Source organism: Carcharhinus amblyrhynchos, chromosome 13 (assembly GCF_965287045.1).
Source record: "Carcharhinus amblyrhynchos chromosome 13, sCarAmb.v2.hapA, whole genome shotgun sequence".
Taxonomy (NCBI): Eukaryota; Metazoa; Chordata; class Chondrichthyes; order Carcharhiniformes; family Carcharhinidae; genus Carcharhinus; species Carcharhinus amblyrhynchos.
The window spans coordinates 43,198,620-43,775,335 of NC_137336.1; the positions used below are offsets into that span (position 1 = coordinate 43,198,620).

Genomic DNA, 576,716 nt, shown 5'->3' on the forward strand with positions numbered 1-576,716 from the left:
GCACCCCTGCTTCCTCAATACTACCTGTCCCTCTATATATCTTTGTATCATCTGCAAATTTAGCAACAGTGCCTTCAGTTCTTTCCTCCCAATCTTTAATGTACATTGTGAAAGGTTGCAGTCCCAGCACTGGTCCCTAAGGCACAAAACTAGTCACCAGCTGCCATCCTGAAAAATACCTCTTTATCCCACTTTCTGCCTTTTGCTAGTCAGTCAGTCCTCTATCCATGCCAGGATCTTACCCTTAAACACCTTGGGCTCCTAACTTATTTAACAGTCTCCTATGTGGCACCTTGTCAAAGTCCTTCTGGAAATCTAAATAAATCATGTCCACTGGTTCTCCTTTATCTAACTTCCTTGTTACCTCCTCAAAGAACTCTAATAGAGTTGTCAGACATGACCTCTCCTTGATGAAGCCGTGCTGGCTCAGTCCTATTTTATCATGCATTTCCAAATACTCTGCGATCTCATCTTTAATAACGGACTTTAAAATCTTGCCAATGACATAAGTCAGACTCCTGCCTGCCTCCCTCCCTTCTTAAACAGCGGTCTTACATTAGCTACTTTCCAGTCATCTGGGAGCCTCCCTGCCTCCAGTGATTCCTGAATGTTCACCACCAATGCCTCCACAATTTCCTCAGCTGTCTTTTTTAGAACAATGGGGTGTAACACATCTGGTCCAGGTGATTTATCCATCTTCAGACTTTTCAGTTTCCCCAGAACCTCCTCCTTAGTGATTGCCACTGCATTCACCTGTGCCCCCGGTCCTCCTGGAGCTCTGGCATCCCACTGGTATCTTCCACAGTGAAGACTGATGCAAAGTAACTATTCAGTTCCTCTGCCTTTTTTTTGTTTTCTATTATTACTTTACCTAATTTTCCAGTAACCCAATGTCTATTTTTGCCTCTCTCTTACCTTTTATATGTTGAAAACTCTTCCTATCTTCAATTATATTACAAGCTAGCTTATATTCATGTTTCATCTTCTCCCCTCTTATTGCTTTTTCAGTCGTCCTCTGCTCGCTTTTAAAGGCTTCCCAATTCTCTGGCTTTCCACTAATCCTTGCTTTTTCTTTTGCTTTTATGCTGTCCTTGACTTCCCTCATCAGCCATGGATGCCTCGTCCTCCCCTTAGCATGTTTCCTCCTCCTTGGGATGAATTTCTGTTGTGCCTCCAGGATAACTCTCAAAAACTCCTGCCATTGCTGTTCTACTGTCTTCCTTGCTCGGCTCCCTTTCCAATCAACTCTGGCCAGCTCCTCCCTCATACCTTTGTAGTTACCTAAATTAATTGTGATACCAGCTTCCAGCTTTTCCTTCTCAAACTGCAGGATGAATTCTATCATATTGTGGTCTCTGCTCTGTAAGGGCTCCTTCACCTTAAGTTCCTTAATCAAGTCTACATTAGATGTGCTTGGGTCACTGTGTGGAGTCTGCATGTTCTCCCTGTGTCTACATGGGTTTTCCCCGAGTGCTCCAGTTTCCTCCCACAGTCTGAAAGATACGCTGGTCAGATGCATTGGCAATGCTAAATTCTCCCTCAGTGTACCCGAACAGGCACCAGAGTGTGGCGACTAGAGGATTTTCATAGTAACTTCATTGCAGTGTTACAATAGAATAGAATAGAATAGAATCCCTCCAGTGCAGAAGGAGGCCATTCAGCCCATCGAGTCTGCACTGACAACAATCCCACCCAGGCCCTATCCCCGTTACCACACATACTTACCCCCCTAATCCCTCAAACCTACGTGTCCTGGGACACTAAGGGAGAATTTTGTATGGCCAATAAACCTAACCCAAACATCTTTGGACCGTTAATGTAAGCCTACTCGTAACACTAATAAACAAACTTTAAACTTTAAAACTTTAAGTTGGCAAAGCAGTAGAACTTTGCCAGGAGCTTACTTACTGATATATCTACTCCTTGACTTTTCCCATGATATATCAACAGTATCGAATACCATCAGCCCTGCCATTGCTTTGACAGCAAAATCTGGCCCAGTGATGTGCAAACATCAAAAGAATATGAGCCACTATCCCCCTCTGAAGTCACGTCCCGTTATCTCATCTCTGTAGACATCACAGAAATGCATGGCTGACATTTTCCAATGTTATGTTTATCTGAGATGATTTGATGTGCTCTGTACCACTTATGCATTAGGAGCTATCGATAGAATTGAAATGACATTTGCGCATAACACTGAAAGCTATCCTTGAAAAGAAGATAGAGGGAAAAAAAACTACAAGAGAAATCCATTGTAGCAGTGTGGTGTAATGGTTTAATACTGATAAGGAGTGGGTATTATAACTTTGAATGCTGTGCAGTCAAGCAAACAGACAAGAGTTAGCTGGACGGGATTCAGTGTAGATGTTAATCTGCTTCAGAATGCTGGGGGGATAGAAAGTACCATTGTTTGAATAGAGCTGAAGGATGAACTGAGGACGATTATTTTAGACTCCAATTTTCATTTCATTCCAGCATTTCAATGGTATAGTTTAGGATTTTGAGTTATTTATTCTGTGCTATGGAATCCTTAAACAACATTTGCTTCAATTTATCCTCTTGACCCCACATCCAAATGGGATAAATAAGAAAACAACCCAGCAGATTGAAAAATTGCCTCATTTAGTCTGATTTTAGCCTGACTGATTAGCTAATAATCAATATTTCTTTGAATCATAAATTCTATGCTGATTGATTAGCTGATACACAATATAATAATGACTATAATACTATGACTTAGCATTTCAGCCAATTCTTCCGGAAATGCAAGCAAATATATACGTAAAACAGGTGGAAATGTTGCATTATGAAATGCGCAATTGTGAAGTATCTAAATACTTCTAAAATACATTGCCATTCTGATATTTTCATCTCCAAATTTTGCTGAAGGGCTACTGGTCAAAACAACCCTAAAGTTTGATATTCTGCTTAGAATCCTGTGCTTGTTTTAATGTTGGTTTAAAGAAAAAGCAGAGTGTCCAATATAGTGGAGGAAAATCATTCACCCTTTTGATTGTTGGAATCGAGACATACGACTGAGATACATGTTAGGACCCTGTGGAAGTCCCATCTGTGGACATCCACGTGAATTGTCAGGGAAGTTTCAACTTCCAATGGACAATCCTCCGTTCTGCTGTGAATGCTTCTGACTCTGAGTTAAAGTTGGAGGCTCGACACAGTTCCACGATATTTAGCTGAATAGCTACCCAGGGAATGTTAGGCAGATCAAAATCTGGACACAGCACCATCCTACCCACCAACACATCCCCCGCCCCCTTGTGAAAAAGGTCAATCAACCGTGGCTAACAAAGGAAGTTAAGGATTATATAAGATTAAGGCTGGAATTTTACCACATTGTCTATCCCGGAATTGAGGTGGGCGAGGCTCGCAGAACGTAAATCTCCATTGGCCTTGGGCAGGATTTTATGATCTCACCCAAATAAGATCGTAAAATTTCACCCTAGAAGTCAGAAAGTTGCCAGAAATAGTAGTAAACACCAAGACTGGGAGCATTTTGGAATATAGCAGAGGAGGATCAGGAAACTGATGAAGAAAGGGAGAATAGAATACAAATGTAAAGTAGCAAAAAACATAAAACCAGACTGTAAAACTTCTATAGCTACGTAAAAAGAAAATGGTTGGCCAAGAAAAATGTGAGTCTATCACAGGCAGAATCGGGAGAATTTATAGTGGGTAATAGAGAAATGGCTAAATGATTACTTTGCATCTGTCTGCTCTGAGGAAGATACAATAAATATCCCAGAATTAGAAATCCAAGGCAGTGGGGAGAATGACGAATTGAAAGAAATTAGTATTTCTTTAATACTAATTAAATAATTAATACTAATTAATATAAAAAAGATTGCAATGGAGAATTTAATGAGACTGAAAGTTGGTAAGTCCCTGGATCAGGTACTTTACATCCCAGAGTGTTGAAAGAGATAGCTAGGGTGGGCGCATTGGTGATCATCTTCCAAAATTCTATAGATTATGGAATGGTTCCTGTAGATTGGAAAATAGCAAATGTCACTTCACTCTTTAAGAAAGAAGCAACAGGGAACTACAGATCTGTTGGGCTTACATTAATGGTAGGAAAATGTTGGAATCTGTTATAAACATCTATGGTAAATAGACACTTAGATAATATTCATTTGATTGGGCATAGTTGACATGCATTTATGAATGGCAAATCATGTTCAGCAAACCTGTTGAAATTCTTGAGGATGTTATTAACAGAATTGATGAAGGGGAATTGGTGGATGCAGTATACTTCAAGTTTCAGAAAGCATTTGATGAAGTCCTGACAGGAGGTTGGTTAGCAAAATTAAACAGGTGTTAACCAATCCTCTATCTGTGCTAATATATTAGCCCATGACCCCTTAACTTGCCTATTAACATTTTGTGTGGTACCCAACCAAATGCCTTTTGGAAATCTAGGTACACTGTATCTACACGTTCATCTTCACCTACCCTCCAAGTCACATCTTTTATAAATTTCCCCTCTTATAAAACCATGTTGACTTGTTTTAATCATACAATACTTTTTTAAGTACATTGATAAGACTACCTTAAGAATAGATTCCAGCATTTTCCAGTGACAAACATTAGATTAATTGGTGTGTAGTTCCTGATTTTCTCTCTCTCCTTTTTTGAAAAACAAAGTTACATTTGCCAACTTCCAATCCAATGGGACTGTTCCCAAATCTAAGAAGTTTTGGAGAATTCTTCCTGGTTTATCTATGCCCCTATCTACATCAATGGGGTCAAGAGCTTCAAGGTTTTAGGTGTTTACATCACCAACAATCTGTCTTGGTCCCATGCGGACACTATAGTTAAGAAAGTCCGTCAATGTCTCTACTTTCTCAGAAGGCTAAGGAAATTTGACATGGCTGCTACAACTCTTACCAACTTCCACAAATGCACCATAGAAAGCATTCTTTCTGGTTGTAGAATAGCTTGGTATGGCTCCTGCTCTGACCAAGACCGCAAGAAACTACAAATGGTCATGAATAAAACCCACCCTATCATTCAAACCAGCCTCCCATCCATTGACACTGTCTATATTTCCCGCTGCCTCGGAAAAGCAGCCAGCGTAATTAAGGACCCCATGCACCCCAGACATTCTGTCTTCCGCCTTCTGTCAGGAAAAAGATACAGAAATCTGAGATCATGCACTAATCAACTCAAAAACAGCTTCTCCCCTGCTGCCATCAGACTTTTGAATGGACCGAAATCACATTAAGTTGATCTTTCTCTATACCCTAGCTATGACTGTAACACCATATTCTGCACTCTCTCCTTTTCTTCCCTATGTATATGTTTTGTCTGTATAGTATGCAAGAATCAATACTTTTCATTGTATACTAATAAATGTGATAATAAATCAAATCAAATCAAAAAGCTATCTCTTTTAGAAGCCTGGGGTGAAGGCTATCAGGTCCTGGGGATTTTAGTCCCTCTAGTTAATCCAACACCTTTTCTCTGTTGAAATCGATACATGACAATTCCATTTCAAATGCTTTTGAACTTCAGCCTCTGTGGGTTTACAAAAGTGGAAATGATCTCTTTGATTTCTGCGTAAAATCAATTCCAAATAAATAAATTCTTTTGTTTATTTGTATATTGTTTAATGGTTCACTTGGTGATTAGAATAGAGGTTTGAATTGCTAATTTTTCCCCTTTTATGTGTTAATTTTTCAGAGCTCCCTTCAAGTTCAGCTTTTAATAAAAGTGTAAATGATCAAGAGTTTGTATTAGATCTAAAAGTCCAGCGTTTGAGGAAATGGAGTGCAATGAAATTACAATCTGTTGACTGCTCCGATTACTTGGCACTCACATATCATGTCATTACAGATCTCCAATATACTGTGGCTCTGAAAACTTGACTTGAGTAAGTTCAGTACTACTTGAGCTAGATTTTCCTGGATTTTCCTGATATTTTGACAAACAGGAGAAATGAGAGAACAACATACTGGGAATACAGTTTTGAAATGATGAAAATACTAATTCAGCAGGAACCAGCCATCAAACAGCTGTAATAATGTTTCTTTTATGACCTCCAGTAAGTCACAAGTGAATGAACTAGTATGAGTGTCAATAAAATTAATTTCCATAGTTGTGATCTACTTTTATGAATGGGAGGAAGTGGTGGAATTTTAATGTGGGTATGTCTGGGGTGGGGGGGGCTACAATTCTGACAAGCACATCATGAAATAAACTCTCAATTTCATGCACGCTCTTTGGGTTAGACTGTATGCGTGCGTCCACTTTGGGGGAACTGAGCTGTCAATTTCAATATGTTAACACTCATTAACAATAATATTAACACTGATTTTGGTTTTGAGTTCGCTCCACATGTTACTCCCCGCAAGTCACCAGAGAAAACAAGAAAAGCAGAAAGTGGTAATTGAGGGGGCTGAAGTCATGACAAGAATTGATGCCAAGTAGGAATACACACAATTGCTTTCTTACCTGTCTGTGTGAAAATGTGTGTTCATGATATATGTGCCGAGAGGTTACTGTTTATAGTTTGGAGATTATTTTGCACAATCGAAGGAATCATCTATAATTTGGATGGTCAGAGGTTAGATCTGCACTTTGCAGCTTTGACCTATCATATCCATTGAGGACAAATATGGCAACTAATAGTAGCAGGAGCTGCACCAGCAACAGTGTGCTGCTCACTGACCTACCACCCCCTAAGAGCGAGCGTATCAACGGAAAGCACAAATTGGCAGGAGGCCTTAACTGGAGAAGACAAGTTTCCTTGATGTGTCAGCGCATCAATGTCTCAGGACGCTCTGCATGTTTTATCAGGTGGTGGCAGGCATTTGCAGAACAAGATTTGCTGCCAGCTTTATCAATGACTGACAATATCATGATCCTGACAAGCTTCTGTCTTTACATCTTTCCAGAATTCGCTCAGACATTTTCAGAATTGCACAGAAGGCAGCCCACAAATAGAGGAGACAGGTGGCCAATTGTTTACTTGACTGGCAATTATGGCAACCTTGTCGAAATAAGTGGGAGACCGGGCTGACATCCTACAGGTGTAGGGCATCATCAATTGCATGTGACAATTACAATACCTACTGATCATCCAGGGATGTTCATTAACTTCAAGCACCTTCCCTGCATCAACGCGTGCTTGAGGGAAGTAGCCGGGAGTAGCCGGGGGGAGTTGGGGGGGCGGGGGGAGGTGGTGGGTAGGTCAGGAGGGTACACTAAGTGTCAGGATGATTGTCAGGAGTCGGGATGGTAGTCAGGGGGTCAGGATGGTAGCTGAGGGATTAGGGAGTGGTAGTCATGGGCCAATCCTCAAATGTTTGTACCATCAAATGAGCCATCTGCTTACTGAGGACATGTTTCATCTGGCTGGACAAGTCTGGAGACAGCCTTCAAAAAACCAGCAGCTGGATTTTACATGAAGACAATGGGCTTCTCAAAGGCTGAGAAATTATGGGTGAGTCCACTTTACTGGCCCTGGAAGCAACAATCAGATTTTATGGTCATGAGGCAATTAACTGCCCGAGACTATGGTTTCTACCACATGAAGGAAGGATGCCCTTCCTGCAAGAGCTGATCAGGTGACCGGTAGTTTCCAAGTCCCAGCAGCACCACTGGGGTCAGTAGCCAATGATGGGATTGCAGTCAGTCTCTGATAAGTGGTCATGGAGGAGGCCGTGGGGCAATCTCGCTGGGTCAGTCGGGCAGACACAGGAGAGGAAGTAAGAGCAATAATTGGGATGCCATTGGGGTTTTGGGTGCAGTGGCGGTAACAAATGGAGAAGGTCCTTTTTATTGAGCGGGCTTCCATTTGGCACAGAATTTACCTGGTGATCTTATCAGTGGAGGTGGGTAGGTGAAGAACACTGTGACTCCCACTGTGACTTCCCCTTCGTCTACCAGCAGCAAAATTCCTGCAAGGTTTCCAGAATGGTTGTAGCTTTGCACAATATTGTCCAGAGCAAGGTTTGGAGCTGCAGCAGGAACAAAGCTCAGTTCTCGGGATCTTCGCAGATGGAGATTAGTAGGACATGTGGGGCAATGCTGACAGGATATCCTTATTTTGGGGAGCTTCACTTAGGTTCCATCAAGTGGAATCCATCTCACTACCTCATACAAAAAGCCTCCCATCAGCATCCCTCCAATGCCAGTAACATAAACCAAACATCCTTTCACAACTCTCCACTCAGGATTACCCACCCCTACCCCCATTATTACTCAGCATCAATTCATATTTTCCCATTCATCAATACCCAACTGAAAAAAACAATTATCAATCAGCAACCAAGAATGGGGATGACATGAAAGAGATGCAAAACAGCCACGTGTCTGTGGCTCACATTAAAATAAAAACTTCTCAGTCTAAGAAGTGTAACTTACCCATTGTAATGACTTCAATCAAGCCATTGAGGTTGGCCTATTGGAGTATGAACTCCCTGATTAAAGAAGCCTTCAGTGCCCGCTGGTCACCACAGGGACTGGGGTGCATTAATAACCCCTTTAATCACATTTTAAATTGATGTTTTAAGTTTCCTTTCTGTTTTGTCTTTTGTTTTGGATGGTTTCCCCTGCTTTTGGGAGTTGCTCCTCTTGAGTTGTCCCTAAATTAATTTGATTTTGTTTATTTGGTTGGCATCAAAAGATGTCCTGATTAAGGATCCAATTGATGGGCCAATGAGGGAGCCTTTACTTTGTACTTAACTGAGAATGTCAGTTCCTCTGACACTCCTGGAGATAAACTACTAACTGTTAGCACTCTGTTGTCAGAGTTTGTAAATAAAGGGATTTTAGTGAAGGGACTTCTACCTCCAAAGCCTTATTACACCCATGAAAAAAAGAATGAAAGACTTGCATTTATACTGCAATTTTCATGAGCACCAGGTGTCTCAAAAGCACTTGATTTTCTGGCAGCCATTTTGGGAGATCACAGTGTGTTTATTATTCCATGTTTCTTAATGTTCTTTAAAAAACAGACAAAGTTCATTTTGAATAGTGTTTGTATCTTAAAAGTTATGAATATGTCATGCCAACAACATGACAACAAATACTTAAAGACAAATACCTTATCAATTGGTAACAGTTTCGTGGATACATATTGTGTATTAGCTTGTTCTTGCTAGAATTCGATTTTATCTAACTTTAAACAATTTCTGTTTCATCAATTATCATGCGACCTTTCTGAAGGAAAATGCCCATCCGCCCTGGATTGTGTGCAGCTTAAAACTTTAGATGAGAATTTGTCTAGTTGCTGCTTGAAGTAGTGCTATGGAGCCCTTGAGCCGCTCGGTCTATGTCCTGTGCTCCACTGCTTGTGTAGCTCACATGGCATTCTGCCAGGATATCAGCACACACAGGTTCATCCCCCACACGAGCCAGAAAGCTTCCTAACTCCCCCAAATTAAGTCAGGAGTGTGGAAGGTCAAGGATGGCCCAGAGACTAAGTGCAGCACTTAATTGGCTAATTAATGGTCACTTATGGGCCACATACTGCGGTTGGTGGCATATTATCAGTGATGGGGGAGCCATATGCCATATAAGATGGCCTCCTTTCTGAGGGCTTTGAGAGTCCTCCTGGTTGGGCACCTTCTGGAGCACAATGGACCACTCCCGGCTTGAGGGCAGTTCAATTGAAAGACATCCCCACCTTCCCTGGTCTTCCCAACAACAATCCCCCCTCCCCTTGCCTGACCAATTTATCTGAACTCCAAGGCCTCCTCCATGCTGTCTGTCTCGGCTTGGTATTACACCAGCATTGATCGTCTTTCCCCGTGATTCTGCCGAGACTGAAGATCTGTCAGCCCTCCAATAAGCTGGTAGATCTTGAAGGCAGGACCTCCACCCATTACGGCATGGAAGCCCCAATGTCATGCAATCAACTGAATTCTACCTGAACGTCCAAAAATAGTCGCGTCAGGGCTGCTGACCAGCACCCCGAATTTCATTAAATTCAGCCCAAAGCTACAACAGGTAATGTGGGAGCTGCAGCAGTATCTCTGAGTCTTCAGTACAAAAGGACGATGGAGCAGAGGCTGTGATGAATGCAACTTTATATCAACCATTCTACCAAATTAGAGCTGGACTCCCTGCTTCTTGGCAGTGACAAGAGGCTTTCGAACCTGCACACAGCATCGGGGTGGTTATGTTCATTCACCGCTGAGAAGGATAATTACTTCTTAACTTAAAATATTTAAGCTGCATATAACTTGTAATGTGGCCAAATTAAATCTTTTTAATGTCTGGAGGTAAGAATTAATTCTAACAATGGGCACCAATATTGAAGAAAAGTTTTTCTGATCATTAAAATGTTGATGAACAAAGGCATTTGATTTACATGCTTGTAAAACTTGCAAGATAAAAATGTAATATTAACTAAAATGGACCCTAGTACAAAAAAAACCAAAGAAAATTACAGCGCAGGACCAGGCCCTTCGGCCTTTCAAGCCTGCACTGACCATGCTACCCGACTTAACTAAAACCTCCTACTCTTCCGGGGACCATATCCCTCTATTCTCATCCTATCCATGTACTTGTCAAGATGCCCCTTGAAAGTCACTATCGTATCTGCTTCCACTACCTCCCCGGCAACGAGTTCCAGGCACCCACCATCCTCTGTGTAAAAACTCTGCCACGTACATCTCCTTTAAACTTTGCCCCTCGCACCATAAACCTGTGGCCCCTAGTAATTGACTCTTCCACCCAGGGAAAAAGCTTCTGACTATCCACTCTGTCCATGCCTCTCATAATCTTGTAGACTTCTATCAAGTCTCCCGTCAACCTCTGTCGTTCCAGTGAGAACAAACCAAGCTTCTCCAATCTCTCCTCATAGCTGAAAACCTTTTTCAAGGAAACCAAGCATTTGTTGCACATAGCTGGGTATTTTGCCCTTTCTGAAATGGATTAGTCAAAAATTAAAACATGTTGGTTTTTATATCTGCTGGGTCTGAAAATTAAGAATTTATTGGACTGAGATTTAATTTAATGAATGGATTACAGCAAAGTACATTTATTTGGACAATTCACAGAAACATTTTACTTGCAATATTTGATTACAAACTCTGCATCTGATGAATTAGGCAATTGCCATTTTGAGGTTACGGTAATTCACTTGTGCACATTGTGAGATATTATGTAAGAATGCTCCATCTCTCAAAGCCCATGACTCCAGCTTCAAACTAATTATAGAGGAAGATCCCTCTACAGATCTTTTCAAATAAATACCATAAACCATCATTTTATAATGAATTGTGTTTACAATATTAGTACATATTGAGCACAGGGAAAACATTCAACTGTATTGTATACTTCTCCAAGGTGCAGAAAATAAATGATATGAATGACTTCTAAATAATGTGAAAAATGGCTACTCCTATCAGTAAAATAATTGGTGCAATTTGTGGACCAGCCAGTTAAGAAATGCTAGATTTCTAAATTGCATGATACTTCTCTGTTGCCATGGGAAATGTTGCATTCTCTCAAGAAATAAGCCACACTGTCACCATTTTTCCAGTTTAGATCTCCTCGGCAATGCGCTTAAACGTAACATTATGACTTTTTTCATCGAAATTGACACTTTTTAAATTTATTTAAGCACAAAACTAATTGCATTTGCTCTGATAGTAAAAGGCTTACTTTATATTTTCATAACTGTAAATTTGTGTATTCAGGTAATATATATGTACTCAAATACTTTGAGTGAATTGCTAAGAGTAGCAATGAGATCTGGAGTAGAATGGATCTGGGTAGCTCTCTTACCTCTGAACTGGAAGGCCCTAGGCTTCAAGTCCCACTCCAAGACTTGTTAGCCATTGTAGTACAAGTGTGTTTGGAAAGAGCAAGAGTTAATGTGGGACCAGACAACAATACTGCCCATGGTATGATATAGAGAATCGCACAGTGGCAGACTGTATATAGCAAAGTTTGGAAGGAACTAGCATGGAGACAGCATCCATGCATGGTAGTACTTTGGGGAAGTATAGAGATATGGGTTACCAATAAACGACCTATGTTCAAACATACGAGCCTCCAGATCTCTTAGAGAATCATCTAACAGTCTTACAAGAACCACAAATGAACCCAGTCAACTGTACAGATATAATACAGATCTGAACAACCAGAATGATTCATAGGATGGAAGTATTGGAGCATATAAGTTGACCATGTCCACCTTGGAAAAAAGAAGAATGAGAAGTGAAATGATTATCTAATCCCTTTAGAATTAAAAAAAATCAATGAGGTTCATGACCACTTGTTTAGAAAAGTACAACCAGAAAACATGACCTGTGTTTGAAGGGGTTAAATACAAAGGTAATCTGTCGAATCAGTGAGCAAGTGGTCCAGCTATGGAAAAGGCTGCCTTGAAAGATAGTGACAATGCTAAATATTGATTCATTCAAGTGTAAATTACAAAGATAACATTCAGAAATCAGGTCTTTCTTGTTATACCAAATCCTATGGCTTGAACTTCCTTGCAAGGCAGGGTCTCACTTCTCATCAGCCAAAGTGTAGGTAGGGAACACATTCACGCTGACTCCAAGTACCCCACAGCCATTTCATGCTCGAATGAATGTTATGTGCCTGCAGGGAGGATTTCTGCTTCTCACTCAGGAGGGTGTCCCACCTTTGAGATTTGATTGGCTAGCAGCTCTCCAGACCTTGTGGCAACAACAGCTGTATTGGAATGAAGAGAAAATGCAGGGGGAAGCTTGAGATTAAGTCTGGATACTAGACACTAGGTAAGTTCAAGGGATCCCAGGGTGGGGACGGTAGGGAAGGCATGGGGGGAGCATAAAGGTGTCTCAGGAGAGAAATTGGGTTGGTGTGGGGAGGGTGGGATCCAGAGGCTACTGGATCTTAAGGGAGGGCATCCAATTTTACGTGGGGGCTTCTGAAGGAGGGGTCCTCATTTCCCGCCCAAGATCTAACTCCTTTGATTATCACGCAACTTCAATCTACCTAAAAATTGAGGATGGGTAGGAAACATCCCTTAAGTGCCCAATAATTGGCCAGTTAATGCCCACAATTTAGGCAAGAGCAGGTATTCCATCCAGGGGTAATCCTTTCCCAGCATAAAATTGCTGTGTGGTTGAGGTACGCAGGAACCTGAAGGGAATCTCAACCCTTTAATTTCATACTCCCCATCCACTAAAAGCCCATCAGTGTGGGAGCGTAAAATCCTGGCCAATTTCCTCATTGCTGCATTGTCTATGATCATTGGACAGAGTCATCAAAGTGAGACTATCTGTTGATCTCTGCAAGAGTAGACCATAGAAGGAGGTGGGAAGTCTTTTGACCATTTCATGTGACAACAGCAAAGATAATAAACCTGTTAGCTGTCACTGGGAAAGAGAAAGGCACATCTTTGGAAGGTGAGGGGGTATCAGGTGTTACAGCTACAGAAAAGATGTTTTCAGCTGCCAAAGCTTTCTAATTCTCTTAGGGAACAGGGCATAAAGGATGATTTAAATAGAATGTTAAGTAATAGTGAAGTGGAATTTGTCTAGCGTGAGGATAGTATGCCACATAGACTACAGGACTTGAGTGACTCATTTTGAAATAATAATAAATTGAATCAACTACAATAATAATCATAATGCAATGAATCAGAGGACACTTTATAATAAAGATATCTAGAATGTTATTACATCATCCATTATATTTTGATAACTTCATGTCCAAGAACATTAGGTGGAAAAGTTCAATTTTGGGCTGATGTATGTCTACAATAAGCCCAAACCAAAATAAATTTGGTGATAGCAAGCAAAAACAATAACTTCCATTTATATAGTTTCTTTAACATAATGAAATACCTCAAGATGCTCTATCGAGACATTATCAAACAAAATGTACCACCAAATCACCTAAGGGGATATTGGACAGGTGACTAAAAACTTGGTCAACAAGCAGGTTTCAAAGACAGTCTTAAAGGATGAAAGAGATCAAGGCAGAGAGATTTACAAGGGCAATTTTAGAACTTTAGGGCCTAGGCAGTTGATGATGCAACTGACAATGGGGGAGCGATTAAATTTAGAATGGACAAGAGGCCATAATTGAAGTGAATGTGATCTTGGAGGGCTGTGAAGCTGAAGAACGTTACGAGGATAAGACTGCTAAGGCCATAGAGCCAGTTGAGAAAAATGATGAGAATTTTATCATTCGGCATGTCTGCTACGACTCTCACCAATTTTTACAAATGCACCGTAGAAAGAATCCTTTCCGGATGTATCACAGCTTGGTATGACTCCTGCTCTGACAAAGACTGCAAGAAACGACAAAGGGCTGTGAACGTAGCCTAGTACATCATGCATCCATTGACTCCATCTATACTTCCTGCTGCCTCGAGAAAGCAGCCAGTATAATTAAGGACCCCACACAGCCCGTAAATACTCTCTTCCACCTTCTTCTGTCGGGAAAAAGATTAAAAAGTTTGACATCATGTACCAATCAACACAGGAACAGCTTTTTCCCTGTTGCCATCAAACTTTTGAATAGACCTACCATATATTAAGCTGATTGTTCTCTACACCCTAGCTGTGACTGTAACACTATTCTACACCCTCTCCTTTCCTTCTCCCCTATGTACTCTATGAATGATATGTTTGTCTGCAGAGATCAACAAAGACAGCCTTATTGCTAAATGAGATTTGGTAGGAGAATTTGGCCAGCAAGCTTTTGGATGATATCAGGACTCGGTGATGGGGAATCTTTTAGAAATGATGATTTCAAACAGTATTAATCGGCACTTGGGAAATTATGAGTTAATTAAGGAAAATCAGCCTAATTTGTTAAGTGAAAATCATGGTAATTAACTTGCTTGATGTTTTTGATGAGGGTACTACTATTGATATGGTACACATGAATTCCCAAAAAGGATTTGATAAAATGCCACATGTCAGATTTGTGACCAAAGTTATGGCTCATGGAATAAAGGGACAGTAGCAACATGGAAATGAAATTGGCTGAGTGACAGGAAAAAAACAGTCGTGGTGAAAGGTTATTTTTCAGACTGGAGAATGGTATATAGCACAGTTCCCCAGGGATTGCTGTTTAGACTCCAGCTCTTCCTGATATGTGTCAATGGCCTAATCTTTGTGTACAGTGCACAATTTTGAAATTTGAAGAGAACACAACATTCTGAAGTATTGTGAACAATGAGGATGAAGGTACTAAACTTCAAAGCGATATGGGCAGGTTTGTGGAATGAGCGGACAAGTGGTAGATGAAATTTAATGCTGGAAAGTGTGAAGTGAAACATTTTGGTTAGAAGAATGAGTAGAGACAATATAAAATAAAGGGTGCAATTCTATGAGTAGAGGGCCTGGGGAATGTGTGTATACATCTTTGAAAATGGCAGGAAAGGTTGAACCAGTTGCTAATAAAGTGCTTGTGATCCCCTGGGTTTTATTATAATAGGAGTATAGAGTACAAAGAAATATAGTTGTAATAAACCTGAAATTATGAAAACATTGGTTCACTTTTTACTTGAGTTCTGGGCATCACACTTTGGTCAGGATATGAAGCAATTAGAGAAGGTGCAGAAAGGATTCAAGAGAATTCTCCCAGGGATGAAAAAGTTCAGGTATGTAGATACATTGCAGAAAATTGAGATAATTCTGTTTGGAGAAGGTGAGAGGAGATTTGATAAAGGTATTCAAAATCAAGAGAAGAATAGTAAAAAGAGAGAAGTTGATCCCATTAGCGGATAAATCAAGAGCCGAAAGGCACAGATTTAAGGTAATTTGCAAAAGAAGCAATGGCTACAGAAGGAAAACCCATTTTATACAGCAAGTTGCTAGGTTCTAGAATGCATTGCCTGAGAGTCTGATGGAGGCATCAAGGGAATAAGATCATTATCTGAAAAGGAAAAATTTGCAGGAAGTGATACTGGGTGAATTGCTATAGCAGGGATCCAGTAAAGACATGACAAGCTGAATGGCCTCTTTATGTGCTATAATAATTCCATGATTATAAACATTTGTGGAGGGTATGAAGATGGGAAGCCAGCTGGTGGAACATTGCAATAGTGAAGTCTAGTGGCATGGATTAGGGTTTCAGCAGCAAATGAGCTGAGGCAGAAGCAGAGATAAATTATGAAGGTGGAAATGGGTGGATCACAGTGATAGGTTAGACCTCTGTTCAAATCACCATCTCAGGGTCAAATAGGATTGCAAATAGTTTAGTTCAGCTGCAGACAGGTAGTAACCAGGGAGAGAAATAGAATCAGTGGTTATGGAAATGATTCTATTAAAGGAACTGAAGACCATGGGCTTTGAACTTTGTAATATTTAGCTGGAGGAAATGCCTGTTCATGTGGGAAGACGAAACTCAGAGAGAAAAAAAAACATCAAGTACAAAAGGTGCCAACGTTTACTATTCATATTGAGAGTGAAAGGATGGCAGCATACATTGGGTAGACCAGAACTCAAGCCACAAGGCTAGAATTTGATCTGTTATAATTCTCATGGGTAAGATTTGAATGCAACAATAGTAAATATTGGGCTGAATCTTCCAGTCTCTGGATTGTCAAAGACTGGATATATGACTGAAGATGACTGTCAAGACCCTGCAGAAACCCTGGCACATGGGATGACCACCCTACACAGCTGGTATATAATTTGTTGCTTTCCAAACAATCAGTTTCTCACTCTGTCTCATGTCCTTCAAGCTGGATCTCTTTGCTTATTTCCTTCATCCTCTCAAGGGACACATGGCTGCGGAGAGGGCTGTCTGTTCTGTTGCTCGTCATTCTTATCAGAAGATCAAGGTAGAACTACATTAGCTGCAGTAAAAGGTTTATTTTTTTCATTCTGTCATGGCATGTGGACATTGCTGGCAAGGCCAGAATCTTTCACCCACCTCTAATTGTCCTGGAACTGAATGCTTTGCTCAGCCATTTCACAGAGTAGTTAAGAATCAACCACATTACTGTGGATCTGGAGTCATGTGTAGGGCAGACCAGATCAGGATGGCAGATTTCCTTCGCTGAAGGCCATTTTTGAACTCATTATACAGAGAATTAGCTTCTGTAATATTAGTCTGTTAGTTAGAGTTATTCTTGGCACAAAGGAAGATGGCTGTGTTTGTTGGACATCAATCACCTCAACTACAGGACATCACTGCAGGAGTCCCTCAGGGCACTGTCTTAGACCCAACCTTCTTCAGCTGCATGTGGAGCAACGAATGCAAGGTAATCCCACATTAGAATCAGTTCAACTTTTTTGCCAATAACTTTTCACTGCTAAAATAATTCCCTGGGATTTTGCAGTTATTATTCATACTTTGTTCATTTGTGTGGGAGGTTGAGCAAATGAAATCCAGAATACAAAATCAATTACTTTGTGCATTTTAAAGATTTACTAGCGAGATTTTATGTCTTGGTTGGGTAGATGGTGCACGTGGGCGTAATATAGCTGCTGGAGGTGGGAAGGGAAGTGCAGGCATATTCTCAATGCTAATAATTAAAGAGTAGAGGTGAGATTTACACGGTAATCTTGTAAGTTTTATTTTAGTGAGGTTATGTGCATATGCAATGTTCTTAACTGCAATTTAAATCAGAAGATAACAAATTATATTGTTACTTGGTTATAAAGCCTTAACCATACTTCCCTCCTAGAGGACACATACGCCAATTTTTCAATTTTAGTCTCCTGGTCTTCCACATAATATTCATGGAAACCCCAGAAAACTGGCTTAAATCAACATAATTTCTTCACACTTTCTGGTAATCTCCCTTTGAAGTTAAGTCAGAAGACATGTGAATCCCTGAGAAGATTATACCATATTGCTTTCTTTGCAGAGCTTTTCCAAGATAACAATGAAACCAAATGTAGTGAAAATATCAGCAAAGTCATACATTGATGATTTGCCTTTGGATTCACTGGGAATATGGACCAGCTGGTGTTTAACTAAACAGAGTCAATATCTGGTCTTTGGTCCTCTCCTGGCATCAGCACATGTGGTAGCTTCTGTGACCATTGACCATAGAAATAGAATAAGGTATCAGGAGTGCTTCTCTTCATTTGTGTCCATTGGCCCTTGTTGGGATATAAGTTAATGACTTGATATCGCCTGGCCCCCCATAAGGAATAATTTATTTTTAACACAAAAAATAAGAGTGCCCACTTGGATGATGTGTGCCTCTGCTCGTGGAATCATATTCAAAAGTAAGCCAGTGACTTCAGGAGGAATGGGTTAAAGTGGCAAAAAGAGTTGAAAATAGTGAACATGTATTTTCTAATGTTGTGAATTTCCACCATGTGGCTTTGATCTAACCATTCAATATTTGGACACCTAACTATGTTTTATATTTTGCTAAGTGTGACTAAAAATTCCTTCTCAAAAATTATCAGTGGAACTCCAGAAAACTGGCTTCAATCAACATAATTTCTTCATATAAAGTACACTAGCCAGGACAACAAATACACTGGATAAATCCTAATTGTTGAAATGTGTCAGCCGCTATAATAGCAAATAATTCAGAAACTCTGGATTCACCATCAACTATGATGTATAAACACCATCAGGATTCCCTCATTACTATTACAATGTAATTGAAACCTTTTTTATTGCCATTATTCATTCCAAATCTAAGCAAAGGTTTTTAATACACATGGCCTTTTGTGAATTTAGAAAATCAATGATGACAATAATATTATAATTGAAATATTATTTGCTGTTAAGTTACAACCTGGAAACATTATTGATCCATTGAGACTTCAATTACATTGGTGGAGGACTAGTTGTGGACACAACCTAACATAAGAAACAAAATAAAATGCAATAGTCAATTGTTGAGTAGCAAATCCATCTTTACAGGAACTCTCATGTTACAATTTTAAAATGGTTTTTGAAGGTGGCAGAATAAGTTGATAAGGTTCTTTGAAGAAAAATCATATCTTTGAGGATCTTTGGCCGTATAATTAGAGACATGGGTCTTCCTATAACTTTAAGGAAGGAAAGGAGTGAGGTTGGGGGAGGTGGAAATTAACAAGTGAATTTAATAGCAGGATCTGATTTAAATTATTTGTATGTGTTTGCCAGCTTCAATCTGGAGGTCAGAGAGGCAGGTGGAGGTCAGGAAGGAAGATGGAGGTCAGAAAAGGAGGTGGATATTGGAGAGACAGATGGAAGCCTGAAAAACAGATGGAGGCCAGGGAGAAAGATAGAGGTCAACAAAGCAGTAGGAGGTCAGAAAGACAGATGGAGGTCAGGGAGGCAGAGGTTAGAAAGGCAGTGGGAAGTCAGAGAGGGAGCTTCAGGTTATAATGGAGTTGTAGATTGAGGGAAGAGGTGGAGATTGGAAATTGGAGGAAGGTCAATGTGGAGAATAAACGTAAGCATGTAACAGTCAGAAAGTCCAGTTTCCATGCTGTAAATACTATGTAATTATGCAGTAGAATAGGAAAGGTAAAGGGGAGATTTTATAGAGTTGTTCAAAACAATGAAGGCTTTTGATGGATTGCATGGGGAGAAACTGTTTCCATCGATAGGAGGGCCAGTATCCGGAGGATACAAATTTAACACAGTTGGCAAAAGATCCAGAGAGAAGATGAGGATAATGTTTTTTTCTGGAAGTGAGTTCTCATGATCTGGAAGGGACTGCCTGAAAGAATGGTGACAGCCGATTCAATAATAATTTTGAAAAGGGAATTTATGTATGCTTGGACAAAAACACTAATATTATAATTAAAATATTATTTGCTCTTAATTTACTCTTATTTGCTCATTGACCCAAAGTTATGGAAAAGAGCAGAATGGTAAGACAAATTAGACAGGATAGGACTGGCTTAAGCATAATCGACCAATGACCAAGGGCGGCACAGTAGCACAGTGGTTAGCACTGCTATCTCATAGCACCAAGGAGCCAGGTTCAATTTCGGCCTTGGATGACTGTGTGGAGCTTGCACATTCTCCCTGCGTCTGTGTGGGTTTCCTCCGGTTGCTCCAATTTCCTCCCACACTCCAAAAATGTGTGGGTTAGGTTGATTGTCCATGCTAAATGTCCCTTAGTGTCTCGGGATGTCCGGGTTAGTTGGATTAGCGAGGTAAAAAATACATGGGGTCACTGGGATAGGGCCCGGATAGGATGTTCTGTCAGAGAATCGGTGCCGACTCGATGGCTGAAAGGCTTCCTTCTGCACTGCAGGGATTCTTTGATTCTTCAAACTATCAATTTCTTCAAGCCAAAGGAAATGGCATTTCTTCCAGATTCCTGGCTTTCTTGCCAATTATTTGCTGCAAAGTTAAGGGAAAAATGCTAGACACTTGTTTTTTACTCAATATCCACAACGTTTTATTGTTGCCTGGATTTCCAGTTGAGGGAATTATTCAAGCTTTTTGACTAATCTAGAATCATAAAATCATGGAATGTTATAGCTCAGAAAACATCCGTTTAGCCCATCATGCCTACATTGGCTGTTTGTAACAGATATCTAGTTAGTCTCATATTCTCCCGCTCTTCATTCATATAAAAATCTCAAGTGCGTTGTTGGAAAGAGAGTGTGTGTATGTCATTTTTCAGTCAATAGACATAGGCATCACTGGCTAGGCCAGCATTTATTGCCCACCTCCAATTATCCATGAACTGAGTGACTTGCTAGACCATTTAAGAATCAACTACATTACTGTTGTTCTGGGTTAACATGTAGTCTAGACCAAGTGAGGGATGGCAGATTTCCTTTTCTAAAGGACGTTAATGAACCAGGATGGATATTTACAACAATTGACAATGGTTTCATGGCCATCATTAGATTTTTAATTCCAGACCTTTTTTTAAATTAAAATTTCACCATCTGGCATGGTGGGATTTGAATTGGGTCCCGAGTGCATTACTGTGGGTCTCTGAATTACTAGGCCAGTGACAATACCACTGCTTCCCTGAGTGAATGTGTGTTGTGAGAGTGAGAGTGAGAACGAGATTGTGTGCCTGTGTATGTGTGCGTATATATGTGTGTAAGATTGAGTGTGCCTTACTCCTAGTCTCACCTTTCTCACTCACCCTCACCACACCTGGTGGGTGAGGCTGAGTGAGTGAGCACCCTGAGACTGGAAGTGAGCCTGGCACATACACTCTGACCCTCTTAGGTGAATCTGGTCATTTTAATTAACTTTTTTTAACTTAGCAATTTATTGCTTTGCCATTGCTTTATTTTTGTTCAGCAACTTGTTTCTTTTCTTAATACTGCAACTTTTAAAAATTCAGCTTAATGTTTGACCAAACTTTATCTTTTTGAAATTTGTTCACTGGCCCATGAGTGAGAAAACATACCACCCCCCCCCCCCCCCCCCCCCCCCGGATACATTGGCCTCGAGATGAAAAGGTTGAACAGACATGCTGTTGTTTGTTTTCCAGCAACTTTAATCTGTGTCCTTTTGCTTATTGATGAGTTTGCATGTGGAGGCAGTGTCTCTTCATTTACACGGTCAAAACATTTCATTGTTTTGAACACATTGGTCAAATCTCCTCTTAATCTCTAAGGGAGAATAATCCCATCTTTTCCAGTTCTCCATATAGCTGAAATCCATCATTCCTGCCATCAGACTCCTGGACTGATTACTGAAGGTTCCTCAAACACACAGTAATCTATCACTAAGCCCCTGTTGACTGCAAGATCTAAAGGATTTCCAGGCCATGGGCTTGAAGTGATCACTTCTTTTACATCTTTGAACTCCCCCACCCTGCCCTCTCCAGACATCTCAGTTATTGAAGAGGATTCCAATGCCTATCGGCAGTCAGATGGCTCCGGTCTCTGATGCACTAAAACAGCTGCAGATTTTAAAGCCTGCAGTTGTGTTTCACTTTTCTGCCCTCTTATGCAGCTGTGCTGGGGCTCCCCAAGGGTGACTCCAAGCCATTTAAAATGGCAGGGAACAGAAAAATCAGACACTCCTGGAACTGGTTTGGGACAGCACAATTCACGTTTACAGGTGCCAGAGTGGGTGCGCTGAGGACTGAAAATTTAGCCGTGAAATATGTTTCCCATTATACATCAAAATATTTTATCTAGAGATCTGTCAGTTCGAAAGACATGACAACTTTTTCGATGGTGAAATTCTAAAGCCTATTTTTAATGTGCATAATTATACAGACTCATTAACACAATTTTGTGCTGATAATGTAGTTATAGGTGCAGTACTTAGGTGATTTGTAAAACGTTTACTATGTTGTGTCACTGAACGAAAGAGAAAGCTTCAACTTTGCCAGATGCCAGCTGAGGTTCAATGATAACTCTCTTCGTCTCATTTGTCAGAAAGTTGTGACTTCAGAGACCATTCCAGAAACGCGGGCACAAAATCTAGGTTGATACTTCTAAGCAGTGCTGAGAGGTAGTTGTTTGGTGGTGGGACTTCAGTCTTCATAATGGTAAATCCTTTCTCTTTCAGTAACTGCTCAACAGTACTGTGAAGTCATAATTGTCAGTGTTCGCCAATTCCAGTTGAGGAATTTAAAATGGTGTCCTCAATCAACCCAAATTGCTAAAACTACTTTGTTGCAGAGACAGTGGTGCTTTTTCTTGTTTGAGGCAGGTTCTTTCTCCATTAGCAATTAGCTCCGAAATTAATGAAGATCTGAAATTTCCCTGACCACGGTCTGTCTTCGAAGACATGATGTTAAGCAAACTATTCCACAGCATCATTCGGATGCAAACTAATGCTGCTGTCAATCCTAATTAAATTACTTTAACTCCACATCAAATGTAGGATACCTATTCAATCCCTGTAGACTATCTTCACAAAAATTAATTTTTTTTAAAGTCAGTGAGCTTTATTTATAGCCATATTGAAGTTTGTCCAGGTATAAAGAAGATAAACATTGAGGTTGAAGGGATCTTATTGGATTTATAAAAAAGGCAATCTAAAGAGGAAGCAAATTGATGTGAAGGTTTCTTGAGATTAAGTAAATGAACTGTAATATCCTCAACTGTGATATAAGTAAGGCATTTTTCAGTCACGGATATCAGGTTATATTTTTTACCTAAACTACACAGGGAGAGTTTTACTCTGCCAATAATGATGGCTTTGGGTCTTATGGATGATTAAACGTTAAAAATCTGAATGCCAACATCAACCCACCTCCAACTGCCCACTCCTGATCTAACAAGAAGATAACAGGAGGAGACAGGAAATAGAAGCAGGAGTAGGTCACCAGGCCCTTCAAGCCTGTCCCTCCTTTCAGTATGATCATGGCTGATCTATGTTGGCCCCAATTCCTTTTTTGTGCCATTTCCCCATAGCCCTTTATTCCTCAATCTATTTAATATTTATCCACCTCCACTTTAAATACTTCTAATGACCCAGCCTCCACTAACCTTTGGGACAGAGAATTCCAGAGATTTATCACCTTCTGTGAGAAGAAATTTCTACACACTTCAGTTTTAAATGAATGTTTGACTCTTTATCTTGTAGCTATGTCCTGTTGTCCCATACTTTTCCACTGGTGAAAACATCTTATCATCTACTCTGGCAAGCCCCCTCAGGATCGTGTATGTTTGAATATGGTCACCACTCACTCTTCTGGGCCCCAAAGAATACAGGCCCAGACTATTTAGCTTCTCTTGATAAGACAACCCACCCTTCCCAGGAATTAGCCTGGTGAATCTCCTTCAGAATGCCTCCAATATAACTATATCCTTTTTTAGTTAAGTGTTTACTGCTTCACAGCTTTACTGCTCTCTCCCCCTGCCTTGTCTCCTGCCTCTAAGGGACCTGATAAGTTAAATCCCAGCCATATGTATCCATATTGGTTAATGCGACAATGAGTAAGACCTTATATTGTGTTTTATACTTACACTGTGTAAACTCAAGTTAGTTATTGAAGAACTGAGTCAGACCTTGAAAACATCACTGACATCACCTATGTTATTAGTCCAATAAGGTCCTTTCAACCTCAGTGCTTATTTTTTTAATACATGGACAAAATTTCAACACAACCGAGTAAAACTCTTGGATTTATAGGAATTTTTTTTGCGAGCGACGGTAGTCTGCCAAGATTGAATGAGTCTTCCAAATTCAATGTGGAGTTAATGTACCTTATTCAGCACTGACAGCAGACATTAGTTAGCATCCTAATGAAGCTGTGGAATAACTTATTTAGTGTAGCATCTTCAGAGACAAATTGGGAAGATATCGAAAGTCAGATCTTTACTGCTCGCTGGGCCAACTGCCAATGGAGAAAGAAGTTCCCTCGATGGAAGAAAAAGCACCATTGCCTCCTTGATAACAGATTCCGAGACAATGAAATTGAGTTATTCAGTAGCAATTACTTATGTCCTGCAGTCCCCTGTAAAAACAATCAGTTAATATGATATAAGGGCTGACAGTGTAGAAAATGTTGGGTTCTTAAATAACAGATAGGTTTTGCAACAGTCTAATATTTTGCTTCAGGAAAGGAAACATTTATATTCTAATGCCACTAATGCCATGTAATACTTCAGAATATGAGGGAAGTTTGGGGGGGGAGTTGGTTTGGTGGGGGGAGGTGGCGAGGGGTTGGAATTGTACTCTGAGCAATGTGTAGCACGAATTCAGCCTGCAGTTCAGTTATTCACCCACACATACAATAGAAGGAGTCTGCAGAGAAATGCAAGCCCATGAAAGGAATACAGATGAGAAAAATAAGTAGTACCAAGAATAATAGCTGTCAAGTTAATTATTTGAATAATAAAAAACAATTAGTCCAAGTTGTATTTTTGTTTTATTTCGAACTTATTCAACTGAACAAAATGTGATAGATTAAATTCAAACATTTGTACAAATGTGCAAATTTTTCTAGCATTCAGATTGTGAAACAATTGAATTTAGCATATTTAATTACTGATTATGGTACAATCCAACCTGGTTTGCAGTTCATCATATTGTGTTTGCTTCGTACATTCTGTGGAGTGGCAATCAACATCAGATTGCCACTCCACTCCTATTTTCCTTCCTTGGTTTGGAGATCTACATTTCTTGTCTGGCCTTCTGACCTGGTCATGATGTGGAGATGCCAGCATTGGACTGGGGTAAACACAGTAAGAAGTGTCACAACACTGGGTTAAAATCCAACAGATTTATTTGGTAGCAAAGCTTTCGGGGCTTTGCCCCTTCATCAGATGAGTGGGGAGTTCATCCAGCCCCATCAGGGGGGAAGACCCGCTGTAGAGAGCTGCTGGCCAATCTCATTAGTTGGCAACTCTGCAGTTTCAGCAGCACCAGAGGAGAATAGACTGGCATTCATAGGATTACAAATAGCTCTGAAGAAAAAAGATGTTTCCCAGCCTTTAGGTAGGTTTGAGGATTTTGGGTGGGTCCCCTGGGAGACTCCAGCAAGGCAGGGATGGGAGGTTGAGTAAGAGAGGCCAGGGGACAGGGATACCCTTTCAGCAATCTTGACAGGGTGGTTGCGAAGAGAATGTTTCCTCTTGTGGGATAATCTTGTCCTAGGGGCCACGGTTTAAAAATAACAGGTCGCTCATTTAAGACAGGGGTGAGGAGATTTTTTTCTCTGAGGGTTGTGAGTCTCTGGAACTCTGTTCCTCAAAAAGTGGTGAAAGCAGAGCCTTTGAATGTTTTTTAAGGCAGAGCTAGACAAATTCTTAATTAACAAGGGAGTTAACAAGATTATGGGGGGGATAGACGAGAATTTGCAGCAGAGGATACAATCATATTAGCTATGATTTTACTTAATGGTAGAGCAGGCTCCAAGGGCACATTTCTTCTCCTAATTTGGAAATGCATACGTATGTTTACATAGAGGGAGAGTAAGACCTTGAGGGTAGTTACTGCCAATGAGCACAGAGGAACACCAAAAAGGAGATGCCCTCCCTTTCTATTGACAGTTGCCTCAAGCAGTCAAAGTTGCCAAACTGCTCAAACCCAAAAGACTATGGTGGATTGAGGTCCTTAACCAGCAGTTAATTGGCCACCTAAAGGTCTCAGTAGGCCTAAGGGTGAACAGGCTGCTGGAGGTCTTACCCATCCCTCATAATATAGGGGCAGGTCAGGGTGGGGGGGAAGGGGGATGGGGGTGGGAAGAAGGAAGGTGGCTTTAAATATACCAATTGGGGGGCCATAAGATTTAGTCAAAAAACAGAATTACATCATTTAGTCTCTCAACCTGATTGAGATCGATTGTGGCTGATCTGTAATATAACACCATCTACCCACCTTAATTTCATAAACCTCATTATCCTAACTAAAATCTGTCATTGTTTCAAAGTTTTCAATTTATTTAGTTGCAATATTTCTTGGCGGTAGGGAAGAGTTCCCAATTTGCACTATTTTTTATGTGAAGAAAGCATGGGCCTGGGTTTTCAGGATGCTGAGTGCTCACTTGCCTGGATGAATGCAGCTCCAACAGCACTTAATAAGCCTGACATTATCCAGAACAAAGCGGTCTGCTTATGTAAATATTCACTTCCCCCTCTATCGATGTGTCGTGGCAGCAGTGTGTCCATCTATAAGATGCACTGCAGCAACTTACCAAAGCTTTTTTAAACACCTTCCAAATCTGTGACCTCTACTACTTAGAAGGACAAAGGCAGCAGAGGAATACCTCCAAATCCTCCTTCAATTCACTCCAAATTCCTCTTCAACTCACTCACCATCCTAACTTGGAAATATATCACCATTCTTTCACTATTGCTGAGTCAAAATCCTGGTACTCTCTCCCTAACAGCACTGTGTGTATACCTACACCACACGAACTGCAGCAATTCAAGAAGGCAGATCACCACCACAATCTTAAGGACATATAAAGAAGGGCAATATATGTTGGCCTAGTCAGTGACACCAACATCCCATGACTGAGTAAATAAGGTATCATTGAATTCTTCTTGGTTGGGGTCATTATAGTCGTAGATCAGCCTGGACTGAGCTTAAAAGCAAAAGACTGCAAAAGCTTGAATCTGAAACAAAACCAGAAAATGCTGGAAAATCTCAGCAGGTCTGACAGCAGCTGTGGGAGGGAGAATAGAGCCAATGTTTCAAGTCTAGATGACCCTTTCAAGGATGGAACAGCATTTTCTGCTGGAAAAACTCGTGCTTATTTCATGATGAAATTCCAGACATACTTACCACAAAGTATTCTCCTCTCCTCATTACAAATAACCCCTGCTAGTGTGACATTGGTAATCAATTTTGTTTTTTATTCACGCATCAAAAAGATCCCTTATACCTTGTAATCCATCTCAGCTATTATTCTGACCCTTTACATCCATTGTTATATAAGGGAGGGCACTGAGGCTCCATATTCCAAGAAAGCTGAATGCGTTTTATTCTCTCTTCCAGGGAACAGCAGGTGGAGTGAACAGATGGCGTTGTGGGAATTAAGGCTTCTCCATGGTGTAGTGATCCATACATGCACACAGTGAGCACCACCTGCCAACTCAACCACAACCAAACAGGGTTCCGTTTCCTAGATGTGCAGTTGATGTGCGACCATATGAAGCTCTTTATGCCAATCAATGTCTGGTATTCTGGCAGCAGCCATGTTGTCTTCGTTCTGCAGCAGTCAACTGTGCCTTCTGCCATTGAGTCTCCCGTAAGAAACCAGAGGGTGGCTACTGCATGACAAAAGCAATCCATTGATAACACAACTTGTGACTTCCTCATGTACACACATGAAAGCCATGGTTCCACAAAAAATATGGATGTGCGCACTATTGGCACACAGAAGCTAATCATCTGCTACAAACTGTTCTAGTTCAGCTATAACACTGGCATCTAGCCGACAATGTGTAAAATTGCCCAAGTAAGTCCTGTCCACTAAAAGCAAGACAACTCTAAGTCAGCCAATTACCATTCCATCAGTCTATTCTTGATCATCAGCAGTGATGGAAAATATCCGCTATCAAGAAGCACCTACTCAAAAATAACCTGCACTGAAATACTCAGTTTGTATTCTTCCGGGGCTACTCAACTCCTGATCCCATTAAATGCTGCATCATGGTTGTATCTGCAAGTGCTCTCACTGGGTTGGTCAGCACTTCCATGCTAGATAGAATCTAACCTCTGTGCCCAGTTAGAGTTGGATTCCTCTATGCTCCTTGACAGTGCAAACAGGTTTCCCTGCAGGCTACTTCACCAAGCATTTCCTTATGTGTACCCCCTCAATATTCTTCTATATTCCGTTCCATCAAAGTGCTCATTTGAATCATCTGCAGCAGGACTTGTTTGCGAGCTTGCCATCTGGTGAGCTAATACATGTACTACCTTTGTTCCGCACCCCTTAATCACTTGTGCCCAGCAGGAAAGAAATAAGCTGCTTGCTGACACAATTTGGAGCTTACAAATTATGGGAAATGAGGTGAAATGGGATATGAGGAGGAGGGTGAAGTATGAAGATATCATCATATTTGATGGTTTCAGCCCACCACTATCTATGGTCTCAACAATGGCATCTTAATGAGGGTGAGCACTGTTTCCTCCATGGGGGATGTGAGCATGTAGCCATGCTTGTTCCCCACTGATTAATAGAACCATAGAATCACTACAGAGCAGAAGGAGGCCATTCACCCATTGAGTCTGCACCAACTCTCCAACAGAACGTCTTACCCAGGACCACCCCCCACCCTATCCCCGTAACCCATTACATTTAGCCCACTAATCCCCTAACCTACAGATCTTGGGACACCAAGGGGAAATTTATCATGACCAATCCACCTAACCTGCGTATCTTTGGACTGTGGGAGGAAACTGGAGCACCTGGAGGAAAGTCATGCAGATACAGGGAGAATGTACAAACTCCACATAGACAGTGATCAGAGGCCAGAATTGAACCTAGGTCCTTGATGCTGTGAGGCAGCAGTTCTAATCACTGTGCCACCGTGACCTCCAGTTAGCTCCTCTAATCTGGTTATGCTTCAGCTAGTCCTGCAACAGGAAGGCAACTCTGTTGAATAATTGGTGCTTTGTGTGGAAGCTGTGAGATATGGCTGTGAGACTTGCTGCTGTGCTATATGTGTGAGGGTGTAGTGAAATTATGAATGTGGGGAAATTTGCAGATTGCATGACGTTGAGTGTTATATACATCAGCAAGTATTGGACATGGGTTAGGTACAAAGACATCCCGATCTCTGCAATTGTTATGAGACAAGGTTGAAGAAACTTGGTTTATTCTCACTGGAATGATGGCAGTTGAGGGGGAGACCTGATAGAAGTCAACAGAAGTATGAGGGGCATGGACAGTGTGAATAGTCAGAAGCTTTTTCCCGGGGTGGAAGAGTCAATTATGAAGTGGCATAGGCTTCAACTGTGAGGGGCAAGGTTTAAAGGAGATGTATGAGGCATGTTTTTTACACAGAGAGCGGTGGGTACATGGAACTCGCTGCTGGAGAAGGAAGTGGAAGCAGGTATGATAGAGACTTTTCAGGGCATCTGGACAAATACATGAATAGGATGGGAATAAAGGGATTTGGTCCCTGGAAGCTTTTAGTTCACATAGGCAGCATGGTCAGTGCAAGCTTGGAGGGCTGAAGGACTAGTTCCTGTGCTGTATTTTTCTTTGTTCTTTGTTTTGAGGGGTGACTATTGCATTTCACCCCCTTGCATCAAGCTTACTCAGAATTATTTTGAATTCCAGGGGGTACTGAATAATTCTTTGAGCAGAGACATTATCAGAAGCATTTTTTTTATTAGATAAATATTACCAGACTCAAATCCCATTTTATTAATTCCTTTTTTGCTAGAAATGCAGCTTGAGATTAACAAGTTACCTTATTAATAAAATGTTATCTACAAAAATTCTTAGTTTAATAATGAAAGCTAGGAAAGTACATAAGAGCTAATTTCCTTCTCCATAAAGGCACTATGACATTTTTCATTAAATATTTCCAGTCCCATTTTCTTTTTCCAAACCTGGAACAGTAAAGTTGGTCTCACAACAAATGTTGCTTCTGGAAAGCAATATTTTTAAATGGCTGTACTTGATCCGGTCATTTGCATTTATGTCAAGCTGATTTGTCTTGGCAGTGATCATATCTACTCTCTTTAGACTCCAATGGCTTTTAATATTAATTGTACTTAATAAACTGGATATGATTGCATGGTTACGCCTGACTTTTTTTTATGAGTACTTACAATCGAGTGTAGGGCAAGCACATTGCTAATGCAGAACAGTGCTAATTAGGCTGCTGCATTTAGTTGTGATTTGGGTTTTCAACATGCAAGCATAATCATTAAAACACACTAATTGAGGCATTTAAATTCTTAATGAAAAGACAATGGTAGATGTGAAATTAAAAAAAAGCCTCGACAGGATAATATTAGTCTATGTCGCTGTAATCAAATAGTATAATATTATACAGTAATGATACTGTGTATTTTAATCAATATATTTATAATGTCTGCATGTTTTGCTGTAAGAATGAAAGCAAAGCAGATGTTAACACTTGAAAGTGAAGCATGGGTTTGTCTAATGCAACAGAATGTGACAGTGAACTGGCCAGGAATATAAAACAGATTGTAAGATCTTTTACAAATACATAAAAAGGAGGAGAGTAGCTAAAGGATAAGTTGGCCCCTTGAAGCAGAGGCGGGGGAAATTGTCATGAAGAAAGAGAAATGGCAGAGATATTGAATATTTTGACCTGAGTTTTTATAGAGGCAGATGCCTTATAAAGCCAGAACCAAAATGGCACAGGAGCCTGGAATCTGGAAATCCCACCCCACTAAAGCCAGCATGATCACTTTTGCCAGGAGAACAGGAGCAAATGTATTTTGCACAAGCACAATTCATAGAGACTGCAGCATACTTAAAGGTAACGGTTACATTCAAACAGAAGCAATTTTGGTCACCCAGGTCCCTGAAACTGGATGTATGGGTTTTACAAATTTAGTTGAAAGGCCTGAAACTGCCAGAGTTATTAGGAGACTTTTTGAAATGTATTCTTTCATGGGTCATGAGTGTCAGTGACAATGCCAGCATTTGCTGTCCATCCCTAATTGTCCTTGCACTGAATGGCTAGCTAGGTCAAATCAGAGAGCAGTTAATTGCTGTGGTTCAGGAGTCATGTGTAAATCAGGCTGTGTAAGGAAGGCACTTTCCTTCCCTAAAAAAAAGACATCAATTAATCAGATGGGTTTTCAGTAATTTATGATAGCTGCACGGTCACCACAGACTGACTTACAATTCCAGATTTTATTTATTGAATTTAAATTTCACCAACTGTTGTAGTATCTTTCGATGATTAGCCTGGGTTTCCAGATTGCAAGTCCAGTGACATTACTACTTCTTCCCCGTTTCCCCAAACACAGGGTTCTCTTTGGCAGAGGTTAGGTGCTCCTTTTAATAGTAGACGTGAAATGCATAAAAAGTGGGTAAAGTCTATGGAGCTGTCAAGCCGTCAAGTAATTTAAAGTTAAGATGGCTTAAGGGCTCTAAAGGGCCATGGGGGTGAGTAGGGGGATTATGGTTTGGCATGAGTTATCACTAAGCTGGCATAGGGACTAAACAGAGCTGGGAAGTGTAGCGTCAATTGACATGGAAGGTGTGAGGGTTCATGGGGGTGGATAAATGAGCAGAGGTTGGCATGGAGCGTTTGAGGGCATGTGAGATGGGCAGGTGGCATGATGTGGCATGGGTTGGCATGGATAATGTATGAGGGGGGGTGTGAGAATTTATGCTTGAAGGCACTTGTTTTTGTTTCATTGTTTTAATTTTAAAGAGCCTGTCTCTGTACCCAGCGGTCCTTATGCCTCCCTCTGCACTCTTTCTGAGTGCAATGGACTAACTCCAGGTAGCACCCACTGCTAATGAACATTTGGGACACTTTCTCCTGAACCAGTTTTCCAGAACCAGGACTTTCCCAAACAAATATTTGGGCTATTTTTGTCTGTCTTCACATTGGAAGACACAATTTAAATAACAGGAACAGAGGGTAACCTAGCAGCTAATAACTGTGAGGAACTTAAGATAATTAATATCAGCAGAGAAGAGATACTGGTGAAACACAGGGTCCCCAAGACCTGTTGGTCGACATAGAACATAGAAAAACTATAGCACAAACAGGCCCTTTGGCCCAAAAATTGCACCAATCATATCCCTACCTACTAGCCTTACCTATAACTCTCAATCCTATTAAGTCCCATGTACTCATCCAGAAGTCTCTTAAAAGACCCTATCGAATTTGCCTCCACCACCACCAACAGCAGCCGATTCCACTCACCCACCATCCTCTGAGTGAAAATCTTACCCCTGACATCTCCTCTGTACCTACTCTCCAACACCTTAAACCTGTGTCCTCTTGTTGCAAACATTTCAGCCCTGAGAAAAAGCCTCTGAGAATCCACCCGATCAATACCTCTCAATACCTTATACACATCTTGAGCTTTTTAAAAAGATTGTTGCAGAGATAGTGGATGTGCTGGCTAAGATTTTCAAAAATTCCCAAGATCCTGGAATAATTTGAGCAGATTGGATTTTATCAAATGTAAGAATGCAATAAAGGAGGGAGAGAGAAAACAGGAAGCTACAGACCAGTTTTTGGAGACGAGTAGTGATTCCTGCTGGCATTACATCATGCCGGTGGGTGGAAACATACGACGTTCGCTGGCAGACACGCCATTAAGCCAGTTTTGAATACTTAAATACATTCAAATGAATGGCAATCAGGTTGATGCCCTCACTGGGTGTGAACTTGAGTTCGTTGCCAGAGAGGAAGGCAGGGAAGATCTTATTCTGAGATCTCCTTGGCACAGATCCCATTACAGACGTCTCACAAAAGCTTTTGGCCATAATGGGACCTCTGCCTGCGTTGAATCGGGCTGGGAAATTGCCCCAGTTTCAGAAAAAGGAGCTAGTCAGATAGGACTAAAATGAAGAGGAGTTTATTTACTCAAAGGGCTAAGAACCTTTGGAATTTTGTACCCAAGAGGGTTGTGGATGTATCATCATTGAGTAAGTTGAAATAAATAGATTTTTGCTTTCTCAGGCAATATGAGGAGTGGGTGGGAACCTGCATTTGAAACCCAAGATCAGCCATGACCATATTGAATGGCACAGGAGGCTTGACAGCCGTAAGATCTTCTTCTGTTCCTATTTCTTATGTTCCTGTTTTCTTATGCAATGTGATGTGGATTGATGTGGTAAACTTAAATCTTGTGGCAATGGTTCCAGTAATGAGGAGGGTTTTCAACAAAATCACTTTAAGTGTGCCGCAGGTTTATAGAAAAAGTCAAAAGCAAATACCATAGTTTCCTTGTCTGAAGGCTTTGCGTCTTCAGACAAAACGATACACAGTCTCAACAAGAGCAACAAAAATCTATGGTTATACAGCGTTACAGCCAATGAGGACGAGTGAACTGGCTCCCCTTTATTCACCCCCTTTAGTTGTCCACAACAAAGATTTTGTAAAATTTATTTCCCCCACAGATGCCTTTTCCATCCAAATGTACTTATTTTTTAATAAGGGGTCAATCAAAGGAGATATTCTTGAGTCGAAGAAAGGGTTGGTTTATTAGTTAGATAATTTTTTATTAGATCTTTATTAGACCCAAGGAAAAATGATAAAAGATGCAATGACACACACCCAGATTTCAGAAGTAAGGAAAGTTAGGGCCTAATTTTACCATTTTCATTCTAAGTGCTGAATCTGGGCACAATTCAAGTCCAATTTGGAAATCTGTTTTTAGGCACCCCCATACATATTTAGCCTGAAAAAAATTTCGTGAGTCTGAATCGCACAGTAGGCAGGGCTTAGCGCACCCGAAATGATCGGAGCTCTGAAAAGCGCATGCGCAGTTAGAAAAAAAATTGAAAAACTGCGCCCATGTCAGATCACTCCCAAACCGCAGAAAGTGGAGAAAGTGGCCCAGGAGTGAAAAGCAGGAGCGATGGCCCCCACACACATCTTATCTACTCAAACCCCACTACCTAGACCGATTGCGAACCCCTGCGTCCTTCCCTCCCACCGATCACCCGCAGAGTGGCAGCGGGCTCCCTCTGACCCCCCCACCAGAGATACATCTTACCCACCTCCCTCCTCCGCGCACCCTCCCTCCCCAGAGAATGATCTGGCCTCACTCCCCTCACCCTCCCAGAGAATGATATGGCCTCACTCACCCCTCCCGCCGAGAATAATCTGGCCTCACCACACCTCCCCCCCCCCTCTTCACCCAGAGAATGATCTAGCCTCACTCTCCCCCTCCCCTGCCAGAGAACAAACTGTCCTCACTTTCCCCCCTCCCCAGAGAATGATCTGGCCTCACTTCCTGCCCCCCTCTGCCCCTCCAGAGAATGATCTGGCCTCAGTCCCCTCCCCCACTGTCCCCACCGCCCCAGAGGAACATCTGACCCGCTTCCTCCTCCCTCCCGACCCCCTCACCAGAGAATGATCTGGCCCGCCTTCCTCCCCACCAACCAGTCAACCATCAGTTCTCCCTCCTCCCACTTTGCCTACCAGAAATACATCTAACCTGCCTCCCCCACACCCCCCACCAACAACCTGAATCAGAGAGCCATTGAAATCTCTGAGCTTGCCCCTTCAGCGCTGGAGCGCTTGATTTAGACTTTTATTCATTATGGTGCGATTACGGATCAGCGAATGCAGTGGTAAAGGGGGAAATGCTGATAAAGTTGGGCGGGCGGTTCATTAATTCAATTTAAATGCATGCAAATGCTGCATCCATTTCAGGCGCAAATTGGATTGTGACCATTCCCGGGCATCGATAAAGTGGCCATCTGCGTGGGCATGGGCACAGATCACGGTAATGGCCTCACACCTGAATCTAACACGTTTTCGCACCCGAAAATGGATGTGACACAATGGTAAAATAGGGTCCTTAGAGTCCAGATTTAAAGTTAAAACAACATATGATTTGCTTGTCTTTGACTGTAGATTGTTGAATGCTACAACCCTTTGAAATTAATTGGTTTAAGATCCTGGGGTAGAATTGGAGGTCAGATAACTCCACTTTGCTGGAAAAAGCTTAGCTGCAGAGAGAGATACAGATCCCCCACTACTCCTTTCAGGGGAGGCAGCAGCTCACTGGTTTTTTTGTCTTTTAGTGGGCACACTGGTATTGTCACTGGGCAAGTAATCCAGAGCAAGATCTGGGACCTGGGTTCAAATCCTGCCAAAGCAGATGGTGAAATTTGAGTTCAGTAAAAAATCTGGAATTTAAAAAAAGGCTAATGATGACCATGAAATCATTGCCAATGTCTTCCTGCGTTATTCTGCTCACTCTGGTAAAAGCTAAACCTTCCTGTTAAAAAATCTGACTGTCGGTGTCTCTTTTAATTTTTGTATTCCTGTGTTCAGAATCCAGAAGAATTAACCATCTTAAATAACTTTTGCTAGCGTGCAAGATGAGGGACTGTACAGCACATGTTTCTGTAAACATTAAATGCCTAATGATTTTTATCTATTCTGTACAATTTTTTGGGAGACAATTTCAAAGAGTCATTTATTTCATTAATCAAAAAACTAATTATCAATTTAATCACCTTCCTTTACACTTATGGACACAAGTTGCTTTAATGCATAGCCTTTAAATGTAACTCCATTATTTTCTAAATCTTTGTTGTTGAAAACAGGTAAAAGTAGCCTGCCATTGACCAATGATCCAAAACATTTATTTCTCTTTCCACTGATACTGAGTATCTGCCATTTCACCTTTTTCTGAGGTTGTGCTATTCTTTGCATTTTTATTCCTTTCCTTCTTTTCCAAATTTGTTTCACTGTTGCTTTCCTTCTTTCTATATGCCAGATGGGACCACAAAAGTGCAACACAGGCTTAGCTCTCCAATCAAGTTAACCATAGACAAATGCCAGAGGCAATTATTTCTATTATGTCTGCATGCATCTGCTAGTATTACATGCTTATTAGATTAATTATGGAAAATCAATCAATCATACACACTGAGCAGTTAGACTCTGGCTTGCTTTATTTATAATCTTTCTCATGGTTGCATCTCTGAATCTTCAAGTGAAATGTCAAATTTCAAAGGACATAAGGATGATTAATCTCAGAAGTATATACTGGTGAGTCTGATTTAATCCCCTCCACCCTCACTTTTCCCTCCCCATTGTGTGTTTCTTAGCAATGCAGTCCATTTACAAAATCTAACACCACCCTCCATGCTGAACATGGCCTAACCACTTGTAGGCCTGGTGGAAGATGCCATAGTGAGAATAGGGTTTAAGTTTATTTATTAGTGTCACTGCAATGAAGTTACTGTGAAAACCTCCTAGTTGCCACACACCAGCACCTGTTTGGGTACACTGAGGGAGCGTGGCCAATGCACTGAACCAGCACATCTTTTGGACTGTAGAAGGAAACAGGAGCACCCAGAGAAACCCACGCAGACATGGAGAGAGCAATGCAGAGTCCACACAGACAGTGAGCCAAGCCAGGAATCGAACCCGGGTCCCTGATACTGTGCTAACCATTGTGCCACTGTGCCACCCTGTTAGGTCATTCGCCCCTTCTGAAGCACAATGGCATATTCCTGTGCATGGAAGTTCTCTAGGTCTGTCCCCTATATTGTATGAATCATGTCCAGGTAAGTAAAAGAAAGAAATGTAGGTGATATCTATTTGTACAGTTTAGACTCTATTCCTGTGTGTGGAAGTTCTCTAGGTCTGTCCCGTATATTGTATGAATCATGTCCAGGTAAGTAAAAGAAAGAAATGTAGGTGATATTTATTTGTACAGTTTAGACTCTAACTTGCTTTATTTATAATCTTTCTCATGCATTTATTGCTGATCTTTCAGTCAAATATCTATGTTTAGAGAATATGGAATGATTAAATTACAAAAGTGATTTAATTCCTTCCTCATGCCCCTCTCCCTCCACTGCTTCCACTTTAAGTGGGCCCACCACTTAATATGACAAGTTACCCTGCGGTACCAACCAAATCGCTGAGCTCTCTTTCCAAACCCATGGAGTATAATTTAGAAATGGGTTATTTTGTGGTCAAAATCCACTTATGTAATGTTTTGACCACTAAATAAACCCTTGTGTGATGCAGGGGAATGCGGCATCTTTGTTAATTAGTCAAGCCAAGAGAGTAGATGAAAAAACTGAGAATCTTCAGTGCAGAAGGAACATGAAAGGATCTTCGACCAGTGTACATGTAAGATGTTGAACAATAAAGTGAAGTTATACTTCAAGATGAAGGCATGACAGTAGGGCATGGGGTCACTGGTTTAGGCTTGTGAAACGCAAATATAGGAATAATAGCAGAAAAAAAGCCTTCACCAAGTCTAGTCAATGCTCGGAATATATTTGTAGGCAATAAAACTAGAATACCCACTGGATTGCACTGTACAAACCCAAAGACCAGTCAGATTTTTCCTTGGCTTTCCAGGATTTTTGAAGGCTCACATTGGGTAATTGTAATCTTTTGCCTTGCCAGGGATAATGCATGAAGGTGAAATAGCCTTTGGTGAAAATTGTCTCCCTGTTCAGTCAAAAGGTTAAATTCTCTGGGATTTCAGTAATGGAAACAGGCCGCAGGTACAATATGAATCTAAGGAATCTACTGCCTCAATGACAGTCCCCATTTTCTGGTAAAAAAAAGACTTATTACATGGTGAAAATGAGCTTCACAACTGTTCGACCAGATGGATTTAATATTGAATTTCCTGCCTCTCCTCTTGTTGCTTTGGTAAATGGGTTGTATTAAAAGCAATCTGAAATGCAATCAGAAACTGTAGACCTCAGGTTTTCCTATTTTGCTGCATTCTGTAGAATCATACAGCTCTGTGTTTGTGGATGACTGTCGTGAAAAGCCTGCTAACAATTTTACAACAGGTAGCCAACTGCTTCACATGGATACAGCTTTAATGTATTTCTTTTTCTTATCTCACCTAAGTCCTTCACTAATCTTGCCAAAATCTTTTCCTGGAAAAGTGATTAATTTTGGATATACAAAATCCTAATATGGATATGTATTAAAAAAAAGATTTGAAGCAAGTTAGAACTCCATAGGTCTTTATCAATTTGAATTTTAGGTTTCAAAGTTCTCTGTTTACGTGTGAAATCTGTTTTGTTCAGTTCCCTGTCATTTGTATAGCAACAACACGTGTGTATTTTGCTACAGCACCAATTGCTTTGCCACCTGCCTTCACCTCCCTCCAAAACACCTCAGCACAGCGTGCTGTGAAGTATCGTACTGAGACGGAATTAACACACTGCCTAGGTGCTTACAAAATCAATCAATTCACCTTCAGTTGTGCCTCTGCTGTGCCAAACAAAATGTCATTTAGTATCAATAGTCCATCACTCAAGGTCAGGAATCCAGCAACTTTCTTTGAGATGCGTTTCAGTAAAAAGCAGCTTGCCCTTGAACTTCAATCATGCTGCACCTATTAAACTGGCGTATAATGGGCATAAGGGTCTCAACTGTTGGGCAGCATGCTCTCACTCATATCACACCAGTGGACCCAGCATCTACATACCCATCCAGGGTATGCACCAAAAGCCTGACTGAAATATTCATGTAGAGACTCTACATTTAGTGCAGGACCATTTGTGAAAGGTCTGCCCCAGCCACTGACATACTGCATCATAAGCTCACTCAGAAACTTGTGGCGGTAACAGGCAGCTCAGACACTTCAGCAGTGCCATCTCTAGAGTTCACCCAATACTTTGAGATAAGCAACAAGTTTCTTCTTTTAGGGCACTTGTTAATCTTTATGGGAATATTTTGGCATATTTGCTGCTTTCTACAACTGCTTGCTGGCATCGAACAACTTCTTACCAGTGCTAACTGCTTCTTCCTGCTTTCAAAAGTGTTTCATTACAGTCATGGGTGATTTGGGAGGTATGTGTTTTGGACTGGAAGATGCTGAAAGAGCGGGAACAGGTGGGAGAAAAGGGAAAACAGAAGCACTGTGAGCCATAGAATCACAGAAAGGGTACAGTGCAGAAAGAGGCCATTCAGCCCATCTTGCCTGTGCCAGCCAGAAAAGAGAAAAAAGGAAATAGCCGCATATTTCAATCCCACTTTCTAGCACCCGGTCCATAACCTTACAGATTACAGCACTTCAGAGACAGTTCCAGTTACCTTTTTAAACAAACTGAGTATTTCAGCCTCAACAACTGAATAATTGTGGCGGCATGAGGCACAACGGTTAGCACTGCTGCCTCACAGCGCCAGGGACCTGGGTTTGACTCCCGGCTTGGGTCGGTCTGTGTGGAGTTTACACATTCTCCCCATGTCTGCGTGGGTTTCCCCCGGATGCTCCCATTTCCTCCCATGTCCAAAGATGTGTGTAAGTGGATTGGCCATGCTAAATTGCACCTTAGTGTCAGGGGGACTAGCTAGGTTTTGGGATAGGGTGGGATTGTGGTCAGTGCAGATTTGATGGGCCAAATGGCCTTCTTCTGTACTGTCGGACTCTATGAACTACCAACTTAGACAATGAATTACAAATGCCCACCACCTTCTGAGTGAAAACACTTTTTCTCAGGTCCTCTCTAATCCTTCCACCAATCACTTCAAATCCATGCTCTCTGATAATTGACTCCTCAACTGGGGGAAACAAATATTTCTTGTCTAAATTGTTTAGGCCCCTCATAATTTTGTGCACCTCAATTAGGTCACCCCTTAGCCTCCTCTGAGGAAAACAGCCATAGACTACTTAATCTTTCTTCATTGCTGGGATTTTCAAGCCCTGGCAAAATTCTTGTAAATCTCCTCTGTGGTATTTACTGTTTTGTGTACTTCTCCGAGTAAAGTTATTTCCCTTGTCTGTGGTTCTTCCACTTCTTGTGTGTAGTTTGGCCTTAATAGCTTTTCTTTCTGCAGATGAGCAGTATTGTGGCGCAGTTGTGACACCCTGCCTCCAGTACTGGGCATTCTTCTTGCTTGTGTAGATTTTTATCGCCATACCAAGGGCATTTCAAAATGATAGTTGGTGTCCTTTTCCCTATTCCCATGGGCGTCCGTTCTGGTGCGCTTTCCCTCTTCTGGACCATATGCTGAAGGACTTCATTCATTCTTTTCCATGGCACCTCACTTTTCCTATGAACAAATGTACTATTTTGCTTTCTGAGATCAGTTTATCTCATGATTCGTACTGCCTTAATTCGAGTTAGACATTCTCTTATATGCAAGAGAGCTATTAAAGCTTCATCCAGAACACCAACTGCTATGCAATCATGAATCAATTCTCTCCTTAATATTTCGTAGCCACAGTTCTTTATTAGCCTGCATCGATTATAGATGAATGAACCCGTGCTTTTAGCTGGTCTCTGTCTTCATTTGTTAAATTTTGTCCATTCTATAACTAAACATTTGCAAATGTTGACGTATGCATAGAATACCTCATAAAAGCTTGGGCTTTCATCAAATCTGTGTTTCACTATTGCATCATCAGCAACAGCTCCAACTGCATGGATCCTTTCGCTCCTTTTTGTGCAAACCAGAAGCCATTCTATACGTTGAAAACCTCTCTCTCCATCTGTGCCAACATTAAGCTTATAAGTTGTTAATACCATTGTTATTTATTTGCAAATCTGTGTACAACCCAGGAACTCTGCTTGAGGCTGGGTTTCATCTCCTTCCAAATCTCTGTTACTTAGTCATGTGTCATTTCATCATTGTTACATTAGCATTATGTGGTTTTGATGTTAAATGTTTAATCTACACCAACCTCCTCAGTGGCCTCTTCCCATTCGGGATGGAGGCGTTGCCCCTTCAGTAAGCAGAACTTCTTTCCTCCCGTTGATAGTCTGGACCAGTGTCTACAATGCTGTATCAGAGATTTGTTTTGATTTGATTTATTACTGTCGCATGTATTGGGAAACAATGAAATATATAATTTCTTGCGAGTTTTACAGGCAAAAACATACTGTTCATAAAGTACATAGGGGAGAAGTAAAAGAGAGAGTGCAGAATAGAGTGTTGCAGTTACAGATAGGCTGAACAAAAAAATCAGCTTAATGTACAATAGCTCTGTCCAAAAGTTTGATGGCAGCAGGGAAGAAGCTGTTCTTGAGTCAAATGGTACATGATCTCAGAATTTTATATCTTTTTCCTGACGGAAGCTGAAAGAGAGCAGGCCCTATTTTATCATTTTGATTGTACGTGCTGGGTGGACTTCAAACTGGGAGTGTTTCAGATCCGATGAGACCCGGTCTCATGTGCCCCCATGCGCACTCATCCTGGAAAAACATCAGCGATTCTGAATTGTGCTGCAGAAGCTTGTGGGCGAAGCTGAATGCACCCGAATCCTGCAGCCTCGATCAGCACCTCCAACTGCGCATGTACAGAAAGAAAAATGATAGAATGCTGCTGGATAATGCCCGCCCTAGCCCCAGTAGAGTTTCCCCTACCCCCCCCACCCCAACATTACTGATCCCCTTATCTCCCTCGGCAACCCAGACTGATCAAGGGGCCCTCCTCTCCCTTCCCCTACTGATCTCAGGCAGAGTGGCAGTGGACCTCCCCCCACCTGCCCCCTCACTCATCTCAGGCGGAGTGGCAGCAGACCCCCCTCTTACCCCTCACTGATCTCAGGCAGAGTGGCAGTTGACCCCCCTTTCTCTCCACCCACCAATCTCAAGCTGAGAGCCATTGGATCCACTTTGCCACCCCAGCCTCCCCCACCGGTCTCAAGCAGAGAGCCGTTGGACACTCGGAACTTGTCTCCTCACTACCTGGAGCACCCAAATCGGACATTTGTAGAGCATGACTGTTTCATGCTGATTCTCTGTGGTAAAGGAGGAAGTGGCAATAAGGTTGGGTGTGCAGCCCATTCAGTCAATTTAAATGCATGCAAATACATTTAAATGGCCATCATGCCCTTTTCAGGCATGGTCCCAATTGTGGCCATTTTCTGGCCTTGGTAAAGAGGGAACCAGCATGGAAGAGGGCGCTATTGGCTTCACACCTGACTTTACCAAGTTTTCATGCCCAAAAACTTAATGGTAAAATCGGGCCCAGTATGTCTGATTGCCCACTTCGGGACCGCTGCAGCTATTTTTCCACTTGTGAGGTGTTACTGCTGTCTACAGCCAAACTTTACCTTTCCTTTAAGGGACAAAGAACAAAGAAAAGTACAGCACAGGCACAGACTCTTCAGCTCTCCGAGCCTGCACTGATCTGATGCCTGCCTAAACTAAACCCCATGCACTTATAGAGTCCATACTCTTCCATTCCCATCCTATTCATGTATTCATCTAGATGCCCCTTAAATGCCGCTATCATATCTGCTCCCACCACCTCCCCACGCAGGTGTTCATCACCCTCAGTGTAAAAAAACTTGCCTTGAACATTTCCTCTAAACATTTCCCTAAGCACCTTAAACCCATCTTAGAAGTCCCAACAGAGGATTTGATGGCCAAGGAAGGTGCATCCATAACACGGTCAAGCGTGTCAACCTGCAAATCCTTCCAAACACACCAATGGCTGGCAGTAAGAGCAGGAGAGATTCCTGATCAGTCACGCTTGATAAAGAGTGGCACCTTCAAGCTATCAAACCCCAATGACAGATTAACAACGTGTTCCATAAATTACCAGCTATGGAAGGAGATGAAAGGTTCTTTGGTGCAACAGTAAGTGTGGGAAGAGACTTGGAAGGGAAACATGTGAATTGTGTCATGCAGTACTTTGAGATGCAGTGGATCAGTGTCAATTCTGATGCACTTCTTAGGAATAGAATTTAACACGTGAGGAATGGAAGTATTGCTTTGGTCACGATGTTGCAATGCTACCCACACAGAGTAACCTCCACTGTATAGTATGTTCCTACTTCTTTAAAACAGCCTTTTATATTTATACATATATAGTATATGTAATAATTTTAAATTGTTTTACAAATATCGTACCTTTTCTAGTGAAGTGAGAAAAAATTTAAAGTGAGAAAAGTAAATAAATGATGTTTTCTCAAATCATTCTGACAGTTCATTAAGCATTAGTTTTATTTCAGTAGTTTTTGTAGCGATTGCTATGTAATTTGGATTTTCAATGCCTTTCAGAAATTTTCCAACATGTTTTAATTTGGTGCTTTAAATCTTTTGTTTTAATAAAGCTCCTTAAAAAAAGCTTCAGATTTCTCTTTAGTAACTTTCCACTGAGTGTTAGCATTTGTGCGCAGTGAGTATTAGCTGTCAATCATAATCTCAAAATTAAATTTCCCTCTGCATGCATTGCATATTAATAATTACGATTGTTTAATGAGTCTTACTCTCATGGGGCTGATATTTATGTTTAACATTCTTTGTTAAATGCTGGTTATTCTAAATCAGAAGTCCCATTGATACTTCATCTATCTTGTAGAATTATGTTTGACGGTCAGCGTGCTGCCAAGGAAAGCATTTAGCAGTGTAAAAGATGTGTTAGTTATGTCATTGGATTAACTAAAACTCTCCTCAGGAAATGTAATCTATGCCAATTTCAGGAGTTATTTTGTTAATACTGCTGCATCACATCACCAAGGACCCGGGTTCAATTCCTAGCTTGGGTCACTGTCTGTGTGAGGTCTGCACGTTCTCCTCCTGTCTGCGTGGGTTTCCTCCAGATGCTCTCGTTTCCTCCCACAGTCCAAAGATGTGCTGGTTAGGTGCACTGGCCATGCTACATTGCCCCTTAGCATCAAGGGGATTAGGAAGTTAAATACAGGGGTTATGGGGATAGGGCCTGGGTGGAATTGTTGTCAGTGAAGACTTAAAGGGCCTGATGGCTCTTGTACTGTAGGGATTCTATGGTTCTATGATTCTGACTGGTGCTGTAACATTTGCTTATGGCTATATTATTTTATGTATGACTAAATTCTTTCTGGCATTGCCCATAGTAATTCAAAGGTTGAATCTGTTCAAAAATTGGCATTTCAAATAGAAACAAAAGGGGTAAACTAAAGGACGCAAAGAGAAGCATAGGCATTGTAAACCAGCCACAAAATGTACACATAATTGTTTTAAATACAGAGGGTCTAATTTAAACCCATTGAAAATCTATCCACTTATACAGGGTTAAAGTGAAGCCCAGAAAATGTAGCAGAAAGTCTGCAGCAAAATGGAGGAGATTCTCAGATGTGGCACCAAGTTGCGGGAAGGCAGAAAAGTTTCCTGTAGGTCAACTATGACTTCAGACAAGACAGATCATTGTTGACCAAAATGGATAGTCAACTTCCATTGGAAATGTTGCCTAAACAGCATTAGTCAAAAATTGTGACAACAAAAGCTTACATTTTAGGGACAGATAATACATCCAAACACAGGATTTCAAATACAGATATCACAGGTTTCAGCACAGTGCTAAGTATGTTGCTTCGAAGAGAAGCTATGTGTTCACACTTGCCTTAGTGATTGCACTATTGCCATGAGTAAGAGGGTCATGGATTCAAGCTCCACTCCAGACACCTGAGCACAAAGATATAGGTGACACACCAGGGCAGCAGCGAGGGAAGGCTGCTCCAGTGAGGGGTGCTGTGATGATAATCTAAAACTTGTCTGCCCTTTAGGTGAGCATTGAATATCCCGTCATATTAATTTAAAAGATATGCAGTGTACCAGTATCTACCATTCAATCAAAATTACAAAGACAAACTATCTTGACATTTATTGTGTGGGAAGTTGGCAATGTGCAAATCGGCCATTCCATCACAACAGTTGCTACACTTGAAACTTAATTGGTTGTGAAGCATCTTGGGACATCCTGATATTATAAAAAATTCTAAATGAATGTAATTGTTTTCCTTTTTTTCCCCAAGTGTCCTGGGCATCCTAACCTCCCAAAACCCCCCCAAATCATCTTCAAAAAAACAGGTTTTTTGCTATTCTATAGAAAAAAATAGAAAAACTTTGCATTTATATAACACTTTTCACATTCAAAATGCCTTACAACCAGCAAAGTACTTTTGAATTGGAGTTACAGTTGTATTGTAAAAAAATGTGAAAGCAGAGTTGTGTCAGTAAACTCTCACAATGCCAACATGATAACGTCCAGACAAACAGTTCTTGTGATGTTGCTTGGGGATTGACCAGGACACTAGCAACACCTCCCTTGCTCTTCTTCGAAATAGTCCCAAGGGATCTTTCACACCGATCTGTGAGGGCAGACCAGGGCTGGAATTCTCCAATGTCCCGCCACCACTGCCAGCGAGAACAGAGAATTTGGCACTCAGCCAAATCCTCATTCACAACAGTGGGACCAGGGAATCCCACCTGTGGATGAGGTTGTAGAATCCCGACCCGGATCTTCGTTAAATGTCTCAGCTGATGGACAGCACCTCCAACAGTGCAGCCTTCCCTCAGCGCTGGATTGTTGAGTCGGTCCAGATTTTTGTGATCAAGTCCTTGAGTGGTGTGGAAACGCAATTGGCTACATACTACCCTTTCAGGAAATATAGTAATCAGGTGCTGCTGTACATGCAAATAAGCTGAACAAAATACATGGGAAATGACAAATATGTTCTGCTCATACATTGCATCTTGTGGATTTCTTGATCGCTGTGGAATGATCTTCTCCAATTATGTTCAGTGAAACACAATGCAAAATCAGTTAAAGATTGGTAATTGCTTTGAAAAGATATTCCAATAATTTTTTTAAAAGTTCTTTCATGGAGTGTGCATGTCGCTGGCAAGGCCAGCATTTGTTGCTCATTCCTGATTGCCCTTGGATCTGGAGTGACATGTAGCCCAGATCAGCTAACATTGGCAGATTTCCTTCTCTAAAGGACATTAGTGAATCAATTAGGGGTTTACAATAGTTGATGATAGTGGCCATGGTCACTAGTACTGAGACTAGCTTTCAATTCCAGATTTATTAATTGAATATATATTCCACCAGCTATATATAGGATTTGAGTCCATGTGCCAGAGCATTAGGCTGGGTCTCAGGATTACATATTCCAATAGCACAGACTTATCTCAGACCGACTGTTCATGTCAATCAAGCAGCATTGCTTTTAGTGGAGTAGTTTGTAATTAGGTGTTAAGGGTGGTTGTGCAAAGTAACAATGTCTTGATATGAACTGAAGAGTAAATACCAATCTTGACTCTAATTATACTATACTCTGACTGAAAGTGTCCTGATTCGGGTAAGAATAAAGAACTGTTCTGCATTAGAACTATGGTAAAGCCTTGGATATATATGTCGCAATACTCGTCTCAAGTTGTGTCCGTATCTCCTTCTTCGACCAGTTTTTAAGTAGGTCCACAAGAGTAGAGGGCCAGATTTTTTCAGCTGTTCATGCCCCCACCATTGCTGCAAGCAAGGACAACGATATTGGCGCTCAGCCAAATCTCTGTTCACTGCAGCAGGACCAGAGAAGCCCACAGGCGTGAATGGTTGGAGATGTTGCCTGACGACATTACGTGTGACAACATAGATCAGCTGGATCAGCTAAATATGTGAGCACCTTGGGAGAAGTGATCACAATATGATATGATTTAAGGTCTAATTATAAAGGCCAATACAAAGTCTGGAAGATCAAATTGAGTTAGGGCAAATCTTATAAAGTTGAGCGATGAGGTGGCTGAGATAACGGGGAAGGAAAAATCAGTTAGATAGCCGTGGAACGATTGTAAAAAAATTGTAAATGTGCAGAACTAGTACAGACCTTTAAAATTTAATCTCCAAATCCTTGTACAATGCTAAGACTGCATAAAGAGGTTAAGAACCAACTAAAATTGAAGAAGATGACTAAATGAATAATAATTAAAGAAGTCTAATAGAAATATAAGAAAATAAGAGAAGGTATTAAAAGCAGAATCAGAAATTAAGAGGTGAGTGATTTAGAAAATATATTAAAATACATCAAATGGAACAGTAAGGAATTTTACAAATAGATCAATATTGTTAACAGCAATGTATGACTCCCTAGAGAAGAGCATTGTGAATTTGTAAATGATGTTCAAAACCTGGTGGAGATATTTAATAAGTACTTTGCATTTGTCTTTACTAAATGGGTTTTTTGGGGCGGGGCTGATTTCTCAAGTGGTTGAGAGTGAGATGAATGTATTGTATCAGACAAAAGGAAAATTTTAACTCAGTCCTGGATACCTTCAAAAGTACTTTAAATTTAAAGTTCAATAAATACAGCATGAAAGTCAATGTTCTGAGGTTTAAAAACAAAATGGTTTTGCAAGATTATTTACCAACAGTCAGTTAAATGACTGAATTGAGCTGCAAACTGGACAATTTTTGTTAATTTTTGAAGTTGCTGAAGACAAATGTTGCATGACGGATGTTGAACTATCTTCGTTAACTTCCTTTACCATAACTTTACCAAAAATATACATTGTTATTGTGTGCAGCTCTAGTTTAAGATGCAGCACCATTCATTATCCCTTCCTGCAACCATTAAGCATTCAATAGCGCAGTATCAAACAGCCTGAAGGAAAGACTAGTCTATTAGAAACTGTTAAATGTCCTTTGTTACAACTAAATATGAATGGTTGTATTATGCGTATTTGCTTCCATAGCATATTTCACCTTAAGGCATCTCGTAGCAAGGTTTTTAAATTAAAAATGAAATGGCAGCAGCTGCTGAAAAAACTTCAAAATCCCAGAGCTGCAATGCAGTATGTTAACATTCATGGGCTGAATCGTGCTCTGCGTGGGTGTGAAGAGGGTTTTGACAGTAACTGTGCGCACACAACATTGTTACTGCCAAGCTGCAGGAACGTTTATCTTTCATATTATTTTATGGTTACTCATCACTGACCAAATCACAACATACTTAATCATTACCTTCGCAATTTTATCTCACCAAAATTTAGAGGCTGACTCCATTAGGTTGCAGGCAGCAATCTGGATGCTTTCTTAATTTGCAAAATGTTTACCAATGGGAACTAGGAGTAGGTTGGTATAAATGAATAGGGTTGATTTGATTCTATCTTGTGCTACGGTGAAAAACAAGCACAAAAAAAAAGCAAACTTAAAAAACGCACATCCATCAGCCATTATAATTTGCCTTGTATCCAACTTGAGAAAATCAGACAATTTGCTTAGTATCCAGTAAAAAAAAAGCTATAATTTCTCTTTAGGTTGTTTGACTTATTAAATATATTGGTAAAGATTTTAAAAAATAGTAATGGACTGCTGTTTGTACTCTAGTGATGAATGTGTTAATAACAAAGATTTAAGTGGGTTAGCAAGAGATGGAGGCAGAGAGTTGACATCCTATTACAAATGTACATGTTGCTTTTGCAACTACACATGTAGATTTTCAGGGGGTGAGTGCTGCTTTGAAAACAAGCAAAGTGAATTTGAACTTGTTGCGTAATTTCTTCCACTAGGTTACAGTTGTAGTCAGTCATAGCATCTTATACACCTTTCTCCAGTGTTCCCAATCTTCAGTCTGGCTGATTTGAATTCTTCTTTCTGTCTCAATTCAAACTTCGTGAAGTATAGTCTATGAGTACTCCAACCTTGCTCTGACTGTTGGATCCAATGCTCTTGGACTGTCCCCATCACTGTTTCCCCCCTGTTTGGACTACCCCTTCCGTTCACTCTCCTCCCTTACCCTCACAGTATCACTATGAAAAGAAAGGTGAGAAATAGAAAGGACAAACAAGGAAAGAGTGACAAAGGCAGAAGACAGATGAGAAGTATAAACATTGAAACAAAATTGGACAGAAAGTGAGTTAAAAGAGAGTTAGAAAAAAAATCTGTAGCTAAGGGAAACTGAAAAAAATCAGAATAAAGAAAACAGATTGAAAGGAAAGGAAATGGAAAGGATTGGCAGAGAGAGAGCTGGGTGGGGGGGGAGGGTGTGGGGATGCGGGTGGTGGTTGGTAAGAGAACAAGGAAGAGACTTATCTAGAAATTATTAAATTAGATTGTCTAAGATTATATTTGACATTCTGAGATTGAGCAATAAATTGCAGGCTTAACAAAGAAATGTAATTTTGTTCCAGAGCTTCAGGATTTTAGACTTGGGATAAGATAAATCAGAAAAAACAGATGACTGACTTCTAACACTTTTGATACTATTGTTGTGGTAAGAAAGACATATTTACTGATGGAACTGAAAATCCACTGCACATCATTAATGAAAAAGACAGGCTGCACTGTGGAATGTTCTTTTAAAGCATCCAGTCTGGATTTTGTTTTTACAAATCCATCAAGTTCATCTTTGGCTGTGCTGGATCTTTGGAAAAGAAGATATGCAAGCCTGGCAGAGTAGATCTAAGGCATCTTTTTGGGACTCAGAGGAATACCTCATCATATTCTGGCTAACATGGAAGCAAAAAAAAAGCAAACCTTTCTGGGCATCTTCTACCCCTGGAATCACTTGTTGCTCACTTAATGCTGCATTAAAATCATATAGGCTTTTCTGCATGGGGTAAAACATGCAGTCAGGCACCAATAATGCCCTCAAAACTCTACATGCCTATTTAAAGCAAGACCTTAACATCTTATACATCTCCTAAAAACAGCAAGTACAATTAGAATGACACAGTTGTACAATAGTTAGCACTGCTGCCTCACAGCGCCAGGGACCCAGGTTCGATTCCCAACTTGGGTCACTGTCTGCATGGAGTTTACACATTCTCCCTGTGTCTATGTGGGTTTCCTCCAGGTACTCCAGTTTCCTCCGTGTGCTCTGGTTTCTTCCCACAATCCAAAGATGTGCAGGTTAGGTGGATTGGCTACGCTAAATTATCCATTAATGTCAGGAGGACTAGATAGGTTAAATGCATGGGGATTCTGGTCAGTGCAGACTCGATGGGCCTCCTTCTGCACTGCAGGATTTTATGAAAAGGTGTCAGTATCTTGATTTTTGCTGCCTGCCTGTTTTTTGCTAGGTGAGCCGAATTAAAACCAGGTCATCCTAACTCATAGTATCCAACCAGAGCCTGGGAGAGGGAGTGCACAATGTGCAAAACACCAGGACGCAAGGGAGGCTAAGAGGGCCTTGGCTCATTACCATCAATGAAATCCTCGCCATTGTTCAGACCGACAGGGCACAGCCTGAGACCAAAAGACTAGCTTTAAAAAAAAATCAGATAAGTGACGGTTATGAATTTTTAAAAAGCCCACCAGAAACCCACAAAGCTGTCAGAAGGTCTTTCCCACACAGCCTTTTGGAGCAGACCCTGCCACACTTCATCATCAGCATGATTGATAGGACTTGTCTAAGCAATTTCTCCCCGATGCAGAGGTTAAAGGAACCTGTCCATTTGAGAGCTGGCCATACGGTTGAGGCAACCATTTGTTCCTGGGATCTCAAGTGAGCTGACAGATGTTAAACCTGTCTGCACTTCCAAATAACAGGCCAGTCATTTTATTGCAGACCTCCCCTTGTCACAAACGTTGAATTATCCGAGGTCTAAATAATAGGTCTGTTATTTGTGGATTTTGTTCTGTTTCTTTAAGGCTGGTTTTCCTCTGGTTATCTCTTTTCCCCCAAAAGTAATGCATTTAAACCCAAGCCAGCAACACAAAAGAACATAGAACATAGAACATAGAACATTACAGCGCAGAACAGGCCCTTCGGCCCACGATGTTGCGCCGACCAGTTACAAAAACAATGACCCACTAGCCTATACCAATCCCTTTTCGTCCATAAACCTATCCAGAGATCTCTTAAACGCCCCCAAACTAGACGCATTTACAACTGCAGCAGGCAGGGCATTCCAATCCCTCACCACCCGCTGGGTAAAGAACCTACCCCTGACATCCGTCCTGTAGCTACCCCCCCTTAATTTAAAGCCATGCCCCCTCGTGCTAGCTTTCTCCATCCGAGGAAAAAGGCTATCACTATCCACCCTATCTAAACCTCTAATCATCTTATATGTTTCAATAAGATCCCCTCTTAGCCGCCTTCTTTCCAACGAAAACAACCCTAAATCCCTCAGTCTCTCCTCATAGGACCTCCCCACCATACCAGGCAACATCCTAGTAAACCTCCTCTGCACCCTCTCCAACGCCTCCACATCCTTCTTGTAATGCGGGGACCAGAACTGCACACAGTACTCCAAGTGCGGCCGCACTAGAGTAGTATACAGTTGCAACATGACGCTGCGACTCCTAAATTCAATCCCCCTACCAATAAACGCCAAGACACCGTACGCCTTCTTAACAACCTTATCTACTTGATTCCCAACTTTCAGGGATCTATGTACACATACACCTAGATCCCTCTGTTCATCCACACTATTCAAAGTCCTCCCGTTAGCCCTATACTCGACACATCTGTTGCTCCTACCAAAAGAGGTATTGAATCTTGCTATTGTTAATGAAATGAAATATGAGCCCTGATATTCCTAACTGCTCACCTTTGCATCTTTTTAAGGTAAGGGAAAATGGACTGTTGTTGCCATTTCATGCTCATAGAAAGACTCCTGTCAATGTTATACACAGATATGAGGAATATATTAGTGATACAAAGTGTCGGAGAAATTATTTTGTTCTGCATGGTGTGATGTTAGTGTACCTTTAAGATTTAAAAAAAAAATCATATTCTCTGTAGCTCACAGCCTTAGCTGATGTTATTGTTGCCGGGCTATCTATGAGAGTCCTTTTATTGCTCCTTAAGTAGCTTAAATGGGGCGGGGGGGGGGGTTGTTTATTTTTACTCTGGGTTGTTTTATGGCCCAGCATTGTTAGGAGGGAGGCCTTGGGTTCTGGTCAGGTTGTTTTTTTTCTTCCTAAGGAATCTGAGGTTTCATTTTCTGTTTTTGTCTGGTAGCAGTGTTTTCGTTTAGAAGGGAGAGGACCTCAAACTGAAATCAGTGCCTCTCTCTCCCTGGATTTTGGGGGATGCTGCTGGTATAGCTGAAAGCCTTCCTGGAGTAAAAAATCTCCTGTTAATAGCTTGACCAATTCTCCCCGGTGTTCTGGGATGCTGTTCTGACTTCAAGCTGTTCTGACTGTTTCAAGAGGACTGCAGCATTCACCCAAAGAACTCAGTTCCAGTATCATGTGAGCATTAGCCTTTGGTGTATTAAGTCTATGAAAACGGTTTTGTCTGAAGTAAGTTTAGTTTTGATTGGAACATTTTAGACATATTTGTTAAGGGGTATACCCCTTACACATTATACAGTCATTAGCACCACTGCCTCACAACACCAGGGACCCAGGTTTAATTCCCGGTTTGGGTCACTGTCTGTGTGGAGTTTGTACGTTCTCCCTATATCTGTATAGGTTTCTCCCTGGTGCTCCGGTTTCCTCCCACAGCCTGAAAGACATGCTGGTTCCGTGCATTGGCCATACTAAATTCTCCCTCAATGTACCTGAACAGGCGCCAGAATGTGGGGCCTGAGGAATTTTCACAGTGCTAATGTAAGCCTACTTGTGACGAATAAACAAGCTTTAAACTTTACTGTGGTTATTCTGTTTTTGTTTGGAATTGATAAAAGTTATTGCTCATTTTCTTTCCATACGTGCTAACTATATTCTTAAATAAACTTTGCTTGTTAAAACCTCCCTAGTGTGTTATTTGAACCATACTTGAGGTGAACAATATCGTGCTTATCCTAGCCAAATTCAAAGCACAAAACTTTTGATCCAGGCAAGCTCCATAAAGCACTTTGGAATTTCATGAATGACCTGAACGATAACGATGGAACAAAATTCAAAGAATTTAATTTTTTATTGAGTGCTGACTGCCACCTTCACCCAAGTAAAGCAAAACCCTTTAGAGGGTGTCATTTGGGTTATGGTGAGTTCAGAGCAGAAAGTGTTCAAATCTTTTAAAAATTCCTTTTGTGAGATGGGACAGTACTGTGCTTTTTCTGTTCTTTGCAAATATTCCATTCAGCGCTGAGCTGGTTGAATTATTTAAAAGGGCAAAATTAAATGGGAGTGTGGGAGGAGTAAAATTAATGTCAAATGAATTGTTTAGCAGCAGGGTTATTCTCTGCATTCACTTCAGTGAACTACACTATTGCAGTGATGTGCCATTGGCAATCTGAAGAGGAGGTGAAAGGAAACAGTAAAGCCATGACCCCACTCTACCCTTACACTATCTTTCAGAATCAACCTCCAAGTGGAATATTAACAAATAGCAGAACTCTTCAAAAGCTGACTTATTAGAAAGACTGGTGGAGCTACAATTGGTTTACCTCAGTAATTTATGCTTGCAATGCAGAAATTAATTTCGACTTACTCCTGGTTTTCATTAATTAAAAAGATGAACACGTTAAAATTCAGCAGCATATAATTAGCCACCAAATGTCAAATTCATTTGTATTTTCTCAATTTAAGTGAGACTCAAAATACGTTCCAGTCCCTGGTTGAAGTAATCCATATTGGTAGTTTAGACAATAAGATACGCCATACAAAAAGGATAAGATGTTTTGCAGCAGATGAACGATAAGGAAGCATTCAGGTTAAAGTGCAACTCCTTTTAGTTTGGTGTGCTGTAACATCCTTCCAAGCCCAGCCATGAAGTGTCGGGGAGCAGCGTCACTTTCAGGCTTTGTGGCTGACTGATTGGCTAGATTTTCATGGAGTCAGGGAGACTGCATGGAGATGTAAAAATGACAGCCAGGACCTGATTCTGGAATTCCCAACCCAATTCCTGGCTCCCCCCAATTTTCACCATTCATGACCCCACACCCTGCAGAAACAATCTGGTAAGCTCCATAGCAGAGATAGGCAAGTCCTAGTACACCACATTTTTTATAGAGTCAGACCAGTTTTTAAGGGGCTTGTGGCTCACAGTATCTCAGCTGTCATGAACCACAGTCTAGATGAGAGGATCTTTCGAAACGCAAGTTCCAAAAATTTTACCCATTACCCCCAAATCTATTCTATGCTCCTCTACCACACACTGTTAATAATAATGAAGGAAAGACACCAAATTTTGTCTGGAAATATTGAACTTTGGATAAGTTCTGTGAGTTTAAAAAAGGACATACAAGTCAAAGATGGCTAAGAATGTAATATAGTAGCTGGCTGAATTGCTGGTGGGTTTTTTAATTCATTCATGGGACATGGACGTCACTGGCTGGCCAGCATTTATTGTCCATCCCTAATTGCCCAGGGTAGTTGAGAGTCAACCACATTGCTGTGGCTCTGGGGTCACATGTAGGCCAGACTGGGTAAGGATGGCAGAATTCCTTCCCTAAAGGACATGAGTGATCCAAATGGGTTTTTCCAACAATTGACAATGGTTTCATGATCATCAGTAGATTCTTAATTCCAGATTTTTTTAAAATTGAATTCAAATTCCACCATCATGGTGGTGATACTCTGAGAGACAACTGAACCATCCTTCTTACAGCCAATGGTGCTTCTAAAGCTTACAGAAACTTATTGCCATCTCTGGTGGAGACAATAGGAGATAATGGGTGATGAATATCATCACAAGAAATATCCTGTGGGTAACGTCCCAGATGGATTTGTGGATTTTGCTTCCAGGAATATATAAAGGCGGAGATAAAAAGAAACTTGGTCAGGGTGTTGACAAGTTCCAGATGTGTATGAATTAACACTGCAGGTGTCAGTGTGTCTGTAACACACAAAAAAAAACTACTCAGCAGCAGCATCACCGTAAAAGATGTTTGCAGGTATTTCTCTGTTTAATTGTGGAAATAAGCCAAGTTATCAAAGACCACATCTGCAAAGGAAACAGGGAAGCTTCTCAAGCAAACTGTAGAATATTGGGATCCTGAAATCGACTATTTACCTGCTGAAGTTAGTGTTACTAGAATCATAAATCTCAACAGCCACAAAACTTAATGATCTACTCTTCATAAGTCAAGGACTATTTCACACACTTTCTTTAAATTTACTTACTTTGGAGTTAATTCACCATCACATGTCACAAAGGGGTCCATTATCCCTTTCCGTCCATAACAACCCAGGCAAAATGTTCAAAAGATTCTGGACAAATGTCCAACCAAAGCCAAACTGTCAGATCCAGTGATATGAATTTCAAAGCCTCAGGCAGGAATCAGGTGAACCTGTCAACAATGTTGTAATAAGTTTGAGAAGTATAGGCCCCCATCCCCAGCGTGATTTTCAGTAGCAGATGTGGATCACCATTAGCTGCTGACAGGATCTTCTGGTCCTGCCAATGTCCGTGGCATTATGTCTGGCTCACCCACCCTGTTGCTGAGGAATCCACCATGGAGTGTCATCCTCGTGGGGTTGGAAGATCCCGCCTCTAGGCAGTAAATGTAAATTCAAAACATTGAACAAAAGGCTGGTAGATCAGTTTGGGCTCCTCTTGCCATTATGTACCAAGAGCTCTGATAGGTAACGACAAGCTGACAATATTACAGACTGTAGACACTGCCAGAACACATGAAGCCACGAGTAGACAGACAAAGATGCTGATTGTCCAAACAGCTATCCTTCAGTTAAATCAAGGGAAATGCAGTGGGATTGATGCAGTGAAAGGACAACAAAATAATTTACACCAGACAGGGAGAATGATGTGTCGGAGCTGTGGGTAACCACAAGTTCACAGGCAGAAGGAAATTTCCTGCATGTGGTACAAACCGCAGAGTTTGTGTAAAGCCTAAGCACTAAGGAAAGATGTGCAGAACAAAGAAAGAACATAGCGAAGGGATTATCAGAGGTATAGAAGCCAAGCACAGGAGAAAGAAATGACATCCATCCCATGGGAGATGATGTTGAGTTTGAGGTAGCAGCAAGCATAGGAACCATAGAACTGCGTGAAATGTCTGGATGTGACAGTTCACACAAAAAAGACATTAACACAACTATTCAGAAGGAAAAGATGAGGATTACGCCCACATCCATCCATCTGATGCTGTATCATGCACAAAGCACAGGAACCATCATTCCACAAAGACTATAATAAACCCTTCCGGAAAATGTGCAAGAAACTGGTTACCCAAAGAAAGATACTCCAAAACTGAACAATGTCACATGACAGAAAATTTGGAAATGCGATATAACATATAGGGACAATCAAAATCAGAGAGACACAATAAGAAAAAGATGATCACTGTCTGTTCTACATCATTAAAACAGATGGTTCAGCTGTCCTGGCATTGAACTCTTGTGAGAAGTTGCAGCTGATCTCGATGAACCGTGAGATGAAGGAGATGACAGTGATAGTTGAAAGTGGTAAACCCATTGTAGTAAATGCAATGATTGGCAACCTTTAATTAGCAAATGACCAACAATGGGTTTAGTACTCATTACATTTTTTACAGAGCATTACAATAGATGTCTTCATCCCACAGCACCAGGATTACTTTGGCTGTAAAAGCTGATGCTCAGCCATAAGGACTCCGTGCTCATCCCCCATTACGTCATTGGATCCCATGCTTCCAACAATTGTCCCTTAGCTACTACACCCCTCCCCTTTAAATCCATTATTACATTGCATTAACAATTTGCACAATTTCCAAAACATTAGCAATAATAAATATTTTGAACGCAGTCTTTTAGAAACTCAGTCTATCAGGGGACTTCCTCATTCTCTGGGAGTGACATAGCACAATTGGTTGGGGTTCAACTGCAGAGACTGATTCAGTGGAACTTGCTTCACGGAGACTCTCTCTGCGTATCAATACATCATTTCCCACTATTTCAACACTTTGACCTGCATTTGGCTATTTGATGGCACAATTGGATCTGGCTATGATGCTGGCTCATGACTTGATTCCCATCTCCTCAAATGATCTACGTATTTCTTCAAAATTTTATCCTGCACCTTCACTTTATAGAACAGTGGCCCCATCCTGGCCACCACAACTCCAAGACCCAACTCAGCTTGCTGCTAAAATTCTTGACAGAAACCAGATTATCTATTTCAAAAGGTCTCTTGACTTATGACAAATTATGATTTCCTTTCTGACAACTCTACCTTGTTTCCACCCTCTCTGCCAAATTTAGAACTACCAGAGCTAATCTAGTTCACAAGCTTTGACCCATGAGCAGATCAGCTGGAGCTAATCCCATAGTGGTGTGCAAAGTGGTCCTAGAGGTTAACAGAACCCATGTTATCTTTGTGTCTAGTTACACAATTTCTTCATTCCAGCCTTGAAGATTTGGGCTGCACATTTAGCAGAGCTCCTTTGATGAAGAATGATATGGTGCAGCTTGAATGTGCTTGATTCCGTTAAATGCCATGAATGTAAGGAATTCAACACTTGTGAACGCTGTTCCATTGTCTGAGACAAGTACTTCTAGTATGCTGTAGGTGGTGAAGCATTGGTGCAGTTTCTCCACTGTATCAGATGAAGTTGCGGCTTTCATTTTGAACACCTCCAACCATCTCGAATGGGCATCCACCAACAAAGGGAGCATCACGTCTATAAATGGGCCCACATAATCCATGTGAACTCTCAACCATGGCCAACCTATCCATTCCCAGAGTGTAAAGGGGCTGTGGCAGGCCAATTTTCATTATAATTAGCACTGATCACATCATTTCACAATCCTTTCTAGATAAGTATCAATGCCAGGTAACCAAAGATAACTTCTTGCCAGCATCTTCATTTTGGAACCACCCGGATGGGCACTCTGTAACTTTTCAAGCAGTAATTCACTTCCTGGTCTGGGGACCCCAATTCTGGATCCCCAAATGATAACACCATCCTCACAACTAAGCTCGTCTTTCCTGAGTTCAATGGGCTTAATTCTCAAGCTCTCTTATTCTGTCATCCATGAATTATCATATATTTGATCTTTGACAACAATACGTCTCTACTTGTCCAATATTAATTTGTTGTGTAGTCACTGGTAAAACATCCAGAAGCTTTAAGGCCATTAAAATCTCTTCCAGCACTAGAGGGGGTATTGCGCTCTCTGGTATGGGAAACACCTTAAGGTGCCTGCATTAGCTATTTATGGGCAGTACAGTGGCATAGTGGTTAACACTGCTGCCTCACAGCACCAGGGAGTTCACAGTTCGATTCCTGGCTTGGGTCACTGTCTGTGTCTTGAGACACTGTCTCCCCGTGTCTGTGTGGGCTTCCTCTGGGTGCTCTGGTTTTTTCCCACATTCTGAAAGACATGCTGGTTAGGTGCATTGACCTGAACAGGCACTGAAGTTGGCGACTAGGGGAATTTCACAGTAACTTCATTGCAGCGTTAATGTAAGCCTTACTCGTGACTAATAAATTAACTTAACTTTCTCTGGGTCTATGCTCAAAGTTATATTCATAAGTAGACAAGAACAAGGCCCATTACTGTATTTCAGCAGAAGCAATTGGTGGAATCAACTTTTCCTCCTTGAAAAGCCCGTAAGTGGCTCATGGTCCATGATGAAAGCAAATTGTCTCCTATATAGATCTCCACATCATTCCTCCCACAATCCAAAGATGTGCGTGTTAGGTTGATTGGCAGTGCTGAATTGCCCCTTAGTGTCAGAGGGATTAGCAGAGTAAATATATGGGGTTATGCAGACAGGGCCTGGGTGGGATTGTTGTTGGTGCAGGCTTGATGGGCTGAATGGCCTCCTCCTGCACTATAGGGATTGTCTGATTCTATGATATTTATCCAATTCTAACTGCTGGTAAGCTTGGCTCATGTCTAGCTTTATATATGTCAGACCATCAGCCAACTTTACATATCTCTACCTTGGGAAAGGGATACCTATCCAGTTTATTATTAGCTTGCAGTGCCCACAGATACTTAACCAGTCTGGCTGCAGTATTTTTCAACCTCAGGGGTTGAACCCCTTCTTGGAGATACCGAACCTCCTTTTCCAATTTGATTACTGGCACAATGGACCCTGCCCACTCTACAAATTGTATGGGTCTAATGATGCTTAGTCTTCCAGTCATTTTAGCGTCATCTCAACCTTCTCTACTACTGCATATGGTATAGGCCTCACCATACAAAATCTTGGGGTCACTTCTGGATCCACATGGATTTTTGCTTGCAATCATTTGCTCTTCCCCAGTTCTTCCTGGAACACATCCTTTTTTTTAATGGCTTTGTACAGGCCCTCTGTTTTATTTTAAAAATTTGCAGCCAGTTCAACTTGATTTCCTGGAGCCAATGATATTGCAATAAATTCAGTCTTTGGCTGGAAAGCAGTATCAAAGTTAGTTGTGCAGACCGGTGTCCATAACTCACTGGAGTCATGTTCATTCCTACTCGTGAAATGGACCTCATGGTGCCGAGACATAGCAATGCTGGCGAGTTTCTGCTCCCTGCACCTAGAATACTTGATGCTAAAATGCCATCCCTACTACCTTCTACTGATGTTCACCTCCGTTATCCTGATAGCAGTTTACCCGCCCCATGCGGATGTGAAGGTTGTGCTGGACGAAAAATACACCACTACAAATAGCTTTGAGATGAAACACCCTGAGGCTGAGGACTTCAGTTAGGACAAGTTCAAGAACGTCCTATCAAGATACCATTAATACATCTCCTACTCCACCAGAGGCCCAAACATTCTAGACCACTGCTACACATATATCAAACATGCCTACCACTCTATCGCCCACCCACACTTTGGCAAATCAGATCACAAGGCTGTGCTCCTGCTCCCAGCTTACAAACAAAAACTGAAGTAGGAGAATCCATCAAGGAGAGTTGTACAATGTTGGTCAAAGGAACCAGATGATCGCCTATGGGACAACTTAGAGTCAGTGGGCCAGTCAGTATTTGAAAACTCTGTGACCAGCCTGTACTGTAGTGGAGTACGCCACTACAGTAAATGACTCCATTAGTAAGTGTATGGAAGACTGTGTGCCAAAGAAGCAAATCTGCATGTTTCTAACCTGAAGCCATGGTTGAACAGGAACATCCACTGCTTGCTGTAGTCCAGGTCTGAGGCGTTCAAGTCAGGCGACCCTATGCAAGAAAACCAGATACAATCTAAGGAGATCATCAAAGATGCCAAAAACAATACTGGACCAAGCTAGAATCACAGACTAGCCACATCGACCCTGACGAACTATGGCAAGGTCTGCAAGACATAACAGGCTACCAGATGAAGGCATGTAAAATCACTGGCTCCAATGCACTCCTCTCTGATGAGCGCAATGCATTCTACATCTGTTTTGAGCAAGAGGTCAGCAAGAGCACAGTGTCCACACTTGAAGACTCGGATGAACCTAAATCTGGGGTTACCATTGCAGATATCAGAGCAGCTTTCTCGAAGGTCAACCCACGGAAAGCGACTGGCTCAGATGGGGTACCCGGATGAGCATTCAGATCCTGCGAGAATCAGCTGGTGAGGGTATTCGCATTTTCAATCTCTCTTTACAACAATCTGCTATCTGCTTCAAGAAGATGATCATCATCCCAGTACCAAAGAAAAACCAAGCAGCGTGCCTTAATGAGAATCAACCAGTGGCTCTGACATCCATCATTATGAAGTGCTTCAAAAGTTTAGTCATGGTGCGAATCAATTCCAGCCTCCCACGATCCTATTGCCCTGGCCCTGCACTCAACTCCTGGAACACCGAGATAACAAAGATACCTATGTCAGATCCTATTTATTAACTCAGCTCAGCCTTCAACACATTATTCCTACAAAACTCATCTCCAAACTCCGTGGCCTGGGCCTTGGCACCTCCCTCTGCAACCAGACCCTGAATTTCCAAACCTACAGACCACAATCAGTAAGGGTAGGCAACAACACCTCTTCCATGATCATCCTCATCGCCAGTGCCCCACAAGGCTGTGTTCTCAGCCCACGACTATACTTCTTATACACCTATGACTATGTAGCCAAATTCCCCTCCATCTCGATTTCCAAGTTTACTGAAGTGGGTCGGATCTCAAACAATGACGAGACAGAGTACAGGAAGGAGGCAGAGAATCTGGTGAACTGGTGCAGCAACAATAATCTCTCCCTCAATGTCAACAAAATGAAGGAGATTGCCATCGACTTCAGGAAGTGCAAAGGAGAACATGCCCCTGTCTACATCAACGGGGACGAAGTAGAAATATTCGAGAGCTTCAAGATTTTAGGTGAGCAGATCAATAACAACCTGTCCTGGTAAATATAGTGTTGACACTATAGTTAAAAATGTCCACCAATGCCTCTACTTTCTCAGAAGACGAAGGAAATTTGGCATGTCAGCTAAGACTCTCACCAACTTTTACAGAGGCACCATAGAAAACATTCTTTCTGGTTGTATCACAGCTTGGTATGGCTCCTGCTCTGCCCAAGACCACAAGAAACTACAAAGGGTTGTGAATGTAGCCCAATCCATCACGCAAACCAGCCTCCCATCCTTTGACTCTGCCTACTCTTCCCACTGCCTCGGCAAAGCAGCCAGCATAATGAAGGACCCCACATACTCCGGACATTCTCTCTTCCACCTTCCATTGTTGGGAAAAAGATACGAAAGTCTGAGGTCATGCACCAACCAACTCAAGAACATCTCCTTCCCTGCTGCCAGCAGACTTTTGAATGGACCTACCTTGCATTAAGTTGATCTTTCTCTACATCCTGGCTATGACTGTAACACTACATTCTGCACTCTCTCCTTTCCTTCTCTATGAATGGTATGCTTTGTCTGTATAGCACGCAAGAAACAATTCTTTTCACTGTATACCAATACATGCAACAACAATAAATCAGATCAGATCAAATACTATTTTGATGGCCTCTCTGGTATATGTAGCCAATCTGGCTGCAGCCATTTCAACCTTAGGGATTGAATTGCTTTTTGGAGATCCAATAGTTCTGCTCGCCTACACCTGCAGCTGATGCCCCAGTGTTGATTTCCATCTTCAGTGGGCAGCGATTTACTAACACCACTGGTATTGGGGCTTGCATGCTTTCAAATTATTTAATAACAAAATGTTCCATACCTGCTGGACAATCCTCCAAAATATGCAATAATGCAGGATTATTTACTCTGCTGAAACTGGGGAGGCCTAGCTTGTTTTTGCACTTGTGCCTCAGATATCCTTCCCTTCTACATTTAAAGCACTGTGCTTCTTTAAATCTACATGTTTCTGGAGAGTCCCTGCCCCCACAGTAATAACACTCTGCATTATTCCTATGTTATTGCTTAAATTGTCTATTTTTATTTCTCTTTCGGTTCCTGTCTTTGATTCTCTGTTAAAACCAGCACCTTCACTCTTGGTGCCACTGCTGCTTGCAGCTTTCTGCCCCAACTTGTGGACATTGTTGTGCTGGGCAGTTTCAGTTTCTGGGGCTCATTTGCACCACCTTCCATTGCTAAAGCCATTTCCAAAATGTTTTTAATGTCAACTCTGAATTGGCTAACAATTTTCTCTGTATCACTGACTTGTTTACTCCATTTACCAATCTGTTCCTTAACATGTCATTCAATGCTGCCCCAAAATCACAATGTTCTGTGATTTGTCTGAGTCCCTCTGTGCGGAGTCTGCATGTTCTCCCTGTGCCTGCATAGGTTTTCTCTGGGTGCTTTGATTTTCACCCACAGTCTGAAAGATGTGCTTGGTTAGGTGCATTGGCCATGCTAAATTCTCCCTTGGTGTACTCCTCAGTGTACCTGAACATGCACTGGAGCTTGGTGACTCGGGGATTTTCACAGTAACTTCATTGCGGCGTTAATGTAGGCCTACGTGTGACACATGTAAATTAAAAAAAGGCTGCAACGGTGTTTCCTAGGGCTCTCAGCATGGAGTCAGATTTGTATCTTTATAATACTACCGAGGTCTGAGAATGGTTATATCCCTCTACTTGCTCAATGAGCTTTGCAAATGTTTTTATGTTGGGAGCATCAGAGGATGTTAAGCTTCAGATCAAATTATACGTCTGGGTCGCACATGAAATCAGCTACGTAACCTTCTTCTTATTCTCCCCTCTCTTTCATTAGAAACGGAAAAAAAAAATTTCAAATACTGTACCAAGTTTTCTGTATTAGTGACAGTAGGTTCTAATTTTCTGAAGAGAGGCAAAGTCACTTTTTTTTTGCAGACTGGACTCAATTGGACTTCTTGCAATCTTACAAACAACCTTTCCTTCAAACTTTCCATTGCAAACTGAGTTGCTGTTGTTTTTCACTTATCAATGTGGTAAATGCAATGATTGGAGACCACCAGACAGCAAAATATTCAATACTATTTACAGAGCACTATTAGAGACATCTTCACCCCACAGCAACAGGCTCACTCTGGCTGCAAAAGCCCATGTTCAGCCCCAAGGAACATGCCCTCATTCCCCATTGGGTGATCAGATCACACGACCCTTCCAAATCAAGCCCCTTAAAGGGACTACTACACCCATTGGACAGCACCTTTCATCAGAAGCAAAAAAAATTTGGTCCAAATGTATGCAGACAGATTTGGTGAGACAGTTCGATGTTTTGAAGGTTTTGAGTATCATATCACTATTGATTCAGAGAAGAAGCTGGTTTTTCATCCCCATGGCAAATACCAATAGAACTCAAAGAAAAGCTTAAAGGGAGCTCCAAGTGATGAAAGAAAATAAAAGTGATTGCCAGAGTCACAGATCCTACTGGTTGGGTAAATTCCATCATTGTGAGATAACATGCCAAGCTAAATGAAATGGTTGCAGACGGATGTTAAAATTCATCAACTGAACAACACAAAGAACACTTGGCAGAAATGGAAAGAGAGCTAATTCGGAAAGTTCTGGTAACCAAAGAAACTTTCCGGAAACTTCAACAGCAATCAGTTCAAATAGAAGAACTTGATAAAGTAAAGATTCTCAGTATGAGTTCAGATAGCTGATGAGGTGAGCTGCTGATGCAGCTTAGCACTATCTCACAGACAGAGAATGATTTTACTGGAGACTGATAACAAACTGAGAAATGCTGGAATATTTTAAAAGAGGAAAAACCAACTGCAAGAAGCAGAGTGGCCACAGTAGGAAGCTAGGAAACTGGTGAATAGAATGGTTGGAAGAGAAACATATGCTGAGGGGCCATGACCCAGAGATTGAAGTGAGGTACTGCCAAGCTAAAGTCCCGATGCCTGTGCACAGCTTTAACTTGGATTAAGCGGCACAAGATTTTACCATGTAAAAGGTATGCTGAATAATGTTTTCAGGTAAGAAATAAAGATATAAAAGAACCTTGAAGTGTTCAGTTTAATTGTAAAAGTCAGACATAATGGGCCAAGTTCTCCCAAATAAATTCTAAGTGTCAAATTCATGTGAAAATGGGAGTAATTAACACTATTTTTTTCAGTGGGTGTTCAGAGAAGAATCTCCCACACTCTGTACACTGCAGAGGCCACCAGTGTGAACATCATTAAGTTTCAGGACATGGGGCCTATTCCCACTGGAGAGGCTGAAATCAGCACACTGAGTGGGCCATTGTGCATGTGCTGATCTGCCAGTGCCAAGATTGGTGCATGCATGCTGCCAGCCTCCCAACTACTAGTCAGCTTAATCTCTGGCCAGTCCGGCGACCCCTGCAATGCTGGCTCTTGCCCCCCACACACCCCCACCCCCTCCAATGGCCCAATTGCTGGCTGCTCCCAACCATACCTGAGTCCAGCCCCAACCCCCCACCTCACAGTGCTGAATCCCTCAGCAGGCTGACCCCCCCCGCCGGCTGACCCCTCTCCCACCCCGGCTGACCCCCCCATGTTCCAGCCCCCTACCCCTGATCAATGGCCTCCTTCCTTCTCCCACGGATCATTATGCAGAGTGGCAGCAGGACCCCTCATCCCCACCGATTGCCCTCTGGCCCCACCCCATCAGGCCCCACATCCTAGGCCCCCACTACCATATGCCCCATTCCTTTGCACTGCCCCTTGCCTGTTGGGCAGTGCAAGGTACCCCCTGGGTATTGACAGTTTTCCTCTTGGGCAGTGCCAGGGGCCTAGGCTGGCACTGCCAGGGTGCCATTGCCCAGGGGCACACTACCTCACTGCTCAACTCCCTGTGAGGCCCGAATTGCCCCTGTTCACTCTGGTGGGGTTGGGCTGCTCGCTCCCAAAAGGGGGGAACTAGTATAATCTCCGCTGGAGTGAAATACGCTTTGCGGGGTAGGAGAGGTTAGAAGGCCCAGGGTCTTCAGTCCTGGGCTTGCTAATGATATTGATATTATATTAAAATGATCACTTACATGGTCAATGACCACTTACATGGTCTGTGTGTCTTCCCACTGATTTCCAGTGCGGAGCAGGCGCCAACAGAAATCTGGCACTGGGAGATGCAAGTGGGGTGCGAAACACTCACACAAACTCCACGAACTGGCTGCCATGGGATTCCCCCGGTCCTCTGTGCTAAAAAAAATTATTGCAGCGAAATGGGAGAATCACAGCCAATGGTCTGAGGAATGGCAATTGTCATCAACCTGCTGCTCTGCTCAAAACATTCCCCTGAAAATGCTGCTCCGTATTTCTTTGGGGATCTTTAGAGACCAGTTTCTGTGGACATGTGGAGCACTGTATCCTTGGAGAGTTCTGTTGCAGCAGTGCCTGAGGAAGGCAGAAAATGCCCTTTATTTTTACAGCACTGGATGCAGTATGGTGATGTTCATCAGTCCAATTTGAATATTAATGAATGGGTGGATGGGTGAGTGGATGACTGAGTGTATAGGTGGGGTGGTGGAGTGTGCAGGAAACTGGGTAGACGGGCTGAGGTAAGGAAGTGGGTGAGATGGGCAAGTGGGAAAGTAAGTGGAGGTAGGTGGGTGAGTTGGTAGGTGGATGATGTGGCAAATTCCATGAGGTGGCAGATGGGTTGGTAGTTGATTCTGACAGGTAGTCGGAGAGGTGAGTGATTGGGAGGGTCAGTTTTGGAGTTACTCAAGGGTTTCTAGCCATGTTCGCCCCAAGGCTGGAAATTCTCTCCTGGGATCAAATCTATTTTTTTTGTAGTTTTTGGTACTCTATTCCTAATCAAAAAAAAAACAATTAAGTTCAATCAGAGTCCCCACATGAGGGACAGACCAGATCCAAGCTGACAAAACAAGGATATACATCTCATTTTGGGCTTGATCCATCAAGATCCAAGCTGACAAGGTGAGGCATCACATCCCATCCTGGGCTTGATCTGAGCTTCATCTTAGCCAAAAGGCTGAGGGGGCTTTGAAAAATTGCATCAGGTAAAACCTCAGTTTAAACTCATTGGCTACCCTGGTCGCTTCTTCTACCCTAGCATCGGCAACCCACGATCGCAGGCATCAGCAAGTATAACGGGCTAGCTGCATCCTCTGCCGAGAACTGAGTGGTTCTGAAAAACCACAAATTATTGATAGGTCAGCAGATTATTTATGAGTAGATGTCAAACCATTTGGGAAAGTACATCAGGGCATGGGATGGCAGAGTGATTAGCATTGCTGCCTCACACTGCCAGGGACCCAGTTCAATTCTGAGCTCAGGCAGCTGTCTGTGTGGAGTTTGTATGTTCTCCCTCTGTCTGTATGGGTTTCCTCCAGGTGCTCTGGTTTCCTCATTCTATAGAAGCAATATATTTTTTGAAAGAAAGAGGGGCATTATGTTGTCATATTGTTCCAAAATGATTTAAGCAAAATTAAAATGACATTGCAATGCGTAAGTATGCATGAATTGTCAGAATTCCACATCACTTCCTACTGCACTGCAGTCTATGTACCAAACTTAAAATGTATCATTGTGCAGTACATGGTGAGATCTGAGAGGTATATTTGATATCAGCTCCAGCATTTGCATCTAAATGCGTGATAATTTTGAACTTCTGGGAACAGCAAGAAATAACGATTTGTAACAAGACAAAGTTTTGAGATTATAGTTAAACAATAATAGTAAAACCTCAGACTTTATTCTCTTTATGCAAAACACTTCGTTCATTTATGGCAGTTATACTGCATTAATCCACTGAAAAGCATTTATCACTCATACAACATATTCTGGAAGTGCAAAATTGGGTTATCCATTTTATTTATTCCATTTTTCAAATAAACTGAAATGTATACGGGAGTAAAAAGATTACTTGGCATTCACGATGACAGCATTGTTTGGATTCTTTTGACTTATTCTTCAGGGAGCTGTACATTTTCAGGTTGTACAAACACTAAAAGGAATGAACTTCAAAGTGGAGCGGCAACATGTTGTGTTATCACAGTGTGATGTGATTACAGGCAGGGTGTTCGGCAGGAAATGTTGATTGGCAATTTCATGAGGGAATTTGATCGAAATGAGTTTCATTTCCCAAGTATGATTTTACATTTCACTTTGATGCATGTATTTTTATAATATATACTTCTAATAAATGTTTCAGTTAAAACAAAATAATGGTTTTAGAAGGTTAATTGTATAATTGTATTTTGTTTTACTGAATGTTAACTGCATAGTGTTAGAAGTACAGTATAAAAACAGAACAGCTTTTCAGGGGCTGTGATTACTGGCTGAAGACAATGGCAAACATCTTCCTTTGTATCAGTTATGACTGCACCCATTGAAGGGTTGTCCCATTGATTTCAGTTTTGAAAGGTCAAACTCACTAGAATGTTGACTGGATGTTGAAGGCAACTCCTCAGACATTCAATTCTTGCATCTATGCCTTCCTGAAGCCTATAATTGGGACCTAGCACTGAGTGGTTCTGAAAAACCATGAATTATGAATAGGTGAGCCATTATTTGTATGTGTCATTTGATTAATAACTCGTACTAACACATCATTGGGAGAACAATTAAATTTATTTATTTTGTAGAGGTAGCATATCTTTGACCAACCATCCACACTGTTGGATAAGAGTCAGTATGTTTACAGTTATAATGAACAGCTTGGCTCAGACAAGAGTTAACCCCCAGGTTGTCAGCACTATGGCCAAAATGTTGTCAGGGCCTCTGGAAGATTTATATTAAGGGTTGGAGTGGCTAGTCCTCCCAGGAACATCTATCCTCCTGTTCCTCTATTACTTCGGTCGGCTATAAGGGATGAGATTATTGCCATAATTCTACAGCCAGCCATGCCCCGCCGCCATAGAAAGCAAGAGTGAAAAATTTGGTGCTCAGCCAAAACTCCATTCACTGCAGCAGGACTGGAGATTTCCACTGGCATAAATGGTTGGAGAATTCTGGCCTTGTTTTATGGAGGGAGTGGGCAATGAATCATTTACAGTGGTTTAGTAGCAGAAACAAATCTTAAATTAAGCTTACTTTGTATAAAGTACAGAATAGGACGGATCACCTCAGAGTTAGTAATATAACAATATCACCAAAAGTCTTAATGGGAAATCATCCTTTTAAATGTTTGAACAGCACAGTGGCACAGCAGTTAGCACTGCTGCCTCACAGTGCCAGAAACCCGGGTTCAATTCCAGTTTCGGGTGACTGTCTGTGTGGAGTTTGCACATCCTCCCCATGTTTGCGTGTGTTTCCTGCGGATGCTCCGGTTTCTTCTAGAGATGTGCAGGTTAGGTTGATTTGGCCACGATAAATTGCCCCTTAGTGTCAGAGAGATTAGCAAGGTTAACATGTGGGGTTATGGGGATAGGGGGTGGCTGGAATTCTTGGCAGGTCGATGGGTTGAATGGTCCTCTTCTGCACTGTAGGGATATTCTATGATTTCGAGATACTTTCTAACCAACCCTCTAGATGATAATTTCCTATCAGGCACATTGCAGTATGGGAACACTCTGGGATAATATGTGCAGGCTTCTTCTTACAATAAAAAATAAAAAGATTCCAAAGCCACTTTCTGACTATTAGAATAGCTTCACTTGTTACCAATGAAAAGAAAATCTTTTTTGAGGTGTAGGAATTGGCAACTCCTTCAAAAATTATTCAGACTAACACAAGAAGCTGCAATATGTCAAAGTTTATTTTGACAGCACCTCCAAGTCTCACAACATCTGCCTCTGGGTGACATAGGTTGAACCTATGAGAGTTGGAGTGCCAAGTGGGCAGGCTGCCCAATTCTGCAGGTGATGAAGAGGGCAGCCTGTCCTTCAAATGCTAACGAGGTCTGGGATTTAAAATGGGCCCCATGCCAACAACAAGTCTTGGTTCTCTGTTTGATCTTTAGGTCTCACTATTGTGTACGTAAATCATGAGCTTCAATAGATAAATATTAAAGGAGAGAGTGGGGTTAGAGCGGGTGACTCATGGAAAACAACTTGTGACACAGTCTTGATGAAATAAATGACCTGCTTGTTTTTTGTGGTATGTTCTCATTCTTATTAAACCAATGACAAAAAAACACAGAACCATATCTGGACATTATGGCATGTCTGATATAGTGACTAACTTTTAATGAGATTCCAGTTCTTAAGAATTTATTACCTAATAGAATGCCTAAGTACACCTGCACCGCTTGGTTGAGTATTTGTAATTTGAAGAAAATATTTTTTGCCATTTCATTTTCATAACGCACTCCTGTAAGTGATGAAATCCTTCAATAAGATTTTAGACTGCACATAATGAATCAATACATCATTTTCATTCCATGGCCTGTTGACATCTTTGCTGGTTTCTCATATTAAGGTTGTAATTGTGTAATTACTCCTTTACTCTCTCAGCAAACACAATACAATCTTTTTCTTAATTTTGTTCAGAAATAAAAATATGTTTTCCTTTGGCCTCTAGCTACTTCTCTGGCAAGAATTAATTATCCCAGGAATTTGTCTGGCACATCTGCAAAACCTGAATCTTGTTGGCTTGAAAAAGAAGCCTATTTATTTTTCTTTCCTCATTCAATCTGAAGTAATCAGTGCATTTTTTTAAACTCTGAGAGAAATTATTAGTTTCTGTCAAAGTCATATGCAGTGAACATTTCAAAACGTGCACTGAATGATGATTTACACATTAGGATGATTTTCTTTAGCTTTCTCACTATTCGCAGCCCAGACACTGAACACATTGCAAATAGTGTCTGTCATTGTGCTGTTAAGGGAGTAGCAACTTAACTGCTTGGACAACACTGCAATTGCAACATCAGCATTCCAGTGTGGCTACTTTTCAATATCTTGGAAACCTGGTAACGAAAAGGGAAAGTTCTAGAAATATTGGAGGATGAAAGGGGCGATCTTACCAAAAGATCTATTAGGGTCAAATGAGTGTGAAAATGGGAGAGAATCATGCCCATTTTTTCAGCAAGAGAAAAAAATCAAATCTTATCACGCTTAGAGAGAAAATGAGATTCACATCAGTAGGAGGAGTGGGCAGAGCCTATTCGTGTTGCGAAGCTGGCTGCCGGCTGCTATTATGCATGTACTGTGATCTCCTGCTGCACAAAGTAAAAAAATTGGGAGATTCATTCCCCCACTCCCCCGGACATTGCCTCCCCCACCCCCGCAGTTGCTCCCTGATCACAGCTCCCTCCCACCTGATCATGGTTCCCGCCCCCCCCAACCCTGCAGCCCTCAGTTCCTTCCCTACCTTCCTACATCCTCCATCTCATTCACCCCAACCCTGGTCAATCACCGCCCCTCTTCAGCACACCGCCCCCCCCCCCCCCGACTTCAGATGATCCCCACCCCCGTTCAGCTCCCTCCGCCCCAGCAATCATTGATTGCAGAGTGCGCAGCCACCATGCACTGCCTCCCCTTCAGGCCCCACCTTCCCCTTTAAACCCTGCCCATCCCCTTAGGTCCCACACCTTGGGACTGGTGGACAGTGCCAGGGTGCCATGTTGGCACTGCCAAGACCCCTGGCAAATTAAATATGAGGAGCCAAGTCAGCCAATCAAAAGATGTTTCAAATGTTTAACTGTTTAATTTCTTCTCTCTGGAAGTTTTTTTTGAAAGATTGCATCAAATAAATCTTATAGTATTTTTTGATTGCTTCCCTTTGTTAAAACTGAAATTTGAGCTAATCCACATGTACATGTTAGATGTGGAACAATTAATTACACAGACAGATATTTTAAAATGTCCCCAAATGCTTGACTGATGGCATTGTGTATGTAAGCTTAAACTTTGAGATAATGATTACAAAACTAGCAAACAAACCAATTCTTGCATCTCAATTTCCCAGAGTTCGTACTATAGTTTTAATGTTAATGTGAGGGGTCAGTTGAAAGGTTTTGATGCAATTCAGTTTAGTGATGATTTGCTTCCTGAGAAAACTAAATTGTTGAGCTGTAAGGTCTTGTTGGATTGTGCTTTATAACTTTATTCCAGTGTGAAACCCCATTTAAATTTTATCTAGGCAATTCATTGGATGGGATGTTCAAAATGCATTTTGTCTATCCTCTAATATGATACAACATGGATTATGGCACAAGAACATGTTCGATTTGATTCCATTTATTAAAAAAAATTGCAGGCATTAATATTAACCTTTCATTCTATATCTCCCCACCTCTGGCCCAGCTCACTCCCCAACCCCAGCCTGTTCTGGTTGATCACTGCCTTCCCCAGTTGACCACCGGTTGCAGAGTGCACAGTGCCCTCCCACTTCCTCTTCTGCCTCGCCCCCTCCCCTTAGGCCTTGCCCCCTCAGGTCCTGCACCCTTAGCACTGCTCGGTGCCTGGTGGGCACTGTCAATGTGCCAGCCTGGCAGTACTAGGATGCCTGGTGGACAGTGCCAGGGTGCCAGGCTGGCACTGCCCAAGGGGCACACCCTTGCCCCTGAACTCCTGGGTGGAGCCTCAATGGCCTCCAGTCCTACCAGCAAGGCCATCACGACAGGTCTCCATTCTTGGGCACCAAATGTGACCCTTGCCAATTATGCATCTCGCTTGCGATGACCTTCGCCAACGAGGTCATGAAGGCCAGTGAGCCCAGACGACCACGTCCCGGGCTCACTTGTAATACTTAAGTCTCAATTTAATAGATTTAAATAATGAGATCAGCCTCGTGCCCTTTTTGGGTGTGAAGCTGACCTTGCCAGATAACTGGGCCTGCTAAGATCATGATTGGCGATAAACTGGGTGCGAACTCGATTTTTCGCTTGTCTCGCGATCTTACTGGTTCTTTCCATCCACCAACTGGTGGAATGAGAAGGTATGATTGCCCCCTAACTGTTTCTTTCTCCACAGATGCTGCCAGGCTTGCTGAGTTTTTCTAGCGTTTTTGGTTTACTTTTCTTTTCCAGCTGATTTATTCTTGCATTATATGTTTCAAAGAAACCACTGCACTGATAGATTGAACAGATTAGCTTTCAAAGGGAGAATATTTGTTTCTGTTGTTATCAGGAGATTTCACTATTCATGTGTTATGACAGTAAACTTCCTGGATCCTTGCAATATAGAATGATACCATTTGCTGGCACAATTTGTGTACTAGCTCTCGAAGTACATCCATCAAATTTCACTGTCTCTTTCCTATACTTTTAAAATTGTTCTTTTTGAAATATTTATTTGCTTCCTTCTCAAAACAATTATGAAATTTGTTTTAGCATTTTACAAGTGCCTTCTGCTCATTTCTTCATTATTTTAAAGATGTTTTTAAATTTGTGTTCCCTCGTGTCCAACTCACCATCTCTTGGAAATAATGTTCCTCTATTCACTTCCTCAAAGCACTTCAGTCAGGTCACCTCTTCACCTTTATTATTCAAGTGTAAAGTGCCTGGGGTTTGAAATTCCTTGAGGCAGTTTTTGGGTTTGAGATGTTTCTAAAAGTGTCAGTCTCTGCACTTCTACCCATTTTTACAATTTCACCATTTGCCGTACGCAATCTCAATTTTTCTCCCAAGTAATGGATTGTGTCATTTTCTCTGCACTAAATTTTATCTGATTTCCTGTGCCCAAGCCATTAACTATTTCATATCCACTTTTCATTGTCTATCCTTTTTCATGGGTAGCTGCACTTCTCAATTTCATGCTCTCTGCAAATTTTGTTGTTGCTTCTGCACCGCCCCCTCCCCTGCTCCCCCCCTGCCCCCCCTCCGCCACCCCCCCCACACACACACACACACACACACACACACGTATTTGTTTGTGAACAAAGCCTGCAGGCAGAGAACCACTGGACCAGCTTTCCCTTGCTTTCCTATTTTATAATGAAAATGAACTTTATTTGAAAGTAATTCGTGATAGTAAGAAACGCAAATAAATAATTATTTAGGACTGATCTGAGGATTCTTTATCCCTCAAACATTCTTGTGCCTTACTGTAAAGCGCTACTTTTTGTGCAGATCTGATTAAGAACATTAATTATGAACTTCTGGACCCTTTATAGTTGACTATATCTGCATCATTAAATTGAACTCTTTTTAATTCATTCATGGGATGTGGGCGTCGCTAGCTGGGTCAACATTTATTGCCTTTCCCTGAGGGCATTCAAGAATCATCTACATTGCTGTGGGTCCGGAGTAACATGCAGGCCAGACCAGGTAAGGACTTCAGATTTACTTCCCTCAAGGACATCAGTGAACCAGATGGGTTTTTACGACAATCAACAACGGTACCATAGCCATCATTAGACTTTTATTGAATTCAAATATCACCATGCTGAATCCCATGGTGGGATTCGAACACAGGTCCACAGAGCACCACCCTTGGTCGCTGGATTACTAGTCCAGCAGCAATACTACAACACCACTGCTCCCCCCCCCCACACCACCACCTTCCCCAAAATAAGAAATTTACTTCAGGTGAGAACTGGCCTTGCCACAGGGAGAATCAAACTACGGTCCATTGATTAAATATGACCCATATGTTCTTGCAATATGGTCCACAAAGATCAACAAATTGCATTCAACTTGTGCTTACACTGGGATTTTGTTTCTCCTGGAGTGTAGAAGACTTAGGGCTGGTCTTATAGAGGTCTATAAAATAATGAAGGGCATGGATAAGGTAGATAGTCAACATCTTTTCCCAATGGTAGGGAAGTCTAAAATTAGAGGGCATAGCTTTAAAGTGAGAGAGGTAAGATACAAAACGGTCCAGAGGGCCAATTTTTTCAAACAGAGGGTTGTTGAGTGTCTGGAATGAACTGCCGGAGGTAGTAGTAGAGGCAGGTACAATTTTGTTTTCTAAAAAGCATTTAGACAGTTACATGGGTAAGGTTGGTATAGAGGGATATGGGCCAAACGTCTGCAATTAGGACAAGCTTAATGGTAAAATCTGGGCACCATGGACAAGTTGGGCCGAAGGGCCTGTTTCCATCCTGTAAATATCTATGATTCTATGATAATTCTTTCTTTCTGTTCTTCCTGCTTGTATTTCTTGGGCTTGGTGCTTTGGGAAGTATCGATCTTTAACTTTCAATTACCAGTCCTAGATCAGAACACTGTAATGTTGGCATCTTATAATTTACTGATAATATTTACTTTGACACTACATGTGGCCTTTAAGGAAAGCACACAAGGTGACCCACAAGCGGGAAAAAAAACTTGCACTCTTCATCCATCATGAGCCTAATGAAGTAGAAATTCAGAAGTATCACCAACAGTTTGTAAAAAGTAAATGGTGTGGAAGATTATTTTGTCGGAATATATCAGTAGCTATTCACAGGGCTCCTGCCGTGAAACATTGGGGGGGAGAGTGATGATCTGGAAGTGCAGAGATACACAATCAACAGGAGGCAGATAATTGGACTAGACAGAGGTGTGGTGGCTGAGATGAGGCTATTAATACATTGCAATACACTACAAATGTTGGTGAAGATTACTTGTGTTTTCAACTTTAATGCCTTATGGCTGAATTTTCCACAGGGAGGTGGGAAACTTGTTTCAGTGTCCTGAAATTGTCTCCAGTGCAAAAGGAAGGCCAGATTTTCTTGTGGGTGAGCCCTTAATTGGCTTGAAACCAGGTTCCCTATGCAACTGAGATGGCCAACCAAAGGCCCCCCTGCTTGAAAAAGGCCACTTGACTGCCTTTCAAAGTAATTGGAGGACACTTCAACAAAAAGATGCCCTCTCAGCTACTTTTAAAATAACACTAATAAAAAAATACAAACAGAAGAGTTTCTGTGATGTAAGTATGTATTGTATGTTGGGGTTTGGGGTGCAGATAGCCCCTTTAAGATTACGGGTCAGGTAACCCTCCGCGCTATTAGCTCTGCCCAATGTGGCACCCTGTTGGGAAGTCTTAGACCTGACTGTGAATGAATGAATATCTTCAATGATCAACTCCCAGCATTGAAGATTTCAAGCCTACCATGTAATTCTTTATGCCCCTCAGTCCAGAGAGGCAAACATAATGCTGTCAGTATGGGGTTGGGGAGTTCCTTCTACAGGGCAGCCTTTAGCTGTTCCCCCTCCCAGGCAGAGAGAGTCCCCACCCTGCCAGTGAGTGCCATCCGGCTGGTACCCTGGACTGCTGCTGGGTGCCCACCTCTAGGCAGTTAAACTAGCACAAACGATCCCTCCCCCCCACCCCCTTTCACCTCCGACTCCCCAAAGCATGAGGCAAACCTGGAGACGGCATGGAAAATTTCTTAATGAGGCTAACTGCCTGCCCCAAAGATGTGTTTGGAATAAGGTCAGTAAGCCGACATTCTGACTAGCTTTTGTAATTTTTTGGGCTCAGTCTTCTGATGTTGGTGGGGCTTAAACATTCAGCCCTGAGAGTCAACTCAGAAAACAACCACAGCACATGCATCTAAACAGTAGGCTGCTTGTGTGTGGTACACTGTGGTGGAAATTTTTAAGTAAATCCAGTTTGGTAATTGCATGTCACAGAGGCTCCAAAACCCCACTTCCATGTGGCCTCTTTGCAATTAGCAGTGAGCAGGCTTGAATGTCATGTTTACAGAGTCTTCAATTTCTTACAAGCTGCAACAATCATTTTCTTCCTGTGGGATCTGTAGGAGCTCCTGTCTCCCTTGTGCACTGACTGTTGGCTGGCTGACTGCAAGTAATGTGGTACTTATTCCCCTTAAGCTCTCTTATTAAACAAGCAAGGAGATTAGAATTAGTGTAGGTTTTTTTCTTATCAAGGCACTTACACCATGAGGTCATTAAACATGTGGGATTGTCTCCCTTGTGAATATGGCAGTGTTTTCTTTCCCCATCAATCAGGTAAAAAACCTGGAAGACAGTGATTCCCTGATGGATTTCAGGCTATTTTTCTCCACTGTGACTGGTATGTGTCCCACTGGTTTTTCTTGATTCTCTTCCCACTGTGTAAATGAAATTTTCTTTAGAAGGCAGAAGTTTTTTATGAACTTTCACATTCTGGGAAGTCGATGGAGATTGTTATAATCTCTCTAGAGATCGATAACTTTCAGAAAATACTTTAAACTGCCAGTTAGTTGTTGAAAAGGTGACACGGCAAGATTTTACATTTTAAGATTTTTATTGCAACAAAAGACTAGAATCACTATTGATGTTTCAAAAATGTTTTCTTTCAGGGGCTGTGGGCTTCGCTGGCTAGGCCAATATTTGTTGCCAATTCGTAATTGCCCTTGAGAAGGTGATGGTGAGCTGTCTTCTTCAACCACGACGTGGAGATGCCGACATTGGACTGGGGTAAGCACAGTAAGAAGTCTCACAACTCCAGGTTAAATTCCAACAGGTTTATTTGGTCACACAAGCTTTCAGAATGCTGCTCTTTTTATCAGGTGAGTGGGAGTTATGTTCACAAACAGGGCATATAAAGACACAAACTCAATTTACAAAATAATGGTTGGAATGCGAGTCTTTACAGGTGAATGGAGAGAGGGTTAAACACAGGTTATAGAGGTGTGTATTGCCTCCAACCAGGACAGTTAGTGAGATTTTGCAAGCCCAGATAAGTCGTGGGAGTTACAGATAGTGTGACGTGAACCCAAGATTGCGGTTGAGGCTGTCCTCATGTGTGTGGAACTTGGCTACCAGTTTCTGCTCAACGATTCTGCATTGTCGTGTGTTGTGAAGACCGTCTTGGAGAACACTTATCCAAAGATCAGAGGCTGAATGCCCATGATGGCTGAAGTCATGGGAGTTCCCCAACACTTACTGTTACTGTTTCCCAACAGTAACTTCTGCAAGATGTGCCGGATCATCGACGTGGATGCCATCGTCTCACGTGAGAACACCATCCACCAGGTACACGGTACATATTCTTGCAACTCAGCCAATGTTGTCGACCTGATATGCTGCAGGAAAGGATGCCCTGAGGCATGGTACATTGGGGAGATCTTGCAGACTCTACAACAACAGATGAATGAACATCGCTCGACAATCACCAGGCAAGAGTGTTCTCTTCCTGTTGGGGAACACATCAGCAGTCAAGGGCATTCAGCCTCTAATCTACAGGTAAGCGTTCTCCAAGGTGGCCTTCACAACACACGACAATGCAGAATCGCTGAGCAGAAACTGATAACCAAATTCCACACACATGAGGACAGCCTCAACCGCGATCTTGGATTCATGTCACATTATCTGTAACCCCCATGACTTGCCTGGGCTTGCAAAATCTCACTAACTGTCTTGGTTGGAGACAATACACACTCTTTAACCTGTGCTTAACCCTCTCTCCATTCACATTGTCTATACCTTTAAGACTTGATTACCTGTAAAGACTTGCATTCTAACCATTATTTTGTAAATTGAGTTTGTATCTTTATATTCCCTGTTTGTGAACATAACTCCCACTCACCTGATGAAGGAGCAGTGCTCTGAAAGCTTGTGGCTGTGCTACCAAATAGACCTATTGGATTTTAACCTGGTGTTGTGAGATTTCTTAATGTTCTTCTACCACTGCAGTCCATGTGTTATAGGAGCACCCACAATGCTATCAGAGAGGGAGTTCCAGGATTTTGACCCAGCGACAGCGAAGGAATGGGGATATATTTCCAAGTCAGGATGGTGTGTGATTTGGGGGGTGGATTTGCAGGTGGTTGCGTTCCTATGCATCTGTTGCCCTTGCCCTTCGAGGTGATAGAGGTTGCAAGTTTGGAAGGTGCTGTTGAAGGAGCCTTAGTGAGTTGCTGCAGGGCATCATGTAGATGGCACATAATGCTGCTTTGGTGGTGGAGGGAACAGGGGCCTGGGAAAGGGGGGGCAGGGGTGAACAAGGTGCAAATCACTGGGTCCATGCTCGAGGAGGGCCCAGGCTCATTCATCAAGTAGCCTGTCAATCGGGCTGTCAATGTTCATAACAGCCTATCTGCAGGTACCCATCCTTATTGACAGGCTACTTGGCTAACAATTGCCAAGTAGTCTGCAGCAATCATTAGTCAAGTAGGATGTGCCAGACACTATAACCCCCTCCTTTCTTTCCTTTATTATGGAATGTCCTGACTTAGCTCTGATGCTTGGCACTTTTTAATGCCATTTTATTACTTATTATTTTAAATGATCAGTTTATTGCTTTGGGATTGATGATTTGCTCAGCAAATTACAGAATCCCCACAGTGCAGAAGGAAGCCATTTGGCATATTGAATCTGCTTTGACAGACAATCTTACCTATTCCTACCTCCCTGCCCTATCCCCATAACCCCACATATTTATCCTGCTAATCCCCCTAACATACACATTCTGGGACACACAGGGATAATTTAGCATGGCCAAAACACCTAACCTGCACATCTTGACTGGGGGAATCCAGAATGCCCGGAGGAAACCCATGCGGACAGTGACCCAAGGCTGGAATCAAACCTGAGTCCTTGGAGTTGTGCGCTCGCAATGCTAACCACTGCATTCTCTATATTTTCTTCATACCTTCACTTTTGTTTTTGAAATTCATGTTTAATGATTTGTCAAACCAATTCTCAAGTATCTACTGCTGTGTTTCTTGCTGAAAGGAAATTAAGGGATCAAAAGAAGTCTGATTGCTATTTGAAGAGCTTGAAACAAGGTTACTTTTCCTCCAGCAGAAGAAAGGACACTTGGAAATGCCCTGCACATTTGGCAGCACCTGTGTAGAAAGAAAAAGAGAGTAGTGACATTTTGTCAGAACTAGTGAACACCGTGGACCTGAAGCATTGACTCTGTTGTCTCTCCATTAATGCTGCCTGGCCTGCTCAGTACCTATGAAATGTTTTAAATATTTCAGAACAGATACGATCAACAGTCCTTTCCCTCACTTTGCTGATGATTGAGAGTAGATTAATGGGGTAGTAATTGGATGGATTGGGTTTTTCCTGCTTTTTGTGGACAGGACATATCTAAGCAAGTTTCCACATTGTCAGGTAGGTGCCAGTGGTGTAGCATTACTGGAACAGCTTGGCTAAGGGTGTAGCTGCTTCTGAAGCATGAGTCTTTATTGCTGGAGTGTTGTCAGAGCCTGTAGTTTTTGTGGGATTCAGTCATTTCTTAACATCACATGGAGTGAATCATAGGCCAGATTAGATTTCCTCCCCTAAAGGGCTTTAGTGAACCAGATCTGCTTTTATAACAACTGACAATGGTTTCATGGTCACCCTTAGTGAAACTAGCTTTGAGTTCTAGGACTGGAGTTCTCCCTTTTCACACATCCATGACTGCAGCCAGTGAGAATGGGGAATTTGGCACTCAGCCAAATCTCCGTTCACTGCAGCAGAACCAGAAGATCCCAGCTGCAGGAGATGTCAGAGAATTCCGGCCCAGATATATTAATTGAATTTAAATTTCACCACCCACTATGGTAGGGTCGCCACAATACTAGCCTTGGCCTTTGGATAACTCATCCAGAGACATTACCAGTACATTACTACCTCTCTTAAAGGCCAGCCTATCTTTGTAGGCAACTTGTACTTTAAGACACAAAACAGAAGTGTAACTCTTTTCCTTTGATCACAACTGACAAACACACTTCACAAATGTACTTTACACTCACCTTTAAGTAGACATTTGATTTTCCTGGAATCAGTCCAAGGTGATTCTTATTCCCCTAACTGTTTACTTCTGTTCTTTTCTCTTTCTGGGACCTTCTTTTCTCAGAGCTGTCTTTCACAGTCAAGTTTTATTTCCCTGGATATTCTCCCACTAGGACAAGCCAGGCAGATATTCCAGCCTTGTTTAGCTCCTTGTGAATTTGTCCTTTTCAACATGGGCACTTGCTCCCACTCACATTCCAACATGGTAACCATAGAGACTCTCTGACTCTTGCTGCTTTTGCTCACCAGACCCTGGCAGACTAACCTGGTTTGGGAATTTTCAGGGATATCTTAACTGTCTCATCTTCCATTTTCTTGGCAATGTGAATATCTTGGAATTAAATGGACAGTTTAAAGCACAACTGTTTACAGCCTGACATTATCAACACTTTGGAAATTTGGAGACTCAGTTTATCCACTGTTAGCACATAGGCTTCTTGCCATTTTCTCCAAGTGTAAGCACTGATGCACCTTCTTCCCAGTAAAATCAACTGGACCTCCTTTAATTGCTAACAATTAAACCATTCAGGATTGTTATCAGGCTGACTTCAGAACAGGTGATATGATCCCTTTTATCTGCCCTTTAATTAAAGAGACACCCCTAAACATAACAATCTTCTCTACTTGACTACTGTAACATTGTGTGATTCTGATGTTGAATGCTTAAAAAGATGGTGGAAGTAAATGCTATAGTGACCTTGAGTGGGACAAGTTACAGGGCAATGGAGTAAGAGCAGGTATGTGGATCTAAATGGATCGAATGAACTAAATGCTTTTGTTCTTTGCTGTCTGATTCCATATTTCTACTGTTAATATCTCAACAAGCCCTGGCTTGGCCTACTCCAAAGTTTACTAATAATTTGGAATCCCTGTTCTTTTCCATTACTATTTTATTCTTCACCTGGCCCACTCCGTTCATTAAGAAGTCTCACAACACCAGGTTAAAGTCCAACAGGTTTATTTGGTAGCCCAAACCACAAGCTTTCAGAGCACTACCCCTTCAAAAGCTTGTGGCATGTGCTATCAAATAAACCTGTTGGACTTTAACCTGGGTGTTGTGAGACTTCTTACCCCAGTCCAACGCCGGCATCTCATATCATGGCCACTCAGTTCATGGCAGCCATTCCCCAAACTATTTAATTCCTTTTGCTATATTTGATCATCTACACCCCGAGTGTGATTGAAGTCTCCAGTTGGGCTCGTTGCTTGTACCAATTAATTTCATTATAGTTTGTTCTGGAACCAGGGAGGATGGACCTGAGAATCTATAACAAGGAGGGAAAACTGTTCAGCAAGTCAGGCAGCATCTATGGAGAGAGAAACAGAATAGAACATTTCAAGTCAATGACCATTGCAGGTACAATTGAGAGACTTTGTGCTGAATTGCTAGAGCAATACTCATGAGCCAAGCTGCAAATTGATGGCCCACATCTGAATAATTATTTGGAAATAAAAATACAAACGGGACCCAAACTTGATGCTCAAAAATATTCTGACCATGCTGCCGCTGTCACCTCTGCCCTTCTGTTTGTTCAAATTCTGAGCACCTGCCTCACTGGGGTGGGATGGCATGGTGGCACCATGATTAACACTGCTGCCTCACTGTGCCAGGGACCCGGGTTTGATTCCTAGCTTGGGTCATTGTCTTTGTAGAGTCTGCATGTTCTCCTTGTGTCTATGTGGGTTTCCTCTGGGTTCTCCAGTTCCCTCCCACAATTTGAAAGGTGTGCTGGTTAGGTGTATTGGCCATGCTCAATTCTCCCTCAGTGTACCCGAACAAGCGGCAAGGTATGGCGACTAAGGGATTTTCACAGTAACTTAATTGCAGTGTTAATGTAAGCCTACCTGTGACAATAAATAAATAAACTAAACTCTATACACTCTTCCTGTCAATATCTGCATATCTTTAAAAATGCTGGCAACATAGATACTAGATTGGGTTAGGAGTTTGGATGGGGGAGAGGTGTGTGAAGGGGTAGGTGAATTGCTGGGGAGCTAATTGCAGGCCAGCACCAGCCTTCAGAAGAGCATGTGGGACCTGGATAAATACTCAACTCCCCCTGGCTTACAGGAACACAAAATTTACCTTGTTACTTTAAAGAAATTTCACCTCTCTGAACACAGCCGGCCAGACTTCAAAAAGAATGAGGAATAGTTTTAAGGGATCATTTTATAAAATTAACATTTTGAAATGTTATTAATTATGCTTCTATTGCCATAGCTTTAGTTGCTGGCTCAGAGTTCAGTGGTAAATTATACATAAAAATGGAGACAGCTGTTATAAACATAAGGCTGTCCACATGCAGATACCACATAAATTACTCACTGCGGGGCTGAAACACATTATTGTGAACTCCTAGGATGGTTAAGTAATAGCTACAAGAGGTGTATGCTCCACTAACAGTTATAAATGGGGGTGGGGGTGTGAGCGGGAAAGTTTTCTTTTAATAACATTCTTCCTGATATTCCATTGAGTATATATTCATGCTTCTCATAGCAAATTTCTTTGTTTGTCCACAACTTCCACCTCTTGTCCATTGTATTACCCCTTCAGTAAGTGTTGTTATTCAATATATACTGTATAATTTATTTTTGTGGCTTAAAGTTAATAAAAATATGGGAAAGCGCATGAACCATGAACTTTTAAATGCTTTATCAGTCATTTTCCATTGGTTTATGAAAAATTTATTACAGCATGTATATGGCAATTTTGCATGGTGTAATAATTGTTTATAGCAGAATATAATGTCAAATGGCAGTCAGGGAGCGACTGATGGTATCAAGCAAAAGGGATATAAGAACATAAAACAAAAAGTAGCAGACCATTTTGCTCCAGAAACCAGCTCCGTCATTCAATATGATCAGGGCTGATCTACCTCAATGACACTTTACCACCCACATTCCTTTATTCCTTGAAAGATCAAAAATCTACCAATCTCAGTCTTGAATGTACTCAGTGAGGGAACATACAAAACCCTCTGGGGAAGAGAATTCCAAAGATTCACCACCCTCTGAATGAAAAAAAATTTCTACTCATGTCAATCCTAAATAATTTATTTCTTTCTCTGAGGCTGGGTTGCTGTGTTCTAGATTCCCCATTCTCACTGTCAATCCTGTTAAAAAAAACCCTTTAAGGAACTTGTATGTTTCAATGAGATCATCTTTCATTCTTCTAATCTCCAGACAACATAGGATCCATTTAGTCAGTCGTTCATGGTGGGACAACCCCTACATCCCAGGGACCTTCGCTGCTATATTGTCCAGGCTTCCTTGGTCAGGTAAATGGTCTCTTCCTATTACCTGAAAAGAACAGCACCTCCTGCCATTCCCATGCAGCCTAGAGGAAAACCTGCAAGGAGACATCGCTAAACTATGGGGCCACCTTTTGCCTGCCCTGTAACACTCCACTGGTGACAGTCTCCTGCTCTGCTCCATTGACTGTGCATTCCAGACAAGAGTGATGACAGCTGTTGATCCAGGGGATGAAGACTCCTAGCCTAAGAGATGAAGGCTCCTAGCCTGGGAGATAAAGCCTCCTGGACTGGGAAATGAAGGCTTCTGGTTTACAGATGAAGGTTCCTAGTCTGCTTTTGGAAGCTTATACAAAGCTAATCACTAAGAGTAACTGAAGAAAATGGAAAGTCTGCTGAGGAGCCTGAACATCCTGAAAAGTAAGTGCAAATTGCTTTCACATTTCAAATCTCACAATCAGGTGTTGTGTTGTAATACAATGTGCTTTTAATGTAGTGAGCACGGGATCTGTCATTTAAAGTTAAGTTGACCCTTACATTGACCAATGTTGTGCATTTATGCACATGCATTACAATACTTTTCCAATGGAGAAAGCATCACAATGTAGTGAAAAATGTTGCTGAATGTCCTATCAGCAAGTGAGAGTGAATGACAGTTTCAAGAAGTTGTAATAGCAGATTGTCCTTTTAATGTTGTTTCTGGTTTGTTGACACAAGCTAAGGAGAATACAGGTTTTTCACAGCTGGTGGGTATATCAAGGTTGTAACATCTGGGAACTCTTAAATAATAGTGTGATCCAGGGCAGAGATGGCTGCAGTAAGTGTTTGTCAGTCCAAGGAGCTTTGGCAAACTGGAGCCTGAGTTGCAGACAATGCAACACTGGAGCTACCTGGACATTTTGTACAAGGAGGCAGTCACAATTCTTAGGATATGATCTTCTGATTTGATCAAAGGTCACGGACAGGAGGGTGTGATTGTGAGTGAGCAGGGATAGGGACTGAAAAGGCAGAAGGGCAGGAGCCTCAGCTTTTGCAAATGCCCAACAGGTTTGAGGTCTTTTCAGCTTGTTTGGATGAGAGTGGGGACTGGTTTACAAATGAATAAATGGTAAACACTGTATCACCATGTCGCCTCTGAACAGAAGGGAATGTAGTAGTCAACAGTGTTGTGAGGGGAGTTGTCACTGTTCTCTGCAGCAAAAATCCAGAAGGCTATGTTGCATGCTCAGTGACAGCATTCAGGACATCTGCTCAGGGCTGGAGAGGAACTGAGAGTGGACCATGCATGTCCCAATGAAATAGGCAGGACAAGGAAAGAGGTTCCACATAACTAAAATTAGGATCTAGTGCCAAATTGAGAAACAGAAGTTCAAAGATGATAATAAATGGATTATTACCAGAGCCATATGTAAACTGGCAAAGGGCAAAAAACAATAGAGAAATTAATGCATGGCTCAAAGACTGGTGTGGGAGAAATGGGTTTGGATTCATGAGACACTGGCACCAGAAATGGGGAAAGTGGGGCCTATACCATTGGCACCATCAATACCTGAATAGTGCTGTGACCAATGTTCTAGTGAGCCTAATAATTAGGGAAGTACTAAAGAGTGGGGGGGCAAGAGATCAAATTTGGGGTGATACAGAAAATCAAAGAGTAGAGACAAGAAAAGAGAGAAAGGTAAAATGGGAAATTATAAATAGACCATGACAGGATGGAATAGAAAGTACAAATCTGAAAATAAATCACCAGATAAGGCTGGGGGTTATAGAAACAAAAGGACAAAACTAAAGGCTCTGTATCTGACTGTACATAGCATTCAAAACAAAAAAGATGGACTGATAACACGAATGGAAATTATGATATCTATTAGCGAGAGCTGTAGGCTAACATAAATTGGAATCTGACTATTGAAGGATAGATGACAATTAGACAGGAAATTGGGAGGACATTCTGTTAATTAATAATGATATTAGCAAAACTGAGAAGGATGACTTAAGTCCAGGAAACACATAGAAATGATTTAGGTAGAAATAAGGACTGATAAAAAGCAAGAAATCACTTGTGGGAATAGCAGACAGGTCCCTTAACAGTAACCACATGGTAGGAGGGGGTATAAAGTAAGAAATAATGGGGGCTTGTCAGGAAGATAAGACAATAACCCTGAGGCATTTTAATCTACAGAGAGTCTGAAAAAATCAGATGGACAAAGGTACAGTAGTTGAGGAGTTTGTGGGTTAGTTTCTTAGGAAAGCATGTTCTGGAGCCAAGCAATGATTCAGCTATAATGGACTTGGTATTGTGAAACAAGATTGGATTAATTAATGACCACAATCATAATATGATTGAACTTGATGCTCAGTTTGAGGAAGAATGGCTGGTTCTAAGACTAGTATTTTAAATTTAAAGAAGGACAATTATGAGGCAATGAAAACAAAGCTAGCTAAAGTGAAGAGGCAAATTAGGTTAAAGGATAGATCAATAGATATACAATGGCAAGCATTTAAATTAATATTTCAGAGTACACAGAATAGATACATTCCAATGAGAAAAGAAAATTTGAAGGGGAGGGTCCACCATCCGTAGTTAACTTAAAAAGTTAAAGGTAGTATCAAATATAAAGAAAAAGCATATAGTTGTACAAGGCTGAGTGACAGGTCAGAAAATCGGACAGAATACTTTTTGAAAATGACATTAACATTATTAACAGAGAAAAATTACAGTATGAGAGAAACCTGCAAAATATGAAAAACAGATGGTAAAGGTTTTTATAGATATTAAAAAAGAAAAGCATTAACAAAGTGAGTGTTGGTCCAATAGAATGTGAGTCTAGGGAATTAATAATGGAATGTAAGGCGATTGAAGAAGTGTTTTATATCGGTCTTCACTGTAGAACACAGGTAACATCGCTGAAATAGCTGTAAATCAGGAAATGGAAGGGGAGGATAAGGAACTCAAGAAAATTGCAATCACCAGGGAGCTGGTGCTGACCAAATGTTTGGAGCTATGGGTTAAGAAGTCCCTGAATCCTGATGGACATCATCCTCAGGTCTTTGAAGAAGTGGCCAGTGAGATAATTTGTATATTACTTTTAATTTTCCCAAATTCTCTGGATTTGAGGAAGGTTCCATTAGATTGGAAAATAGCAAATGCTGCTTTTTTAATCAAAATGGGAGGGAGACAGAAAGCAGGAAACTACAAACCAGTTAGCTTCACAACTGTCATAGGGAAAATATGAGAAGCTATTATTAAAGATGGTATGGAGAGCATTTAGATAAGTTTAAGGTAATCAGAAGCATCACCATGACTCTTGGAGAAGGAAATCATGTTTAACCAATTGATTGGAGATTTTTGAAGGAGTCACATATGCTGTGGATAAAGGGGAACGAATGGGTGCCCTGTACTTAGATTTCTAAAAGGCATTTGATTAAGTCCCAAATCAAAGGTTAGTGTTGACAAAAAGCTCATAGTGTAGGGGGTAACATATTGACAAATGTAGAAGATTGGCTACCTAACAGCCTTCAGAGAGTAAACATAAATGGGTCATTTTTTTGGTTGGTAAGATGTAATGAGTGGTGTGCCTAGGGAGCAGTGCTGGGATCTCAACATTTTCAATTTGTGTGAACGACTTGGATGAAGGGATTGAAGGTATGCTTGCTGAATTTGCTGATAACACAAAGATGGGTAGTAAAAAGAAGAGGACACAGTGCTGGAATTTTCCTGCCTCATCTGCCAAGGCTCGCAAGGTCCTGCCCGAGGCCAATGGAGAATGCTGCTCTGTGAACGTTGCCCAGCCCAATTCTGGACAGGCGAGGAAATAAAATTCTAACCAAGGAGTCCACAAATGGGCATAGATAGGTTAATTGAATGGGTACAAAAGGATATAGACAGATTAAGTGAGTGGGCAAAGATCTGGCAAGTGGTATGTAATGTGGCAAATTGTGAAATTGTCCATTTTGACAAGAAGAATAAAAAAGTATATCATCTAAGTGGTGAGAGATTACAGAGCTCTATGATGCAGAGAGAATTGGGTGTTTTAGCACATGAATCACAAAGGTTAGTATGTAGGTACAGCAAACAATTAGGAAAGGTCATAGAATGTTGTCATTTATTATGAGGGGAATCGAATACAAAAAAGTAGAGAAGTTATGATTCAGTAATATGGGGCATTGTTGACACCATATCTGGAGTACTGTGCATAGTATTGGTCTCCTTATATAATAAAAGATGTAAATGTTTTGGAAGCAGATTCAGCCTTACTAGATTAGTACCTGAAATGGAAGGGTTCTCTTCTGTGGAAAGATTGACACACTAGGCATGTATCGTGGGAGTTTAGAGGAGTAAAAAATGACTTGTTGGAAATATGTAAGATGCTGACAGGTCTTCAGAGGATGGACATGGAGAGGATGTTCCCTCTTATCAGAGAATCTAGAATTGGGGTCACTATTTAAAAATAAGGGGTCACACATTTAAATCAGAAGAATAATGAATCCATGCAACTTTCTTTCTCAAGAGGCGATGGAAGCTTTGAATATTTTGAAGGCAGAGGTTGATAGATTCTTGATAAGCAAGGGGTGAAAAGCTATTGGGGTGGACAGAATGTAGAGTGAATGTTAGAATCATATAAACCATGATCTTATTGAATGGCAGAACAGGGTTGAGGAGCCGAGTGGCCTATCCCTGTTCTTAATTAGTACATTCAGATATTTGTATGGCAGAATGTATTTTTCTTTCTCAGTATCAATGACAAGGTGGCTTTTGTTAAATGATGAGAGGTTTGTTTTTTTCCCAAAGTGTGTAAAATGTTTTCCATCCATATCGCAGGGAATCAGAAGACTGCATATAGTGCATGCTAGGTGAAAGGCTATGGAGGACACAGGAGGCATTGAGCTGCCATTGGTTATCAGAAATGGCACAGAGAATAAATTCACTATAAATGAAATATTTGTGGAAAAAATATTAGGGTGATGTTGAAAAATGTGTAAAATATGTTTTGATTTATTGTTACATATATTAACAAACAGTGAAAAGTATTCTTTCTTGTGTGCTATGCAGGCAAAACATACAGTTCATAGAGAAGGAAACAAGAGAGTGCAGAATGTTGTGTTACAGTCATAGCTAGGGTGTAGAAAAGATCAATTTAATGCAAGGTAAGTCCATTCAAAATCTGACAGCAGCAGGCAAGAAGATGTTCTTGAGTCAATTGGTATCTGACCTCAGACTTTTGTAACTTTTTCCCGAATGAAGAAGGTGGAAGAGAAAATGTCTGGAGTGCGTAGGGTCCTTAATTATGCTGGCTGCTTTGCCGAGGCAGTGGGAAGTGCAGACAGAGTAAATGGATGGGAGACTGGTTTGTGTGATGGATTGGGCTACATTCATGACCTTTCGTAGTTCCTTGCAGTCTTGGGCAGAGCAGGAGCCGTACCAAGCTGTGATACAACCAGAAAGAATCATTTCCATGGTGCGTATGTAAAAGTTGGTGAAAGTCTCAGCTGACATGCCAAATTTCCTTAGTCTTCTGAAAAAGTAGAGGCATTGGCAGGCTTCCTTAACTGTCATGTCGACATGGGGAGACCAGGACAGCTATTGGTGATCTGGATGCCTAAAATCTTGAACTCTCGACCCTTTCTACTTTGTCCCCATTGATGTAGACAGGGGCAGGTTCCCCTTTATGCTTCCTGAAGTCAATGACAATCTCCTTCATTTTGTTGCCATCAAGGGAGAGATTATTGTTGGCACACCAGTTCACCAGATTCTCTATCTCATTCCTATACTCTGTCTCGTCATTGTTTGAGATCAGACCCACTATGCAAACTTAAAAATTGAACTGGAGGGGAATTTGGCTGCACAGTCATAGGTGTATAAGGAGTATAGTAGGGGTCTGAGGACACAGCCGTGTGGGGCACCGGTGTCGAGGATGATTGTGGAGGAGGTGTTGTTGCCTACCCTTACTGATTGTGGTCTGTGAGATAGGAAGTTCAGGATCCAGTCGCAGAGGGAGGTGTCGAGGCCCAGGCCACGGAGTTTGGTGATGAGTTTCATGGGAATAATACTGTTGAAGATTGAACTGTAGTCAATAAGTAGGAGTCTGACATAGGTGTCCTTGTTATCTAGGTGTTCCAGGGTAGAATGCCGAGCCATGGAAATGTCATCTGCTGTGGACCTGTTGCGGCGGTAGGCAAACTGTAGTGGATCCAGGTATTTCGGGAGGCTGGAATTGAATTGTACCATGACTAAGCTTTCGAAGCACTTCATAATGATGGAGCCACCGGCCGATACTCATTACGGCGCGCTGCTTGGTTATTCTCAGGTACTGGGATGATGGTCATCTTCTTGAAACAGGTAGGGACATCAGATTGTTGTAAAGAATGGTTGAAGATGTCTATGAATACCTCCACCAGCTAATCCACGTAGGATCTGAGTGCACGTCCGGGTACCCCATCCAGGCCAGTCGCTTTCCGTGAGTTGACCTTCAAGAAAGCTGCTCTGACATCTGTAGTGGTGACCCTCAGATACATGTTCATCCAGGGCTTCCAGAGCAGATGGCATGCTCTCGCTGACCTCTTGCTCAAAATGGGTGTAGAATGCATTGAGCTCTTAAAGGAGGGGTACGTTGGAGCCAATGATTTTACATGCCTTCATCTTGTATCCTGTTATGTCTTGCAGACCTTGTATAGTCGGTGGGGATCGGTGTGACTGGCCTGGGACTCCAGCTTGGTCTGGTATTGTCTTTTGACGGATCTCCTTAGATCGTATCTGGCTTTCTTGTATAGGTCAGGATTGCCTGACTTGAACGGCTCAGACCTGGACTTCAGCAAGCAGTGGATATCCCTGTTCATTCATGGTTTCTGGTTGGGGAACACAGGGATTTGCTTCTTTTGCACACAGTCTTCTACACACTTACTAATGAAGTCAGTTACTGTAGTGGCGTACTGATTCAGGCTGGTCACAGAGTTTTTAAACACTGACCAGTCCATTAACTCCAAGCAGTCCCATCGGAGATCATCTGATTCTTCCAACCAACATAGCATGAGTTTCTTTGATGGATTCTCCCGCTTCAGGTTTTGCTTGTAAGCTGGGAGCAGGAGCACAGCCTTGTGGTCTGATTTGCCAAAATGTGGGTGGCGATAGAGCGGTAGGCATGTTTGATATTTGTGTAGCAGCGGTGTAGGATGTTTGGGTCTCTGGTGGAATAGAAGACATGTTGCTGGTAACTTAATAGTACGCTGTTGACCTTGGCCTGATTGAAGTCCCCGGCCACGATGAGCAAGGCCTCGGGATGTTTTGTCTCATGGCTCTTTGTAATGGTGCATATTTCGTCCAGCGCAATCTTGACGTCCACATGGGGTGGGATGTAACCTGCCCTCAGGATAATGGAGGTGAACTCCAGCGGAAGGTAGTAGGGGCAGCATTTCAGTGCCAAGTATTCTAGGTCTGGGGAGCAGAAAGTTCAGTAAGAAATCTCACAACACCAGGTTAAAATTCAACAGGTTTTTTTGGTAGCACAAGCCACAAGCTTTCAGAATGCTGCTGCTTCATCAGGTGCGTTGCCAGTGTTACTATGTCTAGGCACCATGAGGTGTTGATCAGGAAACACACCCCACCTTCCCTAGCCTTGTCTGAGGCAGCTGTATGGTCCATTCGATGGATTGAGAAGCCCTCTGGTTGTAGGGCACTGTCCGGTGAAATAGCAGTGAGCCATGTCTCCATGAAACAGACTCCAAAGCAGTCCCTCAGTTCTCTTTGGAAAGCGAGTCTGGCTCTAAGTTCTTCTAGCTTGTTTTCCAGAGATTGGACATTTGCAAACAATAAGCTAGGGAACGGGGCCTTGAGACCACATTGTTTCACTCTCACCTGCAGGCCTGCCCATTTTCCACACTTCCCAGAATGTCTGCTTCTTTTTGAGCTAGGGAGACGGTGAGACTGGTTTGCGGTATTAAGGCCATGGTTTTTTCAATGAGGTTCTTCGCTTTGGTCAGTGTGCAGACGGAGGATTTGTTATCTTGCTTGCAGTTCCTGCGTCGGTAGATGGATCTGCATGGCTGGGCATTCCGGGTGACTGTCGAGCTGCGTTTTGGCTTCGCTGGTGGGTGGATATCCAGACGACTCTAGGGAGTGGACAGGTCGAAGGCTGGTAAATGGATGATATCCCTGGGGTCGTGGTTGTAGATGAGTCCATGTGTTGGGGTCCATTGGGTCATTGCCAGTTCGGGCTCTTCCTCCAGAGATCAGAGGATCTTTAGAACTGCAACTGATAAATGTGTAAAATATGGTCAGAATCTATATGGTTATTGTATTATACAGCTAAATTAGAAAATTATTTATTTGTCTTGTAAAAGCAAGAAAAAAACAATCTTCAAAAGACTCAAAATATTGAGGCTTCAACCTTTATATGTTCTTGTATGACAAATAGATATTTTATTGTTTTGATCTTAATAAAATATTTTTCTACAAAAAGATTGAAACAATTCTTCAGTGAGCAAGATAGGAATTATTTTTGGACTTCACAGTCAGTGCTATGAAACAGATCAACTTAATAATGTTTAAGCTTTAGCCGCATTCTGTATTAGGGCAATCACTGGGTGACCCCACTATGAATCCATGCGTAATGATGCATTTTGTAAACTATGATAGTCGCTGTTTAAATTGAAGGGTCCTATCTCAGGGTTATCCGTTGAAAACTAATTTAAAGTTTTAAGGTTACTTCAAATGAAAATGCATGTGAAAACTTCACAGGCTAGAAAATTCAATTAAAGTCAGAGCAATTGCCAAGGGAACATTTCAGAAGGAGATTTATCAGTATTACTATAGCTTTAGAAAAGCTAATGACAATACAAATACTATGGAATTCTCTGTTCTTCCCTGCTGCAAGCAAATCCATGTTAACTTGTGACTACAAACCTCTCATAAACCTTAAGTCATAACCCTAACTCAGGGGGAGGCGATGGACTAGTGGTATTATCTATCATTAGACTATTAATGCAAAAACTCAGCTAATGTTCTAGGGATCCAAGTTTGAATCCCGCCAAGGCAGACGGTAGAATTTGAATTCAATAAAAAATATCTGGAATTAAAAACCTACTGATGACTATAAAACCATTGTCAATTGTCAGAAAAAACCCGTCTGGTTTGCTAATGTCCTTTAGGAAAGGAAGTCTGCAGTCCATGCTTGATCTGGCCCATATGTGACTCCAGAGACACAGCAATGTGGTTGATTCTCAACTTCCCTCAGGCAACTAGAGATGGGCAATAAATGACATCCGTGTCCCATGAATGAATTTTAAATAAAATCAGAAATCATTATGTCTTTGACTACCGTTAAGCAAATGACACAGAAATGAAAGTGATCAATTTAATGCTGTAAGCAGGTCATCATTTAAAACATAATTGTTTTTCATGGTGGTTCAAGAGTACATGGTTTTACTATTTCTGAATTTATAAAGCAGTTTAATCCCTTTTTCTATTTTGTTTGTGGCACAAGTAATTAATCATATTATGAAACAGAACATCTAAAAACAAAATTAGGAAGTGCAATTTTTGGTATTTGTACTGGCATTGCCAAATTGTTATTTTTTATTTTTAGTTTTCCTTTTTGTGAGTACAATTTATGAACTGGTGACTTCCTTTAACTATAGGTTGTGCCAATAGTTAATATAATGGACCAGATCTTGTCGTGAGCAAGACTTGTACTCACTCATAAACGTTCCATCTGGTTTTCTGTGGTATGATGCTGTTAGCCGGCACCCAGAGGACTTGGCTCCCTCTACAAAGCATCTTGGACCTGTGTGAAGAGGGCGAGCAACTGCATGTCTCCTTGTCCAATCAAATTGAAGCATCGTTAATATGGAGCACAGGGCCTGAACCAGCAAATTGCCCATTGTGGGAAAGTGAGTCCATTGCCAAATCAGACAGAAAAATCAAAATAAGGAGACTAAATAAAGATTAGGTTGAGAGAGAGAGAAATAAAAGAGACTGAAACAATAAGTAAATCATTTCTTATTTAGATCTCCTAAAATTTCCGAGGAACTTACAAAATGTTTGTCAGTGCAGATACCTCATGTTGTTCAACAAAAATTGAATGCGGAGCTATACAGGGATGTCCTTTCAATGTAGCTTATGGAGGGGCAGTACACCTTAGAAAGAAGCCATCTGATGTTCAATTTTGTTTTCCCATCTCTGCTTGCCGCAAGTTTCTGCCCAATTTGCACAAAAATGATAATGATGCTGATGGCAAAATCTGTCACGTTATGAGTTGTGAGAGAAGATGCAGTAATGAAAACAAACATCCAACTTGTGTTTGTCCTTCTGCGCAATAATATATTAAGAATGGGAATTTATGTTACAGGTACAACCGATATCTCACTACTCTCAAAACACACCACTCTGCTCAGAGCTTCCACTTGTGAAAATTGCATTTACAATAAATTTTAGGTGATAAAGAAAGTGGGAGCCCAAATATCCTGACTTTTAGCAATTTTATTCCCATAGGAGTTGAAAACCAATTTGTGTGGCAAACAACTTACCTTTTATTAATATTAACTTATTTTTTATTTCTAGAAGTATAACAAGCTGGGGGCAAAAATATTTTTACGACAGATTAATTGGATGACTTGATAATCTGGGTTTGATGTTCTTTTTTGAGGGGGAAAATGGCAGATGGATGAAACTTTTTTCAAAAGATTTTTGAAGCAGCCCTGTCACTGGGACTGAAGTCATGATGTGGCGATGCCAGCGTTGGACTGGAGTAAACACAGTAAGAAGTCTCACAATACCAGGTTAAAGTCCAACAGGTTTCTTTCGTAGCAAGCAACACTAGCTTTGCTAGCAAATAAACCTGTTGGACTTTAACCTGGTGTTGTGAGGCTTCTTACTGGGTCTAAAAGTAGGCCACAACCTTGTGGAAATGGGAGGCAGGACCCTAGGCGGCATCTTATTGGTGGCCAGTTAAGACACTGCCAGCACAGGTGGCTGCTGCTGAGGCTGTGGGAGGAAGGAGATGGTGTCTCCATGCTGAACTGCCCTCCATGCCCAGGTTAATTTTGTTTTATAGAGCTGGGCCCAGTGATTGAGTAAGTGACGGGTTGCATCCTCTAATACTGTATTATTATAGAGTAATTATTTCTCTAATTATTAAGTAATTATTAGAGAGTATTAAATTAACTATTAGGCTAATTAATGAGTAATTACTAGAGAGTATTAAATTAAAAGCTGATGCGTTCAGAGTGGCTAAAAGTAGTGGGCGATTAGAAGATTGGGAAAGGTTTAAACATCAACAAAGAATGACTAAGAAGTTGATAAAGAAAGGAAGGATAGACTATGAAGCTAAACTAGCACTAAATATAAAAAAGGACAGTAAGAGTTTTTATAAATATATAAAGAGGAGGAGGCTGGCTAGAGTGAATGTTGGACCCTTAGAGGATGAGAGGGGGGATTTAGTGGTGGGAGATGAGGAAATGGCTGAGGCCTTAAATAAGTTTTTTGCCTCGGTCTTCACAGAGGAGGACGCGAATAGTTTGCCGGATATTAAAGATAGAAGAATGGTAGGAGTTGAGGGCCTGAATGCGATTACTATCACTAGAGAGGTAGTGCTTGATAGACTAATGGGACTGATGGTGGACAAGTCCCCAGGACCGGATGGAATGCATCCCAGGGTTCTGAAGGAAATGGCAGAGGTGATAGTGGATGCCTTAGTGATTATTTACCAAAATTTGCTGGATTCCAGGGAAGTGCCGGAAGGTTGGAAAATGGCTAATGTTACGCCGCTGTTTAAAAAAGGTAGCAGACAAAAGGCAGGGAATTATAGGCCGGTTAGTTTAACATCTGCACTTGGAAAAATGCTTGAATCCATCATCAAAGAAGAAATAGCGAGGCACCGGAAGGGAATGGTTTGATAGAGCAGACACATTATGTATTCGTTAAGGGGAAGTCATGTTTGACGAACTTATTGGATTTCTATGAAGATGTGACTAGGGCGGTAGACAGAGGGGGACCGGTGGATGTGGTGTTTCTAGATTTTCAAAAGGCGTTTGATAAGGTGCCTCAGAAAAGGTTGCTTCAGAAGGTTAGGGTGCATGGAGTTGGGGTAAGGTGTTAGTGTGGATAGAGAATTGGTTGTTTAATAGGAGGCAGAGAGTTGGTATCAATGGGTGCTATTCTGATTGACGGTTGGTGACTAGTGGAGTGCCGCAGGGATCGGTGCTGGGGCCTCAGCTATTTACCATTTATATAGATGATCTGGAGGAGGGAGCTGAGTGTAGGGTGACGAAATTTGCTGATGACACGAAGATGAGTGGAAAAGCAAATTGCACGGAGGGTGTGGAAAGTCTGCAGAGGGATCTGGATAGGCTGAGCGAGTGGGCAAGGACCTGGCAGATGGAGTATAATGTTAGCAAGTGTGAGGTTATCCACTTTGGCAGAAATAATAGTAGGAGGGATTACTATTTAATGGGCGAAAAGCTGCAGCATGCTACGGTGCAGAGGGACCTGGGGGTCCTTGTGCATGAGTCACAAAAACCCAGTCTGCAGGTGCAGCAGGCGATCAAGAAGGCGAATGGTACGCTGGCCTTTATAGCGAGGGGGATAGAATATAAAAGCAGGGAGGTCTTGCTGCAACTGTACAGGGCACTAGTGAGGCCTTAGCTGAGGTACTGTGTGCAGTTTTGGTCGCCGCATTTGCGCAAGGATATATTGGCCTTGGAGGGAGTGCAGAGGAGGTTCACTAGGCTGATAGCGGAGATGAGGGGATTGGACTATGAAGAGAGACTAAATAGACTGGGTCTGTACTCGTTGGAGTTTAGAAGGATGAGGGGGGATCTTATAGAGATGTATAAGATAATGAAAGGGATGGATAGGGTAGAGGTAGAGAGATTCTTCCCGCTTAGAAAAGATAGCAGGACTAGAGGGCAAAACCTCAAGATAAGTGGTGGGGGGGGGCGCAGCTTAGATCGGAGTTGAAGAGGAACTTCTTCACTCAAAGGGTAGTGAATCTCTGGAATTCTCTGCCCGTTGAAGTGGTGGAGGCTACCTCGCTAAATATATCTAAGTCACGGGTAGATAGGTTTTTGACAGACAAGGGAATTAAGGGTTATGGGGAGAGAGCGGGAAAGTGGAACTGATTCACTTCAGATCAGCCATGATCTTATTGAATGGCGGGGCAGGCTCGAGGTGCTAGATGGCCTACTCCTGCTCCTATTTCTTATGTTCTTATGTACTGGCATGGTAGCTGCAGAGATGGCCACCGCCATTGGAGAGCAACTCAGTGTTTGCATGCAACAATTTACTGAGTACCTTAATCAACAAATGTGAGGAATCCACTTTTTAATTGACAAGGAGAGGGCATGCAAACATTGATAAGAACTACACTGCATATTATCTGTACTCCAATTCTCTTCCCTCATTTGGTGCTGCAGTAAAGCAGGCTTTTGCCTATTTCCATAGCTAATTATTCCTGGAACAGGTTGGTAGCCAGTCACCAGAGGCTTACTGCATGCGGGGCGCCATTCCATGTCAAGCATGGCAGACCAGGGGTCTCTCCCACTCTTACAACCAGCCATGGTGCGTTGAAAGGATTTGCAGGCTGACACTCAACTTGTTTGGCTGGATTATGAACACACCTTCCTAGGTCATCATGTTCTGGGTTGGGACTTGAACCTGGAGATTCAGGTTCAGAGATAAGGACACAACCCATTGTGCCACAAGACCACATTACCTGCATACACCGGTAAACCACAGACCCAGGGTAATACCCGAGTTCGAATCCCGCCATGACAAATGGTGAAATTTGAATTCCCTTTGGGTAAGGAAATCTGCCAGGAAACCTGGTCTGGCTACACGTGACTGCAGATCCGCATTAAGGTGGTTAACTCTTAACTGTCCTCAGAGATGGGCAGTCAATGCTGTCACAGCCAGTAATGTCCACATCCCATGAATGAATAATAAAAAAACTTTATCAGTTTTATACCTAGTTGCCAGTAGAAATTGTGTTCAGTACATTATTGTTTAAATTGCTTCATGAACAGATTAATTATGGAACATAATTCTGCTCATACACAAAATGAGAATGAAATATAACAAAGGCATTGGGTGTCTTACCACCCATCCATGCCACACTCCAGCTTACAGCGAGGTCAGAGAATTCGGTGACCAGCCAAATCTCTGCTCACTGCGGCGGGATGGGAAATTCCGGCCAGCATTAATAGTGGTAAGATTCTAGCCATTGTCTATGTACAACTTCCCTTTCCCTTTCCAGCATTTGAATACTGATAACTTCTCACAATCTGGAAAATTATTAAACAGAGAGGAGAATTACTCAAATTTAGCCTCCTGTGGGTTGAATTGTAGCACTGTAAAGAATGAAGCACTAGTTTGTCATTTGACAGGCATAGACAGAGCACAGGTATGGGGAGGAGGTAAATGGATTCTGATGATAAAGTGACCTATCCTTCACCCATACCAGTAAATTACAGCTTTTATTATAGTGCAAGAGAAAGACTTTGCATTGGAGATCAGCTGTATGCCATGCATACCTTCTTTCTTCCATTATATTAATGTGTACACGAGATGAATTTTCAACTGTGTTTAGCTGAAAAAAAGTTTATTTTTTCAGTAAGATGGAGCAGTCAATTCTGTTAAGAGAGATGGATTGTAATAAACTGCTTAAATCTTTTATATTACTTCACAGCATTTCAAGAGAACACAACAGTTAAATATTTCATGAAAGCCCTTTCCAATCAAATGTGTCACTTAGATAATAATCTTTTAGACAAAGTCATCTTGTTGTATAGAGCTCCTTACAGTCACAGATAAAAGTGCCTTTTTTGTAGACTTCACACAGCTTTGAATGTCATGAAACTCAAAAGATAAAATCAATGCAACATCTACTTTTGATTAATTTTTGTCTTGTATGCAGAGGGCAAATCTATTATGTCTTGGGGTGCATGTAACTTATTTCTATTTGATAATCTGACTAACATGCCAATTTTAGTTCCAAATTAACAGGTCTAGGTTAATAAATAGTGCTAATTTCAGTAATGTTTTTGCAGCTAATATGCCTGTAGGTCTATGCTGTGCTTCTTGTTCTTGGCTGTCATGTTGACAACTTGTTTTTTGTTCATTGTCTGAAAATACCTGGATCTAAATATAAAGGTGGAATTACCTCAGAAAAATTCTAAGTGTCGAAGGAACAAGAAAATGGGAGGCTTTCTTACCGATTTTCCCAGCGAGGTAAATTACATGAGTTTAGGGCATGCTGCGCAATACGGAGGATGTAATATGATTCCAACCCCCCCCACCTCAACCAAGATCCTCCCCCAACAGGCTCCACCCCTGTCATCACTCACTGCCCCATGCCTCGGTAGGCAGTGTCAAGATGTCAGGTGGGCAGTGCCAGGTTGTCAGTCTAGCAATGCCCCATGGGCACTGCCCGGTCCTTCCTCCAACCATCCGGAGGGCTTCAATAGATGTAGATGAGTTAAGTGAGTATAATGCGGGCAAATGTGAAATTGCCCATTTTGGCAGGCAGAACAATAAGAAAGCTGCATATTACCTAAATGGTGAGAGATTGCAAAGCTCTGGGGTGCAGAGGGATCTGGGTGTCCTGGTGCATGAATCACAAAAGGCTGGTATACAGGTACAAAAGTAATTAGGAAAGCTAATAGAATATTTTTGTTTATTGTGAAGGGAACTTATTACAAAAGTAGGGAAGTTATGCTTCAGTTGCACAGGGCATTGATGAGACTACACCAGGGGTATTGTGTACAGTATTGGTTTCCTTATTTAAGAAAAGGTGTAAATGCATTAGAACCAGTTCAGAGAAGCTTTACTAGACTGATACCAAGAATGGGTGGGTTGTCTTGTCAGGAAAGATAGGAGGGGTTAGGTGCATATCCATTGGACTTTAAAAGAGTAAGAGGCAAGTTGATTTGAAACCTTTAAGATCCTAGGGCTATTGGCAGAGTGGATGCACAGAGGATGTTTCTTCTTGTGGGCGAATCTAGAACTAGGGGTCATATTTTAAAAATTTAAGGCAGAAATGAGGAGAAACATTTTTCCCTCAGAGGCTCATGAGTCTCTGGAACACTCCTCCACAAAATGCAATGCAGGCAGCACTTTTTAATATTTTTAAGGCAAAGCTAGATAGATTTTTGATTAACAAGGGTAATTGGGTGTAGGCAGAAATGTGAGATTGAAGTTCCAAGCAGATCAGCCCTCTCAGTTTTCTACTGGTGGTAAGCTAAAATATCCAATCATTAGATGTTTTCAGTACTTCTTTCTGGTATCTAAAGTCCTGAAATTTAGGCACCAGAAAGTGAATGTTTCACATTTGAGATCCCGGTGTATGCTGAGTATAGGCAGAGAAATTGCAAACCCCAGCTGGTGGTACATTAACATTATAGAGTGGAAAGTGATGATCTGGAAGTGCTCATGTCCGTGTACTCCCAGTAAGAACAAGAAAAAGACCTTCAGTCTCTATTAATTAATTTGTGCTACTATCATCTATCAGTCCAATTTTGTTCAAATATTCCGCAAACTGGGAATGTGAGCAAAAATATCTAAGAATCTATGATTTGCAAAGTGAGAAATTAAATCCTATACATGTTGAATGGTTAGTTTGCATTTTGGGAACTACAAAATGATAAGAGAAACTCTAAATGTTGCAAGTTGTAGAGCACTAGGATACAATCCCTTTTTTTTTGTGAATAACTGCAGCTGAGATGGGCTAATTGAATTTCCCTGGACTATACAGCCAGCCGGATACTTTAAGAGACTGTTTACCAAGCAGGACAGGGATGAAGACAATGTTGAACTGAAACAGAATAAAGCTGTTTGTCCTCTCTGCCTTTTTCTCTTTATCTCAGTAGTATTGTGCCTGGATTTGCAAAGTAACCATCCTGAGAAGAAACATTTACTGCAAACCGAGGCATCTTGAGGATAAAATGTTGAAATCTGCACAAAACAACTACACCCATGAAAATAACTGATCAAAATGGCTGCACCATGGAATTGCTGCATTGAGGCTAACCAATAATGATCTTATCTTCTCCATGGACTGAAAAAATCTTGCCCTTTGTTTAACCTAAAAAAATGTGTCTGACTAATTCTTCAGAATCTGAAAGTAATAATAGTGGAATTCCTGTGTATTGGAAAACCTCGTCTTTAAATTCACATAAAAAAAACAGTTGCGATCAGACCTGGAGTAGAGAATAGGAGAGTCATTCACATGGTTGCAATACGAGTTAAGAAAAAGTAACTGGGAAATAGGCAATAAAGATTTCATGACATAAAAGGGACTGGTAGATGGTGGCAGAAAATGCTTCAGTGCTATGAAAAGAAATTTACTGCAAATCGAGACCTTTTGGGAATAAAATGTGGAAATCTACTCCATACAACACCAGGATGAGAAGGGAACAAAATGGCCGCACTGTGGAATCCCTGCATCGAGACTAACCAAAGAACAACCAACCTTTATCTTCTCTCCTCCATGGACTGTAAAAAATCTTTTAGCCAGCCTCTTATTCTGCTCCCTGCACTAGCCTGTATGTGAGCCCAGGAGCATGTCTGTGAAGGGTGCTTGCCATTTAAATGGGGGAAATTATTTCAATAAACTTATCTTATTCTTTACTTAACCTAAGAAAATGTGTCTGACTAATTCTTTACAGAATGAAAGAGTAAAGGGAACTGCTGCAGTATTGACAAAGTACTTTGTTTCTGAAGTCACAAAAAAACTCTGCTTCAGTCAGACCTGGGAAGTGGATGAATAAGGGGTCATGACAGAAAAGTGGGGTTCAATATGGAATTGATCCCAGAGACATACAAGAGAATTAGAGCATGGAGAGTAAATAGTTTCCAAGAAGCAATTTAAAAACAGAAACTGCAATGCAGATTTCCATCAGCTGAAATGCTAAAATGTCTACATTATTTAACCCCGAAGCTTAACAAGCGAGAGGTGGAAGCCGTCTTCATCTTTTTTGAGAGTTGGCTCAGAAAGTAAAGTTTAAATTTATTTATTAGTGTCACAGGTCAGCTTACATTAACAGTGCAATGAAGTTATTGTGAAAATCCCCTCACCCCCACAGTCCAGCACCTGTTCAGGTACACTGAGGGAGAATTTAACAGGGCCAATGCACCTAAACAGCATGTCTTTCAGAATGGGGGAGGAAACCAGAGCACCTGAAGGAAACTCACACAGACACATGGAGAATATGCAGATTCTGCAGACGGTGACCCAGTCAGGAATCGAACCTAGGTCCCTGGTGCTGTGAGGCAGCAGTGCTAATCACTGTGCCACCATGCTATCCCAGGTGGCCAGTAGAAAGCTAGACCCTGCAGTTGCAGAGGAACGTCACAGGAAAGGTTCACCAAGTTTATTTCCTTTTACCTAATGAGACTGCGTTAGATGATGAGGTGGGAAAGAATGCTATTTCAAGTAATATGAATTGGTACTGGAGGTGTACAATCGGAAATTACCTACTCTGTGCAAATAGCAGGACCATGTGTACGTTTAATTTGAATGACTTTTGCAGCTTGTGTTTGTTTTGTGGATATGTGCATTAAAGATTGAGGCTGTGTATGAAAACCATCAGGAAATAATGGGGGTGATGCTCCCAAAAGTGCTGAATTGGTGGGAAAACTGTTCTGGATCATGGCTGTTTTGTCACGACTGCTTCTCACTTGAATCTGCCCACTCTGTGCATTGCAGAGGTCCCAATCATGAATCTCATTAAAAACTCAGGGGGCAGGGCCTATTCGCGCCAGAGTTTGACAGTTCTGGAACTCTGTGCATGTGCAGTGGTCATGATCTGTCAGTCTCTCAGTTTGCGGGCCAGCTCGATTGCTAGCCAGCCCGGGACTACTGCAGCGCTGCCCCTCCAGCTCCCCCCTCTCCACAGCCTGATCGCGACCCCATACCAATTCCCATGCCAGCTGATTCCCCCTGTCCCAGAGCACCCTGATGTCTAGCCCATCCCTCCCAGCAGTGGCAATCCCCCACCCCCTCACCTCAACAGATCCCTCTCCACTGCTGACCCTCCCTCCTGGCGTCAGATACCCCCCCCCCCACCCTCCCCGGGAGCAGGCCCTTCCTCACAACCTGCCCCAATCGCTGCCCTCCTTCCATCCCAGATCAATCGCCATGCAGAGTGACAACGGGACTCCCCACTCCCACCAATTGCCCCTAGCCATGCTCACAATAGGCCCCACCCTCCTGGCACTGTCCGATGCCCAGTGGGCAGTGCCAAGATGCCCCCTGGGCATGGGCACTTTGCTCCTTGGGTAATGTTGGGGGCACAGGCTGACACTGCCAGGTACCCATGTATAGGAGGGCACACCGCCCCACTGCCTGGCCCCCTGGATAGAACCGATTGCACCCCCCCCCCCACCCTTTACTCTGGCAGGGTCTAAGGTGCGAGGTGCAAGGTTTAAAGGAGATGTGCGAGATAGATTTTTTACACAGAGTGGTGGATGCCTGGAACTCGTTGCCAGGGGACGTAGGGGAAGCGGATACAGTAGTGACTTTTAAGGGGCGTCTTGACAAATTACTAGAAAGACAGGGAGTGGGATAGTTGATCTTGGGTTCGGACATAGCTCGGCACAACATCGAGGGCCAAAGGGCCTGTACTGTGCTGTACTGTTAGAACATAAGAACATAAGAAATAGGAGCAGGAGTAGGCCATCCAGCCCTTCGAGCCTGCCCCGCCATTCAATAAGATCATGGCTGATCTGTCGCTGCTCAGTTCCACTTTCCCGCCCTCTCCCCATAACCCTTAATCCCCTCTCCTATCAAAAACCCATCAACCCGCGTCTTAAAAATATTTAGCGAGGCAGCCTCCACCACTTCAACGGGCAGAGAACTCCAGAGATTCACCACCCTTTGAGTGAAGAAGTTCCTCCTCAACTCCATTCTAAACCGCCCCCCTTTTATCTTGAGGCTGTGCCCCCTAGTCCTACTGTCTTTTTTGAGTGGGAAGAGTCTCTCCACCTCTATCCTATCCATCCCATTCATCATCTTATACGTCTCAATGAGATCTCCCCTCATTCTTCTAAACTCTAACGAGTACAAGCCCAGTTTATTCAGCCTCTCCTCATAGCTCAACCCCCTCAACTCCGGTATCAGCCTAGTAAACCTTCTCTGCACTCCCTCCAAGGCCAAAATATCTTTGCGCAGGTGCGGTGCCCAAAACTGCACACAGTACTCCAGCTGCGGCCTCACCAATGTCCTATACAGCTGCAGCAAGACCTCCCTACTTTTATATTCAATCCCCCTCGCTATGAAGGCCAGCATCCCATTCGCCTTCCTGACCACCTGCTGCACCTGCAAGCTGGGTTTTTGCGACTCATGCACAAGGATCCCGAGGTCCCTCTGCACCGTCGCCTGCTGCAGTTTTTCGCCACGTAAGTAATAGTCCTTCCTACCATTCTTCCTACCAAAGTGGACCACCTCACACTTGCCAACATTAAATTCCATTTGCCATTTCCTGGCCCATTCGCCCAGCCTATCTAGATCCTTCTGTAGACTCTCCACACCCTCCGCACAATTTGCCGTTCCCCCAATCTTGGTGTCATCAGCTATGATCTATGATTCTATGATCTATGTCTCCCACTAGTTCCCCGAATGTGGAGAGCTACTCTAAACCCCACTGGAATGAATACTCCTGGTAGGGTGGGAGATTCATTTGGCACTGGTAAGTTCCCGATAATTACATTTAAAATACATTTAAAACATATTAAAGACAATTCAAATCACTTACTTATCTTCTCACCAGTTTCCAGCGTGACTGTTCTCTGTTTCTGGGAGATGCGCATGCGTTCCTGGTGCATGCATAAATCCCGGAACAAGGCCGGCGACACACATCTCCCACCCCGACCCGGCAGAAAAGTTACAGGTCGGGATGGGACTATCGCACACCCACCGCCCCACCCCGCGTTCCTCAAATAGTTCAAAACTCATTCCCTCCCTGTATAAAAATGCACATGGAAGAACAGAATGTGGCAACAGCCAGGCAGGCTCTGGCTAACGATTATGAGCATGTTCACAAGCTCTCAGCCCAAAAGAAATCCTATCCTAATTACTTGCCCCAAAAGATCCAATGGGCTTTCAATTCCACCATTGGAATCAGCACAAAGGTGTTAATATGACAATAAAAACACACATGCTTCCGAACCTCAGTCCTCTTCACAACACTGTCCTTTCTGATCTGATGAGGGTCCCTATGTTTCCAGTGGTCCATTCTCTCCCATGCCTAACGCTGGTTGCCTAACACTTGACCGCCTCCGATCCTTTTCACGTTGTTGGGACTGTGTGGAGTTAGGGATGATATGGAGATGCTGGCGTTGGACGGTCAGGTAGGGTACATAGCAGACTAAGCTATGCTTCTGACAACAGCAGCAAGTCTATGTAAATGCAACTTTGTTAGTATGGATGAGTCTGACAAACTTCCTGAGAGTTATAAGTAATTTGTATGCGAAGGAAAGATGCCCCCATTTTCCCAGGATGAGTCATACTGAAGGATAGAGGAGCTAGCTAATCACTATTAATAGGAACAGGCATGCTTCTTCCCCCAGAGATTGCAGTAAAGAGCAAAGTGCTGGTAAGGGGCATTGGGGGATAGATAGCACATGTCCATACCATTATTTAGGGCGCATCTGGATTGTGACCTCATTTCAGGACCAGTGACCATGGGAGTCATTCCTAATTTACCCGTGGATGGGGTTGACCTTCCCCTCAGCAATAATCTGACAGGTTCAAAGGTGATGGAACACCCAGTGGTTTTAGAGACTCTGAACCAGATCAGGGGGATCGAGCAGCAACGGGGAAAATTTCCTGGAATTTTTCATGAATGAATAGCTACCCAGACTATAGGTAAACAAGTATCCAAGGAGACCAGACTGGCTCTGCAGACGGATGATCCTGTCACCTGGTTATCCAAAACCTTTTCCAGAAGTTTAGAGGATCTTAAGGATGTCATGAGTAGGTCTTCCTTAGTTGCAGCTCATCAAGTTGACCTGGTGGTAAAGAAGTTAGCACGGACAACCCAAAGCTGTCAGAAGCACAGGGCGCTTCAGGATGCTATTATTTTGAAATGAGACACTGCTGAGGAAATGCATGGAGACCTCCTCACAAATCTGCAGATAAAGAATGGACAGTGATCCAGTGATCCACTAGTGCAGCTGAGCTACTGATGGGAAATATTGATGCTAATCAACAAAATCCAGATGGTTGGATATATCAATATACAGAAAAACCAAGCCTGCATAAGCCAGTGTTTTTATTATTATGACCTCCACAAAGCTGTGCTGAGGTTCTGCAAAACCGATCAGCTAGGGGAGAAACTACACCCTGTATCGCCTTCAGCAGTGGGTGAATTCAGGAAGTCATTTCAATAAATTTATGCTGTCCTTTCTTTAATTTAAACAAGCTTGTCTGATTAATTGTTTACAATCTGAAAGTGTAAATAGTGGGATACCCCTTAGTGTTGGAAAAACACATCCTATCTCAATTCACAAAAAACAAACCTGTGATAATCAGACTTGGAGTAGGGGAATAGGGGAATCATTTCACATGGCCATAACACAGGGTTAGGGAAAAGTAACTAGGAAATAGGTAATAAGTGATTTTATAACATAAAAGGAGTCGATACAAGGTGGCAGAAAATGCTTCAGTGCTATGAAAAGATTGCAAGTGGCTAGTTTGCACTTGACCATCAGGTTTCTTGGGGCACAAAGGCAGTGGCTAAAAATGGAAAACCATTTATTTTAGTCAAAAAGCAGTTGAGGGAGTGATGGCCAACAGAATAGGCGACTGTCCCATGCGCCTGTATATATTTTGATGCTCTGTATTCATTAGCTCTCATGAGCACTGCATCAGAAACCTCCTGTGGGCAATTTGACATGATTGACTAGCAATCCTCCTGCATAATCATCCCCTGAAGTCTGTGAAGGGCGAGTTCCAAACAAGTTCATGGCTGCAATGACTTCCACAGCTACACGTAGAGCAATTACAATTCTGGGGCATGCTGTAAAGCGTGGATGCAATTGACGGCATTTGTAAGTGACAGCTTCCTCCTGAATTTAAATCAGTACCTATAACATTGTTCGTAGCTCTTCATTGTAATAAGCACATTCTCTCGCTACTTTTTATCCTTCTGTTATTGGAAGACATCTGCTGCTGGTGTGAATGTATTATTCCAACCTTTCACAAAACAAAAATCATTATTTTTTCCTTCCTCAACCTCACTTGTGTTTGCTCTCCTGAGGTAATTGGTTTTTGCTGAGGTGGAGTTTCAATGAACAGATAGTGCCCTTTGAGTACATGAGCTAAGTGGTCTTTATTTATATGTGATCCTTAGTAGTGAAACTTGACAGGCTATTTCACTGTAAGAAGCATCACAGCTTAGCTCAATCCTGCCTTGATTACCTAAATACACACACACACACACACACGCACACACACACGCACGCACACACACACACACACTTACACACTTTTCCAGGAAGGTGGAGCAGAAATTGGTAACTTGGCTAATTCTTAACCCTGATGTAGGGGTATTCAGGTAAGTTGTAGCAGTGTGTCAGCTCAGATTAGCTTGAGATTGAATTGGTAAAGCTCTAACATTCATTAGATAAACTTTTATATTGGCCAGAATCTTCGACACAGGGTCAGGACTCCTATCAAATCCTTGATCAGACAAAAAATTACCTCCCTTGCAATTTTTTAAGGCAACCTTCGGATTGAGAATCCTGCAGAACTCAGATAGTGAAGGAGGAAACAGCGGAGAGAACTCACATAGAAACTTTGTTCCGTTTTTAGAGAACTAGCTGCCACATTAACGTAAATAATTAGTTTACATGAGCCAAAGCTTCTCTGCAAAACTGGAGAGAGAAGGTAAGTTGGTAAGGGAATGGGATGAGTGAGGGAATGGGATGGACGGGGCGGGGGGGGTAAGGTGGATAAGATAAGAATAAGGTAAGGGGGTAGAGTGAAAGGTGAGTACATTAGTGGATGAGCAGGACAGTAAGTGGGTATGGGGTAGGTGGATAAGATAGTAGGTTGAAAGATGGGCAGGATGGTGGGTGGATGAGTGGGTAGCTAGGTTGGAGGGATCATTGGATCAGGATCAGTTGTCAGTTCATGGGCTATCCAAGTTGGGTGTGGGGCGAGTCAGGTGCTGGTCAGATTTATTTGGGTGAGAGTTTGGTGGTGGGGCTATTCAGGCTGGGGTCTCATCAGGTATTTTCAAAGGGCCCCATAATGTATCATCCAGGGTGTGTCCAGTCTGTCCCATCTAGAGATCGAAAGGTGTGGGTCAATCTTTCCCTAACTGCCAATGTGTAAAACACTGGGGTGTGAGACACTAAATGTTAATGGGTTGACCTTAATTAGCTATGCCATTAAGATGTGTAAATGATTTTCTGGGCATTTGTTATGGCAAGGTCCCTTTAAGGGGCATTCTGTAGGGGCCACGTGGTTGGGATGGAACCTATGGAGTGACGAGGTGGGAAGCTGAGCCAATCTAGTGCAAAGGCATGTCTCACAGGTTGGGAGAAGATCTGAATTGGAGTCAAGAAGGAGTACAATTGCTTATATTCTGTCTAATCCTTTGTAAATGTAATTATTTGTTCATTGGCAACAAAGCCTTTTGTGTTTTAGCCTCATTGACTCTCTCTCAATTTATTACACCAGCAATGAGGAAAAACTATTCAAGTCCTTGGGGATCACAGTGCACAGATAAAGGGGGAAGAGACTAGAGCATTGATAACAAGAAGAAGCAAGATACAGGTGTATATTAAAATGCCTTTGATTGGGGAATTAAAACAATGTGACTCCTTGTTTAATAGGATGTGGTTGGTTCAAGCAGATTAAATTGAATTGGTTAGAGATCACACTTATATCTATTGCACATCGGCTCAATGGGTCCCAGCATGTATGGACATTTATTGCAAAGTAAAGGAAAAGGTGCGCTGGCACATGGTAGGAATGGACAATTCAAGGGCAGCATGGTTCCTCACAGTGCCAGTGACCAGGTTTCTATTCCTGGCTTGGATCACTGTTTGTGTGGAGTTTGCACATTCTTCCAGTGTCTGTGTGGGTTTCCTCCCCGCACGTAAAAAATGTGCAAGTTAGGTTGATTAGGTATGTTAAATTGGGCCTGGTTTTGGAGGGATTTGCAGGATAAATATGTGGGGTTACGGAGATGAGGTGGATTTGTTGACAGTGCAGGCTCAATGGGTCAAATGGCCTCCTTCTGTACTGCAGGGATTCTGTGATTCTATGACAAGACATGAAAATAGTGTCAATCAATACATTTCATGCAGCATCCTAAAAAGAGGAAGCCTTGTCAAACATCCAAGTGCATATCCTTGGAGAATTACAATTGCTTTCATGTACGCTTCCTATTGCTTCTGTTTACGTCCCTGCCCTGACTGCCAAGTTGCTTTTGGCCTGTGCCCTCTAGAGTTTGAAGGCCCCAAGGGGCCCAACGAAGATATGGTTGCACTCAGGTGCAGAGGAGATTCACCAGGATGTAGCTTAGAGCCACTCAGCTATGAAGCAAGGTTGGTTAGGATGGAGTTGTTCCCCTTACACTAGAGAAGGCTGAGGGCAGAGCTGATTGAGGCTTACAAAGTTTTGAAGGTCATAATTTGGAAGGGCAAAGGATAAATAGGAAGAAAAATTTCCCCCTAACAGAAGGGTCAATAACCAAGGGGCATAAACTAAAGGAAAGGGAAAGGAAATTTAGTGGAGATTGAGGAAAATCTTTTTCACCCAGAAGGTGGTGGGAACCTAAAACTCACTGCCTGAAAGGGTGGTAGAGGCAGGAACCCTCACAGCATTTCAGAAGCATTTGGATGAGTGCTTGAAATCCAATAGCATACAAGGAAGTGCCGGAAAATGGGATTATAATGGATAGGTTCTTGATGGCCTCCTTCCACGCTATAAAATTCTATGGCAGAGTTTTACCGTACCGCCTGCCACAGGAATCGGAATGGGCAAGGCATGGACCATGGAAAGGTCCGTTGCTCTTGGGTGGGACTTCACAGTTTCAGGATAAGCGAGGCAGCAAGATACTGCCCCATGACTCTATGGTTGTTTCAGCTGCGTATGTGTGAGGAAAGAGTCAATCATCAAGAGACAAGGCTGTATGTCAGGTATCTGTGAGGCTGTGGAGTAACAGGTGTTCCTTGAATGAAGTTCCCAATTCCATAACCCCTTTCATTCTCATCCTTCTCTTTCACCGAGTCACTATTACCATTCTGCTGCTCCAGTATGGAGACAATCAGTAATATGTAAGGTCACAGATACGGTATACCATTATGTTTAACATGACAGATATTTTGGTATCTTGAATCATGCACAACCATGGTCATGGTCTGCATTTGTGAGCCTGTGGTTACTTTCTCCAGATGGACAATCTTACTATTATCTTAGTCGACCTTATACCATTGTTTATATAAGTTTCTTCATAACTTCCCGTGTTATGGTGTGTGTGTGTGTGTGTGTGTGTGTGTGTGTGTGTGTGTGTGTGTGTGTGTGTGTGTGTGTGTGTGTGTGTGTGTGTGTGTGTGTGTGTGTACGCACACTTGCATGTGTGTGCGTGTGTGTGTGTAATGTTTGTCAGTACCTCACAAACCTACAGATGTTCTTCTATTATTTGCTTTCTCAGCCTTGACCCCTGGGGGTTCAGTGCCTGAACTAAGACAGGATTGTGCTCCCCTTTAACCTGTATCTTCTTGTGCTTACTTGTGAATCGCCAGCTAAAACCCAAAAAACCAACTGGATCCTCCCAAGTGCAAGTGTTTATACCAATGTGCAGCTTTATTACCTGTGGTAGTACAGCCTCAGAGGAAACAAGGTTCTCTGGGGAATTTACACCTCGCATTCTGCAAAGACTCCACCCCTTTCTCTCAGCTCCTTTGTTTTTGTTGCATTTATTCCAATGATGCCACTTTCCAAAGTGTTGCTTCTAATATGTGCTCCTTTTTCCTCAACTGTGGATCCCCATCTACAATTGCTGACAGGGCCCTCAACAGCGTGCGGTCCATCTTCCACGCCATGTCCCTCACCCCCTCCCCTCCCTCCCAGAACAAGAATAGAGTCCCCTTGTTCTCACATTTCATCCCTCAAGCCTCTGCATGCAAAGCATAATCCTCTGCCATTTTGCCAACTCCAGCATGATGCCACAACCAAACACCTTCTGTCAGCAATCCACAGAGACCATTCCCTCCAGGATGACCTAATCCATTCCTCCACTGTATGTAACACCTCTCCTGTCACTCATGGCACCTTCCCATGCAATCGCAGAAGGTGTAGCACCTGTCCCTTTACCTCTTCTATGCTCACCATCTAAGGTCCAAAACATTCATTCTAGGTTAAGCAATGTTTCACTTGCATCTCTTTCAATTTGGTGTATTGCATTCACTCCTCCCCATGTGGTCTCCTCTATATCAGAGAGACCAAGCATAGACTGCGTGATCACTTTGCAGAGCACCTCTGGCCTATGTGTAATTAGGACCCTGACCTTCCGGTTGCTTGCCATTTTAACACACAATCCTGCTCCCAAACCCACATGTCTGTCCTTGGCTTGCTGCACTGTTCCAGTGAAGGTCAACGCAAACTGGAGGAACAACATCTCATCTTCCGGCTCGGCACTTTACAGCCTTTTGATCGCAACATCAAATTCAACAACTTCAGATGATTTGCTCTGCCCCCTCCTCGACCCCTTTGTTTTCATTCTATTTAATTTTATTTTTTACTGCTCTCTACCTTTTATTTCTTTATTGCCTTTCTTCATTTTTCTTCTCACCCAACTCTTTCCCCCTACTTCTCCCCCCTTCCCTTACTATTCCTTCCTCCGCTTCCTCTTCTCTATGTTCTATCTCTGTCCCATCTATCCCTCCCCCTTCCCCAACATCTCTATCTGTCACAGCTTACAGCTTCTCTGCCGTTTGGCCATTCACACCCTTTATTCTCTCCGTGGACAGCTATTAACAGTCTTTTCTCCTGGTTTCTGTGACTATGACTCATCCTTCATTCTCTCACCCTGCAATATAAATATCTCCCACTTTCTATGCCTTTTAGCTTTGACAAAGGATCATCTGGACTTGAAACATCAGCTCTTTTCTCTCCTTACAGATGCTGAGATTTTCCAGCCTTTTCTCTTTTGGTTTCAGATTCCAGCACCCACAGTAATTTGATTTTATTCTCTGAGGAATTGTCCACTTGCACCTCCAGCTACGCTTGCTGTATATTTGAAGACTTTGGAAAGCAAAAGACAGGGATATGATTTTGAGAATCATACTCCGCCGTCTCCTAGTTCAGCGATTGATTAATGAACTAAAGTCATCATGTGTGTCAGAAATATTTTTAATTCTGTCAGCAGCCATCTGTGAGTTCCCAATCTGTCAATCCCTGATTGAGAGAGCTGCAGTTGCATCCTTCATGGCTACGCAATTTATGGCAGGCAACCTGCAGCACTTTTTCTCTCCTTTGCATTATGTCTTCTCCTACAAGGGGTGAAAAAAAGACTTGTGAGTGAATGAAGGTCACGCATTCACTTGATGAGTGACTCTGGCTATCAGATATACGTATATAGGAAGTGCATAGAAAGTGAAGATACAATACTGCTGAAACTTAAGTGTGTTTGAGTTAAGGTAATGTCACCATAGTCCCAGATGACTACGGGCTCAAAGGGGAGAGCTGGCTTGTGATAATTTAACCTAAGGGTCACCACACTTCAGGCGAGGGACTAAGTTGAGAAGATGGGTCTTCATGAATAACCTCAGCTGATGTGGAAATTGAAATTGCACTGTTGGCGTCACTCTGCATCACAAATCAGCCATCAGCCAACTCAGTTAACCAACCCCACTATGATGCTAGCTACCCTTGCTGGTAAGGACAGCTCCAAATCCGTCTGGACAATACAAACAATTACACAAACATGCTGAAGACTCTCTTGAAGTTATACCTAGTAGTCATCTCCCTTTTTCTGACATGTCATTTCTGGGACTCCTCATGGGTATCAAGAGCCAAACCTGAAGTGGGTATTTTTTGTTTGCTGTGAAGAAGCCTTAGTCTGCTTCTGGGAACTAAAACATCAGGAAAGTTGGCTTGCTGCAATATAATGACCAGGGAATCCTGTATTGTCAAGGTGCTTTGGGCATATGCCCCCTAGAGGTCTAACTCCCTGATGTCCCCACTTAAGATTGCTCCAACTGAGGCACAGTGGCATAGTGTTCAGCATTGCTGCCTCGCAGCACTGAGGGCCTGGGTTTGACTCCCAGCTGGGGTCGCTGTCTGTGTGGATTCTACACATTCTGCCCATGTCATGTGGATTTTCTCCGGGTGCTCTGATTTCCTCCCACACACCAAAAGACATGCCGGTTAGGTGCATTCACCATGCTAAATTTTCCCTCAGAGTACCCAAACAAGTGCCAGAATGAGGGCAACTACAGGATTTTCACTGTAACTTCATTACAGTGTCAATGTAAGCCTACTTGTAGCACAAGGAAATAAACTCAAACTTAAACAAGTACAGAAGGCGAGGCTGCATGTCAGACATTGATTTGGTGACAAGAGGTGGGTGTGCAACAGATGAGAAGCAAAGTTTCCACTTCCATGTCCTTGGGTGATTCTCCTCCTGTAATTACACTAGCTGTGTATTGATGTAATAATGTCAGTTTTGGTTGATTTTTAAAATCCTGGTTGCTGTCTTTGGATTATCAGGTATATACAGCCAGTGAAGCTCGTTCATTCTGACTATCATTGTATAAGTAGATGTCCTGGCAACAAACCCATCCTTGACCTGCCATGTATATTAATGGATAGCCAATGTTAAGATCCTCTGGCGGTGTATCTGAAGGAGCTGGATGCAAAGAAATTGAGGGTGATTGTAACAATGAACAATGCATGGCTATCGGTTCTAGCAAGGAGCAGCAATTCTTGAAGGATGCAGCGTATGTCACTGATCACCTGCTATGTCAATTGGAACCTGCAAATTATTCACTTTTCTACTGCTCCTAAACTTTTGAAAAGCCCAGTGCTCAACATGAGTCAGCCTGACTACTCCATTATAATAGGCAAAGGAGAAACAACAGTAGACCACAGAATCTCAGGGAGCTACGACTGGAATAGAAATAGAAATAGAAATCCTTCAGTGCAGAAAGAGACCATTTGGCCCATTGAGTCTGCACCGACCACAATCCCACCCAGGCCTTACTCCCATATCCCTACAGATTTCCCCGCTAGTCCCTCTAACCTACACATCTCAGGACGCTAAGGGGCAATTAACCTAACCTGCACAACTTTGGACTGTGGGAGGAAACCCACACAGATACAAGGAGAATGTGCAAACTCCACATAGACAGTGATCCAAACCAGGAATCGAACCCAGGTCCCTGGAGCTGTGAAACAGCAATGCTAACCACTGTACTACCGTGCCACCCTTTATCAGAGATGGCACAGCCTGCTCCCTGCTATCCATAGAAGCATAGAATCCCTCCAGTGCAGAAGGAGGCCTATCAAGTGTGCACTGACTCTTTGAAAGAGCATTTATTCCAGGACCAATGCCACCACCCACCCCTCCCTCCCACAACACTACCTTATTGCTGTAATCCCATGGACTTATCATGACTAATTCACCTAATCTGCACAGCCTTGGACACTAACAGGCAATTTAACATGGCCAATTCACCTAGCCTGCATATCTTTGATTATTTCTTACACTACTGAGCGTCCATAGATCCAGGGTCAGTTATTTCAATTTCCAAAGAGCACTGCATCAGAAAGCTACAATTTCCTAGAGAGGCTGACACAAAACTATGCAACTGGATCTAGGACCAGCTCTCAAAGCTGGCCGTGCATTGCCTGTACAGTCAAGTCAACTGTGGCCCTTGATGTTTTTTGGCTTGTGCTTGTTTTTTCTAATCATCAACAAAAAAGCCAAAGGTGTTTCTGTTCGCACATGGTCTGTTCAGATCTGGTATCTGTGGCTAATAAGTTAAGCTCATTCCAGAATTATTTGTAATAAAAGCTTTGAGATGCCAAAACAGAGATTATTTGAAAGTCTTTCACAGAAAATCTCAAATCCTCTCAGGATACATGTCAAATCCTCAACACATGTTGTTGCACAGATTGTATACTGTAAAACTTTACAAACAACACATGCTCGAGGCTACAGTTTAAAAACAAAAGTGGTTAATTTTCTAAGCAAGGAGCAAGGCTACATGAGATAGCAGCGTTGAATTTGAATTACTTTTGTAACTTGACATTTATGTCTTGAAGGTAGCATAAAGCCATGTTGTCCAATATAAATTCCTGATGGCCACAAGCTAGGCCACAAAAAGACAGTTTTAATCTCATGTGCTAATTGTAATAAAAAATAAGTCTGGAAACTGAGAGGATGACATGTCCCAAAATGATGTCTATTACTCACTTTTAATTTACTGATCAACAATGCAGTTAGCCGAATCTGGATATCTAATTCAATACATATAGCTAACGTAAGGGGCCAGCACTTCCCGGAATATTGATTACAAAACTCTGATTGTAGGGAAAGGTAGCAACCTATTTCAAAACTCCCCAAAGCCCCAGTAGAATGAATGATCAATTAACAAGTAATGTGATAGAGGACAGATTGTTGGGCTGTAGGTTTGTGAAAGTCCTTTTTGTGCATTGGTGTTCACAGCCATGATGGCAGATGCCTGAGCCTGCATTGCAACAGGGTGAGATTCCTCTGCGGCACTCAGATATTGGTTGGTTTCTGCATTGGAAGTTCAGACATTGGCCTCATCCTGCTTGGTTCCACAAGTGTTGCAATAGAATCGCCCACCGCTTTCCACACATGGCAGAACTTTCCACTCTGAAGTCAAAGTTTGGTAGCGAACAAGGAGGTGGGAGTGATTCCTGCTGTGGGGGGAATGGCTGGTCACATACTGCCTTTCACTGGTCACCTGATTAAACGTGGATCAGTGCAGAGCTCGCTGATTCTCACAGCGGTGTAGAGGCAGGAAGTCACCATCCCCACCACTATTGAATGGGTCCCAATGTTTAGATGCCATATTTAAAAGTTATCGGGATGGCCAGTCACTCACCGCAGGCCAGGAACTTTTGATCCAGGAGGATTGAACAATGTGCAGGCACATGATTTAGTGAGGCCTTCCTGGGGACTCTCCTTCAAGCTAGGAAAGGTGGGAGGTGTTGTCTTCGCAAGATGGCATCAGGAGGCCCTCCCAACTGACTATAGCTTCCTCCATGGAAGTTGGAGCAGATGTTAGTGCCCATGGGATCCACCCATGGAAAAGCCCACTAAGAAGATGAATGATCTGCTGTGATCCAACAGGGTAAACACACTGTCTTCTCTCACTGCAGACTGACACTCTCAAAGGTATCAGGCAATGTAACTGTTTAAGTGCACAGTGATGTCAGACAGGAGTTTGGGTTGCATCACTCACCAGTTTCTTAATCACTTACTGGGGAGACCTCTGCAGCTGCCATGAGCATGCATGCTCCTGAAGTGCTCATGCAGCCATTAGCATGACTCTCAGTATTCCTGTCTTTCTGTAGGAGAAAATGTCCACGACAAGAATGATCTCCCTCCCCCTACCCCCGCCACCTCTCCAGATGCTCTTTCCCTCATTTTCCCAAAAGCTCTCTCTCCCCTTTCCATCCTTTGCCTGCCTCCTACGTCCAGTTTTCACACAGCAATTTTGCTACCAGCATCCAATATAGGTCAAGTCAACCATTTTTCTGTAGGCAGGTCCAGCAAAATCCTTGTCTGAGTCCACTTCAGCAGAGCTCATCTGCGAATTTCCCCTCCGATAAGCTGGTTGCTGCGCTACTCTTTCTCCCTGGCCTGGTTGCAGGCCACTCATGCCTGGTGATTTACCACATGCAGACCATGCCTGTGAGCTACCCTCTGAAGCATGCACAAAATATAATAGTGCATGCTTCAGAAGATAAAGTGTTAATTCACTAGTCATCTCTTTCTTCCTCTTCCACTTTTTGCACTTGCATGACTGCGTGACCAATTTACATTCAAAGGTGCCTCAAAGGAGGAAGTCATAAGCCTAGGTTTGTGTTGAAGGGTGGGAGGCAAAGCAAGAGGTGCAGGTTTATGTCATTTGCCTGTAAATCAGAAGAGATTGTGAGAACAGGGAAATGGAAGGTGGGATGTGAGAAGGAGAAATAAGGATTATCATACCATCGTCTTCATGGTGGATTGTAATTGTCTGTATGTGAGTGAAGTGGGTGGGTTGGTGGTGAAATTGAGTAGTGTGTAAAGTCAGCGGTTCAATTGGAAGCTTATGACATTTGAAGATTCATTTCCTGACCTTGGCTACTTGTGCAATGTCACTAAAGTTCCTGCGGCACAGAAAACAGGTACTCAGCGCTACACGGTGGACATGAGTTTAAGAACATAAGAACATAAGAAAATAGGAGCAGGAGTAGGCCATCTAGCCCTCCGAGCCTGCCCCGCCATTCAATAAGATCATGGCTGATCTGTCGTGGCTCAGTTCCACATTCCTGCCCTCTCCCCATAACCCTTAATCCCCTCTCTTATCAAAAACCCATCAACCCGCGTCTTAAAAATATTTAGCGAGGTAGCCTCCACCACTTCAACGGGCAGTTTGACAGCGATCTGCTCCAATTGCCTTTACAGTGTCTTTCCGGAACTCACAGTCCTTTGTGGATAGAGGATCTTTCTCTTCCCGCTTATCTACTGCACCAAAGCGTCTGCTACTGGATAGGATATCCTCGGCGGACATCCTCTGCCTTCCTGTACCATCAGTCAGTTTTCTTCATGTAACAATTCAGATAGCCAGATAATGAAGCATAGAACTAATCTTTTTATACATTTAGTTATAGAGACACAAGTCATGGACCTCCAAACTGAATAACTCCAACTTCAGAAATAAAAAGGGCAAGTGCTGGAAAAACTCAACGGCTCTGTTAGCATCTGTGAATTCAATACGACACTTCTTCAACACTCATATTCCACTGGAAATGTTAACTCTGGGTGGAATTTTCCTATCTGGAACTGAGTCCCATGTTGGTAGCAGGGAAATGATTGAGAGTTTCAAGTTTCTAAGTGTCCAGATCACCAATAATGACCTGTCCTGGTACCTGCACGCTGATGGTATAATTAAGAAATCCCACTAATGCCTCTATACCCCAGCTATGGCTGTAACACTATATTCTGCACCCTCTCCTTTCCTTCTCCCCTATGTACTCTATGAACAGTATGATTTGTCTGTATAGTGCACAAGAAATAATGCTTTTCACTATATCCCAATACATGTGGCAATATTAAATCAAATCAAATCAAAAGAAAGAAAATGGACCTTCTGAAGAACAAAGATAGATCTCCAGGAACACAATAAGACAGGAAAATGGACCTCCACGATGACACTGAAATTGGAAGATTCACACAATAGATGCTTCTGCCCCATCCATGGCTGTGGCGTTTCGATATCCAGGGTCACTGGCAGCCTCCATTCTGAGGCAGTGCCAGGCATTGTTCAGGTAAGTCCTGACTTTGGCATGCCATGTTGTTCCAGACATGTTCTGGACTGGTATGTTTTCCCACAGATATCACAAAGAATTGGGCATAGGGGGAGGATTCTGGTTGGGACTTCATCTGCATCCCATTAGCTGGATACAATTCAGTTTCACACCTGCCACCGGTATGTTTTCCAGATCCACCACGGCAGTCACCAGGGGTAGATCCTGTGGCTAATATATCCCAGTGTAAAACCTATTTTTGGGCTCCAGCCAAATTCTCCCCCCTCTGCCTGCCATTAAACTCACTATGTGGGTATGCCGGCGTTGGACTGGCGTAAACACAGTAAAAAGTCTGACAACACCAGGTTTTAGTCCAACCAACTTATTTGATAGTAAACGCACAAGCTTTCGGGGTTAGTCCCTTCGTCAGGTGAATGGAGAGTTCTGGCCTCATACAGAGCATATAAAGCACAGACTGTTTAGAGATTACTGATTAGAATGCGAATCCTTACACCTAACCTGCTGTTCAAGACCTGAAGTGGCTGACAATGTGAGTGGAAGGAGCACTGATCACAGGTTACAGAGATGTGTATTGTCTCCAGACAGTACAGTAAGTGAGGTTTTGCAAACCCAGGCAAGTCACGGGGGTTATAGATAGTGCGACATGAACCCAAGATCCCTGTTGAGACCGTCCTCATGTGTGTGGAACTTGGCTATCAGTCTCTGTTCAGCGACTCTGCGCTGTTATGTGTCGTGAAGGCACTGTCTGGAGACAATACACATCTCTGTAACCTGTGATCAGTGCTCCTTCCACTCACATTGTCAGCCACTTCAGGTCTTGAACAGCAGGTTAGGTGTAAGGATTCGCATTCTAATCAGTAATCTCGAAACAGTCTGTGCTTTATATGCTCTGTCTGAGGCCAGAATTCTCCATTCACCTGACGAAGGGACTAACCCCGAAAGCTTGTGCATTTACTATCAAATAAATCGGTTGGACTAAAACCTGGTGTTGTCAGACTTTTTATTAAACTCACTGACAGGGGTATGGGGAGAATTCTGCCCTGGTTTTCTCTCTCCACAAATAGGTTGAGTTTTCCAGCACCTGTTGTTTTGATTTCAGATTTCCAGCAACTGTAATGTTTTGCTTTTAGCTACACTTTCAGACCACTCTGTTGTATAGGAACACAGTGAATCATTAGTTAATGCCTACCACCTGAATACAACAAAACGCCCAAATGGTGATTGTTACTTTAAGGGCAACATAACAGAGTAAGGCTGATCTGGCCTGGGTGAGCAATCAGGACTCAGAGGGTGGAGTATTCTGGCTGCGCTTGCCCCAAGACCAGAATGTCCCACTTGAGATTAATGGATCTTTGCATGGTCTTGTCCCGCCCACTACAATTTCTGTGACTGGTGGCACAGAAAGTTTTCTCCCAGAGTGCGGAATATCCCGTGGTGGGAAAGGCTCCTAGGCAGAGACATTTTGCAGAACTAGCTACAGCCATGAGGCTGCTGCACAATTCCTACTGATAAGTACCTTTTGTGTTCATTCATGGAAGTGCATCTTTACAACTCAATTAATGTATCATTTCTCACTTGGAACTGTTCGCAGCCACTTTCAACACGTATCAAAATATACTTTCTCTTTAAGAGTTGCAGGTTAGCTTTAAGCAGTGCACGCTAACTTGAACTGGTGCTCATCACATATGAACCTGGGCTCTGTGTTGAGATGTGCTGCCATTCAGCAGCACGCTACACTGCACGCACACTACAGTGATCGCAGTGAGCAGGTGGCATGCTGTTTGCATGCAACCAGCATCAGAAGGAACGGGCCCAGGGAAATGACACAATCCATCCCAGTGAATTATTTTCAGGGACAATGATTAGAATGGAATTTTAAAAATTTGCATTTTTATTGTGTATTATTTTGAGGATTTTTATCCAGTGCTTCCCTGATCAAGTCTCATGACTGTGAAAAGATTAACAATCAATAGTCTCGAATACTATTTACTTCTTGACTTATGTGCTGAGTTTTATATTTTATATTCAACTGTAGGACATATATTAGGATGGCAGGAAAATTATCACAGGTTGTAAGTAGGCATAAGCTCTCAGTAATATATGTGCGAATATGGAATCGGAGAAAAGATTGGAATTTGGGAACAGAAAGAAGAAGGGAGAGGCCGGATGGAGGAAGGGCTGATAGGCTCGAGTTACTCAATTCCAAGAGAATGCAAATAGTCTGGAATGCAAAGTTTGACTGTAAGACTTTAGAAGAAAACTGTTTTGTTTAGATTTCTTAATTGAAAAGGCAATAAAACTTGCTGTCATCTTCCACCTCTGCCAGTGTCTCTATCAATTTCTCTTCCTTTCTACTTGGTTCTATTTAATTCCCAAAAGTAAAAAAAAAACAAGAATTTGAAAATAATATTCCTTTCAAACTTTACCACAGAAAGGGTTCTAAAGGGTTTGTCGCAGTATCTTTGAAAAGAAAATGCATAATTGCTGATCCAGCTTGAGAAGAGATGGTCTGTGAATAGCTATAGATAGATACCACCTTGATGTATGTTTGAATCTCTCTGCAGATTGCCTGTGGTATCCTAGAGATTTGAATCACAGATAGGGACCTTAGTGTTCATCAGTTGAGTGACAGGTCTGAGAAAAAAACCAACATCCAACCCAAGCTTTGTCAGAGAGGTCGAGGCTGGTGAGTAAAATCGAAGATACAAAGATGTTTAAATAGCTAAATATAATTGCTTTTGTGTATTGATAATATAATCATATTATTAAGTATTATGGACAGGGATGAAAGAGGATTGAAACTTCAAATCCCTTCCCTTACTCTCCATGATCAGTATGGTTTTGAAAAGGAAGATGTATGTGTGTTTATTACCCCTGAGCATACGGACAATCTGAATAACATTCAGCAGGCTTCCTGTGGCTTTAAATAAAAAGCATTATTCATTTAAATGTTCACCTCAAAAGTCTAATTCTACTTCATTCACCTAACACGCAGTAATCTCTCTCTCATGTATACACACACACCACACACAAACACACACACACCACACACACAAACACACACACACACACCACACACAAACACACACATACACAAACACACACACAGTTAAGAAAAATATATCTGCAGAGAATAGTGCATTCTAGAAAGTCATAAGTAAAAGATAGAGAATTTTTTAGTTCATGTGCAGGAAAAACATGCATTACAGATTTGGCAAGGTGGTTCACTTCTGAAGGATATTCTGGGTGAATTCAATATATGGAGTTGTAAATCAGAAGTTTTGTACAGTGGCAAGGTAGCACAGTGGTTAGCGCTGCTGCTTCACAACTCCAGGGACCTGGGTTCGATTACTGGCTTGGGTCACTGTCAGTGTGGAGTTTGCACATTCTCCTTGTGTCTACGTGGGTTTCCTCCGGGTGCTTCAGTTTCCTCCCACAATGCAAAAATGTGCGATTAGGTTGATTGGCCATGCTAAAGTTGCCCCTTAATGTTCTGAGAGCATAGGTTAGAGGGATTAGTGGGTAAAGATGTAGGGATATGGGGATAGGGCCTGGGTGGGATTGTGGTCGGTACAGACTCGATGGGGCCAAATGGCTTCTTTCTGCACTGTAGGGCTTCTATGATTTTCTTAAAGTGATAGGGGACGATTCTACCTCAACTTTAGGAGGTCAGGAGCAGGGAGGCATTCTTGGTGATATGTGTGAGACGCAAAGTATTGAGGAAAAGATTGGAATATGGGAACCGGAAGAAGAAGATAGAGACCAGATGGAGGGAGGGCTGATCGGCTCGAGTTACTCAATGTGAGGACAGCTCAGCAGACTGGGAGACATCAGTGGAGGCCATTTCATGGGCACCCAGACTTCCGCGTGTCTCCTAGCATGTATCACAGTACCGGGTGTGACCCATAACTGGCCAGCAGCAGAATTCTTTGATCCCCTTATTATAAATGGGGATTCACCCCAGCACAAGCAGCTGGCTAATTCCTACCATGGTCATTCAAGTAGGAACTTTCTGAAGCTTCAAAGTTGTCAGTGCAGAATTTTGAAAAGTCACCTGATCCTTGGCAGCCATCTTAGCAGGCTTTAATGTTCATTTTTAAAAGAGAAGATTGTTACAGGAAATTCTTCACTGAATTAAAGTTACGAATATGACATGTGTTTACTGAATATCACTTACGTCTTATTTTCAAAATTAGGAATCGTAGTTACCAAGGAAAATTTGAAGCTCAAAGGTGCTTCAATTATTCTTTTATGATTTAAGTGGTTAGTTCTTCTTTTATATTGATAGCTCTCCCCCTATCAAAAAATGTATAACAATGGACAGGAAATGCAGAGCATGCACTTGTGAGGAATAATTTAAAAAACAATTAGAATTTGTTGCATCTTCTCTCTGCTGAAGTGTACGGGCGAATCACTCTAAGGTTGTGTAGTGTAATTGAGGTTAAGGCTGAAGACACTCTGAAGTATGAACGCTGCAAAGTTACTGAGAGTAACCCTTGCAATTTCTGGAAAAATATGTATGGCCTTGTTTTAATATAAAGAAATATATTAATGGAGTCAACCTATAATAATGACAACCTATGTAACTTGGAGAAAGGCAAATCCTTCCCCACTCTTCATGACCTGTCTACAACTTTTGACATGGTTGATGATACCAGCCTCTTTCAACTTCTCCCACTGTTGTCCAGTTGGGTGAGACTGCTATCACCTGCTTCCATTATTACCTAATTCTAAGTGCATCACTTGCAATGGCTTTTTTTTCCTGCTTCCACACTGTTACCTTGGTGTCTCCCATGAAGTTATGGGCAAGGGTAAGGAAGTGAAGGGTGTGCAGCAGCAACCTATACAGGAGAGAGCACCAGCCCCCTGGGAGAGGGAGGAGGTGGGTCATGTTGAGGCTTGAGGACAAAGTAAAATTCCATCCATGCAGGGATGCACTCAGAAGGGAGTCCACTGCACATCTGTGCCTTCTCGAGACCACAAGAGATGTTAGGTCCAAGCATGGATCGTATTGTGGTCATGGATGGCATTGGTCATGAGCTGGATGCTCATCGCTGTGCGGTGAGCCACTAAAATCCTAGGCTAGCTACACGGACTCCCACCAATTATGGCAAGGTCTGCAAAATGGAATAGGCTACAACATGAAGGTATGTAGAATTGCTGGCAACAATGCACCCCTCTCCGATGAGCTCAACGCATTCTGTGTCCCTTTTGAGCAAGAAGTCATCAAAAGAATGCCATCTGCTCCAGAAGCCTTAGCTGATCTGGTATCCGATGTGACCAGCACAGACCTCAGATTGGCCTTCATGAAAGTTAACCCATGGAAAATGACTGGCTTGGAGGAGCACTCAGATCCTGAACAGGCCAGCTGGTGGGGATATTCGCAGACATCTTTAATCACTCCTTACACCAATCTGAGGTCCCTATCTGCTTCAAAAAGACGACCATCAACAATGTACCAAAGAAAAGCCAGGCAGCATGCCTTAATGACTATCATCCATTGGCTTTGACATCCATCGTTATGAAGTGCTTTGAAAGGCTAGTCATGGCATGAATCACCCTTGTCTCCCAGATTTCCTGGATCCATTCCAGTTCTGCCAATTGCTACAACAAGACCACAGCCATTTCTCTGGCCCTACACTCAACCCTGGAACACCTGGATAACAAATACACATTATGTCAGACTTCTATTTATTGACTACAGCTCAGCTTTCAACACCATTATCCCAACAAAACTCATCTCTAAACTCTGAGGCCTATGATTCAATACCTCCCTCTGCAACTGTATCTTAGACGCCTAACCCACAGACCGCAACCAGTAAGAATAGGCAACAACATCTCCGCCACAATTATCTTCTACACTAATGCCCCATAAGGCTCCTTACTATACTCCTCATACAACTACGACTGTGTGGTCAAATTCCCCCCCAACTCCAATTTTAATTTTGCTGATGACATTATCGTAGTAGGTCAGATCTCAAACAATGACGAGACGGTGTACAGGAATGAGAAAGAGAATCTGATGAAATGGTGCGATGACAATAATCTCTCCCTCAATGTCAGTAAAATTAAGGAAATAGGCAACTTCAGGAAGCATAGCGGAGGGCATGCCCCTGTCTACATCAACAGGGATAAAGTGGGAATAGTTGAGAGTTCCAAGTTTCTCGGTGTTCAGATCACCAACAACCTGTGCTGATACCTCCGCAATGACGTTATAGTTAGGAAAACCCACCAACACCTCTACTTTCTCAGGAGGCTAAGGAAATTCAGCATGTCCGCTATGACTCTCACCAACTTTTACAGATGCTGCATAGAAAGTATTCTTTCTGTTGTATCACAGCTTGGTATGGCTCCTGCTCTGACCAAGACCATGAGAAGCTATAAAGGATTGCGAATGAAGCCCATCCATCGCGCAAACCAGCCTCCCATCCATTAATTCTGTCTACACTTCATGATACCTCAGAAAGGCAACCAACATAATCAATGACCCCATGCATCCTGGATGGATACTCTCCCAAGTTTTTCTGGGAAAAAAGATACAAAAGTCTGAGATCATGCATCAATCGACTAAAGAAAAGCTTCTTCCCTGTAGCCATCAGACTTTTAAATGGACCTACCATATATTAAGCTGATGTTTCTCTACACCCTAGCAATGACTGTAACACTATATTTTGCATAGTCTTCCATGAAGAGTATGTTTTGCCTGTTTAGTATGCAAGAAACAATACTCTTCACTGTATCCCAATACCTGTGACAAAAATAAATCAAATCAAATTAAATCAAATCAAAAAGGATTCATCAGCCGGGTAGAGTTGGTCTCCCAAGTACAGGGGCCTGATCCTGCTCCAGACGAAACGTCTGGGCTTCTCTGGGAAGCGATACATCTGCCATGGATTGAACCAGAGTCCGGAACACTTGACCAAGTTGATCTGGCAGAGAACATGACAAAGTACATGCCCTGACAGTTGTGCATCTTCTTTAGGTCAGCTGGATCTGTGGACACGAGGAGCATGTCATCAGCGTAAGCCAACAAGACTGTTCTGATGCCCAACCCGCGCAGAGCCAATCCTGAAGCCTTCCTCCACAAGACGCACAAGAAAGGCTCCATACTGATAGAATACAGTTGGCCAGACAAGTGGCAGCCCTGCCACACTTGTTTCCGAAACAAAGGGGCGCCGTTCAGGACGGTTAAGCTTGACGAGACAATTTGTGGCAGCATAGATAAGCCCATTGGGTGATAAAATGCATCCCAAACCTGAATGCCCATAGGATCAGCACAGATTTTAAATGGGAATGTCATGCTCCTCCAACATTATTGAATTCTTTGAAGAAATAACAGAGTGGCCAAATATTCTCTTCGTAGAAGAAGTAACATATTTGGACTTTCAAAAGGACAATAATAAGGTGCTATATAATAGTCTCATTATTGAATGCAGAGCACATGGAGTCTGAGAAATGGGAGCAGCTTGGACAGTAATCTGGGAAGACAGGGAACAGATGTTAAAGATCACTACTCAAACTGGCAAAAGGTAGCAAGTGTCTTTCCCCAGCGATCAGTGTTGGGACAACTGTTATACATAATTTTCATTAATAATTTGGATCTAGGAATCAAAAGTTAATTTTCAAATTTGCAGAAAACATGAAATTCAGAGGTGTAGTTAATACAAAATATGACAAAATACAGGAATTAAGACACTTGCAAGATCAAGGATGGATGTGTAAGTAAAGAATTAATTTGAATGTAGACAACTCTCAAGTATGAGGTGGTGTAGTTTAATAGGAAGAATAAAGAAGTTACAAATAGCCCGGATAGTATGTATGTGAATGGAATAGAGGGGCAAAATGTTCAAGGGATACAACTAAACACATCTCTAAAAATAAAAATGCAGGCTAGTGAGACCATTAAAAACATTTCCAGTTCTGCTCTCTATATTATTAAATGGATAAAGAAGGTGGATTTACAAGCATGTTATCAGAACTGTGGATGTACTTATCAGGAAAAGCTGAACATGTTGGATTCTTTTTCCACTAGAAAAGAGACGGTTGAAGGTGACCTGCAAGTGGTCTTAAGATAATGCAAGTGTGTGACAAAATAAATGTAAAGAAAATCCCAATGGAGGTTGTAAATATCAGATAGTCACTAATAAAAGTGCTCAGAAAAAGTACTTTATTCAGAAAGTGGAACTTGCTCTAATATGAGCAGTTGAGGTGACACTCATAAAGGGAAGCTAGTTAAATATGAGGGAGAAAGGAAAAGAAGGATATGTTGAGAGGGGTTGATGAAGTATGGTTGGAGGAGGATCATGTGTAGCATAATTACAGCCTATTAGTCTCTCTATGCTATGCATTTGATGTAAATCTGCAACTGTATAGGGAAACAAAATTAATCAATGTCACATACTTCAAAATGTTTTCATATTTCCTTTGCAGACCACACAAATGGTTGAAATTAGAAAGCACATAGCAGTCTGTGATATGTGAAAAATTTGATGGAAACTTTGGGTGAGATTCGCTGGCCTCCCCTCAGTGTTTTTCATGGCAACAAGATATTGTACACCATTTGCTGGCAGCAGGATCTTCTCATCCCGTCATTGTCAATGGGAATTCCCATTGAAGCCACCCTGCTGGCTGGTGAATCCCTGGCAGGACGTGCACTGTAGGCGGGACTAGAATCCCGCTGGTGTGAATGGTCGGAGAATTCCAACCTTTAATTTTACACCTAATTTGTGACAATATTTATAACAACTGTGAGGAGCAGATGACAGAAACTGGGCCGTGTTTGCTCTGAGGGTTGGTGATACTTGTGGGGCCTCCTCTTGCAGTTAGTTGTTTGATAGTCCACCATTATTTAGGAAGAGAGAGGATTGGTTAAGAAGATCAAGAGCCTTTCAAAGGCATGAAGAGACCTTTAGTCAGATATTCCTATTTTCAATTAATATCCTGCGTTCAAGGAGAAGGAGAAGTTAAGAGTACAGTTATATTTTGGTTTTTGACTGCAGATCAAGGGAGAGCAATGTACAGTGGACTATGCATTGCTGATTCAGTTTTGTAGCAAAGCAGCTCTTTGTTGAATGTGCAAAGATTTAGTCTGCAGTTGGATATTTTTTCTTTCCATGACATTCACATTTTGAAGAATATGTTTATTAAACTAAGGGTGTCTAATGGATGGCCTAAGCAACTTTAAAGTGAATAATTACATTGGGTCAGGTGTAATTTTTGTTTGTGTGAGTCCACTCATTGGGACTGCTGTCACAGCACTTGCTGAAATGCATGAGAACCACATCATTGCCCTGACTCCCAGATTTCTTAACGGAGCGCATTTTACAAAGTAGAAGTATAACCTCACCCTAACCTCCCCTATCATCAAATTAATCTACTTAGTATACCAGAAGAAGGATTATCAGCTGAAGGCAATTGATTCTACTCATTAATGTGAATGACCTGTTCTCAGACATTCATAACTGTATCACTAAAATAAAGAAATGGGTTAAATTTATGTTTTTGCTGTCCCTCTAACATTAATGGAGAACCAGCATGTAATTAGGCAGCAACTTCCATGTTTTGAAGATAAATGATTTTAAGAGCGGAAGACTGATCCAGGAAGAATAATTTTCTGATTGCTAAGGGTAGAGGAACGTGTTTTCAATAATATAAAGAGGATAAGCCATTAGATTTATAATGTAATGTTTTCTAGATCTGTGTGGAGGAAGGTAATGGGAAAATTGTATAAAACATTAATCACTGGAACTCATTTTTTTTTAAAAAAAGCACTCATACTAACTCAAGATAATCTTCTTGGAGCACAACTAAGATGTTAGTCATTTGTGATTGCAATTTCAAACTTGTTTTGCTTTCAGTGCAACCACAGTTTTAATTGGAGAAGCACTCAAATTCAAGATAATATTGTGAATATATTGATCAGCATGTTTGGATCTATAAGAGATTATTTAAAATTCAGTACCATGAGTGTTAAGATTTCCCATGGTCTACATTGCAACAGGCAGGAGATTAATGGAATGTTCCAAACATCAACATTTCTAAATATGTAGAGTGTATAATGTATGATGTTTATTTGCAAGAAGACTGTAAATGTTTAGTTTTAATACAACAACTACATGACTTAGGAATAGTTGAATTATACAATCTTTTGATTTTCAGAACCAATTTCCATAGAATCCGTAGAATCTCTACAGTGCAGAAGGAGGCGGTTCGCCCATCGAGTCTGCACCAATCACAGTCCCACCCAGCCCTATCCTCATAAATGTACTTACTTACTCTAGTAACCCCCTGACACTGAGAGTCAATTTAGCATGGCCCATCAGCCTAACCCACACATCTTTGGAGTGTGGGAGGAAACCAGAGCACCCGGAGGAAACCCATGCTGACACAGGGAGAATGTGCAAACTCCACAGACAGTGACCCAAGATGAGAATTGAATCTGGGTCCCAGGTGCTGTGTGGCAGCAGTGCTAACAGTGCACCTTAAAATCTTTCTTCGGAGTCTTCCTGTTGTATTGTTTGATGACATCAATACTGTCGCTTATGTATTGCATCTGTTATTTGTTGGGCACATGTATGTGTGCACAAGTGTTTGTTTTGTTGCATTTCATTTTGCATGAGTCAATTAATATAAATATCACACTAAGGGAGGGATGAAGTGCATTATAGGAAAAAAATCATGCTGGTTTGGCAGATGTCAAATCATCATGGTATTTCCACAATAAGCTCGCATCTCTAAACTATTTAGTCAAGGTTATAAAAATTTACATCTGCTTATATAGTATGTTTGCATTTGATTCCAGAATGTTCAGACGACGTTTTGCCATTCAGGTTTTGTTTTCCTCCCGTAAATCTCTGTTGTGCTGTCTTATCATCAATTCTTAGGTTTTTTTCTTGAAAATTTATTTTTTTGGTGCTGGAACTTCTTGATATATAATGCAGCAAATTCATACAGGTCTGTCAATAGGATTGCATTGCAGATCCAAATGCAATGTGCAAAATTCTGGAAAGGATGCCTTGCTAGCATCTGTTTGTGTTACTTGCCACCCTATATGTTAACATAGCGTGAGCAACAGTTTGCATTCATACAATGTCTTCCATGAGTGGCTTGTAACACCATTGCTGGCCAAGTTGGCTAAGACTTGAATGATATATCTGCCAGATTGGGTCTGCAGCAGATGGTGAGGGAGCCAACAGGAAAGAAAAACTTACTTGACCTTGGTCTTACTGTGATGACTTCAGCCAGGCCAATGAGGTTGCCTTGCTAGCATATGAACAATCTGATGAGTCTTCACAGAAAGAGGTACCCGATAAGTCTTAATTGATTGAATCAGGGAACATCATGCTCTCTATTTAAAGCAGGCGCTTCAGACTCCCAGCTGCATTCGGCAGGGAGCACCTGGAGAATTGGCTGTGTATTGACGTATGGGTAAATAAAGTAACTTGGTGATGGGACTTTCGTTTCCGTGGATTTATCACACTTACCTACTTGTCACAGACGCATTTATCCATGATGGTATTGGCAAGAATACTAACCGCACAGTCCTTGTTGCTTCTTCACAATAGGTAATGCCTGTTATGTTGTCTGGCACAACTGCCTTGCTAAATAGTACATGTTCAGAACAAATTCAGCAATTTACAATTGGGCATCCATGAGGCACTGTGGGCTATCAACATGTAACCTCATGGTGTGACATTTCTCTAGCTCTTCCATTGCCATCAAGCTGGAGGATCAACAAATTTGGGAGCAGCAGCAGACATATCTAAAACTAAAATATCAAGCTGGTGAAGTTACAACACAGGGCGACATCCAAACAATGCAAGCAGCAAGCAATAGGGCAATATGTGAGATCCTACAACCAATGGATCAGATCAAAGTTCTTCACTTCTGCCACATCCAGTCATGGAAAAATGGTAAGTAACTCACTGCAGGAGCAGGCTCCACAAATATCCCCAAGCCTCTATCATGGCGGAGCCAAGCACAACAGTGCAACAGACAGGGCTGAAGCATTTGCAACTACCCTCAGCTAGAAGTTTCAAGTGGAAGCTTTGGGCTGGTACAGTGGTAAGCACTGCTGCCTCACAGTGCCAGGGATCTGGGTGTAATTCTGGCCGAGGATGACTGCCTGTGTGGAGTTTGCATGTTCTCCCCACATCTCTGAGGGTTACCTCCGGGTGATCTGGTTTCCTCCCACAGTCCAAAGATGTGCAGGATAGGTGGATTGGTCATGTTGAATTGCCCCTTAATGTCCAAAGATATATAGGTTAGGAAGGCTTAGTGGGGTAAATATGTTGGCTTACAGGAATAGGATCTGTGTAATATGTTCTGTCAGAGAGTCAGTGCAGACTCGATGGACTGAGTGGCCCAGTTCTGCATTGTAGGGACTATATGAATCTATGATGATGCATCTTGGCCTCCATCTGGGGTCCCCAGCATCACAGTTGCCGGTCTTCAGCTAATTTGATTCACTCTATGTGATATCAAGAAACAGCTGAAAGTACAGAATACAACAAAGGCCCTGGCAACATCCCAGCTGCAGTACGAAAGACTATGCTCCACAACCAGAAACGCCCCTTGCTATTCCAAAAATGCATCCCAATTTTTTTCCCACTGTGACCCCATTTTGATGCTTAATAATTTCTGTGACCCCAGACACCAGCAAAAACAAAACAGCAGGATGATGACATTAATTGGGTGGAATTTTATGATATTTGTTTCAGTGTTATCTCGGGTTGGGGAGCCAGGGGGCAGTCTGCCGGCTGCCTTGCCATCTGTCCGCAATGCATTTTTAAACACCTGAAGAAAGAAAGAGATGGGATGGGTTCTACGATGTCATGCTGGTGGGACAAACACTATTTGAGGTCATCCCACCAACAACTTTGGTTTTTAAAAGATTGGAACTGACCCGCGCCCCCACCCCACCGCCCCACAGATATGGGACAACCTGCCGGAACCCTGCCCACCTTGGCACTGTCTGGGTACTGCCCACTGGCACTGTCCCTTGTTACATCATTGGCAAGGGGGGGGGGGTGGGGGAAGGAAGCGGTGGTGCAGGTACAATTGGACTGGGAATTCCCGCGAGCAAAAAGCCACTTTGTGTCTCCCACTCAAATCTCTCCCATTCCTGCTTCTCAAAAACAAGAGTGGAAATTCTCCTGCCCCAATATTTAGTTATTAAAGTTTGCATGATAGACAAAATAAACTTGAAATCACAAGAGCAAAATTAACTCAAAAAAGACATCTAGACAAGAAAAGTTCATGTTTTTGGCCATTTGATCAGAGCTCTTCAAGAGGACAAAGTGAAAGATAGCAGGAGGAGAGGTCCACCTCACCATAATTGGATGACAGGTGTCACATATTCGTTCCGGACGACCTACATTGAATAAAAAACAAAGAACAAGAAAATTAGAGCACAGGAACAGGCCCTTCGGCCCTCCGAGCCTGCACTGACCATGCTGCCTAACTGATCTAAAAACTCCTACCCTTCCGGGGACTGTATCCTCTATTCCCAACCTATTCATGTATTTGTCCAGATGCCCATTAAAATTCACTATCGTATCTGCTTCCACTACCTCCCCCGGCAGCGAATTCCAGGCACCCACCACCCTCTGTGTAAAAAACTTGCCTCGTTCATCTCCTTTAAACCTTGCCCCTTGCACCTAAAATCTATGCCCTCCCTAGTAACTGATTCTTCCACCACGTGTGAGGATGGCACAAGATGGTGGAGTGTGACCTACCCTGACAGCAGATCTCCTGGTAGGAGTAACTGCAAGCAGCAACAACACCTTAACAGCAAACATACAACACGTTATATGCACACAGAAATCTGTGTTTTTAAACTATTTTGTGAACATGTTACATACTATTCAGATTAGAGAAGCAGCCTGCAAATGAAGAGTGCTAGAATTCTGTTGCTCCACTCCCTCACCCCAACGGTCCAATTTGCAGCATCACCTTCATCCTGAAATCTCAGATTTCCCAGTCCTGGTTCACCTTGAGTGATCTGACTGTGTTATGTATGAGGTCACTGTAAAGGACTCAGCCCTCCATCACAGTGCCCTCACAGCAGGCACTTATGCTGCCTTGCAGCTCATTTCCTCTCCTCCCTGTGTAACAAGACCAGAGGGGAATAATAACCAGGCGTGCATGTGTAATGGGGACACAGAGCCGTTCTGCTGTGATCCCAGTCGTATAGTATCTTATAGACCCACCAGTCTTCAGCTGCTTCATCAATTACCTTCTCTCCACCACAAGGTCAGAAGTGGGGATATTCACTGATAATTGCGTGGTGCTCACTACCATTCGTAACACTTGTCATGAATTTTAGGAAGGGAGCCACGCTCCCTGACAGGATAGAGAATTCACAAAAATAGCTAGATAGCAGAATTAATAAGAATACATGTCTTGATATGAAACTCAGGACCCCTTCGGAGTGAGATTTAATTTGGAGATGTTAAAAAAAAGATTAAGAGTTGGGCTGATTTAAAATAATAACAGGAATGCAATGAGAGAAGTGAAATAAGCAATCAGAACTGTCTGGCAACTCAGAATGCTGGGAGGGGTTATAGTTACAGGGACACGAAGTGTCTGGAAATTGACAATGGATGTGCATTAATATTTATACATTCATAAAACATAGGAGCATAATTAGACCATTTGGCCCATCAAGTCCACTCTGCCATTTGATCATAGCTGATATGCTCATCATCCCCATTTTCCTGCTTTCAGCCCATAACCCATTACCAATTAAAAGTCTGTCTATATATTTCGCAGATCTCATCTCTCTGTACATTAGCAGCTAATCAGGAGATACTAACATATGGGTGGCACGGTGGCATAGTGGTTAGCACCTCACAGTGCCAGGGACCTGGGTTCGAATCCAGCCTCAGGTGACTGTGCAAAGTTTGCACGTTTTTCTTGTGTCTGCATGGGTTTCCTCCAGGTGCCCCAGTTTCCTCCCACATTCCAAAGATGTGCAGGTTAGGTAGGTTGACCATGCTAAATTGCCCCTTGGTGTCAGGGGGACCAGCAGGATAAATACATGGGGTTGCGGGAATAGGGCCTATGTGGAATCATTGTAGGTGCAGACCCAATGGGCCAAATGGCCTTCTTCTGCACTATGATTCTATGAACCTGTACTCTAGACCTATTAAAACTGGAATTCTGCTATGTAACATAATTGAGTATTTAATGGTAAATGATCTTCACACATTGTCACGATCTTCAGGAAGATATGTTTCCATGGGACAAGGTATAAATGCCACACTACAAGAACTTGGTGATGGACTTTCTCTACAGGGGTGGCTCTTTCTGAGAGTTTATGCCTCTCATTGCAATGCTATTAAAATCTGCTGTAATTCTGCATTCAGCTAGAGTCCCAGCATGGTTTCTTTGTTTCTCCAGGCTACCCTCAATTCAGTAACTGGTAGTGTAGCCCTCTCTAAATTTGATTTGAATTATTATTGTCACATATATTAGTACACAATGGAAAGCATTCTTTCTTGCACGCTATACAGACAAAACATACCATCCATAGAGTACATAGAGGAGAAAGAAAGGAAAGAGTACAGAATGTGGTGTTGCAGTTACAGACAGGTGAAGAGAAAGGTCAGCTTAGTATAGTTATAGACCCTAATAGATTTTCCCCTGAACAGTGACTCCTCAGATACTCCAGCAGTCTCTGTCTGTATGCAGCCAGACCTGGACAACATTCAGGCTTGGGCTGAGAAGTGCAAGTAACATTTGTGCTACATAAATGCCAGGTAATAACGATCTGCCATTGATATTCAAATGCATTACCACCCATGGATCCTCCATCATTAACATCTTGGGGGTTACCATTCACCAAAAACGTAACTGAGCACATAAATACAAGAGCTGGTCAGATCCTGGGTCCCCAGTTGACATTGAACTGAATTCTTGCTAGACTATTTCAGCAGGCAGTTAAGAGGGAACACATTGCTGTGGGTCTGAATGACTTGCTAGACCGTTTCAGAGGGTAGTTAAGAGGGAGCCACATTGCTGTGGATCTTTAGTCCCATGTAAACCAGACCAGGTAGCACAGCAGATTTCCTACCCTAAAGGGCATTAGTGAACCAAATAGGTTTTTACAATAATTAATGGTCATTTCATTGTCACCATGACTGAGACAACTTTATATCCTGAATGTATGAATTAAATTTAAATTCCATCAGGTGTGGTGGGATTTGAACCCATGGCCCCAGACATTAGCCTGGACCTCTGGATTACTAGTACAAAGTGTAATGGAATTTGTAGCACTTTTCCCTTTGATGGCGGGTAATTGAAATTTTTAAGATTATGATTAGGGTGGCACAGTAGCACAGTGGTTAGCACTGCTGCTTCACTGCTCCAGGGACCTGGGTTCGATTCCTGGCTCGGGTCACTGTCTGTGTGGAGTTTGCACATTCTCCTTGTGTATGCGTGGGTTTCCTCCGGGTTCTCCAGTTTCCTCCCACAGTCCAAAGATGTGCGGGTTTGGTTGATTGGCCATGATAGAAATTGCTCCTTAGTGTATTATGATGCTTAGGTTAGAGGGATTAGCAGGTAAAATATGTAGGGATATGGGGGGAGGGCCTGGGTGGGATTGTGGTCAGTGCAGACTCGATGGGCTGAAGGGCCTTTTTCTGCACTGTAGGGTTCTATGATTCTATGATTGATAGATTTGTCTTAGGCAATGCTATTGAGGGATAGATATTGATACAATGGAATAAATAAATGGCCTCCTGCGCAGTAACAATTCTGCAGTTCTGTGATAAGGAGCAAGGGCAAGTTAACAGAGTTGGGGTATAGATCAGCATGATTCAATTGAATTGTGAGACAGGCTTCAGGGACTGATAGACGTTTCCTGTTCCCAAGTCTCTGCTATTTTTTATCTGCAGTGCCAGATCTAGAATCATTCATCAATACCTCATGCACAATCGATATCCAGGATTGCTGAACAACTAATTGAATAAAATCCAGAGACAGACCGGCTTGAAGGATGTTCAATAAGTGCACTTATACAATTTCTTTATGGGAACCCCAGTGTGTTATTTAATCTTTCAGAAGGGTTAAGGAAACTATGGAGGAATGTCAAGCAGTTGAGTTTATAACACAGTGACTTGAGTTCTACTCTGCCAAAACTGGAAACAAAAAGAATTCCCATTCGCCTGAGGAACTCTGTTTGGGTTGACTCTGATTCAACATGGAAGCAATGACAGAGTTGCATCACATGCTGTAATCTGATCCGCAAGAAAGGGCTGGACTTTCTGTGTAGGCTTCAAGGCCTTGCTGTCAGGCTTAAATTGAGATTAAAAGTCAGCACTGCCTGGAGAACAGTCACTCGGATGCCTCCGGGAACCTGCTCTGTTCTCCATCACCTCCAGAAACCTACAGTCTGAATGAAAAATTCCAGTCAACGTCCATCAATAGACCTTAATCTGTTCATGACTTCTGGGTGAGTAGTCCTGTTGTGTACTCTTGCCCCAACATACGCCACCCCACTCTCCCCTGGAAAATGGCCCAGGGCTGGCATGCTGGCAGTTGGCACTTATTTTCCCACCTGCTTACCTGTCTCTATATCTCTTCAGGGCCTAAAAATACTCCCCATATATTATATTTGCACATTGAGTTTTCTCTCAGTTTTACCAGAATCTGCTTTTCATTTTTCTCCTCTTCAACTCTGTGATAAAATTGGTATTGAAATGTATTTTTTCCAATATCTCCCCCGCTATGCAGCTGCTTACTTTCAACTGGTGCTTCTGTACAGATTTCAGCTACACCATTATTTTCAAGCTATCTCCCCTCCTCCCCCTCACCCCCATTAACCTAGCTCCCGGCACAAGGTCACAGATTGCAATGGAAGCTATGAATAATTATGGGAGGGAGATGACCCAGAAAAATTGGCTGCAGTCAGCACATTTCTGGCTAGATATGCACTATATTTTGGTCATATCTGAACATGAGATGATTATGGATTTGTTGCTGTTCCTTCAAGCAAAACTTAGTAGTGTTCTTAGTGAGGAGGAGATTTCTGCCACATAAAGTGAATGGTGAATGTAAGGATTTATATGCAGAGATTTGCCTTTGGAAATCTGAGAGAAATTTCTCAGAGATTTTCCTGATGGGCAGCACGGCGGGGCAATGGTTAGCACTGCTGCCTCACAGCACCAGGGACCCGGGTTTGATTCCTGGCTTGGGTAACCATTGGTGCGGAGTCTGCAAGTTCTTCCCGTGTCTGCGTGGATTTCCCCCGAGTGCTCCGGTTTCCCCCCACAGTACAAAAGACGTGGCTGGTTAGGTGCATTGGCCATGCTAAATTCTCCGTCAGTGTACCCGAACAGGTGCCAGAGTGTAGTGACAAGGGAATTTTCACAGTAACTTCATTGCAGTGTTAATGTAAGTCTACTTGTGACACTAATAAATAAACTTCAACTAGTGTGACTATTGTTTTTTGTTCTCTTTTCCACATTTACAATATGCACGGATTTTGTGGCCTCATTTGTCCCAAAACCGTAAAATCACACCCGAGGTGAACAGACCTTCCCATTGTCTGCTCCTCCCCTACCAATAACATTCTGGCCAATGAGTTAGTGGTGTGTGGTTGTGTCATGTCTGCAATGGATTTCATGGAAGGACGGCTTTGTCTTGTATTCATATGTATCTGGTCTCCATTAACCTATACTGAGAATTTTAAAACTATAAATAAACCTTCTGCAAACATATATCCAAATCTAAATGATGACTCCCTGCATCTTTTGAGAAAGTGACTGAATTTTAATGGAAAAAAATAAAAGAAATTAGGACATACATTCCCATGGTACGTTATCACATCTTCAGGAAGTCCTAGTGCATTTTAGAATAGGTTCCTTTTGATGTGTCATCTATGCTGTTACGTGGAGAAGCATACTGTACCTCATTTTTCTACAGCATGCCCCCAAAAATGCTGATTAACAAATGGCCAGGATGTCATCAGTCAAACGAATATTGACCACGATGAGAAAGCTCCCTGCCCATCTATAATTAGCACCGCTGGGAATTTTATCTTCCTTGTTTTATGGGTCTTTGGCTGGTTCATCTTTCCACAGTGGGTGGAATTTTGTAATCCTGATATGGGTTCCAACAGTGGGACCAGAGATGGAGACCCTTGCATAATGGCTGGTCAACGATGATTATGATTATGATTATGCAGTGGCTGGCCAATAGATGTGGAAGCACAGGACACCGTCAATGATGAGGAAGGGAAGGCAGCAAGTTGCTGAACCTGCTGTATCTTGACATGCCTGGAGAGCAGTTGATACCTTCTGACAGATTCTTCTCCAAGAAACATGACAGGAGGTGCTCTTCCCTATCAACAGCATCAGGAAACCTGCCTGTCTGACCAAGGAATACCAGCTGGAAATTGTTGCAGACATTAGCAGACATGGGTCCACTGCAAATCGAGGGATTATGACCTACTTTACAACACTAGGGTGAGCACAATCACAGTGATAGATCAAAGTGGTTTTCAACCTTCCCTCAGTGACCCTCAACCTTTTTCAGTCACCTTTGATGTCTCCTCAGTCACAGTCAACCTCCCCTCAGTGATTCTCACTCTTCCCAGTGACACTTCTGTGCCTCCTCTCCCTCTTCCAAAAAAAATCTCTGACTGGTGACTGGTAGCTTCAACTGGCTCATCTTCCACCTTAAGGACTGCCGTGCTTGCTCACTGATAGCTTAAACCTGAAAATGAAGACCTGAGTTTACCATCTGCCTCCAACTTAACTGCAATGTTTGCACTTAATTGCTAAATGGTGTGGATTAATGATTGTTCATGACATGCAAAATTAATACAATTATTTTCCCATCGCATGCCATCGGTATTGTCGTGCCACTTCTTGTCACCAGGAAGTTCAGTGTTTCCATCTGGATCTCGACACTGCATCTCCCATGCTACTCAACCCCTCCCTGCCCACTCCTTCCCCCAAACATTTGGTGAACTTTAAATTCCACCCAATGCGCCAAATTTGATAGATATCTCAGTTTCTTTGTTTATTTGATATCTTTGGTGTGCAGGAGCAAAGTATGTTTTTATTTATGAACAAAGTGTCAGGTTCATGATTGTCATTTCTGCACCTTACAAACGATTTGAGATTGAAACCAATGAAGAACTGACTAGTAAATGATTCGCCATAAAACCTTTTAAGTACTGTACGTAGAAATGCACAGCTTTATCACCTTGATGCATTAATATGTTGTTTGTATTTTTCTTGTCTCCAACAATTCAATACTTTGAATTAGATTTCAGTATTTGTGTCACGGGGCAACCTTGGTGTAAGAAATGTAAAAATGCTATTATTGAGTTTAGCCTCAAGGGCTTAAATGCACGTCTGAGCAGGGCCATCAAGTGTAGATTAATTTCAGAATATCCACCGATCAACAAGTTGAAGTAATGAAATAGTCCATTGTTCACTTGTAACCTTTACGTTTTAACTTATCAGGGGGCATTTGGTTAATAGACTCTGCTATTGGAGGGACAGAAGGGAAGTCAATTTAATTCAAAGCAACTTAGGAGTCGACTTATTGGGGTTATTTTACTCAGTTGAGCTTCCTTCCAAGCTGTGGTTTCCAGAGCTCATTTACAACATAATCCTCTACGTATTATAAGAAATCTGTGGATTTTCCAACTTTAAACTGTTCCTACACAATCAGGCAAGCAAACAAATAATTATTCTTCATAAGCAAGACCTGCACATTAGCTAAGACTGCCTACATTAGAATCTTGATGGAAACAGCAGTGACTTGCTTTTATATAGTGTCTTTAAAAAAGGAACATTTCCCAATTAAGGTGGTTCACAGTAGCACAATTAGACAAAAGAATGACACCAAGGGCAGGATTATCTGGCTGCGCTCGCCCCAGACAGGAACATTCCAGCCACAAAAGAAAATATTAGGTGAGGTGACTAAAAGCCTGATCAAAGAAATAGTTTGTAAAGAGGCTTTGAAAGAAGGAGTGTTGAAGAAGCAGCATGATTTAGAGAGGAAATTCCAATGTTTCGGGCCTAGTTAGCTGAAGGCACAGCTATCAGCCTTGTGGCAAAGAGATGGGAGATATGAAAAAGGCCAGAGTTGGAGGAATGGTCATAAGCTGCTTGTGAAAATGAATCCCTTTGTTCAGATTTTAAATATATGTATTTTGCTATCAAGCAATTTGCCCGCTGCTTTCTTAATTATCTTTCTCAGTACATGAGAATTCTTTCTCTTGCATAGGAAGCTGACATTTCACTTCAATGAGAGGCTTTATCTGGATTTTCAGAAGAACTGTGATGGTGCCCCAGGTTTGATTTCCTTTGTTTTCTGATGTGACAACAAGCCAAGCTAAAACCATCAAAAGAGGAGCATGCTGACCTTCACGTGACTTTCCAGCATCCCAAATAACTTTTTCTTCATTCAGTCTCAATCTTGAAAAAGACCATCAAATAGGGGAAGAAATGTTTAATCGCCTTCAAGCCATGAGGCAGTAAAAGGAGGCACCATAAATGACAGCTTGAAATAGATTAGAAAATTGAGATGTTTTCTGAGATTACATTGACATTTAGAACACTGAGGGAGTTGGGGCAATAAATCAAAGAACAACATGAGAAATTCAGCACATGTCTCAGATCAATAATGCAAATGAATAACTCATTAATAAAATACCCATGATCCCTAATTAACAAATCAGTAAGATCAGTTGATCTCTGACAATTAAATAGAAACAAATGACAATCTAACAGAATAAATCTGATATTTCATTTTTTGTAGGCCGTATAGTACTTGTCAAAGCTTATATCAAATGTGACTCTTTAGATAGGTTTTAACAACTTCCTTTGTTAGTTATTCATGTATCATGATGATGGAAATCGCTACTGGTATTGGTTTATCTACATCACATTTATTATCATACTCCTAGGAGGTATAAACTTAGTGCGTAACAATCTAAAATGATTCTGCATTTATATAACCGTCACTTCCCAGTATTTGTGCTTCCTCATTCACTACTGATATTTTAAGTTTTAAGTTAGCCACAAGTAGGCTTACATTAACACTACAATGAAGTTACTGTGAAAATCCCCTGGTTGCTGTACTCTGGTGCATTTTCGGGAACACTGAGGGAGAATTTAGCATGACCAATGCACCCAATCAGCACCTAACCTTTCTGAGAGGAAACCGGTGCACCTAGAGGAAACGTACGCAGACACGAGGAGAACATGCAGTCTCTGCACAGAGAATCAAACCCAGGTTCCTGTCGCTCTAAGGCCACAGTGCCAACAACTGTGACATTGTGTCACCCTATTTGTTCTCTTTTGTGCAGCAGACAGTCGCATTTGTCAACATCCTTTCCAAATGTGGCTGTACCTACACCAGATGGACTGCCGTGGTTCAATGAGTGGCCCACCACTGACATCCCAGGGGCAATTAGAGATGGGCATCAAATGCTGGCTTTGCCAGTGACACATCTCTTGGGAAAAACAAATACAAAAAAAGGATGATGGTCTTGTTGCAGTTATTGTACTTAAAAGAGGTAGAATAACAATGGCTTTAGGATTTACTGCTGTTCTGTGTTGACTGGTATTCCTGACAGAAAACTTTTATTAGAAAGGATGAACTTCAATTTATTTGACATCTCATCATATCCTCGGTATCTCTCAATGGATTTGATGACCTAAGAATTACTTTTGAAGAGCAATCACTGAAAGCTTTTGCAGCAGACAATAATAATGCCTCAAAAACTACAATTTTATAAAGATCCCATTATTTCTTTTAAAGGATTGATCAAGAGAAGAATATTAGCCATAGCACGCTGAGGATTTTCCACACTTAGTCAAATGGTTGCAAGCACTGACTAAGCAAATAGTTAGAGTTTCATTTGATAGATTGCATCACCAACAATTTAGAAACCTCTTCACACCTAGTGAATCTATTTTCTGTGTTCAAGTCCTGGACTGAAGCTTGAATTCTATGGGTGGATATATTGGGTGCCATCCATCCTCCGTAAAAAGTCAGTCGTAGAACAATTGATTTCAGATAAGATTCTTCAACAGAGTTAACATACTGTGGGTGGCCTTAACAAGCAGACAGTGGGACTTCTGCCCAACAATGTAAGTCTTGCCCTAGAGAGGCAGTCTGCAGTACGCAGTCCTACTAGAGCCTGAACTTAGTAGCTGGTGCTGTTGGACCTGCAAGGAGACCCACAAAGGAGTGCCATGGCAACTAGACCAAGGTAAGTCTTGGGCGTTATGGGTGGGGAGAGATCAAACACCCTGGGATGGGGTGGAATGCGTGAGCTTTGGAGGCTTAGCCAGGAGGCAAAAAGGTGGGGTGCACAGGGTAATCCCTCAAAGGATGTAACAGCCCTTTATTCCCACTTTTTCACCAAAGAAAGGCCTTCCCACTCTCATTAATTGACTATTTACAGACTGCTATAGGCTTATGGGCAGGCAGGCTTCTGTAAGCCTTATCCTCCCCACATATTCTGGGAACAGGGTCGGGGTGGGTGGGAAAGCAGTGGGCTACTCACTCATTTCTACATGCCCCCTGGCCCAAAGAAAGCCTGCCCAGCAAGTAAAATCCAGCCCTTGACTTTCTAACCAAGAGGAAATTGCACCAATTTGACACTTCTGAAGGGAATGAGAAAGTAATACTTGTTTTATGGCCACCTTGGTGGCACAGTGATTAACACTGCTTCATCACAGCACCAGGGACCCAGGTTCGATTCCCGGCTTTAGTCACTGTCTGAGTAGAGTTTGCACATTCTCCCCGTGCCTGCGTGTGTTTCTTCTGGGTGCTCAGGTTTCCTCCCACAATCTGAAAGATGTGCTGGTTAGGTGCATTGATCTGAATAGGCACCAGAGTGTGATGACTAGGGGAATTTCACAGTAACTTCATTGCAGTGTAAACATAAGCTTTATTTGTAACTAATAAATAAACTTTTTCTTCAAACATATGCTGGAATTTGAGGAATTGTATGTTCATCAACATTTATTGTGGTCTGCAGTCTTTGTGTGTGATTGGAATAGGATAGAAACATAGTAGTCATGGCACTAGATGTCTTAAATTGTGGTTGTGCCAACCATGGCCAATTATGAAATTGAATCATTTAATTAGAAAATAGCTCGGGGAGTTTGTTGAAACAACTTCCAACAGGCTCATTATTGTCTTTCAAGAAAGGCAACTGACACCCCCACCCGGTCTACCCTTCAGATGGTCCCGATTCGATAGGACACAGTGGACAACTATAGAGCTATAACATCTATTGGTTTTCCAATGCTGTCAACAACCCAAGAACCACCTTAAAACAGGAACTGTTCATTCTTTTTACCAATTTGAGACTTAAAGTTAAAGTTATTTGTCAGAATTCTACTGTCTCACCTGCCATGGAATGGGAGCAGTTGAGGGGCGGACAATGGAAATGTCCATTGACCTTGGGTGGGAATTTTTGGTCTCACTCTAGTGAGGCTGTACAGTTCCACCCATCATGTCACGATAAAATTATTTTCCTTGCAATGTAACTTAGTAGAGCAAAAATCAATCATAAGTCAAATAAAATATGGCTAGGGTCCTTCCTATTCACATCATGGGCCCAACCATGCAACAGGACGAGAACCAGGCACTAAATCTAGTTTTGTGATTTTCAGGGTCCACCTTCTTTTCAGCAAGTGAGAGTGAGAGACCAAAAAATGCATCACTGGCTTCTCTAGTTAACCAACATTCTGTTGTCAACTAATCAGCAGCCATTTCCCCAGCAACGCAAATTGTTGTGATCATTTGAAATTTAGCATTCTTGCCACCCTATGTTCACTTCACAACTTACTTTCCCTAACCATCATTGTGTCATCAGAAAATTTAGTAACCATAACTTTAATACCTTCATCTAAATCAATTATATAAATTGCAAAGAGTTCAGGCCCAGTACTGTCCCCAGTGGCACATCATTCATTGCTAATATGTTATGCCCTGCACCATGAGTTTTCATTTTGGCAATAACTTTTACGTGGCACATTATCAAATATCTTTTGAAAATCTAAGTACAGTGCATCCACAAGTTGCCCTTTAGCCCCTGGCACTTCTAAGGTACTCCTATAAATCCAATAAACAATTTCATAAAACCATGTTTATTATCTTGATTTTATCCAAATGCCCTGCTATAATTTGTGTTAATTATCCATGTATCTTATGATTATTTTGTGCATGCAAGTAACATTTTTTAAAATCAATTTTCCCTATTCATGATGAACCTTAAAGTATCGGTGCCACAGTCTGCTGCCTCATAGCGCCAGGACCCAGGTTTGATTCCTGGCTTGGGTCACTGTCAGGACAGAGTCTGCATGCTCTCCCCGTGTTTCTTACGGGTGGTCCAGTTTCCTCCCAAAAGACGTGCTGGTTAGGTGCATTGGCCGAGCTAAATTCACCCTCAGTGTACCCGAACAGGCGTCGGACTATGGCAACTAGAGGATTTTCAAAGTAACTTTATTGTAGTGTCAATGTAAGGCTATTTCTGACAATAAATAAATAAACTAAACTCTATAAACTCTTCCTGTCAATATCTACATATCTTCGCCCAGATATCTGCACTGTGCTAGGGTCTTATCACTGGCACAGAGCAGAGAATACAACCTTCACAAATCTGGTCACTAACGCAGAGAGCAGTATCTATCTCTTTAAGCACACTATTTCCTAACACTGCCACAGTTACTGCATCAAGTGGTGAATAAGACAGCAATATCATATCAACTAGCACCTTTTATGAAGAGAAAAAGGGTAACACTCACACAATGTGCTGCTGCCGAAATCTAATTTCTCTGGAAAGCTAAAATAATAAGTTACCTCTTTCTTTTTATTTGAAACTATTCATTTGAATCCTTATTTAATAAAGAATCTGAAATACTGATTCAATATTTACCATGCACGATCTCTTGGCACCACGCTTAATATAATCATCTGTGTTGCAAGCCTATATATTTTTGTTTCCTTATGAAATCCAAAACCTCACACGGGAGGTTATATGTGGATTTGACGGAGCAATGCAATTTATTTTGTCAAGGAAGTGAAATTGGACTGGTAGAAATTTGCCTCGGAATTGAATGAAGAATTTGGTGCACATTGATTTAGATAGCTATGTAGAGAGGACCGCCAATCTGATACAAAGACATTTAATATAATGTTGCCTTGATGTTAGATGTTCCTGTTTGGTTTGGAACTGTTCAGTAATGCAATCACTAATCCTCTTGAATTATGTTGAAAGGGGATATATCAGATTTTGAATGATGCTGATTATTATTTACACTGCGGTGACAACATAGCATCTGGCTGTAGTTTACTCGCACTTTGTGTTCTCACACATTTTATACAAATGGTTTCTTCAACAGATGTCAACCCAAGATATTGTTGTGTAAGGACAGCAATGTGAGTAATTTGCATGATTGCAATTGATTGGATGAGTACCGAAAATGATGAGCAATACTTTAAAAGACTGGGTTAAAGTGGGCAGCCAACCCCCGCCCCCCGCAATGAAATGTGTGTGTGGATTGTGGTGTGCAATTATTCCATTCCTGCACATTGTGTTGCAGGGAACACATTAAATCGGTGCTGCCTGCTCTTTTAAATAATGGCTGCATGCAGGCAGTTCTCCTGGCATTGTTCATTGGCAGCATGAATCAGCAGAGGCTCGGTATATAAGTGACTAATATTATTGAAGGGCAACCTGTGCATCTTAAAGGGAGAGTAGACTTTGGCTGCAAGTACTGGTAGGAGTTTTTTCAAAAATCAGCCTGAGTTGTGATGTTTTGAGGCATGGCTGAAGATGCCAGACAGCGAGCACCAAAATTTTCAGACAATGGACTGGAGGGCTCAATGGAAAGAAGAGGACATAGTGGAACAAATAGCAGTGGAGGTCAACGCTAGGAGTGCTGCTCCAAGAAAATGGATGCAAGGATAAGCTTAACCATTTGACATGAGATATTAAGGTGAGTGAGTTCATTTTGAAATAGAATACCCTGTTTGGAGAAGACAGTACTGGGCATCATGGAAAGGTGCATCACTGAAGCCAAGGACACTGATAGACCAATGTCGATGATGTTATCAGCATATCTAGGCCTTTTCTTATCTTCACTTCTATCTCATTTCGCTTCCTCTTCTGACTCAAAAACTGCAGAGAGTGAAGAACAACTCCTCTCACCATAATCCTAACCTTGTCCGATATCATGAAACCATCCCAATCAAAGAGCAAGGCTTTCCAGCCCTCGCTGCCAAAGTCAACTCTTGCCGAGGATTCGCGGGCAGTGGGAAGGGCAAGCTGTGTAAATTGACTTTGGCAGGACCAAAAGGAAAATTTTGGACAGAGGAGGAAGAGAATGAAGAGACATTGTCACTCGATCTTACACTCACTGCCAGCAACTCAGAGACTGACACATTGCTTATTTTAGAGGCGAGATTAAAAAGATGGACCTGCATGTGGTGAGATATCAGAGACAAGTACACACGAGCCAGGGTGGGGGAAAGGATAGTGCAGGTGCCAGTTCTCTGCATGATAACATGGTATATTAGTTCTACTGCAGGGAACGTGGAGGTTTTCAATGGGCTAGGCTACAGAAGAGGGCTGTTGGGCGTAGATAAGCAAATAATTGGTGAGCTCCCTTGTGCACTGCAAACTGAAATATTTTGCTTATATCTCCAGCAGCAATTTGGAAGGAGGCAAAAGCATAAATGCTAAGAGCCATGGTCACCTTGGCAGCCACAGCAATGTGGTTCTTGTCCAAATTGAAGCTGTGATTGTGCTGCAGTAGTTGTCAGATTTTAATTACAACTATTTTAGTGAAGGAATGGCATCCCATGGATTGGTCCATACTAAGGTTGAGGTAAGGGAATTGCTTTCTAAAACCGCTTAGCTGGTATGACCTCCTGCTGGGAGCCTTTCCCCACTTCTTCTTCTCTGCCTTCCAGCAGCTTAACCTACCCTGTATGGCTTTTCTTCATTCTCCCAGTCATACTCAATTTTGAAAGGAAACCCTAATAGGCAATTGAAATAATTTTGTCTCGACACAAAATTCAAACTGAACACTAAAGAACTGCAGCATCAGCTGGACCGCTTCCTGTAGCATTTTCAATCCAGCACCTCTGTCCCTCAGAATGAAAATCCGACCTGAGGTCAGCCATTTGAAGGAAAGTTGTAAAAGTTTATGTTGTTGTACCAGCAGCCAAGGGAAACAATCCAGTAATTAACCCATTAGCACTTCATGAATCCCTTTAGATAATGTTGTTGGGGTCCTTTCCATTGTGTTTAACATCACGCTAAACTGTGCAATGTTAAAATAGGGTATGAGGAAATGGAGCTCAGAATATCAGTCTTGCCATCAAATCAGCATTGCATACTAATTGATATCATAATCAGCCTGCTTCGGATGGTAATGGGAATGTGATTGGACCCCATTGTCAATCATTAGGAGGCCAAATAGTGCCTAAAAAAGGTGCTACAATGTCCCCAATACATTCAGCAAATGCATGATATTGTAAGTTGTGACATTTACAGACCTATGTAATTCAAGGCTAATCTGCAAGATGTAGAAACTGGCACAATTCACAACCTGAATAAGATATAGGTTTATTTTTCCATAAAACCTTGGTGGAAATCAACTATGTTGGCTAAATGGTTCTTCTCCCTACCTAGCTTTGCAAACTTCCATAAAATCCTCTCAGGTCCAGATTTTCGTCATGATAGAGAGCCCTGGAAACAATCCTGGAAAGGTCTGGAAGTTTTAAGCCCCATCCCCAAACATGGCATGTTCCATTTTCATAGAGGCAGGGTAGACTCGGGCCAGGGTTTGTGCATGAGTGGTTTGCAGAGGCAGCTGTGCACTCAAATAGTTAACTGACTACACTGATGTGAGATTTGGTAAGCCAGGAGTGTGAAACCCAAAATGTGCAGTTTACACCAAAATATTTATAGGATCAAGAGAAACCAGAGTGTACGCTGGATAACTGAAATACCCCTTTGGAGGTGTAAGTTACCCCGTTGACTCTCATCCCAGGTCGACAGAGGTAAGTTGTCCTTTGGGCATTTTTTGAGAGTGGTAAAGCACCCTTTGGTATTGTTAAAAGTAAACATAATTGTGCATATATAATGCATAATCTCATTGGAAATGTTAAGCTGTCAAATAATTACAAGCTGTGAAGGAACTGTCAAAGGATGCTAAGTGAGGTGGAATGGAGGGGATAAGGGCAAAGAGTAATGAATAGGGGTATGAGTTGGCATTACTTGGCAAAGTTGACATTGGGGCTATGATGAGCCATTGGAATGTGGGGGACATGGGGGTATCAGAGTCCATGGCATGGGTTTTATGGATTGGGTATTGGAGGTGTGCGTTGGGATTGGCATGGGTGGTGAGAGATGAGGGCTGTTCTTTCATTCTTTTGTTACTTAATTCAACATAGTTGAGTGCTGAAGCATGGAGACAAGTTTTCTGCCCAGCCTGTCTTCGGACCTGGTAGCTTCTGAAATTATTCCACGGGATGGGGGCCCAACTTTCAATCCAGCGCCCTTGCTCCTCCATCTCCACAATGAAAATCCAACTTGAGGGCTGCCGTTTTCAAAGTTCAGGTTCGCAATGCCAGGAATTCTTCCTTTTCTGCACATTTGACTCAGGAGCAAAACGCTGGGCATCAGTCTCTTTATATTAATAATAAATAATATAAATTAATATAAATTACAAATAGCTGAGGCCACAGCACTGATTCTTGAAGTAGTCCATTAGATAGACCAGGAAGAACAGGAACTCCAATAGTAGTTTATCAATATTATTAGTTTGGACTTTATTATGTGAGTGACAATGGAAGGATCTTTGTGGCCTAGTGCCAGGCAGAAAATAATTGAACTATTTTGCTTTCGTCAGTTATTTATTCAAGAGCTCCAAGGTCCACGGAATAGAGCACGGGAGACTCGCTGCAAGAAATAAGTCAAAGTTGTCTATAGTCACGCATCTTATTTAATGTCTTCTTCAGTGATTTGTTGATAGACATCTTGAAGGACTGCCTAAAAGCATCTGTTTTGGGCATTACATGTTCACAGATGGAAAAAGAAAATATTTTAGATGGATCTGTTACTGCATACCCTAGAGTGAGAACTATTCTCATGGTAGACATTCTTCTTTGTCAAAGCCCTTGACAGAAGGTTTGTTACTAGGCAGTTGCTGTTTAATAAATTGATATGTAGTACTGGACAAGGACATATAGAACATAATGGTGGCATCACGTCTTTCAAACTACTCACTATTGGTCCTTCCATTATTCTAAAAGTAGATGCTAACATTGCTGCTAATGAGTTAGCAATGAAATATGGGCCAACAGATGTGAGAATGTTGCTGAGAGACTTGTTTTAAGAATTCGTACTCACATATCCTAGGCTTGTTGTGTTCCAAGAGTTGGCATCTTAGGCAACCAACAGCTTGATAATGAAACTCTACTCTTCGAGCTTGGATATGTGATTGGATTGGGTAAGGCGTGTTCAGTAGAATGCTTACAATGTACTCATGCATTTTCTGGTGAGTATACCTGCCCACCAGATAGGTCATGAGAAATTCCTGGCATCTGCAGATACTGCTGTCAAATGATGAATTAATCACCATCCTCCTTGAGGTAGGTGGAAATGAGGGACAACTTTGGCATTGAGGTGGTTAGAAGTTAACATAGCTGCAAAGGAATCTTTGAACCAAGCCATTCCTCTGTTGCAGACTCACTAATCATAATACTTGAACTAAGAAGATGTGATATTTCAGGAAATATTGATGACCGACCAGAAAGCTTGACTTAACAATACAATTGGTGGGACTTTTGGATCTGAATCTATTCCCTGAATAAATAGTTTATAAATTCTATCCAAACTTTATATGGTGCCATACCCTTGAAGCCCAAATCTATATTTATTAAAATGTGAAAGTCTTTAAGAGACATTTTCCATAGTTAACATTACAACAAAAATTCATATAGTTTCTATGGCAATTTGGAAGAACAAAGTTTCAATATTGTTTGTGTGCGAAACAGCTTCCCTATTTCACCATAAAAGAACATAGCTTTAATTTTAACATCATGTCCTCTCACTCTGGATTTTCCATCAGGCATTTTTATTTTCTCTGGAACAGTAACCTGACTGTGATAATATCGAAATTAATTGACTGTTACTGTGCTGCATTCAGACCTGAACCTATTTCCTCAAGAGATACTATTATTAGCCTCTGAGATGTCAACCAATGATCTTTTTCACTATAAATGGCCTCAGACCATGCATGTGAACAACATATTAGCATTATAATGTAATGGAGGAGCAGCATACTGAATAAAGTAGTTTACAAGACAATTGGGAGATCATCGCTGAAAATCTCCTTCTTCATTCATGGCTGGGATTCTCTGGTGCCATTGAAAATGAATGGAGTTTTGGCTGGAGTGCCAAATTCTCCAATCTCACTCACAGCGGGATGACACACATGAGGTCGGAGAATCCTGCCCTTCTTGTATTTTGGTTTTAAAATTGCTCGTAAAGTTCTGCAACATTTCTTGGTGTATTAGCAGTTATTTACCACTAAACAGTTTAAGAATTTGCTGAAGTTTTATGAAGTTTTTTGAAACCAATCTATTAACTTCTATCGACCAAATGTACACATGGTGATGGTCCCTGGAAAGGCTAATGACTGATTAAAATTGAAGGCTAGCCTGTGGAAAAAGGCTATACATTTTCTTGTATCAAATTTCATGTATCAACAACAAAATCCCCAGGTACAACACTATTCCACCGACGTGTAAGTATATTAAGAACAGTACTGTTTCTTTAGTGCTTTTGGGATTGTGGTTTCCTGCTTCATTGTGTGTCTTCAATGAAATGAGTCATTTTTATTTACTTGGAAAATGGAACTGCAAGAAAATGATTTTGCTATGCTCTGGTAGCGATGAAAAGCTTTAAGTCAGGTAATATGTGAACTTTGTCCTGGAGGGCCATCCTGAATTGCAAGAATCTTTAATGCAACATTTTCAATTGTATTGTTTTTCATCTGAATTCCTTGTCTTAGAATGTTCTAGTTTCTAATTATCTGAGTTGGCAAATATTACAAAAAGAAGCAAAATGTAGCTATGTGGGCTGTATTTTACACTAGGGGCGGTGTCCCTGCGCCCTCCGATGTAAAGGTCAAATGTGTTCCCCCTTGGCTGGCTTATCTTGCAGCTATTTAATGAAAGCCAGAACCATCTGGAAGGAAATCCCACCTCCAATGCTGGTCAACCTGCCTTGTCTCAGCAGTGCCACCCTGAGCAGTGACGACTCGCAGGACTGCAGGGGGAAAACCTACTTGACCTCACTCTTGAACTCACCCTCATTAAACACAGATGCATCTGTTCATGAGAGTATTGGTGCAAGTGATCACCACATAAGCCTTGAGCATTCAGAGTCCCATCTTCACGTTGAAGATACCATCCATCGTATTGTGTGGCTCTACCACCGTGCTAAATGGGATAGACTTCAAACCGATCTAGCAACTGAACACTGAACATCTATGAGCATGTCATGAGCCATGTTGTCAAATGATAGTCCTAGACACCCAATTGCCACCCCTAGCTTGTTGTGATTTTAAAAAATTCTTTCACAAGATATGAGTGCCGCTGGCTCGGTTAACAATTTTATTGCCCATCCTTAATTCCCTTGACGAAGTTCTGGTGAACCATCTTTTTGAACTCTGCAGTACATGTGGTGTAGATACAACCACAGTACCATTAGGGATGGAGTTCTAAATGTCTTAATTTAGAGAGTCCCATTCCCTATCATCTCTGTCCTTTCTGTCCTACATTGGCTCACAGTCGAGCTTGACTTTAAAATTATTATTCCTGTTTTCCCTCCATGACCTTTCCCTTCCTATTTCTGTAACCTTCTCCAACATCTGAAATGTCAGTATTCATTTAATTCTGGCCTCTTGTTCATTCCCAATCATAATAGACTAGGGCCCTGACAATATTCTGGCAATTGTACTAAGGACTTCTGCTCCAGCACTTTCTAGACTTCTCCCCGAGTTTTCTAATGCAGCTACAATCTATCCTGCAATGTGGAAAATTGCCCAGGTAAACACTGTATGTAAAAAGCAGGACAAACACAACCCAGGCAATCATTGCCCTATAGGTTTATTAATTCTTGTTTATTAATAAAGTGTTGGAAGGATTCATCAACAGTGTTATCAAGTGTTAATGCTTAGCTCACTGACAATCAGTTTGTGTTTTGCCAGGGTCACTCAGCTCCTGACTAAATTACAGCCATGGTTCAAAAAAGAGTTGAATCCCGAGGTGGGATCAAGGCCACATTTGACTGAGTGTAGTAATAGGAACCAACGCAAAATTGGAATCCATGGGAATCGGGGGAATCTCTCTGCTGGTTGGAGTCATATCTAGCACAAAGGAAGATGGCTGTGGTTGTTAGAGGTCTATCATCTCAGATCCAGAACATCACTGCAAGAGTCCCTCAGGGAATTGTTCTATGTCTAGCCATCTTCAGCTGTTTCATTAATTTGGATTAATTCAGAATCATAAAGTCGGAAATGAGGATGTTTCCTGATGATTGCACAATGTTCAGCAATGTTAACAACTCTTCGGATACCGAAGCAGTCCATGTGCAAATGCAATAAGACTTGGACAATTCCCAGGCATGGGTTGACAAGTTGTAAGTAACATTCATGTCACATAAGTACCAAGCAATGACCATATTCAAGAAGAGAGATTCGAACCATTGCCTTTTGATGTTGAATGGCATTACAATTAATAAATCCCCCACTAAGAATATCCTGGGGGTTACTACTGACCAGAAATTGAATTGGACTGACCACTTAATACTACAAGAGCAGGTCAAAGGCTGGTATTCCTGCTGTGAGTAACTCACCTCCTGTCTCCCGAAAGCCTGTCTGTCATCTACAAGGCTGTGTACATCACACAGATGTTTGTGTCGGAGTGTGATGGAATCCTCTCCACTTGCCTGGGTGAGTGCAGCCCCAACAATGCTCAAGAAGGTTGACACCATCCAGGACGAAGCAGCATGCTTGATTTGCACCTCTTCCACAAACATTCACTCCCTCAGTCACTGCTGCACAGTTGTAACAGTGTATACCATCTGCAAGATACACTGCAGGGACTCACCAAGCCTCTTTAGACAGCACCTTCCAAACCCACCAGCTACCATCTAGAACGACAAGGGCAGCAGACGTACACCACAACTTGGGAACACCACAACTTGGAAAATCCCCTCCAAACCACTTACCATCCTGACTTGGAAATACATCCCCATTTCTTCACTATCACTAGGTTCAAATCCTGCAACTCTCTCCCTACCTGCACTGTGGATGTATTCACGTCATGTGGACTGCCATGGTTCAAAAAGACAACTCACCACCACCTTCTCAAGGATAATTAGAGATGGGCAATAAATTCTGGCCTAGCCAGTGACAATTAGTTCCCAATAATAATTTTTTTTTCATTTGTTTACCATGTTTAGGCCATAAGCTCTGGAATTCCCCTTGTTGACCATTCCATCTCTTTATTTCACTTTCCTCCTTTCAGACACTCCTTAAAATCTATCTCTTTGGCCAATATTTCATCTAATTTCTCCTTACAGAACTCATTTTCATACTTTGTTTTATAATGGTTCCATGAACCATAGAATCCCTGAAGTGCAGAAGGAGGCCATTCAATCTGTTGAGTCTGCGCCAACCACAATCCCAGCCAGGCCTTATTCCCGTAACCCCACATATTTAGCCTGTTAATCCTCCTGACACCAAGGTGCAATTTAACATGGCCAATCAACCTAACCTGCACATCTTTGGAGTGTGGGAGGAAACCTGAGCACCAAGAGGAAACCCATGCAGACATGGAGCGAATGTGCAAATTCGACACAGACAATGCCCATTGTGCCACTGTACTGCCTCACATTATGACATTTCATTGTGTTAATAAACACAAGTTGTTGTCGTGGTATCCTAACTTTGGAGCAGCAGGCTGTGCTGGTTGATTTACAGGAAACCTCAAGGACACTAGGGGAGAGGCATGGGTGGGAGATAAAGGTGGTCATCCTGTGTGAGGACAGTGAGTATGCACTCCACGGAGTCACTGTTATTCCCAGGGGCAGCAATACTGGTAATTTGCTAGAGTACAAATTGCCGGATTGCTTTGTCACCTTGCAAACCCCTCGCTATGAAGGCCAGCATCCCATTCGCCTTCCTGACCACCTGCTGCACCTGCAAGCTGGGTTTTTGCGACTCATGCACAAGGACCCCGAGGTCCCTCTGCACCGTCGCCTGCTGCAGTTTTTCGCCACGTAAGTAATAGTCCTTCCTACCATTCTTCCTACCAAAGTGGACCACCTCACACTTGCAAACGGAGTTGAGGAGGAACTTCTTCACTCAAAGGGTGGTGAATCTCTGGAATTCTCTGCCCGTTGAAGTGGTGGAGGCTGCCTCGCTAAATATTTTTAAGAAGCGGGTTGATGGGTTCTTGATAAGAGAGGGGATTAAGGGTTATGGGGAGAGGGCGGGAAAGTGGAACTGAGCCACAACAGATCAGCCATGATCTTATTGAATGGCGGGGCAGGCTCGAAGGGCTAGATGGCCTACTCCTGCTCCTATTTCTTATGTTATGTTCTTATGTAAACCCCTTTGAGCACTGCTATCCACAACCATAATGGCAGTAGTGTGAGTCTGTATGGCAGCTAGCTCTACTTGCAATACAAGCACCTTAGTTTCCATTGCAGCATTCAGACTCTGGGAGGCTTCTGATTGTAGAAACTGAGACGTTGGCCCTCAGCTGCTGTGCTTTGGTTGAATCAGCAAGAGTCCTCATGGAGTTGGCCATCACTTAATCGGTAAGGATGAAATCCACACTCTGCATAAAGGCCCTATGCCAAGCTTATGTAGGACATCTCTGTGTTCCTTGATCTTGACTGAAGTTTTTCTAACAGGCTGCCATAATATCAAGTATTTAATTGTACAAGCCCCATGAGTCCTCTTCAGCAGAACTCATGTGCAACCTTACTCACTGGTGAGATGACAGCTGCACTACCTTTGTCTTCTACTCTGGCAACAGATCACTCATGCCCAGATTCTTATCACATGAAGATTCTGCCTCTAAGTTATTCTCTAATAAATGGGCTCTGTCACTGAGTTGGTGTTTTCAAGTGTGAAAGTGAGTTCCAGTGTTTCTTCTTATTCACTGTCTACCTGGTCTTCCACAAGGAGGAAGCCACATTGATGGGGTTGTAAAGGGGATTTTAAGAGGAAAGCAAGAGGTTCATGTTTGCATCATCTGCTGCTTGTAAATCAGAATAGATTGGGGAATGAATGGCAAGTAGTATTTGGGAAAATGAATTAGGTATTAGCAAACTGTCATGTTTAATTGTTTCAGCTGGACCATTCACCATGGCCTCATTGGTGGCCCACCAGTGATGGTGACTACCATCTCCTCCATTAGGTTTGGGCACAGAACAATGCCCATCCCCTGATGATTAGGCGCTGATGCTGCCAGTTATATACCATTCTGCCCTGCAAGAGAAAGGGAAGGATGTTGATGTGTATGTTGCAATGATGGGTACCTAGCAAGTGTGTGCAAATTATGAGATGTAGATATGAGGTTTTCATCAGTGCTAAGTGTGTGTTGGTGAGATGAAGTTACGAATGTTAGTTATGAGTCCAGATTGACAGAGTTTGTTGGTATTTGAGTGATGGGATGAACAGAATAATGCCTGAGGCTAATCATGCAGTTCATGGAATATCACATTTGAAGATGCATTCAGTAATTATGGCCATTTGTATGAGGCAATTGAACTTCTTGAGGCACTGCAGCCAGCTCCTCAGGGATTGACTCCTGGTATTGACCACCATGAACATCTGGCCCCAAGTTTGGCTGGAGAGAATTCTAGCCTTCTGTGGATGGATCTATCCTCCTTTCCATCTCCTTCACCAAGGCATCCAATGCAGAGTCAGAGAATATTGGAGCATGCTCTTTTCCCTGTAACTCCATAATTCACTCTTCTTCTTGCTTGGATGTTCTTTCACAAACTTGACCAGCGCCTGACCAGCCAGAATGCACTGCTTCTTGAAGCAGTGCAAGTTACTTTTAAGTGGTACTGACATTGAGGGGCATGTTGCCACAGTTGGTTAGCACTGCTGCCTCACAGTGCCAGGGACCCGGGTTCAATTCTGACCTTGGGGGACTGTGTGGAGTTTGCACATTCTCCCTGTGTATGCATGGGTTTCCTCTGGGTGCTCTGGTTTCCTCCCACAGTCCAAAGATGTGCAAGTTAATGGATTGTCCTTGCTAAATTGCCCCTTAGTGTTGCAAGGTGTGTAAATGAGATGGATTAGCCATAGTAAATGTGTAGGGTTACAGGAATAGGCCAAGGTGAAGGGCCTGGGTAAGGTACTCTGTCAGAGAGCTTGTGCAGACTCGATGGACTGGATGGCCTCCTTCTGCACTGTAGGGATTCTAAGATTTCACAGACTTGAACCCCCATGATGAGTCATGCATTCATTCAACTGTTATTGGTTAAGTGCTGTCTACAGCCACAAGTCATCCAACAGTACGAAGTTTTAATGCTTTCTGCATTACAAATAATCCTTGCACCCATTTTCAAGGGCTGTTCAATTTAGCGTCCTAAGATTTTTTGATTTCTTTCTTTAATTTTAAATAAATTGATCTTGTGCCATTGAAGAAATCGTTAGACTTGAATCAGAACACACCCATCATTTGGAGTAATCAATCTCATTCATTATGAACTCTTCAAACTGGTCCTGGAAGGAAAGGATTTATTCAGAGGAAGTACTTTGTAAACTGATAGAACACACTCCATATATATAATTAAACATCCCCAGCAGCCATAATCTTTCAGGATATCTGGGCTGATAAAAATGCTGCTTCTTAAATCATGATGCATACAAAGCCAGTTTCTTATTGAACCTTTATAGGTCCACCAGAGAGACTCTGGTTCAACACTTGAAGGAACATGAGCGAGAACCAATGACATTTTTATTTGCATAACATTGACACCTCATGGACAATAACTCAGTAATAAATGACTTGCCCATTCTGAGAGCTATTAAATAATTCAAAATAATCTTGAATATCTAAATTGAACCTTCTTTGTGTGCTACCAAATGAAAATAATTATTTGCTACCTCATCAAAACAGGGTTTTTAAAAACTTATTTATGGGATGTGGCCATTACTGGCTAGACCAACATTCATTGCCCTTCAGAAGGTGGTGGTGAACAGTTTTCTTGAACTGCTACAGTTCCTGAGGTGTAGGTACACCCATAGTACTCTTAAGGAGGGAATTCTAGGATTTTGACCTGATAACAATGAAAAAACGGAGGTATCTTTCCAAGTTAGTATGGTGATTAACTTGGAGGGGAATCTCCAGGAGGTGATGTTCCCAAGTATCTGCTTCCCTTGTCCTTCAAGTTGGTATTGGTCATGGCAAGGACTGTAGCAGGTTTCCTTCCCTAAATGGCATTAATAAACCAGATGGGTTTTAAGACAACCAACCATGGTTTCATGGTCATCATTAGATTTTTAAGTCCAGACGTTCTATTGAGTTTAAATTCCATAATCTGCCATAGTGTAATTCGAACCCGGGTTCCCAGAGGATTGAATCTAAAGTGCCTGGATTACTGGTCCAGCAACAAAACCACTATGCCACTGTCTCTCCTTTGACACATGTACTTAAGTTTAGTTGATCACATTCTATGTGGGATATTCTTAGCTGCTGCAAAATATTTCACTTTATTTCCATCAAGCGTCAAATTGAATTTTGGACAGAAACCTACTTTTTTTGGCAAATGCTCCATAGATTTAATCATTAATCTCATGGTTATTTCAGAGGAATCTGGTTTTCAAATGGTATCAGAAATGACCATTTTTGTCATTGCTACTTTTCATCCCCTATGTAGAGAAGGAGAAAAGGCGCTTTACCCTGTCTTGGAATTTGTAAATAATAGAGGTAAGAAATAGGAGCAGCTTGCTTAGCTGTAGATCTTAACATTCTGTCATTGTAAAACTACAAGCAAAATATATAAATTTGCATTTCCCCTTCAGAGAACTCAGGCTCTGATGAAGGGTCATCCAGACTTGAAATGTTGGCTCTGTTTTCTCCCCATAGATGCTGCCAGACCTGATGAGACATTCAGAGTAGTTAAGACATTAAACTGGTTTACAAATAACTTACTGATCGAATATCTTGTTTTTTTTATTTGGCAGAATTTATTCTTCACCAATGGGGTGTTTAGTATGTTGAACAAAAGAATGGAAAATGTCTTTAAAATAGTCTTCAAATTGCCAAAAAGAAGAGTTGCCTTTGTACAACATACAAGTTTGAACAAATTAATTTTTGATCTGCTATTTGCTTATTCTTAGCACAAATAATTCCTACTAAATTTCACACACAAAACAGAAAATGCTAGAAAATCTCATCAGGTATGGCAGCATCTATGGGGAGAAAACAGAGCCAACGTTTCACGTCTGGATGACCCTTCATCAGAGCTTGATTTCTCTGAAGGGGAAATCCAAATCAATCATTGTTGTAATCCTTTGCTTAGCCTCTTTCTTGAACTTACCGAGAGTAACAAAATATTCAGCTCTTATAATCGTGATCAACATTGCAAAAACGAACATAATTTAGTCACAATGGTTTTGTGACAACTTGTCCTTAATTAGCATTTTAGACAGGGATGTAAATTGTAACATAAAGTCCCCAACTTCAATTTTAGGGGCAGCACAGTGGCATAATAGTTAGCACTATTACCTCAGCACTAGTGACAAGGGTTTGATTCCTGGCTTCAGTCACTGTCTGTATGGAGTTTGCATGTTATCCTTGTGTCTGCATGTGTTTCATTTGGGTCCTCCTGTTTCCTCCCACAGTCCAAAATATGTGCTGGTTAGATGCATTGCCCATTCTAAAATCTCCCTCAGTGTACCCACACAAGCACCGGAGTGTGGCAACGAAAGAATTTTCGTAGTAACTTCATTGCATTTTTAAAGTAAGCCTACTTGTAACTAATCAAGAAATAAACTTTATTTTATGCAAGGCCTAAACCTGCCTCCCCTTTCAATATACTTCATCCTGTGACTCTTAGTTTTATGAATCCATTTCACTCTTTCCTCCCCTATTTGTGGAAGAAATTTCAGGTGCCTGGATCCTACTGCTTGATATTCGTTATTCAGTCTCCGCATCTCACTCCTTATGGTGATGCAAACTAAGGTTTTGCTCATTGATTCCAATCTTTCCTTCCCTTCAAGATTGTGAAAGGTCTTTTCTTCATCTTGCAAATGCCATATAAATTCAGCTATGTTTTAAAGCTTGAAATATCTCACATAGTTATCTCCAGGAACTTCTAAGGCTTTGGGCAGGATTTTATGTCTTCACTTGTCCCAAAACTGTAAAATCCCACCTGAGGTCAATGGACCTTTCCGTTGTCTGCCCTTTGCCCATTCCAGTCCTGTGGCGGGTGGGGTAGTAAAATTCCAGCCCTTATGTTGGAATTTTTTACCTGCTTTGGAGTCCCTGCATATTGCAAGAATATTCATTCTGATCTGGCAATGTAAGAGGAGATTCAGTTGGCTCACCCATTGATTTGCAGAATGACCAACTGCCCCATGTTGAAAAATTGTAGGCGCATTTTTATACTAATTCTTCTATGGCATTCTATACCAGACCATTGATGCAGAGCTCCATGTAATGACAATCTCTGCAATTAATTTTTCTTTTGTTACTGATTTCTGGACAATTGTATCCTTCAACTGTTAATTCTACTGCAAGAGTTATTTTTTATCCTCTGTTCTGATTGTACATTCTGTAGATGTTGTCCACGCAATTATAATCAATGTTATTCTTTAAAAGGTCTGTGAGGTGTATTCATTACCCTGAATGACAAATTACTGTGTCATTGTAAATCTCTCCTTATAATGCTATACCATAAAAATCAAAGCTCCCATAATTTTCTATAAATAATGAAAATGATTGATAATAACAACAATATATTAAGGTGCATTCCTAAACCACTCTCTTGGTACCATCCCCTCAGAAGGCATTGGCGACCATGGATTTCCTATGTGTTTGAACATGGTTCTGCTTTGTGAGGTGCTGCAATGGCTTGCTGTTGTGTTCTATAAGTTCTGGCTGACCAGGAGATTCGCCTATTCTTATTACCTGCCATAGGGGTATTGAAAGGATTTACTGTTGACAATCAACCTTTTTGATCATGTTACGAATGCATCTTCTGTGACAATCAAGTTCTGGAGTGGGGCTCAAACCCAGTGCTTTCTAGTTCAAAGGTAGGAATGCTACCCACGCACCACAAGACCCCCCCTCCCCCTCATCCTATGCCATTAGGGAATGAATGTCTTTTTTGCACTTGGTGTAGCAAAATTCCTTTGTGTGCCTTATTGGCAGCAGTCAGGCACAAATCACATGCGAAACACTGGATTATGTTATACATCAAAATGAACATTGCTCCTTTCCCCCACTGAACTCTGTGATTTACAGCTGTGAATCTAAGTGTCAGAACCATGGAAGATATTGGTAGCATTTCTACCTCTGATCCAGAAGCTCCAGGTTCAAATCCCACTTCAGGATTTGATGGCCGTGGAAGGTGTGTTCGTAACGTAATCAAACAGGTTGATTGTCCAATCTGTAAATCATTCTGATACGCTTGACGGCAGGCAGGAAGACTGGGAGAGTTTCTTCATCAGCCATACTGCAGAAGGCAATGGCAAATCACTGCAGTGCTTTGTCAAGCATAAGCACGGGCCAATCCAGTTGAGGTTCAAGGTTGACAGTGCCTTTTATGGTGTGGTATCTGAAGAAAGAGAAAGAACTATCGTACTGATTACGTTAATACCATAAAAGGCGCTCATCTAATCTATCATGTCTGTGCGAGCTTTTTAAAGAGAGCAATCTATCACAACTATATATAATGCATTTCCTCAAAGTGGGCCGTAAGCTAAAATTGTGGTGTGCATGTAGCCTCATGTTCATTTATGAGTGATTCAAATTAAAAATAACCCTGCAGACAAGCTTCAATCTGAAACAAGATCAAGATTTGTTTATTAAGAAACACTACTGCTGAAAGTTATTTCAGTAAAAGTGATAGGGGAGGAATTCTGGGTCTGCTAGCTCCTGTCAAGTAACGCAATGACCCGTGGAACTGGGAGTCAGCGTGAAACCAGGTTCTGTGACAGTCGTCAAACTTCATTGTGACCCTCCCAAACCATGCTACCAGCTCCAATTGGGATGCAAACCATTTCAAAGAGGAAGTGAAGCTGCAAAATGTCATTCAGCATTAGATTCTGTCAACATTGTGGCCAGGATCAATGAGATGCTTGAAGTGCATTTAACTGTGAAGTGTACCAGGGGCAGTACTGATGAAACTGCCAAGGTGTCTTGCCTGAAGGGGCCTGAGTTGCTGGGGGGGGGCAGAGTCCAAGGGGGGCTGAGTGGAGTGAGGGTCTGAGTGGGGGCTGTGATAGAAAAAGGTGCCTGAGTGGGTGTCTGAGGGGGAAGAGGGCTGTGGGGAGCTCTGAGGGAGACTGAGTGGGGTGAGGGTCTCAGGAGGAGGGGGCTGAGTGGAGGTTCTAATGGAGAAAGGTGCCTGAGTGGGTGTCTGATGGGGAAGGGAGCTGTGGGGAGCTCTGAGGGGGTCTGAGTGGGGTGAGGGTCTGAGGGGGAAGAGGCTGAGTGGGGGTTCTTTTGGAGAAAGGTGCCTGAGTGGGTGTCTGATGGGGAAGGGAGCTGTGGGGAGCTCTGAGGGGGACTGAGTGGGGTGAGGGTCTGAGGGGGAAGAGGCTGAGTGGGGGTTCTTATGGAGAAAGGTGCCTGAGTGGGTGTCTGAGGGGGAAGGGAGCTGTGGGGAGCTCTGAGGGGGACTGAGTGGGGTGAGAGCCTGAGGGGGAAGAGGCTGAGCGGGGGCTCTGAGGGGGGAGGGATGTCATGTCAGATCACCCTTACGCCTGCTTGGTGTGTGTGGAGTGGACTTATCCATTACTGGTGGGTGGAGGAGAGGATGCCCCTCTTTGGTGAGATGCATTTCAAAAAATGAAAAAGATTATGATCAACTCAACATTCACCATGAAAACAAAGATAAGAATTCCTGAATAATACATCACATCAGCTTTGATATACAGAACTGAATGTTGGATGTTCCAATGCAGATAAGAATTAAAGAGGCTGTGTTGTGGGCTGGAATTTTACCATACGGGAATCAGAGTGGACGAGGGGTGGACCATGGAAAGGTCCGTTGACGTTGAGCAGGATTTTATGGTGTTAGGATATGCGAAGCTGTAAAATCCAGCCCAAGGTTTCTGAGGTGAATTGGAATCAGAAGAACTCTGCTGACCAAGATCAGAAAGAGACAGTTGGACTTTCTTGGGTTGATTTGAAGAAATCATGATTTACGAAGTTTGATGCTGATGGGAAAGATTGGCGGTGAAAGAGATCAAGGTGGACAAATAATGATCTTTCTAAGGAGCATCATAAACTAGATGAATGTATCATCAATAAAGATGAACCATGCCTCCAGAGCAAGTTTAACATGGAGGTTCACAGTCACCATTGTCCTCTCAGGGAATGGTACCTGAAGCGAGAGAGATGTTTGAACATTCCTGACTGCTAATCTGCTGATTGCTTGCTATCTTTACTACCCTCTCATTAACTTTGCCTTTTTTGCAGTCCATCAACTTTAACATGGATTCTCTGCTATCATTTCTTATTCTTGCATTGGAAAAGCCACAGAGTGAACACCATGAGTGGCATTTTCTGACCACACTTGCGTCAAGGCAGAGAAATTCCCACCCGAGGTCAATGGACCTTTGCAGGGTCCACCAAATTTTCTGTCCCTCCGTTACAATTCCCATGGAGGTCGAATGGGAAATTCGCACCTATGGGTGGGATTCTCCGACCTCTTTATATCCGTTCCTGCTTCTAGCGAGACCGAAGAATTTGATGCTCAGCCAAAACCCCCATTCGCCGTAGCGGCACTGGAGAATCCCTGCTGCAGCAAGGGATCAGAGGTTTCCAGAGTATTTCTGAGTTGTTTTTCTCTCGCATCTGAATCTGCTTCCACCACCTCTGGCAGCACATTCAGACATTCACCACTCTGTGTGAAAAACTTGCCTCTTACATATCTTTTAAACTTTCCCCCTCTCACTCTCACCCGAAAGACACCCCCCCCACTCTCAATCTATACCCCCGTGTAACTGACCCTTTAACCTAGGGAAAAATTATTTGTATGACATTCTACTGTCATTTTAGTGAAAGTGTTAGTTTGCCTGCCACTTAAATGGATTCATTCCATCATCAAACTAGCAGAAGGTGAAATGTCATTTCAACACTCTACTAATATTACCAACCATGATTTCTTTGCATGTTTTAAGTATCTTAACTCCAGTATGAGAATGATAGCCCTTCCTGCACCGATGAATTTCTGATTCCCATACTAATGACTATTGCGTTCTTTCTGATTGATATCAGCAATTTAATGATTATTTCTGGTACATTGATGGATAGTTTGTGTTGTGGGTATTGGCAGACTTGGAAGCATTTGAGACAGCATGAACTTCTTTCATTTAGCATCTGACAAGCAAGAAAGATAACAAGCTGGATTCAAACACTGACCAGTCCCATGTTTACAGAACTTTAGGAGTTAATTAAAATCAAACTTAAGGATCTCAGCCAATTTCCATATTAATGAATCGATCAGTGTCAGTCTTTATCTTTCAATTGGTTCAATTTTCTGCAGGATGGCAGTCTGGGATATTGGTTGCCTTCACAGGAAATGTCACTGAAATCATGCTAAGATGATCACAAAGCATTCATGTTCACTTCTGAGACATTGTCATATACTCTCAGATAGTTCCATCATTTAAATTGAACAATTCCTGGTAATGAAAGGACAAATTAACTAATCATTTGGCATTGACTTATTTCAATAGATTAGAAATGATTAATTCTCCTATTGTGCATTCAGCTGAAGAGAAAACATGGAAAGGGGAAAAAAACCCACAATGAATGGCTGACAGAATTGCAGTAAAAGATCTTATTTTGTCAGGTAAAATTGTTATTTTCTTCATTCATGAAACATGGGCGTCACTGGCTGGACCAGCATTTATTGCCCATTCCTAATTGTCCTTGAGGAGGCAGTTAAGAGTCAATCATATTGCTGTGAATCTGGAGTCATATGTAGGCCAGACCAGGTAAGGATGGCAGATTTCTTTCCCTGAAGGATATTGATGAACAAAATAGGTTTTTTGTTAATCGACAATGGTTTCACAATCATCATTAGACTTTTAATCCCAGATTTTTATTGAATTCAAATTTCACCATCTGCCCAGGCAGGTTTTGAACCTGGGACTCCAAAGCATTACAACAAAAACAGAAAATGTTGGAAAACCCCAACAGGTCTGACAGCATCTTTGGGCAGAGCCACCTCTCCATTTATTCATGCCTCAGCAGCACAAGCTGTTCAGGAGTAACTTATTTTAAAACTGGATACTTTCCCCTCACCATTGGGTTTTGAGTTTTATTTTTGTTCATGTTTTTTGCTTGATTAATTAGAGGAAACATACAAAGGTTTCATCAAAAACATTTCATTTTCTCGTGAGAAGCCAGTCCTTTGGATTTCACTTTGAATACACGCAGGATTTTGCATTTGAATTTAAAATGTGTCTATTAGTTATGCTTGTGACATGTCCACTGTGGCTTGTGCTGTCTGCATGGTGCTGTTCTGTCCCAGTTCTATCGTATTCTATCTGTTTCATCTTCTGTTTTTCCATAGTCCCACTTCCAGTTGATCGCTTTAAATCTATATCAATTTGTTTCAAACCTAATTTAAATCCTTGTGTAGGAAGCTTGGAATGCTAAAGAGCAAGATATAATTTAAAAATCAAGTTTGAGATCCAGAACTTGTTGATAGCATGTGTGCTTCACATTTGTGAGGTTTAACCAATGCAGGTCATCTGAGGACAAATACCCCTATGAGAGGTCTTGTAGCTAATGATAATTAGAAGTAACTGTGTCACCACAAAGCTCAGAATAAACACTTTCAGCTTGTGCTCCATATTTACCTTGGGTCAATGAAATGAAACAATATTGTCAATTGGCCAAACCATACTTCCTGAGGGAAAACAATGAAATAAACACTGATATTTGACTGATGGTTAGAAATCAGACATTTATTTCTATTTAATCTTGTTGCAACAGTTTTTTTTTAACAAATAGGGAGAATCAGGCAATTTTTTCGAAAAGCACTTTTTAGCACCTGGTTGCTGTTTCTCAGCTAATCCTATAATTTCTATAAGTCTCTTTTAAAACAAGGAACAAAGAAAAATACAGCACAGGTACAGACCAAGCCAGGGCCGAACATGACGCCTTAACTAAACAAAAAAAACCTTCTGCCCTTACTCGGACCATATCTCTTTATTCATTCACATATGCCAAGGCTTCTTAAATGTTGCTAATGCTGTTCATTGACCTCAGATGGGATTTTCCAGCCTTGGGGCAAGCGCAGCTGAAAAATCCCACCCACAGAACCACTCCAGTGCAGAAGATGACATTTGACTCATCAAGAGTCACCAACTATCTTACCTAGGCACTCTCCCACACCCTGTCTCTGTAACCCCATACATTTACTTTAGCTAATCCATCTAACTTACACATCTTTGGAGTGTGGAGGAAACCAGAGCACCTGGAGGAAACCCACATAGCCATGGACAGAATGTGCAAACTCTGCACAGACAGACATTCACCCAAGGCCAGAATTGAACCCAGGTCCCTGGAGCCGTGAGACAGCAATGCTAACAACTGGGCCACCCTGTCCAGTGAAAATGAATTTCGGCAGTTAATGCTTTGGACCTCCACAAGAGCAGAACTCCCCTTGGAAGAAACCTTCCATTAGACTTCTGATTCCGGACTCTTGACACATGTAAAACCATAATTTGTATTGCACTGTGCTCATGCCCTTAAGCTTCTTCCTTATCTCCCGTTCATTGTGTGTGTGGGGGAGGGAGGGTGTGCATGTATGTGTGTGCGTGTGTCAGTGTGTATGTATATTCATGCATGTGTGTGTGTTGAATCTGCCATGCCAGCTATGCATAAAAGGGGGAGTTCCTGACAACATGACACCTTTCTGTTTATGGATGGGTAGAGAGTGTTTTTAAATGGACCCCACCTCCTATCCCTCACAGCATGAGTATCAATATTTTGCTCACATTGATCTTATGCTTGCCCTTCACATTCCAGACTCATCCCTTTTTCACTTGTCATCTCCTATCTGGCTTTGAGAACAGCTTTATTGCACCCCTTCGTTCTGTTTTGAATTCTTATATTTGTTCTTCTCAATGGACCATAATGAGCATTCTACAGGTACATGGTTGGGATATTATACTCTTTCAGAATGAGCACTGGAAAACCCAATCCATTTTCTAAAGATAACAACCAAATTAAGCTTCTATAGTATATGCACTCTGAAGCATAAGTAACATAGGCATATCTAACCTTGTTTTACTAATCCCTGGCAGCTCCTGTTGACTCATGAAATTGTAAACACTACTGGGGCAACTTTAAACACCATCATGTCAACTTGTCAAAAGAACACATTTTTCTTGTTCTGTTTCAAAAACAAAACATTTAGGGCAATTGTTTTATCATAATGTCAAAAACAATGATCATACTGCAAAGCAAGGTGTTGTTTCAACACAAAACTCAGTCACTGTCATACTTAGGCAGAATGGTGCTGTTAAGTTGATGTTGACAGAGTTTGATTTTGTACATGGACTGATAGTGATTGTGCTTCAAGTGACAGTTATGTCAGTGTTCCAAACCTGGTGGCCAAAGCCCTTTCTGCTCATTTGGTATTATCCTTAATTTTAATCTCTTTGATCCTACTTGCATCTTAATATCTGCAGTTATTCATTCATTCATGTGAGTTCTGCCAGAAGGCAACTCCTTGACTCATTGTCTGCTGATGCTTCATCTGAGCTGTTTCCTTGAGAGTGTTTGTCAGTGGTGGTTTCTGTTACCTTCCACTCTTGGCAATAAGGTGAAGAGATAGACTCCCATGGGGATAATTTTTCCATTCTGCTGCCATGGAAATCGTAGCAGGCTAGGAATGGACTGTGGAAAGGTCCGTTGACCTAAGGTGGGATTTTCCTGTTCTGGAGTGAACGCGGCTGGAAAATCCCATCCATGTCAATCTCAGCTGAAAACAACATCGTTGTTGTTAGGTTTGAATCACATGCTAGCCATCTAGCCAGATTAGCTAACTGCAGCTCCCCTCCACCCCACTGTAGCTATAAATAAGTTTAACTTAAAACATCTAGGACAAAATTCAGACTCACTTGATACTTTTCTTAAAGTTGATAGGATGTGATTTGACTTCATCAAGACCATTGTTTTTGGTCAATGACCAATTAGAAAAGGCAAAAGTAGAGTAAGGACGTGGTTTGTTTACATGAGCCAGAAGCACAACAAAGCAAACCATTCCACAGTTAGAAGTGACAGCAATACTTGTCAGCCAACCTCAGAATCTGCAAGTGGATCAGCACCCACTGTAATGGTGTACACTAGAAAGAAAATGAACAAACTTAAACAGAGGTTCCTGCTTTGTACAGTATAAAATTCAGTACATGTGGAAATTGGACAGGCCCCCTCTGCAAGTTGGCCACTTTTTCTAATTACTGCAGGAAGTACATAGCCGAGAAGAGGACAACTTGGTGCTATATTAGAATTGAATATCTGTTGAAAATAGGTTGGTTTTTCACCCAGTGCAAAGGAATCAGGATTAGTCTTATGGGGTTGGAGCCTCTGTCCAATCATTATAAGGTATAGTCACTGTGAGTGAGCACTCTGTGACTGTTTGAGATCCTGGGCAAATGCATGGTTGGCACAAATATGCCTGGTGAAATCAAGGGCAGCATGTCAGAAATACTTGCAAATTGAGGCTGTGGTCATGACCTGCACGATGGAGGTTTTAGTTTGCTTTTTGCTTAAATGCGCCAATTTACAAAGCAATTTCTCATGGCAGCTAATCTAGTCTGGACTTTCTAGAATTGATGCAATGGTGGATACACTAGCTGTGCAGATCCTGCAGCTAAGGCCAATGGTAAGACAGTAAAGAAACTCTCTTGAATTTGGTAGGGGCTTGTGCAGTTGTCCAGTGAAAACACATATCAGCAGTTAAGCTGCATGGAATTTCAAGACCATCATATTTAGTGTCTGTTCTTAGTGAAATCTCCAGCTAACCTTTGTAATAAAAGTTGCTTTGGACTGACAGGGGATCCTCTTTTTGATTTGACAGCTTGGCATTTGTCAAAATGCTATCATTCGATATTTTGTGTCTGACTTTCTTTGCGGGGAAGATTGATGCCTGTGTATTCAGCAGATAATCTGAGCTGCAATATTTGTCAGCTGTGGAATATTTTCACTTGACATTGCATTTGCATTCTGACTTAAGTTGACTTTAATAGTATTCACATTATGCAATCTGTTTTATATTGTACTCAATAGTGACATTGTGGAGGATTAAACAGTTTGTTAATTTCTGCATCACTGCAGTTTGTAGTTCCGTGCATGATGCATCTTCAGATTTCCATCAACCCTAAATTCGGAAGCAAATTCTGTGTTGTGTACGTGTATCATATTACTTTGTAAATATCATTTGAATTAAATTGGTTTTGACCTTTCTGTGTGTGTAAACTTTCATACAAGACATGGTTAGATGGATTGTTGAATTATGAATTAAGAATCAAATGATAGGTGAAATATGTCAAAGAACCCTTTATGTATAATCATTCTGAATGATAGACATGGAAAAGCTCCGGAATTGCAAACAACAGTATCGCTCATCTATACTCTGCTGGGTTCACATGTTTTGTGGATGAATTATCCTAAAGAGAGAGCTGTTCACGTTTTAACTAATATAAGCATATCTTTCCATGTACGTAGAATCATAGAATCCCTACAGTATGGAAAGAGGCCATTCAGTCCAATAAGCCTGCACTGACAACAATCCCACCCAGACTCTATCCTCTTAACCCTACATTTACCATGGCCTAACCTGCACATCTTTGGATTGTGGGAGGAAACTGGATCGCCTGGAGGATCACCACGCAGACACGGGGACAACATGCAAACTCCACACAGACATTAATCTGAGGCCGGAGTTGAACCCGGGTACCTGACCCTATAAGGCAGCAGTGCTAAGTACTGTACCACCATGTCGTCCGATACAGAACTCTCCTTGACATTCATTTGTATTACCATTGCTTAATCCCCCATTATTAACACTCTGGACAGTACCATTGACTGGAAACATATCTGACCCAGCCACATAAATACTCTGGCTGTAAAAGCAAGAATGTGTCTTTGAATTCAGTAGCGATTAACTGCCCTTATGTCTCTCCAAATTCTGTCCACCGTCTACAAGGCACAAGTTAGGGATATCATGGGACACTCTCCAATTTCTTGGAATAGTACACCTCTGACAATGCTCAAGAAACTCAACACCATCCAGGGCAAAGCAGTACACTTGATTGGAATCCAATTCACCACACTCAACATTCACTCCCACCACCAGCGACATAGAGCATCAACAGCGTATACCATCTACAATTTGCACTACAGCAATTTGTCAAGCCACCTTCAAGAACACCTTTTAAGCTCATGGGTGGGTGGTTCTCCCAAGAAAAAATTAAGTGCCCAATAGGCAGGAAAATGGGAGCTTTTCCCGCCCGTTATTGGGCATACTTAATTGAATGAATCTCCAGCACTCTGTGCATCACAGAGAGCCACAGGGAGACACATGATAAGTGGGGAACAGGGCCTATTCCCGCCCAAGATGCTGGGATCATTGCGCCGAGCAGGTGATTGCGCATGTGCCAATCTGTCAATGGGGAAATTGGCGCATGCGCAATGGCCCCCGTCATTGCCGACCTCCCAATCACCGGCCTCCCGATTGCTTCCCATGACGCCATTCCAATTGCCGGCTTCCCAATACCCACTCAACCCAATAGCTAGCCTCCCCAATCTTCTCCCAACCTCACTGGGCAAGCCCCAGTTTCCAGCCTCCCATCCCTCCGGCCTATGCACTGTTCTGACCACCTCCCCTCCCTCCCTGTTGTGCAGCCTCAATTACCCTCTTTCCTCTCTGTCCCACTGATTCCTAATGCAGTGTGCATGGGAGCCCCCCACCACTGATTGGCTCTGCTCCTCTAGTAGGTCCCACATCCTGTGGTTCCATCCCCTTGGCAGTGCCCAGTGGATAGTGCTGGTGTGCCCAGTGGGTAATACCAGGGTGCCCAGTGGGCAGTGCCATGATGGCTGATGGGCTATGCCAGGGTGCCAAGTAGGCAATGTCAGACAAGCTGACAGTGCCAGACTGCGACTGCCCGAGGGGAAACCCCCCTTGCCCCCAACCTCCCAGGGAGGCCTCAATGGCCTCTGTATCCACCAGCACGATAATGATGCCTGGGGACCAGCTTTAATCCTCACTGGTGGGAGAGAGGGAGAAACATTAGCGAGTCCAGAGAATACCGTCTTAGGCTCACTAATGATATGGAAATGTGAATTTCCAGATTGTAATCAATCCCATGTTGATTTCTGGCACAAGGCTAATTACATTAAAATAAATGGCCTGGGAGACTTGGCTGGACATCGGTCATGAGTCCCACTACAGGGCCCTCACTGATGTCTCCTGCCCGCTGCAATGTTTAAGCCAGGCCATGATCTCCAGCTATCATCTAGAAGGACAAAAGGCTGCATGGGAATGCTACCACCTGCAAGCGCTATTCAAAGATGCACACCAGCCTGATTTGGAAATATATTGTTGTTCCTTCACTGTTGAGTCAAAAATCATGGAACTCTCTTCCTAACAGCACTATGAGTGTACCTACACCACATGGACATCAGCAGTTCAAGAAGGTGGCTGACTAGCACCTCCTCAAAGGCAGTTATTGATGGGCAATAAATGTTGGCTGAGACAGCGACAGCCACATGCTCTGAAAGAATACATTTGAAAAAGATCTCGCACCATAACTTTAATGGAGTTTATGGATTGATGAGCTGTAGGCAGCGGTGGGTATGAAATTACCCACTGTACACAAATTTTTTTGCAGCATTTTCACATTTTCTATGGTTCAATTTCATGGGAATGTCCCCTTTTTATGTTCTAATTCCAGCAGGATGAATCTGGGAATGAGTTATGTTTAAGCATTTCTTTTGTAAAGAAATTTAATTGACATTTTTAAGAAAAATATTCTATAGCACTGAAATAAAGGGGAGCTTGAAGAGTTAATGAGTCAGGAATTGAAGTGATTTTCATAATAACTAGGGAAAGAGAACAAGCTATTACCTCATTTCAGAAAGCATATTTCTTGAGGGTAACTATGAAGGAGAAGCATGATACTGCATAATGATGCTAATATCAGTAATGGCTGGATAGATGGGTGCTGTCAGGAAGTGCATGCATGCATGTACCTGGAAGGTGAGTTAGTTTGAAGAGGGATGTGTTGGAGTAAGGTGAAGACACTGAGTGATTGGGCTGGGTGATATATACTTCAGGATGCAGGTATCTAAAAGGACATTCCATGTATGCAATTTGAAGAAGTTTGGAGGAAAAAAGTAGGAAGTGCCAGAAAGGAGTCAAGGTAAAGATAGATTCCCTTGAAAAGGAAAGGCAAACAAATCCAAAGCTTCCTGGTGACAAAAGAGAAAGAAATTAAAATGAAGAATAAAAAGTGTGCTTCTGACAGATGTCAGATGGATAATGTAGTAGAGAACCAGGCTGAATATAGAATGACTACAGGAGAAGTGAAATAACAAAGAAGGGAAGCAAAGAAGATGTATGAAAAAGGATTGGCAGCCAACATTAATTAGGTTTTTTTCCAAAGTCTTCTGTCGGCATATAAATAATGAAAGGATGGTAAAAGGAAGAGCAGGAGTAATTAGGGAACCAGAAAGGGGATTTACATATGGAGACAGGTGGAATAGTAAGATATTCCATGAATACTTTGGATCTGTCTTTATCAAGGTAGAAGATGCCACATGTGGCAGCACAATAGCACAGTAGTTAGCACTGTTGTCTCACAGCTCCAAGGACCCGGGTTTGATTCCCAGCTTGGGTCACTATCTGTCATTCTCCCGTGTTTGATTGGCTTCCCTCCAGGTGCTCTGGTTTCCTCTCACAGTCCAAAGTTGTGCAGGTGCACTGACCATGCTAAATTACCCCTTAGTGTCCCGGGGTGGTTAGGTTAAGGAGATTAACAGGGTAAATATGTGGGATTGTTGGTGCAGACTTGATAGACTGAATGGCCTCCTTCAGTACTGTAGGGTTTCTATGATTTCTATGCTCCACAGCCCATGATGAAAGAGAAAGGAATTAATACACGAGAACAAGATTTCCCATAACCTTCCAGCCATGAAACTCTTTTGACTTCCCAGGAGTACTGAAGGAACCCCTGAGAAACATTCTTATTGTATTGGAGAACCAAACTACAAAAAAAAGTGTTTTTGTGCAATAGATATAAAAACCTAATTGATAGAAGTATTTTGTATTATAGTATATGTTTATTATAATCAATGTGTTCTCATATTAAAACAATTAATTAGGTCTTACTTTTGGTCATTTTAATGGAAATGTTGCTGCTTGTTTGGTTTAGATGGGAAGAATTTCGCTGGAATGTTGGATTCTCATGCTGGGCACACACACACACTCACTCTCATCAGTCACACAGATATACTCTCATCTCGGAAACACATTTTCTCTTATCCCTCACACAAATTCACTCATCTCACTCACACACACACTCTCTCATCTCTCTCGCTCTCACATACACCCCCTCTCACTTTCATCTCTCTCTCTCTCATACACACAGGGTGAAACTTTATGAAAAAAGTTTTAAGTGTTCAACTGGCACTCCCGGATCGCGCCACCCTGGCCTGATCCTGCCTCCGCCAGGTCATGCCCTCCCAGGCCTCGCCCATTCAAGCCTGTTCAGGCCCTCCCCATACTCCTTCAGGCCCCAACCCCATAGACTCCATCCCATACTTCCTTCAGCCCCATTCCCCTAGGCCCTGCCCCAGCACTAACAATGAGCAATGCCAAGGTCCCTGGTCAACAGAGCCAAAATGCCAAGCTAGCAGTGCCAAGGTGCAGGGCTGGCACTTCCATGCCGGCACTGCACAAGGGATAATCCACTTGTCCTTGGTCTCCCCAGGGAACCTCAGTTCTAACGGTGAGGCCAACATAACTATTCCCTGTTGATGGGGAGCAGGTGTTTTCCTTGCCAGAGTGAACCTTTCCCGGCAATGTCATAAAGGCAAATGAGCCTGGAAGATTGAGCGTGGGGCTTAATGCTATGTAAATCAGCATTAAAATAAATTATTCAGCCTCTCACTGGAAATGGGCAAGAAGCTGACATCACTGGAAATCCACTTCCAGTGACATTGCGAGAACTGAGAGGTTGGGTGCAATCCTGGTTTCTTGTCTCTTGTGCAAATTTACCAGCTCGCTCTGCCCATCGAAGGGCGGGCTGAATTGATAAAATTTCACCCATACTCTCATCTGGAGAAAAGAGCTGACTGGAAAGGCCAAGAAGACAGAAGAAGTCAGTTGCTTAATCACAGAAAGAAGTTCAATTTCCATCCCCATAGTCCCTCACAGCACATGCAGAGAAGTGTCATTGAAAAATGACAAAAGGGCTGATTTTACCATTTTTATTCTACGTGCTGAATCTGGGCGCAATTCAGATCTGACTTGGAAATCTGCTTTCAGGCACCCCCATACGCACATAACCCGAAAAAGAACTCGCGATTCTGAATTGTGCTGTGAGTGGGCCTTATCACACCCGAAACAGTCGGAGCTTTGAACTGTGCATGCACAGTGAAAAAAGAATTTGAAAAACCTTCCCATCACATTGCTTCCAGCTGCAAAAAGTGGATAAAACAGCCTGGGACCGAAAAGTGGGAGCGATGGCCTCCCCCACTGACATCACCCCACATCTACCACATAACTGTCCCCCTTATCCATCCACCCCACCCCTGCTACCCAGACAAAACGTGACCCTCTGCCCCCCTTCACCCGCGAGTGGTAGTAATCCCCTTTCCCCCACCACCCTCCCTCTCACCCCCACCAGAGATCCATCTGGCTTCCCCTCCCCTCCCAGAGAATGACTGGGCCTCCCTCTGCCCTCCCGCATCCCCCACCAGACAACAATTTGGCCTTCCTCCATCCTGCCCACCAGAGAACGATCGGGCCTCCCCCCCACCCCCTCCACCAGAGATACATCTGACCCGCCTTCTCTTCTCCCCCTCCACCAAAAAATAATCGGGCTTCCCTCTACCCCTTACCAAAGAATAATCTGACCCACCTTTCCCCCTACCACCACCTATCTGAGTCAGAGGGCCGTTGGAAGCTCTGAACTTACCTCTTCAGAAACTGAAGACCTGCCTTTGTTGAGCATGTCTGTTTTGCGCCGAATTTGGACACGCAAACGCAATGGTAAAGGGGGGAAATGCTGATAAAGTTGGGTGGACAGCCAATTAACTCAATTTAAATGCATGCAAATACATTTAAATCGCAGTTGCACCAGTTTAGGGTGTGATTTGGATCACAGACCTTTTTGGGCCTTGGTAAAGTGGGCATCTGTGCGACGCAGGCACAGGTCGCGTTAATGGCCTCACACCAGACTTTACCAGGTTTTCGAGCACTGGTAAAATCGAGCCCACAGTCTATGACTGTCCGAATTCAGTTCTAGCCTTTCTCATTCATTTGCTCTCGGCTTCTTGCATACATGAAAGTGCTGGACTTGAACTCACATTACATGGTTCCACAACATGCTCAGGAGATGGAAACCGAGGGACAAAAAAACCCATGTAAAATGCTAAATGCAAACCGAGAAACTCGAAACAAAAGAGAATGGGTGGGGTGTGTGGGGTGGCGAGCAATACAAGCACTGATATTACATGTTTGACAGGAGTTCTGCAGAGGAGAGCCATTTCTGTAGAACCTTCTCAGCATGAAATATTAAAGACCAAAACGCCTTCCATTACTCAGCCAGGAAACCTTGTAGTGTAATTCCTGGAGCTTTTCCTTAAATAAAAGGTCTTTTTTTTCTGGTACTTTTAATTTGAATTAAACAAATAGCTTTGACTACCAAGGCACTGAAATGAGTCTCATTTAATTCCAGGAGCCAGTACAATAATTAATTTATGAACTGCATCAGCATAAACAATCTTACGAACAGAAAGGACTGGAATTATTGCCTCCGGTACTCAGAATATCAAAAACCCTTTCCAAAAGGTGTAATTTTCAGAATTCACCTCTGAAAAGCAATTCTTTGTCTAGTTCTTTGGCAGTGGAGGTTTGGCCAATCTTGTTCGCTTTTCTGTGCTCCAGCTGTGAAAATGAGACAGCCCCTGGGGCTTTGAAACTATCAGGGAAATGTCAGTGTCTACAGTCCGTGGTTTCACTAGCTTCTGAAAAGTGACATTTGCAGAATGATAGTCCACAGTGGGATAAAAATGCAATTTTTTCCCCCCCATTGGATGACAAGAACAAAAATTGGGCTTTTCATCTCATGGCTGTAGGAAAGTGCTGTATGAACTCGTGTAATAAGCTGCTGGGCTCAGGCTATCTTCTGTGGCATCCACAGAGAGCCCACCATAGTTTACATCAGGCCTTCAGCCAGGCTCTAGCTGGAAGCTGATGAAATGGGGAGCATGGTGACACAGAGGTTAGCACTGCTGCCTCACAGTGCCAGGGCGGAGGCTTCAATTCTGGCCTCAGGTTCTTATCTGTGTGGAGTTTACACGCTCTCTCTGTATCTGTGTGGGTTTCCTCCAGGTGCTCTGGTTTCCTCCCACACCCAAAGACATGCAGGTTAGGTCAATTCACTATGGTAAATTGCCCCTTAGTGTCAGGACTTGCATGGGATTGTTGTCAGTGCAGGCTCGATGGGCGGAATGGTCTCCTTCTGCACTGAAGGTATCGTATGATCTATGAAATGAATGTCCAGAAAGACTTCTGTTCAATTTCTATCTCTGAACATTATCGTGTTTAAAATGTCACGACCACTTTCAGCAAAATTAAACACAGAACTCTAACGGCAGATTGCAAATCCGAAATAAAAATAGAAAATGTTGGAAATAGTAGTGTGGCAGCATCTGCGCGGAGAGAAACAGAATGAATGAGTGGAATCATTTGCTCTGAAGTCTAACTTCAGACAGTGGGCATGGATGTGGGAGGAGTTCCCGCCAGTGGGGGAAGTGGAACAGCTGAACATATGCGATCTTGCAATGTTCAGCTCATTACTTATTCATCCGTATATAGCATGGTAAATCTGGTTGTGGAGGTAAGAAGGAACTTGCTATCCCCTCCATTACCTCCTGGGGTCAAAGGCTAAGCTACCTATTTAAAGGGCACCAAGACAGCCATTCACTCAATGAATGGCTCCCAGGTGAAGGACATCTTGGAGAACAAGAAATGATGTTCTCCCCATTCATAATTAACTGCGCATGGAGATATTGCTCACTGACCAGGGTGACATGAGCCTCTCTCAGACGCTATTCAGTTTGCCTCTATTACCCTCAAGAATCAATAGAGTGAACATTGTTTTGACATCATAGAAAAGCTTACCACTTATGCCCTTGTCAGCCATGATCATTTACATGCGACCAAGTAGGCTGGGAGTCAGGAGTTTGCTGCAGTCCGTCACCTGAAAAGAATGGCGAGTCAGAAACTTTCATATCATTTAAGAACTATTTAGATATTCACTCATGCTGCCATAACTTGCACTGAAATTAGGATTAGTGTAGTCCCACCTTCGTTAATGGATGTGGACATGATGAGCTGAATGGCTTCCTTCTGTGCTGTAGACATCTAGGAACCTACGAAAACACCAAATTAAATTCTCCGCTTGGCTTGTTTCCCTCTGCTGGTGGAACCAGGAGATTCTGCCCAATTTTGTTTTCTCCAAAGATGCTGCCAGACCTGTTGAGCATTTCCAATATTTTCTGTTTTTATTGCAAGTTCTTTCATTTGCACGTGAGCTAATGGTATAAATGAGTTAATGGCATAAATTAATTAATGGTATAAATTAGTTAATGTTATAATTGAGTTAATAGTGTAACTAAGTTAAAGGTATAAATAAGCTAATGATATAAATTGACCCAAAATTTTTCATCAGCACGTGTTATCCTGTCGACACTTACAATGCAAAGTTGCAGAGAATCTCTTTTAGATAGCCTAAATCTGCAGTGTCTGCATTGTATAAGCTGTACCCTGAATGACATTTATAATCTATGCGATGTCCTGGGATTGTTAACATGAATGCGATACAATTCCATTTTAATCATTAAAGATGTTGTTCTTTCTATGTTTTCACAGAATAATGTTGGAAGGATTTGCAGCCTGATTAACAGCCTGGCAAGCAGTGAAGATAAGCATCCTTTCACCCATAACCATCTTCAAACCAACTGCTAGGTTTGTTAATCCTATGCTATCCCTGTGTTCAAGGGTCTCCAACAACCAATACAATGTACCAGATATGATTAGTCCACTGCATGCCAACATTCTAGATTGGAACTCCCATCTCTACATACCAACCCTGTCTGGAGGAGTGATCAAGATTGTGCCTTAGGTGAGAAATCACTTGGCCAAAGGCTCACTCCCAGTGTAATGGTAGTCATATTGCATGAGCAACACTGAGGTCATGAGTTAAAATCTGATCATGCAAAATTTAATACATAAACCTGGTGTTCCGTGCACCAGTGCCAGAAAATGGCCAACTTGTTCACTACTCCCCTCTGATGAAGGAAACCTGCCATCTTTCCTTATTCTACGTGAGATACCACCATAACCAGTACAGCCATTAAGATTCTCCCACCTTCCAGTCATGTGTATCTCATTGCCAGGAGGTGGCACATTGTTTGTTTGCGGCAGGATTCTGTGGTCCTGTCACTGTCAATGGGAATTCCCACTGACGTCACCCTACGGTGCCAGGAAACACGCGGGTGAGGTGCACTGTTGGCAGAACCGGAGAATCCTGCTGGTGTGAACAGCTGGAGAATTCCAGCCAACATGTTTGAAAGCTGTATTTTAAAATGGGTACAACAGTTTTTAGGATAGTTGACAATGTGACTTTGCCCACATTGGCTGCAAACAAATCTGAAACTCAGGCAAATGTCTAATTAAAATATGAACAATTGCAGCCTCTGGAGAAATTCACAAATGCCTCTGTTAATGATGAACTGTCAACAGAACAAGACAATCACATATTGGCTGGCTTGCCTTTCTTGGCTTTCCTGGGCCAGAGAGACATCTTTTTTCTCCCAGAAAGTCAGAATCCAAAAAGACAATTTAAATGGAATAGATCTCTCAATTGCAAAACAAATCCTGGCAGTCTTAAAACTCTCAAAGTGTGAAAGACTACAACACTGGATATGTAAAAGCCCAACCCAAAATCATTTTTGGAAGGAGGACTTTAGATTTGTCACAAGTCACTTGGTTAAGACTACAATGTTTGTTATCTGTTCTTTTGAACAATAACAGCAAAAGCAATTTTGGTCAGTAACAGCATGACAGCTACCATCTGAAACAACATCTGAAAAGCCATCAAAGTAAAGATAACAATGCAACCAAAGGGAAACTACACTACAATGAAAGTGGGAGAAGCCTCAGCCCCCATGTGTTCCAACTTCACATTCGTCTGGAAGCCAATCTCTTGACAATTCAACAACAAAATGCCTTGCAGCTTATTAAGAATCTATTGCTTTTCAAGATATCCACTCCCGCCAAAGTATCGATTCATCTAAGGAACTACAGGCCTGATTAAAAACAAACTGTAATAGCTACTACTTATAAATGTATTGTTTCTTTCTTCATCTGTATCTAAGTTTTGTGTGTGTGTGCTCGTGTGCGCTCGCACATGTGTACTGTGTGTGTTTGTGTATGCATGTGTGTGTTTGTGTATGCATGTGTGCAACATCACATTGAACCCTCATGGCAAATATATATTTTTTTAATTAACAAAAAGCTTGCTGCTGGAATTGTTTAATTTCAGACAAACCACTGAGGATAAGAAATCACACTAAACGTATTTTTAACTACTTTGATCATGGATAACAATAAAACATATATAACCCCTGTCCATGCCCACACTATTAAACCTTTATTCCACTTCTCTGTCTCACCTCCAAATTCCAACACTGCTTATTCAACTTCCATGGTTCTACTCTATTTCTTTAGATCCGGTCATTATTACCATCCAAATGGCTTCTCGTCCATCACAGAATTGTCACCAACAGTGTGCTCCTGTCCTCAGACCCTGCCAAGTGATTCACATGCTTCTCGTTAGCCAAATTATCTTCAATAACAGGGTCAACTTCCATGAGTATTTGAGTGACACACAATGTACCTCTCCACACTCAATATCAACTTCAGCCCTGTTATTAATCATTCTGCTGTCAAATCCTGGATTGATTTTTGTCAATGCCTGCAAGGAATCTGTTAGACAGGTCTTCAGTGTCTGCTTGAAGGAATGATTTTAGACCTTTCAAGTAATGAACGTACCACAAGTAATCTTGCACTTATGACCATTGAAGATAACAAGTATTGTGTTGGGAGGAAAGAAAAAAGCTACCAGGAACGAAATGTAAAGTTGCTTCTCAACTGCCTCATTTAATGAAACGAGAAAAGTTGCACAAGTGTGAAAACACTACCATGAAAGGAAAATAATTACCTTGTTAATTTAAGGAATAGCATATTAGTCTTAGCATGCAAGCATTGTTTAATCAGTTTGTAAATACTTTTTCACAGAATGTGGCTTTAGGCATTTCAGAAGTTAGAAAAAGTAGCAGGAGCCAGTTACATTTCACCATCTTAACCCTCCTTGTCACTTTTTCTCTTCACCCTGGGTTCTGTATTAATTTTGGAACAATCAGTTGCAATAGAATTAAAATAATAGAGATGTATAAAAGAGGCAAATTTGGACAACTGATTGCAGCTACAACTCACAAAACTAGACCCCTTTCCATTTGTCATTTTATGTTTCCTGTCTCTGATGACCTGCTGCCACATTTCACTTCAGTTTCATGGCATGAAAAATTGTCCTCATCATCATTTAGTTGTGGCTGGCAGGGATATCATCTTTCTTGCAGACTTTACCATTAAGGCAGCCATTATGGAGACCTGCATGGTTGATTGTCTTGCCAACAAGGTTTTATTTAAGAATGTTTCATTCCATCTGTTTAATAATATAATACTTCCCCTATGAGTTTCTGTTTTATAGGTGAAGACAAATGAAGCTTGTGGCTTGCTCCAATGACCAAATTGCAGTATTAACTGTACCTATCTTAGAAATAAGCTTTGCAAACCTGCCTCCTGATTTGCAGTAATGAAAAATCAAACAATAAAACCAAATGTACAACAAGAGAAAGTGAAAATTCTATAAGAAAAACCTACTTATCCTGGACAAGAAAACACTGTACAATTCAAGAACAAAGTCCATGTCACTGCAAATTATAACCTTGAATTAACCTTCAACTAATCTTGTGATCATTACCATTCACATCAATTTAAACGCAGTAACATCAGAATATTAGATAAAGGCGATGCCTGGTGACCCCCTATGTCACCAAGTTTAATGGGATCATACGGAAAGAGAAAAGATAAAGCTAATTTAACTGAACCGATGCCAGATTGATTTCATGCTCAACCTGATGGTGTTTTCAAGTGTGCTGTGCACTTAGTGACATTGATTCACCGGAGTGGGCAGAAGCCCCGATACTGGCAAGTCAACAGGAATTTGCAGCTTCTCTAATTAAAAGTCGATACCGCACATGTCGCAAACAAATAACTGACAGGAAGGCATTAAAGTCAGCCACGCAATCTTGGTATCGTACATTATGTGTACAGTTCTCATAGCCAAATACAGGTAACTGTATTTTTAAACATCAGAATAGCTGTAATGTGCCACATACATTGCAGCTCAGAATGTGTTCTCACCATAACAAACAGTTCTGGAAATCAGACAGTTTATTATCCTTTATCTTGCTAACATATTGTTGCTATCCAAAAGCCTCTTTTCAGTACATCTGCTCTCCAGGATGGAGACATGAAAAATAGTCTGACTCCTAATTCAATCTGTTACCAAGCTTGTAAATGAATTTATCCTCAGGGTGACAGATGATTTTCAAAGTTACCCAGGAGGTGAACTTAGTTCAATAAGGAGAATGGAATCATAGGAAATTTACCGCATAGAAAGAAGCAACTTGACTCACTGGGGCAAATTTTCCCGTTCCATCCGCCACAGGGATTGTATCTGGTGAGAGACCTCGGATAGAATTTTCCAATTGCAGGGCGATCCAGAAAATCCTGCCCTTTACAGTCTCGCTTGAGTGAGACTGGAAATTCCTGCCTCAGGTGACGGACATTTCCATTGTTGGCCACTCGCCCACTCCAATTCCATGGCGGGCGAGGGAGTAGAATTCCGACGATTGTGCCTGAACTGGCCAAGAATTGAGCCACCCAGCTTAATCTGACTTTCCAACACTTTATCCTTAGTCCTACAAGTTACGGCACTTCAGCTGCAAATCCAACTAGCTTTTAAATGAGTTGAGGGTTTCTGCATCTACTAACCTTTCAGATGGTGAGTTCCAGACCGCTACAACCCTCTGGGTGAAAAGATTGTTTCTCATCTTTCCTTTAATCCTTCTACCAATCACCTTAATTCTATGCCCCCTAGTCATTGACCCCTCTAATCTGGTCTATTTAGACCCCTCACAATTTTGTACATCTCAACCCTAGGAAACAATCCACCAGGTCTAGGGGACTTATTGGACTAGTTCCATTAGTTTCCCTGTTTCTTTTTCTCTTGGGATAGCTGTATTTATTTCCTTTCTCTCTTTTGCCCCTTGATTATTTAGTATTTTTAGAATGAATGGTTTTTGGCCAAGCAAGTTTTGATCATGAAATCTGAATCCTTTGGTCTTAGAACAAAGAACAAAGAACAAAGAACAACACAGCACGGGAAACAGGCCCTTCGGCCCAACGAGCCCGCGCCGCCGTCCCACTGTCTCAGTGTCCTATTCATGATTTTAGTCTATGCCTAGTCTTCTACCATGAAGACTGACACAGAAGTATTTATTTAACTCCTCTGCCATTTCCTAGTTCCCATTATTATTTCACCAGTCTCATTGTCTAAGGGGCCAATATCCACCTTCGCCTCTCCCTCTTCCTTTTTATTATATTTAAAGAAGATCTTACTGCCCATTTTTATATTCCTTGCTAATTTACCCTCATAGTTTTTTTGGAATTTAAAACATTCCCAGTCTTCTGGCTGATCAATTGTTGGATCTCTTTACCAATGGGAACCATTTGAGCGAGACGGCTGCTATAGCTATGGAAATTGCTGATCATATTCCAGACTCTCTCCTCCGACATATGGCAGGTGAAATATTTGGCTGAACAGGTTGGGTTGATAAATAAGTTTGATGTTAGATTTCACACATACACTGATAATACCCAGCTCACAACCACTTCTCTCAATTCCTCCTTTGCTGCTAAATTATCAACCTGCTTTTCCAACACCTAGTACTGGATGAGCAGAAATTTCCTCCAATTAAGTATAGGGAAGACTGAAGTCATTATTTTGAGTCCCACTCCAAACTCTTCTCCAACTTTTGACTCCATCTCTCTCCCCGGAAACAATCTGAAATCAGCCAGTCTACTGTCAACCTAGATGTCACATTAGATCCCATTACAAGCTTCTGACCTCATATTTGTGCCCTACCCAAGGGCAGCATTTTCCACCTCACTACCACTGCTCGATTTTTCCCTGTCACATCTTATCTGCTGCTGAAATCCTCATCCATGCCGTTCCTACCTCAACACTTGACTATTTCAATACATTCCTCACTGGTTTCTCACATTCTACCCCTTGTAAATTTGAGTTCATCCCAAACCCTACTGCTGTCTCTTAACTCACAGGAAGCCCATTTCTCCATTTACCCCCATACTTGCTGGAATTCATTGGTTCTTGGTCAAACAACACCTTGATCTTAAAATCTGCATCCTTTGTTTTTAAATCCCTCCATGACCATCTCCTTCCCGATCTCGTAATCTCCTCCAAACCTTCTGCGATATCCACGCTCCCCTACTTCTGATCTCTTCTACAATCACAATCGTAAATACTCTAACAGTGGCTGTTTAACTCCCAAACTTTGGAATTCCCTCCCCATACCTTGCTGCCTCTCTACATTGCTTTAATCCTTTAAGACATTTCTTAAAACCACCTCTTTGACTCCTCTGACCTATTTCCTTATATGGCTTGGTGGCATACCTGTATCTATAATGTTATTGTGAAGCTCCCTGGGACCTTTCATGATGTTAGAGGTGCTATACAAGTCTCAATTGTTGTTGTTTGGCCAACATTCAAGGACAAAGTGATTATAACTAATCAATTAAGCATTTTCATTGTTAAAATTTAATGTAAGAAGAGCAACTAAAAATTGTGAAAAGGAAGTGAAATCTGTTGACAAGGAATGCACACAAACATGAAATTTCCAAAACAATATAAAAGAAATTTCCATTCGTTTTACTAACACTTTACAAAGTTTGTATATTAGCATGTTTATTATTTATATCTTCATGGGTACTTCGTGACACAGCAGAAACTGGTCCAGTCTCTCAGATAGACTTGAAAAATCCAGAAGAGCATTCAAAGAAGAACAGGATATTTTCTTTATATCTTGGTTAACATTTGTCTTTCAACCCTTACCAGAAGTACTTCAGTCATCATTCACCTCAAAGCTATCTGTAGGATATTGCACATTTATCTGTGAGACGGCAAATACTGCACTTCAAAATAATCCACTGTAAGTGAAGAGCTTTAGGATGTGACAGAAAGCTATATGAATATGAGCCTTTCTTTCTACTCAGTTGTCCAAAGTTGGGTAGTTTAGCCTTGTAGCTGATTGAGATCCTTTGCTGTCAATGGTCCTGACCGATTATCAGGCAGACAGCGCACAGTGTTCTTTTCACATTGTCTTGAAGTGGTACTGGGTTGCTGCAATTCAGTGGAACCTGTTGGACACTGTTGGGGGAAGTTCCTCTGTTGGCTCTACCGGATGCTCTAACTCCTGTTTATTACAGGAGGAGTTCATCCGCCTCCCACTTCTTAGTCGATATTGCTGGGCAGCCTTCTGCCATAATGCTCCAGTGAAGTCCCTCTGCCACCTCTAATGGATCAAATATTGTGTACATGGACTTCAGTCAAGCCTTTGATAAGGTTCCTCATGGCAGGCTGATACAGAAGGTGAAGTCATATGGGATCTGAGGTAAGTTGGCAACTTGGTTACAAAACTGACTTGGACAGAGAGTAGCAGTGGAAGGCTATTTTTCCAACTGGAGATCCCTGACAAGCGGTGTTCCACAAGGATCACTGCTTGGACCTCTGTTGTTGTAATATATGCAAATGAGTGAAGTGAGATGTCACAATTTTTTAAACCTCCAGGGCAAGTGTGGAATAATAAATAAACTTTTACTCTAAAACTCACAAAAAAGCACGCTACTGGTATAAATTAATTAGGACTACCACTCTAATCGTAGTGGCCAGCAGGAAGATTGTGAAACAGCCTCCACTAGAGTCTCCTGGCCCTCTGCACAACAAAAGCAGCGGAGTGGGCTGGGAGAATAGACCCCTACATTCCAGATCATTGGTTACTCTTTGAGTTAACAAATGTTTCCTGATGTCACCTCCGGTTTTTGTCATTCTGTGTATTTTGATTTGTGACCCTTCTGCAAATGGAAACAATTTCTCCTCATTCACCTTCTCGAAGCCATTCAAGATTCTGAACACTCCTATCAAATCTCCTCCTCCTAAACTTCTGTGCTCTAAGGAGAACAGCCTAAGTCTCTCCAGTGTCTCCAATAATTGCAGTCCCTTGTACCATTCTTGTTAATGTCTTGTGCATCCTTTAACACTTTGGCATTGTCCAAAAGTATTCCCTAATTGAACACTAGGCTCCATCTGACACTTGAGTAGTGCTCTACAAAGCATAATTTCCTTGCTTTTGTATTCAAGGGGAGGCGATTGCTTTGTGGTATTATTACTAGACTATTAACCTAGAAACTCAGCTAATGTTCTGGGGACCTGGGTTCAAATTCTTTCAAGATGTAATTAGTAGAGATGACGAGGGGGAGCCAGCCAATATGGTATATTTGACTTTCAGAAAGCGTTTGACAAAGTTCCGCATAAGAGATTATCGTGCAAGATTAAAGTGAATGAGATGGGGGGAAGTGTATTGAGAGGGATAGAAAACTGATGGGCAAAGAGGAAACAAAAAGTAGGAATTAATGGGTGCATTTCAATTTGGCAGGCAATAACTAGTGGGGTGTCACAGGGATTGGCGCTGGGACCCCAGTTATTCACAATATATATTAATAATTTGGATGAGGAAACAAAATGTAACATCTCAAAGTTTGCAGTTGATACCAGTTTAGATGGGAGGGTGAATTGTGATGAGGATTCAGAGATCCTTTAGAATGATCTGGGCAGGTTGGATGAGTTGACAAATCAATGGCAGATACAGTATGACTTGGATAAATGTAAGATTATTCACTTTGGAAGCAAAAACAAAAAGGCAGATTACTACTTGAATGGCTGTAAATCGGGAGAGGGGAGGATGCAGTGAGACTTGGGTGTCCTTCTGCACCAGTCACTGAAGGTAAGCACGCAGGTACAGCAGACGGAAAAGAAGGCAAATGGCATGTTGGCATGAAGGCAAGAAGGCATGTTGACCTTCATTGTCAGAGGTTTGAAGTGAAGGAGCAGGGATGTTTTGTTGAAAGTATACAGGGTCTTGATGAGGCCACACCTAGAGTATTGTGTACAGTTTTGATCTCCTTTTCTGAGAAAGGATGTCCTTGCTCTCGAGGGAGTGCAGCAAAGGTTTACTAGGCTGATTCCGGGGAAGGCTGGACTGATATATGAGGACTAGGTTAGGGTTGTTCTTGCTGAAGTTCAGACGAATGAGGGAGGATTTCATAGAGACTTATTAAATTCTATAAATAGATGCAAGGAGGATATTCCTGATGGTAGGGAGTCCAGACCCAGGGGGCACAGTCTGAGGATTTAAGGTCGACCATTTAGGACGGAGGTGAGGTGACATTTCTTCACCCAAAGAGTGTGGAATTCATTACCACAGGAAATAGTTGATGCCAAAGCATTGAACATATTCAAGAGGCAGTTGGATATAGCACTTGGGATGAATGGGATCAAAGGTTATGAGGAAAAAGCAGGATTAGGCTATTGAGTTGGATGATCAGCCATGATCGTAATGAATGGTGGAGGAAGCTCAAAGGGCCAGATAGTTTCCTCCTGCTCCTATCCTTTATGCTTATATGTTTCTTTGACTCCCACCAAGGCAGATAGTGGAATTTAAATTCAATAAAATAGAATTAAGAATCCACTGATGACCATGAAATCATTGTTGATTGCCGTCGTTACCTGATCTGACCTACATGTAACTTCAGAGCCACAGCAACGTTGTTGACTTTCAACTGCCCTCCAAGGGCAAGTAGGGATGGACAATAAATGCTGGCTAGCCATTGGCACCCATGTCCCATGAATTAATAAAAAGCAATCCTCCATTAATAAATCTTATGAATCCCATATGCCTTGCTAACGGCATTCTCAACTTGTCCTGCCACGTTGAAAGATCTGGGGACACTCACCTCTAGGTCTTCTATTTCTACATCCCTTTTAAAACAGTCCCATTTATTTCATATTGCCACTTCTCAATCTTCCTCCCAATATCAATCACTTTCACACTTCTCTAAGTTGTAACAGATGAATAAGTTATAAGGAAGAAGAGAACAAAGAAAAAGGCTTCGCTGTTATCATTTCTATCATTTAATCAACTCCTGCTCGACACCTAAATTTACAGATCATTCATTTTCTCTGCTTTGTGTATGTGGCTATATTCCTGACACTTTTCCCTTTGCTTTTATTAAATGGTGCTTTTGGAATTGACATGGCAGTCAGGCCCAATCCTGCTTTCATGCAGTATTCATAGCCAGTGTCATCAGTAGGGTTATAGATTTCTCTGGATCTCGGTGTTCTTGAGAGAAATATGCTATTGTTGTGTCCCTACATCCCTACAAACCTGTTGCTTGCTTCAGGAATTTGAAAAAGAAACTTAAGTTCTTATTATAGCAGCTCAGGATCTCTCTGCTGAAAAGATCAGTTAGTAAAGCTAATGAAACACTTTTGGCCTAGTATCCTGCTGTTCAAGTTTTGATTATTAATTGAGCTAATTGTCCTGCAAAGTGTTCACGGGAATCAGTGTGGATGAGCAAAGTTTGAATGCAGAGTTCTGCTTTCCTTACCCTGATAATAGTATGTGCAGGCAATGTAAAAATATCTACCAGTGGATATTACTGCTGAAAGGAAAATCGATACTACACCCACTGGTGTAATATAAAAGAGTAGAAGTAACACAGGCAAAATGTGGATGTGCATTTTAGGTAATTCAAATGGGGGAGAATTAAGATATTGATGTTAAAGATGAATCCAACGTACCTGATAGTAACCTAGTATACTGGGCAGAAAAACAGGAGCGAAATACAATGAGCAGCCTGATCAATCCACAAACATAATAGAGCTGCAGAAATGATACCTCTATTTCTCAACAGCAGCTAAAAATAGGATCTTCTTTTTCATAGCTAAGTAGCCGGAGATCTTCCGGACAAAAATATGGCATGGTCTTCATCAGGCTAAATCATTTATGAAATGTGGGTATGCATCATTGAACACAATGAGCTCCCCTAACAATGGGAAACTTACCTCATCATTTGCTCTTTACCTCTGAAAACTGCACTTCGTATCAAAGAAAAATCAACCTCATATTGGTTGCTGCGAAAGAATGTAATAGAACAAATTACAGAGCGGCCGGCTGCTGATTTCATGTTCATCATTTCCTTTCAATTCTTAAGCATTGTGGAATCCCACATAAAATGATTGAAACAGCAGGCTGTGATATGACCAAAATATCCTGTCTTTGTAACCCGGGGGGGGTGGGGGCGGGGGTGGGGGGGGTGAATTCGCATGAAAGTGGAAGTAAATCATGCTTTTTTTTTCAGTGGGAGTTTAGAGAAGAATCTCTCACACTCTGTGCATTGCTGAGTACACCAGTGTAAATCATGTAAAACATTAGTGGGCAGGGCCTATTCCCGCTGGAGAGGCTGGCAGTGCAGTGCTGAGCGGGCATGCACCAATCTGTTAGCGCTAAATTCAGCGCATGCGCAGAAGCCCCTGCCTGTCAGACTCTCAATTGCTGGCAGCTCGATCACTGGCCAGCCCAGTGATTCCACATGACTGGCCCTCTCACCACCCACCCCCCCCAACCCTGTCATGACCCGAACACTAGCCCCCTTAAGCATGCCCAGGACAGTCTTGATGGCCTCCCCACACACAGCCCTAATCTCCCTCCCTCCCAACTCCCCCCTCAAATGGCAGTCCCGACCCCATCCCACAGTCCCGAGCCCCACCCAGAAGGCTGCCCCCCCCTCCCCATCACTCCGATGGCCAGCCCCAATCACTGACCTCACTCCCACGCCAATCCCAACAGCAGAGTGGCAGTGGGACACCCCCACGCCCACTGATCGTTCCCCTAGAGGTCCCACCCCCATCAGGCCCTGCCCTCATCAGGCTCCGCCCAAACCTCATGGACAATGCCAAGGCTGGGCATTGACAGTTTGCTCGTTGGGCATTTCAAGGGGGCTCAGCCTGGCTCTGCCAAGGTGATGATGTGGATGTGCCGGCGTTGGACTGGCGTAAACACAGTAAAAAGTCTGACAACACCAGGTTTTAGTCCAACCGATTTATTTGATAATAGACTCACAAGCTTTCGGGGTTAGCCCCTTCGTCAGGTGAATGGAGAGTTAAGGATTCGCATTCTAATCAGTAATCTCTAAACTGTCTGTGCTTTTTATATGCTCTGCCTGAGGCCAGAACTCTCCATTCACCTGATGAAGGGGCTAACCCCGAAAGCTTGTGAGTCTATTATCAAATAAATCGGTTGAACTAAAACCTGGTGTTGTCAGACTTTTTACTTTGCCAAGGTGCCCATGCTCAGAGGGCACCTCCCCACTGCCCGACCCTCTGGGGCACAATGATTGTCCCCCTTCACACTTCAGCAGGGTCGGGCTGCCAGCTCCCCATTAGTGGGGAGCTATAGTAATCCGCACTGGAGTGAAATACTCCAGGTGGATGAGGGAGGTTAGCAGAGTGGAGACTTAAGTCCTGGGCCTACTAATAATATTTAGAATATATTTAGACTGAAGCCCAGCATAGGTAATGCAGCTCCGCACCTATTTGTGGTGCGGAACTGATGGTGCCAGAAGTCTGGTGCTGGGAGATGCTCCCGGGGCTGGATGGCCACTGTGGATCACACTAATCTGTTTAAATCTACCTGCCCACTGCGCAAAAAAACCAGCCCCCTGCCAGATGCTTCTGCAAACATGATGTCATTGCTACATTACTTCCAGGCGCTTTCCTTGTGCCGAGTCATTTTTATTTTAAAAGTGTATTGCTGTGATTTTGAGGCATACATAAAATATCCCCTGAATCAGTGAACACCTCACGGTCGTCTGTAACCGATCACTGCTACTGCATCCCAGGATTTGGACAGCAAATCCTCTATGTGGTAGATGCTCTTAATATGCTGATAACCTACGTAACTGAAATAGCTACTGGAGTTACTCAATAGCAAGGGTCAGGGTAAACGGCCGTTCCTTCGGGATATCAATCAGGCGGGCTGCTAACATAATCCTCAAATTAGAGTGCTTTACATGACCCAGCTGACATCACACAAGCAATTGCTCCATCCTAAATTACAGTGATGGAAACATTAGAATATACGACGGGGGGGCATCGCTTCAGTCAGAGCATTTCAGTGGCATCGACTCCAGTCAGCTCTCAGGCAAGTCAAAGCAGCCAGGATTTGACACATTGACATTGAAGGGACAGTGATACAGTTCCAAACATGGACAAAGGATGGTCTATGACTTGGAGGGGAAGTTACAGGTGATGGCCTCCCTATGCATCTGCTATCCTTGTCTTCCAATGTGGTAGAACTGTGGCAGAGATTCTCCCAGAAAGAAAATTAAGTGCACAATGGACAGGAAAATGGGAGTATTTCCTGTCCGTTTTTTGGGTGTACTTACCAGAACAAATCTCCGACACTCTGTGCATTGCAGAGTGCCTCAACATGATTCCCTCTATAAGTGGTGGGTAGGACCTATACCTGCCTGAGAAGCCCGCAGCACAGTGCTGAGCGGGTCACTGCCCATGCGGCAGTCTGTGAGCATCTGCCAGAGATCAGCACGTGCACAGTGGCCCTGCATTAGCAGCTTCCCAATTGCCGGCCAGCCTGACCCTCCCCCACCCCCCCACACTGCTAGTCTTCTAGGTGCCCCCACCCCCCCAGTCGTTGGCCTACTGCGACCTCCCCAGGCCAGCCCCATTGTCCTCCCACTCCTGGCAAGCTCAGTCTCCCCCACACTACCTACCAGCCAGCCCCAATCACTTCCCCTGTGGCCAGCCCCAAACTGATGACACCAAAGTCGGAGGTGTGGTAGATAGTGAGGAAGGGTGTCATAGTTTGCAGGAAGACTTAGACAGGTTGCAGAGCTGGGCCGAGAGGTGGCGGATGGAGTTTAATGCAGAGAAATGTGAGGTAATTCACTTTGGTAGGAATAACAGATGTGTTGAGTATAGGGCTAACGGGAAGACTTTGAATAGTGTGGAGGAGCAGAGGGATCTAGGTGTATGTGTACATAGATCCCTGAAAGTTGGGAATCAAGTAGATAGGGTTGTTAAGAAGGCATACAGTGTCTTGGCGTTTATTGGTAGGGGGATTGAATTTAAGAGTCGTAGCGTTATGTTGCAACTGTACACAACTCTGGTGCGGCCGCACTTGGAGTATTGTGTGCAGTTCTGGTCCCCACATTACAGGAAGGATGTGGAGGCTTTGGAGAGGGTGCAGAGGAGGTTTACCAGGATGTTGCCTGGTATGGAGGGGAGATCCTATGAGGAGAGGCTGAGGGATTTGGGGTTGTTTTCGCTGGAAAGAAGGCGGCTAAGAGGGGATCTTATTGAAACATATAAGATGATTAGAGGTTTAGATAGGGTGGATAGTGATAGCCTTTTTCCTCTGATGGAAAAATCTAGCACGAGGGGGCATGGCTTTAAACTAAGGGGGGGTAGTTATAGGACAGATGTCAGGGGTAGGTTCTTTACCCAGAGGGTGGTGAGGGATTGGAATGCCCTGCCTGCTGCAGTTGTAAATGCGCCTAGTTTGGGGGCGTTTAAGAGGTCTGTGGACAGGTTTATGGACGGAAAGGGATTGGTTTAGGTTAGTGGGTCATTGTTGTTGTTGTTTTTTTTTAACTGGTCGGCGCAACATCGTGGGCCGAAGGGCCTGTTCTGCGCTGTAATGTTCTATGTTCTAAACCCCCCATACCCCGATAGCCAGCCCCCCCCACAGGCCAGCCTTGATCCTCCCCAACCCGATAGCCAGACCTGATTGTCCTCCTCCCTCCCTCTCCCAACAGTCCAAGTGCAGAGTGGCTGTGGGTCCCCTCTCCAATTGGACATGCTCCTCCAGTGTGTCTTGCCCCCCCCCCCACCCCCCCCGCCCCTCCCCCCACCATGGGCCTGCTAACCATTGAACCTCCATGCTGCCCTTAGCTCTGTCTTTGTACGTTGGTTTTGCTGCTTGGCATGCAAGTAGTCCTGTGTTTTAGCTTTACCTGGTTAACGACTTCATTTTTGGGTATGCCTGGAGTTGTTCCTGGCATGCCCTTCTGTAGTCTTCATTGAATCAGTGTTGATCCCCTGGCTTGATGGTGATAGTATATTTGGGTATATGCTAGACCATTAGGTTTTGTGTCTGCTGCTGCAGATGGCACATAGCACTTCAAGGATGCCCAGGTTTAGTTTCTGGATATGTTTGAAAGCTATCTCCTTTAGTAGTAGTGCTACACAAAACAATGGGAGTATCGTCAACGTTAAGAATGGGGATTACAGCTCCACAAGGATTGTACAATGGTCCCTCTTAAGAATATTGTCATGGGCAGATGTATCTGTGACAGGTAAATTGGTGAAGACAAGGCTAAGTAGGTTTCTTCTCTTGTTGGTTTCCTCACAACCTGCCATGGATGCAATTCAGCAGCTATTCCTTGAAGACTCGACCAGCTCAATCTGTAGTGTTGCTACAGAGCTACTCTTGGTGATTGGCATTGTACAGAGTACATTCTATGCCCTTGCCACCCTCAGTATTTCCTCCAAGTGGCATTCAACATGGAGGAGTACTGATTCATCAGCCGAGGAGCACTTGTCTTTAATGTCCAAATTTTGGCACAAACTCCCAGATGTTAGTAAGAAGGACTTTGAAGGATCAACATGCGAGTAATGCCATTATTGTTTCCAGTATCTAGGGTGACTCTAGTGGTCTGTTGATTTCATTATTCCTTTTAAACTTCACAGCAGTCTAATACAACTGAGTGGCCTGCTTAGTCATTTCAGAGGATAGTTAAGATAGTTAACATTTCTGTGGACCTGGAGTCACATGCAGGCCTGGCCAAGTAGAATGGCAGATTTCCTTCCTTAAAGAGCACTAATGAATCAGATGGGTTTTTATGGCAATCGATTTGTGGCCACCATTAGACTAGCATTTAATTCCAAATATATCAAATGAATTTAAATATTACCAGCTACTATGATGGACTTTGAACCCATGTCCCAGAGCATTAGCCTAGGCTCTGTAGCACCAGTCCAGTGACATTACCACCACACCATGATTTCCCCCAATCTTTGCAGCCACAAGAGGCTCATAGTGATTGCAAGCTGCTTTGAAGTTCTGCGGGACATAGCAAATACCATTCAGGATGGAATAGTCTGGATAAACCCAGCAGACCACCCAACATTGACCTAAGCACCAGAAATGTCAATAGTACTCCCAGCCCTGTCAATCCTGCAAAGACCCCCTTACCAACATCTGGGAGTTTCTGCAAAAATTTGGAGAGCAAAGACTAGTTAAGCAAAAGCCTGACATAGTCATATTCACAGAATCATGTGTTACAGACACACATTCTAGATGTGAGATGTGGCACACTAGAAAACATCAGGTGCATTCACAGTGGAAATAATTTCAATGTAAAGAAATGGTAGTATAACGGTTATTTTACTGTGCTAGTAATCCAGAGACCCAGAGTGTGATCCAAGGTTATGAGCTCAAATCCCACCAAGGTAGATGGGAAATTTAAGTTCATGAATGAATCTAGAATAAAAATATTAGTACGGTGAACATGGCTAGGATTTTATGCACCCTCAGGGTGATCTGGGAGATGGGAGATGGGGAAAAGGTTTGTAAAATAGGGTGGTCACTACCACAGATACATCAGCATGTTAATTCGCTATGTAAACCATTCAACACATATCCTTACTAAACCAGTTTTGTGAGTCTGGTCAATTCTGACAATTTCCCTTTCCCTTCTTGGTTTAAAATTTGAGTCTCCTGCGATGATATTCCTCCATGATTGCACCTGTCGCACTCGGAGAACAGTGACCACGACACCACACAATGCTGCCACAACAATCTCTGCAAAGTGTACCGGATCATCAACACATGCCATTATCTCACATGACAACACCATCCAGCAGGTACACGGTACATATTCTTGTGATTCGGCCAATGTTGCCTACCTGATACACTGCAGGAAAGGATGTCCCGAGGCATGGTACATCGATGAACCTATACGGAGGATACTCCCCTGTTTTTACTCTATCTGTCACAATCGTCCTGGGGCAACACCCTGACAAGATTGTATCGTCTTCAACTTCATCAACCAGTCTAGTTCAATGTGCGTGAGGCCAGCAGTAGAACCTTGTGATGGCTCCTTACCAAAACTCACCCATGAGAGCCTCAAATGAATGTGAGGAAAGGAAGAATGAGACAAGGCATCCAGAACACATTATTATATGGACACTGGGGCTGTGATCTCACATAAGCCTCTGTCCGAACTCTGGAAATGGCAATTCCCCAGGCAAAAGACAAAGGAAAATCCACATTCCTTGTTTTTTTTCTGTTTTCTAATTATTCACATTTGTATTTATGTTACATCTCCATCATTCACCAGTTATGCAAAATCTACCTCCATAATCATATTCCACTGAAAATGACATAAAATGTATTTAATGATTACACTGGACTGTCCTAAAATAAGGGTTCATCATAGAAAATAAATTTCTTCTCTCCAGTTACATGAACAGCACAGTGCATCAGTTCTGTAGAAGAGTCATCTTGGACTGGGAGAATTAACTCTGTTTCTCTCTCCACAGGTGATTTCAGACCTGCTGAGCTTTGCTATTTTGTTCCAGGTCTTTGGTATCTGTCATATTTTGCTTTCATTTGAGTACAATCCATCTTCCTGAACCTCTAAAGATCACAGACCCATTATGCACTGCAGCAAATAATTAACCAAGCTGTATTATATTTGTCCAGTGATTTTCATAGAATTATAATTGCTAAGAGCCAACAGGACTTACTGTACTCCTGTATGATAATATGAAAAGTAAGTACAAACAGCTTTAAGAAATAAAATTACTTTTATTAAATAAAATGACATAAAAAGAACACAATACAGAATAAAATTATGTATCACGTCAATTCCTTCCCTCAAATATGCATGGAGGGATATGTCAGTTGTTTTTAGTACGTTTATCTCATTAAATAGATAAATTCCTAAATGCCAGTGCATGCTTCCCTTAACATGTACAGCAATCCCTCATGCAGAAGTTAATTCATCTGCTTTCACTTTTCTCCTAAAGCCTGCTTGCCACTAAAACCTCTCCAATTAGCGATGCAATTCCTATAGGAACTGGGGATGGGCAGATCGAAATGTCAGGTTTTAACCAAAGGGGATGAGATAGGACAGAAGAATGAAAAGTTAAAGTAATTGAAGGGGGGTGATAAAAGTAGAAGAGAAAGAGATTGTTAAAGAAGGAGAGGGCAAAGGTAAGAGACGTGAAGCTGAGAGATCAAGAAAGCTGGGTGGGGAAAATCTTTGTGTGGGAAAGGAAGATTACCATGAGATTATGTGAAGATGTCGGCATTGGACTGGGGTGTGCATAGTAAATAGTCTCACAACACCAAGTTAAAATCAAAGAGGTTTATTTGGTAGCACAATCTTTCAGAGCACTGCCTCTGCATCAGGTGAGTGGGAGTTGGGTTCACAAACGGGGCATTTATAGACACAAACTCAATTCCAAGATAATAGTTGGAATGTGAGTCTTAACAGCTAATCAAGTCTTTACAGGTGCAGACAATGCAAGTGGAGAGAGGTTAGGCACAGGTTAAAGAGATGTGAATTGTCTCAAGCCAGGACAGTTAGTGAGATTTTGCAAGCCCAGGCAAGTCATGGGGGTTACAGATAATGTGACATGAACCCAAGATCCCAGTTGAGGCTGTCCTCATGTGTGCGGAACTTGGCTATCAGTTTCTGCTCAATGATTCTGCATCATCATGTGTCCTGAAGGCCGCCTTGGAGAACGCTTATCCGAAGATCAGAAGCTGAATGCCCGTGACTGCTGAAGTGTTCCCCGACAGGAAGGGAACACGCCTGCCTGGTGATTGTTGAGCGTTGTCAATTCATCCGTTGTCTTAGCGTCAGCATGTTCTCCCCAATGTATCATGCCTCAGGACATCCTTTCCTGCAGCACATAAGATAGACAACTTTGGCCAAGTCGCAAGATTATGTACCTGAGTATGTTGCTGTGCAACATTCAAGGACAGTCACCTCAGCACTTCACTGTAATGCAAGCCCACGGATAACTTCATGATGCTCCACTCATCCATCTTCCACCCTAAGCACATTAATAAAGGCATACCATGCGGACAAGCCCTCCGTATGCACAGGATCTGCTCAGATGAGGAGGATCGCAACAGACACTGAAAGGCAGCCTTCTAAGAACAGGATATGGCGCTTAGCTCATCGATCAACAGTTCTGATGCACCACAGCGAAAAATTGCACTGACCTCCTCAGAAGACAAACACAAGACGGAAGAGTACCCTTCATCATCCAGCACTTCCCCAGAGCGGAGAAGCTACAACCTCTTCTCCAGAGCCTTCAACATGTCATCGATGAAGACAAACATCTCACCAAGGCCATCCCCACACCCCCACTACTTGCCTTCAAACAACCGCGCAACCTTAAACAGACCATTGTCCATAGCAAACTACCCAGCCTTCAGGAGAACAGTGACCACAACACCACACAACCCTGCCACAGAAATCTCCGCAAAATGTGCCGGATCATCAACACGGATGCCATCATCTCACATGACAACACCATCCACCAGGTGCACGGTTCATATTCCTGTGACTCGGCCAACGTTGTCTACCTGATACGCTGTAGGAAAGGATGTCCCGGGGCATGGTACCTCGGTGAGACCTTGCAGACGCTGTAACAATGGATGAATGGATACCGCTCGACAACCACCAGCCGGGAGAGTTCCCTTCCTGTTGGGGAACACTTTAGCAGTCAAGGGCATTCAACCTCTGATCTTTGGGTAAGCTTTCTCCAAAGCAGCCTTCAAGACACTTGACAATGCAGAATCATTGAGCAGAAACTGATAGCCGAGTTCCGCACACATGAGGATGGCCTCAACTGGGATCTTGGGTTCATGCCACATTATCTGTAACTCCTATGACTTGCCTGGGCTTGCAAAATCTCACTAACTGTCCTAGCTTGAGATAATACATACCTCTTTAACCTGTATTTAACCCTCTCTCTACTCACATTGTCTGCATTTGTAAAGACTTGATTCCCTGTTAAGACTCACATTCTAACCATTATCTTTTAATTGAGTTTGTGTCTGTCTATGCCTTGTTTGTGAACCCAACTCCCACTCACATGATAAAGGGGCAGCACTCCAAAAGCTCGTGCTACAAAATAACCCTGTTGGACTTTAACCTGGTGTTGTGAGACTACTTACCATTGGATGAGATGGTTGCTTTCAGGGCATTACAGGTCCAAATTACAAAATAATGTAACAGCACAAAAGATCCATGAGTGACTGAATACTTTTAAGAAGATTTTCTCTGGTGATGCTGACCAAGGAAAGCATAATTATAACATTTACAATGGTTGTAATTTAAAACAAAAATAAAAAAATGCACACAATGATTATTAAAATGGGAACAGTATGTAAAATGGCAAGACAAAACATAATTAACTTTATTTAATTAGTCATTAGCCTTGATTCTTACAACTAGATATAAAAACAACATGAATTGTTTCTTACACTATAGGCAACAATGAACTTAGATTTTGAAACCTGGTGGGATAGATGATCAATGTGGAGGCTAATAAGATAAGCACTAATACCCAAATGGCAATAAGAACATAGAACAGCAAAAAAATTATAACTCTAAACAGTATACTATAATGTTTTCCAAATAAAACCAATTACAAGATATTAAATATCTTCTTTTTTTAAAAAAATTAAGCTGTTAACAAGGCAATATGTAATTATATCAAATTCTCTTGACGCAGTTTAGATGCAATTATCTGTTCAACCTCACCATGACAACAATCACTGTAGTTTCAGAATTTGTTAAGTGTACGCAGATGGATAACACACTAAATCTGAGAGATGATTTAATTCTCCCAGGAGCTATTTAGAAGACAATTTTAGCATATTTAAACAAGAAAGGATCAGTTTGGGTGCTTGAGTCTTTACAATATTTAAATCAAGCATTCCCTACTTTATGAGTTACCTTTCCATTGCACTTAATAATGAGTGTGCAGATAGCTTGGTGTTTATTTCATTAAGCAGATGTATAAAATAAATCATAAAGGTTTGTACATATTTTGAAGCTGTCAAAACCAAACAGCCTGCAAAAGTCACTGGTGAGATACTAGCTGAAACCTGGGGTCTGAAATAAAGCTCACAGACAACCCACTTACACAGAGCTAACATCATACTTACGTCAGATTATCAGAAGCTCCAGAAGTCTCTGATTTACTTTACTTGTAAGACATAAAAGTGAAAGAATGAAACCAACAGTAAACCTCCCCATGCTGGATGGTTTATCTATCATTTATTTATTTGGGATCCAGTGTATCCATGGAAGTTTGGAAATTTAGACAAAGCAGACTCCACAAGGAGAGTGTGAGTGTCAAAACTCCGACCCTGGGAAGCAAAGCGAGTTGGACCCTTGAAGTGTCCCAATTTTTATCATTGAGGCCAATGGGTTCTCTAATGTACAAAGAACAAAGAACAACACAGCACGGGAAACAGGCCCTTCGGCCCTACAAGCCCGCGCCGCCCATTTTAACATTTAGTGAGTGCCTCATTCCCATCCTTCTTCTACCTACGACTTTTGTCTACGCCTCTTGGACTCCACAATAAAGGGGTGCAAATTTAGAGAATTTTATGTGCACCAGATTAAGGGAGGTCTAATTTAGGGACAATTTGTTAACACCAATCAGCCTAAAAGCACGTTTTTGGGGTGTGGGAGGAAACCGGAGCACCCGGAGAAAACCCACGCAAGCACGGGGAAAATGTGCAAATTCCCACAGACACCGACCCAAGTCGGAGATCCAACCCAGGTCCATGTATCTGCACAGCAAACAGTAATAGTCACTGGGCTGTCATGTTGCCCATCAGCTGGTCCAGTTTAAGCGTACACTAATGACGTGAAGCACTAGACAACTCTCGAAGCAACATCCAAGAGCAGCCCTTGCACGGCCCACTGCGTGTATGCCCCTTGTTGGCCAGCAAGGCAGACCGATTCACCTGTGGATGTAAAAAAAGAGACATCAATAAACATACACAGCCTATACAGACATTCATGGAAGACCCCCAGAAGCTCAAACATAAGAGACAGGTGAGCCATAAAATACGTTGGAAGGCCCATAAGAATCTATTGATTCCCAGGAACGTCCTAAGGCTCTTGATCCTTATTTAGAACAGTCTTTTGTACCCCTCCATCTCTAGTCTGCTCATGTGCCTATCTAGGTAAGCTTTAAACAACTCTAGCGTGCCTGCCTCCACCACCCTACTTGGCAGTGCATTCCAGGCCCCCACAACCCTCTGTGTGAAAAACCTCCCACTAACATCTGAGTTACACCTCGCCCCTCTAACCCTAAGCCCGTGGCCCCTCATGATTTTCATATCCAACCTGGGAAAAAGCTTCCCACTGTTAACTCTATCTATACCCTATATATAATAAGGGCTTGATAAGACTTGAGTGGTAGGGCCTCGACAATCTTTCAGAATAATGGTGAGTGGCGGATTGCCAAGAAGCATGGGGTAGGCATGCACTGAAGATATACGTGCAGTGGTGCTTATGCCACTTGCTCTGAGCTGTTTAGGTGTTTTCTTACTGTTGCTGCCAACGCTTAGCGCATTATCCTGGAGAATTTGGCCTGAATGCTATCGCTGCATGATGTTACGTATCGTGAAGAAAGCCTGACTCTCAGTGTGTAAGTTGTTAAATTATGTCAAAACATTGTAAATATTTATGACATCTGTAATAATTGATTCAATCACATCACATCCTTTTTCAGAGGATTTGAAAAGAATTCAATGCCAATAACTGCCTGTGCACGTCCTGATGTCTAATTAAAATCATTACTTCTGACTCTCTTCTTCTGATTTGTTCAACTTCTCATAAATGTATCTTTGTATTTTCTAAACATAAAATATCACTTCTTTTGGTTTTTGCTGAACTGGGAACTGGTGGTCATTTGCCCTAATTTATAGCTTTGTTTTGTGAGTTGATGCAAATAGGATGTTTACCATGCAGGAATAGGTTCATGAAAATTTATGAAAGTTGCAATCCATAACTTATGTGCCACAAATTAGTGGGTGGGTGCAGAGCTGAATATTTATGCCAGAAAATAACTCCCTCCTGCATGTTAAAGCTTGACAAATGCCAGCACTTTCTGTAATTATGAAACAAATGAGCAGTTTCCTATCGAGAACTCACTTTTGCGAATGCATATGCAACTCTGATCTACGCCATTCTCAAGTTCCTGAAAGCCTCTACTACCCAGTGGGTGACACTCGTAACAACATATGAATTGATAGGTGATAAAGGACTAAGTACCATCTAGTATGCCTTTAACGATGCTGGTAGTCATGTGATATAATAATTGAGGTTTTTTTGCTCATTTGTGGGATATGGGCATCGCTGGCTGGCCAACCTTCATTGCCTATCCCTAATTGCCCTTGAAGGGCAGTTGTGATTCACCCACGTTGCTGTGGCTCTGGAATCACAGGTAAGGTACAGTGGATTTTCCTCCCTAAAGGACATGATGTAACCAAATGGTTTTTCTGATAATCAACAATGGTTTCATGTTCATCAGCATATTGTTAATTCCAGATATTTTTATTAAATTCAAATTCCACCATCTGCCGTGGCAGGATTCAAACCTGGGTTCCCAGAGCGTGAGCTGAGTTTCTGGTTTAATAGTCTAACAATAATACCACTTGGTCATCACGTCCTCCTAAAGTTATCTAATCATACCAATCAATGTTTATCAATTAATCTACAGCAGATTTAGACATAGCAAGAGGAAAATTCCAAGGCACAGAGCTTTGGCAATCAAACATCTTTTTTCCTCCAAAGAGTGGAACTGTGAAATTACTGACATACCCCAAAATGTTCAAAACCTCCTGGCTATGCTTCTATTGCATAAACTTGCACATAATAGCCAAGTGTTGTAACATAAATGTTTTGTGTACAACAATCAGATACACAATATAATATTTGATGACAATTCTCAAAACAAATGTATTGTGTACACCTATTCTTTCAGATTGATGGATTTAATCAATAAGTGGGAATTGCGTATTCTGCTACTTTTGAGATAACATAGATAACATTCCAATATCTTTACGTGCTCCAACTGCCAAGTTCAGATTGCTTTTCCAATTTGCTAATTGAAACACAAGGCTTAGCACAAATAACATCAAATTTTGATATACACAGAACTTTGGAAGGTTAATTTAAAAAATGAGGTAAAAACAAGTGACGCAAACTATTCTGGAGCTTTAAGGCAGTGGGAAGAAAGTGTGACTGGTTATTCATGTCAAGAGGAGCTTGCAGTGTGTTGTTAATGGAGTGAGATGGAAACAAAGTGAGAACAGTAGCTCCGTAATGGAAATTTATGATAGAGGAAGTTTGGATCAAAAGAGGAAAGAGGAGCAAAGTAATTTCATTAAAATTTGAAGTCGACAAACATGTTGTGTGAGATCCTCTTCACATCAGATGATCGCCATGGGTTTCTTGGCGGTGTGGATTGCAGTCAATGGGAAATCCCATTGATAGTGGAAGGACCAGACAATCCCATTGCTGGTGAACAGTGGACCGCCTCCCGGCACCAAGAAACATTCTGAGAGGCAATCAGAGAATCTGGCTGATAAACTTAACTATAACTTCACATTTGTTGTAAGAATGATATTGCAGTGAGGGAAAAAACTATTTTGCCGAGATTTTCCCGGCCTATAGCGCTGCTTGATAATGCAGTGAGCCGGGAAGGCTGCAACATTCCCAAACCCATTTTCATGGCATAATCAGCCTCACACCAGGAAACAATGCGAGGCTGATTATCATATTTAAATTCAAATTTCAAGATCATTAATGAGCCTGGGACGGCATCGTCTGGGCTTCTGATGTATCCCACCCCGCCAGGGTGGTTCGCACCAGCGAGGATTAAAGCGGGTCCCCATCAACAAGGAACAAGCATAATGCTTTTCTGGTGGGGGCAGAGGCTATTGAGGACTTCCTTTGGGAATTTGGGTGCAGCGAGAGGTGCCGGTTGGCCAGGGTCAGTCTGGCACAGCCAGCCTGGCACCCTGGCAGTGCCTGCTGGGCACTCTGGCATTGCCAACCAGGAACCCTAGCAATGCCCATCAGGCACCAGGCAATAACAAGTTGGCAAGGCTGGACTGGAGGACTGGGGCCTTCTGGGACAGTACCTTCTGCGGGCAGGGTCAGACCAGGGGTAGGCTGATTGGAGGTGGGAGGGCAGTGGCGGTGAGGCACACTCTACACATCAGTCAGTGAGGGAAGGGGGCGGGGGGTCACAATCGGAGCTGGCCATGAGGGAATGCAATTAAGGCTGGTCATCAGTGGCAGGTTTGGTGAAGGCATTGGAAGGCCAGTGATCAGGAGGCTGGTGATGTGGAGGGCCAATGCAGATACGCCAATCTCACTACTGGGAGACCAGCACATGCGCAGTGGCCCACTCAGTGCACTCATGGCGGCCTCTCACGCGAGATTAGGCCATGCTCCCCCTTACTGGCATAAATCCCCCGCCCCATTCTGTGATTCACAGAGTGCCGGAATTTCAACAGACCAAGTACTCCCAAAAATGGGCAGCAAAATCTCCTGTTTTCCCATTATTGGGCACTTAGTTTCTTTTTGGGAAAATTGCCCCCTATATGGTTTCTGAAAAAAGAATGAGGTTACAGTAATATGTGTTAACTCAGCCAATTCATACAACTTGTACTTAGCCAATTATTGTAAATTCAACCAACTTTCTCATTCAGATTTATTTCTTAGATCTCTACATCCATAAGTTGACTTTATTGTTCAATGGCTAACTGCAAACTGGAAGTGGATTGATAGCTGAGTAAGGAATGATACAGAGAATACAGAATACTACTTGCTAGCTGCCTTATCTTTTGGTCCAGGCTTTCTCTGAGTTCCACCCTCAAGTGCTGGGCTCTTGTTGAGTGTAGTTTTTCTTTAAACGATTAGATCTGAGGAAAGAGATCTTCCGTCTAAAATCTGACAGTCCAACTTGCTGCCATTTCAGCAAAGAGGGAGTATAAGGGCGCTTTGGCATTTGCTCAGAACTGATAACACTTTTCATTTCAGAATTTATGACATTGAGAGATCTTCAATCTTCAGATCTCATGGCAGTATTTAGCTAAAGGTTTTAAATGTTTCTGGTCATGGTCTATTTCAGATTTTATTATTTTATTATTATTTATTTTTTCTCAATTCAACCTCAATATGCTTTGAGGTTGGCAGTCTAGTTTTGGACTCGGATCACAGCGTACTCTGCCACAAACCCTAAAACTGTTGACTTCTTGTTGAGACTGGCTTTCAATTAATAAAGTAAGTAAGGAACAATGTGGAAATACAAGCGTTGGACTGGGGTGGGCACAGTAAGAAGTCTCACAACACCAAGTTAACATTCAACAGGTTTATTTGGAATCACGAGCTTTCGGAGCACTGCTCCTTTGTCAGGTGAGTGGAGAGGTGGGTTTCATAAACACATCATATGTAGACAAAGGCAATCTTGCAATTGTGCCAAAAGCTTGTGATCCCAAATAAACCTGTTGGTCTTTAACCTGGTGTAAATAAGGAACAAACACTAGTATTGGCAATATTATTTGGGTTCTTCAGCAGTCTTAATTTCCCCCAATGTATACAGAATGTATACAATGTATTCTGTTGAGTGTTTACTATTGAAATTATTTTTTGTTGGTGATTGCATGGTGGTATAAATTGGCTCCCTATGTGGATAGGAACAATGTATGTGTATGCATTAGAAACAAAGTTATCCCTCCCTAACAGCACTATGAATGTTCTGGCACCAAATGGACTGTAATGGCTCAAGAAGGCAACTGACCATCACCTTCTCAAAGCTAAAAACGTTGGCTTTGCCAGCAATGCTAATACCCAAAGAACAAATAAAAGAATACTTCCCACATAATAGAATATTCTGTGGATGCAGGTTTTATCTAAAATGTCAACTATGGCTATTGCTGTCCCCTTTTAACCTGTTGTTTATACACATATATCTGCTTTCACCCAATTGTTTTAATGTGGATAACTTCTGAGTTTTTTCTCACAAATGTTTATTTTAACCCTTATAAGATGCTTACTGATCGAATGGTTTTATTGTCGACACTTTTGCTTCTGTTACTGACAGGGAGAGAACTGAGACTCTGTGCCCTTTCCCTTATTTTCTATGAACACTCGTGTTTTTGGAAAGGAAGGTGGATCTGTTTCTCTACCCCTGAGTGTGTGGCCAATTTTCAAATAATCAGCAACAACTATTGTGGGTTCAAATAGGTGGATTGTTTATTCACTCACTCACAAACACAAATACACACACAAGAAAAGAACTATTCAAGAGAATAGTGCACTTTTAAACGTTAAAAAAAAATTAAATAGTCCATGGCCACGATTTTACCTTCTTGTTCCACAGGCCAATGGGTGCCACTCTGAGGAACTTATGACCTAAAATCAATTTATACCCTGATGTTAAGAATTACCATGAGATAAATATGAATAATAGGCAAACTCTGATTGGGCACACCACGCTGCACAATAAATGGCAAATGAGATCAAGATAGATTTCAAGGGTTACTCAGCAACCCACAAGACATCAGTGTTCAATGTGAGTTGTAAAATCTTGTTAAATCTAGTCTTCCTTATGAGCAATTGTAGGCTCTTTACTATACCACTTTGAAAACCTAGCCTCAGAGTTCCTTCCATATATTGATCTGACTTGGACTTCCCCGACTGCTCACCTTCCATGGTTGAGAAAAAGTTTGTCTGCATTTCCAATTCTGCACCCAAACCTCCAATTACTGGTACAATTTCAGCTCTTTAAGGGTCAGCTAGCTTCTCTAGGCTGGCATAGTTACTGGATTTCACCACTCTGTAATCTTGTCAGCTACATCAAACTATAAGTAGCTCCCAGCGTTTCTTCTAAGCTCTAAACTTTTCCAACAATGGAGTCCGTACCACCTCAAATCCTCTGAGCCTGAAGTCTTTAGTGGCAGCACTTTTCTGCCTGGAGCCTTTTCTTCTGCCTGCTTTTGAATACACTCAGTTTCATGGGGTTGCAGGAGCCCCAACTCTTGGCTGCATTAAGTTATCATTGGTTTCCAAGGTTTCTTCTAAGCCCAAGTTCTTTCAGCAGAATATAATCAGTAAATGGCAACAGGGCTTCTTCTGAGCCCCAAGTGTAGGATCTACCAAATGGTTCCCAGAGTTAATACTGACCCTGCAGCCGAGCTTCACAGAACTAACAACAGCACTTCAGCTGCATGGAGCTGCTTCCCCTGTCCCTAACTCTCTGACTAGAACTGACAGGTTGGAACTACTCGTCACTGATTTTAAATTGATCTCTATTACCTATCAAAACACACCTTCAGGACTGTGGCTTGTGTGCTAGATATTACAATCTCCACAGATGCTTGTTACAAAGCACATGTAGAAGAAATTGATTTCATTGCCATATGCAAAATAAGTCCTGATGTAAGTGTTTTGTTATGGTTCTGTGTAGATCGAACAAATTATGCAAATAATTTGAAAAAAGATTATAAAACACTCAAAATAAGCATCAAAAGAACACTGTCTGTAAACAGTTGAGAATTTACCCAGAAGCAGTGCACTATTATTATTGCTTAAAATCTGAAATTTAAATGGGTACAAATTAAGACAACTGCTTGGATAGGATAGAGGTGGAGAGACTCTTCCCGCTCAGAAAGGACAGTAGGACTAGGGGGCACAACCTCAAGATAAAGGGGGGGCGGTTTAGAACGGAGTTGAGGAAGAACTTCATCACTCAAAGGGTGGTGAATCTCTGGAATTCTCTGCCCGTTGAAGTGGTGGAGGCTACCTCGCTAAATATTTTTAAGACGCGCGTTGATGGGTTTTTGATAAGAGAGGGGATTAAGGGTTATGGGGAGAGGGCGGGAATGTGGAACTGAGCCACGACAGATCAGCCATGATCTTATTGAATGGCGGGGCAGGCTCGAAGGGCTAGATGGCCTACTCCTGCTCCTATTTCTTATGTTCTTATGTTCCTACACAAGTGGAATTCTCCTCGAAGTTGATTTATGCACTGTGGTTTTGGGAACGCCCAGAATGGTGCCTCAATCTAGTCAACATTTTGTTTTCTCACCCTTCCCACTAAGACAGTGTAACCTGTTTGCATTGTGACATGCATCCAATTGGCTAATGTCAGTTCGAAAACAATCTTGGTGGTTCCAGCCTTCTTTTAGCAGCAAACCCACTCTCAACTTTGAGAAAGAATAGGTTGAGTAGGTTTAGTCTCTCCACAACTTTGAGCACAATGTCAGGGATGACACTTCAGTGCATTATTGAGGGATTGTTGTCCTCTCATGTGTGCCATCTTTTGGCTGAGATGTTAAAATTGAGATCCCACTACTCTCTTAGAAAGCTCTCGATACCAAATAAATCTGCTGGACTTTAACCTGGTGTTGTGAGACTTCTTACTGTGCCCACCCCAGTCCAACACCGGCATCTCCACATTGATGCAAGATCAATGGAGGAGTGCAGCCAGAGTCAAGTTTGTAGCATCACAGACATACAGGAGGAGAGGAGAAAGAGGGGAAGAGCAGCGGTAATAGATGATTCATTAGAGAAATAGACTGGCATCTGCAGACATAACTCCAGGCTGGTATGAGGTCTCCTAGTGCCAAGTGCCTAGTGCCTAGTGTCAAGGATGCCATGGAGCCACTGCAGGACTTTCTCCTAGGGGAGGGTGCACAGCGAGAGGCTGTGGTCCACTGCAGTAACAATGACTTAGGTAGGAAGGGAGATGAGGTCCTGAAAGCAGATTTCAGAAAGCTAAGAAGGAGCTTGAAAAACAGGACCAATAAACCAGGAATCTCAGGATTATTTTCAGTGCTAGGAAGCATAACAATGGGAGAATTGAGCAATTGAACATGTGGCTGGAGAGCTGGTATAGGAGGGAGCATATCAGACTTCTAAAGCAATGCAATTGGTTCTGGGGGAGGTGGGACATACAAGATGGCAGGCTGCATCATAACAGGAGCAGGACTAATGTCCTCACAGGAATCATTGCTTATGCTTTGGGGGATGTTTGAACTAAATTGGCAGTGACATGGGGATTTGAGAAGGAACTCAGGCTTGAGGGAAGCAAAACTGGAGAAAAGAAGTAGAAAGCAAAAATAGAAGATACACAAAGTATAGGTAAGTATCAAAAAAGATCAGAATGGAGAATAATGCAAAAAACAGAATTGTAGGTATTCTATCTGAATACATACAGCATTCACAAGGGGATTGATGATGTGAATGCACAAATTGAGTTAAATGGGTTTGATTTAATTGCCATAATGGAGACATGGCTACAAGTTGGCCAAAATTTGGAACTGAATAAGAAGGATATTTGGCATATAAGAGAGCTGGGCAAAAACAAAAAGGAGGTGGGATAGCACTCCTAGTAATGGACAATGTCAGTACATTAGTAAGAGTGGATCATAGATCAAAGAATCAAGATTAGATGAATGATGGCATTGTTTGGCTATCGAAGCAGGTGGGATCTTTCAGTCTTGCTGTCGATACACTGCCGCTGTGGGTTTCCTGGTGGTGAGAGGTGCCTTGGAAGGGAAACCCCATTAGCAATGGCAGGACCAGAAGATCCTACTGCCGACCAATAGGGAGGCTCCCTTCACCACTGTGAAATGCACAGGAGGGTTGCTCCTAGAATCAGCTTAGGTAAAGCTAAGAAAAAACAAGCGGCAGAAAACATTGGTGGGAGTTGCTTAGAGGTCACCAAACTGTAGTACTAATTTTTTTCATTCATTCATGAGACAAGGGCATCTCTGGCTGGCCAGCATTTATTGCACATCCCTAGTTGCCCTTGAGAAAGTGATGGTGAGTTGACTTCTTCAATCACTGCAGTCCATGTGCTATGGTTTGACCCACATTGCAGTTAGGGAGAGAATTCCAGGATTTTAACCCAGCAACTGTGAAGGAATGGCAATATATTTCCAGGTCAGGATGGTGAGTGGCTTGGAAGGGAACTTGCAGTTGGTGGTATTTCCATGTATCAGCTGCCCTTGTCCTTCTAGATGGAAGTGTCATGGATTTGGGAGGTGCTGTCTAAGGATTTTTGGCTGCAGTGCATCTTGTAGATAGCACACTGCTGCTTCTGTGCATTGGTGGAGAGGGAGTGATTGTTTGTGGGTGTGGTGCCAATCAAGCAGCTGCTTTGTCCTGGATGGTGTCAGCTTCTTGAGTGTTGTTGGAACTGCACCCATTCAAGCAAGTGGGAAATGTTCCATCATACTCCTGACTTGTACCTTGTAGATGGTGGAGAGGCTTTGGGAAGTCAGGAGGTGAGTTACTCGCCACAGCATTCCTAGCCTCTGACCTGCTGTTCTGGCCACTTTGTTTATGTGGTGAGTCCAGTTGAGTTCTTGGTCAATGGTAACTCCATTGACCAGGAACACCATTGACAGTGAGGGATTCAATGATGGTAACACCATTGAATATCAAGGGACAGTGGTTAGAGTGTCTCTTATTGGCGATGATTATTACCTTGCATTTGTGTAGCATAAATGTTACATGCCACTTCTCAGGCCACGTCTGGATATTGTCCAGATCTTGTGCATTTGAACATGGACAGCTTCAGTATTTGAGGAGGTGCTGAACATTGCGCAATCAGAGGCAAACATCTCCACTTCTTGCCTTATGACGGAGGAAGGTCATTGATGAAGCAGCTGAAGATGGCTGAGCCTAGGACACAATCCTAAGGGATTCCTGCTGAGATGTTCTGAAGCTGAGATGATTGACCCTCCACAACCACAACCATCTTCCAATGTACCAGGTGAGACTCCAATCAGCAGAGAGTTTTCCCCTGATACACATTGATTCCAGTTTTGCTAGGGCTCCTTGGTGTCACATCCGATTGAATGCAACCTTGATGTCACTCTCACCTCACCTCTGGAATTCAACACTTTTGTCCATGTTTGAACCAAGGTTGTAATGAGGTCAGGAGCTGAGCAACACTGGCAAAACCCAAACTGAGTAGTTATTTTTGAGCAGGAGCTGCTTGATAGCACTGTTGATGACCCCTTCCATCACTTTACTGGTGATTGAGTGTAGACTGGGCGGTAATTGGCCGGGTTGGATTTGTCCTGCCAATTTGTGTACAGGACATACCTGGACAATTTGCCAAATTGTTGTCGGATAGATGCCAGTGTTGTAACTGTACTGAAAGAGCTTGGCTAGACGGTTGGTGACTAGTGGAGTGCCCCAGGGGTCGGTGCTGGGGCCTCAGCTATTTACCATTTATATAGATGATCTGGAGGAGGGAACCGAGTGTATGGTGTCGAAATTTGCTGATGACACCAAGATTGGTGGAATGGCAAATTGCGCGGAGGGTGTGGAGAGTCTGCAGAAGGATCTAGATAGGCTGGGTGAATGGGCCAGGAACTGGCAAATGGAATTTAATGTTGGCAAGTGCGAGGTGGTCCACTTTGGTAGGAATAATGGTAGGAAGGACTATTACTTACGTGGCGAAAAACTGCAACAGGTGACGGTGCAGAGGGACCTCGGGGTCCTTGTGCATGAGTCGCAAAAACCCAGCCTGCAGGTGCAGCAGGTGGTCAGGAAGGCGAATGGGATGCTGGCCTTCATAGCGAGGGGGATTGAATATAAAAGTAGGAGGTCTTGCTGCAGTTGTATAGGGCATTGGTGAGGCCGCAGCTGGAGTACTGTGTGCAGTTTTGGTCGCCGCACTTACACAAGGATATTTTGGCCTTGGAGGGAGTGCAGAGGAGGTTTACTGGGCTGAGACCGGAGTTGAGGGGGTTGAGCTATGAGGAGAGGCTGAAGAAACTAGGCTTGTACTCGTTAGAGTTTAGAAGAATGAGGGGAGATCTCATTGAGACGTATAAGATGATGAATGGGATGGATAGGATAGAGGTGGAGAGAGTCTTCCCGCTCAGAAAGGACAGTAGGACTAGGGGGCACAGCCTCAAGATAAAGGGGGGGGGGTTTAGAACGGAGTTGAGGAGGAACTTCTTCACTCAAAGGGTGGTGAATCTCTGGAATTCTCTGCCCGTTGAAGTGGTGGAGGCTGCCTCGCTAAATATTTTTAAGACGCGGGTTGATGGGTTTTTGATAAGAGAGGGGATTAAGGGTTATGGGGAGAGGGCGGGAATGTGGAACTGAGCCACGACAGATCAGCCATGATCTTATTGAATGGTGGGGCAGGCTCGAAGGGCTAGATGGCCTACTCCTGCTCCTATTTCTTATGTTCTTATGTAGGAGCGGCAAGTTCTGGAGCACAAGACTTCTGTACTGTTTCCAGAATGTTATCATGTGGACTGAATCGAATTGGCTGCAGACTGGCATCTGATATGCTGGGGACAACTGGAGGAGGCCGAGGTGGATCATCCACTCACATTTTTGGCTGAAGATTGTTGTGAATACTTCAGCCTTATCTTTTGCGCTGGGCTGTTCCATCATTGAGGATGGGGTATTTGTGGAGCCCTCCGTCAGAGAGTTGTTTAATTGTTCACCACCATTCCTGACTGGATGTGAAGGACTGCAGAACTTAGAAATGATCCATTGGTTGTGGGATCACTTAGCTCTGTCTATCACTTGCTGCTTTTGCCATTGGGCATGCAAGTAGTCCTGTTTTGCTGCTTCACCAGGTTGACACCTCATTTTTAGGTACGCCTGGTGCTGCTCCTGGCATGCCCTCCTGAATTCTCCATTGAACCAGGGTTGATGCCCTGGCTTGATGGTAATCGTTGAGTGGTGGATATGCCAGGCCATGAGTTTGTAGGTTGTGCTGGAGTACAATTCCACTACTATTGATGGCCCACAGCACCTCATGGATGCCTTGAGTTGCGAGATTTGTTCGAACTCTGTCCCATTTAGCACAGTGATTGTACCACACAACACAATGGAGGTTATTCTCAATGTGAAGGTGGAATTTCATCTCCACAAGGACTGTATGGCGGTCACTGTTACCGATACTGTCATGGACAGATGCATCTGCAGCCGGCAGATTGGTAAGAATGAGGTCAAATATGTTTTTTCCTCTTGTTTGTTCCCTCACAGTCCCAGTCTAGAGTTATATCCTTTTGGACCTGACCAACCCAATCAGTAGTGCTGCTGCTGAGCCACTCTGGCTGGGGGACATCAAAATCCCCCACCCAGAGTATATCCTCACTGTTTCTTCCAAGTGTTGTTCAACATGGAGGAATACTGATTCATCAGCCAAAGGAAGGCAATGTATGGTAACCAGTGAAGATGTTTCCTTGCCCATGTATAACCTAAAGTCGTGAGACTTCATGGAGTCCGAAGTCAATGTTAAGGACTCCCAAGGCAAAACCATCCCGACTGTATACCACTGTGCCGCCACCTCTACTGGGTCTGTCCTGTGGGTGGGACACATCCAGGGATGGTAATGGTCTGGGGTGTTATCTGTAAGGTATGATTCCATGAGAATGACTATGTCAGGCTGGTGCTTGACTAGTCTGTAAACAGCTCTCCCAATTTTGGCATTAGTCCCCAGATGTTAGTAAGGAGGATTTTGCAGGTTCGAAGGGGCTATTTGTTTTGCCGTTGTCTTTTCCGGTGCCGAGGTCAATGGTCCGTCCTGTTTCATTTCTTTGTTGAGACTTTGTAGTGATTAATGAACTGAGTGGCTTGCTAGGCTATTTGAGAGGACAGTTGGGAGTCAACCACATTGCTGCAGATCTGGAGTCACATGTAGGCCAGACCAGGTAAGGTTGGCAGGTTTCCTTCCCTAAAAGGCATTCGTGAACCAGATGGGTTTTTCAGACAATTGACGATGGTTTCATGGTCATCCGTAGACTCTTAATTCCAGATTTTTTCATTGAATTCAAATTCCACCATGTGCCATGGTAGTATTTGATCCCAGGTCCCCAGAGCATTAGCTGGGTTTCTGGAATTAATAGTCTAGCGATAATATCACCAGGCCATTGCCTCCCCTATGGCCATGGTATAAAGCTGAAAATGAGAGAAGGGAAACCCTTGTTTCCAAGGAGCCATCCACTTGTTCTGCTTGGATGTGTGAACACCTGTGAGAATGTGACTGACACAAGATGATTCATCTCCCATGCACAGACATGCATGATGTTCATTTGATGACTGCGGACTATCTGAACATCAATGGAATAGAATCCCATTTAATTGATTAATATTCCTGGTTGATATAAAGTTACATCCGTTGCCAGATGAGTGCACTCCTATGGGCCCGATTTTACCATTTTGATTCTAAGTGCTGAATCTGGGCACAATTCAGATCTCATTTAGAAAACTGCTCTCAGGTGCCCCCATACGCACTCAGCCTGAAAGTCTTAATTTGCGCTGTGGGTGGAGCTTATCGTGCCTGAAACGCTGTAGTTTTGATCAGAACTTTGAACTGCACATGCGCAGTGAGAAAAGAAACTGAAAAAACGCTCCCCTGTCACATCGTTTCTGGGCCACAGAAAGTGGACAAAGTGGCCTGGAAGCAAAAAGAGGGAGCAATGGCCCCCACAGACATTGCCCCACCACCACAACATAACTGTCTCCCTCATCCACCCACCCCGTCTACCACTACCCAGACCAATTACAATCTTCCAATCCCTTTCCTCCCCACTGATCACCTGCAAAGTGGCAGTGGCTCCCCTGTACCCCCTGGCTCCCCCCACCAGAGAATGATCTGGCCTCCCTCCTCCCCCCCTCCCCACCAGAGAGTGATCGGGCCTCCCCCTCCGGCCCTCCACCAGAGATACATTTGACCCGCCTCTCCCCCCCCGCCACCAGAGAATGATCTGATCTCTTCCCCACCACTAGACAATGATCGGGCCTCCTTCCTCCCCCACCCCCTGACCCATCCCCCACACCAGAGAATGATCGGGCCTCCCTCCTCCCTCCGCCTCGCCAGAGAGCGATCGGGCCCTCCTCCTCCCCTCCTGCCGACCAGAGAATGATCTGACCCGCCTCCCTCCCCCACCAGCACTGATCTGAGTCAGAGAGCTGTTGGAAGCTCTGAACTTACCTCTTCAGAAGCTGGAGCGCCCAAAACAGACCTTTGCTGAGTGTATCTTTTTCACACTGAATCTGGACGTGCGAATGCAGTGGTAAAGGGGAAATGCAGGTAAATTTGGGCAGGCAACCCATTAATTCAATTTAAATGCATGCAGATGCATTTAAATTGCCATTGCGCCTGTTTCAGGTTTGGTTCGGATCGCAGCCATTTTCAGGCCTTGGTAAAGTGGGCATCTGTGTGGACGCGGGCATTGATCACACTAATCGCCTCACGCCTGACTTTACCAAGTTTTTGTGACACAATGGTAAAATCGAGCCCTATAACTCCCTTTCATTGCAAGAATCCAACTGGTGGAAAAAGATCAGGAGACTCTCATTTCATTTGGCCTCATCAATGCCAAAGTACACATTAGTATACTTTGTACACGCTCTGCATTCTCTGCACTCCGTGAAATGCAGAAGTTACAGTCGGGAATATCATTTAAAACCCAGGGGCGGGGCCTATTCGTGCCGGAGTCTGACAGCTCTGGAACTCAGCGCATTTGCAGTCACCCTGATCTGTCTGTCGCCCCATTTGCTGGCTAGCTCGATTGCTGGCCAGCCCGGCACTCCCACAGTGCTGCCTCTCCATGTCCTGATCATGGCCCCCAGGACAATTCCCGGGCCAGCCCTGACCACCTCCGCCCCAGAGTGCCCTGATGTCCAGCCCATCACCCCCCTCAGCAGTGGCAATTCCCTCACTCCCCCCTCACCTAGCAGACACTACCCCTGCTGACCCTCCTAGGGGTCAGACCTTCCCCAGGAGGCAGATCACCCAGCAGACTACACCCCCGAACTCGCCCCAATCACAGCCCTCCCTCCATCCCAGACTGATCCCAATACAGAGTGGCAGCTGTTGCTTGTGTAGTGGTTGGGGAGCCACGAGTCTTGTGAGGGAGGGTCCTAGCATTTGCATGGTGGGAGGAGCTTGAGGTCTGTTCACTTTCTATGCTGATTGGACCTCTGACTCTCACTGATCACTGCTCGACCCTGCCCACATTAGGCCCCACCCTGTTGGCACTGCCCAATGCAAAATAGGCAGTGCCAAGGTGCCCCGCAGGCATGGCCACTTTGCCCCTTGGGCAATGCCAGGGGCACGGGTTGTTACTGCTAGGGTGCCTATGCCCAAGGGGCCCCACCTGTCTCCCCTTGGGGGGTCCCTGATTGGCACCCCCTTCATTCCAGTGGAGAGTATTAAATTCAAAGCTGATGCGTTTAGAGTGGCTAAAAGCAGTGGGCGAGTAGAAGATTGGGAGAAGTTTAAAAATCAACAAAGAATGACAAAGAAGTTGATAAAGAAAGGAAGGATAGACTATGAAGCTAAACTAGCACTAAATATAAAAAAGGACAGTAAGAGTTTTTATAAATATATAAAGAGGAGGAGGCTGGCTAGAGTGAATGTTGGACCCTTTGAGAGTGAGAGGGGGGATTTAGTGGTGGGAGATGAGGAAATGGCTGAGGCCTTAAATAAGTTTTTTGCCTCGGTCTTCACAGAGGAGGACGCGAATAGTTTGCCGGATATTAAAGATAGAAGGATGGTAGGAGTTGAGGGCCTGAATGCGGTTACTGTCACTAGAGAGGTAGTGCTTGATAGACTAATGGGACTGATGGTGGACAAGTCCCCAGGACCAGATGGAATGTATCCCAGGGTTCTGAAGGAAACGGCAGAGACGATAGTAGATGCCTTAGTGATTATTTACCAAACTTCGCTGGATTCCGGGGAAGTGCCGGAAGATTGGAAAACGGCTAATGTTACGCCGCTGTTTAAAAAAGGTAGCAGGCAAAAGGCAGGGAATTATAGGCCGGTTAGTTTAATGTCTGTTGTTGGAAAAATGCTTGAATCCATCATCAAAGAAGAAATAGCGAGGTACCTTGAGAAGAATTGTTTGATAGAGCAGACACAGCACGGTTTCGTTAAGGGGAAGTCGTGTCTGACAAATTTATTGGAATTCTATGAGGATGTGACAAGTGCGGTAGACAGAGGGGAACCGGTGGATGTGGTGTTTCTCGATTTTCAGAAGGCGTTTGATAAGGTGTCGCACAAAAGGTTGCTTCAGAAGGTTAGGGGGCATGGAGTTGGGGGTAAGGTGTTAGCGTGGATAGAGGATTGGTTGTCTAATAGGAGGCAGAGAGTTGGTATCAATGGGTGCTATTCTGATTGGCGATTGGTGACTAGTGGAGTGCCGCAGGGATCGGTGTTGGGGCCTCAACTATTTACCATTTATATAGATGATCTGGAGGAGGGGGCTGAGTGTAAGGTGTCGAAATTTGCTGATGACACGAAGATAAGTGGAAAAGCAAATTGTGCGGAGGGTATGGAAAGTCTGCAGAGGGATCTAGATAGGCTGAGCGAGTGGGCGAGGACCTGGCAGATGGAGTACAATGTTAGCAAATGTGAGGTTATCCACTTTGACAGGAATAATAGTAGGAGGGATTACTATTTAAAGGGCAAAAAGCTGCAGCATGCTACGGTGCAGAAGGGCCTGGGGGTCCTTGTGCATGAGTCGCAAAAACCCAGTCTGCAGGTGCAGCAGGTGATCAAGAAGGCGAATGGGATGCTGGCCTTTATAGCGAGGGGGATAGAATATAAAAGCAGGGAGGTCTTGCTGCGACTGTACAGGGCACTGATGAGGCCGCAGCTGAAGTACTGTGTGCAGTTTTGGTCGCCGCACTTGCGCAAGGATATTTTGGCCTTGGAGGGAGTGCAGAGGAGGGAGTACCGGAGGTGAGGGGATTGGACTATGAAGAGAGGCTGAATAGACTGGATCTGTACTCGTTGGAGTTTAGAAGGATGTGGGAGGATCTTATAGAGACGTATAAGATAATGAAGGGGATGGATAGGGTAGAGATAGAGAGACTCTTCCCACTCAGGAAGGACAGTAGAACTAGGGGGCACAGCCTCAAGATAAGGGGGTGGCAGTTTAGATCGGAGTTGAGGAGGAACTTCTTCACTCAAAGGGTGGTGAATCTCTGGAATTCTCTGCCTGTTGAGGTGGTGGAGGCTACCTCGCTAAATATATTTAAGACACGGGTAGATAGGTTTTTGGTAGGCAAGGGAATTAAGGGTTATGGGGAGAAAGCGGGAATGTGGAACTGAGCCACTTCAGATCAGCCATGATCTTATTGAATGGCGGGGCAGGCTCGAAGGGCTAGATGGCCTACTCCTGCTCCTATTTCTTATGTTCTTATGTCTCTCGCTAGTTCCCCAAAGGTGGGGAGCTATTCTCAACCTCACCGGAATGAAGTATTCCTGGTGGGGTGGGAGATGCTATCGGGCCTGGCAAGTTCTGTGCCAAGCCCAATAATTGCATTTGAAATACATTTAAAATTTATATAAAACATATTCAAGTGACTTACCTCATTTCCCGCTGGCACCATTTTCTTCTGGTTGGGAGATGCGCATAGGTCATAAAAGCATGCGGGGAACCCATGAAATGGCCGACACTCACATCTCCCAACCCAACCCGCCAGTTGCGGATCGCAATGGGAGTTTCGGCCACAGTGTTTCATCTTTAAGGGAGTTCAGAACTCGGGTTAGTGACAGAATTTTAAAACTGTAAGGATTGCCTTGATCAAATACAAACAGTGGTCCCTATGCTACTGAAATTGTATTGGAATATAACCAATACAGAGTTGAATAATTTAAATTGCAATGTTAGCTTTGAAAAGTTAAAACAAAATACTGGGTCGGTTGGTATTCAATTGTCCCAACCTAATCCTTCGAGACCTCTCATATTCAACTTCATAAATCACTCCTGCTCCAAAACACTCCGGTACATCATAATTCCGATTAAATAGTGAGGGTGATTTTTAGTTCTTGTTCACTGTCAGAGAGTATAGTATTTAGTTTAGCAAGACTATTCAATCCATATACAGCCCATATACAATCTGTTCTTTCAATCACAGATTGCTCCTACTATAGCATCATGAAAATATCACTAATATAATCTGGGGAGATTGCTTTTCCTGATTTTCCACATCCCTCCTCAATGATGTCATGAGAATCACGTCCATAAGGGGCGGGAACCTCATTTTAATGAATTTCAATAAATTTGAATATAACTCCCCAGCCCCCGCCACATGATTCCCCCTGTCCCTCACTGAACATTCAAACCTTGTTGACGTGACATTGCACTGGCAAGGATAACAACAGCTTTTTAAAAATGTGACACAGTTGAGAGGAATTCCCCCAGGGGCTCAAAGCTAAATATAGTCCTGGAGGGGAGGAAGGAGTATGGGAGATATCGTTGGGCAATGTCCTGCCACTGCCTCCTGGCACTGCCCCTTGGCATAGGTTAACACAAGTTAACAGTGCAGCCCCATGGGTACCTGTGAGGTGATGGAGTGCCCCCAAAACTGCAATAGTTGGGGTGGGGCAAAGGGATGCAGACGTCCCAATGCCTGTAAGGGGTGGGGGGCTGGAAGTGAGAGGGTTTTGCCTCAATGCCTGCAAAGGGATATGGTTGCCTGGCATTGGCATTGTGGATGGAGTAGGGCGGAAGAAGCACTGTCACTTGTGAAGTGGTGAGGGCACCATGAGTCTCATGAGGAGGGTCCTAGCATTCATGTGGTGGGGGTGGGAGTGAGAGGGTTTTGACTTGATGCTCTTGATATTGATGGTGTGAGGGGATGGGGAGAAGAGCTCTGTTGCTTGTGTAGTAGTGGGGAAGCTATGAGTCTTATGAGGGAGGGTCCTAGCAGTTATGTGGTGGAGGGTGGCTGAGGGCTGTTCAATTTCTATACTGAGTGGGATTAGCTTTATAAATGGCCCCCAATCTCTGTGGAGCCGGATTTGCCAGCTCTATCAGGCCCTGCCCTGCCAGAGCGATGGTATAAGCTCAACACATTGATTTTATTTTTCTCTGAGAAGCTCAAGATCTGTAGTAATTACTGAGCTGTGCAATTGGAAAACTACACACAGGTTTTCAGCCAGAGACTGACTAGTTGCGAAAACGTGGGAAAACTCCACCAAGTATTTGTATACCATTCCAAACCTTCAGCCTTTCTTCAGACCTCAATGTCTGAATTGAAAAAGAGGATGATTCTTTTCATTTGTAATTCCCTTACCTTAGCTCCATTTTACAGAAGCACATGCCCTTCAATCCTTTGCGCTTCTTCTGTTGTGCACCCCACTGTCCCTCCAGATCTGCTCTATTTTCAAGGGCGGAATGAGTCTTCAGTTGCTTCAATCCTGCACTCTTTGTACACTCCACAAGTTACTTAAAACCTTTGTTTTTATCTCTCAGTCATCACTCTCAATTCATCTCCCAAAATTGCTTGGCACTGCGCTATGTTAGTGATGCTATAAAAAGAGCAATCTGTTATTGAAAGAACAGATTGTATATGGGCTGTGGATTGAATAGTCTTGCTAAACTAAATGCCATTTTCTAGTTCCAAGAGTTCTGATTTTTTTTCTGTATATATACTTCCTTCTTCCCATTCCCTGGGGACAATTTTCTGACCATGCCGCACCAAGTGCAGATCACACCAATCCTGGAAAATAGCCAGCCGATCTCAAAATGGGTTCTGTGTCTGCAAACATTCTGATCCCTTTCAAAAGGCATGAACTGGATTATGCCCTTTCTGGGCATAAGGCTGATTAGCATATTTAAAGTAGCATTTAAAAATGCATAGCCTGGATTATCCCGCTCCCAGGATCATTTGACCTTAAGGTGTGGTGCAAGAATGGGATGATCTGGTGTCATGCCTGGTCTCAGAGACCATTGAAGCTCCCAGGTGGTTGGGTATGGCCGAGCTGTGTCCATCGGGCAATGCCCACCTGGCACCCTGGCAGGGCCCACTGGACTCCCTGCATCCTGGTAGTGCCAGTTAGACACTATCAGTGTGTTAAGAGGGTGGGGTCTGAGTGCTGGTAGGGCCTCAGTGTGCGCTATGCTGGGGGCTATAATGGGGGGCTATGATGGGGGTGCCATGCAGGGGTGGATCATAAATGGGTTATGATGGGGGGTCTTGTGTGAGGGGGATTCAGGTGGGGGAGGGCCATCGGGTGGGCCTCAATGTCGGCAACCCATGTCAGGGCTGGAGTGGAGGATATGTCACCGATAGGCGTTGGGAGGGCAGTGGGGGATTGGTGTCGGTAGAGGGAAGGGTTCTCCCAGCGCACTGTGTGATTGCGATGCCCTTGAAAAATGATGTCTAAGTGCTCTGCAGCCAGGCTCACTGACATATTTAGGTCCCATTCCCCCCTCAGTACCAGCACGCAACTCAGCACTCCCCAAAAAAACTGACTGAGTGTGGGACGATTGCAGGTGGGGCTCACCTGAAGGACTGGTGTTGATTGCTCCAGTACTCCTCTTGTTAGAGAAAAAATTCCACCATTTATCTCATTTCTTCCACTTCATCCTACGTGTTGATTTATTATTTGATTATTATTTAAATTTGTTCACCTATATAGAATATTTAATTATACTTTCTTAAAAATGCATTTAATTTATGCTTCTCACTTCATTTAGAATTGACAGCTTTCATCCAATCTTTGTTAAGTAACTTTTAGAAAGGAAACGTTCCTTTGAATTTTATTTGCATTAAAAACATAAAGACAAAATAAAGAGTGATTGCAATTTTGCCATTAACAATACAGGAATTGTATGTGGCATGGTGGCATGATGGCTAGTTGTGCTGCCTCATAACATCACAGACCCAGGTTCAATTTCTCAATTGGGTGACTGTGTGGAATTTGCACGTTCTTCTTGTGTCTGCATGGGTTTCCTTTCACAGTCTGAAAGATGTCCTGGTTAGGTGCATTGGCCATGTTAACTTCTTCCTCAGTGTACCCAAACAGGCACCAGAGTGCGGCAACTAAAGGATTTTCACAGTATTTTCACTTCATTGCAGTGTTAATGTAGGCCTATTTGTGACACAAATCAAAAAACTTTAAAATAGTGTTAAATTAGGAAGTGGTGAAGGCGGATCCATTTCACTTTTGATAAACATTTTCATAATTAAATCAGAACATTTATATTATGTTATTTATATTAATGATCTGTATGAGAATTTAGAAGCAGGGTTAGTAAGATTGGTGGCATAGTGGACAGTGAGGAAGGTTATTTAGGATTGTAGCGGGATCTTGCTCAATTGGGCCAGTGGACTGATGAATGGCAGATGGAGTTTAAGTAGGACAAATGTGAGGTGATGCATCTTGATCTATTGAACCAGGGCAGGACTTACTCAGTTAATGGTAGACTGTTGGGGTAAGTAATAAAACAAAGACATCTAGGAGTACAGGTTCATAGCTCCTTGAAAGTGGATCATAGGTGGTCAGAGTGGTGAAGAAAGCATTTGGTTTGCGTGGTTTCATTGGTCAGAACATTGAATACAGGAGTTGGGACATCTTGTTGAAATTGTACATGTTGGTAAGGCCATATTTGGAATACTATGTACAGTTCTGGTCACCCTATTATAGAAAAGATATTATTAAACTAGAAAGAGTGCAGAAAAGATTTACTAAGATGCTACCAGGGCCTGATGGTTTGAATTGTAAGAAGATGGAAATACTGGGACTTTTTTCCCTGGAGCGTAAGAAACTTAGGGGTGATCTTATAGAGGTTTATAAAATAATGAGGGGTGTAGATCAGCTAGATAGTCAATATCTTTTCCCAAAGGTAGGGGTGTCTGAAACTAGAAGGCATAGGTTTAAGGTGAGGGGGGAGAAATAAAAGGGTCCAGAGGGGTGATTTTTCTCACAGTGTGGTGTGTATGGAACAAGCTGGCAGAAATATTTTGTTTTTTTGAAAAGCATTTAGACAGTTACATGTTATATAGAGAGATACGGGACAAACACTGGCAACTGGGACTAGCTTAGTGGTTAAAAAACGGCAGCATGGATAAGTCGGGCTGAATGGCCTGTTTCCACGCTCAAACGTCTATGACCCTATAACATTATTAATGTTGCTGTATTCTGTGTTTACATAGGTAGAGTTCTTTGTGCAAACAATTTAAATCCCATTCTTGTTAGTATGGCTGTCTTAAGTCTCTCTCTCTTGATGCATATATAGTTATATATAAATAATTAGTGGTATTTTCGAAATAATATATAAGTGCTTATTTACACCAGTGTTGTAGATTACAGACAGGACAGAAGAGGTGCTAAGGACCAAAAACATTAACTGACAAGGGACATGCTACCAGCTGGTTAGTAAGACAGCAGAACTGCCAGAGCTCATCCAACATACATGCTTCAGATAGAAAATTCTCCATCACGGTGACCCATGATTAGTAACAGATCATTTAAACCCAGGACTGGCTCCTTGGTGAATGGCAACATGAATTATTCATTTTGGGTTTTGATTATTCCAAGAAAGTGTATTATATAATGTGTTTCATGGTGAAATGTTGGATTATTCGCCAAGTTTTCAATTCACATAGAAATGCAAATTTAAGAGTAACACAACAGACCTGAAATGGCGTCATGAACAGAGAGCTGGCATATTTACCGATAGTAGTCCTTAGTAAACAGACAGGCATACAGTAAAATTCCTTGCGGTTTAGAACTTGCCCATAAATATTCCTGTTCACATTTTAAATAAATGCCAAAATATTATTCTCAAATTTTAACTTTATAATTTTGTTAGTATTTTTATTTGTTTAAATTTAGACCCATTTTACAGGAATAGAAAACAATAATGGAATGTGGACATCACAGGCCATGTCAGCATTTGTACCCATCCCTAATTGCCCTTGAACTGACTGGTTGACTGGTTGTTCAGAGTACCAATTGAGAATCAACCACATTACTGTGGGGCTGGAATCACATGTGGGGCAGACCAGGTAATGTAGCAGATTTCTTTCCCCTAACGAACATTAGCGAATCAGATGGTTTTTGTAATGAAAATCAATGATAGTTTCATTGTTATAATTACTGAGACTTCTTTGTATTTCATATTTATTAACCAAATGGCATAATGACATTGTGGTTAGCTGCTTCACAGTGCCAAGTACCTGGGTTTGTTTCCAGGTTTAGATGGCTGTGTGGAGTTTGTCCGTTCTCCCCATGTCCGTGTCAGTTTCCATCAGTTGCTTTGGTTTCCTCCCACAGTTCAAATATGTGCAGGCTAGGTGGATTGGCCATGCTAAACTGTCCCTTAATATCCAAAGATGTATAAGTTAGATGGATTAGCCATGGTAAATATAGGAGTTGGATGTCTTATTGAAGTTGTACAGGACATTGCTAAGGCCACACTTAGAATACTGTGTGCACCCTATTATAGAAAGGATATTATTAAAGTAGAAAGAGTGCAGAAAAGATTTACTAGGATGGTACTGGGACTTGATGAATTGCGTTATAAGGAGAGAGTGAGTAGACTGGGACTTTTTTCTCTGGAGCGTAGGAGGCTGAGGGGTGACTTTATAGATGTCTATAAAATAATGAGGGGCATAGACAAGGTAGATAGTCAATATATTTTCCCAAAGGTAGGGAAGTCTGAAACTAGAGGGCATAAGTTTAAGATGAGAAATACAAAAGTGTCCAGTGGGGCAATTTTTTCAGACAGAAGGTGGTGTCTGGAACAAGCTACAAATTTTTTGCTACAAAAAAAACCTGTCTGGACTTTAAACTGGTGTTGTGGGACTTCTTTCTGGAACAAGCTGCCAGAGGTAGTAGTAGAGGCGGGTACAATTTTATCTTTTAAAAAGCATTTAGATAGTTATATGGGTACAATGGGTATAGAGGGATATGGGCCAAATGAAGGCAATTGGGATTAGTTTAGGGGTTTAAAAAAAAAGGGTGGCGTGGACAAGTTGGGCAGAAGGGCTTGTTTCCATTCTGTAAATCTCTATGACTCGATAAATGTGCGGGGTTACTGGGATAGGTGCAAATGAGGACCTGGGTAGGATTCTCTTTTGGAGAGTGGGTGCAGAATTGATGGGCCCAATGGCTCTTTCTGCCCTGTAGGGATTCTACGGTTGAAATCTTAGCTTCACGACTGTTATGGTGGGATGTGAACCCCAGCCCTCAGAGCATTAGCCTGGGTTTGCTGGATTACCAGTGCAATGACACTGCCATTATGTCAATGTCTCTCCCAGATGTAATGGCCAATTGTTGAACCTCTTCTAACAGTGAAAATCTCAAGTTCTTCCAAAAAGAAAGCAAAGTGAATGTTTTTATAAACCATTTTATTTTAAAGAATAATGAGATCAGTTTGTGACAGTACTACAGTGATTTGCACATTTATGACATGCAGTGAAATTACAGTTTTCTATCAGATGGACACAGTTTACATTCTCATAAATCAGAGCGGCAGAATTTTAAGTTTTGCTGGGCTGCAAAGGTTAATCTTTCTAGCTTACTATGGAAAAGAGTCGTTGCTGAACATATTCAACCTTACTACGTTTGATTTAATTCCTCGCAAGAAATAAAATGGCACAACAGAAATGAAAGATGATAAGTTATTTAAAATATATTACAATTTTACACTTCGACATAGCTTCCAGAATGTAGCGGCTAACATAATAAGACTTCTTAACAGTTCCTTAGGCAGAACACTGAAATATGTGTAATGACTTTGTTAAAACCAATAACAAAAAAGCTTCAAATTCAGCACTTCTTTTTAAAATTACAATGCTATAGATTCTATCAAAACCTAGAGGCACACTAGCTGAGAATAAGGTTGAACGCGTTCAGTTTCCATTATCTTTAACCTTGTGGCGCTTTCAGTTTTAAATTCATAATCAGTAAAGATAACACCTCTGTACGTGCGTTTTTTTTCTACAGCTTAGTGAATATTAGCTTGAGTGGTACAAACATCTGAAGAACAAGCATGGCTTTCATAAATACATACACCATGTGTACCTTTGTGTTGTGCAATGGGAATTCAACATTAAAAGAGCAGATTACATTTCCAAACGGTTAAGGTAATGTAATAGCTATGTAGTTATGGTCGATGAGAATGAGAAGTGAGCTCAAGCGAAATACCCTGTTACAGAGACTGGTCCAAAACTAGACAGATGTTTTGACAGCATGATTAGGTTCACACACAGACAGACAGACAGACATCACTGTTGCTTTAAGTATAAATTATTCAATACACTCTTCTTTTTTTTAGGAAAAGATATTTTCCTTTCAATTTTCCTCTAGTATTGCAGTCTAACTGATATGGCTTTAACTATTGAAAAAGAGTTTAACTGAAGAAGCTTAACAACCCTAAATTAACTTTAAACATTAACTTAGGATTCTCCTGAATGGAGACCTGGTTTTGTTTTAGTTGGACTGCGGTGGGAAACAGCAAGCATAACACAAACACAAGCAACTCTCCTGCATAGTGGTTTGAAATCCAAGAACCAATACCTGAGATTTTTAAACTAATTTTCTCTAAATTTTAACCTAGTTTTATGCTATGGGAAGCAATTAAATCAGTGATATCCATAGAGAACAGTTCTCTTCGCTTTGGTGTAAAATGAAATGCAGGTGAAACACAATTATTAGTCTACTGAAATTCAGTAGAGCTGAAACAGTGTTATCCGCAAGCAGCAAAGCTCACCATCAAATAAAAATCCACGTACACAGCACAAAGTCAGTCTGCGCCACATCCAAAGACAGATTGCTCATAGATTCAGTCTGTGGTAGCATTTGGAACAGGTCAATCATATATACATGGGAGTACTTTACTGCTGAACAGTTGTAACAGATCACACTTTTCACTTAAGTTGATCTAAACTACTGAAAATGTAATTGGTGTGGGACCAACGAGAGAAGAACATCTAATGTGATTTCTTTGTTGCAATGAAAGTGATTTAAATACAGGTGTTTGTTTTTTAAATTCGTATGATGGAATTTCATTTAACCTGTTTTGGTTCATTATTAAGCATTGTTTAATGTAGCCTTATCTCATGAGAATTATTAAGCATTGTTTAATGTAGCCTTATCTCATGAGAGATGACAAGGACATCTACATGTTAAGCCATATATTCATTCTCAAAGAGAAGGTCTAATTCCAATAAGAGAGTGCTCCAGGAATGTCAAGGTTTATATTTGGCAATAGTCTGATAATTCTGTCATTAAATATTGAGAATGTCTTGTGATTAATTATGTTGTTGAAAACCAGCGCATGACAATTAGTGTCTAAATAGAAATAGTTTCTGTTACAAAAAGTAATCAAAGTAATAAGAACTTTCAAAAACTTACAAATGTATAAAATATTGGGTCAATGGCTACAAAAAGTTAAGTGGACCAGAAGAAAGTTTCTTTAATATGATGACAGTCTATTATTTTATATAATCAGTACTCAACTGGTTATCTTGCAATACGCCACAATTTTCTTCATAAACTTTATTCCCCAGGTGCCTAATAGCTGAAGACACCAAAATATTTGCATGTTGAACCAGAAGTACCAGTGGAAAGATACAGAGACAGTTATAAAGGCTCCACACCCTGACCACTCCCTCAATTCCAAGAAAGGCTTTGGGCACATTAATATTTCGGAATGTTTCAGAAATAATTCATTATTCATTTGAGCATTGTATCACATAAAGGCGAAGGAGTTAAATTAACATTTTGCTGGGCACTGTGTTCTATGGGATGATGATCATCATTAAATCATTTTCAATGCTGAAGGTATAATTGGATTGAATTTAGTGCAATGATGGCCTCTTATCATTTTTAAACAAACATATTTTCTCTGTGGTGTACAAAAAAATGACGTCGCTACCTTAGTACATTAAACCAGAGAGATCCTCATACCTTCCCCCAAAAAGCAATGATGCTAGATATTTTGACAACATAAAGATTATATCAACTTATATTGCAAATTTCCATTATTTAACAAAAAAGGCATTTCCATTTATGATATTGTACAGTTTCACCATTTTAGCAAATCATGCAAAGGTATTTGCTACAAAACAAGTGACTGCATAAAACTTTTAAAAATCTCAGTAGAAATCACTGTGAAAATTGTCAGATCTTACACGCATACAACGCAGGGTGCCTAGCTGCATGCCACCCCAAGGTCTTCTGTTACAACGAACGATCAAATCACACATCACAGCACATTTAGCAATATGGCAACTTAAAAGGGCAAATTCAAAAATGTCTGCAATACAGTAGAAAAGCTCAGCGATGAACACAAATTAATACTGCCAGTTGCGAGGTGGAGTTTCTAGATTACATGAGCATAAATAGAATCTACAGTAGAGACATTTAGGACTTTACAGGAAGCCTACTGTTTTCCCAGACTCCTCATGCTCATGTCAACCCCCTCACCATGGCTTACATCATAGGAGGCACAAAAAATCTTTTGTAATTATATTGCAGTAGAAGTATAAGCCTTTTATTCTAGTTAGAGAAAAAAGAAATGTATTTTAATATATGGTCAAAACATATGTAAATCCTATTCATGTAACTTAAAATAATTTACAATATAAAGTACTCTTTTCTTAAACTACTTCTTGAACATGTCTTGAAGTGGCCCAGGAAGATACTTAAGGACAGTATCGAGGATGCTTTCTTCTTCCTCTTCCTCCTCATCACCACAACCAGCAGGAATTGCTTTCTTTGGGCGAGTCAAACTTCCCTCTATTGGTGCTTCCATTGCAGCCTTTTCTTCAGCTTCCTTTTCTTCCTTCTTCTTTAGTCCATACTAGTGTTTAAGCAAAGCAGATAATTTAATATGACCCCACCTTCACCCAGCAAAAGCATTGGCTATCATGCTTAATATTCAGTAGCATTTCACATCCATTCAAATATATTTCAATCAAATATATTTTATAGATTTCATTGCAACATTTGAAGGGTAACATTGCCGAAAATATAATTTGGGCATTGATTAAAATGTAACTGTACCCAATAATTCATAGATATAAACTGTGGCCTGGAGTTTCCTCCATGGGCACAACCCAAATGTTATTAGACAAGGAAAATGGGCAGCAAGGCGACACAGGGGAGGACAGCATGGCACCACAGTGGTTAGCTCTGCTACCTCACAGTGCCAGGGACCCGGGTTCGATTCCTGGCTTGGGGCACTGTTTGCGTGGAGTTTGCACGTTCTCCTCGTGTTTGTGTGGGTTTCCTCCCATTGTCTGGTTTCTGCCCATAGTCTGGAAGACGTGCTGGTTAGGTGTACTGGCCATGCTAAATTCTCCCTCTGTGTACCCGAACAGGCGCCAGAGAGTGGCGATAAAGGGATTTTCACTGTAACTTCATTGCAGTGTTAATGTAAGCCTACTTGTGACACTAATAAATAAACATTAAACATTGTATGCCCATTCCTACATTCATTATGCTGATGTCAAGCTATGCTCAGATTTCCAGATTGTATCATTAAAATATGCCTCAATGTAAAAATTTGCATCAATTATATAAATCAGTGTGAACAATTGGTCTCAAGGGAAAGCATCAAACCCATGTGTAACATTATTCCTTTAGTTTCAAAAATTAATGTTACATCTCATTCAACCATCACTGATATGCATCAGACACGCATAGTATTTGAAAACCCATAACTGGGAAAGCCTTTCAAATTTATTGGGACTTGTACTGATTACAATATTGTTCACAGTGAGGATAAAGAAAGAAATATTCAAGTTTGTTTGGGTTAGCACAATGCTGTACTAACTAACTGGCTTGCCATAATCATGTGACTCTGCCATAACATCTTAAAGCCAGTTCAATAAAAGCCTCTCACAGAAACACACTGAAGAAGTAGAGTTGTCCTTACAATTGCAGCAAAATATTTGCAATAAAGCACCAGAAACATGGCTTCCTACCATACCTAGAAATTTGCTTGTAATTTCAAGGTAGCCTCTGAGCAAACACAATTACGGGGCACTTGTACGTGAGGTGCCGTAACTTGGGGGAATAGCCAATTATATGAGCAGAGATGCATTCAGGTGAAGGAGTCAATAAATGACTGAAAGGATTGAGGATTTTCATTGCATCTTTCACCTGAATGCATCTCTGTCCATAAAATTGGCTATGTCCCCAAGTTACAGCACCTCACATACAAATACCCTGCAATTGCATGGTAATTTCAGGAGCCAATCAGAAGGTTTTCTTTATACAACATTATAATGTAATGCCATAAAAATTATCCATGGGGCTATATCATAAACACTCGTAGATCTCCCGATCATATCGGAAATATTTCTGACCCTGATCAGACCAAATAAAATGCACATTTGCCTTCCACTGATTTTTCTTGAACAATATTCTTATGGAGAATTCACTGCAGGAGAACCCGCAGGGAGTAGCACAGAGAATCTACGCAGGATATACACTCCCTTTTTGCAGCTGGCATATTCTTGTAAGTAAAGACTTTAAATAACTCAGACCTGCTTTAAAAATGGCCACGGACAGAGGTCAATATGTAATCAAGGTGGATATAGGGGTTGGGTAAGTAAAGGAATATGGTGACAGATAGACAGGGTGGTAGATAGGTAGGGTAGTAGATGGATCGGGAGACAGTGACCCAAGCCGGGAATCAAACCCAGGTGCCTGGTGCGGTGAGGCAGCAGTGCTAATCAGCACTGCTAATCAACCTAGTCCCATTGTATTTCAAAGTGTGCATATTTCTATCAGGATGTTACCACATTAGTGAGGTCCTTCAATGGTCCATTGATAATAGGCTTTTGGGTAACCAGCCACATCTACTCAGCGATGACAAACCCCTGTCAAATCAAACCCTTCCGACCTCCCCAACCACCACACCCGCCAACGACTCCACCCCCTCCTTGGCCCCCAATCCTGATCAATCCCCTCCTTTCTCCTCATTGCCACACTTCCTAGACCTTTTTTGACTAGCCTGCTCCCTGCAAGTCAGGTTGGTAAAAGCTTCCCCCATTATGCACGGTTAGTATTTAAGATACCAGCACAAGGCAAGAAAATATACCTGTGCAGGGCTGAGAGAATATTTAAATCAGTTCAACAGATTGATGTACTTCTCTGAATGCATCAAACATGTCAGAAATGTTCAAAAAAATCTTCACGATATCTATCTTTGCCATTCTTGCAGGTTATTGAAGATCTGTGATAATATTGTTTTTGAATGAAATTTACAGTGGCAGAATTTCATAGCAATGGTTTTTGAAATAAATACCTGATGTTATGAAAAGAATAGTTTTGTTATTGAACAGTACTGGAAGAAATCAAATAACTGTTCCATATGTTCCTGCTTGATCTGATTGGCATTCTTCAATTCTCTATTACTTTTTTTCTCGTACATGTCCCTTTGTTTAAGATCCTTACTTTCTTCCTAGCATGGGATCTATTCTTAAATATAGCAGAGTTCCACTAACAGATTCACATATTCTCGAAATGTGTCCTAGTAACACAGGTGCTGTCAGGTGCAGAATGAAGCTTCTCCCTTTGACTAAGTAAAATGATACTCACTGAGGTGGAAGATGAAAGAATTCTCAGGAGGGAATGTTGATTGCGTCTCTAACCAGCAGGAAATTATAAGCATGGAGTAAGATCGCAATTTCAGTTTGCATTTGCTCAGTGATAGTAACTGCGATCATCCATGAGTAGCAGGTCAAACCTTATTGAAAATCACCATTGCTGGTCCCCTGTGTCAAATCTGATCCAGAGTAGAATAAATCCATTAACTATGCTATTTCATGCATTTTAGTTCTTCTATCTTAACAAAAGCACTGACCCTGGTATGTACCTGCCAGGTTTGTAAAGATCTTCCTGAGTACGTTATTCATTCATGGGATATGTGGCTTGCAGGCTGGCCAGCATTCATTACCCATCCCTAGTTGCCTGAGGACAATTGAGAGTCAACCACATTGCTGTGGTTTTGGAGTCACATGTAGGTCAGACCAGGTAAGGAAAGATGGCAGATTTCCTTCCCTAAAGGACATTAGTGAACCAGATGGGTTTTTCTGACAATTGACAATGGTTTCATGGTCATCAGTGGATTCTTAATTCCAGATTTTTTAAAAAATTGAATTCAAATTCTCCCATCTGCCGTGGCAGGATTCAAATCCGGATCCCCAGAATATGAGCTGAGTTTCTGGGTTAATAATCTAGCGATAATACCACTAGGCCATTATTTCCCCATAATAGGATCGGCCTAGATAGGCCCATATATGTGCATGTTCAATATAAAATAGCAAGTGATAATTAACATGATTTTTTTCCATGTTACACATGAGAATTAAATCCAGAAGTTCAGCATTTTATGTTTCTGGAGTGGAGGAATAGTTGAGGACTGGGTCTGTACTTGTTGGGAGTTTAGAAGGTTGAGGGGGGATCGAGTGGACTTGGAGAGGATGTTTCCACTAGTAGGAAAAACTAGAACGAGAGGGCACAACCTTGGGCTAAAGGGATGATCCTTTAAAACAGAGATGAGGAAGAATTTCTTCAGACAGACTGTGGCAAATCTGTGGAATTCCTTGCCGCAGAAGGCTGTGGAGGCCAGGTCATTGAGTGTCTTTAAGACAGAGCCACGTAGGTTCTTGATTAATAAGGGGATCAGGGGTTATAGGGAAAAGGCAGGAGAATGGAGATGAGAAAAATATCAGTCATGATTGAATGGCCTAATTCTGCTCCTATGTCTATAGTCTTACAGCCGTAACAACTTGTTTTGCACCACATAAAGTTCTTAGTTACTGAACAAACAATCTGAATTAGATGACCTAAGTTTGGTCTTTACTCTTGAATAACATTTTAGTTTTCTATCGAGAGAGATTTGCTCTTGCTAGATCAGGGATGCGAAAGACACACTCTATCGCCACTTTATCATGAACTCTTGTGTGACCTGATTGTGACCCTATTCCTGCCAAAATCCCCATTTGATAAAATGGAGAAAACTGCAAGTTTTATCCCTGTCAACTGTCAAGTAAGTCAGTTTAAAATTGCTTCATTCTTTGCAATGATTCACAATTCATCAGTGCCTTTTTCAGTTTCAAATTGCTAAATCTGACTGGATACATTGTAATCCCAAGACTATTTCTCAAAATGAATGCTTTAAAAAGTGATTGCACCAGAATTAATCAGGCTGCAGCTGGTGTAAGAAGAATAATTTGAAATAGCCATTAAGGTTTGTAATGGAAGGATTGTACTTGCAAGGTACAAATATCATGAACGTTCACTTTCCTCCAATCAGCCCCAGGATGCCCATTATCTGGTTCACTAAACTCCATAATTAGTACAGAACTGTCATGAACACAGCAATTGGTGGGAGTCTGAAGAAGCAGTTTGGGCATCCACTAAGAACTAAAAGTTCAATTAGTCCTTGAAACTCGAGATTCTATCTCCAGCTCACATTGTCCTCCACAGACGGCAGGCATTGCCATTGCAATGGGGGCAGCAATTACTGCTGGTGGAGCCGTCAGTAGGCCAAAAAGCAGGGCCCGCTCGGAGGACATCTCACTTGCTCTGAAAATCCCACTCGAGGTACTCAGTGTAAAGCAGCCTAACTGTGGTCCTGAGAAAGAAAAATAATATTTTGAATGTTCTCTGTGCACCTAGGAGAAACATTTTTCAATAACATTTGTCATTTGGGGCAGCATGGTGACTGGCACTGCTGCCTCAGAGCGCCAGGAACCCTGGTTCAATTCTGGCCTCAGGTCACGGTCTGTGTGGAGTTTGCATATTCTCCCAGTGTCTGCGTGGGTTTCCTCCGGGTGCTCCAGTTTCCTCCCACAGTCTCACAAAGATGTGCAGATTAGGTTGATTGGCCACATTAAAGTGACCCTAGTGTCAGAGGGAATTAGCAGGGTAAATATGTGGGATTATGAGGATAGGGCTTGGGTGGGATTGTGGTCGGTGCAGACTCAATAGGCCGAATGGCCTCCTTCTGCACTGTAGGGATTCTATGAATATTCCTCCTGGCCTCACAAAAATTCCACATCCACCCTGGAGCCTGACGCTGAAGTTGTTACTTGCTTAATGAGCTGTACCTAAAATCAGTAGAATGTAAATAATGACTCTGAAAATGGAGTATGCCTCCAGCCTCTTCCATCAGACATTTGGAAGCCCCCCACTTTGTCTACCTTCTGTCCGGTCGAATCAAAATCTACCCCCACTGAGGATAAAATATGCTGGGCCTCTCGAATTCTAAACACAGCTGATGTTAACTGTCCTGTGTTACAGCTCTTTGTGGATTTTTATGATGAAGAATCGATCAGTTTTGACACAAATTGTAAATGCTGCAAGTGAGGAATAAGGTAGAAAATGTTAGCAATGAACTGCAGGTCTGTCAGCATCTGAGGAGAAAAAAAAGACCAAGTGACATTTTGGGATTAGACTCTTCATCTAAACTCTTTCACTGCCTCATTTTGTTCTGTTCTTTCATGGGATATGGGTGTCACTGGCATTGCCAACATTTACTCTCCATTCCCCTTGAACTGCTATAAAATATGTGAGATAGGAAAAACAAGATAGTGTTAGGTAAGGAGATCCAAGACTTTGAGCTGGCTTTTCTACCCACTCTACCCCTCCCCATCTTCCAGTCCCACCAATGTTGATGGCGTTTTGCGTGGCTCTCCCATCCCACTGCCAGGGAAGCTGCCAAGGGGGTGTGTCTTGGGTGGGCCTGTAAAATCTCATTAGTGAAAAGGGCCCAAAATCCCGCCTTTGATGAAAACAATCTATTCCCAAGTCAGGTTGGCATTTGTTGTGAAGGGGAACTTCAAGATGGCAGTGTAACAATGCATCTTCTGCCTTTGGGGTCATTCTGGGTTATAGGCGTTGCAGGTTTGGGACGTGTTGTCATAGTCTTGGCATGAAGCTGTACTGCAACTTGTAGATGGTACATACTGCAGCTACAGGGTACTGATGGTGAGGGAAGTGGATGGTTAATGTAGTGGAAGGCGTGCCAATCAATTGGGCTGTTTTGTAGTAACCTATCTTTACTCTATTGCATCTGCTATGAGATGTGAATCCGTGGAGCGCAACTGTCACAGTGTGCTTAAAAAGTGTAAAATAGAACATCAAGGGTTGATTTTTATCACAGAAGCTAAAGTCCTGACACTGGGGCTGAAAGCAAGAGATGACAGTACTTCATTTAAAGGCATGACCTGGGCAGTCAAGTTCCAGGTGATGGCCAATTAAGTGGCCACTGTCAGGACTGTGGTCCCTATTAAGGATGATGATTCACCCACAAGATCTACTGGTCAAAACTGAGAATCAGAAGTTCAGCAGCTACCAACAAGGGAGGGGCGGAAGGGGGGCCTGGAATGGGGGAGGTGGTGGTGACAGGGGCGTAAGGTCATTGCGGGCAGGCATTGCCATTGCAATGGGGGTAGTCATTACTGCTGGTGGGCCCCTCCATAGACCAAAAAGCAGGGCTCGCAGGGAGGACACGAGGATGGGGTTTTCCGGCCTCACCCACTCCGAAACCAGAAAATCCCACTCAAGGTCAATGCACCTTTCCATGGTCCACTCCTCGCCAGCTCTGATCCCCCTGGCAACAGAAAAATTCAACCCCAGGTCTTCCAATGCTGCAGCAGGCCCATCAGCCAGTGGCAAAATTCCCAAGGAGACATGGAGCGGACCTTAATTGACCAGTTAAATGGCTCAGTTGGGCACCAACATTCCCATTGCAGGCCCATTGTGGTGGAATCTAGAAAAAGCAGCACAGTTTCAGTATGAGGGGGTCACCCATTTAAGATGGAAATAAGGAAGAATTTCTTCTCTAAGAGGATCATTAATCCTTGCAATTCTCTACCTCAGAGGGCATTGAGGCTGGGTCTTCGAAAGTGTCCCAATCTGATCTACAGAGGAGTCGATGGTTATGTGGGGCAAGAAGAAACGTGGAGTTGAGGCCACATCAGATCCGCTACGATCTTACTGAAAGACTGACCAGACTTGTGGGGGTTGCATGGCCTATTCCTTCACAGTTCTTATGCTTTCTTGACTCACTCACTGCACGCATCCCACCCCTAACCCTCTCTCCCAATTCATGTATTATTTTGCCAGCCTTGCCATCTCTTAACTGATCATCAAGGGACTGGTAAAATCTGACCCCAATTATTTAATAGAATACTACTTAAGAATAAGAAAGATACTTAAAGATTCTGGAAGTACTTGATACATTCAGTTACATATAATTAAACTAAAAACAATTGAACGTTACCAATTCCATTCTTATATCGCCTGCTCCAGCCCGGAATATCCTGAGATCTCTAAGCCCCTCAATTCTGGCCTCTTTCATATCACCAGCATCCAGTACTCTGCTTTTTACAAATGTGCCTCCAACTGCCTGGATCCAATGGTCTGATAGTCCCACAAACCTTTCCCTTTCGTAACTCCTTAAAACCTGCTTCTTTTGACCAAGCTTTTGGTCACCTGTCCTAAAGTTGCCTTATATATATCGGTGTTTAATTCTGTCTGATAACACACCTCGGAACATTTTTATTCCATTAAATGTGCCACGTAAATGCAATTTATCATTGTTGTGACTGGTCACCGTGTGTGCCTGCAGCTGCGACAGGAAAAGAAGGTTTAAAGTATTTATCAGCCAATTAAGTAAAAGTCAGGGCTGCTTTATTTAATTGGTTAACGTATTTCTGTTTGTTATAATCTGTAACAGCTGCGCCAGTGATCCCTGTTCGCTCTTTCTCAGTAATATCTTGTGACTGATGTACTTATGCTCTCAGATGGATATGAGTGTGAGGGAATAAGAGCTGTCTAATTGTTAGTACACGGCACATATTTCTGTTCTTCAGTGATCCAGGTGATGGGGGATAGAAACATAGAAGTAGGGGCAGGAGGAGGCTATTTGGCCCTTCAAGCTTGCTCCGCCATTCATTATAATCATGGCTGATCATCCAACTCAATAGCATAATCCTGCTTTCTCCCTGTAACCTTTGATCCCAAGTGCTACATCCAGCCACCTTTTGAACAAATTCAATGTTTTGGCATCAACTACTTCCAGTGGTAACAAATTCTCCAGGCTCACCACTCCTTGGGTGAAGAAATGTCTCCTCACCTCCGTCCTAATGGTCTACCCTGAATCCTCAGACTGTGACCCCCGATTCTGGACTCCCCCAACATTGGGAACATCCTCCCTATGTAGTCCTGTTAGAATTTTATAAGTTTCTATGAGATTCATTTGAACAGCAGCTAAAACAATCCTAACCTAGTCAATCTCTCCTCATGCAATGTGGGGTGCTAGGCTCACAGCTGTTTCATCTCTATCAATTCAGGACCACGCATAAAATTAATTTATTCTTTCCCCTGTCAGGAAAGCAACCTCAGTGCACTTTTCTATTTTTATAGGTTCTATTAGGTACTTGTCACTGCAGTACTGCTGATTTCATCTGTGTAATGTGGTGACCCAACTGTTTAATAGGGTATAAATATAGTGATTCAGCTTTTCACATATATTCCTCAGTTCCCTGTACATTGACTGAAGAGTGCAAGTGACAAGAGGAATACCGTGTGCTTCCTGGCGGCTGGTCTCATGTGTAACATGAAATCAGTTTTCTTTGTTTTCTGTGCCAGCCTAAGTGAGGTGCAGAGGTTGAAGATATGCATCTGGTTGCCTGTCAGTTTACGGGAAGACCTACCTATATTCCTCTACAATTGCGGAAACATCTTACATTAGTTCTCTTTTGGGCTGCGGCAGGGTGACAATTCTCAAGAGTTAAATATTTTTTTTTCTCGTCAGTACGTCTGTTAAGAAGCTTTAATGTCTAAAATAATGCCAGCTTAGCAAAAGGTAAGCCTTCGCTCAGTGGGAATGTGAACAGTTGTCATAGCAGCCCCAAATTTGCAGCATGGAAAATTGATTTCAATCACTCGCCCACCCACCCACTCAAAGTAGAGGATTTGTGATGAAACACAAAGGAGAGCCTGCTACACAGAACATGCCTTTCTGCCTGAGTACTGTCGAGAAATCGTGATGTATTCAAATCATGTGGCTGAGTCTGGCTGATAATGTTACTTTTCAAAATACGGGCCAGGCTGGAAAAGTATTCTAAATTTAAATACTGGCAGCACTTTTGCTGCCTTTTTTGAGATTCGTACATTGGTACCGATCTGTTTTTAAGTCCATTTTTCATCAGCTTGTTCTTGCCTGCTTTTGCTGTTTACGTTTCTTTGCACTTTTTCTTGATCCCTGCCTCAACACCCATGCTCTCTACACCCTGAATCCTTGTTGCCCACAGCTGGAGTTTGTCAGAACCCACTGGGAAAGAGCTGGGACATGGTAGGACACCATTTCCAAGATTCCTTGGCCAGCTTTATTAGGGGTGGAACTTCTTTTGGAGGGAAAACAGTGCCAAGAAGGTAAAACCTGGGTAAAGCAAGGGGTACCTTAATATCAGGAGTTCCCATACCCTCAGGTCAGTCAGGGCATGCTGCTGAAGAAGGCGAGCTGCAGAATGACACAAAATTTTTTTTTCAAAAAATAAATATCAGCCCTTTCACGTGGGTTGGGATGTGGGAAAGGAATAATTGCATGGTGGCATCCAGGGTTAAGGAGGGGTTGTTCAACTGCCTCTCCTGTAAGCAGCCAGGGGGCAGCCTGTCAAACTACGAGGGTCATGGAAGTAGATGAGTGGTGGAGGTGTACCTGTAGAGGGTACATGTGTATGAGGTCAGCGCAAGACAGCATCAGCAGTCACTATCCTTGTTCCAGGGGCATATCTTGCAAATGGGGATGATCTTACCCAAAAAACTCTAAGAGCTGAACAAATGAGAAAATGGGAGAAAATTGCATCCATTTTTTTCAGTGAGTTGTCTATTGGAATCTTATGGCATTCAGTGTAATACAAGAGGCAAAGTGTGATTCACACCAGTAGAGGAAATGGATGGAGTCTATTCCCACCGGAAAGCCGCTTGCTCACACCAGAGGGTGCTATGGCACATGCGCAAATCTCTGTTCTGTACAACAGAACACAGAGAGATCTGTCAGTCACTTCCCTGGATATCACACTTCCCCCACACCTCCCCACCCCCCACACTCTGTCATCCCTGGCCTCACCAGCTGATTGCACACCCTCCCCCCTCCCAGCCCCCCGGCTGATTCCCGACTTCAGAGTGTAAAGCCGGTAAGATCGCACCCTGCCTCTGTCTTTACTACAAATCTTAACTTCCAAATCAAGCTCTAAAACCAGCATCTAATAGCAGACCTGTAAGTGCTGGCATGTGCTTTTGCATGTGTCGTATAAAGTCCTTTCCCACAGAAACTACAGTTCAATGTGTGTAAAAAGGGACATTTGAAAAGTGGTTTTGAGGGGGCAGTAGAAGGAGAAAATAATCCATGTTTCAGCATTCAGTTATTAAATTCATATGCATCTTCACTGAGTCAATAAGATCTAAACTCTCCCTGTTGTAAAATTACAGTAGGAGTTTTTTTATGTGTGTGACTGTCAAGATTGCTGTTTTGAACAAAGGACACCGTTGCTCATCTGAGGCGCTCATGTCTGAATGCAGGAACCCTGTAGCAGCTTTTGAGTAGCAATCGATTGAGATGATTTATACCATTTTGATATCATTTCATTTTCTTTCAAAATGGGTGACTGATCCTTGTAAAAGAGCTGAATTTTAAAGTATCCATGGGAATTTAGTTGAGAAATTTCCCTCAAATGTCTGCAATTACATTTCACTTTTGGCAAAGATGTTTGCGGGGAATTGTGCCAGGCTGGGACTAAATGTTGGACAAGATAATTTGAGGTTTCTTTGGACTGTACGTTCATCATATTTACAATGTAATTTTAAGTGAGCAAGTGTGCAGCCATTTTTTGGTCCTGGCATAATTTGTAATGATACTAAATAGAAGAATTACTTTGTTAGCGCGAGTGGGCGAAACGACCACTACGGACTCAGGGTGAAGTTCAATAACGGCACAGCTTCATTTTCTTTACATCGACGGGGTAGCACAGTCAGGACATACAATCGGACTGTCCCGAAAGTGCTCTAAAGACTCCCCCACAACGGGCTATAGTTATACCTGAACTTCGCGTTTCAAATGCTAATCCTTTATTTATAGTATTTGACTTCAGCCATCCTGTTTCGATGTTTTCGAGTGTTGGAGCAATTGTTTTAAGTGTGTGTTAATCGTTTTTGTCTGGTTGGTTATCAATGGTCTGGAATCTCTGGGGTTTGAACCATAGGTGTGTTATTGATCTCAAGAGTTTTGAGGGGCCAGGGACGCTTCCTTAACTGTGTTAATTTTAGGTGCCTCCATGGGTTGTTTGACTGGTTTAGAAGTGCTGATTTTTGATGGGGTGGGGACGTGTTCTTTAATTTCGTTCCTGTAGGTGCCATCCTGTCCAATTTCCCTTATGTGCTAGTCCTCATTTGCATTCTAAAAGCATGCTCTTGCCTACTGATCAGTGTCTGTTACTTTGTGATTTTAGTGGAGGGCTCTGAGGATAGCTTTAGTTTGCTTCCATTCTGTGTGCCCAATTTCATAAAATTTGTTGTCCAATAACAACTTCATTTGTGCGTATGTTTTAAAAATGAAGCTGTAAGTACTGAACACCTTCCATGGGTCTGGTTGGTATGTTCTTGGCGTGACAACATCTCTCTATTCCCAGCCTTCCTGTTCCCTCCAAGAATGAGTCCCAGGATTTATCTTTCCCGATACATCCGTGCTTGCTCCCAATCTTGTCTAGAAACTGCTTCAGGTCCTTGCTCCCTCCCACTTGGTGCCTGCTCACCTTTTCTAATGAACTTGAGCCCTTACACTCCCACTCCCTTTCACACAAGAACAAAGAGCCAATCTCTGCCACAGTCCTCACTATCTGAAAGATAAAATGAAACCAAAGACTTGCACTTATATTACACTTTCCATGCCCATGGGGATAGGCCCAGGGTAGGGCTTGGGTAAAGATGCCCTTTCGGAGAATGGTTGCAATGGACAAATGGCTTCCTTCTGCATTGTAGGAATTCGATGACCACTGGATGTCTTAAAGGATCTTCCTGCCAATTAAGTAGTTTTTTATCTGTGGTCATGCCTCCTTGCCCCACTGTCGGTCATCATTAACCCTTGCCCATTCCCCCACCTCTCCCCCATCACTGCACAGCCCTCCTTCCACATAGCACCCCCCCTCCTCCCCTTTGTCTTCAACAGGCCAGCCACCCACTCCGGCCTCACCTCATTCTGCACCTGCGGTCGAACTTCAGAGTTCTGGTGCAGGGCACTTACTTTGACTGATTGTCCCTACCACACCCAGATGCTTTACACATTTCATTCCTCCAAGTTCCCAATCCCAACCTCTGTCTTCTCTTGGATTCCTCTTCCACTCTTCCATCAACCCCCCACCATGCCCCCCTTATCCCCAACACCACTGACTGACTAACCCTTGCTGCCGCTGAGCCTCTAGGCAAGCTGCCTTTCTCCTGCTCCCCTCCTTTTGTGTTCAACAAGGAAAAACTGATGCCTTCAGGCACAGCTGAACGAAGAGAATTGGTGCGCATCACCTTTAAATAAACGTGAATTGGGCGCCGCAGGATTCTCGTATGCTGCTGACTGAAACTAGGGCTTTACCAAAAGTATTTTACTCCCACGTGTACTCATGTGTTATAAGCGTGAAGCTACCGCTGTTTGGAACGAGGCGAACATGCTGCACCTTAATCCTCTGTTGAGACATGAGAATTTCACATCCTGTCAAATTCAGTCACCTCTCACACCATATCTCCTGCTCCTGTTGGGGCTAGAAAATCCACCCCTGGTCCCTACACTTGATTCCATTCCCTGGCCTTTCCCTCCATTTCCTGGCCTTTCCTCCAGTCCCTGGTTTTTCCTCCACTCCCCACTCCACTTCCTTCATTCCCTGTTACATTTTTGATTTTCATTTGGCTATTTCCCTTTAAAAATATATTCCCTCATTGTTCCTGGGAGGATATTCCATGTCCTCACAGCTTCTGCAAAATTTAAAAGATGATCTTAAATTTATGACTTCTGGTTAAGTACTGTCCTGGTGATCAACAGAGATAATTTTTTCCTATTTACCTCACCAAACTCTTGAATATTTTAAATATCTCAATTAGATTGCCTTGCCTTTTTGATGGGGCCCTGACAGCAAACAATTTCAGGCTATTGAATCATTTTCTCGTGACTATACGTCCCAGAGTGAGTTGAATGATATTAGCGTGGAACATGTACACATTGGATTTCCAAGTAAAATAAACTTATTATTCTTTATACATTGTCACTGGGCATTCTTGTCTAATCTGTGCAGCATACAGTAGCTGGTTAACACTGCTGCCTCATAGCTCCAGGGACCTAGATTCAATTCTGGCTTTGTGTCTGTGTGGAGTTTGCACATTCTCCCAGTATCTGCATGGGTATCCTCCAGTTTCCTCCCACACTCCAAAGATGTGCTGGTTAGATGGATAGGGCCTGGATGTGATAGTTGTTGGTGCAGGCTTGACAGGCTGAATGGTCTCTTTCTGCACCATAGGGATTCTATGATTAACACACTGCTCTGCTAAATGGTCAGCAAAGCAATTAGTGCACAAATCAGTCCTAATGAAGAAGGCTGTTTAAGAGAGTTAAGTTCAATATCATTGACTTGGAACTGTCTCACTCTACAACATTTAACGGATGTATCTTTTATTGTTTGTAGTGAATATATATCATTTTCTTCAATCCATAAAGCTGACAAATATTGATAATTTAGAAATTAATCCCTCCAGGCTAATTTTCTAAAGACATCACCATTGACTAAGCCCACCCAAATGTATAGGAAATCCACAGACGTGACAGTCGTTGACAAATGGTGCAAATCGACATTGTCATTTAGAGAAGCTCTAAAAAAGTTAATGGAGAAGGAAATGAACTGGCCCTAGAGCAGGTAGGGCTGATCGTTGAAGCTTGAATAAAGCTATTAATAAGAGAAAGCTGAGCGAAATTCATGTCACTTGTCAATCATATGTCTGTTCATAGAATCATTGAATCCTACAGTGCAGGAGGAGGCCATTCAGTCCATCCTGTTTGCAGCAACAAAAACTCCCACGTATTTATCCTAGCTCGGCCCCCTGACACTAAGGGGCAATTTAACACAGCCAATCCACCTAACCCGCACATCTTTGGACTGTGGGAGGAAACTGGAGCACCCGGAGGAAACCCACACAGACATGTAGGGAACATGCAGACTCCACCTAAGCCAGGAATCAAACCCAAGGTCTCTGGTGGGGGTGGTGGTGGTGGTGATGGTGGTGGTGGGGTGGAGTTGAGGGGGGTGGGGGGGGGAGGTGCGGGGGAAGGGGGCAGTGCTGGCTCTGACTGGGTGGGTGGGTGGGGGGAGGAGGGACATAATTGCCAACTCCAATCGAGGGTGGGGAGGGAAGCTCCTGAGGCCTCAATGGTGGTCTGGGGGGGTTGGGGGGGGAGGTTTACTCAGGTTATAAACAAAGGTGGCACCTGATCTCTGTACAGCTGAGTTTTGCTGGCGAGTTGAGGCCCTGCCTCCCATCCCCCCACCTCCACCCCCATATTGGCATAAATCACAACTCCTTGACTTGTTTAGGCTGAGTGCTGTGAGATCTGGAGAAAAAACTGGCCTGTCTCTCTGGAGAAAAACACACCGGAAACAACACTTTGCCATTTTTTGGGTAAGATTTCACGTTATGCATTTATAAGAAAAAGATAGTGAGGGTGAAATTGGTTCTCGATGAAAAATATCCTGCCGATTTTCTCTTGCCTGTTATGTGTGATCCAAGTTCATCCCAGTATTTCTTCATGAGGCTATGCATTTATGAAAAGGTAAACATGAAGTGCAGGATTATATGGCTTCGCTCATCCCAAAACCATAAGAATCCCACCCGAGGTCAACATACCTTCCACCCCTCGTCTGCTCCGATTTCTACAGCAGGCAGGGCAGTAAAATTCTGGTCGAAGTAATCTGTAGCCATCATAAAACAATCACACTCCTGAAGAAATTCTAATCCTTCTATCAATCCTTTCCACCTTCCATTGAAAATATGGCTGGAAATTGGGGAAGCCCTGTGGAAACGCTGACCCTTTGTATTTTCTTCAGCCATGAGTGAAGCAGTGGAAGGTCACGCAGTGTTTTGTAAAAGGGCAGTAACATGATTATAACGTAGCTAACTCTGCATAATTTAGTAATTTCATAAAAATACTTCTGTCCCTCAGGACATGTTTTACATTCCCAACCTGACAGTATTGACCTTTGTTATGTGTTAGTTATATCCTTTCACTCAGCTGAAATGTAATTTAAAAATTTAATGTAATTTAAAAAACCATGTATTAAGGTTCTGCATTATTTGTTGAACCAGAGAACAACAGTAAGCCAGGTGAACCCAGGACCCAAAGGATCAGTTTAGTACAGATTTTTAACTGAGCAATTATTATGCTGGAAGTTACGTACAGACTTTGTGATTCTGATCCATCTTTCTTCTGTTATAGATCTTGCCTTAACTTATAGCCCTTATCTATAGTCCTTATGGGCAGCACGGTGGCACAGTGATCAGCACTGCTGCCTCACAGTGCCAGGGTCCCATGTTTAATTCCCGGCTTGGCTCACTGTTGATGGAGAGTCTGCACATTTTCTCCGTGTCTGCGTGGGTTTCCTCCACAGTCCAAAAGAGGTGTTGGTTAGGTGCAGTAACCAAGCTAAATTCTCTCTCATTGTACCCAAACAGGCGCCGTAATGTTAACTTGTGACACAGATAAATAAACTTTAAAGCTTACCTGTTTATTACAAGTGTAATTGGTAACAGTTTAATTATCCACTGTTGCTAAAGGAACAATAAAGTTTTGTTTACCTTATCTCGTATTTGTTGCCGTACTTTTTCCCGTTCAGCTTCCATTCTAATATGTTTTTGCTTGCGTTCTTCTTCCTGTTGACGAAGAGCCTCTTGTCTTTCTTCTTCCTTCTTCTGTGCATCAGGGTCTTTTTCTTCATCCCCTCCCAGCATCTTCCCCATGTCTTTGGTGGCCCCTGCATGAAATAACATCATATAGTATAGCCATGAAGATCAAAAGGAACAGAAACACATTTTTCCCCTTAGATATTAGCTCCAGTTTTGTGAAAGAGACAGGACTGGCATCATGAACAGTCTTGGTACAGGGTGCATCTGGTCCAAACCAGGTGGAATTGAGCCATGCCAGACTTTGCAATGGGCCTAATCCGTATTTTGAATTGGTTTTAACACACACACACACAAACAAAAAAAAAACCTGTTCCAGACAGCTTGGTGTACCACACACCTCAGCACAGTGCTTAGCACTACTGCCTCACAGCGCCAGGGACTCAGGTTCAATTGCCAGTTTGAGGCACTGTCCATGGAGAGTCTGCACATTCTCCCCATGACTGTGTGGGTTTCCTCCGGTTTCCTCCCACAGTCCAAAAGATGTGTTAATTAGGTGCATGGACCATGCTAAATCCTCCCTCAGTGTACCTGAATAGGTGCCAGAGTATGGCGACTGGGGGATTTTACACAGTAATTTCATTGCAGTGTTAATGTAAGCCTACTTGTGCCACTAATAAAAATAGAAACACCTGGTCAGGAAAACGGCAACACTTGATAGGGCTGTAGTTTGGGGTAAAAGGGGCATTAATGATGAGGCAGAAAAATGCAAAGATTGGTTACAAGGACAAAATGATTCACACTGCTCACATTATTTGAAGATTTGTTAATCTTGCTGGATAGATTAAATCAAGGTCAAACATGCCTCCACTTTAGGCTGAAGGTGACCTTCCACAAGTGCCAGTTATTGGCAGGGAGGTCAGCCTGCTCCCTCCTACTAAGCTGCAAATGAGGGAGATATTTGCTGGTATCAAGAGCAGGATGATGAGAAATGTGCTATGCACGATTGCAAACATGTCTTTGGGTCTATTAATCATGGCAATTGCTGCATCCACTGGAAAATTTGAAGCAACGTGTACAAATGTTGCCCTGCTTAAGCTATAGCACGTTTTTTTTGAATCATGAAATCTTACAGTACAGAAAGAGATCATTCAGTCCATCAAGCCTCTGCTGGTTCTTTGCAATATCTATCCAATTGGTCCCACCAACCCCTGCTCCTTTTCTGTAGTCCTACAATCTTTCTCTATTTGGGTGATTTTCCAATCTTTTTTGAAAGTTACTGCTGAATTTGCTTTCACCATCCTCTCAGGCAATTGCCATTCGCTACATAAAAATGAAAATCTCCTCTTCTTTGTGGAATGGATTCCCAATTCCTCACTGGGAATGAAGAACCTAAATGGATGTTGTGGAAACTAACCTAAGAGGGTTTGGGGATGAGTTTAAATGGCTGGACCATCTCTGTTATACATCACCCTATTGCAGTAATCAAATTGCTTAAAATATGGATTCTTCTGCTGAAACTATAAAAAACAGAATTATTTTAATGGTTGCAGCTAAAATAAAGTCCAGAGATGGACTAAATGTGCAGGGAACAGAGCTTTAAGTTGACAGCTGTTAATTTTTGGTTCCATAAATATAAATTGGGGAAAAAAGCAATACTACTGTATTTGACCCTAAGCATTTATATTCTTGTTAACTCTCGCAGCTTCAACTGTAAGCTCCAAAAAAGCACCAACATGATGCATTTTACCATGGATACAGTAGTACACACATTTCCCAAATCAAATTATACATGCAGATTTAATTAGGATTAGCTGCCAGAGAAAAATCTGTTGCTGTTGTTGTGTTGTAAGAGCTGGCACAGAAAGGCTGAAGTGGTATTTAAACAGTGCCACTTCACTTGCGTCCATTGTAATTTCTCCTGGCTGCCTACAAATCTTGGGAGCACCTGAGTTCATCCTCCAGTACCTGAAGTTGCTGGAATGTTGCAGTCCTGCTCTTGAGGGAATGGTCTAATTGAATCACTTCCCCACATTTAAGGATAGATGGCGCAACCCGTCTTTTTTGTGAATTGGTTGTACCGTGGGTCTCACTGTATGTGTGGAGACTGGCCGTACTCTCCTGCCATCATTCCAAGTGCTTCTACGGAGGCGGTGTGATTACCGGCCCCAGGAGGACCACCAGGAGTCAGAAATAACCAGGCAAAAAAAAAACAACGGGTCCTCTGGTCTCTGGAAAAGAAAGTCTGACTTGCTCATCCCTGGCCGTCACCATGCGAGCAAAAGCCACGTGTTGGAAACTGGCAGCACCAGAATGAAAGAAGGTTGTGCCTGTACATTCTGATGATCTTCCACTTATCTGACGAAACCAGAGTGTTCACTGTGCTATGTCCACTTCCCTTGGCTGTGCGCCTAGTCAGCAGGATGAGTTTGACTTGGGGCCTGAAAAGATTTAATTTTCTGCCCATTCACAATCAATTAGTGAAAAATATAGCTCTCAAAAGCTGCTGGTAATGAATATAACTGATGTTCATTTGAACTGCGTCCACTTCAGTTAATTAACCTTGGACGGGGGAATTTTGTAAGTCTTTTCATGCAACTTCACACAAGATTTGGAGCTGAAAATTGGTTTGCCGCTTGTTTTAAAAATCAGGCATAGGATTGTCATTTGCAACCAGCCTGCACTAGTTCTAATGGAGGTAGGCAGTACGTAAATTTGGTGTTGCCACCTTATTCTATAATTGTAGAGTAGGGCCGAGAATCTACTGCAATGCTGGCTGCCTCCATGTTCTGCAGGTAGCTAAGCAGCATTCATTGACAGCATGTAGTGCAGCCAGCCTTCTGTTCTGAAAGGCAGTCTGTCCCTTTTAAAGAGAAGGCACTGAATGACAGGAGACTGTTGCTGAATGCTCGTGTTGCAATTCTAAACAAGGGAAATACAATTGGCCGTAGTGGGGGTTTTGGGGTTAAAGCTGTAATGCTGGAGGCCTTAGCGGTGGAAATGGACAGGAAGAGCGATGCCAGAGTTCCACACACCAAGTGGCCCTCATAGCCCACCTTCAAAAAAAAAGAAACAGGTATTCAAAGAAGTCAGATCCCAATGTCCAGACCTAATCACCTGGTAGCAATGCCACAAGAAATCTACTGAACTTAACAATATTGGTCAAGATCAATGAATGCCTCTTCAAATCACACCTCCTACTCACATAGCCAGCCTCTGGGCGCCACATCCCCAAGACTCAGTCATCAGCAACTTGGCCATCAGCACTCACACCTAATATCCCGATACTCCACCTCACCCTCACACACTTGCCTATACTGCCAGCCTCACATCCGCCTCTTGTCACCTCCACATATCTTGAGCTATTCGGCAGTGGAAGTTACATCAGCCAAAGAAAGTGCCACACAAAAGCTGCCCTCTTTTTTTGCAATGTAAAGTGACATACGGAACAGAATAAAGCAGAACTGTTGGGGAACAAGGATGCCTATGTCTCCTGAGCCCTGCAGCGGATCAGCATCATGAGCTGACTGTGACAGAGCCCATAGCATTGCTGAGCAACATTGAAGATGATGGCACTTATGCTCCTTTCTCTCAGCTAACCTTCACCCTGTTACCTGGCATGAAGAGCAAATTACAGATAGTGTCACCATGACCTTTCCACCTCACTCTCTCTTTCTTCACACTAATGTTCCACTTTTGATTTCCTGCCTTCAGACACTTAGAAAATGCTATCTGCTCAACCGCAGCTGTCCTGGGATGAGGAGCGAGAGAGAGAACAAGCATAATACTGTTGAAGAGACCCCATCACTTGATCTGACACTTGCTGCCAACAGAGCAGATACTGACCCCACACCGGAGATTGGTTAGCTTCTGATGCACCATCTGTAGCTACGATAAGGATCTGAATTTTGTGCCCTGAACATTATTTGACTTGCCTCCCTGTTCCTTTGGTTGTTTCAAACTGCCAATCCTACATTAAGAACTAGGTGAAATATTGGACAGAATTTAATGCTCTCCCCCCAAGGTGAGTTTGGAGCTGGTATGTGGTGGAGGAGGGGGTTTGGGTGGGGAAGGGGGTTATTTAATCAGGGTGCCAGGCAGGGATCCTGCTGCCTTCCATTCTCTTCCCCCATGAAGTTCAGGGTGGGAAGGCTTGTGGAAGGCCCTCCCACCCTGCCACCAATTGATGTCCTTAAATGGGTAATTAATATCCACTTCAGAGCCTCACCCCAGTGCTACTGGGTTCAATCAGCAATGAGTGGGACAGTCACCGTGCGGGTACCCTGATAAACAAATCTTCTGGTGTTTGCTTGCAGCCTCTTGGGGCGGTCCCTCATTGTTAGGTCCACAGTACCTGATCAGAGGAAAGGAGCCCGCTGAGAATGCCTTACATTTGACCCCCTCCCCCTCTCTCAAAAACCCCATCCTGGGATCCCCATCTTCCCTTCACTCAGCTTTGGCCTGAGGTTTCTCAGCAAATCTGTGGGTGTATGCTAGCAACTACCACTCCCCCTCTATCCAATTCCATCTCCCCCATGTGCAATGAAGAGCTGCTGGCCGCTGTTTGGAATTTCCGTGCCTGAGATCCTTGAATCCAGAAAAGAAAAGGCCTGACCACCACCAGCCACTTAAATGCTTGACTAGCACTTAACATGGATGGTCTTCTCCACAATTTCCTCCAGGTGAATATTATAATTTTATCAATGTTCAATACCAACACAATATTCACCTGGAGGAATGAAAATTATGTTAAAGATGCCATAACACGGGAATAAAAATGAAATATTTTCCAAAATTTGGACAGATTTTCTCTGAATCCTCACTTTTTTATTCATTTATGGAATATGGGCACTGCTGGTTGGCAGGGCCATTGAGAATCAACCACATTGCTGTGGATCTGGAGTCATATGTAAACCAGATCAGGTAAGGATGTCAGATTTCCTTCTCTAAAAAATATTAGTGAACCAGGTGGGTATTTTGATAATCAACAATGGTTTCATAGTCATAAGCAGATTCTTAATTGCAGATTATATTTTAATGAATTCAAATTCCACCATCTGTCATGGTGGGATTCGAACCCAAGTCCTCAGAACATTAGCCGAGGTTCTGGATTAATAGGTTAGCGATAATGCCACTAAGCCATGGTCTTCCCTAACTTACATCCCTCCTATCTTTTTCAGCTGGAGGGTGAAATGGCCTAGTGCCAGGACATCTGAATCAAATTATCCATGGGGCTTTTTGTGTGGTCAACAAAGAAGCAATCTTCAGTGGTGCAAGGAGCAATAAATTTTCCTTTGATAGATAGGTTGAGAATGGATATCAATTAATGTTGGTATTCAACCCGCGTTCCCGAATTGAGTAATGCTTTAATATAAAGACACAGGGCTGCAAAACATTTTAATTTTCCAGGTCCCTCAATACAGAATTTGAAAGATTGTCAAAGGTTGGAGCAGAGTTCTATAGCTGCTACTGGCATCGGGATTTCTGTTGCTGTGATTTGATTTACTACAGCCACAAAAACAGCATTCAGCACAACACAGTCAAATGCATTGTACATTTGGGAGAAAAATATAACTCCTAGCCTGTTTGAATTTCCTTAACTTAATTGTTATTTTGTTCTCTAGAAAGCAGCATAAAGTAATTATATGGTGGCACCGAATCTTTGTTTATGTCACTGGCTAAGTTGCCTCATCAATGCCAACGGGTCAATGGTTATATAATACTGAAGAAAAATATTTGACATGCTTGGGAATGAATGGAGACGTGTGGGGAATAAGGGAGAGTGTTTTACTGCTTTCCTTCAGCTCCGCAGTAGCATGAAGCACTGGTGCTGATAGGGGAGGGAGAAGGGGAGATGGAATGGAGTCAGAAGTTGTTCATGTTTATGTGCATCTAGTCTGTTTAATGGGGCAACAGATGGATCTGTGTTTTATCCTGTGTGAGGCATTCTAAGCAGTTTAAGTTTAAAAAAAGACTCCTCACAGCCTTTTATAAGATAAGGAAGCACATGGAAAGCAAAACTAGAGACCGTCAATGTTTAAGCTCATCACCAAGAGATCATAAAAGGAATTCTGTGCCAGTGTTGTGAGAAAGTGAATGGTATAGATGGATTTGAGGGAAAGCTAGATAACCAATGTTTGTGAGTGGGCTGCCAATCAAGTAGGCTGCTTTGTCTTGGATGGTGTTGAGTTTTTTGAGTGTTGTCAGAGCTGCACTCATCCAGACAAAAATAGGGTATTCCATTATACTCCTGACATGTCACTTGTAGATTATGGACAAGCTTTAGGAAGTCAAGAGGTGAGTTACTCAGCACAGGATTCTTTGCTTTTAATTTGTGCTTGAAGCTATATTATTTATATGGCTATTTCACATGGTCAGTGGTAACCCCCCAGATGATACTGGGGGTTTCAGTGATGGCAACACCATTGAATGTCAAGAGGCAATGGTTAGATTCTCTCTCTTGTTGGATATGGTCATTGCCTAGCACTTGTGTGGTGCGAAAGTTATTAGCCTAAGCCTGGATGTGTCAGGTCTTGTTGCATTTAAACATGGACTACTTCAGAATCTGAACAGTCATGAAAGGTGTTGAACATTGTATGTTCACCACCAAAATTCCCCAATTTTAACCTAATGATGGAAGAGAGGTCATTGATGAGGCAGGTGAAGATGGCTGGGAATAGCGCACTACTCTGAGAAATGTCTTCAGTGATGTCCTGGAGCTTGAGTGGCCAGATGGCCTACTCCTACTCATAGGTCTTATGTTCTAAGATGACTTACTTCCAACAACTGCAACCATTTTCCTTCCTGCTAGATATGACCCTAACTAATGGACAGTTTTCCTGCTGATTCCCATCGACTCTAGTTGTGCAAGGGCTCCCAATCAAACACAGACTTGATGTCAAGGGTAGTCACTCTCATCTAACCTCTGGAGTTCAGCTCTTCTGTCGATGCTCGAATTAAGGGTCTAATGAGGTCAAGAGCTGACTGACCCTGGATCCCAAACTGAGGTCAAGAGCTGAGTGGATCTGGTGGATCCCAAACTAAGCATCAGTGAGCTGTTTAAAATGCCACTTGTCAGACCTGTTATGATGCATTCCATCACTTTACTGATGATGTCACATTAGAGGGCCTTGACTTCTGCATAAACTAACAACTTGAAACAACATGTCCTCTTTCACATCTATATGGTTTTGGAATCAGAGCTTCAGATAAGCTAGGAAGAAATTATTAAGAGGCAGCATGACATGTTTTGGCATATAGGTTTGGCAAACTTTTTGTCAAAAAAAACTCAATAATTCATGGATTTTTCTTAGAGAGGACAGTACTGCACTCTGTGTGCACCATCATTTCATTTGGGGCTTCTACATGCAACCCAGCTGAGGTGACTATATGATTGAAACTCTGAAGGAAACTTATGACACTGTACACGTGTGACGCGGTTATCTCTGATAAAAAATTTTAACTATAAGTAGATTACTGAATAAAGTGAACGTGCCATGCTTTACTGCATATTTTAACTCAATATTATGTACCCAACAGCTGAAAATAGGCTTCACTGCTAGAAAACAGAAAGCTCCTGTACGGTGTGACCTTTATTTGTTTGTAACAAAGCTCATGTGTTTGCACTGGAAGGGCCAATGCGTATTTCCTCAACAGCTTGAACAGCAGTAATGGGCTCTCGAACTGTGTCATAAAGCTCAGCATGACCACTGATCATGGTCAATTTCCAAGCCTTCTTTTGGCAAGAGTTAGGCAAATAGCGCAAATGAGAAAAACTTAATACCCTATTCCTGCTGTCGTCGGTCAGTCTTGATTTTGGAGCAGACTGCAAAATAGGTGTGCTGCAATCCTGTCCAGAACAAGCAGGAGACTAATTAAATTATGCAGCTTGGGGGTCTGATCATTCAAAGAGGATTCAGGTGCAATTTTGGGCTTCCACTAAGTGTAGTACGCACCTCACAAACCCCTCCCAGTGGAACTGAATGTTGAACAATGTGGGTGGAATTCTCTGGCTGCGCTAGTCTAAAAGCTGAAAATTCCAGCCTGACCGTCAATGGCGTTTCATGTTCTCTGCAATCCGCCTGCTGAAATTCCAGTGGCAGGAGGGATGGGAGAATTCCGGCCTATAATGGAGGTCCTTAGAGGGATGAATGCTCCACCTTTTGCACAAAACCTGTCCCTGACTTCAGTCACTCACCCTTAGCTTTCATCACGGTGATCATCGTGGCATGGTGGCTAGCATTGCTACCTCACAGTGGCAGGGACTGGTTAGGTGCATTGGCCATGCTGAATTCTTTCTCAGTGTACCTGAACAGGTGCCAGAGTATGGCAACTATGGGATTTTCACTGTAACTTTATTGCAGTATAAATGCAAGCCTACTTGTGACACTAATAGGTGAACTTCAAAACTTCATCTGCTCACCCTGTCAAAGTGACCCTGCCAACTTGACCCTGCAAAATAAACACCAGATTTTCCATCCCACTCTGAATAGCTGTCCTTCTAGACTTGAAACTCACTCCAGCTTACCTATCAAACAAGGTTCACACCTCTCATTAGTAAGATCAGGTGGATTGTTATGCACAATCCTTATTCACCTTAAGAAAAACCACCCATTCCAGTTGAGGGCATGTTTATTGCTCAGGTTTACTCTTTGTTGTAATGCTAACTGACCTCCTGGGTTGTGTTACAATTTTTTATTGTGATTTTGAAAGCATTGGGACCAATATTTCATTATACTGCAGTCTAATTTCAACATTTCTGGGCACACCAGTTAAAAATGTACCAAGTTGTGTTCATATTCAGAAAGTAAATTTTGGCGTTTTAAAAATCCATGTTTTGAGATGGTCGGTATAAAGAGATACATAAGAATTCAGGCTTGAAGTATGAGACAATCCAAACTTGAATCGCTCAACAACATTGAATGCATACTAACCTACGTGCAATATATGATTGAGAGTATTTTTTTACTAGCAGAATGCAAAGATGGCAATGAGCTGGAGTAGGGAATAAGAAACAGTTCTGGTCTGGCTCCGTTTGCTGTTTTCAGAGCCTCAGGGCTATTGTCAAAATGTAACATGTGACAAGCTGGGCTCTAGCCACACCACAATGACCCATGTTCACTCTCCCACTGATTTCAATTCATTATTTGCCTTAGGCTGTGTGCTATGATGTCTCTGTTTATCTATTTGTCTCCACTCAGATGTTCATAATCCATCACCAAATCTTCTTTCCTGCAATTGCCTTGGGAACACTGCTACATTCACCCTGCACAATTGTAAAATAATTTTGTCTTTGCTAGCATGATTTTGATGCTTTAAGATATTTGCCTTCTCATCATATATAGGTGGAAAAATACTGTTTATGAAGGAATCTGAATAATCTGTAACAAAGTGGGGCATACGAGTTCAATGAATGGGAACACATGCATTCTTAGGGTAAGCTTATCGGATCCCCAGGATCTCTTAAACAGTACACATTAACGTATATTTTCTTTCATCTAGTGTACGACTGATTATACTGAATATTCTAGTTGTGTTTTATAAAGGAAGAGGAGACATTGGACTCAATTTTTCAGAAGGCAGGGACTGGCTTCCCACCATCTGGTAAGTTCTCCACCGAATCCGAATGCCCCACATCCATTCCATGTTCCAATGAGCATTAAGTGGCTGTGGGTGGGGCTTTCGCACCCCCCCCCCCCCCCCCCCCCCACCCCTCCCCACTCAGGAAGAAGACCTGCCTTAGACAGCTGCCAGCCAATCTGATTGGGAGGAGGATGGAGAGAAAGTTGGTGGCAGGTTTGTGGGGAAGGTTGGCGGGAGTTTAGTGGGAGGTTGGGGATGATTGGTGGGAAGGACAGCTGGGGGAAGGTTTGAGTATGGGTTGGGGGGAGGGGGAGGTTAGAATGTGTGTTGTGGCATATTGGGAATGAATGGCCACTTAAGGATTGCTTCCCACACAGCCTGAAGACTGGTGGGAGGATTTACTTGGTATGGGAAAAGGTCAAATAAGAGATTGGGCCTTGATCTCAGGCAGGAAGTTGGGGGTTGGCGGTGGTTGGGATGGTTAAGTACATTTGTCAAAAGCTCTCTTCTGACAATGGGCACATATCACTTAAAGTCCAGCTATTGGATCTCCCTCTCCCCTACCCCACGCCCCATCCCCAGCCAGCCTATCCTTCAACACACCAATTGCCCCTTTTGAGCAATTCATTCCCACACCAATCCCACTGCCACCTCCCCCCCCACAACCCCCCCTGCCTCGCTCCACCTCTGGCCTTCCCTACTCTCCCCATCCTGGGACCCTTTTAACCTCCCTTCCTAGAACTTAGGCACAGGCATATTTGAGCCCTTCCAGGTTTGAAACTCTGTTAGATTGGCTGACAGCTCTCTCAGGCGGGACTTCCTCCCGAGTGAGGTGCAAAGGTAACTCCTGCAGCCAAATGACACACATTGAGCAGATAATGGCTGCAGGGCACACAGGGTTAGTGGGGATGTGTTCCCTGTCGGCTCTTCACATGGTGGGGAGACCCTGTCATTCGACAAATTCATGCTCACGTTTCCCATAGATAATCAAAAGGAGAGGAGACAATGGCCTAGTGATATTGATCCAAAAACTCAGCTAATGTTCTGCGGACCCTGGTCCAAATCCTATGACAGCAGATGGTGGAATTTTAATTCAATAAAACAAAATTTGGAATTAACGGTCATGAAACCATTGTCAATTGTCCTTTATGGAAGGAAACCTGTCGTCCTTACCTGGTCTGGCCTACATGTGACTCCAGAACCATAGCAATGTGGTTGACTGTCAACTGCCCTCGGACAGCTAAGGATGGGCAATAAATGCTGGCCAGCCAGCAATTCCCATGTCCTATGAATGAATTAAAAAAAAAATAAAAATAGCAGATAGAGCTTTGGGTTTGCACAGATTGCAGGCTTCCCCCAAGCCTAGAATGTCACTGACTGTATGCATCAACATGCATCTATCTGAACATGAGCCTGTCAGACTCATTTTATTCTACTGGTGCATAAATGTTATGTCATAATTGCCAATATATCATGCAGTTCTGATCCTCCTTTTGCAGCAGCTACCATGACCTGTCTTGTCTTGCAACAATCCTCTATATCCCATCTCTTGAACCCTGTACAGGAAGGGAGAGGCTGGCTTCTTGTTTCTCCTCACTATTGTTGACTTATGAAATCTGTAAGTAGCATTGTCGAGGATGATTTGTGGGTGGTAAGTCTGATGTCAGTGTTGGCAATGGTTTGTAGATGGGTTATGATCCCAACCTTAGTCTTCCACGTTTTCCCACAATGAGGACAGTAGCTGTTGGCCGGTAGTGGATTATTGTCTCAGGCAGCTTCCCACAGCTTACATGATAATGGGCCGTGCCCTGAACACACGGAAGACCAAAGTCCTCTACAAAGTCACACCAAATATAACAAATCCAACAGCTTGAATTGAGATTCAGGATGAAAGGTTAGGAAGTGTCCCATACTACCTATATCTTGGAAGGTATCTTTCCCAAAAAACTGTCATTAATGAAGAGGTACACCATTGAATTCAATATGCTAGCTCAGCCTACAAGAAATGATGGACTTTGAGATTCCAAAAATGAGATACCAGATCCTACACTAAACTCTTGCTGTCAACGGAACCTTCTAGTTCACGAAAGTTGATTCCCACCACTGGGAAAGATCAGGCAAGCCCTGCAAATTGCCACTGACCTCAGCAGGACTGGAAGATCCCGGCAGAAGCTAATGACGGACCACCTCCAACATGGGAAAACCGGCTGCAGGTAGGCTGTGAGCTTATAATCGTTGTCTGTGGGGCAATGGTTTTCCCCACTCTTTTCTATGTTGTTGAAGCTTGGACAAATTATAGACACCATATCAAGACCCTGGCATCAGCGCTGCCTTAGAAAGATCTTACAACTCAAGCAGAAGGACAAAAGAAAAGAAAAATAGATAAAGACACAAAGGAAAAATAGTCACACACACCGTAGTAGATGGTCTCCAGTTTGGCTAACTCTCATGCTACATGTCCTCCCTCTGCCAATGATGCTAATGGCATAATATGTACTATGATGTGGGTATGCCGGCGTTGGACTGGCGTAAACACAGTGAAAAGTCTGACAACACCAGGTTTTAGTCCAGCCTATTTATTTGATAATATACTCACAAGCTTTCGGGTTAGTCCCTTCGTCAGGTGAAAGGACGAAGGGACTAACCCGAAAGCTTGTGAGTATATTATCTCATAATATGTACTATCCATGTATTATATTGATATCCAAAATTGAGTTGACGTGACAATCAATATTGTGCCTGCTACTCCAGAAATGCAGTTTTCACCCACTGCCAGTGAATGCTTCACCCCGCCTTTCTGAGACTTGCTTTAAGGAATGGCAGATCTACTGTACTTCCCTTACTCCAAAATTCCAATCTGTCACTAGGTAGCATAATCCATCTCATCCATCAAACCTAAAATTGGTTTGACCATGAAAATGAGTTGGCCCTGTGGCTGAAGACTGGGCAAAGCGGCATCCAGTCACATGGGAAAATGACTCAATAGTTTCTGACATGACCGATGTCCAGAAGAGAAAAAAAATGACAAGGCTGATAATCAACAGCTGAAACGAAACCGAGTGTTCTACAATCTGTGCGAGAATTGACCCTAATGGACCCTGTGCATCCAGCATGGCTCGGGAGCCAAATGAGCCTTATTACTACTAAATCACCTCAGTGTAAGAAACTCAGATAGCCTCTTATAGAATGATACTATGTATGGAGTTAGAGGGATTCCAACCAGTAGCAACATCCTCTTTATTTATAGGACACTTAGGCTGAACATTTTGTAATAGTGCATTATGGTTTCAACACCATACTGATGTTAAGATGACCAGAGCTGCAACTGAACTGAGGTTGAACAGCACTTTACACTGGATCTGAGACCACTTGAAGTACTTTCACAGCACTTTGGATTTCCAGCAATTGCAACGTAATGCAAGCAGTGTGACACCACATTTCAAACCTCCTAAAGTGAGCAAGTGATCTGCTGGACTAAGCTTCAAGTTCTTCATGTTAGAGAACAGTCAATTATAACATCAATCATTGTCCTAACATTACAGATTTCTCTAGCATTTGGGATCTGCTCTGCAGTACCCTGTGTGATTGAACAGTGATATACTTGGAGCAATATCACTCACAGCGCTATCAAAATGGTGCTAGAACCAAAGAAATGAGCGTAAACCTGCAATATCGGGCAAGATCTTACCAAAAAGTGACAGTGTTGGGTCCAGCGTGAAAAATAAAATATTTCCCGCTGATGGTGTCGGTGTGATTTCGGACTGAGTCTTATGCCTCATTAGTGATCATTTTTATGCCCAGGAGTTTCAACTGCTCCAGCGTTGTATTCCCTTTGAAACATGAGACTCCTCAACACGTACGCTGTCATTCCTCATGTCCCAAGTGAACAATCAATGTTCACTCTGTATCCCATGTATTGCATTCATGCCATGTCCCTTCTCTTGCAGGCCAGCCAGCCAAACAGGCCAGACCATCCTTGCGCCTCCAGACCCACCGGATCCCAGTAGTTCAGAGGTGGACTTCTCCAACCCCACTATCGAAGAGGTGTCACAGCTGTAACCTGCACCCCGCACCAGCACAGATATTCACATCTCGGTGCAATCACTAAGTAGGCAGGCTTCTGGGTCATCCACTGGTGAGCACCCCACAGCTGAAGATCCACAACAAGCGGAGGCAGGGATTTTCCAGGGAATTGGAGGGATGCCGGAGCTCAGGCCTCTGTTGGGCATTTTACAGATGATGTGACCCTGGGCCCGGTTGTCCCACAGCTGCTGAAGCTGCGAAGGCAGAGTGATGAGTATCAGGATGAGATGACAGCAGCTCTTTTTGAAATGCAAGGCTAACTGGAGGAGTCCTATCACCTTCTATCCGAGAGTTGGTACTGTGCACCGATGCCAAAACTGTGAGGTTGGCATCCGTAGTGAAGACCTTGGTGCAGGACGTGCACTCCACATCAGGAGATGTCTGCACCATGGTATAAGGCTTCGACTGCTTGGTGCAGGCACTGGTGAGAATCCACATGTGTCAGCACCAGAGAATGGTAGGGCTTCTGGACCTCACTCCAGCTGCTCTTCCATTTGACGGAGGAGCTCGGGGGCCTCCCTGGGAACTCAAAGTGAAGAGAATCGGCAGGAGTACAGCCCAGGGCCCTCCAACTGGGGGACCCTGGGCATCTCCAGTCCATCTAACACCCCCACTCTCTCTGTAAGCAACACACCTCCAGCCCCTGATACTGAGAAGAGAAGTAGTCAAACATCCATCCATGCTGCCCTAAAGCAGGCCTGGACCCTCAAGTAATTACGGGGTGGAATTCTCTAGCTGTGGTAGTCTAAAAGCTGGAAATTCCCGCCTGACTGTCAACGGGGTTTCACACCATCCACAGCCCACCCACTAAAATTCCAGTGGTGGGCGGGATGGGAGAAATCCGGCCAGACTCTCCAGATTTTAAGCGTGTGCCATCATTCCCGCAGGTGAAGAGTGCGGGCTCAAAATCACCCCAATTGATTAGTGTCTTAGAATGTTGTAAAACCTCTCTTTTATGTCAGTCTGGTAAATTTCACATCCTTAATGCTTTAGAGAGTTTGCTATGTGTATTGATTGAGATAATTCGACATTCCCAGCTCTTCTGATGACTGTAAGGACATGTCTTTATACGACAGGGAATAAAACTGAGGTGGAACACAAAATGTAAAGTGTTAAAAATTCTTCCAATCATACCAGTCATTTGAGAATGTTCAAAAGGTTCCCTGTGCAGCCTAGATTTCTATTTCCCCATTATGATTTTATTGTTCCTTCTGTGATAAAAGTAAAGCAATATTTATGACCTAAATAACCTCTATAATGCTCAAATTAGTTTGTTCATGGAGAAAGGCGCACTGCCTGCGGCCAATCTCTGACAAATTAATAGACTTATTAAAATATTGTCACACAAGAAATTAAAGCAGTAATGTGTGTACGTTATGGGAATGTGAATGCTCGTCCATTCATTTTGCCAAACTCCATTCAAATGTCATGATTGGCCTCTTTCATTAATAGGGACTGACCAATGCTGTACAAGACCATAAGACATAGGAGCAGAATTGGACCACTCGGCCCATCGAGTCTGCTCTGCCATACACTCATGGCTGATATTTTTCTCATCATTATTCTGCTGCCTTTTCCCCATAACCTCTGATCCCCTTGTTAATCAAGAATCTATCTGTATCTGTCTTAAAGGCACTCAATGACCTGGCCTCCACAGCTTCTGCAGCAAAGAGTCCCACAGATTCACTACCATCTGCTGAAGAAATTTCTCCTCATCTCTGTTTTAAAGGATCATCCCTTAGCTTGAGGTTATGCCCTCTGGTTCTAGTTTTTCCTACTAGTGGAAATATCCTCTCCACGTCCATTCTATCCAGGCCTCGCAGTATCCTATAAGTTTCAATAAGATGCCCCCTCATCCTTCGAAACTCTAATGAGTACAGACCTCATATAACAAGATCTTCATTCCAGGGATCATTCCTGTGAACCTTCTCCAGACCTTTTCCAAGGCCAGCACATCCTTCCTTAGATATGGGACCCAAAGCTGCTGACAACACTCCAAACGGGGTCTGACCAGAGCCTTATACAGCTTCAGAAGTGCATCCCTGCTCTTATATATGAGCAAACCTCTGCGTTTTTGGTAGATAGGTAAGTTAGGACATGTCTATCTTCATAATGGAAAACCATATTCAACAATTCCTTTAAATGGAGCAAATGCAGAGCAACCACTAATACTAGTGGAAGTACTTCTCACCTTCTGTTGACCCTTTATCTACAGGACACAAATAAATATCCTACATAAAATACATATGTTATTGGTAAATGGCCAAACTATTCACAGTGCATTCTCCAGTGTGATGATGATGATGGCAAAGCTTTACACTGAAGCACAGCAACTGAAATCTTCCATCTTAACCTACTTATTAAGTTGTATTTTAAAAGAATGCAATGATGACCCTCAGGAAGTTCCCAGGTGCTTTCCAATCAACAAAACATTTAAGAAGTGTACATTTACAGCATAGGAAGAGGCCATTCATATCATAACTGTCTGTTGACTCCTTACCAGAGCAATATCAAACTAATTCCATTGTCCTGCTTTCTTCTGATAATTCTGCATCTTCACCATCAAACATTTATCCAGTTTTCCCTTTGAAGATGTAATCTACTGCCTCAACTTCTCCCTTTGTCTTGTGCCTAGGACCTGTCACTCACATACAGCAAGTGGGAGCTGGGTTAGCAAGCAACCACTCTGCTGAAGCTAACCCTGCTGCCCTGTATTGCACAGAGATTGCCCTCTATCTTAAGATGCACTGACTCATTCTGGGAAGTTGCTATTGGCTCAAAAGTCTGCGGCAGAGCTCCACCCTTGAGTAGAAGTTAGGACGAACTCACAACTTTGGAAGGAACATTCTTTTCCCCCAGTATAGATCATATGAATTGAATTGCCCCTATCCATATGTGGCATCCTGGACACTTCTAAACTCTGCAGGGGTTAACGGTGCCACCATTTCTTGCACAGAAGTATCGGAAAGATTTCAAAAAAGCTGCTTTGAAACACAACGCAGCTTGATTTTTACATAGCTTTCACGCCACACCACCATCACATCCTGGAGTTTTTCATGACATCACTTCAGCCAATGTCTCCCAAATATACCCATCCAGGGATGACAACCCTATTTATTGACCATCCCTAATTGCCAGCAAGAAGATGGTAGTGAGCTACCTCCTTGAACCACTGCAGTCCATGTGGTGTTGGTACAGCATTCTCTGTTCCAGTGGAATTAATCTCTTCCGATAGTTAGTTTGCCAGCCCTGCAACATCGCAGTGAATCTGTGTTAAATACACTGTTGTTTATTGTGGGATGTCTAAAATTGTAGATTGTACTCTGTGACTTTATTGTTTTGCAAAAATCGCTCTAATTTATTACTATTCCAGTGCTCCCCAGTCTATTGCCAATACAGAATAGCAATAATGCGAAATATTTATTTTACATTTTATTTAAAAATAATTAAAAATACAACTTTCGATAAGGAATCATATGTATCACATTTCTACAGTATTTAGAGAGTAAATTGGATACGTTTGTACCTTGGCTTCATTAATATGATGCTATGAACCATATGGTTGGTATTTGATTAAATGTCAAAAAAGGTTGCCTTGGTCATTTTGGGTCAGATGTGCTAAGTGTACTACCTGCAATGATTGCTGGTCATTTTGAAAGTGGCCACCATCCTTTTGGTGCTGGTAAGGGTTAGGCCCTCATACCATGCAGATCCAAACCCATAATTTGCAGAAACAAATTGAGCGGGGTTTTCTAGCCAGGCTTGCCTCGAAATGGGAAAATTCCACCCAAAGTCAACAGACCTTTCCATGGTCTGTCCCTCAGGATGGGAAAATTCACCTCATTGTATTCCTTCAAACAAAACAAAATCCTTTTAAGAAGTAACTGAGATGTTTTATTTATATTGCATCGACTGAAAGAATTGTGTGTTTGAGCTGATAGATGTTTTTGTGTGAATCATAGAATCACAGAATCCCTACAATAAGGAGACCATTCAGCCTGCACCAACAACAATCCCACCCAGCTATCCTTGTAACCCCACGTATTTACCCTGCTAATCCCCCCGACACTAAGGGACAATTTAGCACGGCCAATCAACTTAACCTGCACATCTTTGGACTGTGGGAAGAAACCAGAGCACCCAGAGGAAACGCCCGCAGACACGAGGAGAATGTGCAAACTCCCAGTGACCCAAGGCTGGATTCGAGCCCAGGTCCTTGGTGCTGTGAGGCAGTAGTGCTATATCAAGGAGCAATGTGCATGATATGGCACAGAAAGGCATTGAACAGACTACAATCACTGATTTATGATGGAAGTTGCACAGTCTTATTTAAGCAGTTTAGTTTCTTTCACGGACAATTTTTTTTAATATTGGCAGCTGGCCTTATGCAGTCGGGAGTGAATGTTTTATATAGTTTGCGAACCGCTGGCTGGGGCAATTGATTTAGATTTATCGAGGTTGTCAGCTTGTGATGATGTAATAGTTATGCCTATCAGAGGAGTTAGCATTTTGCTCCATATATTAACTGCATGTGTTGTCTGAATAAATGTTGACTGACATGTTTGTACTTGTGCATCCATGAAACATGATTTGAAGTAATGGAATGGAATGATGAATAACAGAACATGTCTTCAACATGTTGCTCGAAAATTTGGTCCTTTTTTTAAGTCACATTTTAGCATCAATGGTTTTCCTCGAGGACATTGTGTGTTCATCAGCTTTTATTGATTACTTTTAATTCAGTCCACATACATGAAGGCTATTGATCAGTGGATTTAAATTGTACAAATTAGTTTGAAATTGACATACTAATTAAAACATGCCCAGACGGTCTTTCATTAGTCATGATTTCAGTTGTTAAAATGTAATCCCCTAGGTATAAGACATCCTTTATAGCTTTTAATCATGGTGCCATTTCTCATCATAGTGCATTCTGAATAAGTTGATGTTGAATTTCGAACAGTGGGGAGAACATAGAATTTTGAATAAATACATTCAAACTATAATCTTCACCCAAAGTATTTTCTGTCAGGGAAAACATACATGCTTATAGAAATGAAGAGTGCAATACGTTGAGTACTCCACAATGGAGGCTGGATAATTGATATCCAAATGATGAAGGTCGATTTTGACAAAATATCCCAGAAGATCTTGCTGTGGGAATCAACTGCACCAAGAGTTTGGTTATGATAGAGTCCTGTAATATTTGGTTATCTATTGTGGTGTAGCGGTGGCATGGTAGCACAATGGTTAGCGCTGTTGCCTCACAGCACCAGGGACCCAAGTTCAATTCCAGCCTTGGGTCACTATCTGTGTGGAGTTTGCACACACTCACCATGTACGTGTGGGTTTCCTCCGGATGCTCCAGTTTACTCCCGCAGTCCAATGATATGCGGGTTAGTTTGTTTGGCTATGATAAATTGACCCCAGTGTCAGGGGGATTAGCAGGGTATATATGTGGAATTACTGGAATAGGGCCTGGGTGGGATTGTGGTTGATGTAGACTCAATGGTCGGAATGGCCTCCTTCTGCACTATAGGGATTCTATGATTCTATAAATGTGTGCTTAATGCCACAGTAAAAGAAAATGTCAGTTGATCATCAATAGAAGGTGGTATTTGCCTATTTTTACCTGAGGTTAATATTACCTTAATGTGTCTCAGGATGTTAAAAAAAGAGACAGGTACTGCAGTGCAATCTTCGTCATGCAGATGTGAAAATGATAGGTGTTGTTGGTTTGTTTTCCTTTTCTCACTTCACCAAGATAAAAAATTCTATTTGAAACATTTGTGATGTTTTTCAAAAATGTAATCCCCACTTAGAACATTGTAGTGGTAGACAACTGAAATCTTGAAACAAGAGGAATCTTCCAGAAGGCTCAACTCAAAGAGTTCTTAAAGTTTATTTATTAGTCACAAGTAGGCTTACATCACAATAAAGTTACTGAGAAAAGCCTCATGTCACCACACTCTGGCGCCTGTTCGGGTACACTGAGGGAGAATTTAGCATGGCCAAAGCACCTAACCAGCACGTCTTTTGGACTGTGGGAGGAAACTGGACCGCCCAGAGGAAATTCAAATAGACAGGGGGAGAACGTGCAAACACCATACAGACAGTGACCCAAGCCGGGAATTGAACCTGGGTCTCTGGCACTGTGAGGCAAGAGTGCTAACCACTGTGCCAGCATGCCACCCCACTGTCTTAGAATGCATGTGCTTTAGGTCTCCTATGGTGTATAGAATTACAGAAAGATTACAGCACAGAAACTGGTCTAACCTTGTATTAATGCTGCTCTATTTCTAATATCATCAGCATATCCTTATGAACCTTTCTCCCTCATGTACTTAAGTATCTTCTCCAAAATGGATCGATGCTATTCACCTCAACAAGCCGCAAGATCCATAATCTAGCCACTCTCTGCGCAAATAATTCCATATTGTATTTATTGCTGATTATCATATATTGATGATCCCTCATTTTAGATTGCCTCACAATTGGAAATAGCGGGCGGGATCTTATCGGATCGCCAGAACAGTTGATCAGTGTGGCAAGTCGGTAACAGAGGGCAATAGGTCAAAAATTGGGTTCGTGCCCAATTTCTTGATCCCGCAATCTTAGTGGTCCCGTTCTGCCAGTGAAATCAACCTCATGCCTGGAAAGGTTGCAAGGCGGTTTGAAATATTAATGACATAACGAGCCTGGGCTTAGTTACCTTAGCCCCCTCACCAAAGGATCACAGATGGTCCCCACCAACTGGAACCATTGAAGCCCCTGGTGGTTGGAGGTAGGACCAGGAAGTGCCCATGGTCTATCTGTGCATATTTAAACATTTACAGCAAGAGGACACACAGCTGAGACGCCAATGAGAATGAAGCCTCCCTTTCATCCTTCTCTTTCCAACACACCTCCCAACGTCTGAATCCTGATTGCTGACTGTGACCATCCAGGGATGGTCCTATGCAGACCAAGAGCCATTGAAGGAAATAAACCCCTCACCCCAGCCTCCAGGAGAACAAACAAACCAGGCATCAAATACCTAAATCAGAACCATTGGGACACAAGGAAAAGTTGCAAGATCACAGAATTCTGCCTGAAGCCGGCTGAGTTACCAAACTAGAGACTGCATACTCCCTAAATTGCTCTGGACTCTAATTTGTTGAATCTATTCTTCTCTACCCTGTGATCTATTATGTGCGTGTGTAAACTTCGAGGACGGAATTTTCCCAATTTCAATAGGAACCATAGAGGGCGGGACATGGACCTAGCAAAGGTCAGTTGACCCCAGGTGGGATTTTCCGACCTTGGGGCAAGCGTGGCCGAAGGATTCCGCCACGAGTGTGTTTGTGTTTGTGTGTGTGTGTGTGTGTGTGTGCCGCGCGCGCGCGTGTGTGTGAAAGTTGAAACATATTTTATCATTTAATTTGACCTGTTTAATACAATAAAGCTAACTTCTTTCTTTGTTAAACTCAAGAAGGCCTGGCTGGTTGGTTATTTTATGATCACAACATGGATATAGTTAAATGCTCACTTAACCCTTAGCAAGAATATCCTTTTAAAAACAATGCTGCGGTCGAATAAGGAGAGGTCAATCGACACCTCAACTTTCTGGAGGCTACCTTATTTGCAAGAAATTTGAACGTTTCCCATACCTCTGTGACTATGTGAGATTATATTTAAAAGCCATATGCAATGTGCTCTTGAATTCTGTTACATGCTCCCAGTCTGCAGAACTGCTTATCAAGCCTTCAAAAGTTGGAAGATTATCCCCATTGTGTCACAGCTTCAGGACGATTGCTCCATTTTCTTTTTGATCTTACTAAAGTCGGTGCAAAATCCATTTCACAGTGAGTTAAAACACGTACATGGAAAACAATTTCAGCACTTCAGGTGCTGAAGCATGTGATGCATTTGCAAAACTCTAGACTTAGTGCACCAATATTTATAAAGTGGTGAGGTAAAATCCATTAGTCTCACCAGCTGTTGCAAATGTTACTCTTTAGAATGGTGCTAAATGTACAAAGAACAAAGAAAACTACAGCATAGGAACAGGGACTTCAGCCCTCCAAGCCTGCACCAACCATGCCGCCCAACTTAACTAAAATCTCCTACCCTTCTGGAGACCATATCCCTCTACTCCCATCTCATTCATGCACTTGTCAAGACACCTGTTAAAAGTCACTACTGTATCCGCTTCCACTATCTTCCTTGGCAACGAGTTTCAGGTACCCACCACTCTCTATGTAAAATATCTGCCTCGTACATCACTTTTAAACCTTGCCCCTCATAACTTAAACCTATGGCCCTTAGTAATTGACTCTTCCACCTTGGGAAAAAGCTTCTGACTATGCACTGTCCATGCCTCTCATAATCTTGTAGACTTCTATTAGGTCTCCCCTCAACCTCCGTCGCTCCAGTGAGAACAAACCAAGTTTCTCCAACCTCTCCTCATAGCTAATGCCCTCCATACCAGGCATCATCCTGGTAAATCTTTTCTGTACCCTCTCCAAAGCCTCCACATCCTTTTGGTAGTGTGGCGACCACAATTGAACACTATATCCCAAGTACAGCCTAATTAAGGTTCTATAAAGCTGCAACATGACTTGCCAATTTTTAAACTCAATACTCTGGCCGATGAAGGCAAGCATGCCTTATGCCATCTTGACTACCTTCTCCACCTGCATTGCCACTTTCAGTGGCCAGTGTATCTGTACACACAGATCCCTTTGCCTATCAATACTCTTCAGGGTTCTGCCATTTACTGTATATTTCCTAATTGTATCAGACCTTACATTTGTCCAGATTAAACTCCATCTGCAATCTCTCCGCCCAAGTCTCCAACTGATCTGTATCCTCCAATGGTCCTCATCGCTATCCGCAAATCCACCAACCTCTGTGTCATCCGCAAACTTACTAATCAATCCAATTGCATTTTCCTCCAAATCATTTATATATTACAAACCATTTGTATATATAAACACACATATATGTATGTATAAAAGATGCTCTCTTGACTGTTTTGTCTTTGGATTCACGGACTGCATTAGTAGTGTTTTCCTTGGCAAAAAAAATTCAAGTGAACCCAGTGAGGCAAAAACATTGGTCGGAACTTGCCCGCCATTCACACCGAGGGGATCTGCCAGTCCCAGAGACGGCACACGCCGCCTCTCTATGGGTTTCATGGCAGTGAGAGATGCATTCAATAGGAAACAACAGTAGGACCAGAAGGTCCTGCCGCACGCCAATGGCAGACTGCCTTCCGCCATGGTGAAATCCCATCCATTTTGTTTAAATGGTCTGGATATTCTTAAGTGGGTGCAATCTGGAAGTTACCCAAAAATGTGCCCATTCCTATGCCTAGTTGTCAATGCCAAGTTGTGTTCAAATTTCCTGCGAATCTTATTAAAATGTGTCTGAATGTAAAACTATCCGTGAATCAGTGGCTACAGTCAGCTCCAAAGAGGAGCATTGAATTCACACCATATATTCCTTCTTTCAGTATGATAATTAAAATTTCAACTCATTCAACCATCCTTCATGCATGTTTCAGAATTTAAAAAAGGGGGAGCTTTACAATTTTTAACATGATCTTCTGTAAAAATGCATTAAGAGAAGCAAAGGATACAGGCAACTCACAGGGAGAATAAAAAGAAATTCACAATTTTGCAATAAAATGGCATAAAGATGGTTTTGTTTCCTGCTGTGCCTCAAAAGAAGGGTGTAATTTAAAGTCTGAATAAATGCTACTGCGAGAAATGACAAGGGGCTGTACCTTCAGGCAACGCCATTATTGTAAAGCAGAGATGTGTTTGCATTGAAGGATTATAAAAGACCAAGAGAGAGTGCAGATTTATCAGAATGCTGCAAGGATATAAATGTTTAAATTACAAGGACAGATTGCTTGCATTTGAGTTTGGAAGGTTGCGGAATTAGCTAATTGAAGTGGTTAAAACGATAACAGGAATTCAGATGTGAAATAAGGAATTATTTTTCAGACAAATAGTGGTGGAAATCTTAAACTCTCTCTCCCCGAAATAGCTGTAAATGCTGGATGAATGGAAGTCTGAGATTAATAGAGACTTTTCAGGTAGGGATATGAAGCGATGTGTGGATCAAAGATAAATAGAACTGGAGTTGAGGTACCGATCAGCCAATATCTACTGAATGGCTTGATGTACTGAATATTCCTTTTATGTTTGGCCTGTTCACCACTGTGACCATGGTTACCATCTCCTTTGAGACTGATAACTTTTAATAAGAAATTTGAACTCCCAGTGACCAACTTAAAGGATCACACAGCAAGATTTCAAGATTTACTGCAACAAACAAATTAAAAGCAACACTGATCAAACATTGATCTTGAGTTCATGCTCGCCACCTGTGCGAATGGTGGAAAATTCAGAAGTCACAGATCTTACCAGTGACGTCTACGACTTCCAGATTTTCCCCGTCCTTGCTGGTGATGTCATCAGGTTCATGCCCATAACAGACATGCACCTGCTTTACATGAACTTCAATAAATTCCAAATCATTGTACCACCTCCTCAGCAGATATTGACGCCGCACGAACATGATGTCACACAGGTCCGGTTTACAAAAGGTTCACCGAGATGTGAACCTGCCATGGGGGCCTCCCCCAGTGCATAAAGGTCAGTATAGCCCCTAGGAGAGAGGGATATTGTCAAGCATGCCCTCTGGCATTGTCCAGTGGCACAGACTGGCACTTCCAGGTTGGCAACACAGGGGCGAACGACAGTGAGAGCCTCATGGGAACAGGGGCGAATGGGGGGAGGGGTGGAATTCATTTAGATGTGGGGTGGCCGGGAGTGGACTAAAGAATTGGAGATGCCAGTGATGGCCCTTTCTGGGGATGGGGGTGGTGGGTGCCTGCTCTCCTGAAGCCCCAGTGGTACGTTGGTGGTGGTGGGGGTGGGATTTATGATTGGGGTGTACTTCAAAGAAGGTGCCTCGACCTCAGTGCAGCTGGGTTTTGCCAACTCGTTGAGCACCCCCCATTCTCCCACCCTCATGCATGCTGGTGTGAAACATGCCCCCTTGACTTTTTTAGGCAATGCCATAAGATCTGGAGACACATGCTGTTTTCTCGCCAGAATCAGCATTCTGCCATTTTTTGGTAAAATCCTCCCCCTCCACCCCTTTTTTGTTAATTTATATTTTAAACTATAGAACAGAACTTCCCTTTTTAACTCAACTGAAAATCCCACTTGATGTTTATACTTTACACTGTTCCTTTAGTAGATATTCAATTCTCCCAGAACCAGCTCAAAGTGACACCTAGCTCCCAAGGGTTTACTTCTGTTCTTTTCCTTTCCAGCCTGATAATTTTAATCCAAAATTGTCTTTCATGGTGAAAATTTACCCTGGGGATTGTTCCTTTAGATTGAGCTGGTTGAACCTTCCAGTCTTGTTTTAAATACTTATGAATTTGGTCTTTTAAATCCAAACTCAACCTTCCACCAGCATCCTTGTGTGGAGGACCATGGGTACTTGCCCCTTCTATTTGCTTCCGCAGACTGATACTTGCATACTGCCCTATTAATGCAATTCAGGGATGCTTTTGTGAGAACTGAGTAATTGGATCCTTCAATGTTTTCCTATGCACACTTCCCCTCTCAAAACATGTTTCCATGACAACGTGAAGCACATGGGCCACCTATCCAGGTAAGCTTACCGATTAGCTATCTCTCACAATTTCATTCTCTCTTGAAATTAAATAGACGGTTCAAGTATAGCTGTTTACAAACCTGACATTTATAAAACAATCAGCAAGCTAATGGAATGCTATTTTTTATTGTGAGAGAAATTGAATATAAAAGTAAAGATGCTATTCTTCAATTATGTAGGATATCGGTGAGATTGCATCTCCAACAGTGTTGTTCCCCTTATTTAAGGAAGGATGTAAATGCTTTGGAGGCAGTTCAAAGGAGGTTTCCTCAACTTATACCTGGAATGAGTGGGTTGTCTTATGAGAATAGATTGGACAGACTGGGCTTGTTTCCACTGGAGTTTAGAAGAAAGAGAAGTGGCTTGATTGAAGTATTGACAACATGGATGTGGAATGGACGTTTCCTATTGTGGGTAAGTCCAGAACTAGGGAGCACGGTTTTAAAATTAGAGAACTCCCTTATAAGACAGAGATGAAGATTTTTTTTCTCTCAGAGCACTGTGTGACTTTGAAACTCTCTGCCTCTTAAGGCGGAGGTGGACAGGATCTTGTTAGGCAAGGTAATCAGTGATTATGAGGCGGGGGGGTAGCTGGGAATGTGGAACTGAACACAGAGATCAGCCAGAGTCTTATTAAATGATGGGACAGACTTGATAGGCCAAATAGCCTACTTCTCCTTCTATTCCTAATGGTCGGAATTCTCCAGTACCGCATACCCACTGCCACCGAAAATCTAGAATTTGATGCTTAGCCAAATCTCTGCTCACAGCAGCAGAACCAGAGAATCCCAGCTGCAGGTGAGGTTGGAGAATTCCAGCCTACTTTTGTAACATCTGCCTAGGGTCTGAAGACAAAAGTCTGTCTACTGTCAGCACAGATGCCTCTGCTATTGTCTACAAGTGTGAACAGCTTGCACCTGGACCCCCTTTAATCTTTAACAACTAAGCCAGCCAGGCCTGCTGTCAGTATAATCTGGAACAAGTCACATGATCACTCCATTCATAAAATTTACCCTTAATTAAAAGCATGGTCCTAATCTTACAAAACCTCACATTCGTAATGGTGAGGCTAAATTTAGTGGAGAATAGTCAGTCGGGCAACTGCATACCATGATATAACCTTTTGTGTATGGTATACCTTTTCTGCTTGTCTTGGAACATAAAACTGAAACTAAAGCTGTGAGGATGTTAATACTTCCATCAGTAAACATCTCACTGAAAATATATAGTGATATATACATATATATAACAGCAACAGGCATGAATAAAAGTGGAGAAAGGAATTACTTTATAAGAAAACATGTATTGAAAAGCATTTTTACTCTATGTTGTATATTGTTAACATTAGCATTCAAATGTTATGGGTCTCCCCCATAATGTTTGCTCCTGAAAATTAATCCAATGCACGCAGCAAGTGTTTGATTTCAGAAATAAAGCATTGAATTAGCAATATGTTTTGATGACAGCACAATTAATTTATTCAGCTTAACCTCAAAAAGACCAGGAAGTTCCCATAACTGGGAGTGTACTGCAGCATGGTTATTGGTCTCAGCACACTCAGTTAAAGAGAAGGAAAATTGGCCAAGATTTTATCCTAACTTCTATCCTATCATTTCTGACTAAGGATAGGACCAGATGACATTACGATGTCCTTGTGACTGAACAGGCCATCAAGACGAACGTATTGTGCTCTGAGCAAGAAACATTGAGGTGAGGGGGTGAGAAAACTGACTACAGTGATTTATTGTACCCTCCTTAAGAAGAAAAGGCTGTCATTCTGTACATCGTTATTCCACATAAGCTAATTCAGCAATTGCAGTTTGCAGATGTGTTCCTGTTGAAAACAAGGCAAACTTATATGCAAAACAAAACTGGAATAATTCAACAGGAATACTGGTCAGCCTATACTGAGCTAAAGACTGTTTGTATAGATGCATGGTAAAACTGAGAAATAACAGCTGCAGGCAGACAACAATGACCAAACTAACCAGAACGGTATGTTTGTACCTGTACGTGGACAATGAATACACCGTTGCACCATTAAACAAAATAAATAAATGTACAAGGACAGATGTTATATAACAAGATGCTACAAGATTGTCTCCTTGCATCGATCCCATCTGCTTTGCAATTCTGTTTCATTATACACACACCCCATGGAACAATATTCTCTTCCTGTTCAACCAGCTGTCTGTGAACGTGCGTAAGGATTATGGTTTGAAACAAGTAGTTGTATTTCATCATTCTATGCAGTACACAATTTAGAAAGTGAAATAGATATCAAAATTATTTGAAATAATTTTGTTGTGAGATAACTGTGTTCTATTTTTATTTTGCCAATCTTGTATTTCAAAGAAAAGCTGTGCATTTCTAGACACCACAAATCAATTAGCACTGTTATACAAATTCTTTAAAACAGTAATGGAAAACAGCCATCTTCATAAAGATAGTAACTGACTTTGAAGAAACCACCAGGGAAATATTGAAGAATCCTTCTCACATCAATGTACAAAAATATTTGTGAGCATAAATTCATATGCTCAGGGAGGTGATCCTTAAACATCCATGTAATTAAATACACAGATCATATTGAAATGAAAGTCTTCATTAAGAATGCTAGAATATATAATCTATTATTTTCTAGACTAAATGAAGACTCAGGAAATGGCAATGACCCTGCTAGTTCAGATCTCGACTGCTCATCTATTAATCTGTTAGGTTTTTATATCAAAAGAACCCCAATGCGACTTTAACTGATGCCTGAGCAAGGAGGCCACTGGGGTTTGCACCTTCCCTTGATAGGACCAGGAGAAGTACAAGTAATGTATCAGTTGGAGTAGTGTTTGATGCAAAGCCCATGCAAAATGTAGTCTTTATTATCTACTCCCTCCTCCGTTTTACCTCACCAAACAGATGATGCAAAATGGGTATCATCTGTTGTAGTGCATGGAAATTTAACATACTGATTTGCCTCATTCACTTGACTCTCAAATGACTTCACTGCATGTTTCCATTCACCTTTTTGTAACATGCTACAAGACCTGCTCTGAAGCAAACAGTCAAACAAACAGCAGGGCATGACACCCAAGCAAAGAAGAATTCAACTTCTACTGACTCACATCTCCTTGACAAATTAAGGTGAGGGAAAACAAGCTGCTGGGTGTGCATGTCAGCAAGCATGCCAAGAATAATATTCATACCACCAGGAGAGTGATGGCACAACACGAATTGCCATTTCTCAGGTCTGTATTCTATTGCCCCAAGAAATTGAATTACCACAGCTGCATAAGGGTAACATAGTGGGCATTTCCCATACTCTTCATCACCCACCATGGGTACATTTGCACCTGCTTAAAGCAGTTTGCAAATCTAACTTCTTTCAACACATTCTGGCTATGAGCTGCTCTGAGTATTTTGAACATTGGCTACATGGTTCCCCTATTGACAATTATTTAGTTGCATAATCCTAAAACCAATTCTTCAATGTTAATAATTAGATGCACCCAGATCACTTAGTTCAGATGTGCAATGCCACTTGCATATATTTATCAACTACTAGCCTTCCTCTCGTGTACTCTAACCACTTGCAGAATAAACTGATGCACAATGTCTGGATAGAGTGATGGAGGGAGGAATCCTCATCCTCAAACACCTCAGGCTACGTGAGGAAGTTGTGGGTCTCATTGGGAGGGTGTTGCATAAATCATTTTTCACTTGCTGACACTTTCACCTGAGGGTACTGAGATATTGTGAGTGAGGATGCAAATGATTCACAGAATGTACGGAAACCTAAGGACTAGGAAGTCAGTGAAAAACCAATTTCTTCCCTCTCTTTGATTACTCATTTCATCACATTCCCCTCACAAAGGGCTGTGATGGTGGTTTAGTCTTAATTATCTACTCCCCCCTCCATTGACACCTGATTTATATAGAGTCAGGAATCAGCTGGTAGGGGTAGGGAGCAGGGCATGACTCACAAAGGAGGTAAACCCAAACTCAGCAGGGCCATTTGAACTTAGTGCTGACTTCAAACAGACTCCATGGTGGGTACTGGAAAGTTCAGAGATGTAACCAGATCCCGGGCAATTTGGCAGATCCAAGGGCCTTAATTCATGGTGGTAAACAAATTTATACAGTGGATGTAAATGCTAATGAAGGATGGAGAAGGCTTGTTTAAGTGTTATGATCTGGATACTGTCAAGTGGGTATTAACGAGAGTTGTGTTAGGAGTTTAGTTTGTTACACCCCACATAGCTCCTGAGGTCTTTCCATGGTTTGAGGAGTGGGATGAGGGAGCTGGTAGGTGGGTGGAATGCATGAGTTGCCATGAAGGAGCCAGGTGGGTATTAGGGGACATGGGGAATATTTGGGGGAATGAGTTAGCATGGAGGTATGAGAGGGCTTGAGAGGTGAGTGGGGGTGAGGTGAGGGTTATAGGGCCTAAAGCTTCTATTTCTCTATTCTTACAACTCGCGCCCCCCACCCCCACCCCCAGATAGATCCAAATCCATCCTGTCTGTTCCCTTAATATCTTGAAAACAGCAAAGTATCACTTAACCTTCCAAATTCCACAGAATACAACACAAGTTTGTTTTGTTTCTCTTCATAACTTAATTCTTCACGCTTTACCTTGCAACTCATGAATGTATTTTGAAGATTCTATGAGAGTAACATAATTTTATTTCTTGCAAGACTATTTACTGTTTCAGCAAACACAGTCAGAGGTCATGACCTGTATACAGTTTGGGAACCACAGTTCACATTCTCTAGAGGGTAAACTGCTAAGGTTTCCCACCAATGCAATCAATTGGAAATTATTGACCTGACGAGAAATTCCACTTATATGCATTTAACCTCACTGTAAAAACCCTCGTAAAGTTACATCTCGTTGAATGAAGCACAGCCTGATTTTTAACTGTATTAAAGCCATAATGAGCCACATTTCTCCATTATGATAAGGAATTCCACATAATCTTAAAATTCTTTTTTAATTAAAATATATTTATGTTAGTTTATTCTCCATGTGCATATCCAAATCAATTGTATCATTCACCATAAAAGATTTAAATTAGAAGTGAAGGTAGTCAGTGATTTGCACTTCCTGTTGTGCAGCTTGTGAAAACACTTCAATGCGATTGGTTGCTTGACTTGTTGGCTGATGTCACTTCCACTGGATGCCTGGAGAGTGTTTTGAACTCACTCCAGAACTAAGCTGATTTTGGTAGGTCTGTGCTACAAGATCACTAGATCGTTATGGACATCTTCCTTAAAGACCAGTGGTGAGTGCCTTTTGTCTGCTGCTGCCTGCAAAATCTAGCCAGCGTTCAAATTACCTTCAGCACTAAAATGGATTCCAATGGTAAAAGCCATTCTTTTCTGTGCAGCAAATCAAGATACTCTGACTCTCGTTAAATAAAACATGGAGTTTTTGCATACATCACCCATCTGAATGGCATTAATATTTAAAAGCAATAAAGTAGTGCCTAAAATTTCCTTTTGACGGTTTATATTATGATGGTAATCACCACAGATATTAGTTGGAGTGTGAATAACGATCAGTATCAGCAGCCTCAAGAAGAAAAGCATTTATTTATTAATGTGGTAACTTGTAATTGCTCTTTCCATCTTAGAACCTAACCACTTATATTCAAATATAAACATACAAGTATAAAGTCTTTCACACTCCAAATGTCACATTTTATACAGTCAAATGTATTAAAGTGAAATTATTTACTGCAGGATTTTATTGCCTTCATAATCTGGCCTCCCCTCAAGGGTCAAGAGCAGAATTTACAGGCATCCAGCTGTGTGAAGAAACTTTCCTCAGCAAATAGTGTTTAACAGACAGAGGATGCACCTTCTTAAATAAATGCCTGGAATCCTGGTACTGATGGCAAATACCATAATGAAGTGCTTCAGCAGCAAATGTACACTACTTGAAGAAAGAACAGTAGAAGATGCCGCAGCAAACATAGTGATGGATCAAGAACAAAATAGCTCATCCACAATGAATCCTACCATGATGTGATGCTACTCCAGCCCACAAGTGTTCAAAATAGATGTTTGAAGGTTGAATTGAAAGGCAAGAATGATAACAACTTCAAATTATAGATCGCTGATTCACCACAAGGACTGTTTTTACATAGGTCTAGTTGCTCATTAGATAATTCTGTCCTTCCTGCTGAGGGTGAAAAACACATAACTAAAGACAGCCTTCAATTGCTCAAACTATTTCTGATTTACTATTGGGATTTTAATAAAACGTAGTAAAACGGCACTTCTTGATTAAACAAAATAGATGACAGCCATTCATTGATTCATCCCTTGATGAATCAGTCAAACAATGCTTGGCAGTTAACAATCAGTCATATAATGCATTCACCAAGGCAATGCCTCTACCAATCACAGTCTATCTGCCAACTACTTTGCATGGTCAGTGCAGGCTTGCAGGGCCGAAAGGCCTGTTCTTGTGCTGTAATTTTCTTTGTTCTTTGTTCTACTTCTTTTCTCATATCATATAAATTGTTTTTTTCTCCTTATATCAGTACTCTTATGAAGTGTTCTGAGGAGTGCAAGATGAAAAGCTTCAATATGTCTCTTCTTCAGCAAAATGTATAATTGTTTACTTTCTGGGTAGGAGAAGTTGATTGGCCAAAATGAACGATTATCAGGCTGCTAAAAAGATACATGCACTGGTAATTACTCAAACTATCTGTGGTGAATTTAATGACCAATTAATCTGTAAATGTAGTAACAGGTATTGAGATTTTCATAAAGCTAACAGGAATAACACAAATAAGCCAACAACTTGTGGTGATTCACAAACCATGGTATATCTCTCCCTTGCTACAAATCACTTATAAAAACCTCATGCATTATGATTTCACCAAACATAGTGAACCCTCCAGCACCATTCCATAATGTGGTTATGGTGACCACAGTGACATTATTTCAGCATAGTTGAATTTGCCATTGATTTTAATGAGGGTGGGAATATGATTAACTGTTCAACTTTATCAGCAAGGGCCTGTGTTGAATGTTACAAAAGTCCTAATAAATGGTGGATTAGCAGTTGCAATGGCATCAATCACCACAGCGCAATTTGTTGTAATTTTGAATTGTGATGATGATGTACAGCAGAGGAATGGAATTTGATACTGCCAACCCCAGGAGAGGGTGGGAAAATGAAGGGGGGATGACAACATTTATTTGTTCAGAGGACCTGTCATCTTCCCAACTCCCTCTGCTCCTCATTAGTACATTAATTGCTTACTTAAGGGCTTGGGGGAGAGGAGGTGCGGAAAAGCCATATGATCACTGCTTCAGGTTAACCCCAAGAGCCTGCCTGCAGGACGGCGGGGGGTGGCGGAGACTCCTGTGCAGGCACCTTGTTAGTAGCAAGGTCGACTCCCACAAGGGAACCCAAGATATGATATAGCCACATTGTTACATTTTCAGCAAATTTCAGCTCCATTTTCCCATTTGTATTCAAGTAGTGGCATTAAAGATAAAGGTCAGCTTAAAATAACCTTGGAAGATAAATACCAGAATGATGCTCCAATACTGAGGCTACTCTCAAGAAACAATGCAGAATTTGAGCTAGTACTGATTTCCTGTTATTGTTCATCTTAGCCAGACACTTTTTTAATGAAGGCTGCATTGTTAATTTTACACCATTGCAAAGTCAAGCTAACAGTATAGTTCCCAAGTCAGTTTCTACTTCAAATGTCATACTTTATGGAGAAGATCAACTCAAAGTTTACACTGTATAGAATATAAACCATGAGATGCAAACTGGGTTTATAAAGAGTTTAGGATCTTTACCGACCGTCTGGGAAATGGCTACTGATTGAACAGTGCTAGCTAACTACAATATTACTTTACCCAAACAATGGCCCCAGTAGCTCAAAAATTGAACAGAATTAGTAGTCTCACAACACCAGGTTAAAGTCCAACAGGTTTATCTGGAATCATAAGCTTTCGGAGTGCTGTTCCTTCATCAGTTGAGTGTCATCCAATCCAACGCCAGCATCTCCACATCAAAAATTGAGCAAGTATCTAACTGATGTCTCTCTTTTTAAAAAATGTCCTATATTTATAAATGAATGTGTATATTAATTAGTTCTTTTTATACATTTAAATATAGCAGTTTAGGATTAATTGTTATCACCAAAATATCACACTCAATTTACTAAAATAATGAGATTGATCAACATTGAAAGTTAATAAATCAATGTAACCATCATTTTTATTTTTTGCATTTACTAAAATATTTCTTCTTCTTTATTTGCAAGTTACTTACTTTTTCACTGTTAATCACACTCCAGCCCTTTTACAAGTGCTGGAATGTAACACTGTTGTGATCTAGAAATTCGAGAATTATACTTTACAGGATGATAAGATTGGAAATGTAGTTTGAAATTTATTTCTTCCTTCTGGTTGATGAAGAAACAACTGGTCTTTCTTTGTCCTCTAGGATATTCTACTCACTATCCCCATTATCAGACGTCACCTGCAACTTTGTGCACGGTCTAAATGTAAAAGCTATCAAAACTCTGATTTTTCAACCTATTCAAGTCCTTAACAATTTGACTGCCATTGTAGGTTTTTAATGAAATTACATTTCATGTAAAAATTACATTAATTTCAATTTGAATGACAGATTTATCATTATTCATAGTTAACTTCTCTCAAAGGTGACACTTGTGACACCTAAATTGTTGGCTTCAGAAATCAAACAAATATTTTAATGCACATCTTGCTTCTTCACACCTACATGTTCAAATTCTTTTTATTCTGCTTGACAAGTTATTTTTTTAAAAAAAATAGAAAATTGTCCATAATTACCACCTTGTGAAATCAAAGGCATTGATGGCATTTTGAAATGTCAAGATTGGCTAATTGCAGTCTGCCTGGTGAGAGCTGGAGAGTGTGTATCCTAGCGTGCCTGAGTGCCTGGATGCTTCTGCAATCTCCATCATTTAGTCAGCAGTCTCAAGGTCATTAGGAGAGTGAAGGTGAAATGATAAACAATGTGGTATGCCATCAAGGAGTGAGCATCAGTGGCTAATGTACCTTGAAGAAAACAGACCCTTCTTTGCTCCTCATATGTCAGTATGTTCCCCGTTAATTTCAGCTTGAATTGAGATTGTGTTAGCAAAAATAGCATTGTTTTGGTCTTGGCATCAATCAGTTATTCCCCATGCTATTGCAAATGTCTTACAAAATTATAAGACAAGTACCAATGCAATGTGAGACAAAGAGTTTGTTATATGTAGCCAAAGATCTGTACATGTTGCTGAATATAGGGAATTATTTAGCATACATTTACTTCGTATTATGAAGGAAAATGTATACAGTACTGTAACTATAATGGGATATAAACTATCTATATTACATGTGCAGAAGCCTAAATGATTGAGAAGACTCCTATTTTAAAACTGAAAAAACTTTCAGATACAATATTCTCCTGCGGGGATTGAGACACTCCTATATGTCAAGCAGGGCATGCAACTACTCTGTGAACTGAAGCTTTTACCACATCCTGAAACGAGCGTATATTGAACTTAGATAGAAGAAAGCTATAAATACTGAAGAATGCTATTCCTTTCCAATTGAAAGTTAAGAGGGCTCCTCCATCTTGGCGTATCCTTTCTCTCACCTACATGAAAAGAGAGCCTGCGGCTTCTTCAGTGCTGGAGGGCTTGCAGCATTGAAAGCACACCTGCTGTCCTCTGGTCATTCATCAACCAATCCAGATAAAATCACAGCCGGTGGCTGTTCCCCACAGTGCAAGCTTCTGATCCCCGTCTGACAATGATGGTTGGAAGTCCGCAGGGAAAATCCTGCCCGTGGTCACAATTCCCCTTGTTTCCATGAGAAATGGACTAATTACAATGCAATAATGGAAGCAAGTTATAGATCATAACTCATAAAATTATGGATATCAAGGAGAATGATTATAAACAATGTTCTAATTATTATATATTTGCAGAGTTTGTACTGGATATTTTCCTGCAATTTGGTTCAGCAATCAATTCCAGAGAGTCCCCAGCTATTCAGAGGGCATCTTTATCGTCAAGTATCTAGTTAATTGATGACATGATTCAGAGATCCTAACATTGAAGTCTTGTGATATAAAGATTCTGCATAAGCAGGTGCTAAAATGCTACATTGCTCATTGGCTCAAATAGAAATGGAAATTGTGTGAGCAAAGTTTCTAACTGTGAACCCTAATTTAAGGCTGTGGCCCCTAATTCAATACAAATCGAAACTTGACACAATATAAGTCGGAAGACTTTAGTATCTGGGTGATGCGACTGACCACTTTAATTTTAGTGATTTCTAGCTTGTTTTTTTCAGGGTTAACAGAAAACAATAATGGTCCAATCTACAAAAGGTTAGCTCAAAGGTATCATTTCTATGCAAGTGCATTTTGATGCAACAGAAACCACTAATCATAGACAAAAGCAAAATATTGTGGACATCAAAATCGGAAACAAAAACAGAAAATGCTGGAAAATCTCAGCAGGCCTGACAGCATCTGTGGAGGGAGAATAGAGCAAATGTTTCAAGTCAGGATGACCCTTTGTCAGAGCTGACCAAGGGTCATCCAGACTCTGACAAAGGGTTATCCTGACTCAGTCCAATTTCTACACAGTCCACAATTTTATTTTACTGGCCTTGATTCGGAATTCCAAGGGGTGGCAAAGGGTCAGGAGTGGGAGGATTTTAAAAAAAACAGGATATTGAGCAACTTGACCTCATTCCTGCCACTTTAATTATAAAGTGCTGAATTTGTGCCTTGGTCGAGGAAGTCACAAAATGCAGATGTGGCTTATGTTAAAGTCAGAGCCTGATGATACTATCAGCACCTTGACTGAAATTCAACTGCAAGTATATGAGGGACACAGAACTGTGTGATTCCTGGAAGCTGACCCAAACGGGGAGCTGCTAAGTTCCCAGAACCAGGTTCTTTTAGGAAGAGGGCAATTCTCAGATGCTCATGCCTCCCACAGCCTGAATCTCCAGCTTCCCTCCCCTAGCCCCAATTCATGCATAAATATAATGTAAACATTTCCCCAGATTAGCAAACTCTCCCACTGTGATATTTATTTCCAGTAGAACTGGAATTAGATCTCCATTTTGATCAGTACATAATATCACTGTTCCACTCAGTACACAATTCTCCCTCATGATGAGAACACTTAGCCATTGGTTGTGGCAGGGGTTGGGGGGGGGGGGGGGGGGGTGGGGCGGGTGTTGAGGGCCAAGATTAAGATGGCTGAAGGGCGAGGTTGTGCTGAATGGGAACTGATAATAAAGACACTGAGCAAGGAAGTTGGAAATAGGCACTTGGAGAAGGAAGCTGGATTGGGGCCGGAGTTTGGGACTGGAAATGGAGGCCGGAGTTTGGGACTGGAAATGGAGGCCGGAGTTTGGGACTGGAAATGGAGGCCGGAGATTGGGGGGAGGAGGCTGGGGTTTGGGGCTGTGCAAGGAGGCTAGTTAAATAGCAAATCCCAGGACTCATGATCAGCAGTGTAGATCAGGTTAGTGTTTAACTTGGAGAGGAATTTAAAGATAATGATGTACCCGAACATTGTTGTGTCTGCCCTGCTTAATGCAAGTGCTTGCAATGGAATGAAACATAAAAGTAATGTTTATTTATTCGTCACAAGTAGACTTACATTCACACTGCAATGAAGTTACTGTGAAAATCCCCTAATCGCCTTACTCTGGCACCTGTTTGGGTACAGAGGGAGAATTTAGCATGGCCAATGCACCTAACCAGCACTTCTTTTGGACTGTGAGAGGAAACCAGAGCACCTGGAGGAAACCCACGCAGACATGGGGAGAACATGCAGTCTCCAACAGACAGTGATCCAAGCCAGGAATTGAATCCAGCTCCCTGGTGCTGCGAGGTAGCAGTTCTAACCACTGTGCCACCATGCTACCCCAGTTAGGCACTGTTAAAGTAACTTTGCTGAATTGGTGCATTGCAGACACTATGCAAGATGCTGAATCAAATGGCATGATGCTGAACAAAGAAAGGAAACTGGTCATATTTTTGAAGAACTCCCAGTTCTTATTTGAAACCTGTGACGGGATCTTTTAACATCCACACCACAAGCTGAGTGAGAATCAGTTTAATAACTCGTCTGAAGAGCTAAACTCCCAACAGTGCAGCACGAATATTGCTGCAGTGTCAAATTCAACTATGTGCTGGTGAAAGCCAAGATGACAACTAACCACTTCAAAAGGTAAACCTCCGCATGTAAATGATGTTACAAAGTCTGATGTATCCCATTATTAGTGAAAATCAGCAAAGAATTGTGCTGTTACAGTGGCCTCAATGCCAGATCTACATTGAGTTCTGTCCTCGGTCCTGTTACTAACCATCAATTATTCTTCATGCCTGTTCCATGGCTTAAAGCTTTGCCCAATTAAATTCCCTAATTTGCCTCCTGCTGCTGCTATGCAGATAGCAGTTGCTGCTGGGAACTTGCTGTGGAGCTGGTCTGATAGCAGTCAGTCAAAATTTCCTGCTCCCCCCTCCCCCCCGACAAATCCCCACACCTCCAAATGTGCCTCCTCAAGGCTGGGGAAAAGTCAGTCAACTGTCTTTGAAGCTCCAAGACAAAGCAACCCAATGGACACAGCAATTGCTGCGCACATCCCTTCCCTCTTCAGCAGAACAAAGGCATGAGCTGGTTTGCTCAACCACTTACCTCTTTCACCATCTCCATCTGTTCCTGCTCATGTGCTCATTGATTTGCCCAACGTACTCCTCTGAAGATCACTGTTTAAATTTGGTGGGAACTGACTGTTGAGATGATATTTAGTACGACAAGTGAGTAACAGTGCGTTGTTAGCAAGTCATTTATTTCATTCTGCATTGTATCCTTCTCTGAGTCACTTAATAGATGTAAAGACAGGGAACAAGCTAAAGGAAGTATGCCAAGCACGTGTTAGATTACTGTAAGTGCTAGACCACAGCAGTGTGTTATGATCAAGTGAAAAATGAACTTGTGGGAGAGTTAAAGAGGAAGAGGAAAGACAGTGAGGATTTCCACAAATCCTGCTATGACACCAGGCTTCTCGCTTTTCCCTCTTCAATAATATCACATCCAACTGACGTTAGAAGTGTTGGAGAGCTACTGGTTGCCTCTGTTTATACAATGAGGCTTCTTACCTTGGCACACATTCTAAGATCACTACATTTCTTTTGGTATTGCAGTCAGATCGTAATATAAATACTATTGGCATTTCCATGCTCTGTCACCTCTTGCCATGCTTGTTCACCACCTAGCATTGGAACTGATCAACTCTCTGAGAGGTCAAAGGCTGTCACTTTTCTCACTAACACCTCCACGGCTGGTCCTAAAAATACTTAGAGCCAACACCGGGGCTCTTCTGCCCTCAAACATATTCTTGCTGTCTGTTTCTTCCCTCCATAAGTAAAATTCCCCTTCAAGATGATGCAAGGTCTTAAGATCTGAGAGCACCTCTTGCAAGCTGGATTTTACAGGTGGTCCTCACCAACCCACTTCCACTACTGTCCTGCACTCCCTGCCCACCCTCCTGCCCCAACCGTATCGCGCCCCCCCACACCACCGCACCCCCCCCCCCCCCGCCCCCAACCCCCACCCCAGCAAAGACGCCAGTGAAGAACGGTTACCCTGCAGTCACTTAACAGCTGATTGGCAATTAATAGACTGAAGGTGGGATTTCAGCCCCTCAAGCACTGAAGGTTCCACCTCAGGGAGAACTGCCAGTCAGTCAGAGGCTGGCAGTTCTCCAGGATTGAGCAATATTGAGAAGTAGGCAGTATTAACATTTTTGCACATTATAAATTTATTCTGTGTCTTACAGGCTACACGTGGCTTAGATTAAGTTGTGACAATTTTTCCAGGAGATTTTCCTGTCTGGTTATTGGGCGTACTCAGTTTTCCAAATCTTTGATAGTCTGCGCTCTGCAGAGTACCGTGGGGGTGAGTGTGGGGGCGAGGCCTATTCCCTCCCAAGAGGTGGCATCTGATTGACTGGCAGTTCTCCAGGACCAGCAGCACCACTGAGAGGGGTGACAAATGCCAGTCCTGCATGCAGGGTTGGAGGAGGCGAGCTGCACCGGATCATGACTTGTAAGTGTTTCTGAGGTACCAAGTTGACCAGCAAGTTGGGATGGAGGTAGAGCTTTGGGAGGCTAAGAGAGATGAGAAGCAAGGGAGAGTAACACTTTGTGAGGGTGGATGGCCCTGGGGTGACTGATCGAGTAGAATGATGTAGGTTTACTCATCAACGATAAATCAACTTGTTGATTTCGTTAACAACCCCCACAAAATATAAGAAAGTTTATTTATCAATAAATTTACAAATGGGATAGCCATTCAGGACTGCAAAGTTCAAACAATTTAGATGAGTTTTCTCAATGCAGAACATCAAAGAATAGCACTGGTGATGGTATTTCTAAATCCTGAGAAACAGTTTCTATCCAACATCCAAAGATTGCTCTGAACCTGTCAGTTTTGAGAATATTATCATGTGATCTATGCATTCTGTACCACTAAACCAATAAACAGCAATGTTGTACCACAGCTGGAATATAGGCGGTATTTCACCTGTGGGTGATCTTATAAATCGGGTGGGAGGGAGGGGGAGGTGGTGTATGTGTGCTGATCCTCCCGGCCCTCTATGGTGCTCGAGTAGCACAGCGGCATGGGATACATTAGGGGAACTCCTGCACTGGGACCCATGACTGGCATCCCGCCAATTGCAAGTCTCCCAGCCTTTTTTTCAATGTAATCAGCCACACACTGGAAATCAGCGTGAGGCTGATTATAATATTGAAATCATTATTTAAATATCATTAGCGAGTCCAGGAAGGTATTCTCCAGGTTTACTAGTGTCTACCCCTCTGCAAGGAGCGGTTCCCACCAGCAGGGATTAAAGCTGGTTCCCATCAAAGGAGACCAGGCATAATCACCCTCCTGGTGAGGAAAGAAGCCACTGAAGCCCCCCTGGGAGGTTGAGGGTAGGAGGTTGCCCCTTGGTCACTGCCAGCCTGGCACCCTGGCAGTGCCAGCCTAGCACCCTGGCAGTGCCCAGCCTGCACTGGGCAATGGCAAAGGCGCAGGACCAGAGGTGGGCAGGGCTGGTGGTGGGGGGGAAATCCACTGCACACTCTGCATTAGGGAATCGGAGGGAGAGTGAGGGCGGAGGTGATCAGGGCTGCATATGACGGTGAAATTGGGTCTACACATGGTGGGGGGGGCGTTGGGGTGGGTGTGGGGTTGAAATCGGAGGGCCGGCATTGTAACAGACCAACACTCCCAGTATGTGATTACAGTAATAAAGATTTCATTTTAAGCCCCGGCAGATTTTGAGCCTGTTTAATTTGTATGGTGTACAGGATTGCTTAGAGGAGTGGTTCTTGACATTGAGTGTGAGAAAAATGTTTGAATAAAATCCAAAGCTGTAACTCTGCCTTCCAGCCATTTCTTTACGTTGATCTTTCTTTCCTTTGCTCTCTAAAATTTACTTTGGAGTTAATATAGGGTTTTAATTGGTCTTGTTCTGCAGGAATCAGTGACTGTGACATTACCTGTAGTTGAGGAGTGATGAAATTGCTGATTGTGGCATAATCACAGTCATTTATCTGCAGTTTGATTGCCAAAAGTAACAGTTATATAATGTTCAATCATTCATGTACTTTTGATGGAGTTCAAACCCTCCACATTTTTCACTATATTTACTTTTGCATATATGCATAAAGTTCCATAACATTTCATTTCATACTATGTTCTTTTTTAAACTATTGCTGTTTAATTAAGAAAAAAATGATAAAGTCACATTAAAGGAAGATACTATTTAGTTGCATCATGCTTATCCAAAATGAACTAAACACACACCCAGTTCAATTCATTAATATTTCCGACCAAACCAGCAATGCAAGTGATGAGATCTGGGATCAGCTTCCTTATGACATCTATTCTCCAACAAATCTGATTCAGCCTTATCTAAAATGATCAAGTTACAATTAGAGGATGAGGTTTTTGCTTGACCTCATTGCAACATTATTCAAATTCTGCTGAAAGCAGTCACTACTACGTGGTTCACTTCTTGGGAGACAATTGTCAGTTGAGGATTCATTTAGAGAAGGCAAATAGTTTAGGAGTTAATCCTGGGCAAATGAATTGATTTTTCTGAATTAACAAGTTGCATTATATAACACCTAATGTGGTAAAACATGCCAAGGTAATTCACAAGGAGTTATCAAGCAATGTTTGACACCAAAACATGTAAGGGGATATTAGAACAGTGAACAAAAAGCTTAAGTCAAGAATAGGATGGTCAGGTTTTCAAAAGTTAAAGCAGGGTCACACTGAAGAGCTTTGGAAAGGTGGATCTCCATTATGACTGACATGTTGGGCAACCAATGGCAGGTGTCTGGAGGAGGGGCAATTGAAGATAGCAGATCATGTGGTGCCACTTCCCAAACATGTCCAGCCAGAGTTGGCAGCCCTGTTAAGACACCTAATTATTAAAAACAGCATTAACATATCTGTGGTTCTATGATTCAATTACATCACATCCGCGCTGGAAATCAGCAGAGAGGCATAAGTTATAGAAATGAGAAATTTTATATATTTTAAATATCATTATCAGGCCCGGGATTGAAGTCTCAGAGCTCTTACTGTATCTTATAAAAGACAAAAAATGGCCCATTGTAAACTGAAATGAAACATCATCTGATACACAGCCAGAAATTAGATTTATCCAGAAGGGAAAAGTAGAACAGTTTTAACAACAGCACGTAACTTCATTCACTTATTACCAGAAGCCTGTTCCACTTGCAGTTACCAAATGGTTCATGTCCAACCCAGGGGTAAGCTTGCATTCACCCAAGTTATACATACAGAGGCATACACTCACTTCAAATGACCCACAGCTGTTTTAGAGGAATTACTTTGATTCAGTTAGCAGCTGGAATCTTGTTGATGTACCTCAAGAGTGAGACAATTGTATCCAGAGTTGCAAGCAACAAAGCGTGCAGTCTTCTAAATGAGAAGTTTGGCTCAACCACACTTGCCTGCCACCTGTCTCAGCATTGATTAGTAGACACTGATGTCAGTCTTACGTGGATTCTTTGTTCATTCTCCCTCGGGAATGGTTGCTGTGCACGTGAGAGCGTTATGGTGCAATTGCTAACAGTTAGCAAGTGAGCAGCATTCCAATTGGGGAGTGCAGCGTGAAAGTTTTTTTTAACCAACAGCAAGTCGATCATGGTGATGGGGAGAGTAAAAGGGAAGGGAGTTGAGGAGAGAGCGCATAAAGAGGCACTGATGTGTTGCCAAGGCCAGGAAAGGTACAAACCTGGACGTTTGAGCAGATAAAACTGTTGGCACACTCGAACCTTTAGTGAAAAATTGGACCTATCCAAGCAAAAACAGCATGTCTGGTCACCGTACCGAAGCAGTAGGTTTTAAGGAGCATCTTAAAAGAGCATAGAGAAGTAGAGGCAGAGTGTATAGAGAGGGAAATCCAAAGCTCAGGTCTGAGATAACTAAAAGCCTCGCCACCAATAATGCATTAAAGCATGTTCATTTGAATTAAATATATATGCAGTCACGCAACTTTTCATAATGAAATAACTTGCATATTATCATAGATCTTATTCCTTATATAATAACAGGTAAATATATTTAAAAAACTTGCACTTATAGAACACTTTTGTGACGATACTGTGCCTGTATTTTAATTGTGTTACTTTGCAGGTTTTTCAAGCAGTTTCTTTGCAAGTTTTATTGGCTCTGTTTTGTTTGTAGCTGGTGTTTTGTAATTGTTACTTAAGTAATATAATGGACAACTTGTTTATTTTTAATCCAGACTAATGCAGTGTCCTGGATTTTTATGGGCCTTTTTGAATTGCTGGGTAGAACATGATTGACAGGTCAGGTGCTACCGCGGGACAACTTTTTTTGCCACAGAAAAATCCAAGGTTTTAGCTTCATTTTGGTCAGAAGTTGTTTGGATTTGAGACAGAAAGGGTTGTTTCTTGTTTCCTTCTCTCTGGAGTTGAAAATTCTGCTGTCTGGGAGTTGCTGTTAGAAGCTATTGGAAAAAGGCAGTGTGTTTTTGTCTCTCTCTCTCCAGAGGCGTGCTGCAAGTTCCAGAACTGGGAAGCTTCAGAGTTTTAATTCAATATTCAAAGGACCAATTCAAAGTATGTGTTAAAAAGTGACAAAATCTAGGATCAGGTCAATAACTGGTTTTTGTGCCAAGTCTGGAAAGGAGTATATGATTGTGGGTATTGTTTGAATGGAGCATCATAGTTAGCTGTTAAGATTTGTACAAACATTTTTTTTTGTAATTGGTAGAAGTTATGCTGTTTTTTTCTAATTATAGGTTAACTGTGTTTTTAATAAGCTTTGTTTGATGAAAGCTTCCTAGTGGGTCACGTGAATCATACCTGAAGTGAAACACCTTATGCTCACTCATGCCAAATTCAAATATAAAAATATAGGGTCTGGGCTATCTTCATAAAACACCTTGGAGTTCCTCGACTGGGCCATAACATTTTTTGCAATTACCAGATGTGTCAATGTGCTTTGCAGCCAGTGATGTACTTTCTGATAATGTATCACTGTTGAAATGCAGCAGCTAGTTCATGCTCGGCAAACTGGATAATGTTTCTTTCTCCTGCTGACTGAGGGATAAATATTCTTCAGGACTCCAGGAATAACTCCTGTGCTCTTCCTTCAAATGGAGCCATGGTATATTTTACATCCACCCAAGCAGATAGATGGAATCTCAGTTTAATGTCACAACTGAAGGACAGCACCTTGGACAGTGCAACGCTCCCTTGACTTTTGTGCTCAATCCCTGGAGTGGGACATAAAGCTAGAATCTTGTGTTTTAGAGACAATTGTCAGAACAACTAAGCCATGGCTGACACAAAACTAGAATTTACCATGCATTAGCTATCGCCATTTAGTGAATCCATGTGCGCTGGTGCATCATAGTCCATTTTGTTAAATTGCATCAGCCTGTGCACAGTTCCAGTAAAACAGATTGATTGTGTTCCATTTCAGTTTTTAAATGTTCAGTTCCCTAGTCCAGAAAAATTCTGGACTAAGATATATGTGAACAACTCCTGTGAGATCAAACTATATCATCGAGAGACATTATTGTTAATGATACATAATATTTCACTTAGAATAAATTGCCAAGTGATGTTTATAATAAACATAGTTACTTTCATCGGCACTATAGCTGTGTGGGTTACATTAGTCATTCTTACGTACTTTATGTGCCAGATGATAAATTGAGATTTTAGCAAATAAGAGTTCTGTATCTATAAATTGAGAGAAAAATCAGAAACAATAAATTGGTACAGTTTTGTGAGACTAATCACCAACAGTAAAAGCACTGATTAAAAGAGTTAGATGTACAATTGAAATCCAATAAATTACTTCAATAAAAATGAAAGCTTGCTGATATTCAACTCTGTTTTATGCTTAATGAATAATCATAACATCTACATTTGGTCAGATTTTCTAATCAGTTATCACTGTTGGTTGGAACCCTTTTGAAATACAAATCTGAATCTAAGGTGTTTCCTGATATAATTACAGAGCATTTTTAAGGTGCTATCTCACATTTCCATGCTGCTTTGATTTTACACAGAGTTTCCTTTGTGATACTGCTTTTCATTTTATTTATAGTGAGCAGCTGTGCTTTAGCAATCATTGAAAATTATACATCAAATGGTCAGAGGAAGTAAATTGGTATGCACTGGTCTGCTGAACATGAGCTCAATGATGGAATTTAGTTGTACTTAAAGGTGTCGTTTTCAGATATAACACTGCAATGTGCAAAACTTGTTTGGGCTGTCTACATTTGAAAATTAGGGATTTCAGTGTCTGAATAATTATCTCAGCTAGGCCATTAAATCTAGTGTAACGAGGAGAAGAAGTAGTGTGATTGACATTCCACTTCCCACACATTCCCTAAAATGCTTACCAATAAATTGTGGATCTTTATCCGTAACGATATCTAGACACACTAAATAAATTGAAAATTGCACTTCAAATGTGCACGACAGTTGACTTATTATGCAATTGTAGAATAATTGGGTTTTTGGTAAAGTAGTTGATAATGATGACAAAGTCAATGCCATGGATATGAAAGAGATGAGATGCAATTTGGACCAGGAATAGTTAGAAACTACATGTGGAATCAATGGTGCTTTGTGCTAATTTAACATAAGCTCCTGACTTTGCCTCACACTTCTTGATGACAACAACAATGCCATAGTTCATACCTAGCCAATAGACTGTCTCTCCCGAGGGTCTTTTCATAAGATTTATGCCCACGTGTGAGTGAGGAAGTTGTTGAGGATTATCAGGATGCAAAGATTCCAGTATGATGGCCTGCCTTCCTTTAAAAATGACTCCCCGGGAGGTACCGAGATCATCCCTACAAGGCCAAAATGGTTTCACATGCTCATAGTCATGCTGAATCGAATCAGGCCATCCTTTAATTATGGTTTTCCACAGTTTCTGTAATTCAGAATCTTTTACTGTTTCCCCTTGTGGCTGCTGGCATTTGAGTTGCAGAAAATGTATCAGATCAATTTGCTGAATGACTTCAAGCTCGGTGTCAATGAACCAACTTTTTAATCTAAGATATAACTTCTGTTTTTGCTGGGTTAGGCAATCTGCTAAGTGTATCTGATGCAACCACCAAATGTCCTAGCTTGCACCTAATCTCACAGTTGTAACCTTGAATTTTTAACAAGAGTCGCCGCAATCTGGTGGTGCATTGGTCAAGTGTTTTCACTGAATCATCTCCTCTGGCTTGTGGTCAGTCCCTACCACAAATATTTAACCAAATAGATTGAAATCAAAATGCATTCATTGTATAGTTACCCAGAATAGAAAATGTAGACACATTTTCTTGCCTGTGCAGACAAATTCATGTACTCCAGTAACATCTTAAAAGGCTTCACCAATAGTAATTGTAATGTCCATTAAATGCATCCCACCCTTAAAAAAGCAACGTTATTGAACACTTATACAATACAGTGCTAGTAAAGGTTAACATGAACATATTGGTCAGATTTGGATGAAATAATTTTGTATTTGAATACATAATTATTCAACAGTAATATTCACAAATTATATACGCACTGAAGTAATCCTAATTGGGTTGTGTGGGAGCAAGCAAACGAACTGCAATGGTTGAGATTGTTTTGGGGACTTTTAAAATGCCTGAGTATCCCTAGGTGAAATAAGGTGGACCATATGATGACTGTACATTCCCTGGAGTGATAAATATGCTGCAGAAAAGAGACTGGCACACTTTCAGGTAGTACACAGCATGTCAAGGTGACCCACCTACTGCCTTCATTCAATTATTCACTCATGCAATAATCAAGCGCTAACATTATTGAACATTTCAGCTCACAATTAAATACGCAACTGAGGATATTTTGCCCGCTCTGGTTTTATTTCCAGTTTAAGCAAGTATAAAGAAAACTTTTAATGGCTGAATGAATTTTGTATTTTTCCAATACTGTACTTCAGACCATTTGTATTATTAGACTGTAAATGGTCATGATTTATTAACCCATATCACAACATGGATCCTATTAAGTGAAGTATTATAAAAGATTTGAACTTCTGTTTGAGTAACTTATTTAATAATCATGAAGTTGCAAAAAGCAGAAAAAACATATTGACCTTTACTCCAACAGGTCACTGCTGATGTTTTCTGACTGTCTAAATAAAAGCATGTTACTATTACATAAACCAGCATTTCCAACAATCTCAATCTCAATAATGAGTAATTCTGCTGTATTAGGAGATGGGGACTGGACTAAGAAACTACTTAAAATCTATCTCTTTGACCAAACATTTAGCCAAGATCTCTTTATATATGTTAAATTTTATTTGAAAATTCTCTTATGAAGTGCCTTGGGACCTTTGTGACATCAAAGATGCTATATATGTATAAGTTGTTATGGTAGAATCCACTCCATTAATTGAAGTCCAAATAAAACTAGCAGTTTGGAGCCTAATGCTCTGATGTATACTTTCATAATACGATTTTATTAAATATAAAGTTTTTTTTAACATGCATCTTCTAGAAAACTGAGTAAAATGTTTTTTTTTAAGTTACGTGTATCTTGTGAGCTTGCTGCTAGCACAGTCCTCTGTATTTTAGGATGTTAAACGGTGCCATTTCTACCTGCCCTGATTGACAATATGCAACCCACAGTTATAAATACCAGGGAAATTTTCTAGATAATATTTTCTTCAGCTGCTAGACAGTGCTTCCTTCTGACTAAAAATATATGATTTATGCAATCTCATTTGGCTACCTTCTCCTAGTCCTCTAATAACTAGATAAATCTCTTAATTGTTAGGTATAAGGAGTCATACTTTACACTGTGGGGAGCAAAATAAATCAGTGTTCAGTTATATGCCAAATGCTGAGGGAGGTATTGTTCATAAGTTATTTTGACATAGCATGAAAAATAGATGAGGGTTTATTAAATGCAGGCCGTGCTTCCTTTATTTTCTGCGGGCTTCAAAATATTTATAAAATGAAATCATTGTTTAATTGGATTAAAATACGGTGCATGCTCATCATGCAAACATGGTTCAAACAGTTGTAATGAATTAGGTTTAAATAATTGTATATAGTGGGAGGTGAGATACTCGCAAATTAATTAATAACGCTCATCAGTATTGCAGGTACTTCTTTCTAATCTGTTTGCTATTTGATAGAACGGGCTGTGACTAGGGAAAACAAGCAGGTCAGAATAGGGTAATTTAGCTTTGAATTGATCCAATGTACTTTAAACATTAAGTTAAAATCTTTAGGGTTCTAAAGTTATATTCAAGATAAACGGCCTCAGTTTATAACTCCATTTGTCAAGAATGGCTGCAGAGAGATGGATTGATTTGTTCTAAATTACTGCAAAAAGGACTGAACATCTTTGAGTGGTTTAAATGTCCCAAGTGACTTGCTTTTATTTGGTTTTTCTCGCCGAGATCATACAGCCCCTTGATTTCTCCCTCATCTTGCAATTTTGTCTACGAAGTGAATAATGAGAATGACAAACTGAACAGTGGTGTCTATGGACTCAGTGGTTACTCAAATCTGTATTTTTATTTTTTTCCCCTCTGTTTACTCTGCTCTTATGGAAGAAGTGATAGCTTCTATGATTCATCCTGCGGAGAACTTGCCAGTCACACTAGATCCAAGACCAACTGATGCGAGAGAGAATAGTGCTGCTTCTCTATGCGGGGTTGGAGAGTTATGCTGTTGTATGATGCCTGGTGAACTTGCAAACTGAGACTTAGTGAACTCCTGCTCAAGGTGGGCAGACACAGGCTCCTGGCGCTCCCTGAGCCTGAAGGAAGCCACTTGTGATTAAAGTTTCCACTTTTATATTGAATAAACGCTGAATAGACATTCTCTTGAATTGGTTTGGCATTACTTGTGTATATATATAGCAGTGAACTGGCTCTATATTAGCTGCATGTATCTTTCAGCTGCATTTTCTACTGATTTCCCCCACCCACCCCCCACCTTTGTGCCATGTCAGCCCTCCACTCTGCCTCCCTGAGTAGCACTATTTTTTGCAACTCTCTATCACTCTGTGCTCAGTGGCATTTTGGCTGTGGAGCAACATGCACTCTTTCAGTTTTCCTCTCTGCTATCGGGAAATGTCCCACTGGGAGACCCAGTCAGGAGCTGACAAAACTCATTAGAAGTGTGAAAGCTGAAGCTGTGACTATGAGAGTGTGAAGCAAGCATCTTAACCCTTAGGAAACTAAAAGAATTTCCTTTAGGAACTCTGTTGCCAGCAGCCTCTTCCTGGTAAATCAAGCAACTTCTATAAACTTATTAGTGAATTCTAAATCTTTCTAATACACGTTTCTAAAAGAAAAACCCTACATAGCGGTAGTGCTATTTGAATATGCCATAAATAGGATTATGGTTTTAACAGATAACAACTAAAGTTTATAACAGTTTAACATAGTGGCACATAACCTTTTCCTACTGATGTCTTTCTGTTTGAGGAAAATCCTGGGATGGTTGGCGGGGGTGGGGGAGGGGGGAGGGGTGGGTGGATTACGGAACAGTTTACCTGGCACTTCCACTCCTTCAGGATTGGGTGGGAGTATTAGGTGTGTAATTAGGCGCTTGTCTAGGGCCAAGAACACTGGTATTTCCTAAAACTGGGAACTGGCGTTGAAACTGGGAAGAAACTAAAGCTCTGCTGCAGTGACCAACATTCCCAGCTGTACAGAGGGCAGCCGATCATTTACAAGGCCTGAATCCCATCATTGTTAGAGTGACAGACATGCTGCTGATCTGTTGTGGATGGGGTAGCTTCACATGGTGCATTTCTGCTGAGGTTCTTATCAGGCACCATTGTGGGTTGTTGTTTTTGATGTTGTCAAGGCACTGTAATCATACTGATCTTGGGGTGATGAGCAATAGATCACCACATAGTCATTAGGAACTGCACAGCACGTTAACTCAGAGAAAAATCTGTTAAACCAGTCCCATATATACATTTACAATCAACACCCCATGGTCATCAAAACCATGGCAACAACTCCAAGTTGGAGAAGTACAAGCAGCCCCTAGCAATCAATGGTTTTTGTTTGTTGTTCAAGACATACATAGCAAATAGCCAGAATTCACTGCAATAAATTTCACAATGACCATTTCAGTCAGTAAAATTGTACACAATTTGTTTACAAAATGGGGTTGCTCGAGATTATGTCCGGAATTGGAGCAGGCGAGGGGCAGACCACGGAAAGGTCCATTGACCTTAGGCAGGATTTCACAGTTTCGGGATGAGCAAGGCTGTAAAATCCCACCCTAACACTTTGGACAATGGGCCACAGTTTATTTGCAGTCAGCTTACAGAGTTCCTAGCAAGCCAAGAAATTCACCACTATCTGACATTGTGATACAACCTACAATTCAGTGATGGTTTTGAGCAATTCAGTCTGGCAATAATGGACAACCTGACAGTTAGCCTGTCAGAGGGCAAACATTTTAACAATCCATTTATATTCTACCTTGCACATATCAATCCACCGCATGCTGTAAGGGTGGGATTTTCTGGCCTTGCCTGCCATCGCAATCTTCCAGACTTGCCAAAAGTCAATGGACTTTTGGATATCCAATCCCATCCCCCAAGGCAGGTCCTGCAAGATGGAACTGGAAAATCCAGGTGGAAAAAATATAGCATGGAGTTTTCCAGTTGTTTATGCGGCAGGGTCTTCTGGACCTGCTGACAGTGAACCCCATTGCAGGTTTCCAGGCGGTGTGTGGTGGAGTTAATGGAAAATCCTATTGACAGCGGGGGGGGGAACCAGAAGATTCCGCCACCCATGAATGGCAGACTATGGAGAACATGATGTGGAGATGCTGATGTTGGACTGGGGTAAACACATTAAGAAGTCTCACAACACCAGGTTAAAGTCCAACAAGTTTATTTAGTAGTAAAAGCCACTAGCTTTCAGAGCGGTGCTTCTTCATCAGGTAAGTGAGATTTCAGTTCACAAGCAAGGCATATAAAGACACAAACTCAATTTACAAAATAATGGTTGGAATGTGAGTCTTTACAGGTAATCAAGTCTTAAAGGTACAGACAATGTGAGTGGAGAGAGGGTTAAGCACAGGTTAAACAGATGCGTATTGTCTCCAGCCAGGACAGTTAGTGAGATTTTGCAAGCCCAGGCAAGTCATGGGGGTTACGATAGTGTGACTTGATTACCTGTAAAAATTGCATTCCAACCACCATTTTGTAAATTGAGTTTGTGTCTTTATATGCCCTTTTTGTGAACTGAAATCTCACTCACCTGATGAAGGAACAGCGCTTCAAAAGCTACCAAATAAACCTATTAGACTTTAACCTGGTGTTACGAGACTTCTCATCATGGAGAATCCCACCCATAGTAATTAATTTTTCAGTGTTTGATTATGTGTAACTGTTGACTGCTCCCTGTTCTCTATATGTTATTTGTCAACCCTGGGTGTGATTACAGAGTGAAACACAAAAATTAAACTAAAGCAAGAAGCTGTAAGCGAGAATGTAAACATTTGAAAAGCATTATGAATAAAACTCCAGTATAGGTACAGAAATTGGTGTGTGATCACTGCATATCTCTGAGGCATAAAATACAACAGTTGATAAATTCTGTTACCTTGAACAGACAAGCTGCCTCTTGAGGAGGGATGTAGTTGCATTGGAGACAGTTCAGAGGAGGTTCACTGGATTGAATCCAAAGAGGAGGTGTTTGTCTTATGAAGAAAGATTGGGCAGTTTAGATCTATATTCCTTGGAGTTTACGTGAATGAGGGGAGATCTAATTGAAGTGTACAATATGATAAGGGGGATTGTCAAAGTAGACATGGAGAGGATGTTTCATCTTGTGGAGCAATCTAGAACAAGAGCTCATAGCTTTAGAATAAGGAGTTGCAGATTTAAAACAGAGATCAGCGAAATTACTTCTCTCAAAGGATCACGAGTCTGGAATTCACTACCTCAGAGCATGGTGGATGTCAGGACATTGAGTGAATTTAAGGAAGAGATGGACAGATTTTTAATTAGCAAGGGTTATGGTGAATGGGCAGATAAGTGGAACTGAGACCAAGATGAGGTAAGCCACGATCGTATTAAATGGCAGGCCAGACCCGAGGGGCTAAATTGCCTGCTCCTGCTCCTAGTTTTTATGATTCTTATGATTGGTGAAAAGCTCAGCACAAGCATTGGAAAGGCATTCAGGAACTTTGGCTAATTAACAAAATAAGCATGGAGAAACAACAGACTGACCCACAGGACCAAGCTGATTATCAACAAGACCTGTACCCTCAGCACTTTACAGCAATGAAGCCTTGACAATTTACAACGACCAAGAACAAAGGCTCAATAACGTCTATCTGCAGTGTCCACGTGCATCCTTGGAATCACATGGAAAGACAAAGGCCGGAATTCTCCGGACTCACACGCTCACTCCTCTACCACTGCCAGTGAAAATGGAGAATTTGCCATTCAACCAAATCTTAATTCACAACGACAGGACAGGATATCCCAGCCACAGGCGAGGTGGGAGAATTCCAGCTGAAGTCACTCATAAGCAGTCCGTCCTAGGTCAAAAATGCTAAGCATGCTAGTGCTGATGAAGCAAAGGAGGCTTCGTTGGCTTGGACATGTGCACAGAATGGAAGATGACCAGGTCTCCAAGGACATGTCAAACTGGAAGTTAACTTGTGCCGACCAAAGTTTCAATTCAAGGATGTTGTCAAAAAGAGACATGAAAGCCCTCAACATGAATCACAAAAAGTGAGAAACTCTAGTTGATGATGAATGGAAATGGAAACACTGGCTATGTGCAAAAATCCTCCACCTCAATGACATTTCCGAATAACTCTAAAGCAGGTGTCAGCCCTCGAGAAAAGGCATTAGTAGAGCCCAACCCGCACTACTAGCTAGGGACAACTTCATGTGTGGCACTTGTAGCAGACACTGGCTTTCCAGAATTGAGACTGCATTCTCATTATCCCTCTCAGCAAACTGACATCCACCTTTCATTGGGTTCATCAGTTTTCTCCACCATTAACTCCAATAGTCACAATTATATGTATCACTGTATCTCAATATCCCGTACAAACCTCAGAAATAGGTGTTTGGGGCTACAGTTCTCCAGGTATCTCTTTTCATGATTTTTGCAGTTCAGAAATGAATTTGAACAAGCATCCCTCATGGGGCAATAATCAGAAACTTGGTTGTGTTCTTTAGTGATAGATTGTCACAGAAGTAATATTTTGCAGTACAATCTGAACAAATACATATTTCAATGAAGTTCCTTATTAATGAGAGTTACTGTTGCTAGTAGTATTGGGACTATGACCTGGAACCCTTTAAAGATGGCTAGCAGGTCTGGATTCCCAGATTCTATCTTCAACCTCTCTTTACACCAATCTGAGGTCCTTATCTACTTCAAGAGGACGGACCATCATCCCGGTGCCAAAGAAAAGCCAGGCAGCGTGCCTTAATGACTATCATCTGGTAGCTCTGAAATCTATCATTATGGAGTACTTCGAAAGATTAGTCATTGCACACATCAATTCCAGCTTCCCAGGTTGCCTGGATCCAATACAGTTCGTCTTCCACCACAACAGGTCCACAGCAGGTGCCATCTCCCTGGCCCTGCACTCAATCCTGGAACAACTAGATAACAATCACACCCTATTCAGACTCCTCTTCATAGACTACAGCTAATTTTTCAACACCATTATTCCTACGAGAGTCATCTCGAAACTTCATGGCCTGGGCCTCGGCACCTCCCTCTGAACTGGATCCTAGACTTCCTAACCCACAGACTGCAGTCAGTAAGGATAGACAACAACACCTCCTCCACAATCATCCTCAACACCAGTTGAAGCAAAGATCGAGAAATATATTGAATATTCTGTTTCACATGTATGTGATTTACATTAACGGATTTATAATATAGTATTAGAATCCCTACAGTGCAGAAGGAGGCCATTCGGCTCATTGCGTCTACACCAACCACAATTCTACACAGGTCCTATTCTCGTAACCCCAAATATTTACCGTCCTAATCCCTGACACTAAGCGGCAATTTAGCATGGCCAATTAACCTAACCTGCATAACTTCGGACCGTGGGAGGAAACTGGAACATCCAGAGAAAACCCACAGACACAGGGAGAACATGCAAATGCCACACAGCTAAAGATGCTAATTGATAGCTTTGGGTTTGCTTTCAAATTAGCTAGCTGTTCCAAATTTTCACTCAGTGATAAATAAATTTTCCATAGGTCACCTAAAGTACAAATTTGCCTGCTCATGATGCTCTACTGCGTGCCTAAGTGCACTGTCATATAAAACGGTCCCATAACAGCAAAACTGTAATGTTGTGGTGCCACCAATACTAACAACACATGGACAAAACTAAAGGGATGATCCTTTAAAACAGAGATGAGGAGGAATTTCTTCAGCCATAGAATAGTGAATCTGTGAAACTCTTTGCTGCAGAGGGATGTGGAGGCCAGGTCATTGAGTGTCTTTAAGACAGAGATAGATAGGTTCTTGATTAATAAGGGGATCAGGGGTTATGGGGAAAAGGCAGGAGAATGGGGATGAGAAAAGTATCAGCCATGATTGAATGGCAGAGCAGATTTGATGGGCTGAGTGGCCTAATTCTGCTCCTATGTCTTATGGTCTTAATACTTGTACATGCCTATTGTCTATTATAGAATAATAATGGCATGAGTCAAGGCCTTCAATAACTATTATTTATTGTGCTTGTGTACCATTGTACCATGTATGCCGACATGAATTTCTGTTTCAATCTATTTGAACTTAGTCATCTCTGGCACTTTATGCCACTCTCCATCATATTGCAATATATAGAGAGATAAATGTAACTCAGAAGCAATGGTTCTACCCTCCAGTGACAGGCATCTTGACAGCCATTGGCAACGTTCCACTGGGAAAAAAGTTTTGTTCCAGGAAGTTGCAGATGTCAGCAGTGATGTGCCATGAGATCCTGAGACTCCTGAGGCACTGATGCTCAGACATGTGGAAAGAACTGACCCTAACCTGTCATAGGGCAGACAGCTAAGGAGAAGGCAGCTGGTCCTTGTTGTTAGTGTTACTCCTGCTGCAGCATCACAGTGATGTTGTCTCTGCTCCTGAACAATGGCAGAGATGGAAACTGGAGTTGTATAAGATGCCCTGTGCCATAAAGAAGGCTGGCAAAAAGGAAACACAGCTGAAGTTGAGTAAAGCTAGGCAGATGAAATGACTTCCAAGTGGTTGGCAATGATCTGTCAAGCAGCGAAAGCACTTTCTGAGAGAGGAAGGGGGTTGCTGGGGGTCATGCCCACTGCCTTCCCACCCATCTCCAACCTGGTGATAAATGGTGAATAAGACACCTACTAAGCCACCTGCCCTCAAATTATTGCCCACTTAAGGCCCCAAACCAGAGGCAGTTTTACAATGAAACACACCCAGCAGAGCTCTACCACCTCAACTGCCACAGAATCAGAGTGGGCGAGGGGCCAACAATGGAAACGTCCGTTGATCTCGGGTGGGATTTTCCGGTCTCACTCGAGCAAAGCAGTAAAATTCCGCTCACAGTGCCTTGGCACAGGGTCCTGATCAATGAAGACACCATGCCAGCTAGTTCATTGGGCATCCAATCAAAGCCTGATTACTCTGCAGTTGCTGATAGGAGGCAATGCAGAGCAGGATCAGACGATTGGTGAGTCTGAACAAGCAGGAAAATTGCTCCGAACTATACGAATGGTTAACTTGAGGCATGTGTGAGGAACAAAGAGAGACGACTAGGTAAGGAAGGAGAACACAGGCTGCTGAGGTGTGAGTGAAGAGCAACAGTGAGACACCAAAAGCCATCTCGAGGCGAGGTCAGCGTCGACAGGAGCAGAAGGCTAGCTGAGTAAGTGACTTGACCCAGGACTGGCCAGCAATAGTGAGACATGTGGACTAACATCCCAAATGAAGCCTTAGCCACTCTGAGGCAATGGGTGAGGCAAGAGGCTGCCTTGAGAACCCCAGGCGAGTGAGTTGAATGAGATTGTGAAAATAGCAGAGTGTGAAGGATGGGGGGAGACTGTGAAGGATTGGGGAGTGGGGAGGGATGGGAGGGGGGAAGAATGTGAGAGGGAGTTAGCCAGTATTGCAAACTTGCAGACTGGGGTAGTATGTGAAGGCCTGGTTGCCTTATGGAGGGAGGGAGAGTTCTGATGGGGCAATAATTCATACTGGCGTGTTTTAAAAAGTAGTAATCAATTTGCAAATATCTTCTGCCTTTGCGTTCTGTGGGGCAAGGCTGGGTGGGATCAGGAGGGGGCATAATGTCGGGGGTGGGGAGGTGCCCCTGAAATGAAGGTGAGTGTAGGGTTCCATCGACTGTAAATCCGCTTCTGTCCCAATCTGTCTCCACTGCCATTAAACAGTGAAAGGTGGGCAGGAGTCAGAATTATAAGAACTGTTTGAAAACGCAGGAGGGAAGGTGGAGAACATCATTTAGGGGGGTGTCCAGTGTGCACTCGGGGCACCTCCATCCCATGATGTTACCTCCACTTTGTGCCTCCCTGCCTAACCTGCAAATCCTACCCTTCCCATTCCCCTCATCTACCATCCCCAGCGTGCTGGATTCTTTTCAGTCCTCCACTAAAAATCTGGACTTCCCTAGGTCAGGATGCCATTAATCTTTATCCTGGGGCCTCCTTGCAGCCCCAGCTGTATCCATTACTGAATTCAGGTGTTGTGTGGGCTACTAGAGCTGCTAGCCAGTCAGAATGACTGCCAGTTCCCAAGGATGGGTCTTCCTCTCACAGAGGTGGAAGTCCAACCCTCTGCTTATTTAGGCTATTGGCATTGTGCTACTGCTGTGGGGTGGCCTTGTTTCAATGGATTGACATTTGTTCTGTGTGAAGCATGGTGAACAGAAGGCCCATTCACTATAATTCCCCTATCCCCTTCAACCCCGCATCCCTGACAACAACTCTGATTAAATTCAGCCCTTCATTAGTACTGCACCATCTGAATTATGTTATTATTTTCAATTATTAAATAGCTAGATACTAATATCCAATTAGCCAAGTAACTAATAAACCTTTTAACTGATTTAAGTAGAATTAGATATATTTCAACAATGTAAAGATACTTGCTGCTGAGGATGGCATTTGCATTTAACATCACAATGAACCATCTCTTAAAAATTAATTTATATAAATTAAAAGCCATGTGAATATAATTAAAATTGAATACAGTAATTTTGATTTGATGAAACTAAAGAGTGAAAAATTATATTAAGAATGAGTACACGACAGTCCACAGTGAAGGCTTAGGGTGATTTGCAAACCATGTGAGTGAAACAGAGGTTTCTGCAACTGTCACCTGAGCCTCGCGATTAAATTATATCACAAAACTAGCTCCCTGATATGAATATTTGGCTGCAGAATGCCCAATCTCCCTGACATGTAAATAAATCTACAAGATTTGGCTAGATTTTGATACCAATAATCACAGCAGTATTGCTAACACTCAACTAGTTCCCAGAATTTCCTGGAATCAGATTCGAGTTGCATCATTCTCTTCAGAGGGCACTCATGCATCACTCACACCAGCTTTACACCAAAACATCATTATGCATGAATTTCCACAAACACTTCCACTGGTTCTCAAATTACTTCCACTGAAATCCCACCTGGATCATTAACAATGCCCCACGCATCACACCCTCCATATCCGCATGGAAAATACTAGAGAACGAATGCTTCTGCTCCTTAGGCTCAAAGCTTTTATTGTGTAGTAGCGCTAAATGTCATTTCTGGCAATCTGTTTTAATTTTTCCCTATTAAAACTGGCACTGTGTTTTCTATATTAATTTTGTTAAAAATACATGTAAATTAAATTAAGAAGAATAAAGGTTCAGTAACTCATCTGCTTAATGTCCAGAGGTAATAGTTTGATGGCTTGAAACATCAATTTACTTTAAGTCCATATGACAAAGAAGAGCCGAAAGCAGACCAATGGTGTATTTTCAGTGCTATCCTTGGGTCTTGATTGTTCGTGCTCATTTAGAATCATAAAATCCTACTGTGCAGAAGGAGGCCATTCGGCCCATCAAGTGTGCATTGACCACAATCCCACCCAGGTCCTATCCCCATAACTCCATGCATTTATCCTAGTTAGTTCCCCTGACACTTAAAGGACAGTTTAGCATGGCCAATCCACTTAACTCACACATCTTTGGGCTGTGGAAGGAAACTGGAGCACCCAGAGGAAACCCACACAGACCCATGGAGACTCCACACAGACAGTTACCCAAACTGGGAATCGAAGCCAGGTCCCTGGCACTGCGAGGCAGCAGTACTAACCACTGTGCTACCATGCCGCCCAATTGTTTTCAGATGTTTTTTGTTCTCAGGCCTAAATGGCGTTAGCAAAATCCACCTATAAACTGTAAATTGTAGTGTAATTTTGATCTTAGCATCAAGGAAATGGAGTTTGTGTTGCTTGTTAAATTGTCAAGCTATGGACGACACTTATTCAGAAAAAGGAATAACCCTGTTTAGTGAAGTGTATCATCTTCAAAATTTATTTGGCCTATTGAACTCAGTTCACCCACCATTCACTAACCTCACAGCTGATTTTCTACCTCATCTCCATTTTCTTGAGGTATTCCCCTGGTATCCAAAAACCTATTGATTTTTATCTTAAATATACTCAACATATCAGCATCTGCAACTCTTTGCCAAAGTGATTTGTTTTTCCTTATCTTGATCCTAAATAGCCAACTAATAACTCTGAGACTCTGACCGCTAATTCTAGATGCCCCAGTCAAGGGAAACCGCCTCCCATTATTTGTCTTATGAAGCCCTTTAAAAATTTTATATACTTCAATAAAATAATCTCTCATTCTTTTAAATCATGAGGAATATTAATCTGGTCTGCTTGATCTCTCTTCATGATGGGAATCAAAACCTTTGTTGCACCCCTTCTAAGGGAAATTTAGCCATCTTCAACTACAGAGATCGACATAATCCACAATAATCTTGATGATGTTTCATGAAGGCTGTATATAATCACTGTAAGACTTCTTTATTCTACTACTCAAATCATTTTGTACTAAAGGTTAACAAACCATTTGCTGCCCAAATGAATCGCTGTGCCTGCATGTTAGCTTACTGTGTTCTGTGCCAGGAGAATCAGCTGTATTTGACTACCAATGTTTCCACGTCTCTCTGCTTTTTCTTACCAATGTAGACTATTTCACTTTTCCACAAAATATCCCATTTGCCATGTGCTTGCCCACTAACTTATTCTGTCTACATTCCTTGGTAGCCACTTTGTTTCCTCCACACAACTTACTTTCCCTTCCATCATTGAACATCATATTCTTAACAAACGTGGATACATTGTATTTGGTCCCCTGATCTAAGTCTTTGATAGAGATTTTAAATAGCTGATACGCAAGCACTGATTCATGTGACACTGTGCTAGTTACAGGCTGTAAACTCAGAAATGACTTGTTTATTTTTATTATTTTGCTTTGGTTCATTGTCCAATCCGCAATCTGTGCTAAAACATTTCGCCCAATCTTGAGAGCTCCACTTAAGTGTAATAACCTCTTGTGCGACACCTTACTGAATGCTTTTTGAAAACCTGAATGTACTATATGCACTGATTTCCCCTTACCCTCTTTATTAGTTATAACCTCAAATAACATGAATAGATTTCTTTTCCTTTCATAAATCCATGTTGATTCTGACCAATAATGTGATGATTTTCTAAGTACCAAGGTTTCATGTCTTTATTAATAGATTTTTGCATTTTCCCTGCAACTGGTGTCAGACTAATTGGCCTTTATTTCCCTGTTTTGTCTCTCTCTCTTTATTTTTGAAAAGTAGGGTTACATTGGTTACATTTGTTACCTTCCAATCCATGGGGACCATTCTATAATCTAGCGATCTCTGGAAGGTCAAAACCAATGCATCCACTATCTCTCAGCCACCTCCTTTAAAATCTTAGGATGGAGGCTATCAGATCCAAGTCCCAGTAATTCCTTGAGTTGATTTCTTTATGAATACTAATTTTTAAATTCCAAACACATACAGACACACACGCACACACACACAGCAACCCTATCAGTTCTTTCTTGTTTTAAAAGCAAAATGTCCATTCTTTGTGGCAATTTTTTTGTGTTCATTCATGGGACATGAGTGTTGCTGGCTGGCCTGCATTTATTGTCCATCCCTAGTTGCCCAAGGGCATTTAAGAGTCAATCACATTGCTGTGCATCTGGAGTCACATTTTGACCAGACCAGGTAAGGACAGCAGATTTCCTTCCCTAAAGGACATTAGTGAACCAGACGGGCTTTTCTGACAATCGACAATGGCCATCGGTGGATTCTTAATTACAGAGATTTTTTAATTAAATTCAAATTCCACCATCTGCTGTGGTGGGATTCGAAACCGGATCCCCAGAACATTAGCTGAGTTTCTAGATTAATAGTTAAGTGATAATACCACTAAGCCATCGCCGAGTGGTATTATTGCTAAAATGCTCATAATCTCTAAATCTGTGAGCCAATACTGCATGAGCATAACACCTCCACACAAAATGGAAAAAGATGAAATACAATGACATTTCATTTTTTTTTGTTACAGCACAGAAGGAAATAGAAATAAAACATTCAATAGCAGAAATCTATACACATTCATTAACATGCATTCATCAGGGTTACTGTCATTGAGACTTCCACAGCTTCACTTGTTTAAGTCCTGGACAGTGCATTTGCAATTACATTACTTTTTTCCCCACACTGTGCTTGATTTTCAAGTTGACTGGCTAAAGCATTACGTGCTGCCTGAATAACCTTGCATTGTTTAAATTTCTGTAAGAAAGTTAGTGGAATGTGGTCAGTGTACATTAACATTTCCCTATGTCCATTAGTGACATCGACCTCAAAACATTGTGGGGCAAACAACTGTAAGCCTTTCTTTTTATGGTGGAATATTTCCAATGGTGCTTCCCAAACTTATTAGAAAACAGTCAACTTGTCTCAATACCTGAATCAGCTTCCTGGGTCCTTGCCCCCATTTCACTTACGTTAGCAGCCACCTTTAATGGTTAGTTAAAGTCTGGAGCTGCTAGCACTGGTTCATTTGTTAGAAAAGCCTTCAATTTTTTGAAAGTTATCTGGTCTGATCGCACTGTCTTGACATTTTTCTTCGGCATGTCAATCAACAGTGCAACTAGGGTGCTGAAATTAGGACACAATTTTCTATAAAATCCACTTACCTCCAGGAATTGCATTATCTCTCTTTGAAATGGAGAAATCCATCAGTGTTTTTACTTTGGTGGCCCTTGGCAGCACTCTACTTTGACCCACATATAACATGTTCCAAGTAGGTCAACTTGGCTTTAGTGAACTTGCTTTTGGCAAGATTTACTACGAGCTTAGTATTTTGTAAACTTTGGAATAGTGCCCTTAAATGGATTTGGTGGTTTTTTCCAGGTATTGCTGCAGACCAGCAAGTCATCAGTGTACACAATACAGTTACTTAAGCCAGTATCTGATTTATTAATCTTTAAAGGTGTTGGGAGCATTCTTGAAGGTGGATAGCATTACTTTGCATGGAAATAGGACATCTGAAGTATTAAAAGCTCAGATTATTTTATCTTAGGTGGTCATGGGGATTGCCAATATTCTTTTTATAAATTGATTTTACTGATATAATTTTTTGAAAAGTCAAATATCCTGCAACGTTTAGTTCCCAAACATGGACACTCTATTCCCACATCTCTACCATGCTTGTTGGATCCAATCAATTTATTTATATCCATGCAATTAATTAATTTATTTTGTTGTGATGTGGAGATGCTAGCGTTGGACTGGGGTGGGCACAGTAAGAAGTCTCACAACACCAGGTTAAAGCCCAACAGGTTTATTTGGAATCACAAGTTTTCGTAGTGCTGCTTTTCATCAAGTGAGTGTTTATTTTGTTGTGGATGCTTCATGCATTTAGGTAGAACACCTTCGGCAATAGCTTTTTTTTTAACCTTTCTCCGATATCATCTTAGCTACTGTTGCTCTGTTACCTTCAATGAAATTTCTTTCCCTTCCTGCACATTCTTATTTTTTACTGAATATCTATTATGCTTGTCATTTCTCTTACTGCCTTTGGTTTTATGCATTCCTTAATTCTGCCACCACAAACCCATTTACCATTTCAATCATTCAATCAGGACAACCCAGGAGATTAATTCCCTCTTTCTCAAGAACTGGCACCAATGCCGCATGAATTACAACAAATAACATAACTTGGCAGCAATTCTTTCAGCTTTTTATCCTTCCAATCTGTCATCCCTATGTAGATTTGTACTTGGTTCAGGTAATCATCCAGGGATTATTACCGGAGAGGTTCTGTATTTTTAATTTTGACAATAGCTCTGCAAACTCTCTCAGTAGAACCTCACTCCTAGTTCAACACTTGTTCCTACTTGGACCCTGCTAACTGGATTCTCCCACTCCCAGTCCAAGTTCTTCAGTCACAAGGATTGAACATTTGCACTGGGCAAACGACACAAACTTTATCTAGAAAGACATTTCATTATATTAAGTTAAAACACAATTTTCACCTAAGTTGGGACTCATGGATCAAAATGCACATTGTCTGTTTACATCAGGGATCTCAAATCAATTTCAGTCCGTATGAAGGACAACCGCCTCCCTGACTGGGTTGGGTTGTCTCCATGAAATTGCTAATGGATACAAGTTCACAACACTAAACTTCCTGTTATTTTGTACTAACCGACATTTAGCTAACTATTTCTTGATGACGGACAGGATAATTTTGCTCCGCTGTATATAACACAGATGTGGCGAAGTAGAATGGAAGGCTTGTTACTCTACATCTGGCCCTCGTAAAGATAGCTAAGCTGTTGGAATTCAATCGCCACCTTGAGTGCCTAGAGGTTAAAAGTTCCATTTTTATCTTGACAAGCTCAAAAATGCCAAAATCAAGAATTCTAAACTGACAATAAAAAAACTCAGAATTTAATATTCTTTGTGGAGAAGTGATGTAATTGAGTTAGAAACAAGAATAATAAAATTTATACAGGTTAGTTACTCTTTCACATCTGTAGCTTTCATCATTTGGTTGATTTGAAGTAACCATCAATGTGGCTTTGAGAGTGGATGATCTGTTGTACTAGATTACTGCCCATTCTATGTAAATGAGAATACAAGCCTCTGTTTCAAAATATGCCTATTTTATGCTGGATAATTAATTTTCCCTCATCTCCTGAGTGCACTGACCGTTGTTCCAGTCTGGTTCCATAGATGATAACAAAGGCCACAGTGTTTTCAATGGGAAAGTTATCAGCTGGCAGGACCAAATGCTGGATCCCACACTGCATGGGCTGGCGTTTTATTGGCAGAGGCCATTTAAGAGGCCCACTGTCCAGCTGACAATGGCAGCTCACCTACCAACTAGATGTCTAACAGTTTGACAGCACCACTGCTAAGGCTGTAGGAAGAAGAAGAGGATACCTCGCCATGGAGGCATCCTCAAGGCAAGGCAAGTTATTTTAATTACTGTGCTAGAGCTAGGCAGACAGGCTTCAGTGAACACAGAGGTCCACCTTCCAGCAGCAGCGTGTATGTGTTAAGGCAACTATTGGATGACTTCCATGAGCCATTCATAAAGGAGGGCCCTCCCCAGCAGGAAACTGTTAACCTGCTCAACGCCCACTTTATTGATTGAGGTTCATGCCAATGATAATTGCTCCCTCCTGTCACCTTTCGCTGCCATTTTATGGGGCTTCCTGTCTCCAGACGGCTGGTAAAATCCAGTTCAACCATTTGGTTGTTTGACCAAATGGTCATTCTTCACATGTCAGTCTGAAGTCAGTAAGAACAGAGTGTGGAATTATGGAGTACATCACATCAGATCCATGCTCGTAAAATTCACACTGGAGTCACTTAATTGAAACCACGAGTCGCACCTTGGTTGTTTTTTGCCCCTTCCTCATCCAAGATTAATTGTAGCATCTCAGCTCTTGCCCTGGTAATGCTTAGCTAGCTGAACAGAAATTGAATGTAGGACTTTTTGTTTGTTTGGTTTTGTGTTACACCACGCACACCATCACCCACTAAGGCAGCAAGGATTGACTACATTGACTTGAATTGGGTTGTTGAGTTCTTTGATGATTTATACTTTTGTTATTGGAAGTAACATATATATTATGTTACACATACGTATTTGTTTAAAACATTAATGAAAACGTTTAGGGGAGGATGTTTCAGCTCCATCCACCACCGGGACCACCCGATCCCATTGAAAGTCAATGGACCTTTGACTGGGTCACAGAATCTCCTGCGGTGGACCCTGCCCCAAAGGCAGAAAACTCCGACCCTGGGAGCCTGCGAGTAGTTAAGTGTTCAACTGATGCCATTTCTTCCTCAGAGTTAGATTCTACAGGCATTTATTATGCTTAGTTTAAGCGCACAGATACTCTCTTTGACAAATCTAACATTGATAAAATGCTGTAAAGATAGTGAAATAGGTGTGACATGTGGAAATGTGATTTGTTGTGGATGTTTTTATTAATTCATAAATGGTGGAAAAGGGAAAATTGCCATTGTTCCAGATGACCATAGGCTGCTCTCCCCTTTGAGGGGATAGTCATGATGTGCAGTTGCCAGTGTTGGACTGAAGTAGGCACAGTAAATAGTCTCACAACTCCAGGTTAAAGTCCAATAGGTTTATTTGGTAGCACAAGCTTTCAGAATGTTGCCCTTTCATCAAGTGAGTGAAGAGTTCGGTTCACAAACAGGGCAACACATGAGGACGACCTCAACTGGGATCTTGGGTTCATGTCACAATATTTGTAACCCCCACAACTTACCTGGGCTTGCAAAATCTCACTAACTGTCCTGGCTGGGAACAATTCACATTTCTTTAACCTGTGCTCTCTCCACTCACATTGCCTGTACCTGTAAAGACTTGATTACCTGTTAAGACTCACATTCCAACCATTATCTTGTAGTTGAGTTTGTGTCTATCTATGCCTTGTTTGTGAACCGAACGCTTCACTCAGCCAATGAAAGGGCAACGCTCCGAAAGCTCGTTCTACCAAATAAACCGGTTGGACTTTAACCTGGTGTTGTGAGACTACTTACTGTCCTTTTGAGGGGGAGAGCTGACTGGTGGTGATTTTAACCTGAGAATCACCACAGCTCCGGTGAGGGGTAGGTTGTGAAGGTGGGCTTTTATGAATAACATATTCAAGTACAGTTGACAGAAAGAATCCTATTAAGTACATGCATTCAGTATTGGAGTGGATTCAAGGTATTTGCATTTTATACCACATGCCAGTCAAAGATAGCTGCATTCAATGTCGATGTTCATTAGTATTTATCAGGGAGAACACATTTTACAAATTTGTAATGAACAGGATGGATTGCGGACAAGTCGAGTACTGGCAGGTAAACAAATTATTAGAATATAAATAAATTATTGAGTTTAGAGTTCAGTATGTTCCTAGGCAGCAATTATATTATATTTTCATAGAATTGTAATTTAAAATTAGGCACTGCAAAGACAATATCAATTTTTAATAAGGTGAAAACACTTGGTAAAAATGCATATTTTTCAAGCTTGGATGATATCTCCAGAATAATAGATGGCGAATATAATTTACAATTCTGGATGTGATTCTGAGTTTCATCTGTGTATGCATAAATCTGATTTTAACAAAGGATATCACAGACATCCATAACTCATTCCTTGCCTGTCTGTTATTTCATGCAGTGGCCAAACAGGTGAACTGGGATGAATACTTTGGTTTTCAATTTAGATGTTGGCTTCAGCTCAGGAGTGAGAATGTGGAAAGTTCCTTCAATCAAACAATCTAACACAACCTGAGACTGATTAATGTACCATCAGCAAAGATTTATGCATTGCCAGCCAAGGATCTGGCAGAAAAGAGCAGGTTCTCCTCTGATTTACTTCCTACCTTTGAGTTAGCTGTAAATTAGAGTAGATTCATTACCCTTGATGGGCTCCCGATCCTCTACATGAAAATGGGGTCAAGAGGACATGGCTAACACTGTCAACCCATTTTTCCCAAATTTCCACCTTCAAACCTATCTCAAATGATTTGGATTATTAAATAAATGGCAGTCGGAATTTCAGCAAGGTTCTCTAACACAGACTTCGCCTTGTGAAGGACATTCTTTGAGTTACGACTGAAGGTTGATGTTACTTTGTCTGCATGATGACCTGTTTAACAATACATATAAAGGTTCAATCACTTCTTTTGCTGCTTGGTCTGCTCAACTACTACTGGATGTGGATTTCCCAAAGTAAAACCTTCTATTCTTCTGCTATAAAAAGGAGATAGAGGATGAAAAAGCTGACTCGAATATCAGAATCAGGGATCACAGAAGTGATCTCATTGGGATAACACTCATATAAAGCCTCCAGATTTTGAACCAAGATGCTTTCCTATCAGTGTCTCAGAGGGCTAGTCTTCTCCCTAGGGAAAGATGTCAACTGTTTCAATTGGCAGAAGAGGAAAACAAATAAGATGTGTGACATGGCAGATAACAAATGCTCTGAAATCTTACTTTAAGTGCCTGCAAAAATCTGGTGGAGTTCCATAACACAAATCAGTGATAATCTGAAGAATCATTATTGCATGCACAAAATGTTGAAGGCGTTGAAGATATCGAGAAGAGGGCTTCTGGATGGATTTCTCTTTCCCTCTCCTCTGCATGACGGCAATATACAAAATGAAAAAGATGCAGAACAGGCCGATCGCAGCCAAAGAAGTCAGCACATTTAAAGAAGAATGGTGGCATTGGGCGCCATGGTGGCACAGTGGTTGCCACTGCTGCCTCACAGCTCCAGGGATCTGGGTTCAATTCTGGCCTTGGGTCACTGTCTGTGTGAAGTTTGCACATTCTTCCCGTGACTGCATGGGTTTCCTCTGGGTGCTCCAGTTTTCTCCCACAATGCAAAGATGTACAGGTTAGCTGGATTGCCCTTGCTAAATTGCCCCTTAGAGTCCCAGGATGTGTAAGTTAGATGAATTAGCCACAAAATGTGTGGGGTTACAGGGATCGGATTGGGGAAAAGGGTGAGAGAGTTGGTGCAGACTTGATGGGCTGAATGGCCTTCTGCACTGTGAGGACTCTATGATCTAGGATTCTATGAACTGAAGCAAATAAAGTCACCTCACACTTGTTTTTCTTCTCACAACTTTTCATCTATACCTTCACAAAATCCGACACTTTTGAAGACTTGTCATTTTTTTTCAAATGTCTCTATTTCCTTTGTTATCATCTCAGCCCACATAGACAGAAAACAGATGGAAATGAAGTCAGAACTGAAATGCACAAACTGTGTTTACTTTGTGGACAGCATCCATCAAAAAGTGCAAAAATTCCCAATTACCCAAAGCACAATTCTTAAGATAATCTATGTGAGTTTGCAGAGTAGTTAAAGTTAAATGGTGCATGAAAATTGAGAAATTGCATTTTAAATTGTTGAGTTTCCTTGGTGCCCAGGTGCTGAGACAGAGAGAATGATAGGTTTGGAGGGACCTGGTGATGACTGGCAGGGGCATTGCTCATGGTGATTTAACAGATGCAATCTTCTGTAACAAGCAGTTCTATGCCACCTGCTGAGTCTTCCCAGCATTTTCTATTTTTCTTTCGCATTCCGGCATCCACAGTATTTCACTTTCTGTTCTATGCCATTGTTGCATTTCAGAATTTTCAACTCTTTAGCTCAGAAGAAATGTTTATTTTTGCCTCTGAAATGAAGAAATATGCAGACTTTTAGGGATTGATTGTTTGATTCATATCTAGCACCCAGTTTGCCTGCTGGAAAAAAATTGTTTAGCTGCTCAAAGGAGTGCAAGGTATGAGCCTGGCTTGGAAATAATGAATGAGCTATTCATGTGTGGAAGAGACAAATTCAACTGACAAATCACAGTATATGTTAGTGGGGTTTCCAGATGGGCCCAGCTGAACACGTATTTTGCCAACTGGATTCAGGGAGACGGTCAAGTCAAATAATGCATTTAGTTCGCTAACCAGGAAGTATACTTTGTTATTTTTGGTTACAGAGTTGAATATACAATAAGTTGAAATTCATTGAGAATGTCACTATTCACTGAAATGTGTATAATAAATCAGTGCACTTGACCTCTTTTCAGTACAGTAGACATCAATCCACCTTTTTAGCATGTCAAAGGAATTTACCATGGAGGAAGATTCCAATAAACATTTCATATGACAATGTGGTTTTATTGTTACAATCCCTGATTTGCATTGCTCCAAGACTAGGTGCTGGGCTATAAAAGTGCAGAACATTTTGGCAGAGAGATTATTGTGATCAAATATAACACAAAGCTATGATTTGGCATGCAATGATTAACAGGGAGATTAACAGCTTAAAATTGGTCCTTAACACTCCAACACCTGAAATACTTTGAAGGTCAGGTTGACAGCGAACGATTTGCAGTTGCTCCAGGCATTTGCCTGAGAAGGAAAAAAAGTCTTGCATGATATAGTGTAATTTTCATACAGTGAAGTCCCACAGATAGCAATGTGATAATGATCAGATAAACTGAGTTTTGGTAGTGCTGTTTGAGGGATAAATATTGGCAAAGGCACAGAAGATAAATCCCTATTCTTGACAGTAGTTCCAAGGGATCCTGAGAGCAAAGATTGGACACTGGTTTAAGAATTCATCCAAAAGATACCTCCTTTGGCACACCAACACACCATTGAGTGTCAGCCTAGATTTTTATGCCAAGTCTTTGAGTTGGGATACGATCCCACAACCTTCTGACTCAGACGTAAGATGCTACCAACTGAGCCATAATAATAACATGCCAATGTGTGGTCTAAAACCACACCCTTCAGCAAAAATAGTCAGCACAGAACACAGTGGGCCCTATTTTACCATTTGATTTTAAGTGCTGGGCGGACTTGAAACGAGAAATGTTTCAGATCTGATTTAAAAATGAGGTAGACCCGTTCTCAGATGCCCCCATGTGCAATCTGCCTGAAAAAATATCAGCGATTCCGAATCGCACTGCACATGCCTGTGGGCACGGCTTAACGTGCCTGAAATCCTGCAGTTCTGATCGGCACCTCCAACTGCGCATACGCAGAAAAAAAAGATAGAATGCAGCTGCCCTGCGGGACTGCTCCTGGGCTGGATAATGCCTCCCCCTGGCCCCCACAGACATTGCCCCATCCCCACAAAATTACTGATTCCCCTATCCCCACACCCCCTCTGGCACTCAGGCTGATTGCTGGCTCTTCCCCCCTTTCCCCTCACTGTTCGCAGGCACAGTGGTAGCAGACCCCCCCACTTCCCCCTCACTGATCACAGGCAGAGTGGCAGTGAACACTCCTTCTCCCTCACTGATGTCAGTGGTGTGGCAGCGGACCCCCCCCCTTCCACTCCCCCATTGATCTCAGGTAGCGTGGCAGCGGATCCTCTTCGTTCTCCCCCACTGATCACAGGCAGAATGGCAATGGACACCCTCCCCACCCTCACCAATCTCAAGCAAGAACCATGGGATCCAACTTTTCTCCCCCCACTGATCACAGACAGCTGTCAGATTTCCCCCACTCCCCTGCCCCACCACCACTGATCTCAAGCAGAGAGCTATTGGATGTTCGGCACTTACAGTTAGAATGTAACCGGTGACAACTTTTGAATTGGATGTAGTGTGACCAATGGTAACAAGATGTAAGGGTCAGCTGACCCAATAAACCATGGAACAAATTACAGAGTGATGTAATAGTCAGTTGAACAGCTAACTCACTATAAATAAGAATCTGCACAGATTTATGGGAAGCTTGGAATGGCCCAAAGTTAGGCCCCAGGTTTGGAGTAATGTTTTTTTATTAAATCCATTCTTTGATTCATCAGTCGGAATAAGTTTTGTTCTATTTTCATTGTCTGCATTTGAAGAGTTACTTCTGATGAAACACTTACCTCCCCACAAACTGGAGCGCCTGAATCGGACTTTTGTGGAGCATTCTGTTTTGTGTCAACTCTGGATGGGTGAATGTGGTGGTAAAGAGGGAAGTGCCAGTAAGGTTGGGCGTGCAGCCCATTAAATCAATTTAATGCATTTAAATGGCTGTCTCGACCATTATGCACGTAGTCCCGATCGTAGCCATTTTCAGGCCTTGGTAAAGGGGGAACCGGAGTGGAGGCAGGTACGGATAGCGTTACTCGCCTAACGCCCAACACGACCAAGTTTTTGCGCCCAAAAACGGGCGTAACTCAATGGTAAAATCAGGCCAAGTAACTTCCAATTTACTTTGCTCAGATGTTGGTCGCATTATTGTGGACTTGATATCAAAAAATATTTCTCCTTTACTTAGTTTCCTATACAACTAAGAGGATTCTGAAGCCACAGCAGGGCCACAGTTGCTTCACTCCTCTTGTTCTACCCCATTCCCACACTTCCAGGCCTTATCCTGGTTCTGTTTTGGACAAGGCAAGCACTCCAAATTGTACAGGGCTATTGGGATAAGCGAGCCCTAACCTGTCATGCATCAGCAACCACTTCAATTATCAAGAGGAAGCCTGCAACCAATTTGGGATCAGCCTCGGTCCATCCGTTTCATGCATTTTGCTGTTCAGTATGAGCTCCTGAATTCTTACTCCGATATGCTTTCTTCCAATTTCACAACTGTTCGATTTTCTGTGAAAAGGGTAAATTTATGAGCTCAATTACTGTTATATTCATAGAAGCGGTATAGTGCAGAAGGAGGCCATTTGGCCCATTGAGTTCACACCGACTCTTTGACAGAGTATCCCACCCAGTTCCTTATCCTCACACATTCACCCCGCTAATCCCCCTAACCACACACACACACACACACACATACCCCTTTGGATACTAAGAGGCAACTTGGCATGGCCAGTCCATCTAAACTGCACATCATCAGACTGTGGGAGGAAACCAAAGCACCAGAAGGAAACCCACACAGACACAGGGGAAAATGTGCAAACTCCACAAACAGTTAGCTAAGGCAGGAATAGAACCTGGGTTCCCGATGCTGTGCGGCAGCAGTGCTAACCACTGCGCCACTATGCTGCCTGCATTATTTATTAATAAGTGGCTCTTAACTTGAATATCGCCCTTGATCTATTCACTTTTTTAGCTCTTATGTTTTAAAAGCTAAGTGAAAAGCAAGATGGTATACAAGAGAAACAACTTAGACGGAAGCAATAAGTGAACATTGAGGAAGAGGGAATCATTAAAATCGTGAAGGAATTATGTTGAAAACATGTGGTAGACAAAACACTTTTATTACAGAAGGTGAACTTAGATGACAAATGCCCTTGACCTATCATTAAATCTAGGTCATATGATATCCGTGAACTATTCTATTTTATGTATTATTCAATTTATGACTTTCTTCAGTATATTAATGGTTTTTACTTTGACCAAAGGTTTCTCATGTGACATTTTATCAAGTTCTTTTTGAAATTCAAGATAAACAATCCCTGCTGAAGAAGCAGAAAAGAAGAATGACATTAAAAGGTACAATGGTGCATAATTTGGCATTAAATGTGGAAAATTACAACAAAGTAATCACCTCATTCTGACATAGGACTTCAAAGTCTACAGCGCAATGATATGATACTTAGATAATCAGAAGGATAAATTGCCTTCGACAAAGTAATTTGTTTCACGTCCCTCATGTTTCTTTGTTTGTGGCTTATGATTTTTGAAATGATGCAGCTTATCCTCCTGTGATTTGGTTTCTTGCTCTGGGTTTACACTGCATTATTTTTTGGCCCCTGAGGTAGAACTCTCAAACCTGAAACACAAATGGTTGGGAAGAATACATCCGCACATCCCCCAAAGCAGTTTTGAATAGAATTGGTTTGCATTATCTCAAATATTTAAATTGACACACTGCATCTGTCTGCAAAGGTATCAAGCAGAGGCAGCTTGAGGGGCAGCCAGTGGGACAGCTCAATGCCTGAAGGTGGTCAAAGATCACAACAATACTACATTTAGAGAATGGGAAGACTGCATGACACAATACAATGGCACAACAGTTTTGAAGCAATGCTCTTTAGTAATTAGATATCTTGGCTAAAATTTGACCCTCAGTGTAATAAGTCCTCAGAGGCAGAAGTTCCTTCACCAAGATCCCTCTTTTTACAAGTCTGCTAACAGCACACAGAGTACTTTCAGTCAGCAGTCCATACTAGGAGTTCCAGAGGAACCAACACTCCCGGCTAAGTACAAAGCAAGAGGCTCCCTGATTGGCTCATCAATTTGGCCCTTAATCAGGGAGTTCATATTGTAACAGGCCAACCTCAACTGCCTGATTAAAGTCATTACACTCAGTTTACTGGTTTCCTTTTTCTCAAACAGCAATTCCGTGCTTAAAGTTGTAGTTATATTCCTGAGAAGTGCAACATTAAATGAAATAATGTTAAGCGAATCATTTTTTTCCCACTTTAACCTTTGCAAAAGCTGTGGTTCTGTAGGAACTTACTTGTCAGAAACAAACATTGAAACATTTCACCCTCAAAGCTGAAATACTGTACATTCCTAAATTAATCTATTTGTAATGACTTTCAAAATAAAAGTACGTTAACTCTTTCTACTTACCTCCACACACACTACCTCTCCCACTCCCCTATCCTACTGTTCACCAATCTTGCCGCTTGTTGCTCATCCCATTCCCTAATACTCCTACTCGCCACCTCTCCCGCTCACCAACTTTCCTTGTACCCAACCCTGCCTCTCCTCCTTATCACTTCTCTCTTCCATTCCCTCTCGCATGTCACTTTCCTCTTCCAAATGCTCAGTGACAACAAGGACTAAGAGGGACTGGGAGAGGAAGAAAGACAGCCAGGGAATGAGAGGAGCTATGAGTGGGAGGGTCATGGAGTGAAGCAGCGAGCGGGAGTGCTAAGGAGCAGGAGGGTTGGGCAGCAAGCAGGAAGGTCAACGATTGGGCAAATGAGCACACTGAAGTGTTGGATAGTAGAATGGGCAATGAACAGGAGGATCAACAGAGGGGTGGATTTGTGAACGGGAAGTTCAGAGGACAGGAGGATGAGCGGCAGGACGGTGAGGGGTAGGAAGGTGAGGGAGCAGAAGGCACAGGGTCAGGAAGGTCAGGAGGGTGGGGGAAAAGGAGGGTTGGGGGCAGGAGGGTCAATGCTTTTGGGGTTTGTCAAATATATTTTAAACTGCTTTCTGAAATGCATATAATCCAGCTGGCGTCACTAAGTATTATGTAATATGACCACATGTTAAGTTATTCGTCCTTTCATGTCATATTATCTAAATATATTATTTATCTAAAATGATTTAGTTTTCTGTCAAATAAATTAAGCATTTAATTTTTGTCTAAATTTTTATTAACATAAATGCCTATTAACAGTAAAATCTGTGCTCTTATTAAAACCATCAACTTGACAGCAAAATGACAGTACCTTAATCACACCAACTATATAGCCACTGATTCAAATAAGCCAATTTAGTATCCCCGATAATAGTCAGGTAATTAGCCATATTCCACGAGGAACTGTAGGCATCTTTCTCTCTGCTGGAGAGAGACAATCGGTTACATAGCTGAGGGGCACAAATACTTGGCAACAAATATGGAGCAAGTGAGAAGACAGGTCCCAACTCTACCCCAGCTGGAACAGAAATGGAGCCTGCACTGTTGGTGCTATTCTAAACCACGTCATAGACCAGTGGATTCCTGGCTACTCACTTTTACAAACTGGCGGCCCCACGTGATCTATTGACCAGGCAAGCTGCAGTACTGCTGCTACAGTCACAATCTAAATGGGATTTGCTGTACAGGCAGTGAGGTCTGAGAATTTTGTGGTCAGCCAAATCTCTGTTCACCGTGGCAGGATGGGAAAATCCCACTGGTGTGAATGGTGGTAAAATGCTAGACAATGTTTTGGAAACTCAACTGTTCCTTTAAAATGTGCATATTATGGACTGATTAAAATACTTACCTCGTTCACCTTAAGACTGGAAACATAGGAACATTCCCAATTTGGACTGAACAGTGTAAGGAACTTATAATTCCTCCTCACTCAGTTGCATTCAGAATGATTTAGGGCATGTGTACCTTGGGCAATGTTTTGCAATTATACAAACGTTATTGGTTCTCAATAATATTAAGAGGATGGCAGCATTAATTTTTCCAAAAACAATGTGCAGTACAAGCCTAAAGTATTGAATAAATCAGGTTACTCTTTTATAATCTAACACATTTTTGCTAAGGAAAGTCAGGCAGCAGAAATAAGCTGCCAAATATACTGTCCAGTCATTTCTATTTACACAGTCTGTGGCTCCATTGTGAGTGGATTGCACACTGGAGTTGTGATCCATGTGTTCATGGTTCAAACACTGGTAGTCCTCTGCTGGTTCAAACACAAGTGTTGCAGAGGACTACCACAGAATGAAGGCATCAAGCCTGCTGCCAGGATAAGGTCATTGATTTGCTTAATGTGCTGCGCATGGTTGCACACTGACAAGATGTTGAGGGGGTGGAATCTCTTTCTGCTGCAGTATATTGAAGAGTTGACATGTGGCAGTTGCGGAGCACCATGCATGCAGTCACTGGCTGCCTACACCATAGGAAAGACTGTAGTGCTCATGAATCTGTGTGCTCCATCCACCTGCTTCCTTCTGGCAAGAAATTATGGAATATATACAACATTCCTGGAATACAGAGCCTCAGTACCTGTTTTTATGCAAACTGGGAGATTTTGCAAGTTTTACCTGAACTCGTCTGAAAGGAACCAATTGTACACATGTTTACAGCCACACTGTCACAACCACTGGTGATGCTGTGCTTACCCTGCTCTAAGGCTGCAATTGTGACTTCAGCAGTTGGTAGATTTCAGTGAGGATGTCCTTGATGAAACAAGGATAGCTGACACACTAATAGTGGGCAGCACAGTGCCAAGCACTGCTGCCTCACAGCACCAGGGACCTGGGTTCGATTCCTGGCTTAGGTCACTGTCTGTGTGGAGTTTGCAAGTTCTCCCCATGTCTGCGTGTGTTTCCTCTGCATACTCCGGTTTCCTCCCACAGTCCAAAAGATGTGCTGGTTAGGTGCATTGGCTAAATTCTCCCTCAGTGTACCCGAATAGGCACTGAAGTGTGGCGACTAGGGGATTTTCACTATAACTTCATTGCATGGTTAATGTAAGCTTACTTGTGACACTAATGAATAAACTTTAAAACTTTAAGTTCAGATAGGACACTTGCTTCCCAGACACCTTTTGGGGATATGGCCTCCTGTTGAGAGCCCTTCTCCTCTCAGCTCCTCCCTCTTCCAGCAGCTTGCCCAGATCTGTGTCACCTCTTGTTCATTCTCGCTGTCATGCTGTAGCCTAGGGCAACACAATTCAGATCTGGAAAAAAGTAGAATCATTGGAGCAGGCTTTACTGCTGGTGGTGAATTTATGGAACTCTTTAAAAACTGAGGGCAACACTGGGAGATAGTCACTCAAAATTATTTCCCAGTGAAATAGAAAATGGTGAACCCACTGGAAGCTGAAATCGACTTTGGACTGTTTTCTCCAAGGACTGTAATTCTGTCACAATGTGTGATTAATGTAAGAAAGAAACATTCCCTTCGTGGTTTAAAGTATTATAGCATTTTTAATCATTTGTCAAAGGAAAAATCTTTAAAATGTGAAATGCTGGTACATTTTTTTTTCCGTTATTAACAGAAAGTTCAAATTTATTTTTAAATGTTACCAGTTTCCATGGTGATTGCGACAGTAGGTCTCAATAATCAATGGAACAATAAATTTATGGCTCCTTGATACTGTACTAGGAACAATTTCTGGTTGATGATTTGTAACTGTCAGCCATGACTATTGTTATATATTTAAGTGGCTGCATAATTGCTTTAAGAGCTGATCACATGACTTGACGGTGATTCATTAGAGTGTTTCACACACTGCTGTTTAGTTTCATTTTTCTATTCTGTGCGGAAAATATCTCTTTCAATAAACCTGTCATGTGTTACTTTGAATCAACGTGTGCAAATCAAGTATTTTTCTTTTTGTTTAAAAGTCACAACCCCAAACATAGTTAGAACATTATAAAGAGAAAGTTGGCTATGAATCTGGATGGTGTTTCATCGAGAACACGGAGAGAAGATCCTAAGTAGAGAATAAAACATTGTGGGTCCTTGCCTTTTGAATATTAGAAAACTGAGGAAAATCAACATAAGATTAAAGCTTGAAGGGCCAGTAAGAAAAGAAATTTTGTGTGGTTTCAAAAGAGAGGATATTTTAATCAGTGAAGAGAGATTCCAGGCGTTATCTGGCATATTTGAAAAGAAGGGATGCTTTGCTGTACTGCTTGGGCCTTTTGAAAAATGATTAAGTCAACAGTCTCCAGGGTGAAAAGGAGACTACTGGGTTGACAGTACATACATACACTGAGCAGCCTTAAGTCACTAGTGCCTGCAAGAGAAATGGTGGATCAATTAAGATCCATAGGTCCTTTCAATAAAGAAAATGAATCATGGAGTTCCTATGCAGAGCACAGTTACTTTGTACAAGCAAACAAATTGCTTGTATCAGCTTCCATCAGTACCATGGGAAATAAAACCTCTAATTTACTCTGGAACTTGGTTCATCCTGCAAGGCCAGGAAGCAAAACCAATGAGAACTCATCAAAAATCCTTAAACAGCATTATTCTCCAAAGCCACTGAACATCATGGAATGGTTCAGGTTCCACTGAAGGAATCCAGTGTTGTATACTAATTAATATCTGCTTCTTTTAATTGGAAGTTTATTGCTAAGTTAACAGGTGAGCACAAATTCAACAAGATTGATCTTTCACAAGCATATTTACAGATAAGTGTAGCCATGGAATCTCAACAACTGCTAACCATCATTACTCATAAAGGCCTTTCTCATTATAAAAGATTGCCTTTTGGAATAACATATGCACTAGCCCTATTCCAAAGATCAATGGATCAGGTTTTAAGTGGTTTCTCTGGTATATAATGTTCCCTGGATTATATTCTAATTACAAGCACATTTGAACAATTTAGGAGCAAAAGTAGAATGTCATTCAGCACATGGTATGCATATGAAGCAAGAAAGTGCAACTTTTTCTGGACGTCAGTCCAGTAGTTGGGTCATATTATTGATAGTAAAGGCCTGCATAAAGCATGTACAAAGAGGGAAGTACTTTAGAAGAACTGTGTCTGACAAATGTCTAGGATTAATAAATTATTACGACAAATTTGTTCCTAACTTCACAAATTATGCAATGCCTTCAATATTGTAGCTATGCATATATGGGACTAGACAACAGAATATGAGAAAGCATACAAGGATGTTAAAGATGCTTTGCAGCACCTGAAGTATTGGTTCATTTTAATCTGAAGTTATCTTCCTGCTTGCTTGTGGCACTTCACCTTATGGAGTAGGGACAATAGTTTCACATATTATCACTTCAGGAGAACAGCCAATAGCTTTTGCTTCATGTTCTCTGACGAGTCCTGAATCTAAATATTCTGAGCTAGAAGAAGTATTGAGTATACTTTTTGGCATACAAACGTTTCATCATTATTTATATGGTTGACATTCCACATTACTGACTGATCACCAACCCTTTACTATTTTTGTGCCGTATCAAGGCATAACATTATTAGCTGCTGGCCAATTGCAAAGATGGTTACTGATCTTATCTGCATACTCCTACAATAGAAGATATTGTCAGTCAGAGTCCCATGTTAATGCTGTTGCATTATCTTTATCTATTGAGCCACCAACTGTGAATATTCTTTGTTTTTCGCTGCTAGATCATTTGTCTGTACAGCATATCATGATCAGAGACATACCAGAAATAATCCTGTGATGGGGAAGATGATGGATATTGTATTGAAAGGAATGATAGATGGAACGTATCGTATGCATCCTGATTTGAAATCATGTGTCAAGAAAGTTCAAGTTGTCTGTCCAAAGTGGGTATCCATTGTGCGGAATCTGAGGGGTCATTCCTCTTCGTCTGTATGGAAGAATTCTTGAACAATTACATGAAGGACATCCTGGTAGAGTCCAGATGAAAGAATGGTCACGTAGTTATTTTTGGTGGCCAGATTTGGATGCTCAGATTGAAGAAAACATGGAACAGTATCAATCCTATGCAAAAATAAGAAGTACACCTCCCTTGTCTCCTTCACATCTTTTGAGAATTACATGTTCTTAGTCATATTCAAAGTGCCATCATGTGATCCATTACAAATGAGCAAACCGTTGAAAAGCTTGATTAAATTATTGCAAGATTTGGTAAATTGCAAGCTTTTTCATGAATATGGTTCATTGTTTACATAAAATCACAGGATCCCTAAAGTGCAGAAGAAGGCCATTCAGCCCATTAAGTCTGTACCGACTCTCTAAAAGACCATCGTACACAAACTCTTTCCCTATAACCTCACGTATTTATACCACTAATGTCTCTAACTTACACATTTTGGGACACCAAGGTGCAATTTAGCGTGCCCAATTCACCTAATCTGCACATCTTTGGATAGTGGGAGGAAACTGAATCATCCAGAAGAAACCGAAGCAGACATTGGGAGAATGTGCAAACTCCACACAGACACTCATCCAAGGTTGGAATCGAACTCGGGTCCCCGGAGCTATAAGGCAGCAGTGCTAACCACTGTGCCGCCATGCCGCCCTTCACAAGTGTTTGAGAATTATCTCAAAGTAAATAGTATTCAGCATATATAATTTGCACCAGATCATCCACCAATCAATGGATTAGCTGAAAGATTCATACAATCCTTGAAGCAACTACTCATGCGACCATCCAAAGTTGAAAACCATGTTTGATTTGTTATTACTTCTAGAAATTTCAGAGGCTATTAGAGCATAACAACAATCTCAAGTTGATAGATGAGAAGTGAGAGCAAAACAATGCTCATTTCAACAAGGTGATCGAGTGTTAGCGTATACTTATGCAATGAGTGAGAAATGAGAAAAAGCCATAGTTTTGGCAAAAACAGGTCCAACTGCTTACACCAAACCAAACATAAACCAGTCTGGTGACACCATTGTTCAAGTCCATCCACCTTCTTAGATAAATGAGACATTGGGAAAGAAAGGGACATTGCATGAAATTCTTCCAGTGCACAGGTCAATATTCGTTTCTCAAATCATGCCACCAAAACAGATTTTTAGGTCATGTAATTCACTGTTATTTGTGGCAGCTTGCTACATGCAACTTGATGACTATACTTCTCTTCAAAATATCATGACTACACTTCAAATTGCATTATGATGTCCTGAAGGGTGCTAAATAAATTCAAGTTCTTCTATTAATTTATTTTATTACAACACAATACATTTTCATAGCACATGAACTATGATAGTGGAATTCACATTAGCCTAATGCAAGGGAAAAGCATTTGAGAACTGTACATTAAGTGTGTGCTTAACTAATTTTTTTTTTGTATATATATCCAATTCAATCCAGTCAAAGTCCTGTTCAGAGTCTCAGCAAGTGAGACATTCCAGATCCAAGCTGACAAGACAGGCCTCTCACTCCCTGTCATGGGCTTGATCTATATGATCCAAGCTGATTGGAGTAGGCAATGCACCTTCTCCAAGGCTTGATCTCATTTGCATCTTCGCCAAAAGGCCGAGATGCTGCTTTTAAAAAGTTGCTTCAAATGAAGCTACAATGTAACCTTATGACATCAACCACGTACAGCATGTCCATACTACACTTGATCTTAGCCAAAAAGCCGAGTAGCAATAACTAATGGTTACCCCTGACCTACAGTTCGTTAATTGCAGAAAGATTACCAGTGTTAGAACATGTAGTTATAATACAACTTTTCTTCATTGATCGAAATTGTTGCAGGTGCAACTGCCATTTTCAGTTTAACACAATTAAATAATTTATTAAAAATGAGAAACTATGACTAAGGAACCTACTGATTTAAAGGAAGGGTGTAGAGAGTTCAATGGCACGACAAGCTTTCACTGCTTTTATAATTTGTTTTTGTCTTGTGTCAAAACAGTCGCTGTTCTTTTCCACCTGTTCCTGATATATGCACATTTTGCTAGGTATTTACACTAGCCATAATCTTCCACTAATTACTTGTGTCTTTTCAATGACTGAAATTGCTTTTCCTTTTTGCAACTGTGTCAAATCCATAAATGGTGAGAACTTAGTTGACTGTATGGGTTGGTGAAATGTGGCACAGGAGACAAATTCCATTCTAATGTGTAACCTAAAAATGAACATTTGCACAATTATATTGTTAAGAATGAATTTAATCCGTGTGGAGATACAAATTGAGGATGCACTGTGAATGAATTCACACTCAATTCTGCATGGAGAAAGGTTTGCTCCCATAGGGTTAACTCAACTAATAATTTGACTAGCATTCAAATTATATCTGTATAATATTATTATATGCAAAATATGTTGTAATGTAATGATAATTACAGCACCCCTGCTGGGTTGCATTCAGAACAAATAAATCAACTGATTGTTTCTCAGACAGGTTATAGTTTGCAATGCTGTATCTTTTGAATTCATTTGGCTGGCATTATGGTAACCAATTGAAAATACCATCAGCAATTCATTAAACTATATTTGTTCTGCTATCAATAACAGCAACTCATGCTGTGTCCATCAGTCTGCTAAAATGTGCAAGTACTCTGCCAAAAGTAAGAAATTTGGCTAAACCTGAAGGGAATATCTAACTTATTCTCTATATCCTCAAATTGTTTTATATAAACACGTATTTCTTCAAACTGACTTTGGAGCACAGACACAAATGCTAAGAAGTAGGAAAAGAATGAAATTTCTCCCCTGATGGCTCAATGGATGAATGCAGTCTAGATGCAGCTGTAAGCATTCCCTAAATTCAACTGTTTTAAAAACCCTTCCTAACTCTGTCATCTCTTTCAACCCCACATCTCTTCAAGACAAATTTGTTCATCTTAAGACTGGGGTGGGATTTTCTACCTCCCACTGCCAACTCCTATCCTCTCCCCATGCTCGCATCCTCCACCACCTGGGAATGTGCCACAGGTGATTGCCATCAGTAGGACTGGAAGATCTTGCCCGCATAACGCACTGGAAAACTTCAGCCTGGCCTCTTCAACACCACCGATTCCAATCACTGCACTATTAGCAGAAGGAGGCTATTCTGTTCATTGTATCTGTATTACTTTCTCAGTGAGCAATTCACTTAGTGCCATTATCCTGTCTTCTCCCGGTAACCCTGCACATTCTTCCTTTTCAGGCAATGGTCTAACTCCCTTTTGAATATATCAATTGAAGTCCCTTGCTATGCACTCTCAAGCAGTGCATTCCAGATCTTAAGCACTCATTGCTTGAAGAAGCTTTCTTTCATATCCCCTTTGCTCCATTTGTCAATTGTTTTAAATCTGCACCTTCTCATTCTCAATCCCCTCACAAGCGGAAATACTTTCTAAGAGTTCTACCCAGATCCCTCATGATATTAAATACCACTGTCAAATCTCCTCATAATATTATGTACATGCCAACGGCAATATAAAGCTACTCAGCAGAGTAAGAGTTAATGTGGGAGTTGGAATAGCACCACCCACGGTTCAAATTATACAATCACATTATAATAGACTCAGAGAGAACACTCAGGAAGCCCAGCCTACATGGGGATGCAGCTCCATGCATGGCAGTAACTTGGAATCTGTAAATATTTGTAGTTAAAGACTAACAATAAATGTTTCACATTTAATATACGAGCCTTAAGACCTCATTATTGAGACATCTAAAGAACCTATAATACCTCTCAACTCTCTTTATTTCAAGAAAAATGATCCCAACTTTTCCAATGTATATAATAGAAGTTCTTCCCTTGACCATTCTCATAAATCTTTCTTGCACTTTCTCCAATGCCTTCACATCCTTCCTAAAGTACGATGCGCAGACCTGGACAATTAGAGGCCGCCAACTCTTCTGTACTCAGTGGCACTGTTGCAATTTCAAATATTAGAGTTCTACAGTATATTTGGAAATTACAATTTGTGCATTAGGTTTCTGAAACTGCACAGGATTCTGGTACCAGCTATAGTTTAGAAACCCTGTAATAATAAATCAAGTATGACAAGAATGGATTTAGCATGACTGCAATAATATCAGAAATATCATTCTGATTGTTTGGCTACCACTGTAACCTATCATTACAGAAGCTCTCAAAATGGCCAAGGATATATTATATCGCCTGAAAGCAGGGAGCACTAATGTACAACTGGATCACTGCTGTAGCACAAGGCCTAGGGTTTACCCAGCAGTTGGAAAACTCCAAGCAATATTTGTCTTTTTGTGCTCTTGATTCACTTGTACAGGACAAGTAGACAATGTGAAATATCTTTAAATTACTTTCCTGATCATTTAAACTTCCTGATGTAGTGACAGCTTCAAACCTGTGGAATTCCCTTACAAACTCATACAATATTTATACTTTTAAAACAAATGGCATTATTTAATCACTACTTCCTGTTTGCTGTCAGTGATTCTCCATGCCTTCACAGGATGCCCCTGTTGAAGATTTGCAAATGGAAATCGATTAGAAGTCACTGAATTGATGTGAATTTTCATTTTTATGCTATTATTCTTATTGTGAAAACCCTTTAAAAAGTTACACCATGTGCAATAACCTACAACTGGGTTTTTATCAGTGAACTAAATCATTATTACTGCTGAACAATCTATGTAACCTTAAAAAAAGGTTACACTTGTGGAAAGTCAAATTTCTCTATTCCGTGGTAAAAATTCCATAGATTTTAAAAATAGTATGGGTTTGTTTTTAATTTCTTCAGACATTCCAGTTTCTACCTCAATCCTATGTACATGTTTAATTTATATTTTGCTTTCTGTAAAGTTACAAAAAGCGAATGATGAAACCTTGTCTGCTGTCTGAAATTCCTCAGCTAATTAGCCAGGTTGATAACATTAAGGCTGCTGGACAATGGAAATTCCTGACAGCTGCCACCAGAATGAAACTGACATTAGGAAACGTAAAATTCACAAAACCGAGCCTACTGAATCTTTATAGCAACTGAGATCGGTGTGAGTGCTATCACTTCACCTCTAACCTCAAAATCTGGGCCATGAATTTCACATCCATGGTCTGACGTATTGATGTCACTATAATTCACTATAAAACATAGATTTGGCTTCAGTTAGAAGACTGTATCCAGTTTTCATCTTCTCACATGATAAACTGAGGCTTTGGAAAATGTTAAGAGGAGGACCATATGTTTTCCTGGTCCAAAACATATTAATTACCTAAATAACTCAAAAGAGTAATCTGTATACCACAAAATAACAAGGACTGCAAGCTGCTATTGTGGCATGAATAAAGATGCTATTGGATTATGTTCATGTGGATCAATTATTTCTCCCTATAGGTTAGGGAGCACCATGCTTCAAAATGACTAGGTGGATCTTCGGTGGTTTTCCTTTTTCCAGAGAATATTTAACCGATGAAACAGGTTGCCGACTCGTGAACTGATTTGCTGCATTCCTTAAGGCTGGAGCCGGATCTGGTTCTGGCTGGGTTGAAAATTACCTCTTAGACGAGGCAGATATCCAATAATTTAAATCAAGATTAATATACCTGTGACGAGCCCTACCACTGAACCCCCAGGAGAGGTACAGCAGAAATCACAAGAGCACAAGAATTGTCATTGAGCAAGTCATTGAGATGCTGAGGGTGCAATCTGGATGCCTGGACAGATCTAGGCGCGCCTTTCACTATACACCAGCAATGATTTTTGGAGTGGTAGTGGTGTACTGTGCCTTATATAACATGGCAAAGCAGATAGAACTGGAGCAGCAGCATGTTCCTCATGCAACAAGGGCACATGTAGCTGCACACTTAGCTGCTGAGGATGCCCAGAACTGACTGATTTAGGCACACTTCAGCTAATCAGAGGCAGTGCAACCATCTGAGACATCAATTCTGAACTCAGATTAGTCCCCAGTCCAGTCAATAATGCATCCCTTTAACACCCATTATTTGTCTCTAACTCTCCTCATGCCATTTGTCGTGGAGAACGGGCAGAGGTAGAGGTGGAGGATTTGGGGTCAGGGCAGAGCTACTGAAGTGAAAAGTACACCCTTTCATTGTGCTCTTTCCTTGTCTTCCCTTGTATGACCCATCCACAGTTCCTTGCTAGCCAAGATCTGAAGAGTGTTTTGTTGAACGTCAATGAGGTACAGAATGGTCAATTTGATGTTTACCTCAATCCGATCTAAGAAGGCAATCTGAGTGTGTAGGACATTGGTGAGGGCTAGCACGCACTTTGTTGCTTTTTTCTGATTGATGCTCCAAAACAAAATGCAAGTGGCCATCCTTCCATGGATACAGACATCAGTGCAAAGGCCTGAGACATTTGGTGCTTATGCTGGAGGCAGACTCACAAAGCTCTCACTATAATGCACAGTGCAGACGGAAAGGCCAGGAGGACATCTTCTTCTGCTGCTCCAGAATAGTTCTCCTTATTGATGATCCACATGACTCAGCACCTTTGCTTAGTTGAGCAGAGATTGAAGTGTCCTTTACCCGCCAGTGATGAGTTACCACTCTCGGTGCTGTTTCCAACATCTACTGTAAACACTTGTGGTTTGTGCATCATCATGTAATAACTTCTCTTGAAGGCTCCTCCAAGGTGCACATATCTGGGTTAATTGGGGAGGGGGTTGGGTGCACATGAGTCTACGCTCCCATAGAGTGAGTGATCCCTCTGAGGAGACTTCATCCTCCTCTGACACCAAGATTATCATTGTGCAAATCATCAAATCAGCACGAGTTAGTGTTGTATGCCATGTGGCTGTATTAAATTTAATTCTCTCACCAGGTAACTGGGAGATTCCCACCTCTTCATTGCCAATGCCTAAGCATGCCAAGGTTCTACATATGTCCATTGTCTGTTCCTCTGCAGCTTTCAAAGTGGTGATGATTGAAGGCCATGACTAGTTCTGTTTGTTTATCCTCTTTTCTGCTGCAAGAGCAGATGAAAGAGACCTATGGGTTTGAGCACTGGAATGTTTGGAGAGATTGATGGACAACATCTGTGGATTGTGAGGCCATAAGATTAGAGTATCAGTGGTGGCTAGTCAGAAAGGATTGGGTGGAGGTGTTTACAGAAACAGGGGATGGTGAATGGGAAAAAAATTGTCAAAGTTAGGGTGCATTTGTACTTAAATATGTCACGGCACATGGCTTTTCCTATCCCAATCATTTAACCGTATCCAGGATTCTACTGCTCATGGTCTCCTCAGCCACGTCCAGTCATGCTTACTTACTTGTTGAGTCAGCAGGTGTCTTCATTCCATCTGTACGGAGTTTAAACACCCTGTCCAGGGATGCATCTGAGGACCACAGTGCTGCCTTTCCACATTGATACTCTATTTTGCCAGTTGTTGACTCTGGTATGACATTTTTACAATTCTTAGCTTCAAACACTAATTGCACATGGAAGTATATAGCAAAGATTTTTTGTTTCTTGTGCATGTTATAACCAATCATTACATTGGAAGTGAGTACATAGTGTTGTCTTCTGAAATTTGGAGGGCCTGTTCTGCTTCTGGAAACTTTGGTGTTAATCTTGCAAATTAAATTCCATAATTTGTTTCAAGGAATGGATAAACATTTCAGTTTTCAATAAGTGCCATCATTGTTTTGGATTTATTTGGTATACATACTGGAACTTTTGCCAATTGTGAGTTCATTAGTTTAGATTTCTTTTTGTGTACATTTTGGAACTTGTGCCTATAAGGAATGAAAATAATTTAAATTCAAGTTACGATAAAATATTAGACTCAGATTCCAAAAGGTTAACTCTCAAAGGTATTACAATTTGTAACTCAACATTTAGAGACATTTAGGATGCTAATTGGGAAAGCAATGGGGAGTCATTAAATATATTCCATAGCTGCTCACTCTGTGGTGCTAGAATGACTTTCATTCATTATACCCAGCAGGGAATGTTACTGAATAGACTTTCATATGTTATCAGCTTCCATATCAAGTAATCTTCAGTCAAGATGGTATCTTTGTTGATAATTCAAATTTCAGAATTAAGAGGTCAGAAGGTCATCACATGAAGAAGCAGTGTGAACACATAAGTCTCACAATACCGCGTTAAAGTCCAACAGGTTTATTTGGTAGCAAACACCGCTAGCTTTTGGGGCTCTGTTCCTTTGTCACCTGATGAAAGAGACTGACAAAGGGGCAGAGCCCCGAAAGCTAGTAGCGTTTGCTACCAAATAAAGCTGTGGGACTTTAACCCAATGTTGTGAGACTTCTTACTGTGTTTATCCCAGTCCAATGCTGTCACCTCTACATCATGACTACCATCGAAGTAGTGTGAGACAGAGAGTGGTCTTTTTCAACTAGACAATGTGTGACAATGAGGGGGAGGCATAGGAAAGCTTGAGAACATCAGAATGAATCCATAATGCTTGTAAGTTGAAGTAAGGACCATTTAAGCAGAGCTTCCCAAACTGGATTGCGACATCCAGGGATTACAAGTTGGGAACTCCAAGTCAACAAGGACTTCAATGCTTGGACTGAATGCAAATGCCTGCGAGGCTGCTTTAAATCCTTGTGTTTTTTCCTATTGGTGGGCCTGACATTATAGCCAAATCTTTGAGATTTATTTGCTTTTGCCATAAAAGCCTGTGTAAAGATAGATTATTACCTTCCTAAAAAATGTCACAGTTTAATCAATTCCCAACATGCGAACATCACTGGCCTCACCATGACTCAGGGGCTAACCACCCCTTCAACAAAGGAGCTAAAACACACCCCTTCCCTCCAAATTGCAGCTAAACACAACCCTTCCCCCAACTCTGCTCAGCAAGTCAGAATTTCTAAGTCTCAGCTCCAAACATGTTCAATTTTTAGAGGAACAGTAGTAGTTGGTTGAGGGTTTGCACATATGTGGTTTATGGAGGCTGCTAGCTATTTAAAGCACCATTGAAGTGGGATTTTGATAGACCAAACATGGAAAACCTGGAGTGGGCAGAATAAACTAGGTAAGAGCTGGTTTGAATTTGATGGATTCATTTGGATAGCCACTTCTCCCTTTGGGGAAACAAGATACCCAGAGACACATTTGGAAGAGGGCAGGCAAACTTTGGGCTTATTAAAAGTGACTACAATTGGGCATAAAAAGCACATAAACTGATTGTATTTGTCAAACTGCCAAATAACTGTCCAAACGGTAAAAGAACTATCTGATTTAAAAATATTTAATTCAACACAGTACCAGGACAGAGGCAGGCCTTCTGCCAGCCCACCTTGGCACCCAACTGCACTTGTTCCAGGGCAGGTGGGTTCAACTTCCACCCCAGCCAACCCTCCCCAGAACAAAGATCTGTGCTCCAGATGGTCATTTTTAAGGGTTGGATTCACAGAACCAGGAATATGGGGAGGTGTTATCAATAGACTATTAACCCAGGAACTCAGCTAATGTTCTGGGGACCTGGGTTTGAGCCCGCCATGACAGGTGGTGAAATTTGAATTCAATTAAAAAAAATCTGGAATTAAGAATCTACTGCTAACCATGAAACCACTGTCGATTGTCGGAAAAACCCAACTGGTTCACTAATGTCCTTTTGGGAAGGAAATCTGCCTTCTTTACTCAGTCTGGCCTACAAGTGACTCCAGAACCACAACTGTCCTCAGGCAACTAGGGATGGGGAATAAAAAGTGGCCAGCGAGCGATGCCCATGTTCCATGAATGAATAAAAATATTCTCCTAAACGTGTGCACCCAACCTGAGAGCCAAAGCCTGGGCTTTGAAGGTTGTCATTTGGCCCATCATGACTGATCTGCAGTAACATTCATTTTGTTCCTCTCATGTAATTTAAAAGCCATTTAGAGACATAGGGTGAATTCTCCCATTCTGTCCACCATGGGAATCGTAGCAGAAAAGGGGAAGATCATGGAAAGGTCCATTGATCTTGGGTGGGATTTTCCAGTTTTGGGGTGAATGTGGCCAGAAAATCCCACTCAGAGTTGTACAATACAGAAAATGCCCTTTGGTCCATCAAGTCTGCACTGACAATTAAAAAATGACTAAGGACATTAATGCAGCTCAACAGTATTATTAAAGCAGCAGTTTGTACAGCCCAAGAGAAGGGATAGGACCTATAAAAGGTGAGGGGGGAAAGGTTTGTGTGGAACCAGAAGAAATGGCGGAGGTGCTTAACGAGTACTTCGCCTCAGTATTCACGGTGGAAGCCGATCTGGGAGATTTTGTTATGGATTTGCAGCAGATGGAAAGGATTGAGTACGTGAATATTAAGGAGGAGGATGTGTTGGAACTTTTGAATTCTATCAAGGTAGATAAGTCGCCGGGACCTGATGGGATGTACCCCAGGATACTGTGGGAGGCGAGGGAAGAGATTGCAGAGCCCCTGGCGATGATCTTTGCGTCGTCAATGGAGACAGGAGAGGTTCCAGAGGATTGGAGGATTGCGGATGTAGTTCCTATTTTTAAGAAAGGGAACAGAGATAGCCCGGGAAATTACCGACCGGTGAGTCTGACCTCAGTGGTTGGTAAGCTGATGGAGAGGCTTCTGAAGGACAATATTTACGAACATTTGGAGAGGTTTGACATGATCAGGATTAGTCAGCATGGATTTGTCAAGGGCAGGTCGTGCCTTACGAGCCTAGTTGAGTTCTTCGATAATGTGACTGAACACATTGACGAAGGAAGTGCCGTGGACGTAGTGTACATGGACTTCAGCAAGGCGTTTGATAAGGTCCCCCATGCAAGACTTCTTGAGAAGGTGAGAGGGCATGGGATCCGAGGGCCTTTGGCCTTGTGGATCCAGAACTGGCTTGCCTGCAGAAGGCAGAGAGTGGTTGTGGATGGGGCTTTTTCTGAATGGAGGTCAGTCACCAGCGGAGTGCCTCAAGGATCTGTTCTGGGACCCTTGTTGTTTGTCATTTTCATAAATGACCTGGATGAGGAAGTGGAGGGATGGGTAAGTAAGTTCGCTGATGACACGAAGGTCGGTGGTGTTGTGGATGATCTGGAAGGATGGCAAAAGTTGCAGCAGGACATAGATAGGATGCAGGACTGGGCGGAGAAGTGGCAGATGGACTTCAACGCAGATAAATGTGTAGTCGTCCATTTTGGCAGAACCAACGGGATGAATGAGTACACTATCAAGGGCAGAAGTCTGAGTAGTGTTGAGGAGCAGAAGGATCTTGGGGTCCGGGTCCACAGGACTCTTAAATCGGCCTCGCAGGTGGAGGAGGTGGTCAAGAAGGCGTATGGTGTACTGGCCTTCATTAATCGAGGGATTGAGTTTAGGAGTCGGGAGGTAATGCTGGAACTTTATAAGACCCTTGTCAGGCCTCATTTGGAGTATTGTGCGCAGTTCTGGTCGCCTCACTATAGGAAAGATGTAGAAGCTATTGAAAGGGTGCAGAGGAGATTTACAAGGATGTTGCCTGGACTGGGAGGCATGCCTTATGAAGTTAGGTTGAGGGAGCTGGGACTCTTTTCCCTGGAGAGACGAAGGTTGAGAGGCGACCTGATAGAAGTTTACAAAATGTTGAGAGGAATAGATAGGGTGGACTCTCAGAGGCTATTTCCCCGGGTTGAAATGGTCGCTACGAGAGGACACAGATTTAAGGTGCGGGGAGGGAGGTTCAGAAGTGATGTTAGGGGTAAGTTTTTCACTCAGAGGGTAGTGAGTGAATGGAATCGGCTGCCGTCAGTGGTGGTGGAGGCGAACTCGCTGGGGTCTTTTAAAAGACTCCTGGATGAGTATATGGGGTTTAATGTGATTGAGGGTTATAGATAGGTCTGTAGGTTGGTAGGTGATGTGATCGGCGCAACTTGTGGGCCGAAGGGCCTGTTTGTGCTGTAGTGTTCTATGTTCTATGTAATCCTCTGATGTATTATTCCTCATTGTTCTCTTCAACCTTCAGTGACATTTGACAAGGTCAACAATTTCACTTTCTTTGCCTTCCCTGTTCCCACTGTATAGCTCTAATCTTCTCTTGCATGCTTCCACTACATCTACCTCAATGCAGATAAAGCATCACCAGGATAGCAACTCTTCTTTCTTCCCAAATGTTAACTTCTCATACCCCCATAGTTCCATCTATGCCTTTTCCCTTGCATGGTTTCCCTTGGTGATTCCTTGGATCAGTGCAGATTTCTCAAGAGAGTTGTGGGTCCAGAGGAAATAGAGTTTAGGATGAACTCAAGTTTATGGAAGGTAGAACGTGGGATGCCATCCTCCATATAATCGTACCAGCTGAGCAGGTGATCTAATTCCTAACTAATTTCATTCATTGGAAAACTGCTACAGTTTTCTCTAGAAGTTCATTAATAAATGTTTAAACAGATCAAAGTGAGCAACAGAAGAATTATTTTAAAAATACTGGTATCAATTTCATTTGCTTTTTGGTAAGAAATGAGGAGTGGTATTGGAAATGGGAAAATTGCTGGTTTATTTTTACCTTTGTGTTGTCCTTCACAATAGCTGCTGTCACTATGAATGATCCATGCATTTAATGAGTTTTTGAAGAGGATCTTCATAGAAAAAATAAGTATATCTTCAATAAAACAATCCTGGCTTTCTTTTGAAATTAGATCTTAAAGACTGAGGTAAGTCAAGAAGGAACATGCTTTTAGCAATCTCATTAATACCCAAAATTTCTTCTTCACAATCTTGTCACCTCAAAGAATATTCACAGCAGGTAATGTATTTGCAATCTTACCAAGTTGTTCAAACATATGTTGAGTGTATGATTTCCGATCTTCGCTGACATCGGCAGCATGATGCATATGTACTTGTAGTTTATCATCCTTGATGCTGTTTTTCATAAGAATATTGACAAAATACTTAGTTATTTTTCATTCTAAATCAATGTTAAAATGAATTATAAGAGCGCATAAATCCACTTTTGTGTAGAACTTCAAATTACTAATCAGATTACCTGCCTACTATTTTATCATTTGGATCTATTTCATTAAGAAATATATACTTAGCACATCAATATATATCAAGTTTTGAGCCAAAGCTGCCCATAGTAGTTTGCAACACTCATCTGTATTCCTGCAGTACTCAGGGAAGGAAATCAGACCCTTTTGCACAGCAGCCAGACACATTTTCACAGCAGCCCCTTTATTTTTTTGTCATAGCAACTGAAAAAGTATAATCGCTTGGCTTCATGATTGAAAGGACTCTAGACTTGCTCTGTAAGAGAAAAAAATTAAACAACTGCAGTAACTGCTTGATGATTTCAATGCCTCATTGACTGTGAAGGTAGGACAAAAGCTAAGCATTCTTAGCATACTCTACACCAAACAACTCAGACCCTGCTGATCAACTCCTCACGCTGTGCTTTTGATAAGAAGAGCCTTGTTTATTGAATGCTGCAGGATTATTATCCCTAAAAGTGAAATCCACATGGTGCTTTTTAATGTGCTTTACAATTCTGAATTGTTTACTAAAATTACAGATTGGTGCAAAAGCTCTTCTGGCTTGTGTGTATAAATAGATGAAGTTAACTTTTCTGCCGATCCCTACTCGCACAGGACACAAAACATTTGGACATCCTGCAGCCGTATCTGGTAATGCGTGATGGATTCTCACCCCATAAGACACAACTTCACACAGCATTACTCACCATGTGCAGAACACATATGTAATTATTCAACATTTATGCAAAGTAGCACTTTACATGATTACTCCGTTAAACTGTATGTGAGCAGTCGTGCATGAGAACGCAGGCATAATTAATGGAAACTTGAGATTGCAAAAAGGTAGCTACTCTAATTGATGTTGCAAAAAATTTTGATACATAATTACAAGAATGGGGGTCACTGATGAAGGTAAAAATATAACCTTGAATTTCCTTGATGGCTTAGTGGATTTATTCAGTGAGTCGTAATCCGTACAGATGAAAGAAGTCCCAGGTTACAAAGTGCCTGATGTAATCTCGGCTGGGACACTATTGTGTCCCTGAGCTCGGAAAAATACAGATGAGGGAAGAGATCCAAAAGCTGCCTGCTGACTAAAAAGGTTAAGGGATGGGTTATTGCCTGAGAGAGGAAGGTGAATAATCACAGGAACAGATGCTCGACATGCCCAACCACTGTTAAGCAGAAATCAGCAAAGTAAATAGAAAGCAGAAATCTATAATTAACATAATAAAGTATAAATCAAAGGAAGTCATGCTCAAAGTCAGATCAAACCTGCATATTTTGTCTAGTTCTGTTCAGTAAAACACAAAGGAGATGGTCAGAATCTGGAAGCAGATAAAAGTCGAAACCTTAAGACGTGTAGAACTATGCTCCAAGCAAAGATTAGAGATTTTAGACTTACTAGTCTTAAATGGAGATGATTCTTGTGACGACATTTGACCCAGAATCAGTACAGAAAGGAAAATTTGTCATCAGCAAAAATTGTAAGGATCAAATGTGATTTTCTTGAATAATAAGTAATACTGATCCAAGTGAGCTGGCTTCCATTGGCCTGACAGCAATACCAACAGGAAGAAGGTTCAAATATAAAAGCCATGTGGCCAGTTACAGAGAAAACAGACAAAGGGCCTGATTTTTGCAGAGTTGGGAAGACTCCAGGGTCCTTTAAAAGTGGTGGGTAGGGGAAGTCCCGCAAACACTTCAAACTCAAAACATTTTTGTCAGTCGGGAAAAGGAGGCTAGATATTATTGGCACCGGCACAAATCATGAGTCTGCTGGTCCAGTTAAAATTACTTGAGAATTTAAACAGACATAATTTTCATTGCAATGCCTTAACTCACAGTGTGAAAATCAATGCAGGAAACTGTATCCCAGTGTAGAGCTCTGAAATGTTACCGTCGTCCTCAATTTCTATGCAGCCAAATCCTTCCAGGGATCTACTGCAGACCTCTGAAGCATCCCTCAATCAGCTATCCACCAGTGCATCATCACCATCACTAATAGACTCTTCAGCTGTGGGAACACATCAACTTCCCCACAGATATAACATCGCAGAAGCCAACGCTTCCCATTAGTTCAAGAAGACTGTCCCCATATTGCTCTAAGGGCACCAATGTAGCTAGAGCCATTTATGAACTGAAACCACTCCATTCCATCTACCTGCAGGCTGTGTTTGACCACATTAAGGCCTTCCTGGAACTAAGTGCACGTTTCCCTGACAGATGCCTTAACTCTTTTATTCTGAGGAATTCATGCCTGCCACAACCTTTCCATCCCAGGCTATGATCAATTTCTGGGGACAAAAGGGGACCCATTATTGCTTATTCCTCTGAGGGAATGCAGATGGGACCCCAACATGACAACAGCAACATCCACTTGAAGATGAGGACCATCACTGAGCAGGGCATTAGCCTGTTAAAGATGTGGTTCAGGTGCCTTGAGCTCTCAGAAAGAGCACTCCACTTCCTTCCACTGTCTCCACCCACCACCATTGCACAGCGTTATCAATATATGGCAGCCACAATATGCAGCTCTGCAACTCAGACTTCTCATCAGCCCATGGCCGCTAACACATGGGAGCTCTTGTATGTACAAGCTTCCTTCAAACATAACATGCTAACCTGTGGAACAGCCACTGTGACTCAGACACCTTCTCCTGCACATTGGTGAGGTGCCTTTTACCAGATATATATGACTCTGAATGTGCACTGCAGTATGTGGGCTGGTCAGATGTGACAATGCGTCCTCAGACATCCATTCCTCCTCCTGATGCCCGATGGATGAGCTGGCCTGTGGGAAGCTGGGTGAACACCACTACCATGATGCACAAAAGGAGATAATTAGAGTAAGGCTTGGACACTTTGAAAATTGGCACTGATCCAGGCCAGTGCCTACAAACATCCTCACAGAATCCTATCATGCAACACCCTTCACACTCAAACCAACTTCCCAATTTACTTTGCGCACTAAAGGTGCCTCCTAACACCTCTTTTGACACCTGTTATGGGCATTTCAAAATCTCTGATAATAAGCTCAGAGGGCACCCTTGCAATCTCCATTGTGGCGTCCTCAACTAAGTGAATTGTCCTTAGCCCCTCTAACCCATTCCCCAGTCTAGCCATCACTCTCTCCTGCAAACAAAAATACAGAGTGACGTCAGCTCATTCCATTCTGCACCCATGTATCTATTTCAATGAGGTGGTGAATCACAATTTGCATTCACATAATATTTCATAACTGCTTGGAACTACCAATGCCTCGGCCATACACTTGTCCATGTTACAGGAGCACTATGTGCCAAATGTGATTCATAGAAAACTACAGAGCAGAAGGAGGCCATTCAGCCCATCAAGTCTGCACTGGCGACAACCCCACGCATTCACCCCAGCCAGCCCCCTGATATTAAGGGGAAATTTAGCAACCTAACCCACACGTCTTTGGACAGTGGGAGGAAACTGGAGCATCTGGAGGAAATCCACACCGACATGGGGAGAATGTAAAAACTCCACACAGACAGCAACCCAAACCAGGAATCGAACCCCAGTCCTTGGCGCCATGAGACAGCAGTACTAACCACTGTGCCACCCAATTGGTGCAACTTTGATTTGTCATCTATTACAGAGACCCGTGGGTGCTCCTGCCAAACAACTCATCTTGCCAGAATGGAGCAGTTTAGGGTCCACCTGTGATACGAGATGCATGGCTGTTGATGTCGCCTACAATGTTCACCATTAATGCAATCTCCTATCAAGCATGCTTTGTTATGTTGGGGGCATTCCTCTGGAATCGAGAATGTGTCTCCAGCATTGCACTTACTGGACCAGAATCACGAGATCTTGGTTGCAGACACCATCTGTCCTGTACCCTCTGCACCTGTGCTCCTTTCTGACATGCTGGCACAACAATGAAGAAAGCACACGAACAACTGCAGTTTCTCATTTTATAACCTGTGTGCACTCACATGCAGGAACCTGACAGTCTAGTTACACACAGACTGATGTTGCTGTGTGGTGGGGAAGACGGGGGGGGGGGGGGGGCGGGGGGAAACAGCATGATTACTGGGTCCTTGAGCATTTGGTCTTCACACATCAATAGGGCGTGATGTGTTCCCAAGTGTACATGCCTTGCTAATCTGTTCCCTCTGATTCATTGTAATGACAGTGTTTTGCTGTGGGAGTAATTGTCAAGATACATTCGGTTGCCCAACTTTGATAGTGGAAAGGAAACGGTTTCTGCATGTGGCAGCTCAATATTAGCCCTGAGGCGTGTTGGTAATCTAACTTAATGAACAGGGTTGGCTTCTGCTGAAGCTTCCAAGTTGCAGCCATCTCTATGATTGGGTGTTGTGATGCTTTGTCAGCCTTAAGTTATTGCTGTATGCTCCTTCCCTAGACAAGGTCAACAGGCAGCATTGAACTCCATTGTTTCCAATGGAAGGTTCTTGAATGGGCCACCATTTCAAGTGTAACAATTGGCCAGCAATTAAAGTTCTTACTCACCTGACTATTGAAAGATGTCTCTTTCCACGAGAAATCACAGGACTTGCATCCAGGGCAACCTCATATATCAGACCTGAAATGCGAATGAACTTCCTCTTCATCAGGGCACACACCAATCTCCAATCCATTTCCAGGGTTGGCAGCCTGACTGTATACCGCCCCAGTCCACTCCCTATCCAATGCCATGGAGCAAAAAATCATGGTCGGAACTCTCCGGCCATTCACAGTGGCTGGTTTCTCCAGTCCCGTCAGCAGTACACCCCCAATCCGTGGGTTTCCTGCCAGTGTGGGGTGACATCAATGGAAATTCCCATTGACAGCGGTGGGAACAGAGAATCCCACCACAAGGAAACAACGTGCTACCTCCCACTGGCAGAAAACACGCGAGAATCTCACTCCATACGTTTCAGGGTAGCTTTTTTCTTACTCAGCCATGTCTGCTGAGACGGGAAACTTCACAACCTGAGCTACCCATCTCAAAAGCAAACATCAGGCCCAAAGATGCTACTGCAATTAAGAAGGTGAGAGAATGGTGGACAGAAAGTAATCAGCACACAGAAACAAACACAAAGAGAAAGCAGACAGGAACAGAAAGAGGAACACAGAATTTGTAAGAAGAGAAGCCAGCAAAGTTCTCTGTGAAAAAGTCAGTTTCCTCTTTGGAAGGAAGCAGAAAATAGAATTCCAGAAGATCTTGAGGAAGCAATGTGCAAGCAATTGAAAAGAAAAAAACAATACTGCTTGGATGAATTGTGTGATGGAAGCTGGGACTATACAGGCAGAATGGGCTAGCCTAGAATTCTGTAGAGTAGTCCCTGCTGTATCTGTTACTGCATGAGTAGTGTACATTGATTCTGATTTGTGTTGAAGTAAAAGGTAGAAAAGTGAAATATTTTAGTTAGTTCTTCATTTGGGGGTCATTCCGTCAATTTGGCGACTTTGGCTTACAGTTTCTCCACAGGGAATGTAACACCTTATAAGAACATAAGAAATAGGAGCAGGAGTAGGCCATCTAGCCCTTCGAGCCTGCCCCGCCATTCAATAAGATCATGGCTGATCTGTCGTGGCTCAGTTTCACTTTCCCGCCCTCTCCCCATAACCTTAATCCCCTCGCTTATCAAAAACCCATCAACCCGCGTCTTAAAAATATTTAGTGAGGCAGCCTCCACCACTTCAACGGGCAGAGAATTCCAGAGATTCACCACCCTTTGAGTGAAGAAGTTCCTCCTCAACTCCGTTCTAAACCGCACCCCCCCCCCTTTATTCTTGAGGCTGTGCCCCCTAGTCCTACTGTCCTTTCTGAGAGGGAAGAGTCTCTCCACCTCCATCCTATCCATCCATTCATCATCTTATACGTCTCAATGAGATCTCCCCTCATTCTCCTAAACTCTAACGAGTACAAGCCTAGTTTATTCAGCCTCTCCTCATAGCTCAAACCCCTCAACTCCGGCATCAGCCTAGTAAACCTCCTCTGCACTCCCTCCAAGGCCAAAATATCCTTGCGTCAGTACGGCGCCCAAAACTGCACACAGTACTCCAGCTGCGGCCTCACCAATGCCCTATACAGCTGCAGCAAGACCTCCCTACTTTTATATTCAATCCCCCTCGCTATGAAGGCCAGCATCCCATTAGCCTTCCTGACCACCTGCTGCACCTGCAGGCTGGGTTTTTGCGACTAATGCACAAGGACCCCAAGGTCCCTCTGCTCCGTCGCCTGCTGCAGTTTTTCGCCACATAACAGTAAATAATATAGAAAACGATGGATCCAGAATATTCCTTCAAACTGAACAATGAATATAGGATTAGAGGTCACAGATTCAAATGAATGTTTCAGACAGAACTCACAAAGTTCTTCAGGCTACAAGTAATGAACACCTGGGATGAGTCTCTGGGTAGAATAATAGACTAAATTCATAAGTTCGTAAGATAAGTTCATAAGATACAGGAGCACAATTAGGCTGCCATTTGATCATGGCTGATGAGCTCCTCATCTTCATTTTCCTGCTTTCTCCCCATAACCCTTCAACCCATAACCAATTAAAAATCTGTCTAACTACTCCTTAAATTTACTCACCGTCCTAGCATCCACCACACTTTGGGGTAGCAAAATATCTAGGAATATTAAACAATAAGGGATGGGAAACTACTGATTTTCTTTGGATAGGTGAATTATGATTGACCTTTCTCATCCATATCATGTGATCAGTTCATTTGGTGTATAAAAGAAGCAACAAAAATGCAAACCATTGTTCCATAAAATCACAAATTAGAACAAAGACTTTCAAATCTTTGAACTGAAGAAGATAATTCTGGATTCAAATGCCTTGTACAATCTTCTTTGTGGCATTTACATGGCTACTAGAACAGCTTACGTTGTTTTCATTGAAATGTTTTTTGGCATTGTTCCTAGCATCCCAAGTCAATCATCCATGCAGGTAAATGATGAGAGATCATTTCGATCAATGTTATTCGACTTTGCTTTCTCCATCAACTGAAAATGAGCTGCGAGATCATTTCCAAATCCAAATTGATTTGAAATTAATCCTGTTTGAAATAATACGCATATTTCTGAATTCATCAACCGTGGGTCAGTTTAGAATTTAAACACTTACTGGGAAGGAAGTGTGGAGTAGTATACTTATAGGCATTGTATGGATTTCCCTATCAAGGTGGTTTTACTATTCCTCAACACAGAGCTCAGAGTTGGGAACTAAAAACTGCTTGATCAAATCCATGTTGTATTTTGTTAGTTGTAAGTATGTAAACAGATGAAATAAGTAATAGGGGCAGATTTAAGTGGCAGCTTTTTCGTAAGTAGATGAAATGGGGATTCATTACTTTATGTTCAGTAAAATCGATGATATTTTATTTTCATAAATATTTTTGTGGTTTATTCTTGCACAAAGTAAAGGTTTATGGTATTTACAATGTGGAACAATTAAGTGTTAGTTAGTGTTCTCCCGCTCCAAATTTTAAAATTCATTAACCGTATGTTAGCATGATTATGGATCACTTACTGTGTCATTATTAAAGGCGTATGTGAGTGTGTATATACCAGTATGTACCTTGACTAACTTGAGGTACTGAAGAACATGTGGCTGAGGCAACAATTCCAAAGCAGACTCTTTAAAGACGACAGTGCCCTCTAGCAATCATGATAGAAAACAATTCAGAAGAATTTTACCATCTGCTTTAAATGCTTTGTGTGATCCACTTTCTTCACTGCTCCTTAATACTCAATGATTCTTTAGCCCTCTTGGCTCTAAGTTTTAGGATTCTCTCGCCAAATATCTCTGCATCTCATCTTGCTTTCCTCCATTAAAACCCTCCTTAAAACCTACCTCTATAGCCACTCTTTCCCTCACCTCTCCTCTGGTCATATTGATTTATTTGCCTCAGCGCTCATTTTTGTCTGACTACATCTCTGTGAAGCACGTTGTGACACCTTTCCACATTATTAGTGCTTATGTAAATGCTGTTATATCTACAGAAATTATTTTCTGTAAATTTTAGGCTAATGTTTCCTAATGCACTGGTGCTTTGAAAGATCTCAAATTGTAACCTTGTTCTGTTATATTTTTATCTGGAAAAAATTACAACCCTCAAATGGAGCAATTACTGCAAACCACCAGACCAGTGCAAGAAGCATGAGATAACTGGTTCTCAATCCTTTACAAGGAAAGTTATAATTTTCTATTGCAATTTGAAGTTGGTAGTCACAATTCTGCACAGTTTGATGTATGATTTTGAAACTTCTCAGTTTGCTGAACTGTTTGAAGATCACTTTTCCATGACAAGAGAGCTGACGTTAGTGAACTCTCTCTTAACGTTATAAATATCACTGGTAGAAACAGCTCAGTGAGCCGAGCCCGAACTAGCTATATATTAAAGATTGTGCATCTGCACGCCATTGATTTGTAACAATGATAAATTCTTATATCCGCATATTCTTTATGAAAACTACCTACACAAGATGACCACACTGTAATTACATTCTCCTGTTAGAAATTAGAATTATACTTAGAACAAATATATATATATAATTTGCATAAACAACTTGAAATAGGTAAAGGAATAAATTGGTCTGTAGATTTTGTTTCCTGGAAACTGCTTACGGTTACAAAGAACTAAATAGGATATATGGTACAGAAGCACGCCACTCGGCCCAAGCAGTCCAGGTGTTCCACTTGAGCCTTCCCATCTGTACTCATTGAAATCTACAATCTTAACCATCTATTCCCTACTCCTTCATGTGCTTGTCTAGTTTCCTCTTAAATATATCTATACACTGCTTCAATCATTGCCTGTGGTAGCATGTTCTACATCCTTACTTTTTTTCTTCTGAATTGCCAATTCTTTTTAATGACTACCTTATATTGATGGCCTTTTGTCATCCTCTTCCCCACAAGAGGAAACATTCTCTTTTGCATCAGTTCTATCAAAATCTTCCATCATTTTAAAGACCATCATTAGGTCACCCCTTCGCCTTCTATCAAGTGAGAAAAGACTGCCAGTTTTTTCCTGGTATACTCACGTACGCATTTCTGGTAAACCCTCTCTGCAACTCCCTAGTGCCTCAATATCCTTTTTATAATATGGCAATCAGAACTGGACCCTCCTTTGGTAAGAATTCCATTATTTTTCTGAGCACAGATATTAAACTAACTGACCTATAATTTCATTGACACGTTCTGTCTCTCTTTGTATGAAAGAAATTACATTAGATATGCACCAGTCCTCCGGCATTACACCTTTTCCTAATGAATTATTAAATATGAGTAATAATGCCTCTGTTTTCCTTTCCCCGAGGTCATTTTAAAATATGGAGATGCAATCCATCAGATCAGGGACTTTATCCTCTGAGTTCGCTTAGTTTTTTTCAATACATCCTGTTTATTTTTACTTTAGTGCACTTATCTCATTACACATCTCATCATACAATGCCAAGTCTTCCTGATCTATCTCCTTGGTAAATACTGAAGCAAATTAAATATTTAATATTTCTGTCATCTCTCTATCATTAATTATAATACTGTTTTGTCTATCCCTAATCATCTTATTCCCATCACAGCCTTCAATTTTTACTGTACCTGTAAAACATTTTTTGTTTCATGTTCTTTGATATCTTACTTGCACAGTTATTCTCTGCTTTCCTAATTGTGTTTTGACTTATTTCCTAAATCCTTCATGTTATCCAGAAATAAGCCAGAGGAATAACTATTCTTGGGTAATGATAACTGCAGCCGAGCCAAAGAGGAGCCCACGACCCATGAGGAGGTGGGACAGCAACAGGTAGATGATTAAAACAAGCACACATACAACAAAGCTGTATTTGGTCTTCCATTTATCCTTGCTTTAAGATGCTTGCTGAAATACAAAGGTTCATTAGGGTGTGGACGTAGAATAGAAATGACTGAGTGAACAACACAATTATGGTACGACAGCTTGCTAAGAAATAAGAACAGCTAAACTGAATGTTAAGAGCTCTTCTTAACATGGCGATCCCTAGACATAAATAGCTGACAGTGCAATGGACACAAAGAATAACATTTCTGAAAGTTAGCTTCGAAAGTCAGGGTGGAATATTTTGGGGAAGAATGAAACTAGTCAGGGAGAACAGCTTGAGATACAACAAGGGAAGGATAAGAGTAATTGATCAAGAGCTAAAGATGCACGTAATGGCACAGGGAGTTAATGGCAGATGGACAACATTAGAAGTGGGTCCCCCCACCCCCCATGGTTTAGACAAATAACTTGAACTTTTATGGGGTATTTTAAAATCTATCAAAGATCATAAAGCCAGTCAATAATCCATCCAGGTGTCCAGCCCTGAAAAAGGATATAGGACAGGATTTTACGGCCTCGCTCGTCCCAAAACTGTAAAGTCCCACCCGAGGTCAACGGACATTTCCATTGCCTGTCCCCCGCCCATTCCGATGCTGTGGTGGGCAGGGGCAGTAAACATTCCTGCCACAAAGTCAGAAACTTGGGAGACTTCAGTGCAATTAGTGATGGTGAGAAATTCTTCAGAGTAAATCCATGCTAACACGCTTGGGTAGTCTGAGAAGTTGTGCAGACATGACATAAAGAAGAAGAGTAAGAAAGTAAGAGCTGTTTGCATATGTTAGCCATTTTGCTCAGTCTAGACTGGTACTCACAGCTTGCCATGACTGTATATATTTTTGCTGTATGACTAGTTTATTTTAACTCAACTTAAGGGGTAATCAAGCTCAACATAACCACCATACTGGTTGCAGACAATCCTGCTTGATTATTTAATGATAAGATCAATTTTCTTTTGAAAGATTAAAATGATAACATTCCTGTCAGCGCAGAGACTGCAGAATCATTGCAAACAGCAGGATATCACTATATGTGAAAAGTTTGCATAAGCAGTTTTCCTTACAAATTTTGATGTGGAGGTTTATAATGATTATTTAAAATAAAGTCAGAATATATGACTGTAAAGGTGATTGTCAGCATTCTGATCTAAATACTTGCATTCATCCTGATAAAATGATCTCTCTCCCTCCTTCACCTTGTGACTACATTGCTACAGGAGATTGACAAGTGTCTTAAGCCCTGTCTTGATTAATCAATACTGTGATTATGTCCTGTCCATATTCATACTCAATGATATGTGGATGTCAAACAATTACATACAGTACAATAACACTTAAGTAACTGCAATGAGAATATTATACTCTGTCACAGACTTTAAAATGATACAGTGAACCACGGTTCACTGGTAAGACATGCACTCAAATTCAATATCATCACATATTTCAACTGGATAGGATGGCATTTTCTCGTCGACATCTTCTACATGCATAAAAATGTAAGAAAACAATTGGGAGGAGAAAGCTCACAATGTTGAGCTGCACTCAAAAGAACATGGGTGAGAAATGTTATAGTGGATCTACCTTAAAATTCACTTAACTATAATGAATTAAGTTTGGTAAGATCAAACACAACTTATAAAGGTAACTTAAAAAATCTGATTAGCAGCATCTTTTGAATTATTGAACATATGTTTATCATCTTGAAAACAAGAATTTTAACATTGATCACATTCAAGGAACTACTCCACTCTTTGGAAGTCTACTTGTCATTCACACTGCAGTAGGAATTAAACATGGGATGAGATTTTGCAGTCAGTGATCAAAAAATGATACTAATTATTCTTTACACTTACATTTGCCCAAAGATTTTCTATTTTTTTTTCACTGAAAATTGTGGTAATTAGATTTCAAAAGCATGTGACGTGGGGGACCTGTGCAAACCAAACAAGCAATTTGCTTCTACTTCAACCTGGAAACCTTCCTGAGCCACGCTGAGTCTATACCAGGAATATAAACAGAAAGATGGGATTAAGGGAGAAAGAAGGGACAGCAGCACATGGAATGTCTTTATTTTTTTCAAATCTCCAACAGCAATTAAATCTGTAAGGATGCGACTCCACATTTGTAAAGGTTCAGTGCGGGTGCCAGTGAGATTCTTCCACTTGAGTTATCTGCCTGCAGGCTGGTCCTTGGTGATGCCATTAAAAATATACTTACACTTGATTCGATGAACCCTAAATTTTATCTTCAGTCGCTAACTATCAACTTAATGCCCTTCCCGAGTTTGAATGCCAAACCCTTCAGGGGATGTCAGTATTGCAAATTTTCTGAAGTGAGCAACATAGCAACAACTTCCTGATTTCCCTGTTTAATTGCACATGTTGCTGTCCAACTTACACTAATAATGGTGAGTGACGATAGTTTCAAACTTATTTCTACCACAAAATTAGTTCAAACATCAACCTGATGATGTTTATATTTTTTAAAAGTAAAACTAATAAGATATGAAACACATTTTTCAGTGACATTGAAACATTCCATTCACTATACATTGGTCTCATAGGGAATCAGAAGTGCCACAATTTTAATTAGCAACCTCCATTATTAGCTTGTGCTTTGTTTATTATGTATACTATATAATAGCCTGGAAAAACAATCAGACAATTATAATAAAATGCTAGCAAAGACAACAACAATTTTGATCTTCTAAGTATGCCCTACATTTCCCAAGAAATTTCTTGAACTCTTCACACCAGACTACAAATGTTGATAAATGCACAGTCCAGTGGCAGTGTCAAGATGTTAAACCCATCATCCTCATATCCACCCACACTCCCATTGTCAATAATAGATATCTCCTATTATAGATAGCAGCATCAATGAATCACCGAGAAATTGGACTATGCGCTTAAAACATTTAAAAATCGGATAGAACACCCTGAACAGCATTAAGGGCATACAGTATTAAACTTAAGTATTTAAAATCTACATAAGTATTTAAAATCTAAAATAGACTGTTTAATACTTTAGCGGCAGCCACGAATTACTTACTGCTCAAGGGGGCTTCAAATCAAACCAAATGGTTGCCCTTCCCCTGCTTTGCAATCAAGTGAAAAGATCTGTGAACATCTGCTGAGTACAGTGAACCCTAACAGCTGCCCTTTAATCACTGCTGAGGCTCCGACCTTACCCCTCTCCTCCAGCGCTCATGCACTGCCACCAGCATTCTGAGGGATTCATAAAATCACTGTCAATTGCTCCCTCAATGATCTCAATTGACTTCTGATTGCTCATTTTGAGATTGTTAGTTTTGAGATTACAACTAGAGTCCTCATCAGATCCGTCTTCTAGCCTTGGTGAAATCTCATTCCAGCATGATGCTATCTGCAGTCCAACCAACATGATCTTCTTTAATTTAATGGCTTCTTGATTCTATAAACATCTGTAAAATTCAAGCCAGTGTCTAGGATTTTCAAAGTCATATAGAATCATTTACTTGTTGTGTTGGTGTACAGCAGTCAGTTTCTTAGTAAACTAAAAAATTTTCAAACCATGTCTATTGGTGCCTTGTACCTATAAAAGAGTTTGAGTTTAAGTGCCTGCTCATTGGTAATTAATTGGATCTGGGGATCACGGACAGATTTGGTGCGGGATCGGTTGGTGGGCAGTACATACAGCTTTTAATGCAGTGTTTCCTAAAAGATTGCAACCTCAAGTTGCACTAGATGAAATTTGTGCAAATAATTCCACAATTTTCTGCCCTCATTTAACTAAGTTTGAGTGATTTGTAGCCTGAGAAAACCAGGACAATCTTGTGGAAAATCCTACCATAGATCCACAGTATTGTTGCTCTTTATCTGAGCAGTTCTCTCTTCAATTGCAGCTTGGGGAGCAGAGATCATAGAATTAGTCAAGAGGATTAAACGAATGACAATTTTCATGAAAAGGAGATTTTGGTTTTCCACAGATATATATCACTTATACTAATAAAAATGAAAAAGGCAACCTAAGAACTAAATGGTTCTATTGTGGCAATTCTTTGTACCTGCAAATTGTGCTAAATGGATAACTTCTGAAAAGTGAGTCAATTTAACACCACCATGTACCCTGAAGTAGGTTCAAGTCTGTAAGTTAAAACATGTCTCTAAACCAAACAAAAACAGGAAATGCTGGAGAAACTCAGCAAGTCTGACAGCATCTCTGGAGAGAGAGAATAGAGCCAACATTTCAAGGGAGGGATGACCCTTTGTTAGAGCTCTATTCTCTCTCCACAGATGCGCTCAGACCCGCTGATCTCCTCCAGCATTTTCTGTTTTTGTTTCCGCCTCCAGCATCTGCAATATTTTGCCTTTATGCTTCTAAAGCTCTCTATCACACAACGTTACAGCTCTTTTACTGCATCTCATGCAAACTTATACTTAGTCAGGGCACACACTCAGGCTCAACTTCCAGTTGAAAGCCTTTCCATATTCACATCTTCCAAGCACTTCATACATTAAACCAATGCAACATATGCATCAATTTTCTATTTCTGAACATTACCATAGCTGATATTGCAGTGTGAACCTGAAACAAGACACAGGATTCACAGCTGAGGCAGTCATGACCTTGCCAACCATGGCTGCAATGTCCCTAAGTTGTAATGTGCTGCAGGTGGCAAAGCTCTGTTGCTAGCTCCCTGCTGACTTCGGAAAAGCTGTGGCAATTACCCTTTGTAATTGGCATGCAGATGTGTTAAGATGTGCAGAAATGTTTTAGTGCTTGCTGATGTCACTGGTATACCTGCTTTCATTTAGACAGTTTAAAAGTATTATTTACAGAGTAAAAGTATTGGCTTAATTTTTCTCAAAATTAGCAAAAGAATTAGGATTTTTTAAAATTACTCTATTATAAGGTACTGCCTCTCTTTCAAATCAAAACTTTGTAAAGTCTGTTCTTCTAATAGCTCTATTCTATGTGGACTTTGTTCCCAAATGGCACTGAAAGAGAAAAGCAGCCGAACAGGGTTGTATCTCACAGATATCATGTGCATCACATCTAAAACCTTAATGTAGGAAATACAAAATGCAGAATTAAAGACCAGTAGGAAATGGAACCATAATCTGACCACATAATTCTGTGATTCTCTCACACTTTCCTGATATACAATATTCTGGTGCTAACTTACTTCAGCTTTATCAGCTATAGAAATAATAGATTTCAGGGTATATATTGTACAAATGTTCACTTGTAATCTAAGTATATTCCCTTGGTCAGCCAGATATCTGACATGCTTTCCACGTTTAACTGCCTAAACCAAACTACTTGAAAAGCTACACTCAACTGTAGATCTTTTATATGTCCAATATTAAGTGCAAATCCCTCCCCACAATGACATATCCCACCTATTCAAGTAAAGGAAGCTTTGATGTCAGTTGGGCAAAGGTATTGTTAAAATCGTGCAACCATGTACGATAGAGCATCATTATGTTTCCCACTGCTTGCCCAGCTAAGATCATCATATGCACTGAGGCACTGTGTTACAGGGTTCTCTAAAACTGTGTGCAATAGAATGCCCTGTGACAGGTCCACCTCTCCATATTCCATTAGTGAACCAGGCTGACTGATCATTCATTAGTAATGCACTGGAGTATTGCAGGGTCATCCATTGCAGGCACTAGATTACTGAGTCTGACATCTCTGACACTGCATCTGATGATAACAGCTCAAATGTGCCAGTTTGGTCCACCTCGCTATTCCCCCAAATAATAATGCTCAGTTAGACTATATTTAGAGGATGGCAATTTGCAACTAAATTTATACAATGAACAAATATCTGTACATATAACATCCAGGTTTGCCATAGGTTTTCATTTTTTATTCACCTGTACAAATGCTCAATGTTGAGTGGCGGTATAGAATGCATTGTTGTAGTAATCACGCTATTTAGTCACAAATAAATGTAAGTCACAGATACAATTTTGCTGAAAATATACAGCTGCTTTTTAAAATGTTAGGATTACATTTTGTTGTTCATTCTTTAGTAGTGGTCCCATCTTAGCAGGCTCACTGATACACAGTGGCACACTTACCTTCAGCCCATATCCAGTATTTAGCCAGATATGTTGTACCAGCTAGTCTAAGCAGTTCATTGAGTATGAAAGGACATAGCTGCAAGACTGGATCTGAGGTAGACTGTTAAAGAACCAACATGAATAAAAAAAAACAACTTGGACATGTCCTCACCAATTTATTGTTGCAGATGCATCTATCCAAGACCGCATTGGTAGCAGTGAATACTTTGCAGTTCTTGTGGAGAAGAAGACACATTATCATAACAACACCCTGCATCATGTTTGGTGGCACTACCACTGTGCTAAATGTGATAAGTTCAAAACTGATCTAGCAGTTCAAAACCAGGCATATTTGGTGCACTGTGATTCATGTACAGCAGCAACCTGGATCCTCATTGCCTGGCACATCAGTCATTCTACCATTACCATCAAGCAAGGGGATGAAGTCTGGTTCAATGAGAGCTTGCCAGGTGCAATACGAGGTAAATATAAAATCAGGGACAAAGCTACAACAAGAGATTACCTGTCTACTATTGGCAGAGGTAGGCAATCCTAAAACCAACAAATAAGATTACAGCTTTGCAGTCCTGCCACATCTAATCATGAATCGTGGTAGACAATTAAATAACTAATGGGATGTCCACTGATAATTGCAGTGTTCAGATCCATTCACAATTCTTTGTACTCTGTGCCCTCATTAAGGAAGACTAGGACAACCTTCAGACTTGAGTTGATAGGTGCCAAGAAACATACACATCACAAAAGTAGAGGTAATGACTATCTTCAGAGAAAACCTAACCACATCCCACTGAAGCTCAACAGCATTTCTTATGCTGCATCCCACCACTATCGACATACTTGGGACACCACTGACCAGAAACTCAACTAGACCAGCTACATAAATACTATGGCTACAAGAGCAGGTCAGAGGTTGGAAATTTTGTGTGTCTTACTCACCTCCTGATTTCCCAAAGTCTGTTCAGCATCTAAAGGCATAAATCAGGGATACTTTACACTAATCTTGATGAGCATAATTCCAACAACACTCAAGAAGCTTGATAACAACCAGAACAAAATAGCCCATTTGGTAGAATCCCGTCAAGTATAGTAAGCACAAGGGAACACCAGCACTTCTATCTCTCTTTCCAAGTCACATACCATCCTGATTTGGAACTTTATTGTAATTCCTCATCATTTGTTTGGTCAAAATCCAAGAACTCCCATGCTAAAAGCATTAAGGAAATATCCTCACCACACAGACTGCAGCAGTTCAGTGCTCACCACCACCTTCTCAAGTGCAATCAGGGATGTGCAATAAATTCTAGCTTTGCCAACAATACCTACATCTACAAATTAAATAACATGCAATGGAGTGGTGAGATGGATTGTGTCCATACCCTTCTCTTGGTTATATTTCTGGTTTGTACTGCCCTGCATTGGGGAAGTGCTGAGCAAAGGACACGTGCTTTCACAGGGAGAGGGAATAGAAAGTCACTGAGAGAAACACCTATTTCTTGAGTAGTAATGACAAGTATTCCTATCTGGCAACAGGAGAAGGTAATTGTTGAAGATGGTGAGATAGAGATATCAAAAATGACAAAAGGCATTAAGAATGAAAAACATTCTTTTTAAAACTAGAGAGGAGATTGCATTGCTGGGTCAATGTCATGGGGATAATTCATGCCTGCTGTTGCCCTCTGCTTTTATTTTGGACAGCTCATTGCAGGAAGAAAGTACATAGTTATTGTTTTCATAGAGGGAGGAAGGTGGGAAGGTTATCAGGTAGGTCGCTAAAATAACTTTCTTGCCTCCTGAATGGAACACAGCAAGTGATAGGTCTTGATATATCAAGCTGGATCCATTTTAGCAGCAGATTCAGCATATTGTACATTTCAAGACAAAGGCTTATAAAAACCCTTTATGATCATTCTTCCTTTATTAACAATTATATACAAAAAGTCAAATTAACTTCAGTGTGGATAAGTGTGAGATATTACATTCTGGTAAGGAGAATCAGGAAACCTAATATTCTTTGGCAAACAACGGTCTAATTGGGGATATACGAACAGAAAAACTTGGGGGCATAGATACAGAAATTGTTAAAAGTCACAACACAGCCTAATAAGACCATTAAAGAAGCAAAAGAACTGGAGTTGATTTCTAGAGGCAGAAAATTGAAAAGTAGAAAAATTATGTTAAACTTGAATAGAATCTTAATTGGACTACACTTGGAGTGTTTTGAGCTATTCTGGTCTCTATATTACACAATGGATGTAGATGCACTGATGAAGGTGACAACGTGAATTATAATGATAGTATCAAGACTGAGAGGTTATATGTACAGGAAAAACTGGACAGGTTGGGGAACATTTATCTGAAAAAGACATGCCTGGGGATTGAATTAATGGAAGTCTTTAAGAATATGAGAGAGTCTGATGGAGCCGACTGTTTCTATTTGCAGGAAAAGCCAAAACTAACAGGCATAAATATAAGATAGTTGCTAATAAATCAAATAGGAAATTCAGAAGAATATTCTTTACATTGGCAGTGGTAAAAATGTGGAACTCATTACTAATCACAGGGAATAGTTGAGATGAATGGGATAGATGCATTTTAAGGAAACCTAGACTCATACTTGAGGGAGAAAGGTATAAAAGCACGATGATAGTATTAGATGAAAAAATGTAGATCATGTGGAGCATAACCATCAGCATGGAGCTGCTGGGCCAAAATGGCCTGCAATGTTTTGTAAATATTATGTAATACATTGAGACTTGATAATTGTGAATTCTGGAGATTAATTCTTCTGTTCGGCATGTCTTCTCATTGAGGGTTCATTCCTTTTCTGATTTCTATCGTATCACAAAAATTAAATGGAGAAGTTTCTGATATCTCCTATACCATTCGTCATTCTCCATAAATTTGAACTCTCACTATGGAAAACTTTATGGTGTCCAAAGATATAATTGCAGACCTTCCCAACTATAATCTAGTTATTGAGGAGTGGAATGTTTGTAAAAGAACACATTTATTTTTGTTTTCCAAATCTGTAAGGTGTCAGAGCAGAGACATTGAATACCTGCATAAATATCCAGGTCTGACACAAGGTGGAGAGCTTCAGGATCATTCTTCATCCTTTTAAGCCTGTTATACTCACCAGGCCAATTGCTCATACCTCAATTTGTCATTTACAGTATTCTAAAATGTTATTTTTTATTTCATTTGTATTTGAATTAATCAATAATAACTGAGTTGCCATAAGCCTAGGCATCCTTTTCCATTGCTTGACCATTCTCTTACTGAAATATTGCTTTTAGCGCATTCACTTTGAACTTATTGCTCTTTAAACCCATACCATTCCTATTGATTTTGCTGTTCTGGACAAGGTGAAATAGCTTGCAATGGTCCATATTATCTAGCCTCTTCAAATGCTAAAAATAGTAGTACTATTATCTCTTAAGCTTCTCCACATTGAAATGCTGTTGCATATGAAATATGCAGGTTAGGTGGATTGGTCATGATAAATTGCACCTTATTGTCAGGAGGACTAGAAGGGTAAGTATGTGGAATTGCAGGGATAGGATCTGTATGGGATTGTTGTTGGTGCAATCGCGATGGGCTGAATGGTCTTCTTCTGCACAGTTGGGAATCTATAATCATATTAATCCTTGTATTTAGGTTCTGTCTTATGTGGGATTTGACTGTCTTCTTTATTTTTATTTTATTCATTGGTGTCACAAGTGGGCTTACATTAACACTGCAATGAAGTTGCTGTGAAAATCCCCTAGTCTTGTATACCTGTGGCATGAATGGAACAATCAGAAGTAACAGATAGCTGAAAACAAATCTCACTGTCCCTCTCGAAACCCCACAGTTTAATATAATTTGTTCATCTTGTTTTCAAGTTGACTTTTGAAACATTTATTGGGATAAGTACGTAAATATTATGTAATCATGTCTAATATTTGTACGTCTACAAATGCAGTATCTAATGGCTACAGTTATCAACGACAGATCAGTTGATGTCAAAATTAGGAAAGTTAAAATGCATCCGGGTAGAACATACTACATCAAAGACAGACATCAGTCAACATACTGCGATTGAATTAAATAATTAGTTTTGATTTGTACTGTTTGGCTGGGATAATATATCGATGCAAGTGTAAATATGATGTCCAATAACAAAGTGGATATTTATATTACTATTGTTTTTTAGAAAAGGTTGCTCCCACCACATCAGTCGGGCAGTTGACGATATGATCTCTCAAATTAAGTGTATTTCTACTTTGTTTTCTTTTTTTTGGGGAGGGGGAATTTGTACTTCGTGCTGAGAAAACATACGTGTGTCCTGCAGTAAATGTAAATCACCGTGCTTTAGCGCAGGCTTCAAACCATGGCGGATGAGACCTCGTACAAAGCACCTGTTAATGAACTGACTTTGGTTTGCTTCCTGTGTGGGAGAGAATCAGCAAAGAATAACAGCAAATTGACACGTTGTAACTGCAGCCGAAAATAAACATTCAAAACAATTAGAACCAACTCAACATATGCGCACTGTGCTGAATAGGCAGAGTGTGATTCGCTGACCTTGGATTGATACTGAACTCCGCTCTCTCCCCCCCCCCCCCCAAGTTTCCAGTCAAGAGCAAGCTGCCTGTTGAGCCAATGATTCTTCTTTCAAATGTGGCATGTGTCCGAGCATTTCCCACCTTCAGTAACATTTCATCAACAACAAGACATCGGCAATCCCTCGATATTTGCTGATGGTATTGCACATGTATGCATATCTGCACCTCCTCAAAAGGCAAGTGACTCGACTCAGTGTCTTATTCTCAAACAAGTGTCTTGGATTCCACTCAGTCCGGCAAAATTACCTTCAGATACGCGCACATTCTGCAAATAAAAGTCGTTGAAAATAAAATGTTTTTTTTCAGCGACTGGGGGGCGTTTATTTCAAATATTGCAGATGCCCCTATTTTTGCAACAGATACCCACAGACTAGCATTTTATTTTGCCAGTCCGTGAAATAATCAGCTGGAGTGACACAGCAGTCCCCCATGTGGGCTTGGCTTTGATCTGCTGGTTTTGCAAGTACCTGCGAGGCGAAATTTAAACTTCAGGGACATTTCGGCAGGGACTTTGGTTGCACGGGAGAGGGAGGGGGGAAGGGGAGAGGGAGAGGGGAGGGGGGATGAGAGGTGAGAGGGAGAGGGGGAAGGAGAGGGGGGAAGAGAGGGAAGGGGGAAGAGAGGGGAGGGGGGAAGGAAGGGGGAAGGAAGGGGGAGGGGGCAGGGAGCGGGGGAGGGGGGAAGGAAGGGGGGAAGGAGCGGGGGAGGGGGGAAGGAGGGGGGAGGGGAGGGGGGAAGGAGGGGGGGGGAGGGGGGAGGGAAGGAAGCGGGAAAGGGGGTCTGAAATTGTCAAGACATAAGCTGGCCACAGATAAAGTGCACTGTTCCTTTAAGAGGACATGCCGAGTTTGTGAACATCATTGACTGTACGCCAGTCACAGTGCCTCTGGGGAGCATAGGCTTATTATCGGCACTAATCCCTCAGCACCCCTGGCTGCTTGACCTCAGAGCGTCGTTTAACCTTTACACTGGTTTCGAGCAGGCAGCCTGACCTTGAGCTCTCGGGGAACCTCCCTCCCTGACATGCCCCCGTTCTATTTTAACCTTTTATTTTCTCAATGAAATGCTGAGTTGGGTTAAGAATGAGACGGGAGCGCGGGGAGACGGTCGACATGAGCACTGTCAAGTGTGTTTAAAAAAAGAAAATCAGCTCCCTAAATCATCCTTCCGCGTTCGGGTTAAGGGCATTGAGAGACTGGTTCGAATAGTACAAGGACTGGCTTTTCACTCACCACCCAGCGCCTGCTTCATCACGAAATCCATGGTGCTGAACTAAGCGTCTTCACTGGTGACTTCAGAAAATTTCATTCAGGTTTTTTCCCTCTCCTGGTTGAATTTGCTCAGGAGCGTCGTCAGACCTGGAAACCAGACACAAGCAAAACAGATTAATGTGCTTCCAATCGCCCTGTTGTCTCACCCGCGCTTTGCCAGAACTAAGTTCAGCCGCCCTGGCTTCCCGTCTGTTCCGATCACGGAGTAGGCTGGGCGCTCTTAAACCCCAAAATAGGACGGGACGTGTGTACCGTTGCCTTAGTCGCTGTGAAATGGGACCTGCGGACGCCGACTCCTTTTTCACTTATTTTTTTTGGATGTACAACAACTAAAGGCGTGTCTGTAAGTTACGGAGGCTAAAGGCAGCGACGCTGTGTGGAAAACATGACTCTCTCTAGTGGTGGAGGGGAATGATGCAGTTATCACACCTTCGATTGTACAGAACAGTGTGTGCACTTGTTACATTAGAAGCTGCAGTTATATATGCTTCTTAAATATATATGCATTTTTTAATCTCTTTTATTTAAAAACACTGCAGTGAAACGGTGATCTCTGTGCCTCTTAATGCAACATACTGCGGCTGCTGCAAAAAAATGCTGCAAATATTCCGCAGGTATTCCGGCATCTAGTTCTGGCAAACGGTCACCCACTGGCTGCCCTTGTCCATGACACAGCCTGAGCTGCCGAGTATATTCTGAGTTTAATTGTTATTCACCTGTTGATATCGGGAGCTCATTCTTTATTATATTGAACAGCTCCTACAGGTGGAATGGGGCGAGGCTGCTTTCTCTTTCATGAATGTCGAAGTTATTGCCAAGTACAAGGCGCATGATTACACACGGATTTCAGTTAACGTGCAGGTCAGTGTCTACACAACTTGTAAGCTAGTTATGTGGCTAGGACAGTGCGGTTGGCTAGCATCGTAATGTTTACTCTGAAGGTGACCCTGATCAATAGATTGCCTTTTGCTCCAGTCGGGGTCTTGGCCCGCACTCGTTCCCCACAGTTTCAATCCTTGCCCGTCCCTCATTAAAGCGTCCCACTTCCTCCCTCAGTGTTTTTGAAATTCAAAGTGAAGATGCGAGCAACTAAACTTCAAAGAAAATGATAAAGCCAATTAATAGTCCAGCCTGGGACCATATTAGTTCTCGCTTTGATTAACCGTCCTCCTGTCACAAGTCATCAAAAGGCACAAATAACGCGCCGCCTCACTGCGAATGTTGCAGTCCGCACCGGTACATCCCTGTGCACTAACTGGGAAGTTAAAAGCTGCGGTGAATAAAGCTTGGAACGGAAGACAAGAAGTTCACTTTGTTTACTCGAAGCTCAATTTTCCCCACTGCAATGTTAGAACATTTATTGGTAGCAATATTAAGACTAGTGAAATGCAGATGCCATTCATCTATCCCTTAAATTGCACATATGGACATATTTGGGTAGATTTATCCGAATTCGGTGGGCCTTGAACATATTCATAGCAGCATTCAGGAGCCCCCCTCCCGGGGCGGGGAGGGGGGAGTTGGAAAGAATTATAGGCATAATAAACTCCATCAAACAGCACTTTGAGTAGTGGGTTTGATACAACTAAGCTGCAATGGACGTGCTGCTGTGTCAGTATAGATAAACGTAACTCAATCGTGAGATTCAGTCGGATTTCAAGCTTTCACTGGGCTGATTAGCAATAAAAAATAATCTCCTTGCAGTATTCAGATGGTGTCACCAGACATGGCTCCGTCTCCCCAGCCCCAAAAGTAACCCAATTTAATTTCCGTGCAGCGTGGGTAATGAACAGTCTGTGAGCAGGGACCTTATCTGATGTACGTCGCAAGGATGTGACAACTGATTCACACAGGAGATAATTCTCAAACGCTTTCTGAACGCATTTTTTACAGCACTGGGAAAGTGAAGGTGTGGGCGCACTCGGCAGCGAGCGCCAATCGCTCATTTTCCACTTCATATAAAACACAAATGTTTTACACCAGCCGGTTTCTCTTTCCCTACCTCTCTCTTAAGCTTCAAGATTATCAGGCAACCTCAGCACGTAGCAATAACATTCATCAAACTGAAGCCAGCGTTCTTGGCGCCTTGCCTGGGGAAGGGTGTAAGGTCTTCAGCAGGCTAACGAACCACAGTGAGCTTGTGGAACACTTTGGCGGGGCGCTAACGTGCCTGATGAGGAAAAACCTCAATCAGTCAGTCAGCCAGCCAGCCCCTGGCTGCCTCTCAATGAGAAATTTAAAGCGATCTTACTTGAGCGGTGTACACAATGCTTCGGAGCGAGTCGTACAGACTGACGAGCTGAACCCCCTTTTGAGCGAGTGGTCCTGAATACTGATGATAGCCGCACCCTCTCCACCCCCCCCCCCCCCACACACCCTAATTTATCGATCTGGATTCCTCGCTGACACAGTGTCTATCAGAAATGTTTGTCACCCTCCTACGCGCAACTTCCCCCATCAGTGTAAGCAAGAGGATTGACCTCCTCACAGGCTGACCTTGCTGCTACACTGATACGAGTCACTCCATTATCACTGGCGTGCCTCCCCCCATTCGGTTAATATTAATTTTAGGCTTTCCAAATGTCGCCAATACACATATTTTCAATTAGGAAAGGCGCGTTGGTCGAACCAGTTAAATGTTGTTGAATAGTCATGCATATTTCTTGCATTATATAACGGCACCGTGCGTGCAGGATGATACTTTAGTTTGAAGCGATCGATTTTTTTTACAGTCTAGATGTAATCACTATTCCCATCGATATTGTCTGAACATTACTTGGACCAGAGTTTCAGGATATCAATGCAATCCTCTGCCTTGCTGATTTCTCTATGTTGGTGACAGACGCGAGCAGCATTCTCTCGTTAGCATCTGAAGCATTTTGTTTCTGTTGTTGGATTCTGTTGTTGTGTGCTCGCCAGCAATTTCTAACGCAAACTTCCACCCTGAATATTTAAGCGGGCGTTTGTAACGTGCAGTGGCAGTTAGCCGTCATGTCAGGAGCGTCAAGTGTGCATTTTGGCAGTGACTGTGTGTGTGTCTGTGGCAGGCACTTAGCCGTAATTCGCCGTTTCGACCTGAAGGTTGTTTTCCACAAGGCTCCTACTCCACTGGAATCGGCTTCAGTTTGTGATATTCATGTTTTTCATTTCACAATTGTCACCCTTTACACTATTCCACTTCTCTATCCCACGGTTAGATAAATACAAATGCCTTTTATTTCTCGGATTATCATTTCTCTTCTCCCTTATCAGTCCTGCCATTTTGACGACCTCCTGCTCTCTATCGGAACACTACACAGGCCATTCGGTCATTCTACTGTGTGGTGCTTCTGTTTTCCTTCCTTTTGGGTGACACAGTAGTTAGGCCTGCTGCCTCAAAGTGCTAGGGACTTGAGTTCAATTCCTGGCTTGAGTGACTGTGCAGAGTCTCCATGTTCTCCTCGTGTCTGCGTGGGTTTCCTCTGGGTGCTCTGGTTTTCTCCCACAGTCTGAAAGACGTGCTGGTTAGGTGCATTGGCCATGCTAAATTTTCCCTCAGTGTACCCGAACAGGCACTGAAGTGTGGCAACTCGGGGATTTTCACAGTAACTTCATTGCAGTGTTAAGTAAGCCTACTTGTGACATTAATAAATAATAAATGAACTCTCATTGTCGTCCACTTGATGTGAAGAAGGACAAGCCCGGGATCCTGTGATCTCTGGATATCACCTGAGCCCTGAGATTTCCATGTTTTCAGGGTGTTTCTGGGTTTCTGATTTTTAGTACCTTCAGTGACTTGTTGCTTGAAGATGATTATTATCTTCTCCATTGATGGGAAGGTTATTAGCAAAGAATATCATGTCGATCTTTCTTTTAAAACTGGGACAAAATAAATTTTGAGAACCTGGCGCTGAAGTTTCTAACAGTTTGGCTGGATTTTAAGAATGAACAGTCGGGACTGATTAGCAACCTCCACTGTCTTTTTCTATCTGGACTGAGCTTTGATACTGTTCCTGACTGCAATGATTGGACAAGCCATATTTTAAAAGAAATGATGTTAGATATAAAGCAATGCAGTAATGATTGAATTTAAGCCAGGTCCATGAGAATTTAAACAAAGACAAAGGAACCACACCACACTCCGACTAGTAGCTTGCTCATTGCACAAACTCATTGGGAGAACAATCATCTTGGACAAGTAGGCAAGGACACAATCTAGGACACCAAAGTGGTGAAGAGGGAAATCTCTTTTTTGTTTTATATATAGACACCCCCCCCACCTCCATAAAACAGTTTCTCAAGCTTCCGAGGCCCTGGATAAATCAATGATCACCCGGGCCCCAGTTGGCCTTTCCACCAAGGCAGGCTGCCTAGTCACCTCAACTGCTTTCATCTTCTCCTGGGCAGAAATGAGCAGCCTGATGCTGTAACTCAAATCCTTACTGAGCTGGCAACAAAGCATTATGATCACTGCTTTCCTCTACCATTTTCCACATGAGGGATGCAGCAATGTATCTATTAATGTAATCAGTCACTTATTATTTGCTGGGAAGTATTGTTCCTATTATTGTTATAACCATCTTTAATTTTCTGTGATCAAATGTAGCATTCATATACATATATGTGTGACCGTAAAACCAGTAGTAACATATAACACATATGCAAAGCCATCAAAACTCTCTGCAACTGGAAGGTTGCCCAAATGAAACTTTGTGAGAATCTTCTTCCTTTAGTTCGCTCAATAGCAAAGACCGACCCAATACACATCATGCATTTCACTCACACACAAAGACCAATTAGCCAACTTGAAAAGACCATTTACTGCCTTGGCTACACTGGCTCATTTACTGAAAACTCAAGATGAACCATTCGTTAAGTTTTGCACACCCGAATATAGTCTACGGGTTTTAAACCAAAGTGGTGTGTATCCAATCGCAGAGTTACATGGTAGTTGTGAAATTATGGAAGTTGATTTATCAAATACATTTTTACATATGCGGCACGTGGGGAATTAAAGTCAACTACTAGATAAATCCTTTTGCTGCATTGGCATGAAGAGTATGGGAACATATTTGGCAGTAACTGCTCTATGTTGTGGATTAGTGAAAAAACTCAACTTAGGATAGTCAGCTCCATTTTATCAAAGGAAACAAAACAACATTGTCAGCGTTAAAGATAGGAGAGATTTAATTTAAACAGTCATAATTTCTCCTCTCATCATCAATGGTAAGAAGTCTCACAGCACCAGGTTAAAGTCAAACAGGTTTATTCGGAATCATGAGCTTTCAGAGTGCTGCTGTTTCATCAGGTGAGTGGAGAGGCAGGTTTCACATCCCTCTTTCCACCTGCACTGTCTGTACCTGTAATGACTTGACTATCTGAAAGGACTCGCATTCCAACCACTATCTTGCAATTGCCTTTGTCTATAAGCTCATGATTCAAAATAAACCTGTTAGGCTTTAACTTGGTGTGTGAGATTTCTTACTGTGCCCATTCCAGTCCAACACTGACATCTCCACATCACAGCACCCACCAATAAACAGAAAGTTGTTTTTGATTATTGGTTTCCCCTTTACTATTGGTAGCATATTAACCAACTGCTCAGTTTTGTTGTGATCTCATTTTCTACTAATAACCTCACAGCAAACTTGAAATAGGATAAACTCAAAGAGTTAGTTTGCTTTATATGTATTCAAAATGTAAGGGGGCTTATGACATCACCCTCTTTTTGCATTCATACAATAAAAAAAGGGATATGGAGGGAGGCGGTGGCACAGTGGGATTGTTGCTTGACCAGCAATCCAGAGACCCAGGATAATCCTCTGGGACCCAGGATAATCCTCTGGGACCCAGGTTCAAATTGCACCAAGGCAGATGGTGGAATTTAACAAATTCAATAAAATATCTGAAATTAAAAGTAATGATGACCATGAAACTATTGTTGATTGCTGGAAAAACCCATTTGGTTCACTAATGTCCTTTAGGGAAAGTAATCTGCTGTCCTTACCTGGTCTAACTTACATGTGATCTCAGACCCATAGCAATCTAGTTGATTCTTAAATGCTCTCTGAAATGGCCTAACAAGCCATTCAGTTGTATTTAACTGCTACAAATGAATCAGAAAAGAATGACACTGAATAGATCACCCAGCATCGACCTGGGCACCGGAAACGACAACAGCAAACCCAGCCCTGTCGTCTCCTTACTAACATCTGGGAGCTTCTGCCAAAATTGGGAGAGCTGTCTCACAGACTAGTCAAGCAACAGCCTGACATAGTCATACTTATGGAATCATACCTTACACATAATGCCCCAGACACCACCATCACCATCTCTCAGGTATGTCCCGCCCCACCAGCAGAGCAGAAGCAACAGGGGTGGTCACGCAGTGGTATGCAGTTGGGAGGGAGTTGCACCGGGAGTCCTCAACATCAGCTTTTGGACCCCACGAAGTCATATGCAACCAGTCCAAACATGGGCAATGAAACCTCTTGTTCATTATCACGTACCATCCTCCTCAGCTTTTGAATTAGTACTTCTCCATGCTAAACACCAACTAGAGGGAGAACTGAGAGGGGCAAAAGTACAGAATGTACTCTGGGTGGGGAACTTCAATGTCCATCATCAAGAGTGGCTCAATAGTATGACCATAGACTGAGCTGGCTGTATCGGAAAGGACATAACTGCTAGATTGGGACCATGACAAGTGGTGGGAGAACCAACAAAAAAGAAAAACATACTTGATGTCATCTTCACCAACTTGCCTGCTGCAGAGGAATCAGTCCATGATAGTATTTGTAGGCGTGACCATTGCACAGTTCTTGCGGAGGCCAAGTCCTGTCTCCACACTGAAAATACCCTCCATTGTTTCTGTGGCACTTCCACCATGCTAGATTAAACAGATGTAGTAGCTCAAAATTGGGTATCCATGAAGTGCTGTGGACCATCAGCAGCAGCAGAATTTTACTCCAACACAATCTGTAACTTCATAGCCTGGCATATCCCCCACTGAGCCATTACAATCAAGCTAAGGGATCAACCCTGGATAAATGAAGAGTGCTGAATGGCATGCCAGAAGTAACACCAGGCATACCTAAAAATGAGATGTCAACCTGGTGAAGCTACAAAGCAACTCATCAGTGCAAATTATAAGCTGAAGCATTTGTAATAATCTTCAGCCAGAGGACCACCTCTGGAGGTCCACAACATCGTAGATGTCAGTCTTCATCCAATTCAGTTCACTCCATGGCTGAGGTTCCAGTTACACTCCCTTTGATTCTACTTAGTGTCAGAAAGAAGGTTTCTGCTAGCCATACTACAGGCAAGTACTTAAACTTTTTCTTTCCGGGCTTTTTTTAGGCTTTTTTTTGCCACTTGATTCAGCCTCCTCTTTCCCTGCTTTAGAAATTCATCCTGGGATTTCCTGTGAATCTGTTTTAGATGCTAATGGTTTTTCTCAACCTTTTTTAATTTTACTGGCTTGGCTTAGATCTTGTTGCATTCAAACAGCCTTCACTCATTGTCAATGTGTGTTATCTCACCCCCTGAGGACTCTGGACATTCCCCAGCCTTCTGCTCTTCTGCAGATTTCTGCTGGTTGAGTTTGGTTTATTTTCTTTTGCTGACTGTGCTGCCAACCAAAATATTCCTGCTACTTGTGGTTCAAGGACAATTCCTACTCAAACATGGTCTGAAACAATGTCACACTCTGTGGGGACCTCATGCAGGGAGACAAACACAGACCTTCCTCCCACTTCACTAATCAGGGCTTTGTCTTTCAAGGTTGGTGGGTGGAGATCTAAGTTTCCCTCCAACATCAAAGATTGTGTGGCCTCTGTGTCCTGTAGCAGTAAAATGGACTTGCTCACATTTTGGGATGGGTAGGGGAACACATGTTCCTGGCAGGAAAAAACTCCCCAATATCTCGGTAAGTTTATCCAGCTCAGACACACATAGTGTTATGCCTTTCAAAGGGTAAGTTTCTGTAGTGAGGGTCTCCACTGTTCCATTGCATCGGGGGCATCTTCAGGGGACTACTCGTATGGAGTCCTATTAGATCAATGGGCTTCCTGTGAAATTCCAACACTGAAGTCTGAAATGACCTATTTTATTTAAATTTGGAACACACAGGCTGCCAGAGGGTTCTACATTTAGGCTGCAGAATGGTTTCTCACACCCTCCTTCGTGTTTTCTTTTCTGGGTGGAGGGAGGAACTCTGCTATCCAGATCATCCTGCTTATTGGGGATGGTTTGGAAATGGTGTGCCAGAATTTCCTGGCCTGTGAGTGAGATGATAACTCTCTGGTATAACGGTTGCACCCATGTCTGTGAGGACTCTCTACTCCTCTTGGTGTATTTGCAGGATGAAGGCTGGGCAATTTTTGAATCCCTCTGACAAAACCAACTTATGCAACCCTTCATTGGTGCATTCAATTTTTTGGGGTCTTACCCAATGGTCAAATGCAATTTACTTCAGCCTCGATTTAGGTCTGTGTAGGCTTCTTACAAATGTTCCAGAATTGCTGGCAGTATGACTTCAAAACTAGCTCGTAGGCTCTTATGGTGACAGTGTTGGTCTGATCAGAATTAAGGGACACATCAGGAGGCAGCATCCCTTGAGATCTCCCTGACAGCAGCCCTTGAATGGAAAATGTCCAGCTATCTGATGGTCATTTTACGGTTCTGCTATTTTCTCAAGAGTGGTGAAAAATGGCTCCATATCATCCTCTTCAAATTTGAGAATGAATCTAGGCTACTTGATGGCTTCAGAGAATGGGTTGAGGTTAGATAGATAGCGGGTGCTACCGGTTGAGAGATTCTCCCTTTCATTTTCCAATTTACTATTAGTAACCCTACAGCAAACCTGAGATAGGATAAACTTAGAGGGTTAGTTTATATTACACAAATGCAAGATGTCTGAAGAGGGTTGCAACTTCCCCTCCTTTTGCTTTCATGCAATAAAAGAGAGATAATGGAAAGAAAAACATACAAGGCAAATACCACAGAGAATAAGAATTATTGTTTCACATCAGTCCAGAGTCCAGAATCAAAAGTCCAATGGTGTATTCCTTCATAGAGATCAGCAGGCTGAACGTGATGCTGGAAAATCCACTTTTCCAATAGACATGACTTGCACAATGAGGTAGGGCACAGAGATGAATTAGTCCTTTAGGTGATGGCACAGAAGTTCAAGTAGAAAGAACATAGGTGCGTTTCTGGCATTCACCCTTTTTCTGAGCTTCTTCCTGGTTGATGAAAGATGGCAAACTGAGCTTTGTAACTTCACAAGGCAATATTATAGGTTGCACCAGCTTTGAGCATGGGGGGAGGAGGAGGAGGGGGCTATGTGACTCCCTTCTCTCCACTTTAGCTTTGACAGAGGATGTATATTCCTTAGTCAAGATTCTAGAAGTTGATAATGTTTCAACCATTAGGAATTTCAAATGAGGTGTTAGGGTCCTTTGTCCTAGCAGACCAGCAATCCCTATTGACCAGGCTTGCCTTAAGGAATGTAAATGGATGTCAGCTTCTCTGAATGCCAGTAAGTTCCTGTTTGTTTGATTTATAGCCAGCCATGGCTTCAGTCATTTTAAAGTCTTTGCTAGATTTTAATATTTTGTAATTAGACATAATGGTATAGATATGAGTTCTTAGTCCCCTGACAATGAGAATCTCAAGTTAGGTTAACTTTGCTTCAGAGCGATTGATGTAATCACAATATAAGTAACGCTGTGAGGCAGTGTCATTAACCAGCCTGCTAACATACTTTTCCTACTTGAGCAAGCTTGTGTTAGCAGTTTAAAACTCTTTCCCTCAGCATTGCAGACTTTTCCCTCTTTCATTTTGTATCAAAGGCTGCTATCCATGGAAATTTCCTCATGGAGTCTTCATGGGCTATATCTAAGTTCCTCTCCCACTTCACATGAACACCGTACACTTAAATTGGATTCTCACTGCGGAACACATTTAGAACCATAGACACCTCTCCGAGTGTCACTGACATCAAGAGACTGACTAAACAGGAAGAATTCTAAATTGGGAATTCTATCAGTTACTCTCCAACTTGCCACAGTCAGTGCCTGTGCACAAACATGTAAAGAAGGAGTAACCCTACCCCAGCATTTGATGACTAAGAACCTGTGTTGATCCAACAGCCTCACCCAAAAACAGCTGTTTGTGAACTCAGCCAACATCTTCCTCTGGCTCAAAATATCCAGAATGCAAATGGGCTGAGGAACCAAAAGCAATGCATTTGTAGAGTTACTGTTGCTGAGGAGTTGCTTACTGACTTTCTTAAACCAATGATATGCACACAGGTTTAAACCAGTTATGCTGCAATTACATTCTTTCCAGGCCTCACATTATGGCCGAAATTTTGCCGCCCCAACCATCAGGGAATCGGAGCAGGCGAGGGGCAGGCAATGGAAATTTCGTTGACTTCGGGCAGGGTTTTACGGTTTCGGGATGAGTGAGGCCATAAAACCATGCCCTATGTATGAACTGCTGCCCTCCCACTGAAAATGTACGATACATCTGACTGATTTGAATATATGGTGCAACTTTTTTAAGGCATGAGAGGGAACAAAATCTCTTGCCGAAGTAGGAGCTAACTATTCTGCACACAATTTGGAAATGGTAACAACAGAAAGTGTGTTAATTATCTGAAGTGAGAGGAGGGGATATGCAGACCATTAGTGAGTCAGTTTGGCATACAGCCTCCTCAATCACCACATACTGTGATTGCTAAAATCATCTGGAAATACAATAGCAGCCACTTAGAGATGGTACGATTGAAATACTTGAAACAGTCTCTTTGTAACTGCAGTGCTGGCTCATGTAGTGCCCTACAGAGCTGATACAATTACCCTGACAAATCATGGAGGGTTAAACACAGCATACAGTTTATAATAGCGCTGACTTTTTCAAATGTCTAAAGTTGACTTTTAAAGCATCTATATGGTGTATATTGTTTTCACATTTTCAAGTAACATTTAACTGCAAATTCCCGAAAGTCCCAACCCTGTATATGAATCAAATGTCAAACATTCTCAGGGTATGTCAAAGAAAAGGTCATAAAAATGGAGTAAAAGTTATTATTTGTAGAGGACTCTTTCTGATCAGTGCCCCACCATCTCAAACTCTCTCATTATTCTGCATTTTGTATGTCAGAGCTGATGCTGTGAAATCACACCTGATAAATGTTGGATTTTGCTGTGAGCAGTGAACTGTTGTTCACTGTTGCCCATAAACTTTAACAGGAAAAGGCTGTTCTTCTTTTCCCTAGCAGGTTACAGTCATCCAAACAGTTTAATTTTAAGTTTATTTATTAGCGTCACAAGTAGGCTTACATTAACACTGCACACTCCGGTGTCTGTTCAGGTACATGGAGGGAGAATTTAGTATGGCCAATGCACCTAGCTAGCATGTCTTTCGGACTGTGGAAGAAAACCGGAGCACCTGGAGGAAACCCACGCAGACACGGGGAGAGAGTGCAAACTCTGTACAGACAGTGACCCGAGCGGGGAATTGAACCCAGGTTCATGGCGCTGTGAGGCAGCATTGAAGAACATCTGGATCTGTTTGAGTAAGGTACTCTTCTGTGTACCCTGCCTCCACACCGCCCCCCCCCCCCCCCCCCCCCAACCCCGTACCAATCAGACTGAAGAATTGTCAATGCACAGTGCAGATTCTGGACATGTGGATTGCAGTTCTTCTATGCTGAGACAAAGCCGCATGGCTTAGGTAGAAATGTGGAGTACTTAGAAACAAAATCAAAGAAATTATAGAAACTCTACAGTGCAGAAGGAGGCCATTCGGCCTATTGAGTCTGCACCAACAACAATCCCACCCCAGGCCCTATCCCCACAACTCCACACATCCTGGGACACAATGGGCAATTTAGCATGGCCAATCAACTTAATCCACACATCTTTGGACTTTGGGAGGAAACCGGAGCACTTGGAGGAACCCCACACAAACACGGGGAGAACGTGCAAACTCCACACATACACTAATCTGAGCCAGAAATGAAATCCGGGTCACTGGAGCTGTGAAGCAGCAGTGCTAACCACCATGCCACCACTGATGTGTTTTCCCGCTGTAAAGGTTGGAGGGAAAACACATCAAATCTTCCTGATCTCTTAATTATACAGACGGGGATTTTGCACCATATTCAGTGGCAGGGAAAGCCTGAATGGTGCATAGTCCCTCCTCTTGTCCAGGTGCCATACTGAAAAGGTGCCTAATGTCATTGACCCACTATTGAAGAAAGAAGGTGGATCAGTTGAAAATGAAGATGGATCTCCGGGAGCGCTCTAAGACTGGAAGATGGACTTCCTGAGAATGGAGATAAGTCCCCACGAACAGTGTGAAGATGGATTCCCCGTCCTGGATACTCAATCTGGAAGGTCCACCTGCAGATGCTCACCTTAATACTGCTGCAGTGTTCTGGGGACCAGGGTTGCGAACGGCCTCCATCCTGAATTCTGCTGGCAGCCCAAGGCATTGTTCAAGTGAATCCCGACACCTATAAACCACATTGTTCTGAATGTGTTTCACATTGTTGTGTTCTCCCAGTGGAATTGCGGAGAATCTGGCATGGAGGGTACTAGCCGTCATCTGCAGGCTCAAGCAGAAGATCTGACTATAAATTTACACCAGTGTGAAACTGATTTCTGGGCCTCCTGCAATATTTTCCCCCATACCCGCCATTGAACCCACTGGCAGTGTAAATTGCACTCCATCATGGGCTGGAATTTTACCGGTACACCCACCCCGATTCAGGGGGCGAGCAAGGCTCAGAAAACAGCATTCTCTGTTGGCATTGGGCGGGATCGTACGAGCCTCAGGCAGACATGCCAGTAAAATTCCATCCCATAGTGCCAATTAAAATAGCGAAATGTTGAGTTAGGCAAAGAAAGCAAAATGAAGAGATGGACTGGATTGAGAAAGAAAGATAAAGAGACAGAAAGAAAACTAAAATAACAAATGTTTTTATATCTCCAATGTTAATTGAAATTTGAAAGAATTAAACTAAAAAGTCAATTTTCAGTCTTGGACAAGACAGTAGTTAAGATTTACCATACTGTTAAAAGGATACATATGTTGGAAAGGTCAGTAGATATCATTTGCAGCAGGTTTACTCTGTGTCTACAATATCTGTACAGGAACTTTGTACCATAATGTAGGTGCCGCGTATCTCTGACAGCAACTTGCAGTGTTTGTCTTTGGAAATTGCTGTTTGATTTGTGTATAAATAATGCTGAAGGCTGCTAACCTTACCATAGCTCTGCAGTAAACTCTGGCTCAATCTAACAACTTTTACAGAACTGAGTAAGGTTTTAGGTTTTGATGAAAATTCTGATTTTTCATTACTTGACTTTGAACACGTTTTAATTGCCACAATGGACCCAATTCTAATTCTGTGTAAGTGAATAGCTTTTGAATGAGTTAAAATTGGGTCCAACTAACACAGTCCCTTTAGGTGTCTACCACTGCTCTAAGTTGCAAGGGAATAAGACTTATTGTGACATTGCATTTCACCAGAAGTGTACCTATATAGGCCAGTGTCAAGAAGTTAACCACATCTCTGGACATTTTAACACACAAAGGATGCCAAGGGCATAGAATAGATTCCCAACAACTAGATGCACCCCAAAAAACAACAGGGAACCTTGTAATAGATTTCAGAAAGGCAAACTTCACTAAACTAGCAATTTGGAATGGTGAATTGGCAAACTCAAATGAGAATAATGAAGAATGCAAATAGGAAGTTTTTAAGAGAATGATAAACACAAATGGAAGACAAGAGTCTACCCACAGTCAAAAAAAAATGTGGTTAACAAAAACTCAAAGTGGCAAACTGGCAACGTTCCCTCTAATTTTTATTTATAAGCATGACCTGTTCATTTAAGTTCACCAGCCCTTTTCATTTTATTGCACCAGGAACACATGGTAATTTAAAGGAGCCAAATAGCGCTTGGCCTCCTTAGGGAGAACATTGCTGGCTGGCTAGGCATAAAGACATGTAAAATGTAAACAAAAATCAAAAGCATTAAATGCTTAACTAAACAGAGTTCAGTGCAAGGATAGACAACAGAAAACAGAGATTGCTATTCGATGAGCTAAAATGACAGTGGAAAATAAGATCAGAAGTAATTATGGAAGTAATGGGAAAAGATTTTTTCAATAAATGTGAAGAGTCAGAGAACTTTTCTGGACTATTTTGTTCCATTGAAAATGTACAAGGAGAGGGTGTGAAGAACTCACTGGGCACGGTGGAACTATTAAATGAGTACTTTGTTTTAGTCTTCACTCTTAAAGATAATGCTCAACTCTAGAATCAGATGCTGAAGTTATTAATAGAAGCAATATAAACATAGATAGAATTAAGAATGAAAAAAGCTCAAAACTTGCTGAGTTTCTCCAGTATTTTCTGTTTCTGTTTCAGATTCCAGCATCCGCAGTATTTTGCCTTTATATTACCAAATTTAAATCTGTTTAAATTAATGACGGTGCAATAACTTATGAATTAAAGTCAAACCTGTCATTTGATTTGAATTCTGCTTCTAGTTTGACATCATTGTGATACATTTTAACCATTTAATATTGTATCAATATTAAAATAGCCTCCAATACAGTCTACAACGAACACAGAGCAACTGAAAAAAAATCGATAATGACCACATAAACAATGGTGCTCTGTATGTTCTTCAATTTGAACATAAATAATTTTCAGAAAATTGCATCATTACATATCAAAATCCATTCAATTAAACACTTAATTTCTCAGAAAAATTGGTTCCATGTCTAAAACCATGCAATTATCAAAATTGGTTGAAGCTTGACAAACTTGTAGTTAGTTTGAGAAAGAAAATGTCACAGTCTTTAGCATAACTATGTCTATGCAAAAATTCAAGAGCGAATCTCAATTAAAAGGCTCTTCAAAGCTCTTCCCAATATAACAACTCCAGCAAGCTCATAACTCATTTCATATTTTGTAACATTCAATTTGCAGCTGCTGTTTCTTCTGGTGTATCTGGAATTAATGCTCGTATGTTATATACTCCCTTTAAAACTTATCTGGATTGTGCCAAAGAGATAGGTTTTAAACTTTTAAGTATTTAGCATTTATTCTGTATCTTTAAATTATTTCAACATTGCACTGTTGCATTACTTCTAATTGATATATAAATTTAACTTGCACAGGGACATGATTTTGGAACAGATTTACTATGTTTCTTATTGATATGGTTGTTGCACAACATAATTTTAGAAGTCAACAGAAGAGGGTCTCTTTTAACCCTGTCTACTGAGCAAGAACAAAAAGAACTTGTGTTCATCTTATGTCTTTAATGTAGTAAAACATATTGAAACAAGATGTTTTACAGGAGTATTTTCAGATAAAATTTGACAGTGAGCATATAAAGCGACTTGCAGATAGGTGAGAAGTAGGTTTTAACGATTGTCTTAATGCAGGTAGAGAAGCAAAGTGGTTTAGGGAGCTTAGGGCATAGGCAGCTGAAAGGTGACACAATTAAATTTGGGTGTACAAGAGGCCAAAATTGAAGGAATGCAGAAATTTCAGAGGATTGTGGGACTAGCCATGGTTACAATGATGGGGAGGATTGAGGACAAGGAAGGGTCTGAACACCAGGTAAAATTTTAAACCCAAAGCATTGCCAGACCAGGTGCTAATGTAGAACATCAAACAAAAGGAATGGTGCATGATGGACGCTTCCTGCCAAATTTAGAATTGACCCATGATACCAGAGGTAGATTTACAATTCATGGGGCGCTGTACTCACTTTTATTTCTGGCCCCACCGACCTTATGCCCCCTCTTGACTCCATCCACCCTTGCTCCACAGAATGCAAAGGTGGAAGACACAAAAATAACAAATTGATCACTGCTTTTTATCTTGTAAAAACATGCCTGTATGAATAATTGCCCCATCAGAACTCTCCCTCCCTGGCTAAATCTCTCACACACACTCTCCTCCCCCCATACTCTTTTACCCCCCCCCACCACCCTGCCCCTCATTCCCTCACAGTCTGCCCCCACACCCTCAGTTTTTACTCACCTTACTATCCTCGGGTCTTAAAGGCAGCCTCCTGCCTCGTTCATCATTGCCATGTGGTGAAGACTTGATTTGGGATGTTGGGCCTCATCACCAACTGCTGCTGGCCTGCCCTGGGTCAAATCGCAAACTCTGTTCATCTTTCACAAAAACAGTACAACCTCAGCAGCATCTGTCTTTTCCTCTGTAATGACTTCAATCAGGCCATTGAGGTTGGCCCTTTGGAATATGAACTCCCTGATTAAGGAATCAATTGGTGGGCCAATCAGGGAGCCTTTTCCTTGTATTTAACCAGGAGTGCCAGTTCCTCTGGCACTTCTGAAGGTAGACTGCTAACTGATAGCACTCTGTACTGCTGTTAGAGTTTGTAAATAAACGATTTTGGTGAAGGGACTTTAGCCTCTGGACTTATTACACCCTCCTTGCCCAGTCGCCTCTCTTCATTCCTCACGTTTGCCTCAAGTTAACTGTTAGCACAGTTTAGAGCAGTGTTTTCCTTCTCCTTCAGACTCACCAATCAGAGTCTGATTTTGTTCTGCATTGCTTGCTGTTAGGCTCAGTGATTGAAGCCTAGTGCAATGGCAAGGGCAGGCCCGCTATTGGTCACGGCCATTCACGCCAGTGGGATTCTCTGGCCCCGCTGCAGTGAATGGAGATTTGTCTGAGTGCCAAATTCTTCTTCCTCAGTTGCAGTTGGAGCAGGGTGTGAACAGCCAGAGGATCCAGCCAGTGTGTTTCAATGTAAGTCTGCCTCTGCCTGATATGTTGAAATCATCAGATTGCGCTCAATTAACCTCATTTAAAATGTTGGCATTTTGGTATACTTTCTGATAGTTTACATATTTGTGTACAAAGTTAAGCTTTTTAGAAGTTTCCTTCAACTCATAAGGTGCTGAAATTTGTGTTGTCTCAATGTGAAAAATTCAATTCCATTGGTTGGTTCACAATTCACTCTAAGCTGTGGGACAACATGGCTGCATTCTCATTTCACACTGCTGCAAAACATACACCTTTCTTGCCAGGAATGTGAACTCATCATCACTATCACCAAGTTGTCAGGGAAGACGTCCCTGTGTTAGATCCATGGGAATTGGATACTCTGGGGGTGATTTTCTCGCCGTGCCAAGTGCAGATCGTACCAATCCAGGAAAATTGCATGTAGGCCTAATAATTGATTTTGCGTCCTGCGCCAAACAGTTTATAATAGTGTGACCCCGAAGGAAGGCAAGGCCGATTAGCATATTTAAAGTAGTTTAAGTATGCTTAGCCTGTTCAACACTGGATTCCCCCAGCTCCCAGAATCATTCGACCATTGGCGTGGCACAAGAACGGCAAGAATCACTACTGGTCTCCAATAGCAGAGACCAGATGCAATGGCCGTTTTGAGGGGGTTGGTTGGAGGCCACTGAATCATCTGGGTGGTCAGAGGCACTGGACACCCTGTAAATGCCCACCAGACTCCCTGGCAGTGCTTGTTGGCTACTACCAGTATGCTGGGGCAGTGCCAATAGGATGGGGTGGGGTCTCAGCAGGGGCTGTGACGGGGGGGGCACTGAATGAGGGGCTATGATGCGGGGGTTATGATGGGCGGTCCATCACAAGGGGGTGCTATGCTGGGGGTTGGTTACACAGAGGTTGGATATGCTTCGGGGGGGGTCATGTGGGGGGGTTGTGCAAGGGTTGATCATGAGGAACATGATGGAGAGGGCATGTCAGGGGTCAGACAGGGGACCCTTGGGTGGGCCCCAGTGCTTTGATGCCAGTGACTGGTGTCAGGGAGAGGATGGGGAATATGCTGCCGATGATGGGGATGGGGGCTTGATGTACTCAAGGGGAGGGAGGGGAACTTCTAGTGCACTGTGAGACCAGGCACGCTTATGAAACTGCACCCAAGCTTCCTGCAGCTGCGCGCATCAGCTTGTTTAGGCCTTACCTCGCCCAGTACAAGCGCAACTCACCATTCTCCCAAAAAATGACTAAGTGTTGGACCTTTGCAGTTCGGAGCATGCCTGAGAAGGATTACTCCAGTCTTCTTGCTGTTATGACAGTTTTTTGGGGGGAAAATCCCATCCTTTGTTGCCCAATAAACTTTGGATATTGGATCATACTCTTTGTAAAGAAGAAAACAATGGCATTCATTTATTATTGCAGCTGATTGCCACTTGCCTCGCTGTCCACCATCATGATGAGGAAATTGTTTTCCTAAAAATAGTGGTGGTGTGCTACAGATCACTCAGGGAGTCTAAGTTGCTGTGGCAACATGCACTTTTATTTGTATGTTGTAAACTGGAGCTTTGGATAGTGATGGTAAAGGTTCCAACTTTCCATCTTTTTCTATCCATCTCTCCCACACTTACAGTTTGCCATTGGGACATATTGGAAGGATTTGCAGATCAATAATCAACTTGCTTGGCTACATTATGAACGCACATTACGTCCATTGCCATTCAGTCCTGTAGTGGGACTTGAACCCAGAACTTCTGGCTCAGAGAATAGGGACATTACCCATTGTATCACAAGATCTCCCTTCTAACAATAATCAATAGCATTAAATAGACTTCATAAATATAACAATATACAAAATGTATTGTTATTCGGATCATTACATTTGGAATTAAATTTGAGGCACCATTGCAGCATTGGAAGGTGAAAATTATGAAAACATTCTGGTCACAGACATTAAGTAAAAAATTAAAATATATGCTTTGATTTTCTTCTTTGATATGATCTAATGCACGGTGGCACAGTGGTTCTTGCTGCTGCCTCACAAGGCCAGAGACCTGGGTTCAATTCTCGGCTTGGGTCACTGTCTGTGCAGAGTCTGCATGTTCTCCCCATAATTGTGTGGGTTTCCTCTGGGTGCTCCAGTTTCCTCCCACAGTCCAAAAGACATGCTGGTTAGATGGATTGGCCATGTTAAATTTTCCCTCAGTGTACCTGAACAGGCACCGGAGTGTGGCAACTAGGAGATTTTCACTGTAACTTCATTGCAGTGTGAAACTTCTGAAACTAATAAACTTTAAAACTAACTTGCTGAGCTTCATATAAAATAAAAATCTGTAATTACAGTGCATAAGAACTTTTGTTTGACTTTTATAGAACAAATTAAGCGTACTGAAAGACACAAGTTTTACAGATCTTTGAGGCTCTTTTTTTGGGAGCAAAATGAAATTATTGCAATTTTTGGATGATTGTTATGGAATATACTTTAATGTTATAGCATGCAAGAGCTATTGCAATAAACACACCAAGCAATTACAGTTCTGTTAGTATTTAATTTGTAATTCTCATGACTCCAAATTGCTGCCTACTTCCTCACCACGTTTTGATTATTAGGTGAGTCAGGAAGAATCCATGAGCCATTGAAAATGGTGGTTGGGATCCAAATGTGGATGTTCCCCCACCCCTCATCTCCAACAGATCCAATGTTTGCATGTAGAGGAAAGGAGGTGGGATGTAATTTACGCACAGGTAGGAAACCCAAATTCAACAGGCCCATTTGGCCTGAGTTCGGAGTTCAAACAGACCCCATTTTGACTTTTGTAAGGATCTGACCCACAGGGCCTGATTTTACCATTTTCATTCGAAGTGCTGAATCTGGGCACAATTCAGATCCGCCTTGGAAATCTGCTTTCAGGTGTCCCCCTTAGCGCTTAGCTTGAAAAAAAAAACAGCGGGTCTGAATTGCACTGTGGGCGGGGCTTAGCACACCTGAAACGGTCGGAGCTCTGAACTGCTCGTGCGCAGTTAGAAAAAGATTTTAAAAAGCATGCCCATGTCAGATCACTCCCTGGCTGCAGAAAGTGGAGAAAGCGGCCCGGGAGAAAAAAGCAGGAGTGATGGCTCCCACTGACATCACTGTCCCCCTTATCCACCCCAACCCCCCTCCCCCCCCGGCTATCCAGACCAATCAACACCCCCTGCCCCCTTCCCCCCCACCAATCGCCCGCAGAGTGGCAGTGGACCCCCTGGCCCCTCTCCCCCCCCCACCAGGGATCCATCTGACCTCCCCCCTCCACCAGTGAACAATCAGGCCTCCCCCCTCCCCACCACCAGGGATCCATCTGGCCTCCCTACCATCACCCACCCCACACCAGTCAACAACTGGGCCTCTCCCTTCCCCCAGAGATACAGTTTACCCACCTCCCTCCCCTCCCAAACCAGAAAATGATCTGCCCTCCTCCACCACCCCCAACCAGACAACAATCTGCCCTCCTCTCCCCACCCCTCAGACAACGATCTGCCCTCCTCCCCCCACCCCTTAAGCAGACAACGATTGGACCTCCCTCCCCCCTCCCAACCAGAGAATGATCTGGCTCGCCTCCCTCCTCCACCCCCCCATCACCGATCTGAGTCAGAGAGCCGTTGGAAACACTGAATTTACCTCTTCAGCAGCTGGAGCTCCCGAAACAGACTTTTATTTAGCATGTCCATTTCAGCCTGATTCTGGATTGGCGAACGTGGTGGTAAGGGGGGAAATGCTGATAAAGTCAGTTCATTAATTTGATTTAGATGCATGCAAATATATTTAAATCACCGTTGCACCCATTTCAGGCACAAATCGGATCATAGCCATTCGGATCACAGGCTTCAGTAAAGTGGGCATTTGTGCAGATGTGTGAATGGCCTCACGCCCAACTTTACCATGTTTTCGCGCCTGAAAATGGGCATGACACAATGGTAAAATCAGACTCACAGTGGGGAGAATTTTACCAGTAAGTCCGCCAACAGAGAATCAGGGTGGGCACGCTGGTAAAATCCAACCACCAGCTTATGGAGCAGAAAAATGAATACTTTTAAAGAGCAGATAAGATCTGTATAACTGTCATGATCAGAAGACTTTTAAATGCCTTGCTCTTCAACTTGAAAAAGTAGATTGCAGGTATCAGTCACCTTTTAAAAAGCCCACTTTTATTGACAGGTGTAGGTTGCTCTGTGCAAACCTTTGTAAAACACTAGAATTCCTTTATGTGAAAATTATATAAATATAAGCTGAGCCTTGAATAATATTCATGTAATCTGTTGATGCAGAACCCAAAAACAAAATAATAATAAAAGAAGGAAGGCTTAAAACAATGTTGGCGGGTAGGCTTGTTTTTTGTCGTGATAGATATAGGGTATAAGCATCCATTAAATGGATTGGGACATTAGTGGTACCTTTAAGAATTTTTTAAAAATCATGTTCCCTGCAGTTATAAGCTGTTTTGATTTAAATGCTGCCAGGCTGGCTGCTAGAAGTCTTTTTATTGCTCCTTCAGTGGTTTAAATGGGGTTGCTATTTTTAATCTGGGATCTTTTATGACCCTGCATTGTTAGGAAGAAGGTCATGGGTTTTGGACAAATTTTTCTTCCCTGTGAATTCAAGGTTTCATCTTCCATTTTATAAAGGACATCAAGCTGAAAATAAATGTTTGCTCTTTCCTTGATTTTGGAAATTCTGTTGGTTCGCTAAAAGCAAGGCTTCTTGCCTTCCTAGAGTAAAACATCTGCTGTTGGTGACTTGACCAGAGTCTCTCCCTGGTGTTCTGGGAAGCTGTTCTGACTTCAAACTGTTCTGAGTGTATCCAGGGGGCTGCTAGAAGTTTCAAGGTTGAGAAGTCAGGATTTTCAATTCTCCAACCAAAGAACTCAGTTCCGGTATCACAAGAGCATTAGTATTTGCTGTGTTAAACTTGTGGAAGGGGTTTTTTTTTGTCTGTGTAAAGTTTTTGTTTGATTGGAACATCTTAGATATATTTGGTAAGGGGTATACATTTCCTTGGCTGTTTTGTTTTTGTTTGTTATAGATAAAAGTTATTGCTAATTTTCTTACTATACATGTTAACTATATTCTTAAATAAACATTGTCTGATAAAAGCTCCTTAGTGGGCCATGTGAAGCATACCTGAAGTGAAACATATCATGCTTATCCTAGCCAAATTCAAAGTGCAAAACTTATGATCCAGATGGGCTTCATAAAACACTTTGGAGTTTCTGACCTGAATTATAACAGGAATTAATTAACACTCTTAAAGAGAAGCAAGGATGAACATGTTTATGAATAGATGTTAAGATTGTAATGGTAACCATACACAGAAAACTGGTTTCTGTCCTTCAGGGACAATGAAAATGTCATCTGTCCAACACATCCAATCACGACTGAAGAATACAGGTTATTATTTTAATTTACTATGCAGATGCTTTACCCAATTAGCTCTGGTGTTCAGGGAGAAGATTCACAGTTCTTAGCCTTCATGAAAGCTTTACTTGTGGTTATTCATCTCCTTTAGGTATTTAAATGTGTGATGTGGACCCCACAACAGTGTACTTGTCTCGAGGCAAGAGTAGGCTGCAAAGGTTGAATAGCTATTATAAAGTAATTTATTATGTTCTTACGCTTATTGATTAAATAGTGAAAAAATTAGAGGAAACTGGGGGACGAAAAGAATCAGTAAAAGATAATTATTTTTCTTCCTCAGCACATCCTAAGAATTCTTGATTGTTGTTGACTAAGATTTTTTATGGAAATTGCCAAAAATGTATTGTTTCAAAATTACCCTGTCACCTCAGGCTGCACGATAGCAAATGTCATCATAATCTTACCTAGAATATAAGCAAATGCATGTGATCATTCAGTCTGAAATCAGTCTTGAGGAAACAGTACTGAGATACAAAACTCCACATTTTACAGCTGCTGTGTCTGATACAGAAGTTTGTGCATTATAAATGCAGATCAGGCATTTGGTGTGTATAAGACATCAACTTCTTTTGTCCAGCCCTACTAATTTAGTAAAATAGTCACAAACGTAAAAAATGCCCAGTGACCTTGATGATTGAATTCCTTTTATATATTCCTGGAATGCGAGGCACTGTACCAAACTTTCAACATTTCAAATTTGATCTTTTCGAAATATCAGCTGCAGTTCCTTGTAAAAATGAACATACAGATTTATGAAATTGGGAATAGGAGTAGGCCACTCAGCCCCTCAAACCTGCTTCACCATTCAATATGATCATGACTGATCTGACTGAACCTCAACTCCACATAAGAACATAAGAAATAGGAGCAGGAGTAGGCCATCTGGCCCTTCGAGCTTGCCCCGCCATTCAGTAAGATCATGGCTGATCTGTCGTGGCTCAGTTCCACATTCCCGCCCTCTCCCCATAACCCTTAATCCCCTCTCTTATCAAAAACCCATCAACCCGCGTCTTAAAAATATTTAGCGAGGTAGCCTCCACCACTTCAACGGGCAGAGAATTCCAGAGATTCACCACCCTTTGAGTGAAGAAGTTCTCTGCCCGTTGAAGTGGTGGAGGCTGCCTCGCTAAATATTTTTAAGACGCGGGTTGATGGGTTCTTGATAAGAGAGGGGATTAAGGGTTATGGGGAGAAAGCGGGAAAGTGGAACTGAGCAGCGACAGATCAGCCATGATCTTATTGAATGGCGGGGCAGGCTCGAAGGGCTAGATGGCCTACTCCTGCTCCTATTTCTTATGTTCTTATGTTCTTAAGTTCTTCCTCAACTCCGTTCTAAACCACCCCCCCCTTTATCTTGAGGCTGTGCCCCCTAGTCCTACTGTCCTTTCTGAGCGGGAAGAGTCTCTCCACCTCTATCCTATCCATCCCATTCATCATCTTATACGTCTCAATGAGATCTCCCCTCATTCTTCTAAACTCTAACGAGTACAAGCCTAGTTTATTCAGCCTCTCCTCATAGCTCAACCCCCTCAGCTCCGGCATCAGCCTAGTAAACCTCCTCTACACTCCCTCCAAGGCCAAAATATCCTTGCGTAAGTACGGCGCCCAAAACTGCACACAGTACTCCAGCTGCGGCCTCACTAATGCCCTATACAGCTGCAGCAAGACCTCCCTACTTTTATATTCAATCCCCCTCGCTATGAAGGCCAGCATCCCATTCACCTTCCTGACCACCTGCTGCACCTGCAAGCTGGGTTTTTGTGACTCGTGCACAAGGACCCTGAGGTCCCTCTGCACCGTCGCCTGCTGCAGTTTTTCTCCACGTAAGTAATAATCCTTCCTACCATTCTTCCTACCAAAGTGGACCACCTCACACTTGCCAACATTAAATTCCATTTGCCAGTTCCTGGCCCATTCGCCCAGCCTATCTAGATCCTTCTGCAGACTCTCCACACCCTCCGCGCAATTTGCCGTTCCACCAATCTTGGTGTCATCACCTACCCCTACCTACCCCTGATAATCTTTGCTCCCCTTTGCTTATCAAGAATCTATCTACCTCTGTCTTTAAAAGACTCTGCTTTCACCACTTTTTGTGGAAGAGAGCTTCAAAGACTTATGACCTGCTCATCGCTGTCTTAAATGGGTAAACAGTGACCCCTAATTCTCGATTCTCCGACAAGGAACATCCCCTCCCCTCAGTATCTGATTTGTTTCAATCAAGTCATCTCTAACATTTCTAAACTCCAGCAGATACAAGCCTAACCAATCCAACTTGTCTTCAGAAGTAAACCTTCTCTGAGCTGCCTCTAATGCGTTTACATCCTTCCTTAAATAAGGAGGACAATACTGTAAACAGTGCTTCAGAAGTGGTCACACCAATGCCCTATATAACTGAAGCATAACTTTCCTACTTTTGTATTGAATTGCCCTCACAATAAGCAATAACATTCAATTCACTTGCCAAATTACTTTCTGTACCTGTATACAAATCATTTGCGATTTACACACTAGGACACCCGGATCCCTGTACATGTAGTGGAATTGGCAGCGTGGTGAATCTTAAGAAAGATTTTGATAAAATTTCACATGAGACTAAAGAAAGTTAATAGCAAATTAGCTGGATCAAACATCATAATACTGATGTTGATAATAAATAGTTGTCTTCAGTGATCCAGTAAAGAAGTCCTACTCTAAAGGTCTTTGCTCTGGATACTTTGCTGTTTACATTATTCAAGACTTCTATAAAATGTATTCTAAATTCTATTCACTGTTAATATAAAATTTGATGTTGATATCAATTTGTGTGGTCTTATAAATTGCCATCTACCACAAAACATATTTTTTGGAAGTTGTGCCTACATATCTGTAATGTATAATGTGCACTAAATCTCAAAAATGTAAATATCAGTTCTAACAAAATAAAGCTTTTCTTAAGAAATCTGTTAATATAAGTTATTTTTGTGCCCTTTTTTCTTACTGTAGAGTGCCTTGAAAACTGCAAGTTCATAACTTCAAACTTTTAAAGCCTAATTTTGGCAACACTTTACTTCCTCTCTTTTGAAGGTGTCCTTTATTATGGGCCTTGGAGCAAAATTGGAGCTCCCACGGGTAGAAGGCACACTGAATTGATTGTTCTTCATTAAACTTCACAATCCACAAAGCAATACACTGTAGAATCCATATCAGTAGCATACACTTTGCGTTTTTATGTTAAGTTGAGCTTTCTTTTGGAATTTGACTCCTAAGTTATGTTGATCAATTCCAAGCATTGTGTTCAGATGATATTTTCGTGAATGGAATAGAGAACACAAAACAGATTTGCAACATATCATAAAATATTTAATCAGAATTTTTAATGTTTCAGCTTCTTCAAGGATAATAGGTTGTGCTTGATGTTTGCAATGACAAGCAGGGGCAATTTCTGAAATGGAAGAGGAATTTGTCACAATTACCTTATTTGTCAGACTTTCAAGCTGATAATCATTTTAAATGTAATGTTTATTTATTAGTGTCACAAGTAGGCTTACATTAACACTGCATTGAAGTTACTGTAAAAATTCTTCAGTTGCCACACTCTGCTGTCTGTTTGGGTACACTGAGGGAGAATTTAGCCAATGCATCTAAACAGCATATCTTTCAGACTGTGGGAGGAATCCAGAGCATGCGGAAGAAACCCAAGCAGACATAGGGAGAACAAGCAGACTCTGTAACCCAAGCCAGAAATCAAACCCAGGTCCCTGATGCTGTGACGCAGCAGTGTTAACCACTGTGCCTCCATGCCACCATGCCATCCATCATTGTCAACATTACTCATATGGTTTCTTTTAAATCTTTCATGAGATGTGAGCATTGCTGGCAAGGCCAGCATCTGATGCCCATTCCTAATTACTCTTCTCAAATTGCTGCAGTCCATGTGACGTAGGAACACCTACTGTTCTGTTGGGGAGTAAGTTCAGGTTTTGACCCACTGACCGTGAAAACCCGATGATTTTGTTCCAAGTCAGAACTGGGTGTAATTTGGAGGGGAAAATGTGCAAGTGGTGGTGTTCCCACGTGTCTACTGCATTTGTCTTTCTAAGTGTTAGATGTCATGTGTTTAGACAATGCTGTTGAAGGAGGTTTTGTCAGTTGCTGCAGTTACTGGGGCATGCCAGGTCAGTCATCATCAGGCATGCTTTTGATCTCACTATAATACCCAAAGTCATGGCAGGGTCACTTTTTTAAAAGGACAACTTGAAAGAATGGCTATTGTGCACAGCTCATATGCTCTTTAGTCCACAAATTTTAGCCTGCTGGCCAAGTTAATGTTGGTGTTCTGATGAGAGATTTGAACTTGGACCTTTAGATGAACAATAGTTCTGTCACATCAAAGGCCATTTTTGAGGTGGGACAAAATTTCCACCCACCCAGGCCCCAACGCAAAATGCCTGCAGATAGGATTTTGAACAAAGACCAGCATTCCCTGCCCCATCAGAAATCTCACCTCTTCTGAGTCTCTTGCGGTTCAACTTCAGGTAGGCATCAGATGCTGGCCTTGCCAGCAATGCTCACATCCGATGAAAGGATAAAAATAAACCATATGAATAATGTTGACAATGATAGGCAGCACAGTGGCATGGGTGGCACAGTGGTTAGCACTACTGCTTCACAGTGCCAGTGACCCAGGTTCAATTCTGGCCTCAGTTCACTGTCTGTGTGGAGATTGCAGTTTCTCCCTGTGTCTGCATTGGTTTCCTCCGGATGTTCCGGTTTCCTCCCACAGTCTAAAGGTGTGTGGATTAGGTTGACTGACCATGCTAGTGTCGGGAGATTAGCAGGGTAAATGTGTGGTGTTATGGGAATAGGGCTTGGATAGGATTGTGGTTGGTATAGATTCGATGGGCTGAATGGCCTCCTTCTGTACTGTAGGATAGTTATGATTTTATGATTCAGAGTTTCATTGCAGCCAAAAGAAAATCCATCTCAGTAGTTAGGTAAATGATTTGACATGTCATAGGATTCTATAACTGGTTAAGATGAACTTTGGAAGTGAATGGGCCGAACAGCCTCCTTCTGCACTTTAGGGGTTCTATGGGTAGTTGAATGGCAAATTCCAATGGCTTGTTCTGATTAATCAAATCTAGCATCAATTTGGATTTCCCAGAGCAACATTGGTCTCCTGGCTCATGTTGCAGACAGCAATTATCTATACACCATGGTAAGAATATAGACATTATAATTATTTGATGTTTGACAACAGTGCTTTGCAAGATATTTTGGTTCCTTCCCCAGCTTTTTTTAATCTGCCAGGGTGTCGAAGTAGGGCATTGATATTTGCCATTGGTATTTCATGGATAATTATCTTCTTCAAGTAAAGAATGTAAAAGAGAATGAAGGGCTGCAGGAAAATCGGACTTTATCATTAGAAAATCTTCCTCTACATGTACGATTATCAGGTTAACTGCATATTAGCAACTTATACTGTATGTGCAATAGCAGATTTGTTAATCAAGATTTTTTCAGAATTCTATTACCATCACCTCCTCAGCTTTCACATAGTCTACACTGGAGTGCTGCTTTGTGTGTATTAAGGTGCTTAAGTTGGAACTTGGTGAATGAGGGAGCTTGGTGAAGAGGAAAGGGGGTGATCCTTTCATTTCCTACTTGTCATCAGCCTTCAGCAGTTGGCTCTTACTTTATTATGGGGAATCACATAAAACAGCGGCGGTTCTGAGAAGGCAAGCCCATAAAGCAGTGGAAAGAAAGAGAGTCAGAGTTTACGGAGCAAATCTAAAATTGATGTCACAGGAGTCCTGTATGTTGATTGGTTGATAAGTTTGGGCCTTTCCAGACTTAGCACAGAGGAGACCAATTGGTGAGCGTCGTTATACTGCAGTTAACACTTTATATAAAGATTAAGGTATATCAGACCAGCTCAGCCTGTGGGATGTGTACCCTGCAGGATGTGGGAAGTGGTGCAGAGTCAAAGTGCCTTCGATGACTACATTTGCCAGAAGTGTCACTAGCAGCAGAAACTTGAGCTCTGGATTGCAAAACTCAAGTGGTAGCTAGAGTCATCAGGTGGGTGTTCACCTGTCACTCACCAATTGGTCTCCTCTATGCTAAGTCTGGAAAGGCCTAAATTTATCAACCAATCAACATATGGCACTCCTGCGACATCAGTTTTAGGTTTGCTCTGTAAACTCCGGCTCTCTTTCTTCCTGCTGCATCCATAAGACTGAGGATTATGTGAACAGCACGTTTTGCAGCTAAGAAGTGTTCAGGAAAAGAGGGAATGGGTGACTGCCATAGTATCTAGGAAAAGCAAGAATGTAGTGCAGGAACCCCCTAGGGTGATCCTGCTCTCTAGCCATTTGAATTCTGGTGAGTGAGATGGTTCCTTAGAGGACTTTAGCCAGGGCTAGGTTCATGGCACCATGGCTGGCTCAGCTACACAACAAGAGTGGAGAAGTGTGGAAGTGCAATAGTGGTCATGAATTCCACATTTAAGACAGCAATTAGGCATTTCTATGGCTATAGGCATGACGCAGGATGGCATATTGTCTCCCTGGTACCAGAGTCAAGGATGTCACCGATTGTCTGGAGGACATTGTTTGGGTCGGAGGCAGAGAGGGGGGTGGGTGAAGGTGACCAGCCAGAGGTTGCAGTCCACATTGGGACTAATGTCATGGCTAGGAAAAGAAATGAAAAGGACCTTAGGGAATTAGGAAGGGAATTAAAAAACATGATCTCAAAAAGCAGTAATATTAGGATTATTCTCAGTGCCACATGTTGGGTAACATAAGAATGAGAAGATTGATCAGTTCAACACATGGCTGGAGAAGTGGAATAGGAGGGATGCCTTTAGATTCCTGAGGCACTGAGACTGGTTCTGGGGCAGGTGGGACCTGTACAAGAAGGATGGGTTATACCTTAACAGGACTGAAATAAATGTCCTTCCAGCGAGGTCTACCAATGCTGTTGGGGAGGGTTTAAGCTAGATTGGCAGGGTGGATGGGAACATGAGGGGAAATGCAAGAATGGAGAGCAGAAAAGCTGGCAGTGTGAAGACAAGAAATACTAACTTACAAGGAGGATACATCAGAGAGTATTATTAAGGTAAATAGAGTCCTTGGACAGAGTATGCAAAAGTAAGTCATTAGCTAGGGCTAGAGTAAGAAGGAAAGTAAAAATGCCTAAATCAGAGTTAATGTGTATGTATGTGAATGCACGAAGTGAGGTTAATAATATTGGTGAACAACAGGCACAGGTTGACAAATGGAATTATAATGTTATCACTACAATAGAGACCTGGCTCAAAGAAGGGCAGGACTGGGCATTAAATATCCTTGGGTGCAAGATGTTTAGGTGAGACAGGAAAGGAAAAAAAAGTGGTGCGGAAGTGGAAGTATTGATTAAAGATGGTATTACAGTACTGAAGAGAAAGGACGCTCCAGATGAGTCAAGGAGAGAATCTCTGACTGGAGGTAAGGAATGAAAAACTAGCTCTTATATTCAGTGCCTCAATTAATACAGGCAAGTATCCTATATGCTTCTTAAAAACCTAACTATCTGTCCTGCTCTGTTCCTTCTTCACTGTCACAAGTATGGGCCATTGAATATTAGTAATTTTATGATTTTTTCATAAGTTTTGTTTATTGTATCGAAGATTATTTAATTTAGACTTATTTAACATGTATAGCTCTCAGAATAGTCTTGGTTTTTACCTAATTATGGTACTAGAATTTGGTTTTGACTTGACTGGACACTGACAGTAATGAAAATGCATCAGCTGTGGAAAAATGTCTTGAGCATTTAAGACCCATTGTGACCTGAATAAGGGAGGAGAGTGCAGTGATGACTTTACAAAATATTTGTGAAACAGAATTTAGAAATTTTACATATCTGAGCCTGGGAATGAATGCTTTGGGTGAACTGAAGTGAAATATTTCTTATGATAACAAAGCACAGAAATTTAAGGTTGCCATGGAAACCACTTTGTTACAATACTGCCATCTGTTGTTCACTATGGGTAAGTGTTTGACCACTATATTTGAGGGGAAAAAGCAATATCTGTTTGAAATATTCATAAGGTTTTTGTTTGTGATTTTATACATTTAAGTTGAAGAACAATAAAAGAATAAATGTGATTGTGAAAAGTATACAATTGCACTGCAAAAAAAAGTCTGCATGCAATAGGTCAATGGGTATTTAGTTGCAACACATCAAGAAGTATTCTGTTTGCTGTAAATCAATGTGGGACATCCTGAGGTGCTTCTTTTTTCATCCCTTCTTTCTTCTCCTTCCTGTCTTTCCTTCTATGGTATCATACGGAAACATGCAGATAATGAAAGTGCCAGATTCCATCCTTAGGTTAGTTGATGAGTCATGCTGGAAGAAGGGCAAAATCTGTGAGAGCACTCATTTATAATTGTCACCAAGGGATCTCTGCTGGAAGGTGTATACGTGCAAACACTGAATGTGGAAAGGATGATATTTTGCTTTAATGCTCCTTCATTTTGAAATAATTCGCTGAACATCATCATCCAGTCTGACACACAAAGAACTATCACTTGACAGAGGCAGCACAGTGGTTAGCACTGCTGTCTCACAGCGCCAGGGACCTGGGTTTGATTCCTGGCTTGGGTCAATGTCTGTGAGGAGTTTGCATGATCGCTCTGTGTATGCGTGGGTTTCTTCTGGGTATTCCAGTTTCTTTCCACCATCCAAAGATACGCAGGTTAGGTGCATTGGCCATCCCAAGTTCCCCCTTAGTGTCTCAGGATGTGTAAGTTAGGGGTATTTGTGGGGTTACGGGGATGGAGTCTGGGTGGGATTGTGGTTAGTTCAGACTTGATGTGCTGAACTGCACTGTCGGATTTCTACATTTTTTTGAGTGAAGTGCCAGGTAAAGAATCAGACACATGGTGTGTCCCTTGGAATGAAATGCCAGTTGAGTCACATTCTTCAGAAGAGACAGAGCCCACCCATATGAATAAAACAGAAATTAATATATGTTTCACATATGTCACCATCACAGTGGAAAAAAATATTAATTACAATGTAAATATACTTTGAGGTAGGATGACTTGATCTGAGTGTTTAAGCAGAAATATTTGACATTGAGATCTTTTTAAAGAATAATTTTTGGAACAATTCTGCGCAAATGGAGGCCATTTGGCCCAGTGTGTCTCTGTCAACGCTTCACAAGTGCTATCAAAAATGTTTCAGTCCACTGCTCTCTCCCCAGAGCCCTGCAATTTTTTCCATTTAAAATATTTACCAATTTTCATTTGGAAGTGATGATTGAATCTGCTCCCACCAGCCTTTCAGGCAGTGCATTCCAAATCATGACAAACTATTGCATTTTTTATGTTACCTTTTTTTTGCCATTAATTTGGAGTCCTTGGGTAATTGACCTTCTGCCACTGAAAACAGTTATTCTTTATTTACTCCATCAATATCATATTGACCACATGTTTGAATAACCACTTAATCTTCTCTGTCCTAAGAGGAAAAACCCCAGATTCTCCAGTTTAGTCACATAATTGGCGACGTGGTAGTAAATCTGTTCTAGAACCTCATTAAAACCTTGACATTATTCCTCTACATAGGATATACAACACAGAAAAAAGCCATTCATCCCAATCACTGCATGTCAGCATTTATGCTCCACTAGAATCCCCTCACATCTTTTCCTTTCTAGACCTAAGATCATAATCTTCAATTCTCCTTTTCTCTCATTGGCTGGTCTACGTTTCCTCTAAATGCATCTATATTATTCACTTCAACCACTCCCAGTGGTCAAGATCTCTGATCTTATCAATCTTTGGGTAAGGAAGTTTTTTCTGAATTCCCTATTGGGGAATGCTGACCCTTCACCATAACAAAGGGTCATCTAGACTTGAAACGTTGGCCCTCTTCTCTCTCAACAGCTGCTGTAAGACCTGCTGAGATTTTTCAGCAATTTCTGTTTTTGTCTCTGGTTTCTCTGTGACTATCTTTATATTGATGACCTCTAGTTATGTCCTTCCCCCACAAGAGGAAATGCTCTCTTTGAACGTACCCGACAAAACCTTCAAGTCTGGCTCCCAGAACTAGCCATATTACTCCAAATAGGCCTAACTAGTGATCTATGATGTTTTAGCATTACTTATTTTCTTTCTTACATCACTGCTCTATTTATGAGGCTGAGAGTTCTGTATGCTTTTTAACAATCTTTTAAACGTGTTGTCATCAAAGATTTGTGTATTTACATTGAGTTATATTGAGTGTATATATATGTTTATAAATATATATAAATAATTCTATATAGAATTCAGCTCAACTGATCCATATTGGCCTTGTGCTCTGTTTAAGCCTTCTACTTCACCTAATGCTATTTTATGTCCTTCTATTCCTTCATTTACTTATCTAGCTTCTTCTTAAATAAACTTGTGCTATTTGTTTTGCCTGCTTTTTGTGGTAGTGGTAATGGGTTCCACACTCTTACCACTCTTCGAATAAATTCATTTTTCCTGAATTTTCTACTGGATCTATTCATTTTGATCTATTATTTATGACCTCTAGCTTTGAACTTTCATACAAATGGAAACATTTCTCTACTTCTACCATATCAAACCCTTTCATTATCTTAAAAACCTCTGTGAGGTCACCTCTCATCCATCTCTTTTCTCAGGTAAAGTAGCCCAGTCCATTCAGCTTTTCTTGGTAAGTATGTCCGCTCAGTGCAGGTATTGTCCCTGTGATTTTTTTTAACATCTTTTCCAATAACTCTATTTTCTTTTTTTCTGAGATACACAATGCAGGCTGAGGTGTCATAGCAAAATGGGGCTGAGAACGGAAGTAGGATCTAATTTCACACTGTTCAGCATCACAATATGGTTTCAATGTGCAGTGATTTTAGGTGGGAGGTGGGACTCAGCAAACTGCCCAAATAATGCAAAGCATCAAGTGATAATGTTAACAAGTTAGTTTACTGCTCATTAAAAGTCAGTTTGCAATTTTTGAAGTGAGGCTTAGGAGCCATGTTGGATCTCAAGCATGTCAAAGTTATTGTGCAAAATCAAAGCTTGTGGTGTAAGGTGTAACATATTGGCATGGATTAAAGATTGGCTAGCTGATAGGAGACAGCGAGTTGGCATAACTGGGCTTTTCTCTGGTTGGCGGGATGTGATGAGTGGTGTGCCATAGGAATCAGTGTTGTGGCTTCAGCTTTTTACAATTTATATAATTTGAACAAGGCAACTAAAGGATTGTGGCCAAATTTGCTGATGCCACAAAGATGAGTAGGAAAGCAAATTATGAAGGGGATGAAAGAAGGCTACAAATGCCCACAGAGGGCAGTGGGATTCACATATGTAGCTGATTTTCACAAGTGCAAGGCATTTTCAATTACAGCTGTGTGGTATCAAGGTCAAAGGAGATTTCGTCCCCAAAATCAGCTGGTCTGTGACCATAACTGATGTTTCATCATGCATTTAGGTTTGTCCTTTCTGCCAGAGTAAACTCCTTGAGACTGTGATTTAAAATACTCTGGGAGAATGGTGCAGGCAGATTCCATATGAGGTTTGAAAAGAGAGCTGAATACATATTTGAAATGTTCAATTTAGAGAGCTAAAGGGATAGGGCTGGAGAATGGGACTAGCTGTGTAGCTCTTTTGGGAGCTAGTGAAGACAGAATGGGCTGAATTGCCTCCTTCTGTGCTGTAAATTTCTATGACTCTTTCTTTACACATACCATAGACATATTGGCACCTTTACATGAGGTTGAAACTTTTGCTTCTTCCAGCTCTCTGTTACTCAGTTATGTGATATTACATCAGCAGCATGTACTTCTAATGTTAACCCTTTACTCTATATATGGTGCTTTACGTATGTGTTTGCACATTATCCTGCCAACTGCCATGATAGCATTAACAATCAAAGGTGATGACTTTCTTCATGAGCTATGGAAATACATGGATTGCTTTTAGGAAGTAAGGGATGACCCTTGAATAGATGCTTAATGACACTTTTATATGTGCTTGCAACTGAGCTGCAGACATGCTTCAAATGAAGCCACTTGCTCACTAAGACCACCCTCGAGCAGGCATTAGTCCTCTGATGAAGAGTTTCCATTATCTTGAATAATTGAGTACTCTAGTCTGTTTCCTCATTGTGGTGTCTACAATGATCTGAATGATATGTCCCTGCAGAGAGGTGTGCACCTTGAAGAGGGTGAAGTGCTGGAGGCATATAGTTCATCGGAGGAGGAGAAAGATGCAGAACGTAGCAGTGCCCATGTAGTAAACACCAAAAATGTCACATGAATCAAAGCGGTCATGGAATAGATGCAAGGGCCAATCTGATCTACTAAGCCCAGCCCCATCAGTGTGATGGTAAAAACCATGCCCCCAGACTTTCTGTGAACAAAATGTCAGATAATTTGGAGAGAAAACACGCTGTAGAGCTACATAGGCTGCAAAATCCCAACCCATTACTCCACACTGCTTCTGGCAATAAAGTGGGAGTCTCACATAACAACTGGGGCAAAGATGGGCCAAATGGGCTTTCTTTTATACTGCAGATTCAGCGTATTTTAACTTCTGCATGATTGTAGCTTTCAGCAATTGTAATTGTATTCCAGTATTACTTTTACTACATTAACCTCTTCGAACATGTACAGGAATGAAATGTTTTATAATACATAAAACCACATCTAAGACATATGGCCTTGCCTGAAACCATAAAATCCCGCCTAAAATCAACGGGACCTTTCCATGGTTGGCCCTTGCCCACTCCGATTCCCTTTGCAGACGGAATTGTAAAATTCAGGCCATATTGTTAAAATCCACAAAAGTCAAACAGCTTTGTGTATGAATCTATTTATATAATTGAAATATTCAAATGCTTGAAGTTCCAGAGACAAGTTTGTTTTTAAAATCATGAGCGTACAAAATAACAAATTATCTTTCCAATTCCCCACCTCATCTCAAGACTCACTAAGAATGAAGGGTACAGGAACATAATGGTTATTTTACTGGCTGTATAATCCAGAGGCCTCGATTAATAATCTGGAGTCATACGCTCAAATTCCTCAATAGTAACTGAGGAAATTAATTCAATTAAACATTTATCCGCCAAACAAAAGATGGAGTGAATAGCCCCTTTCTGTTCTGCGAATGCTCCTAAGTTACATTTTATTGCATTACCAACTAGAGAGAGAGGTTGGTACATAATGATGTTGTGGACTCTAGCGGCAGATTTCTTTTGAGAAAACAAACACGTTTAATGAATAAATACCTCACTGGGTAGCACTGACAGAAACTAAGATTTCAACCTTTGATATGGATCAGAATACAAAAGCATTTGTCTGAATCCAGTTTGATTGAAATTTTCAATCCCTGGTCCGCAGGAAATATACAGCCAATGAAAAGTCATGGACAAATGGACTCAAATTGCAACGATGCATGAAATATTCATTTTCAGATTAGTTACACAGCAATCTGTAAAAGAATACTTAGTCACAATGACAATGAGCAGTTTGTGCATTGTTGCATATTGAATGATTAGTTTCTCAGCTGCAAGAGTTTCTAATATATTTTTAAGGAACTTCAGGTTTCTCTTTCTTATAAATTTTGATCCGAACAGAAGCATGAGATTTATATCCCATCATTATCATTTTGTTTAGTACAATGCCAAAACACAAAGGTTACGAGTGTGAGAGCAAGCTTTATTTTTTACAGTTTGCTCATGGAAAATTGAATTAGTGGGGGAAGGAACCATTGCATGAAAATACAAACAAAAAATGTTGTAAATACTCAGCAGATTTGGAGAGAGAGCCAGATTTAGGCTGAAATTCTCCAGCTGTTCACACCCCGCTGCTGCTGCCAGCAAAAACGGAACGTTCGGCACTCAACCAAATCTCTGTGCACTGCAGCGGGACTGGAGAATCGCAACTGCTGGTGAGGTGGGAGAATCCCCTAATGTTTTAGTTCTGTGACCTTTCATCAGGGTAAGCACAATCTAAGTTACACATCAGGATCTCTCTGAGGTCCTGCCTTGCTGACCTCTGTGAGAATTGCCTGGGAAGCTTGAAGTTCAGTGGGAAATTCCTCTGCTTCCCAGGACCCTCTGTGAATGTCTCTGTCTGTGAGTTGGATCAGAAACTTCAGATAGTTCCACAGTTACTTTTCCTGGGAATAGTTACTCAGGAAATTATAAAAAAATCCTCATCTAACTCCTGGGTGGCCATAGAAATGAAACCCCAATCACTCACATTGACCCCTTAACTTCCCTCAATCTGATCCAACTGCACCCCCAGACCATTCGACTACCACGCCAACCATATATGACTGCCCCACACCACCCGACTACCCCCTCAACTCGACTAGCCACCCTACCAGCCTTTCCACTTGCCAACTAATCCACCTGTTACTTGACTCACCTGCCAGCCAATCTACCTACCTGACACACCACCCATCTGTCACCCTACCCACCTGACATGCGTGCCACCTACTACACTACCCACCTGCCATTCTACTCATCGACTGCCTCACCAATCTGCCATCAAAGAAGAACAGGCCTTTCGGACCACCAAGCCAACACAGATACCTCTCGAATCTAATTTTTTTTTGCCTCAAAGTGGTCCCTCTACTCTCTGCCTATTCATGTATCTATCCAAATGCCTCTTGAACATTGTTATAGAATCTGCTTCCAACACCTCCTCCAGCAGTGCCTCCCAGGCATTCATCTCCCTCTGCCCTTTACATCTCTTTTAAACTATCCCTTGTCACTTTCCACCTATGACCCTGAGTAATTGATCCTTCGATCCTGGGTAAAAGATTCTGACTATCCACTCTGTCCAAGTCTGTCATAACCTTGTAAACCTCTATCAAGTCCCCGCTCATCATCTGGCGCTCCAATGAAAACAACCCAAGTTTGTTCAAACTATTTTCATAGTCCATATCTTTCAAATCAGCCAAATCCTGGTAAATTTCTTCTGCACCCTTTCCAATGCATCCTTCCGGTGGTGTGGCAACCAGAATTGTACACAATACTCCAAATAATTCTTACCTGCCTATCATCTTATCCATTTGCCACCCACAGCGATTAGCATTGCTGCTTCACTATGTCAGGGACCTGGGTTCGATTCCCAGCTTGGGTCACTGTTTGCATGGAGTTTGCACATCCTCCCTGTGTCTGCATGGGTTTCCTCTGGGTGCTCTGATTTCCTCCCACAGTCCAAAGAAGTATAGATTAGGTGAATTGGCCATGCTAAATTCTCCCTCAGTACACCTGAACAGGCGCTGGAATGTAGTGGCTAGGAGATTTTCACAGTAACTTAGTTGCAGTGCGAATGAAAGCCTACTTGCAACTACTAAATAACCATTCACAGCCCATTGCCTGGGCTTGCAAAATCTCACTAACTGTCCTGGCTGGAGACAATACACACTCTTTAACCTGTGCTTAACCCTCTCTCCACTCACATTGTCTGTACCTTTAAGACTTGATTACCTGTAAAGGCTTGCATTCCAAACATTATCTTGTAAATTGAGTTTGGCTCTATATGCCCTGTTTGTGAACACATCTACTCACTCACCTGAAGAACAAGTGACACTCTAAAAGCTTGTGCTACCAAATAAACCTGTAACTTTAACCTGGTGTTGTGAGACTTCTTAGGATATTTGACAGACACAACTTACTTTCTACAAACCAATGTCTTTCCAAGTATTTTCCTGTATGCTGTCTTCAGTAAGATAAACTACCAGTTATTCATTTATCAAAATGTACTTATGTCATCCTTAAGCCTAACAAAATAGATGCAATATTCTGATCTTGTTGTAGAATCTTTGATTAATATCACTGTCCCTTTTCCTTTCTGCACCACTGTCAGTCTTGAATATCCCATCCCCAAGAAAGGTTATCTAGCAGTCCCAGCCTAACCTAAGCCAGATCATCATCACTGTTGTTCTGCCACACTCCCACAGTAATTCATGCCTCTCTCTCATTAATTTTATTGAAATATCTTGTATTATTGTAATGAAACCTGTCCCTGTTTATTTAGTAATCCTATTGTTTTTAATCTCTTCCTCCAACTTTGTTTCCTATTAAAGTCTTGTTTTTGTATTTCATCATTTCTACATTCCTTAATCTTTTTTCCTTTAGATTTCCTTGTTTTCTTTTTCTTCTCCATTATCATTTAGGACCTGACCTTTGGAATATGAACTCTTCAATTAATGTTCCAGTTCAGATGATGTTGGTTTGTACTGTTCAGTCCACACCTGACAGCAAATAAGCTGAGATGGGGTGAAGTTGGACGATGTTACAGAGGTGGAAGTAAATGGTCTTAGTGATGGTGTGATTATGAGCCATGCATTTACTTTAGTATTCCTATATTGCCCAATGTTTGGCATGGAAGTAACCTTAATATCCTGGCTTTGTGGTCCCACTCTATATCAGATTTTTAAAATTAATTTGTGGGATATGGGTTTCACTGACTGGCCAGCATTTATTGCCCATCCCTAATTGCCCTTGAAAAGGTATTAGTGAGTTGCCTTCTTGAAACGCTGTAGTCCACGTTCTGTGGGTTGACCATAATGCTGTTAAGGAGGGACGTCCAGGATTTTGATCCAGCAACAGCAAAGGAAGAATGATATTTTGCCATGTCAGGATGGCGAGTGGTTTGGAGGGGAACTTGCGGGAGGTGGTGTTCCCATGTATCTGTAGCTCTTGTCCTTCCAGATGGAAGTGGTCAGGGTTTTGAAGGTATCGTCTAAGGAAACTTGGAGAGTTCCTGCGGGGCATCTTGTAGATAGTACACACTGTTTCTACTGTCAGTCGGTGGAGAGAATGAGTGTTTGTGGACATAGTGGCAATCAAGCTGGCTGCATGTCATGAATGGTGTCAAGCTTCTTGAGCGTTGTTGCAGTTGCACCCATCCAGGCACGTGGAGAGTATTCTGTCACACTCCTGACATGTGCCTCATGGACGCTGGGCAGTCTTGAAACTTCATGGAGAATCACAGAATTCCTACAGTGCAGAAGGAGGCCATTCGGCCCATCGAGTCTGCACCGACCACAATCCCACACAGGCCCTATTCCCGTAACCCCACATATTTATGCTGCTCCTCCCCCTGACACTCATGTCAGTTTAGCATGGCCAATCCACCTAACCCTCACATCTTTGGACTGTGGGAGGATACCTACGCAGACAAGGGGAGAATGTGCAAACTCCACACAGACAGTGACCCGAGGCTGGAATTGAACCCGGTCTCTGGCGCTGTGAAGCTGCAGCGCTAACCACTGTACCACTGTGTTGGTCCTCTGTTCTAATCCTTTCTTTGTTTTTGAGTTCAACATGAGCCACAACTTCCGGCTGTTTTACTTCCATTTTCAAAATACTTTGTGCATTGTCTGTTATTTCCCATATCCTGTCACCTGGCAGGCAAAACATAATCTTGGATTTTTGTCTGTTTCAACAAATTTACTTGTCTCTTCTCTCGACTATATATTTCTCTCTGATTACTGCACTTCAATTCTCATCTGCCCTTTGGCAATCAAATAGTGCATTTTGCCTTCATCTGGGTTATTACTATTGTCATAGGATTCAATACTGAATACCTGTGTGTCAATTTGATTGTCTCAAGGAATCACTGTACTGCAGATTCTCAATTCTTCTCCTTGCATTTCGGTGGTTACCCACTTCTCTTCCTCACTTGGTTTGCCTGTAGGGCCACCTCGTCCTGCAATATGCACTCCAGGAAACATGCGGTGTCCTGCTTGTGATGGAACTACAAGCTGTTCTTGTAGCTTAGTGAATTTGAGCTTGAAAGTAAGCAGTTCAAGACATTTCCTATATACCAGACTTAATCATCCAGAATTTCTCACATTACACAAATCATTTTACTGTACCGAACCCGATGGAATCCTCTTCACATTTGAATGAAATGGAAATACCTTATTTGTTTAAACCTCAAACATAAGCTTTGGCCAAATGCACCTTGGGACTGGGCTTCCCTCCTGAGATAACACGCTACACGTTTTCTACAATTGACACAAGTTTGCATTATGGGCCCCTTCAAGCGTGGCACAGTGGCACAGTGGTGAGCAGGACTGCCTTACAGAGCCAAGGACCCGAATTCGATTTTGGCCTCGAGTGACTGTGTGGAGTTTGCACTTCTCCCCATGTCTGCGTGGGTTTCCTCCAGGTGCTCCAGTTTCCTCTCACACTCCAAAGATGTGTGGGTTAGGTGGATTGGCCATGGTAAATTGACGCTTGATGTCGGAGGAATTGTTCGTGCAGGCTCGATGGGCTGAGTGGCCTCCTCCTGCACTATAGGAATTCTATGATTCATTCACTATCACCTCTAATTGTTTGTTCCATTATTGTTGGTTCCCACTTCCACTCAGGTTAAAACTGACATGCTCAGGGAAAGTTTTCTGCTGGATTTGACAGCCTGTACATCCAATTTAGTTATTTGTAATGGAAAATCTTTATTCCCATGGCTATATTGATTTGCATCCTCAAATAACATTCAAATATGCCTACCCCCCAAATTGAGGAGAATTGTAAATTCTTTTTCCCGATCAACTAACTGGAGTAGCTCAGGATAGTGACATTCCTGATTAGTGTTGCAAATGTATCAATGGGAGAAGGAGGTAGTGCAACATAACTGATGCTCAAAGTATACCTACTGTTGACTCCCTGCAGTTTTCATTTGACTCTAGAAAAATCTGCTTAGCAAATTATTTCGCACTTTGAGCAAATTAAGACAGTAGCAAGTTGGTAGCAATGGACAGACAAATGTCAATTATAAATACTGTAGCAGAAGGGAAGGTTAAGAAAAATTGGCTGAACAATTGTGGAGTTGTTTTCAGCAGGGTGATCTGGACTTTCTCACTGAACTGCAGTAGAAACTGCAGCTGAGTCAGGTTTACAAAAGATCTCACATTACTTAGTGATTACACTGACAGATAAGTCAAAGCTGTGTGACCCTACAAATTTAAGGTTATTGGGTATAAGTTTCTTCTTTTTGCTATTTGTATCAAAATCAAGGTTGTAATTATATAGGACAATCGCAGTTTTGCAACAAATGAGATCAGAAGACCTGACTGAGGTAAATAGAATGACCCTTGGTAACTTGGTTTTACAAATAAATTAGTACATTTTAATTTTAGCTGCTTATTGACATGCTGCACAACAATAAAGTGGTGTTACTGGTGACAGGTTTCTCAGAAAGCCTGACTAGAATTTAAAATGGTGGGTGCAACAACTTTTTTCAGAGGTTGCAGAGAATGTTTAAAAGCTGACAAAGTACTCTGAGGGGTATATTGATTTAACTCAGCCACTCAGTGCTGCCACCCATGTGCAAAGTGACACAAATTCAGAACTTAGCAGGTGAATTGATATTTTATGGAGCTAAATTCCCCATATAGCAGGCATTTTTCAATTGGACCATGCTCTTTCATGGCATTTCATGTTCATACCCTTAAACACAATGTGCATTCAGTATAGAATGCTCTGGAACTGCCTTTTTTAAAAATTGAAACTGAAAGACTGCTAAGATTGTTAATAATTGCTCTTAAAAGACCTGAAGACTCAATAGCAAACATTAGTCCAAAACCAACAACCCTTCAGTGCCAAATTCCATTCCAGGTCAAACATGTGGCGAAAAACTGCAGCAGGCGAAGGTGCAGAGGGACCTCGGGGTCCTTGTGCATGAGTCGCAAAAACCCAGCCTGCAGGTGCAGCAGGTGGTCAGGAAGGCTAATGCTGGCCTTCATAGTGAGGGGGATTGAATATAAAAGTAGGGAGGTCTTGCTGCAGCTGTATAGGGCATTGGTGAGGCCGCAGCTGGAGTACTGTGTGCAGTTTTGGTCGCCGCACTTACACAAGGATATTTTGGCCTTGGAGGGAGTGCAGAGGAGGTTTACTAGGCTGATACCGGAGTTGAGGGGATTGAGCTATGAGGAGAGGCTGAATAAACTAGGCTTGTACTCGTTAGAGTTTAGAAGAATGAGGGGAGATCTCATTGAGACGTATAAGATGATGAATGGGATGGATAGGATAGAGGTGGAGAGACTCTTCCTGCTCAGAAAGGACAGTAGGACTAGGGGGCACAGCCTCAAGATAAAGGGGGGGCGGTTTAGAACGGAGTTGAGGAGGAACTTCTTCACTCAAAGGGTGGTGAATCTCTGGAATTCTCTGCCCTTTGAAGTGGTGGAGGCTGCCTCGCTAAATATTTTTAAGTCGCGGGTTGATGGGTTTTTGATAAGAGAGGGGATTAAGGGTTATGGGGAGAGGGCGGGAATGTGGAACTGAGCCACGACAGATCAGCCATGATCTTATTGAATGGCGGGGCAGGCTCGAAGGGCTAGATGGCCTACTCCTGCTCCTATTTCTTATGTTCTTATGTTCTATTCTCTATCATGCAGCTGTTTTCTCATTCTCTGGACTTTGGACAACTCAATTGCATTCTGCTCGTAAAGTCTGCTAAAATGGTGTAGCAAGCATGCGTATCATTCTTATCTTGCACATACAAGCCCATTTTGTCTCAGTGACATTTTCTAAATCGTGAATTAGGAATTTCGGAAGACAACATGTCATATTTCAGGCTAAAAGTTAATGCAGCACTTTGAAAATTTGATATTACGTGCTGTTGTGCACCACTTTTTGCTAACCCATAGCCTGTTAGGTAATTAAATTCTCAGTCATAAAATTAGCTTTATGTTGAAAATAAAGTTGAGACAAGTTAATCCAAGTTGTTGAATAAATATTCTCATGTATAATAAAATCTTGTTAATCTCTAACCTTTAAAACTAATGTAACAAATATCTCGCATCTTTTCATCTACATTTTTCTAGAAATAAGCAACAATAAATGTCTCCAATTATACAGACATTATAGCATTCAAGAGCAGTTCACTGGGTTAATTGGTTTAAATTTGATACAAATGTAAAAGTGGGCTGACATCTAGCATTTCTTGTAGCTTCATGGGTAAATGTTTCACATGGCGTTGCTCTGGTAATGAATAAGCATTTTTCAAGCAGTTTGGATGCTACATGGGGCCTCCAAAAACTTGGATTACGGAGAGTAGATATAGGGGGTCTTTCTTCCTCTAATTACTATCGACTAACCCATGGTAGAAAATGCATTTGCATTGATACTGATTAAAGAAATAATCGGGTCAGCTGTCCATGTCATCTAGCTTCCTGGCGCTTAAAGGTCAACTTGTAAAGATCAATGATTGCTTGGATATGGTACTAAAGCTCTATCTTTACTGGTATAATCATACCTCAATAAGAACCAGTGCCTTCAGGAAAGGAAGAGACACATTTAAGTGAACAATATAAATCAGAGTCTTCTGCTGTCAATGTTTGCAAGCTTTGTGGGTGACAGGCATTTAATTAGGTTGGATGGCAGTACACCAAAATACTGCCAGCTTCCTACCTCCACCAGAATTCAGTTATAGGTGGGAAGACCCATGGTCGAACTAACTATCCCACTACCAACTGAGGCCCTCAAGTGGCCAATTAATAACCACTTAAAGGCTTCATCTTGTCATCATTGATAGCATCAACCCAGTTGGGGGCAGTCCTGCTGCCATAACAGCCACAATTATGTGGCCAACTTGTCAGCTCCTGGGACTCACTCAGTGCTTGATTGAAAGGATAGAGATCGGGAAGTGAGATCCTGCTGCAAGCCGCCCATTGTCCTTGATGTCCACCTCCCCTTTCCACTTTGCAAAACCCCTCCCAACATTACCTACCCATTGGCCTGGGCCACCTCTTGATCATGCATCTCTGGAGCTTGTCGCTACCTCCCTAGTGGCAACGCTGAGCACAAGAAGTACTGGTCTCTGGCTGGGCCAGCACTTTTGGTGGGCAAGACATCCAGCCCCTGGGTCTTAATTCTAGGGAAAGGTCCTCCACTGGCCTTGCCATAGGCTGCAGCTCAAGGTTTGGTGGGCCTTTATGAAAAGAGGCAGTGTTGGTCCCTTGCTAGCTCTCCAGTTTCAAAATGATTCTGCCTGCAGTTTCCATAAGGCAGCATAACCCATTTATGAACAATATTTGCATAATTACTTTTAAATGCACCCAGATAGACAATAACAATATTCCAACACTGGATTGAAAAAAACTCATTTTTAAAATATTAACGTTAGAAGTTTCTGTTTTATATTTCTTTCATTAGTAGTATATATTGTTGCTAAGAATGAATGATTCATGCAATGAGAAAGAAACACATTGGCAAGGTGAAGATTAGATACAGTGTTCATGTTCTGCTGCTCAATTAGTCATTCTCTTGCCTTTGAGGCACAATGTTCCATCTGGCTTCATATCCAACCTGGGACTTGAGCACAAATTGAGGCTGAAACTCTGGTATAGTGAAGAGGGAGTCGGGTGCAGTCCTTTGGATGAAGTGTTAAATCAAGACCCCATTTGCGGGTTGATGCAAACAATCCCATGACACTAGTGAGAAGCAAGAGAGAAATCCCTGTCTGCTGGCCAATATTTATACCTCAAACAACTTCTCAAAAGAACTAATTATCTGGTCATCGTCACATTAATATTTCTGGGGGTTTGTGGTGTTTTCTACATTAGGCTTCAAACAGGATGTCATTGGCTAGAAAGTGTTTTGGGACATCCAGTAATCATAAAAGTGCTACATAAAGGCACATGTTTCTTTTCCTGATATTACATTTTAGCTTAAATCTTATGCTACTACAAACCATATCTGCCTTCTATTGTAGATTAGATGGGCTTTAGATTGGTTTCACAGGTCAGCGCAACATCGAGGGCCAAAGGGCCTGTACTGCAGTGTAATGTTCTATGTAGATCAATTGCTGTTTACTGGTGTAGATTTAAAACTTTCAAAACTCAAAAGTGAAGGACCTTAGATAGGCAAAGAGAAAAATAAAGTTGAGTCTTAAAGATAATAAGAACTATTTAATTACCTTGAAAATCTTAACTTAGAGTGCAATTGTTGTTTCAATATTCCTCCCCAGATTCTACATTTTTGTTTTCTTAATGTCTAGTTGCCACTTTGATAAAATTTACATATTGTTCCATTAATTGGACCTTTTTCTCTCCACTTCTCTTCTGAAGGCATTAAATGCTGACAGATATTTCATAGTCACCAAATACCCCTTAATATGTTGCTCAAAGTGGTTATTATTCATATGGGAACAGCTGAGTGTAAGGATTAGCTGGGGCACCATGGTAGCACAGCGGTTAGCACTGCTGCCCAACAGTGCCAGGAACCCACTTTTGATTGCAGTTTTTGGTCACTGTGCGGAGTCTGCACGTTCTCCTTGTGTCTGCGTGGATTTCCTCCGGGTGCTCTGGTTTCTTCCCACAGTCTGAAAGATGTGGATGTGCTGTTAAGGTGCATTGGTCCTGCTAAATTTTCCCTCAGTGTACCCAAACAGGTGCCACAGTGTGGCAACTAGGGGATTTTCACAATAACTTCATTGCAGTGTTAATGTAAGCCTACTTGTGACACTAATAAATAAAAAAGTCCTATTTGATTACAGGATAGGAAAGATCATTAAATGCATTACAGCAATTTGACTCCTTCAACAGCACCTTTCAAATCCACAGCTCCTACCACCTAGGAGGACAAGGGCTATTGAGGTATGGGAACACCATCATTTGCAAGTTCCCCTCCAACCCACACAATATCCTGACTTGAAAGAATATTGCTGTTCCTTCACTGTTGCTCAGTCAAAAACATAGAGTTTGCTTCCTAACAGAAAAGTGGGTGTATTTACACCAATTGGACAGTTCAAGAGGGTAGGTCACCACAGTCTCCTCAAGGCTAATTAAGGATAGGCAATAAATGCTGGCCTAGCTGGCGATGCTCATTGTCATGAAAGAATCATTTTTAAAAACAACCAAACCTGATCCAGTCTTCAACTAACATCCACGTATAGGCTTCCAATTCCATTTTTCGTACAACGCAGTTAAATCAACTGATACTAGTGATCAAGCCTTGAACCTTGCAAGTCAGAATTGCTTAGCTCATCTCTAGGGAAACTCAATGAGCTATTGGGAAGCTTAGTTTTTCAATAGATTTTCAGTATATGACATGCACTGCCTTGAGACATATGTTTATATTTAACTCTTTCCAATTGACTCTACTACTATTAATGAAGCACAAATTAATTGAGAAGTGACTAAAGTAAAACTAATATATGCAAACCATGCAGTTAATATTGAAAAACAGTCTTCAAAATCCAAGACTATTCTCATCTAGAAATACATGGGCAGCAGACAAATGGGAACACCATCAGCTGGAAGTTCCCCTCCAAGCCACTCACCATACCAATTTGAAAATGCATCACTGTTCCTTCACTGTCACTGGGCCAAATTCCTGGAACTCCCTTCCTAACAGCACAGTGGGTGTACCTACATCACTGAGACTGCAGTGGTTCAAAAAGGCAGCTCACCAACACCTTCTCAAGGGCAATTAGATGGGCAATGAATGCTGGCCTAGCCAGAGAAGCCCACATCCCATAAATGCATTTTCTAAAAAATTTAAAAGTCTCCAGGATGTGCATTTAAATGGCTGATGAATGAAAAGTAAAGAAAGGCATAAACAATCAAAATAACTATTTATTTTATAAAGAGCCGCCTTAAGAAATATTTTCAATTATGCAAACATTTATCAAATAGATTTAAGATATAATTATAACATATGTCTTATGTACCAGTGAAAACAATGAAATAGTCATTTCATATAAACTAAGTTGGTGCTAAGATAATTTTTTGATCTCAATACTAATCTATTGAAAAAATGTTCGAAGTTTAAAAAATTATATGAACCACACTGCTTGTGATCAGTTTGTTTTCAGTTTAGCTCTATATCCTGGTTCTGAATACCCATGCAATACATTTTCCCTTTGCAACAGCTTTGCATTCTAGTCAATAAAACATCTCAATGAGTATTAGATTTATTGGGCAGGACTCCCCTCCTTCCTTCTATGGTATATCACTCACTGTCGGTGGAATTTTGTGATCCCATCACTGTCAGTTAGGTTTCCCAGAGGTGAAGGGTACACTGTCGGCAGGAACATAAGATCCCACTGGCATAAATGCTGGCAGGATTTCAGTGATGGATGAAGTACAGAAGGTGTTTATGATCTAATGAAATGGATCAACCATACAACTTTACATGTTATAATTTTGGAATGACTGTTCTGGACATACATCATCAAAATTTCACCCTAAGATGTAAACATTAATAGTCTTATTTTTCAGCATATGGCAGTTTAATAAAATTTCTAGAAATTGATAAACTTGCTTAGCACAATCATAATTTAGAATCATAAAATATGGTTTGAGAATAGTTTCTGCATGTGTAAATAAATCAAAAGATTTCCATTATAATTTAAATTTAATCTACTGTTTTTTCAAAATGTACTGAAAAATATAATACTCCCCGTAGGACGCAGGATGAGTGAAATGCAATATGATATGCAAGGGACATTTCCAACGATCAATTCAAAACAATCAATTGGAATTTATTTGCTAAACAGAAGTAAAAATAATGTTGAATCATTAAAGCCCATTCGATTGCAGAAATATTCACCGCTCACAGATTCTGTTATAATAAACAAACTCCGCAATTTCCATTATTTTCTTTTGTGGCATTCTATCTATTGGACATTAGTCATACAAAGCTAACTATAAAATTCAATATTTTAACTGAACTACCCAACAATAAGAGGTAGCAAACATACTTCTTTGTTATGAAAGGAGAAGTTATAAGCATTTCTCTAAACAGCAGCTACAGGTTAGGAATCTAAGTTTATTTATTAGTCATAAGTAAACTTGCATTCGCACTGCAATGAAGCTACTGTGAAAATCCCCTAGTTGCCACACTCCGGTGCTTGTTCAGGTACAGTGAGGGAGAATTTAGCATGGCCAATGCACCTAACTAGCATGTCTTTTGGACTGTGGGAGGAAACCGGAGCACCTGGAGGACACCCATGCAGACACTGGGAGAATGTGCGGACTCCACACAGACAGTGACTCAAGCTGGGAATCAAACCCAGGTCCCTGGTGCTATGATGCAGCATTGCAAACTATTGTGCCTCCATGCAGGAGAAGGTGGGGTAACCTCTCAAACCCAGTTCTGTCATCCAAATTGACAATGGCAGATCTGCATCCTAGCTTTGCTGACCACTTTGATCCCACAGCCTGCAATATTCTTGCTGCCTAACAATTGGTGGCACTCTCACATCTGAGTTAGAAGATTGTAAATTCAAGTTTCAGAGACCTGAGCACAAAATCAAGGTTGACACTCTGGTGCAGTACTGAAGGAGTGCTGTAACCTCTGTACCATTTTTCAGGTGGATGTTAAATCTAGGTCATATCATCTCTATCAACTGGACATAAAACATCCTATAGCACTGCTCAAACAAAGAACAGGTGAATCATCCTCGGTGTCTTGGCCAATATTTATCTTGCATTCAACATTATATAACAAGACCAGATCTGGTCATTATCACAATGCCATTTTTTGGAGCTGTGTGCAAATAATGGGAAGAAGTGCTTCCTGGTTTCACCCTAGAATGGGTCAGCTCTAATTTTATGGTTATGTCACAAAGTTTTGGATTCCAACACAGAAGAAATAATTCCTCTCTATCTACCATATTCTCCAATCATCTTACATAACTGAATTATAACTTGTATACTCGAGGGAACACAAAACTAGTCTTTGCAAACTGTCTTTATATAATTAAGTTAGTACTGTGATCATACTGTGCTACTGATTTATTTATTTTTCACAAAGTAAATCAAAACAAAAGTTTAATAAAGATACTTCATTAGACTACTCACTTGGGCCGTGCCCTGGACAAAGAACATTTTTAAAGTTCAGTTTTATTTCTACAGGCAGTCAGTATGTCCGGTAGTAATACAGCTCAGATGGTGGAAAAGCAGGATAATTGCTCATTTTAGCTCTGTAGTGTTTATTAAGATAAGGCTAATGGACTGTTGTCTATATATGGAGATTTCCTCTGTTTTTTTTTTAAAGGAATGTAAGGTTCTGTTTACCTAACCAGAGAATTGTGATAATGTGGTTAATGGGAGGAGCTAGGTTTGTAGCACAGAATCAGTTTTCTTTTTCAGTTTAGAGTTCAGTTGCTGATTAGAGCTGGATAAAGTCAGAAGTCTGCATGCTGCTCTGTCTGTAAAATTTCTCTGAAACTGCCAAGATGTTCTACACATTTATAGTAAGTGTGCATGTGTTTGCTAAATATATTTAAAGTGGATTTTAAGGCTACAGGAATAATGTTGCTTATTTGGAAGTGAAATAGTGATAAGTTAGAAATTAGAGTTGTTTCTTTTCATGTTTAAAAATTGTTCAACTGTTAAGAGTTACACTGCTTCATTTTGTTAGAATCATGATTAGACCATATTATGAGTAAACCTTGTTTTAATATAAGATCCATGATGTGTCAGTGGAATTACTCCTGGAGTGAAGCATTCTTTCCTCAAATTTATAGCAAAATAGAAAATTGTTGGGATCTAGTTTAGCTTCATAATATACCTTAGGATTCTGATCCAAGGCCCTAACAGTACAATTGAGAACATATTTATTTTTTTCCAATTGTTGTTCATATATGAATACGATCTATTGACAGAATCTGTTCTACACCATTCAATATTTTTTTCTACCAGCTTCCATGGCTGCTGTTTTGAAAGTCCTCTTATTTCTTCGTAGCAGAATAAGATGGTAAATTTTGATAGGATGATTAATTAAATGATTCTACTGATATTGATTCAAAAATAACGTCATTGAATAAGTCAGAATATTAATCATGGATTGATTTTAAGTCTGAAGCTTGTATGCTTTCTTGCATCCATCAAATATTCAGAGACGTTGGTTTTTAAATTAGTTTGCTCGCTAAACTTGGTCAGTGAGGTGTTGATCTCTACAAAATCTGGACATAAAGCTAACACCAAAGTTAAATTAAAGAAAGACTTGCATTTATATAGTGCTGGAACAAGCCCTCCAGGTACCTCACAGCACTTTTCAGTCAATTCAGCACTTTTGAAGTGTAGACGTTGTAATGTAAGAAGCATAGCATCTTATTTGCATTAAACAAACTTCCAAAAGCAGCAATGTGATAATGGCCACATACAATGTTCTTTTGTGATGCAATTGAGAGAGAAAAAAAAGGCCAAGACATGGGGAATGCTTGGGTGGCACAGAGGCATGTTGGTTAGCACTGCTGCCTCATAGTGCCAGGGACCAGGGTTCAATGCCCAGCTCAAGTCACCATCTGTGTGGAGTCTGCACATTCTCCCCGTGTGTGCATAGGTTTCCTCCGGATGCTCCAGTTTCCTCCCACTGTCTGAATGTGTGGGAGAAACCGTGTGGAATGTGCTGGTTCGGTGCATTGGCCATGCTAAATTATCCCTCAGTGTACCTAAACAGCTACTGGAGTGTGGTGACTAGGGGATTTTCACAGAAGCTTCACTGCAGTGTTAATGTAAACCTACTTGTGACACGAATAAGTAAACTTTAAACTAGACAACATTCCTGCTCTTCCTTGAAGTAGCTTCATGGGATCTTTCACATCCACCCAAGCAGGCAGATGGGGTCCTTGGTTTTACATCTCATCAGAAAGATGGCACCTTCAATGATGTAGTATCCCTCAGTACTATAGTGAAGTATCAACCTTGATTCTGGCATTCAAGCTATGGAGTAGGACTTGAACCCAGAACCTTGTGAAACAGAGGTAAGAGTACTACCATGGTTGACAGTCAAATGTAGGGATCATAAGTAAATATTTCACTAATCCCAATTGAATTAAAAGATATTCATAGAAAAAAAGTAATGAACTACTTCGTAAACATTTGAGCCAAATTATATGCTCAGAATGTGGACCAAGTTCTGCTCTCTATGATGGCTATTAATTTGGAATGATTTTGGCAGTGCCTATCAAGTTCCCAGTGACTGATTATGCAATAGCAAACTGTCAATAAATTGGAATTAATTACAGTACAACTGTGACTGAACTTCAAAAGTACTTGATCTGTATAAATAAACTCAACTTGAGTGTACAAGGGACAATTTCAAAATTTACAAATGGCACAAAGTATGAAAGTAAAGCAAACCATGAATAGAATGGTGACAGGCATCAGGAGGTCAAAGTTAGACTGGTGGTATGGATAGGTACATGGCGGGTGCAATTTAATGCAGAAAAACGCAGTGATACATTTTAGTAGGAAGAAAGAGCTGTAGCAACATAAGCTGAATTATCCAATTCTAAAGAGCATTCAGGAATAGAAGTCTAAGAGTATATATACCAAATGTATTGAAGGTTGCAGGGAAAGCTGGGAAAGTGGAGAAAAAGGCATGTGTGATCTTAGACTTTATAAAGGGAAGCATAGAGTACAAAAAACAAGGAAGTTATGGTGAATTTTTAGGAAACACTGGTTTGACCTCAATTTATCCAGTTCTGGGCACCGCACTTCAGGAGGGATGTGAAGGTTTTAGACTGATGAGAATGATTCCAAGGTTCAGGCGCTTCCATTTCATGGATAGATCAGAGAAACTGGGGTCATTCTCCTTAGTGAAGTGAAGTTTGAGAGGAAATTATATAGAAGTGTAGACAAAGTAGATAGAGAAAATGTTCTCAGTGGCAAACAGTTGAGGGCCAGAGGAGACCGATTTAAGAGATTAGCAAAAGAACAGACAATTATATGGGGAAAATAATTTTTAAGCTATAAGTGGTTAAATCAGTATGATCCAGAATACACTAGTAAGTGCAGTAAAGGCAGATTCAATTATGGTTTTCAAAGAGAAATTGATTAAGTACCCAAAGGGAGAAAAGGTTACAGAACTATGTGGGGATGGATCAGGAAGCAGAACCAACTAAATTGCTCTTGCAGTGGGTGGCATAAGCTCGATGTGTCAAATGGCCTGTTTCCATGCTGCAGCCATTCTACAATTTTATACTTTATTGGCTGCAAAGTGCTTTGCAATGTCCTGGAGACAGTAAGGTCGCTGTGTAAATGTAAGGCTTCCTTTTGTTTTGTATTAATTAAATATCGGGAAGTCTGAAGCCATTGGGTAGGATTTTCCAGCTGTGCTCACCCTGAAACCAAAAAATCCTGCCCAAGGTCAATGGACCATTCCATGGTCCACCCCTCGCTCGCTCTGATTCCCATGGGAGACAGAATGGCAAAATTCACTCAAATTTATTTAGACCCTGCCACAAATCCTGTTCCCTTGTCACCGATTCCATCCCTGGCAACTGTCCACAGCAGAACCAGACTGCTTGCAACCTAAGGAGAGCTTTCAGCGATAGATTCATGCTATCACTAACACCATATATCTCCACCTCTGTAATATTGCATGTCTCTGTCCCTGCCTCAGCTGTTCAGCTGCTGAAACTCACATCTATGATTTTGTTACCTTTAGACTTGACTATTCTAAAGCCTGTGGGCTGTTATTGTTGCTGGAGAAGTGTTTGCAATGGAGAGATTGAGGAATAAAAGAGATTGAGGAGATTTGGGCATCTGCAGATGATGGCAGATTAATTGAAAAGGTATTCTGCACCAGTCTTCACTAAAGAGGATGCAAATAACATCCCAGAAATAGCTGTAAATCAGGAAATGGAGGAACTGAAGAAAGTAATAATCACCAGCAAGTGATATTGAGAAAATCGTTGGCGCTGTGGATGACAAGTCCTTGAGTCCTGATAGATTTTGATCTAAGGTGGATTGTCTTAGGAGGGTTGCTTGGACAAACTACTTTTGTTTCCACTGGAGTAAGGCAACCTGATTGAAATATCTACAATCCTGATGGGTCTTGACAAGTTAGATGTGAAAAGGATATTTTGTCTTGTGGGAGAATGTTTGACTGATCGTCTAAGAACTGCCAATTAGTCCAACTTGCCTGGGTCTTTCCCCACTGGTTATGGAAGGAATTTCAATGACATCCAATTATCTTTTGAAAATTATTACTCGAGCTGATGCACTACTGGCCAGCCTCCCACATAAAGTTCTCTATAAACCTGAGGGTATCAAAACGCAGCTTCCTGCTTCCTAACTTGCACTAAGTTCCATTCCTCCGTTACTCCTGTGCTTGTCGATTCCAGCCAAATAAGGCCTCAATTTTAAAATTCTCAACCTTGTTTTCAAATCCCTTCATGGCCTCACCCCTCCTGAATTCTGTAATGTATTCCAGCTCTAAAACATTTTTAGATATCTACCTTCACCTATTTGTCTTGGCACTAAACTCTGAATTTCCCTCTCTATACCTCTCCATCTCTCTACCTTGCTTTTCTCAGACACCAGCCTTATCCCTTTGACCAAGCCTTTGACCATCTGTCATAATGGGCGGGATTTTACAGCCTCACTTGGGTGAAACTGGAAATTCCCACCAAAGTCAATGGAGGTTTCTGTTGTCGGACCCTTGCCCGTGCCAATTCTGTAGCAGGTGAGGTGGTTTGGTTCCAGCGAATATCTCCTTACGTGGCTCAATGCTCTATTTTATTTCATAACTGCTCTTGGGACATTTTATAATGATAAAGATGTTGTGTAAGTTCAAGTAGTTTTTAGATAGTTAGTCTCATACAGGGGAGGGGAGAGAGGGCTGATGTTAAAAGGTTGAAAATGTTAAGCTACTCTAGTAAAATTTACTCTCTACAATTGTTAGAGACAAAGGCTTGCAAACACTTTCCCAAAGTGTCATTTCAGGCAAGAAAACCAGTGCAATGTGCAAAGGCAATCATCCCACGTTTAGAGCATTGAAAGAACCCCCACATGAAACACACTAGTATGGAGACCCCTGGCTCTCCAAAACAGGCTCCTAGCTGTGCACTGTTAACAAGAGGGAGCTACATTTAAACCCTGGTGTGATGTCAATGAGACTGTTAAAGGGGGGGGGGGGGGTGGGGGGGGGGGGGGGTGGGGGGGGGTCGGGGGGGGGAAACCTTCTAGGTGATGTGGACAGGGTTCTGAAAGGGTAGGCAAGGGTCTTGGAAAAGTGGACAAGGTTCTCTGCATTCATGGTCAGTCATGCCAGAAGGATGACAGCACGGAGAACAGCCTCACACTTGATGGAGGTAGATCTTGGAAGGCTTCTGGATGCACTGGAGGAGAGGTAGCCCTCCCTGTACCCGGGGGGCAGGGGAGGTTAACAATCTAGAAGCAGAGAAGCAAATGTAACCTGGGATGTGATGGCTGTGGCAATCAGTGCCAGCAACCTGAAACTGAGGACTGTTGGCCAGCTCACCCCAGTTGCCTCTCCATCCCATTGAGGGTCCCAGAGGCCCACAAGCGCCCTGTGGAAGGAGAAAGTGCTGGAGGCCATCCCATGGTCTTCTACCCAGAAGACTATGGCAGTCTCCAGCCCTTCTGAATCTCCTTTTCCTGACACCCCTGCATCTCAAGGGCAGTGGGTTGAGCAGTGTGGCACAGCTACTTCTGTCAAACCCCGAAAGTGGGCCGGGGCCCTCCAGTCCCAGCCATCCATTATTGCTTGCTGCACACAATAGTCGTTTTTACAGTTAGAGAAGTCTGCTTTCCAATGGGGTCCTCAAAATGTTCTTGTGGATCTGTCCAGCAACGTGTAGAACTGCAGCATGATTAACATTCTTGGATATTTTAATAGGTTCATTGCATCGATCTGTCAGTTCTTGATGGATTCAGATGTCACTTCCAATCAGTATGATATTCTGGGCAGATGGACAGAACATTTCCGGTTAACTAAATTTCAGCTGGTGTACTTCTGACACTAAAATCACTTCCATCTTTATATACCCACTGCATTTTGAATCAGTATTCATCAGATTGGAAGGATCTTTTGCCTTGAAGTAATATTTTCCAAGTGTCTGATCTTGGGATGTTCAAATGTAAATACCATGGAGTGGAAAGTTTGAAATTCCAGTCAGCGTTAGTGTGCACTTTTAGTCTTCAATGATTCAAGGTCAATCTGTCCAAACAGAAAATACTGCAGAATTTTATGTTCAATAATAGGATGATAGATGTGATCAAATTAGATCTGACTTAGCTCTGTTTTTAATTAGAAATGGCACCATAACCTAGCTTTTCCTACAAGCCAAGAGAAGCAGAAACCTCATTAGGCTCTCCTGCATCTGGACAACATAGAAAATAAAATTATATGGTAGGAATCTGGGCATTGTGTCATCTGGCTGTTAGAATTGAATAGATGCAGAAATTGTGTTGTCTGAGTTGTCATTTATAAAGCAAAGTCTATACATATCTCCAGCACACCACCCATATTCTCAAAATGCATATCTTCATATTTAACTCAAAACAAATCATTTCAATTCAGAGACTGTCTCGCAGCGTGGTGACAGCTTTATTCAGCCACTGGGTGACTGTGATACGGCAGCACATGATGAATAAAACAACCAATGAAATGTAAAATGATAATCTCACAATCTGGCACCTTATCAACACTACGTTCAGTAAGGTGTAGCAATACATTAATTGAAATTCTTGTGATACCATGGAAAAGCTTGGGAATGCTTGATGTTAGATGCTAAAAGTGGAAATATTTTGTATTTCCTTTGTATAACGTTTCCTTCCCTGAAGAAACATTACTGATAAGTGGGAAATGTTCCTTTTTGTTGGTGTGCTTGGCTGTATTTTGAAACAAAATCATTACTGATTTACCACCACGAGTGTAATCAACTTCTTTATAAAACTTCTGTACAGCTTTAATAAACTGAGAGTGCTTCATAATTTCCAGGCTAGAAATTGATCTTTACCCATTTTGGAGTGTGGGGGTTGTCCAAATCTGTTGCTGCAGAGGCAAATCAGCATGCAAATTTGGCACTGTTTCCTCATAACTTGATTGTAGCATTGATTCCTGAAGGATCTGTGCTCCGAGCTGCCTGAGTGATCAGTATGGCCAGCCTGCTCTTCTTAAACGCAGCCCATCCCTCTTAAAGGGAAGTTGCACTGAATAACAGGAAGCTGTTGCTAAATACTATTGTTAATTCTAAACAAGAAAAATGCAATACCAGGGCTGGTGCAGGATTCCCAATATCATGGATATGGTGCTGAAGGCTTTGATGGAAAATGGACAGAAGAGGAGATAGCTTGGAAAGAACTTTCTCTTAGAAGATTTTGGGGCATCTAGATTAGATGCGAGATCCAACCCCAACGCATTACCGCAATCTTCTCTTAGCAGATAATTAACAGACCATATCCATTCAATTAGAGATGATAGGCGTGCTTCATAGGGAGATCAATATAATCTCACCCTGACGACCTGCCAGCAATGCTACAAGAAGTCCAATGACCTTGTCTAGATGATTAATATCAGTGAATTCATTTTCACCTGCCATCTCTACCCAACACATCAACCTCTCACACTGCTCAATGTGCCACACCCCCACCACTCAACCAGCAGCATTTCCTGAGACTCAGGATCCCATCCCTAACATCCAGAAACTCTACCTGACCCTCACACACCTATCAATGCTGCCAGCCTTCCACCCACCTCTCGCTGGATCCATAAACCTTCAGCTATTCAGCAGTGGGAGGCAGATCACTGCATAATCACCGAAGTTCTGCTCTCTCTCTCTTGCAAAACAAGCATAGTAAGAAATCTCACGCACCAGGTTAAAGTCCAACAGGTTTATTTGATAGCACAAGCCACAAGCTTTCAGAGCACTGCTCCTTCATCAGGTGAGTGGGAGTTCAGTCCAAAAATAGGGCATATAAAGACACAAACTCAATTTACAAAATAATGGTTGGAATGTGAGTCTTTACAGGTAACCAAGTCTTAATGGTACAGACAATGTGAGTGGAGAGAGGGTTAAGCACAGGTTAAAGAGATGTGTATTGTCTCCAGCCAGAACAGTTAGTGAGATTTTGCAAGCCCAGGCAAGTCATGGGGGTTACAGGTAGGGTGACATGAACCCAAGATCCTGGTTGAGGCCGTCCTCATGTGTACGGAACTTGGCTACCAGTTTCTGCTTAGCGGTCCTGCATTGGTGTGTGTCATGAAGGCCGCCTTGGAGAATGCTTACCTGAAGATCTGAGGCTGAATGCCTGTGATTGCTAAAGTGTTCCCCAACAGGAAGAGAACACTCCTGTCTGGTGACTTTCAAGCGGTGTTCATTCATTCCTTGTTGTAGCGTCTACATGGTCTCCCCAATGTACCATGCCTCGGGACATCCTTTCCTGCAGCATATCAGGTAGACAACGTTGGCCAAGTTGCAAGTGTATGTACCATATACCTGGTGGATGGTTTTCTTGCATGAGATGATGGCATCGTGTCAATGATCCGGTACGTCGTAGTCACTGTTCTCCTGAAGGCTGGGTGGTTTGCTGCAGACAATGGTCCGTTTGAGGTTGTGCGGTTGTTTGAGGCAAAAAGTGGGTGTGGGGATGGCCTTGGTGGGAAGGCTACAAAGAAGATGTCGTAGCTTCTCTGCTCCGGGGAAGTACTGGACGATGAAGAGTACTCTGTCCGCTGTGCTCTGTCTTTGTCTTCTGAGGAGGTCAGTGCGGTTTTTCACTGTGGCGCTTTGGAACCGTCGATTCATGAGATGAACGCCTCATCCTGTTCTTATGAGGGCATCTTTCAGCATCTGGAAATGTCTGTTGCGATCCTCCTCATCTGAGCAGATCTCGTGTAAACGGACGGCTTGTCTTTAGGGGATGGTTTCTTTAACATGTTTAGGGTGGAAACTGGAGAAGTGGAGCATTGTGAGGTTATCCGTGGGCTTGCGGTACAGTGAAGTGCTGAGGTGGCCATCCTTGATGGAAATGCGTGTGTCCAAGAATGCAACCGACTCCGGAGAATAGTCCATGATGAGTCTGATGGTGGGATGGAACTTGTTGATAGGGAAACTCAGGGGTGAGGTGGGGTCAGGGATGGCCCAGGAATTGTTGTGGGGACCGTAATGGGGCCATGGGGGGTGCTGGATAGACAGCACTGCAGGGATCCCGGCCTGGCCAGCGATCAACTAGGCCAGCAAAAAGGGAGACTGATAGACCGGGGCCACTGCGCATGCACAGACGCTGTCAGACGCTGGTGCAAGAAGTCCCCTGGATTTTTAATGATACTCATGATTGTGACCTCTACAGTGCACAGAGTGTGGAGATTCAAGTGAGAAGTCGAACTGACAAAACAATCGTGATCTAGAACAGTTTTTCTGCCAGTTCAGTGCTCTTGGGAGAATTGCCCCCAACGTCACTCAGGATGGAACGGATCAGAACAAAACCAGTGGGGACTAAGATGTGAAGATCTCCTGAACACCATGGTGGTGCTGGATCTCTCATCATGGGGCCAGTTGTGACAGAGCCCATCACATCTCCAAGAGCACTGAGGATAACAGTGTGTTCTTGCCTTCTTTCAACTCTCAGCTCATCCATATCCTGCTGTTTGGAATGATGAGCAACATGCTCATGTGACCATGGACCTTTGTACCCTTCACTCTTTCCCTCACCTAAACCTCCCCCTTTCTTTCTTTCAGACACCAAAGAACTGTCACCTACCCAGGAGAGAGAGAGAGCATCATCACCATAACATAGGAGAAGGCCTGTCCATTAATCTAACACTCATAGCTACCAGTTCAGATAATGACACTTTAGATTTAGTATCGGTACATGGTGAGTAACTGGCCATGACTGGGCTTAGTTATAGTACGGAAGGAGGCCATTTGGCTCACCATGTTTGTGCTAGCTTTTTGAATAAGCAATTCACCTGGTGCCACTCTGCACCCTCTCATAATCCTGCAAATTCTTCCTTTTCAGATAGTGATTCAATTCACTCTTGAATTACTCACTTGATTTTGTCCTTACTGCCCTCCCAGGCAATGTATTCAAGATTCTAACCACTTACTACATGAAAGGTTTTTTTCCTCATGTAGCCATTGCTTTTTTCTCCCAACACCTTAAATGTGTACCCTCTGGTTCTCTCCTTCCACCAATGGAGCAGTTCCTCACTATCTTTTTTGCACTCTTTCTAATGCCTTCACAACCTTCCTACAGTGCAGTGCCCAAAATCGGACACAATACTCCAGTAGAAGCTGAACCAGCTTTATACATGTTTAATATAACTTCCTTATGTTTGAACTTCATGTCCCTATTAATAAACCCTAGGATACTGTATCCTTCCGTCAACACTCTCCCTAACCCATCCTGCCACCTTCAATGATTTCTGCACTTGTTTTTAGAGTCAAGGGTGGTGCCAGAGGATGAGAAAATTGGGAATATAACCTTGTTTAAAGAAGGTTATAAAGATAAGTCGAGCAACAGCAGCTCTAGAAGCTTGGGAAGCTTCCACAAATGATAATTTGAGACAAAGTTCATAGAATCATAGAATCATACAGTGCAGAAGGAAGCCATCCAGCCCATCGAGTCTGCACTGACCACAATCCCATCCAGGCCCTATCCTCACACCTCATGCATTTACCCTAGCTAGCCCCACTGACACTGAGGGGCAATTTAGCATGGCCAATCCACCTAACCCGTACATCTTTAGATTGTGGGAGGAAACCAGAGCACCTGGAGGAAATCCACACAGGGAGAATGTGCAAATTCCACACAGACAGTGACTCAAGCTGGGAATGAAACCCAGGTCCCTGGCATTGTGAGGCAGCATTGCCAACCACTGTGCCACCGTGCCAACCTTAGTTAATAGTCACTTATACAAATGCAGCTTAATTGAGGAAAGCCAGCCTAGATTTGTTTGGAGCAAATTGTGCTGTTTAATAAAGCTGCTTGAGCTTTTTGTTGAAGCAAAAGCACGGGTTTATGAGGAGAATGCGTCTGACAAAGTCTCTCCGTACAATAGACTTGTGAGTAATATTAGAGCTCATAGAATGAAATGGGCAGTATCAAATTGGATATAAAATTGGCTGAGTGATGAGAAACAGAGAATAGAGGTCAATGGTTGTTCTTCAGTCTGGAAAGATTTCAGAGATCAGTGCTGGGAACGCTGCTCTTCCAATTTATATAAATAACCAAGGCTTTGGTGTGCAAGGTACAATCTCAAAATTTGCAGAGGTATTGTGAACTGAGGAGAATCATATAGAACTTTGAAGTGACATGGACAGTTTGGTGGGATGGCTAGATAAATGGCAGATAGATTTAATCATAGAATCCCTACATTACAGAAAGAGGCCATTTGGCCCATCGAGTCTGCACCGATCACAATCCCACCAGGCCCTACACCTATATCCCTACATATTTACCCACTAATCCCTTAACCAACGCATCTCAGGACACTAAGGGCAATTTTTAGCGTGGCCAATCAACCTAACCCGCACATTTTTGGACTGTGGAAGGAAACCGGAGCATCCGGAGGGAACCCACGCAGACATTAGGAGAATGTGCAAACTCCATACAAACAGTGACCTGAGCTGGGAATTGAACCCAGGTCCCTGGAGCTGTGAAGCAGCAGTGCTAACCACTGTGCTACCATGCCACCCACACAGAGACGTGTGAAATGACTTATTGTGGTCAAAAGAATGCGGAGGGACAACGTGAAGGATATAATTCTAAAGGGGTTACAGGAGTTCTGCCACTGGAGATTCAGATGAAGACATTAATGGGGCAGCATCAATGAGCGTGCACACACTGAGATGCTGTTTGCATTTGCTGCCCTGCCAGAGAGCCAACTGTTACTGTCAAGCAGCATGGAGGAGTCCGGCTCCAACTTGGCACAGAGCATCACACAGAGCTTGTTGTCTCCGCAGCCTTTTCTCCATCTCCCTGTTGTGCTGACCTTTAAGTAATGCTAGAGGCGCATCCCACTTGCAGCTTTGTGAATGTTCTTCTGTGAGTAACAAGTGAATATGTTGAATGGACCTGAGCAGTGCAATTTTTTAAACTGTGCGTGTAAAATAAAGTGGTTTGACATTGTGATCTGGTCAGTTAGGAGGATATCACTGGGGGGATTTCTCTGAACCCGCTATCTCCCGGTGAGAATCGTGTTGGCCTGGAGAATTGGGCATTTGCTGAAAAACGGGTTTTACCCCAGTTGCCAAACCTGTTCTGATGCTCCTGGTTCCCAATCGGGTTCCCAATCAGCGGCGCACAGGAGCACGATAAATATTCAAATATGCATCTTTTCCATCTGATTAACCTGATTCAATTCTGTCCCGCTATTCACCCGCCTCAGTGGGGTCTGCATCTGGTGGGCTTTGGTACAGGCCCTCACATGCGTGGACCTGATGTGTTGGACCCCAAGGGTCCAGACAGCTGCACCAATCACTCAGCAATGAGAGGCATTCCCCTTCCATCCCCCACCATGACTACGCAGGCATGAGATTGGCCTGATTTCCTGCCCTCAGATCACCCACTCAGTCCCCCTCCCCCCTCAACCACCCACTCACCTCAAGCACCCCACTCAGAGCACCCTTCACTCTTAGACCTCCCCACTCAATTGCTTCCTCCACTCAGCCACATCCTCAAACCTTGCCCCCCCAACTCCCCCAGCCACCAGACCCCCTTTCCCTTCAGACCTCCATTCAGGTTCCCCCATTTGTGCCATGTGCCTTGGCAGTGCCATCAGTGCACTGGTCACCCTCATGCCTGCATTGCTTGGGGGGGGGATGGTTCCTGTTACTTATGGTTGGGGGGGGGGAAGAGCAAAGGATGCCCCTCTTTGATGAGAGATTGAGGGTCCTCCCTGATCAGTGTGTGGGGGGTGGGGGGCACTATTTCATTTTTTTTGAGGGGTGGGGGACCTGCCTCTGAGTTTCCTTTAAAAATGGCATCCTGATTTCTGAACAGTAGCCAGCAAGTTCCACGAGATGGCCTCATTTGCATATTTCCAGCACCAACGGAAAACACTCTTGTTTTTCCACTAAGTGTCCCAATTTGGGAAAAACCCCTATGGCCAATGTCCACATGTGCACCCTCCCCAGCATGGGACACTATGTGGTTCACACTGGAAAAAGTCATGTGTGCCTCACTCAGTGGGTCTCCGGTTTCAGTCGCATCAGCTCCTTTGGTACATTGGATCTGAATTTTGCGTGCCCAATGTGGTAGAAATTTACACACCTAGTGTGAAATATTCGTATGTGTCACGTCTAATTGCTTCCATGGATCATAGGCTATATACATGCAAGATTGCGAGAGACAGAATACAAACTTGATGAAAGGAGAAAAGGTCGAGAGATGTGAATGTGGCTTATCAGAAAGGAGGGAGGTACATAGCAGTGTTCTTTAGGGATCAGTATTAGATCCACTGCTTCATTTGATACATCTTAATGACATGGACTACCCAGGGCATAATTTTGAACATTGCGTATCGTGTAACTCAGAAATGTAGGAAACAGTAGATGGATAGCGATATGAAACAAGGACTGACGAAATGGGCAGGAACATGGAAGATTAAATTTAACGCAAAGAAATGCAAAGTAATACATTTTGGCAGGAAGAATGAAGAGAGACAATATTAACTGTGTGCTGCAGTTTTAAAGGAGAAGCGGAAGTACTGAGATAGGCTGGAAAAGCTGAGGAGGCTATTAAAACTGCATGAGATCCTTGCCCTTAGTAATGGAGCGATAGATTATAAAATCAAGCGCGTTATGTTAAACTTTATTAAAAAAAACTGGTTAGACCTCTACTGCTTTAATGTATTCATTTTAAGTCTTTCAAGACCTCAGAGAGGGTGCAAAAAAAAACTTAGAACCATAGAATCACTGCTGTACAGAAAGAGGCCATTCTGTCCATCAACTCTGCACCAAGTCTCCAAAAGAACATCTTACCCGGGCTCATCCCCCCTACCCTACCCTCATAACTCCATGCATTTACCATGACTAATCCGCTTAACCAACATATCTTTGGACACTAAGGGCAGGATTTTCCAACTGCCCATGCCTCAATTTGGAATACCCTACTCGAGGTCAACAGAGCTTTGCATGGTTCACCCACCACCCGCAATGATTCCCCTGGCGGGCGGGATGGGAAAATTCCACCCTAAGGGACAATTTAGCATGGCCAATCCATCTAACCGACACATCTTGGACAATGAGAGGAAACTGGAGCGCCCAGAGGAAACCCACACAGACATGAGGAGAATATGCCAACTCCACACAGATGGTCACCCAAGACTGGAATCAAACCTGGGTCCCTGGTGCTTTGAGGCAGTAATGCTAACCACTGTGTCACCTTGCCACCCATCTTTACTCAAACGATACCAGTGATGAAGAACTTCAGTCATAGAGCGTTGAAGAATGAGGGGAGATTTGATAGAGGTGTATAAGATTTTGATGGGTATAGATAGAGTGAATGCAAGCAGGCTTTTTCCACTGATGCTAGGGGAAAAAAAAAGAGGGCATGGGTTAAAGGTGAAAGGAGAAAAGTTTAAAGGGAATATTAGGGGGGGCTACTTCACGCAGAGAGTGGTGGGAGTGTGGAATGAGCTGCTGGATAAAGTGGTAAATGCGGGGTCACTTTTAACATTCAAGAAAAACTTGGATGGGTTCACGGATGAGAGGGGTGTGGAGGGATATGGTTCAAGTGCAGCTCAGTGGGACTAGGCAAAACAATGGTTTGGCACAGACCAGAAGGGCCAAAAGGCCTGTTTCTGAGCTGTAATTTTCTATGGTTCTATATGGAGACAGCAGTTCTCCCTAGAGTAAAAATGATTAAGACATTTCAATAAAAGATGTTCAAAATTATGAATGATTTTGATGGACTGAATAAAGAGGGACAGTTTCCAATGGCAGAATTATTGGTAATTAGATAGTGATGGATAAAAGACCTAGAGGCAACATGAGAAGGCTTTTTTTTTACACACTGAGTTATTGTGAATCAGAACTCACTGCATGAAAGGATTGGGGAAGTAAAATCACTAGTAAAATTCAAAAGAGAATTAGACAAATACTTGAAAGGAAAAAAAGCAAGATCATAGGGAAAGAGCAGAGTAGTGAGACAAATTGGATATCTCTATCAAAGAGCTGGCATGACCATGATGGGTTGAATGGCTGCCATCTGTTATGTATCATTCTATGACCCAATGATATTACTTATCAAAGCAGCAACCAATAAAGCTCACATTTTCCTCTGTGATAGTACAAATCTACATAACCGAAAGTATAGAAACTTCCGATGACTGAAAGGGCTAGGTATGTTTCAAATAAGCACATAAACGTATTATGTAATTTAATAAGCAATAATGAATAATGTAAATAGACTGCATGAACTTACTTTGCTGGAAGCAAATGTAACAAGAAATTCTACCAGTGTGATAATTATATTGCCCTTCTTGAACATGAGCCAACACACTCATCAAATCCAGTGGGCTGCACAGGCTCTGCAGTTTATCAGAAGCTTTCTAAAATTATTGATAGCACAGCCTTGCTACTTAATTAGCCACTCTGGGCTAAATTATCCTTACTGTCAGACCAGCACTGTGAGGGCATTAGTCTTGAACTTGTTAAAACTTATGACTGAAGTATGTAATGTTCTAGCCACAACTAATTACACTGATCACTTGCATCTGGGGAGAAGCTAAGAGTCCCATATTTAAAAGATTTTCTATCCTTTTGCAAACCTTCTACAACACAAAGAACAGGTGAAAACTGCAGCAAGGTGTAAAGTGGGGTTGTGAACTGATTGCAAGTAGACACTTGAGTAGCAAGAATTCACCAACTCTTAATGATCGACAGCTGTATTGTTTCTCTTATCTGTTCCTAATTGCCTGCATAGAATATTACCAGACATCACTGCTGATGTGTTTCAATTATATGAGATTAAATCTTAACATTATGAATGGTTTTAAAAATTGGATGTCAGTTGTGATATATAACACAATGAAAGGTGCCCTCGGTACTAAAATAAAGTTTATAAAAAGTTTTAAAGTTTTTTAAAATTAGATTTGATTTATTATTTTCACATGTATTAGTATACAGTGAAAAGTATTGTTTCTTGCATGCTATAGAGACAAAGCAGACCGTTCATAGAAAAGGAAAAGAGAAAGTGCAGAATATAGTCGTACAGTCATAGCTAGGGTGTAGAGAAAGATCAACTTAATATGAGGTAGGTCCATTCAAAAGTCTGAAGGCAACAGGGAAGAAACTGTTGCTAAGTCAGTTGGTACATGACCCCAGACTCTTGTATCTTTTTCCCGACAGAAGAAGGTGGAAGAGAGTATGTCCGGGGTGCATGGGACCCTTAATTATGCTGGCTGCTTTTCCCAGACAGCGGGAGGTGTAGACAGAGTCAATGGTTGGAAGGCTGGTTTGCATGATGAACTGGGCTTCATTCATGACACTTTGTAGTTTCTTACAGTCTTGGGCAGAGCAGGAGCCATACCAAGCTGTGATAGAACCAGAAAGAATGTTTTCTATAGTGCATCTGTAAAAGTTGGTGAAAGTCATAGTGGACATGCCAAATTTCCTTAGTTTTCTAAGAAAGTAGAGGCATTGGTGGGCTTTCTTAACTATAGCATTGATATGGAGGGGACCAGGACAGGTTGTTGGTGCCTGCACACCTAAGAAATTGAAGCTCTTGACCTTTTCTACTTCATCCCCATTGATGTAGACAGGTTTATTATTAGTGGCACATATAGGTTTACATTTACACTGCAGCGAATTTACTGTGAAAATCCCCTGGTTGCCACCCTCCACCTCCTGCTTGGGTACACTGAGGGAGAATTTAGCATGGCCAATGCACCCAACCACCAAGACTGTGGGAGGAAACTGGAGCACCTGGAGGAAACCCACTAGACACGGGGAGAACGTGCAGAATCTGCACAGTGACCCAAGCTGGGAACTGAACTCAGGTCTCTGGTGCTGTGAGGCAGCAGCTGCCGCTCATTGCTACCCTCAATGCTTCCTCCAATTGTCATATAACTTTGAGGAATGCTGATGATGATCAGTGAAAAATTTCCCTGCTCATGTCTAAACTGAAACCATGAGAATATATAGGGTACAAATTTGTTAGGCGTAAGGGTACTTACAGACACATTTTAAAAACTCACCTTAAAAAAGTTACCAAGCAACTTGCTAATGCATGTTGTAATATGGGATCTGTAGATGTCTCAATGATAAGATTTTGAGGCTTGTATGTTTAACATGAACTATTTATTATTAATCATAGAAACTGTACAGTGCAGAAGGAGGCTATTCGGTCCATCATGTTTGTATTAACAAAAATCCCACTCCAAGCCCTATCCCCACAGCCGCACACATTTACCCCGCTAATTCCTCTAACCTACACATCCCGGGACACAATGGGCAAGTTAGTATGACCAATCAACCGAACCTGCACACCTTTGGACTGTGGGAGGAAAGCAGAACATCCGGAGGAAACCCACGCAGACACGGCGGGAATGTGCAAACTCCATACAGACAGTGACCCAAGGCAGGAATCAAACCCAGGGCCCTGGAGCTGTGAGGCAGCAGTGCTCATAGATAATCTTTATCTATTAGCAGATCCCAGATGTTGTCACGCATGATGCTATTTCTCCCATGTAGGCTGTTTCCATTGTGTTCCTCTGAGTCTGTTACGATGTGATTCTATAGATCATGCTGTGGGCAGTGCTATTTTCCAATGCCACATTAACCTTTGCTCTGGCGAGAGTCGTACATTACAATGGCATGCAGGTACCTAACATAACATCCCCTTTTCTTCTCAATAAAAAACATTTTCCTGCAGAACAGCTTCATTTACTTTTTGCATAATTTGCTTCTTTTGATTAAACTCAGATGGCTTTACTTCATTCACAGCCACCTGCAGACTTTGCATTGCAATTTGCTTTTATAGTTTGGATACTGTATCAACATTCTCAAGAAATCCTACTTTGAGCTTTTCAACTGCTTTCTCAGTCATTCCTTTCTTCCGAGCTAAAATCTTTGGCTCATGAATTTCATTGTTTAGTCGGCAACCATTTTGTGGTTTACTTGAATATTATCCCCCTCACTCTGGACTCTTCTAGTTCCCTCACTCAAGGATTTTTTAGTTTGCTCCACTCTATGGTATTTTGTTGCTCGCCCTCTGGTGTTACTTGTTGCTATCTCTCGGTATCTTTCATTGTCCTCTCTCTGGGATCTCTTGTTGCCCTTTGCATTTATTACAAGTTGCCTTCTCCCTGGGGGTCCCTCCTAACTTTCTTTCCATGTTTTTTTTTGCAGTTACAGCTTTAAATGTCATTGCTCCTTTAACATTGTTAGTGCAGTCACTGTTTTTTTCACTCAGGCTGACTGCAGTTGTTGGTTTGCTTTCTTGTGAGTTCCCCAGTGCTTTTATGATCTTGATGGGCTCCCTGACAGCCTTTTTGGAAAAAGGTTTTAAGAACTGTTGCACTTTTTACTGGGTGATTCTTCCCCTTTCTTTCTTTTACCTCTGCAGCTCCTTTTCTTGCCGAACACCCCCGCATTTTGAGAATTTTAGTGGGTGCACACTTTTTTAAAGTTATGAACTGTTAACTGTGCAGCACTTCTCATTTCTATATGGGAAGCCAGGGGCCCAACTGTATAGGATTTCCACTTTCCAAAACTTTGCAGGCCCTTCTCCTTACTATGCAGTTTTTCCTCTTAAACTTTGGCTGGAATTTTACCATCCAATCCAGCATGAGAATCGGAATGGGCGAGGGGTGGACCATGGAAAGGTCTGTTGACCTCGGGCAGGATTTTACAGTTTTGGGATGAGTGAAGCTGTAAAAATCCCGCCCATAGTCTTAGAGTCATAGAGGTTTACAGCATGGAAACAGGCCCTTCGGCCCAACTTGAAACAGGCCCTTCCTGGGACTGCCACCTTTTGTATAATGCAAATACATAGAATCCATAGATTCATAGAATTTCTACAATACAGGAGGCATTCAGCCCATTGTGCCTGCACTGACAACAGTCCCATCCAGGCCCTATGTCTATAACCTCACGTGTTTACTCTGCTAGTCTCTCTGACACGAAGTGGCAATTCAGCATGACCAATCCATGTAACACACACATCTTTGGACTGTGGGAGGAAACCGGAGCACTCAGAGGAAACCCACACAAACTTGGGAGAGTGTGCAGATTCCACACAGACAGTGACCCGAAGCCGGAATTGAACCTGGGTCCCTGGCACTGTGAGAGAGCAGTGCTAAACACTGTGGCACTGTGCCGCTTCTTTTTTGTAACTTTGCTCACCTTCTTATAAACTAACCAAGTTATTGCACACTGAATTACTCAGTCTTACAATTTTTGTAGTTTTGCTCACTATCTCCTGAATGGATTAGTATCCTTTACATTGCATCACTCAGGATCTTGCAATTTTTCTAATTTTTGCTTTCTGATCTGACCAGGACTTTTTCTTTCTTTTTCTGCATCACTCAGGCATTTTGCAATGGACTTTCACTCACTCTGGCGGATTCCTGAACTTCTAGGTCTGTAATGAAACTTCTCCAATTGTTTCTTCAATTTTCCTTTTCAGGCGTATGTTTCTCTGATCTGGTTTCACTGCTTGTGTTTTCTCAAACTTTGGGATACTCTTCTGGGTTCACCATTTAAAATGCTATCCTTCATATCACTGTTGATGCTCATCATGGTGATATCACTGATGTGCTATCTTTTAGGAGCTCCCACCACTGCCAACCATACTGTATAATGGCGTCATCTGCAGTAGGGTCACAGTTATAAGGAGCGTTAAAGTTATATGTTTAAATATAAAGCATTTATTGTTCATCTTCAACTGTTTACAGATCCTAGATATTAACGTAGAAACGTAAAAGATAGGAGCAGGAGGAGGCCATTTGGCCCTTCGAGCCTGCTCCACCATTCATTATCATCATGGCTGATCATCCAACTCATTAGCCTAATCCTGTTTTTTCCCCATAACCTTTGATCACATTTGCCCCAAATGCTATATCCAGCCACCTCTTGAACGCATTCAATGTTTTGGGATCAACTACTTCCTATGGTAATGAATTCCACAGGCTCAGCACTCTTTGGGTGAAGAAATGTCTCTTAAATGGTCTACCCTGAATCCTCAGACTGTGACCCCTGGTTCTGAACTCCCTCACCATCAGAAACATCCTCCCTGCATCTACATTTTAGATAGAGATAAGATCGGTGCAACTTGTGTGCTGAAGGGCCTCTTTGTGCTGTAGTTTCTCTATGATTCTATTGTATCTAGTCCTGTTAGAATTTTATAAGTCTCTATGAGATCCCCCCTCATTTATCTGAACTACAGCAAAAACAATCCTAACCTAGTCCATCTCTCCTCATACACAATCTCATCATCCCTGGAATCAGCCTGGTAAACCTTTGCTGCACACCTCGAGGGCAAAAACATCCTTCCTCAGAAAAGGAGACCAAAATTGCACTCAATACTCTGTCTTGCATAGTACTATTTCTGCCATGCAAGCTGCTTACAGAATGTTCTCTTAGAGTTTGTTACCATGTGACTCTATACATCATACTATTGGTGGTGCTATTCTCCAGTCCCACAATAACCTTTACTCTGCTGAATACCTCAACTTTATAGTGGTATGCAAGCACATAATACAACAACACTGTATCCCAATTTGGGTGGCATGATGGCACAGTGGGTAATGCTGCTGCCTCATAGCTGCAGGGACCCAGGTTTGATTCCAGCCTCGAGTGTCTGATTGCATGGAGTTTGCACGCATTCCCCGTACCCACATGGATTTTGGCCACGTGCTCAAGTTTCCTCCCACAGTCCAAAGACCTGCAGGTTAGATGGATTGGACAGAGTAAACTGCTCTCAGTTTGTGTGTGAGTGTGTGCCCTGCAATGGACTTGCATCCATTCTGGATGTACTCTGCCTAATGCCCAGTGCCTGTCGGGACAGGCTCGGTTATCCCACAGTCCTGAATTGCACTATCTGATTAAGTGAAAGTGAAGTGAAGAGAATATAAATCTAAGTAATAGATGGTTCTATGTAGATTGGTAAAGTAATTTTCTATTTAAAATTGGGTTACTCACAGGTGGAGGATTAGTCACTAGTTAAAAATGCCTATTTTCTGTGATAAATCCATTTTCATTAATAAAACTGCGCCATATTGCCACTCTAAAATATATTGAAGAATATTCTGAAAGCAAAATTAATTTCAGAGGACATACTGTAACGTTAGCAGATTATGCTGGTTCATGAAGATTTTACATTTGGTGATATGCAAATATGTTTGAGCAGAAACTTGAACAAATAAAACACTTCTTAAAACTTATGCAGTTTTGAATGCCAATTTTACCCAAATGGAACCACAGTTTTCACATAATCTAATTGATTTATTTCCCGTGCGTGTATTGAATTTAGCAGTAGACATCCCTGGTTGCAATGAGATTTTACTTTATCCAAAATTAATCACAGCAATGGCATGGGTTGATCTGGAGCTCCAACAAAACCCTCTCTTCCTCCTTAGTATATCCTAACTGTGTTGAAATCATAGAATCATACAATCTACAGTGCAGAAGGAAGCCATTTGGCCTATTGAGCTTGCACCAACAACAATTACGCCCAGGTCCTATCCCCACAATGCCATTTATTTACTCTCCTCATACCCTGACATGAAGGAGCAATTTATCATAGCCAATCAACCTAACTCACATACCTCTGGATTGTGGAAGGAAACTGGAGCACCTGGAGGAAACCAGCGCAGATACGGGGAGAACGTGCAGATTCCACACAGCCACCCAAGACCAGAATTGAGCCCGAGTCCCTGGCACTGTGAGGCAGCAACGCTAACCACTATGCCACCGTGCTGCCCCAAATGAAAACTCATTCCACTACAGACGTAGAAATAAGTCAAGGGTGATAGTGTCAAGTGAATTTTCAGTATGACAGCCCAAATTCACCCAAGGTGAATTTATAGTTTATCATCTCTTACTCTGGTTGATTTTCTCCCCATATATCAGAAACTGTGCACCTCCCTACTTTTCTCAGTTTTCCCCTTCTTCTGCAACGTACAGACTTTTAAATTTCAACTTCTTGGTTTTCCGTATCCTCTCTCTGATCCTTTTTGTCTATGGTGCTATGTTGCTCTTGATCCTTTATCTGAGTTTCTCAATAAAGCTCTCTTCTTGGTGATATAAACAATGAGTTTTATATACTTTGTGCTTCTTTGAATGAAGTGAAGGAAAAATATTTGATTCACAGAATATTTTGCTGCTTGCAGTAGTTCATATTTTAGTGTTGCATTTGCTTAGTGGCACAGACTGAAAGCGGATACGTTCCACTTACCTAAGGTCAGTGATTAACTGCTCATGGGAGTACATTAACAAGCTTTTGTTGCCAAGAGATGATGTTGACTAAGAACACCAGAAACTAGATGTCAGTATACAAAAGTTTTGGCAAAAAGATTTTGTTAATAATTAAAGAGATTAGGGGGATTAAATGTCTGGATGATCTGCCTGGAATCATTGCAAGGAAATTGGCCCAGCCTCCATCATCACCAGTGGTGTGTCATTCAATGATAAATAGCCTTTCCTTTTTGGAGAGGAATAAATAATAAGAATGTCCTTGTGTCTTAGTTGGCAAGTAGCAGGGAACCTCATCATCCAATGAATTGCTACATGTTATGGGCTGTAAAATGTATCACCTAAAACCATCACCACAAAATGACACTCCATTTATCTATGAAATAAATAGCAATTAATAGTTAGCCCCCTTTAAGGACCACTTGGAATCTAATCCACCATATGTAAATTAATAAAAATTGGCACAATTAATTCCACCAGCCAATTTTGCGAAATAATTATTTCAAGTAATTACCACTGCTATATAAGTGGCAGGAGGAGCATCAAATATCTCTAAGGCAGATAATACATTGTGGATGGTATTTTGTTACTATCCCCGAGGTTGGGGTTATTTTGTTTATGCATTGCCTTCCTTAGTACTCTGTAGGTACAGTCAGGACTTTCGCTGAAGATTTTCTTAAGTTCCACTCCAACTATTGATCTGAACTGTAATTTCCCAATGCCAATCCCTGTACTCTCCTGCTATTAAAATGAGGAGGATAAGGACACTGAAAATACTCCACTGGAGGTTTTTAGACTGAAAAATCACTGAAGGTGTCTCTCCTCCATTTGCATCACCAGCCTCTATACACTAAGTAAAATCATAGAAGCCATAAAGTACAGAAAGAGGCCATTCAACCCATCAAGCCGGTACTGACAACAATCCCACCCTATTCCCATAACTCCACCCATTTACCCTGTTAATCCCCTGATACTAGGGTCAGTTTGGCATGGCCAATCGACCTAACCCACACATCTTTGGACTATGGGAGGAAACCGGAGCAAACCCACACAGATACAGGGAGAACGTGCAAACTCCACACAGACGATGACCTGGGTCGGGAATCGAACCTGGGTCCCAGGTGTTGTGAGGCAGCACTGCTAACCACAGTGCCGCCTCGTGGTCTTCCTTAAGCCTTCCTAAATTAACATCCCTGTCACAGCCTCCAGACTCACTAGCAGTGGATATTGGAGCTGACTGCAAACCTGATGCCCTCTAAGAGGTCTCCTAGTCACAGTCATCATTGCCTTGAAATGTTTTCAAATTGGATCCTTCCAGAGGGTATTAGGTCATGTTTGCCTCTCCAAATCAAAAGCATCATGTATACTCTATTCTGAGTGCTGATTCCTTTTCACTACAGCCAGCAAAATTAAGAAAGTTATCCAACTCTACGGACTAACAATATTCAATGTACAATGATAGAATGGATGCACCATGAAATTCCTGATAACAGCCTCCACCATTTTATGATCGTGGAAAGGCTTTCATACCATCAATTTGCAGTTAACAAGAAATGTCCAGCACCTCACCCGGCAAATCAATGTCATGATGCTTTGATCGTGTGACAATCCACCTTATCAACCTGGAACCATGCTTCAGAATGGTTAGTTCATGATCAGGGCTGCCCCTGCAGTCATGGCTGCTGATTCCAGTCACGTTTGAACAGATCAATGGAAGTAACGAATATAATGAGACCATGTCACAGCAAAAAGTGCAATAGGTGAGACAATAGGCATCCTGAAGTCTTGTTTCACATGCCTGGATAAATGTGATTATCTCCAGCATACTGCATAATATCACAATGAAGAAATGATTGCTGCTTGCTTGCATGAATGCAGAGAATTGAAGGATCTTCTAATGTTCGATTTTGTTGAATTGTTCGGTGTTTGATTATGTGTGTCTGTTGACTGCTCACTGTGTATGATTAGTTGAGCCTGCATGTGGCCAGCTGGAGAGGGGAAAACTGAACTGAGATGAGCTGAAACAAGCATGGGAACAGACTAAAGCATTATGAATAAAGCTCCTGCATTCGTAGACACTGTTGTATCATCTCTAAGGCCTAAATCTCAATGCCTCCCTTTTCACCCCCTCCCCCACAGCATATTTTGCAGTGACAGAGGGGCCTGCCGTGGGCTGCTGGTGGGATCTTCCAATCCTGCCTTTGTCAACAGGTTTTCCCATTGTTTACATGCTTTGCTGCCAAGGAACCTGCAGAAGGATCTCCGTTGGCAAGCCCAGAAGATCCCACCACCGGGAACTGCTAGAAAATCCTGCCCCACAAGTGGCAATGAGCTTAATGGAGATAAGTTTGAATATACCAGCTCTCGCATAATTTCTTTCAGATCCACCCATACCATGGGATTCTGGTTCCAAGACCTACCTGTTTACTACTTTCATAAAGGCCTCCAGGCAAACACCTGAGAAGCTGGAGCCCCCTGCAGCTTTATTAAATTTGTTCACAAGCTGGGCCAGCATTTATTGCCCATTCCTAAGTGCCCCTGACGTGTTGGTGATGGTGAGCTACCACCCTGGACCTTTTGCAGTCCATCTGGATGACGGTATGCCTATGGTACTGTTAGGAAGCAGGGGAGGTGGGGTTGCTGGATTTCGGTAAGTGGCTTGGAAAGGGAGGGTGCAGCTGCTAACAACCCGAGGCAGTTACAGGATCAGACGATGAGGCAGCACTGACTGCTGCTGTCTACAAACACCTGTGCCGGCTTAAATAACTGCTGTAGATTTTTTTTTAAAATGGACCCAGTAAATAGATCATTTTCTTCACAATGACAAAAAATATGTTGTCCCTTGGTTGCATTTATGTTTTCATTTTACTCAGATGGTCGAGGTATTGTGAAAAAGAGATACATGAGCTTCCAAACTGTATCTTCAGGGATACTTTGTGGTCTTTCTGGAACGCTTTTGCCTGTATTTTCCACAATACAAATTCTACAGAGCAAAGCCGCGAATATGATTGTAAAATGATCATTTTACAAAGCTTTCAGCATTTCAGTGCCATTGTTTGCATAATCACTTCTATTGTTAAGCTTTTGGAATGGATTCAATTATCTAACAAGGACTGTAGAAAATAAAAGGGTATTGACAGCTGTACATTCACCCTGTAACCAGGCAACATTCATCAGTGCCAATCCTTGATAACAATCACCAGACTCCTTATTATAGTGAAGCTGGAAAGTGACTCAGTCTGCAGTGAGGAGTCATTGTCTGTTGTGCATTTTGTCTGTAAAGTGAATACGCTTAGCTACAGACTCCTGCATTTCGTTTATATGGCAAAAAATATTTCCTCCAGTCAAATACAGATTGAGAATACACGAACATGCAATCTGAAAAGAATTGTGCACCTAAATTGTTACTAACTAACTTCTGCATCCAAGACTCTATTTGGCAGATTAGATAATAGTTCCATACCAAGACTTGATGGGCCAAATGGCCTTCTGCACTGTAGGGTTTCTATGAAGCGTCAACTTCCCAAACCAATGCTTAATTTTGACAGAAAAGTGTACGCTTGATAAATATATGTCTTTTGTGCTCTAGGGTCTGTCACTCAGCAGGAGTCTCATGTAAGTGTTTAAAGGGGAAAAGGGGAACGGGGGGACAGCAGTCTAGAGAGGAGGACAGGTTGCATCATGGGGCAGCACGCACTCCTGAACCTCTCTCTCTGTGTATCGAGTCTGAGGGAATGGGGGAGATCCTTAATGAATACTTTGCGTCGGTATTCACGAAGGAGAGGGGTTTGGTGTCTTGTAATGTCTTGGAGGGAGCTGTGGATCAGTGGAAGGAAATATCCATTACGAGGGAGGAAGTGCTAAGGTTTTAAGGTAGCATAAAAACGGATAAAGCTCCGGGGCCTGATGGTATTTATCCCAGGCTGCTTAGGGAGGTGAAAGATGAAATTGCTGGGCCTCTGACGCAAATCTTTGTCTCTTCCTTGGACACAGGTGAGGTCCCAGAGGACTGGAGGGTAGCTAATGTGGTACCGCTGTTTAAAAAGGGTAGTTGGGATAACCCTGGTAATTGTAGACCAGTGAGTTTGACGTCGGTGGTAGGAAAATTATTGGAAAAAATTCTTAGGGGTAGGATGTATGAGCATTTGCAGCGTTGCGATCTGATTAGGGATACGCAACATGGCTTTGTTCGGGGGAGGTCTTGCCTTACGAATCTGGTAGAATTCTTTGAGGAGGTGACAAAAACGGTTGACGATGGGCGAGCCGTTGATGTCATCTATATGGATTTCAGTAAGGCGTTTGACAAAGTCCCTCACGGTAGGCTGGTAGAAAAGGTTAAGACACATGGGATATAAGGACAGCTAGCTAGGTGGATTGAAAACTGGCTGGGCAATAGGAGACAGAGAGTAGTAGTGGAAGGGTCCTTTTCTGGCTCGAGGTCAGTCACCAGTGGTGTGCCGCAGGGCTCAGTACTGGGACCTCTCCTCTTTGTAGTATATATAAACGACTTGGAAGAGGGCGTACGTGATGTGATCAGCAAGTTTGCGGATGACACCAAGATGGCAGGATTGGCAGATACTGAGGAGGACTGTCAGGTGACACAGCAGGATATAAATAGGTTGGTATATTGGGCAGATAGATGGCAGATGGAATTTAATCCTGACAAATGCGAGGTGATGCATTTTGGAAGGAATAATGCAGGCAGGAGTTACATGATAAAAGGTAGACCGATTAAGAGTATAGAAATACAGAGGGACCTGGGAGTGCAGGTGCACAAGTCTCTGAAGGTGTCAACACAGTTAGAGAAGGTTGTGAAGAAAGCTTATGGAATGCTAGCCTTTATAGGAAGGGGTATAGAGTATAAGAGCTGCCGTCTAATGCTTCAGTTGTACAGAACGTTGGTTAGGCCGCATTTGGAGTACTGCGTCCAGTTCTGGTCACCTTACTACTGGAAGGACGTGGAGATCCTGGAGAGGGTGCAGAGGAGGTTTACCAGGATGTTGCCTGGCATGGAAGGACTGAGTTACGAGGAAAGGTTGGAGAAACTGGGGCTCTTCTCCTTAGAAAAACGGAGATTAAGGGGGGATCTGATAGAGGTGTATAAAATAATGAAGGGAATAGATAGAGTCAACAGTGGTAGGCTTTTCCCTAGATTGGGGACAATTAGGAGAGGTCACGATCTAAGGGTGAGGGGGGAGAAGTATAATTTGGATACGAGAGGAAGGTTTTTTACGCAGAGGGTCGTGGGGGTATGGAACGCGCTACCAAGTAAGGTGGTGGAGGCAGGCACGTTGGACTTGTTTAAGGTTTACTTAGATAGACACATGAGCGAAACAGGGATGGAGGATTATAGTAGAGGGTATTAAATAGGGTCAGAGCCTCGGGACGACACCAGAAATGTAGTATTACATGTTAATGTTTTTGTCTTTTTAATCCACAGGTGTCAGTCCACCTTGTTGTCAAACGAGGGGCATGCACACGGCGGGTCGTGCGTGGGCTGCTCTTGGAGATCCCGAGAGTGGCCTAGTACTTCATGTCGGTGTGTGTGCTTAATCCTGGACCAGCAGACGGGCACCACAACAGCTCAGTGACTATCACTGCTAGCTGTGCGGATACATGGATTTGGGCCTGTGTCTGTGGGAGTTTGCGCATTCTCCCTGTGGTTGCGTGGGTTTCCTCCGGGTGCTCCGGTTTCCTCCCACACCCCAAAGATGTGCTCTTAGGCTGATTGGTGTACCAAATTGACACTATTCTCCCCTGAATCTGGCTACATTAGGGGTTCCATTCACATACACACAGGGCAGGGTAGGTGTAGGGTGATGCGGTGGCGCGGGCTCGTTGGGCCGAAGGGCCTGTTTCCCGTGCTGGGTTGTTCTTTGTTCTTTGTTCTCTCTGTCTATATTCAGGTGAAGTATTTACGTAGTGATTAGTAATGGTCCCTTTAAGAACTGCTGGGCAGGCCACATGTAGATCTGGTGTTCTTCAATGAAGACAGACTTGTGCTGATTACTGTCAGAAGGACAGCATGGTAGCACCGTGGTTAGCACTGAGTCACTGTCTGTGTGGAGTCTGCACATTCTCCCTGTGCCTGTGTGGGTTTCCTCTGGGTACACCAGTTTTCTCCCACACTCTGAAAGGCATGTTGGTTAGGTGCATTGGCCATGATAAATTTTCCCTCAGTGTACGTGAACAGACGCTGGAGTGTGTTGACTAGGGGATTTTCACCGTAACTTCATTGCAGTATTAATGCAAGCCTATTTATGACACTAATAAATAAACTTTAAGAAAACCCAATTTTTCGCAGTTGGTTTCCAAATCTCTTATCTGAATAAGCAAAGGGGTAATGTTACATTCAGGTGCGTGTCTTGGATGCCTATTATTTTTCTTTTACTAATATATCGGAGTCATGTGTGATATCAGGGCAGGATTCCAATGTGCCTTACAGAGAGTTGTCATCACCCTCCAGCTTTGACCAAAGACTCGCTAGCATGGAAAGTCCAGGCCACTTACCCTATTGTGATGTGACTCAGAACCGGGTGAGGGGGGCTGGAGTCGGGATGGGGGAGGGGGAGTTAAAAGTGGGAAGTGGCCTGGAGAGGATGTTTCCACTAGTGGGAGAGACTAGGACAGAAGGACACAACCTTAGAGTGAAGGGACACTCATTTAAAACTGACTTGAGGAGGGATTTTTTCAGCCAGAGGATGGTGAATCTGTGGAACTCTTTGCCGCAGAAGGCTGTGGAGGCCAGGCCATTGAATGTCTTTAAGACAGAGATGGATAGTCCTTGATCAATAAGGGGATCAAGGATTATGGGGAGAAGGCAGGAGAATGGGAATGAGAATCATATCAGCCATGATTGAATAGCAGAGCAGACTCAATGGGCCAAATGACCTAATTCAGCTCCAACATCTTCTGATCTTAGGGAGGGGAAGGTTCAAAGGAGGTTGAGGGGACAGCTTGGGGTGGGGGGGCTGGTGGGTGGCTGCAGCATCTCCTGGGGTGTGGTGGGAGGGTGGTGACAGCAGCTCTACATGCACAGCAGTAACTAGGTGAATTGTGCTGCAAGAAAAGCATCTCTTGCTACTCTGCCCTCCTGAACGCTCGCCATAGCTGGCTGTCCTCCATCCTCTGGCTCCTCATACGGCACCGCCTCCAAATCATGTGGGTGCTGTTGCTCCCCCTCCTCCTCCTCCTCTTCCACCTCTAGGCGGTCTCCTTGCTGCTGCACTATATCATGGAGCATGCAGCACACAGTGATGATGTGGGAGGCCCACACAGGGCTGTATTGGAGAGCATCCCCAGAGCAGTCCAGGCATTGGAACCACATTTTCAGCAGGCCCATGCACTGCTCAACAACAGACCGGGTGGCAATGTGGGCCTCACTGTAGCGGGTCTCCGCCTCAGTGTCAGGCCATCGCACTGGCGTAATCAACCATGACCTTAGCAATAGTTCTTGTCCCCCACGAGCCATCTCAACAGCCTGGGCTGGTCTTCAAATAGCCCAGGGATGTCCGAATGCCTCAGGACATAGCTGTCATGGACACTCCCTGGGTGCCGGGCACACATCCACATAATGATCACCCTGTGGTCACAGACGATCTGCACATTTAGCCAGTGGAAGCCCTTCCTGTTGATAAAAGGTTGCCCCTCACCTCACAGGGACTGAAGGGTGATGTGCATCCCCTCTCCAGCCCCCTGCACATGGCTGCACATGAGTCTCTTGCTGTGCCTGGCCATCATCAAAGTTGATGTACTGTCCTGCAGGCCGTACAAGGCATCTGTGATCTGGCGCACACACCTGTGCACAGAGGCCTATGATATGCCACAGATGTACCCACTGGGTGCCTGGGACCATCCAGTGGCATAGATGTTCAGGCCTGTTGTCACCTTGACTTCCACTGGGAGCGGGTACCCTCCCTTCCCTGAGGTGCCAAGTCTGCCAGGACCTGACAGCCTGACAGAGGTGCTGCACCAGATCCTTGCACAGGCAGAGCCAGCACGGGTACATAGCCTCAAATTGGCCCTCAAAGGATCTCCTTGTCCTGCACAGTCTCCACATCCTCCTCTCCAGCACCCCCCCCCCCACCCCCCGTGGGAGACTGCACTGCCACCTCCTGGGCCTCACTGGCAACTCTCTGCCCTCCTTCTGCCACAGGATGGTCTTGCAATGGCCAAATGCCTCCATTCTTCTCCTCCTCAGCAGGTGCCACCATGATGGCCAGCTCAAGAGCTATGAGTCAAAAATCCATCCTGCACGGTGGGGGTTAGAGAGAGAGAGAGAGCTAGATACATGTCTTTGCTTTTTAGTATTCAAACACAACCCCCACCTCCCACTCCACCCCCAATCCCTCACTGGGACCAGGTTGGTGTGTGGATGTGGCCATTGTGAACCCTTGAGCCATCACCATGGGTGCCACTACAGCATTCCCTTCCAGACATATGTTGCATGTCAGGGACATGGGGCAGGGACAGACTCATAATTATCACAAGATGGGTTCCCATTCACTGCAGAGTACATACGGTTTGAGTATCTGTGTTAACATGAGCACCCCTGCTTGGAGTACCAACTGCCTGAATTGATGAACCCTCAGGCAGCACATGGTGCACTTCCCCCCCCAACTCACCTCTCGCCTCTTCCTAAAACTACAGCACTCAGCAAAGTCCCCCACCCCAGCCCACAGCCAGAACAACGGAACATCCCTGGGCCTGGGGTCAGTACTCTGTGAACTTCTCTACCCCACCCAGAAATTTTCTAGGCCCTGCCTCCATCTTCCCCTGCAGCTCCTTAAACATTTACCTCCTTGTTCCTCTTCAGTGCAGCCACACCAGGTCTCAAGCTGTTGTAAATGCTGCCAGTGTTACAGCATGCTGGAGAGGTGGGGGGAGATGCTAGTGGTGGGGAGGGGGGAATTCAGTCACGGACCCACTATTTATAGGTAAGCTATGGTAACGCATGTAAATCACTGCCACATTGATTTTCAGCACAAACCCATTCACACTGAAAAACTTAGGCTGGGAGGTGCACAGAGGGCCAGCCACCCAGCAGGAAGCCCGCAAAACAACCACTGCAGAGGCTCCCGGCCTGGTCAAGCAGCGCAGCAGACTGAGATAACCGCCTCCAAGATATGGTTATTGTTTGGATTTTACTGCCAAAGCTTTGCAAAAATTAAGGTTGACTTTTAAACAAAGGTAATTGAATATTATCTAGAGTGTCCCTACTCAACAGGGGTCTTGCTTCATGATGTGCTGTGGTTTGATAAATGTTATATCTATGTCACTACTGTTACTCCTCTGGTTCCAGAGGTTCCTTATTTCTTTGACACATATCTGGGCTGGGCTATTTTAGTTAAATAATTTAAAAATTCATGTTGTGTTTCATTTTGAAAAACTCACATATTGTCACTGACAAGATCGAAAACATGACAGAAAGCCCCAAGACATATTTAGTTTAGCCATAACATTAGACTTGCAAACAGGTTGCTTGTCCATTATTTGATTGGATTTATCGATCACATTGTACATCTCATGATCAATATATATCCTTTTAGTTTGTATAACATCAAAGACTTGATTCAATAATGATATAAGGCTGAAGCTCATATAATGGCGTTTCCCTAATAAAACATCAGTGGACATCGATTTGGCAAAAGGGAATCAGTGCTGAATTACAGGTGTTGCAATAAATTTGGAATTTCTAAAATTCAAAGTTCTTTGGATGCCTCCAAAAAACACTGTTTGAGAGAGCCATACAAATAATATAACTGCAAGTTTAAGCCACAGTCTTTTTTTTATTTATTCGTGTCACAAGCAAATTTAGATTAACACTGCAATGAAGTTACTGTAGAAATCCCCTAGTTGCCACACAACTGCACCTGTTCGGGTAAACTGAGGAAGAATTTAGCGCAGCCAGTCCACCTAACCAGCATGTCATTTGGGCAGTGGGAGGAAATCGGAGCACCCGGAGGAAACCCACACAGACACAGGGAGAATGTGCAGACTGAGCATAGACAGTGACCCAAGCTGGGAATCAAACTTAAGTGATCTCAGCTGGCTGTTGAAATGAAATGTTGATACCCATGAGGCAGGGAGTGCAGTTTAGCTAGAGACCCTGTTCTAATTTATTATTTAGCCTCTACCGAATAAAAGTGGGTACCAACATTTGACGCAACATTAATTTCTATAGTGCATCTGATATAGAAAACATCCCCAAGGCACTTTGCATTGAAAGGATTAAAGACAGATAAAAGGAATAAAGTATTGTGCACGAGGCCAGAGTTAGGGAGTTGACTGAAAGCTTTACCAAATGTTGGGTTTGGAGATAGAATTTTCAAATGGAAAATGAAATGGATGACTTGGGAGAAGGAATTCCAGAGAATGGGACCAAGGTGTCTGAAAGCTAGGCTATCAATCATGCATCATCAGGAGGAAGGTTGGAACCAAAGTTCAGGGTTTGAGGACAGGGAGGGCAGAGCAGGAGGTGCAATGTCTGCAGAGAGGTAGGATGAGGCAAAGCGTGAGAGGAAATTGACAATTAGGACAAGGATCATAAAGTGTTTTTTTGAGGGCAGGGCCCTGATATGATTTGCAAGGAGTAGAATGATGTGGGAGCAAAACCTAGTCAGGACACGATAGTGCTGACTGAATTTTGAATGAGTGAGTGTCTATGGGCTTCAGAAAGGGAAGTTCAGCTGCAGCAAATTGAAGAAAACTTCCCTGGAGGTGGTCTAAGTATAAATAACAGTTTTACGTAAGGATAAAACTAGACTCAATTTGGACTGGTGCTCTGACTCTATGGGCAGAAATCTATGGCCTTGTTCGAGTGAGGCCTGAAATTCCACCCGCCCCTTCCCCCCCAAGGTCAATGGACATTTCCATTGTCCGCCCCTCGCCTGCTCTGATTCCATGGTGGGCGGGCTGTTAGAATCCTGACAAATAGCTATGTTTCGACATAAACGCAGAAAATGCTGGAAATATTCAACAGTTTAGACAGCATTTGTGGAGAGAATCAGAGTTAACGTTTCCATTCATGATGACTCTTCATCAGAACGGAGGGTCATCAGTATTTGCAACTTCTTCTGTTTTTATTTCAAATCTCCAGCGTTAGTTATATTTTGCTTTTGAGCTTGTGTTTGGAGTCGTACATAGGAAGTAGGCCTTAGGAATAGGAGTAGTTTATTCAGCCCTATGAGTCTGCTCTGTGACTCTGGCTGATCTGGTTGTGGTCTCAACTCTACTTTGCCATCTTTACCACCACCACCCCCGCCCCCCACCCCCCCCAAGAACCCTTGGATCTCACATCAATAGAAAATCTGACTAATTCTGTTTTGAATTAAGTCAATGACAATGTTTTCTTTCTAGGAAGAATCCCACATGTTAATGGTCCTTAGAGAGAAAAGAATTTTCTTCATCTCTGTCTTAAACGATAGACCTCTTTTTGTTCAACTCTGTCCTCGGTTCTTGTCTCTCCCACAAATGGAAACATCTTCCTGATATTTACTCTATCAAATTTCCTTTGGATCTTATGTGTTTCAATAAGATCACCTCTCATTCTTCTAAACCTGAAAGACTGTAGGCCCAAACTGTTCAACCTTTCTTCACAAGGTAAATCCCTCATTCCAGGAATGAGTTGAGTGAACCTTCTCTGAACTGCTTCTAACTCAGTTATGTTGTTTTTCAAATAAGAAGACCAAAACTGTACACAATACTCCAAATGTGATCTTTCCAAGGTTCTGTACAACAATAGTAAAACTTCCCCGCTTTTACACTCCATCAGTAATAAATGACAACATTCATTTGCCTTCCTTGTCATTTCCGGTACCTGCATTCTAATCTTTGGTGATTCATGTACTAGGACACACAAACCCTTTGTACCAATGAGTTCTCAGTTTCTCTCACTTTAAATAGCATATTGCTTTTCTATTCTTCTTGCCAAAGTGGAGAAGAGATTATCTTCTATTTGCCAATTTTTTGCCCACTCTCGTAACCTGTCAATACCCCTTTTGTAGATTCTACCTCCTCTTACCTTAGTGTCATCAGCAAATTTAGTTATCACACATTCGATCCTTTCATCCAAATAATTTATGTAGATTGAAAATATGTGAACTAGCACTCTCATTGTTAAAGCTTGCCAACACAAAAAGAGATTCATTTATGCCTACTCACTGTTTCCTGTTAGCTAACCAATCCTTTATCCATACTGATATGTTACCCCCTACACCATGTAATCTAATCTCATGTACAGATGTGGCACTTTATCAAATGCCTTCTGGAAATCTAAGTATACCACATCTACCAATTCCCCTATATCCACCTTGCTGTTACTTCCAAAAAACTCTAGTTAATTTGTTAAAGTGGTTTTGCTTTCACTATTCCATATTGACTCTGCCTGATCAAATTATGGTTTTCTAAATACCCTGCTATAACCTCCTTAATAATGGATTCTAGCAATTATACTGTGACAGATGTTAGGCTAACTATCTGCCTCCTTTCTTTAATAAAGGTGTTACATTTTCTTTTCCCAATCTACGGGGTACATTCCAGAATCTAAGGAATTATGTAAAATTATAACTAATCTACCTACTATTGACTACATGAAGAATGGCAATTGAAGCAAAGTTCTGGATGGCACCTAGTCCTCATAGACCCCTACTCTAGAAAGATTCATAGCTTGACCAGAGAGTGGGAAAATTGGCAAGAAACTAAGTCCATAAGCTTTTCAATGCAGAAAACATCTGTTTTTTTTCCCTAGGCAATGGAAAGGCAAATTGTGTGTGTGTGTGTGTGTGTGTGTGTGTGTTGAAATTGTCAATTAAAAAAAAAGTTTAGGAATTAAAAATCACAAATCTTCCATTTTGAAAAAAAAAATTGGTTGGGATTTTCCAGCCCCAAGACCGAAAAATCCCACCCGAGGCCAATGGACCTTTGCACAGTCTGCTCCCTGCTCGCTACAATTCCCATAGAGGGCAAGATGGGAACATTCTGCCCAATGAGTGCAACTGAGTGCACTGGAAGAAAACTTGATGAATATTAAGGGATTTTGGACAAGGCTGGTATGTGGAGTGAGGTCACAGGTCAGCCATGGTCTCACTGACTGGCGAATGGATTCAAAGGGCTGAATGAACTACTGTTGTCCCGAATCTCTTACGAATGGACAAACTGGGCTGCTTTTAGTTCAGACTTCTCATCTTGACTTGTGATCCTTCTTAACTACATCTCCTTCCTGAAGAAAGACTTTATCTTGTGATTTGATTTTATTAATTTTAATTAGAACAATGAACTCGAACTGGAATTGAATTAATATAAAAAATTTTTAATCTCATTTTGCCTCAGAATGTTAATAAACCCAGAGAAATCATGTATTTATGCGTCTTAAATATCTATGAAATTCATGCTTGATTTCCAGAGTTTCAAAGGGGAATTCCTCAGTTTTCTAATACATACAATTAAAAAGTCAAGTCCTAATTTTAACTGGGTGGATGGCAAAGTGAATTGAACATTCATTCACTACTGCAAGAATCAGCCCTGTGTCTTTTTGTTAACTCCTGGGCCTCATTAACATTCTGCTGGTGTATGTCCAGTCTGCTTTAGTCCCTTGGAAATCAGGTAGCACAGGCTGTTCAATGGCACTTCCTATATCAAACCACCTCAGCCTCTGGGTCCTCACTGACCTTTCCATTTCCTTCCCAAGGTCACTCAATATATTGATACCTACCAACCTTTTGTCAACCTCTTAAATTGGAGGATGAACTCCACAATATGCAGTTATAGCATCCGGTTCTAATTTTTCACAATCTCCTTGCATACTGCATTTGTGTTGACAGACTCCCAGTTAAACTAAAGACACCATCATCTTCAGCCCTCACCATACACTAGAGTTTGGAATACATCCTCTTCAATGTAGGGAGGCTGATGAGTTCAAGCCAGTGACGTATGGAGCCCAACATCATGCAGAGATTGCAGCTTTCACTGCGGTCTTCAAGCAGCTTTTGTTCAATGGCAAACAGGTTCCAATGCACTACGGGCATCTTCCATGTTTATTTATTAGTGTCACAAGTAGGCTTACATTAAGACTGCAATGAAGTTACTGTGAAAATTCCCTGGTCACCATACTCTGCTTTGGGTTCACTAAGGGAGAATTTAGAATAGCCAATGCACCTAACCAACATGGCTTTCGGACTGTGTGAGGAAACTGGAGCACCTGGGGGAAACCCACTCAGACATGGGGGGGACGTGTAGACTCCCCATTGACAGTGACCCAAGCTGGGAATCGAACCCAGGTCCCTGGTGCTGTGAGGCAACAGTATTAACCACTGTGTCACCACACTGCCCTACTAATTGAACAGCAAAGTGCTGCAAAGAAAGTGAATGCAGCTGATTTGGTGACTCTGGGCTCTGAGGTTGGAAGGGGCTTAACAGAGTGTCTTTGATGTCCACAGATCCATCCTTGAGCAGACCACTGCATGGGTTGAAGAGGTCCGTGGGTAATGGTGTGAGAATCAGGGAATAGAAGGCTAGTGACCTCTCTCAGATGTCAGAATTCCTGTTGATTTCCCAGCCACTTCCCAATTTCCCTTAGAATTACCCGTCAGACAGGAGGATCTGACTGCTTGATCCCGTACTGAGATGATGAAGTTGGGAGGTAGGATCACCATTGCTCATGGCCCACAGCCTTTGGCACAGGCCAAAAACCCAACTGCCCTCAAATTCTCAGAAATCACCCATCTTGCCTGCTTCTGCCACTAAGAGAAGCACCATGTTAGTTAAGAGCACTTGTAGACAGCCACACAGTGTGAAGAGCTTAATATTTGTAAATGGTGTTTACATAGTTCGTTAATGATGCTTATAAACAGTGATTTGGATAATTTAGTATTGCTGATGTTTTTCCATTGTGCTTGTCATGGGAAAATGGTTGATTGTGCAGATGCCAGACTGGCTGTTGGATCCTCAGTTGTGGAAGATGTCATATGCAACAACAATGAACTTGATGGTGAAACATGCACTCAAAAATATTGTTCAATTAAACGGCAGTGGGCATCCCTCCCAGAGTAATCTTTCTGGAAACTGCTAATGCCCACCCACACCACCAGCTGCACCCCCCCCCCCCCCCCCCCCCGACCTCCTCCAACCCCCAGTCCCCATCTTCTTTTTCTTCCTTCTCCAGTATTCCTACTTTTCGTCGTCCTCCTCCTTCATGTGAATCCTAAACTTGATCCTCTGCACAATTGCTGGTGGTAATGGCTGGAATCCCTTGATCACCAAACTGTGGAAAGTACAGCAAATCACCATGAATTGGGACACCTTCTCCGACAAAATACTGAGGGGCAGCTCCTGACCAATCAAGGCATCTAAACCTCTGCTTGAGGACTGAGTGGTTTGCTCCACATCCCCGGTAGCTGAGTGGCCCTCATTGAATGCAGGCTCAGCTATTGTCTGAGAATTTTTCACTGGAGCCATGAACTGTACATCAGAGGGCTGAACATTGAGGATGCGGAATCCCTCCTATTCCTGAACACCTCTGGGTTTAAATGAGGGCTCACATATCCACAGGTGTGCAGTCAATGGCTCCCTGAACCATGGAGAAATCTAAAACCCACTTGAATGCTTGTGCCCACTGTGTCACTTGTCAGTATGCAATGATATATAGTTGTTCCTCAGAGAATACAGAAACACAGCAATGCCCTTATGCAGAAGGGCAGCACAGTGTTTAGCACTGCTGCCTTACAACCCCAGGGACTGGGGTTCAATTCCGGCCTTGGGTCACTGTCTGTATAGAGTTTGCACATTCTCCCTGTGTCTGTGAGTGTTTCCTCTGGGTGCTCTGGTTTCCTCCCATACTCCAAAGATGTGCAGATTAGGTTGATTGGCCATATAAAACTGCTCCTTCACAGGGACTTGCAAGGAAAATATGAGGGGTTACAGGGTAGAGCCTGGGTGGAGTTTTTGTCAGTGCAGGCTCGATGGGCCAATTGGCCTACTTCTGCACTGTAGGGATTTGATAATTCTAAGTTCAGAGGATTGTGCTAGCATTTGGGCAGCCAGAAATATTCCAGTATTTTTAAAAAAGTGAACGGTTGTTGTGATCTTGATTGCCACAAGAAATGCAGGATATCTGAGGATCAGATTTTTGTGGAGCTGGTTAGGTGGACAGGACCCAATGCACAAGTTGCACCCATGTTTCTGAAAAGTCCAAATTTTGCTGGCAGAGGTAAGGGGGAGGGACATGATTCACATAGGCAGGAATCCAGAATTTAGCGGGTGGTCTAGAGCTTGATGTTGAGTTCAAACAAACCCTATTTTGGTTGTTGCAAGGACCTTAATCCATAGTATAGAAGTCACAGATTGATGCAGTAAACATAAACATTTTTTAAGGAAGGATAAGGTCTCCTTAAGTGTCATTATCTGATACTTTAAATCATTCTTTCAACATGAAAAATAAAACAAGGGTTAAACTGTCAGTTAAAATTAAACAAAAATCTTTGCTTGTCTGTTTTGATTGCCGTATATTTGGTGTCGGTTAGAAAAAAATGTACCAAAGCACCAAAATTATAATATAAACTATAATATAATATAATATAGTATAAGTAATATAAATGAACAAAATAGAGCTTTATGTTAAAAATTTCTAAGGGTTATTGCTATGTCATTATGAATTCTTGGCTGAGTTTCAAAAGCAATAATGATCACAACATGGCGTTCTGCATTCAGAGTTTAAATAGGCTATTGAAGGATTAGCTGTTTTTGACGTGGGGCCTTAGTAGAAACAGTTCTGTAATAAGACATTTAGCATTTGAGATTTGAAAGCTTTTAATGAGTTTTACGAACAGGAATTTTTTCACAATCAAGTGTGATTGAGTGAGAGTTTTAGCAGATTGTCAGAAATTTATTTTTTGGAAGGGGGGGGGTGAGGCTGGGTGAGGGTGAAAAATAGAAGGCAAAACTATTTCTGCAATGAAGTGCCAGAGAACCGAGATGTATCTTCTAATCAGCCAACTTCAGAACTCGCCTGTGCCCATAGCTGCCAGGATCTGATCCTAGGGCCAACAGGCCTGACTCCATCCCATTCCTACCTCCCAGAGTGAAAATTTGGTTTAATGGAGCCCTTTAAATGGTGCTATGCCTGCCAAGTCAGGATACCCAGAATAAGAACACCTGCAAACTCCCCCCACCACAGTCTCACACCGTGACTTGGAAGTATAATGTTAATCCTTCATTGTAACTGAATCAGAATTTATAAGTCTCTTCCTAACAGCACTGAGGGTGTACCAACAGTACATGGACTGCAATGGTTCAAGAACATGACTCTCAAAGAAAATTAAGGAAGGGTAATAAATTCCTGCCTTGTAAACAATGCTCAAATCCCATGATTGAATAAAGTAATACTGGTGCTGCTTTGCTTGACCTCATTTCCTCCTCCACTTCCTCACGTAGACCATGGGTTGTCCGTAGCAACATGTCAATGACCAAACACTCCCTGTCTTGAAATGGCTGCTGCAAAGTGTTCAATAGGTATGGTAGCTGAACATCCTCTCCTTTTAGGTGAAGGGCCAGTGTAGCATCTGGTAAAATGTTGATGGTGTTAGTGAAGTGACATAGTATTCCAGGACATCTCCCAATGCGTTCTAAACCTCCTCTGCAAACAAAGGGCCATAAAGTCCAAACTGCAGGGCAGCGTATCTGGGAAGTACTCCAGAGATATGCTGGGGAAGCCCAACAAACCGTCACCCTCCCCTTTCCCTCAACCCCACACCAGTTCCCAGGGGTTCCCAGGTAATGATTTTACAACAATTGTTCAAACTTCCAATGGACATTTGCTTTGCAATTGGAAACATCCAAAAGTGTAATTTAAAAATCATTAACTTCAGATGGATCCAACTTCACTACAGCAGTATTTGCCAAGAAAAAAGTGAAAACAACTGAAACCGCTTTTAACTTCTGGGTAAAACATGTACAGACCTTTCCTGATCCCCAAGGGGCATCCCCACCCACATTGACTCCCATAGGTGTCACCCCCTATTACACTATTAACACTACCTCCCCGGCCAGAGTGCCATGGTGCAAACCTGACAGTGCCAACCTGTGCCAAGGGGCAGTGCCACAGGCATTGCCAAAGCAGCTCCAGGTCATGTCCCTCTTTCCCTGCAGACTGTACTGATCTTTATGCCCCCAGTGGGGATCCCCACGACAGGTTCTCATCTTGGTGAATGTGTTGTAAACGTCACATCAGCGTGGTTTAAAAATATGGCAGGCGTTCAATATCTGGCAGGGGAAGGAAGGCTTTAATAATATGATAATGTTGTATAATGTATGTAAATCAGGTTCACACCCATTGTGGGAGTGAACCTGATGACATCATTGTTGAGGGCTGGCAGACATCGAAGTCACAATCTCACCGCCAAGATTCTTGGCTTCTGGGTTTCACCAGATTTTGAGCCCCCACTGGCATTCCCACAGATCCCGCCCTCTGTTTCTCTCCCACAGATACTCTATATCTTCAGCATTTTCTGTTCTTAATTTCAGACTTCCAGCATCTGTATTTTGCTTTTAGATCACTGTGTGAGCTGGTCAATTTCCTGCCCTTGCATAACTAGTAATATAGCGAGAAGCCTGATTTCCACTCACTGATTAGATCACAGAACTACTACAGTGCAGATGGAAGCCATTTGGCCCATTGAGTCTGCACTGACCACAATCCCACCCAGGCCCTATTTCATAGACCACATATTTATCCTACTAATCTCCCCAACACTAAGGGGCAATTTTATATGGCCAATCAACCTAACCTGCATATCTTTGGATGTGGGAAGAAACCAGAGCACCGAGAGGAAACCCACGTAAATATTGAAAGCACATGCAAACTCCACACTTCAGACCAGAATTGAACCCAGTTCTCTGGCACTGTGAGGCAGCAGTGCTCACCACTGTGCCACTGTGATTGCTGCATATAATTAAGTCCCAGGTGGTTAGAATGCTTGTGCCTGGTGACAGCACATTCTCCTCATTACCCACCATTGTGCACCTCAGGTTAAAACTGTCCAACGTTATCTTTTATGCTGCACCTTGTGTGATCACAGTATTTTTCTTTTGGTTACTATATTACTTATTTTTACCATTATGTCATGTTTAACAGCATGTAGTAAAGTGACAGTTCTCACAAATGATTCTTTAACTTCAAACATAATAAAAGTTAGAAAAAAGTAACAGTGTGAGAAAATTAACTTGCATGCTGATATAAATGGTGGGTGGGTGCAGTGATGATGAGCTGACATTAGTCTTGCTCCATGTGAAACCACTGAGGCTTGAAGAGCCACTGAGCTAAGACGAGGCAGCAATTCAGCTGCCCACCGTTTCACGATTTTAAGGATAAAACGACTTCAATTTTCTGCAAATTCCAGATAAGTGTTCTACCTCCTCCACTGCTAGCTGTTATTATTTCATATTTTATGGCATTATTAAAGATAAGTACAGTACACTAATTGAATGAGCTGTTGCTGCTATGACAATTGCATCAGCAAGATTGTACTCTATAGGAGGTAATGTTAAGTGGATGTTGTAAAGATTCGCTCATTATTTTGAGGCATCCAGGAGGGTGCGGTTGTGGGGAAAGAAAGTATTCTGAGCCTTTCCTGAGTTAATTAATGATGTTTGGTAGAGTCTATGATGGACTTATGTACTGTAGCGAGAGGGAAAGTGTTTAAACTCCTTGGAGGAAGCTTTGTACAGGCTGCCTGAGAAAGAGCTGCAGTATAAGTCGTGATTGCAGTTTAATGCTCAGTAAACAGTTACAATAGTTTTTTTAAAGTTATCACTGTCATATGTAGGCTTACATTAACACTACAATGAAGTTACTGTAAAAATCCCCCAGTCGCCACACGCTGACACCTGAGGGAGAATTTAGCATGGCCAATACACCCAACCAGCAAGTCTTTTGGACTGGGGGAGGAAACCAGAGCACCCAAAAGAAACCCACGCAGACACTGGGAATAGGTGCAGACTCCGCACAGACAGTGACCTGAGCTGGGAATTGTACCCAGATCCCTAGCGCTGTGAGGCAGCAGTGCTAACCACTGTGTCACCATGCTGCCCACAATAGCATCTTGATCTGCCTTTATATATATTTATGGTGCTCTTCCATTGAGTCAGTCACCCAAGAAAACTGTGAAGTTAAAATAACGGCTTGAATTTTAACAACAACTGAACTCTTCTTTTTGCCAAGAATGGCACGCTAATTATTTCCCTATGGTTCACACTGCAGTGTTGGTGGATTTTAATTTTAAGAATGGCTAGTGCTGTTAGGTTCTAACAGTGTCTCTGGATGATTATCCTTTCACCGACTGAGAAATGTCAATTGGAACTGGTTCTCAATCCATGGCTTCTCCTGTTGCATGCATAATAATTGACTCTGGAAATAAGGAAGGGATAGTTGAATAGACAACGTAAAAGTCATGTAACAAACACAGCAGATGTTATTTGGTGAAAAAACCAATCCCCAGAGGGAGACTTGCCTTATTGATCATAATCCCTTTTTTGCATTCTGAAAACAAGGGAAAAAGCTACTGATCTCAGGAATATAGAATTCCAGTTACACTATTAGCATTTAAAAAAAAATTAAAAGATGTATTAATAAGAAGAGAAGAAAACCAGAATGCACATGATTAAAGTCACAGGTTCCAGCTGTCACAGGGATTGTAGTAGGTGGGGGTGGGGGGGGAACAAACCATGCACAGGTTGTTTGACCTTGGGCGGGATTTTCCGGTTTGGGGTTAGCATGGCCAAAAAATCCTGTCCACAGAGTTAAGACAGCCCCCAAAAGAACCATTTAGTCAGAACAAACAAGTAAGCACTTTCTAGGCAACACTTCCTTATGGATTGTTAACTTTAAAAATCAAGCAACATAACCTAAGGCAAAATTGCTGTCACTTTAGTAAAGGTATATCACATGACTTCTCGCTCCCTTCCACTCTGCTGTGGAAATCCAAGAAAATTCAGAAACAAGCCTGCTTTCTGAAACAAAAACCCTTCTGGTTTTTGGATGGCTATTTCTGATTTTTACACCTTTTCACAGGACAGAACTGTCCCCAGGATATCTTCCCCACAAAGCCAACACAACTCAACACGTCTCCTTAAATATCCATTTTCTCTTTCCATAAGACATAGGAGCAGAATTAGGCCACTCAGCTCCGTTGAGTCTGCTCCGCCATTCAATCATAGCTGATATTTTTCTCATCCCCCTTCTCCTACCTTTTCCCCATAACCCCTGATCTCCTTATTAATCAATCTTCAATTCCCTTGTCCTCAGCACCAATTTGAACTCAGATTTTCCAAAATATAAAAATCTTTCATGTTTCTTATCACCTTTTGGGTCAAATAAATTTTAATAGCCTTCCCTTGTCTATTTATGAAATTTTTATAAGTTGTAAAAGTGCATTACACTCCTTTGAAAAGTCACAGCTGAAAAGACATGTCCCCATCTGTCTACTAATGCAAACTTTTAAACCTAACCAATCTACTTATAAATCCATTTTATTGTGGCCTTATTAAAGTGCACCTGTACCATTTAGCACCTGTACTCCTTTCATCTCTTAACTTTCCCTGAAAAGTCGTTGCTATTAACCTTTCTCCACACACACACACACACACACACACACACACACACTTTACAGAATAACAAAATATTCTCCAAAAATATTTTTTAAAATTACCATCTACCCTCACATTTATTGCGTACAAATAGCATTTCCAATGTGGAAAAAAAATCATTTTGTCTTTTAGCAACATTATGATGTGTGTTTTAAATTTAAGGATAACTTACTGACTGCTTTATGGGAATATTTTGATCAAGGACTATTTTCTGAAAGAATGTAAATTATTGGAGAATCTATGCTGTTGGCCCAAATAAAGGAAACATGGTTGGAAGGATATGCCTGCTTTGTAAATCTGACCTGTAATTCAGATAGCATTTTGAAATACTGTGCTTCATTTTACAGGTACAGTGCCATAAAACCAAATACCTTGGGACTGAGTGGGTGCTGGATTTCAGACTTTGATTGTTTTCAGAGAAAAACATTGGAACCTTAATTCAATTAATTAGGTATGCTTGAAATCAAATGAATATGTTTCTGAGTGGGGTCAGGGGTCAAATGGGCCACTTGGTGTACAAAGCTGACAACTAGTCGGCCACAGCACCAATGTAGCACCGAGCCCATTGTCCTGATAAATTATTTTGCTTACTCATTTAATAACAATTAAAATTGATGCGTGGCAACTGATAAAAATGTGGGAGTTTCTGATGGCTCGGGTTATAGATAACCGGCTTTTGAGACACTGCACCTGGATGGTCAAATGCATGGATTTTAAAATTATTGAAAACAGATAGCCAGTAAATGTAAATTGTTGTACTAGAGTGCATTGTTGTGATCTAACCAGTGAATTGGTGTAATGGCAAGTAATGAAAGTCTTCTCAAATGTTTGGTGATTTAGCCATGCTTCAATTATTAATCCTTTGCAACCTTAGACAGCAAGCATGATTGTTTGAATAATGCATCAGGAAGATGACCATCACAAAAAGAATTCCCATAAGCATAGCTAATGTCATTCTTTCCTTTTGATAAACCAGCTTTGAGGTGAGAGGAATGCAAAGAGTGAGCACCATTGAGTATTTATTATGTCTACATTCTCAAAAAGATGCACTTGTGCTACAGCTACTCATTGGAGTTGGGAAAATTCTGTCCAGGTTACAGTTTGGCTATACCTTGTTTATCGAGACTTTCTCCAACTGGAATTCTCCCGGTCAGGAGAAAAAATTGGCCCAGATCTTCTGGTCTCCGGCATGCGAGAGACTGGACGTGTGACCCAGGATGTGTACTGGGCCACTGCAGAAACCCTGCTGCACTGACCTCTGAGGGAATGAGCCAGGAAGCTTGCCCCTGGGGATCCACATAGAAAACTCCACCTCTGGGTTAGAGTCAGAGAATTTGGGCCATTTCAACGTATTTACCTGGACACTTACCCAGGAAATGTTACACATAAAAATCCTAGTCTAACTACAGAACTGACCTCCCACAACACCACCCCGCCCCCCCACCCGCCCACCAATCACTCACATGGAATCCTTTAATTTCTCCTCAACCCATGGTTACCTTCCTGATTCCAAACTATTCTCTCTGACCCTCCCCAAATACTCCAGATGCAACTATTCCTCCCAAACCTATCTGATCAGACCTGACTACCCCCTGCCAACTAAATATCCTCCAACCTGGCCTGACCAATCCCTGATTCCACCCCCCGAACACTCACTCACCTGCCCAACTTACCTATCTCTTCCACCCACCCACTTCACCCATCTCTCACCCTGCCAACCTATACCTGACTTACCATCCACCCTACCCACCTGCCACCTCAATCACCTTTCATCTTACCCACCTCACCCATCTTAGCCAACTATCCACTTCACTCATCTACCCCCCAGACTGCCTATATCCAATTCATCATCCACCCTACATACCTACCATCCCATCTACCTATCATCCTGTCCACCTATAGCCCTATCCACTTACCTCGCTACTTGCCCACCCTACCATTCACTCATTCATTCGCTAACATCTACACTGGATAATTAAACTTACCTTAGGGTAGCTAATGCTGTGAAAAGGAGATAATGCTACTGCGCTGTGTTAAAGTTTGCTAATGGAAGATATGCTCCTCATCGCTGGAGGAGCCAAGCTCAGAAGACATGGCCAGAAATGCAGAATTGCATTGAGATGCAGAAAGGTACAGTAGGAGCAGCAATAGACTTTTGAGATGATTGGCTCTTAGGATGTTTTATGCCCCAAGTTGCCACAGGATTGTCCGCACCTCCAGCTGTAACTTGGAAAGAGCATAAATGTCCATTTCCCTCTGTTTCTACAGACTATTATAAATAAACATTGGACACAAGTAAAGTGCAAGTGAACTGTATTTACTAAAGTATAATTAGTTTAACATTCACAGAGCAGCATTCAACCAGTTGTGAATTCAGTACTTCTTAATTTTTCTTTACCTTCAACTTTTTCAAAGTATCTCCCCAACATCTGCTGCAGTGGTGGAGGCAGCATGCTAACCACTTTACCCTGTTGCATTCAATGATGTTGGCAACTGGCTCCTGGTGACCCCAGGTCTGGAGGGACCCAACCTACATTAACTGTCCTACTGTGGGACAGATGCTCCCTCTGTTGTAACAGAGGACAAAGCTGAATGGTGTCACAGGCAAGGGGCATTTGGAAGGGCTGAAAACCTTTATTAAGTCCTAACTGGAGTTCCCAAGGGTGTCTGACTGCCACTTTGATTGCCCCAAGGAATCAGACCTGCCTGACTCCTTGAAGGGAAGTGCATTGGGAGGGAGGTCGACACATCCTGTCGCTTGTTATGTAGCCCCTGCAAAGTCTCACCCATGGCTACAGCAATAGAATGCAGGTCTGTGCGCATCTCTGGCAGAAACAGCAAGACTAGGTTCCCCACGGGGTCTACCACATTCCCCATGGAGACCTCCATGCATCCCCAGCTTCTAGGCTGGGCCAATCCCAGAGGCTCATCACTGAACTCACAACATCACAGATGCCTCTTCCCCAGCTGTCTTCCAAGTACCAGTGAGCTTGGCAGATGCTGTCTCCTCCTGCTGTGGGCATGTGTCTGTGGAGTGCAGTGGAGACCTTTCCTAAACTACTTCTGGTACCCTCCACAACAGGGGCGGTATGGTGGTACAGAGGTCAGCACTGCTGTAACACAGTGCCAGGGACCTGGGTTCAATTCTGGTTTCCTCTCCCAGTCCAAACATATGCAGGCTAGGTTGATTGGCCATGATAATTTGACCCTAGTATCCGGGGATTAACAGGGTTAATATGTGGGATAATGGGACTATGGCCTGGGTGGGATTGTGGTCAGTGCCTCCTTCTGCATTGTGGGGATTCAGTAGATTCTATGAACGCCCTCACACTTCTCTGGACTTCTGTCCTAAAGGGCCAGCATCCTCCATAGCAAATAAAAGATGTAAATATGAGAATAAGGCTCGTAGAGCCATGTCATCAGTGGTGCTTGTTGGTGCTTTCAATGCTTGACCTCCCACGCACCCCCCCCCACCAACCGAGCTCACACTCCCCATTCCCCTCTCTCAGACAGCGGCTGGGATTTACTCTGCCCCCAATTTTTTTGGGGGGAGGGGAAACATGGGAACGGCAGAGTATGGAGAATTGCGCAGGAATCTCAAAACTCCTGTGACGATGGTGGCAGTTCCATGGAATGGGTTGGGGAGGGGGGGTTGGTGCGTGGTAGGGGTGCTGCTGGGTGGGGAGGGGGAGTTTGGCACCTTTTTTACATCAGAGCTCCTTTTAAAAACAGCATTCTAATCTTTTAAAAGCCAAAGCTGTTGGCCAGATGAGCCCACTCCACCAACGTGACATCATGGGATCCATCCCTTCCAATTTTGGTTGTTCAGAAGTATAATGGAGAAAGCTGGCAAGACAGCCCACCTTTGCTCTTTCCGCCCAAGACAACGCCATATGAACAAAAATCAGAAAATACCCACCAATATGTGAGCACTCTGTGTGTGCAAGGGTGAGGGATCCTCAATGGCCCCTCCATCTGCAAAGTAGATGAACTGCATCGAGGCTACGAGCCATCACCCCTGAGGCCTATATCCCCTGTATCATTCAATAAGGTGAGGGTGGGTGAGCAGTTGAGTGTTCACTTACCCTGACAGAGAAGGTGCGGGGGTCATTCATCCGCTTTCTGCAGTGCAGGGCAATCCACCTTGGGCACTGACTGCCCTGGAGATTTCCTCCCATGAAGGCTTTGTTTCCCTGCACAGCCTCCTAATCCTCTCTGTTGAATAACGGATGCTCCTCCTGGCTTCTACTTTGTCAAGCAGGACACCTAGGGAAGCATTATTATATTTGGGCATCGGAGCTCCCTTTTAGGGCCATCTCTTCCCTCAATGTTAAGTTGGTTGTTGTCTGGGCATCTATTAATAATAGTGCCCAGATATGGCAGCGGGTCATGTGGCATCCAACCCACACCACCATGTGAGAAGTGCTGGGAAACCTCTGATTACATAATTAATAAGGCCAGGATCTTGCAACATTATGCAAATTCCTAGCGGGCTCTGCAGCAAGAAACACTCCCTGTTCCTCCCCGGGACTTAGTTCTGGAATGGAAAATTCTGCTTGTGTGAGTCACTTTAAGTGCATCTACTGATTGTAGTTTGCTGCACAAGGAAGAAGCTTATGATGGACTGAATCAGCAATATTCATTGAGGATAAAACACTCATATTGTACAAGCCATAAATGATGAGGAAATGTGAGGCGGCATGATGGCACTACTGCCTCACAACGCTGTTCAATTCTGGCCTCGCTGTGGTGTTTGCACATTCTTCCTGTGTCTGCATGAGTTTCCTCTGGTTTCTTCCCAAACTCCAAAATGCTAAATTGCCCCTTATTGTCAAGGGGATCAGCAAGGTAAATACATGATGGTATGGGGATAAGGCCTGGGTGGAATGGTAGTTGGTGCAGGCCAAATGGTCTCCTTCTGCACTGTAGGGATTCTATGAAATATGCGGAAGATTGGAAAATATCTGATTGTCTCTGGTGTCAGTTAATTGTCTCTCATGACAAACTGAAAATGCCACATACTGGCATTTTTAGAAGAAATAGGTGCTTGACGGCCAGCTCAAACACAATAGGCCGAAAGTCCTCTTTCTATGCTGTAAAATTCTATGACTGGCTGAAACTAATACTCATTAGACCAACTTTGCAACCGTGTGAATAATTACAAGGACTTGTACAACATTACCAAATCTGTACTTTTTCAAATATAATGAAAAATGTTTTACTGGAAACAATTCACATTACCTGAACTTGTGTTACTTTCACAGTTAGAAATAAATGTTAACAAATGGAACAAAGCCCACAAAATATTTGCTTTCTGTTATTGCTGCATGTATTTTCTGGCTTACCACCTTACAGGCCTGACAGCTTAAGGTCAATTATTACTATTGTTTAGATTCTGGCCTCCTGCAAGGTTAAACAGATAGTTGCCATAGCATTGATCCCATTGACAATATCCTCTCAAGCTTATTTTCTAATAAAGCGTGGATGGAGTGTGCACCTGAGATGAATATTTCCACATTCAGGAGCAGTACATTTTCCACAATGATTGATATCTGTGAGAAATGTCCTGTATTTTTATCCGGTGTATGGCTCTGAATTATCCAAGGAACTCATTTAGATTAAGGATCTGTTTTCTTTGTAAATTGTTCATCATACATGAATGTTATATTTATTAAAGACTCCAGTTGCTGTTGCTGGAGAATTGCCTCACTGTTGGAACAAAGATCACTTTAATCTGCATCTGATGCTATCTTGAATGAAAGAGCTTGATCCTTATATTAGGGAAAGCAAATGCTCTGCAAAAAATGGGTGCTGGGACAAAGGTAGGGAGCAGTGCAGGGTGCGTACTGCAAAGTAATAGTGATTGAGGCAGTATATAAGATATACAAGACCCTCATTTAACTACATTACTATGGTGGTGAAATAAAGATTTCCTATATTTGCAAACTTATCTCTACTCCCAAGAGTGCTTCAGGTACAAAGTCAGAATCCAGAGTGTCAATAGACCTGACACTCATTCATTATATACATAGGTGAGGCTCCCTGATTAGGCAGATAATCATTACTTCAATCAGGGAGCTCAGACCCCAGAAGACCCGTATCATGGTCCTTGTTAAGGTCATTACAAGTGGGCAGTGTGTTTTTAGCTGGAAATGAACATGCATTTCCTGCCAGTTACCCAGAAACTATTGTAGGTCATTCAATGCCAGAAAACAAGTCGAGGTCTGGGTTTTTGAATTGGAAATGTCTACCAATTCCATACTTACGTACTTCACTTTGAAAATCATCAGAACGTGCAATTCCTTGTGAGTGGAAAAGGAGTTATCCAGCAGTTGCCATACTCATAACACATCAGTGTTGTGACACTTACTCTAGAAAGGCAATTATTATTCAAGTGCTTAGCACTTTTGATGGGATAACTACGTGAACCGTCATTTCTTGGCAATGCAATTCTTCTATTTGCGAGCATGTTAAAAATAGAAAACACTCTTCTGAGACCCACTTAGGTGAAACTCATGAGATCACAACCATCTGACTTATCATACACCTTACTGCTCATTCCACAGAACTCTGTAATGCAACAGCTGCTGAGATTGTTTAGCGATGTGGTTTAATCTAAAATGCTAGTTTGCTAGGACACCATTCATTTCACATGTTAAATGTTTGACCTTTGCAGCTTGAAAACCTTCAGCAATGAGAACACTTTTCTGGTAGTCAGACTTGTTGATTTTTTTATATTACTCTAATACATCATAATATTTCATTGATCTTTACTTTAGACGAACAATGTATTTTAAGTGAGTTACATAACATGCATAAAACTGTCTTACTTTTGGTAGTATTATACCACTTTACAGTGCTTGATGGAGTTCTGCCAACATTGTTTGTGTAGCTTTGCACAAAAGCAGGCATTAGATTTCAGAAAAATAAACACAACACAGCTGGTGCCAAATCCATGGCTATATTCCTGTTATCTGTCTTACTTGTGTACACCTTAGTGAATGATTTAACTGCACTGTCAATGCAACTTCAATGGTCATTAATTCTGTGGATCTGTCATTGTTGAAAACACTCATAATATAGACTTTTATTTTACAGAAAACACCCTTGATATTTACTGATTTTATTTTGCATTTTTCCCTATTTTTCCTATGTGATGTAAGTCATTGCATTTGAAAATTACTTCATTGGCTGCAAACTGCTTTCTTTCTTTCATGCTGACTGCACACACCTGCACATCTTTCTTCAGTTGCAAAAGCAATCTATCCACCAGCCCCTCTCTCACTCCAATATAATTATAACATGTAGCTAATTTAGCAGGAAGCTTGGTTATGTCAAGAAAATCGCTGCGTGCCCCAGAGATCTAATAATTTTCCTTAAAAATATATGGCTAATGCACAGACTGGGGATTTAACTTATGACTTTAACAGTTTGAAGGGAAGGGTGCCTTGTAATTGCTTCACTAGAATTCCATTTAACATATTATTTTTTATCAGATATTCTTATTGAGTATTCAGTTAAGTCTAGCACTTGATGTTTTCACATTAACCCATTTCAATAAACTTAGAAATAACATTTGAATCCACACACTAATCATTTTGGTTACTGCACATTATTTAACTCATCATGTTTTTATCTGCATATTGTGATACATTTCTGAGCAATGCCCATCACATTTTGATGTGATAGAGGTGTACTGACAACCTGCCTTGCATTCAACTAGGTTAAATGTTCCATCATGTTCATGAGGTTAAAAATGAAGTGATATATCAGTCTATGTGGAAGGTCTAAGGCTTATCAGATGCATTTAAAACTATAAACATTAATTTGGGTTTATTAGCTAATATTATTTGCTCATTGTAGAATTAATTGCTGATTGGGGAAGTGCTAGGAGACAAGAGGCCATTTAATCAGGTGGAAAAGTGTTAAGTGGAGATCCGATCACCTTCTTGACACTTCTGAATAACTTCAGGGTGGAAAGGGTCAAGAATGGTTTTCCTGTCCAAAGGCCGATTGTGGCCTCATCCAGATGCTGCTGGTTTTCTGCCAGTGACAACTTGGCAACAGATATATCCAGTGTTAATTTGGTGGTTTGCCACATCATGTAGGCAAACCACCAAATTAACACTGGATATATCAATTGCCTAGTTGGGTATCCTTCCTACTTGAGTGGTCCCTACTCAATGGAGACAGTTGACTATGGCACAGGCCACCCACATGGAGTGATGCCCTTCCCCCTGCCCCAGCTGGACCCTACCTTTCCTCTAGAATTCCAGTGACAGCCTTCAACCTGGGCCATCTGGAGCACAAGTTGTGGTCACCAGTCCATGGGTGCTGCCAGTCCTGACAAACTACCAACCTCTGATTGACTGGCAGATTTCAGAGGTGAGAAATTTCCCCCTGAAGATGCAGAGGATCCCATTACCAACTAGGCAAGTGGCTGATTGGCACTAATTTGAGTTGTAGGGGCTATGGCATGGATGCCATCAGCTCTTCTGGGCAGCACAGTGCTTAGCATTGATGTCTCACAGTACCATGGACCTGGGTTTGATTCCAGCCTCAGGTGGAGTTTACACGTTCTCCCCGTGTCTATGTGGGTTTCCTCTGGTTGCTCAGGTTTCCTCCCACAGACCAAAGATGTGCAGATTAAGTTGACTGGCCATGATAAATTGCCCCTTAGTATACCAAGATGTGTAAGTTAGGGAAATTAGTGGGATAAATATGTGGGGTTACGGCAATAGGGCCTAGGAAAGAATATCTGTTGGAGAATCCATGTGGGCTTGGTGGGCCGAATGGCACTGTACTATGGTTTTTCAGCTGACAGATGGGCATAACTTCCTGATCATTAAGTTCCACCCCATCATTTTGTAATGTTGCCTATGTAAATATAATTTTGGAACATAATAAAAGTCATTCTAATTTGAACATAGTCAAAAGAGTTAATGCGATTCATAGATTCTTTTTTGTTCATCTCCTTCCTCTTCAAAGAACAGATTTAATCCCTTTGTAGATCAAACAAAGCATTTTTGGGAATCTGTTGCAGACATACACTTCTGTCCAAAATATTGATTGTTGAGTATATTAACTTTCTTATACTCTTGAAATGAAAACCAGCGATGATCTAGCTCACTGTATCAAAAATTCTTCATACACTGAGAAATTGAGGTGTAGAATTGTGTTACCATGGCAACCCTTCATTACCACAGCAACAAAATCAAAGCTTACAATAATCGACAAAGATACTTATTTTGCTCGAGCTGTCAGTGGACTCTTGTTTGTTTATTATTGTAAACTACTGAATCAGTGTTAAGTATTTCTCAGGGATACTGTGAATGTTTTTATCTTAATGTGCATTAATACAAAATCATGTAATGATTTAAATCAGGAGGCTACAAGTTGCTTAGTTCCACCACTCATAATTATTGGTTTCCTTGCTAACTCATTTCATCCTGAGTTTTCCTGTCCTCCAACAGTAGTAATTATTGAAACTGATGTGGCCATTGTATCAGGCCATGTCTCCATTTAGTTCAAGCTGAGAATTTTACACACAGATTCTGTTCTATTTTGGGAGGTTGACTGTAGAATAACGACTGTGTAGTTGAGGTGCGGCTTGACATTAAAGAGTATCTGACACTAAATGACCAACCCAACACCTTCCCCTCTGATCTGAAGGTACTTTCTGTTCTATTGTGCAACACCTGACAAAGTAAAGCATAACAACCGGAAAGAATTATAAACAGTCAAAACATTAATTTCGGGAATCAATATTTTTAGAATATACTGTTGGAAAATATACTTGTCAAACTTTAGTCAATAATAAGTTCACTAAATTTCAGAGTTTCCAAGGATTGCAAAATAATTAACATGATCTTTTTTTTAAATGAGATGTGATGCATAGCTGAAAACTATGGACAAATAAGACTGTTTGACAAATTCTCTACAACTATGAAGAACAAGGACAGCATACATATGGGAAAATCAGCAACTGCATGTTCCCCGCCCAGTCTAAAAACTTCCAGGGGGAGATATTGGTGTAGTGATAGTACCACTATACTAGCAATCCAGGATAAGCTGGATAATGTTGTGGGGCATGGGTTCAGATCTGATCATAGCAGCTGATGGAATTTAAATTCAGTTAGTAAATCTGCAATTAAAGCTAGATTTAGTAAAGTTGACCATGAAACCATATGTCATGAAGACCCATCTACCAAAAGGAGATATGTCATGGTTACCTGGTCTGGCCTACATGTGAGGTGTAGAATTGTGTTACCATGGCAATCCGTGGCAAGCCACTCAGTTGTAATAGCCCACTATAGTCATATTTACTGAAGCATATCTTACAGGCAATGTCCCAGACACCAGCATCACCATTCCTGGGTGGGACAGATCCACCAGACTTGGCATCATAGTAGCATATATTCAGGAGGGAGTTGCACTGGGAAATCCTCATCATTGACTCTGCACCCCACATGATGTCTCATGGCATCAAGTCAAATATGGGTAAATAAACTTTGTGTTAATTACCATGTCCCACTGTACCCTCCAGCTGATGAATCAGTATTGGACGCTAATTGGAGGAAGATTGAGAGTGGCAAGGGCACTGAATGTACTCTAGACTTCAATACCCCTCACTAGGGGTATATCAGTAACAGTGGTACTTTTTAGCTGGCTGAGCTCTTAAGGATATAGCTGTTGACTGGGTCTTTGGCAGTTGGTGAGAGAACCAACAAGAGGGAAAACCTACTTGATATAGTTCTCACCAATCTACCTGTCATAGATACATCTATCCATGGCTGTATTCGTCAAAGTGACCATTGCACAATTCTTATGGCGATGAAGTCATTGAAGGTACACTCCACCATGTTGTGTGGCACTCCCACTGTGCTAGATGGGATAGATTTTGAAAAGATTGAGCAATTCTAAACTGGGCATCCATGAGATGCTCAGGGCCATCAGCAGCAGCAGAGCTACATTCAACTGTAATTTAACTCTATAACCCAGCACATCCCACAATCTACCATTATCACCAAGCTGGGGAGTGAAACCTGGTTCAATGGAGAGTGCAGGAGGGTGTACCAAGAAAAGCACCAGGCACACCTAAAAATAGTGTGTTAGTCTGGTGAAGCTACAACACAGGACTTCTTGCACATCAAACAGCAGAAGCAGCATGTGATAGATGGAGCTAATCAATCCCATAATTAACAGATCAGATCTAATCTCTGCAGTCCTGCGATGTCCAGCCATGAATGATGGACAATTGAGCAACACATTGGAGGGGGCTCTGCAAATATCCCCATCCTCAACAATGGGATAGTACAGCATATCAGTGCAAAAGATGTGGGTGAAGCATTTGCAGCAATCTTCAGCCAGAGGTGCTGAGAGGATGATCCATCCCAACCTCCTCTCGAGATGCCCAGCTTCACAAATACCAGCCTTCTACCAATTTGATTCACTCCACGTGATATTAAGAAACAGCTGAAGGCACTGGATGCTGCAAAAGCTATGTGCCCTGACAGTTTTCCAGTGATAGTGCTGAAGATTTGTGCTCCTGTATTTGCACCCGCCATGCATCCCCCTTCCCCCAACCCCAACTAAGGTGTTCCAGCAGTTACAGCATTGGCAGTGATCCAGAAACATGGAAAATTGCTGAGGTATGCCCTGTCCCCAGAAATTAGGACCAATCCAACCGAGTCAATTACTGCCCCATCAGTCTACTCTTGATCATCAGCAAAGTGATGGCAGGGTCATTGACAGTGCTATCAAGCAGCACTTACTCAGTAATAACTGGCTCACTGATGCTCAATTTGGGTTCCACCACGGTCACCCAGCTCTTGACCTCATTGCAACCTTTATCAAAATATGGACACAAAAACTGAATTTAAGTGGCGGGATGAGACTGACTAGTCTTGATATCAAGAATTTAGCTGAGTGTGGCATCCAGGGTCTTGAGCAAAACTGGAGACAATGGGAATCAGGGTGAAAACTCTCTACTGGTTGGAGTTACACCTAGCACAAAGGGAGATGGTTGTGGATGTCAGTTACCTCAGTTGTCCCAGGATATTGCTGTAGGAGTTCCTCAGAGTAGTGACCTCAGCCCAGGAATCTTCATCAATGACCATTCCCCCATCATAAGATTAGTAGTTGGGATTTTCACTGATAACTGCACAATTTTCAGCACTATTCACAACTCTGTTGAAGTAGTTCATTGCAGCAAAAGGTGGCACAGTGACGCAATGATTAACACTGCTGCCTCGCAGTGCCAGGGACCCAGGTTCAATTCCAACCTTGGATGATTGTCTGAGTGAAGTTTGCATGTTCTCCTGTTGTTTGTGTGGGATTCCTGTGGGTTCTCCAGTTTCCTCCCACACTCCAAAGATGTGTGGGTTAGGTGGATTTGCCATGCTAAATTGCCTTTTAGTGTCCAAAGGTGTGTAGGTTAGGTGGATTAGCCATGTTAAATGTGTGGGGGGATGAGGGGAGGGGGTAAGTTGCTCTTTCAGAAAGTTGGTGCAGGCTTGATGCGCTGAATGGCCTCCTTCTAAGGTTCTAAATCCTGAACAACATTCAGGCTTGGGCTGTTATGTGGCAAGTAACAATCAGACCACATAAATGGCCTTCTCCAATAAGAGAGAATTTAACTATTTCCCCTTAACATTCAATGATATTACCATTACTGAACACCCATTGTATGCTGCTCATGAGCAGGTTAAAGCCTGAGAATCCTGTCATGAGTAACTCACCTCCTGAGCCTCCAAAACATGCCCACCATCTACAAGGCACAAGTCAGAAGCATGACGGAATACTCTCCATTTGCCTGGATGAGTACAGCACCAACAACATTCAGAAAGCTTGACACCATCCAGGACAAAACAGCCTTCTTGATTTGCACCCCATCCACCACTTTAAACATTCATTCACTCCACGATAACAGCAGCCTATTTCATCCACAAAATGCATTGCAGCAACTTGCCTAAGCTCCTTTGACATTACCTTCCAAACCCACCAGAAGGTCAAGGGCAGCAGAAGAGCGAGAATGCTGACAAGCTCCTTTCCAAACCAGTGATGATGTCATTGCTTCACTATCATTGGGTCAATATCCTGGAAGTTGCTCCCTAATAGCACTGCAAGTGTACCTACACCATATAGACTGCTGCGTCTCTTGGCAGCAGTTCCAACCATCAACTTCTCAAGGACAATGAGTGATGAGTAATAATTGCTGGTCTAGCCAGCACCATCGACAGTGAATAAGAAAAGTGTAATACCTGTTGTAGATAAACATTTGAAAAGATGCTAAAATATTTGGTGAGCGAACAATTCAAAAGCACACATTACGAAAATGTAACCAAAAATAAATGATCTACCTAAGTAAAATTACAATAGGTTTAAAACCTATTGGTTACATTTTCAAGATGTGTCCTTTTGAACAGTTCACCTTCTAAATCTCTTAAGATGTTCTTCATAAATGTATGATAGTTTAAACAGAGAAAAGTGGCTCTACTAGAGAAACAATGTAGTCTTTTAATTGAGGTATTTGATTTACATAAGCATAGAACAAGTTTAGATGTCAGGAGCACAATATTGCAGTGAAAGAAAAACTGAAATGCTGGATATACTCAATAGGTTGGGTAGCATCTGTTGAAATGAAGGCTCATTGATCTGAAACTTTAACTTTGTTCTTCACAGATGCTAACTGACTTGCTGAGTGTTTACAACATTTTATTTGGACATTTGGTTTTCATAAAGATTAATGATGTGTGGGCCTAAGCTCTGGCTCATGCGGTGATTGCTGCTTCACTGCATATGTTTTCAGCTGTAGCTGGTTTTGCGGTGTAGAAGGGCTAGAAAATAACGAGTGTCACGGTCACTGGTACTTTTCTGAAAATAATTTTGATTGTCTTTGAAGGTCAGAGAAGAAATTCCCAAATTGTTTCCTTGAACTGACCTTCTTTGTTTACCTTCTCAAAGTTGATTTAGCGGCTGTTGGTGGGTAGGGAGCATTAAAGAGTATGATGTTCAGTTGCACCAGTAAAATATGGAGACAGTTCTGGTGGACCAAATGGCTATTTCTTGCTCATCACTATTGTGCGTTCACAACTTGTTTGTGTTTAGTGCAAAGATTCAAAAGAGTGAGCATATCTTCAGGAGATAAGTACTACAATGTTATAGGATAGAGATCCAGGATTTATAGCAACTGGCATGGGCAGCATGGTGCCTCAGTGGTTAGCACTGCTGCCTCGCAGCACCAGAGACCTAGGTTCGACTTCTGGCTTGGGTCACTTTCTGTGCGGAGTCTGCTTATGCTCCCCGTGTCCGAGTGCTCTGGTTTCCTCCCACAGTCCAAAAGATGTGCTGGTTAGGTGCATTGGCCATGCTAAATTCTCCCTCAGTGTAACTGAACAGGCGCCAGAGAACAGCAACTACAGGATTTTCACTAACTTCATTGTAGTGTTAATGTAAGTCTTCTTGTGACACTAATAAATAAACTTTAAATTTTAAAACTTAGCTCCTTAAATCTGTTCCACTGCCATTCAAAGAAATCATGCCAGATCTGCAACCTAATTCTGTATAGCCTTTGACTTATATTCCCTCAGTGCCTTTGGTTAACAAAAAAGTCTATCAAACTGAGATTTGAAATCAATGACCGATTAATTGCTATTTAAGAACAAGAAATGTACAGCACAGGAATAGGCACTTCAACCCCCCCAAGCCTGTGCCAATCATGATATTCTAATTGAAAAAAAACCTTCTGCCCTTACTCGGTCTGTATCCCTCTATTCTCTTCCTATTCATGTACCCATTCAAATGCCTCTTAAATGTTGCCGATGTGTCTGCATCCACCACATCCACTGGCAGCGTGTTCCAGTCACTCACCACTCTGCGTGAAAAACTTTCCCCGCACCTCTTCCTTAAATTTCCCCCCACTCACCTTGAACCTCTGCCCCTTGTAATTGATACTTTCACCATTGGAAAAAGCCTCTGATATCCACCCTGTCTATGCCTCTCATAATTTTGTAGACGTCCATCAGGTCTCCCCTCAGCCTATGTCTTTCCAGTGAAAATAATTCTAGCTTATTCGACCTCTCCTCATCACCAACACCTGCAAGACCAAACAACATCCTGGTGAACCTTCTTTGCGCTCTCTCCAAAGCTTCCGTGTCCTTCTAATAGTGTGGTTACCAGAACTTCATGCAATATTCCAAATGCAGCCTAACTAAGGTTTTGTATAGCTGCAACATGATTTCCCAACTCCTGTACTCAATGCTCCAGCTGATGAAGTCAAGCGTGTCATATGCCATATGCCTTCTTAATCACCTTGGCCACCTGTGTTGCCACTTTTAGGGAACTGTGGGCCTACACACCCAGATCCTTCTGTATGTTAATGTTCTTAAGGGTTCTGCCATTTACAGTATAATTCAAACCTAAACTTGATCCTCCAAAATGCATGACCTCGTATTTGTTCGGATTAAACACCATCTACCAATTCTGTGCTCAAGTCTTAGTCTACCTATAACCTGTTGGCACTATGAGCAACTCCGCCAATCTTCATGTCATCCACAAACTTACTAATCAGACTACCCACATTTTCCTCCAGATCATTTATATATACTACAAACAACAGAGGTCCCAGCATTGATCCCTGCAGAACACCACTAGCAAGAGATCTCCATTCTGGAAAACAGCCTTCCACCACTACTCTCTGTCTTCTATGACCAAGCCAATTCTGTCTTCATCTAGCCAGTCCACCCTGAATCCCATGTGATTTTAATTTTTGTACTGGTCTGCCCTGTGGAATCTTGCCAAACACCTTACTAAAGTCCATATAAACTACATCCACTGCATTTCCATCATCAAATTGTTTTGTCACCACTTCAGAAAACTCAATCAAGTTGGTGAGACATGATCTTCCTCGTTAAAAACTATGCTGCCTGCCACTAACCAGTCCATTTTCCTCCATATGTGCATATATCCTGTCCCTCAGTATCTTCTCCAAACTCTCCCCCACCACTGATGTCAGGCTTACCAGCCTATAATTTCAGGATCCCCTGAAATCTTAAATCATCCTTTGTATGTCAAAGTATTTTTCTAATTTCACTCCTGAAATGTCTGCCTCTAACCATACCTGCTATCAACATACTCTGTTCTTTTTAATATTTTTAAAACTTTGACAATTGAACTCATTACCTTCAAAATTCTAGGAAATGCCACGAGTTTCTATAATCTCTTCATGTACTTTAACTTTCGGTGTCCAAGTATCATTCTGGTAAATCCAGGCTGCATGCATTAATCAAGAATAGTCTTCAGTTTAAGAAAAATTGCAGAAGAGCAAGACTGCAACATTTTAAACATTTTTAGATTATGGATCATGCTGCCTAGGACATGGAACCATAAAATCACTACAGTGCAGAAGGAGGCCATTTGGCCCATCAAGTTTGCACTGACATTCTGACAAAGCACCTTACCCAGTTCTACTCCCATAACCCCATGCATTTATCCCCACTAATCCCCCTAACCTACACATTTCGGGACACAAAGGGGCAATTTAGTATGGCCAATCCACTTAACCTGCACATTAGAACATAAGAACATAAGAAATAGGAGCAGGAGTAGGCCATCCAGCCCTTCGAGCCTGCCCCGCCATTCAATAAGATCATGGCTGATCTGTCGTGGCTCAGTTCCACATTCCTGCCCTCTCCCCATAACCCTTAATCCCCTCGCTTATCAAAAACCCATCAACCCGCATCTTAAAAATATTTAGCGAGGCAGCCTCCACCACCTCAATGGGCAGAGAATTCCAGAGATTCACCACCCTTTGAGTGAAGAAGTTCCTCCTCAACTCCGTTCTAAACCGCCTCCCCTTTATCTTGAGGCTGTGCCCCCTAGTCCTACTGTCCTTTCTGAGCAGGAAGAGCCTCTCCACCTCTATCCTATCCATCCCATTCATCATCTTATGCATCTCAATGAGATCTCCCCTCATTCTTCTAAACTCTAATGAGTACAAGCCTAGTTTATTCAGCCTCTCCTCATAGCTCAACCCCCTCAACTCCGGTATCAGCCTAGTAAACCTCCTCTGCACTCCCTCCAAGGCCAAAATATCCTTGCGTAAGTGCGGCGACCAAAACTGCACACAGTACTCCAGCTGCGGCCTCACCGATGCCCTATACAGCTGCAGCAAGACCTCCCTACTTTTATATTCAATTCCCCTCGCTATGAAGGCCAGCATCCCATTTGCCTTCCTGACCACCTGCTGCACCTGCAGGCTGGGTTTTTGCGACTCATGCACAAGGACCCCGAGGTCCCTCTGCACCGTCGCCTGCTGCAGTTTTTCGCCACGTAAGTAATCGTCCTTCCTACCATTATTCCTACCAAAGTGGACCACCTCGCACTTGCCAACATCTTGGGAGGAAACCAGAGCACCCAAAGGAAACCCACACAGACATGGGGAGAACATGCAAACTCCACACAGACAGTATCCCAAGGCTAAAATTGAACCCGAGTCCCTGGCACTGTGAAGCAGCAGTGCCAACTACTGTGCCACCATGTTTGTTGCCCAGCCATAGCTGCCTGAGAAATGGTGTTCCATTTCAGAGTTTTGCACATTTTGTATTAATAGAAAACAGTTAGCACAGCTGCAGCCTGAGTACAACTGCATCTCAAGTCTATTCTGTTCCCTATCTCCTACTAATGTCTATGGGTCTTTTTTTTCTTGGAATGGCCTGTGTCAGAAAAAGAGGGAAGACTTTTGAGTACAAATGAGGGTCTTTTAGACATTCAGTTATGCTTCCAGCTGCTGGCTGGCACTGTGAATTTCTGCCTGCCAGTGGAAGACCTCTGGGCTCAAAGATCATCTGGTATGGTAAATGGAGTACATGAAAGAACCAACTGACACACATCTTCAGCCTAGGATTCCCTTCACACTACAGAAGACCTGGTGCTAGTCCCAATACCTATTTTATTTGCACATAAGAAATAGGAGAAGTGTTAAGCCATACCCCATCTCAAGGCTGTTCTGCCACTCAACAAGATCTTCTTTGTCCTCAATTCCACTTTCCCTAGATTCCCTGAGATACCTGCCAGTGTGGGTTGCACACTGATCCTCCAGGTCCACAGTTCCCTAAAAGTGGCAACACAGGTGGCCAAGGTGATTAAGAAGGCATATGGCATATGACACGCTTGACTTCATCAGCCAGAGCATTGAGTACAGGAGTTGGGAAATCATGTTGCAGCTATACAAAACCTTAGTTAGGCTGCATTTGGAATATTGCATGGAGTTCTGGTAACCACACTATTAGAAGGACACGGAAGCTTTGGAGAGAGCGCAAAGAAGGTTCACCAGGATGTTGTTTGGTCTTGCAGGTGTTGGTGATGAGGAGAGGTCGAATAAGCTAGGGTATTTCTCAGGGCAAAAGATGATAACTTTCCATTTGGTGATTAAGCTGATTATGTCAATTACAATAAGTTTCAATGTGTTTGGTAGTTATGATTATATTTACAGAGTAATTTATATTAAGTTGGAAAATCTTCAAGTTTTACATATTTAGAAGTAAATATTAAGAAACACAATTGGATTGCAATTCAAATGTTTAAATTGGCAGTCATCTTATTTTCAAATTTAGCATGAAAATAAGCAATTTTAAAAATATTGCGTTATATTGAATATTTACCTTTAGTAGCACCTACGCCGACAATTTACCATTACATAAAACACAATATTTGCAAATCCATGAAATCCATGTATAATTTAACATCATGTAGACACGTTAAATATATTCATTGTTGACCTATGATGATGTAGAACCAAGCTTCATAGTATATTGAAAGACATACAAGTCTATTTAAAATGGGTCTGGTAAAATCCTGTTGATAAAAGGCAACATTAATAACATTTCTACCGTAATTTCAGCATCTATCTATTATTTGAATTTAGGAAAATAATGCAAACTACCCTGTGGTCTAAACAATCCAAACATTTTCAAATATAAATCCTATTAAGTAATGTGCTTGGGGATTAACCTTTTAGTCCAACAATTAAACTAATCCTGTAAGACAACAACCCACTCAAAAAAGGCTAAAATTCAGAGTTAGAAATACGTTTATTTTTATTTACCTATGAATGCAATTTTTTTAATAAAAGCCTACAGGTGACGACTGAACTGTTCTTGAGAGTTTAAGATGTGCAGTTCAACCTTTAGTTAATTACCTGTTGGATTTGTTGAACCATGCTTTCAAAGGCGTCTGTTTAAAAGTGGTGGAAGATCAGAAGGCAAACCGCCCTGCGCTTCTGCATTTATCTGTACAATCCTATTAACACAGTAATTGGAGCTAACCTGATAACATTGAGGCGTTTAGAACTAACTGCAGCTTTTATAAAATGCAACCACCTTGCATAGGACTACACATGAGTATCGGAGGGATGCAACCGTCAACTATTCTGATTGACACAAATTCCCCTTCGGACTCTTCAAGTCACCGGTTAACATGTACATTTTGCAATTCTTGTTCTGCAGTGTTAACAATATCCGGAGGCAGCGTGGACAATACACTGACACCATATGGAGTCGATAATAGCATCTGCAAATTGTTAATCATTGATAGCTGAACGTGCCAATGTATTTTGGATGCTGTTAACCGCTTCCGGTGCTCCTGTCTTATCGAGATTGCTAACTGTCCACTGCATTCACAGAACAACTATGAACACACATTTTCCAGCCGCTTATATACACCAACACACATTGCAACTCTAAATGCACACACAATAGGACTCCCTTCTCGACATTAAAAGGCGCGACGCTGCATATTAATGCTAATCTTTGCTGTGGTGTGAATTATTGTGGCGATCTCGTGTCATGTTGTGAGGAGAGAATCAAAACCTTCACCATTACGGAAACACTGGTGAGATCCAAGTGACAGTGTTCATGCTCACTACTTGAATGTATTGCCCTCATATGTCACTGGGTTTGGGAGGGGAGGGGGTTCGAATCGGCAACATCGTACCTTTTGGCAGTTGTGTTTACTCAGGCTTCATTTACTGTAACCTACATTCAAGTTTCTGCTTGGTGTATGCATGTCCCGGATTATTTACACCCGGTGGGGTTCCAAACGTAGCAGGCACAATGGTACACAGTGCCTTGTTCGCACACATGAAGTCGCTCTCTTTAAAATTCCAACTGAACACAGCAAGCTCGGACATTACCATTCTCTGATATCAACAAAAGGAGGCGGAAATCAATCAAGCCCCTTTTTATTATATACTGTAATTTATTGCTGGTGGGGATCGTTGGTGTCATTTGCATGCATGGAATTCCTGGGGCTGCTGCAAGGGCTGGGCCCTATTGTGGAAAAAAATGGAACTGCTACGCCCCCAAACCCAAAATATTAGCCATAGTTTGTTGCTCGAGAGAGAAGGGTGGTAGAGGGAGAAAAAAGATGCAAACCTTGTTGACGTGCTGAAGACCCGGGTGCTGAAGAGACAGCTCCTTCCGCGTCTTCCAGTTCCTAGTAAGAACAGTCCTCTCTCTCCGTTCGTGCTCTACCCCACTTCAGCTGCCGGAATAAAGACACTGCTAAAAATAGCTCCTTATGCCGTCTGCCTTAGATAAACTGACACATCTGTACATTTATCGGGTGTGTACTCACCTCCCTCCCGCCCCGCGATTGTTCACTTGAAGCGAAATCATACAGTCAACAAATGTGTATTTTTATATATATATGTATATATTCGCAGGCGACCCGCCCGTCACGTACGAGGCAGAAGTGTTTGAAAGATAAGGGGAATCTATTCATCCATTAACTGCAAACGGTGTAGTCTCGGAATAATAATAAACACAACTGAGGCATGAAGAGAGATAAGGAAAGAGCTAGATGGGGGTATTTATTGCATGGGCAATACTTGTGATTACACTCTGTGCTTAGTTATCTCAACTTAGCAAAAGGGAACAGTGGCAGCGACCATGGGGCATCGGCTATGTGATTAAAGTTACATTTTATGAAGTTTATACAGTTGAGAGCATACTACATTCCCGGCTGTAATGCTACCCGCCTCCAACAATTCTGAAATGTAGGTAAAAGTTCCTCGGATATTTTAGAAAACAAATTCAGGAAGGCTTAAAAAATTCCCGGTAAGGAAATCAAAGGAGCCAAGGGATGAGGCCAAAACCCACTCCTTGGCATATGAGATGCAGAAAAATAATCAGCCCATTTTTCTTATCTCAAATTATCTTATTTATTTGCTATTTCAGAAACGAATTGCTAGTTTCACCCTATCAGGACGCTTGGAATTCAATCAAAAATCGGCCACTTCAGTTTCATAGAATAAACTAATATATGTATTAAATTATTTCCTTGTAGTTAGTTAGAAGTCTATTTTGATACCGAAATCTGTGTTAAATAATTTAAGTGCAAATAGCAGCATGGTGAGTCATTTCAGTGAGTAATGCTCTTAATTTTCCAATGGCAAGTTCAGTTATGTTTATTTATTTTTTGTTCTGGACCATGTTAAATTAAAGTGATTGATTAGTTTCAGGACTTAGTGCAGGTCATGCTCTCTCATGGCCTTTTCAACAGAAAGCTAATGCCACAGCAGAAAGTAATGTTTAAGGTGATTTATTCCTAACCGAAAAATGACATTTACATTAAGTTACAGCACAGTTTATATACAGATATATCTTGCAAATTTAATACAACTGTAATTTGAAAATCAGTGTAATGTTGAGATGAGGATGAAATGTCAAATGCTCACTATCCAGTCAAACGCCTGATACTAACTTGACAGATCCTGTGTTATTATTTTCTTATTAGAATAAAAGATAGCTATACAGGAATTATAGATCTTGTTGTAGTGTTCAGTTTTACTAGGCTACTGGACAAAGAAACTAATCCATCGCCCTGCACCCTGCGATTTAATTATTTTTTTTCTTATTTTGTTCCACAGATGTGATTATGCTGATTTTGTTGTTGCTGCCCAAGTCTATATCATAGAATCATAGAATGGTTACAGCACAGGAGGAGGCCATTCAGCCCTTTTTGTGGCCGCTGGCTCTCTGTAAATAAAATTCAACCCATGCCACTGCCTTGTCTTTTCTCCATAGCCCTCCATTTTTTTTCTTCTTCAGATAATAATCTAATTCTCTTTAGAAAGCCATAATTGAATTTGTCTCCAGCAGACTGTCAGCAAGTGCATTTCAGATCCTATCCACTCACTGTGTGAAAAATGTTTCCTCATGTTGTCATTACTTCTTTTGCTAATCCTCTTAAATAGCTGTCCTCTGATTCTCAATTCATTCACCAATGGGAAGTGTTTCTCCATAGCTACTCTGTACAGAGCCCTCATGGTTTTGAATGTATCAATTCAATCAACTTCCAATATCCTACCAGGAGAACCACTCCAATCTCTCCAATCTGTCTACATAATTAAGTTCCTCAAGACTTCAACAAGATCTGCAATTCCTGTATGGCTATCTGTTATTCTAATAAGAAAAGGATAACACTGGATCTGTGAAGTTGGTATCAAACATTTGACTTGATAGTGAGCATTTGACATTTCATCCTCATCTCAACACTATATTGATTTTCAATTTGCAGTCATATTAAATTTGCAAGTGATTGTGCTATAACTTAATGTAAATGTCATTTTTAGGTTAGTAACATGTCACTTTAAACATTACTTTCTGCTATGGCATTAGCTTTCTGTTGAAAAGACGATGAGGGAGCATGACCTGCACTGAGTCCTGAAACTAATCAATCACTTTAATTTAACATGGTCCAGGACAAAAAAAAACATAACTCAATTCACCATTGAAAAATTAAGAGCATTACTCACTAAAATGATTCACCATGCTGTTTATTTGCACTTAAATTATTTAACACAGATTTGCTGTATCAAAATACACTTCTAACTAACTACAAGGAACATTCTGAAGAATCTTTTCTGTACCCTCTCTAAGGCCTTAAAATCGTTCCTAAAGTGTGGTTCCTAGCAATACTCCCATTAGCATTAAGATTTCCTAATGTTTATCATAACTTCCTAGCTTTTGTGTTCAATGGCCCTATTTATAAAGTTTCGTTTATTGCTCTTTCAACCTGCCCTGCCACGTTCAATGATTTTACTACAAATACCCCCACTTTCTTATGCTCCAGCACCCATTTAATATTGTACCCTTTATTTTGTATCACTCCTTCCCCATTGTCCCTATCAAAACACTTCTCTGCATTAAATTTCATCTGCCACGTGTCCACCCATTCCAGTAAGCTATATCTGTCCTATTGAATTTTAACACTATCTACCTCACAAGTTACAATACTCTGAAGTTTCATGTCATCTGCAAATATTGAAATTGCACTCTGAACACTAATGTATAGATTATTAATATATATCAAGAAGAGTGGGGTCCCAGCATCGCCTCCAGGAACCATACAATGAATACTCTTCAAGTCTGAAAAATGACCATTCATCACTACTCTGGTTCCTATGACTCTCCTTAATTAATATTGCCATCCCTACTTTCAATTGTAATTACATAATAAAGTATAAAAATGGCTTTAGTTTTTGGATTTGCAGTAATTATTCAATCAATCAATTTAGAGTTACTTTATATTTGATTAATTTGGCTTATATCATGCATTATATTATATATTATATTTTTCACCTTTAAAGAACCAGGAGAGAGGATCCATTCAGGCCTGTAATGAGTTAATATTAACAGAATAATTTACACATTTCTTGTTCATTGATTCGTAACTTCAATGTATGCATCAGCTGTAAAATTAATCTTTTCTTGCGTGTGTGTCTGTGTGTTTGGGGGAATTAGTGTTCCATTACATTCACATCTAGTTATTGTATGAATAAACGTTTATCTTTTCATTTGATTTAGAATCACTGGAAGCCAATTTCATGTCTTTCCTTCAAGTCACACCACTCAAGAATTTAAAATGCTTCCTCTAAAATATCCATCTTGTCACGAACACTTGAGAGATGAGGGAAAAGGGAAATGTTATCCCACCATGTTTCACTTTCCATAAAAAATGCAATGTTTTTAGTATTTTATGGGATGTGGATGGCATTGGAAAAGTCAGCATTTATTGTCAATCCCAAATTGTTTTTATGAAGGTAGCGATGATCCACCTTCTTGACTTGCTGCAGTTTGTGTGATAGAGGTACCCCCATGGAACTCTTAGGAAACGCCAACATTTTGGCCCAATGACAATAAAAGATTAACAACATATTTTCAAATCAGGATAGTGGTGTAATTTAGAGACGAATGTGGAAGTGGTAGTGTATCCATGTGCCTACTGCCTGTGTCATTCAGGTGGCAGATGTAATGCATTGAGGAACTGATATCAGCAAATCCTTGGTGAGTTGCTGCAGCACATCTTACATTTGATAGTCAGTGTGGCCGTGATCCACTAGTAGAGGGAGTGGTAGATGGGGTGCAAATCAAACTGGCTATTTTGTTTTGGATGGTGTCAAGGTTCTTGAATGGGTATTGAAGCTACAATCATCGAGAACAGTTGTGAGTATTTTTGCATTCCGGACTTCTGCCATACAAATGATGGAGATGTGAGGAAGTCATTCACAATAGAATACTCAGCCTCTGGCCTGGTCTTGTAGCACAATAGTTATGTGGCTGGTCCAGATGCATTTTCAGTCAATGGTGACTCCCCAGGTTGTTGAATGTGTGAGATTCAATGCAGTTATATTGAATGTCAAGCTATCTTATCTTTATGCCACGAATAACACCTTAGCTAGCTCTTCACGCCACCATTAATGCTTTCCCTATCACATGTTCTAAACATCTTTGTTGCAATTTCTCAAAGCTCCCATCAAACTCTGGCCCACCTCCACTAATAGAATATAAAACTAATCACATTTCTACCTCTTTTAAGCTTGTCAGAAGAGTCACACAGGCTCAAAATGTTAACTCTGTTTCTCTCTCCATGAATGCTGTCAAACCTGTTGAGTTTGTCTAGAATTTTTCTGTTTGATTCCATAAAAGTAGCTTCCGGTTTCAAAACTATTCATTGGGATCTAGATTGCGAAGAACAAATACCATCCTAATAAGCTTTGGACATTAATACATAAGTAAAATATTGCAGGCACTGGTAATCTGAAATAAAAACAGAAAATGCTGTTCCCTCAGCAGGTCTCTCAGCATTGTTAATGTTTTAGATTAATGTTCTTTCAGCAGGACTGGAAACAGTTAGGTGTGCAACATGTTTCCAGCAAATACAGAAGCAGCAAAAGCAATGGAAGGGTTAGCGTTCCACTTGCGTGTTCTGTTTCAAAAGTAAAGATGGTTGTAATTGCTTTCTGATTACATCCATTAGTACAATTATGAGAGTGAATCCATTAGAAAACATACAGCAGCACTAAAAGCCACAATCATAGCTTTTCTGGCTACATTAAACTAATTAATGCCCTTCTCCATGATGTTAAGTATTTCTTCTGAATGTCTTAGATAGCAGATATACATCAATAGATTGGCAGAACATTTTTTCTGCTTACATCAATGTATGTAATCACTTTACAGTTTTTAATTTAGTATAATGACAAGCCACTCCGTAAATGTAGATACAGTTTTCAATGTAAGGGGTCAAACCTTAAATATATCATCTTATCGGCTGAGAAAAAAAGTTCTTTCTTTTTTTAAACTAATCATTCACAGGATGCGGGTGTCACTGGCTAGGCCAGCATTTGTTGCCCACTTCGAAGTGCTCTGCACTGAGTGGCTTGCTAGACCGTCTCAGAGGCATTTAAGAATCAATCACATTGCTGTGGACCTGGAGCCACATGTAGGCCAGAGAAGGTAAGGATGGAAAATTTATCTATCTGAAGAGCATTAGTGAACCAGATGGGTTGGAATGACAATCTTTCATGTTCAGCATTAGATTTTTAATTCCAGATTTTTATTGAAATCAAATTTATCTGCCATGGTGGAACTCTCTGGAGCATTATCCTGGGTCTCTAGATAACCAGTCCAGTGACAATATCACTATGCCACCACCTCTCCAAAGTCTTCAAAGTCAAAGCAGAAGTTGAAGGAGGTGGACTAATGGTGGCTAATGAAGGACATCCTTTGCAATTCAAACCAATACATTAAGTTTTAAATTCATTTATTGGGGTTTGTCATCCTTTTCTATAACCTTTCACAAATGCAAATGACATTAATTTTTAAAATCACACTATTTTGTTGATATTGAAAAGATGTATTCTGATGTTAAAATGTTGTTGCTATCGCTGGTCCAGAATTGGTGGAACTGGATAATTATATGTCAAGACGTTTTTGCATGTTAGCTGATTAAATGTTATGTTATTCACAATAGGTTCATGTAACTTTTTTTAAAAAAGCATATTTATTTGTCTCATTTCGCACTCTTGGAAAAAAGTATGTTTAAAAATGGAATTAAACCATTTTTCTATCTTCTTGGCTTGCCTAGCATCCATTTATCTCAGAAAGTTGGATTTGGATACATGCTAGAGTGATTTAATAGATTGCCTCTGAGGGACTAAGCTGAAATGAATTTGAATAGCCTTTAATCCAATTCTTCAGTGGCCATGAGTGCATATCATAAAGCTTTGTGCATTTTATCAACAGTTAGTGCACTAGAGGTGATGTTGTCGAGGGATTTCTTCTGAGACTGTAATTGAAGTGAATCACATCTAAGACATGCTGTACCTGATCCAGTAGAGTAATTAAAGAAAGTTTAATTCTCAAAGATAATATGCTTTATTTTGGTGCATAGATTGATGTCAAATGTCAAGTCATTTGAAGTGCAAAAGCTCTGAAATTCCATTGGCTTGGGAGGATAAAGTTCAAATGGATTTCCAGCTATCTATCTATTTCTAGCTGGTGAGATGTGGAGGTGGGGTTGGAGGTGGGTGGGATAGAAGGGTGGTTCTGACTTGCTGGTGGGATGTGGAGGTGGATTTGGAGGTGGGTGGGATAGAAGGGATGGTCCTGACTAGTTGGCAGGTTGTGGAGGTGGGGTTGGAGGTGGGTGGGATGGAGGGGGTGGCCCTGATAGGCTGGTGGGATGTGGAGGTGGGGAGGGAGTTATGGTGGCAGAACTTCAATTTGGTGTTAAACGTGGATCTGTTGGGATTTCAGAACACCTGAAGAACCGTCTAAACATTGTTGTCTTGCCCCCTTTTAAGGCTTTCTATGTGCTTCTGCCATCTTTTATTGGCATATGTAAGTGAGTAGCAAGATCCTTTCTTTGCCTAGTCTATTTAGCTAACATGCCTCACTTTCCAAACAGATGACTTCACCTTTCCCAAACTAAACAATGCTGACGTCTATCTGCCCATCCAGATGGCCTATCTGGAATTTTTCACAACCTTGTCATACTTGGCATGCTACCCAATTCACTGCCAACAACACATTTCAATATTGCTCCTTCAATTCCTAAGTTTGGATCATATGAAATAAGAAAAAGTCCAGCGCAGATCCCTCTGGCACAACAGTCACATTTCCTGGCATGGAATTTTTCTTTTGTCCCTGCCATTACATGATTTACATTTCTAAATTCCATGTTCCATTATCTTTGCCTTAACACATACTTTACAACATGATGGAGGGCAGAGTGTGCCATTAAATAACTGCTTTACCCAGCCTAGGATGATAGTTGCTTATAGACATGTGGGGCATACAGCAGCTGATCTAGTTCATTTTTTTCAGGAACTCCTTTGTTAAATTCCAACAATTTTCTGTAGCATTTCATGAAATGTATAGAGTCCTGAATGCCAACTCAATCTACACCTGTCAACTCCTGTATATAATATTTTGTTCTATTATTCTTCACTGTGTAATATGCAGCTTGGCTGCTATTGTATTACCAAATTGGCTGTTTTACTAAATATTGTATAAATGCAACATATTGTCATTGTTCAGACAGACTTTCAGAGCTAACTTTGCCCCAGTAACACTGGTGTAAATCTTTGGAAGTGGCTTGGAGCCAGCTGTATTTTCCTGATCAGTCAGTGTTTAGCTGCCGTGGGAAATTTACTCTGTGCCTCATGTGTTGCATTTATTACTCTGTATCCTTTTGTTAACAAACAAAGCTACTTTGCCATAGATGAGAAAACATGTGGAATTGATATCATGCCAAATCTGGAGCCCCCATCTCATTGGTAAGGGAAAAGGGGAAGTGTGGAGGTGGGGGGGCGGGGGGAGGGGTGGGGGGGGGAGGCGGTGTGGTGGGGGTTGGAGGATGGTCTGGACCTGGTTTCCCACAGCCTGGGACTGGTTCTTATAGACATCTGTTGACAATGTTCATCTAAATCTTGCTGAACAAAATGATTCGGAATATAGGAATCTCTGCACACGTTGACTCTGGGGAAACCACACTGACAGAGTTCTGTATTACACAGGAAGAATAGCAGAAATGCGCTCAGGGTCAAGATGGAAGAGGGAGAAAGGAAGCCAGATGTCCTAAATCAGTGGGTGGGTAGGGGGAAGGGGTTTGTGGAGATAGAAAGCCCTTCATATACCATATCTTTGGTATTTCTCATCCCACCTGTGGCCACTGCCTCAGCAATGGCTGTTTCAGCTCGATTAATTCATTGATTGATATGTAGACAGCACACCAAGGTTATGCTGCCTGCTCATTATAATGAACCTGCATTGTTTGTTGTCTGCACGCATCAGCGAGGCATAATATTGAACTTCCTGGCACTGCTGAAAGTTAGTCTGCACCTCTCAAAGGGGAGATGCATTGTTATTGTTGGAGCAGGTAATGGCAGTCATGCTGGAAGTGAATCCATCCTGGGAAACAACTTGACAGAGAGCAAGCTTCAATCTTTTCAGATGCTGCACTCAGGATCAAAACAGAGGAGGTGGAAAGTAAGAAAGATGTCCTAACCCCAGGAGGGGTGGGGATAGGAAGCCCTTCATATACCATCAGTTTCACTGTTTCCCACCCCACCTGTGATACAGCCTCAGGTGTGGCCAGCTCCATCTCCTCCATTGAGGTTCAGATGTGCCGGTGTACTGTCTCTCTCCAATTAGCTTCTGCTGCCTCTATTTATACACCAACGTGTCCTGCAAGAGAGAGGGAAGCATGTCTGTTTGTGTGATGCATTGTATTTGAACTGGGTGGCTGTGGTCATGGTTGAGTAGCTAAGACTCTGTGCAGGCTATGAGATGTGGGTGGGAGGCTAGCAGCAGTGCTGAGTATGTGAAGGTAACTATGAAGCATTTGCATTTCAGACAATGTTTTAGCATGCCAGTGATCTGCTCCATCACATCTACTTTAGCAGTGTGACTTTCATTTTATGTATGCTGTGGACCCTTGTAGTTGCGAACTGAAGTCCTAAACCATGTGTACAATGGACTGACCTTCTTGCCTAGTTGCCACCCTTCTATATATCATGGAGGCTCAAATATAGGTGGTATAGTAAATTGCTGCAGAATGAAGGCATTGTGACTGCCAGCAGGACACTGGACATTGATTTGCCTAACTCCGTGCCTATGACCATAGCTCAGCAAGACTTGAAGGGAGTAGAATTCTTTTCGGTTGCAACACTTTTCAAAGTTGACAAACTGTGCATAAGGCACTGTCAGTAGCACCCTGCACTCTGAGAAAGCCTGCAATCCTCACCAAAATGCATACTTCCTCCCCACCTACTTGTTTCTGATAAGTGGGAATGAAATGTAGGGGTTCTCTTTGAATAGAGCCCCAGTGACCTCCCTTACCCAGTGGTGTTTAGTTAGCTGCCAGGCGTTGAATGTATCTCCAGTTTGGAAGGAGCCAGGCACAGAAATATTTATTGCCACAATCACTTTCATAACCATTGGCAATGTGAATCTTGCCCCGCTTTGGGATTGCTCTTGTCTTGTGGCTGCTGTAGATGGCAGATTTCAATAAGGACATACTCACTGGAGAGGTGGTGGAATTATGGTATTGTCACTTGGCTAGTAATCCAGAGACCCAGGATGAAAATCTGGTGAAATTTGAATATAATAAAAAAGTCCCATGAGGATAATGCAACCATTGTTGATTGTCATAAAAACTGAATTGATTCACTGATGTCCCCTTCAGGGAAAGGAAATCTGTCCTTACCTGATCTGGCCTATATCTGACTCCAGACATCCAGCAATGTGGTTCACTCTTAACTGCCTTCTAAGTGGCCTAGCAAGCCACTTAGTTCAAGGGCAACTAGGGATGAGTGAAAAGTGTTGGCCTAGCCAGCGACAACCACACTCCATAAAAGATATTTTTAAAAATTGTATTCATTGTTCCTTGCTGAGTTTCAGGGTTTCAGGAATTACCCCCGAACAGGCTGGAGTAACAGGATTCTTCTCCGCCTTCCCTTCCTCTCTTTTCTAACAGCTCTTCTCCATGTCTTTGCTCATTCTCCCAGTGACGCTGTACTCCCAGCGGAATATCGAATACACCCAGTTAATACAGGAAACCTGAAGCCAGGAAAAGCTCTGTCAGCACTTACTACACAGATAATACCAAACACTTGCAAAATTGTATCAGCAGTCAGAAAAATAATCATCCAGCAACTAATGTGAAATTGATTGACGATTCGCCTGGTGGAGGTCCTTCCTGCTGTTTAATGTATTCAGCCGGAGAGTTGACCTCCAAAATGGTATCACAGGCATCAAATCAGTGTTACACGCTAATTGACATTATGATCTGCCTGCTCTGCATACTTCCAGCTTACAGTTGTGTTAACACCAAAACAATGCCCGTGTGATTGATGGAAGAAGCATTTGCTTTGATTGTCATTTTGTTGCCTCGGCGAGTACCCGTAACATTTGAACAATAGATGCTACTTCAGCTGTACAGCCAGGTCCGTGCCTTTGCATAGTTCCTCATAAAACAACAGTTTGTTAAACCTCTCCTGGTCCTACTTTGCTAACAATAACCTGCCTCTGTAATTCAGTCCATGGTGATCATGACTAATACCAGGGGCTTGATTTTCAACTTCCACAGAAGACAGAAACAGAGGCAGGTAGGAGTTAAATTAGCACCAATTGTGATTGTGCGCTGATTCTCCATATCTATCCAGCTCTCCAGGCCATTTGCCCCACAACCAGGATTGAATGATATCAGGACTATCCCATACATGACGGGTAGCTGCATATACCCATTAAGGGCTGCTCATGTAACCTGAGTAGGATTTTTCAGCTTGCTGCCAGGGTCGTGGAAGCGGGAAGGAAAACTTAGTTACTTGGATAACCATTTAACCAGTGATACTCTGTGGCTGACTTGCTGCTACTCTGCCTGACTCCACAGATTCAAGGCCATTAAAGATGTACAATGGTTATGTTGCTAGTAATCCAGAGGCCTAGACTAATGAGCATGGAAAAGTCAATTGAAATTCCATAATGGCAGCTGGAAAATTTATATTCGGTTAATGAAATGAATCTGAATTAAAAACCTGGGGCAACATCTTTTCTGTGATCTCCCGAGCCCTGTTGTTAGGCTGAAATGTTGTTAGGGGTGAGAAACAGTTAATGCCGTTTCCCCTGGAGAAGTCAGTTGGGTTCGCTCAGTCAGCTGGACGCACTGACCAATTAAGGATGGCAGCTGGGGTTAGAGAACCAATCAAAGGCATCCGAGATTAGAGAACCAATCAAAGGCATCCATTTTGAATCTAACGGCAGACCGCAATGGAAAGTAAATGAGAGACAAAGTGGTTTAGCGGAGATGTCCTCTCACCAATTTTGTTGAAGTTTAGATAAAAATAGTTTTTTGCAGCCATGTCATCATTATGGGGGTGCTGGGTGTGAGGTGGGAATCCCCATTATAGTGAGACTTGCAGCTGCTGCTGCATCCAAATAAGTCAGAAATTCCTCGAGCTGAAGAGCAAAATGCTGTGGATGCTGGAAATCTGAAAAAGAAAATGTTGGATAAACTCAGCAGGTCTGGCAGCAGCTGTGGAGAAAGAGAGAGAGAGATGGAGTTAACAGTTCGAGTTTGTATGACTCTCCTAAGCCTGCCAGGATCCACCTCCATTTAACTAAACTTTCTCTCCTACCTCTGCGACCCTGGAGGCTGACTGAAAATCCCGCTTAGGTTACATGAGCAAGCCTTAATGGGTTTCAGCAGCTACCTGCCATGTATAGCTGGGTAGTCCTGATGCCACTCAATCCTGCTTATGCGGCAAAAGGGCTGGGGGGCTGGATGGAACTGGAGAATCAGTGCACAACCACAATTGGTTGTATTTTTAGTGCCTACTTGCCATCTGTGGAGATTGAAAGTCAAATCTCTGGTATCAGCAATAGTGGCATCTCCACATCAGTAATAGTCATCATGCAAACACACCAATCTCAGACCATGCCCTGTATCTGATCACCATGGTAATTACCTAAACTGTTCATTCAGCCATTTCATGCCTTTTGACCGCAGTCAGTCTTCTCAAATATGCTTCAGCACATCTTCAGGCTGTCCTTATTTGCCGTCCAGACTGAAAGCATCCATTTCATTTAATTTCCCTTTCATCGTCCCTCTGTGATCTGCAGGCTGCAGGTTAATCATCTGGTTTGCTGAATCACCAGCTGCTCAGTCAGTATGGGACATCTGTTTGACCACCTGCTTATCAGTCACTTGGCCCTCAAGGTGGAAAAAGATGTTTAGCTTGCTTGGCCACTTCACGCAGGGGTTCAGCTTCTAATCTAGCAACTGGACCCTGCAACTGCAGCCCGCTCCTGCAAGGCATCTTCTATCATTAATTGACATTGCTGTTTATAAAATGTTATACTTTCTTCCTTAAACCACAAAGTTCCTTTCAATCACTGCTCTCTTGATACACTTCCAGGTTTTCTGTAGCTGGAATTTTTGCCTATGTAGTGGAATTTTCCAGTCTGGGACTAAATCCTGTGGTGGGGGCGGGAATGTGGAGTGTTTCCTGTTGCGGACGTCAGCAGGAAACCATGCCATATCATCCAGCCCTAATCCTATTAGTTATGTAATTGGGTCATTTTGCATCATATTCTGTGGCAGAGTTAATCATCAAGGATTTCTGAAAGACAGATTGTGTTTGACTATTCTCATAGAATTCCTTGAAGAAATAATGGTGGAAAGATAAATGAATTGTATGTGGTTTATGTTGTCTATTTGGAGACATACCACTTGGAAGCACTTTGTTAAAAATGAATGGAATTTTATTTCTGGTGTGTGAGCTCTTCCCTATGTGTTGCTTCTCTCTCTGCTTCCTGCTGTACATCTCACGACATCACTGCATTTTCTTATATTACTAAATTACTACAGCAGAACTCCAATGTGAACCAATAAAAGGTAAAGTTGCCATCATCCCAAATGACCATCGGCTGATTAATGGTGGTCTAACCTGAGGATCACCACACCATGCTAGGGGCAAGTTTGAGATAGCTTTAGCTGTTATGGGTTTTTTTTTATCCATTCGTGGGACACGAATGCCAGCATGTATTGCCCCACCCTAGTTGCCCTTGAACTGAGTGCCTTGCTAGTCCATTTCAGAGGGCAGTTGAGTGTCAACCACATTGCTGTGGCTCTGGAGTCAGATGTAAGCCAGATCAGATAAGGACAGCATATTTCCTTCCCTAAAGGACATTAGTGAACCAGATGGGCTTTTCCGACAATCGACCAAGGTTTCATGGTCAACAACAGATTCTTAATTCCTGTTTTTTTTTATAATAGTGGGAAGGATTTTCCACATTTTCCCTGGAGGCAGAGTGGAAGAGAGAGTCAGTGTGAAGGAGTGCAGAAAGTGAAAAGTCCTGTGAGAATTCCAAAACGGCTTTTATGCTGAACAGATTTCCCTGATCAATTGTCCCCGCCTGTGTATGCCAATGACCTAACAGGACTCCTGACTTTCTAAGTCCCCATTTGTATATGTTTGAATATAATTTTCAGGCCTTTATGCCTGATAGTTCCCCCATATTAAATTATCCATTTTTCCATGTTGACGTGAATCATGACAGGTCTCTGCATGACATGTACTTGGCCAGCAGAACCTGCTGGAGACACACAAGTGAGTACAGCCTGTGGTGGGGGTTCCTGCCCAAGCAGTCCCCTGGCATAGCCCGCAGCATTGCCCCCACCCCAATCTTTTAAAGATCTAAGTTGCGGGTATCATGGGATCCACTTCTTACATTTTACCTGTCCATCAGTTTAGAAATATGGTGGAAAACCCGCCAACATCATGCTTTTCCTGTCCAAGACAACACTTTGCCAAACCAACATGGCAAAATTCCACCCTGTGTCACTAAAGCTTGCCAGTTGTGTGCCCACAATTTTCCATTATGCGTTCCCTGCCCATAGGACATGAAAAATCTGTACACCAAATAGGTAAGTTCCATACTATGCAAAAATGTTTCAGACTTTTACAACACTGGAAATATTTAGAAAACACATTTTTAAAACAGGAAATTGCAGGCGTTTATTTTATTAAATGTCATGCAAGGAAGGTCCCAAGTTCAATCTCTGAACTGTGCAGACTTTCCCTTTCTTTACCCAGGGACACTGAAGCCAATTGTAACACGTCTACCATTGCCCTGATTGAGATTGACCAACTAAATGGCAGGGGCCACCCTAAGGTTTTTTTCATTTTCTCATGTATAAATATGGAGAGCTCTCATAGAAGAGATTTATGGTTATTAATGCATTACCAACACCATTGTTTCAGTGGTCACTGTTGATGTTACAATGACACAACAGATGACTTTTCATTTAAAATTTACGTAATGTTTTTAACAGTTGGAAATGACTGAAACACCAAAATGAATACCTGAGACAAACGATCAGTTAATCAGTGTTGGTTGAGAAAATGGTGCTTTGATTCCTCATATTGTCAGCAGTTTTAACAGGCTTGCAGCTAGTTTTGTTATGCAAGCTATTAATGTAAATTAGATTTAATCAAGACCCAATTGTTAACCTCTGCCCATCCCCTTGCAACATCTCCTCCAGGTTTGATATTAGAGGAGTAATTCTTAAAAATCAAGAGTGTGGGGCTTTGGCTTCTGAAAGCAAATACTGGAGTGGGAACTCAGGAACGTGACTCCTGTGCTTTTCTGTTCATTCATTCTAATAGATGGAAAATCATTGGAAGCACGCACCAGAAATTCTGATATTTCAGCAGATGAGTCTGGAAGCCTGATCTCTATTCACTAATTTTGTGCCAATTTTCAGTCCAGTCCCACATCCTATCCTGTGGCTTCTTCAATTTTAATTAGAAGTTTTGTTATATACGTGATAATTTGCACAGCTTTCTAAAACTCTAAATCATAGCCACTTTAAAGAAGATGATGCAGTATACCTAACAGGATTTTCCTTTTTGACATCATGTCTGAATAAGGTATTCCTACACGAACAAAGCTGCAGCTTAAACTGTAGAACAGATTCCTTAATTTTATATTTCTTGGCCTTCACCTGTTCCAGTGAAGCACAACACAAGCTTGAAAAACAACAACACTGCTTTCAGTTAGGTATTTTACAACCTCAGACTCAATGTTGAGTTTATCAAATTCCCATCACAACTACTGCTCCCAATGTTCAGCAAATGCATGCTGTTACCACTTACTGGTCCTTGGACTTTAAAAAAAAATGTATTTGTCCTATTACCACACCCTTTTGCCTTGTAACATTATTCCTAATCACTCCTGCCCCCTACTCTATCACAGAGCTTTCCTTTACTCGTTCCTTCTCCTTATTTTCTTCCCCCGCTTCCGTGCTTGTTTAAAACCCATTACATCTTTAACCTTTACCAGTTCTGATGAAATGTCATCGGCCAGAAATGCTAACTTAATATTCCACAGATGCTGCCTGACCTGCTGATTGCTTCCAGCATTTTCTGTGTTTATTTCAGATTTTTAACAGTCATGATATATTTGCTTTTATGATTGGTAAAGAGGTGAGTGAATTAAAAAATTGACAAAATCTGTCTCGAGTTGTTTTGACTTCAGAAGTCATTGAGCTTTATTCTGCATTGTGTGACAGATGGAGGTTGCACTGATTAGTTGCGCCACTTCTTTCCATACAGCCTAGATCACCTTTTATCTGGATTCCTGCATTTTGTACCCAAGATTCTGGCCTCTTGGGCCCTGAGTTCAGATCCATCAGAATACCTGAGAGACCTTGCTCCTGCTAACCAGCACTAAATCCACCTGGTACTGCCCCATGCCCCTAGACAATGAGGTTGATGCTGTATTGAATCAATATGCCCCAGGTTTTATACAAAGTGTGGCAATCTGCATTTATTTAAATCAAATTAGGTCTCCTAGTTCACACATTTACAAATTTTTCTCTGATTTTGCAGTTGTTTTCCTGTTTCATCACGCTGCCCCTCTTCCCTGAAATAGCAAGGGTTAGCAGGGAACAGAAAGAGTGGAGGCACTACCAACTGTCCATGAGCCATTTTGTTAGGCCCCATGACATGGTGTCACGCCTTCAACTCCCTTTCATTCAATTTCCTAATGCTAAGTCAAATTGCCCATAAAATCGTAAGCTATGGGAGCAGAGTTAGGCCATTTGGCCCATCAGGTCTGCTCCACTATTCAATCATGTCTGATAAGTTTCTCAACCCCATTCTCCCGTTTTTTACCCATAACCTTTGATCCCTTTACCAATAAAATCGTGGATTCATAGAATCCCTAGAGTGCAGAAGGAGGCCATTTGGTCCACTGAATCTACAGAAACTATCTGAAAAAGCATCCCACTCATTCCACCACCACCACCCCCAGCCAACCCCCCCAATCCTGTCCCCATAACTCTGCATATTTACCATGGCCAATCCACCTAACCAGCACATCTTTGGACTGTGGGAGGAAACTGACACAGACACAGGGAGAACATGCAGACTCCACACAGACAGTGACCCAAAGCCAGAATTGAACACGGGTTCCTGGTACTGTGAGGCAGCTAACCATTGTGCCACCACGCCTTGTCCTAAAAATCACAGAAATAATTTGAAGATTTGAACATGTAATCCCATGGAATTGTTCAAATTTCCATAGAATTATTGGGGCAGCATAGTGACACAATGGTTAGCACTGCTGCTTCTCAGTACCAGGGACCCATGTTCAGTTCCCAGCTTGAGTTACTGTCTGTGTGGAGTTTGCACATTCCCTCCGTTCTGCATGCGTTTCCTCCGGGTGCTCCGGTTTCTTCTCACAATCCAAAGATGTGCGGGATTGTTGGGTAAATGTGTCAGGTTGTGGGTTATGGCTTGGATGTAATTGTTGTCGGTGCAGACACCAAATGGTCTCTGAATGGAAATGTAGGAATTCTATGAATCCAAGACAGCTGAAGACATAGCTACTAATGGTGGAGCAATCAGTTTAAGTTTATTTATTAGTGTCACAAATGGGCTTACATTAATACTGCAATGAAGTTACTGTGAAAATCCCCTTGTCATCATACTCCAACACCTGTTCAGGTACACTGAGGGAGAAATTAGCATGACCAATGCACCTAACCAACACATCTTTGGACTGTGGGAGGAAACTGGAGCACCTGGAGGAAACCCACGCAGACATAGGGAGAACATGCAGACTCCACACAGACAGTGACCCAAGGCTGGACTACTGAACTGTAACTATTGAATAGCGCTAACCACTGTGCCACCATGGCACCCTTAGAATTGGGAACGCACAAGAGGCCAGAATAAGGAGAGCACAGATACCTTGAAGGGTTGTGAATTAGGAAAAGATTACAGAGATAGGTGGTGCAAGAACATGGAGGGATTTAAAAATAAAAATGAGAATTTTAAAGTCAAGATGTTGCTTGTCTGGGAGCCAATATTGGTAAACAAACATGGGGTGATAGGGGAAACAGGACTTGCTGCAAGTTAAGACACAAGCAACTTAGTTTTGGATGACTGCAAGTTTACAGAGGGTGGAATATGGGAAATTAACCAGCAATACATTAAAATAGGTAACGAAGGAATGAATGAAGGTTTTAGCAACAAATGAACTGAGACAAGGTGAAGCTGGGCAATATGATGGAGATGGGAATAGGTGATCCAAGTGCGAGCACAGATATGAGGTCAGAAGCTCTCATCAGGATCAACTGTGACCCCAACATTTGCTTAATCCACTGAGGAGGGATGGAGTTAGTAGCTAGGGAATGGAGTTTGGAATGGGGTCTGAAAACAATTACTTCAACCTGCCCAATATTTAATTGGAAGAAATTTCTGCTCATCCAAATACTGGAAGTCAGGTAAGCAGTCTGTTAATTTAGCAACATTGGAGTAGTGGAGAGAAGTTGTGGTGCGGAAGAGTTGGGTGTCGTCAGTGTTCATATGAAAACTAATACTGTGCCTTCGGATGTTGATGAGGCGCAACATGTTGAAGAGGAGGCCATAGATAGATCCTTGGGGTCAACAGTGGCTATGATTAGATAAATGAGGATGGAACCACATGAGAGCACCCAGCTGGACAACAAAGGAGTTGCATGGGAGAGAGGTGGTCAACCTTGTCAATGGCTGCATAATGTTCAAGAAAGAACACATGAAAGAAAATCCAAAGTATGCATGTGAGGTTTGTAAGAAAAACTATTTACGATATTATTCTCTTAACACTTCAGAAGGCAAAAATGTGATTTATGAGCATTAATGGCTTTTATACAGTTAGCTCACAAATCATTGCCATAAATTTGCAACTGACAGTAAATTAAGACACCCAATCAGGAGCTAGTTACTATTATTCAAATTTTCCACATTAATAAATCTATTTGCATATCATTATGCTTTCCAATTAATGTTAGTGAATGTTAAATGATGGTGATATTATGCACTATTCATGACCAAGATGCTAAATTAAGTCCAGAAAAAAAAATGTACAGAACTGCTATAGCTTGTTGCTTAAGCCATGGTTTTCCTGTTACTGTGTAGTATTCTCCACTGGAGACTTTACAGAGGTCCCATATGTTGCGTATTTATTGTGATTAGCACTGCTGCCTCACAGCGCCAGGAATCCAGATTCAATTCTGGCCTTGGGTAACTGTGTGGGAGTTTGCACATTCTCCTCATGACTGTGTGGGTTTCCTCAGGGTGCTTTGGTTCAAAAATGTGTAGCTTAGGTGGATTGACCTTGCTAAATGTGCAAGGCTACAGAGATAAGTTGGAAGGGGGTGCCTGGGTAAGATGATCTTTCAGAGAGTCAGTGCAGGATCAGATGGCCAACTGGCCTCCTTCAGCACTGCATGGCATGATGGCACAGTGATTAGCACTGCTGCCTCACTGTGCCAGGGACCTGGGTTTGAATACTGACTTAATCACTGTCTGTAAGGAATTTGCACATTCTCTCCGTGTCTATGTGGGTTTCCCTCAGGCTCTCCAGTTTCCACCCACAGTCCAAAGATGTGCAGGTTAGGTTGATTAGCCATGCTAAATTGCTCCTTGGTATCAGTGGGTTGGTAGGGTAAGTGAGTAGGGTTATGGGGATAGGGCATGAATGGGATTGCAGACTCGATGGACCATATGGTCCCCTTCTACACTGCAGGGATTCTATGGTCATATAGCGATTTCTTTACAGCAGTATTGAAGCTTAACAGAGCCCTCTAAGATGATGCATGCATGATGTCATCAGAAGTGACATCACCGAGCATTCACATCAATCCTGTGGATGCAACACACAACAACTGGTGACGAGGGAGACTACAACATTTGCAGCCACCCCCGGAGGAAACAAAAAAAATCAAAAAAATTCGAAGAAAAGAACTTTTGAGGAGAAGTTCTCCACGCGTTCTGGCTCAAATGAACTCAGTAGCTATGAATAACAGTTACTCTATGGCAGCACATCTACAGCTGGAGTGTTTTAAAATAAGAAAAACAGGTTGTAATATAACAGCAAAATGCTGTGGGTGCTGGAACCCTGAAACAAAAACAGAAAATACTCGAGAAGCTCAGCAGGTCTGATAGTATCTGTGGAGAGAGAGTATAGACAATTTTTTGAGTCTGGATGAGCCTTCAACAGGAAAACAGGATGTAGTTTGATTTGTGCCTAGTTTTAAGAGAGGGAAAGCAAGGTAGTTCTGAAAATGTGTGGTATTCTGTTCACATACGTGTCTTTCCATTAGAGAGAATATAATGGGAGTTTTTGGTGTTGTGGAATCATTTGATGAGAATACAGAGCAATGGAGCTTGTATATGGAATGCTTTGACTATTTTGTACAAGCTAACAAGATAGCAAAGGATATACAAGTTCCATGTTCCTGAGCATAATTGAGGGAAAACATTTAATCTCCTCAGGAGTCTGGTGCAGCCAGAAAAACCAAACCCAAAGACATATGAAGAAATGGTGGAGACTTTGCACAGCCACTATTCACCTTTAGTCATTGCAGAAAGGTTTAGATTTTGTAAGCACGATCAAGAAGAGAGGGAATCAATTTCACAATTTGTGGCTACACTGAAAATACTGGCAGAGTATAGTACGTGTTCGGGGATGTATTAACTGTTATATTGACTATGCTAACCATTTCTGGTGCTACAAATAGATATTGGGCCACTCTGCTGCTGGAGGGACAGCTGGTAAAAATGGACATGGACACTGGGACCTACAGGACTGCTGTCCCAGAGACTGTGTACAAAGAAAAGCTTTGATAAATTCCTCTGAAGCCATTGAAAATTATGTTGAAAACTTACAGTGGTGAGGTGGTTCTATTGAAGGGTTATATTGACATAGCAGTAGAATTAAATGAACTGACAGCAGATTTGTGCTGACATGTAATCAAAGGAAATTATCCGACATTATTGGGTAGAATTTGATTGGAAAAGATCTGACTAAATTGGGCCAAAGTAAACCTAATGACAGATTCAGAATCAAAGTCAAAATTACCAAAATCCTGAAGAAACATGCTTTTCTTTCTGATGGTGGTTTGGGAAGTGTGAAAGACATTTCAGTGAAATTAAGATCAAAGAAGGGAGTCAGGCAAAATGCTTAAAGGCAAGATTTGGAACGACAGTTGAAGATGGGAGTCCTAGAATCTGTCAATGTTAGTGAACATAAAAGAAGGCAAATCCATGTGGATTTATGGTGACTTCAAAGTGACGATTAGCCCTGTAATTTGTGAGGAACAATACTATTTACAGCCAATTGATGACCTGCTCACACGGTTAATTGGAGGCCGATACTTTGGTAAGAGCAACCTCAGTCAAGCATATCGATAAACGAATGTAGATCGCAACATTTCCTGATGATACACAAAGGGTTATTTCAATACAGAAGATGATCATGTGGCATCACTTCAGCTCTGACAATGTTCCAAAGAGCAGTGGACCAAATCTTAAGTGGGTTAAGAAAAGTCCAGTGTTAGCTGGATAATATTCTGGTTTTTAGTAAAGACGCCCAGAGACAAGGCGTTCTCGCAAGAAACTATACTACAGGAGAAAAATGCATTCCTGCCACAGTCATAGCACAGACTGGACCTATCTCCTACAATGTCCAAACCTGACTATATGTCATCGAGAGGAGGCATGTGGATCAACTGTTGGTGGAGAGACCCAATCCATCAGAAACAGAACATACAGCATGTCCAAATCCAACTGTGCCGCAAGACAACCTGGAACTTCCTGAAAACCTGACATGAACAGAACTGATTGGAGAAAACAGCACCTTGACTGCAAATCAAGTACTGAGTCAACCATCACAACTTCGACTCAGGTCAAAACAACCACTGACAATGTTACACTGAGCCAAAGACACCACAGGTTACAGCAAGTGCTAAAAAGCAGACACCCGAGGCTCGCCAGTAACCATTCAGAGAATGATGACCTCCAAATCGTCTGACTTATTGAGTGCTGCTGTTAATTGATTGTTCATGTTGTACTCGTTTAATGAGTTGGGGCATTTGGTTTAAAGGGGGAGGAAATGTTGTGCATTTATACTGAATTCTTGTCAGCAGCATTGTTGCTAAACAGCCTTTTAAGGTAATGCATGAATGACATTGCCAGGAAGGATTCCACCGATTGTTCATAAGATGAAGGCATGTGAAATCACCAGCACCAATGCACCCTTCCACAATGAGCTCAATACATTCCGTGCCAATTTTGAACGTGAGTGCAGCGAGAATGTGCCCTCCACCCTGGAAGCCTTGAACAAACCTGTACCTGAGGTCACTATGATGTCAGATGTCAGAACATTCTCCTCAAAATCAACGCACGGAAAGCGATTGGCCCAGATGGGATACCTGGATGATGAGCATGATCTGACGACTACTCACCCATATGGGCATCGCTGGCTGGTCATCACTTATTGTCCATCCCTTGTTGCCCTTGGAGGCCAGTTGAGAGTCAACTGCTTTGCCCTGGCTCTGGAGTCACATGTAAGCCAGACCGAGTAAGGACAGCAGATTTCCTTTCATGAAGGAACTTAGTGAACCAGATGGGTTTTCCTGACAATTTTGACAATGGTTTCATGGTCATCCATAGATTCTTATTTCCAGATATTTTTAATTGAATTCAAATTCCACCATCTGCCATGGCGGGATTCAAACCGGAGTTTCCAGAATATTTGTTCAGCTTCTAGATTAATAGTCTAATGAAAGTGCGTCTGGATCATCGCCTTCCCTAAAAGAAAATGATCCCGTAGCACAATAAGAGCCGGAAAAATATCCCTGGTGTCCTGGCCACTACTTACCTCTTAATTATCTGGTCATTATCCTATTGTTGTTAGTGGGAATGTGCTCTGCACAAATTGGCTGCCATCTTTCCTATATTACAACATTGATCTCATGTCAAAAGTACATTGTTGGCTATTAAATGCTTTTTCATGAAAGATGTTATATAAATCAAGTCTTTCTTTTTTAAGTGCTATTCTTTAGGTATTCTGAGAACATGATGCTGGGTATTCTTGAGCAGTTGCAGTCTTTGTAATGATGATGCTCCACTTTTACAGTCAGATAGGGAATTCCACGATTGTTTGGTCCAAGAACAATGAAGGAATCATGATGATGTCCAAGTCAGGAATAGTGCTTCCATGGCTTAGCTGCTCTTTTCCTTCTTCATATGAGAAATCGCTGAGCTGAAAAGTGCTGTCGAAATCAGCAGCAATTGCTCCAGTGCACCCTTTGAATAACGTATCCTGCAACTACAGTGAGCAAGTGGTAGAGCAGACAGCAGTTTCCTAATGCTCTTTCCTTTGGACTCTGTTGTGTCTGCCCAAACACTTTGAGCCACCTGCATCAACAAGGGTTGCTGCAGACCAACTATCTAATACAGATATTATGATGAGATAAATTAACCAATTGATGTATGTTTAATGTACATTTTAAACAGCAATTAGTTTTTACTTCCCTTAATGTGATAGTGATGGGAGTTCTGGAACCTGTCAATGTTAGTGAATGGACAAAAGGACAAATCCATGTGGATTTATGGTGACTTCAAAGTGACTGTTAGTCCTATAATTTGTAATCTACACTCAACTGATGATCTGTTCACAGGGTTGATTGAAGGCCAACACTTTAGTAAGAGTGATCTCAGTCAAGCATACCGACAAATGAACGTAGGTCGCAACATTTCCTGATGATTGTGATACAGAAGATGACCATGTGGCATCACTTTAACCCCGGCAAGGTTCCAAAGAGAAAGGGACCAAATCTTAGGTGGGTTAAGAAAAGTCGATGTTATCTGGATGACATTCTGGTTACTGATAAAAGATGCCCAGCTATAAGAAGTTCTGGCAAGAAGTTATACTACAGGAGAAAAATGGGTCCCTGCCACAATCACAGCACAGACTGGACCTATCTCCTTTAGTGTCCAAACCTGACAATATGTCATCTGGGGGAGACATGTGGATCAACTGTTGGTGAAGAGACTCAATCCATCAGAAACAGAACATACAGCATGTCCAAATCCAATTGTGCCGCAAGACGACCTGGAACTTCCTGAAAACCTGACATGAACAGAACAGATTGGAGAAAACAGCACCTCAATTGCAAATCAAGCACTGAGTCAACCATCATAACATCGACTCAGATCAAAACAACCACTGATAATGTTCACATTGAGCCAAAGACACCACAGATTACAGCAAGTGCTAAAAAACAGACACCCCAGGCTCATCAGCAATCATTCAGAGAACGATAACGTCCAAATCATCTGACTTATTGACTGCTGATTTTAATTGATTGTTCACGCTGTACTTGTCTAATGTGTTGGGGCATTGGATTTAAAGAGGGAGGAAATGTGTAGTTATACTGACTTCTTGCCAGCAGCATTGAAGCGAAACAGCCCTTTAAGGTAATGCATGAATGACATTGCCAGGAGTGATGCCACCAATTGTTCAAGCCACAGGATGAACAGCACCAATGTACCCCTCCACGATGAGCTCAACACATTCCATGCCCATTTTGAACAAGAGTTCAGTGAGAGCCCTCCACCCCAGAAGCCTTGGACGAATCTGTATCTGAGGTCACTACACTGACATCAGAGCATTCTCCTCGAAAGACAACCCACGGAAAGTGACTGGCCTGGATGGGGTACTTGGATGAGCAATCAGATCCTGCATGGACCAGCTCGTGAGAGTATTTGTAGGCATCTTTAATCTCTCCTTATAACAATTTGAGGCCCTTATCTGCTTCAAGAAGACTAGCTGGTACCAAAGAAAAGCCAGGCAGCCTTAATGGCTGTCATCCGATGTCTCTGATATCCGTCATTATGAAGCGCTTCGAAAAGTTAGTCATGACACGAATCATTTCCAGTCTCCCAGATTGCCTGGATCCATTATAGTTTGCCTATAACCTCAATAGGTCCACAGCGGACATCATCTCCCTGGTTCTACACTCAACCCTGGAACACATAAATAACAAAGACACTTACGTCAGACTCCTATTTATTGACTACAGTTCAGCCTTCAACACCATTATTCCTACAAAACTCAACTCTAACTCCATGGCCTGGGCTTGACTCCCCGTCTATGTGACTGGATCCCAGACTTCCTAACCCATGGACTGCAGTCAGTAAGGATAGGCAGCAACATCTCCTCCATGATCATCCTCAACACCAGTGCCGCACAAGGCTGTGTTCTCGGCCCCTTATCATACTCCTGATACACCTATGACTATCAAATTCACCAAATTCCCCTCCAACTCAATTTTCAAGTTTGCTGAAGATGCCACCGTAGAGGGTCTGATCTCTAACAATGATGAGGAGTACAGGAAGGACACAGAGAACCTGATGAACTAGGGTGGTGGGAATAATCTTTCCCTCAGTGTCGACAAAACGAAAGAGATAGTCATCGACTGCAGGAAGCAAAGTGGATCAATGAATGAAGCATAGCGCATCAACAGGGACAAAGTGGAAATGGTCAAGAGCTTCAGGTTTTTCGGTGTCCAGATCACCAGCAACATGTCTTGGTCCCTTCATGCTGATGTTATAGTTAAGAAAGCTCACCAATGCCTCCCCTTTCTCATGAGGCGAAGGACATTTGGCATGTCCGCTACGACTCTCACCAACTTTTACAGATGCACCATAAAATGCATTCTTTTTGGCTGTATCACAGTTTGGTATGGCTCCTGCCCTGTCCAAGACCACAAAAACTACAAAGGGTCGTGAACGAAGCGCAAACCAGCCTTCTATCCACTGACTCTGTCTATACTTCTTGCTGCCTCAGAAGGTGAGATTAGAAAAGGCACCTGGGTAAACTCAGACTGGCATGGACAAGGTGGGTCAAATGGCCTCCTTCTGTGCTGTAACTTTCCCATGGTCCTATGGTTATATTTTAACACTGAATAAAAATATTGAAGGAATAATTGCAGAAAGATTAATCAAAATACCTCCAACAACAAAACCACACAGGATATACCAGGGAATCTGAATCAGGAAAATGTTTCCAATCCCTTTGGCAATGACTCATCATGAGTCAATCAGAACCACTTCTTAACTAACCAGTGAAATAAAAAAACATAATAGAAGTGTTGTCTTGCCAGTCTACATTTTGAATGCAGCTGCAGGTCTAAGTTATGAATTGAAAGCATTGCTGAAAGATAAAAGAATCAGGGGTCAACAACACTAATGATAAGCTGTTGATAGATCTATCCCACCTTCTCTCTCCCCTCTCATTATAGCTCTTCATGACAAATCACTCGTCATGATTCAAACCGTAAAAAAAAATTTAAATATTTTCCTTCTTTGCTTGAGTTGCGACTGTTAAAATTTAAAAATGGTTGCTGCTAACCCTGCTTTTTGTAGGCTGCAGAGTATATGCGTTATCGTCGGTGATGCAAAGCGTAACTTAAAATTATTCTCATCTGCAAATATATTATCATGAAAAGCAAGCGGAAACCTCTTAATGCAAATTAGCGCTTTTGTCCAGTAATCTGTCCAATTAAGATAAAGGGATTGATAATACATGCAAATTGATTGTTATCTCACCTTTGAAAGCCTAGGCATTCAGGAAATCCTCTCGATTGAGTTGGCAAACAGCTATCCATTATGGAATGTACCTTTTGCTTTTCTATATCCCAGATTTGAATGTTAGGCACAGTCTGCAAACAGTGTTTTAATCTTCTGACTGGGAGATTGCTGCGATTGTAACTGGTGGGGGAAAACTTGGATAAGGCTGAGCATGCAGTCACAATGCACTTTTGATCTGCACCTACTCAAAATGATGCAGGAATCAGCTGTGGCCCAGTGGTGACACTCTGACCTTTAAGTCATAAAAACATGTGTTCAAGACCCTCTTTAGACATTTGAGAATATAGTCCAGGTTTGCACTGAGGGTGTGCTGTGCAGTTGGAAGTTTTGGACAGAATTTTCTAGCCCCTCTGCCATGGTAGGTTTTCCTGCAGTGGAGGGAGCTCACCATTGGCCATTGGTGGGATCTTCCAGTCCTACCAAGTCAATGGTAATTTGAATGGCTTTCCCATCCCACCGCTAGGGAAACAGCAGCAGCGGGGATGACTTTGGCAGAACTGGAAGCTTCCACCGATGGGAAGGACTGGAAAAGCCCACCCGTTGTCTTTCACAGTGATATAGGCAGCACAGAAACTTTGCTTTTTAAGATGGGTGGCTGCATTCTCTCATTAAAACTAGCCTGTGCTCCTTAAAGCAAGCCTGCATTTGCTAAAGCAATGACGTAGAGTTGCTGGTGTTGGACTGCGGTGGACAAGATGGGAGAGCACACAACACCAGGTTATCATTCAACAGCTTTATTTGAGTTCACAAACTTTTGGAGCACAGCCCCTTTGTCAGGTGAAGCCTTCACCTACACCCACATCTCTGTCAGCTTATACACCATGGCAATGATCTAACTATGACAGGCACATCGCCCAAACATATTGCACCACACTTACAGAACAAGGTGATGCACAACAATAGGCAGCAACACCTAACTGGTGGGAGGAGACACAGCTGCATATTCTTACTCCCATAGAGGTGGATAGGAGGAGGGAGGTCCTATAAACATGCAGGGCCAGGAAACCCTCCAGACAAAGATAAAAAATCAACTATGTTTTCATTTTTGTATCAAGGAGTTAGGATAAAGATTGATAAACTATTGTAATTTGCTGCATTGCCGCCTGCTACTACTTATATAATAAAACTATAGGCAGCTTTGTAGTCTAAATTATGATCTGATAGCATGTTTGTGATTTCGCTTGTAAAAGCTTCTGACACATGCAGTTAAAAATACTAATAAAAGTTTCTGGTTGATGACTGGGCTATGCTATTATCCCGGCCGGATATTGTTAGTGTCAGGGTGCGATTCCATTTTTTTGCGAGAGAGGGCTTATGTATCTGAGCACATCTTAAGGCTACTCAAGTGATTATTATGCTGGCTTGTCTCAAGCACATGAGATACAATCTCACTGCTCCAGCAGATGGATGTTGATGTGACTCATTTCCAATATTACAGTAGTGATAATACTACAATAGTACTTCATTTGCTGTAAAGCACTTTGGAAATCCTGAGACCATAAAAGATACTGTCTAAATGCAAATCTTTTGCTATAAAGTGCTATAAGATCTGAAAATGGCTGCAGGAACTGCAATGTTGCAGAAGCCAGTAACCAATTTGCTGCCATGTGCTTGCCTTGCTTCTCTCTGGGAAATTGGATTCAACTCTTTTGAGAGCATTGAATACAATAAGGAATACAGAACCTCTACCTGACTAGGATAGCTGAGATGTCACCCAAGAAAATGGCAGTGGCACTGAGCAGCATGAACAAGCTATCCTGACTCCCTCTCCAGCTCCTCCCTCTTCCAGAAACTTCCCCAGGTTTGTGCCTCCTCTATTCATTATTCTTGTCATGCTGTAATCCAGCAAGGTACCAGCAATCCACCGTCCCTGTGGAGGGTTGTTGGACCTCTGCTTAGTGGCTGTGTCTGACAGCTCTGTTGGGATCTCTAGTTCATCATATAGGGACCAGAGACATATCAGTCAGTGACAAAATGTTTCAGGATACCGATTATTTTTGAATTAAAATTTTTAATATCTGGAGGCACTTAATTCAACCAGAGTTTAAAATGTAATTGAATGATATAGTAAAGTATTTTAAAAGCCAATCTCAAAAGGCAAAGAGCCTTGTTGAAGAAGTTCATAATTATTATTGGCTATTACTAGTAGTTATGTAATCGTAAGTTACAAATTGGGTTAATATAGCTTAGTCCTTTTATATTGTTACTTTGAATTTGAAAACCAGAAAAATAGGAAGAAATAGGAGTTGATGAAACAGACTACCAGTTCTGCATGACAATAAGATTCTTTAGAAGCACACAAGAAATAGAAGGAGGTGCTGGGGGCTCTGTGTTGAGGGAGACTTCTGTGTCCAGTGGGCTGGGGGTGGGGAAGGGTTGGGGGGATTCTGGTTCCATGGGGTCTTTGTTTTTTTAAATAGGGCGCCCTGATCTTTTGAGAACCACAGTTGCTTGTGGGCCAGGACCGGTGCAAATATCAACTTTGAACAATGGAGACTCAGCGAAAGTAATTCTTCATCACTCTCCATAAACCTGATATGAAGTTGCAAGATGGGTTCTGAGCTAACATCCTGAAAAACAGCAAGCTCCCAAATTGCAGGTAAAATAATATCTGACAATTTTCTGTTCTGCAAAGTGCCAGGAAGCGCTCTGAAGTGTTTCTGGATGTAATTTGGATTTGCTACACATTGTTGCTGCATCCTCATGGGGAGAGCAGAGGAATACATGGCTTGCCCAACAAAGGCTGCAGCATCAATGCGGGAGACAGTGGCAGTGCCTCTAGGTCTGCAGGATGAAGGGAAAAAGGAGCAGAGGCTGCTGAGAGGATAGGTCCTGCACAATGACCTTGACTAAATTGAAGCCAGATTTTTTTGTTCTTCTTGCTGTTAACTGGTAAGCCAATGCACCCAACATCATAGTGTGTATGCTCATCAGTGTTCACTTATCTGCTGCCCTAGAGAAGTCTTCATCTGAATTCCATATAGCAGAACTCACCTGTGACCTCTGATCACAAACAGACAAGCCTTCCTTTTTACCAGCCTCGCTTGAGTCCACTCCTTCCCATATGATATACAAGGTGCTGATGCTAAATCTATACTGGCTTCCACGATAAGGGCAGTGCCAGTATCTGAGTTGGTGGTAAGGGTGTCAGATTAGTGGTGGGACCTCTTTATCAATGCGAGGTGGTTACCTGCTCTCTTCCTCCTTGGGTTACTGCAGCTAGACAGATGGCAAATTTTGTGTGTCTGAAAGCAGGAGCTTGAGTAAGGATGGGGTGAAGGAAGAGTTGAGAAAACTAAAAGATCTAAGGTCACACTATCTGCAGCTAGCTCATCATGCCAAATAGCAGGATAATGGCGATGTCTGAGTTGAAAAGAACATAAGGCAGGAACATACCACCATACTCAATGTTCTTAGCTCTCAGTATGTCATGGGATCAGTTGCAGCTAGCCCCATAATGCTGACAGACAACTTCTGTGTAAGGTTCAAGAAATGCTGTCAGACTTATGTCATCAACTCTATTATGCTCTCTTCTATTGTGGCCCACAAGTTAGATGTTAATGATTATGTAGAGCTGTTTTATATATTGTCCTGCCATACTGAAGAGATGAAGGTATCTGGAGGCAGTAAAAGATGGGAGTGAGGCTGGCGACATTGATATGGGGATGAGATAGAAGGCTGCATTTTCCAGCCTCACTCGCCCCAAGTTGAGAAAATCCTACCCGAGGTCATTGGGCCTTTGCATGGTTTGCCCCCGTCCACTACGATTCCCATGGCAGGTGGGACGAGAAAATTCTGCCCAGAGTATGTGGATGTTAGGTATGAATCCTGAATGCCAGAGGAGTGCTGCTGGATTTGCGATAGTTGTGTGACGCATTGAGTAGCATGAGAGGTTAGCGTTGTGATGAATGAAAGATGTCATGTGAAGATACATTCACAGATCACCTGTGCATGAGAAAATTAAATTTGTGGCACTGCACCCAGATCCTTGAGTTCAGGATTTGATCTCTCTGGCCAACTGCTTCCTCTCCCTTCTGAATATGGTTCTTGAGGGCCTCCTGACTCCTCATGAACATGGGTGGCCCTCCTGTTGACCTCCACCATTAAAGCCTCCCACATCTTATCCATCATTCTATGACCTTCTGTCTACACTGGTGTTCAAATTTCTATGTTTTAAATTGCAGTTCACACAAGTGGGACCTTATAGTCCTGCTGAAGTGACAGCCACATTGCAGATTTCCTAGAAGTAAGGGGTCCATTCAACAGAAACATCTGTGGGACCATAAAATCCTGCTGCCAGTGAACAGCACACTGCTTCCCGTCACTATGAAACATATCACTGAGAGGGAGAAAAATTTGGCCCACTATATTTTTGTCCTGTGTTTGTCAGCCAGCTACTATGTAAGCTTTCTTTCTAAGAGAGAGAGAAAACAACTTATTTCTATAACATCAATAAATTTGTTAGGATTTCATAAAGTTATTAAACAGCAATTTCTTAGAAGTTAAGATGGACACTAAAGATAGAATTTAATGAAGGTGACAGGGGTCATGCCTGGTAGCTAGAGAGCTAGGAAGGGCACCACATTGCCACCTTGGCACTTAGGTGGGCAGCAACATGTCTTCTGCAACATCTAGGACCCTAGAAGTGGAAATCCCATTGTCCCACGGCTGCTGAGAGCTGCAGCCACAGGTGAGTGAGGGGGGCATAGGGTTTGTGGGGAGAAATCATTTGTTAGGGCGTGCAAGGGGAGTCAGAAGACACTACTTCAATCAGGTTCAAAGGGTTTGCTTTTCAGGCTCCCATCGGGTAACTGCCCAAACTGGCATTGTTTCAATGCCAATGGCAGTGGGATGAGACCCTTTTAATTACTCACTTAAAGGCCTCAATTATTGTCAGCAGAGAAAGACCATCCACAAGCCTTCCCAACCCAGACTTAATCAGAGCAGAGGTATGGTGAGTGTGCATTCCCAAACCTTTTAATCTAACTAAATGCAAACCCCCTTCCCAGCTGCCCACCTTCAAACTCACCTTGTGCAGGGGCACTGAGCTCTGCTCTAAGTTTGTCTGTTGCTTACTTGGATCTGAATGGGCATGGGCTGATAACAAATCGTAATTCCTGAAGCTAAAATATTGAGCAAACCAATGTTTGGTCTATTATTTGGCAACTTTCTTTTGTTCTAACTTTTTGTTGTTTGCCAATCAAACTCTCCCCTCTGTTGAAACCATTTATTCATCATTGCAGTGATGGTTTTTAATAAGCTGATGTATTTTGATGGATCACTATATATGCATCATATTACAAACAGCAACAACTTTAAAAACTTGATGCAATTTGGAGCTCTCCAGTCTATGTTAGAAAAGTCTTCATACATTAGGGAAAGTTCACAAGCGATGCAGCCTGGACCAGACTTATGGATACTGGGCCAGTCATATGGGTGCTATTTCTAAGTTATGAGAGAAATGGGCAGGATTGAATCTGTTTGGAGAATAGATACAGAGAAGAAATGATCCTTGGCTTTAAAATGCTGGTGGATGTGAATAACATAGATGTGACAGGTTATTTAAATTGTAATTGCAGAATGAGAAGACACAGGTTCGAATTTCACAAGCTGAAAATGTGAATCCTGATTTGATATTTTCCGCTAGACTGGTAGGTGTGGAATGGAAATCTCACAGCAAACGTAACAAATTTTATTGTGATAATTCCTCAAAAAAGTCTGACAAGTATTTGGTTAGAAATAGCATTGGAGTATGTAAAATAAATGTTGAAATATCTTATGGAAGAGAATGTTTTCAATGCTGCTGGGAGTATATTTGTTGCAAATACAATTAGTCAGGCTTGAATAACGCAAGCAATAATGTTGGATTGATGTCCTGGAGCTTTGTGAAAAAAATTCTTCTTGGATGCTTCATGTATGATCTTTCAACTCCCATCAGGTAATTCATCTCAGGCTGGTAGACACACTACATGATGTGGGCAACATAGTGGTTAGCACTACTGCCTCACAGCACCAAGGACCTGGGTTCAATTCCCAGCTTGGGTCGTTGCCTGATGAAGTCTACACATTCTCCCCGTATCTGCGTGGGTTTCCTCCAGGTGCTTCGGTTTTCTCCTACAGTCCAAAAGACATGCTGGTTAGGTGCATTGGCCATGCTAAATTCTCCCTCAGTGTACCCAAACAGTTGCCAGAGTGTGGTGACTAGGGGATTTTCACAGTAACTTAATTGCAGTGTTAATGTAAGCCTACAGGTGTCATTAATAAATAAACTTGAATGAAATGTGCTGTTTGATGGACCAGGTAGCTTTCTTTCAATCCATATTATCCTAAATTTTATCAACAAAGTCCAAGAAATTTAAATTGCTAGGCATTTCCCTCAATTATCTGTCACAGGCACAACTTACATTTTCTTCTGCTTCCTTGGTGACTTTTTTGCAAATTTGATGTGGGAAGTGACAGATATCATAGATTATCTTGTTGGATTCCTAAGTTATCCATGTGATTTGGCTTGATAATCTCACTGTGGCGTAGAGAGATTTAAGTGAGATAAAATGAGAACACTTACTACATTTATTCCATAAGCAGTAATTCAAAATGATATCATCCATTTGGAGCTCTGAACAGCAGTGACATTTGTTCCTGATCCTATCTCCTTAGTTCATTTATGGGATATGGCAGCATTTATTTTCCATCACTAGAAGGTGGTGCGAGCTGCCTTAAGAACTGCTGCAGCCTGTATGGCATTGGATTTACTACAGTGCCCTTAGGAAGGGATTTTGACACAGCAATAGTGAAGAAACAGCGATATATTTCGAAGTGAGTATGGCATGTGGCTTGGAAGAAAGCTTGTATATGACAGTGTTACCATGTGCCTGCTGCCCTTGTTTTTCTCAGTTGTAGAGTTTGTGAAAGGGGAACTGTCGAAGCAGCCTTGGCAAATTGCTGCAGTGCATCAGTAGGTGATACTGCAGCCATTGTGTGACAGCGATGGAGAAGGTAAATGGTTAAAGTGATTGATGAGGGGCAAATCAGGAAGCTTTGTTCTGGGTGATGTTGAATTTCTTGAGTGTTGTTGGAACCGAATTCATCCAGACAAGTGAGGAGTATACTATCACATTTATGATTTGTGCCTTGTAGATGGTGGGCAGGTTTTGGGAGGTAGGAGCTGAGTTGTTTGCTGCAGAATTCCCAACTTCAAACCTATTCTCTTAGCCCCAGTATTTATGTGGATGGTTAAGTTGGGTTTCTGGTCAGGATATTGATGGGGGAGTGGAATTCAGTGATGGTAATGGCGCAGAATATCAAGGGACTGTGGTTAGAATTTCTCTTGTTGGAAATGGTCATTGTCTGCACTTCCATGGTGCAAATGTTTCAACACAAGCCAGAATGTTATCCTACATGTAGATATGGACTGCATTATTGAAGACTTGCAAATCAAACTGAATTCAATTCAATCATCAGCAAACGTTGTCACTTCTGACCATCTGATGGAGAGAAGGTCATTGATGAAGCAGATTTCTGCATGACTTTTGAGCACTAAGTATATCATGTTACACAATATAGGTTGACCTTTTTTTAAGAGGTTAAAGAGGTCAGTGAGCTTGGATCTTCTCTTTCTGAATCCATGCTGACAGGAATCCAAATACTCTTTAAGTTTAGTGATAATTTGTTCCATTATGATTAGATGCTAGATAGAGTGGAAGTAAGACTAAAGAGCTTGTAAGTGTTCAGGGCTGATTTGTTCTTCTTATTGAACACGTTAACTTAAAACGTGTTTCCATTGCATTGGTACTTGGCCAGTGTTTAGCGATTTTCTAAGAATGGATTCTCTGCTTATCACATTTCTTGCCCAGTTTTCTGCAGCACACTTTGAGAAATGCCATTTATAACTAAAGATTTAATTGTTTTCACCATTTTAACCATCTAAGGAGGAAATCTATTTCATTTCTGTAAAAGCCATTGATCTAAAATATATTCTCTCTTTTTGGGAAATGCATGCTGCTTATAAGAACATAAGAACATAAGAACATAAGAAATAGGAGCAGGAGTAGGCCATCTGGCCCTTCGAGCCTGCCCCGCCATTCAATAAGATCATGGCTGATCTGTCGTGGCTCAGTTCCACTTTCCCGCTCTCTCCCCAGAACCCTTAACCCCTTGCTTATCAAAAACCCATCAACCTGCGTCTTAAAAATATTTAGCGAGGCAGCCTCCACCACTTCAACGGGCAGAGAATTCCAGAGATTCACCACCCTTTGAGTGAAGAAGTTCCTCCTCAACTCCGTTCTAAACCGCCCCCCCTTTATCTTGAGGCTGTGCCCCCTAGTCCTACTGTCTTTTTTGAGCGGGAAGAGTCTCTCCACCTCTATCCTATCCATCCCATTCATCATCTTATACGTCTCAATGAGATCTCCCCTCATTCTTCTAAACTCTAACGAGTACAAGCCTAGTTTATTCAGCCTCTCCTCATAGCTCAACCCCCTCAACTCCGGCATCAGCCTAGTAAACCTCCTCTGCACTCCCTCCAAGGCCAAAATATCTTTGAGCAGGTGCGGCGCCCAAAACTGCACACAATACTCCAGCTGCGGCCTCACCAATGCCCTATACAGCTGCAGCAAGACCTCCCTACTTTTATATTCAATCCCCCTCGCTATGAAGGCCAGCATCCCATTTGCCTTCCTGACCACCTGCTGCACCTGCAAGCTGGGTTTTTGCGACTCATGCACAAGGACCCCGAGGTCCCTCTGCACCGCTGCCTGCTGCAGTTTTTTGCCCCGCAATAGTCCTTCCTACCATTCTTCCTACCAAAGTGGACCACCTCACACTTGCCAACATTAAATTCCATTTGCCATTTCCTGGCCCATTCGCCCAGCCTATCTAGATCCTTCTGCAGACTCTCCACACCCTCCGCACAATTTGCCGTTCCCCCAATCTTGGTGTCATCAGCAAATTTCGACACCCTACACTCAGTATGCTTTCCCTTTGAAAACACTTGAGGGAATAATAATTCGGAAAACAAGTTATTTTGTGCTAATCCTCAGCTTAGTCTTTTATAATTTTTTTTGCAGGACAGGAGGCTATTCAGCCTATCATGCATCTGCTGGCCTTTTAAAGAACTATCCTCTGCTCATTCCCCAAAGCCCTGAAAACATTTATTTTTCAAGTATTTGTATCTGATTTTGAAATGTGCCATTGAATCTGTGTTCACTATCCTTTCAAACAATTTCAAGCCCATTTGGGTCTCTTCTAATTTCAACTCTTCTCTGATGTGATTTATTTTGTTCTTGTTCTGAAAGGTGTTTTGGGCCTTCACTCTTTATTTACCTTCCCCTTCTAAGCTCCTCTTTAAGGTCTTTCTGCATTTTGTTATATTGATCTCAGTGAACCTATTTCCCTTTTTGTTTGCAGGATTTATAGAGGCCTTCACTCACTTTTAATTTGTTTGTTAATCCATTCAGAACCATATTTTTTAGCTTAACTTTGTTGGTTTTAGCTATTAATCTTGCAGACTTTGTCATTGTTTTATTAAATATATTCCTATTGTTCTGTGCCAAAACTTTGAATGATCTGACTTGTCTTAGTTATCCTGGTATTTGTTTATATTTTACAATTTGAAGTTACAGACACCTTGGCCTTTACTATCTTTGACTTTTATCCCTAGGGGTGTTACGTTGTCAGACAGAATAAAAATAGATTGGGTTGCCTTCCTTATGATGAGTTGGGGGAGCATTTAATCCAATGAGAGGTTGGCGACTGGGGACCCCAAAACCTTCCTATCTCCATTCTGCTTAAGTACATGTTGATGGCTGCCACTGCCTCTCCTCCCCCACTACCCTCCAATCCATCTGTCCACTGCCAATTGAGGCATTTAAGAAGGAAATTAATGCCATTCAAGAGCCGCATCCTGCTTCCATTAACCCAACAGCTGGTGGGGTCTTGCCATGATAAATAAACCTTGGTGTTTTTGTTTGTGGGCTCCCCAGGAGGTTGGTCCCTCGTTCAAAGACACTCACTACCTGATCGAGATAGTTAGCATCAGGAAAGGGGATGGTGCTGAAAGCCAACACGTGTGCCTTGTTGCTGACCCCCTTTCCACTACCTCAACACTGTGACCCCCTTCCCACTGTCATTCACCTGTGACTGGGTCCCTTCATGACCCAAAGCCTTGGGTGGGTTTCATACTGGCAGCAGCCACATCTCCCCATGCTCTGCTGAGGACGGTATAACTGCCAGCCTCTGATTGACTGGCAGTTCTTAGCAGGCGTAACTTCCACCATGGGACTCCTTGCTCTGGGGGAAGACACACTGCTGGCCTATTAAGTGCCTGAATGGTTCATGATGCACCATTCTTAAAAGAGGTGACACGGAGGTCTTGTTTGACCACTTGTTCTCCAGCCAGAGGTGGGACTCCATCACCTCCAGAAGCTTCTGCCTGTTGTTACTGCAAGATGTTGGATTGAATATTGGTAGCAGGATTATTATTTAGCTTTACACAAGCACACAGCAAGGCATACTCACATTTAGATTTTATTCTTAACTAAATGCAGAATCATCAAAAGAATCCAGATCCACAGCAATGTGGTTGACTCTTAAAAGCCCCCTCAAGGGCAATTAGGGATGAGCAATAAATGCTGGTCCAGCCAACAACACCCACATTCCACAAAATAATTTTTTGAATTGCCAGTAAAATATAGGCCAGCATATTGCTAATAACCATCTGCCACGTGTTTTATTCATATAGATAGTGGCAGATATGATTACTTGGTCTGTGCAGTATAGCGTTTTCTTTTCAGTAGAATAATATGAATCTCAATCAATTCTTGACTTTCCATTGCCTTGTCAATTATAATACTGCAATATAAATAATTTTTAAGTAGTTCTTAAGGAAGCACAACAGCTACCGAATGCTGCAATCATTGCAGATTTTATTTCATGTAATGCCAGTAGAAATCATTACCATGAAGGAAAAAAAATTGATTTAAAATCTAATTTTCCACAATACATTTAAGGCATAGCTTAATTGAATGTGGACTTTCATAACGCTCAGGCCACTTCCACGTTAGTCCTGAAGGTTCAGCAAATGTATCTTCCACACTAATTGCAAAGTGAACTTTTCAGTGGCCAAAAAAATTTAAATAGGACGAAAGGTACCAATGATTTATATTTGACTCGAACTATCATTAAGTGCATTGCAATTAAAGAGTCATGAAAACAGGTTATATCTGTATCAGAGTGTTTTTAATTAAACATTACAGCTCAAGAATGTTTCTAACTTTACACTGAATACAACAAAAGACATGTATAATTTGTAGACTGCATCAATTTTAATCAAAAAATGAATTCCTAACACGGCTATAAGTAAGTTATAATAGACAAGCCAACATGGCAATGTCAGTAAATACCATAACATTATGGCACATATTAACACAATACCACACTCAGCCTATTTATGTAACACTGCAAGGCAGTAATTTATCTCGTGTCATGGCAAATGTTGCAGTATCACTGTCAAAGTTACACGTCCCGAGGCAGCTCATGAAAATTTCAACGATGTAACAGTTTATGATACAACTATAATAATTAATTCATCACATTCAGTTCTATCAGAAAACTAAGTATTTTGTCTATTTATGGATGTATGGATTTTCTGTGGAGTTGTTCACGAGAAATCAACGCGCAGAGTTTTTCAAGAATTCAGCAAAGGCCGATTGCAGGTGGGAAAAGTTAGGTTTTAGCTGCCAGCAGCAATGGTGGCTTTCTCCGCAGTATAGTGCAGGACACAGAAAGAAAAACCTCAAGAGGTGGGTACCCTGCCAACAACTTAGTTCCTTGAAGATTGGGGCATCATTTTTAAAGGTCTCCTCAGTACAAAGGAGTTCACTTAGAACCACCTCCTCCGCCAGCCCCCTGACACTACCCGCGGCACTACCACCCAACAGTGCCGGAGCAGTGTCTGGGCATGACCCACTCCCGTCTGAGTGATGCACTCACCCTGAGCTCCTCTGGGAGGCCTGCTCATCAGGTACATACCTTAGGACACCACTCCATCCCCGTGCTAACATTAATGGATTTTCTGATGAGGAGATGATTCGGATTATAGACGCCTGATAATTAGATGCTAAGGTGTTCAAATGATGTTCCTGATGTTAAATATCAGGAATTGCACCACTTTACTGATGGGGAGAAGGGACAATCATGCCGTGCATTCACAGCAGACTAAAATGCAATTTGAGAGGTTCTGCCACATTTTCTGCTCCCGCCACCAAATCTGTCCGACAAAAGTGGGAGCAGAAAATCCCTGCTAAAGAGCACAATTTCTCCTCTATCTCCCCGTGTTATTCTTATGCTGGTGCCAGTTGTATGTCTATGTGTGGTGGTTGTCACTTTAAGATCAATTTCAGTAAGTAAGGATCATGTGGTCTGACCATCCAATTAACACCCAGTGCAGAGTCTCTCTAAGGGGAGATCTCATTTGAATAGACAAGAGATTTGTGGGCTGATTCCTCCATCTTGTTGCTCATTGGCCAGTTCCATGTTAGCTCACCTCAAGAAACATAGGACCCAATATTGAGCATCTCTGCTGAAATGCTGACAAGAGGTAGGCTCGGAATTCAATTGATCAATTGCAGCCAATTGTTTTCATAAGTTAAAAAGCACTATAGCAGTTAAGCAGTGATTTGTTACTTGTGGATTTTTTTTGCATTTTCATGACTTGCATGGTTGGGAGTGGGCATAGTCAGGAGGGCAATGATGTCATTCATAGTGGGTCTTGGTGTCATTTGGGGTGGGGGTTGATGTCACTCATGGGATGGTCTTGACTTCAGCAGGAAGGGTTGAGCACTTTGTCCCCTGAGGGGAAGGGGTGGGTGATGTTACGGTGGCACTGCTTCTGAATACACTCAGAGAACATAAAAGAATAAAGGTGGGATTTAGCGGCCTTGCCCAGGCGAGAGCTTTTCCGACCTCGCCCGAGGCAACGGAGATTTCAGCTTTGGAAACTCGCACCCTCCCCCCACTGCACACACCCCACTCCCCTCCCCCAATTCCAGGGCAGGTGAGGTGGTAGGGTTTTGATCCAAGTGTCTAGGAAAGTGGACATCAGGGAAATGATTCCTGCTCTTCTCTTGTCATGTTGTCTCCCAGTGAAGTCACAAAATATAACATCACCTTTTATTAATACCCTTCCAATTGCACTCAAAAGGAAAAATATACAAAAGAGATTGGACAGAATTAAAGGATAACAGGAGACACAGAAAGAAGATGATAAACCCAAACAGAACAGTGAACCAGAGGGTAAAGCAGTGTGAAGATGTACTTAAGTCGAATAAACAAACTTTGATTACAAGACTGCTTCATTTGCTGCAGGCTTTGAACTAGTCCAGATATAACTGTAGCACAGCACAGGTCAGTGTAGGACAGAATGAACCAGAAAAAGTCCAGTATAGGAACAAATACTCCAATCAGGTGAAGTTTAGTGAGTCCAAGTCCAATATCAGTGGTTTTGCTGATAACCATCTGGCAGGATTCTGTTTTTTGTCCAGAAGAGACTTTTTGAAGGCCAGTATTGAGAGCAATGGATGATGGAGGTTACTCACTGATTGCAATTGTTTGCAGGTAACATCCATTATATCAGACCAACAAAACATGATCCCATTTGAAAAATAGAAGTTAAATAAGAGATAATGGAAGAGGGACATATTTTTATGATTGCTTGCTTTACCCATTGTTTGCAATCCATGGCAATTTAGATAGCAAATTTTCTGCACTTTTTCTTCACAAAATTATCAATAACATCTTCACAGGTAATGTCTTGTAATGGTGCATTTTCAATCGTCAATATTGCTGAACTTGTCAAATATTCCTGACACATTGTACTTTGCAGGTAATTTCTAACCCTTTTCAATACAGAGAAAGAACTTTCACTGGAAGCATTTGTGACAGGTATTGCTAAAAATATTTTTGGAATGATTTCCACATTTGGAAAGGTTGCTTGCAAACCATCACTCACGAGCTCATATAAAATAACTGGTGATCTGAAAGCACTGAGCTCATCGATAAGATGAATGAATTGTTTTCATCGAAAAGATTTGTGTCCATGTCCTCTCAGTAGAATTTATTTAATATCTTACTGCTGTGGCTCCTAGCATTCTCATCCAAACTTCTGTCGAAAAGCATGGGAAATAATTCAACAGTTTCCTTCAGAGATTCACTTCTACTCTGCAATTGCACCATTATTGTGTCACAAATAACATTGACAGTTTTCACAGTGATCTTCTGTTTCTCTTCTAATGTGGTTTAATTGTCTCTAGTTTCTTCAACAACTAACTTCCTGCATCTTGCATGCTTCTCACCATGGGAGGGATCTTTTTTTTTGTAATGTTAGTACCTCTGCTTCCACTGAGATATAGTCATTTCAAACTTCCATGACAAAACTTCTAACCAAGGCTAACAATTGTGAAGTAATCAAAAAGATTGTACCAACACTTTTCAGTGATTTACTGATGGCATTGGTTCTTTGAATTAAATGATTCCACAACACAGTAAAAACTGCAATATCGTACCTGTCAAACTTCTCTGCCAAGGATTTCGCTTCAGCTTTTACTCATGGTTTCTCTGAATTTTATGTGGCTATGTCTGATAAGCATTCCTTTATATCACAAAGTTCAGTTTCAGGCAAAACAACATCTACACAAGTGGAACATTTGGTGTCAAAAGTTCTTTTGACTATCAAATGTTTTCCATGTGCCTGTTCCGAGCACGATTTCAGTGTTGCATAGGAATTACAAAGAAGGTTTTTGAACAAAGTTAAACAATGTGCAGCTTCTCACGTGATTCAGCTGCTGCATTGCAGATTAAATTCAAAGAGTAACTGGAACATGCGATGAATAATGCACAGGGGCTTGCATTGTTCAGACTTGCTTGTAGATCTGAATATTTTCCTGCCATACTTGCAGCACTATTGAAGAGCTGCCCGCAACAATTGTTGATGTCTAAACCTAAATTTGCAATGATTTCCAAAACAGCTGTCTCCAAATGCTCAGAAGTCTGAGACTGTAGCTGGACAAAACAGAGAAATCACTCTACAACTTCACCATCACTGATCACATATCTTAACATTAATATTAAATGGTCTACATGACTCACATTTGGCATTGAATCAACTATTATGGAATAGTATTTGGCGTCTTTAACTTCATTAGTGAATTGGCTTCTGAGCTGCTCTGTCATAATAGTGATGAAAATATCATCGGTTCTGTGTTGTTCTCTGAGCTACAATATAGATAGCTTTTCAAATGCTCTTTTGAGAAGCTTGTCATATTCACTGAGATATTCAATGCAAGCCAAAAAAAAATGACCTCTTCAAATTTGACACCAATGATTCATCGTGTCTTTTTAAAGGAAGTCTTAAGGAAGACGGCAGTTTGACTATGGCAACAGCACGTCTCAGCACTTTCCTCCAGTAACAACACTCCTTTATAAATTAAATCAATAATATTGAATCAGTTTGTCCAGATGATTTAAATCTTTGAACGAATATACATTTAGCCTTAATATGACTTTTAGAAGTTTCATTATCAACAAGATTTCTTTCAATATTTCTCCAGTTAGAGTATTTGTCGATGAATGTGTGTTTGCCTTTACTTGGGTCAGGGAATAATTTGCAAACGTAACAGTAGACTGCCTTAGAAGTTTCTGAAAAAATCAACCAAGCCCTCCTTTCTGTCATGCCATTTCTTTTCATTCTCAGAAAGTGGGACTCATGAAGACTTCTAAGCTGCTTTGAGCCTCCAGCCTCCAACATCAAATTCTTTTCTCAAGTATTTCATATCATCTATCTTCTCTGGTCTATTTATCACACAATATTCAATCATACTCAGTGGAACAGATTTTGGTAAAAAGACAATGTCTCCCGGGTAGGTTTCTTTCATCACTTCAGCTGCAGAAGAATGAGTTGTTTCCACACTGCCCAATTCTTCTTGTTCAACTTTTCAGGCAATCTGGTATCTCCAGAAATTGGCAAGTCAAAATCATCAGATAATTCACCCATTGTTTTGGTGGATGAGGGTGAATGTGCAGTTTGATCAATGCTCAAGATTTCAAACTTTCCAAAGTAAGCTGACAAACAATCTTTTTGCCAAGCTTTGTCCTCTTGCCTTGCTTTCAATTGTTTGCACCTTTGATTGATAGTGTCACTTCACACTGACTAATTTTAACAAACATTTTTTCTGAAAGAGCAGGCTCTTTTCGCCCTCTTCAACCCCAGTGTTCAAGTTGCTCAGCTCACTCGATGACCTTGCTGTTCTGCTGGCTCATTGGCTGCCAGGCTATGGTTTGACCTTATCCTTGCCCTCACTTGCCCAGCCCTCCTCAGCTCTGGCTGGGGTTCAAATTGCCCCTGCTCACATGACAACCTCGCTGTTCTGCTGGCTCACTGACTGGCTACCTGGCTACCTGGCCCCCTCACCTCACCTTTGATTTACAGCCCAGCCTTCCTCAGATCTGTCAGCTTGTTCGAGTCACCCTGCTACTTCCCTTGACAATTATTGGTTCCTCCTCAGTCCTTGCACCTCACCTTTGCTTGACAATGTGGGGGTCGAGATCCGCTCCCCTCACCCCCATCCCCGCCGCTCCCCTCAATGACTGCAGGCCAACTCCTGCCTTCCTTTTTTGGCCTTCACCGCAAGCTAGCAGACACCTCCCCCCCCCCCCCCCCGCCCACCCCCCCGCAGAATAAACTCACGACCTTGCTGTTGGTTCAGGCTGCCCTCCTGGTTATCTGGCCTTTTCAGCCCTGGGTAAGAAACTTGGGATTCTGCTGTTTTAAAAAATATGAGATGCTCATAACTGCTGCCTGCTCTCGCCTCCAAAGTAACCAAATCATCTTGCACACTATTTTCCCAGTCTAAGAGGTTTTCACCAATCAGAGCTTGGTATTGCTCTGCATTAGTTGCTGATAGCTCATTTGTATTTCTTGAACCTGCCAACAAATTCAGAGCTCTCAGGCTATGATTGGTGCCCAAAGGCACTGGCCAGAATGGAGGGCTCCTAGGTACAATGTGTTTCATTGTAAGTCTGCCTCTGAGTGCAGTCTATGCTCCCAGTTTCCTTTTTCCCACTCCCTTGCCAAGCCTTTTTCATGTTCTTGACCTGGTACATTCTTTTCCTTTGTTTGTTACCCATCTTTTCCTATTGATTTTCCCCAGGAAATATCACCTTCAAACAGTTAATATCACACTATAACCTCCCAACATTCTCCTCTGACCTCCTAATATTCAGTACTGTGTAACTTTTTGCCTTCATTAATGTATCTTTTCTAATGAGTTCAAAATATTCATTTGTGCCTCAATTCTGTAACGTGTTAGACTTACAGTTGCTGCTTCTGCTGTCCTTAATTACTTCTTCTGTGGAACAAATATGGGAGTTTTCTGCTATAATTCAATGTCACTGCTCTCTCCTGAAAGTGATCCTTGCATTCTTACATGACCTGGCAAGTGTGTTTTCCTGTCTAGTATTTAGATAAATTATAGTATGATCATTAGTCATAGCAGAGATACCTTAGTCAGAATATTTACCTCTGGAATGCATCACACACCACCTGTACATGCTCATTCCTTGTATGGAACATAGCGTGAGACAGGGACAAAGCCCAGCTGCATATCATCACCTGGTTCATTTTACACAATTATTTGGTACAAAAATGAACAGTGTACAGATCTTGCAGTGCAAATAGTTTCCTAAATGTCTAGGTTATGAAAGAAACAAAGGTTGCTAGCTTTCTAACTTTACAAAGCCCAAATAGTTCATAATTTTAAAAGCGAGATTGCTTCATTCTACTCTATAAAAGCATCAGCCTGTCCTTAATTCAATGAAATGGAGGTTCGATCCATTAGGCTGTCAATCATGGTTATTACCCAGAGATGAAAGCTTACTCTTTGATGTGGGAGACTCCCTGGTGTGTCTGGTGGCTAAGCTCCATTCAATTTGCGAATGTAATAGAACTGCATTTGTATCTTTGACGTTGCAAGGACTGAATTTCTCACAATAGTGTTTGAAATTGTACATAGCAATCCTCCCTTTGAATAACTAATTAACATTATCAGTCACCATAGTAACATCAGAGCGAGCCTTTTGGTTCTGTGGTAGTATTCCCGCTTCTGGAAAGCACAGGGTGCAAACCACAATCCATACACTCTCGGTGAATGGAGACCAAAACTCTGGGTCTGAATTTTGGGTTGATGTTCAAGGAGATACTTATGTCTTGTGAGAGTGGGTGGCGTTCCATATTGTTTGGTCCAGGGAGGGAGTTAAATCCTTCTGCTGTATGGGTCAAAGGTGTGGCTGGTAATGAAGGTGGTTACAATCCTGAAAATGGCCTCCAACATTTAAGTGTAAAGGTGAAAGAGCATTTCAGTAATAGTCGAGTGCAGAGCAGGAAAACTATGTTTGTGACTTTACTGCTCACAAATTAATTACGGTGTTGTTTATTTAGCTACAATGATTGCACTTCAAAAAATAATTCATTGAAAGTCAAGCACTTTGTATTGGCTCAGGATGTCATAAGGTGTTACACCAATCTTCTCTTTATTTTGTTTAGTCTCAGACAGAATAGATAGGCAACAACCTAAATATCTCTGTGTTCGGTGTACAAATGAAAAGCAGTTCTGTGTCTCACATCATCTGCATCATAACGAACAATATTGATCCAAAAATGCATCCCTCATTGAGGAATCTGCACCCTTTGCCTTGTAATGGTTAAGTGGGTACTTCTTGATAAAAAATAGTCAGTAATGGGCTCCCATAGAAAATTTGCTTTTTATTTAACTCAACAGTTAAAGGTGTTAAAGGTGCTAATGGTTGATTTGAGGGTAATTTTTATTTTCACTGGTTGGTGTTAAACTGGTGGGGTAAACTGGTGTTAACCAGACATAGCACTCATCCAATTATTACTTTTTCTTGACATCAATGGATTGACAGATTATTTTTAAAAGGATAAATTAATATTGTCAGTTTACCGACCAGATAATGAAGATGAAAATTTCAGTACTTCTTCTTCACCCCCATATTTGTTCTTGTGTAATATATCTATTTAGCACAGCTCCTTGAATATTGCATCTTCTGCCACCACCATCTGAGTCAATGCATTACAGCTCGTAACCACTCGCTATGGAAAAAATGTTTTTCTTCCTGCCACCTTTGGTTTTGTTCTCGTTAACCTGAAGTCAATGTCCTCTGATTCATGACCCTTTTAGCAATAACTTCTCCCTATCTTCTCTGTCCAGATACCACTTGATTTTTAACATCACTAAGAAACTCCTTTCAATCTTCTCTTCTGTAAGGTAAATAGCCTCAGCTTTACCAAACCATCCATCCCGAACCACTCTCATAAATCTTTTCTGCATTCTCAATAATGATTTCACATCTTTAAGTGTCGTGGACAGAAATGGAAACAAAGGGGGCAATTCTCCCAAAAGTGCTGTATTGGTGGGAAAACTGGTCTAGATCACGACTGTTTTCTCAGTTCAACTTCACACTTGAATCTCCCCACACTATGCACTGCAGGGGTCCCTGTCGTGAATCTCATTAAAAACCGGGGGGGGGGGGGGGGGGGGGGCAGGGTCTATTCGCGCCAGAGTCTGACAGTTCTGGAACTCTGCACATGCACAGTGGCCCCAATCTGGTAGTCTCCACATTTGCTGGCCAGCTCGATCGCTGCCCCTCCACCCGCTCCCGTGGCCTGATTGCGGCCTCCACAACAATTCCTGAGCCAGTCTAAAACTTCCTCCGCCCTGGAGCACTCTGATGTCGGGAGGCAGACTCCCATCCAGCCCACCCCAATCACTGGCCTCCCTCCATCCAGACTGATCACCAGGCAGAGTGGCAGAGGAACCCCCCCCCCCCCCAATGACTGCCCCTTAGCAATGCCCACAATAGGCCCTGCCCCTTGGCTCTGCCTCATGCCTGGTGGGCAGTGCCAACCTGCCCCTGGGCATGGACAGTTTGCCCCTTGGACACTGCCAGGGTGCCCATGCCAGGGGGCACCACCCCCCGTGGCTTGACCCCTGGGGGACCCCAGCTGCCCTCCATTCTTTCCGGTGGGGTCTCTCGCTAGTTCCCCGAACATGGGGAGCTATTCTAAACCATATTGGAAAGAAATACTCCTGATAGGGTGGGAGATTCAATCGGGGACCGGTGATTTTCCTGATAATTAAATTCTAAACATATTTAAAATACATTTTTAAAAGATTCCAAGCACTTACCTGTCTTCCCTGCTGGTTTCCAGCATGGTCTGGACTCTAACTGTTCTCTGGCTCTGGGAGATGTGCCTGTGTTCCCAGTACATGCACAAGTCTCAGAAAAAGGCTGACAATGCACATCCTCCACCCCAACCCATCAGAAAAGTTACGGGTCGCAATGGGAGAATCGCCCCAATAATGTAGTTCAGGCTGAACCGGTGTTTCATAAAGTTGACTAACTTAATTTGCTTTTGTACTGTAAGCCTCTACTTAAAAAGCCCAGGCTCCAAAGTACTTTATTAACCACTTACTTAATTGCTACCATTGCATTCATAACACCCCCAGGACACTCTGCTCCTGAGACATGCTGGTCAGGTGCATTGATCATGCTAAGTTCTCCATCAGTGCACCCAAATAGGCGCTGGAGTGCAGTGACTAGGGAATTTCACAGCGACTTCATTGCAGTATTAATGTAAGCCTACTTGTGACACTAATGAATAATAAACTTTAAACTTTTCCTTTAGAACTATATTTTTTATTTCATATTCCTTATTATTCTTCTGACCTTGAATATATCACTTTACAATTCTCTGCATTAAATTTCATCTGGCACATGTCCACTGGAAGGCTCTTGAGTCTGCCACTAGCCTCTCACAACTCATGATAATCATTCTGCATCTTCAGAAGAACAAATTAAAATTTAAGTAACAGGTAAATCAGTTGCTTGGCTTTAACTGCTGAGCTGCCTGATTTCTGGAAGCCAGATGGGATTAAAATTAGTTCTTCTCTTACACCCATAACTCTGTTTAGAAAGGATTTTGTCTCACCAATTCACTATTGAAGAAGTGCCACAATTTTCTTTCTTTCACGAGTAGCATAGTATTATAATTCTTTCAAGCGGTAATTACTTGCCAACCTTTCTGTTCTTTCGCTCCACGTAGGTTACACCTTGCAATAGGATTTAAATCCTCACTTCTTTCCTGCTCGGCATTCTAATTAAAGAGTTACAAGGTGCTCTGCTTGTATTTAAAAGCACATAATTAAGTGCTCATTTTGCCCAGCGGTCACTGTATGAAGATATATCATTTTGGTGCGCACAATGTGCAATTGTTAAAAACGTTCCACGAACTGGATGTTCCTGCGGGTGACTTTGGTGTCTTTTTACCGCTGGGATTTGGGATGGCTGTAATGGAAACACCTCCCAGTGATGCAGTAGGAAGTGTTATTCTGCAGTCGGAGCGGAGGAATTTTCTTGGGGGATTAGAGGAAGTTTTATATTGCAGCCAGGTATGTATACTTGAGATGGTAGAGCTTGATAATGACTCTGCCAGAAATGGAAAGAATTCCCACTCTACAGAAGCAAAGTCCCTCAGCTTGATGAGCAGAGAATTATTTTAAGAGTGTATTCTCTAGTCAATTATACATTCACATTGATCCCTGCTTGAGTGGTGCAGGAAGCAAAAGGATCCAGACATTTTAGTCAAATTGCCCCTGTTCTGCTAATGCTACTTAATAACTCTTAAAGTATTGAGTCATACTGACCTTTACCTCCTTGTTTGGTGACTTATCAATCATATCTCCTTCTAAACTGAAATGGATATTTGTATCTTTGACACATGCCCCCATATAGCTCTTAACTGTTTCCACTGTCAGATCACGTGGTAAGACGAGGCTGACACGTAACGATAAACAGGTTTACTTTACTATTTAATTTGACTCAAATCTAACCATCCTCCAGGATTTCAAACAGCTTATTATCAGTGAAAGCCTTTACAGTTCTCTTTCTAAAAGCCTGATCAACTCTGTTAGGCATTTACTAACTACCTTTTTCTTGTACCTTTTAATTTCTTTGTGTTCATTCAATAAACAGATTGTGTGCCAGACATCCCCTGCTGAATGCAGAAGAGCTCAAGATAATGGGGGAAATCTTAATTTTGGGTAATATTGTAAAATGGATGATATTGCATTAAGCACCTACTAAATTTCACACCCAAATTTTCATCTCCATTGAAATCAATACAAAGGAAAATTGCAGCTGATGTATAATGGATGGTTAATTTGTTCCAGTCCATTTTCTCAAAGTAGTGTGCACTATCAACACAAGCTACAAAATTATATGTGATTGCATTATTTATGAAAAATAGCATAAAGTAGGACAGTAACATTTATAATGTTTTGTAATAACTCAAGGTGACTCGATGTGACAAATAACTAACCAAAGGATTTATTGAAGAGAAGAACCATTTACAACAAAGGGTTTATCAGCATAACAATACAAATCTATTTCGAACAACGCCCTGACTCCAATTGAAGCCCTTCAGCCCCGGGAATTCTCACCCTCAATCCCAATTGGCCCAGGTTCACATGCTCATGCTCCATTGGCTCTGGCTTGGTCATGTGGCATGTGAGGGATTGCCCTTTAAAGGGGCCATGCTATCACACTCCTGCACTGTCCCCCTCCCCCGCCAACGTCTTGGAATACCGAAGATAAAACAAAAATAAAAAATAGTTGACACATAGGCAGGCAAACAGCAATACATTAAGGACACCAGGAAAAAGAATTCATAATGTCAGTTGGTCCTTGTGGAAGACTGCAACTCTGTCAGGAGTTCTTTTTCAGCATTCAATGGCACAGGGTGGACATGCTAAACACCCCTAGAGCTAACCCCTAGTTGGTGCCTTCTTCTGCCTTGGCCAATGTAGTCAGAGGTTGCCATGGCCCCACTATGGACATGGAACTGTCTTGTTTAGTGGCTGGTATCTATGAACTTGATGTGCAGCATACTTGCAAGTTCCCTGGAGTTGGCTCCACTCTGTTGCATGACTGGCTGATATGCTTCTTAATGTGACAGCCCTGTGACTCCACCACATACAAGACTGGCCCTATCTTCTCCACAACTCCCACTGATACCCAGGCAGGACAATCACCAAAATTCCATGTTAGCACAAGGTCATCCATGGCACTCTTCCTGAGAGGCTTGCCTAGCCTCCACCCTCCCTGAAAAATTTGGGAAAACTGAGCCCAAACAGGTACACAAACACCGACTCATTAGCAACTCTGTAGCTATAACCCCACTAGTGTAGTGTAATATTGTCGGAGAGCAAAACGTTTGCCAATCACATTGGCAAGGTCCTAAGAACCTACTTCTTCGTGGAAGCCTTGAACACCTGCATGGCTCGCTCTACTAATCCATTGGTGGAGGGAGGATGGCTGGGGGCTGACCTGATATGACAAATGCTATAAGACTTAATGAAAGTCTGAAATTCATCAGCTGTGAATACGTTCCATTGTCTGATACTAACCTTTCAGGAAGACCATGGGTTGCAAAGTTCTGCCTTAGTTTATCAGGAGTAGATATGGCTATTGTAGATCCCAATCATTTGGAATGGGCATCTACGAAGCTCAGGAACATATGCCCCCAAAAAGGTCCAGCATGGGGGCAGCATGGTGGCACAAGTGGTTAGCACTGCTGCCTTATGGCACCAGAGTCTCTGGTTCAATTCTGGCCTCGGGTCACTATATGTGTGGAGTTTACACTTGCTCCTCGCATCTGCGTGGGTTTCCTCTGGATGTTTCAGTTTCGTCCCACAGTTGAAAGATGTGCAGATTAGGTGAATTGGCCATGCTAAGTTGACCCTAGCGTTAGGGGGATTAGCAGGGTCAATGCTTGGGGTTCCAGGAATAGGGCCTGGGTGGAATTGTAATCGGTACAGGCTATATGGGACAATGGTCTCCTTCTGTACTGTTGGGAGTCTATATATTCACAGTGTCAGGGACCCAGGTTTGATTCTCCGCTTGGGTCACTGTCTGTGTGGAATTTGATGTGGGACTAACCCCAAAAGCTAGTGAGTTTACTATCAAATAAATCGGTTGGACTTAAACCTGGTGTTGTCAGACTTTTTACTTTGTGGAATTTGCACATTCTCCTTGTGTCTGTGTGTGTTTCCTCCAGGTGCTTCGGTTTCCTCTCACAGTCCAAAGATGTATGGGTTGGGTGGATTAGCCATGCTAAATTGTCCGTTAGTGTCAGGGGGACTAGCTGGGGTAAATGCATGGCGTTATGGGGGTAGGGCCGGGGTGGGATTGTGATTGGTGCAGACTTGCTGGGCCAAATGGCCTCCTTCTGCATTTTGGGGAATCTATAGGTACATGTTTCCTAGTGGTGCTAACGTTTGCTGATTACTTTCACGTTAGTCAAACATTTGCTCTATTTCTTTGTCAGTGTGTGGCCACCAAATGTAATTTCTGGCCAATGCTTTCATTTTGCTCTGGCCAGGATGAGCATCATGTAACTTTTGGAGTAGGGGCCAGTATCTTGGATGTGGTACAAAGATGCAGACATCCCCCAGGTTATCTCATCTCTACACTGCATATACAGCTTCATTTGCTCTGCCTTGTCAATGTGCCACCCTATCAGTACCATTTACTTGCTCTTTGATAGCAACGGGTTCCGATCTGTCCACAACTTAATGTGAGCTTCTGAAACAGTCAGAGTGTCCAATAAATGTAAAGTCAATACTATCTCCTATGGAGCAGCCGGTAATGATATGGTCTGTGGTAGTGGGAGGTGGCTCAATGCAGCCGTATTTGATGTCTGTTTTCCAAGCCTATGTTGGAAAGTATAACTGTGCTTAGTATAAAGTCCAATCTCTGCACCCTAGATGAAGTAATAGGCATCACTGGCTTATTCTCATGGAAAAGGCCCAACAACTGCTTATAGCCTGACACAAAAGTGAAATGCTGCCATTATTGTATTGGTAAAACTTTTTCACTGCATTGATGGCTGCCAGGCTTTATTTGTGCATTTGTGAGTACTGATATAACCCCTTGTGGATATTTATTAAAACTAACTTTCTGAAGTCTTCTTCCAGTTCCAGTTATTGATAAGTATGATTTAGGTCTAGCTTGGGATATGTGGGGCCTCCTGCTAATTTAACATGGAGGTCTTCCATCCTCCGAACGGAGAAATGATCCAGCTGGGCACCTCTGTTTACCATCAGTTTGTAATCCCGATAGGCTGTTTTTTTGGGTAAGCTGTGAGTCACAATTTTATGTCTCTTAGTACAAAAATCGATATGATTCCTGCCAACAAGGGGTGGGGGGTGGTGGTCTTAATGTTGCCAGTGAAGCCGGCTGGTAACTCTTGGGACACCATTGTGTAGGCATCCCGATCTCCTGGTGTACTGAGAGATCTCTTGCCTCCCCCATGCTCTGTGGGCATCGGGCCCCCCTGACCTACCAATTGCTTTCTGTGCCAGTCTCCTACCACTCCAACCCCAATGACTTTCGGGACCCACCCCTCTTCCAATTGCACCCCTTGCAGAGTTATCCCAAGTTTCTCCCCCCTGCTACCCTAATGACCCCCTTTGCACCAGTGTTTTGGGTGCAATCTTTAAACACTCAGTCATTTTTCTGGACAGCTGGGAGCATGGTGGTGGTATGGTGGCAGAGGGAGGTGGAAGACTAACACACCGGTGAAAACAGCTTCAGAGCTTGGGCGCCCTGATCTGTCGATGAACTGGAAGACCTCTCCCCCCCCTTCATCTGTGGCATGCTCTCCCCACCCTCCATACCCACCCCTCTCACAACCCCCCAACACCAAACAGGTCTCTGGCATTGGAGCATCAGGACCTTCCAAATGGGTCCCTTAGTGGACCTCCGTCATATTCCCCCCCCCCACCTGTCTTGATCCTCTTCACACTTGCACAACACCCTTCCACTTGCATAGCACCCGCTGCCCCCCCCACCGCCATCTACCCCGTCTATCAACATCCTAAGATAGTCCCCCTGATCCTCACCCTCTGTCCTAGCCCCCCTTTCATAGACTCCCTGTTTCAGTTCCCCGGGCATGGGCAGGGCGAGCTGGTAAGATTGCACCCTCTATGTTAAAAATATGTTCATAACATTTGAAAATAATGTTGTTTCTTTCTCCAGCTCCTTTCTGCAGTAAATGGATCAAAGCATACCAAAACCATTTAAAGTGCCCATCTGTGTGCTAACGACATTCAGTTCTATCTCTTCACCTTTTCCACAAAACTGCCAACTGTCTCTGTGCTATATGACCACCTGTCTGATAGTTTTCCACAAGTGCCAGGATTTCTTCATGGATGTTGTTGTAAAAATAATGTTGAAGCCAACAGCTCTCACCCTTATTTATGTACAAGATGGACAGAATATTCTGACGACCATACATGCTTGGTTATGAGGTGGAAATCTGGATGTTGATGCCATGATGTCCTCTTCCCCAAAGTCTGACTGAAAAGAGCATCTTATTGCCTAATACATTGAATGCTGCCAATTTGCTTAAGTACACGGATTAAATTCATCAGAAAATATTATAGTTTGTCTGCTGCAGCTCAAGTACCTTTTAATAGTGTGGTAAATCTCAATTACTACCATCCACTCTCTCCAACACTGAAAATCAACTTTAAATGTATGGATTTACATTCCTTCATCTTTAAATGACTGTAGGAGATTTTAAAAATCTGAAATATTTAAAGTCTGTTGCTGCCTTTAAGGAACAGGCTGTCCCAAGCTTCTATATGAGTGCGCAAAAAGAGAACTGTCACACACATATGAACTAACCGTGTGATATTTAAATCAGGTGGTTTGGGTTCCATGGTTGTGTTTGGCACATTTTTAATGAGCTGGATCACTTTCCTGCTCAATCAGCATCAGGAGAGAAAGATTGTCCTCAATAAGCACTGCACTTGTTACAACTTAATGCAAGTTGAATACAAAGGGATTTTATAACATTTTTCAATGTGCCTGTAATGTTGCGACTTAACTATAGTGATTGGTTTTCAGCTTGACTGTCCAGCTGAGCAGATGGGTATGCTTTTGAATACTGATAGCTTTAAAAAAAATGCTCATATTCCCCTATCATTAATATGCTTGGTAGATTCTCTGCTTTTTTTTGGTGTTCTCTATAGTAGCTACTAATTGTTTCATTTTGGACAGATCTGTCGTTCAGTGTTTAGCCTATTTAATGTTCTTTACTGTCATTCTTTGAAAAGAAATACAGCTGGCTAATTTTCTCAGCTAAGTGATGTAAATTTGAACAAGGTCAAATATCATTTGATTCTTTAAATTATCCCTGTGGTTAGTTAAGGTCAATGAGAGCTGAAAATGTGGTGTCTTCAATCATTATTTACTATGTCAGAGCTGCCAGAAACCTTGTCAAAATGCTTCCATAACATTAGTCCAGCATCATCAGGTTTTCCCTCCTGAGGTGGATAGCGGGAGTCAGAATAGAGTCGGGCCCCCCATCCCCAGCAGCCATAGAAGTTTCCAAGAGCCAAGGTGGGATATTTAAAAGGACCATCTCAATTCTGTGGGACATGGTCCCAGTGGTTTCATTACATTTTGGGTACTCTAGCTGTTACTCCCTCAAGTCTCATCACCCTACATATACTCCCCATGCCACCTTCATGCCACAAGCTAAATGAATGCCAAGTCATGCCCCCACCAACTCTATAGCCCCTCGCCAGAATAATGTCAACTCATGCTATGTCATCCACCACCCTTGGTCCTTATACCTTTCATGCCAACTCGTGCAGTTTCCACAATGGATAGAGCTCAGGAGCCATATTGAGATGAAATAAAACTATCTATTTCACCCTTCACTATATAAAAAAAACTTCCATTCATGTTTTCTCCTTCAAAAACATTCAACTCTCAAAGTGCTTAATCACTTATTAAAACAAACACATTACTATTTGTAATCCCATATCAAAGACAGCTAATGCTTTGAACTGTCAGTCAAACTGTGAATTTAGCAGCCCACCCCTGCTCTGATAATTATAGCTTGTTTGAAGTAGTCACAGTGATATAATGAGAGCCCTTCGGGAATGTCAACAAATAATTATTGTAAATGCTAGAACAGGAATTTAAAACTGTCGCTGATACTGATATAGGTGATAGGGAACCCTACTTTTATTATTTTAAAAGGCTGTGGATTTAAACATCACATCATGCTTGTTCTATAGACCTTAACAACCCTTTAAGAGCATTTATGTCCATTTAAAAGAATGACAGCTAGACTGTATTAAGGCCTTTGCTACAGAGAAAATGGGGTCTGAGCATTCAGTTCATATGGCACTACTGAGTCTGAGTTTCCCTCAAGTGTGCATCATGCCCTCTCCCTTTCCCTGTTGGTGAAAATGGGATCTGTTGGAAATGGGGGTGAGACTTCTGGATTTAGGTCCCATCTGCCATTTTTAAAGGTCCATGAAGTCACCACAACTCCGTAAAAATCTTGGCTGTTATCATTTTCTGTGCTTTAAATTCTCTCTAACTCCCTGTCATTCCACGCATTTAGTGAGCCCCACAGTTCACATTACAATTGATGAATTTCTAGTTGAATTCTAGAAAATATCAGTGTGAATTGGGGCTCCATAGCACCACTGGTTATGAATAGAAGCCTTAATGTAAGAAAATGGCACCATCTGTGTTCCTCACTGTTTCTAGAATGGCCCATACCAGGAAGGGGAACAGAATGATTGTGCTGTGTGTGTGCACGTGCATGGCCTGGAAACAGCAAATCTAACAACATCATTGCATTAAACAGCCATTCTGGCTAACTCAATGTTAGGTTCAAGTCCTTTGTCTGCATGTATCCAAACAATGTCAGTGCTGATCGCTTCCACCTGACTTACATTCAGCAGCACAAGAGCATCACCAATCCCCTTCTCACCACTCCTACAAAAAATAAAGGGCCAGGAATCAACTTTCAGGTGAGGTGCCTTTTACTTACGTTTGCTTAGGCTCAATTTGTGTATTTTGTGTTACTTTTGGAGGCTATTGAGCTAATATGTATTAGGTCTGATGTCTGATATGGATAATAAAGGACGACAAGATGTTTTAGGATCTTCAGCTTACCCAGGAACAATGCCTTAGGTGACGGAGGTTCAATAAACAGATGATCACTAAACTGTGCCAGCTTCTAAAACCTCACTTGGAGCCTTACACCAGGGTGAGAAATGGCAAACAATGGCCTTAAAGGTTGCAATGACATTGAATTTTTATATTGCCCAGTTTTTCCAGGAGACATTTGCAACGCGTGTCATCTATTAGATCATCTGGGAGATCTTAGGGACCATCTACACCTCAGCAGGAAAAATCTGAATGAAAGGACAGGTAGCTTTGCAAGGATTGTTGATTCCCAATTCCAGAATAGCACTAACTGCAAATATGTAGCACAGAAGACCCTCCATGACAGTGGAGAAGGTTGCAGGAACAACAAGAGCTACCATTCTATCAAAGTGTAGATGGTGTGCAACTATGAGAACCAATATAATATTGGTGATAGTGAATGCATGCTATCCTGGTGACAGCCACAATTCATCCTGTGTCTGTCAGCTACCCCCTCCACCTTTGGGACACCATGAGAAGCTAGAGGTGGGTTCCTCAGGGACAAAGGCTATGCTATATACACTTGGCTGATAAACCCCTCCACCACTTGACCACAAAAGAGCAGCAGGATAACGAGTACCACAGAGCCACAAGCAATGCATCTGTTAATTACTTTATTGAAACACCTTGAGATGCTTTGCTGCATTATTCAGGCTTTGAATATATTATAAAAGTTTCTGCTGTTGGATGACATCTGCACAAACACATAGTTTGGCATGAGTACACAAAAGATTACACCAGTTAGCAAATCATCCTTTTTAATTAAGACTTATAAATTTAGTTTCCAATCAGTGGGAATTTGACCAAGTATCCTCATCTGTTGTGAGTTAAAGCATCATGTAGGGGTAACTCGCCTGAGGAACCCAGTGCTGTACAAATGCGCCGTACTTACGCAAGGATATTTTGGCCTTGGAGGGAGTGCAGAGGAGGTTTACTAGGCTGATGCCGGAGTTGAGGGGGTTGAGCTATGAGGAGAGGCTGAATAAATTAGGCTTGTACTCGTTAGAGTTTAGAAGAATGAGGGGAGATCTCATTGAGACGTATAAGATGATGAATGGGATGGATAGGATATAGGTGGAGAGACTCTTCCCGCTCAGAAAGGATAGTAGGACTAGGGGGCACAGCCTCAAGATAAAGGGGGGGCGGTTTAGAACGGAGTTGAGGAGGAACTTCTTCACTCAAAGGGTGGTGAATCTCTGGAATTCTCTGCCCGTTGAGGTGGTGGAGGCCGCCTCGCTAAATATTTTTAAGACGCGGGTTGATGGGTTTTTGATAAGCGAGGGGATTAAGGGTTATGGGGAGAGGGCGGGAATGTGGAACTGAGCCACGACAGATCAGCCATGATCTTATTGAATGGCGGGGCAGGCTCGAAGGGCTAGTTGGCCTCCTCCTGCTCCTATTTCTTATGTTCTTAAATGCTGCCTTCACTCCTCTGAACACATGCCATTCAAAATAAAGTTGTATAAATAGATGCCTTTTTCAATATTGTTGTGGACCAAAATAATTTGTGCAATAATTTATTCTGCGCTGCAATAAATTTGCTAAATGTGATCTGTCATTTACTTGTATAATTGGGAGTAGATCATGCAATTTAATGACAGTCAAGGATGCAGGGTTGTGGGAGGTAGGAGCGAGCATTCAGGGAGAGACACCTTGATAGACAGTGCATATGCACCTGATCCACTGTGCAGGTGCTCTGGCACTTGACGCTATAGTTACCAGTAACAATCTGCAATCAAGGCCTTAGCCTCCTTTTCAGAACTGCATCAATAGATTTTTGAAGCAGGCTCCTGTGTAACTTCCCTTTAAGAGGATAGATTGCCTTTAAGAACTGATAGCTTACTGGAACAATGCTAGTCTTCTTTGCTATTATGGTGTCTGATATGGTTGCATCCAATCAGCAGCACAGGTCCCATTAGGCTACATGCTGCAAACAGTCTAATGAAGAAGCAGCAGGAAATTTGCATACGGCCTGTCTCCATGGCAACAGGCACGAACAGGTCATGAATTTTGACCCCCCGCCCCCTCCCCCCACAGCTAATAATTAGTATATCTCCATTTTTAACCCTATATCTTTATTTAATGTGTAAGTTGAGTTAAGCAGGTCACAGGAATGAGTAAGGAAAGTAATTGTACATCAAATCTACTTAGTGGCTGAAGATCTTTGACACCTACATGTTATGACCATGTGCTGTTCTCTAAGGGGGTCTTTGGCTTTGCTTTATTAATGTTATGTACAGATTTCAGCCAGTTGGCTCAACGGGTCCCTGCTCTTCAAAAAGCTTATTATGCAACACCCTGCATCTGGCTACAACTTGGGATACACATGTGGTTGTCCTGGTCTGTTTTAGCCAGATATGGCAGTGCACATTAATTTTGCCGAACAATCTTCCCAATAACCTTCCCAACACAGTGCCACAGTAGTTAGCACTGCTGCCTCACAGCAGTTCGATTCCCAGCTTGGGTCACTGTCTGTGCAGAGTCCGCACATTCTACCCGTGCCTGTGTGGGTTTCCTCTTGGTGTTCCAGTTTCCTCCCACAGTCCAAAGATGTGCAGGTTAGATTGATTGGCCATGTTAAATTGCCCCTTAGTATCAGGGGATTAGCAGGGTAAATATGTAGGGTTACAGGGAAAGGGTCTGGATGGGACTGTTGTTGGTGTAGACTTGATGGGCCAAATGGCCACTTTTTGCACTGTAGGGATTCCATCCTGTGAACTTATTCTTAAAAATAGGATTCATCCTGGGGGAGTGACACCAGCTGCATTTCATGGAATGGTTTAATGAGCCAGAGATATAAGGAAAAAGCTGAATCTTAAGTAGATCGTGTGCAACAGCAATGCTAGGCCTTTGTGAAAAAGAAGAAAAAACATCAAAGCTTTTCCTTGATTAAGGCTAACAAAGGTTATGGAGAAATACCCAACTAATCAAGGAAGTGACTGTGTGTGAATGAGGTGTGATTGGCAAAACAAATTACTGGCAATGAACCAAGGCATCATGTGCTGCGCCAGGAACATAGAGTGGCAGTTGTTCTCAAACCTGCCAAGAGAAAGAGAACACATGTTCATACATTTCACAAATATCAAATGCGCCACACATTTATTTAGTTGACATGTGTACAATGACTGATCATCAATCATGTGTTTGCAGTAAGATAGACAACTATCACTTACTTAATTGGAGCAAAGCAAATGATTATGGACATTGTAAGAATCGAAAAGACTTTTGGGAAGATGACGGGCAAATGTATCAGAAAAAATGTTACAAACTTTATTAGCTCTGATATTTCTGTCTGTGTGTACAACATAAAGAACATTAACATTAAGGACATCGGGCCTATGTAACTAATTCTAGGTCCGTTTACAAATTAGTGACCAATGGATTTTAAACCTGCCATTTCTAAATTACAAGCCTTATGCAGCTGATAATTAGCTGAATATAAAACTGTTTGATCTCACTTTGCCTGCTGCTTCAGATTGGTGTTGCACCTAGGTGCCATCAGAAGGCTAAGGTCACGAGACAGTCAGTTGCTGGATTAACGCAAGCGGGACTGAGCTTTTATCATTGCAGATGAGTGCCAGGAAGAGCCTGCCACGTGCGGCATATTTGTTATAACAGACAGAGCTGTGTATAGATCCTGTTAGCAGATCTACTATGTTGACAAACAATAGTCTTATGTCGGACAATTCCAACTACACCTTTGGTAAAAGACATGGCTTCACTGTGGCAACTGCTCAACAGGATCGCAGTTCTAATTGCCCTGATCAGATCTTGACCTTGATGTGTCTGGAAGGTCAGTTGTAATCCTGCGTACCGAAAGCAAATCAGACGGATTAACAATTAAGAATGAGGGGTTACTTACCAAATTCTGATCTCCCTTGCCTTCTCTAGTAATTCATATTCAGGAAAGTTGGCATGTCACCTGAGAAGCCCTGGACTCAATTCTGCCACTATTTGCCCAACGCTTCATTTGTGAAAGCCGTTATAAAGTCTCGACAGATAACAAAATCATATTCTCGTATGAAAATTACTGCAGCTGAACATCCTACTAGAAGGTGGTGATGAAAATACACCATTAATCTCCTGCACGTCTTTAAATTTTTATTACTTTTATTATTTCTGCCGCTACGTTAAGTTGGTGCAGGTTGTGCACTGAAACCAATGTAACCATGGTTTGTCCAGCACTTCCCTCCTACCGCTCCTCCACCTCTCGGACATACCATTGTCATCAGTTGACGTTTTTCTGATTGCTAGCCAGCAGACTGCCTCTTTCACTGTGGGGGCACTGCCTTCAGCACTCAAATCACATTCTTATGACCCCAAAGGACCAATTTCATCCGACCCTTTGTGTGTCAGTCACTGCCAGTGCTGGGTTCATGCTTGAATTTCCACAGATTCAATTTCTAGGCTACAATTTCTGGGATTAACCTTTGGATAACAATCATGAATATAAATCTCAGCTGATCCTTTTACACATTGCCAACCCCAGCTGAGTGAGGCCAATTTCTTGTGTTGCTGATACTACCCTGGCTGAGATTCAGAAGAAGCTAGAAATGGAATTAAGGATCTTGTCCTATGTCATTCAGTAAAAGATGTTTTAGTCACCACCTTTCAGGAAAGCCTGACCATTCAAAAGGAAAATTAGACTGTATATTTTAATGCATTGTTCATATATAAAATAAAGTTACTCAGCCATCTTAGATGGCACCATTAGTATGAGTCAAAATTTTAACATCTTGAAAGATTAATGTAGCTGTAGTCAGTTGAATACTTAAAAACTGTGAGAGCAAAAATCCTCAGAAAGATTGTGGAGCTATATCCTCATTGATTAAAAGCCACAGTAAATATTAATCTTTTCTTAGAGAAAAGAACCAACCATGCAGATAAGATTCCAGTGAAATTCAATATTCTTAGAATTTATCAAATTGACCCAGTTTCTAAGAGGTCAATTCGCTTGGCAAGTTGATAATTAGAACCTTGATTGATACACTCAGCTCACTGACAGATGGTCTAAATAACAAACTGGCATCAACTGGAGTGTAGTAACAAGTGATTGAAGTTACTTTGAAATTCTAGTTTCACTTCCAAGTTGGTTCGACAAGCCAGTGAGCCAATCTAAATGATGAACTAGATAATTCATCAGGTTTGCAAATGCACATGGGAATGACTGCTATTTTCGGTAGCAGTCAGTGGAGATGTGATGTGTTTGAGGAGGTGGCTGAGGTGTGGGGTGGGGGGAGTCGGTAGGTGAGTGGGGGTCTCCATTATGAGGTGAGCAGAAGGTCAGTAGGGGAGTGGGGGGACTCCATTATGATTTTATAACACTTTAAAATGGTTGATAACGATTTGGGAGCCTGTTTCACATCTCTTCTGATTTTAATTTCCAACAGAAATAAATAATCCAGAGAAATGTAAAACTAGCTGCCAATTAGCCATTTCCTATTCTACACTGCCTCACAAAACCAAAATCTAACCCAGGCTCTTTTAAATCCATGCTGTACAAGTTTACAAAAAAAACTGTTGAAATTCCAACCGCTCTGTATATTAAAGTTTGACATGGAACAAAGTCTGATATATAGAAAAAGCATACTCAAGAAAGAATATGGCTTTGATTTTCACACAGGGGCAAGGAAAAAGCCTGGTTGTGAGTAATAAAGCCAGGAGGCCTTACTGATCCAAATCAGTGCTGAGTCATTGCCCAAAACCTAGTCAGCTTAATTAACTGATTAGCAAGAGGCCCCTGTTTAAGACTCATACAAATGACCCCAGGCAGTAGTGTGGAGTGGAAGGCTCTTTAGGTAGGAGAGAGAAGCAGCCTGTGGCAAGGTCATCAGTTGGTGGAGATCTATGGCAGGAATGAGGATGGGGATGCATGAAGTTTCTGGAATGGATCAGAGTTGTGGGGAAGATCAGTCAAAGATCCGATGGACAAGTTGAGAGGGCACACAACATCAGGTTATAGTCCAACAGCTTTATTTGAAATCACAAGCTTTTGGGGTACTGCTCCTTCATCAGGTGAAGTGTAGTGAGGTGCTCAGGCACAGAATATATAGGCGGAGTGATGATAGCCTAACAATAACAGGTAAACAAGAACGTCAAAGGATAAGTACAGACAGCATAGGCTGGGGGGACATGAGGCATAAGTCAGGAGTGGGATGGAATGCTTGCCATTTGCCCATCCTGTTTGCCCAGAAGGACCATCCTGAATAAAACAGCCCATTTGATTGGCACCCCATCCACCAACTTAAGCATTCACTCCCTCTATTACTGGTGCACAGTAACAGTGCTGCTTACTATAAATATGATGCACTGCTGCAACTCACCTGAGCTCTTTCGACAGCACCTTCCAAACCCAAGACCTGTCTAACCAAGAAGGACAAGGGCAGCAAATGCACGGGAACACAATCACCTGAAAGTTCCCTCCAAACCACACACTATTCTGACTAGGAATCATATCACTGTTCTTTCCCAATTACTAGATCAAAATCCTGGAACTCCCTTCCTAACAGCACTGTGGGTGTACGACTGCAGCGGTTCAAGAAGGTAGCTTACCACCATCTACTCAAGGGCAATTAGGAATGGCTGCTCAAATGCTGTCCTTGCCTACAATGCCCATATCCCATGAAATAATGAAAGAAAGGAATGACGTCCAAACTTTGGAGGAAGTGAAAAAATGGCAACCGAGTTTAAGGTATCAGAGTTATGAGGAACGATTGAAAGCTTGGTTTGCATATGCTTGAAAAGACAAAGGTTCACAGATGAAATTATTCAGGGTTCTTGATGGTATTAAACATATAGGGTAGAATTTTCCTGCTGTGTTCCAACAGGATTTTCTGGTCCTGCTGCAATGGAACAGAGATTTGGCTGAGTGCCAAATTATCCATGTTTGCTTGCAGCGTCAATGTGATGGAAAATCTCCTCTGGGAGGTAGACAATATGTAAATAATTTAGGGATTATTGGACAGATATTTGAAGCAATTGGTCAATTTAGGGGCATTATTTTGCTGAATCTTTTCTGGTTCAATACTTACCCTTTACTCCTATTTTTTAAGTGTGGGAAAAAAAACCTGACAAGTAAATATAACAAAATACACAGTGGTTCATATTTTATGCAGAGGACAAAGAAAATAATTCCAAAACACTTCACATGGGCTAAAACAAATTCTAAATTGTGTTGAGATAGAATTAGGAGGGGTGATTAAAGACTAAAGAGATTTTGAGGAGAGCTTTAAAGTTAGATTGAATGGTTGTAGAGGTGTTGGGATGATAACTTAAAGTATGTGATCAGGTTGATAGAAAAGTCCAATACAAAAGGAGAGCCCAGTAGGATGTGGGGTGGAAGCTGCGGGCTGATGGAACAACATTCAAATAATCCAGACCAAGTTATTGGACAATATAACCTTAATTAAAGGGTAATAAAACTTCTCGGCCTTTTGGCTAAGATCAAGTGTAGTATCGATGTGTTGTACTTGGTTGAAGCTAGGTTATGTTTTAGCTTCATTTGAAGCAATTTCTAAAAGTGGCATCTCGACTTTTGGCTAAGATGCAAATGAGATCAAGCCTTGGAAGAGGAGCTATACCTACTCCAATCAGTTTGGATCATGTAGATCAAGCCCAAGACAGGAGGTGAGAGCCCCGTCTTGTCAGCTTGGATCAGGAATGTCTCAACTTGTTGAGATTCTGAATTGGACTTGATTGGATTGAATTGGAATAAAAACAAATAAAAAAAAAGCAAACAATTGGGCAGCTATATTTTTCTTTGTGCTTTTGTTTCAGAAATGGTTATAAGCTTTGCTTAAGGAATAGCAGAAGCATGTTACCTCTGAACTCAATCAACAGTTTCTTAGTAAAAGAAGAATTGACTTGTCCTTGAAGTGTCACTGACTGGCATGGTGGCACAGTGGTCAACACTGCTGCCTCACAGCACCAGGAACCCAAGTTCAATTCCAGCCTTAGGTGACTATGTGGAGTTTGCACATTCTCCCTGTATCCGTGTGGGTTGTTCCCAAGTGCTCCAATTCCTACCCATAGTCCAAAGATGTGCAGGTTAGGTGGACGTGCTAAATTGCCTCTTGGTATACCAAAATGCATAGGTTGGAATGATTGGCCATGGGAGATATGTGGGGTTACACATGAGGCGGGGGGGAGGCTGGGTGTGGGTAGGCTTGGGTGAAATACTCTGTCATGGAATTGTAGGCCAAAAGACCTCTTCTGCAATGTAGGGATTCTATGATCCTATGAAGTTGAACAGTCATATCCTTCCAGACTCCAGTTATTGTTATGGTTGAATTGGAGAAGCACTCTATAAATCAATAAGCACACTGCATCTCCTGTGACTGTGGAGTATTTGGAAATGCAAGCTGAATGATTTTGAGGAAGAAGCGACGATTTACATTTATACAGCACCTTTTACAAAAATAGGACCTCCTAAAATGCTGTAGATGAAATGTTGCTCCAGTTCACTCCAGCAGGATCTTACAGCCCTGCTGATGGTGTACCCCTGCCATGGGTTCCCAGTGGCGAGGGGTACATTCAATGGGAAACCGCGTTATCAATGGCGGGACCATAAGACCCTGCCACCAGCAAGTGGCGCACAGCCTCTCTCCACCATGAAATACACTGGGAAAGGGAGAAAAACCCTGCCCTATACATGCAACAGAGTACTCTTGAAGAGTAGACATCCTTTTAGCACAGGAACTGTGGCATTCAGTTTGTACACAGCAATCTCACACACACATCAATGTGACATGTCCAGAGAATAATTTTTTTGGTGATGATGACTGAAGGGTAAATATTGGCTCAGAAACTGGGGTTTACTCTTATTCTTCTTCAAAACAATGTAACTGGATGTTTTACATCTATCTAAGAAGATACCTCGATGGAAAACCAGTACCTCTGACAGTGCAGCACTCCCATCATACTACACTGAGGTACTATTTGTGCTCAAATCTCTAAAGTAGAACTAGAACCCATAACTTTCTGACTCAGAAATGAGGCAAAACCACAAAATGAATCATGGTGGACACTCAGCTCAGTTGGAGATGGGTATCTAGAACCATAAAGAATTGATAATGAAATCACATTGATGTCAAGTGTTCTACATTATAAAACGGTAGTGATTATTATGAGAAGATGCCACCCTATCCCCCCATTAATGAATTGCATGAAGCGGACTAAGAGCAGTAATTTGGCACCAATGTCTGCATCAGATCTGTGCTTCTTTCATGTAGCACTGCACCAGAGATCCTAGATACTGCTTCTACAAAAATATTGACGCACAGCACAAAAGCCTCCTGATATTTGGGGAGATCCTTCGGGATTAGTTGCAGGTTTAGGTAACAGGTAGTCTTTATCCAGTGGAAGCTCACTGACTGGCTATGTGACCAACTGTGTTTCACTCTGTGAGGTAGGAGGGCACCTAATTGTAGTATGAATGTGAAAAGAATACAGAGACATTCATAACATACAAAAGCCATTGAAGCAGATTAATATGCGCATCAGAGGCAATGAACAAATCTCACTTTGTCACATCTTGCAACGTGCCATTTTTTTGTGCAGAAAACAAAGTCTTTGATGGGAAAAAGGCAAACAAACAAAGTGACTGACTCTATTGATGTGCGTCAAGGGTCCCTGAGGTATACACATTAAGGATGGTAGGGACCTACCCTCTCACTGGTAGTGCTTGGCAGATGGTTGACTGTCCTTCCATAACTTGACATACCATGCAGCACACATCAGTCACAGATTCCCTGGAGGGGCCATGTCCACTCATGCACATCGTTTCCATCATGTTCAGGTAACTGTGCAGCTGCAGAATTCACAAATATTAATTATTCAAAGGACAGCAAAGTACAAAGAGAATAAGTTTTATTCAAAGTATTCTATAAAAGGGAATGCTACATATTTTAAATTTTATTGTTTAAAAATAAATCATTTTTCCCACTGGTTTTGAAGGCTCATGAATAGTGACCACAGCACAGTAATTTTGATGAGATTTTTCATGCATTTCAGAATGATTTCAGTGGAAAGTGCATTGCAGACACTTCATATCATCCTGAGATCTGTTTTAACCCAGAGGACTATGCTATATACTGAAGATTTTCAGAACATTTACCTTTTTCTTTCCATCAAAAAAATAGGAAAACACAAAGATTTTCCTTCTCCTATTAATCACCTTTACCAAAACTGCCATTTTTCACCCATTTTACTATCATTTTGTCTTCTGTTTTGATGGGATAGTAACCTTTATAGCAATTCTAACAAGGATAATAACCTGTTAAAATTCCAGAATAACATTTCTTTTTGCTGAATACTATTACTTTTACCGCAGTCATTCAACAGAACAATCTCTGGCCTGAATTCTTTCTTTAAAATAAAGATATTCAATTTCGACATAAAGTCAATTATCCAAACTACTGTAGAATAGTCAAGAACAGACATTTTTTATTCATTTATTATACTGTATAATCTTAATTAAAGAGTAACATAGCAAACAATTGGGCAACTATATTTTTCTTTGTGCCTCTGTTTCAGAAATAGTTATAAGCTTTGTTTAAAGAATGGCACAAGCATGTTTCCTCTGAACACAATCAACAGTTTCTTCGTAAAAGAAGAATTGACTTGTTCTTGAAGTGTCATTGGTATTAACACTGGGAAGGAATTTACAGCATGTAGTGTTTCAGGGGCTGAAATTCACAAATTTATCAACACAGGTTTTATAAAAAACTGACAAAATGAAATTCAAAGATTTTAAAAGCTATCCAAAATTTTAATATAGTTGTCTCTTTAAATGGCCATAGCTGCCATATTCTACTGGTGAATCTTCTTTCTTAATAAGGCAGGATAATGGTGAGAAAAAGCACGGTTTTTCTATCAACCTGCCCTACAATGGTTGGACCTTTGTGACTAAAGAAATTCTATTGCCCATCCCATTACCAACCGTGTGATCTCCTGGGTACCCTGGATATGTCAAATCCTCCTTGGCCTACTCAGGTGATTGAAATTTGTTCAAGTAATATTTAATCTATAAAATCACATATCTTCTATGTTATATGATCTCTGTCCATTGTCAAGAACTGGTCCCATTCCTGCTTGAAGATCATCACACTAGCCACCAATGCATTCCAGAGGTTCACCACTCTCTGGGTATAGAAGAATTGTCCAGCATCCTGTCTATTTCATGTTGTTTAAACACGTACTGAATGGCTTTATTAATACCCTCTGGAACTCTGTTGGCTTTAGCTTCAACTTCTCAGAATTGGTCCTGAATCTACAGTGATATTTGCACAATAAAACAGATAATTTTCTCATTCAACCTCTTCAGTTGCATTTCCTGCAAATTATAGGTGGGTTCTGTTTTGGTCGTACTTTTAGTATTGAAGTTTAAAAACTTAAAACAAATCTTACTATCATAGTAATGATTATATAAATGCTTAAAAGTTGTTTCCAATATCAAACATCAAGTCACATCAATTATAAACTCCAGCAATCCATGTGCTATCTGATGGACAGTTAAATTTGCTAGTTAAGGAACATGTATTACATCAACACATAACACCATGGCAGTCAAACCTACTTGAGAATTAAATGCGCTAACAATTCTCTGCACAGTATTAGAATTCCTATGAATTGCACTGAGAAAATTTTTATATTTCCATCTGTCTAAAAGTGGTAAAATGGTTCACATTTAGATGAAAAATTGCAGTTCTGTGGGGAAAGAGGAGAGTGGAGGTAATTGGATAGCTTTCAAAGAGCTAGCAGAGACACCAAAGATCAAATGGCCTCCTGCTGTGTCCTATGATTCTATGATTTGATGTTACAAAATAAATGTAGGAATCCTTAGAGCATATAGGGAAGGAAAAAATCTCTTTGGGGGCCATGGGGCAGCACTGTGACACAGTGGCTAACACTGCTGCCTCACAGTGCCAGAACCCTGGTTTGATTCACTGTCTATGCAGAGTCTGCACATTTTCCCCATGTCTTCATGCATTTCCTCTGGGTGATCCAGTTTCCTCCACAGTCTAAAAGATGTGCAGGTTAGGTGCATTGACTAAACTAAATTCTCCCTCAGTGAACCCAAACAGGTGCTGGAGTGCAACGACTAGGAGACTTTCACAGTAACTTCGTTGCAGTGTTAATGTAAGCTTACTTGTGACTAATTAGTAAACTTTAACTTTATGCGATCCCTATTGACTCTCATCATGTCTAAACTACAACTTTAACTTCAATATGTCATAAAGGCAATAACAATTGTCCAAATCTCACCCTGTATCATAAAGTTAAAAAAATGCAGTTCTTCTAATTTTTAAACAAAAACAATTTTATACAAATTCACAGTAAGGTACAGAAAAGTAGAAAAGTACAGGACATGTTAGCCATAGAAGGAGCATTTGTAACATGGTTTAGCAGGTTGATAATCAGCTTGGGAAACCTTCCACTACATTACTATTATCCAGTGTGTGTGAAGATATGCTAAAAAATATATAAGGCAGGATTCTCCAAGACTAGAAATTGCCACCCAAGTCCGACAGACCTTTGAATGGTCCACCGCATTTTCTGCCTCACTTGTTACAATCCCCGTGGCAGGCAAGATGTTGAAACCTAGAAACAGGATTAGGCCATTCGCCCCTTCAAGCCTGCTCTACCATTCATTTTGATCATAGCTGATTATAAAATTTAATATCCTGATCCCTTTAGGCCCAAGAGCTATATCAAATTTCTTTTTGAAATCAGACAACATTTTGGCCCGAACTACTTTGTGTGGTAATGGATTCCACACATTCATCACCCTCTGGGGTGGGAAATTTCTCCTCATCTCAGTTCTAAAAGGTTTACCCTTTATCCTCAAACTGTGACCTTCAGTTCTGGTCTCCCTTACCATTAGGAACATTCCTTCTGAAACTACCCTATCTAATCCTGTTAGAAATTTATAAGTGAATATGATCTTAACTGACTTACTCTCTCCTCATATGACAGACCTGCTATTCCAGGAATTAGCCTGGTGAACGTTTGCTGTACTCCCTCTATAGCAAGGACTGTTGTTCCTCAGATAAGGACACCAAAACTGCACACAGTACTCCAGGTGTGGCCTCACCAATGCCCCATACAGTTGCAGCAAAACATCCCTATCTCTATACTCAAATCCTATGAAGGCCAACACATCATTTGTCTTCTTTACTGTCTTCTGTATCTGCATGCTTATTTTCAATGACTAATGCATAAGAACACCGTGTCACTGAGTATCCACCTCTCTCAATTCACACCATTCAAGTAATAATCTATCTTCCTATTATTGCTACCAAAGTGAATAACCTCACATTTATCCATTGTGTCTGCCATGCATATGCCCACACACTCAGTCTGTATAAATCACGCTGAAGCATCTCTGCACCCTCCTCAGAACTCACCTTCATACCCAATTTTGTATCATTTGCAAATTTGGAGATAACACTTAGGGGTGAAACCGTGATCCAACAGGCAGTTCGCCCAGGACAAGGCTATTCCATTGCACTCCGGGTGTGCTGACGCCTGCGATGTCCCCAGATGTGGGATACTCGACTGCAAAATTTGTGAACAGTTAGGGTGGTTGGCCTTAATTTCAAATAGCAATTAACAAAACTACTTGATAATATGTTTCCCTGTATGCTTCCCTCATGCAGTTAGATTTAGAAATGATAAATTGACCTGACCCTGTTAATCTCATAACTCAGCAGAGAGCAAATCATATTAGTCAAGTCATCTAAATATCTAAGTTTCATGGGGTGGCACAGTGGTTAGCACTGCTGCCTCACAGCACCAGGGACCTGGGTTCAATTCCCGACTTAGGTCACTGTTGGTGTGGAGTCTGCATGTTCTCCCCATGTCTGCATGGGTTTCCTCCAGGTGATCTGATTTCCTCCCAACGTGCAAAGATGTGCACATTAAGTGGATTGGCCATGCTAAGTTCTCCCTAAGTGTACCCAAACAGGCGCCGGAGTGTGGTGACTAGGGGATTTTCACAGTAACTTCTTTGCAGTGTTAATATAAGCTGACTTGTGACTAATAAATAAACTTTACTTTTCAATATTTACATTCAGAAGCACAATAGAACGCTCACTGAAAGCGCAGGCATAATTATTTACTGTTTGAAAGGAAGAATTGATATCAGGAAAGTAGATATAAAGTAGAATGTGTAGAAAATAATTCAAGTCAAGATTATTTAGAGAGCTTAAAGTTATAGTTACATTGAAGAGGTTGGATTTAATTAGTATAAATAGCAAATTCTGCATGATTAAACTGAACTGATAAAGTACCAATGAATGGTGAATTGTTTGTTTCATAAACCTAACACCTAACAGCTATTGTAGTTTCTGCTGCATCAAATGTGTTGCAAGAGCCAAAATTGGTGAAAATACAGTCAGAGAAAATGAATAGCATCTTGGAGTGGAGGTTTTTGAGAAAACTTAGAAATACTAGTTAAATAGATGTCCAACCTGTCAGCAGAAGACCAGTACAAAGATGGATGTACAAAGGATCTACTGAAAAATGAGACAGCATAATTATTAGCAAGTGTTAAAGTTATCATTCCAGTTCTAGATTACATTTGTAGTTCCCAGTGGTGGTGGGGGTCCCAATATTTCTCTCCAAGACTGGGTTAATTCCAGGTCTTGTGATATCTCCTGACTTTCATCATTCATACCACATCAGCTCTTTGTGCTGATGGGGATAATTGGCTGTCCTTTACGTTTGGAGACATCAAAATCTTCCAGATCATCAATCTCTGATTGTTGGTCATTTCTTAAATGCTGATTGGATGTCACCTGAAACAGAGAGAGACTATATTTAGAACAAAATTTTTAAAAAAATTTCAGCTCCACCGTATTCTCAACCTAGAGAAAGACACATATTAACCAGCCCCTTTGAATCTGAATTAAACAATTCCAGCTTCAAGATATGTAATTTCTTAAAGTGATGGAAAGAAAGACGAGGAATCCACAAAAGACACAAAACATTGTGGAACTGAAATATGCAATTCTTTTGTTAAAGTTTGGGTTGAAATTATGAACAGGACTTGAAGGTAGGACTGCAGACGGACAGGTTCACAAATCCCCATTATCAGCGGGTGTGCCAATTGTCTGGCATATGTGGATTCATGTCCACCTTTTCTCCTGGTAGCAGGATCGGAACCCACAAATTAAAATTCAGCCCTTGCTCTCAATAATCAGTTCAGGAAACATCGAGGATGATTTGATTTTCTCCATGTTTTAAAGCTAGCTCTATTGCTAATTAGGAAAAGCAAAAGTTCAGCTAAAACATATTTGACTTCCAGTTCAATATAATTACCGTATTATCACACATATAAAATCATGACCTTTTGTCTTAATAACTGTGAGGAAGTTGGACAAAATTTTTTGACTTGAAAAAAATGTTCTACTCAGATGTCCCACTCTTTAATTTGACCATATAACGGAAAGTGTTTTTGTATTTGAGTGGTGTACATTTGTAATTTTCAGCTCGTTTTAAATCTTGCATTTCTGGAAACATTTTATATATGCCAATTTCCGTTAAGTGCTCTCTTTCATTTTTCCAATAACAATGGTCTGCTTAAAAAAAAAGCCCTTGTATGTTAAAATATGCACAACCAATTTGAGAAGTGCAGACATAAAACTGAGTGTCCTGAGTCTGTGATGACGATGGAGCAAGCCTTAGTTAATCAAATCAGCAGCGGCAAAGCCTTTCCCAGGTGAAGATCCAGAGAAATAGATTGAATACCTGCAAAGGGCCATATGCTCCAAATATAATGGGCAGAATTTTATGGTCTTGCTTGTCCTGAAACCGTAAAATCTTTGCTTTTCCTAATTAGCAATAGAGCTAGCTTTAAAAGATGGAGAAAATCAAATCATCCTCGATGTTTCCTGAACTGATTATTGAGAGCAAGGGCTGAATTTTAATTTGTGGGTTCCGATCCTGCTACCAGGAGAAAAGGTGGACATGAATCCACATATGTCAGACAATTGTCACACCCGCTGATAATGGGGATTTGTGAACCTGTCCGTCTGCAGTCCTACCTTCAAGTCTTGTTCATAATTTCAACCCAAACCTTAACAAAAGAATTGCATATTTCGATTCCACAATGTTTTGTGTCTTTCTCTACCACTCCAAGATGCTATTCATTTTCTCTGACTGTATTGCCCAAGGTCAACTGACCTTTTTATTGTCCGCCCCTTGCCCACTCCAATTCCCTTGGTGGGTGGGGTGGTAAAATTCTGGCCATTATATTGGTATTTCCATTCAAATACACATATAATGTGCAATAGTAATATATTGCCAAAGGTCACACTAAGAGCAAATACAATAAGACTTAATTCAGAGTTAGAGTGCGAGTATGCAAGTGAACAAAATGTGGTACATAAATGTGGTGAACTGCATGTGCAGAAATGTGATATTGTGGTGATAATGGAGACCTGGTTCAACAAAGAACTGAACTGAGTACTAGGTGTCAGAAAAGATAAGGAAGGGAAGAAAGAAACTGTGTAGCAGTATTTATTAAGAACTATGCAATGCTGGAGAGAGTGGGTGTCCAAGAGGGATCAAGGACAGAATCTATTTGACTAGAATTAAGAAACAATAAATTCACCATTATACTTTTGTGCATATTATAGAAAGCAATAACTAGTAGGGACGATATAGAGGAATATATTTATAGAAAAATGGCAGACAGGTGCAAGACCTATAGAGCAGTAGTAATGGGAGACTGGAAAATGTTAGAGATGTTGCAGGTTTCAAGCAAGTAACAAGGTAGGAAATATTGTGGGACGAACAAATGAAAACTCAATGATATGGAAAGCCGGCCAGCTTAAATGACAAAAGGGATGGTGGTGCAAGAAAAAATGGGATTGTAATGGGACAAGTAAATCAGCAAACTAAAGCCCAGAGGGAGTGTAACTGTGAAAAGCAGAATCATCACTAACAACTACCATAAAAGAAACCACAGAAGCAACAAAATGACAGCAAAGTTATGATCTGAAATAGTTCAGCTCAATGTTGAGTCCAGAAGACTATAATATACTTAATCAAAAGACGAGGGCCGCAAACTTCTGACCATTTGCGCTGCAGCATTTTCCCATCTCAGGGCAATGAATGGAGATTTGGCTTGGAGCCAAATTCTCCGTAGTCCCTGTGGCAGGAGAATGGTGTGAATGGGCAATAAGGTCATACCACTGGCATTGTTCTTAGATTTTATACTGAGCTTCACTGAACAGTGAAGATGACCAAGGACAGAGTGGAAGATGGGACAGCAATCGAAATGACAGGCAACAGGAAGATTAAGAGCACACTTCAGCAGTACAGTCACCCAATCTGCACTTGATCTCCTCATTGCAATGAGACAGCATCCTGATCAGTGAATGCGGTACACAAAATTGAAAGATGTACAAGTAAATTATCATTTCATCTGAAGTTGTGCTTGGCCCTTGGGTAGTCAGAAGGGAAGAGGTGAAAGAACAGATAGTGCATCTCCTGTTCTTACGTTACAGGGGATGTTGGGAATAATTGAGGAGTAAGCTAGGCTGTTGCAGAGGAAACATTCCCGTCAGAACGCTAAAAGGGAAGGGCAAGGGGGTGGCATCATTCTGGATGTGGCAAAAATTTTATTCTTTGAACGGTTGTGGACATTGTTGGGAAGGCCAGCATTTTTTGCCCATTCCTTAATTGCCAGGCCATTTCAGAGGACAGTTAACCATATTTCTGTGGATCTGGTGCCACATGAGGGCTAAATCAGAAAATGATAACACATTTCCTTCCTCATGGGACATTAGTGCAGCAGATTTAAGTTATCTTAAAGTTTATTTATTAATGTCACAAATAGCCTTACATTAACACTCCAATGAAGTTATCGTGAAAATCCCCTAGTTGCCACAGTCTGGCGCCTGTTTGGGTAGAATCATCAAACTCTATAATAGAGATGGACACCATTCGGCCCATCGAACCTGCACCAACCACAATCCAACCCAAGCCGTATTCCTGTTACCCCACACATTTGCCCTACTAATCCCCCTGACACTAGGGCCAATTTATCACCTAACCAATATGTCTTTCAGACTGAGGGAGGAAACCAGGGCACCTGGAGGAAACCCACGGAGACAGGGGGAGAACATGCAGATTCCACACAGACAGTGACCCAGGCCAGGAATCAAACCCAGATCCCTGGCACAATGAGGCAGCAGTGCTAACTACTGTGCCGCTGTGATGGATTTTTTTACAACAATTGATGATTGCTCACTGTCATCATGGCACCAGATCCACAGAAATATCGTTAACTGCCCTCTAATTTTTAGTTAATTACATTTTAAATCCACCAATTTGAACAAATTAACCTGAGTCTCTGGATTACTGCTCCATGATGTGGAGATGCTGGCGTTGGACTGGGGTAAACACAGTAAGAGGTCGCACAACACCAGGTTAAAGTTCAACAGGTTTATTTGGTAGCAAAAGCCGTTACCAAACCTGACGAAGGGGCAGCGCTCCGAAAGGTAGTGGTTTTTGCTACCAAATAAACCTGTTGGACTTTAACCTGGTGTTGTGAGACTTCTTACTGTATTTACTGCTCCAGTGTCATAACCATGACACCATCTCCGTTATGTGGCAGTCAATAATCCAATGAGAGTGAAAGGTGGTGAGGTGGGAAGGTGGGGACACGGGACATGCTATCGTGGTTCTGGAAGGAAGGGAAGGGTGACAACAGAAGTTTGGGACATGAAATGGACATTGTGGAGGACCATGTCAGTCATGATGGGGGAGAATCCCAGTTGAGGAAAAAGGAAGACACATTCGAAGCACTGATATGGATGTTTGCATTGTGAAAACATAGGACACAGAGAAACTGGGAGAATGGTGTAGAGTCCTTAGAGGGGTGTGAAGAACTGCAGTCGAGATAACTGTAAGAATCAATAGGCTTATTGTCGATATTTGTCAATAGCTAAACCCCAAAAATAGAGGCAGAAAAGTCAAAGAAAGAGTCAGAGGTGAATCATGTGAACCAGTCCAAAGATGTGCATGTTGGGTTGATTGACCATGATAAATTACCCCTTAGTATTAGGGGGATTAGTAGGCTAAATATGTGGGGGTATGGGGATAGGGCCTGGGTGGGATTGTTGGTTGCAGATTCAATGGGTCAAATGGCCTTCTGCACTGTAGGGATTCTATCATTCTATGAGAAAAAGGTAGACATTAAAGCAAACGTGATAACATTTTCCAGTTCTAAGGTGAGAGCAGTAATACACTCATTAATGCAATGGAACAAGAGTTCATGAGGAGCCCTGAGTAGGCTTGAAACAAAGAATGTTCCACAAGTTCCTATAGAAACACCTGTTATGTGAAGAAGGTGGATGGAGTTAAAGGCAAGTTGCTCAATGTGAAATCAAGTTCAGCCAGTCAGAGTATGTTAGTGCTTGCTGGGTACTGTCTGGGCCGCTGTTCAAGGAAGATATGGAACACACTGAGACCATCTGCATGGGGGTTGGAGATGAAAAGAGACTGAATGGCTATGATGAAAAGGTTAGGGCAAGGGAAATGGAAACTATTAAAGTGGCAGAGAGCCTCAGGAGAATTAAACAACCAAGTGGGAAGAGACTAAACTGGGCAAGAAAAATAAAGTTGAGGCAGAAAAAAAGTCAGTTTTGTTGGGCAAAGGCGGGCTGAAACTCTGGGCTGAACTTTCAAATCCCATTGGACACTGAAAATATCAGCAACTGTCAGCTTGCCACTTCCTAGATGCTATTCCCTGCACTGGCAATGTTTACCAGATGGGTAATGAGACGTCGCAGCTTCACTGAAGCCAATTAATGTGATGGAGGAATTCATTAAGAGCTCATTAATGTGGATTGCATGGCCTGCATCGCTATCTGAGGCAGAATAGGTGAAGGGAGGCAGGACACAGTGGAGCGTCAGCCATGATCACCCCAAGGATTTACCTTGGACAAGTTGAAGGGTGAAAAGTGCCGAAGATGATTCACCTGCTGACAAAGAGGTGCCTTTTGTGCAGCACATGGAACAAGTAGAATGGACAGTAAGTGACTGGGCAGTCTGGGGGGCCGTCATCCACTTGGGATCTACAGGGGTAGAAGAACAGGTGGCAATGTGTTCAAAGACAAATGGAGGGCTTCATGAACATAACGAATGAATCTGGACATCTGGCTTTTCTGGAACATTGTGCAAATCAAATGTTCTGGCATCTCTAATTCTGAAGTTGCAGCACCCAAATGGCAGTCACCATAATGGCTGCCATGGTGAGTTTAAATCAGGCTTGAACTTGAACTGGCCAATCTCAATTCCACACACATAGCCATTAGTTAGCTACCAAACCCATCGCTGCATCATAAACTCGTTGCTTCCATGAAACTTGAGGCTTATTTCTGTTTTCCCCTGGATAAGGGTCTGGAGCTTGGAAATGGTCCTAACTTCTGATTCCCACCCCAGCATGGAAAGTCAGCCAACAGTTCTCTCAGGGTTTGTAAAACCAGACATATCCTTATCCTATGCTATGTGCACAACTCTAAACTTTCCTCTGAAGTGGTTGAAAAAAAAGCTCAATTGCAATATCAGCTGCTCCCAATAACTAGTGACAGGTTATAAATGTCAAGTTTTGCCTAAGGATGAAAAAACATTTAATTATGCTGCTTCCAATTATTTTCATTCGGAAACTTGAATCCTGTTTCAGAGGAAATATGAAATGTTACCTTACGGAGATAACCTGCTACATCCTGTGTTGTGGGGGCAAGGGAAAATGATTTTTTTTTAAACAGGATTGTTTTTATAGGTATCATATAAAATATACTTGAAAGATATGTCTCAACATGATTTATACTTTACTGCCACAATGGACAGATAGATAAAGTAAAGCATGAATACTAATAGTGTGGTCTGCAAACTGTGGAAATACAAATCGTATTAAATATTTGTGATGTTGGAAATATTGAGCACTAGAAATTGAGGGTGTTCTATTTTTCCTTCACTCACCTGAACTCAGTTCCCATCTATTTTAGAATGTAGCACCTCTGCATCAAATACAGTTTATTTTAGCAGTGAATCATTAGTTTTTTTTTGCAGCTTTCTGATTCAACAATACATATGGTATTGTTAAATGCATAACTTCTTTGAACAGGCTGTCTGTTGCAGTACAGAGGTAAACATGCACTAGCTGGGCTGCACCACAGACCTTGAGTTGTAAGCTTCAGTTTCATTCTTTACTCTCTAACTAATGGAAATATTTGAATTTTTGTAGTTGTGTTGAATCACGGAGGGAATAAAAATAATTCAAGTTTCATGACCAAAAGTTCAATCAAGTTATAATTAGAATTAAGACAGTGCCATGAATTTAACGCAATCTTTCTTACATCAGGGATTTTCAAGATGTCAGTGACGCTCTCCAAGGAGACTGAGCTTACATTATTTAATGGATAATATTGAATCATGGTTGATGCTCATAATAGCCTACATTAAAATGAATTAAAATTTAAAGGGATTAAAATAGTAATTAAAAATGAATAATTGAAATAAGAAGCAGTAATTGAATAATGAACATTTTGCTATGTAAAATGATATAGCTGTGACTCAATCATGGAAACATTCACCACAGTATATTTTTCAAATTTGATACTATACATTATGATAGGGGCATGGATGCATGTTGAATATTTCAAGAGAGGCACACAGATCATTAAATTGTTGACAAATTCTGGCTAATTCCTGGAGTTGGTGATGTGGTTACCATGAGTTCAAAACATCCCCACTGCCCACTTTGAACGAAGTTGCCATTTTCCATTGGAGTCTCCTCACAGGTTAAAAGTCCAATTTATTTAAAGCTTCATTGCATTAGTTGACCTTCTGTTGAACCCACTTAGAAACAATAATAAAACATGGTTGGTAACCAAGTAATTATTTGCAGATGTTACATCGGAGGTGTGACAGCCATACTGTGAAGTGAGCAAGATAACCAATTAACACTGCTAATTCAATATTATAGTAAAATCACTTTTAGCCAGCCTATCTGATTCAGGATAATTGTTATTTGGTGATATGAAGGGGGTGACGTTATAATTACCAACATTTGCTTCTAGCCTCCCTATTGTCTGTATTTGAGTCCCATATTTTTAGATCTTTTCGGCAGGTGTGTAACTATGGTCTATTCATGGGCATTCCACAGACTAGCAACAATATATGGTGACATAATGGGGTAAATATACAAAGGAAGCTTGCACTTTTGTTGTTCGATAGAGAGCTGACAGAAAAGGAAAGGTGATAAGATAACAAGAAAGAAGGAATAGGAGGGAATCCATTCCACCATTTCTTTCTTCATGCCAAGTGAGGATAATGCCATTTGACCAGCTGCCAAGCTTATAAAAAGAACACAAATATAGAGCCAGTTCTGACATGAAAATTTGTGAACATGTTTAGAACATCAGATAAAGTGCTATTAATATTTTTGAATTATGACTATGCACTGTTTTCATATTTGTAAACACTACATTGCAGTGGGTGGAGGAAACCATGTGGCAAATTACAATGAGAATCTGATCAATGGTATATGTGTTTAAAAACGCTAGTGCTAAATTCATAAATTGAATCAATTTTCTTCACTGAAAGGAACTGAAATATTTGGATTACCACCTATCCCATGCTCATCTCAGTGGCTGCATAACTATAATAGAAGTTTAACAAGCACTCTTCCGAACCCAGTTTAAAGCTTATTTATCAGTGTCGCAAGTAGGCTTACATTAGCAATGCAATGAAGTTACTGTGAAAATCCTCTCGTTGCCACACTCTGGCGCCTGTTCGGATACACTGAGGGAGAATTTAGCATGGCCAATGCACCTAACCAGCATGTCTTTTGGACTGTGGGAGGAAACCAGAGCGCTCAGAGGAAACTTCACTCTTCACTATTTGACACTCAAATACAAACTAGAAGTAAAGGTTGATAATTAGAATGTCATCTCCTACATATTATCAAATAACAATTATCCTGAATCGGACAGGCTGGTTAAAAGAGATTTTACTATAATATTGAATTGGCAGAGTTAATTTGTTACCTTGTTCACTTCGCAATGTGGCTTACACCTCCGATGTAACTTTGCAAATAATGATTTGTTTGCGAACCATGTTTATTATTGTTTTCAAGCCTTTCTACTCTCTTGCCTTAATCCTCGGCTTGAATTCTTCCTCATTAAGCCCACTGCTATTCTTCATGCCTCTTTTGGCAATTGCAAAAGGACCAACGAAAGCAATTATTGTTAACCTTTTGCAAACGGCAACCTTAACTATTTCACCGGATATAATTTTTCAAAGCCATCTCGGCCTTTGGGCTAAGCTGAAGCACTAAATCAAGCCCAGGAGGGGGTGCAATGCCTCATCCTGTCAGCTTGGATCTCGTTTGATCGAGCCCAAGATGGGATGCAATATCTTGTCTTGTCAGCTTGGATCTGGTTTATCCCTCGGGTGGGGACCATGATTGGACTTAATTTGAATTGGCTTTTTTCATCAAAATTAAAGTACTGAAAGGTAACCAAAAAAAATCTTCAGCCTCATTGACCTTTCTGTCAAGGCCACTTGCTGGGGATTCAACTTGCCCATTCACTTACCTCAGATCAAAATGTCAAAAGAAATTGCAGCAGGAGTGGGTCATTTGGTCCCTTAAGCTGTTCTGCTGTTCAGTAAGCTCATGACTGGTCAAATTGTGGCCTTAGTTCTACATTTCTGCTTGTCCCACATAAGCCTTGACTCTATTATCAATTAAAAATCTGTCAAACTCAACCTTGGTTACATTTATTGACACAGCCTCTACTGCTGTCTATCAAAGCAATTATTGCCAACCTTTTACAAACGGTTGTGTTTTGGTTATGTCTAAGAGATTTCCAAAATCTAATAAGCCCCTGAGAGAAAAGAAATCCTTCCCTCTGTCTTAAATGGGAGACCACTTGTATTTAAATGGTGCCCCTTGTTCTAGACTCCCCAGCAATGGACACATCCTCCCAGCATCAAACTTGTCAAGATCCCTCAAAATCTTATTTGTTTTAATTGTATCACCTCTCACTCTTCTAAACTCCAGTGAGTACAGGTCCACCCGATTCAACCTTAGTTCATAAGACAATCCCTTCACTCCAGGAGTCAGCTGAGTTAACCTTTTCTGAACTGCTTCCAATGCAGTTATATTCCTCCATAAGTCAGGAGACCAAAATAGTACACAATGCCCTAGATATGATCTCAACAATTCTCCATACAGTGGTCACAGGACTTATCAGATTTTCAAATCCCACCTACCCCACACACATGCTGTTAAATCTCCAATGACAGCAACCCAAACCTCTATGCTCATTGATACATGAATCACAGGTTTCCTTTCCCCTCTGCACTTGCTAATCCACCAAAATGAACCTTCCTTTCCTCTTTGTACATGCTGATCCACCAATAACAACTTCTCCTTCCCTGCTCTGCGCCCACCCCCAAATACCCATTGACGATCCAATCGCAGCCTTTGTTTTCCTTCGTGTATTTACTGACCATCTAATTATAGCTTTTCCTTTCTTTGGCCCTCCAATCACAAGTCTGCCACCCCCTTCTCTCTGGCACCCCTCTTGCTGGTTGCCCAAGAGTTTTGTGTTTGACAATCAGAAAGATCCTGGTGATCATGTGGTGATGTGGGGGTGTTACCATTGACCAGAAACTTAACTAGACCAGCTAGGCTCAGCGTCATGGAGAACACTGAGGTTATAAACTGACTGAGATCTAGCTAAAATAAAATATATAATAAATGGCATAGAAAAGATCAAAGACTGTTCTGTCTTTAAAGAGCAAAACTGGATGCTCTGATTTTACACAAGATAAAACAAATTAATAAAACAATGTGCTGCAGTTTTGATGAGAAAAAATGTTTCCCTGTAGTTTCAAAAAGGCTATTTGTGCAAGGGAGTCTCAAATCCATAACCTTTATTGGCCTTCAAGTGCAGTTCAATGTATTCTTTTCATGGCAAAGTGGTTATCACTGCTGCCTCACAGCGCCAGGGACCCAGGCTCGATTCCCGGTTTGGGTCACTGTCTGTGTGGAATTTGCACATTCTCCCCGTGTCTGTGTGGGTCTCCTCCAGGTACTCCAGTTTCCTCCCACAGTCTGAAAGACGTGCAGGATAGGTGCATTGGCCATGCTAAGGTCTCCCTCAGTGTATCTGAACAGGGGCCAGAGTGTGGCCACTAGAGGATTTTCATAGTAACTTCATTGCAGTGTTAATGTAAGCCTACTTGCGACACTTATAAATAAACTTCCCTTAATATTTTTAGTTGTAACATGTTAATGGAATGCACCCTAAATCAATACTAACCCAGACTGACTCCCTTCCATGTTCTTCCGTCGGGAAAAAGATACAAAAGTCTGAGGTCAAGTACCAACCAACTCAAGAACAGCTTCTTCCCTGTTGCCATCAGACTTTTGAATGGACCAACCTCGCACTAAGTTGATCTTTCTTTACGTCTAAGCTATGACTGGAACACTACATTCTGCAGTCTCTCCTTTTCTCTATGAACGGTTTGCTTTGTCTGTGCAGAGTGCAAGAAACAATATCTTCACTGTATACTAATACATATGACAATAATAAATCAAATCAAAATGTCAAAAGATAGTTTGATCAAAGAAAATATTGGTAGACAACTAAATAAAGTAGCAACTAAAGGAAGCTGGAGTGTTCTCCCCTGTCTTATTGCATAACAAACAGCAAGACTGGCATCAGCCCTGGGAATTCTTACTTAGATTTGATGTAAATTGCTCAAAGATCAAAGGAAATATGCAAATGAAAGATTGCAAAATAACTGAAAACTTATAAGGAATTAGGTTATGTAAATGAGACATACAGTTAATCAGGGTGCTTAGCATAAGCTGATGAGGAAAATGAATTGGTTCCAAAGAGATAATATGAAAAATTGTATGTTAATATGTGGAACCCAGCAGACCATGAAAATATAACCTACAGTGTATGGACAAAGTTATGAATCACCAAATCAAGTGACCAAAAAACCTAGACTTTCTGTTGCTCTAAGTAATTCAGCAATGTACCATAATCAGTAAATCTGCTTGTAACACTGCTCACATACACAAGATTCCACACTGTGCTGCAAGGGGGAATCAGAGTTGTAGCCTACTTTACAGAAACGTAACTGGAGGTCAACAAATCGTGAGCAAGATAAAATAATATTAATGTCCTGGAAAGAAATTACATAATTCTGGGGAAGCAGATAATGGCCTGAATAATATCCACTCCAGAGCGGGGGAGGGGGGCCCAGTATTAGCACTCCTGACCCAGTGCCTGAGTTCAATCCCGGCCTTGGGACACTTTCTATGTGGAATTTGCACATTCTCCCTGTGTCTGCGTGGGTTTCACCTGGGTGTTCTGATTTCCTCCCGCACTCCAAAGATGTGTAGGTTGAGTTGATTGGCTGTACTAAGTTACCCTGAGTATTATGGGGATTAGCAGGGTAAATACGTGGGTTTAGGGGGATAGAGTCTGGGTGGGATTGTCTTTGGTACAGGCTCAATGGGCTGGATGATCTGCTTCTGCACCGTAGGGATTTTATGATTCTATAGATGTTATACTGTATATAAAGACTCAGGTGTTCTGGTCACTGGATTGTCAGAAGGCGGATCTACAACCCACAACATATGACCCTGCCAAAGTCCCAACAGGCTCATCTATGTAGGAATTGCCCAGGATGTTTGAACTTCAGACAGGCAATTCCCCTGCTCCTCGGGACTCTCCACGATTGTCTCCGACTTGGAGTTGGAAACCTCAACAGTTCTGCTGTATTAACTGGATAGTTGCCCAGGAAATTATAGACAGACTAACCTGAGGCTGGAACTTTCTGCTCCCGCAACCTCTGACGGTTCTGCTGCTTTGGCAAACCCACCTCAGTCAGACCTACTGAGGTTGATGAGGTGACTGGTAGAGGGGACCTGGAGCAGCAAAATATCCTTGGAGTGTTCTGGACGGATGCTCCTGGACTATCATGCTGGTGTATCTCTTACTTTTGGATGTCTTTGGGCCCATCTCTGACTCTGAGAAGAGAAGGGGGAACCTGAAGGAATGTCAAGGTGTCTTGTCCCCCACTTGCCTACCACACTGGAACTGCATAGCTAGAGTGATGGTTTGCAAGTTCAACTGCAAATCTAGCAGAAATTGCTGAACCTGGGTCTTCAAAGCTGCCACCATTCCTACGGAGACCTCAGTGCACTCGCATGTCATTACATCAGGCAGAATGTGGACAGATTCCTCCATCCTTTATTCAAGCGCGCTGGATAAATGCACACTTTGATTTGACAAAGGATCATCTGGACTTGAAACGTCAGCTCTTTTCCCTCCTTACAGATGCTGCCACTCCTGCTGAGATTTTCCAGCATTTTCTCTGTTGGTTTCAAATGTGCTGACAGTCTTCAGCAACTCTGTCTGATGTTTCCCTGCCTGTCTTTGTAACTTCTCTCAGGGTCCATTCCAGAGGCTCACCATTGAACTCGACCCACCTGAGGCCTGGTCCACAGCAATCCTCCAAATCCCAGAGACCTCAGCTGCATTGCCTCTGCCGGCAGTGGAAACATATTCATGAGGCAATCAGCAGATTCTGGACCCAAGCCTACTCTAGAACAAGGTGTATTTATCTGTCCTGATGGGAGATGCAGGTGAACGCAGTGATGGGTCTCAGTGGATGGTTCCTCTACCTTCTCATCTGAGGCAGTCTGCAGACTGGGGCTCCTGTTGCAGCTTTTGCTGCACCTTTTCTTGCTGATGGCTGAAATAGTGAGCAGAGAAAATGAGTAATTGCTGAGACAAGCTCCAACATAATCAGTCACTCACTGTCATTGTCCCCATGTTGATGGATACTGGATGGACCCTCACTGGCTTGTTGGAGGAGGCTAGTTACACCTTTCCCTCAAGACTGATCTCTGTCCACTCCGATGAGCTTTGCTGCCTACTTCTCGTGGGAGGAGAATGTTCTCAGTTCAGGACTCCAACCTCCTGCCTTTGTTTTGCTCCAGTTTGTTGTGTAGAAACTTGTTCTTCATAATGGCAGGTGGATTGACTATGAATGCTATGGATGAAAGGGCAGTTCAGGAGTTTGCATGCCTGTTGTGTGTGCTTAGCCCTTCTCTATAAGAGATTAAGACATTGTTGGTGTAGACTCCTACACAAGATGGCGATCTTAAAGTGGCTGACAAACATGCAGTGCTGATGTCCCATCTGTTTGTCGTGTTTGACATCCCTGTGGACTTCAATCATAGATTGCCTGGTTCTTCTGTACATTTGTGAGTTTGGAGTCAGTAGAGGTTTCAAATCATTCATTCTGTTCCCCCATTGCAAGGTGGTCCCTTTCTGTTGAACACGTGCAATGATTTCCCTGGTCACTTCCTCCCAGGTCAGCATGATCAGGAAAGGACCTCCTGCTCCTAGCCTAAGGGAAGAGTATCTCCCAGCTTTCCTTGATGGTCTAAAGGAGAATCCCGAGGAAGATCTCACTGTACTGTGCAGTGGAGTGTCTTGTCCTTTTGGTCACCATGATTAAGAGGAACGGTACAACACACCTGTCCTGCAATGAGTGAATGAGTGCCATTTAAATATGGCAGCAGGGCTTTCCTATGAGATAGTGGTGGGTCAGACAAATCCCCGTCAGCCCCACACAGTATTCAATGATGCATAATTAATGAGCCATAAAGTGGAAAATTGGCTGGATAAATCCCCCCCTCTCCGCATAACTGGAATCACACCGACTTTCCCATCCAACACCTCATTTCATCGCCAGCATGGAAAATTCCAGCCCCAGCCTAACTCCTGAGTGACTGCAGAATAGACTCCCCAATCAAAGAGGGCATGGCTTGTCTTCCCTAATGCTACAGCTCTGATGCTATATCTTTGATGCTATACAGCTCTGATGCTATATCTTTGTGGGATATACTCACTTTGGCGGAAGCCGGCTTTGGAAGAACTAGCCAGAAATGCCGAGCACCGTCATTGCATTGAAAACTTATATTGGAGGGACATTTTGATGAGGATTGCCATTTTATGGATGATCTGGGTCAATATCTCACAACTATATCAAAAACAAAAGCTCTGAAAATAACATTTTGTTTAACCAGTTTCTGCAGTGATGGGATGTTCCATAGGATTCATTGAAGAGAAATAGCTCAGTCAGTCTCTCAGGTCTATGCCCCTGTTTATTTTCCTATTTCTTCTCATCCAATCATCACATCCTTTATTTCTTTCTCTGTAATGCACTTACTTAGCTTCTTCTTGATGGGAACTGCGCTTGTTACCTCAGCCAATCCATGTGATAGTCAGTTTGACTATCTAATTGTTCTCTTGTGGAAAGCGCTTTCTCATGACTTCTTAATTAAATTTATTTGTGGCTACCTTATATTAACGGCTCCTAGGCTTTTACTCACCCACAAGTGAAAGTTCAAATTATTTCCAAGTCCTGAACTTGTCCAAGGGAGAATGGCCACTATCTGGGAATTTTCTGGAGGTAGCCACTTAATTGGCATGTAAGCAAGTTCCAACTGAAGGCAGCGAGCTGGATCTTGAAGAGGGAAGACATACATTTAAGGGCATGCTCACCAAGGCTTCTCATCCATTTAACTAATTATCAGGGAGTCCCTTTAATCGCTGATGGTGCACAAAATGAACTCCACCCACACAAAACGTCCCTCCCCCCACTTTGATTGATCTTATATTCAGAAAAGTTGTGCTTCAAAAGAGACATTAAAATTATGGTGCATATAACTTTTGAAACCTGACCCTATGCATTCTACCCTTCCCTCTCACCTACCCTTGTCCCAACATTCTTAACCCACCCAAGTTAACCTTAATTTTCGCCTCTGTTGACCTTGAACTTCAGCTGCTACCTTGGACTCTGTAGGTGGAACCCCAAATGGGATGGTGAGATTTTTAAATTATTAGACATTAAGGCACTGACAGAACTAGCAGCATTCAGTTACATGATTTTCAAAAAAATGTTTATGAGCTAATGAGAAGCATTTAGAATAAAATAGAGAAAAGAAGGCGGGGGCCATGTGACCTGTCTGGATTCTGCTTGATATCAAGTCTGAATGGCTTGATTGTTGAAGGTTAAAGAGGGACCCAGGTTGTTTCGCTGGGTAGAAGGTACAAGATGTTCACACCTGTGGAAAATGGCATGAACATCTGTGAATACTGGGTGTATTCTTGTCTCCCGCTCTCACAGAGAATGTTGGGAATATCAGGTTTTAGGAAGTTACACTTTAAATTGTCCATTTCATTCCAAGATAAAGAAGGAGGTCTTGAGGAAAAGTAATTTGCATTTCTGCCCAGATACAAAGCAAGTTATTCACACTGCCATGGGGATTGGCATTAGGAAGGAAAAGTCAATAGAAACCAATGAGATTACAGGTTTCTCAAGGAATCCCTGAATCTCACTGTCAGGTCAATCTGAAAGAATCTAAGAGAGGGAGAGAAAGCAGAAACATAAATGCGGCCAGTCCTATCCTGAGGCAGAGGAAATGCTGTCTTTCTTATTCATCATGCAGAAGGCAAGTGAGAGCTCACATTCAGATCGAAAAGACCAAGTTCATATTTAAAATGAGGCTGGGAGATTTGCCTAGTCTTAGGTAGAGGAAAGAATCAATTCAGGTTTAGAAGTTACCTGACTGGAACAGGAAACAAGGAGGAAAGGCTTTGGAACCTCGCGGTAGCAGGACATTGGTCAAGATTTTCCTGCAGTCCTGTCCAATAAAGAAGCTATTGTCAGTTGAGGTGAGCGTTGTTGAGGTAGGCAAGAGATGATAAGGGTGCCTCAAAAGCAGCATGTATTCTGCAGCATCAGAATAAATTAAAGATCTTGCATGGTCAAAGTTTTCAGGCCATCAGTGTGAAAGGTAATAAGATGGCTTGCAGCCAAAGTTGCGACCAGTGGTTCCAGGCTCAAGATTGAGTAGAGGTGTCGATGACCCAGAGTCTGCTACCAGGAGACCACCTGTCATCAGCCTCACGACTCAACAGGAAGCTAATCCACAACAGGAGAATCCCACCATGATCTTCACCCTGCCGCCAAGCAAGCCCTTAATTCAACTAATTGGCTATCCACTGCTGGTAGGTGGGCAACCACTGGCAACGTGAACCAGTCTCTGGTAGAATTGCCAGTTTTTGGAAGTGTATCTCTGACCTGATATGCCACTTTAGGAATCTGCCCTTCCAGATCCACCTCCGCGGAGTTGAGTAAATTCATGCCATTTGGTATCATCCAGTTTGCTAGGGCTAAGAGCCAATTTCATCCCCATTGTATCCTCAGGTACACAGTTAAAACTCCCAAACTAGGAAAATCACTGCAATTGCTGCAGCTTTCAGTCAGAGCAGTTCATTACATTGTACAAAAACGGTACCAGCTGTCTCCTGCAGTGATGTCCTATATGCCCATGGCCTGTACTGAATCTCCTACTAGTCACCCACTAACAAAACACACTAAATAGTGCTTAATTAGATGCTCTGTATTTCTGTGAGTACACAGAAAAATGTGTGAGCCTTTCCTGGAAGGCAAGGATTATGCAACAGGTCTCTCCACCCCATGATTCTCCTTTTGCCACCAAATGACTTATTACTATCTTATTCAAAATTCCACTGTGCATTTCCTATTTCACATCAAGTGTCATGCACCTGTACCTCTCTATTCCAACTTTAAAACTTTTGTTCTTGATTTCAAATCCCACCGTTGCTTCATTCTCTCCTTTCTTCATAACCTCCCAGTCTTTCAAACTCTGAGATCTCTACATTCCTCAAATCCTAGCCTTTTACACATTCTGCTTTAATCACGCTATCATTGAAGATCCAGGGCAGAAATTCAGGGCCCTGAGTAGACCTCACTGTTGAATCAAGGCACAGAAGGTGACCATCAGTGGGCCGCCCTTTGGCTGCAAGGCGTTGGCTTGGGTTTCCTTTCCTAAACATTCCCACCTCTCCACCTCCCCATTGTCCTTTAAGATGCTCCTTAAAATTTACCTCTTTGATGAGTTTATGTACACCTGTTCTATTATCTCCTTATGTGAGTCGGGGCTGGATTTTATGCTCCCCAACTCCCTGCCCAAACTGCACTGGATATGTTTTTGATGGGCTGGGGCACATAAAATGGGTCAATATTTTATATGTCATAACAAATGTGGAAAGCCTTCCTATTCACCCTGATCCAGTTCCCATAGTATAGGAATGGGTGAGGTGGTCACTAGACTGTCACCCTTGGTCCTATTAAGGGCCTTAAGTAGCCAATTATTATCCACTTCAGACCTTCTATCTACCTCCACTGCTATAATGTGCAGAACGGGCGGGATGTGGAAAGGCTGTTTCTTTGCTTTAACAAGCATGAGAAAAAAGTGTAGACACATCATCTGGAAAGATGCCACCCCATGTGCATCAGGGGTGTCCACCCCAAGGTGTTACCCCAACCCCTTTCCCACTTTGTCCCTCTCATCCTAGCTTCCAAAATCCATTTGCACCTCCCCATTTCACCTCATCTTGTCCCCAGGGTGCCTGATGTCTCCCCACCTTAAAAGCCCAGGGACTACCTGGGTCTTGTATTCACCTTCAATCTCCTCCTTGCAGTCCAAGCAGCGCCCACTACAGGGTTCTGGTACCGAGGGCATGGCTAGAGCTACCAATTGATTAGATTGGCCAGCAGCTGTTGAGAGTGGGACTTTCTTCCACTGAGGGGCAAAGGCCTAACCCCCAGCTCTCTGGAACATGTTAATGCTGCCAGGTGACTTTTTAAAAAAGTTGGTGGGTTTCAAACTGATTTCTATTCTGGAGGTTGGGGGGAGTTGGGTGGGGTGCAAGCAGTACACATGCCCCACCCCCATAAAATGCAACTCTTAGTGTAAAATATTATGTGATACAATTCTGTGAAGCAGCTTGAAATTTACCATGAATTGAAATCATAGGTGTTGCTGGAACAGCTAGCAGGTCAGAATCCACGCTGGCTGGAACTTTCTGGTTGAAAAACAGCACCTACCTGTTAATGGAAGTGGGAATTCTATATAGTCCCTCAACCTTCAGTTCATTACAAAACATACATTAAAAAAACCCCACACTTCGAAGGTTATTTCATCTAAGTCCCTGTTAATAGAGAAGTTACATAAAGTGTTCACTTCAGAATTTAACTTTTATGGTTGTGTTATCTTAGTGGTAAGTTAAAACCACTTGTGTAATGAAAATATAAAAGCAGATGTCCTTAGGATACTGGAAAGCTGTCTTCAACACTTCAATATGTACTGAAGTGTATTCTTCCACCAAAATAGCCCCTTATTAATTTTTTAATCTGAACAGTGTGAGATCCAGCACTGCAATGCTGCTGTGACAGCAGGATTCTGCTCTGAACTCATGATTACCCACAAGTTTTCCCACTAATGATTGCTTTAGGTAAGAATCAGAATCAGAACATAGATGTAAGCAGACCCTTAGCTACAGTAGTAAAATTCTGTACAGCACAATTTTCTTTCAGCTATGCTTTTATTTCAGGATCTGACATTGAGTCATAATTATTCTCTGTGAAAGTCAATCAGTTGAATGGAAGAGTCAAGTTTTCACAGATCTCAAAAGTGACCTTTAAATTATCGCAGCTCTGTGTTACTTCTTCTACAACTGTGACCCATGGGAAGCACGGAAACATAACTTATCTCAGAACTTTTTAATGATGTTGTTTTTTCTTTCATAGAATCCTCGAGTCCCAGAATAATTACAAAACAGAAGGGGGCCATTTTGCCCATCTTGTGCTTACTGGCTCCCTGCAAGTGCCACTCATCTTGTCCCACTCCTCCGCCTCTTCCCAATAGCTCTTTAGTTTTTAGTCCCCAGATAATTATCCAGTTCTTTTTTGAAGGCTTTTGATTGAACTTGCCTCAGCATACTCCCAGGCAGTGAATTCAGATCCAAATTTAAAGATTTCTTTCCTCATGCCATCCTTGCTTCTTTTGCCAATACCCTTAAATGGGTATCATCAATTCTTCCATAAACAGGAACAATTTTTCCCTATCTAATCTGTCCAGACCCTTCCTGTCAAATCTGCTCTTAATCTTCTCTGTTCTCAGGAGAACAGCTTCTCCAATCTTGTGAATTATTTTTATACACCCTCTGACATTTTTGAGTGTTTTGCTCCTTCCAATTAAAAATGGAGTTCAAGTGTGTCTCAAAATAATAATGAGATTGATTTGATTTATTATTGTCACATGTATTAGTATACAGTGAAAAGTATTGACTCTTGTCCGCTATACAGGCAAAGCATACCATTCGTTGAGAAGGAAATGAGAGAGTGCTGAATGCAGTGTTACAGTCAGAGCTAGGGTGTAGAGAAAGATCAACTTAATGTGAGGAAGGTCCATTCAAAAGTCTGATGGCAGCAGGAACAAAACGGTTTTTTGGGTCAATTGGTGAACGACCTCAGACTTTTGTATCTTTTTTCTTGATGAAAGAAGGTGGAAGAGAGAATGTCCAAGGTGCGTGGACTCCTTAATTATGCTGGCTGCTTTGATGAGGCTATGGGAAGTGTAGACAGAGTCAATGGATGGAAGGCTGATTTGCATGATGAATTGGCCTACATTCATGATCTTTTGTAGCTTCTTGCAGTCTTGGACAGAGCAGGAGCCATACCAAGCTGTGATACAACCAGAAAGAATACTTTCTATTGTGCATCTGTAAAAATTTGTGAGAGTCGTAGCTGACATACCAAATTTCCTTAGTCTTTCGAGAAAGTAGAGGTGTTGGTGGGCTTTCTTAACTGTAGTGTCAGCATGGGGGGACCAGGACAGGTTGTTGGTGATCTGGACACCTAAAAACATGAAACTTTTGACCATTTCTACTTCTGGGTGTCAACCTTATTTCTGATAGTTCAACTGGAAGCAGCAGTATATAATAACAAATTAATCACCTGAACAGAGTTCTATTGGTTTCAGGCAGCGAAATGGGTATTTGGCATGAGTGTTGAAAACAGTTGTTTGGATAGCGTTTTGCCCAGTCTCTGCTGTCACACTAAATGACTGAAGTATAGAATCAGGCAGTGACTTCATCATTTGGAGTGGTAGCGTCACCTGCAAAAACATCTTTTGGCTTTTGCAGAAAGATCAACTTTTGGGTCAATTTCTTCACTTGAAGACACTCAACAGCCATCACCTGACTAATTCCTTTTTGAGAGGGCACTTGCTCAAGTTTCTAATCTCATGCTTGACTCCTCTCACAAACACTGTATTGCTGTGAAGATCTTGATCTCTAATCAGAAGCAATTAGTCTCTTTGGAAACCATCAAGTTCAAGAATCAGCCATAATGTCAGACCTTTCAGAGCCATCAAAGTCTAAATTATAAAATTCTCTAAACCATTCCATACAGCTCTTTCTTTATCGTCATTTTAAATCCACCTTAAAACAAATCGCTTTCACCAAGTTTTGAGTCACTTCTCCAATAGATCCCTCTTTCACTCAGAATACATTTTTATAATTAAGGCCGGAATTGTCCCACCGTCCTGAAGCTGTGATTATCCAGTCCCGTTGCTGTGAATAGAGATTTGGCTGACTGCCAAATTCTCCATTCTCACCGACAGCGGCAGCAAGGCATGCGAGACCAGAGGATTCTGTGGCCAACTTCTCTAACCTTGTTTGCGGCTGGGATTTTCCGGTGCTGCTGAAAGTGTATGAATGTGTAAATTTAGCTGTAATGCCAGATTTTCCATTCTCGCATGCAATGGGTCCCTGCCATGACAAGACCGGAGAATCCCATGCAATATTTCTGTGTCACTATTTAGATTGTTTTTCAAAGGCAAAAACACTATATAAATGCAAATTTCTTCTGTTGCTAATAGGCAGAGAATCAGGGAGCTGTGATTTGCAACTTCCAATGATCAGCACCTAACCTTTATTATTTTTACTGAAGATGTTGGCTACATCAAAGACGATGGTCTGAATTTTCAGGATGGTAGGGACATGGCCACCATGACCGAAGAGTTGGCAGGGGACACATCCCGCTGACTCCAACAGCCCTGATGCCATTTTATACTCTAAAGAGCATTGACTGGCACAAGGCAGGGTTTGCAGCCACACTTGGGAGGCAATCCCTCCTTGGAGACGTGCAGGTTAATCTGATGTTCTGCAGTACTCCAGTGCCTTCAGTTCCAGTAAATGTACAACCAACGTTTTGTGGTAAGTAACTCAACTATTGAGTTTCCAAAATCTTTCCATCACCTACAAGGTAAAATCAGGCATGTGACGAAATACTCTTCACTTGTTTGGATGAATTCAGCTTCAACAACACTCAAAGTCATCCAGGACAAAGCAACTTGTTTGACTGGTACCGCATCCACCACCTTAAACACTCACTCCTTCCATCACAGAGATATTGTGACTGCAGTGTGTACAATCAATAAGATGCACTGAAGCAACTTACCAAGGTTTCTTCAACTATATCTCCCAAACCTGTGATCTCTACCACCTGAAAGAATAAGAACAGCAAGTGAATGGCAGCATCATCACCTGCAAGTTCCCTTGACATCACTGATTTGGAACTATATCGCTGTTCCTCCATTGCCACTGCGTCAAGATCCCGGAACACCTTCCCTAGCAGCACTGTGGATGTACGTACATCACAAGGACTACAACGATTCAAGCAACTGACTCGCCATCACCTTCTCAAAGGCATTTGGGATGGGAAATAACCAATGCCTTTGCCATTTACTCTCACATCATGTGACTGAATAAAAATTAACCAGGGAACAATATCTATAATAATCAGGATTCAACATTCATGGAAAAATATGAGGATCACATGATGATCAATAAAAGTATAATAGATTGCAAAGCCCTCAGACTGGAAGCTGTTAGCAGGTAACACTGAGAACACAATTGGTTGCTTTGTTTCTGTTTCTGCAAATCTCATTTTCATTTTGCAAGCATTTAATGATTGCAATGTATGCTGTATTGGGGAATAACTGTTTTGAGTGTGCCAGAAGTTTTAAAGCGACCAAAAATTAATTTTTGTGATAATATCAGTGGAACACTTACATTAAATTCTTCAATCAGCCATTTAATTTAAGAGTACTTACCTGTTTAATTAGAATGAATTAATGGCATCAATACAATATCAGAAAGATGAATACGATATGGACACATATGAGTGTTTGGCCGTTGTTGTCACCAGCCATAAATTGTTGCCGGAGTCTTTATCAGATTCTCAATTCCACAGCTTTGTTCCAATGATATAATCTTCTGAAACTCGCTAAAATTATAATTAAACAAAGACATAATATAGCAGATGTTGGAAATAGGCGACTGAAATAAATTGTTTTACTTAAAATATTTAAGTCAGCCGTCCCTCAATCCTGGTGATTTCCAGCTATCATCGAGTCAAAGAGGTTTACAGCATGGAACCAGGCCCTTTGGCCCAACTTGTCCATGCTGCCCAGTTTTTACCTATTTGGCCCATATACCTCTATACCCATCTTACCCATGTAACTGTCTGAATGCTTTTTAAAAGACAAAATTGTACCCACCTCTACGACTACCTCTGGCAGTTTGTTCTAGACACTCATCATCCACTGAGTGAAAAAATTGCCCCTCTGGACCCTTTTGATCTCTCCCCGTTCACCTTAAACCTATGTTCTCTAGTTTTAGACTCCCCTACCTCTGGGAAAAGGTGTTGACTATCTATCTTATCCATGCCCTCATTATTTTATAGACTTCTATAAGATCACTTCTAAGCCTCCTACGCTCCAGGGGAAGAAATCCCAATCTTTCAAGCCTCTCTTTATAACTCAAACCATCAAATCCTGGTAGCATCCTAGTAAATCTTTTCTGCATAAATATCCTTTCTATAATAGAGTGACCAGAACTGTGCACAGTGTTCCAAGTGTGGCCTTACTAATGTCTTGTACAACTTCAACAAGATGCCCCAACTCCTGAATTCAATGCCTTGACCAATGAAACCAAGTATGCTGCATTCTTTCTTTACCTGTCCACTTTCAAGGAGCTATGAACCTGTTCTCCTAGGTACCTTTGTTCCATAACTCTTTCTAACGCCCTACTATTAACTGAATAGGTTCTGCCCCGATTCAACCTACCAAAATGCATCACTTGACATTTGTCTAAATTAAGTGCCATCTACCTTTCATCTGTCCACTGGCCCAATTGATCAAGATCCCTTTGCAGTCCTAGATAACCTTCTTCACTGTCCACAATGCCACCAATCTTGGTATCATTTTACTAGACCAAGTTAAAGTCCAACAGGTTTATTTGGTAGCAAATGCACTAGCTCCGAAAGCTAGTGGTGTTTGCTACCAAATAAACCTGTTGGACTTTAACCTGGTATGTGAGACTTCTTACTGTGTTTACCCCAGTCCAACACCGGCATCTCCACATCATCATTTTACTAACCATGCCTCCTAAATTCTCATCCAAATCATTAATATAAATGACAAATAACAGTGGACGCAGCACCGATCCCTGAGGCACACTGCTGGTCACAGGCCCCCCGTTTGAAAAACAACCCTCGACAACCACCCTCTGGCTTCTGTCGTCAAGCCAATTTTGTATCCAATTGGCTACCTCACCCTGGGTCCTATGTCAATGTGCTTCCATGGGGTTTGGATACAATCGCCAGTCCTTCTTGTGCATGCAGAATTCATTGCTGATGTGGAGTTTTGTAGATTCATACCAACATAGTATTGGGGTGGGGGGGGGTTGGTGGTGGTAGGGGTGGCAGCGGCTGCAGTGCCTCCTGGGGCTGGTGGAAGGATGTTGGGAGCAGCCTCCACACTGGACGTCACCAACTACGTGAAGTGGGCTGCCTTACTGCCCTGCCCTGCCCTTCCAGGCACCTGCCACCGGCCCTCCATCCTCCGGCTCCTCGTATGGCAAATTGGCACCAGGCAGAAGATCTCCTCCTCGTCCTCCAGCTGGTCTTCTCACTACTGCTACTACTCAATGAAGGATGCAGCAAATGATTATAATCTGTGACACACGAACAATGGAATAGTTCAGTGGCTGCAGACAGCAGTCTGACCAGCAATCAGTAAAGGATCTCACCCCACCTCATAGATACTACATGGAAGATCCCTGGGTCTGGGTGCAGCACTTCCAGCTCTCCAGAAACCTCCCCACAGCAAGCAGAAATTTTCCAGGCCCTGCCTCCAACCTCCCCTCAATGCTGCCATGCCAGGTCCCAACTTTTATACAGCAGTTGTAAACCCCGCCAGCGTGACATCGTGCCAGAGAGGGGGAAGACACTAGCAGGGATGGAGATTCTAGTCGTGCGCCCACTAATTAGATGTTAAGGTATGTAAATGCATGGTGATGTCCATTTCCTGATTTTCAGCATAGATCCATTGATGCCAAAAGATGTAGGCTGGGTGAGACACAGAGGCCAGGTGTCCAGCGTGAATCCTGCAAATGGCCGCCACTAGAGTCTCTTGGCCCACTGCGCTGATGGGAGAACCGCCCCCCCTTGATCTACATTTACCTTATTAACCCCTTTTAAAAATTTATATACCTCCATCAGATCCCCTCTGATTCTTCTAAACTCTGGTGAGTACAAGCCCAAACTATTTGAAAAACAGAAAATGCTGGAAAATCTCAGCAGGTCTAACAGCATTCATGGGGAGAGAACAGAGCCAACATTTTGAGATGACCGTTCGTCAGAACACAAATGGTCTAATGTCTCGTCATAAGTAATTTCATCCCCAGAATCAATCTGGTGAACCTCCTCTGAACTATTCATGTTCCAAAAAGTATTAGTTTAAAAACCAATATGATGTGTCCCAATGAAGGTAAGCGTATCAGATGGAGAGATGGGGTAATCTAGAACCATGGGCACAGTTTCAAACAGAATTTTACGAGAATTTGACAGAACGTCAGTTCTTGTGAGAAAGCTGGCGTGGAACTCTCTAGCTACACTGGCTGGTTTTCTCTCCAGAACTTTAACTGCTAAAACAAAAGTGGGCATTGCTTATATCATCACTCTGGCGAGGAGGAGACCCTTACAGCTGGGAACCAGATCCACTGAGATCGGGGCATCTGTTTTAAAGGGTGCCCTGATAACTTAAAAAAAAACCTCCCCCTCCATCATGGAGGTACTCTGAGGTTCAGAATGAAGACCAAACCCTGACAGAAAGCAGGATCATTCAGTGTATTCAAGACTGATTTAGACAATTTTTTTAATGTACAAAAGAGTCAAGAATTATAGTGAGCAGGCAGGAAATTGGAGTTAAAGCCACAATCCGTGCAGCCATACTCTTGTTGAATGGCTGAGCGGGCTCAAGGGGCTGGATGACCCACTCCTGCTCCTATTTTTAAGTCTTCTAAGTCCTTCTACTGCATATAATTTGCTATTTGAACTATTTTCATCCCCGTCAAGGAAATTAGATTTGGCTTGAAAGCGATATTGCAGTAGGTTCAGATATCAATACACGTACAAAAATGTGTCAAAGTATTTCTTCTGGGAGCCTGAATCCTGTGGAAAATGAATTTCAGACCTGCAACACCCCCTTTGGTAATTTCTAATTCCATCACAATTGCAAACCGTAATTTTGGGGTATTCTCTGGCCTTCCGCAGTCTAAGTGATGGAACATTGCATATAACTTTAGCTCGTGCTCTGTTATGAATTCAATTCATTATGTCTATGTGCCCCTGCGGACATTGTTACATTTTAATGTACAGCATGTTCCAGTGCCGATATTGCGGTTTCTGCTATTGACAAGGGTGGCACCTACTGTAAGTGTATTGATAGGTTCCTCAGCTCAGCTCAAGGGTTGCTGATGAGCAGTTTAAGAGTCAGTTAGTTTTAATCTGAAGAAAAGTTTCCCAGATACTGGCAAACTTACCTAGGAGGGATGAAACCATGATCCAGCAGGAAATTCGCTGGCAGGGGAGAGTCAATGATCAGGCAGGGGGCGAGGCTAGCTCATTGCATGTGCTGATGCCTGCAATGGTGGTTTGCCTAAGTTAGAGTAAAGGAGTGGGGTAGCCAATGAGGTTAAACTGAAGCTTTACCTGATGCAATATTTCAAAACCATCTCAGTCTTTTGGATCTGATGAAGCATTAGAGCAAGCCTAGGAGGGGGTGCAGTGCTTCATCCTGTCAACTTGGATCTTATTTGATTGAGCCAAAAGATGGAATGCAATACCCTTGCCTTGACAGCTTGGATCTGGTTTGTCCCTCATCTCGGGACCATCATTGGATGTAATTTGAATTAGCTTACCGGACTAGAAATAAAGAACCCCTAAAGATACCAATAAAAAAAACAGACAAGGGTGTGGAACAGGGTGAGGCCCCAAGAAGTGCCCCAGAGAGAGGGGTCAGGAAGGCTGGCTGTGCAACAGAGACACAGGAGAAGTTCTTTGGTAATTCCATGAAATAGAAAAAATGTTCGGATTAGAAGAAACCCTAGGAGACATTAACAGTTGGTAAGTACGCAGCAGAAAGTAAAGGCAGAAGATCTGATCTCTCCAATAAGAAATCTTGCAAAAAAGCTTGATGAAGAACTGAGATTAAGGAACTTGTGTATTTGCTCTGAGGTTAAGGCACTGGTGAGGCCAAACTTTAGTTTTTGCGTGTTTTTGGGAGGGATCCTAACTGAAGGAAGCATCTATTAAATGCTCAGAGGTCTGCTGGAAGAAAACTATTTGAAGCTGAGCCAGAACAAGCAAAAACCTGGTGTTATGACAGTGGTGAATCTTCACTGGGCTTTGTGTCTGTAAGAGTCACTGGGATAAAAAGAACAGCATGGGTTTGAATAATTTTCTGGTACTTGTATTGAAATCTTTCCAACCTTTTTGTCTGGCGTAATAAAGTTCATTTTTCTTGTTCAATAAATATTTTATTCTTTTGTTAAAAGTTCATCAATGGACTCTTGTAAATCTGTGCAATAACTGTCCTCTGTGGTCAGTAAACAGAAATAGAAGTTACGATCTATTAGGACAAGTTTCACTCTGCTCCCAAATTCTTGGCCTTCATTTCAATAAGGCTACAACACTGTTATTTTTGAATTGACAACTTCCTTGGGGCTGCATCAATGTTTGCTCATTCTGTGCCAAGAACGGTGAAGTCTTTCATGCTAAGGACTTTAAAAACAGATTGTGCTTGATTCCGTTCATGAAACCATCTTCAGATGTTCTGTCAGCTTACTGACATGACAGTGATGCTGCTATGATTATTTCTCAGGCCCCTTCTTAATATTTGTGAAGGGAGGTTTGAACTCAAGTGCAAAAAATTGCTGGACACTCATTGTCAATAAAATCATTTCTCTGGTGAATTTTTATGATATGACTGAAATTTCTGATCGATGGTACATTATGGTTTTAAAATGCACATTTACTGTTGTTCAGTAAGTTTGTTAACAGTATTGTCAATCTCCTGAGATGGGGCACTAATTAATCTCGGTGGGAGGGATTTTGACGGCCAAGATCAGGTGAGAATAGGTTGGGCAGGAAATAAAAATAGAAGAAAATTGAAGTGTGACCACGAATCATCTCCAAAGTTCCCATCTTCAACTGAGGCGCGTTTGGATGTATGTGCTCACTGGAGTCAGTGCGATCATTAGCACAGGTGAGTCGGCAATTAGCACAGCGTATAACATCATAATTACATGATAATGAGGGGCTTTGAAATTAATTTAATTTCCTTTCAGATTTAATACCTCCAGCAGAAGTCCCCTGGGCCTCAGGGGAACTCCCATAAAAAAGGAGTGTTTCAGGTACTGTTCAATTAAGTTTTAAGCTTCGGATATCCTGATCTCAATAAAGACCCAGTACTTACAGTCAGTTTTCTCAGACAAATGGCCATTGATCTATACAGAAGGTTTAGAATTGGTTAAACATCAGCAGAATAAGGGGCACTATGGATGCTTTTTGACACTCCATCAAAAGAAGAGGATCACTATCCAAGGCATCAACTATGTGTTCTGGTGGGAAAAGCAGGAGAGAGGTGAGTGGTGCACAGAATAGCAGCACAGGTGGCCAAAAGAGAGACTCAGGTCGTAGGAGGTGTATCCACACAACAATAGGTAAAGAGAGAGGCTCATCTTCTTCAATGTCTAGATAGCGCAATGCTTCAGCAGGCTGAGATTGTCAAGTTAGATGGCCCTAGGCATGTGCAGCTTCCTGGTAAGCCTGCAATCTGCTGCTGAAAACACAGGTGGATGCAGGGATGCAACTTAAATTCGGGCTGGGGTCAAGCAAGACGTGTCGTCATGCCAACCCATTTCTCAATCTGCCTTGCTGCAATGTTCCATCTAGCCCTCAGCAATTTCAACTCTGGAAGGAGCTAAATTACAGAATAAACAGGAATCTGATCAACCTCCACTACCTACAGACCAGATCCAAGTTCATCCCATCCTCTGTTGTTGAACTACAGTATGCAGGTGATTCTTGCAACTGTGCACAATCGGAGACCAAGCTCCAAGTCATCATCGTTCACTGATGCATGTGAGAACATGAGCCTTATACCAAACATCTATAAGGCAAAGGTTCTCTACCAACCTACTCCTGCCTCTCAGCACCACCACTGGATATCAAAATCCACAACGACTCCTTAGACAACGTGGATCACTTTCTATAAATTTGGATTCTACTGTCAACAAGGGCAGACATCAATACAAGGCTCAACACTGCATTCAGTATGGTAGTGCACCATCCAATCACCTGAGTATTTGATAACCAGGACCTCAGACCCTGCATCAAACTCATGGTCCACAGAGCAGTAGTGATACCCCCACCCCTCCTATATGGCTAGAGACATGCAGTATGTACAGCAGGCACATTCAACCCCCAGAGAAGTACCACCAACATTGCCTCTGCAAGATCCTGCAACTCTATTGGCAGAATAGGCACATCAACGTCAGTGTACTAGCTCAGGCCAACAGCCCCAGCATCAAAGCATTGAACACATTCAATCAGCTCTGCTAGGCAGGCCTCGTTGTCTATATGACTGACATGAGGCTCCTGAAAGAAATACTCTACTGGGAGATTCGACATGGCAAGTGAGCCCCAGGAAGGCAGTCAAAAGCATTCACCCGTAAGGATACCCTCAAAGCCTAACTGATAAAGTGCAACATCCCCACCGACATCTGGGAATCCCTAGTCTAAGACCCACAAAGTGGAGGAAAAGTATCTGGGAGGGAGCTGAACATCTTGAATTTCATTGTTGAGAGCAGGCTAAAGCCAAGTGTTGACAATGAAAGGAACATGTGGCAACATAGGCACCTCACCCACCCACTCCTCTAACCACCGTCTACCCCATCTGTGACAGGGATTGTAGGTTGCACATTGGGCTCCTCAGTCACCTGAAAATTCCATGTTAGTGTGGAAGAAAATCATTGTTTAAGAAATTGCCAAAGAAGAAAAAGGATGCAAGGAGTGATTGATGGAGCATGCTTGGCAAGACAGGCTAAAAGTTGGTTCATGGTTTGCAACACATGATGTAGGTGAATCAGCAAATATACCAACTTTCCCTACCTGGTTAAGTTATTCAACTGTTTCCTGCACTACATCCATGGCTGGGGCACAATACTGTCAACCATCTCCAACAGCATCTTCTTGTTTCAAGCCATGGGGAAATACTTTGTCTGATTGTTGGCAGCCTTGTTCTCCCTCCCTGGATCTGTTTACCTGCTCAACCCAGAAGGGCACAGTAAGAAGTCTCACAACACTAGGTTAAAATCCAACAGGTTTATTTGGAATCATGAGCTTTTGGAGCCCTGTTCCTACATCAGATGAGTGATGAAACTCTCATCTGATGAAGGAGCAGCGCTCCGAAAGCTCATGATTCTAAATAACCCTATTGCACTTTACACTGGTGTTGTGAGACTTCCTTCTGTGCCCACCCCAGTCCAACGTTGGCATCTCCACGTCATGGCTACCCAGAAAGGAAAAACAGCAAAAAGGGAAAATAAGAATATCGGTTTGAACTGGTCTTATATACTTCAAAATGGAACACCAGTAAAGCAAGGAAATAAGAATGCTGGTCCAGACTGTTTTCTTTCCTTATGGGTAAGATTCTCCTCAACCCATTTCTCTGACCAAGTATTTAATCACCATTCCTCATATTTCCTTCACTTGTACCAGAGCTAACTTTGTCCTTGAGACTGCTTTTTTAAAAAATCTTTCATGGGATGTGGGCAAAGCTGGCAAATGCCATTATTCATTGCTTTTTCCTAATTGCTCTTAAATCGAATGCTTGGCCATTTCAGAAGGCCGTTCAGAGTTATCCAGATTGGCGTTGGTCTGGGTTTACCCATAGGGACTGTGGATTTCCTTCTCTGCGGAGCATTAGTGAATCAGATGATGATTTATATGGGGGCATGCCCCTTTAAGAGAACAGGTCAGGTGACCTGGGACACAAGTTCCACCCGGGTGGAGCTCACCTAGCCAATCTTGCACTGACTAGGAAACAGATTTGTTAATAAATAGTCCCAGTTAGTTTATTATGACTGACATTGTGGTTTTTTATTAGTGTCTATATCAGACCTCAAACATGATAGATGGGTTTTTAACAACAATCGACAAAGATTTCATGGTTATCATTAGACTCTGAAATTCAGCCACCTGATGTGGTAGGATTCAGATGCTTGTCCCCAGAGCAGTACCCTGGGTTTCTGGATGACTAGTCCAGTGACTATACCACTTTGTCACCACCTTTGATGAGTAGAGATTCAGTTCATGCCTGTTGATCTAGGTCGAGTTAATCCAGCCTATACATTATAGTTTTACTAATTATAATTTGATTCCAAATTTTACAGAAGTGGATAAAGCAGGCAAATTTTAAGGCATTTTGAATTGTTACCAAAGCACCACCAGAAAAGGCATGAAGAGTTTGGGGCAGAGTGAGTAATGACAACGAAGATGTCTGGAAATTGTGGGAAAATGTAACAGGTTACAAGGAAATCAGTCAACTAACCTTTAGGGATTGAATTATGGAAATAGTATTGGATACTTGGCTAATAGATTGCTTACCCATCAGTGTAAAACTCTAAACAAAATAGGTCAGTCACTTTACAGCCTCATGACCAGAGCAGCATTATTCCATATTATGTTTTTGGGGGAAAGGAAGAGAAAACATCAGTCAAATTAAGACTAGAATATTATATGGGGATAAACACAATTTAATTTACCACATTTTAATTGACCAAGACACTTTAAACAACAATTTCAATGATGGTGACCCTTTATAAGTTTGGGGGGAATCTTACCAAAAAATGGCAGGGTGTTGAGCCTGGCGTCAGTTTTCTCTCCAGATCTGACCGCACTCTGTCACACACCATCATATGGGCTGGGGGTGGTGGGGGGGGGGGGGGGGGTGTGTGTGTGTGTGTGTGTGTGTGTGTGTGTGTGTGTGTGTGTGTGGTCCTTAAGTCTGCTGCACTGAGATTGGGGTGCCATATTTAAAGAGCATCCAGAACAAAGCAAAAGGTAATGTCCTCTCCCCACTTTGCCCTACCCCATCCCACAAGTCTCAGATCTCCCCCCACCATTGGAGCTGGCATTTAATGCTGATTGGAGTGGCATTTAATCCTCTCATCCCCTGATCAGTGCTGACATTTATACAATGCCCTGGCCTTCGAACCACCAGCAGACAATGCTGGCACTCCACCCCTGCTTCCCCCTGATCATTGGACCCCTTCCCAACCTCCAGCAGTCAGTGCTGAAACCTCCATCCACACAGTCATTGCCTCAGCATTTGGTTCTCTTTCAAGGAGATAAATGCCTTGTGGAAGGAAGGTAATCAACTAGCTCACCTGGAAGAAGTTTGATTACCCAGGTATTTGACCTCAGCTGCTAACTAACCCTGGGGAATCCCCCAAAGAAAACAGTGAGAAAATAACTTCAGAGTAAAACAAGCTCTATTAAGGCACAAATTTGTTCATGCTCACACATGTACACACTTAATATGCAATTGCTATTGTGGCACTCTTGTCAGATTTTTATAGATTAAAGTTAACTCAAATTTCAATCACGTAGGATAACCGTTTAAATGGGCCAATTATATTTAACACATTTGGGTTGATTAAAATTAGTTTTAGATGCAAATCAATGCGGAGCTAGTGGGCAAAGAAAAGAGATTGGTAATTTGATCACAGGCCAGTGACAGGAGGCTCTAGCACAGCAAACCTTTTGGGCTATGCAACCACCCAGTTCTTCTCTGTCAAATGTGAGATTTTTTTTTTACAACTGTCAGTTCACTCATTCTCTTAGTTTCTGTCTCTCTTACATTTGCATTAATCATTTAGGAAAATCCAAAGACTCCAATGTCACCCCCTTGTTTTTAAAACAACCTTTTTTCTCCCCCATTCCATGCATGTTAATTGCCGACAGCTGTCCGCATCTGACAAGGTCTGCCATCAGGTGCAGAACAATTTTACCTGTGACTATTCATTTTATTTTAAGCTCTTTTTTAATTTGCAATCCGAATGATGTGACAGGAAACAACCATCGCTTGCAGGGGACCGCTGACAGCAGGCAACATTTTAAACTGGAAATGTCAAAAGCAATTCTTCTAATGATTCCTTTAGGTGGGATCAGAATTTAGGTGTCAGCTGGAGCAAAGATAATCTGGCAGTGCTCACAATAAGTGGATTTGTACATAAACCCGCTGATAGCAATGTTGATGCATCTTGACATTAGCTAATGGAGGAGGTCAGTTGCCAGGTTCCTCTTGGAAGCCTGGGGAAAGGGAAAAAAATATTATGTAAAGCTGACCAAAGAGATAAGTGCACATGCTCTGCTGAAGACTAAGTTGATGAATTTTGTACTAGAACTAATGGGTTGGATTTTAACTTCCTGACGTGCTGGGAGTGTGGGCTTCCGTTCGGCAAGAAAACTATAAGTAAATACACTGTCTGTCAGTGAATGTTCAACTCAACATTAATAAATTATTTCCACGTTTCCAGACCAATTAGATTGAGTTGGGGTGATGACCATTAGACTATGGAACAGGAGTAGGCCATTCAGCTCCTCAAGCCTTTTAATAAGATTGTGGTTGCCTCATTAAGTCCACTTTCCTGCCTTCTCTCTCTGTAACCCTTAATTCCCCTACTGATTAAAAATACGTCAATCTCAGCCTTGAAAATATTCAAGGACAATCTCTACAGCTTCCTGAGGTAAAGAATTCCAAATATTCACCACTCCTTGAGAAAAAGAAATTCTTCCTCAAATCCATCTTAAATGAGCACCTCCATACTCTGTGACTATGTCCTCTGGTCCTATGCCCTCCCATGAGTGGAATCATCCTCCCAACATTAACCCTGTCTAACCTTCTAATGGCACAAGTAGATTACAACTCCATTATTTAAATTCAGGGACATTGCAAACATGAAATTTGACTCTTGTTGATATACTGATATCACAAATAGTAGTATTGAAGGGTTGGGAGGAGTGCATGGAGTTTGTGGTAGGGGCACAATATTGTTGGCTTTGGTCTCCTCAAAGTGAGGCTGGAGAAAGTTGGTGCTCATTGAATTTGGATATCGAGCATGAAATCTGACAACAAGGATGCAGAAAGAAATTGAGACAAGTTCTGGAGTGGTAGAGATGGATGTCATCAGGCCTCCCCAATCTCCTGATATCAATGATGGACAGCCTGTGGATCTGGAACAAAAGGGTGCAAAGAAAATGGGACTTCAGAGTTCACAATGCAGTAGTGGGGAGTAAGACAATGGACTGGCTATGATTGGGTATGTAGGAGTAGAACTAAGCACTATTGCTAAGTCTAAGGAATAGTAAGAAGTCTCACAACAGCAGGTTAGAGTCCAACATGTTTATTTGGTTTACATGTTTCTTTGACTCTAAACTGGTGTTCTGAGACTTCTTACTGTGCTTACCGCAGTCCAATGTCGGCATCTACACATTAAGTCTAAGGAAGGCTGAAACATTATAGCCAGTACCCCTGTAATTTCCACTGCCACTTATAGTATCTTTGGGTGCATTTCTGATCCTGGTGTCTTATCAACTTTAAGTACAGGTAATCTACCCAATATCTTCTCTTCTTCCATTTTCAATTGAGACACTGCCTGTGTCTGAATTACCTTCTCTTTTCCCATGGCCTCTACAGCATCTTCTTCCTTGGTAAATACAGATGCAAATCTTCAGTTGTGCCCTCTGCCTCCATATGTAAATTTCCTTTCTGGTCCCTCACCTTCCCGACTCCTTTTACTATTTATATGCCATTCTTAACAATCTGAGAAGGAAAAGCTTGTGAACATATAACCTGACGCAGAAAAATAATGCAATGTTGCTAAATCTCTCGATTATGAACCAATTACTACATTTTTACAATGTAGCAATTTAGTATTTAAATAATTATTTGAAAGAAATTGTTCATGAAATTTCAGCTTCTGCCTTAACCCCCTGGTGTATCCCGATCTTTATTTCACTCTATTTCTTTCTCTTTAAAATCTTTAATTTGATTTAATTTATTATTATCACATGTATTGGGACACAGTGAAAGTATTGTTTTTTGCATGCTATACAGACAAAACATACCATTCACAGAGTACAAAGGGAAGGAGGAAAGAGAGATTGCAGAATATAATGTAAAATATTTAAAAAGTGGATTGATTAGTCATACTTTTCAGTTCCTGGTTGGCTGTCTGTGAAAATTCTTTAATATGATTGGCTGCTTGGATGTCTTGATGGTATCATTGCAGCTAGCCACTGTGAATACCCATTAAACTGCCCAGCAACTGAGGGATAAAATTCTTGCCACAGAGCTCGCTAGATCTTTCAAGGTAACTTTCTTTCTGGATCATTGTCAATTGCCATTGTGTTGCTGTTGGTTCTAAATCATAAGCTTTGGTTGCCAAAAAAGTGACCAAGAGGGTTCCATTAGGAGGAACCAAAAAAAGGGACAGTTTTGGATTGACCACTCGTTATCACGGTGTGGGTTGAGTGATTCAGTTACCTGAGTGATGACTAGATAGGTTTTAAAAGTCTTATCTACAATAATGAGCCAGTTCAAACGGCGATGCCCTTTCAATTATTCAGGATTATTGCAGGTTCTGGAAACCAAGGATACGGATATCCACTATTAAAAGAAACATGGAGGCTATACTTTGATTAAATTATGGCTAATAAAATAACTGACACCTTTACACTTTACATCTGCTTTTGGATTGATCTAAGCAATGGTAAATTGGACATTGGAGACCAGGATTTCTCACTGCAGTTGTCATATTACAAACATTAGCAAATTACATTCTAAACCCCTACTAGAGCACCACCTACAGATGTAATAAATATTTTAAAGGACTATAATTCGGTATCATTTGATATAGCATTTTTAATATATTTTTTGTAATGGAATTTTAAATTTATTAAATCCCTATTCTGGTTGCGACATGACTGTGCAACACATGTGAATGAAGTGTTCAAATTATACATTTGCACATAAACTTACAATGCCATGGAATGATTGGACTCCTCTGTCGCTTTTATGCCATGAGAAGGCATTGCACTTACATTTTCTGTGTTGCCCCAGCTGAAGTGCAGGCAGCCTGCAGAGTGCTGCGCCCCATTACCTGAGGTGATCTTGACGGCTGTCCTCTGGTGGGTCTGGGGTGAGGTCTGCTGTACATGTGTGCCGTCATTAGCCTGAGTTCACAGGCAGAGAGGAAGAGGTACAGCAACTCATGGAGTGCTCTGCGACGTTGTTCCTGAGGCAAATTGTTGACACTTCTCCTCCCTGGCAGTGAACAAAGGCAACTCCCTGACTCCAGGAGGTGAAGTGGTACCTTGAGGAAGACTAAGGTGTCTCGCCCGCTTTCTCCTGGCTAACAGTGTGTACAACCCAAGGCCAGAATGACAGAACGTGGGTTTGAACACATCCAGGAGCCACTGATTGTCAGTATCCCCATGGAGGAAGCCACATACAACAGCCATGACAGAACTCATGATAATAATGAATTCCTTCAGCATTGGCTCATGGCCGCGCCTGACCTCCAGGCAGCTCAGCCAGATGTTTGCCAGCCTATCTGTGCATCGACAGCAGGTTTCTTGTGGTCACCTCCAAAGGCATGTCATCAGCATGGGTGGGCTGGGCACAGGTTCAAACAAGACCTTTTCACTGCACAGGACCTTCAACCAATGCTATACATTAGATGCATCGATGACATGTTCTTCCTTTGGACTCATGGTGAATAACCACTGAAACAACTATATGATGACATCAACAAATTCCATTCCACCATCAGACTCATCATGGACTACTTTCCGGAATCGGTTGCATTCTTGCACATATGGATCTCCATCAAGGACGGTCATCTCAGCACTTCACTGTACTGCAAGCCCACGGACAACCTCATGATGCTTCACTTCTTCAGCTTCCACTCTAAACACGTTAAAGAAGCCATCTCCCTACAGACAAGCCCTCCGTATACACAGGATCTGCTCAGATGAGGAGGGTCGTAACAGGTACCTTCAGAAACTGAAGGATGCCCTTACAAGAACAGGACATGGCGCTCGGCTCATCGATCGACAGTTCCGATGTGCCAGAGTGAAAAACCGCACTGACCTCCTGAGAAGACAAACATGGGACACGCAGACAATCTACCCTTCACCTTCCAGTACTTCCCCAGAATGGAGAAGCTACGACTTCTTCTCCAAAGTCTTCAACATGTTATCGATGAAGACGAACATCTCGCCAAGGCCATCCCCGCACCCCACTTCTTGCCTTCAAACAACTGCACAACATCAAACAGACCATTGTCTGCAGCAAACTATCCAGCCTTCAGGAGAACAGTGACCACGACACCACATAACCCTGCCACAGCAAACTCTGCAAGACATGCCGGATCATCAACATGGATGCCATCACCTCATCATCCACCAGGTACACGGTACATATACTTGCAACTCGGCCAACGTTGTCTACTTGATACCCTGCAGGAAAGAATGTCCTGAAGCATGGTACATAGGGGAATCCTTGCAGACGCTACGACAACAGATGAATGAACACCGCTTGATAATCACCAGGCAAGAATGTTCTCTCCCTGTTCGCGAATACTTCAGTGGTCACGGGCATTCGGCCTCTGATCTTCGGGTAGCTTTCTCCAAAGCGGCCTTCACGGCACACGACAACGCAGAGTCGCTGAGCAGAGACTGATAGCCAAGTTCCGCACACATGAGAACGGTCTCAACCGCGATCTTGGGTTCATGTTACAATATTTGTAACCGCCACGGCTTGCCTTGGCTTGCAAAATCTTACTGTCTTGGCTGGAAACAATACACATCTCTTTAACCTGTGCTTAACCTTCTCTCCACTTACATTGTTTGTACCTTTAAGGCTTGATTACCTGTAAGGACTCACATGCCAACCATTATGTTGTAAATTGAGTTTGTGTTTTTATATGCCCTGTTTGTGAACAGAACTCCCACTCACCAGCAGCACTCCGAAAATTTGTGGCTTGTTCTATCAAATAATCCTGTTGGACTTCAACCTGGTGTTGTGAGACTTCTTACTGTGTTTAAGTGGGAGCCGATGTTAAATTGTAATTCATTTAGAAGAGAATAGAATTCCTACAGCACAGAAGGAGGCCATTCAGGTCTGTGAGTCTCCATTGACAACAATCCCATCCAAACCCTGTCACTGTAACCCCATGTATTTATCCTGCTAGTCCTCTGACACTAAGAGGGTCAATTTCATCTGGTCAATCAGCCTAATCTTCGCATCTTTGGAGTGTGGGAAAAAACCTGAAGGAAACTCACAAAGAAATGGGGGGAATGTGCAAACTCCACATGGACAGTGACCCAAGGCTGGAATTGAATTCAGGTCCCTGGCGTTGGGAGGCGGCAGTGCTAACCATTGTGCCACGGTGCCGCCCTAACTCTCTGCTACCCTTGTTCCTTTGAATAGGGCTTCTGTTCTCAGTAGCACCTCAGTTGGTAATTAACTCAGAAGCAGTTCTTTACTTCTATCTGGCATAACAGACCCTGATTTGGGTCTTCTTCCTCAAATCTCTTCTTCTGATTAACTCTAACAGCAGGATCCAATTAACTTTGACATTCCAGAATCGTAATTAGATCGGGCCAACTGAAAATCTGAATGCAGTTTTGAGATCTGGTTATTTATTTCAAACATCTATCCAGTTGCTCTCCTACTATTGCAGAACATGGTCTCCTTTTTGGGCTAGCTATAATGTCACCACCTAAAATAATCATCCTGCTAGCTTTGTTTCCAGACCGTAATAAGTTTCAAGCAAAATACTCCTGCCCTAAGACACTCCTTTACCTGTTTCAAGCTGATGAGTATAGATATTCTAAGCATATTTCTAATTTCTCACAGCAAACATGACAGTTTGCCTCTGCAAGATAGAAGCAGCAAATTAGAATCATGTGAATGGCATTATGAGGGAGTTAGCATGTTTATAATGGGAGCTAAGCCTGACCAGCTTGTCCCAGCAGCAGAATAGTTTTAGCTCCTACAGTTGTGAAAAGCTGAGTCAGGTCCGCTATCAGGTTATATAGACATGTCTGAGTTTTGACCATTTGTCTTTGACATCAAGGGAAGATTTCACAGAACCTTATCTTTGGATCTTAAATTAGGGGAGCTGATTACATGATGCAGGCAAATGATATCATCTTGGGAGGCTCCCATTAATTTCTCATTACTGATACCACACAGCCTCCATCCTCTAATACAATCGGAAGTATGAAATGTTCCCATTCACTGATGAGTGATGGACTGAATACTCTTATATCCTGACACTAATTGATGTGTGTCATTCCATTTACTGATATACAGAGATGAAGAGGAAACTTTCATTCACTGAGATTAAATAATGTAGAGTAAGTTCACAATTGTTGACGTTAAGTGATGCTGGTGACAATCATATTCGCTGACACTGAGCAAAACTTTGGACATCCCATTACAGTAAAGACATACAAGTCAATCATAGAATCCTGCAGTGCAGAAGGAGGCCATTCGTCTGCACGCACCCAGGCCTTATCCCCATAATCTCATGCATTTACCCTAGCTAGTCCCCCGGACACCAGGTACAATTTAGCATGGCCAATTCACCTAACCTACACATCTTTGGACTGTGGGAGGAAATTGGAGCTCTCGGGGGAAACCTACGCAGACATGGGGAGAATGTGCAAACTGCAAACACAGACAGCGGCCCAAGCCGGGAATCAAACCCGGGTCCTTGGCACTGTGAGGCAGCAGTGCTAATCACTGTGCTTTCTGCCATTGCGTCAAGGAAAAAGTGCTGAATAGATTCACCTGGATTTTACCAAATTAAGTAATTGACGGGTTCTAGTTATGAAAAGAGACATGAGAAATGTGAATGTTTTTGCAGGAGCTGAGAAAGTTAAGGTGCAACTTAATAGAAAATGTAAGAATTATGTAAGGTTACAAAATAAACACGGAGAGTTGTATGCTAGAAAACTGGTACCTGTGCAACTGAAGACACAAAGTGAAATAATGATGGGCAGAACAATGCCAGTCACTTCCAACACAGCCTGCATAGCAAATGCTGACTGACTGTGTGTTAGCACAGCAAACAGATTGATAAAATCATGGCAAAATATACTTTAAAATGTAGATTTGATGCAGGATCTGCTGTCCTGTTAACATCTTAAACATAGAATGTTCATTCAGTTGCACCGAGGACCCCCACCCTCATATTAAAGTATTT

General features: G+C 42.0%; 1 protein-coding gene, 1 non-coding gene and 1 pseudogene across 5 annotated transcripts; 2 read left to right on the forward strand and 1 right to left on the reverse strand.

The window, feature by feature from the left end:
• Positions 1-221,220: 221,220 nt before the first annotated feature.
• Positions 221,221-467,088, reverse strand: cplx2b (complexin 2b). Of its 4 annotated transcripts, none has more exons than XM_080201608.1 (4): positions 466,988-467,088; positions 353,523-353,648; positions 240,727-240,902; positions 221,221-224,680 (listed from the first exon to the last, which is right to left on the reverse strand). In XM_080201608.1, exons 2-4 carry the CDS (start codon positions 353,551-353,553, stop codon positions 224,483-224,485), a joined length of 405 nt encoding a protein of 134 aa, XP_080057734.1. In that variant the 5' UTR covers positions 353,554-353,648; positions 466,988-467,088; the 3' UTR covers positions 221,221-224,482. The 4 variants fall into 4 exon arrangements, with proteins under 4 accessions (XP_080057734.1, XP_080057735.1, XP_080057736.1 ...); XM_080201609.1 differs by lacking the exon at positions 466,988-467,088 and adding an exon at positions 355,813-355,900; XM_080201610.1 differs by lacking the exon at positions 466,988-467,088 and adding an exon at positions 355,564-355,713.
• Positions 467,089-529,453: 62,365 nt separating this feature from the next.
• Positions 529,454-529,641, forward strand: LOC145352041 (U2 spliceosomal RNA). The gene has a single exon (XR_013888499.1). It is a non-coding gene; the product is annotated as a U2 spliceosomal RNA (small nuclear RNA).
• Positions 529,642-535,482: 5,841 nt separating this feature from the next.
• LOC145352024 (U1 spliceosomal RNA) lies at positions 535,483-535,631 on the forward strand (annotated as a pseudogene).
• Positions 535,632-576,716: the final 41,085 nt, after the last annotated feature.

Excerpts from the sequence above, each read along its gene's own strand:
- cplx2b (XM_080201608.1), bottom strand. The coding sequence starts at position 353,553 with ATGGATTTCGTGATGAAGCAGGCGCTGGGTG. Across the intron at positions 240,903-353,522 it reads GATGAAGCAGGCGCTGGGTG|GGGCCACCAAAGACATGGGG; the intron begins GTGAGTGAAAAG and ends TATTTCATGCAG. Across the intron at positions 224,681-240,726 it reads GGCAACAAATACGAGATAAG|TATGGACTAAAGAAGAAGGA; the intron begins GTAAACAAAACT and ends CTTAAACACTAG.